We start from the raw sequence: 576716 nt of genomic DNA on the forward strand, positions 1-576716 counted from the left end.
AATCAGTGTAGGGGAGAATGCTCTCCATGAGCTCTACAAAGCTTTTGCAGTCTGCTTCCTGTCCTTAGGTCAGAGCCCAAAGATTGTATGAGGTGTCTAATAATCAATGGCATTTTTAGTTGGAACATATGTTTTCTTTGGCTGTATATTTCTCTTAAAAATGTATCTGTTGGCTTCCAGTTGGTTCTATATGCCATCAACTATGCCCCAATTTTTTTGCTAGACATAGTTTTCATGTCTGCCTTACTTCTTTGCTTTCTCTTCCAAAATTCTTGACTTTTAATTTAAAGGCAACTACACTGAGGCTAGTAGGATTGGGAAGACCACACAGGTTAATCTGAGAAGATTCACGTTTCATTTTCCAGAGCCTTCAAAGTCTCATCTCATACTCTTTGGAGTCTAGAAGCAAATGGCTTTATCAGTCTTGCATGACTCTGAATTTCTAGACCAGTATCTGTTTCTTTTCTTTTCCTCTTACAAGTTAGCATTCTCTCTGGAACTCATCTCTTTCTTATAATGCCTTAACAAACACAGATGCTAGTAGCCAATATGGTTTGGCTCTGTGTCCCCACCAAAATCTCACCTTGAATTGTAATAATCCCCATGTGTCATGGGAGGGACCAGGTGGGAGATAATTGAAACATGGGGGCGGATTTTACCCATGCTGTTCTCATGATAGTGAATAAGTCTCATGATATTTGATAGTTTTATAAAAAGGAGTTCCCCTGAACAAGCTCTCTTGCCTGCCGCCATGCAAGACATGACTTTGCTCCTCATTCACCTTCTACCATGATTTTGAGGCCTCCCCAGTCTTGTGGAACTGTGAGTTCATTAAACTTATTTTTCTTTATAAATTACCCAGTTTTGCATATGTCTTTATTGGCAGTGTAAACACAGAATAATACAGTAGCCAACACAGAGGAATACTTTGAAGCATGTAGCATTGTCTTTGCTACAATCATGTCATAGTCACATTTGAGGATATTGATCTTACCTGATCTGGTCAAATGTTTGCAGGATCTGAGTAAAGACTTTGTTTTCTAACTCACATTGTACAACACTGGAACAACACTTAGTCATTGAGAATGGGAAAGAGTTAGAAAAGATGAAAAACATGATGCCTAAATTAAAAGAGGCTGCCATTTATTGGGACATAATAAACAAAATGCAGTACGTGTGGGCATATATCTTGTATCAGTTCATTTCCACGCTGCTGATAAAGACATACCTGAGACTGGGTAATTTACACAGGAAAGAGGATTTAATGGACTTACAGTTCCATATGGCTGGGGAGGCCTCACAATCATGGTGGAAGGCAAGGAGGAGCAAGCCATGTCTTACATGGATGGTAGAAGCCAAAGAGAGAGAGAGAGCTTGTGCAGGGGAGCTCCTCTTATAAAACCATCAGATCTTGTGAGACTTATTCACTATCATGAGAAAAGCATGAGAAAGACCTGCTCCCATAATTCAGTTACCTCCCACTAGGTCCCTCCCACAGCACATGGGTATTCAAGATGAGATTTTGGTGGGGACACAGACAAACATATCATAGCTCTATCTATCTACCTATCATAACCCATATACCTTACATAAGATATCAGATAAATATATCACAACAACTATATTTTCTGACCCCAAAATTGTGACATATTGTCTGACAAAGACTATACTCTTTGAAAACAATGGAACAGGGAAGTCGAAATCATAATTGATTCAGAAAATTCAGGACAGTTGGTTGCTACACATACTGTCTGGGTTAAAGCCCCAGAAGAAATTGGCTGGGAGGACATTCGAAGTCTCCCCAGTACCAACCTTTTATGGAGAATTTAGTTTAACCTAGAAGTGGATACTGACAGTAGCAGACAGTCTAAATAAATTTTGTAAAGTTGCATGCAATTAATTCCTTATATGGCTTATTGTCCAATTACTGTCTCCCTCAGTTTTATTCATTTGCTCATTTGTTTAACAAATTTTTTTAGCAGAACCTACACAGGTATTGCATCAGATATGAGGGTCACAATGAAAGCAAAAGACTTTTTGCCTCATATAATCTTTAACCTAGTGTGGGAAGCAGGCACTAACCAAATAACCCTGTAACTTAATCTGTAATAATACTCTGAGAAGGGTTATAAAAGCAATTATAGAGCATCAAAGCGTTATAAAGGGAAGACTTGGTCCAATTTGGGAAGGGTCAGGAAAGGCTTCCTGGAGAGAGGGAGTCTCAGTAGAAAATTCAAGGCAGGTAAAGGAGTTGACAAGGTATGGAGGTGGGAGACGGAAGGGCTTCCCAGGCAGGGAGAGTGTCTTGTACCGTACCCAGAAGGCAAGAGAAAGTAAAGCATATTCCATGGGCTCCGAGAGGCTGGTATAGATAAAGAACAGCTACAGGGTGCAAGGCAGGGGGCAGCTCAGGATAAGGATTGGGTCTTGATGTGGTTTGGCAGTGTCCCCACTCAAATCTCATCTTGAATTGCAATTCCCATAATTCCCACAAGTCATGGGAGGGACCCAAAGGGAGGTAATTGAATCATGGGGGCAGTTTCCCCCATGCTGCTGTTCTCATGATAGTGAGTGAGTTCTCACGAGATCTGATGGTTTTATAAGGGGTTTTCCCCCTTTTGCTCAGCACTTCTCCTTCCTGCCATCAGGTAAAGAAGGACATGTTTGCTTCCCCTTCTACCATGATTGCAAGTTTCCTGAGGCCTCCCCAGCCCTGTGTAACTGTGAGTCAATTAAACCTCTTTTCTTTATAAATTACCAAGTCTCGGGTATGTCTTTATTCACAGCGTGAGAACAGACTAATACAGTAAATTGGTATCGGAGAGAGTAGGGGTGCTGCTATAAGGATACCCAAAAATGTGGAAGTGACTCTGGAACTGGGTAACAGGCAGAGGTTGGAACAGTTTGGAGACTCAGAAGAAGACAGGAAAATGTGGAAAAGTTTGGAACTTTCTAGAGACTTGTTGAATGGCTTTGACCAAAATATTGATCGTGATATGGACAATGAAGTCCAGGCTGAGGTGTCTCAGAGGGAGATGAGGAACTTGTTGGGAACCACAGCAAAGGTGACTCTTGTTATGCTTTAGCAGAGATATTGGTGGCATTTTGCCCCGCCCTAGAGATCTGTGGAACTTTGAACTTAAGTGAGATGATTTAGGGTAACCGGTGGAAGAAATTTCTAAGCAGCAAAGCATTCAAGAGGAAGCAGAACATAATAGTTTGGAAAATTTGCAGCCCAATGATACAGCAGAAAAGAAAAACTCCTTTTCTGAGGATAAATTCAAGCCTAGTGCAGAAATTAGCATAAGAAATGAGGAGCCAAAGGTTAATCACCAAGATAATGGAGAAAATGTCTCCAGGGCATGTCAGAGGTATTCACAGCAGCCCCTCCCATCACAAGCCCGGAGGCCTAGAAGGAAAAAATGTTTTTTGGACTGGTCCCAGGGCACCTCTGCTGCTCTGTGCAGCCTTAGGACTTGGTGCCCTTTGTCCCAGCTGTACCTAAAAGGGGCCAATGTACAGCTCAGGCCATTGCTTCATAGGGTGCAAGCCCAAAGCCTTGGCAGCTTCCACATATTGTTGAGCCTGTGGGTGTGCAGAAGTCAAGAACTGAGGTTTGGAAACCACCATCTAGATTTCAGAGGATTTATGGAAACCTTTGGATGTCTAGGCAAAAGTCTGCTGCAGGGGCGGAGCCTTCACTGAGAACCTCTGCGAGGGCAGTGCGGAAGGGAAATGTGCAGTGGAATCCTTGTACAGAATCTCCACTGGGGTACTGCCTGGTGGAGCTGTGAGAAGATGGCCATCATCCTCCAGACACCAGAATGAGAGATCCACTAACAGCTTGCAGCTTGCACCATGTGTCAGGAAAAACCATAGGCACTCAACACCAGCCCATGAAAGCAGCCTGGATGGGGGTTGTACCCTGCAGAGCCACAGAGGCAGAGCTACCCAAGGCCATGGGAGCCTACCTTTTGCATCAGCGTGACCTGAATGTGAGACATGGAATCAAAGGAGATCATTTCAGAGCTTTAAGATTTCACTGCCCCACTGGATTTTGGACTTGCATGGGGCCTGTAGCCCCTTTGTTTTGACCAATTACTTCCATTTTGAATAGGTGTTTTTACCCAATGTCTGTACCCCCATTGTATCTAAAAAGTAACTGATTTGCTTTTGATTTTACAGGCTTATAGGCAGAAGTGACTTGTCTTGTCTCAGGTGGACTTTGGACTTGGACTTTTGGGTTAATGCTGGAATGAGTTAAGACTTTGGGTGACTGTTGGGAGGCATGATTGTGTTTTGAAATGAGAGAACATGAGATTTGGGAGGGGTGTGGCTGTGCCCCCACCCAAATTTCATCTTGAATTGTAGCTCTCATAATCCCCACATGTTGTGGGAGGGACCTGGTGGGAGGTAATTGAATCATGGGGATGGTAACACCCATGCTGCTAGTCTCATGATAGAGAGTGAGATCCGATGGTTTTATAAAGGACTTTTCCCCCTTTTGCTCAGCACTTCTTCTTCTTGCCATTATGTGAAGAAGGATTTGTTTGCTTCCCCTATCACCATGATTGTAAGTTTCCTGAGGCCACCCCAGCCCTGTGGAACTGTGAGTCAATTAAACATCTTTCCTTTATAAATTACCCAGTCCTGAGTATATCTTTATTAGCAGCATGAGAAGGGACTAATACAGGTCTCTTGCTTAAGCAAGATACCATTGAAAGAACTTTACATGGGAAAGAAACCATTGAAAGATACCATTGAAAGATACCATCGAAAGATACCATTGAAAGAACTTTACATGGGAAAGTGACATTATCAAATGGCCTTTGCAAGGATTGCTCTGGTTAAGGAGGTAGAGGGAGTGAATGTGGTGGGGAGCCAGTTAGGATTCTACTTCAGTATTCCAAGAAGTAATAATGGTGGCTTTATTTACAAAGCTCTTTGTGGCTTCTCCCCTCTCCACCTATTACAGCCTCTCCATCCATACTGTACCCTCCAAACAGGTTGCTGTCTTACACCTCCAGGGCTTTGTACCTATTGCTTTTTCCTTCTTTAACTCCTTCTTGTTGTTTTTCTGGCTAATTTCTATTTATTTTTCAAAACTAATTTGTGTCATTGTATTAGTCCATTTTCATGCTGTTATAAATAACTATGTGAGACTGGGTAATTTATGAAGAAAGGAGGTTTAATTGACTCACAGTTCTGCAGGCTACATAGGAAGCATGACTGGGAGGCCTCAGGAAACTTACAATCATGGTAGAAGGTGAAGAGGAAGCAAGCAGCTTCTTCACAGGGCGACACGAGAGAGAAAGAGAGTGAGGGGGGAGGTGCCACACCTTTAAGCCATCAGATCTTATGAGAACTCACTCACTGTTATGAGAACAGCATAGGTATCAGGGGAAATTCAGCCCCCGATATTTCACATGGGTCCTTTTCTATTTTCCCTAAGTGTCGACTGGTCTGAGAAATAAAGGGGAAGAGTACAAAAGAGAGAAATTTTAAAGCTGGGTGTCGGGGGAGACATCACATATTGGCAGGTTGCATGATGCCCCCTGAGTCGTAAAACCAGCAAGCTTTTATTAGCAATTTTCAGAGGTGAGGGAGTGTACGAATAGGGTATGGGTCACAGAGATCACATGCTTTAAGGGCAACAAAAGATCACAGGCAGGAGGTCATGGTGAGATCACAAGATCAGGGCAAAACTAGAATCACTAATGAACTTCCATGTCCTGCTGTGTATGCACTGTCAGGGTTCAAGAGCAGAGAACCAGTCTGACTAGAATTTGCCAGGCTGGAATTTCTTAATCCTAGCAAGCCTGGGGGCACTGCAGGAGACTAGGGCTTGTTTCATCACTATCTGCACCCGCATAGGGCAGACACCCCCAAAGCGGCCATCTTAGAGGCCTCCTCTGGGAATGCATTCTTTTCCCAGGGAAGTTAATTACTAATATTCCTTACTGGGGAAAGAATTCAGTGATATTTATCTTGCACGTTTTTGGTAATAAGAGAAATATGGCTCTGTCCTGCTTGCCCACAGGCAGCCAGACTTTAAGGTTATCTCCCTTGTTTCCTGAAAATCGCTGTTATGCTGTTCTTAAGGTGCCAAATTTCATATTGTTCAAATACACATGCTCTACAAACAATTTGTGCAGTTAACACAATCATCACAGTGTCCTGAGGTGACATTCATCCTCAGCTTACGAAGATGACAGGATTAAGAGATTAAAGACAGGCTTAGGAAATTACAAGAGTATTGATTGGGGAAGGGATAAATGTCCATGAAATCTTCACAATTTATGTTCTTCTGCCATGGCTTCAGCTGGTCCCACCATTCTGGGTCCCTGACTTCCCACACACATGGGGGAAATCCACCCCCATGATCTAGTTGCCTTCCACCAGGTCCCTCCCCTGACACATGGGGATTACAATTCGACATGAGAGTTGTGTGGGGACACAGAGCCAAACCATATCAGTCGTCTAATCTAGGATGCCTTATCTGACATCTCTCTGGTGCCCCATCTTCTTCACTCTTTCTCCAGTACTGACTTATAAATCCCTCCTGCATGCTTCCCTAGTGTCATTTGCATGCATCCACCATGGCCCATGTTGCACTATATTGCAATTGTTTGTCTGTTTATTTATTATATTAGGGGTTTATTAAGGGCAGAAAATGACTATCTTATTTGTATTACTAGCCTCCAACTTAGAACCTAGCGCACAGCATGTACTCAATAAATTTTTAGTTAATTAATTTAAAAATAGACATATATGTAAATGTCCTAAATACTTCAGGAAACTTGGACCTTTTGTAAAAAAAAATCATTATCATGTCAAAAAACACATTTTTAATAAAGTTATTTTTAAAAGTTAATGAGTTAAACTTTCATTTGGTGATTTAAAAAATACAGTTATTATCCATGGGGGATTGATTCCAGGCAACCCTTTTATCCCCAAACCCCACCAAAATCTGCAGATGCTCATGTCTGCTCAATTAATTTGCATATAAACTACACGCATTCTCCTGAATGTTTTAAATCATCTATAGATTACTTATAATACCTAATGCAATGTAAATGCTGTGTAAACAGTTGTTATAATGTGCTGGGTTTTTTCATTGTTTTTATTTTTATTTTTACAATTTCAACTTTTATTTTAGATTCAGGGGGTACATGTGCAGGTTTGTTATCTGGGTATATTGTGTGTTATGTGTTGATTTTTAAATTTGTATTCTTTTGTACTGTGTTTTTTTCCAAATAGTTTTTGTCTGAGACTGGTTGACTCCAACAATGCAGACCTCAGAAATACAGAGGGCTGACTGTAAGCTAGAAACATAGATGCAGAATATATTCCTCATTTAAAAGTAGCATATGATTAGCTTGGCTTTCAACCCAGGACTCATTTGAAGAAATCTACTCATTGAGGTTTTAGTATGGTAAGAAAATGAAAAGCACATAACTTCATTCAGGCAGTGAATATAATTCCTTTAGACAGAGGGTACAGATACATTGACTGGTTGCTATTGAAACCTTGGTCTCAGAACTGAAATCAATCAAAAGTGAAGACAGTGCCAACTAAGCAAAATGAAGCCAGTGCATGATCATTTCTATCCTTGACCCCTTTCCTTCAAATTAACCCAGGAACCATAGAGAAGACAGAAGGGGAAAAGTATCTTTACATGTTACATTTCTGAATATATCCTGATAAATGTGTTAGCTTTGATATAGTTACACAAATGTTTTGAAAAAGAAAAATAGATAAACATATATAAAATTGTGTATCAGGAATATATCTACATGCAGATAGGATGTAGCAAATTTTGGAATGCCAACAATTAGAAAAGCCAGTATATAATATTTTTAAAGACATCAGAAAGCTGTGGAAGGAATATGTATTAGGTGAATTAATAATCTAGAGAATTAATTCTATTCTAAGATGAGCTGATGGTTGCCAACAGCCATTTGTTTGTTTATTGTTGATTTATTTTATACTGGGGAGCACTTGCCAATTTGGAGTGTAAGCCAAAGGTTGAAAAAGACCCTGGAAGAGGGCCTTTTCCCAAGATCAATGAAATTAGTGCAGGTTTTAGTGATGGAACAGAGCTGGGGGACAAATTGGAAACTTAAAGGGCCCCAAGTTTTCCCCATGGAATATTTACTAAGTTCTGGGGTTGGGTGAGAGGTGGAAGAAATAGGTCAAAACTTCTAAAGACAGAAGAAGCCATGTCTTAGTGGTGATTAAGCAACAAAGACTCACTGAGAGAGGGCCTGACTCAAAAATGCCAACAGTCTCTCTCTTAAGCTATTTAGCAATTTTTAAAGCCTTAAAGGTAGGTGGTTGGAGACCTGGGTTGGGGATTTCTGAAGGGCAAGGATAGATTTCTTGCTGTGAAAACTCTGGGAGGACAATGCACAAAGAAAAAGGGAAAAGTAGAGCTAGAACCTTACTAAAACTGCAATTAAACCTCAAGCCAGTTTACTCTCTGATTAGGTTAAGATGTTCTATTTGTCATTCTGCCTGATTAACAGAAGAAGAAAATATTTTCTTCTGGGGAATACAATCATCTGAAGGCTCCACAGTGTTTCAAATCAAAACATCTAGAATAGGGAAAAATTACTAGACAAACAAATAAGCAAGAAAATATGACCAAAAATCAATAGAAAAATAGACAATAGAAGCATACTCACAGATGACCTCAATATTGGAGCTAACGGGTAAGAACTTTAACATAGCTATGATGAATATGTTAAAGAACCACAGAGAAGCTCTTTAAAAAATGTTTAAATGCAGTCCATATACAGAAATTTCTTACTGAGGGATCTGAAGAGCAGTCTGAAATTAGCGTGTAAAAATGCTTCCACATGGTTTTGAGACACTCACGTCTCTAAGGGGTATAGTTCACTAAACATCTACATCAGCCTCATCAAGTTTTCTTATTAAAATTTAGCTTATCAGACCTACTTGGCGGAGGAACCCTCCCTATAATTGGATAGGATATGAGAGCCTGCATTTTGAAGGAGCATCTGAGGTGATTCTGAAGAACTATAAACTTCAAGATCAAGGAGCATAGAGAATTTCTGCTATTGCCTTTTGTGATTCTGAGGATTCTGAATATCCCAGGCAGAGCTGGTCTCAAGATCTTACTGATATTCTTGAAGCACCCAAAATGTCTATAGGTTATAATAAAATCAGCTTACACCAAATTGTACCACACATGCACAGTTATTAAACAACCAGCATTTACTAGCAAATGTCCAGAAAAATGTTTATATGGCCTGTTTTGTCACTCACGCAAAGGGCAGCATTTTGTTCTTATAGGCCCTCTAACCACAAAAAAAACATAAAAAGCTCACTCAGAAGCAACAATATTCTAGAGCAGGATTCTTTGCTCGGCTCACTGCAACCTCCGCCTCCCGGGTTCAAGTGATTCTCCTGCCTCAGCCTCCCAAGTAGCTGGGATTACAAGCAAGCGCCACCATGCCCAGCTAATTTTTGTATTTTTATTAAAGACGGCTTTCACCATAGTTGTCAGGCTGGTCTCAAACTCCTGACCTCGGGTGATCTACCCACTTCAGCTTCCCAAAGTGCTGGAATTACAGGCGTGAGCCACTGCGCCCTGCCCTACTAATCTTAGAGTTGACATCAGGCAACTAAAATTATATAAAAGTTTGCTGGAAAAAGGATGGCAAATTTTGGTACTATCCCTAAGAATAGAAGTTAAATCCTGGGTAACCTGATGGAGAGGATCTCTGAACTATTGTATCCAATCCACATATCATGTACATCTGTAATTCCCCAAGGAAAACTAATTTCTTACACTTATAGATGCCATTTAAAAAGCAAAATTTTCACCAGTGAGAACCTACTTCTGATATTCACTGTGCCAAAATGCAAAGTATTAGGTGTTAATTGACATATGGATAATAGAAGAACCTATGGTAGCTGTTCGGCAATGTTGCATTTATGGTATAATGCTGGCTGACCACAGCTGGTTGGAAGAGTAGTTTGCTGGCCTCAACTAGTGAATGCACACCTGGTATCACATGGCCCAAGCCAAAGTATTTAACTTGAGAGTTATAGCCATAAAGAGAACTGTCTGGAGAGGTGAGGGTACCAAGGGGTAAAGAGATAAAAGAGGTTCCCCTGTAGCATTTGGTGGTAGCAGCGGCAGTAATTGCAATGGCTGACAAAGTCCAGATCCAGAAGCTTCCTGAGATGTTATGGAAATGGCTACATTTGACAAGTGGAAATGTTATAGAAGTGACAATAATGATCATTGCAATATTTACTGAGCACTAAACTCAGACTCTGCACTGTGCTAACTTCTTAATTGTTCAACTCATTTAATCTTTATAATAACTATTTGAGATTGATGTGAAAAATGAGGATTGGAGGAGTTAAATACATTTCCCAGTTTATCCAGCTGGTGAGTGGAGAAGCCAGTATTTAAGCCATTGTATTTGATTCCAAACCCCAAGCTATTTATTTTTAAAAAGGGAGAGGAGATTGATGTGGCTTAGCAACTGCACATGTAAAATTTAAATAGGGATTTTAGTCAACATGAAACTTGGGTATGAGTCAACAGTTTCATGTGGCTGTCAAAAAGCCGAAGTCAATCTTTAGCTGCACTGCTAATTATATTAGCTCAGATCTATTGAGTACAGGGCATGTGCTAAGCACTTTACATGTATTAATTCATTGTATCTTTACAACAGTCTTACAAGGTCTTCCCTTTTATATTGATGAGGGAACTGATAGAAAGGTTACAGACCTTACCCAGAGTTACGGCAGCCTAAGAGACAGAATGTGGTGATTAAATGGGGAGAGGCCTATATTCTGGTTAGGCCTGAATCTTACCAAAAGTTTACACAATGGGATTTTAAAAGCAAGGGGAAGATTTTGAGCTAAAAAACTTCAGTCATTGTTTACATTAGTGGTTCTCAAACATTAGTGTGCATAAAGTTTGTCTGGGGAATTCAATGAAATTTACAGCTCGCATGCCCACATTGAGAGGTGATGATTCAGAATCAGCATTTAAACGACTGTCATGAGTGATCTCATGTCAGGTTGTGCTCAATGATCCCCTAAGGATGCTCTGAGAAACATTTGATAAGGTGTTCTTTGTAATAGTTCAAGACTTGCTGAAGATGAGATACTTCAGGTATAAGGAAAAAAGGAGTCTTGTCCTACGTCTCAGAAAAAGGGATTAAAAGCTTTCTGGCACACACGAAAGTGTGCATGCATTCGCACATACACACAGAAAGAGAGAGAGAGCACCTTATTTCTAAGGATCTCACAAAAAGAAGAGTAAAATTTGTGTAAAATTATGGAGGATCTTATTTTTAATTTATACATCCAGGTATTACTTGTTACTTTTAAAATAATGGCTTTGTAGTTTTATTATTATAACAGTTATACAATAACAATACAGCAAATGAGAATATTTTATCCAAAAAAATCACTACCCAGAACAATGTCAAGATTTCTCCGTGTGCTTTCTTCTATGAGTTTGATAGTGTCAGGTCTTATGTTTGTCTTCAATCCATCTTGAGTTGATTTTTGTACAAGGTGTGAAATAAGGGTCAAATGTCATTCTTCTGCATGTGGTTATCCGGTTTTCCCAATACCATTTATTGAAGAGACTTTTCTTTCCCCATTGTATGTTCTTAGCATCTTTGCCAAAGATCATTTGACTAAATGTGCCTGTTTATTTCTGGGCTCTTACTTTTGTTCCATTAGGGTATAGGTCTGTTTTCATGGCAGTAGCATGCTGTTTTGATTGCTATAGCTTTGCAGTGCATTTTGAACTCATTTAGTGTGATGCCTCCACCTTCATTGTTTTTGCTCAAGATTGCTTTGGCTATTCAGGGTCTTACATGGTTCCACACAAATTTCAAGATTGTTTTTTCTATTTTGTAAAAAATGTCATTGGAATTTTGACAGGGATTGCATTGAATCTGTGGATAGCTTGGGGTGCTATAGACATTTTAACAATACTAATCTTCCAATCCATGGACATGGGATATATTTCCATTTATTTGTGTCACCTTAAATTTCTTTCATCAATGTTTTAAAATCAGCAAACAAATCTTTTACATCTTTGGTTAAATTTACTCCTAAATTTTTTAAATTTTTTGGTAGCTATTATAAATGGGATTTATTTCTTGAAATATTTTTTCATATCTTTGTAGATAGTGTATGGTGTATAGGAAAGAAATTGATTTTTGTATGTTGATTTTGTCTCCTGTAACTTTATTGAATTCATTTATTAGTTCTAATAGTTTTTTGTTGGAGATTTTAGGGAGATATATATATATCATATATATGATATATTTTATATATATATATATGAGATAATGTCATCTGCCAAAAAAGACAATTTTACTCCATTCTTTCCAATTTGGATTTCTTTTGTTTCTTTTCTTGTCCAGTTGATCTCACTAGGACTTCTAGTACTATACTGAATAAAAGTGATGAGAGTGACATCTTTGTCTTGTTCCAAATCTTAGAGGAAACATTTTTAACTTTTCATCATTGAGTATAATGTTAACTGTGGGCTTTATACATGGATTTTATTATGCTGAGATATATTCCTTTTATGCCTAATTTGTTGAGAGCTTTTTATCATGGAAGGATATTTAATTTTGTCAAGTGCTTTTTCTACATTTAATAAGATGATCATATGGTTTTGTGTCCTTCACTCTGTTGATGTGGTATATCACAATGATTTGTGTATATTAATCAATTCTTGCATCCCAGGGATAAATCCCACTTAATCATGGTGTAAGATCCCTTCAATATGCTGTTGAATTTGGTTTGACAGTGTTTTGTTGAGGACTTTTGCATCTACGTTCATCAGGGATATTGGTCTATAGTTTTCCTTTTTTGTTGCCTTCTTCTCTGGCTTCAGTATTACGGTAAGCTGGCTTCTTCAAATAAATTCGAAAGTCTTCCCTTCTCTTCAAGTTTTTGGAAGAGTTTGAGAAGTTTTGGCATTAACTCATTCTTAAATGTTTTTCAGAATTCATCAGTGAAGCCATTAGGTCCTGGACTTTTCTTTCTTGGGAGGATTTTAATTACTGGTTCAATCTTCTTACTAATTATAGGCCTATTCAGATTTTCTATGTCTTTATTAGTTAGTCTGGGTAGTTGTATGCTTCTAGGAACTTATCCATTTTTTTCTAGGTTATCCAGTTTGTTAGTGTATAGTTGTTCATAGTAGCTTCTTAAGATACTTTGTATTTCTATGGTATCAGTTGCAATGCTTCCTTTTTCAGTTCTGATTTACTTGAGTATTCTCTCTTTGTTCTAGATTGTCTAGCTAAAGCTTTGTCAATTTTGCTTTTTTTTAAAAAAATCAACTCTTCACTTCACAATTTTTTGGATACGACTCCCAAAGCACACTCAGCAAAAGCAAAAATAGATAAATAGGATTGCATCAAACTGAAAGGTTTCTGCACACCAAAGGAAATAATCAACAGAGTGAAGAGACAACATAAGGAATGAAGGAAGATACTTGTAAACCATATATCTGATAAGAGGTTAATCACCAAAATACATAAGGAACACAAAAACTCAGTAGCGACAAAACCCAATTTTTAAAAAAGTAGACAAAGGACAGAAATAGACATTTCTCAAAAGAAGACATACAAATGGCCAACAGGTATGTGAAAAAATACCCAATATCAGTAATTATAAGAGAAATGAAAATTAAAATGACAATGAAATATCACCTCACACCTTTTAAAATGGCTTTCTTCAAAAGGACAAAAGAAAAACAAGTATTGGTGAGGCTGTGGAGAAAAGGGAACTCTTATACACTGTTGGTGGGAATGTCAATTAATACAGCCATTATGGGAAAATGTATGCAGGTAACTGAAAAAACTAAAAATAAAACTACCATATGATCCAGCAAACCCACTTCTGGGAATATATCCACAGGAAATGAAAGCAGTACATCAAGAGATATCTGCACTCCTATGTTTATTGCAGCACTGTTCACAATAGTCAAGTTATGAAATCATCCTAAGTGCCAATCGATGGATGAATGGATAAATAAAATATTATATATACACATGTATTTATACACACACGCGCAATGAAATACTCTTCAGTCTCAAAAAAAAAAAAAAAAAAGACAATCCTGTCATTTGCAACAACTTGGATAAGCCTGAAGGACATCATGCTAAGTAAGCCAGGCACGGAAAGACAAATACTACATGATCTCATTTACAAGCGGAACATTTTAAAAAGTTGAACTCATAGAAGCGGAGAGCAGAATGGTGATTGCTAGAAGCTGTGACTATGAGGAGGAATGGGAAGATGTTGGTCAAAGTGCACAAGGTTTCATTTGGCCAGGGTGAATAAGATCTAAAGTTCTAACATACAGCATGTGAGTATGGTTAACAATAATGTATGCATACTTGAAAACTGTTCATAGAGTAAGTCTTACATGTTATCTTAACAAAAAAAAATGTTAAGTGTTTGAGGTGTCTGATATGATAATTAGTTTGATTTAATCATTTCACAGTGTATTCATATGTCAAAACATCATGTTGTACACTGTAAGTATATATAACTTCTATTTGTCACTTAACCTTAATAAAACTGGAAAATATTTTAGAAGAACATAGTGACATAGAAAAGCAGCATAATGAAATTTTTAAAATAGACTTTTTTTTTTAGAACAATTTCAGGTTCACAGCAAATTTGAGGAGAAAGTACAGAAAGTTTTTAAATACCTTCCCCCTGTCACACACCCACAGCTTCTCTCCACCCACATCAACATCCTGCACCAGTGGTACATTCGTTGCAAATAATGAGCCAACATTGACACATCACTATCACCCAAAGTCTATAGTTTACATTAGGGTTAACTCTTAGAGTTGTGCATCCATTGAGTTTTGACAAATGTATAATGATATATATCTACCACTACAGTACTATAAAAAATCAGTCCACTGCCCTAAAAATCCTCTATATTCTGCGTGTTCATCCCATCCTCTCCCCAACCCTTGGGAACCAATGATCTTTATACTATCTCCATAGTTTTGCCTTTCTCAGACTGGTTTCTTTCACTTGGGAATAAGTTTTCAATTTCCTTCATGTCTTTTTGCAGCTTGATAGCTCATTTTATCACTGAACTGAATATTCTATTGTGTGGATGTACCACAGTGTGTTTATTCATTCAGCTACTGAAGGACATCTTGGCAATTATGAAAAAAGTTCCTATAAACATTTGTGTGCAGATTTTTATGTGGACTTAAGTTTTGAACTCATTCAGGTAAATATCAAGGAGCACAACTGATGGGTTGCATAGTAAGAGTATGAATCATTTTGTAAGAAACTCAAACTGTCTACCAAAGTGCTGTACCATTTTGCATTCCCACCAGCAATGAATGAGAGAGTTCTTGTGGTTCCACATCCTGCCAGCATTTGATGTTGTCAGGGTTTGGGATTTTATTCATTCTAGTAGGTGTGCAGCAATACATCTTTGTTGTCTTAATTTGTAATTCCCTAATGATGTATGATGTGGAACATCTTTTCATGTGCTGATTTACCATCCGTGTATCATCTCTAGTGATAATGTTTGTTCAATTATTTTTGCCAATTTTTTAGTTGGGATCATTTTCTTACTTCTTATTGTTTCTTATTGTTGAGTTCTAATTATTCTTATTTTTTATAACAGTTCTTAATCATGTATACGATTTGACATACTTTCTATTGGTCCGCAGCTTTTCTTCCCATTGTTCTAACAGTGTCTTTTACAGAGCAGAAGTTATTAATCTTAACGAATATCAATTTTTACTTTCATGGATCATGCCTTTGATGTTGTATCTAAAATGTCATTTATAAACCCAAGGTCACCTGGGTTTTCTCCTTTTTATCTTCTAAGAGTTTTATAGTTTTGCATTTTATATTTAGGTCTATGATCTATTTTGAGTTAATTTTTGTGAAAGGTGTAAGGTCTGTATCTATGTATCCAGCTTTTTTTCTTTTTTTCTCTTTCTTTCTTCTTCTTCTTCTTTTTTTTTTTTTTTTTTTTTTTGGTGGTGAGTAGATGTCTAGTTGTTATAGCACCATTTGTTGAAAAGATGACCTTTTCTCCATTAAATTTCTTTTGCTCATTGTCAAAGATCACTTGACTGTATGTGGGTCTATCTTCGCCTCTCTATTCTGTTCCATTAATCTATTTGTCTGCTCTTTCACCAATACCACACTGTCTTGATTACTGTAACTATATTAAGTCTTGAATCTGGGCAATATCAGTCCTCAGACTTTGTTCTTCTCCTTTAATATTGTGTTGGCTATTATGAGTCTTTTACCTTTTCATATAAACTTGAGAATCAGTTTGTGATAGTCACAGAATAACCTCTTGGGATTCTGATTGGAATTACTTTGAATCTATAGATGAAGTTGGGAAGAACTGATTTCTTAACAGTATTAAATTTTTCCATCCATGAACACAAAATCTCTCTCTATTTATTTAGTTCTTTGATTTCTTTTGTCACAGTTTTGTAGCTTCTCTCATATAGATAGTGTACATATTTATTAGATTTGTACCTAAATATTTCATTAGAGTGGTGTGCTAATATAAATAGTACTGTGTTTTTAATTTCAAATTCCCATTGTTCATTGCTGGTATATAGAAAAGCAGTTGACTTTTGCACATTAATTTTGTATCCTTCAATTATCCTTGTATAATTGCTGTATCCTTCAATTATCCTTGTATAATTGCTTATTAGCAACAGGAGGGATTTTTTTTTTTTTTGTCAACTGAGATTTTTCTACATCAACAGTCACGTCAGCTGCAAAGATAGTTTTCTTTTACCTTTTCCTTCACAATACGTATACTTTTAATTTCCTTTTCTTGTCTAATTTCATTAGCTAGGACTTTCAGTACGATGCTGAAAAGGATTGCTGAGTAGAGACATACTTGCCCTACTCCTTATTTTAACAGGAAAGTTTCTAGTTTCTCACCATTAAGCATGGTGTTAACTGTACGCTTTTGTAAATGTTCTTTTTCAAGTTGAGAAAGTTCCCTTCTATTCATAGTTTGCTGCTACACAATATGATTTTAATATAAAAAAGCAGTACATAAAGTAGTGTGTACAATTTCATTCCGATTTTTGGGACAACTGTATTTTGCATTGGAAAAAAGCCTGGAAGAGAATACGTTTATAATTGAAAGTCGTCGTTTTTGGCTGGATAATGGGTATTTTCTTTTCCACATACTTCTGTCTTTCCTAAAATTGCCCCGATGAAAAATAATATTACGAAAGGTGATTAGGTAGTCTGGAGAGAATGTCTTTTGGCCGTTGGGGGCGGTGGGGTGGTAAGGAAAAACATGAGAAGCTTTTAAAATGGAAATCTATGAAGAGATAACTGATTTCGTAATTGCATCATCAGTGGGAAAGTAAGCTCTCTGAGGACCAGGTCTGACTGAGACATCCCCACAGCGTAGTAGATTAATACATTTTGTGTCTCAGCGTTGTCTATGAAACGCCATTTATTCACTAGGCATGCTGAGCGCGGAACCAGGTTTCTTTCTTTCCAAGTAGTTTTGCTACTTTAGAGAGAGAGAGAGACAGACACATAAATACATACAGAGAGAGAGAGAAAGTACTGAACCAGGAGCAGCAGGGTTTGAGTCAAAAGAGAGGGGCAGAGGAGCGCGTCCCGTGCCCCAAGGCTGCCACGCGGAGCGCGGGCGCGAGGTACGGGTTCCGGGGCCGAGCGCACGCCCGGAAGGTGGGAGGTGGGCAGCAGCGCCCCCGCCTGGCCCTCCTGTGCGCCCCGACCCGACGCCTCCCCTCCCGACCAGGTGCCTCGAGAGCGCACAGCTGAGAGGGCTCTCCCGGGCTCGGCGAGACTCACGCCCGCGGTGTGCTAGGGCGGCGGCGACGGTGACGGGCGTGGGGCGCGGCGCTGCCTCGGCTGCCGGGTCGTTGCAGCGAGCGCTCGGGCCGGCCTGGAGTCTCCGGGCTGAGCCGCCGCGCCTGCATCGTGCGGCACGCCGCGGAGGCGCTCGGGGACAGACCGCGCGGGCGCGCACAAAGCGGCCCGGGGCGACCCGCGCTGCGCGGACCCTCGGTGGGCAGCGCACCCCAGTCTCCCCCGGCTAGCGGCTGCAGGGAGCTCCGGCCCGCGGCCCCTCCGCCTCAAGTCTGGGAGCTGCCGGCCCCACTCTGTCTTTGCCTATGGGGATCCGAGAGTTTCCCAGCGGCGCACCCAGGGGAAAGAGCATCGCTGTGTGAGTAGAGCCCCGGGCGTGGGTGAGCGAGCCGGCGGGCGGGAGGCCGGAGCCCCGGGGGTGGCCTTTCGCAGCTGGGACCCTGGGCAGTGTGGGGCTCGGGGAAGGGCGGCGCGCGCGGCGGAGCTGCTCGGGAAGTTTCAGTCATTCTTTCCCTCGCCACTCGCTACAACCCGCACTGGCCCGAGGCGCCCAGGATAGGGCACTGGGGACAGCTGCCGGGGGAAGTGGGTGAGTGGCGGCGGGAAGGGAGCAGCGCGGGCTCTGCCGCGGCGCTCGCCCCCGGAGGGCGCCGGCCGCGCTCTTGCTCTCGCCCTGAGATCTGCTCCTCACGAATCCCTTCCTCTCTGTCCACGCTCCCCGTGTCCACCCACCTGCCCGTGGCGCCTGCGACCTCAGTGGCATGAGGCGGTCACCGGACGTCAGCCCCCGGAGACTGTCCGACATCAGCCCCCAGCTCCGGCAGCTCAAGTACTTGGTGGTGGACGAGGCGATTAAGGAGGATCTGAAATGGTCGCGCTCCGTGGAAGATCTCACCAGCGGGCCCGTGGGGCTCACGTCCATCGAGGAGCGGATCCTGCGCATCACTGGCTACTATGGCTACCAGCCCTGGGCAACGAGCTGCAAAAGTAAGACCCCCTCCCGTCATTTTCCTCGTCCGCCGGTCCGTCTCGTTACCATTGTCACAGCAGCCTCGGGGAGCACATGCAGCCAGGCGTCCAGCCACCCCCTCCCGCCCTGCCTGCTGATACAGACCCAGGTTTGCAACTTTGAGGAAGAGGCCTGGAGACGGAGTTCTCCTGGACCTCTGAGGCTTTCTGATGCGTTCTCTTACACTCCTTCTTCTCCCACACACAGGATCTCTCTGTATCCTTATCCCTCCACCTCCAAATGTTGGGGACACTCTTATGTGGCAGACCGTGGGAAACAGATCAGAAACTCAAAGTATCCCGGACAGTGTAGCTTCCCCGCCCCGCGGATCAGAAAGTCTCACAGGGTCCTGGGTCAGGTCTCACCAGGCTCAGCTGGAGATACTGATTTAGGTAGCCAGGATTTTAACTCTTCCTTGCATCTCCTAGTCCAGATGATAGAGAACAATTCTTGGGGTCTTCATTTTAGATGCTGTTCACGCCCTTTTCCCCTGGATTTTATCGGTCGTCAGTAAGGAGGTTCTATAGGGATCTCTCTAGTTAGTGGTGTTGGTCCAAGCAAGATGAATGTTTGGTGTCAGGTGGAGAAGCTGAAATGGTTTTCGGCCAGTGGGTCCCAGCTAATGGCTTTGAGGATGCTATGATCAGTTAGACAGACATTATCTTATGTCACCAGGACTAATTTGATGTACATTTCTTTTTCTCACTTTGCAAGAGAGAGGTTGATTATGATGAAGTCCAGATATCTATAAATATAACCATAATTAGGTGGTGTCATCACTGTAGTTTGACATAAAGGATTGCCATTTGCCACCTCAGTCAGTATGAGAAATGGGCCTTGACTTCTTTCATTTGAAATAAAGACTAGATTAATAGCTTGTTGATTTTGAGTTTTTTTCTACCTTTTATTGCTTAAAATTGAAACATTCTTTATTGGTCTTTAGGGGGAAAAACGGGCGTTTGTAATTTAATAATATTCATCACTAAAAAAAAATGTCTATCTTTAGATTATTCCTAAAACCTTCGAGTCCAAGGCAAAGGTCAGTGGTATGCTAGCAGTGAGCTGGTTAGTTTTAAATTATTTGCAGGAAGAAACAGGATTTGAATGTTTTGCTTTCATGCAGCTTTTAAAAGACTGCATTTCATTGGGTATAAGCCTTTAAAAAATTTTCTGTATCTCTTCCAATCTCTTGCCTCTGCTGCTAAAATTGTAGCTGATTACAAAAGGAAGACAAGGGGCCAAATTCTCTTTTTGGTTGGAAAACCCTGGGCATGGGATAACAAAAATTAAACCCCATCGGAAACCATATTTCTTATGGGCATGGATGGAACACTCAATTTTTATTTCTGCTTTCTAAATTTCTGTTAGAAAATAGCAATTTTCTATTCTTATTTCCATTTTCTGCTTCCTTAATAACAAAAGACAGTGGTATAAATGACAGCCTTCATAAAGTCATCTCTTTAGTGCTTGAAGTCATAAAAAGGTTTTATCTTTATAAATCTATTTGTGACTGGCTGCATGTGCTTTGTGGAAGTTATCACCAAGGTTTGTGATTTGGGGACTTGGCAGAGAGCTTACGGCAGTGATGACTGTTCAGTACAAACATATTTTGTAATTAAGAGAAGAGCCATGTGGAAATGGAGTCCCTGGCATCACTGGAGGTATTCTTAAATGCCTCTCTCTGAGGCTTCATTGGAAGAGTAAATATTAGCAGGCAAGGCTACAGTGATCACTGAATATGAATCAAATGAACTCATTCCACTTCCTCTATTCCTGTGAGGATTCTTCTTTATTCCAAGGTATTTCCTTGTTACTATAACGCTTTAGGTAACAACTGACATTTTGGTGAATTGATTAGGTGTTATGTTTAAATTTAGAGAGGGTAATGTTTTATTAATATATTCATGTAGCAAAAGAGGTTTTTGTTTTTGTTTTTGTTTTTTTGTTTATTTGTTTTGTTTTGGTTTGGTTTTTGAGAAGGAGTCTCACTCTGTCACCCAGGCTGGAGTGTGGAGTGCGGTGCTGCGATCTTGGCTCACTGCAACCTCCACTTCCTGAGTTTAAGCGATTCTCCTGCCTCAGCCTCCTGCGTAGCTAGGATTACAGACGTGCACCACCACATCCAGCTAATTTTTGTATTTTCAGTAGAGATGAGGTTTCACTATGTTGGCGAGGCTGGCCTTTTTTTTTTTTTTTTTTTTTTTTTTTTTTTTTTTGAGAGGGAGTCTCGCTCTGTCGCCCAGGCTGGAGTGCAGTGGTGCGATCCCGGCTCACTGCAAGCTCCGCCTCCCGGGTTCCCGCCATTCTCCTGTCTCAGCCTCCCGAGTAGCTGGGACCACAGGCGCCCACCACCACGCCCGGCTATTTTTTTGCATTTTTTAGTAGAGACGGGGTTTCACTGTGTTAGCCAGGATGGTCTCGATCTCCTGACCTCGTAATCTGCCCGTCTCGGCCTCCCAAAGTGCTGGGATTACAGGCTTGAGCCACCGCGCCCGGCCGAGGCTGGTCTTAAACTCCTGACCTCAGGTTTTCCACCCACCTTGGCCTCCCAAAGTGCTGGGATTATACGTATGAGCCTCTGCACCCGGCCCAAAACAGGTTTTAAGGCAGAACTTTTGCTGTTTGCCATTTCTACTCAATTAATAATAATGAAGAGGCTTATCTATTACCTGTAGGCGTCACCTAGTTGCTTTATTTGTTGGTTGGTAATTGTACTCTACAAATGGGGAGAGATGATGGTTACCAAAAAAAAAAAATTCTCATGATCTCCAGAGTGAGTTATGGAAGCTCCAAGCTATTATGTCACCTTTCAGTCATCTTTCAAAGTATTTATCTATGTTCTAACTGAAGGAATTGCCATTGAAAGTTTCTAGACTCTTTGAGAGATGTAAGTCACTTGCCCTTGTAGCAGAATAAATCATTTGAATGACCCAATGTTCATTTGTATCCTCTTCATTTTTAGATTCTGATTGGGTTGTTAAGATAAATGAGGTAATTGTGAACAGTACAGAAATTACCTTTGCTCAGTATTCTCAACTCAATCATTTGGATTCACAAGTTTCTCTCTAGACAAGAGAATTTTGTAAAGGAATTTTTTTTTTTTTTTTGACAGAGTCTTACTCTGTCACCCAGGCTGGAGTACAATGTCGTGATCTCAGCTCACTGCAACTTCTGCCTCCCAGCTTCAAGCCATTCTCCTGCTTCAGCCTCCCAAGTAGCTGGGACTAGCACCACCACGCCTGGCTAATTTTTTGTTATTTTTAGTAAGGATGGGGTTTCACTATGTGAAACCAGGCTGGTTTTGAGACCAGGCTGGTCTCAAACTCCTGATCTCGTGATCTGCCCGCCTTGGCCTCCCAAAGTGCTGGGATTACAGTCATGAGCCACCGTGCCTGGCTTAAAATTTATCCAACTTACCCCAAGAATAGTTTCTTTTTTTTTTTTTTTTTTTTTTAGAAAGAGTTTTGCTCTGTCGCCTAGGCTAGAGTACAGTGGCACAATCTCGGCTCACTGCAACCTCTGCCTCACAGGTTCAAGCGATTCTCCTACCTCAGCCTCCTGAGTAGCTGGGATTACAGGTCCCCACCACCATGCCTGGCTAATTTTTATATTTTTGGTAGACACAGGGCTTCACCGTGTTGGTCAGGCTGGTCTCAAACTCCTGACCTCGTGATCCGCCCGCCTTGGCCTCCCAAAGTACTGAGATTACAGGCACGGACCACCGCGCCCAGCCTCGGATTCTTTTTTAAAAATCCCAAAGGCTCCTAGGTCTGAAAGGGATGGCTTTTATGAAACATTCAACTGAGAATTAAACTATAAACAAGTAAGCGGGAAGGGCCCAGTTCCTCTTCACAGTGGCAAAAGTCCTCCAAGCTCCACATTCCATGTTTTTGAACCAAACCACTTGGCAGTATTCCTGGGAATTCTTCAAATTATCATCTGTGAGTGAATCCAGGGCCCAGAAAGCACCTGGGCCACAGGAGGGGCTCAATAAATATTTGTTGAATAGATGGATGGCTGCTGCCTGAAATATTGACCTCTGGGACAGGGAACTTTGAATGTGCCTCTGTAGTGATTTGTATCATTTACTTCTTCATGCTGACTTCCTGTTACGTGGAATTGCTTTACTCTTTCCTGGTTCTTCCATCACAAGTGCTTCCTGAACCACAGACTGGACCAGAATTCTTGGTGATAAGCTTTGGTTTAGCCCAGGGTTTCTCAGTCTCAGCACTATTAACCCGTGGTGCTGTATAAGTATTTGTTGTAGGGAGCTGTCCTGTACGTTGTAGGATGTTCAGCAGTATCTCTGACCTCTGCCTGTTAGATGTCAGTAGCTTACCACCCTGCCCCTGAAGTTGTAGCAACCACAGTATCCCATGGGGGGGGCAGCCTTTAGTTAAGACCCACTTGTTTAGGGTAGCCCCCAAATTTGTGCTGCAGTAGAACTCTGTTTTGCTGCCCAGTAATGCTAAACACACAGGCCTACCTTACAAACTCCTGACCCTCTCCTTCCTTCACCTTTCTTCCTGGGCCACTTTTTAGGTTTTCAGGATGGCCAGATCGAGTAATCATCACCACTGGCAGTACAAGTGTCTTCTGAAGATTTGGAAGAGCCTGTTCCTTCTGCAGCTGGCATGATTCCACAACCAGTCATCATAAATTGACACCCTGTAGGATGTGCTTTAGAATTCAGGAGACTCTGAACAGTTTCTTTTAATAACTTCCTTTTCTTCCCTACTTTTGCCCCAGTAGAAGAGAAATGACTGTTTAAAACATCTTCTGCTTCTTTTTCCTTTCTCATTTCTCTGGGGTGGATGCCGATTAGGGAGGAGATGCCCAGAGAAGGGAGGAGGAGAATCAAAGACCAGGAAAAATCTGTATAGTGGACAGCCAGCCCCAGGCCTCTGATAGGGTGGGGCAGCCACTGGCATTTCTACACAGGGATGATGGAAGGAACATATCTTGGAGTTTCCAGATAGAGGCTCTGCTGCAGGATGAAGGAACATCTATGAATACTCCTTTGTTTTCATTTATTCATTTAGCAAACCTTTTCTAGCATTCAGTGTATGTCAGAGTAGAGAGAGAAGTGCTGGAAGAGGCACTGTCCAGGTGTGCCTTCATCTAGAAATACAGGTCAACACAAACCTGCATTAGAACACAGACATTCTAAGGGTGGGCAGGATGTTTCACTTTCCAAAAGGTTTCCCTAAAGAATGTTTTCAAATAGTGAACTCTTAAATCCTTTTCTGGGGAAACAAAAAAGACCCCAAAACATTTTAGGAATAGCTTTCTTGAAGGGGGTCATGCTTGTTGCTTAACAGGAGGTGCAATTATCATTTGAGTAGATTTATACACTATATTGCATGTCCACTATTATTCACTACAGTTTCTGGTATGTTGGGATTTAAATGATTTTTTTCAGAATGTGAATGGATTGAGTTTTAAGTCATTTGTAGAATGGAGAGAGGGTCAGTTTTAAAAGACCGACTGTCTCTAACCCACTCCACCCACCATTGGCAATGTGAACCTGGGGCAGGAACATACAGGTTACTGAATAAATCCCAGTTTATCTGGGTGGAGGTTTTCTAGTTCAAGCTGAAAATGTAGAGCACTGAATAACACACATGGTGACAAGGAAATTGCATGTTTCAGGATTCTCCAGGTTTAAAAGTTGTAAAGGGTTTGTATGAGGTGAGGGGGAAGGGCTCATGAGGAAAGGCTATCTGCCTAGTGTCCCCGTTAGTTCACACTGAACTGTGAGTATATGTTGCTGGCGTAGATACCAGTGCTAAATGGAACAGTGCCTTGTAGTATCATTGAATTCATGGCGAGCAACTTCTGTTTGATCCTCCTAAAATAGTAAAGGTCAGGTCAGCAATTCAAAAATGACCCACTTGTAAGAGATGTATAATTTGGTTGTAAAAGTTTATTCTAGAATGGAGCTTGGCATATGAAATATGAGATGGAAAAGATTTTAAAAGAAAAGAATTAGAGGGCTTGAGGGGGTGGTGAGTTGAGCATTAGACCACAACGTTTTTTATTGGGTCAGATAATTAATTTTATTCCTACGTATGCTAACAATTTAGTAAATAGTTTCTGAGTTTTGATGTAATGAAAATGCAGAACTATTATCTTTTAAGGAAACGAGGTGACCCCAGCTCACTCAGATCGTTGCCGTGGGGTTATAAACCCTTCACATCTGCCGTGGGGTTAGAAATCCTTCACACCTATTCATGTGCCTTTATTTTCATTTATTCATTTAGCAAACTTTTAAAGCATTTACTACATGCAAGAATACAGAAATAAGTGATGGGAGACACAGTCCTCCTCACCCTAAAAGCTTTCCAACTAGAGCAGGTGAAATCTGAAGTACGCATGTGGTGGTGATGGGGAAATGGCCTTACCTCCAGGGAAGTGAAGTCTTCCAGGCTTTAAGGAGACATGGGCAAGGAGAGTTCTCGCTGCTCTTCAGAAGTCCCTCCTGGATCTCATTAAAAAGAGTGTAGTTAAAACACTCCAGCTTTGAGCCTTGGTCCTTTCCTTCAGCAGCTGGAAACATTCAGGTTAGTTGCGTTCAAACATAAATTCGCATGGAAATGCACCATTGATGTTTGTTAAGCATTTTACTGTAAGCTGTTTACTGTAAGCTGAGGGGTGTCCACTCAGTTTTTTTTTTTTTTAATGTCTGGAGGAGCAGAGGAAATAGAATTCACATCCCAGCTTCATAGCTAGACAAGTTCACTGCTATCAGCCTCTAGTTTCACTGGGCACGGTGACTCATGCCTGTAATCCCAAAGCTTTGGGAGGCCAAGGCGGGTGGATCACGAGGTCAGGAGTTCAAGACCAGCCTGGCCACGATAGTGAAACCCTGTCTCTAATAAAAATACAAAAATTAGACCAGTATGGTGGTGGGTGCCTGTAATCCCAACTTCTCAGGAGGCTGAGGCAGGGAACTGCTTGAACCCGGGAGGCGGAGGTTGCAGTGAGCCGAGATCGTGCCACTGCACTCCATCCTGGGCTACAGAGTGAGACTCTATCTAAAAATAAAAAATAAAAATAAAAAAGGAGATAACAGAAGTAGTTTCTAGGATTGTCATGAAGATTAAATGAAATACAGTAGTCCTGCTTTATCGGAGGGAGAATGCATTCCAGGCCCCCAGTGGATACTATGGATAGTACTCAACCCAATATACATGATTTTTTCTTATACAGTTGTGAGCAGGTGGTGTAGACAGTGTGAATATGCTGGACAAAGGGATAATTCACATCGTGGGTGGGATGAAGTGGGAAGGTTCAAGATTTCATCATGCAACTCAAAATGGCACACAATTCAAAACTTGTGATATGTTTGTTTCTGGAATTTTCCTTTTAGTATTTTCAGACCATGGTTGACCAAGAATAACTGAAACCATGGGAAGCAAAACCGTGGATAAGGGAGGATTCTTTCAATGTCTGTACAGCTGGTATCTATTAATGCACCTTTGTATTCATTTATTTTAGCAAATCTTTTGAGCTTTTACTTTGTGCCAGAATGCAGAGATTAGTGATGGCAGACACAGTCCTTGCCCTAAAACCTTACTTACTGAAGTGGGTGAAATCTGAAGTGCTTGTATGGTATGATAAAGATCAGTTTGCAGTGCCTGGAGAGCCCTTTCTCACATCGGTGAGTTCATTCTTCAGCTGGAGGAGTCATTCACAACAGAAATAGAGGGGAGGTTTGCATTCCAGGTGAAGGGACAGCATGTGCACGGGAATGTAGTCAGCTATTGCTAGAAGGTAATTCCGCTTGATTGGAACATCATGGGGCGGGAGTGTAATGTATGAAGTTGGACTTGTGAGCAGAAACAGACTACAGTACATTACAGTACCAGTCATCTGATGCCTGTCACCTTCCTCATCCAGGTCCCAGCCTAAGTGTCACCTCCTCTTGAGAGCCTTTCCTGATTACAGGAGGTCCTCTTGCATCTCCTGTAGTGTTGTCACCTCTTTTACATAGTCATGACTAGTTTAAGAAAGTGGCTGAAGCTCTTGCAGATAGAAAGCTCTCTAGGAGCAGGGCTTGTTATTATGTCTCCACCCCTCACTGTGGTCTTGGCATATAGAACTCTGGTGATTCTTCCACAGTGCACAGAGCATCTCAATCAATAAACGTTTGTTAAATGTACTAATAAAAGGCCTAAGTGGCCATTTCCTCATACACCTACACAAATGGCTCCTAAGTAAGCATCTACATTTCTGTAGCATCTTCCAGAATTATCCTGCATAGAGATGCTTCTAATTGCATTCCTCTGTCAAGAAATGGGACTCCCATTGCTGGTTCCCTTCAGTCTTCACTTTAACTCTGCTAAAAACACTGACAAGTAATCACACTCCTAGAGCTTACATTATCCAATCTTATGTTGGCGTGTTCTGTTCAGTTTTGATAACTTTACAAAATGATATGGAAAAAATGAACAAGGCCCAGGGAAATAAAAAATGTATTAATGGAATCAAACATGTGTTCTACAGAGAAGGTTAAAGGATTAGGGGAGGAGGAGATTAGGTAAGAACGTGACATGTCTTCATGAGAACCATCAGAGCAGACACCTTTGGAATGTCTTCCCAACTCAAGACCCCTTAACTGCCCTACACTACATCCTCAGTTTGGGCCCTTAGCAGCCAGACTGGCATCATCTTCCTCCTGGGCAGTGTAGATTAGACCAGGGGTAGGCTCCTGATCCTTGCTAACTCACTCCTCCTGGGCAGTGTAGATTAGACCAGGGGTAGGCTCCTGATCCTTGCTAACTCACTCAGCTCCTCTCTCCTCCAATTCGAGGTTAACACCAGAAAGTTGGGGTCTAGTCTGACAGAGTGGTCTATTGAGTGGAGGAGGCTGGTCTGTCTCCCATATGGATAGAGCGGCAGAGAAAGCTAGTCTGCATAAAAGAAGGCAGCGGCAGGTGTGTCAGGTAATCCAGAGAGAGCAGTGGTGGTTTCCAGGACTCCATGCTGGGGCCTGCTTCCCTCCTACATCAGTGTGTTGCTGCAGCTTCTTCTCCAAGCCCCTGAGACACCACTGTTGCAAAGCAGCAGCCTTCTTCCTGCGAAGTGAGCAGACACCAGGTTCTGTTCCATGAAACTGCAGGCTCCTTTCTGGATAGGATTTCAGAGCCATTTCCGTTCAAGCCCATGCATGACAAAATAAGGATCTACGTACCAATGAAGTTTCAACTGGAAATACAAAATCACTTTCTGACTACTAAGATCATAAATAAGGTCAGAAAGCCTCAGTCACTGGAGAGATTCACAAAGATATGGACCCCCAGTCACTTGAGCTGGATTAAGTACTTACTTGTCCCACAGCAGGAGGATGAACAATATTTCTTTCTTTTTTTTTTTTTTTCACATGATGTATTTTGGTTCAAAGCAGTGGTGAATGTGCATTGATTAACAGAGCAAGGAACCAGTTTTGTTTCATTATCTTACTGCACAACCTAGAAAGGGACTTGTGCAGTTAGGAACCTGGTAAATTCTTCCAGTGGATGATGGTGGCAAGCACTGAAACAATTGCCTAGGACATGGGCACAGATTTTCCTTTCATGCAGCTTAATTTATGACAGCATTTGAGACTGGAGGAAAAGAATTGCTCTCCTCAGGTGATTTGCAGTGTTAAAGGCTAGAGGCTGTTTTGGACTCCTCAGACAGAGATACTTAGGGCAACTGCTCAGAACAGTTTTCTGGTTTTGATAAATGTTTTCTGTGACAGTCACATTTTCTCCTTGTCAATCTGCTATGTACCATTTCCAGTACTTGACCAGATCAGGATCTATCAGGAAACTATTTTTTATCTTTCTTCACCCTCTACTTGTAACAATGTGGTGTTATAAAAATTCAGGTCTGTCCTCAAAGTTTTATTCAAAAGGGTCAGAAGAAAAATGTTTCTTACCGTATGTCAATTTTGCTGCCTTACTTTCTTTTCAGAAATTGAGTCAGCTCACTTTTGATGAATGTACATTAAGATGTCCTGTTCTTAGCCAGTGATGGTGATGCAGACCTGTAGTCCCAGCTACTCTGGAGGCTGAGGTGGGAGGATCGGTTGAGTCCAGGATCTCAAGGCTGCAGTGATGTATGTATGATCACACCACTGCATTCCAGCCTGGGTGACAGAGCAAATTCCTGTTTCAAAAAAAAGTCCCTTTTTTCTAAAAAAAAAAAAAAAGGAATAGAATGATGATGGTAGGTGTATTAGTCTGTTTCATGCTGTCCATAGACATATCTGAGATTGGACAATTTACAAAAGAAAGAGGTTTAATTGGACTTATAGTTCCAAGTGGCTAGAGAAGCCTCACAATCATGGGGAAGGCAAGGAGGAGCAAGTCACGTCTTACATGGATGGCTGCAGGCAAAGAGAGAGAAAGCTTGTTCAGGGGAACTCTTCTTTTTAAAACCATCAGACTTATTCATTATCATGAGAACAACATGGAAAAGACCTGCCTCCATGATTCAGTTATCCCCCACCAGGTCCCTCCCACAACATGTGGGAATTCAAGATGAGATTTGGGTGAGGACACAGCCAAATCAGATCAGTAGGTATGGGACAGTTGAGTTTTGTGCAGCATTCTGTTCATGCTGTACACGTGTGAGAGTTTAATAAACGTTTTCCATGGTAAAAGTGCATTACACTAGTGTGAGTACCAAGGAAGAACTGAAGTCCCTTCCTATATACTTTCTTTTCTTTAAAGAATTGGCCAGATAAATAGTTTGAAGACTTCTAAATGCCATATTCCGGAACAACTAGTTTCAAAGGTTTATTCAAACACTTACTTTTTTTTTGAGACAGAGTCTTGCTCTGTCGCCCAGGCTGGAGTGCAGTGGCACAATCTCAGCTCACTGCAAGCTCTGCCTCTCAGGTTCACGCTATTCTCCTGCCTCAGCCTCCCAAGTAGCTAGGACTCCAGGTGCCCACCACCATTCGTGGCTAATTTTTTGTATTTTTAGTAGAGACGGAGTTTCACCGTGTTAGCCAGGATGATCTCGATCTCCTGACCTCGTCATCCACCTGCCTTTACCTCCCAAAGTGCTGGGATTACAGGTGTGAGCCACCGCGCCCGACCTCAAACACTTTTACTTTAAGTCGACATTTTGTTTTATTAACTATTAAATGTAAAAATCTTTCATTTACTTGTTTATTTTTATTTTTAGAGGCAAGGCCTTGGTCTATTGCCCAGCCTGGAGTGTAGTGTCACAATCATTGCTCACTGCAGCCTCTAACTTCTGGGCTCAAGCAATCCTCCTGCCTCAGCCTCTTGAGTAGCTGGGACTATAGGCTTACACTACCACATCTGGCTAACTTAAAAAAAAAAAGTTTGTAGAGACCAGGGTCTCACTATGTTGCCCATGCTTTTCTCAGACTCCTGGCCTCAAGCAGTTCTCTCACTTCAGCCTTCCAAAGTATAAACTTCTTATATAGGTTTATCTGTTTTAGCAGTGGGTATGATTTCAAAGTTACATGTAAATAAAGCATATGTAATTATGATTAATTGTGAAAATCCTCAGAAAACATAGTACTGGTGTATGAAAAAACGTGTTCTATCCGCAACTGACATTGTATCTGGTGATTGTCTCTCAATACATTGGAGATTTCCTGTGTGGTGGCTGGAAGGTGGAAGAAGGAATATTTTTCAACACCACCATGTGGTCCGTCTAGAGAAGCCCGTGGACGAGGTCGGGGCTTAAGAAAATCACTACATGAAATTTCAGACGCCATTTAGGGAGGAATTCATTTGTGAATGGGTTGGAAGCAGATGAAATAAAGGATCTAACTGTTGAATGTAAATTCATTTATTTGTTAATCTATTCAATGATTCATTCATTCCTTCTTCATTCAATCATCAAATAATCCACGACCTCTAAAATGCAGTAAATACATTAGCTCCTCAGGGCAGTATATACTAAATATATGGTATGGTTGTTATTTCTTTTTTTTTTTAATTTTTTTAATTTTTTACAACTTTACTGAGGTATAATTGATAATAAAAATTTTTGCATTTAAGATACACAACTTGATGACCTAATATACGTATACATTGTGATATATTTTCTTTCTTTTTTTAAATTTATTTATTTTTTATTATTATTATACTTTAAGTTCTAGGGTACATGTGCATAACGTGCAGGTTTGTTTCATATGTATACTTGTGCCATGTTGGTGTGCTGCACCCATAAACTCGTCAGCACCCATCAACTCGTCATTTATATCAGGTATAACTCCCAGTGCAATCCCTCCCCCCTCCCCCCTCCCCATGATAGGCCCCTGTGTGTGATGTTCCCCTTCCCGAGTCCAAGTGATCTCATTGTTCAGTTACCACCTATGAGTGAGAACATGTGGTGTTTGGTTTTCTGTTCTTGCGATAGTTTGCTAAGAATGATGGTTTCCAGCTGCATCCACGTCCCTACAAAGGACACAAACTCATCCTTTTTTATGGCTGCATAGTATTCCATGGTGTATATGTGCCACATTTTCTTAATCCAGTCTGTCACTGATGGACATTTGGGTTGATTCCAAGTCTTTGCTATTGTGAATAGTGCCGCAATAAACATACGTGTGCATGTGTCTTTATAGCAGCATGATTTATAATCCTTTGGGTATATACCCGGTAATGGGATGTCTGGGTCATATGGTACATCTAGTTCTAGATCCTTGAGGAATCACCATACTGTTTTCCATAATGGTTGAACTAGTTTACAATCCCACCAACTGTGTAAAAGTGTTCCTATTTCTCCACATCCTCTCCAGCACCTGTTGTTTCCTGACTTTGTAATGATTGCCATTCTAACTGGTGTGAGATGGTATCTCATTGTGGTTTTGATTTGCATTTCTCTGATGGCCAGTGATGATGAGCATTTTTTCATGTGTCTGTTGACTGTATGAATGTCTTCTTTTGAGAAATGTCTGTTCATATCCTTTGCCCACTTTTTGATGGGGTTGTTTGTTTTTTTCTTGTAAATTTGTTTGAGTTCTTTGTAGGTTCTGGATGTTAGCCCTTTGTCAGATGAGTAGATTGCAAAAATTTTCTCCCATTCTGTAGGTTGCCTGCTCACTCTGATGGTAGTTTCTTTTGCTGTGCAGAAGCTCTTTAGTTTAATGAGATCCCATTTGTCAATTTTGGCTTTTGCTGCCATTGCTTTTGGTGTTTTAGACATGAAGTCTTTGCCCATGCCTATGTCCTGAATGGTACTACCTAGGTTTTCTTCTAGGGTTTTTAATGGTATTAGGTCTAACATTTAAGTCTCTAAAATAACGTAGTGGGATTACAAGGCATGCACATCTCGATCCATCAGCTGAACTGGATTGGTTCCATGCCATACTTTCTTTATCTTGGAGCCCTCTCACAGGTGCAGTAAGTGTCTCTTTTTGCTCTTCCTAAATATCTTGGGAGTATTTTCAACCAACAATGACCAGTCTTAAACTGAACTCTATATTGTGTACATAATTTTGCATAATATTTTATTGTAGGGCACCACAAACAGCTTCTTAGCTACAGGGGGCAATACTTCAGGGAACTTATTTTCTCTTCCTTTGGAAACTTGAGCTCTGCTGCTCAAATCAGAGTTCTAATTTGTTCATTTGGTGTATCCCAGTCATTAAACATTTTTTTTTTCTTTTTCATGAAATCACACAACAATGAGGATTTTTGACTGGGTCTATGAGATCAAGCTACTAAACTAGCACATTTCTTCTCTAATGTTTTATGCTGCCGGCATTATCTTTCTTTCCAACTCTAAGAAAGCTAGCCTGAGACGTTTTTCTTCCTCTAACTAGAGGCCTAGCAGAACTAACATGGACTAGAATTTAAAGGAGTTGGGATGTGCTCCCAGCTCTACCTCTTCTCTCTCACACTACTGTACATTATGTTTGTGCAATTTCTCCAATTCCTTTAGGAGAAAGTTCCCAAGTTCATAGAAATGATCTTTTAAAGCTGTTTTCTTAACTGTTCCACTTCACAGTAATAGCATTATCCAATTCATATAGATGTGAATGGAGTGATGTTTCTGAGGGGAGTCTCTACTTTTATACACTAATAAAAACCAAAATGTCCTGGTGAATGTGACTGTAACTTTACGTAATGTCGAGAACAGTAAGCTCTGGAGTTTTGTTCAGCACTTTCGTGCTTGAGTTGATCCTGGAATCACTGCCCTTGGTGAATACATGTAAGATAAGAGTCAGGGATTTGGCTGAGCTAAAATACAGGGTAAGGTTGGGTTGTTAAAGGATTATCCCTCCTGCTCCTCTCTTCCTGACTTGCTTGCTTCTGGCCTTGATCCCCACCTTTTCTTTGTGCTGAGCACATGGAAGTCTGAGTCCCAAAGGGAAGGCTGGGCCTCTTTGGAACAGATGACTCGTAATGGTCAGCCGGTGGTCTGAGGTCACTTGAATACCCAGGGCTATGCCCTAGATTTCTCAATGGTTTTTAGGCTGATGTGGCTTCTTTGTAGGGAGGGAGGTACCTTAGGCCGCCCGAATCTCTTGGTCACCTGTGCATGATAAGACTGCTGTGTGTGATAAGATAACAGTCATGTTCTAGGGGCTTGGATTTTTTGTCCCAAGACCTCAGCAGTGCACTGGGACTGCCTCATTTTCTATGTGGAGGTGTCTGTGTGATTTGGGGGAAACATAGCTATAAAAGACATTTTGGAGTCAACTGGGAAAATTTGAAGGTCTATTGCTTATTAAATTATTGTATGGGGGCCAGGCGCACCTGTAAACCCAGCTACTGGGGAGGCTGAGGCAGCAGAATCACTTGAGCCCGGGAGGCAGAGGTTGCAGTGAGCCAAGATCGCACCATTGCACTCCAGCCTGGGCGACAAGAGTGAGACTCCATATCTCTCTCTCTCTCTCTCTCTCTCTATATATATATATATATATATATATGTGTGTGTGTGTGTGTATGTGTGTGTGTCTATATATGTGTTTGTATGTGTGTATGTGTGTGTCTGTGTGTGTATTGTGTGCCTGTGTGTGTGTGTCTATGTGTCCGTGTGTATGTGTGTGTCTGTGTGTGTGTCTGTGTGTGTCTGTGTGTATGTGTGTGTCTGTGTGTATGTGTATGTGTGTCTGTGTGTGTCTGTGTGTGTGTGTCTGTGTGTCTGTGTGTGTGTGTATGTCTGTGTGTGTGTCTGTGTGTGTGTATGTGTGTGTGTGTTTCTTGTGCTTACTAGTACCAGTGTGGTTATAGAAGGTCCTTTTTCTTAACAGTTGCTGAGATATTTAGGGATAAAGTGTCATTTTGTCTGTAATGTACTTTAAGTAGTTCATCAAAAATACACACAGATACATCAAATGACAGACAAATAAAATGTGGCCAAATTTTAATATTTGATGAATCTAAATTTTATATATATATACACATTCATGGGATCATTTTCTCAACCTTTCTGTAAATGTTAACATTTTCAAAATAAAAAATGTCATTGCTTCAGCCAATGGCCTTGCATAATTCAGGCTTGAAAAGGAAATACTATACCTATTTACTTCAGTTATTACAAAATAAGTTAGCCAGAGCAAGGAGAATGGTGTGAATTTTGGCGAGTTGTCCTGAGGGAAGGTGGAAATTCTTTGTCACAAAGGGCAGCACTTGTCTTCCCTGGCTTCAGCCACACTTAGCGCCATCTTCCAGATAGAACTGTGCCTAGGACAGAGTCCACGTTGGTTGCACTCCCCCATCCTCTGACCACATCACTGTCCTTCAGATATGCTCACTGGTGTGTGGTGACCAATAAAGATGCTTGTCTCAGGCTCCAGAATTCTTTTGATAAAGGAAATCTGTTTTTTCAGAGATTTAGACTTCTAGTTCGTTTCTTTAAATGGCTTAATGTTGCACCCTAAAAATAAACATATGTCCAGATTTGGGGACCACTTGCCTTCCCCAGGAGTGGGCAGGTAGCATAGAAACTTAGTCTGCAAAATAGATGGTTTTTAAAATACTCATTGGCCTGTAGTGCAGATTGCATTTCGTGTACTGGTCTTCTGAATGCTGGTGTCTTATCTTCCTATTGTATTTTGCATCTTTCCTGACCAACTCTCATTTATGCTCAGGCGTTCTGTCCTTTTGCCCAGCTGCCAAAACTGAGGGTGAGGCCACGGGGCGCGGACTGGCGGCGGGGACGGGGAAACCTTTTTGAGGGCTGCTCCAGAGGAAGTTGCTGTATCTCTGCTCCCTGGAGACGGATGGGCTTGTGGCAAGAGAGAAAGAACCAAATGGGCTTCTCGGTCTCCTTCCTCACTCTGTACTCCGGCCTCAGACTGTTGAGGATTTCCATTTGCCTTCAGCTGCTTAGAACCCTTGGTAGGATTCACCTCATGGGTGAGCCATCTCTAGGAGGGTGTTGTTATGCTGTTAGCGGATAGAGAGAGACCTGAAGTTAGAGTAATGAAGAGATTACACAGGAGTTCAATCGGAGATAATATTGCTTTTGTCTCAAGGTGAATATATGAGAATTGGAGGCAATGTTGTAGGTTACGGGGTTACCCTTATTAAAAGGGGAAGATGTGCTTCTTAAGAATAAGAAAAAGGGAGGTCACAGAGAAAGCAGAAATGCCATGGTGTTAAAGAGCAAGTGTTCATTGTGCTGGGAGTGGGAGCAATTGATTGGTTTCAGAATGAAATATGCACAAGGTTGGAGAAAGGAGCATTGAGTGGAAGGCAAGAGTGGAATTTGAATTTCAAATAGTGTTTGTGAGAGGAAGCCTGTGTGATCGTGCTAACCGTGAAGGAGGAGAGATGACCACTACTCATAAAGCTGCCATGAGCACGTTTGCAGTTGTGTGAGATGAATGGAAGCACTCATTTCTGATACACACCCAGGAGAGGGACGTCAGGGTTGTAGTGTCCTGACGGACAAACTCTAAGGTGAGCACCATGTACCGCCTCTGGTGTTCATACCCTTGAATAATCACCTCCTCTTGAGTGTGGGTGCGACCTGTGAGTAACTTCTAAGCAAAAGAATATGGCGCATCGTGGGATATCAATTATGGAATTGCATTATGTTACATGAGATTCCGTCTTGCTAGCAAATTCACTTCAGAACTTCTCTTTCCCTCGTCAGCCTTGATGAAACAATGGCCATGTTGGGAGGCCCATGTGGCAAAGGATGGCAGGTGGCCTTTAAGAGTTGAGGGCAGCCTCTGACCAACAGCCAGCAAAAATCTGAAGCTCTCAGTCCTACAACCACAGTCAACAATGCTGTAGACAGAAAAGCAAATCCTTCCCTGGTTGAGCCCCTAGATAGAACAGCCCTGGCTGCTTTCTTGATGTCAGCTTTGTGATACCCTAAACAGAAGGCCAGCTAAGCTGTACCCAGATCCCTGTTTCACAGAAACTGTGAGATAACACATGTGTCTTGCTGGGTTTGTGATAATTTGCTACGTAGCAATAGATCACTAATAGAAGACAAATCAAGATTCAGAGAAGCAGAACCACAAGACATAGAGAACTCCCTTAACCAAAATACACTTTCAAAGGAAATCAAATTCTCAAAAATAACATTTTATATTAGAACACTATGTAATTTTTTTATAGACTGCTTTTCAGAGTTCTTTTAAGTTCATAGCAAAATTGAGCAGAAACTACATAGATTTCTCATATCCCCCCGCCACACACACATGCATAGTCTCCCCCATCTTTAACATCACCCACTAGACGGGTCCATTTGTTACTACTGATGAGCCTGCACTGACACATCATTATCACCCAGAGTCCATAGTTTACACCAGGGCTCATTCTTGGTGGCACACATTCTGTGGGTTTCTACAAATATGTAATGACATGTATCCACCGTTACAGTATCATATCAAATAGTTTCATCGCCCTAAAAAATCCTCCATGCTCTACCTATTCATCCCTCCCTCCCCTCAAACCCTGTCTGGCAATCACTAATCTTTTTCCATAGCATTGCCTTTTCTGGAATGTCAGGTAGTTGAAGTCACGTAGTAGGCAGCTTTTACTTTCTTTTTTTTTTATTATTATTATACTTTAAATTCTAGGGTACATGTGCACAATGTGCAAATATGTTACATATGTATACATGTGCCATGTTGGTGTGCTGTACCCATTAACTAATTATTTACATTAGATTTCTCCTAATGCTATCCCTCCTCCTCCCCCCACCCCACGACAGGCCCCGGTGTGTGATGTTCCCCACCGTGTCCAAGTGTTCTCATTGTTCAATTCCCACCTATGAGTGAGAACATGCGGTGTTTGGTTTTTTGTCCCTGTGATAGTTTGCTGAGAATGATGGTTTCCAGCTTCATCCATGTGCCTACAAAGGACATGAACTCATTCTTTTTTGACGGCTGCATAGTATTCCATGGTGTATATTTGCCACATTTTCTTAATCCAGTCTATCATTGATGGACATTTGGGTTGGTTCCAAGTCTTTGCTATTGTGAATAGTGCTGCAATAAACATACATGTGTATGTATCTTTATAGCAGCATGATTTATAATCCCTTGGGTATATACTCAGTAATGGGATTGCTAGGTCAAATGGTATTTCTAGTTCTAGATCCTTGAGGAATCTCCACCTGTCTTCCACAGTGGTTAAAGTAGTTTACAGTCCCACCAACAATGTGAAAGTGTTCCTATTTTTCCACATCCTCTCAAGCACCTGTTGTTTCCTGACTTTTTAATGTTTGTCATTCTAACTAGTGTGAGATGGTATCTCATTGTGGTTTTGGTTTGCATTTCTCTGATGGCCAGTGATGATGAGCATTTTTTCATGTGTCTGTTGGCTGCATAAATGTCTTCTTTTGAGACATGTCTGTTCATATCCTTTGCCCACTTTCTGATGGGGTTCTTTGATTTTTTTCTTGTATTTTTGTTTAAGTTCCTTGTAGATTCTGGATATTAGCACTTTGTCAGATGGGTAGATTGCAAAAATTTTCTCCCATTCTGTAGGTCGTCTGTTCACTCTGATGATATTCTTTTACTGTGCAGAAGCTCTTTAGTTTAATTAGATCCCATTTGTCTATTTTGGCTTTTGTTGCCATTGCCTTTGGTGTTTTAGTCATGAAGTCCTTGCCCATGCCTGTGTCCTGAATGGTATTGCCTAGGCTTTCTTCTAGGGTTTTTATGGTTTTAGGTCTAACATTTAAATCTTTAATCCATCTTGAATTAATTTTTGTATAAGGTGTAAGGAAGGGATCCAGGTTCAGCTTTCTGCATATGGCTAGCCAGTTTTCCCAACACCGTTTATTAAACAGGGAATCCTTTCCCCACTTCTTGTTTTTGTCAGGTTTGTCAAAGATCAGATGGCTGTAGATGTGTGGTATTATTTCTGAGGGCTCTTTTCTGTTCCATTGGTCTATATGTCTGTTTTGGTACCGGTACCATGCTGTTTTGGTTACTGTAGCCTTGTAGTATAGTTTGAAGTCAGGTAGAGTGATGCCTCCAGCTTTGTTCTTTTGCTTAGGATTGTTTGCAGGCTCTTTTTTGGTTCCATATGAACTTTAAAGTAGTTTTTTTCCAATTATGTGAAGAAAGCCATTGGTAGCTTGATGGGGATAGCACTGAATCTATAGATTACCTTGGGCAGTATGGCCATTTTCATGATATTGATTCTTCCTATCCTTGAGCATGGAATGTTCTTCCATTTGTTTGTGTCCTCTTTTATTTTGTTGAGCAGTGCTCTTTTATTTTCTTTTATTTTGTTGAGCAGTGCTTTGTTCTCCTTGAAGAGGTCCTTCACATCCCTTGTAAGTTGGATTCCTAGGTATTTTATTCTCTTTGAAGCAATTGTGAATGGGAGTTCACTCATGATTTGGCTCTCTGTTTGTCTGTTATTTGCGTGTAGTAATGCTGGTGACTTTTGCACATTGATTTTGTATCCAGAGACTTTGCTGACGTTACTTATCAGCCGACGGAGATTTTGGACTGAGACAAGGGGTTTTCTAAATATATAATCATGTCATCTGCAAACAGGGACAATTTCACTTCCTCTTTTCCTAATTGAATACCCTTTATTTCTTTTCCCTGCCTGGTCGTTCTGGCCAGAAATTCCAGCACTATGTTGGATAGGAGTGGTTAGAGAGGGCATCCCTGTCTTGTGCCAGTTTTCAAAGGGAATGCTTCCAGTTTTTGCCCATTCTGGATGATAATGGCTGTAGGTTTGTCATAAATAGCTCTTATTATTTTGAGATACGTCCCATCAATACCTAGTTTATTGAGAGTTTTTAGCATGAAGCGCTCTGAATTTTGTCACTGGACTTTTCTACATCTGTTGAGATAATCGTGGTTTTTGTCTTGGTTCTGTTTGTATGATGTATTATGTTTATTGATTTGCATATGTTGAACCAGCCTTGCTTGCCGGGGATGAAGTCAACTTGATCATGGTGGATAAGCTTTTTAATATACTGCTGGATTCAGTGTGCCAGTATTTTATTGACAATTTTTGCATTGATGTTCATCAGGGATATTGGTCTAACATTCTCTTTTTTTGTTGTGTTTCTGCCAGGCTTTGGTATCAGGATGATGCTGGCCTCATAAAATGAGTTAGGGAGGATTCCCTCTTTTTCTATTGATTGGAAGAGTTTCAGAAGGAATGGTACCAGCTCCTCTTTGTACCTCTGGTAGAATTTGACTGTGAATCCATCTGGTCCTGGACTTTTTTTGGTTGGTATGCTATTAATTATTGCCTCAATTTCAGAGCCTGTTATTGGTCTATTCAGGGATTCAACTTCTTCCTGGGTTAGTCTTAGGAGGGTGTATGTGTCCAGGAATTTATCCATTTCTTGCAGATTTTCTAATCTATTTGCATAGAGGATTTATAGTATTCTCTGATGGTAGTTTGTAAATCTGTGGGATCGGTGGTGATATCCCCTTTATCATTTTTTATTGCACCTATTTGATTCTTCTCTCTTTTCTTCCTTATTAGTCTTGCTAGCGGTCTATCAATTTTGTTGATCTTTTCGAAAAACCAACTCTTGGATTCATTGTTTTTTTGACAGGTTTTTTTGTGTCTCTTATCTCCTTCAGTTCTGCTCTAATCTTAGTTATTTCTTGCCTTCTGCTAACTTTTGGATTTGTTTGCTCTTGCTTCTCTAGTTCTTTTAATTGTGATGTTAGGGTGTCAATTTTAGGTTTTTCCTTCTTTCTCTTGTGGGCATTTAGTGCTATAAATTTCCCTCTACACACTGCTTTAAATGTGTCCCAGAGATTCTGGTATGTTGTGTCTTTGTTCTCATTGGTTTCAAAGAACATCTTTATTTCTGCCTTCATTTCATTATTTACCCAGTAGTCATTCAGGAGTAGGTTGTTCAGTTTCCATGTAGTTGTATGTTTTTGAATCAGTTTCTTAATCTGGAGTTCTAATTTGATTGCCTTGTGGTCTGAGAGACAGTTCATTGTGATTTCTGTTCTTTTACATTTGCTGAGGAGTGTTTTACTTCCAACTATGTGGTCAATTTTGGAATAAGTGCAATGTAGTGCTGAGAAGAATGTTTATTCTGTTGATTTGGGGTGGAGAGTTCTGTAGATGTCTATTAGGTCCGCTTGATGCGGAGCTGAGTTCAAGTCCTAGATATTCTTGTTAACTTTCTGTCTTATTGATCTGTCTAATGTTGATAGTGGGGTGTTAAAGTCTCCCATTATTATTGTGTGGGAGTCTAAGTCTCTTTGTAGGTCTCTAAGGACTTGCTTTATGAATCTGGGTGCTCCTGTATTGGGTGCATATATATTTAGAATAGTTAGCTCTTCTCGTTGAATTGATCCCTTTACCGTTATGTAATGGCCTTCTTTGTCTCTTTTGATCTTTGTTGGTTTAAAGTCTGTTTTATCAGAGACTAGGATTGCAACCCCTGCTTTTTTGTTTTGTTTTGTTTTGTTTTCCATTTGCTTGGTAGATCTTCCTCCACCCCTTTATTTTGAGCCTGTTTGTGTCTCTGCAGGTGAGATGGGTCTTCTGAATACAGCACACTGATGAGTCTTGACTCTTTATCCAATTTGCCAGTCTGTGTCTTTTAATTGGGGCATTTAGCCCGTTTACATTTAAGGTTAATATTGTTATGTGTGTATTTGATCCTGTCATTATGATGCTAGCTGGTTATTTTGCCCGTTAGTTGATGCAGTTTCTTCCTAGCATCGATGGTCTTTATAAATTGGCATGTTTTTGCAGTGACTGGTACTGGTTGTTTCTTTCCATGTTTAGTGCTTCTTTCAGAAGCCCTTGTAAGGCAGGCCTGGTTGTGACAAAATCTCTCAGTGTTTGCTTATCTATAAAGGATTTTATTTCTCTTCACTTATGAAGCTTAGTTTGACTGGATATGAAATTCTGGGTTGAAAATTCTTTTCTTTAAGAATGTTGAATATTGGCCCCCATTCTCTTTTGGCTTGTAGAGTTTCTGTCGAGAGATCCGCCGTTAGTCTGATGGGCTTCCCTTTGTGGGTAACCCAACCTTTCTCTCTCTGGCTGCACTTAACATTTTTTCCTTCATGTCAACCTTGGTGAATCTGACAGTTATGTGTCTTGGGGTTGCTCTTTTCAAGGAGTATCTTTGTGGCTTTCTCTGTATTTCCTGAATTTGAATGTTTTCCTGCCTTGCTAGGTTGGGGAAGTTCTCCTGGATAATATCCTGAAGAGTGTTTTCCAACTTGGTTCCATTCTCCCCATCACTTTCAGGTACACCAATCAGACTTAGATTTGGTCTTTTCAGGTAGTCCCATATTTCTTGGAGGCTTTGTTCATTTCTTTTTACTCTTTTTTTCTCTAAACTTCTCTTCTTGCTTCATTTCTTTCTTTTGATCTTCAATCACTGATACCCTTTCTTCCACTTGATTGAATTGTCTACTGAAGCTTGTGCATGCGTCACCTAGTTCTTGTGCCATAGTTTTCTGCTCCAGCAGGTCATTTAAGGTCTTCTCTATGCTGTTTATTCTAGTTAGCCATTTGTCTTATCTTTTTTCAAGATTTTTAGCTTCTTTGCGATGGGTTCGAACATCCTCCTTTAGCTCAGAGAAGTTTGTTATTACCGATCTTCTGAAGCCTACTTCTGTTAACTCGTCAAAGTCATTCTGCGTCCAGTTTTGTTCCGTTGCTGGCGAGGAGCTGCTTTCCTTTGGAGGACAAGAGGTGCTCTGATTTTTAGAATTTTCAGCTTTTCTGCTCTTGGTTCTCCCCATCTTTGTGCTTTTATCTACCTTTGGTCTTTGATGCTGGTGACCTACAGATGGGGTTTTGGTGTGGATGTCCTTTTTGTTGATGTTGATGCTATTCCTTTCTGTTTGTTAGTTTTCCTTCTAACAGTCAGGGCCTTCAGCTGCAGTTCTGTTGGAGTTTGCTGGAGGTCCACTCCAGACCCTGTTTGCCTGGGTATCACCAGCAGAGGCTGCAGAACAGCAAATGTTGCTGGTGGGCAGCTTTTTCAAATTGGCTTCTTTCAGTTAGTAACATGCACTTAAGGTTCCTGCACATCTTTTCATAGCTTGATAGCTCATTTCTTTTTTGAATAACATTGTATTGTCTAGATGTATCCCAGTTTATTTATCCATTTACCACTGGAGGATGTCATGATTACTCCTGTGTTTTGGTAATTATGAGTAAAGCTTCTATAAACAAACATTCATGTGTAGATTTTGTGTGAACATAAGTTTTCAACTCCTTTGGGTAAATGTTAAAGAGTTAGATTGCTGGATTGATCTCTGTAATTTTTGATATGTAAGTAGGAATGAGCTTAACACATTGAGTAACATTTACATAAGAAAAATTTTTACATTTGTATCATCTAATTTACTTCAAAATGGTTTTTCAAAATTTATACCTATAACAACAAAAAATAAGAATAAGATTGATGCTAAGCTCTCTCATTCTAGCAGTAATACTCATGTATGGGCACATGCACTACTTAAAAAAATTTCCATCCATTTTAAGAGATACATTCTAATAATTTTATGTTAAATAATTATCAAACTTGTGAAATGTTTGCATAATTTTCATTTTTAAAGTACTAATAAAAACTGAAATGGTAACCCAATTTAGAAGACATTTTTGAACACTTAAATACTTATGGACACAGAAAATTAAATAACTGAATTTCCATTCTTATACTTGATTTTTGTCTCCCAGAGTATGATCTATTGCCCTGATGCTTCACAGAGAGATATGTAAGGGAGAAAAAGCAATGGTATAAAATTGCTTGCTGCTAAAGAAAATTATTATTTATATATTTTAAAATAGATTATTTTTGGTATCAAATAACTATGGCAGTTAGATTCCTGAAATAGATATAAAAAGTAATGTAGTAGCTTTATTTTAAAATATTAATGTTTATAAATTCTGAAAATTGTATCTTATAACTTTCAAATTTATTGTGGAAAAAATTCAGAATGAATGAAAACATTCAAACTTTATACATTTTTTTTCAGAAGTCTTTGATGGAGGGTACAGAAGTCAAAATGTGTGAAGACCTCTGATAAACCCTTCCCTGTTCTTGGCACTGTAAATTTTCTGCATAAGCCCTAGCCCTCTGCTTCCTGTTTAATGCTGCATGTTGCCAGCATTAAACAATGGGCAGCAGCAATCATGGAAGTCAAGTCGACTCATAGTGAACGAATTTTCTGGTAAAGCCAGGGAGAAATGGGATAATTTTCTGAGTGCTGAGGTCACACTATGGATTCTGTAAGAAGTAATTTATCAAATAGTTTTTTAGAAGAAAAGTCAGCATATCACTGAGTGAGTGAGTCACTGTCTCTCCCTTTCCTTTACTCACAAAGAATAATAATAATAATTGGAACCTGCAGTTTTGCACATAACCTAAATCTACTGAGAGAGAATATAGTAGAGTGATTAAGATGATGGACTTAATTAGTCATTGCTGAGTTTGAATCCCGCTACCTACTTATTGCCTGGGCTCTGGGGGAAACTAGTCAGCCTCTCTGAACCTACTTTTCCTTTTCCATAAAATGACAGTTCAGATAATTGTTGAAAATATTTTGAGATAATGCATCCAAAGGGCTGAATACAGTCCTGGTGTTTGGAAGGTGGTTAGTTAGTGACAGCTCTGGTTAATATTAGATTATTATCGTTGGAAGTCTTGACTTATAAAGGGAATCTTATGAAAGGGGTTCTTTATAGGGCCCTTTCAAAAGGAGACCTTCTCTGATGTATTTGAAATATAATTTGACTCCCTAAAATAATGCAGGGTTGTAAGTAGTATCAGTGAGCTGTTACTGTGTAATGCTTCCTGGCAATTTACCCTCATCTGATCGCTATACCTTATATGTAGTGAAACATGGCTATGCACTCCATGAATATGTACAAGTCTGATTTGTCAATTTAAATAATTAAATTTAAATAAAGTCTTGGTGGCTTAAAGCAATAGTACAAACATTTAAAGACTGTGTTCTCCTCATGTCTGCTAATATATAATACGTTTGGCCAAAATAATTCACATGGTCAATCCTAAGTCAAAGGACAAGACAGTACTCTGTCTACCATGAAACAATGGCAATGTGCAGATATACAGTGAGGAGTAAAGATTTGGCCCAATTATACAATCTACCACAAGGGTGGAGAAACAGAATTAGCCCTTAGGGCACACCTGAATTCCAGTTTTGGGGCTGCCAGTTCCATTGGTGTCATAGACCAAGTCTCTTATCCAGCTTGACCAACATTACCTTTTATGTTCAGTTAAGGGATTCGGCAAGATTGCATCCTGAATCTCTTCCAGCACTAAACTTTTAATGCGTCTGAGATTTATTTACAATGTCTTAGAAAATGTACTACTCTGTAAATGAGGGTTATTGAGAAAAGTAGTCTAATCTGACCTCTTCACTTTGTAGTGGAAAAAGCCCACTACTTTACCCCTGATCCTAAATCACTGGAAACGGACACTCATAATAAAAGAGGTTTTTTTTCTTCTTTTCATGCTTTTTCCTTTTTGTTTCTTTTAGTACATTGACTAAAAATATATTGACTAAATCTCTTTGGATTAGTTATGTTGAACGCTACGACATGGTGGATTGAGTGTTTGCATTTCAAAGCTTTGGAAATGAGAGGAATGACTGCTTGGATTTCTAATGCAACCCTTAAAGAGCCTGACTATTTCTGTTGGACCCAGGAGCACCTGGTTCTGGGGTAACATTTTCCAGACAGCAGAGGAAACAGAAGAGGCGACCAAGAGACCACTCTGGTTTTCACTGGTTTGTTTACCTGTGACAACTACAGGGATTAGAATAAGTTTCTCGAATAGGATGGTGCACCACTGTTGAAGTCACTTCAAAGCTCATAGGGATCTTTGTGGAGAGTAGCTCTCTAGAGATTGAGCAGGTAGAAGAAATCTGGCTGAGACCTGTTCCTGGAGGTGAGGAAGATGACAGAAATAGAGAAATTTTAAGAGCCAGGCACAGTGGTTCACGACTCTAGTCCCAGCTACTCAGGAGGCTGAGGTGGGAAGATCTCTTGAGTTTATGAGTTTGAAGCCATGATGAGCTATGATTCTGCTATTGCATGCCAGCCTGGCTGCCAGAGTGAGACCCCATTTCTAAAAAAAAAAAAAAAAAAAAAAAAAAAAAAAAATTAAAAAAAATGAAAAGAGAAAGAGAGAAACTTTGAAAGGTTCTTGAAAGGTGCAGCTACTGGGAGGTGTTGCTTTGAGAACAATTGATGAGGGAAGCTACCACAGCCCTGGATGTAGAGTTATTTATTCTACCCCTAGAGATTCCTAATGAACAGAGTTGTCTCTGCCATTGCAGCATGAGCTCCCTTTGATTGGTTGCTCATCAAAAATCTTTTGATTTCCTTTCTTACTGCAAAGAGGTATTATAATTTCCCACCTGACAATCTATAGATGTTAGAAGGTGAGATGAAAACTATTGAACAGTTTATTCGTAGGACCCTCATATTTTTGTGTGGTTCTCAGAGTGCCATTGAAGTTTGTGAACTTTGAAAAAAGGCCTTATCTCAACATATCTCAACAGGTGACCCTTGAAAAACAAGGGGGTTGGGGTGTTTATATAGTAAAAAATACTACATAAGACATTTGACTTCCCCAAAACTTAACTACCAGTAGCCTACTGTTGACTGGGAGTCTTACTGATAGCATAAACAGTCAATTAACACATATTTCTTATGTCATGTTTATTATAGTTTATTGTATGCTGTGTTATTACAATAAATTAAGCTGGAGAGAAGAAAATGTTATTAAGAGAATCTCAAGAAAAGAAAATATATTTACTATTCATTAAATGGAAGTGGATCATCATAAAATTCTTCATCCTTGTCATCTTCACCTTGAATAGGCTGAACAGTGGGAGGAAAATAAGGGGCTGGTCCAAAACAGCACGGTACTGGTACCAAAACAGATATATAGACCAATGGAACAGAACAGAGGCCTCAGAAATAACACCACACATCTACAACCATCTGATCTTTGACAAACCTGATAAAAACAAGAAATGGGGAAAGGATTCCCTATTTAATAAATGGTGCTGGGAAAACTGGCTAGCCATATGCAGAAACTGAAAATAGACCCCTTTTTTACATGCTATACAAAAATCAACTCAAGATGGATTAAAGGCTTAAATGTAAGACCTGAAACTATAAAAATGCTAGAAGAAAACCTGGGCAATACCATTCAGGACATAGGCATGGACAAAGACTTCGTGTCTAAAACACCAAAAGCAATGGCAACAAAAGCCAAAATTGCCAAATGGGATCTAATTAAACTAAAGAGCTTCTGCACAGCAAAAGAAACTATCATCAGAGTGAACAGGCAACCTACAGAATGGGAGAAAATTTTTGCAATCTATCCATCAGACAAAGGGCAAATATCCAGAATCTACAAAGAACTTAAACAAATTTTCAAGGAAAAAAAAAAAAAAGCAACCATCAAAAAGTGGGCAAAGGTTATAAACAGACACTTCTCAAAAGAAGATATTTATGCAGCCAACAAACATATGAAAAAATGCTCATCATCACTGCTCATTAGAGAAATGCAAATCAAAAACCACAATGAGATACCGTCTCACGCCAGTTAGAATGGCAATCATTAAAAAGTCAGAAAACAACAGATGCTGGGGAGGATGTGGAGAAAGACGAACTAATTTACACTGTTAGTGGGAGTGTAAATTAGTCCAACCATTGTGGAAGACAGTGTGGTGATTCCTCAAGGATTTAGAACTAGAAATACCATTCGACCCAGTGGTCCCATTACTGGGTATATACCCAAAGGATTAGAAATCATTCTACTATAAAGACACATGCACACACATGTTTATTGCGGCACTATTCACAGTAGCAAAGACTTGGAACCAACCCAAATGTCCATCAATGATAGACTGGATAAAGAAAATGTGGCACATATACACCACGGAATACTATGCAGCCATAAAAGAGGATGAGTTCATGTCCTTTGCAGGGATATGGATGAAGCTGGAAACCATCATTCTGAACAAACTATCACAAGAACAGAAAACCAAACACTGCATGTTCTCACTCATAAGTGGGAGTGGAACAATGAGAACACATGGACATAGGGAGGGGAACATCACACACCGGGGCCTGTCGGAGGGTGAGGGGCTAGGGGTGGGATAACATTAGGAGAAATACCTAATGTAGGTGAGGGGTTGATGGGTGCAGCAAATCACCATAGTATGTGTATACCTATGTAACAAAACTGCACATTCTGCACATGTACCCCAGAACTTAAAGTATAATTTTAAAAAGAAGGGGTTGGTCTTGCTGTCTCAGGGATGTAAGAGGCATAAATTAATCTGTGTATAAGTGGACCCTTGCAGCTCAAACCCGTGTTGTTCAAAGGTCACCTGTATAATATGCCAACTATAAAAAGTTCAAAAACTAGCAAAACCAATCTGTGGTGATAATGATCCAAAGAGTGGATACACTTAGGTGTATGGACTGGGAAGAAGTGTGTGGAAGCCTTCTTTCTGGGGTGGCAGAAATTCTATCATCATCTGGGTGGCAATGTACATGTGTATAAAAGGGTGTGCATGTATGTAAAAAGGTATGTGTGTATGTAAGAATTCATCAAGTGCTTTGCTAGATATGTTATATCACAATTTAAAAATCTCTTAAAAAGGTGTTATTTAGGGAGAGAGGGCCACTCCATATACAGACATTGATCCTTGATGGATCAGTTGTTTATACAGGGTGATGACCACCCAGGACTTATGGAAATCAGAACTGGAAAATGAGAACTCTGCTTCCTTTGTTGGTGGCGGTGTTCCATTAGTCTTGAATAGTGAGATAACTCTTAAACATAATCCCATTTGTTTTGGACATCTAGATGTTTGTAAATGGAATCACTTCTTATTTTCTCTCTTAAAATAAATGCTGCCTTTCTTATCTTTATGGAAATTAAACTTACTGATTTAAGTGCTGCTTTATTGCAATGTAATTTCTGAAGAGCATTGTGTAGAGAAAACCACAGGTTTTGGCTACTTAAGTGAAAAAACAAAACAAACACTATGGCCATGGTAAAAATAATCAGGACTTTGTATATGGCTCTCTATACCATTCCTTGCCATTATTTTACAGCTTATTAGTTTTCCCCCAAAAGGAGGCAGAAGAGTAGTGAAGCACAGTCGGTTCATTTAAAAGTTTTATCTGTGTTAATTGCAAGATTTTATGAAAGAAGCAGCTTAAACTAAGGTTTGAGGGGTTTTCCCTATGTAGATTTCCATGCTTTAATTCCAAATAGTCCAGCCAAATTATTGCTGTATACCATTAATTTTTTTTATTAAAACATATTTTTAACTTTTTTTTTTTCCTTAAAGACAGGGTCTCCTTCTGCCATCCTGGCTGGAGTTTAGTAGTGCAATTCTAGCTCACTGCAACCTTGAACTCCTGGACTCAAGCAATCCTCCTGCTTCAGCTTCCAAGTAGCTGGGACTACAGGTGCACACTACCATGCCCAGTTAATTTTTTTATTTTTTGTAGAGAACTCTGATGAGGGACTGTAGAATTGGAGGTGGAAAACATTTCAGGAGTTGGGAAGTAAGAAAGGGGAACAGGGCTGGGTGTGGTGGCTCAGCATTTGGAGAGGCCAAGGTGGGCAGATGACTTGAGGTCAGGAGTTCAAGACTAGCCTGGTCAACATGGCAAAAACCTGTTTCTAATAAGGTTTCTAAACTGGACATGGTGGTGCGCGCCTGTAATCTCAACTACTGAGGAGGCCGAGGCAGAAAATCGCTTGAACCCGGGAGGTGGAGGTGGAGGTTGCAGTGGGTGGAGATGGTGCCACTGCATTCCAACTTGAATGACAGAGCAAGACTCAATCTCAAAAAAGGGAAGAGGAGCAATGGAAGAGGAAGGAAAGGAGAGTGTCCCAGGAAGGATGTTGCAGAGGGGGAACTGTTGCTTTATTTCCAAAGCACATAGAGATCATCTAATGTGTTGAGGCTATTCACTCCTCTTTGTTTTCTACTCTATTAGCACAAATAGTCTAGAGATGAGCAGGAAGTGCTTTATTCCATTTGGAACACTATTGTATAACTTGCTCAGCGTTTTTCACATCCTGCTAAGGATAGCATAAGATATCAGTTATTCTTCAAAGTGAACTCAGAGTATGTCTTTGGATTCAGAAGTATTCAGGCTATGAACTGGATGCATATTTTATCCTACACATTAAAAGTGGCCTTTGTCCAGGTAAACGTCCGTAAGTGAGGTTTTAGGGGAAACTGAGTGCCCCAGGGGTTAATATTCAGTTCCTCATTTTCTAAGACAGTTCCTTACTTTCTAAGACATTAATTTGCTGCTTGAGTTGCCATTACATTTGTTCCTAGGTTTTTTCTATATGTTCGAATCGTTATTCTTAAAATAAACCTTCACAAATACACCCATGTAATACAAATAATTTCCCTGATAATAACTAGTCAGCTAGATGGGTTATACTACTGAGTTACATATGCATTTATCTTGTTTTACAAATTACCATTAGACAAGAAAAAAATCAATTAGTACAGAGAGATTTTAATGAGCTATCTTAAAAATACACTTCTCATTGAAGTAAAATATCCAAAATGAAATGAATGTAAATTATAAGTGTACAGCTCAATGAATTGTTACAAAATGATTTATACCCTTGTTTACTGCATCCAGAGCAAGAAACAGAATATCACTGGCATGTAAGTGATTTTTTTAGATACCACTATACAGGAGATCTTACTAATTTTAAAACAGTAAAAAAAAAAAAGCCACAGGCTTTCCCTCTGAAGCAAAGGTAGCTGCCTACACAGATAAACAATGTTTCAATGAAATCTAAGTGTATCCTGTCTTTTACAAAGAAGCTGTGTCTAGCCTGGTATTTTTTTAGGATGATCAAGATAGGTTACATACATTCTAATCAGTGCGTCATGTGAAAAATGGGTTATCATCATACTTCTTGGAAGCTTTAGGTTTACTTTGTAATTTTAATATCCCGTTTCAAGAGCTGACTTGCAGGCAAGACCTCTGTGCTGAAATTTCCATTTGTTATATATATTTACCTGCTTTTCCACCAGATACCTTAACATTTCAGTTGTGATTATTTTAAAGTTTCTCTCTGGTAAAACCAGGTTGTCTCTGCATCTGGTTCTATTGATGGCTTTATTTCTTCACAATGAGCTGGGTTTTCCTTGCCTTTTTTTTTTTGCGTACCTGAAAATACATGATTGAATACTGGCTATTGTGTGTAAAAGAACAGAAGAGACTGAGCCATATATTACTGATATCCAAAAGTGGACACACATCCTTTTGTGTCAGGCCATTAGTGGAGGGCTGAGTCAGTCTAGCTGGGAATTGATTTGGGTTTGAGTGTGTTGGACTGCCTCTTCTAACTTTCCCCCAGCAGCAGTTGACCTTTGCCTGTATCCTGGAGGCAGGGCACTTCCCACATCATCCTCAGAATGAGCTCAAGTTTATCCTATTCCTAACCCAGAAGCAACAAATTTTTTTTTTCCCTTGGCCCTAGGGTTAGGGAGTTTGCTGTCCAGTGGCTTAAGACTTTTGCTTTCTGTAAGGGTTGAGAAAGTAGACAGGGATTTATGCCTGCCCCCAGCAGCAACTATCTGATCACCTCCCACAAGCTTATGTTGCCCTGAGAGGCTCTTTCTGTCTCTTGCCCTGCCCCAGTTCTTCTCATGAGCTACTTGGTGGAGGCTCAGGGGTAAGAACTTGAGCATGATTGCAAGCTTCCCTGTGGCTGAGACATCCACCTATTCCAAATGGACATGTTACTCTATATTTTGCCTTTAAGGATTCATTTACAATGTGATCTTCCTGCCTTGGCCTCCCAAAGTGTGGAGATTACAGGCATGACCGCCGCATCTGCCCACCTCTGTCTTCTTACAGGCTCCGACATTTTGTGATAACAAGACTTGCCAGTCAGTATTTTACCATCCCTGCTTCCACTCCCATCTACCCCCATGAATCTAGCAGCTCACAACACTTGGCACCAACATCGAAATAAGATACTTCCCCAAGTTTCCTAGAAAGGGGAAAAATCAAGAAGAACCAAACTTTAATGTAATGAAAGACAGAAAAAAAGCCTCATGGTGAATTAGGGTGCTGCTCACGTGAGAACCTAGATTTTAAAAAGGAGATTAAGGGCAATTTAGAAAATGATATCTTTGATAAAGATCAGGATACAAAAAGTAGCTGAATGCAAATTAAATGGATAAAGAGTATTTGGGATATCCATTCTGTTCAAATCAAGATGTGATACACCTTTTGTTTTAAAGTGAAGAGAAAAATTGCCCAAGGCTGCCTGTCTGAAGACTTCTACCCCTGCAGAGACCAGTAAAGATAATCCAGCTATCTGATTATCCCTCAGTTTATGCTTGCCCAACATGAGCAAAATGAGGACTTTTCCTGTGAATCCTGGAGACATCAGTCATTTTATTTTAGCACTAAAGTGCTCCATTGTAGTTGTTTGATGTTTTGGAAGGGCAAATTTGTAGGCAAAGAAGAACCTTTGAAGTATTTGAAAAAGGGAAGTGATAGGCTTGAATTTTCATTTTGAAAAATCCACTCTGAAACAAAATGGAGAATGGACTGAAAGCATTACCTGGTTAGGAAGCTAATGCTATAATTTAGCAAAAGAAGATGAAGGTCACAACTAAGACTGGGTCAGTGGGGATGCAGAAGGTGAGATAGAAGTGAGGATAGTCAGGGGGCAAGGGTGAGAGACTGAGAGTTTGATAGTGTTGGTGAGTGCAGGAGAGGGGTGAGTAGAGGATGGTGTTCAAATTTCTGACTCAAGTGACTTGGTAATGTCCAGGTAGTGATGTCCATTAATTAGTTAGAAGTAGTTTGCAGAATTCAGGAGAGAAGTTTGGGTTGACAATAATCATTAAATTATAGGTGATAGGAAATAGGTGAAGCCTTGAATCAATGCCATTGCCCCCACTGATTAGTTTGGGTTCTTGGTTGAAAACAACAGACATCCAGTGTTTTCATCATAGGCAAAAAAATAAATTTCTGGCAGCATACTAAAAATTCACAGAAACAGTAGGAGAATAGATGACCAGACCTAAAAAGTGGGCATGATGTGGGGGCCCCAGATACTAGCAAGCAGAGAATACAATAAAGCTCATCCCTCAAAAGAAAGCCTGCAGCTGTCAAAGCTAGTCTTCAATTTGTCCCTCTGTCTTCATTGTACTGGCTTAAGATTTACAGGCATATGATTGGTTGAATCTGGGTTATATGGTCTTTCTGTGGCTCTCCTAGGAGGTAGAATGTTGAAGAATCATACACCCTTGGCTTAGGAAGCTACAGTAGGAGGCAACCTAAGAATATTGCCTTCTGACCTTGTACACAGTGGAAATTTCCCTTCAAATGGATTTTGGGATTCTAATGTCAGAGGAATGGATGCTGGAGAACAACACAAGGGTCATTATACCTAAGGAAAAAGGTAATTATACCTGAAGTCAGTGAGGGGACAAAGAGCTAACAATGCATGGATGGATGAATGGATGGATGGATCGATGGATGGAAGTATAGGTGGATGGGTGGATGGAAAGATGGGTAGATGGATAGACACAGAGGAACTGGTCTAGGGAAATGAATTATCAGAAAGGAAAACAAATACAAGAAATGGAGTCACGGAAGTGAGGAAAGGAAAAACTGATCAGAAAGCAGTATTGGTTAACAATGTCAAACTGCAACACTACAGTCAAGAAAGATGAAGACTAAAAAGCATCCGTTTGGCTTAACTATTAGTAGATTACTGGGTCCCTGAGCACCCACTCTCCACTATCCATTCTTCCCAATCCTTGTTATGATACTTCTGGTTCTTTTGGGTTGCCAAGACCTGCAAGTGGTAGTCAGCTCTTAGAACACTAACTTAAATAAATAAATACCACTTCTTGTCTAATTGACATCGATACTGGTATAATTAAGTATTGTTGGCCAGGTGCAGTGGCTTACGCCTATAATCCCAGCACTTTGGGAGCCCTGGGCAAGTGGATCTCTTGAGGCCAAGAGTTCAAGACTAGCCTGGGCGACAAAACAACACCCTGTCTGTGCAAAAACAAATTTAAAAATTGATTGGGTATGGAGGCATGTGCCTGTAGTCCCAGCTACTCAGGAGCCTGAGGTGAGAGGATTGCTTGAGCCCAGGAGGTTGAGGCTGCCGTGAGCTGTGATGGTGCCACTCCCCTCCAGCCTGGGTGACAGAGCAATATCCTGTCTCAAAAAAAAAAAAAAAAAAAAAAATTGAAAACATTCCTGTTGTAAAGAAGAGGCTAAATCTCAGCTTATATTAGAAGTGTGTTCTTTACATGATTATGAACGGGTGTGTTCCAGAGAGTTGAGAAGAGTCATTGCTACAGCTGAGAAATGTCAGAGTGCCTTAACCATGGACAGTGCTGATCCCTGCTCTTGGCACTTAGGGGTTCACTTAGGGAAGAACCACTTATAGAAGTCAGTGTGAAGCCTGTTCAGGAGAATCGTTCACTTAAGCTTTCCTGGGACTGAAGACATCCTGAATCAAGGCATCACACAACTTCAAAAAGGATGGAGCCTGAGAAACTATGGAAACCATTTAAAAATTCAAAGAACAAAGGTCACAGTAGGTTCTTTATTCCATCTTTTAAGACTTTTTTCCCCTTGTCAAATTATATTAAACTTAATAATACACACAATAAATAGCATCCAGTAATTACCCCTGCTCAGTTTTCTAAAACCACTCCCTAGAGGTGACCACCATTTACATATTGGGATGAGCCTAACTAATTTTATTATGGGCATCCACACGCAGTCTGTACATTCGCACAGACAGTTTTTGCTAGAATGGGATCATAACCCTCACTTTGTTCCGCAGTTTGCCTTTTTCACTTAATATATGTATGCATATATTATTATGTATGCACACACACATAAATAAAATGTTGTTGATATCTTTCAGTTCCAGTACCTCTCAATCATAGAGGAAAAAAGAGCAGCATATGAATATTAAACTTACTTCTATTTAACTGTTTGGGTTTTAGAGGAAGGGACCCAGATAAAGGCCGGGGGATACAGACACACACACACACACACACACACACACACACACACACACACACAGAGAATAGGAATAAAACAATTGAAGTGGTTCTGCAGCCTCTGCTTGCCATTCTGCTCCATCTGCTCTTCGCTTAGTAGGTCTCAATCCCTGCCTAAGTCTGTGCAAAGTATGTGCACTTCGCCACTGTCAACGTGATTCTCCCATTCAAAGACAGATTTCTAAGCAAGGTTCCTAAACAGAAGTCAACTCCTTCATTTGATACTCACCTGAGGATACACCAGTCAGGTATAATTTTGACCAAAGTAAACCCAACTCTCAAATAAGATATATTGCCTTGGGTTCCTTTATTTGCATTGTGCTATCGATTATTTAAGTCTTTCCCTATTGAGAGACAATTAGATTGTTTCCAGTTTTTCACTGTCGCTAAAAATTTCTGCACTAACTATCCTTATGCATTCATTGCGTAGATTTCTCTTTGGGTTTTCTGCGTGATGGATTCTTAGACATGAAGTTACTGGGTCACAGAGAATGCACATTAATATTATTGATAAGATGCTATTACTACAAAATGTCTTTCAAAAAGGATGTACTGATTTACAACACTCACCCACTGCCCATGAAGATACCTACCTAGTTCCTCATGTAGGGGATAGGCCATAAACTTATTTTTCATTATTTTTTCCCCAATTGTCACCACTAAGAATCCCTTGACTAACTGCTGCATCGTGCTTGCATTTAGTGTAGGCAGTTGGAACAGTAAGGACAATGAACTCTTCTTTTCGCACACCGTATATGGTTATAACCAAGGTGCCGAGTCTCTGTGAGCATGCCTGCCTGCCTTCCTCTCATTTTTGTAACTATGGTATTTCCACCTCTCAGTCATTCTACTGGTATTTCAGTTATTTTTCACAGCACGTTAAGACCCTTTTCTAGATACCCAGTTTCTCAGAGCTGATTTAACCTTGCATTATAACATTTTACTGGAATAAGTGTACAGATTTATCACCTTGTAACTGAATTTTCTAGGATGCAGTAAGGATGTGTCTTTAAAGCTACTGTATAACAATTTTCACTTAGTAATTACTGATTTAATGTGAATCTCTCCCATTAGGACAACCACAGTTTGAGGAACCTCCAGGAAGGCAGGGGTCATCTTGCTGTGCTGGGCATCAAAAACAGGGGCTGACACACAGTTTGTGCTCAAAACACATTTGTGAAGTAAATTAACCAATTAATTAGGAGTTCAAAAAACCCCTAATTTGGCCGGGCGCGGTGGCTCAAGCCTGTAATCCCAGCACTTTGGGAGGCCGAGACGGGCGGATCACGAGGTCAGGAGATCAAGACCATCCTGGCTAACACGGTGAAACCCCGTCTCTACTAAAAAATACGAAAATCTAGCCGGGCGAGGTGGCGGGCGCCTGTAGTCCCAGCTACTGGGGAGGCTGAGGCAGGAGAATGGCAGGAACCCGGGAGGCGGAGCTTGCAGTGAGCTGAGATCCGGCCACTGCACTCCAGCCTGGGCGACAGAGCGAGACTCCGCCTCAAAAAAAAAAAAAAAACCCTAATTTTTATTATATCAAACTGAAACACACAAATTATTGTCATAACTCCCCGATGATCAGGGAGCTCTGTACCTAATGACGCCAATCCTGCAATTGCTCAGAGTATTTATATATTGCACCAAAAGAATACTTTTCATTTGATTATCCAGGGGTTGGAAAATCACTAACCTTTAGGACTAGATTTTTTAACAGCTTTATTGAGATACGGTTCATTTACAGAAAACTGCACCCATTTAATATACACAATCTGCTGAGTGTGGATGAATGCATACACCCATGGAACCATCACCAATTAAGGTAATAGACATATTCATCATCTCAAAGTTTCCTTGTGCCTCTTGGGTTTGTTTTTTTTTTTTTTTTTTCTTTTTAGACGGAGTATCGTTCTGTCGCCAGGCTGGAGTTCAGTGGCGCGATCTCAGCTCACTGCAACCTCCACCTCCCAGGCTAACACGATTTTCTCCTGCTTCAGCCTCCTGAGTAGCTGGGATTACAGGCCTCCGCCACCACACCCAGCTAATTCTTTGTATTTTTTAGTAGAGACGGGATTTCACCATGTTAGCCAGGCTGGTCTCAAACTCCTGGCCTCGTAATCCGCCTACCTCAGCCTCCCAAAGTGCTGGGATTACAGGTGTGAGCCACCATGCCCGGCATAGAGCCTCTTTTAAACAAAGACACTGCGCTTCTGACAAAATAGGGAATGCCAGAAAGGGGGATGGGGAGATGCCAAATGCCTCTTGGGGTTTTTGATGTTGTTTTGTGTGTCTTATGATAAGTGCACTTAATATGACATATACCCTTTATTCATTTGTTTTATTTATTTATTTTGAGACAGGGTTTTGTTCTGTCACCTGGGCTAGAGTGCAATGGCACAATCATGACTCACTGCAGCCTTGACCTCCCAGGCTCAAATAATTCAGCCTCTCACATAGATGAGACTACAGGTGTGCTGCCACCACACATGGCTAATTATTGTAATTTTTGTAGAGATAGGGTTTCACCATATTCCTAAGCTGGTCTCAAACTCCCAGGCTCAAGCAATCTGCCTGCCTTGGCCTCCAAAGTGTTAGGACTATGGACATGAGCCACTGAGCCCAGCCAACATCTACCCTTTTAACAAATGTTTAAGTGCAAATGCAGTACTGTTAACTCTAGGCTCTATGTTGTACAGCAGATCTAGCACTTATTCATCTTGCATGACTGGAACTTCAGTGACTGAAACCCATTGAATAACAACTCTCTATTTCTCCCTCTCTCCAGCCCCTGGCAACCACCATTCTACTCTCTGCTTCTGTAAATTTGACTATTTTAGACTCCTCTTATAAGTGGAATCATGTAGTATTTGTCCTTTTATGACTGGCTTACCTCACTTAGCATAATGTCCTCCAGATTCATTCATGCTGTTGCAAGTGGCAGGATTTCCTGTTATTCACGGTACTCAAGATATGAAACCAACCCAATGTTCTTTGATGAATGAATAGAGGCTAGATTTTATTGTAGGAAATAGCCGAACATCATTTCCAAGGTAATTCTGGTGATGAATATGCTGATCATAGTGGATAATGCTCCGTGACGTTCAAAGCAAACATTTCCTATGACACAAGATGATTTACCTTATTAGGCTTATAAACTGATTCAAAGAGTGGTCTATAGGTATCCATCAATCATTAGTAATCCAAAGGGAATTTGGTAATTTTCTGCAGGGAAAGTGGTGAAATAATCTTGTTCACAGATATTTCCCTAATTTTAAAGTAAGATTCCACAATTTTGTTCTTTATAGCTCAGTTGTCAATACACAAATCATGTTCTGTTAACAAGATGAAAATAGCTTTGCCCAATATGTTTATGTGTCATGTCCAAGTTATTACAACTACTGAGTTTACACTTTTCATTGTTTCTGTTGTGTGATGTTATTTTCCTGGTATAAGAAATGAGTAAGTGTTGCAAGTTTGATTCATCAAAGTGTAGGCACAGGAATAAAAGAGTCATAAAAATATTGCAGTCTAGAACAACCCATTGAATTTAAAAATGCAAAGGGCTCCAGTGTAAATATGGAATAAATCTCCATGGGCTTGGCCATATATATCTGGTAATGTGATAACTTTGAATACAGAAATGAAAGGAAAGGTGTAAAAAGATAAACCTTGATGAAGAAGTTTGAAATGGAAAGTTATTGGATAACTCATCCATTTACCTGTAGCCACAAGTGTGTTGTGATGCAACTTTATCAAATATCGAGGTTTAAGAAAATAATCAGCTTTCATTTTAAATTTTTATTCCTTCATTCTTCTTTGAGGTTTCCTTACATGGAAATTGAATAACCTGCTCCTGAACGACTTTGGGGTAAAAAATGGAATTAAGACAGAAATCAAGAAGTTCTTTGAAACTAATGAGAACAAAAATACAACATACCAGAATCTCTGGGACACAGCTAAGTCAGTGTTAAGAGGAAAATTTACAGCACTAAATGCCCTATCCGAAAGCTAGAAAGATCTCAATTTAACAACCTAACATCATAACTAAAAGAACTAGAAAACCAAGAGAAAACCAACCTGAAAGCTAGCAGAGGATAAGAAATAACCAAAATCAGAACTGAACTGAAGGAGATTGAGACACAAAAAAACATTCAGTAGATCAACAAATCCAGGAGTTGTTTTTTTTGAAAAAAGTAATAAAATAGACTGCTAGCTATAATCTTTTAAAGCCTTCTCAGTTGAACACTTGCTTCATTTATTTCTAAATTTTATTGTTTAATATATGTATATAAGGCTCTCAGTACCAGTTTAATTGTATTCCAAGTTTTGATGTGTAGTGCTTGTATATGCATACAATTCTCAATATTTTCTAATCATTTTAGTTCCCAGTTTTCATTTTAGTTTCTGGGTTAAAGCTTCTACCTCTACATCTAGTAGAGGGAGTGACAACTGCAGCTCATATCCTCGAAGTTCCAGCTTGGGAGTTCCAGTTCCTCCAGATTGACTGTGTTTTTACCCATGGGCTGAGGCAGACATCCAAACCCTGTTTTAGTCAGTTTCATAGAAAGCACACTGACTTCTAGTAAACCAGGTATTTCTAGAGGAACACAGGATAAATGTTCCCGGTAGGAAAGGGTTGAATTTTCTTGCTAACAGCAGAGAAGAAACAAAAAAACTATAGAAGTATTTAAAGTGCCCTGCTCGTTGCGGAAACTGATACAACTCTATTGCCAAGAAGCTTGTAAAACCAGCTGCAAAGTTAATGACAAATGGTAAATGATGCCCTGTGGAATGCTTGTTCAAATTCAGATCATCCTGGTTCCCACATGAGGCACAGCTAACTAGTAAGAAAAATATTTATAAATTAAATATTTTCAAATTGGCATAAACTTTTAGGATTCTATATCAGAAATCAGAAGTTGGTGAATCTCAAGTAGACTTGAGCCCACGGAAGTAATGACGTAAGTTTGTAGAGGGGACGGAAGGGACCACCGTAACATTCCTTAGTTAAATGACACCAGTGGAACCTGCATGATATCTGTAGCATATAATTGGAAGAACAATTGCTATTGGTTGTGCATCCTAGGAGGTATCTTGTTTTACACTTGGATGAAACCACTGGCGTGCAAAGTATGAATTAGTATACCTGTGAGCATATACGAGAGGCTAAGGCTTGGTGGATTTTTGTTGTTCTGTTCATAATTGAAAATCCATACAAGGAGAAGACAATTTTCATTTGGTTGGTGATTATGTTGTGAGCCCTGATGTCAACCAGAAAAGGTGATTCAAAATCAATATTGATGGAGCACCAGTGAAATGTACAAGCAGAAAGGGCACTGCTATTTGAATAAAAGCCTTTGCTCCTGAAGGCCAGGCGGCATGCAGCCTCATTTACAGAGCGCTGTTGGAAGTCCCCAGTATGCCTCCAATTGTAATTCAGCACTAAGGAAATAGTGGAAATTATTAATTCAGCCACATTATAACAATAGGTGTACTTCTTTTCAGAGGATTTTTAAGAAGCAATAAGCTGCAAGTACAAAACTGTTCTTCCACAAGGATGCCTCTGGTTATTGAAGCAAAGATGTTTTGTAATGGGGATGAAATGAAATGTTTCTTCATGGTACCCATAGCATCTGGAAAAGGTTCCTAAGATTTTGAGCAAATTGTTCAGGTCACATATCTCAGGGATGTTGATATGGTTTGACTGTGTCCTCACTCAAATCTTATCTAGAATTATAGTAATCCCCATGTGTCAAAGGCAGAGCCAGGTGGAGATAACTGAATCATGGGGATGGTTTCCCCCATACTGTTCTTATGGTAATGAGTCAGTCTCACCAGATCGGATGGTTTTATAAACAGGAGTTCCCCTGCACAGGCTCTCTGGCCTGCTGCCACATAAGATGTGACTTTGCTCCTCATTCACCTTCCACCATGATTGTGAGGCCTCCCCAGCCATGTGTGACTGTGAGTCAATTAAACCTCAGCGATCTCAGGTATGTCTTTATTAGCACAGTCAGAACAGACTAATACAGATATATTCGATGTTTTAAATAGCCGAAGCCTACCACTTTGGGGCCAAACTATGATAACTTTTAAAGTGGAAGATAGACTTTCAGAACTTCTTAAAGAGACCAAACTGGTACATACAATTTGATTGCTAAATATTTGACTCTTTCCCAGTAGTCACTGGTTTTCTTTCATAGTTGAAGGAAGAAATTTTTGACTGTACAAATACTGCAACTGACCAGGAAGAAATAGTTGACAGAGCCCAGTGCAGAAAAGAGTGCTGGAGCAGTCATGGTGTACAACTGCCCAAACTTTAGCACTTGAAGGGCACTGAAGATGCTGTTGACGTAGCATCTAATGAAGCAAAGATTTCTTCAAGATTCTTTTCTCTCTCCATAAATTCAGGATCCATGTTTCATCTGAATATCCAGAACTCTGACAAAGCCAGCTAACACTTGCTCATGTTCCAAATGGCCTATAACTCTGTTTGGACTTACTAATAGAATACAAATAAAAATTAAGAAAAGATGTCAAATGAATATAATCCAAACTCTCTGTCTTAGAACCAGATATGCTTGTGAACAGTTGCAAACTATCTCATTGCTGTGAAACAATTACTCTTGCCATTTATAATGTTTTCTTATTAAAAAAATTTTTTTATTATACTTTAAGTTCTAGGGTACATGTGCACGATGTGCAGGTTTGTTACATATGTATACATGTGCCATGTTGGTGTGCTGCACCCATTAACTCGTCATTTACATTAGGTGTATCTCCTAATGCTATCCCTCCCCCCTCCCCACAATAGGCCCCGGTGTGTGATGTTCCCCTTCCTGTGTCCAGGTGATCTCATTGTTCAGTTCCCACCTATGAGTGAGAACATGCGGTATTTGGTTTTCTGTTCTTGCGATAGTTTGCTGAGAACGATGGTTTCCAGCTGCATCCATGTCCCTACAAAGGACACGAACTCATCTTTTTTTCTTATTTAAATTTTCTTATTTAAATTTTTTGGATGAGTTTTTGAAGACAATTTATGTAAGACCAGTGGTGTACGTGCCCATGCTTGTTATGGACAGTGGATGTTGAGAATTTGGAAATCACTGCTCCGAGGGACTTCATGGAGGAGAAACATGTGTTGGACAGTGGTAACCACTGAACTGACTGTGCGTGCACCCAAGGTGAAATGGGCACTGCATTTGGAAGCGCAAGTGCATGGGTAAATGGTGAAGATGACTGAGGAAACAGAGCAGGAGAACCTGTGTTCTAGTCATTTCTGCCACTGCCTGGCAGACAAGAAAGTCACCTAGGAATGTGCGTGTGACCTAGAAGTGTCACTCACCCCTTCTGGTCTCAATTTTACCATCTGTGAAATGGGAGAGCTGGATTAAATTTTGGGCAAAATATTCAAATGTCATTGATAGATAAGCAAGTAAAATAAATGACTAAAGTGGGTCATTTGGGAGCAGTGGGTCACCTCCTTCTGCCATCTGTTACCATGGATAGATCTTAGACTTTTTCAAGCGAAACTTAAAATTCGGATTTCTGGGTAAAAACTCTAAAATTTTAATATTTGCAACTAATTCACATTTTTAAAAGCTACTTTTAAAAACCCACTGGGCCAAAAAGAATAATTCTGTGGGCTCAAGGCTACTTGAGATTCACCAACTTCTGATTTCTGATATATAATCCTAAAAGTTTATGCCAACTTGAAAATATTTAACTTATAAATATTTTTCTTTTTTTAATATACTTTATGTTCTAGGGTACATGTGCACTACGTGCAGGTTTGTTACATATGTATACATGTGCCATGTTGGTGTGCTGCACCCATTAACTCGTCATTTACATTAGGTGTATCTCCTAATGCAATCCCTCCCCGCTCCCTCCACCCCACAACAGGCCCTGGTGTGTGATGTTCCCCTTCCTGTGTCCAAGTGTTCACACCAGTTAGAATGGCGATCATTTAAAAAGTCAGGAAACGACAGGTGCTGGAGAGGATGTGGAGAAATAGGAACACTTTTATACTTTTGGTGGGACTGCAAACTAGTTCAACCATTGTGGAAGACAGTGTGGCGATTCCTCAAGGATCTAGAACTAGAAATACCATTTGACCCAGCCATCCCTGGATATCTACCCAAAGGATTATAAATCATACTTCTATAAAGACACATGCACATGTATGTTTATTGCAGCACTATTCACAATAGCAAAGACTTGGAACCAACCCAAATGTCCATCAATGACAGACTGGATAAATATTTTTCTTATTAGTTAGCTGTGCCTCATGTGGGAACCAGGATGATCTGAATTTGAGCAAGCATCCCACAGGGCATGAGTCCATACTCCCTGGGACAGTGAGAGAAAGAGACGGGGGGAGAGAGAGAGAGAGAGAGAGCGAGAGAGAGAGAGAAAGAGAGAGAAAGAGAGAATGTGTGAATGTGTAGCAAGATGATTTATTCTCAAGGCTGAGAGCCAAAAACAGAGAAGTCTTAGTGGGCTTTATCAAAGTTTGTCCTTCCTCCAGCCCCATCTTTGATCCTGCTGGGACTCCCAGAAGGGATTTCCATGTCAATCTCAGTGGTTTGCAATTGAGGTCAGCATCTTCCCAAGTGAAGGACTCAAATGGGTACCACAACAGCTAAACCACAAGGCTAGATAATGAGGAAAAATTATTTAAAAACGAGGCTGGAAACAGGCGTTTCTGTGATAGGTTTGCTTACATCTCATGTGGGAACCAGGATGATCTGAATTTTAGCAAGCATCCCACAGGGCATGTATCCATACTCCCTGGGACAGTAAGAGGGAGGGGAGGGAGAAAGAGAGAGAGAGAGAGAGAGGAGAGAGAGGAGAGAGAGAGAGAGAGAGACAGAGAGAGAGACAGAGAGAGAGAGAGAGAATGTATGAATGTGTAGCAAGATGATTTATTCTCAAGGCTGGGAGCCAAAAAAAAGAGAAGTCTTAGTGGGCATTATCAAAGTTTGTCCTTCCTCCAGCCCCATCTTTGATCCTGCTGGGACTCCCAGGAGGGATTTCCTTGTCAATCTTAATGGTTTGCAATGGAGGTCAGCGTCTTCCCAAGCGAAGGGCTCAAATGGGTAACACTACAGTTAAACCACAAGGCTAGATAATTAGGAAAAATTATTAAAAACAAGGCTGGAAACTGGTGGAAAGTTAGATAAGGCATTTCTATGATAGACTTGCATGCACCAATGCAAACAAGCCTGGCACAAGCATTTTCTAAGCTGGGAGGCTGTTTCTCTCTCACAGCCTTGCAGGGGACCAGGAATAACTGCTGAACTGGCATGAGGACACACAGCTGGTGGTGGAACCAGCACTAGAGCCTCCAACCTTCCATTCCAGAGCCCCTTCCATGAGCAGTTCACACACAGTCTCATCTGAAAATTCTGTCTATTCTGTCACGTAGACCCACGGATCACTGGGCTTGTTCTCCTATAATCTCACATTCAGTCCTTGGAAGACAGATGTGTGCCATTCTTCACACTCCTAACTTTTCCTCGAAGGCCTCATTGTCTTTCCCTTTTCTCATGCCAGCCTCCGCGTCACCTGAATTATATTAGTGGGGTCCTTGAGCACATGAAGCAAGTGAACCAAGGCTCCTACATCCTCCCTGGTGTGCCAGGAGTCCTGAGCATGATGATAGATATGGCAAGTACTTTAAACATCCTGATGTTCATGGTTGGTATTCCACGAGTGTAATGTCTAGACGGAGAGGAAGACCAGTGAAAAACAGTACATTTGCTCAAGGAGCCAGGTGGGGCAATGTTATAGAAGAGGGAAAATGCAAAGATGGGGGGAATTAACCAAAAGTTAGTTCTGTTTCCAGCCTGGAGTTCACCATGGCTGGTAGATGGATCAAGTGGCTGGTGAGAATTTCCCCAGGACTGTGCTGTTTACAGAGCACTTGAGAAGAGTGCAGTCCAGAGAGACCTTAGCCCTTTTATAGCATTCACTGGGGCTTGTGATGTTAGGATCACCGGGCAGGTTAATTAGTGTCGCTAGCAGCCCGAGTGAGGCTCTGACAGACTTGCATGTTTATACCGTCTGCTGCACCACTAAACTGAATGAGCACCTGGAACGTAAGACATCAGGGAACCCAAGCTGCTGTTCCTGGGGGGGCAGCCCCAAAGCAGAATGTTAGCAAGAAGCCAAAGGGAGAGAACCAAAAGCCATACTTCAGACCCTGAGCAAAGATGCCCTGGACACTGCAAACAGCTAAGATGTCCATTGCTGGTAAAGGCAGCCCCTAGTCAGGTCTGGTGGGGAACAGCCTATTAGTCCCCAGCCCAGTTTTTTTCAGACACCTCTGCACACGAGGTGAGAAAGCCTGTGGGCACCAGCACTTTTGGACACAAAGGACAGTCTTCTATTTCCATTGTATTGATTGGTTCTCAAACAGAACACTCTCTGGAAGAAAAAGAGAAAATAAAGTAGAAAACAGTCAGCAAAGAAATGTTTCCTTCCTTCTTTCCTTCCTTCTTTCCTTCCTTCCTTCCTTCTTTCCTTCCTTCAGCCCTCCCTCCCCACTTCCTCTGTTCCTTCCTTCCTTTTTCCTTCCTTTACTCCTGCTCTCCTTCACTCTTTCCTCCTTCCCCCCTCCTTCTTTCCTCCATACCTCCTACCTCCATCCCTCCTTCCCTCCTTCCTCCATCCGTCCCTCCCTCCTTCCCTGCTCCCTCCAACCCTCTATCCCTTTCTCCCTCAGTGTGTTGAGTGCCACCTCAAACAAAAATGTCAGAGAAAAACAAATCAGAGAGACTAGGAAAAAAATCTAAAAGAACATCTCCTATCACGCTTTATCCCTTTACTTTGTTTTATTTTTCTCATCAGAATTTTAGCTCCCTTGACATCTATATTTTTATTAATTTATCTGCTTGTTGTCTGTCTTCCCTCACTAACATGGAAACTTTTGTTGTTGTTATTTTTCCCTGCAATATCCCCAGTATCTAGAATAGTATCTGACTTTAAGGTTTGACTGAACAAACCTTCTAGCTTTTAGAGTAACAAGCTCTCATGACAGTAACCAAAAGTAACGAAGTAGGGAAGATTTCTAATGAACACACTTTTCCCTGGACAGTTTGAGAAGGAAGGAGATATGGAGAGTGGGGTCCAACTTCTTGGCGAGAAATGCTTTTCATATTCAGCTTCGTGCTCTATAGTATATGATAACATGTCTCTTGGATCAAGTATGCCTGGACATGGTAAATCAGGGTTTTGAAAGAACATAGAGTCATGCACCGTTTAACAATGTTTTGTTCCATGATGGACTGTATATGCAATGGTGCTGCCACCAGATTATACTGAAGCTGAAACATTTCTATCACCTGGTGACATCATAACTGTTGTAGCATGATTAGTTAGCATAGCCTAAGTGTACAGTGTTTATAAAGTCTCCATAGTGTACAGTAATGTTCTAGGTCTTCACATTCACCCACCACCCACTCACAGACTCACCCAGAGCAACTTCTAGTCCTGCAAGGTCCATTCATAGTAAGTGCCCTCTGCAGATGTACCTTTTAAAAAAAAAAAAAAAATCCATTATATCATATTTTTTCTGTACCTTTTCTTTGTTTAGATATGTTTAGATACATAAATACTTTGTATGCTATAATTGCCTACAGCAGGGGTTCCCAACTCCCGGGCTGTGGACCAGTTCATGGCTTGTTAGGAATGGGGGTGCACAGCAGGAGCAGTATTTAACTAGGATGTCTCAGAGCTGACTCTTCTGTATCAGTTTCCTGGGATATTTTGTAACCTTTTGACGTGTAGATTCTTCTTCTCCTCTTCCTCCTCCTCCTCCTCCTCCTCCTTCTTTCTTCTTCTTCTTCCTCTTCCCTCTTCCTCTTCATTTTGTGTGTGTGTGTGTGTGTGTGTGTGTGTGTTTTGTTTTTGTTGTTTTTTTTTTAAGAGACAGTGATGGGTCTCACTATGTTGCCAGGGCTGATTCCTGGGCTCAAGTGATCCTCTCACTTGGGCCTCCCGAAGTGCTGAGATTATAGGCATGAACCACCGTGTCCAGCTATCAAGACTTCTTTTATGTTAAATATATCTTAAAATATTTGCTCTGTTCATTATTTGAGTTTCTATCCTCTGGGATTTCTCATATATATGTTGGTTCTCCTTTGCCTGTCTTTCACATCTATCATTATTTCTCTAATCCCAATAACTTTTCCTATATTTTCTTTTCGTTTTGCTTGATTTTTCATTTCTAACCTTTGTCATTTCTGATGTCAGCAGTGGTTATTCTTCCTTCTGTTCTTACAATTTCATTTTCTTTTTCTTTTTTTTTTTTATTCTACTTCTTTCATGAACTTGAAGATATAGTTTATTCAGAGATGTTCCTACTTCATTATGCTTTGTTAAATGCTTTGGTCAATGATACAACTTTTGTCTGCTCCGTGGGTACATTTATTCTGTATCTTTATCTGCCATTTGCTTTTACCATGACTTTCCTCCTTTTTTGACTACTTATCTTGGAAGCAGGTGACTTTCTCCTAGAATAATTATTTGTGGGAAGCGGGGGTTGAGGTGGGTGTGGGCTGTGCTCCAATATAGCTGGAAATTCCTTATAACCCAGGGATTTATGCTTAAATGTACCTAGATTTTATTTCTCCTTATCCAATGAAGATAAACTGTGGTTTTTCATAGGGCAGAGTCTCTTCTCCACCATTGCTACAGAGATAGGCTGCTTCTTCCGCACAGACCCCGACCTGTGTTTTGTCCATAAGTCCTGTCTCCTTTTCTTCTTGCCACCAAACCACATCCAGCGTCTCCCACACACCACACCCTTGCTCTGGCAAACAAAGCATTTAGATTTTGCAGCTCAGGATATGCCTCTCAACTTTGAGAACCATGCTTTCTTCACTTTGTAACCCTTGGCATCTGGTTTCTCTCTCCTCTCCCTCACACATGCACTGCTGTCCATTTACCATTGACTCGGGTAGGCTTTCCACTCATTTTGGGAGTTGAGGATTTTAACTCTTAGTATCATCAAAAGATGGAATTCACCCCCTCCCCGCCCCACAATTCTCTTTGTTGATTTAGGATGATTTCCAAAAAGATGAGGGAAAAAATATTGATTTTATGCCACCATCTTTAAAATAGTAGTCCTCCCAAATGGAGGGCTTTGGTCTTTAGCCTGTGAGAGATGGGTAGCCATTACAAACCTTTGAATAGTGAAACAATGTGAAGAAAGAGCTTGAGAGTTAATATTGTGGTTGTATTGGGAAGAATGAGCTCGAAATAGGACTAGAGCCTGGGAGATTAGCTAGAAACCTAAAATAACATTGAGTTGGGAGAATAATGGCCTCAAATAAGCTAATAATGATAGGATTGCAAAGAAAAGATACAAGAATATTAAGAAGGCAAAAAATCAGCAATTCTTGAAGGTATGTTAGATTTGATAGAGGAAAAAGGTTAAGAATGATTTAAACTTCGAGCCTAAGTGAGACATAATAAATGGGACTGTGGAATTATAGCTGGGAATTCACTGAGGTTTGATATTTTTGACAAAATAAATAAGATTACCCTCTGAGAGGGAACTTAAAAGTCAACACATCAGTAATCACTGTGGGTCTGCGCAGTTAGGTTAGAATGAGAGACCGGGAAAGACTTTGTAAGCTATTGCAAGTGTCCTTCAAATCACATTCCAGAGGACGGTGATCTTTGTCAACTCTCCATCATAGCTGTGTTAGCACAGCCACCCTGTGGAGGAGATGGATGCACCATGCTGCCTTGGCTGATGGCATCTGTGCAGCAGGCAGCTGGCTCTTCAGGAAGAAGATTTAGGAGAGAAGTGGTCGCCCGCACAGATACACGTACATCCATGAAGTGTCACAGGGAAGAATGTACAGAGAGAAGATCAGTGACTAAGACTGGCTCCTTTAGGAGCAATGAGATTTATAGAATGAGAAGGGACAAAAGACCTGGGTAAGTCAAAGAGGCAGGGACAGTATTGGAAGGTGCAGCATCAAAAAGGAAAAAAAAAAAAACTGTGTAGACCATGTGAGCAACAGTAAGATGTGGCCCAGTGTGCATTTCTGAAAATAGCCCTTCCTGACAATCATGACAGGCAACAGGCCCATTTCACTTCTTCAGTGATGGGCTCCATCTGAACACAGGTCCAAAACTACAGCCTTGTTTTTTTTTTTTTTGAGACGGAGTCTCGCTCTGTCACCCAGGCTGGAGTGCAGTGGCATGATCTCGGCTCACTGCAAGCTCTGCCTCCTATTCTCCTGCCTCAGCCTCCCGAGTAGGTGGGACTACCGGTGTGTGCCACCACACCTGGGTAATTTTTTGTATTTTTAGTAGAGACGAGGTTTCACTGTGTTAACCAGGATGGTCTCCATCTCCTGACCTTGTGATCCTCCCGCCTCGCCCTCCCAAAGTGCTGGGATTACAGGCATGAGCCACTGCACCCAGCCTAGAGCCTCTTTTAAAGAAAGACACTGAGCTTCTGACAAAATAGGGAATGCCAGAAAGGGGCGTGGGAAGCGGTGGGAGGGGTCAAATGCCCTGTATCATGCAGGAGTTAGGCCAGGGAAAGAGAATACTAAGGAGGAGGTGTTACAAGGAGTCTCAGAAAACTAGAGTGCTTTTGTGACTGACTTCTCCTTGTCACTCTAATGTGAAAGCTCTTCTGGCAAGCAACTCAATCCTAAGCATTCTTTGTAACTAAGGGTGGCCACATGCAGTGGTTTTGGACAATGAAGTATATGCAGAAGTACCTGGTATAGGAGTCCCTTTCTAAATAAAAGGGCAAAGCCTCCTGAAGAGAAAGGGCTTTGTCTTTTGCTCTTCTCCTCCCTGCCCTTTCCCCCCTGCTGAGATTAGGACAGACATGGTACTGTAGCCTTCTTGCAGCCTTGAGGATGAAAGCTCCCTGATAAGGATAGCAAACCAGGAAGGTAGAAGAAGGCTGGGTCTTTGCTGACATCCGTACCAGCCTGGGACAAGGAATCCCCATTCTTCTTCATTTTTTTTTTTCTTCTTTTTTCGAGACGGAGTCTCACTCTGTTGCCCAACCTGGAGTGCAATGGCGTGATCTCGGCTCACTGCAACCTCTGCTTCCCAGGTTCCAGCGATTCTCATGCCTTGGCTTCCCGAGTAGCTGGGATTACAGGCACACACCACCACGCCCGGCTAAATTTTGTATTTTTCGTAGAGATGGAGTTTCACCATCTTGCTCAGTCTACTCTTTAACTCCTGAACTCGGGTGATCCACCTGCCTCAGCCTTCCTAAGTCCTGGGACTATAGGTGTGAGCCGCACCTGGCCAGTCTTCTTATGTGAAAAAAATCAGCCTTACTGTTACAGCCATTGTTGGCTAGCTTCCTATTATTTGCAGCGGAATTGATTCTTAACTGAGACAGCTATACACTTCTGAGTTGTAGGAAGAAAGATTTAAATTCCACCAAGAAGGTCTTTCTATTGATTAGAGTAGTTCAGCAATAAAATGGACTTGCTTTATCTTTTTCTCTGAAACTGCTCTTCCTCCCTGCAACCCCCAGCGTATGCCCCAATTTGATGAATGTCCCCACCAGCTATCTGCTCATCTCGGCCAGAAACCAGGAGTCAACCTTGATTCGTCCTCCTACAACCTGCATATCTAATTGATGGACACTTTAGTTGCTCCTATTTCTGTGACATTTGTGGATTTGGGATCCAGAGGACACTTATGAGGATGATATGTGTGAAGTAGGTGATATTATTTTCAGGTCACCCTTCTCTCTCCCTGTCTGCTGCTTTTGTTCAGGGTTTTAAAGCATCTCTTACCTGCACTCCCACGGGACATTTGGAACTGGTCTCCTAGCCTCTAATTGTTCACACTGATACTCAGTAACGCTTCCGAAATGCAAATCTGTTCCTGTGATTTTTTTTTTTTTTTTTTTTGAGACGGAGTTTCGCTCTTGTCTCCCAGGCTCGACTTCAGTCAACTGTGGTTTCATTGCTGACTACAAGGGAGTCAGCAGAGGCGGTCAGAGTATTTGTTTTTTTTTTTTTTTTTTTTGAGTCGGAGTCTCGCTCTCTTGCCTAGGTTGGAGTGCAATGGCGTGATCTCGGCTCACTGCAACCTCTGCGTCCTGGGTTCAAGCAATTCTCCTGCCTCAGTCTGTCGAATAGCTGGCATTATAGGCATGCACCACCACACCTGGCTAATTTTTGTATGTTTAGTAAAGATAGGGTTTCACCATGTTGGCCAGGCTAGTCTCAAACTCCTGACTTCAGGTGATCCTCCCGTCTTGCCCTCTCAAAGTGCTGGGATTACAGGCATGAGCCACAGCACCCAGCCCCACAAACTATTAAGTTAGTTTAGAAGTTAAAAGTTGAGTGTGACTTCTCCTATTGCTCTAGAATTGGTAGCAGAGTTCATATTCTAAAGAAAGTCAGCAAATATTAGGGCCAGATCTTCCTGCACCCTCTTCATACACACACACACACACACACACACACACACACGCAGAACTAACCAGGTATCAGTAGAAAGCAGAGGAGCTGGCCCCACTACAGTCTCTCATCACTCTAGTTTATATAAGGTAAGGGCCAGGGTGTGGCCATAAAACCATTTCTGGGTTCTTTGCTGTTGCTCTGGTTGTTGGAGAAAGGCAGTGTTTGTGCTGAGACTTTTTCTCCCCTCTCCCTGGTTCTTTCTTCTTCCCCTATAGAAGAGTAGAATGAACATCTGCTTAGGTACTAGGCCTATCTGAGCAGGAAAAATAACTGGAAAGAGAGGCAGAGCAGAGGGAAAGAGGGCAACAGGGGAGCAGCCTGCCAGCTGCCTTTGAATGGCTGATGAAGTGTGCCTTTTCCATGGAAGACAACTGGGCATGAGACATTTCCATTACCCCTCCAAGGGGGCTGCCTGCCAGCAAGGGTACCGCAGCTTCAAGCAGCTGTGGATGAAACCTAGTGGGAGGTGAAAATGGCAGAGGCGGGCAAAGAACTGAAGCTGAACCCTTTTCCCATTAGTGGGGAAGCTTGCAAGGTCCCCTGTGACCCCACACAGGAGCCCCTGCCTAGTGGTGGAATGCCAGAAAAAGGGTAGGGGTGGAGGTCAAATGGTAAGCTGTGCCCATGCATCATGCAGGAGTTAGCACATGGAGGGCATTGACCACTTCTATTAGCCACAGGAGCTAACCAGGACTGGATCACAACTGCTCCCAGTTACGTGAAGAAGCCTTTGCCAGTTTTATTTTTCCTGGTGTCCTCTCTCCTGCCCTGAAGGACCAGGACCCTAAGAAAGATGGGTAGAAGAAGAATAAAAGCTCTCACCCCTATTCCAAGACCTAGTTCACAGTCTAGCTTCCAGAGTGGGAGGAGATTGTTTTATGTCAGATATGAAATTGGATTTTTGAACTGGACTGAAATTTACTACTTAAGGAGGCTGAGTAGTAAAGGAAGATGAACCATAACACAGGTAGGAAGAATGGCTGGAGGAAGCGATGCCACTCCATCTTCATTCTACTAACTGGTGCACTACTCAGTTCATCAGGGTGTAGTCTCTGTCACCTTTCTAGCCTCATTTATTCCACTCCTTTCAGGATTCCCTGTATTCTAGCCTTACTAAATTCTGTGAAGTTTTCTGAATGTTTTCTGAATTTTCTGAATGTTTGGCTCTACCTCCATAACTACATCAAAACTTAGTGGCATAAATACAATAACTGGCTGTGTGTGGTGGCTTGTGCCTATAATCTCAGCACTTTGGGAGGCCGAGGCAGGTGGATCACCTGAAGTCAGGAGTTCGAGACCAGCCTGGCCAACATGGTGAAACCTCGTCTCTAATTAAAGTATAAAAATTAGTCAGGCATGGTGGCAGGTGCCTGTAATCTCAGCTACTTGGGAAGCTGAGGCAGGAGAATCGCTTGAACCCAAGGGGCAGAGGTTGCATTGAGCTGAGACCACACAGTTGCACTCTTGCACTCCACCCGGGGCAACAAGCCCGAAACTCCAACTCAAAAAAAAAAAAAAAAAAAAAAATCATCATTTGATTTTTGCTTGTGGTTTTATGGGATGGCTGGGCTCAGCTTGGTAGTTCTTCTGCTGATAGTTGTTGAGACCTTTTATACGTTTGTGATCAAGTGGGTCTAGGGCTCAACTTTGCTGAAGCTCAACTAGAACTTGATGACTAGACTGCTTTCTAAATGTTAGGACTTTTCACTCCATGCGGCCTCTTTGTGTAGCTTCTCCATGTGCTTTCTTCACCATTCCAAAGGAAGGACAGAGAACTGCCAGTCCTCTTAGAGATGAGACAAGAAATGGACATAATGTCCATAATGCTGCCTTCACCATGCTGAGGACTCTCTTCTATTTTATGTTTCTAATTTTTTGTTTATGATGACTCTTTTCGTGATATGAACTACGTGCCCCTTAAGCCTTCTCTGAATAGCACTTATCAACCGAAGCGAGGTCTGATCACTCTGTTCTGTGTGCCCTGAACATAGATTTTGGTTTAGTTGCCACTTTTTCCCCAGCTAGACTGGAACCTAACAAATGGTCATGCCTTTCTCACTCTTTTCCTTAGGGCTAGCAAGAGGTATTGCTGGACGCATAGTAGGCAAGTAGTAAGCATTTATTGAATGAATGAATGAATGAATGAATGAATGAATGAATGAATGAACTTGTTTATACCTATGAGCTCTATTCCAGCTGAGGCCAGGTGATCACCATAAGGATTTTTGTAGAACACACTCCAGCAGTTTCAACCAAGTGACATCTGATATCTTTTCCAACTAAGAGATTTTATGAATCTTGGTCAAGAAAAGGGAAAGCTTTGAGGCAAGAGTGGGAGGATGTGTTCTGAGAGATAATGCATGAGGAAGCATTTATAAAATTACAAAATGTAAGAGCAAGTATTATTAGACTCTAAATTTCAAGATCCCAGTGGATAGGTATACCACAGAACTTAAATCCAAGGTTACCTTGTGATGTTTGGAGAGGAGAGAGTTAAAGATTAGTTCTAAGTTACATAATATGAAATAAGAAAAAGACAAACAAGTTCTTTTGACCTCACTTAAGTTTTACTTGACCTTTGAATACAAAATAAACGCATGAGCAGCTGCCCCAAATGTTACCCTTTTTTCCATGATAGAAAATAGAAAAACATTTCCAACAATTGTTTATATTATGTTTTTTTTTTGGAACTGTATGATCAGGTGCCTCAGAAAACACCAAAGATAATGAAAAAGCCCTTGGTTTCTGAAGGAGAAAGGTTGAGGATCCATCTCCCTTTCATCGCTAGAGGCCATTGTAAAATAATACATATTTAAATTGCTTATGGAATAGTTTCTAATGACCTTTGTGTGTTTGAGTAGCTCTAAAGCTTAGTCTCTTTTTCCTAATCACCTAATTTATTCTCATGTGTAGTGTACAGTAGTCATGCATTAGAGTTACTTATCACTGATTTAGGTTTTTTTTTTTTTTTTTAAAGGAGGCAGCTTAGTCTTATCTGCAGTTCCAGCAATGAATAATCTGACAGCCAGATATTTCAAAATACTTAACGACTTTTTGCCCTTAACTGCAGCTGCTACAGAAAAGAAAAAAGCAGTAAGTACACATAATGGAAATCTCTCCCCAATGGCTTTTTCATTTCCTCCAAGCCCAGGGGAAAAGCATTTCACGGGGGAGCAGGCATAGGGAGAGTTAGCAGCAAATAATATTAAAAGAGGTATGAAAGGTATAATTTTTTTCAGTAACAGCAGGTCACACTAAAAAACTAATGGAATTCTGTGGTTTGGTCCTTGTGAGTACTGTGAATGTCAGTCAGGTTTTAAGACTAAATGGGTAGAAATAACTACAAGCTTTAAAAGTTTCATGGAACAATAGGACATGTGTTGCTGAAGAAGACCTAAGCCACGGATCTTTCTGATCTTCTAAGTTTCAGCTGGACCCGAGGAGGTTAAGTTACTTGACCAGGATTGCTTGGTGGGTGCAGAGTGCGGATTAGATCCATGCTTCTCAACCTGGGACTGTACCTTGAAATCACTCTGGAGTCTCAAAAATCTCAATACCTGGATCCACCCCCAGATATCCTGATTGTAATCGGTCAGGTGTGACCTGGACATTGAGACCTGGAGTGCCCAGCTTCTCTTTCAGGATGCTTTCCACATCCTTGCACACCTTGTGCAGTGTTTTGTTGGGGGCAGGACCTAGACATACTTGCCACAGTGTTTCCTCTTCAGCACATGTACCTTTCTATCTTCCTGCCTCCTGCAGACTCATTTCTGAAGCTAGAAACTGAGCAAGATTGTTGAAATCTAAATCCCAGCCTGTCTTTCTAGGTGTGGGTCCCATTTTCATATAAGCTGCGTGTGTTTGTCTTTGCCCAATATGCTGATTGGTGTGCAGAGCTCTGCTGTTAACATGCCATCCGTTCTCCTTCCTTCACCTAAATGAGCAGCTGTACCCTCATTTCTGCCTTCCTGGGGAAGCAAGTCTGTCGTTTCTCCTTCACCCAGGGGAAGACAGGGTGAGGGACCTCCTCATTGGCCTTTAAGTGAGGAAATTAAACATGTCTTTTTCTCCCTCATCCTCCAATACAAAGGGCGACTTTTCTCCCCAGTCAGGTAACCCTGTGTCACTTTAAAACACAGAATTTAGAGTTGGAAAGGACCTTCAAGATCATCTGGCTCTGTGTCTCATTGGGTAGAAATCCTTTCTCTGTTCACCTGGCAGATGGCTCTCTGGCTTTGACTTAGATGCCCGCTGTGAAAGGAACTCATTTCGTCCCATCCCAGCCCATGCAGCTGTTGGGTAATGCTAGTTATTAGCATAACTTTTTAAGTTGGATCATTTGTCGTATTCCCCTGGCAGATTTCCCACATTATAAATGCCACCACTGGGTCCTAGTCAACTCTGTTTCGTCACAGAAGATGGGTTTAGGAGAATGGCCAGAATGGAACCCCACTGCCAGCAACCCCCCTTGGAAGGACCAGTGAATGAGGCATGTCTGAAATGGGGTACCTAACAAGCTATAAGTTCTTTTGACCTTGACCTTGCGTAACTCATTTTCTCCATCAGCTGAGAGCATCAGCTGCCTTCTGTGCAAGCGCAGGTTATTAGAGTGAGCCTGTGTCTGTCGGTGGCTCCACACACCTGCACCACAATGCCAAGGTCCTAGCCCAGATCAAAACAACCTCATGGAGATGAGTGCATGCTTCCTCAGGAGGGTGCTGTGTCTTGCTAGTGGTGCAGTTCCTCACACTGCCTATAAATCCCCGAGCTCCGCAGAAGGCTGTTTGTGAGAGAAGGATGTTGGATCAAATACTTCTTCAAAAAGCAACAGAATATTTGCCGTGGTGCCTGATTTTACCTTAGGGATGGATGAAACTCCAGAAAGAATATAGATATAACCTACGGATATCCGCTGAATGCTCGAACAGGTGGAGATTTTGAAAAACCCTGTGAAGGCACTCTCTGTACCTTGCTACCCAGAGTGCAATGGGCAGACTGGCAGCTTGTTAATCACCTGGGGGCTTGTTAGAAAGGCAAGATCTTTGGCCCCAACCAGAACTACTGGGAAGCGCTGCCTGAGAGACCTTTCAGAACACTTGCCTTTCCACCTCCCAAATCCCGATCGACGTGTCCTCATTTCAGCTTTCTTTTCTTTTTTTTTTCTTCTTCTTTTTTTTTTTTTTTGTTGTTGTTGTTGTTGTTGAGAGGAAGTCTTGCTTTGTCCTCCAGGCTGGAGGGCTATGGCGCGACCTCGGCTCACTGCAGCCTCTGCCTCCTGGGTTCCAGCGATTCTCCCACCTCAGCCTCCCGGGCAGCTGGGATTACAGGCACACACCACCACACCTGGCCAACTTGGGGATTTTTAGTAGAGACAGGGTTTCACCATGTTGGCCTCAGATGATCCACCTGCTTTGGCCTCCCAAAGTGCTAGGATTGTAGGCGTGAGCCACAGTGCCTGGCCTCTCATTTCAGCTTTTTTAGAGATCTGCTGTCTATCAGATCATAGCTCTCTAGCTCATTATAATAATGGAAAATAGGTGAATTTCATGAAAATTAGGTGCATTTTAACTGGATGGAGATAGCATCTTAACCCAGAACAGTGATGCTAGCAACATGGCAATGAAGTGAGTGGTATTTGGAACAGAAGAACTTCTGGCGTGTTTTAATCCAAAGGCATAGGGATGAGACTGCAAGATCATGAGGGGGTCATTCTTGAATTCTCATGGGGTCATTTATTTGTTCCTTCATTCATTCATTCTAAGAGTAGATATGATCATTGTAGCAACTTGACTAAATACGGAAGTGTTTGCATCAAAAATTAAAACCATGCATATTTTCCACCACACCGAAAACTATTGTTAACATTTTATTTTGGTGCCTATGCTTACAGATGTTTTCCTGTGAAAGACCTACCATTTATATAATATAGGTTTGTATGTAATTTGGCATAATATTATGAGCAGTTTCTATTTAGCTGTATTCTTCAAGAATGTGATCTGATTTTAAATAGTTGCAATGTATATACTTATCAAACTATGCTTGTCCAAGTTCTTATTGCTGGAAGATATTTACAGTTCATCTTCATTATAAGTAGCACTGAGATAAGGATCAGTGCCCATGAATCTCTGTGCACACATTTACCATTTATTGAATTCCAGTGTGCCTTACACTAATTGCCAGGCATGCACAATTAAGCCCAGTGGAATCTTGGTCTTTGTGAAGGGCTTATATGCAGAGTTCATAAAAAAATGGATCAAGGTCTTCGGTAACGTCTACAGAAAGTTAAAGTCAGTGTGTTTGTATTTTTATCCCGTGCATTTTTCTCCTTTGTTTTGTACCTTGCGGAGTTGCTTCATTCAACATTTCACAGGTGACACAGTTCTTAATTACTAAAGGAGACGGTACTGATAATAATTCCTAATTCAGCATAAGCTGTTTAACATCTCAGGCAGAATCTAAACATGACATTTTCAAGATATTCTCAAAACCTCTACAGCGCATTCCTTCTCATACTTGAGCCTTGTGACTAGGATAGTACTGTAATGGGAATATTGCATTTTTCGGCATGGCAGTGATGAATTAATCCTCATACTTTGCACATACCTCGTAATGAAGAAAGCTATGACTTGCATAGCAAAATGGCTTAGCATTTTGGAGGAGCAACAGTGAATTTTGTACATAGCTACAATCTCTTTCAACCGTGATGGGGATGTGTCCCAGACCCTCAGCTGCAGAGCCCTGCTGGAGTACAGAGGCAAGCATTAGCCCTGTGACTCATTCCAGCCCTCAGTAGCTATCTTTTCTTTTGCTCTTGCAGCCTTTCACTGGTAGCATTGGGGCTTTGTTTCTGCATCTTAAGTGATAGGTCACTGTCAATGTTGGGGGTGGGTACTTCTGCCTCTCACATATCTGAATCGTATTTCTCCAGTCCATTTCTCCCCATCGTGGAGAGGCTTTGGGGCAGGTCATAGCTTTCTTTAGTGTTTGGGGCAGGTCAGTTCCATAAGAGGCGGGTGCCGGGGTGAGGACAGTTCCTCAGGCAAACACAGAAGCCCGCATGTTCTTCAGCCTCTCAGATGTGGGGAAGGTGAAGGTCATGTTTCATCTCACACTGCTGACTAATGGAGAGCAGTGTCAGAGCACCTTACTGCACAGCCGTAAGGGGGTCATTCACTATCACCCAATTATTGCCCCACATTTGCACTTATATTTGGCTGTCCTTCTCAGCTGGAGTCACTCTGGGTTCTGGAGTCTAGTTTTTTTCTGGGATCAGGTTGGCTGATACACCTGGGGGGCCCGTACCCCAGATCTCAGCTTCCCCACAGCAGGTTGAAAGACTTATCATCATTTCTAAAGAGTTTAGCAGAAACTCAAGTTACTCTCTGTGTAAACCTAGAAGTTCAAACTTTTCGAAGTGCCTCTGGAAGGTCCATGTCATTGGGACTTCCTAATACTCTGAGGAGTTGCCTCACTTTATGTCCGACAGGCCAGGGCTCCAGCCTGGGAGCTCAGTGACTTGCTTTGTGCCACATTTACCACTCTGAATTCTTCCCAGGTGTGGAAGAGTGAAAATCCTGATTCTGAGCTCACAAAGGAGTAGACTGCTAGTTAGTGCCAAGAGGGGTAGATGTGAGGCGTGCTCAAAATGCGTACAGCCATATGTAGAACCTGCCACCAGCAGTCTCGTCTGAAGTGGCCTGGGGCTGAACGAAGGTTTCAGAGGGCACCCTCAGCTCCACTCTACTTATTCCTTCATCTGCTGGTACTCATCTGGAGCTTTCCCAATGCCAGGCACCTTCACAGCATGAAGGACCTCACCATGAGGGAGGCAGATATGGTGTTTATAGAGGAATGAGACCAACAGCTAAGAAGTTAAATACAGAGCAAGATGACTTCAAGAATCTGGTACATGCTGTAAAGGAGGTGAATCAGGGTGATAAGACTTTTATGTGTCCAGCGAAGTCATGTGAGGAGCCAGCATGCAAGCTGAGAGCTGAACAAGGGGAGAAGTCAATTGTGCAAAGGGTTAGCAAATGAGTTACAGACGCGGACAAAGGAGTGACAGCAGAGAGCTGTGCGCCAGAAAGAAATGCAGTGCGATAGGAGTTCTGATGGTAGCACCTGTGCCATGCTGATGAGTTCCTTCCAGGGCTGCGCCATCCTGGGTGTTATCATTGTCTGCCTGGCCATTTCCCCACTTGAGGACATGTTACCAACTGCTCTGATTGAGAATTCAGAGGACCGCACTAACATCAGAGGAAACTAGTGCACACTAACCTCTTGCAGAAAGTCAAATGAAATTGATCTACCACCAAGATTCTTATCAGTAATTTTTTTCCCAGTCCCTAGCCATGGACAATGACAGGAAGTTGTCATTGCAATTGGACTCAGAACATTAGGGACCTGGAGAAAGAAATACAAGATTACATCTTCCAAACCTTTCTTTATAGCTTGAGTCCTTTTAAAATTCCTATTTCAGACTCTGGGCCTATGGTCCTTCCTGAAATATACGACTAAAGCAATTCTCTAAGGGTTGAAGTTTTTCAGAAGGACATTAAATGGTTGTTCTTCAAAAATTTAACTCAGAGAAGGAAGGGACCAAAGATAGACACATATTCTTTGGAACTGTTACTTGCACTTAGAATCTGCATGAAAGTATTTAAATAGCTACACCAGGCTTACAGCTTGGGGGCTGAGCTTTTTACCGCTATCTCCTGGTGCTCACATCCTTGTCTAATTCCTTCCCCTTGAGTATGGTCAGGTCCTGTAATTTGCTTCTAACCAATAGAATATGGCAAAAATGATGGGCCATTGCTCCCGTGGTTATATTATATAACGTTTTGTTTTTCTAGCCAACATGAGAGACTCTCCTTGCTGGCTGGATGAAGTAAGCAGGCGTTTTGAGGAAGCCACGTGGCATGGGTTGACAGGCAACCTCTAGGATCTGGGGACAGCCTCCCAACAGTCAGAAAGAAGCCAAGGGCCTCGTTCTTACAACCTCAAAGAAATAAATGCTGCCAGTAACTGGAGTGAGCTTGGAAGTGGATTCTTCCCCAGTCCAGCCTCCAGATGAGAACATAGCTTGGTCAATACCTTGATTACAGCCCTGTAGGACCCTGAGCAGAGGACCCAGTAAAGTTGTGCCCAGATTCCTAACACCTCAAAACTGTGAAATAGTTAATTGTGCTGTCATAAACCTCTATATAGGGGTAATTTTTTATGTAGAATAGCAAACTAATACATTTATTTATCTATTTAACCCAGGATTGCTAAGAGCAGTGGCTTTGGCTAGGTTGGATATTTTAATGGGCAGCAGTTCTCTAAGAGATTTATGGGTCTGTGAGGTGAAACTTCCATGGTCAGGGGCTTGGCTGTGGGCAGGAGAGATGACCCAGAGTCAAGATAGACAGTGGTCAAGACCAGCCCCTAGTACAAACCCCAGCCTGCCTCCACCCACAAGAGGGAAATGGTCTTCCAGTAAGCTATTTATAGGTAACAGAGGCTGTTGGCAGCCAGCAGGAAAAGCTTACATTTGGGAAGAAAAAGTATCAAGAAAACTAAAGTGAAGAAAAGACTAGTGGTAAAGAAAAAAGAGACAAAAACTGATGGGAAAGATTTTTAATAAGAGGTGATGGGTCTGGGCTAATATGAATGGGGATACCCTAATCAGACCTAATCAGGATAGGGATACCCTAATCAGACTTAATCTCAATGGGAATACTTAAATCAGACCTAATCTGGATGGGAACACTCCCAGTGAGGCCCCATCTGGATGAGTATACCCCAATCAGACCCCATCTGGACAGGAACACCCCAATCAGACCCAACCTGGATGGGGATGGCCAATCAGATTTTATCTGGATGGGAACACGCTAGTCAGACCCAATCTGGATGGGGAAAGCCCAATCAGAACTAATCTGGATGGGAGACACCCACCAACTCCTGCTCCCTAGCCAGCTAAATTGCCCACTCCAAGAATTTGTGACGATCCCATTAAAAAATAATAAAATTAGGGAAGCAACCTCTGGCACTTAGGAAGAAAACTAGAACTCATTCATTCAAAGAACTGCTTTAGAATTTTCTAAATCATAGAAAACCTTCCTCTCTCACAAGCTAATTCTGCAAAGGGTCAAATACAGATTTATGGGGGTGGTTTTAGGAGGTTGATAGAAAAGTAAAGGAAATTCATGACTGTGCTTCAGCTCCTTTATTTTCTTTGGAGACAAAGCATCAGTGCTGGCCCTGAACGAACAAGTATAACCAACTTCCAGATCTGTATGAGATATTGCTGGTATTGTCTTTTTCTGCATCAAAAGGTCCTTTGCTTCTGTGGAACTTCTATAGGGTCATGAGTCAGCTTTCTACCTATACTTTTCGAGTAGGGTTGCCAGAATGAGCAAATAAAAATACAGGGCAGTAAATTATATTTTAATTTCAGATCAACAAAAAATAATTTCTCAGTGTAAAAATAATTTCTCAGCGTAATTCTATGTCAAATATTGCTTGGGACATACTTATTCTAAAACCAGAATTCATTGTTGATCTGAAATTCACTTTTATTGGGCATGCTGTATTTTATCTGCAATCCTATCATAGAGGCATTTCAATGAAAAATGCAAGCCCCCACCCCAGACATGTGTTTGAAGTTTTCTTTTAGGAACATCATTCCACTATAGAGCTTCAAAAAAGAAAAGCCAAGATTATTAGTAAGGATTCTAGGCATCTGTATGTAGTTTTAACTTTACCTTATTAGATGAGAATTAATTCTTAGCTGGATGATCTGACCGATGAACTATGATGAATGTAAACAATTGAGAATCTCATAATACCTGTTCTTCAGTATTTTATATAAGAAGGAAATGTAAAATATGACTTTGAATGTCAGTATCTGCATTTCTGCCTTCTATTCAACATGGTAACCGTGTTTTACTGATTATGTTTATGATAAGCAGCTAGGCCATTATCATTTTGTGAGTTGAGACCAATGTGGAACCCAGTAAGAAGACATATTCCTCCACTCCGTGCAGGATGACTTTGCATTTAAAGAATCTTTTAAAAGTAGATTTAATTTAGTCTGAAAAATAACAGCCCCAGCCCCATGTGTCAGTAAATTTTTCCACTGCGGAGTACGGAAAGGCAAGTACTCATTCTGAGGCCTAAGACAGGGTTAATTGCTATCGAGAACAAAAACTAAGTTATTTAGTGTTTTCATTATAAATCTTGGTTTTTGACTTTAAAAGGAGAAACAGAAAAAGCAACCCATGGCTCCAAACTGAAACTGCAATTTTACCACTGAATGGAAAGTTTTAAGAATATACGGTGTATTGTTTCCCCAGGACTGCCATAAACCAACTATCACAAACTTGATGGCTGAAAATAATAAACTGTGTTGTCTCATACATTTGGAGGCTGGAAGTCTCAGATGGAGGGATCTGCACAGTGGGTTCCTTCTAAGAGCTGTGAGGGAGAATCTGTTCCATACCTCTCGTCTAGTTTCTAGGGGGTTGCCAGTAGTCAATGGCGTTTCTTAGCTTGTGGATCCATCACTCCAATCTCTGCCTCCATCTTCATATCTCCACAGTGCATTCTCCCCGAGTCCCTGAGTCTTCACATGGCTGACTTCTTATAAGGACACAAATCATTTTGGATTAAGGGCCCTTTCAACTCCAGTATGACCTTGTCTTAACTAATGATATCTGCAATGACCCTATTTCTTTTTTTTTTTTTTTTCCAACTTTTATTTTAGATTCAGAAGGCATATATGCAAGTTTGTTACATGGGTAAATTGTGTGTCACTGAAGTTTGGTATACACATGTGAGCATAGTACCAGATAGGTAGTTTTCCTTTTTTTTATTTTTGAGACAGAGTTTCACTCTGTCAGCCATGTGGGAGTGCAGTAGCATAATCTCGGCTTACTGCAACCTCTGTCTCCTGAGTTCAAGTGATTCTCCTGCCTCGGCCTCCCGTGTAGCTAGGATTACAGGTGCACACCACCATGCCCAGCTAATTTTTGTATTTTTAGTAAATACGGGGTTTCACCATCTTGGTCAGGCTGGTCTTGAACTCCTTACCTCAAGCGATCTGCCTGCCTTGGCCTCCCAAAGTGCTGGTATTACAGGCGTCAGCCACCGCACCCAGCCAGTAGGTAGTTTTTCAAATCTCATCCCCCTCCCACTCTCTCTCTTCTAGTAATCCCTGATGTATCTTATTCCCATCTTTATGGTCATGTCTACTTAATGTTTACCTCGCACTTATAAGTGAGAACATGCAGTATTTGGTTTTCTGTTCCTGTGTTAATTTGCTTAGGATACTGGCCTCTAGCTACTTCCGTGTTGCTGCAAAGGAAACGACTTCAAAGACCCCATTTCTAAAGAAGATCCCATTACGAGGTACTGGGAGTTAGAATTTTGACATATTTTTTGGGGGACACAATTCAGCCCATAACAGAGAATACGCACATTGCAGCCAAGCAAAACTTACAAAATGTTGCCTAATTTTTCCTCCTTTTTTGCAATTCGCATCTTCAGTTTTCAAAAATCTAAACGCTCCTCCATGCCGATTTAGATCTAGTTTCTCATGGGATGTTTTCCCTTCCACGAAGCCCAGAGGATCTGAAAAGCTGTAGGAACGGCTGGTTTTCAATGGGCAGAGAGTTCCCTGTAGCGGCCGTGTGTGCAGTCATCATGTGCACTGTCGGTGGAGAGCTGATGTAGTGTTATCATCAGGAGGTGCAGCTCGGGGCTGCTGTCTGCGGTGCCTCCTCATCTTAGCGCCTCCCATCCTTTGCCCTTCCTCGTTCCTTTCTTCTCCCTGGTGCCCTTCCTGCCTAAGTGTGGCCACCTCCTGTCTTTTCTGCTGGTGTTCCTGGACCTCTGTTGGGCAGTGAGAGGAAGATTAGCTGTTTGAAATCTTTCTGTGTAGCTCCCCTGCTTCTTCAAAGAAAAACTGTCACATAAAAGCCACAAGTAATTAAGTCTGGAATGTAGACTGCAGCACAGGACATTGGGCCTAGTGTTGGAAGGCATGGCTCTTTTGAATGACTGCTAAAAAAGACCTGAAATAGTGATCTTAGGAAAAGATTCGTCTCTGTTTTTCTCTCACTTCACATGAGTTCCAGAAGTATGTAATCCAAAGCTAGTCGGGTGGTGCCATGAGATCCTGCGAGATGCAGGCCCCTCTCGTCTGTCTGCTCCCCCATCGAGGATCCTGGCTTCTGAGATCTGGTCATCACACCTTCCCTCCAGGCAGGAAGAATGGCTGGGGAATGGAGAAGGGTTCTCCCTCCTCGCTGAGTAAGGCTCCCTTCTAGAGCTTCCTGGGAGCCCTGACCAATGGCTTCTGCTCCTGCCTCATTGGATGCCCTCTGTCTAAGGGAGGCTTGGAAAAGTACTTCAAGTGGACCAGTTTGCTACCTCTCAGCAATGCAAGGGCCCTGTTTGAAAATAAAAGGAGGAAAGGAGATGATGGGCAGGCACCGGTGGCCTCTGCCACAGCCTGACCCAGCCTTATGGTGACACCTGGGACTGGCGCACCACTAATTGTGTCTGCTCCTGTCTGCTGGGTGGGCATCAGGGTTAGCACCCGGCCACCTTGTGGGGGTCTTGGGAAAGGGACAGTGGTGGGAATTCTCAGTGAGTTCTTCAGAAGAAGCCACCCCGTTCAAGGGTCTGTGATCCAAACAATGGCAAGACCCACAGCCTGAGCATGGATCAGACCTCGAGTCTCACCTGTGCCTGATGCAGATGATATTACATGAGATTTTGGCCTTAGAGTTGATGCCAGACTGGGTTAAGATTTGGGGACTTTTGCATGAGGTGAATGTATCTTGCATGAGGAAAAGGACATGGATTTAAGGGGGCAGAGGGTGGAGTTTGATGGACTGAATTGTGTCCCACCTCTGAGTTCACTTGCTGAAGTCCTAACCCCTAGTATCTCTGAATGCGGCTATATTTGAAGACAGGGCCTTTGAAGAGGCAATTAAATTAAAATGAGGTCATTAGGCTGGGCCCCAGTCCAATAGGCCTGGTTTCCTAATAAGAAGAGAAAATTTGGGGACAGAGACATCAAGGGAAGACCATGTGAAGACACAGAGAGAAGACGGCCATCTACAGGCTAAAGAGAGAGACCTCAGAAGGGACCAAAGCTGCAGACACCTGGATCTCAGCCTTCCAGCCTCCAGCACTGTGAGAGCATAAATTTCTATTGCTTAAGCCACTGTTTGTTTGGTTCTTTGTTATGGCAGTCCTAGCAAGCTAATAAAGATTTTAGACTGTGTTCAATTCCTAAACTTGCGGGATACTCTTTAGCTGGGCTTATTCAGTGGCACTGAAAGAGAAGAATTGTTTTGCTTTTATCTTTATGTATGTGGCTAGCCTCTTCACTCATGTCTAGACCCTGATACAGAGGCAGAATGTCGAAAGCCAGGGACTTCCCTTCTGATCACAGGCACCATGAGCCAATGTGCAGAATTTGCTTCTGAATCTGAATGTCATTCATATGCATCTGACTGTGGTGCACACATACCCTCTCCTCCAATTTCAGAGTCATCACCCATGTAAAGGGAGCGCTGGCTGCCCAGAAGGGAGAAGCCCCTTTCCAGACCCACTTCATCATAGTTCCCTCCAACTAAAACTGAACCTCATTACCAAGGAGAAGAACCACTTCTGAGAGCTGTTGGCAAACAAAATTTTAATATAGTGTCTGGTGACGACAAGGAAAGAGAGGAGAAAGAAACTGCTTTTCAGGTCAAATCCTATGAAAATAAGGAGAGTTATCAAGATACCCAGCCAGGCGTGGTGGCTCACGCCCGTAATCCCAACACTTTGGGAGGCCGAGGAAGATGGATCACGAGGTCAGGAGTTTAAGACCAGCCTGGCCAACATGGTGAAACCCCGTCTTTACTAAAAATACAAAAATTAGCCAGGTGTGGTGGCAGTAACCTGTAATCCCAGCTACTTGGGAAGCTGAGGCAGAGAATTGCTTGAACCCAGGAGGCAGAGATTGCAGTGAGCCGAGATCGCACCACTGCACTCCAGCCTGGGTGACAGAGCAAGACTCCGACTCAAAAAAAAAAGAGACCCTGGCCTCGTCTGCTGACTCCCTTGTGGTCAGCAATGGGACCACAGTTGACCGAAAACTAGTCCTCGTTAGCTGGGCATCAGCTGCATGATGGAGCGACCGAGGCATGTACTGGAAAGGATTGATCATCCACTTACATCCTGCGTGGCCCAGGCCTGTCACCCCTGATAGGAAGGGACATCCCCCACTGCCCAAGAGCTCAGCCTAGAGCATGCTGGCATCACAATGCCTCACCCTGTGCCAGTGCTGTGTGTGTGGCAGGGACCCAGGGGGTGAGGGAGCCCCAGCAGCTGGTGGCTGTTACTCCTCTCCCAGCCATGGCTCCTTGGGCAACAGTATTTGAATCAATGTACAAAAGCTATTTCGCTGTGAACAACCAACGTTACTTCCTCCAAATGCGTGATGGTCTGTTTGAAATGAAGACAGAGTGGTGGATTGTTTAAGCCCATGAGCTTTGGTGTTAGACTGCTGGGCTTCAAATCCTACATCAGCATCCCCAGGATTAAACAGGTGAATTGTGACATGTAGGTCAAAGGACTTATCTGAACATTAAACAGCATAATATGTCAAGAAGCATCAAACATATTTTACATGACGGCTGCAACATTATGAACACTCAGTAAATTGAGCTCTTTGTGTTTTATATATGTATGATATATTTCCCCCCATTCCCAGATGGGTATAAGCAGTGAAGAGTAATGATTAAGAGCCCAGCTGGGCTTGAGTCCTCGCTCCACCTCCTGTAGCTGTGTGACTCCTCTCTGTGCCTCAGTTTCCTCATCTTGAAGATGTGGACAGTGCTGATATTACCTCACGTGGCTGTTTAGAGGAGCAAATGGGCCAAAGCATGCACAGCATTTAGGACAGAGCCTGGCACATGGCCAACCTGGTAATTCATGGTTATTATCATTATCATCACCATCATGATTATTACAGCAGATTCAGAGGAGAGGTCAAGATGGACAACGAAAGCCTTTTTCTCATTTCTCTGTTCAAACAACATTACTTGGGTGAATGAGGCATCGTGATGACTTACATACATTATATAATTTAATTGTCACTCAAGTCTGATAGTTAGCTGTTTTATTTATTTTAGAGATGAGAAAAGTAAGATTCAGGCATTGGGGCCATTTCACCATGTCACTAAGTAGCAAGGCTGGAAATCAACTGCAGACAGCCCTGACCCAGAGCCACCTGAGCCCACTGTGCCTTGCCCTTCCCCTGTCATCTTGGTCCCCACTGCGACTAAAAGAGAAGCCCCAGGCTCATCATAGCTCTGTGTCCTCATCTGACCACACTTCTTGTCTCTGGCAATAAATGTGCCTGAAGGCAAAAAGACACTGTCCCCTTGGGTCACGATAAAATCATGTGACTCAGCAGCCACATCTGCAGGGTGCATTAGTCAGCAGAGGCACGTGGCTCCCGTGTCCCCTGTAGAGTCGAGAATAATATATTTTGGTGCTGAAATCTAGGGTCTCTGAGAGTCACAGCTTGCAAAGCAGAGCCCCAGGACTTGACTTCACAGTCTGGGCACCTCTAGTGGTGAAAGCTGCCATGGAGAGCTGAACGGTTACAAGGAGGGGATGATAGATGCCCTGGGTCATTTCAAGCAGGGGTCCAGGAAGACCATGTCCAGGCACATGAGGTGGCCCAGTCATCCTGCAATCTTGAACAACTTGGGGATTGAGTATGATATTGCAAAATGGAGCCTGATGGCATTGACTGTAAATACAGATGAGCTTTCAGAAATACTCAGACATTTACGATACTTCTGCTGCTTCCCAGGTTCTTGGGAGGAATTCAGGATGCAGAGTCTTGTGAGACATGGTTCCTGTTGCTGAGAAGCTTATGAGTTGGATGAGAGACTGAAGTCTGTGGGTACAATTTATAACTGACAGAAGCCTAAGCGAGATGTATACACAGGTCTCTTTGGCCACATGGGTGGGGAAGCAAGGCAGACACTTCCCCTGAGGTGTGGGGAAAAAAGCACAAATGCACGTGGTCACATGGCAGAGATAGAGCAGCTTAACCCGAATCTTAATGAAATTTTTATTAACATTGTGAACATGTTCAGCTGTTGCTGAAACTGGTAATTTCTAAGCATGAATTTTTTTCTTTTCTTTTCTTTTTGAAACCAGTGCAGACTGTCCTTGTATTACATAGCTAGTCCAGAAGTCTGATTACAGACTTGGCTAGAAAATGGATTCTGAAGAAATAATTTTAGCCTATCTAATACCTTCATAATGATTTTTGATTATTTCTCCAAGCCTCTGGCTACATGTAAATCCATACCGATGACTTGGTATGTCTGCTTATTGAACAGAAACTTTCTCTGATTGCAGTGTTCTCTTCGTTCTCTGAAAATGTTAGTCTTCCAGGAAAAAGCTAAACCCACTCTTGGGCAGGAGCCTATTACATTCCAGGATGTAGTTCTAATTTTTTTTTTTTTTTTTTTTTGAGATGGAGTTTCACTCTTGTTGCCCAGACTGCAGTGCAATGGCTCAATCTTGGCTCACTGCAACCTCCACCTCCCAGGTTCAAGCGATTCTTCTGCCTCAGTCTCCTGAGTAGCTGGGATTACAGGTGCCCGCCACCACTCCCAGCTAATTTTGTATTTTTAGTAGAGACGGGGTTTCTCCATGTTGGCCAGGCTGGTCTTGAACTCCCGACCTCAGATGATCTGCCTGCCTCAGCCTCCCAAAGTGCTGGGATTACAGGCGTGAGCCCCCGTGCCCAGCCTCTATTTGTTTTCTAATAAAACTGATTTGAGTGATTATCCTGGAAACCAAGTTGTGTTCTTCCTCCTTGAGCAAAGTTAAGTTTTCTCATAGTGGCCCAGTTAGCACTTCCTTTCATTTTAATCTACTTTCTACCCACTTGCCGTTTCTTATGTCTTTGTTCTCATCGACTCTTGGGATTGATTTTCGTAGTTTTGAAGCAGTGGCTTCATGCTCTCTACAAATATCAGTGACGTGAATGTACTAAACGTGCAGCAAAGACATTTGAGTTTTCTCAGAAGTCAGAGTTTTGTTCATTTTGTTTCACTCTGTCACCCAGGCTGGAGTGCAATGGCACGATCTGAGCTCACTGCAACCCCCGCCTCCTGAGTTCAAGCGATTCTTCTGCCTCAGCCTCCCAAGTGGCTAGGATTACAGGTCCCAGAGAAACCGATGAGAGGGATTCGGACATTTACCATGCACAAGAGATGTAGATCTTGATTATTCTGAGATCATAATGTTGGAGGGAAATGTACCACATAACATAATGTTAGAGAAGTAAATGGAATCAGATTCTAATCTGTGCATAACAAGACACAAAGCTTAGAAAGGCTCAGAGAGAAGACACCAAGATGAGCTATATAGTTCAGGGACCTCCGGGCATGGAAGGTGAGCCAGGCTGCAAAGTAGAGGCTCTGAACAAGTGAAGACCGTCATCTACAGAGAAGCCAGAATGAAGATTTCCAGGCCTCATTCGCAGAGAGTCAGAGTCAGGAAGCCAGGCCTGGGGCCTAGGAAACTGCATTTTAACAACTGCCCCGTGCCCTTCTTATGTAGGTAGTCCATAGACCATATTTTGATAAATACAACCTTACAGGGTAGTTAAAGGGTAGATAAATAAAATAAAGGGCAGCATTTTGATGTTAAAAACAAGCACCCTGCTGGAAAGTCATAGACCCCTGGTAGTTGCTAATGGCAGAAAGTGTTCACTGATGGCACCTCCAGGCTACTGAGCCAGAGCCCTCAGGGGACCTTGGAAACTAAGGTCAGGGGACCTTAGTATGCTGTAATTGCGGAATACCTTTCTCCAAGAAGCTAAAATAACCTTTGTCAACCACGGCCCTGTGAGTCTGGCGGATTGTGTTTGGGGAGAGAATGAAGACAACTTGCTCTTTCCCCATTTGACAAATGAGGAAATGGCGGCACCAGAGGGGCCGTCCTTGCCAACTGTTAGTGATAGACGTGATATCCATGATGGGACTCCAGGGGCGCTCTGCGGCAGGAGAAGGGTGCTGCTATGGGCAGGGGCGTGGTTGAACGAGGAGCAACAGGCCATCCAGTGAGGAAGTGGCTGGGAGCTGCTGCCCAGGGCGGTGTGCGTCGGCTAGCACCCAGAGTGGCCACGGGAGGCTCAGGAAGTTCTCAGTACCTGCAGCACATGTGCAGCTCAGAGGTGCAGGTTGCCAGTGCAGGGGTGGAACTGGGCAGCCCTTACACCTGCCTGTACTGGCTTTCTGCCCCTCTCATTCAGAAAGGGCTTGAAGATGTGCTTCAATAAATGACCCAGAGGTGTACACACATATGGTGTGTGTTTTATATGTGCGTGAGTTAGAGATGGCATATCAGGGCCATGAGAAAGAGGAAGAAATAAGATAATCCTGAAACATAAGATCATTACCCTTAGTGAACCAGTGCAAAAAAGAAAATATGCTGGGTTGCATAATTTTTGTTATGAAGAAGGCAAAGGAGGAGGAGAGAGGGAGAAAGGCGGAGGAGGATACAAATTTTTAAGAAAATCTACATTTTTATGGCACAATGTTTTTTTAAGTAGCCTGGCTTACTATAGTCTCCTTGTAGAAAATGTTAAGATGGCATGAAAAGATAAATAGGAAAAAGCGGAAATTGTCACTGATCCTACTACCCAATATTAAACACAGTTCACGTTTTATTCTATTTTTAACCACTCCTTTCATTTTTCTTTTTTTTAATCCTCCTTATTATGGTAAATTGCAGGCTTACACAAAAGTAGGGAGCAGAGTAGTGATGTCCCATATATCCAGCACAACTTCAGCAGTGGTCAGGGTTCTGCTGTACTTTAATAGCTTCTTGGCTTCAAACTATCCATGAAGGTATACCTGTTGTTTTCTCAGTGCATGTCCTATTTTGAGTTTACTTTTATTACTATGTCATTTAAAGGTATCTGTAAACAAAATCTGTAATGTTGTGCATAATTTCATGGTATGGTTGGTACTCAATTTTTTTTTTCTTGAGACAGAGTTTCACTCTGTCACCCAGGCTGGAGTGCAATGGCACGATCTCAGCTCACTGCAACCTCCGCCTCCTGGGTTCAAGCGATTCTCCTGCCTCAGCCTCCCAAGTAGCTGGGATTACAAGTGTCTGCCACCATGCACAGCTAATTTTTGTGTTTTTAGTAGAGATGGGGTTTCACCATGTTGGTGAGGCTGGTCTCAAACTCCTGACCTCAGGTGATCCCCCCACCTCGGCCTCCCCGAGTGCTGCAGTTATAGGCGTGAGCCACCACGCCCAGCTGGTACTCAATTTTAAAGTGAAGTTGTCATCCAAATGTGATACTGGTAGCCTTTTGACCATTGATCTCACAGTGGGTTTACAGCAGCTACAGAAGCCAATTCTGGGAGACCTTTCTCAAAGCATCCTTGTTAAAGTTAAAGAGTAGAACATTCAAATGTCACCTGATGAAAGGGGTTCTGCGCATGCCCCTCAGGTTAGCTCAGCAGTGTCCAGTCCACCCCCTCCCCATGGGTCTGAGAGTCAGGCTTCCATATAGCAGCCCTGCACCTGCTTCTTTCTGGGCTTGTGCGTTGGAGCCTGGTGCTTCCCTCAAGTAGTTGCAAAGATTCTTTTCTCTTCCTGCGATAGCTGTTTCTTGCAAGTAATTTTATTGGAGAGTTGAACAAATCATCCGCCTCCATATGCTTATGGGATTATAAAATTGCAGCTTTGTCTTTTAGAAGAGAAAATTCACAGAGAAGGCAGACCTTTGTAGTCACAGCGCTCTATTAAAGAAGCAAGGGCTCAGAGTTCAGCTCTCTCACCTCCCAGTGTGCCAGAGTACCTGGTTCTGGTATTGTCTGATAGAGTTAGGAGACGGGGAGCTGCACATACAACAGTGACCTTGCTGTTGGATTCTCTTTTTCAGGATTGCAATCATGAAGTATCTACTTCATAGTATTTCCTGAGGGCTACTCTATACTATATATTTTAAGTACTGTTGCTATGTGCTGATAAATTATACTAATATCCTCATCATCCATGAAACATTTTGGCCACTTGCTTGCATAAATTATGGCATCAAGTCTGTCCTGGGACTGAAGCCTTCAACAGCAGTTCAGATATTTGCTTAAGTTGCCCACAGTATTGCAGGTGCTGCTCTGTGCTCCAGATGCAGATACAAGTGTAATAAGTCTACCAAGCAGGACTTCCAGTGAAATAAGCAATTGTCAGGCCAGGGCATTTGGACTCAGTCAGTAGATGCTTTCTGTTTGACATGGAAAATGAGGAGAACCCTGATTACCTCAAACAGAAAGTGGAAAAGAGCTGTACTTGTGCTTTATGCAGGTTTGGAGATGACAAGGGATAGTTACTCTTAGGTTTCCTTCTAAGCCATACCATCAGGTGTCCAGAAGCTATCCCTGCATCCAGTAAAGTGTTTCTGAGGTTGCTGGAGGAGACAAGGCTCTGAGGAAGGAAAAAAAAGGTAGTAAAGGGAGACAGGACAGAGCAGAGAAACTGGGTTGGCAGTGGCTTGTTGAAGGTATCCAGCACACCGTGCTGTTTTTAGCCACTATCAATCTACATTGCTCATGCCACACTGAGGTTGTATGTGGAACAACTGCTTCATTGCATCAACGTGATTTGATTGCACTGATTTCTTATTTTACAAAGAAGCCTTCTTAAAGACATATGTAATGGTGAGGGTTTTATTGGCCCTCTTCTGCACAGACGTGTGTGTAGAATACATTTGTTTTCCAAAGAACCTCGTTGTTACCCAAAGCCATCCCATATTATAAGACACTAAAACAGATAATGACTATAATGACAATACACAGCTGAAGTCTTCCTAGACAAAACCGGATGCTGGGACTGCGGCTGCAATCCAGGATCCCTGTGGGGAAGAAAGTGCACCCCTGTGGGGGTTTATGAATAATTTTCTACCAGAGAGCTCTGCTCCTGACGTCTTGCCACTGCATCATTCATGGTGTTTATAGGATGTCACCTCTGATCTCATCCAGAAAGTAAGGGAAAGTAGTTATTAAGAATGAAATGAAGTTAGGTGTGATGGCTCACACCTGTAATCCCAGCACTTTGGGAGGCCGACGTGGGTGGATCTTCTGAGGTCAGGAGTTCAAGACCAGCCTGGCCAACGTGGTGAAACCCCCATCTCTACTAAAAATACAAAAATTAGCCTGGCCTGGTGGTAGACACCTGTAATCCTAGCTACTCGGGAGGCTGAGGCAGGAGAATCGCTTGAGCCCAGGAGGTAGAGGTTGCAGTGAGCTGAGATTATAGCATTGCACTCCAGCCTGGGTGACAGAGCAAGACTCTATCAGAAAAAAAGGAAGGAAGGAAGGAAGGGAGGAAGGAAGGAAGGGAGGAAGGGAGGAAGGGAGGAAGGGAGGAAGGAAGGAGGGAAGGAAGGAAGGAAGGAAGGAAGGAAGGAAGGAAGGAAGGAAGGAGGGAGGGAAGGAAGGAAGGAAGGAAGGAAGGAAGGAAAGAAAAAGAATTAAATGAAATTATGAATGGTGTGATTCAGGGCCAGGTCCACAGAACATGGTCTGAGAATATTTGAATTTCAATTCTGACTTACACTGCTCCTTTCTGTGCTTCAGGAAGATATCTGGCCTGTCAGCCTCAGTTTTCTCATCTGTAAAATGGGAGATTGATTCCATCTGTACATTCAAGTCTCTCTTCACATTAGGGGATTTTTAACTCTGCCAAAATGATTAGAAAAGCAATTTGAGTTTAAGGCCTACAGGAATAATAAAAGCAAGCATAGGGTGAATTTGGGTACACACAGTACCCAAGCCTTTCAGACAGCATGATACGAAGAGAAAGGACATTTTGTCCTTATATTTGGCAGCCTAACTTTGTTCCCTCACTTCTACGAATGACAGCAGTAGGCTCATTCATCTTGCGAGACCTTACCCAGGTGGACAGATGTTAAATAGTGTGTGCTCTGTGGTTAGATATATTGCCTCGTCATTGGATAGGTTAGGTCAAAGCAATAAAACAGGTGGGAACTGCTTGGGTTCCATGCACTGTTTAAAAAACCCTTTCAGCAGCGGATAGCTGCTTTTCATTCAGACTTTCACTTCTTGCTTCTGGGGTTAATGCACTGGGGCCACCTGCTTCTGTAGGTGAGTGGTTACGGGTTCTGAACAGGCTGCACCAGTCTGATGTGGAAGGGTGATATGTAGCCACAGGCATATGAAAATTAAAGAAACTCCACGGGAACTCCATCTGGTTCCGTCGTTTGATAGGTGAGGGAGCCCATGGTTGTGATGGCATCAGTCTTGTCACCATCAACTACAGGTGACCTGGTGAGGCTGAGGTGGGTTTGGGCTACCTGAAAGCAGACAGGGCTGTCACCCCTGCACCTGCTCTCCACCAGTTGTACCCCTCTAAGATACTCCCAACATCAAAGTCCTCCTCATCCTTCAAGGGCATACCCTATGTTCTTCACAAGGCTGTGTGTGGTAAAGATTAAATGAAACGGTTGCAAAGGCAGAGCTGTCACACAACACGCACAGTGGGAACTCAAACATACCAGTCCTCCCCATCCTCTGCCAGAATTGGCTCTTCTTCTGGCCCCCGTGGGAGAAGGCAAGGTGCGTGACTAAAGACTGAGGGCAGGTCTTGGTCTTTAGTGGATTCTCAGCCTGAAATAAGCTGAGAATTTCCAAATGGAATTGTTATATTTTCATCATTGTACCTATGTGAAACCGAATTTTTAAAAGAATGACCATGGTTTTAGTTAATACACTGAAACAAAGGGGAAATTTGAGCTCCCTTCACATCATACAGTCAGTTATGATAATTGATAGTAATCATTACTATTATCAAATAATAATAGGCAACATTCCTTGAGCACTTGGTGACAAGCATTGTCTTAGCATGTTTAATGCATTAATAAATCTAATCCTTGTGACAAATCTACTAGGTAATATTATTTCCTGCATTTTGAAAGTGAAGAACTAAAGCATAGATTAGTTCATTTTCGTCCTCCTAACTCACACACGGGAAGTGTCTGAGTTTTTATCTTTTAATTTTGAAATAATTAAAGATGGATGGGAAGATACAGAAAGAACAGAAAGAGATACTGTGTATGCCTCATTCAGATTCCCCCCGCTGGTAACATTTTACATAACTATAGTATAATATCACAACCAGGAAATTGACTTGGGTACAATCCACAGACTTTATTAAGATTTCATCAGTTTTATGGGTACGTGTGTGTGTGTCTGTACTTCTATGCATTTCGTAATCAAGACACAGAACAGATCCTTCACCACAAAGATCTACTTCATACTGCCCCTTCACAGTCACCTTCACTCCCTTTTTTCTGCCGCCTCTAATGCTACACAATCACTAATCTCTTCCCCATCTCTATAATTCTGTTATTTCAAGAATGCTATAGACATGGAATCATACCATACTTAACCTTCTGAACTTGGCTTCTTTCTCTCAGCAGAAGGCCCTGGAGATTCATCCAAGTCACGTGGTGCAGGCTCTTTGCTTTTTCTTGCTGAGTGGGATTCCACAGCATGGATGTGTCACAATTTGTTTTACCGTCTACACATTGAGAACATCCATGTTGTCTTCAGTGTTTGGCTGATATGAATAAAGTTGCTATAAACATTCATGTACAGGTCTTTGTGTGGACTGATTTCCTCTTTTCGCCAGAAAAAGAAAATGCTCAGGAATGCAATTTCTGAGTTGCATAGTAAGTGTATGTTTAATTTTTTAAGGAACTGCCACACTGTTTTCCAAAGTGGTGGTACCATTTTACATTCCCAATAGCAGTGTGTGAATGATCTCATTTCTCTGCATCCTTGACAGCGTTTGATGTCATTGCAATTTTTTATTTTAATGTTCTAGTAGGTATGTAGTAATGTCTTACCATGTTTTTAATTTGCATTTTCCTAATGGTTAATGATGTTGAACTTTTTGTTGTTGTTGAGACAGAGTCTCCCTCTGTTGCCCAGGCTACAGCGCAGTGGTTCAGCCTCACTGCAACCTCCACCTTCCAGGTCCAAGCGATTCTGGTGCCTCAGCTGCCTGAGTAGTTGGGACCACAGACTTGTGCCACCATGTCCAACTAATTTTTTTTAATTTTTAGTAGAGATGGAATTTTGCCGTGTTGATCAGGCTGGTCTCAAACTCCTGGCCGCAAGCAATCTGCCCACCTCGCCCTTCCAAAGTCTTGGGATTACAGGCGTGAGCCATGATGCCCAGCTGTGATGTTGAACATATTTTTGTGTGCCCATTTGACATTTAAATACCCGCTTTGGTGAACTGTACTGTCAGTCCATGTCTTTTGTCCATTTTTAAATTGATTTTTAGATTTTTTTAACTGTTCAGTTTGAGAGGTTTATTTATTTATTTATTTATTTATTGACATAGTTTTACTCTTGTTTCCCAGGCTGGAGTGCAATGGCATGATCTTGGCTCACTGCAACCTCTGCCTCCTGGGTTCAGGTGATTCTCCTGCCTCAGCCTCCTGGGTAGGTGGGTTTACAGACATGCACCACCACGCCCAGCTAATTTTGTACTTTTAGCAGAGATGGGGTTTCTCCATGTTGGTCAGGCTGGTCTTGAACTCCTGACCTCAGGTGATCCGCCCGCCTCAGCCTCCTAAAGTGCTGGGGAGAGTTCTTTATGTATTCTAGATATGAGTCTTTTGTCAGATACCCACATCTTCTTTTCTTTTTTTCTTTTTTGATTACTGACTATATGCAAGGCACCGACACAGTACCTGAGGATTCAGCAATGAACAACATCATCGTCCCTGCCTACACAGTTTATTCTCTGGTCAGGAAGGAGACGTTAACAACTACCCTGTTAGAAATTTTTAGCTGTGGTCATAAAGGACTCTGAGGGAGACCTGTGGGTGCTATGAGAACAGATGATGGTAAGAGGGACCTTGCCTAACCGGGGGAGCTGGGAACCCTGGAGCTGAACCAAGATCTAAAAGAGAAGGAGATGACCAGGAGCAGGCGTGTGGCAGGCGTGTGCCAGGTGTGTGCCGGGGGCAGGTAGGAGCGCGGTTCTTGCAGCCCTTCACAGGGTTGCACGTCACTCCCTGCTCTTACTAGAAGCTCATTTTTCTTCCCTGATAAGAAAGTGCACAAAGAACAATAAAGACACCACATAATTTTATATTCACCTCTGAGATCAAGTCCTCCCCCGCCACCCTCCCTCTCTATCTCTCAACAATCAGAAAATACATTTCAAATTTTTTGCCGTCATCAAACGTGTTACATTACGATTTTAAAAAATTAATTAAGCCAAAAGAAAGACTGTTGGTTTTTCTTTATTACACAATCCTTCATTGAGCTCTGGAACAAGTACCTTATTATAGGAGGAAGGTGGTAACTTCATGTACAACAGAATTGGATTATAAATAATATCCTCCATGCAAATTTAATTTTGAAAAATTGAGTAATTTCATAAAACATCTACAATCGATTTCTATTTGTGCAGAGCCTGCACAGAAGCATAGCAAGAGGCAAGAGTACAAAATGTGAAAAATACATCTTTGATGCATTCTGTTTCTTAACTTTTATCCTATCTTTTAGACTTCCTACTTCCTTTGCTAGCAATTATTACCAGCTAGCTCCTTTGGAAACCATTTCATCAACAGAATTTAAGATGATCAGTGTCCAATATACATAACTTCAAATTAAAGTGAAATATCCCACTGGTGTCCTCATCGTAAAAGCAATAAATAGGGCTCATGTCTCTCAATCAAAATTTTCGAAGCGAATAAAAAAGCCCCATGAGGCGGTTTATCTGAGCATGTGTGAGTTTCCTTTAGATTTCGAATCAGTGCTTCCTGAACTGAACTAAAACCGCATGGCCTCACACCGAGATACAATGTTCTAATCAAGACTGTGCCGGAAAGCTCAGGAACTAGGATTATCATACTCAAGGCATTTGATTTGCTAGGCATTGTTGCTCCAACCACACCCTGTGTTTTCCCTCCTCTGTGGCCTTGTTCTGGATACGTTTCTCCTCTATGCTGTCATCAGGAGAAATTAGACCAAGATGAGGTACATAGGTGCTTGGTCCCAGCAAGGTATTCTCTTCCCTAATGTTGGGGTTCAGAAAGCTACTCGGCTCTTTTGTTCTCCTAAGCTCACCATGGTATGAATATTCCTGCGCTGCTGCCTCTGTAAGATTTGGGCTAAAACCCAAGAAAAGCAACAAGTAGTTTGAAAGTGTTATAGAACTGAATTGGGGTCCTCTTACCCCGTGGAGTAAGACCAGATATCCACATCGAGGTTTGCAGCGGTAGAAAGGACGGTGTTTCTTTGCGAGGTGCCAAGCAAGGAGGCCCAGGCAGCTGATGCTCAAATCCTGACCTCCCTTATGGCTTGCAAGTAAGAGTTTTTAAAGGGATGGGTAAGTTTTAGGAAAGCAGAAACCACAGGCAAAATTACAAATCAATACGTGGAGGTTACACATTGGCTCTGGCCTAAAAGAGCGGAATGACTTGAAGTGAAGGCTTACAGGTCATAGGTAGACTCAGATTTTCTGATTTGCAAGCGCTTAAGGAACAGAAGCTTTGTTTAAAAATTTGGGGTCAGTAGAAAAGAATGTTATCTCTGGCTCATGAGCGTGACTCCCTCCAGGACCCTCAGGAAGAAATTTAGAACAAAAAACGGCGGTCATAGTTCCGTCCTCAGTTCCCGCTTAGCTGAGGTCTACAGGCCAGTGGATGTCTTTGGTGGAGGTCTAGGATTCTGAAAAGCAACCCAGAGACATATGTTAAGATGTAATCTTTAATTTCTATAGGAAAACCAAACATCCCATGATTCTAGCTTCTTTGGTTATTGTTTTGATCTAGTATTATCTTCTTGTTTATCAAGTTGCTTATTTATTTCTCAGGGCTAGCTAGGTGCCTAGAATTTCCTTTGAAGGAAATCAAGATTTTTCTTTATTTCCAGGCAGAGGTGGCAGGCCCCCCTAAGAGGGGTTTCTGCTCCATCTCAAAAGTGTAAAATGTCATATAAAAGGCTATTAATGATGCTGATGTTCTGGAGGTGAGGTTTGCTCAGTGGCACTTAAAGGACAGAAAGAATTCACTGTGAATTCATCAAAGTTTCTTTCCTAGAAAATCAGTGAGTCGCCTCAGTGGCATATGACGTCATGTCTTCTGATTCCAGGTAAGATTCTCCCTTCTGAAATAATAACATTTACCAAACAGCACACAGTAGAGTCTAAAGGGAAAAATTGAACAGAGCAAAACTTTTCATGTAGCTTCCATTTGTGCTCCACGCAGATTCTTTTTGTAGTGTGGATTAAATATTGCATAAATTATGCAGTCATTTCTGCTTTTGTCTGATCTTATTTTTATTGAATCTATAGTTGAAGAATCTATCAACTATTTCCAAATTTAGAGGTATGGAAGATTGATTTAAATCTTTCTTTTCTTAACATGTAAGTGTGCAGTAGTCTTGTGACCGTTAAGAAAAAAATTCCACTTTGATTCTTGGATCCTCTTGAGACCCACACAGTTCTTCATCTAGTTCTAATTACAATCATTGGTACATGATGTAAGTTAGTGAGGGTACATTTTCAGCACAGTCTTTCAGCAATCTGCCTTTCTTTAGACATTCTGGGGGTGCTTTATTGGAACTTTTTAAATGACCATGTTGGATAATTCTCTAAGCTAAAATCATACATAAACATAAAAGGCAGAGAATACTGGAACCGTAGCTGTCCACCAATCTTTATGTGGGTGCAGACTTTGGGAAAGTTCCTGGTCCTGCCTGGAGAAACTTCTTGCAGAGGTTGATGAACTTTCAATCAAACAAACGTTCTTGTTGTAGCTCTTAAGTGACTTCCTTTGTAGTATAACAGAAAGTTGAAGATTGAAGGCCCTGGGGTCAGGCTGTGTGGGTTAAAATTCTGCTTTTACTGCTTCCTAGCTGTGCACCCTTGAGCAACTTACTTAAGGTCCCTGGACCTATTAGTACCCTGGTCTTAAAAATGTGTATTATTACAATAGCACTTAGCTCATACAATTGCTGGGAAGAGAAAATGAGTTAAATCACGTAGAGTGCTTCAAACACAATATATATTCAGTAATGTTAGCTATTACTCTTATATTCTGCCCTTATTAGTCTTTTTTGTGTTTCTTTTAATTTTTATTTTTGTAAAATAATATACATATCTTTCTTTTAAATTTTTCAAATAATTCTTTGAGGATTTTAGGTTTACCCAAATTCTGTCCACCCCAGGTTCCCACTTATGTGAGGCTGCCACGTTCAACTCTCTTATTTTTTCTACTTTCATAAATGTTTATTCTGAATATACTTCCAATTTTTAACATGGTGGTTTAGTTTCCAAATGTAGAAAATAAAGATTTGTCTCTCATGCTTTCTGCATCAACATCTAGACATTTTATGAGCTTGACTATAGCATATATGTATATGTATGTATCTTATGCTGTTATGTATTATATACTATTATAGCCAAGCTGATAAAATATACATATATATATATGTGTATCTGTTTGAGGCATTTTGTATGCTATGAGTATATTTCTTCTCTTTGTTTAACTTTTTCTCTTGCAGTTCTTAATTGAATAATTTTAACATTTGCTTATTTTTGTATTCCTAAGCCCATACTCTTCAACAGATGAAAATCTCCCCTTGATGGGTTCAACTGTCTAGATCATCTGTTTCTTTTACTTTTTGATTTATTTGCAGACATTCCTTTCGGAGCCTTCTGTTCTGCCACAACATGGGTTGATTACTTCCCAGGCTTTCTGGGATCGTCCTTCATTATCCTCCTGGAATTTCCTTTAGTTCTCTTCTATGTTTCCTCATCCCATTTTTTCTTTTTGTGTGTGTGTTCTTTCTGATTTTATTGAGCCACATCCTTCATCAGAAGTTTAAGAAATGATGCAAGAGGCTGGGAGCACTCATGCTTGTAATCCCAGCACTTTGGGAGACTGAGGTGGGCAGATCACCTGAGGTCAGGAGTTTGAGACCAGCCTGACCAACATGGCAAAACCCCATCTCTACCAAAAATGCAAAAAAATTAGCCAGGCATGGTGGCACATGCCTGTAGTGTCAGCTACTCGGGAGGCTGAGACACAAGAATCACTTGAGCTGGGAGACAGAGGTTGCAATGAGCCAAGTTTGCACCACTGCACTCCAGCCTGGGAGAGGGTGAGACTCCATCTTGAAAAACAAAAACAAACAAACAAACAAACAAAAAAGAAATGATGCAAGATTGTCACAAATTTGTGACCTTGTTTGTTTGAGAATGCCTTTCTACTGCCCTTTTCTTGACTGAGATTTGCCGAGTATGGAATTCTAAGTATCAATTTATTTCCTTTCTGGACTTTGAATGTACTTCTCCATTCTATTCTAGTTATATTGCAGTGTTGCTAAGGAGAAGTCTGAAGCTTTTTTGATTCCCCATCTTTTTATTTTGATCTATCTTTTCTCTCTGGCTGCTTTTAGTATATTGATTTTGCCTCTGATATTTTGACATCTTACAATAATATGACTTGACTTTGTGACTTTTAAAATGATTTTTGCTGGCCAACTGGTGGAATCTCTCAGTCCAAAAGTTCACATTCTCTCAGATTTGGGAATAATATTTCTTTGCTCATTCATTCCCTCCCATTTTCTCTCTTCTCTCTCTCTCTCTCTCTCTGGACTACCTGTTACTCAGATGTTGGACTTCCTAGACTAATCTTTTAATCTTCTTATCTTTGATCTCATATTTTCCAAATGTCTACCTTTTACAGAGATTTCTCCAAATTTATGTGTTAACCTTTCTATTTATTTATTCCCTCCTGATACCATATTTTAATTTTAATGAGTTCTTTTATATTGTTATTTCGGTTTCTTCTCACTCTTCAAAGTATTGAAGGTTACTAATTATAGCAATAGATTTTAAGTGGTCTTCTGCCTTCTTCGTTGATTTTGTTTCTTTGTTTGCTTTTGTCTGTTTTATATGCTAGAATATTTCCTCTCATGTCTGTGATTTTTACTGTTCATTCATTTTTTAAGCCAGAAATACACAAGGTCTGTGTGGGAACTCTGAGAGCATGAGTAGTATTTATCAAGCAGTGAACTTCATTTCAGGGTCACAGTCTAGGGATCAGATGGTTTCATTAAAAGACTCCAAAGTGTTAGTAACTGGAAAGCTTTGCTCTTGTGTTTCTCCAGAATGCAATCATCCAGGCTCTTGCCTGAAAGGTATGAAACTGTTTGCTGCTTTTTAAGAAAATGAATGGGGACAGAGGCTCACCACTGGATATGTAAACTTGAACTTAATTCCCTACTTTCAATTGAGTCAATTGTATTTGGATATCCCAGAGCTCTTGCTTGTCTACACAGATTCAGAATCTAACTGCTTCTAATACAGACTTGCTATCAGTTCCCCTATTTTCAACCCCACCTGTGCCTTTGCCCTCAGAAGTACCTGGTACTAACCATATCTGAGCTCTTTGAGAGTCCTGTGGCTCAAACATACTTGCCTTCTGTCTTAATTCCCACCCTCCACATGCTCTTTCCATCCTCCACACAGGCACACTTTCAGCTTCCTTTGGGTTCCTAAGTAAGCTTCCATTTGTCCATCTGTTGTTTACTTCTAAAATTACATTGACATCTCTGTCTCTTACAACTATTTCTCCCATTCTGTCTGTTCTTGTGCAGTTTTGCCCTTGTTACCCCTTTACTATCATTTAAGTGAGATTTCCAGAGAATTGTAAAACTTCTGCCAAGCCTTACCAGATGTTTCTCCTTCAGTTCCAAAAGAAGATTCCAACCCTACTCCTGCCCATTTGATTGTCAAAGCAGTGCGGTAGAGTTGATCGAGAGGCAGCAGATCATGGTGGTGGAGAGCAAAGTTCTCTGAGAATGGACAGATGATCTACTGGCATTAGAAAGCTATTAAAATTTCCATGTATATTTTAATCTAAAAGTTTAAAGAATGTAGATTCACAATGTCAGTATTCTAAACTTTCATGTTTGATGCTGGATTGATCCATTTGTCAAGATGGTCACAGATTACATAGTGCCCAGGACTTCCTGGTACCAAAGGAGTATGGGGAACTCCCTAACGTAGCAAGCTGGACAGTGGGGCTGCACGCATTCTCTTTCAGAATGTTGAAATACGTCACCCTTTGATAGTGCTCCAACTTAGCTTGATCTGGCTAATTTCATTAAAACAAGACTAAAATAATGTAATGTTCACTACGTTTTATAATGACAGAGAATTTCTATGAAAACTTTTTTGTTTCATAATGAAATTTCTATGAAAACTTTTTTGTTTCATAATGAAATTTTCTGTTTGTATTATAGCAAAATCCTCAGAAATGTTGACCTTAAAGGATGTTACACATTTGTGTTTTTCTTTTGCAAAAAGTCAAGCAATATAAGCTGTGGCCTTCTCTGTTACAAGAGAGGGTATCAGAATGTGGTACTAAGCAAACACTACACACAAAGAAACAAACACATTCTATTCAATAAAGGGAAAGGTGATGTTTTCACGAGTGAGAAAATAATGTGTTTTAAAAAGGAACTGGTGATTCATAGCGAACATTTTGAAACTACATATTTTAAAACATTTCTAGTATTATAAGAATATTTTCACTGAAAAAAATGTGCTACGTGTTAAAACTCGTACCTAAACTTTTTTTCAGAAATTAGAAACAAATTTTCCAGCCAGTTGAAAGATATTCCTGAAATGAAGAGCTTTAGTAGGTTTTGAATCCATTCATGAAACATATATAAATATCTTACTTTCTGTTTAGTTTGCAACTGAGTTCAAGAAAATTTGAAATTTATTAGCTGAGCTGTCACAAAAATCTTTGACTAATTGGTGGATGAGATTGAAAAAAATGATTATCATTATTTAATAAGAAACTCATGTATACATATTGCATTTTGATCCCCATATCTTTGTATAGAATATTTTTTAGTCATAAGTATCTGTGTCAAAGGAAACTTAAGTTCTATCTAGATCTTTAGATCACTGTATCATAAACTAGCAAACCAAGGTTTTAAAAAATAATGATGTGTTATTCATAATATTAGTGATAGCAGAAGCTTGTACTCGTAATAAAGAAAAAAATGTAAGTATTATTTTATTTCCTCTTTAGGTTTTTTATCCTTTAAAATATATATGTTTTAGCAGTTTCACAATGGACATAATAGTATTTATTCATTAATATATAATTTATGTAAAAGTGACTCATATACTGGAAGTGCATGCTCAAGTTTTATTTTAGCGTTTGGAGTATTTGAATTTAATAACACACAAAGACTGCGTTTACAGCCAAGGATTTAGAGTAGACTAACCTTGATTCTAATCTAATCTCAGCTTTGTTACTTATTAGCAATGTGAACATGGGAAAACTGACATCCAATTGTCTATTTTTTTCCATTGTTTCTTTAACCTAAATAATATTCATGGGGTGGAAAAAATGGGGTGATGTTAGTCAAAGTGTACTCACTTCGAGTTGTAAAATCAGTAACTTCTAGAGACCTAATGTACAGCATGGTGACTGTACTTAATAACAATGTATTGCATTCTTGGATTTTGCTAAGGGAGTAGATCTTAGGTATTCTTATCATACACACACACACAAAAGAACTCGGTGAGGTGATGGATATGTTCATTGGCTTGATTGCAGTAATCATTTTACAATGTGTGCACATATCAAAACATTACATTGCATACCTTGAATACTCACATTTTAAAATTTGTCAATTACACCTCCATAAAGCTGAAAAAATACTCAAGCATCAAAAAATATATGCAATATGTGTAAGCTATTTAATTAAATGCCTAGAAAATGGTAACTGGAAAATGACTGGCATCTACTCTAAAGGTGTGTATGAAATGGTAATGAAGATTCTGTTGTTAGTGATGATGGTGATGCAGGCTGCCCATCTTCCCTCATTAATAGAAGGGTACATCTGTATTCCACATCCTCTCCAAAGCTAGCGTTGTGAACTCTCCAAGGCCCCACTTTTATTCAAATAATGTTCCTGGTAGATCTTCTAAAGAGAAACTGCAAATATGTGCAATGAGTCCCGCTTTCCATCCCTGCAGTGGTGTCAGTAACTGTGCCCTTCTTCCTAAGGCTGGACCTCTGGCACAGCCCCAGCATCCTGCAGGTGCTACTCCAGAGAACCACAGCCTTAGTGAGCAGAAGAGCAGAGAGCCACAGCCATAGTGAGCAGAAGGAGGGAGAGAAGACAGAAAGGGAAAGTGGGAGGGTAGCCCGTCTGGGCCCCTGTGGCAGCTCCCAAAAATCATCTCCCACAAATGCTTACCCTCTATGCTGTACATGCTTCCCAAATACACTTTGTCATTTGCATGTACTTGAAACACCTGTGCCTTGCCTAATGCTCCCTTTACTCTTCATGTTGCTCTTCAAACTGACTTCCATGGAAGAAAAAAAAAATATCCAGAGGGTACAATTAGCTGGCCACCATGCCCAGCTAATTTTGTATTTTTAGTAGAGACGGGGTTTCACCATGTTAGCCAGGCTGGTCTCAAATTCCTGACCTCAAGTGATCCACCCAACTCAGCCTCCCAACATACTGGAATTACAGATGTGAGCCACCGTGCCTGGACCAAACATCTTTACTGAGCTCTCAGTGAGCATGAGATGGTCAGTTTTCCTGGGCAGGTGGTCCAGGGAAGTAGAACTCACCCTTGGAAGAGAAAGTGATATGCTGGATGGGAAGCTCTAACTTTCTTAACCTCGTGAGAAACTTGCTTGGAAGCCCCAACTCACTTGCTAAAAATCATAGCTTTGTTTATGATAGATTCATCAAAGTTCTCTTTTAAATCTGAAAGGCATCGTATAATAATATTTTTTCATACAACTAGCCTTTCTTAGGTAATCAGTGACCTTCAGTGCTAAGGGCCCATTGAGAGGCTCTCTGCTCTAATACCCTCATTTTACAGCTAAGGAAGCAGAGATCCAGGCCATTAAATGATGCATCTAAGATCACACGGCTCTTAGGGGCAGAGTCGAGCCCAGAGTTGGCCTTTTGAAGTCTAGTTCAATCACTATCCTCAACAACACCCGACCTGAAATCTCGGATCCTGGACCCGAGTCAGCATAGAGTTCATCTGCACTGGTGACTCTGTATCTGTTCTCAGCTCAGCTAATACCTGGTGGACGATTAATGGCTCTTCTCAAAACCATGGTCCGTAACTATGCCTCTCAGGAAGTACAGATGACTCAGCTGCCCAGCCTGCTGCATGCTCAAATGAATCAGAGCGAGGTGTTTTGAGCAGTTTCATTGTGTGAAAAGACTGTCAGTTGCCTGGTTACCAGAGTGAAAAATATAAAGTAATGTGCTTCTCTATAGCCATTGGGGAAAGGTATTTAACTGTCACCATGCAGTCTGAGAAGTAGAGTCAAAGGCCAAGTTCCTGACAGATAGATTTGAAACATGTGTTACTTTCTGCAGCTTTGTCTTGCCTTGTAATTGACATTGGTCATGCGGAGACAGGCCAGTGGAGAAGAGAGTAGCCATTATATTAATAATGATAGATAAAATCTTATGAGCCCTTACTATGGACTAGCTAGGATGCTGAGTACATGATCTTTGAAACTTTATAAGAAGTTTTTGAGATAGGTGCTCTTATTATGCCCATTTTACAGATGAGGAAACTGAGGATGAGAAAGGTTATCCAAAATGGCAGACCTCATAAGAGTGCATAGGGTAAGACTTTATACTCAGGTTGCTACAACTCAAGAGTGCAGCTCTTAACTACAACCCCATTCAGCTTCTCTGTAAATGTCGAAGAGTGTGGTGTGTATCAGTCAGTTCTCCTGTAGGAACACTGGCCTGTTTACTGAATGCTGGATACTGGTTACGTTGTGAATCAAAGCATAAGCAGTCTGGTTTGTTCCTTCTTGACTTTCATTGGAAGAGCCTGCTCAGCCCAAGGGAGTTAATGAGGCCTCCCTACCCTTCTTTCTCCTTATTCCACAATGCAGCCAAGTATTACATCTAGAGAGGTTTCCTGGTATAAAAGTATTTTATGGAAATTAAGTGATTAGGTTGTAGCCCAGGCTCAATCACTGGCTCTCACATGACTTTGGAAAAGGCAGTTCCCCAGCCCTCAATTTCCTCATCTCTAGAATGGATTGTTGAATAGGCAGTTTCTAAGTTTTTCGAGCTCTAAGACAAACAACGACAACAACAACAACAACAACAAAAAAAAAAAACGACCCAAACCAAAAGTACTTCAAAATTTGCAATTACATCATAACCTGATGGGAAGAACGCAGATTCTGGAGATGGCTCACCTTGGTTTGAGCCCCAGCACCTTCACATCTTGTGTGAATTTTATTAAGTTAATCTTCATAAACCTCAGATATTACATTCATAAAAATAGAATGATCTACCTCATAGAGTCATTGGGAGGATTAGACATGCTACCATGTGTGCAATGCACAGCACAATGCCAGCTACAAGTAAATAAATGTCCAATAAATATTAACCATCATCAGCATCATCATTAATGGGAGATATGGGATTAAAACTAGTCTAGAACTCAATATTAAGTGTATGTGTAAAACATATCCTTGATCAAATACTGACATGCACATTTTTCCACAGGACAGAGACAGATATATAGGTCTGGAGGTTCGTGGAGTGGGGATTTGCCATTAGTGCTTCTGAGTGAGGGCGGAGAATGGCTTCTTGTGAAGGAGATGGCAGGAGAGTCAGGCATGATTGCAAGCTGTGGAGGTAGTAGGGTGGGAGCCCCTGGCCAGATGGATAAACCTGAGCCTGGCTGGCGTTTCTGCCTGCATATCATGGGCGAGCATTTATTTTAAATGAAGTGTTAAGGATGCCTGGTCCCTGCACTTGTGTTAAGACTGGTTGCTGATCTTTGATGGGAAAGCTGCTTTGAACTGTGATAAAGTCAGCCAGGCAGGCAGCATCCCAAATTGCTTCTACATATTTTCTGATGTCTTCAAGCAGAGGCTTTTCTTGGACAAGTCTCAGTATAACAACAACAGCAGAGGAGAGGAAGGCAAAGGTCCCTGCTTATCCCTGGTAAACAGCACATGTCTCATGGCATGCATCTGGGCACCCCATTGTTACAAGTTCAGCAGCCTTCAAAAGTCAGTGAGTCTGTGACTACATCCCTTCTGCAGCAAGGAGGCCGAACTGTAATGGATGGGACCTGTGCCTACTGCTAAATCAAACATCTGCAGCCTCTTGGTTAACCCCCATTCTAGCATATTTTTCTAGCATTTCTTTCTGGCTCCTTTAGAATTAGCGTAGCTTGAGAGAAGAGGAAAGCAAATAAAGTTTTTCTTATCTTTATTCTGAGTGCCTGGCAGAGTTATCAATTGAACTAAATTGAATTGTCCTCACCTGTGAGCATTTCATTGCCATCTTTGAACAGACGGAGCATTCTATTGATATTTTACACATATTATTTTACACATACACACACACACATATACAGTTGGCACTCCATATTTCTGGGTTTCACATTCATAGATTGAACCAATTGAGGATTGAAAATATTCAGGAAATAAAGGTTCACTGTGTCTGTACTGACCATGTACAGACTTTTAAAAAATTATCATTATTCCCTAAACAATACAGTATAACAGCTATTTACATAGCATTTACATTGTGTTAGAGATTATAAGTAATCTAGAGATAACAAAGTATATAGGAGGATGTGTGTAGGTTATATGCAAACACCGTGCTGTGGGAATGGAGCATCCTCAGATTTAGGTATTTGAGGAGGATATTGGAACTAATCCCTTATGGATACTGAGGTACAACTCCATGTGTGTACATGTTATTCCTAGTGCTCGGCCCACCAGGTGTGAATGTGGAAGGGTTGACAATTCAGGTGAGGAAGGGTGAGCTAGGAGACGTCCTCAGGGGAGGATGTGGACTTGGGAGGGAATTTGTGGGTTCCCTGGCAGCCTCACACTAGTTGTCAGACCCTTCCCTCTCTGGAATGTGCCATGGCAAGGCATTTATTTGCTTATGTAGTGAGCATTTTCACTCACACACAGGGTGTGTCCAAGGGTATTCCACTCTACAATGATTAATAATGATTAGCCATCACTGGGGGGTAGGAGGGACCAGGCTCTGTGCAGAGTGGCACTTATTCGCACTCTCTCATTCGGTAGTCACAGCAAGCAGGCAATCTCACCCCATTTTAAAAAGTGAGAAAACTGAGGTTCGACTTGGTTCAGAGACTTGCTGAAATTTGAATAGCTGGCAACTGGCAGAATGGGATTTGGCTCCATATTGGGTGACCCTGTGACCCCCACCCCTTACTCTTTGTAGCCACCATTTTATATTTGACATTTTGGGGTGTTTTTAGATTTCACATATAAGTGAGATCATCTGGTATTTGTCTTTTTGTGTCTGGCTTATTTCACATAGCATAATGTCCTTCAGGTTCATCTATGTTGTCACAAATGACAGGATTTCCATCTTTTTTCAGGCTGACTATTCCATTGCATATATGCACCACAATTTCCTTCTCCACTCCCCTGTGGTTGAACACTCGTGTTGCTTCCATATCCTGGCTCTTCTGAATAGTGCTGCTGTGAACATGGGCATGCAGACATCTGATGAGCTTCTGATTTCGTTTCCTTTGGGTATACACCCAGCAGAGGGATTGATGGGTCATAATGATCATTTGAGTTTTAATTTTGGGGGAATCTCCATACTGTTCTCCATAATAGCTGCACCAATTTACACTGCCCCGACAACAATGCAAAAAGGGTTTCCTTTTCTCCACCTCCTCACCAGTCCTGTCTTTTTGATAATAATCCCTCTAACGGGTGTGAGGCTGTATCTCATTGTGGTTTTGATTTGCATTTTTCCCATAAGTGACGCTGAGTACCTTCACATATACCTGTTGGCCGTTTGTAGGTCTTCTTTGGAAAAACGTACATTCAGATTCCACCTGCAGCGTTTCTTGATCCTCCTACCCTCATAATAAGCATCCTTCTCCCTGGGGGTGCACCGTTCCTTCTTGCACCACAATACTGATTCTTTTCTTTTCTGCGCTCTTTCACTTCTATTATTTTGAGAAATATAATATTCTGAGTGGGAATGAACAACTGCTAACATATTCATATTTTCTTTCTTTTTTTTTTTTTTTTTTTTTTTTTTGAGATGGAGTCTCACTCTGTCACCCGGGGTGGAGTGCCATGGCACAATCTCGGCTCACTGCAATCTCCACCTCCCGGGTTCAAGCAGTTCTCCTTCCTCAGCTTCCCAAGTAGCTGGTATTACAAGAACCCACCACCACACTTGGCTAATTTTTGTATTTTTAGTAGAGACGGGGTTTCACGGTGTTGGTCAGGCTGTTCTCAAACTCCTGACCTCGGGTGATCTACCTGCCTCGGCCTCCCAAAATGCTGGGATTACAGGAGTGAGCCACTGCGCCCAGCCCATATTTTCTTCAAGTCTATTTTTAATCAAAAATGAAAACATTGTAGACAGATATGTGTGTATTCATATATAATATATACTATGGTTCTGCATGTTTAAATTTTAATGTCTCACACTGTAAGCAAATAAAGTCTGGTTCAATCATTTGAACTGCCCCTGTGGTATTCTATCCTATGAGTATGCTCAATTCAATCATTCTCCTACCTAGCTAGCTTCTTATCCTTATACGCCTTGGATATCGGGGATTTGTCATACGTGTTGCAAATATGACAGCATCTAATTGTATAATTAATATATTTCTTCTTCCTCTATATAGCTATAAACTCTTTCGGGGCAAAAATCATGTCAGATTTTTCTCTGTGTTCCCAACACTTAGTGAGTATTATACCAGATGTAGAATGACCATCTGTTGAAACGTAAAGGAACAGGGCTGGAATGTGGAGGACTCTTCAGAGGAGATGCTATGCCTGACTAGCGTAGTGATTTTCTATTTAGGAAAGGATTTCTCTCAGGAAATCATGCAAGATTATAAAAAAGCCCTATCAAAAAGAACAGTAATGGAGATGTTCTCTATGGAACTGTTCAACTCAGTAGACACTAGTCACATAGGACTGCTAAGCGCCTAGAATGTGGCTAGTTTTATTAAGAAACTGAATTTTACATTTTATCTAATGTTGATTAATTTAAATTTAAATAGCCACATGTGGCTTGTGACAGTTATAGCAGCAGGATTTAAAGGAACATCTAATATCTGATGATAGTCGAAAGTAGAGGATTTTACTGATGTGTTCTTAAATAATCATTTTGGTACTTATTGATGATGAGTACTTTAATAAATATTTTGCAAGTATCAGCCTCTTGGTGCCAGACAGTTTCTTCACCTATAGAGTGTGGCCCTTGATGCTTACTTTGTAGGATTATTGATGGACTTAAATAGGATAATTATGCAAAGCCCTCGAGCCTCATGCTCAATACAGATGGCAGCTGTCAGAGTTCTCATTCTTCCATTATTACTACACAGCAAGCATTAGAGATCTGGATATGACTGTCAGTTCCTGGCCTCAAGCTGGGAAGAGAAGACAGGACAGATGCAACCCAGGGTATCCACTTTGTCTCAGCTGTGTTCCTGAGACAAGCTGAGGTCATCCCATGTTTTTTCCACCCTGAGTCCTAATTACCCACTGACTTCGAATATAAACTCCGGGATATTTTAGCACCAATTCTGAGTGATCATTCATGGCAGAGCTTCTGAGCTCTTTTAATCCTTCTTGGCCTTGTCACCTTGTGACCAGTGTCTCTCCTGTCCCCTCCATTCGTTCAGCATGTCACAAGAGCAGGTTCCCCAAAGCACCGCTCTGATCCTATTTCTCTACTGCTCCGTATCTTCCAAGGGCTCCTTATTTCCTGGAAGTCAAAGCCTACGTTCAACGCCCCCCAGACTGGTCTCTGCTGTTCCATGTGGAGATTCTGCTTTGCTGGCCTGTTTGCTGTCATTTCAGTACATGTTTAGCTTTCCTGTATTGTGCCTTTGCTTGTTCCCTGTTTCGCTTCCCATCTGCAATGCCTCCATTTATCCCTTCCTGCCCTGCTCTCCTGCCTACTGAGACTCTTTCCCCCAGTGTCAGTCAAAGGCTGCCTCTGCCGTGCAAGTGGCTGAGCCCATTTGTGCTCTGCACCACACTCTTTCATACCTCTGTATTTTCTGTTTGTACTATTTTACAGTGTATTTATTTGCATTCATTTCCTTTCTAGACTTTAAAATTTGTGAAAACAGGGATGGCATCTTTACCTCTCTGCATCCGTCACTGCATTACTATACCAAACATGGAAGATGATAAAGATTTGTTAACGAGTGAATAAATAAATGAAAATATTTCAACATTTAGGATATGATTTCTTCTTTAAAGCAAAGTCCTTTTATCATGAGAATGACCCCTGAACTTCTCTCACACAATATGACAATGTTCCTAGAAAAGCCCTTTAAAGGGCGATATAAAACCACAAAATGCATCCTCTTAATCACAAAAACTCTGATCTCTGTGTAACGAGATATTCAAAGATTTTTAAAGTGAGTATGAATACTCACAGTGAATCACAAGGGTTCTAACTCAGCAACGAATTAATGTACACGAAAGAGTAGAAAACATGGGCTACGTTTCATTTCATTGGTGAAAAGCGGCTCCCTATTCCTGGTTCAATAAGCATATATGTAGTTAGTTAGGATTGCAGATGGCAGTCCAACTCAGACACTAAAGATGGAATTTAACTCCTTGCCATTCACTTTGATTTTGCTTTCAATATAGGTTTAATATTGACATTACCATGAAAATTGTTTACTTTTGTTCCCAATTTTACACAATGGCAGGGGGCACATTGCTGACTAACAAGGCTCTCTGAAATCAGCAATGTATGTACTGGACATCCTGATGTGCTTGGCTCAGTACTAGGTGCCATAGGAAATTATTAAGAAAGACATGGAGGTGCTCTCGACATCAAACAGAGAGATGGTTTAGAAACCATTGTTATGTACAAGGAGTGCTACTGATTTCTGGATTAGACTACAAAAGCAATTGTTGAGTGCCCCTCTGTGACCAAAAACTGGAATGGAACAGAAGCTAGGAAAGGGCTGAATTCACTGCGAATGGAAATGTAAAAATCCAGCTGTTTTTGATTTTTTTTATACTACAAAAGGGGAGTTAGCACATTATCGAGCTTACACGGGAGGCCACACAGCAACCCGTTTGTCAGGGCTCATGGGGGACAGGCCAGAGCGGGTGTGGAGCTGTTGGGAAAGCTAATTTCTTTATTCAAGCTGAGCTCTGTTTCCTCTGGCTATTGTTGCTGTAATTGGCATCAAGGGAGGATGGCTGCCACTGTTTGACAGTGACAATGACATTCTCCTCAAGGGCTAATACTTTAATTTATGAGAGACAAAGAGAAGGAGCAAGTCTTATGCCAGGAGGCAGGAGTACAAACAGAACTTGATCCATATAGATGTCAGCTTCTTGAAAAGAGAGTCCAGACAGGGCAGTTTGGCTTGTAACCTGTGCAGCCACATGACACATCTGGAAAAGCTCTTTTCTTTGTGAGGGAGGATGCCTATGGCTGGCCTGCTGGACCAAGACAGATGGCAAGGCAAACATCTGTGGACCTCAAAGTGTTCGCACTTTCAGAGATTTTGTCATGCTTTATGACATATCAAGACCTTAAATGAACATGTGAACTTCTTTTTAATGCCTCAAGGAAAGCCAGTAATGCAGGTGATATCTTTCGTTTTAACCAACTCTTGATCAACAAACCACACTTACTTAAATAAGCTCTGGAAAATGCCAATGAGGCAATAGTGGTTGCTGTTCATTGACTCATATGACAAATATTGAAAATTGGATTTCCATATATATTGTGCTTTATAAGACTCCAAGTGTTTTTGCTTAAGTATTCCCTCTGGAGTCTCATGATAACACTGGCAGGTAGACAAGGTAGGTGTCATGCCCATTTTACATGCCAGAAAACTCTGAAGCTAACAGAAGTGACCAGGGGTGTTACTGATGCAATAGAGACATTATTACTATTGGTAGTTGATTATTTACAGGTCCTGCAGTTTAAGAAATATTGTTCTTATTCTGTGGGAAAGAAAAGAGTTTAGCAAGGAAGAGGGCAAAACCATAGATTGATTTTACACTCTGCATCCTGCTATGTGTATTTGAAATTTCTTGGATGAATCCGCTGTTCCCTCATCTTGCGGGGAAATAGGCACTGAATTGGCATATCCATCATCTTCTTTGCTGGCTCTCATCAACAAGCTGTCCTGAATTTCCAAAGGCTTTCTGTGAGCACTTGGTAACAGTGGCGAATCCATTTAAACAAGTGTGTTTGCTCCAATGTCTGAAAAGCACTCACTGACTCACCTGGAGGAGGACTGGCCTCTGCCTCGGGGTGAGTCGTGCTGCTGGCTGTAGGTAGGACTTTCAGCATAAACAGAGAGTCTGGCACCTCTCTATTTTTTTGAAACAAGTGTTTTCATTTTATAATACTTTTGGATTTACAGAACAATTGCGAAGATAGTACAGAGAGTTCTTATGTACCCAATACCCAGTTTCCCTATTATTAACCTCACACATTAGTACAAAGCACTTGTCATAATTGAGGAACCAGTATAGATGCACTATTGTTAATGTCAGGCCACGTTTTATTTGGGTGTCCTGAGTTTTTCCCCTAAGGTCCTTTCTCTGTTGTAGGATCCCATCCAGGATACCACATTATCTTTACTTCCATCGTGTCTCCTTAGATTCCCGTGGGCTGTGACAGCTTCTCAGACTTTCCTTGACTTTCATGACCTGGAAAGTTTTGAGAAATATTGGTTAAGTATTTTATAGACTGTCTCACAGTAGGAATTTGTTTGATTTTTTTTCTCATGATTAAACTAGGGGTAGGGTTTGGGGAGAAAGACAAAGGCCACGTTTTTGATGTTGTGTCCAGGGTACATGCTACCCACTTGACTTATACAGTTGATGTTGGCCATGATCACCTGGCTGAGGTTGTGTTAGTCAGATTCCACCACTATAAAGTTACTCTTTGCCGCACTCCTTCATACTATACTCATTGGAAAGAAGTTGCTATGCATAGCCCACCCTTAAGGAGTGTTGCGTCTACCTCCTTGAAGGTGGAGAGTCTACATAAATCATTTGAATTTCTTCTGCAAGGGAGAGTTGTCTCTCATCCCCCATGTATTTATTCATTTACTTATGTCAGTATGGACTCATGGATATTTATTTTATCCTTTGAGCTACAACCCGACACTATTTATTTTCTTATTTGCATTGTTCCAGATGTGCCCACTAGCAACTCTTTCAGTTGGCTACTGTGTTCCTTTGACATACCTCCGTCATTGTGTCTGACATTTTTGTTGTTGGTCTTTTTGTTTTGAGCACTTTGATTCCTGCCACTACAAGATACTCCAGACACATTTTATATATTTCCTGCCCCAGTCCTAGAATCAGTCATTTCTCCAAGAAGCCCTGGTTCTTTTCATTGGAGAGTGGTGTTGGAAACCAAGATCTGGGTGAATCTTTTCTTTCCACTTGTAACAATATTTTAAAATATTTGCAGTAAATGGATAAGAAATATATGAAATATTTTGCTTCTAGAGATGCTGGAGAATTAGTAATCAAGTCCAACTGTCTCCATATTAGGACCTGAGGCCTGTAGGGGTTATGTTACTTGTACAGATCACTCCCATAGTCAGTGGAAGAGCAGAGGACTCTTTACGCTTCACTATCAGAGACAATAATATGATATATGATTGATGGTTTTTCCAACAGGAAAAAACAGATGATTCAATAAATGAGATTGCCCAGTGGGTGAGCCATAACAAAAGAAAGTTAGGCTTCTTCTACAACCAGCCAATTTAACCAATAAGTTAAAATCCAAACATTAGAAAATGAAACTTTATTGGAAAAAAATGTGGCGGTATATTTGCACAAGCTTAGAGGACGGACAGCTTCTTAAATAGACACACACAAAAGGGCAAAATCCGTAATGGGAAAATATTGTTCAATCTAACTACATCAGCATTTAAACCTTCTGGATTACAAAGGACAGCATAAAACCAGTTCCAGGCTAAGGGAAGTTGTCTTCGAGGAATATGGAATGAACTCCTACCCATGATAATCAAACGACAAACCAAGAAATGGTAAAATAAGAAATGCAAGCATTCGGTTCACAAAAAAAGGAAAATCAGAATGGTCAATTAAATGATGCGGAGCCTCACCAATAATTAGGAGAGCGCTCATTAAAGCACTAATGAAGTATAATTTTTCGTTGATCAGATTGTCCAATAATTTCACAGTGTGATAATATGCACAGTTGGCAATGTTAAGAAAGACAATACTTATATATAACTGATACGAGAATAAATGACTGCAACCACCAGGGAGGGCAATTTGATAGAATCTAATAACACTGTCACCAAGCTTCCCCTATGCCTTAGAAAGTGAGTTTTAAAATATCTGTCCCAGAGAAATGCAAACGTAGATCCACGTGGATATGGCAAAAGGGAATATTCTCTACATCATTATAACAGCAAAAAATTAAAAACAATCTAATGTCTGTCAATAGAAGGATGTATAAATAAAATGTACTAAATGATTACAATGAAAAACAAAACACATTCAGAAGCCATGAATGAGATCTGTCCTTTTATCTATTTTATCTGTTTTCTATCTGCATTTCAAAATGGATGTATCTCAAAAATATTTCTCAGAGGCAAATTGCAGAAGGAAACAATATTGACACACAGAATAGTGTAATGTATTTTCTATGTTTATATCCATATAGATATCAAAGTATTTTTAAAGGTAGTTAATGACACTCAAAATATCATAATTTTGATTATAATTGGGGGTGATAAGGGGAATGGGATTGGAAGTGTGGAACAAAATATATACTGATGGTCTATTTTTAACAAGGAAAATAGACTCCTGTATTAAGAGTCAAATTAAAAACTAATTTTGAAAAGAAATAAAAACTTTTACGGAAAGAAATTATAGAAAAGGAAAGATAATAAATTACAGCTCTTCATAAAGGCAAATTGTTTTTCTAACCATACTTACCAAAATTCCAAGAGCTGTCATTTATTTCTGAAGAGAAAGTAGCTTTTCTTGGTTAGAAATCAGGTAATTTTCTGATAAACGCAACTGTATCATGCCCCCAGTACATGAGTCACTGTAATTTTCCTTTCTTCTTTATTTTCAAATGGCTTTTCTACCTTAGAGGTTCTGAATCATCCTCTCACTTCCAAATTTACAACTCAGTCAATATGCATTAAGATGGAAATTCATTAATCATAGAAGCAATAATCTTTAGATAAAAGGCATTTATTTAACATAATTTTAAGGGAAGAATCTTAAGCAGAAAATGAAATAATTTTTTATTCTTGATTAAAAGAATAAAATAGAAAAACTGAAAATCTTTAAAGTCTTTCAAAAAAATGTAAAGGCAAATTTTTATTACTTGTTGATTCCTTCAAGCCTGGATTGGAACCACAAGAGGTCAACCACTTCAGTCTCCTGAAAAAACCTAACCTAAACCCTAGATGACATTTTGCAGATCTCTGGGAATGAAAATTTAGGTTATCAGAATGTTCTAAAGCTACACAGGACTAATAATAAGGAAGCAATTTTTTTCCTTCATTTTAATCTAAATCTTATGGTGAAACCATTTTCTTGAGCTCAGCTTCTTATGAGTGACTTGTTCACTGTGGTACCTGTGACGTTGAGTCACCTTACAACCTGACTTTCCTTATTTCCTGATCATCATGCACTTGGAGGATTGCTTCTGGGCCTCCTGCACATCTAATTCGTGTTAATTCACCAGGTGAAATGAAAATAAACCTCCACTAAAGCAATGGAGGCTGCTGCTGCTGCTGACGACAAATAGATAATATTGATAATGGCAGCAGGGTTGATGTGTGGAGCCTATGGGATTTCGGTGGGGGATGACTATTTGGTGATACAAACATTTGTCTATATGCGTATGCTAATTTGGATGCATACCTATGTTGTTGCTAAGTGCCACAAAATTGGTGGCAGGAAGAGGTGCCCTAACCTGATTCTTGAAGTGAGAGTTATAGGAATGGCTCTTCCCATCTCTAAAGCCCGGAGTCAGACAAAGTGAGATTGAAACAGAAGTCACTAAATCAAGTTGGATGGTTTGTGTGGAAAGACTACGAAGCATTAGAGGCAGGACAATGGCCACAGAGACAGAAGACTAGATCACCCATCCCGACTCTGCTGCCACCCCAATCTCTTAATTTTGGGCAAAGTTTTGAACCATGCTTTTTTTCTCTGGGAGATGAGCACATTGACTTAGATAATGTTTATGATTCCTTCCTGCTGATATATTCCAGGATGATGCATTGGTACCTCACTACCTCAATACTTCAGAAGAAACAGAATTAAAGAGTTTCCCTGGTTCTTCTTTTGGATTCGAGATGTAGGAGAGGTTTGAATCTACTGGAGCCAGTCCTTTATCTCCTCCAGCCTGGAGACTGGGACCAGTGACATCCCTCTTCTCAAGACTCTGTTTCCCCTTATATATGACTGATGAGAGAATAAATGGCTGGTTCATATTTGCAGTGAACCAGGCATTTTCTATGAACCAAGCCACATAAGTTTATAAGTATAACCCCAGGAACAAAGGGACAGACTAAAATTAAGATTTTTCTGGAAAACCCAGGAAATAGAGTGATTTGTTTTGCTTCACCAATTTCATGGCCACCAAGAGCAATCTTTGGTTACCTACAGATCAAACTCCTTATCCCTATGCTTCCCAAACTGTGCAGACTCCTGTTAATGGGGAAAAAAATTCATACACACTCAGCGTTTTCTCAGTCAATATAAACACGAAAGTTTCTCACTGTCACTACACAGAAGTTTCTGTATTCCATGTGTGATACTAAAGTATATGGTGTGATGACTCAGTTTCCCCTACTTTTCACAGACTACACAAACAAAATAACTTTTACCTTGAAGGCACCATTCGCCCATTCATTTCTTGTACAAATATTTATTTAGCACCTACAATGTGGCGGGCACTTGGGATATATCAATGAACAAATCCATTTCCTGTTCATGTAGAATCTTTATTCTAGACCAGCGGTTGGCAAAGATTTTGTAAAAAAAAAACATAGAGAAAATCTTTTCAGCTTTGTAGCCATTTTTTGTGCTTTGTCACAACTACTCAACTCTGCCGCTGTTGATCCAAAACAGCCATTGATAACTGCAGCCATAGATAGATAGACCTGGCTGTGTTCCAGTAAAACTTAATAAATAACAGATGGTGGGCTGGATTTGGCTCAAGGCTGTAGTTTTCTGACCCCTGTTCTAGATAATAAACAATAAACCTGATTTTAAAAAAGGCAAATTATTAATATATAATAGCTAGAAGGTAAGTGCTATGGAAAAGGAAAACATTGAGCAGGGAAAGGTGATTTGGAGTGCTGAGTGAATGAGGATGCAATTTTAATTAGGAGGGAAAGTGGTACTCGAGCAAAGCCTTGAAGAAGGAGAGTGAGCCCTGGAGCTCTCTGAGGGGACCAAGTACAAGTTGTAAGCAGAGGGAACACCCAAGGCCTAGTTTCTCCTGTGGAGGAGGGCCTGGTGTGGGTGCAGAAGCCAGCATGGCTGCAGCAGAATGAGGGAGTGGGAGGGACTGGAAGATGAATGAGAGCTGGGTACAAAGCATCAGAGGAGGCCTGGTAAGGACTTTGCTTTTATGCTGAATGAAGTGGGAAGCTGCCATAGCTGTCATTGGACCTTCCCCTGCATTCCACATTCTAGAGTCCTAGGAACAGATTCCTTAGAGGCTCTGTGGTCCCAGATGCCTTTGCACTGGAACATACTCAGCATGTACCTTTCTTCTCTCCTTCCTTGTCTTCTCTCACTCTCTATTCAGATGCTTCTAAAAACAGTTTCAGCTTCCAAAGATCCCAATATGATAGCTATTTAGTCAGCACCAATGGAGGATGCCATTATTGCTATTATTGCTGGCATTAAAGTCAGGGAAGGCAAAAACTTGCTGTCAGGAGCCAGGTTTTCTGAAGCTAAAATGTTGTTTCAGATACTTGCTTATGATGCACCATCAATTGCTTTTCCCTGGTATTTGCGTCTGTATTAGGACTGTATGCTCTGAATGAAAGAGAACGTATTTTCCTAGCCAGAAGTAGGTCCCTCTCTGGTCAGGGGTCTAAAGGTGTTCATTCTTTCATCCTTTTCTCTTCTTTTTGTCCTTGATGGTAAAACCATTTGTTTATGAAGACTGCTATAGAGTCTCCTTTTTCTGCACTACAGAAAGTTCTTTCATAGCTTTATGTTGAAGTGTTTTACTCATCTCTGCTGCTTTCTTCTACTGCTACCCTTGTTCAGGCTTAATGTTATACTTCATTAAACAGAAGCACTTGCTCTAGGAAGAGTTTCCAAGTACAGCCTGCCCTGGAGGAGCATCTGACAGTGCCATCTTTGCTCATTCCTGTTCGTGTTTCCCAAAATGACACTTGCTTCTTCAACTACTGTTGGCTGTCACCCAGCCCCTCAGGACCCCTTCTGTCATGACTGTTCTTGGTAGTCTCCAAGCTGAGACTCCAGATTCCTGGATGCTGCCTTGCTGATTTCTGTTCCAAGTTTTTGATGGACAAGATGGACTTCATTCAGTTCTCAGACTGATTCCTGGTGTTCCTGGTGTTCCCTTTTCCTTTTTTCCTGGAGATATAGGGTAAACCTCATTTTTTGGATGTCATATCACCTACACAAATTACATAAAGCTAATATTCTAAAAAGCAAAGTTTGTTTGTTTTAACTTCAACATAGTTTTGAGTGATGCTAAAAATCAGAGAAATGTGGATCTCTTTCTGTATGTTCCCCCCAAAATTCCTGCAATTTCCTGTCGATCGAAAACAAAGCAGACCAGAGCTATTCAATTTAATTTTTTAAATAGAGTAATTTGAGCAGAAAATGGATACAGGCTTTTTTCCTTCTATTTTTCAAACGTATTTTGCAAAACACTGCAGAATTCCATGCTAGATGCCACTGGCAACTCTGCGTTTGAAGACACTAGTGGAATTTAATCTTCTTGGATATTTGTTATCGATTTATTTCACATTCAAGTTGATTCAAGTGCAGTGCTCATAATTCCATTAACTTTGCGACTGTTCCCACATCAACTAGAAGAATGACATGTAATCACACAGGGCTCCTCTGAACCAGAATTTTCTTTTAATTTGCTTATCCCACTCTAAGATTGTTTTCTGCCTTTTTGAGTCAAGGCAAATAAATTACAACTCATTCCCCAGCTCTATCTCAGGGGGTTATAACGTATATCCCAACCACCCTACTTACCTTTGCTGTATGATAACATTCAGCTGAACACCAGAATTGTGCAGTTCACTGAACAGCCTTCACTTGTCAGAGTTCAGATATGTAAAGAATCTATGTTACTCTGTGAGATTTGTGTTAATTTCATATTTGTCAGCAGTCTACAAAAACTGTGATGCTTTAAAAAGAAAATCAGTCTTCATCACCTACAAGTGAATCCCAATATGACTATCAGCAGATTGTCTGCAGAACCCCTACAGGCCAAGAGAGAGTGGGATGTTATATTCAAAGTGCTGAGGGAACAAAATTAGCAACCAAGAATACTTTACCTGACAAAACTGTCCTTCTTCAGACAAACAAAAGCCAAGAGTTTTATCACTACTAGGCCTGCCTTACAGGAATTGCTAAAGGGAGTTCTTCAACTTGAAATAAAAGGTTGATAATTAATAGCATAAAACATATAAAAATCTAAAACTCGATAGTATAAGTAATATAAAGTCACATTCAGAATACATTAGGACTGCAGTGGTGACATGTAAAGCAATTTTATCTCCAGTTCAAGGCTTAAAAGAAAAATTATTAAAGCAATTGTGGATAAAGCAAATTGTTGAGATACAAATTACAAAATGATGAAAGTTTTGACATCAAAAACATTTAAGGGGGACACTAAAAATAGATAGTTGTCATAGTCAATCAAAGTTATGTTGTTATCAGTTTGAAATACCTGGTTATAAGATGTTTTATGTAAGTCTCACAAAGCAAAGCTTTGTAGTAGATGCACAAAACATAAATTGAAAGATTCAAGGCGTATCACTACAGAAAACCATGAAACCACAAAGGAAGACAGCAGGAGAGAAAAAATGAAGCAAAGTATCTACAAAATAACCAGAAAACAAACTACAAATGACAGTAACAAGTCCTTACTTATCCATAATTACTTTGAATGTAAATAGATTAAATCTCCAATAAAAAGACAGAGTGGCTGGTTAAATTTTTTTTAAAAATTAAAAAGACTCAACTTTATGTTGCCTATAAGAGACTCACCTCACTTTCGAGGTGATATGTCCCTTGTTGAAAGGTGTTAGAGTCCCCTACTGTTATAATACTGCAGTCTATCTCTTCCTTTAGATCCTTGAATATTTGCTTTGTATATTTAGGTGCTCCAATGTTAGAGCACCTAAATATAGACTGAACGTGAAGGGATGGAAGGAGATGGAAAGAAAAGGAGAACAGGAGTAACTATATTTATATCAGTCAAAATAGACTTTATGTCAAAAACTATAAAAAGAGATAGAAAAGGGCATTATATAGTGATAAAGGAGTCAATTTATCAAGAGGATATAACAATTGTTAACACATATACAGTAAATTTTCCCTTGATGTCATCAGTAGGTTCTTGGAAACTGAAATTTTAAGTGAAAATGTATAACCAAACCAATTTTACCATAGGCTAATTAATATAAGCAAGAGTTAAGTTCCTATGGAATATTTCTGGTCACAAAAACATCACCAAACTTCTAAATAAAGACCCCAAACACTTCTAATATTAAATATTGAAGTAAACATGAGCTACCATACATTTATGAAAGAGTAATAAAAACAAGTAAGATAATTATTTACCAAATCTTTTGTGAATCAATGTAGGATGGCAGTCATCATGGTGGTGGATTAAATCAAAGAATAGTTATTTACAAAGCAAAAATTATAAGGAATGCCTCCAACCAACATGCAGTTCAAAAATAATTGCAAATATGACAGGGTTGCAGAGTGCTTTCATACTGCATTGTTTATTCTTCTGCATTTGTATAATTATTGTATGCTTTGCAAATATTTATTTTACAATAATTTATATGTATTTATTTATTCATTTTCCAATGTGTTTATTCTAGTCAAGGGTCACAAATGGCCAGAGCCTATCCCAGCAGCCCAGGGCACAAGGTAGGAACCAACTGTGAACAGAACTCCATCACATTGCAAGGCATACTCACGCACACACACACACCCAGACTCACTCACACTGAGACAATTTAGACATGCCAGTTAACATAATGTGCTCATCTCAGAATGTGGGAGGAAGTGAAAGTGTTTGAAGAAAATCCACATAGACATGGAGACAACATGCAAACTCTATAAAGACGGTGGCCCTAGCCCAGAATTGATATTTTTCTTATCAGTGTTATCATGAAATGACTTTGAATGCAACATCACTATTCAAGGACCTGCTGTACACCCAACATTGGAGCACCTAAATATACAAAGCAAATATTAAAGGATGGGAAGGAAGAGATAGACTCAATATTATAATAGTATGGGACTCTAATACCCCACTCCCAACAATGGCTCTATCATCTAGACAGAAAATTAATAGGAAAATATTGGCCCTGATCTATAAAAGAACAAATACAACTAAAAGACACGTAGAGAACATTTCATCTAACAGCAACGGAATGCTCATTCTTCTCAAGCACACATGAAACATCCTCCAGGATATGGAGGATATGTTAGACCACAAAACAAGTCTGAATAAATTTAAGAGGATTCAAATTATATCAGATATCTTTTCTGATCACAGTAGTATCAAACTAGAAATCAATAACAGGAGAAATCTTGGAAAATTTATGAAGGAGTAAAAATTAAACAACGTGCTCCTGAACAACCAGTGAGTCAAAGAAGAAATCAAAAGAGAAATTTTTTAAATTTTTGAGACAAATTAAAATAGTTAAAACAACATACAGGATGCAAAAACTTACAGGATACATCAAAAGGAATTCTAAGGAGAAATTTTTAGCAATAAGCACTTATGTCAAAAAAGAAGAAAGATCTCAAATAAACAACCTAATGTTACACCTCAAGGAACTAGAAAAAGAAGAACAAAGTCCAAAGTTAGGAGAAGGAAGGAAATACCAAAAATCAAAGAAGAAATAAATGAAATAGAAACTAGAAAAACAATAGAAAAATAAACAATGAAACTACAGAGCTGTGTTTTTTGAAAAGATAAGCAAAAGCAAAAAGCCCTTAGATAGACTAAGAAAGAAAGAGAGAAGACTCATATAAAATCAGAACTGAGAGAGGAGACTTTACAACTGATACCACAGAAACACAAAGGATTCTAAGAGATTACTATGGATCAGTATACACCAACAAATTGAATAACCCAGAAGAAACTGATACCTTCCTAGAACCATACAATTACCAAGACTGAATTGTGAAGAAACAGAAAATCTGAGCTGACCAGTAATGAGTAAAGAGATTGAATCAGTAATAAAAAGTTTCCCATGAAAAAAAAAAAGAGCCCAGAGCCTGATGGCTTCACTGCTACTGCTGAATTCTACCAAATATTTTAAAAAATAATACCAATCTTTCTTAAACCCTTCAAAAATTATGAGGAAAGTCATACATCTGATAAGAGGTGAACTCATTTTTTAAGGCCAGCCTTACCCTGATACCAAAGCCAGACAAGGATATTAAAGAAAAGAAAATTGTAGACCAATATTCCTGATGAATACAGATGAAAAAATCCTCAATAAAATACCAGCAAACAGAATTCAACAGCACACTGAAAGAATCACTCATGCAATCAGGTGGGATTTATTCCTGCGATGCAAGGATGGTTCCACATACACAAATCCATAAATGTGATGCACCACAATAACAGAATGAAGGACAAAAACCATATGATCGTCTCGTTAGATGCAGAGAAAGCATTTGACAAATTTAACATTTTTTATAATGAAACTCTCAACAAATTAGATATAGAAGAAATCTACTTTAGCACAATAGAGGCCGTATATGAAAAGCCCACAGCTAACACTATACTAAAAGCTTTTCCTCTGAGATCAGGAACGAGATAAGGATGCCCACTCTAACCACTTCTATTCAACATAGTAGTGGAAGTACTACTAGCCAGAGCAATTAGACAAAAGAAAAAAATAAAAGACATCCAGATAGGAAAGGAAGAAGTTAAATTGTCCCTATTTGCAGACGACAAGATCTTATATATGTGTATAACTTTGACCACTCCACCCAAAAACTATTAGAACTAATAAATGCATATGGTAAAGTTACAGATTACAAAATTAATACACAAAAATCAGTAGCATTTCTATATACTAACAATGAACTATCTGAAAAAGAAATTAAGAAAAATTCCATTTACGCTAACTAAAAACAAAATAAAATGCATAAGAATAAATTTAAACAAAGATGTGAAAGATCTGAATACTGAAAACTATAACGATTTTTAAAAAAATTATAAAAGGCACAAGTAAATGGAAAGCTATTGTGCGTTCATGGATAAGAAGAATTAATATTGTTAAAATATCTATAGTACCCAAAGCAAACCACAGATTCAATGCAATCCTTACCAAAATTTCAATAACACTTTTCACAGAAATAGAAAATCCTAAAATTAATATAGAACCACAAAAAACTCTGAAAGTCAAGGTAATCTTGAACAAAAAGAACAAAGCTTGAATGGCCAAGTGTGGTGGCTAGCTGGGTGCAGTGGGTCATGCCTGTAGTCCTAGCACTGTGGGAGGCCAAGGTGGGTGGATCACTTCAGGTCAGGAGTTCGAGACCAGCCTGGCCAACATGGTGAAACCCTATCTGTACTAAAAATACAAAAGTTAGCCAGGTGCAAAGCGGTGTGCCCCTGTAGTCCCAGTTACTTGGGAGACTGAGGCAGGAAAATAGCTTGAACCTGGGAGGCGGAGTTTGCAGTGAGCCGTTGCACTGCTGCACTCCAGCCTGGGCCACAGAGCAAGACTCTATATCAAAAAAATAAATAAATAAAATGCAAGAACAAAACTGGAAGCATCATGCTACCTCATTTCTAACTATATTATAAAGCTATAGATATTAGAACAGTGTGATACTGGCATAAAAATAGACAAATTGATCAATGGAACAGAATAGAGAGCTCAGAAATGAACCTATGCATTTTTAGTCAATTGATTTTCGACAAAGGTGCCAAGAACACACTATGGGGGAAAGAACAGTCTCTTCAATAAAGAGTGTTGGGAAAACTGGATACCTACATGCAGAAGAGTGAAATTGGACCTCATCTCACACCTTATACAAAAATAAACCTAAATGGATTAAAGATTTAAACATAAGACCTGAAACTATAAAACAATGAGAAGAAGACATAGGGGAAAGCTACACTGGTCTGGGCAATGATGTTTTGAATTTGACTCCAAATGCTCCGGTAATAAAAGCAAAAATAAATAAATGGGATTACAACAAAGTAAAAAGTTTCTGCGCAGCAAACGAAACAAAAAGTGGGGACGCAGTCTACAGATTGGGAGAAAATATTTACAAGCCATACATCTGATAAAGGGTGAATATCCAAAATATATAAGGAACCCAAAAGAACTCAATAGCAAGAAAACAAACAAATTAAACATGGATGAAGAACTTGAGATTTCTCAAAAAAAGACATACAAATGCCCAAGAGATATGTTTTTAAAAATGCTTCACATCACTAATCATTAGGGAAATGCAAATTAAAACCACAGTGAAATATCATATCACACCTGTCAAAGTGGCTATTATCAAAAAAATGAAAGATAAGTGTTGACGAGGATGTAGAGAAAAAGGAACCCTTGTGTACTGTTAATGGGAGTGTGAATTAGTACAGCCACTAAGGAAAACAGCCATTATGGAAAACTGAAAAAGTTGAAAATAGAATTACCAGCAAGCCCACTTCTGAATATGTAGCCAAAGGATTTGAAACCAGTATGTTGAAGAGATATCTGCACTCTCACATTCATTGTGTTATGGTTCACAATAACCAAATTATGGAATCAACCTAAGGTTCCATCAGTGGATGAATGGATAAAGAAAATGTAGTATATTTTATATGCATGATGACGTATTATTCAGTCTTTAAAAAGAAGGAAATTCTGTCATTTGTGACAATGTAGATAAACCTGGAGGACACTATGCTAAATGAAATAAGCCACACATGGAAAGACAAATACAATGTGACCTCACGTGTGTATGGAATTCAGCTCATAGATGAACAGTAGAATGATGGTTACCAGAGGCTGGAGTGTCGTGGGGAGAGGAGCACGTATATTATTGTGCCACAAAACTTTTGGATAATTTGATGAATGTATTTCAGTGCAATTGATTTATTTTGTAATCACATGTGCTTGATGTTAGGAATTTTGTTTACAAATATTTGTTTTTATAGTCTTCACTAGTCTGCCAAGTAGTCTTTGGTACAAAGCAGTTAAGAAGCCCTGGTCTAGGGTTTGTGCTTTTGCTCCCTTACACCCCTAACACCATTCCAGGAGGAAGGGGGAGGGAGATGGCAGGCAGTATAGTTCAAAGGGCACACATGTGGGCTCTGGAATCACACTTCCTGGATTTGAATTCTTGTCCCAAACAGTTACTGGCTCTGTTATTAACTTGGGCAATTCACTTAACCCCATTAAACGTCATTTCCTCAATCTGCATGTCTTAGTAACCATAGGCCGTACCTTATAGGGTTACCAATAAGAATTATGCAAAATAATGTGTCCAGTACAATCAATTCTCATTTGCAGTAGTTATGCTCCACAAAGTTACCGTGAAGAGCGAATTAGTGAATACTGAACAGTTTTTTCATAAGCTGCCAACACCAAAGCTAGGGTTGGAGTGCCAAAGAAACTCAGTGATCAAAAGAAATAATAATTCTCATTATTCAAGTGGTGATGTTCTATAAAGTCATCATGAACCCTGAATTAAGGAATACTGAAGCATTGCTCCTGGGAAAAAGACAAGGTTAGGCTCATGTGAGCTTCTGGTCACATTTTCATCAACTGACCAAACACAATTTTGTTTGAAGACAAACAAAATTCTGTTTAAAGACACCCTGTGGCCAGGTGCAGCGGCTCATGCCTGTAATCCCAGCCAGCACTTTGGGAGGCCGAGGCAGGTGGATTATGAGGTCAGGAGATTGAGACCATCCTGGCTAACACGGTGAAACCCCGTCTCTACCGAAAAATCCAAAAAAAAATTAGCTGGGTGTGGTGGTGGGCCTTGGTAGTCCCAGCTACTTGGGAGGCTGAGACAGGAGAATGGCGTGAACCTGGAAGGCGGGGCTTAGAGTGAGCCAAGATCGCGCCACTGCACTCCAGCCTAGGCCACAGAGCAAGACTTCGTCTCAAAAAAAAAAAAAAAGACACCTTGCTTAGTATTGGTGCAAAAGTAATCGCCGTTTTGCCATTACTTTCAATGGCAAAAACTCTGATTACTTTTGCACCAAGCAAATATATGGTTGATTGCTTAACGTTGAACCCCTGGCCAACAGAACTACAACTCATGCCTCAAGGAAGCTTCTCTAAGGCACATCACCGCCTCCCTGTGCTTAGAAAGAGGAGACAGCATTTCACCACTCGATTTGGAGGGTGTTTTAAACAGCAAAGTCACTGAAATAAAACTCCACAAAAATGAAAATCGTGACACTCAGTACATCTAGAAAAGGGCACTTGTTTACAATATGGAAGATGAAACAAGAAGGCAGAGGCCTTCTTTGACTTCAGCTGGAAAAATACGTGTCAGGCAACTCTCTGCACATGTCCACAAATGTCTGTGAAAACGCCGTGAATATTAATCTGGGGATAGACATGAATTTTAGCAAGTAGGTGAACTTGCAAATACAGAATCCCTGAATAATGAGGATCCACTGTACCTAACATAGTAATTTCTGGAAAGTGGTCAGTTCTTATTATTCTCATTACTTTACGCCCTAGAAGAAAGACAGTGACAGGCAAGGACACAGCCCTGCCCCACCTCCTCCATTCAGCTGGCTCTGAGAAATGTACAGCCAGGAATACAGGAAGCAGTAGGGGAAGAGCACATCCCCCGATTTCTCTTTGCTAACTGTCCCCCAATTTTCCTTCTATGTGTTCTCCTGCTTCTCTTGCCTTTTTTCCCTCCTTCCACACTTCTTGGCATGTGCAAGAGCCTAGCTTAGTACAGTAATGGATAAAAAAGACCACATGACGTCGCCTCTTCCTTCAAGGGACTGCAGCACTGGGAAGACAAACATTTATATAGCAAAATGCCAGGCACCATGTAATCTCATGAACACACTGCTGAATCCAGTAAGAGGAGTCTAGATCCATTCTATGAATCTCCCTTCCTGTGCTTGATAATAAGGCTATTCATAACAAACACTGATTCAAGCATCTCTGCCACGAATTCATTTCGATTGACATTTCCTTGACACAGAACCCATCTTGGCAACATGGTCCAGGGTGTCATTTGGGAAGTTCTCTAATATTCCTATACATTTGTTTAAGCATCTGTTTTCTTTCTCTCTCATACAATTTTTTGGTTGGGTGTGTGCACTGAGTACATGCTGACTTTGTGGAGAGAAATTAATTGTGTGTTATCACTTGCATTGATAATTCAGGAAATAGCACCTAGAGGTTTGAAGATAGAAGAGCAAAGCTACTTTTAGCCAGGCACATGTCCCAACCTGACCAGGTGGAAGCAGGATTGATTTGGCCCAGAGGATGTGCCCAGCACATGTCTGCCAGAACCAGAGTCTAAAACGCAGAAAAGCATATTCCAGCCAAGGATAAGAGGAGACTTTCCGACAGCTCCTGCTGCCTTCTGAAGTAGTGAACTCACTCTCACTAGGGTCTTCTGCCTGGTTGAGATGATCACATGTCAGTAAGCATGACTCTCCTGAACCGTTGAGTTGCGGGCTGGAAGGGGTGAGGTCTGAGGTCACTCCCTGTATTAGTCTGGGTTCTCCATAAAACAGAAACAAAACCAGCAGGGTGTGTATGTGCATGTATATGTGTATGTGTAAAGAGAGAGAGAGACAGAGAAACAGAGAAAAATTTACTTTAAGGAATTTGCTCGCCCATTGTGGAGGCTGGCAAATTCAAAAGTCTAGAGAGCTAGAGGTTCAGGAAAGAGTTGACGTTGCAGCTGGAGTCTGAAGGCTATCTGGAGGCAGAATTCTCTCTTCCTTCGGGGATCTGGCTTTTTTTTTCTCAAGGCCTTCAACTTATTAGATGAGGTCCACCTACATTTTGGATATCAATCTGCTTTCCTCAACATCTGCAGATTTAAGTGTTAGTCACATCCAAACAATAGCTTCACACCAACATCTGTACTGGTGTTTGACCAAACAGCTGGGTTCCCCAGCCCAGTCAAATGTTCACATAGGCTCAACCATCCAATAAGGCCCCTCCCTAGGTGTCTTCAGACTCAACATCTCTGGCGCAGTACATATAATTAAAATTCAAGTCTCAGAAATAACACACATTTCTACTGTATTTAGCATGTAAGGTCCCTTGCCATGTTGGCTAGTTAACACTACAAATGTGAAATTTGAATGAAAGTGTTACTCAGTTGACACATTCTGACGATTCACTCAAGGGCAAGTTGAGTTGCAATGTGGCCTGAGAGCTGTTGCTCCAGGAAGTGCTCCAGCAAGAAAAATACATGTTTAGCAAGGAGAGAATGAGTTAGACAACAGGATTGAAAATGAGAATCTATGTTACTAGGGCATCCCCAAAGCCATGTGGGTAAGCTGCACGCCATTCCATCCCACACAAAAGAAATTTGAAACAGTGGTTTTGAGGGAGGGTCTACCTTATTGTTATCTTGTGGTTATTTCATTGTATTGTAGTTTTAGTCATTCTGATGTAATTTTTAGCATTTTTTGTTTCTGTTGGTTTATTGGCTTTCGAATATTTCATGTGCCTCTATAGTTCTCATTTGTTTGCCCTTGGATGAACTCCTTAAGAGGATATATTTCTGTCATAACAAAATTATTATCTTTGTACTTAGAAATTTAGATTAAAACATAGACAAAAGCAGGCTATTATTATAAAGTCCTTGTTCTTCCTGACATTAAAAATCTAATATGCAGGAAACACACTACCTTTTATTTCTTTTTTTCTTCTTCCTCTCTGTCCCTCCCCCTTTTTTGAAAATTCTGATTTTTCTAGATACTAAACTGGCAGTGGGAGAAATTAGATTGCTTAAAGTTTGCTTAAATTGAAATTACTCTTGAAGTTTGGTCCTTCTATTTCAATGACTCCTACGAATGTTACTTAAAGAAGATTGTAATTAGAAGCAATTCTTTCAGTGCTACAGAATTTTATTGTGTGCGAATTATTATTTTTTTCTTCTGAATACAATAAGAGCCTGAGATTTAGGCTGGAAAATGGCTTCAAAATCACAGATCTCAAGCAGCCAATCCTCTCCCAGCCCCAAGAATTTTCTCCAGTGTTCCTAAGCTTGTCCTTACACTGAACAAAGGCATTTCTCAGTTCATTCTTTAAAGATACTATTTAGGAAATGGTCCAGAGCATTCAGTTGCTACTTTGGGATCCTCAAAATGCAAAATTGATGTGGGGAATGCACAGTTGGTTCTCAGAAGACCGCATAAAGGCATAGCTGCAGAGATTTTAGATTTTGGAAAGACCTTCTTTCCAGCCTTTTCTTTTTCAAGGGAAGTTGAGGTTCAGGAAGCCCCCATGATGCATCAGACCATCTACCCTAAAAGGCAGAGCAGATCTTGAATAAGTCTTTGATGTCAAGACAGAGCTTGTGACCCTAGGAGACATTGCCCCGCCCCCAGCAGGCTCCAGACCTTGCACAACCAGGTCACTGCTGAGGTAACCAAATTGCTACAGGTTGGTGCTTTGGAAAAATGTGTTCTTGAAGCTGGGCAGTAATGGAAGGAAGACAGCAGGGGAAACCAAAGGGATTTTGACATTGGGTTCTAACATAGACCCAGCATCCTCTGTACGTGCCCCCTCATCATCAGAAACCCAAAGACGCCAATCAATGTTATATCCTCATCCCTTCTTTGAAATGAGAAAGTTGGAAAGCTTTCCCAATGGCTCTACCATTTAAAGTATTTTATCAACCAACTGGACTTATTACATGATTAGTCATTGCTTCATTGTTTGTTCATCAAAGCCATGCACAACCACATGTGATAATCAGGCCTGATTATATTAATATTACCCAGGATCACCATTACATCACCCGAATGATATAACCCAGCCAAAGGCAGACAGCCAATGTTGAAATTACACCATGTTGTCTGTTAGGCTGTTGAAATTTTGGGAAAGAGCTTAAGGACTTTCACATTGCCTTTGGGAACCTGTAGGGTCTGGAACCTCCCTTTGTTTACCACTGGCTTTACTATTCCATGCACACCATTCAGGTTTTTATTCCCAGTTAATTTTCCCCCATCTTAAATAATGTTCATTTTTTTCAAGCTTTTATCTACCAAAAATATTTCAAAGGATGGAGCAGTGACAAGTACTGTGACTAGCCTGAGATTTGTACAGTCCCGGGAGTGTATTGTGCCCAATTTTCTACCCATGAGATCACTCTGGTGAATACAGACCTTGGTTATTATGTTGAGTACATCTGTCAGTTCCAAGCTTGGGCATTTCTGAAAAGCATGTTGGGGGATGATAGTGTTCATTATTCTCAAAAATGTCAAAGGAGAGCATCAAAATAATTTACAGGCAAGATATTTAGTTAATACATTTATTAATACAGGGTCTTCTTCCTGGTTGAGATGATCACATGTCAGGAAACATGACTCCCCTCAACCGTTGAGTTGCAGGCTGGAAGGCTGAGGTCTGGAGTCACCCACTGTATTAGTCTGGTTCTCCAGAAAACAGAAACAAAACCAATAGGGTGTGTATGTGCATGTATATGCATGTGTGTAATAAGAGAGAGAAACAGAGAAATTTACTTTAAGGAACTGGCTCACCAATTGCGGAGGCTGGCAAGTTCAAAAGCCCAGCGGGCTGGAGGCTCAAGAAGGAGTCAACATTGCAGCTTGAGACTGAAGGCCATATGGAGGCAGAATTCCTCTTCCTTTGGGGACTGCAGGGGTTTTTTCTCAAGGCCTTCAACTGATTAGATGAGGCCCACCCATGTTATGGAAAGCAATCTGCTTTACTCAACATCCACAGATTTAAGTGTTAGTCACATCTAGAACATACCTTCACAGGAACATCTGGACTGGTGTTTGACCAAACAACTTGATTCTCTAGCCTGGTCAAGTGTTCACATAGGTTCAGTGAACCAACAGGATCCCTCCCTAGGAGTCTTTAGACTCAACATCGCTGGCTCAGTACATGTAATTAAAATTTAAGTCTCAGAAAAGAAGATGTATTTCTACTGTATACAGCATGTTCCACTGTATTGAACCTTGCCACTTTGGCTATTCTTACTAATACTAGTACTAATAAGAAATATTTAGTGAGTTTTTTACCCTATGCCAATCCTGCCTATGCCCATCTTCTTTCTTAGAAGCTGAAAACACTGCCCCTGTGCAGAGGTGGTTCAGTCCATTAGAGGTGTCAAACAAATGAACACTAGTACAGCAGTGCAGTAAGGGGCTGTGGCATCACCGAACAGGGACTGAAATCTAGGCTTAGAGGGAAATCAAAGAAGTTTCCCCAGAAAAAGAGGTGTCTCAGCTAAGGTTTGAACACATAAGGAATTATTTCAGTAAGGGAGAGGGGTGGAAGAGGAGAGGAGTTTACAAGACACATAGCCCATTGAGGAAGAAAAAGGGAGAAGACCCAGGGCACGCCCAGTGCCATCTTGATTTCTAATACCTGCCCCAATAAGGGAACCAGGGCATTAGTCCTTGGAGAAACAGCTGATTTTAGAGCTGGGGAGGTTACAAGACACGCAGTCCACAGAGAAAGAAAAAGGGAGAAGACCCAGGGCATGCCCAGTGCCATCTTGATTTCTAATACCTGCCCCAGTAAGGGAACCAGGGCATTAGTCCTTGGAGAAACAGCTGATTTTAGAACTGGCGAAGAAATATACAGATGAGCCTGGAGTATCTTGCTGCACCAGAAAGTAAGGAAGTACTCAAGCAAAACAAACCATTGATGAGAGTATGTTGTGATGTACAGAAGCCAACTGAAAGGGCTCCCAGTGACTGAAGCTGGAACAATTTGAACAATAAAATAGAGTAGTATTTGATTATATGTATGAAATAAATATGCATGAGTACCTACTGATATAAAAAAATAAGTGAATAAATTAAGAAATGGGGAGACAAATCTCCTTTGCAGTACAAGTTCAAATAACTTAGGTAAACACTCCACTCTCAAGGAAGTGGAGCTGTGCATGGTGACTTCTTTCCAAAGAGTAGTGTATGGAAGGGATGTTGGCTGGAACTGTAACTTAACAGTGGAGAAACCTGGCAATCACCACCTCAGGCAAGTCATCAGGGTCCACATCATGGTGGTAAGTCACGCTGATAATATGCACCCTTGGCATGATGTGATGAAATGTCACTTTACCTCCATAGTCTTCCCAAGCCCAATAATGCCAGTCTAGTTCTGGAAAAAAAAAAAAAATACACAAAGCCCAGTTGAAAGCCATTTTATAAAATACCTGACCGATACTTCTCAACGCTGTTAAGGTCCTCGAAACTGAAGAAAGTCTGAGAAACTGTCTCAGTCAAGAGGAACCTAAGGAGTCCTAATGACTAAATGTAATACCATATCCTGGAAGGGATCCTCACACAGAAAAAGGACATTAGGTAAGGACAATCTGAATAATGTATGGACATGAACTAATACTAAGGTATTAAATTGGTTCACCACTTGTGGCAAATGCATCAAAGTAATGCAAGATCTTCACAATTGGGAGAAACTAGATGAGGGGTATATAGGAACCATTTATGCTATCTTTTCAATTTTTCTATAAATCAAAACTATTCTGAAAATAAAAGCTTCTGTTAAAAAAAAAAATCACTAGGCATTAGAGGAACTGAAGATAATTCAGTTTGGCTGGAGCAGAGAGAGTGAAGTGAGAAGTGGTGAGGGGAGACGGTGAGAACAGGAGTGGGACCAGGCCACAGACAGCCATCCATACCAAGCTCGGGCTTCAGACTTCACCCAGTGGAGGTGTTTGGAAGCCACGGGAAAGTTCTGAGGAGAGTAGTGACATGATTAGTATCTTAGTCTGTTTTCTATTTCCTGAAAGTGGGCAGTTTATAAAGAAAACAAATTTCTTTCTAATAGTTATGGAGGCTCAGAAGTCCAAGGTGGAGTGGCTGCATCTGATGAAAGTCCTTTTGCTGTTGGGGACTCTGCCGAGTCTCCAGGTCCCCAGGTGAAGGGCATCACATGGTGAAGGAGCTGGGTGTGCATGTTCATATTCCTCTACCTCTTCTTATAAAGCCCCGCTCCTGTGATAACCCATGATCCACTAACTCATTGATCCATTAATCTATCAGTGGATTATTTCCTTCATGAGTGAAGAACCACTGTGGCCCAATCACCTCTTAAAGGCTCAACCTCTCGATACTGCCACAGTGGGGATTTAGTTTCTTTTTTTCTTTCCAACTGTTATTTTAGGTTCAGGGGTACATGTGCAGGTTTGTTACATGGGTAAATTGAGTGTCATTGAGGTTTGTTGTACAAATGATTCCATTACCCAGGTAGTGAGCATAGTACCTGATAGGTAATTTTCTAACCCTCACCCCATCCCACCCTCCCTCTTCTTGTAGTCCCCAGTGTCTATTGTTGCCATCTTTATGATCATGTATACTCAATTTTTAGCTCCCTGTTATAAGGCAAACATGTGGTATTCGATTTTCTGTTCCTGAATTAATTCACTGAGAATAATGGCCTCTGATCACATTCATGTTGGTGCAAAATACGTGATTTTGTTCTTTTTTATGGCTGTGTAGTATTCCATGGTATTTGTGTACCACATTTTCTTTATCCAGTCCACCACTGATGGGCATCTAGGTTGATTCCATGTCTTTGTTACTGTAAATAGTGCTGCAGTGAACTTATAAGTGCATGTGTCCTTTTGGTAGAACAATTTATTTTCCTTTGGGTATATACCCAGTAATGGGATTACTAGGTTGAATGGTAATTCTGTTTTAAATTCTTTGAGAAATCTCCAAACTGCTTCCCACAGTGACTGAACTAGTTTACATTTTCATCATCAGTGTATAAGCATACCCTTTCCTTGGCAAGCTCACCAATGTCTTTTTTTGACTTTTTAATAAAACCCATTCTGACTGGTTTGAGATGGTATCTCATTGTAGTTTTGGTTTGCATTGCTCTAATGATTAGTGATGTTGAGCATTTTTCATATATTTGTTGGCCACGGGTATGTCTTCTTTTGGGAAGTGTCTGTTCTCATCCTTTGCCTGTTTTTTAATGGGATTATTTGGGTTTTGCTTGTTGATTTAAGTTTCTGATAGATTCTGGATGTTAGACCTTTGTCGGATGCCGTTTGCAAGTATTTTCTCCCATTCTGTAGGTTGTCTGTTTACTCTGTTGATAGTTTCTTTTGCTGTGCAGAAGCTCTTTGGTCTAATTAGTTCCCACTTGTCAATTTTTGTTTTGTTGCTTTTGGGAACTTAATGATGTCCAGAATGGTAGTTCCCGGGTTTTCTTCTAGGATTTTTATAGTTTTAGGTCTTACATTTAAGTCGTTAATTAATCTTGAGTTAATGTTAGGTGAAAGGTAGTGGTCCACTTTCATTCTTTTGCATATGGACAGCCAGTTATCCCAGCATCATTTATTGAATAGGGAGCCCTTTCCCCATTATTTATTGTTGACTTTAATGAAGATCAGATGGTTGTAGGTGTGGGGCTTAATTTCTGGGCTCTCTATTCTGTAATTGGTCTATGTGTCTATTTTTGTACCAGTACCATGCTGTTTTGGTTTTTGGTAGCCTTTCAGTATAGTTTTAAGTAGGGTAGTGTGATGCTTCTTTGGCTATTTGGGCCAAATAAACAGACAACCTACAGAATGGGAGAAAATATTTGCAAACGGCATCCGACAAAGGTCTAACATCCAGAATCTATCAGAAACTTAAACAAATCAACAAGCAAAACCCAAATAATCCCATTAAAAAATAGGTAAAGGATGAGAACAGACACTTCCCAAAAGAAGAAATACATGTGGCCAACAAATATATGAAAAAATGCTCATAGAATTGCTTTGGCTATTTGGGCTCTTTTTGGTTCAGTATGAATTTTAGAATAGTTTTTTATAGTTCTCTAATGAACAAAGGTTGATAAATGACTGGTGTGTTAGATGGCAATGTTTTGTTAAGGAAGCTGTTCTGCTTTACATATCTGAAAACTACTTGGAAAGTGTCTGCATTTCCTAACTTCAGAAGCTGCAGTCTTTTTAGGACACGGGCCTTTACACCATTTAGTGCTTAGTGTTCTTAGCACAACAACACAATTTAGTTCAGAAGGTAGGTTGGCAACTCTTAATCTAAACAAGAATAGGAACTTTGAAAAATAAGGGTTTAAGAAGGCTTGTTGGCCAGGTGTGGTGGCTTACACCTATAATCCCCACATTCTGGGAGGCCAAGGTGAGAGGATCACTTGAGACCAGGAGTTCAAGCCCAGCCTGGGCAACAGAGCAAGACCTTGTCTAAAAAAAAAATTTGCACCTTAAAATTACTGCTTGGTTCAAAATAGTTTTATGTGAAAATTAAATCTGTAGCAAAAACTTGGCATTGAGTATGAAGGTGTCACCATTTTCTCAGCAAAGTGTACAAAGGCTCCCTAACATCAAGTTCAGTTCCCACAGGGATGACAAGAGTGTGTGGAAAGTAGTGGTACCACACTGCAGGATACCACTTTGCACCAGCAGTTTCAAACGACATGGGACTCACAAGGGAAAAGCAAATTAAGAGCACATCTGTGTGCAGATTGGATAGGGGGCATAGTTTCTTGTCTAGTTGTATTCCATAAGTCCAGATACACTGATTTTCCAACTACCATAACATTGGCAGAACAGTTGTCAAAGACAGTAGGGATATAGTCTCCAGGAAATGCATTGGTTGTATAACCAGTCAGTAGGCAAGTTTTACCTGCAACTCTGTCTCCCACCTCCACACACTTGATGGCCTGCATCTGGGTTGCTCACTGGGCCACAGCGGGCAGTGGCAGCTGCGTGTTGAGATGGGAAGCTGCGGACTTGGGGCACGGCAGACAGGCAGGCAGCTTGCAGGCAGTGGAGTGTGGGGCACCAGGGCCGCTGTCCATGCCACCTCACCATCCACAGACTGGAAGCTGAAACCTGGTAGCGGCTACCACCCACAGCTGAGGAAAACTGCCTGGGGATTAAGTTTCAACTTGAGTTTTGAAGGGGACACACATTCAAACCATAGCGATTAGCTTTCAATTTCAGTTCATTCGGTAGTGGTTTAAAGAATGGAGAGCAGGGTATTAGACTCGCAATAGTTAGGCTAGAAGGCTGTTCTCTGATCTCAGCAAGACAAAAACAAGGGCCTAAACTGGCCATAGATAGTAGAAAGAAAGGAGCAGATGTGAATGATAGTAAGAAAACAAAATTGATAAAAGTTGGTGACCAGTTGTTTGGATGAAGAGAGGGTCATTTGTTTGTTTATTCTGTATGTTCATTCATTTAGTAAAAATTCACTGGAAGTCTGTCCCAATTCAGCACTGGGTGTTTAGCAGGGAATACAATGGACCATTTCCCCACTCTCAGAGCTTTCATTCTGAGGAGGGAGACAAGTGATAAAGGAATAAGCCCGTGTAAAAGTGAGGTAATTTCAGCTGGTGATGGCAACCATGTTGAGTAAGCAGTATTGATCAAAGGGGAAATTCAGGAGGGGAATCGATTGCACAGGAGTAACGTATCAAATTTGGTCAGTAAGTAGAAGGAATTAAGTTAATAAATTCTGGTGAAACTATACAGGCCAGCTAGATCTTGTGGAAAAAGCCATGGAGAGGAGAGAAAGCAGGCCGACCTGTAGACTGGAGTGTGTTCTTCTGACTGCAAAAGTTAGTGCTGGAAGGAACATGGTAGGAATCCTGAGACCTGCAAGCAGAAAGTGTTGGCCAAGGCTCCAGGGTCCGTCTTCCACCTCTGTTTGCACTGGCTGTGCCCCCCCATCCAGCCTCTGATCCTGAGATAAAACCGGTGAAGTAAGTTGTAATTACAGGCAGAGCCACTGTGTGGTCTAAGTAGCTCTACCATTACGTGATGATCTGGGGTAAAGTTGGGAAATGTTTCATGGATTTGAGCCTGTGAGGTTAAGAGAGTTTCTGCGTGCTGTTGTGCTCCTGGGCTGTGGCCCAGTTGGTGATGAGCACCTGAATGCCCGCATGGCCTCCCACATCTACTCACCAGCATCCCTGTTGGAAGAGACCCAAGGACTGGGTGAAAGAAGATGTTTGCTGTCCTGGTGTCCTATGAAGGTAGGCTGGAGACTGGGGCAAGCATAGCTCGCCTGTCCATACCATCACCGAAGGACTGGGATTTTGTTTTAAGAAAAAAAGTCTTGAGAATGTTTATGCATTGAAGAGAAAGAAACACAATACTAATACAGAGCAAGAGAGATTCTCTGCAGAGAAGAGAGGTAACTGGCAAAGCTACAGGAGGTGGGATTCAGACTACAGGTGTAGAAAGTGGTGTCTCTTCCTATAACAGTGTCTGCAGATTCATACCAGGTCGCCTCAATTTCCTCTCAGGTGGGAGGAGTTTGCTGAGAGAGAGGTGGGCAGGCTGGAATCAGGAGCTTAAGTAGTATGGCGATGGTTTGGATAAGCTGCTGTAGAGGGTGAGAGAGGAAATGTCTAGAACCAAGCACGACGATTTCCATGGGGAGCTGAAGACCCAGGTAAAACTTGAATGAACTCAGGCATGAGAGACTTAAATGGAAATATTGGAAGCATCTTACTTTTTATGATATATTGCTCCTGAAAATTTACTTATAAATAACATTTTGACAAATTCTTTCTGTTTCTTTCATTCGAAAAACATCAGTCGTTTTCTGCCCAGTGAGCTTGGGGCTGGATGATAACATTGATTAAGAAACCAGACTCCAGGGCTCTTCATCTACAGGAGAAACAGATAGGCAATAAATAGACCCAGCCTCTGGGGGAGAAGCAACAGAGAGATGATGTAGACACTGGGTCTTGTGGCTGGGAGTGGAATCAGGAAAGGTGATTTTTTTTTTTTTTTTTTGATTTGTATTTCCCTTTTATTGCATAAATTACCAACAAAATCCTGACCTGGGAATCAAAAATTTAATATAACCTCAGTTTAACACCATTAAATAAGCTAAATCTCAGAGTAATACTGGAATGTTACCCAATAAAGTAGGCAAATGGCCAAGTATTACATTCCCTATTTCAAAAAAGAGGAATTAAGCATTCATGTCATAAGTTTATTGACAAATATATCTAGCATGCCATGAGTTAGAGTTTGATCCATTTCCAGAGGCTGTATCTCTTAAAATGCTCTTCATATCTGGTAAATGGACGAACTGAAACATCCTTATTGTTTAAGCAGTTGGTGTCTTACTATAAGGAAGGGTGCAGCAAATGCAGATCCAAAGTACAAACACATCTTAACTAGCAACGCCCACTTGTTTTCCACTGAAAATGGCAAATTCTTCCCAGGGCCCTCCTCATAGTGGCTCCTACGGACCACAGAGGTTGTGAACCTCCGGATGCTGTGGCCCAACATAGCGCTGCTGGAAGCTCTGCGAAAGGCGCAGAGACCGAGGACGGATGAAATGGCGGCACCTCACCAAGACCTTGTTTTCACGACCTTGTTCTCCCGTGCTCAAGGACCGAAAGGGAGGAAAGGTGATTATTAAATTGGCAGCTAAAGGAATTCATCAAATGGAGGAGCATTCCAGCAGATGGCACAGGCTGTGAGACACAGAACCGCGAAAGGCCTCTGCAAAGTGTTGAAGGATCTTGCTACTGAGGAGCAGTCCATGGTGGCAGGTCTCACCTGGCATTTGGATGTGGCAGGTGGAGACATATGGTTCATCTCCCCTGAAGCAACTGCTCTAAATCCAGGTGCCCTAGAACCGTGATACTGGCTTTCCAGAAGCTACATGTGGTTTGAGGAGACTACATTTACAGACAGAAGGAACCCACATTCCTTTATTTTAACGGAAAGAATGCAGCAATGGAGACCAATCTGAAAAGAAAAAGTCCTTGGTTCCTTCCTATTTTCCACCCTTTCCCAACTGTTTCCCTGTCTTGTACACTCTTTAAAAGTTTCACTTCTGGGCTGAACATGTAGCACATGCCTATGGTCCTGGCTACTTGAGAAGCGGAGGCAGGAGGATCGCTTGAACCCAGGAGGTCAAGACTGCTGTGAGCCATGATCATGCCACGGCGCTCCAGCCTGGGCAATAGAGAGAGACTCTGTCTCAAATAATAATAATAATTAAAAGTTTAAAAAATGAAGATTTGGTTCTATACAGAATTTCTTCTTGTATCTCTTTCTTCCATTGTCTCAGAATTAGTTTTTCTGCCACACTTCTTGGCCAAAGAGATGTTAGGTTCCTAAAGACTAATAATATTCAAATAATGTTCAAATTATATTCAATAACTCAAATATGTACAATTAAATGTAGCACTCAGCTCTAATAATCATTTTTCTTCTGAAATATGATTCACCCAGACAGAATACATTATTCCCAATATTATCTTTCACGAAAATTATTATGCTTGTTTAGTATAACCAAACCCAGTTTCCCACAGAAACTGTGACCCTTCCACTCCCACCTATGGCCACCACTTGGCTGCATCCTATGGATTAGCCTTCCACAGCACTGTCTGTGCTGCTCACTGTTAGTTTGGATCTAGAGGAACAATGAACCTTTTTGCCGGGGATTTATGGCATCATTAGAGATCACCAGAGAAGAAGAATATGCCCACAGGTCCCCACAGCTCTTTCAGTACAGACAACTATCCTGGCTCTGAGTCTAACTAGAGACCCCAGTACCAGAGAGTAGGAGAAGGGCTCACTGCTTCTGGGTCAACTCTGAATATTCAAAACTCTTTTCATTGATTAGGGCCAGTTGATTAGTTTGCATTCCCCTGAGAAAGCACAGTTACAAAGCGTTAACTCCTCTGAGACTCATTCATCTATTATACAGGATTAAATACCTAACTTAGAGGGCAGGAACAAAAATAGGAGGAGATTAGGTATGAAATTGCTGACATTTGACTACTTTTTGACCTACAAAAACAACTGTTTTTGTATATCATCTAATATATCAACATGATGTGAATTCACATGGCACTATATAGTTATAACACCTGTAACATCATGTATCAATCCATAGATTTCTTGTATTTCAAGAGGGAAGATTGGGATAAACCAAGAGAAAAGATGATTCTAACAGTTACTCTCCTAATCGACATTGCTTGTGAAGTCTTTGCCACTTTTAGGTCTCAGCTCAAATGGAGAACAAGGCAGATGAAATCTTATTACTCTGCCAGTTTTCTGCTTACATGGAGGGAAATGGATTAAATCAGGGTTGTTGCTTTCTCAGCCTGTTACCGTCATTCATGTCAGTGGAGGCAGGAAGAGAGAAGAAAAGTCAAAATGTATACAAGAGTTTGCTGGGAATTTACACCATTTGCACCTGAAAGATCCACAGCCATGTCGCTTCTTGTGCCAGTCCCCTCTCTTGCTCCAGATGAGCTGTTTCTGACAAGCCCACCCACTTTCTGTGTGCAGATGGTCTTTCCAACAGGATTCCACTCATGTTCTCAGTCATTCAGCAAAAACCCACTGTGTTCAAAGGACCATATCGTGGGTTTCATTGTTTCTTTGGAGATGATAAGTCAGCCCTAGACCCTATCACCCAGGTGTGAACTCAGAAAGGACCTGGTCCCCTCTACGCCTGTTGGACCTCGTTTTCAATTCCAGACTGGGTATCAGTGAAGGAGCACATGGCCACTGACACCATAGAATGGTAACTTGGCAGAGTCACAGCCACCAGCTGCCATAATGAGCCTTGTATTGCTCCAACACTAACATTCCTGCTCTTTCCAAGATAATCCATTTGCCATATTCTGAGTGTGACTCCTTTTTTGGGGGGGTGGGGGTTGGGGGGACAAGGCCTCACTCTGTCACCCAGGCTGGAGTGCAGTGGCATGATCATAGCTCACTGCAACCTCAAACTCCTGGCCTCAAGCCACCCCCCTGCCTTGGCCTCCCAACTCATTGGTATTACAGGTGCGAGCCACTGCCCCCAGCCCAACTCCTCTTCTTTGACCTGTAGATTCTACACTAGTCATATCCTGAAAATGGCTTTTGTCACAATTATGTCCATTTCGAGGTCTCCTGCCTGTTATTCAGGGTACATTTCTTAACTCCTAGACCCACATTGAACACCAAACATTATCTTTGCCAACACTGTCTAGACACAGCCTGGAACCATTTCCTTGTTTCTTAAAATTTGTGTATCATGGACAAATACATGAATCAAATAGTTTTATAAGATATGTAGACAAAAACAACAGCCCACTGCACCCCTCCCCACAAATCCATGTTTCCATCCCTGAAGGCAACTTGTTTTAGTTTTTCAGTTGACCTCGTTGGTGTTTAATTCCATATTTCTAAATAGCATGTTTGCATTGATACTTCCTGATTGTTCTGCTGTCGGCATTCTCTATCGACTTTGTACCATAAAAAATAAGAGTTGAGCTATCTTTTCCCTCTGTGTTCATATGATCCCCAAGCACCCTTTGCAGCCATCTAGTCTCCAGTTCATTTATATCATTATTTTTGAATATACTTATCATGTTTATATTATTATAAATCCAATTCACCATAGAACTTGTGGTAAATTATTATTGCTATTCTTTCATGAGCAACCTTTCATCATTTTCTTAGATTCTTTTTATATATTTTTTTCTTTTTAAAAAATGTCAGTAGGTTTTTGGGGAGCAGTTGGTGTTTGGTTACATGAATAAGTTCTTTAGTGGTGATCTCAGATTTTGGTGCACCCATCACCCAAGCAGTGTACACAGAATACAGTTTTATTCCTCACCTCCTTCCCATACTTCCCCCCGATCTCCAAAGTCCATCGTATTATTCTTATGCCTTTATGTCTTCATAGATTAGCTCCCAATTACAAGTGAGAATATACAATGTTTGGTTTTCCATTCCTAGGTTACTTCACTTGAATAATGGTCTCCAATTCCATCCAAGTTGCTGCAAATGCCATTATTTCATTCCTTTTTGTGGCTGAGTATTTTTTGTGGTGGAATATTCCATGGTGTGTGTATACCACATTTTCTTTATCCACTCATTGATTCATGGGCATTTGTTCCATATTTTTGCAGTTGCAAGTTGTGCTTCTATAAACATGTGCGTGCAAGTGTCTTTTTTCATATAATGACTTCTTTTCCTCTGAGTAGATACCCAGTAGTGGGATTGCTGGATCGAATGGTAGATCGACTTTTATTTCTTTAAGGAATCCCCATACAGTTTTCCATAGTAGTTATACTAGTTTATATTCCCATGAACAGTGTAAAAGTGTTCCCTTTTCACCATATTCATGCCAACATGTTTTTTTTTTAATTATGGTCATTCTTGCAGGAGTAAGATGATATCCCATTGTGGCTTTGATTTGCACTTCCCTGATAATTAGTGATGTTGAGCATTTTCCCTTATGTTTGTTGGCCATTTGTATATCTTCTTTTGCAAATTGTCTATGCATGTCCTTAGCCCACTTTTTGAGGGGATTTTTGTTTTCTTCTTGCAATTTGTTTGAGTTCCTTGTAGATGCTGGATATAAGTTCTTTGTCAGATGCATAGTTTGTGAAGATTTTCTCCCACGCTGTGGGTTGTCTGTTTCCTCTGCTGATTATTTCTTTTGCCGTGCAGAAGCTTTTTAGTTTAATTAAGTCCCATCTATGTATCTGTTTTTGTTGCATTTGCTTTAGGATTCCTGGTAATGAATTCTTTGCCTAAGCCAATGTCTAGAAGGGTTTTTGCAACGTCGTTATCTTCTAGAATTTTTATAGTTTTAGGTCTTAGATTTAAGTCTTTGATCCATCTTGTGTTGACTTTTGCATAGTGAGAGATGAAAATCCAGTTTCATTCTTCTACATGTGGCTTGCCAATTATTCCAGCACCATTTGTTGAATAGGGTATCTTTCTCCACTCGGTGTTTTTGTTTGCTTTGTCGAAGATCAGTTGGCTGTCAGTACTTGGCTTTATTTCCAGATTCTCTATGCTGTTTCATTGGTCTATGTGCCTATTTTTATACCAGTAGCATGCTGTTTCAGTGACTGTAGTAGCCTTATAGTAGTTTGAAGTCGGGTAATGTGATGCCTCCAAATTTGTTCTTTTTGCTTAGTCTTGCTTTGGCTATGTGGACACCTTTTTGGTTCCATATGAATTTTAGGATTGTCTTTTTCTAGTTCTGTGAAGAATGACAATGGTGTTTTGATGGGAATTGCATTGAATTTGTAGATTGCTTCTGGCAGTGTGGTAATTTTCACAATATTGAGTCTGTCCAGTCATAAACATGGAATGTTCTTCCATTTGTTTTTGTTGTCTATGATTTCTTTCAGCAGTGTTTTATAGTTTTCGTTGGGGACATCTTTCACCACCTTGGTTAGGTATATTCCTAAGTATTTTATGTTTTTTGCAGCTATAATAAAAGGGGTTGAGTTCTTGATTTGATTCTCAGCTTGGTCGCTGTTGATGTTTAGCAGTGCTACTGATTTGTGTACATTGATTTGTCTTCTGAAACTTTACTGAATTCATTTATCAGATTTAGGAGCTTTTTGGATGAGTCTTTAGGTTATACAATCATATCATCAGTGAACAGCAACAATTTGACTTCCTCTTTACCAATTTGGATGCCCTTTATTTATTTCTTTTGTCTGATTGTTCCGGCTAGGACTTCCAGTACTATGTTGAATAAGAGTGGTAAAAGTGGGCATCCTTGTCTTGTTCCATTTCTCAGGTGGAATACTTTCGACTTTTCCCCGTTCAGTATAAAGTTGGCTGTGCGTTTGTTGTAGATGGCTTTTGTTTTTATTTATTTATTTATTCATTCATTCATTCATTCATTCATTCATTTTTTGAGACAGAGTCATGCTGTGTTGCCCAGGCTGGAGTGCAGTGGCATGATCTCAGCTCACTGCAACCTCCGCCTTCCGGATTCTTGCCTCAAGTAGCTGGGATTACAGGCATGTGCCACCACACCCAATTAATTTTTTTGTATTTTTGGTAGAGATGGGGTTTCGCCATGTTGGCCAGGCTAGTCTCGAATTCCTAGCCTCAAGTGATCCACCTACCTTGGCTTCCCAAACTGCTGGGATTACAGGTGTGAGCCACTGCGCCCATCCATAGATGGCTTTTAATAACTTACATCATGAGCAACCTTTTAATTCTCCATAAAATTAATTATTGTGTTTTTTGTTTGCTTGGTTTTCTATGACCCTATCATAAATTCAACTCCAAACTCTGCACCAGTTTTTTTTAAATTTTACTCGAGAATTTAGGCCACATAAACATTCCAAAAAATTTGTCTTCTCAGGTAAATCTTTTCCAGAGTTTTCCCACTATACCTAATGCGCAGCTGTCATCCTGGCATCTCATTCTGGGTATTCACTCCCTGCCTTCTGATCCCTGCATCTTATATCTTTCTTTCTGGGATTATTCCCTTATTTGGTAGAACACATCATCTAGGAGCATGCAGAGAAAGGGGGCATGGAAGTAAATGTTTTGAGACCTTGCACATCTGAACCTTTCTTTAATCTATTTTTATACTTAATTTGGCTAGATTTGAAAATAATGATCCTAGAGAATTTTAAAGTTCTTGCTTTTGTGTCCTTTAACATCCGAAATCATTATTTAGAAGTCAGAAGCCAAATTAATTCCTGACCTTTGAAAATACCTTTTAAAAAAATCTTCCCTGGAAGCATGCAGTAGCTTTTGTAATTTCAGAATTATATGCCTTAACGTGGGTTTGTTTTCATCTATTAGAGCACTCAGAAACTCAGGTGTTTCAGTTTTAGTAAATCTTCTTGAGTTGTATTATAAATAATTTGTTTCCTTCCATCTCTCTTTTCTAAACTGTGTATTATGTGCATGCTGAGTTTCATGGTCTGGCCCTAGCCCTCTAATTATCTTTGCTTTTCTCTTCTGTTTCCTATCTCTTTGTGCTCTTACTCCACTCTCTAAGCTCCTTAGATTTGTTTTCCAAACCTTCCACTGAGTTATAAATTTTTGTTTTATATGTTTAATTACCTGAGCTCTTTTTTGTTTGCCAATTTTTTAAATTTAACATTCTATCCTCATTTTGTGGATGCAATATTTTCTCTTATCTCTTTGAACACATAACAGATCTTTTGAACTTTATTCTCCTTGAAGAGTCTGTTTCCACCAAAGTGGTTGTTTTTTCTGTTTGTTTCAGCTCCTGTATTTCAAGTTGAAGAATAAATAGAGACTTCCAGTGAGCCTCGGCTGTCCGCTTATGCGTATGAGCAGGGCACTATTAAGTTGATGGGAAGCTCTGAGCTCATGGGTTAGAATGGATGACTTTGAGTTTAACTCTAGGGTTACCTAGTTGGGGGTTTTTTTGTTTGTTCATTTGGTTTTAGAGGTGGGATCTCACTCTGTCACCCAGGCTGGAGTGCAGTGGCGCGATCATAGCTCATTGCTACCTCAAGCAATCCTCCACCCTCCGCCTCTCAAGTAGCTGGGACTACAGGTGTGCACTACCGTGCCCAGCTAATTTTTGTTTATTTGTTTTTAGAGACAGGATCTCCTATATTGCCCAGACTTGCCTTGAATTCTTGGGCTCAAGCAATCCTCCCAGCTCAGCCTCCCAAGTCACTGGGATTACAGGCATGAGCCACCATGCCCAGCTTAGTTGGGCTATTTAATTGAGGAATATTAGTGTACGTATCTTTGGATCTTTTTTCTTGGTCTTTCAGGTTTCCAAGATAAGACTCTTCCAGTCTCCCTCATGGAGAGCAGTGGCCTGACAGCCTCCTGGGAGCTGAGAGGGAGGAGAGCTATAGTATCAGCATCTGGCAGGTGTTCATGTAATTAATTCCCTATTTTATCTGTGGCATTCCCATCTTCAATTTTGACATGTGTCCACTATTCCAGAGATCCTGTTTTATCTTTTTGTGACTATTCAGCTCTAGTCTTTTGTCAGTGTTAGGAGGGACAGTAATCTTATTGCTGGGAATAGAGGAAGTTGGAGGGTGTAACTTCTCGGTAAACAGACTTTCCACCAATGCTTCTTTATTTTAGTTCCACCTCATTTGCCCTCACTTCCAAAGGTATTCACTGCCATTAATTTATGAGCCTTCTTGGGATTCTATAGTATAATTAGTTTAGTTCTCAGTTTTCCCCACTGCTGGGTCTAAGATTTAGTTTCTTCAGATCAACCAAGTCATTTATGATAAGTAAGTAGTTTTCCAATGTACAAAAACTTGTATTAATCAAACGTCTCTTGGACACAATCTACAGAAAATGGTTTAGGGTCTAAGGAATCATTAACTTCACAAATATTTATAGTAAGCCTACTCGATGTTAAATACTATTTGTCCTAGTCTGTTTTGTGTTACTATAAAGGAATACCTGAGGCTGGATCATTTACTAACAAAATAGATTTATTTGGTTCACAATTCTGCAGGTTGTACATAAAATGAGGCATGGTGCCAGCATCTGCTTATGGTAAGGACCTCAGGAAGCTTCCAATTGTGGTGGAAGGTGGAGGGGAGCAGGCATCACATGGTAATAGGAAGGAAGCAAGAGAGAGAGGGGAGGGAGGTACCAGGCTGCTTTTAGCAATCAGTTCTTGCAGGAGCTAATAAAGCAAAAACTACTCACTCATTGTCGCGAGAATGGCACAAAGTTATTCATGAGGGATCCGCCCCCATGACCCGAACACCTGCCACCAGGCCCCACTTCCAACATTGGTATCACATTTTAACATGAGATTTGGAGAGGACAAATGTCTAAACTATATCACTATTCTATTCACAAGAGGTACAGTGAACAAAACAGAAAATAGCCCTACTTCATGGAGGTTACAATCTAGTGAGCTTGCATTTATATAGATTACATTCCAAGCAACTAAATAAGTGGATGGATAATAGAATGTCAGGTAGGTATGGAAAAAAATAGTAAAGCTAGGTAGCCATGCGGGAGCATGCTATTTTAGAAGGATGCTCAGGAATTCCTCTCTGATGAAGTGACATTTGACCAGACTTGAATGTGGCATGTAAATTGGTTAGGCATGTTATCTGCTAAAAACTTTCCAAACATGGGCAACTTCAGGTGCAGAAGTCCTGGAACAGGAGTGTGCTTGGCCTATTTGAGGAACAAGAAGGAGGCCCCTTTGCCTGGTAAGAGTAGTAAGGGTGAAGGCACAGAGCTCACGCAAAGGTGTAGACCAAGAGTCAGACTGTGTGTTTTATTCAAAATGAAGTGGGAAACCATTGAAGGGGTCAAGTAGGGAACTGACAAGCCAAATTTGCATTTTAAAAGGATCATTCTGGCTGCCCTCTGGAGTCCATTTTGAGGTTGATATGGTGTCCAAATAAGAGATGGTGAGGAGTGGTTAGATTCCAGACATCACTGCAGATAACACCCATAGGATTTGCTTCTGGATTGGAAGTGGCATATGAAAGACTAGCGTAGGCTTCTGGACTGGGAAAATCGAAAAGGAAAATTTCAATCCTGAGATGAGGAAGATTACAGAAGGAGCAAGCTGTGAGGAAAACATGGAGAAATGGAGTTCTGTTTTCATTCTGAGATGCCTAATAGACATCTGAGTGGAGATGGATGGATATCGTGAATTTTGGAGCCTAGAGTTAAGGGAAGAAGTTTGTACCGGAGCTACACATTTGAGAGTCATCAGTTTTTAAAAGGTATGCAAAGCTCTAAACAGGAAGAAATCATCTGCAGAGTGAGTTTAGAGAGAAAAGAGAGGAGGCTAAATGAATGAGTCCTGGGGCACAGCAAAGCCCACAAAGGGGAATGAAAGGAGCAGATGGTGATAGAAAATGCAGACAGCAGAGTATCCTCGAAGTCAAAGAATGAAGTCATTCAAAGAAGTTGCCCCTAAGAAGGCCATCATCTGGTTGGGAAGATAGGCTTCTAAACCAAAACATAGAAGTACAAGCTTTTAAACACTAAAATAGGGTATGAACCAAGTGTTATGGAAGTCCTGAGGAAGAAGTTTTAATACCTCCCATGGAAGGTGAGGGAGGCTTCACTGAGCTGTACTCATTGCTTAGTAGAAATTACTGAATGAGAAAGTGCAGGGAGGGAACAGCTCCCAGATGAAACAAGTATGGAGAGGCAGAGGCACTGAGACATCCACCAGTGAGGGCAAAGGACCAGTTTGACAGCCTTTTTGGGTACCAGCACTTGGTGAGTCCCAAATTCTTGTCCGGTGCCCAAGAAGAATGAGATCACATGGATGAATTGAGTAACAGTGAATGTGGAGAATTTTATTGAGTGATGGAAGTGGCTCTCAGTGGAGAGGGCAGCTGGAAAGGGGACAGTAAAGTCAGGTCACTCTCCCCTGAAGTCAAGTTGCCTCTCTCCAATGTCCAGCCATTGTCTCTGAAGTCAAGTTTCCTCTCTCTGACACCCAGCCACTTCTCTCCTCTACCGGCTGAATCTGGGGTCTTTATAGGCACAGAATGCGGGGGCAGGGTGGGCAACATTTGATGTATAAAAACACATTATTCAGAAGAACCTATCAGGAGAGAGAGGGCAAATAGTGATAGAAGTTCTCGCTTTGGGCCACAGGTTTCAGGCTTTTTGACTTGAAGACCGGGCTTCACCAGGGACCTGCCCCTGCCTGCCTAGAGTTTCTCTGTCTCCTGATTCTATCATTCAGAAGGTATGATTTAGCAGAAGGAAGTATGGTAGACCCACACAAGCATCCACACTGACACAAGGAGCATCTGGCTTTGAGACTTTCCTTTGTGGGTTAGCTGCATCAACTGCTGCCCGTCATGGATGAAACCAAAGAGCCTCATGATTATGGTCCGGGCTCTTGCCTGGATGACAAGGCTGCATAGGCACTCTGGCCTTTGATGCCTCTTGAGGATGGAGTAGGAGAGAGTTACAAAGTAGTTAACAACTAAGAGGACCTAAGGAGGCTCCAGCATCCTAGGAAAATTTGGGGCACCCACTTTATTCTGGGATCTGTCTGAAAAAAGATTCAAGAGAAATATGTCTGGGCCTGCCACATAGAAGGCACCCAAGTTATTAATTCAACCAGACTCTGCAGCCGTGAACAGATGAGTAATGCTATGGATCATTCGCAGGGTCCTGCAGGAGAGTTGGCTGAATGTAAGACCTTTTATCCTATGAATGACCTTCCACGGGTAGAAACACATGTGCTATCTTTGCAGAGGTATATTCATTTTTAACTTTCTTAGCAGCACAGTCACGTAAAATGTCCTTTGGTAATGGTTTCATCAACATCATTACTCAAAGGGCTAATCTGCTTCTACAGTTAATTGTGAAACACAGGATAAATTAACAATACTATTGTAATAAATAACCTCAAATTCTCAATGGCTTAACACATTAAATGTTTGTTTCTCACTCCTGTCGCTGTGTGATGTGAGACCACTCGTCTGCTGGGTCTTTCTCCTACAAGTGGTGACTCAGGAATCCATGATTATTCTTCTTGTACTACATCTACCTTCTGTACATAGTCACTGTGATCTCCAGGAAGGGAGAAAAGGACTACGGAGGTATTTCTTTCTAGACCTGAAACTGATATACATCATTGCCACCCACATTCACTGACCAGAATCCAGTCACGTGCACCCAATCTAACTGCAAAGGAAGTTGTGTCCAGGAAGAAAAAATGAGGTTTGAGAGCATACATCCAGGTATCCATCTGGTATGGCTGCCTGTATCAGTTTACATGCATTCACACTCACACAGACCTGTGGCAGATTTAAAAGAAAATAGCGTAACCACAGCATGTTTTGTAATTGTTCTTGCAAATACTCTTCTAATCACTTACACATTTTATAGCAAAGATTCTGTTTGCAAAGCAGAACTGCATCACAACTTACTTGAAGGTGAATGAGATTATATTCTATTACACCTGTGATTTTTATGGAGGCAGTTTCCATTATACACGCATAATACCCAGTACAGTGCAAAAGCATGTAGGTATTCAACAATCATATTGAGTAGATCCTTAGATGAGTGGATGCTGGGTGGGCAGGTCAAATCAGAAATCATTTTTGTTGTGGTTCTGTGACACAGGGCAAGGAGTCCTGGGTGACGCCCTCTGAGCTCATGCCACCATCTTTATTCATGTGCATGTCCCCCTTATGGCTTCAGTGGGGCCCATGCACATAGAGGTAGGCCAGCTGCCCAGTAAATCCTCCTCCTACTGCTAGACAGTAAAGGCAGGTCACTCTCCCCTGACGTCAAGTTGCCTCCCTGCCTCTCTCCTCCGAAGTCAAGTTGCCTTGGGGTTCTCTATCCAGCAAACAGCAGCCAATGACAGAGTCAGAGGAAATGGTACATAATAATGGTACATAATAAGCAGTATAATAAATAGTCCATTGGACCTTCCATGTGGATCATTATCAAGTCATTTGTATCAGAATTAATATTTCATATAGAATAGTTGTATGAGAGCACTGAAAGAAACAGGGGTACGGTTAATGCATTCTGATGATACGGTACCAAATTTATATTATTCAGTAAAGTTAATTCTGTCTCTAAAGAAAGGCTCCTACAATTTCAAGTTTAAAAAAGACTCTATGATCATAGTCTCTAGGATATAAAAGGTTGGCAAATACTGATGGAAAAAAAACCAAAGAATAAAAAGAATCCAAGTGACAGCCATAATCAATATCTTCCCCAAGAGGAAAGAAATGCTTTTTTCTTTTGTTTTTTTTCCAACACCAGTTAAATAGCATGCACCTGTCTTTTTTGATACATTGCTAATTTAAAAAATAATTTTAGACTGTGTAAGCAATACAACCACAGAAGATATGGGAATGAAAGAAAGTTCCGTAATCACAACATCCTGACATAATTATTATTATTATTATTATTTTAAGACGGAGTCTTGCTCTGTGTCCCAGGCTGGAGTGCAGTGGTGCAATCTTGGCTCACTGCAAGCTCTGCCTCCCAGGTTCACGCCATTCTCCTGCCTCAGCCTCCCGAGTAACTGGGACTACAGGTGCCCGCCACCACGCCCAGCTAATTTTTTTGCATTTTTGGTAGAGACAGGGTTTCACCATGTTAGCCAGGATGGTCTCGATCTCCTGACCTCATGATCCACCCACCTCGGCCTCCCAAAGTGCTGGGATTACAAGCGTGAGCCACCGCGCCCAGCTGACACAATTATTTTTATAACTTCATTTCCTTCCAGAGTTTATTTCCATCTGTATGTTCTGCACAGTTCTAAGCATACTGCATGTAATCTTTTCCTTTTTTTCTTTCCTTGTGTTGAAGATCCTACTTTTATGAAGTGTAGTAGGTGCCCCTAGTAGCAACTGAAATGGTGTGGAAGAGCCTGCTTTGTCGAGCAGCCATCTTCCACCTTCACTCACCAACCTCTAGTCTCACACCCCATTGAAAACTTCAAAACCATTTTGGTTATTAGTAGTTCTGCTAATTACTTCCATAAGTCTAAGTAATATGCTTATCATAACTTTATTTCTTTTTATTATGAATTAACTACATCAAAAGGTACAAATGTATGATGTAACCACCATCTAGTTGTATTAAATGCAAAATTTTTTGTACGTTGCTTTCCGTTTCTTAAGAAGAATATGTTGCAGATACATTTGAGCCCCCATCCCTACCTCCAGACCCCATCACTTTGTCTCTCCTCCTGCTCCTCAGAGTGACCTGCACTTGATGTTCATCTTTCCTAGGTATCCTCTTACACCAGCAGTTGTCAAACATGTTAATCTCAGAATCCCTTCACGTTCTTAAAAATTATTCAAGACCTTAACATTGTTTCTGTTATGCTGATTATAACTATCATTATTTACAGTGTTTGAAATAAAGGCTAAGACATTTTAGAAACATCCTTTAATTAATTTAAAATTAAACTTACACATTGGTATAAATAATACATTTTTATGAAAAGTAAATATATTTTCTAAAGTTAAAGAAGAGTAGCATTGTTTTACACTCTGCAAATTTCTTTAATGTCTGGCATGCTCAAAGACAGCAGGATTCTCATATCTGCTTCCACATTCAACTGTTGTGGTGTTACATGTTATGCAGCCTATGGAAAACTCTGGTACACTCATGAGAATATAAGAGTAAAGGAAAAAAATTAGTATTATTATGAAATTACTTTTGACCTCACAGAATCTCTGAAAAGGTCTCCAGGACCCTTTGAGAATGATGTTTTATGACATCAGTAGATAAATGTAATTGTAAACTATGTAAAATTATTTTGCTGGTGTTCAAACTCTTATGTATTTTGTATTAGTCTATACATAGCATTATGAAATTTGCTTTATTTACTCAATATCGGTTTTTATATTTATAAACTAGCAACATGAGCTCAAATTACTTTCACTTTTGTAAGGTACATAATTATATTATATCATACTTTTCCTAGTCTTTTTCTCATGGTGCTATGGTTTGCATATGCTGTGTCTCTCCCAAAACTTGAAATTTAGTTGCCATTGTAACAATGTTGAGAGGTAGAACCTTTACTGGGTAGGGCCTAATGGGAAGCTTTTATGTCATGGGGGCTCCACCCTCATGAGTGGCTTGGTGGACTTCTCAGAGTAGTGAGTTCTCACTACAAGTCACTACAAGAGACTCTCTTAAGTTCCTTTGGGAATGGATTAGTTTCTGCAAGATAGTGTTTGGCACCCTTGCATGTGTCCACTTCACCTTTGACCTTCTTCCATGCCCTGCTCAAGCAGGAAAGCCCTTTCCACAAGTCAGTGCCATGCCCTTGAACTTCCCAGCCTGCCAAACCGTGAACCAAATAAACCTCTTTTCTTTGTAAATTACCCAGTCTCAGGGATTCTGTTATAGCAACACAAAATGGGCTAGATTGATACTTGAAGTTTTAAAAGTTTTTCCCTGTTACTAACAAAGTTTTAGAGTATTCTTGTCTTTGTCTGCTCTCAAGATTTTGTAGTAAAGGGAGCTAAGTGGAGAACTGTCCCGTTGAAAGAAATATGTACCTTTGACTTTGATATTGCCAAATTGCTCTGTAGAGTAGCCTTGCCAGTTTACACATCCACCAGATGTATGAGAAGTCCTGCTGTTCTACAGGGTTGACATTTGTTATCATCAGATTTTCAATTTGTAGTCAATTTCAAGGGTATAAAATTATTTGTTTTTATTGCTTCAATTCACATTTCGTAGACCACCAATACATTTTTTAGTCATTAATGTTTCCTCATCGCTGCGTTTCCTGTGCATTCCCTTTGCCCATTTTTTCAGTTGGGTTATTTATCATAAATTTGTCACAGCTCTTCGTAAGATTTCCAATCCTGTGTTGGTCATATGGGTGGTAGTCATCCTGTGTTTTTCTAAATGAAGCATTTACTTATTTAGGAGGCACCTAGAGAGTCAGAGTTCAGTCTCTGGAGGTTGACTGGTTAAGTTCAAATCCTGATTTGCAATTCTTTATATATTCTGAATATTAAATCTATTCCCAGTTATCTGCATTGTAAAATCTTTATTCATGAGTAGCCTTGAGTAAGTCTCCCTATTCTTCAAGGTTGCTGTGAGAGTTAAATGAATTAACACATGTAAAGCATTTAAATAGCACCTGTCAGTAGAAGGGGTTTTGTATGTGTCTCCTGTAGCTGAAATGCTGGTTGCCAGCCTTCTAGAACTCATTCTCCTCTCCCTCTCCTGACATAACCCGTGTACTAAAAGGTGTGTAACCTCACAGTTTGTGTTTCCTATATTTATCTTAGGAGTATATTTTTATAATAAAGTTTTCACAAATAGAATCAGATTGTATTTACCGTGCTTCAGCTTGTGTTTCTTAGTTAACATTTTCAATATAGTTTAAATCTCATAATTATAGCTAATGTTTGTGGAGGTCTTGCTATATGATAGCTATAGCAATCATTTAAAGTTCACAATAGTGCTCTGAAGTAGGTGTATTACTCTGTATAGTCCTTGCTTTGTAGGTGAAGAAACTGAAGAACAGTAACCTTAAGTAACTTGCCTAAGGTCACACAGCTATGAAGTGCAAGAACCAGGATTCTCAACCAGGCAGTCTAGCTCTAGAACTTGCACTTGTAACCACGTGCTGTATACCTAGAATAAGATATAAAGAAGAGTGCACAATAACATATTACATGCACAAGTATCTACCACCTAGCTTAATCAAAACCTATTATTGTACCATGTTCATTTTAAGGTTTTTTTTTTTTTTTTTTTTTTTTTTAAAGAAATAGAATATTACAGATACAATTGTGACCTTCTTCATCCTCAGGGGGAATTACTATTGCAAATTGTGTGTTTATCATTTCCATGCATGTTTTTGTGCTTTACTGCATATCTGTGGATCCATTTAAATTATATATTTTTGTGTATTTTTCAAAATTTATATTAGTGCCACAGAACTGGACTACCATTTAGCAATATCCTTGTTCAACTACTATTTATTATATTTATTCAGGTTAATACATAGATATGCTAATATTCAACTACAATACTCCATTGTAGCTGAATAATATGCTATGTTTATCCTTTACCTGTTGATGGACATTTAGTTTATTTCCTGCATTTTGCTACTTAAAACAGTACTGCAGGAAACATTTTGTGTAGCTTTCTTTGTGCATGTATAACAGAGTTTTTCTAGAGTGTGTACAGCAAAGTAAAATGTGAGGTCAGAGTTATGAGCATATTTGGCTTTTAAGAGCATGTTACACCAAATTAAATTTATTCTAGAAATGTGTAAGCAGTGTTTAAAGGCTCACTACTCTATATTCTTACTAACACCTGCTATTAAAGATTTTAAATACTTTTTCAATTTAATGCTTATGAAATGGATGGTATCTTTTTATGGTTGTATTGAGTAATTTTCTGCTTACTAGTGAGAGTGACCATATTTTCATATTCAAGTCTCCTCTTTGCTAAATTGCTGCTCATTTGTAATTCTTTATATAGTCTGGATACTTTGTCAATTATCTGCATTGCAAAATCTTCTCCCTTGCTGTGGTTTTATTTGCACTTTGTTTATGAGGTCTTTTTTGTTTGTGCAAGTTAATATTTATGAATAATTTTACTCATGGTTTATACTTTTTCATATATACAACATGCTTCTTGTCTAAGAAGTACTTCTGTAGTCTGAGATTATAAAGATATTCTTCTACATATTTTGAAAATTTTAAACATTTCCTTTGTGCATTTAGTTTTTTAATCCTTGAAATTTGTCTGTAATGATAGTAGACCTCTAATTCTAATATGAAGTAGACCTCTAATTCTAGTTTTTTTTCAGTATTAAGTAGTCTCATCAACTGCAGTGCATCTTGTCAGTTTTCAGAACTTCACATACACGTAGGTTTGTTTCTTTTTCATCCACTGAATCTCCCTGTATTTAAGTGCCACACAACCTTAGTTACTCTAACTGTACTATAAGTCTCAATCCCTGACAGCTCAAATCCTCTATTTGGCTTTCTTCTTAGTCATGTCAAATGTACTTGTCCATAGTTCTTTTATATTAATTTTAAAGTGATCTTGTCAAGTTTTGTAGAAACCCTTTTTGAGATTTTGATTAAGCATAGCTTACTTTTTCATATTCTTCCAAGGGAAAAGTCAACAAATGTATCATAATGAGTTATCTAATATGTAAACATGATATGTCTCTCCATTTATTCAGTTCCTCTTTTATGTCCCTTGTGATTGTTAATTATATGAGTCAACCTGACTGGGCCACAGGGTGCCTGGATATTTGCTCAAACATTATTCTGAGTGTGTCTCTGAGTGTGCTTTTGGATGAGATTATCATTTGACTGAGTAAAATAATAGTAGATTGAGTAAAGAAGATTGCTTTATTCAATGTGGGTGGACCCCATGCAATCAGTTGAAAGCCTGAATAGAAAGAAGGCTGGCCCTTTCACAAGGAAGAGGGAATTCCTCTTGCCTGACTGCTTCAGCTGGGATAACAGCTTTCTTCCTGCCTTCAGATTAAAATTGAATCATTGGTTCTTCCTGGGTCATGAACCTACTGGCCTTTGAACTATAATAGAACTATACCATCAGCTGTCCTGGGTCTCCAGCTTGTCAGCTGAAAATTTTGGGACTTGTCAGCCACTATAATCATATGAGTCAATTTCTTATAAGAAATCATACACACACACACACACACACACACACACACACACACAGAGGCTCTGTTACTCTGGAAAACTCTGACTTATGTAGATTTTGGTGGAGATGGGGTGGTTGAAGGAGTTTTGAGGACCATGCTAGTATAACATTAGATTACTATGAAGGCACTGCTGGTAGAAATATGGATGTTAATGATGATTCTGGTGAGGGCTCAGAAAGGTAAGAAGAGAACTGAAGAGAAAGCCTCCATCTTCTTAGAAAATAAGTGAATAATCGTGAACACAATGTTGGTATAAGTATGGACAACAGAAGCCATTCTGGTGGTCTCAGACAGAAATGGGGAACAAGTTATGGGAAATTGGAGGGAAGATGATTCTTGTTATAAAATGGCAAAGAACTTGGCTGAATTGTGTTCTAGTGGAGGGTAGAACTTGGAAGCAACTAAGTTGGATACTTAGCTGAAGAATTTTCTAAACAAAGTGTTGAAAGAGCAGCTTAGTTTCTCCTAGTGTTAATAGTAAAATGTGAGAGGAAAAAGATAAACTGAAAGAAGTGGTAAGCAAAAAGAAACCAGAACTTAAAAATTTGGAAATTTCTCAGCATTTGTATGTTATGAAAAATGAGGAAACATTCTGGAGAGAAAAGCAAAGATGTGGTTGGACAATCGCTCCATAAAGAGGTTGTCCATGATGTTAATGAGCCATCTCAGCAGAAGCCAGAGATAGAGATGAGATTATACTGGCAAAGACACTGTCAGTTTGGACCAAAAGGGACAGTGTTAAACAGTAGAGCTGTCTGGTTGTGAACACGCTTCATCCTGCAAGTAAAGGGAAGAATGACCTGAAGATGAGCCAGAGATTATCAGGGCTACCATTTCCACCATGGGATCATGGGTCAAAACTGCCTCTACCTCATTTTCAAAGGCTAGGGCCACTACCACAGTTTCACTGGCCAGGCCACACCATCTGGAGCCTTGAAGGTAAGGCTCCCTAGAGCCTTGGGAGCAATGCCACCTAGTAGCTTGGGGTTGGTACCACCTGGCATAGTTTCAGGGGTGGGACGACTGCCCCAGTGGGTCTGAAAGGTAGGACTAATTTCCCAATGGGTCCAGAAGGTAAAGGTAGAGCCCAGTGGGTTCAGAAGGCAGTGCATTGAGCCAAAGAGGATTGTTCCTGAGCCTTAAGATTTAATGTAACTTGCCTTGATAGGTCCGCAACTTGTTTGGGACCCATCATCCCTCCCTTCTTTTCTATTTCTCTCTTTTGGAATGGGAATGTCTATCCTGTGCTTGTTTCTTCATTGCATTTTTGACACACATAAACTTGTTCCACAGGTTCACAACTGGATAGGAATTTGCCTCAGCATGATTTCACCTTGAGTTGCAACATATATCTGATTTAGATCATATTTATATGAAACTTTGGGCTTTAGACTTTAGAGTTGATGAGTTGATGCTGAAATTAGTTAATACTTTGGAGGTTGTTGGGATGAAATGAAGGAATTTTGCATTTGAGAAGGCCATGAATTCTGGAAGAGCTAGGGGTGGAATATCCTGGACTGAATATTTGTACCCCCCACCCCAATACATATGTAAATAATTAAAGTTAATTTATGTCATAAGAGTGCTGCCCTGATCCAATAGGATTAGTGGCCTTTAAAGAAGAGTTACCAGGGAGTGTGCTCTCTCTCACTCTCTCTCTATCTCCTCTCTCCTCTCTCTCTCTCTTCTCTCTTTCTCTCCCTCTCCTATGTGTGTGCACATTGGAAAGATCATTTAAGGACACAGCAAGAAGCCAGCCATCTACAAGCTAGGAAGAGAATTCCCACCAGCAACCAAATTTGCTGGCACCTTGATCAGGACTTCTCGCCTCCAGAAGTGTGAGAAAATGCATCTCCATTGTTTAGGCTACTCGGTCTGTGGTATTTTGTTAGGGAAGCCCAAGATAATACACCCCTTAATACTATTTTTGTATTTTGTTATTTGATAGAGATTTTACTTATCTTTTACTAGGCTTCTTCTTAGATGCTTTTAGATTTTGTTACTATTGTGGATGATTTCTTTTAAAATATTTTATAATTGGATATTACCAGCTCACAGAAATGCTTCTGAGTGTTTATACTTATTTTTGTATTCAGAAAACTTACTGAACTCTTGGATTTACCATATTGACAATTATATTGTCCTGTAACTTTGTAGCTTGTTTTCTAGTTCTTCTAAGTCTTCATTAAATTTTTCTTGGTTACTGCATTAGCCAGAATCTCCTGAATTGATTTGAGTGTCTCTTTTACTTTTGTTTATGGTTTCTTACCTTTATATTTGGCCCAAGATTCTAGAAGTGTTCCTTTCATTTACTCTTCAATCACTTTATTGATTCGTTTTTATTTTCTAAGATGTCCTTTTTCTTTTTTATAAAATCATGCTCTTATTTTAAAGATAGAATATCAATTAATCTCAGAGTTTATTTCTTAAATGTCTTTGAGCATAATGACATCAATTTATTTTTTAATTTTCTTCTACATCTTGAAACATGTTTTTAATAGTTTTATATGTATAACTCACATACCATACAATTCATCTATTTAATATGTACAACTCAATGTTTGTTAGTACATGGTATCTGTGCAACTATCACCACAGTCAATTTTAGACACTTTAATAATTTCAAAAGAAATACCATACCCCTGGTTTTACTTGCTATTCCCCACTCCACCCAGCACTATGCAACCAGTAATCTACTTTCTGTCTATAGATGTGCCAATTCTGGACATTTCATATAAGTAAAAGCATACAATATGTGGTCTTTTGTGAACATCTTCCTTGACTTGGCATAATGTTTTCAAGGTTCATCCAATTCATTTGTTTTTTCTTTTGCTACTCATGCTTTTGATGTCATATCTAAGAATCCATTGCCAAGTCTGAGGTCATGAAGATTTACCCTTGTGTTTTCTTCTAACGGTTTGGTAGCCTTAGGCCTTATATTTAGGTCTTTGATTCATTTTAAGTTAATTTTTGTGTATGATGTGAGGAAAGGGCCCAACTCATGCTTTTTTGTGTGGATACCCAGTTGCGCCAGCACCGTTTGTTGAAAAGACTGCTGTTTCTCAATTGTATGGTATTGGCAACTTGTCAAAATCTGTTAACCATAGATGTATGGGTTTATGTCTGAATTCTCAACTCTATTTTCTTGATCTATATATTTATTCTTGTGACAGCACCCAATGTATTGATTGCTGTTTTTTTCAAGTAGGCTTTGAAATCAGAAAGTGTGACTCCGTCTATTTTGTTTTTCTTTTTGAAGATTGTTTTGGCTATCCAGGGATCTTTGTAATTCCATATGAATTTTAGAATCTGTGTATTGATTTCTATAAAAGCATCAGTGAGAATTCTGGTAGGAATTGCATTGACGAGGCAGATTAATTTGGGGAAGTATTGCCATTTAACAATGTTAAATTTTCTCATCTAGTAACATGGTATCCTTTTTTATTCATTTAAATCTTATTTAATATCTTTCAGCATTTTAGTTTTTAGAATGTAACTTTTGCACTTCATTTGTTGAATTTGTTCCACAGTATTTTATTATTTTTATGCTACTGTAAATGGAACTGTTTTCTTAATTTCATTTTCAGACTGGTCATCCCAAGTATACAGAAATGCAATTGATTTTTTATCCTGCTAGTTTACTGAACTCATTTTTATTAATTCTAATAGCTGTTTAGTGAATTTCTTAGGATTTTCTGTGTATATGATTATGTATCTGTGAATAAAGATAGTTTTACTTCTTCCTTTCCAATTTGGATGCCTTTTATTTCTGTTTCTGTTTCAATTGCCTTGGCTAGAACCTCCAGTCTAATGTTGAATGAAAATGATGAGAGCAGATATCTGTGTCTTTCTTTGTTTTTGAGATAGAGTCTCACTCTGTTGCCCAGGCTGGAATACAGTGGTGTGATCTTGGCTCGCTGCAATCTCCATCTCCCAGGTTGATGCAATTCTCCTGCCTCAGCCTTCTTAGTAGCTGGAATTACAGTTGTGCACCACCATGCCCAGCTAATTTTTTTGTTTTTAGTAGAAATAGGGTTTCACTATGTTGGCCAGGCTGGTCTCGAACTCCTGACCTCAGGTGATCCACCCGCCTCAGCTACCCAAACTGCTGGGATTACAGGTATGAGCCACCACACCCTGCCATGTGTCTTTCTTTCAATCTGAGTGGGAAGGATCCATTCTTTCACTGTTAAATATAATATTTGCTATGGGTTTGCATACGCACCCTTATCAGGGTGATAAAGTTCACTTCTAGTCTTTGGTTTGCTGAGCGCTTTAATATGAAAAGGTGTTGTATATTGTCAAATTTTTTTGGTTTGCTGTGGGTTTTTTGAGGAGTTTTGCTTTATATTTCATTCACAATACCAATTTCTGAATGTTAAACCAACCTTGTATTCCTATAATAAGTCTCAGTCTCACTTAGTTATGGTGTATAATTGTCTTTATAAATGTTCCTGAATTTTGTTTTTCTTTTTTTTTTTTTTTTATTTCTGTTAAACAGGATATCAGTCTGTTGCCCAGGCTGGAGTGCAGTGACATGAACATGATTCACTATAGCCTCAACCTTCCAGGCACAAGCAGGCCTCTTCCTGAGTAGCTGAGACTATAAGCATGCACCACCATGCTCAGCTAATTTTAACCTTTTGTTAGAGACAGGGTCTCACTCTGTTTCCCAAGCTGGTCTCAGAACTTCTGGCCTCAAATGATCCTCCCACCTCAGCCTGCCAAAGTGCTGGGATAATAGGCATGAGCCATTGTGCCCAGCCCCTGGATTTTGCATGGTATTATTTTGTTGAGGATTTTTGCACCCATTTTTGTAAGAAGTATCATTCTATAGTTTTCTTGTGAATGACTTTGTCTGGTTTTCTTATCTGGGTAATGCTGCCTCATAGAATGATTTGAGGAGTGTTCCTTATCTTTTAGTGTGTGTGGTTTTTTTTTCTTTGGTTTATTGTTTGTTTGACTAATAAAATCTCTTTACTCATTATGTATCTATTTAAATGGCCTATTTCTCTTCAGTTAGTTTCAGTAGTTTGCGTCTTTCTGGTAATTTGTCCATTTCATCTAAGTTATCTGATTTATTTGCATACAGTTGTTCTTAGTATTCCCTTATAATACTTTATATTTCTGTAAAGTTGGCCTTAATTTCCTTGTTTCATTTCTTATTCTAATCATTTGAATTTTCTCTTTTTCTTCTTGGTCAGTCTAGCTACTAAAAGTTTGTTAATTGTATTGTTCTCTTCAAATGAATAGCTTTTGGTTTCATCCATTTCTCTCTATTGTTTTTCTGTTCTCTATATCAGTGAATTCCACTGTAATCTTTATTATTTCCTCCTCCTTGTTTTTTAGGTTTAGTTCTTTTCTCAGTTCTTATGGTAGAAGATTAGATTTCTGATTTGATATCTGTCTTCTTTCCTAATACAGGCATTTATAACTATAAACTTTCCTCCAAGCACTATTTTAGCTGCATTCCACATATTTTTTTCATGTTTTTGTAAAGTGTGTCTTCATTTGCATTCATCTCAAAGTATTTTCTAATTTCTCTTTGGTTTCTTCTTTAATCCTCTGGTTATTTAAGACTATTTTATTTAATTTACACATATTTATGAGTTTCCCAAAATTGTCTTTGTTGTTGTTTCCTAAATTCAGATCATGTATTAGTCAGGGTTCTCTTAGAGGGACAGAACTAATAGGAGATGATATAGATATAGATATAGATATAGATATAGATATAGATATAAGGGACTTACTTAAGTATCAACTTACATGATCACAAGATCCCACGATAGGCCGTCTGCAAGCTGAAGAGCAAGGACAACCAGTCCAAGTTCCAAAACTGAAGAACCTGGAGTCTGACGTTCGAGGGCAGGGAGCATCCAGCACGGGAGAAAGATGTAAGCTGGGAGGCTAGGGCCCATCTCACCACGTCACGTTTTTCTGCCTGCTTTATATTTGCTGATTAGATGGTGCCCATCGAATTAAGGGTGGGTCTGCCTTCCCCAGCCGACTGACTTAAATGTCAATCTCCTTTGGCAACACCCTTACAGATATACCCAAGATCAATATTGCATCCTTCAATCCAATCAAGGTGACAGTATTAACCATCACAGATCCCAGTGAAATGAAATTAGGAATCAATAACAAAACATACTTAATGTTATTTCAGTACTTTATTTTACGGCCTAGCATGTGGTCTGTCCTAGAGATATTTCATGTGCATTTGAGAAGAAAGCATATTCTCTTACAGTTGTAGAGAGTATCCTATAGATGTCTGTTAGGTCTAGCTAGTTTTTAGTGTTATTGAAGTCTTCTATTTCTTTGTTGATCTTTTTCCTTATTGCTTTTCTACTGTTGGAAATGAAGTATTGAAGTTTCTAACTATTATTGTTGAATTTTCTATTTCTTCTGTCATTTCTATCAGATTTGTGCTAACTTAATTGCAGTGAGCTATAGGAATGTTACTCCTATTTATTTATATTTATTTATTTATTTATTTTGAGACAGGGTCTCACTCTGTCACCCAGGCTGGAGTGCAGTAGCACAATCTCAGTTCATTGGAACTTCCACCTCCCAGGCTCAGGTGATCCTCCCACCTCTGCCTCCTGAATAGCTGGAACCACAGATACATGCTGCCATGCCTGGCTAATTTTTTATGTTTATTTTTGGTAGAGACAGGGTTTTACCACATTGTCGAGTCTGGTCTTGAACTCTTGAGCTTAGGCAATCCACCTGCCTTGGCCTCCCAAAGTGCTGGGATTACAGGCATGAGCCACTGTGCCCGACCCTACTCCTATTTATTTTTAATCACTTCCCCACCTTTAATCATTTCTGTTTCTCTCCATTTCTTCCTGTGTATTTGAGTTACAATCTGGAGTAATCCCCTTATCCCAATATAGCTTTCCTCCTACTCATTTCATCTTGTGCTATTTTTGGCAATATATTCTATTTCTATGTCTTATAGGGCACAACATACATTATACACAGACTTTTTAATATAATTTTTTTTTACATTACTTAAGAGAATAAGGGAAAAGAAAATACACATCTATACTGTCCTTTATAATTACATAATTACTTTTAATGGCATTTTGTGTACATGTATTTTTAGGTAAACTCAAATTACTATCTAGAGTTACTTGCTTTCAGTCTGAAGAATTCCTTTTAGTACTTCTCATAAGTCTTGTCTTCTAGCAACAAATTCTCAGTTTTTGTTTATCTCAAGGTGTCTTGTCTTTTCTTTTTTGTCATGATTTTTTGAGTGATATCTTAACTGGTTGTAGGATTCTTTGTTGACAGGTTTTTAAAAATATGTTATCACACTGCCCCTTGGCTACTGTTGTTTCTATTGAGAAGTTAGCTGTTAATCTTACTGAGATTCTCTTTTAAATGATAAGCCAGTTTTCTCTTTCTGCTTTCAAAATTTTCTCTTTGTCTTAAGATTTTAGGATTTTACTATCATGTGTCTGTGGATCTCTTTTTGGTTATTCTACTTGAAGTTTGTTGAGTTTACTGGATATGTAGATTATTGTTTTTTACAAAATTTGGACAGTTTTAAGCATTAGTTCTCCAAATACTTTTTTCTGCTCCTTTCTCTCTTCTTTTGGTTTGCCCATTATGTATATATTGGTAATTTGTGTGCTTAGTAGTGTCACAACTTTTCTGAATCTCTGCTAATTTTTTTATTCTTTCATTTCTCTGTTCTTCAGGTTACATAATCTTTGTCCATCTATCCCCAAGTTTGCTAATTTTTCTCCTGCCAGTTTAAATCTACTGTTGAGCCCCTCTACTAAATTTTTCTTTTGGTTATTATACTTTTCAACTCCAGAATTTATGTTTGGCATTTAAAAAAATTGCACTTGTCTCTTTAGTGATACTCTATTTGGTGCAACATTGTCATTACACCTTTATCTTTTAGAGAATGGTTTCTTTTAGTTTTTTTGAAAATATTTTTAACAGTTATTTGAAACTTTGCCTTTTAAATGTGACATCTGGTCACTCTCACAGTTTCTGTTGTCTATTTTTTGGAGGTATGGGTTACAATTTCCTGTTTCTTATATGTCTCACAGTATTTTTTGTTGGGATACTAGACAAAAATGTTACCTAAAACCCCACTGTAGAGAACATATTGTTTTAACTCTCAGTACTTCTCCCCATCCCTAGGACTCATAATTGCTCTTTGCTTACTGGCTACTTTTGTCACTGTTTGGATAATTTTAGTGAAGTTTATTTTCCTCTTCTTCCCTCTCATTATAGTTCCATTGCCTGAAGTTTCTGATGTTATTCTTTGGTGGTAAGGCCTTGGATATATAGTCACCTTAGGATGATAGTGGTGTTGGCAAAGCTGTCTTTGACTTTTTCTTGCCCTGGTCACACCTAGCTATTAAACTCCACTAAGTACAAACTGGTTATGTCGTGGGGGCATAACTTGTTCTGCAGACTATTCAGTCTATTGTGGCTCTTCTGAATAGTTTTCAGGTCAACGTTTGAGATTCATGTGGACCCCCAGAGGGCTCCTCCCAGCTGTCTCCTTCCTTGGACCTCTCTGGCAAACTGGTAAGCCTAAAGTTGTCTTTCACCACAATATCAACTGGTTTTGATTGTGCCTTTAGGCCTGAACTTTCCTGGCTCTGTTGCAAATGAAGTCAATTTCTTTAAGAAGTAATTAAGAGATTCTGTTTTCTGTTCTTTTCTTCCATCCACCAGCAAAATCTCTTAATCAAGGTTCTGAGGATGGAAACAATGACATACTTCTGAATTTAACCTCCACTTTAGGATCTGAGCAACAGCAAGGGCCATCGGGGTCCTAGGATTCTCATCAGTGTCCTGCCCAAAGTAGGGTCTCCATCCTGTTCCTGGACCAAATTGAGGGTCGGGCTGCTATTTCTCATGGCCCAGTGAGGAGATACAGATGAACTGGGGAGGAAGAGAGTTTTTATTTCTGCAACTCATTACAGGGAGAAGGCCTGGAAATTATCACCAGACCAACTGAAAATTGCAAAAATTTGCAGAGCTTATGTAACTTCTAAGCTCTATGTCTATGTGTAGGTGTGAATGCATCTAAAGACATAAGTGATTAACTTCTTTTAATCTAAGGTTTGAGTCCTGAAGATCTTCCTCTAGAGCCTCAGTAAATTTACTTAATCTAAATGGGTCCAGGTGCTGGGGTGATTACCCTTATCTTGTCTCCTGCTAAATCACAGAGGTTTGCGGAGTTCCTTCAGACCCCCAATAAAATTGTTTGTGGAAGCCTGGAGAGTTTCTTCAGACCCCTCCTATAGAACTTGTTTAATCCTAAGTGGGTCCTGTTAAGAATTCCTTTGTTATTTTGTCATGTTTTAAGGCCTAGGAAAGAACTAGGCAACACTCTTGATGGGCTTTTGTTATATTTCAGCCTTGGTATAAGGGCACTGGCTTTTGTTTAGCTTTTAATATTTAACTTAACCATTCAGTCAATACTGAAACAGTTGCTATGGAGGCCTGAATTAGTGAGACCCAGCCTGCCACAATCCCATCATGGAGGACTAGGCAGAAAAAGGGAAACTCCACTTTTTGGCATTCACCTAGAACTCGACCTCATCAACAAGTAGCTAGGAACGAACGATCTGAGACCTGCCAATGCCTGCTTCTTCTGTGAAGATAGTCCTACATGTAGGAGCTGAGGGTCCAGATAGTCCTGTATTGTTAACCGCACCCGGAATGAAATCTCCGTCTCACTTAACTGTTTGTTTTTATTATTTCACCAGTTTCACTGGGAAGCATGTCTGTGGAACCCCTCATGGTGTCATGCTGGAAGTAGATATCTAAACATTTGAATTTTGGGGGAAGGTACTGTTTCCTTTGTCTGTTTCATACTTTTGCTTTCATAACCCTAGATTCCCTCAATTGCCTGGGGATCCTTGATCACATCTGAGAAAGGACCGTGTATTTCCCTTGAATTTCTTTTTGTTTTCCAGCTATGCATCTTGTGAGTGATCCTTTTGACTGGGAAATTGGCTGCTGGGCTTTTGATCTCCAAATGTTAGAATAAGAAGGACTTTATTCTATGGTTAATTTAATATTTAATAGACCAAAATATATCTTATTATAATTTTCAGTTATTTATCAGGGCTATAGAAAATTCATATAAAACTTTTTACCATTCTTTTTATAATTCAGTGGAGTCACCAGAATTCTGCTCCAAGTCTATAAGCAAGATGTTTTCCTGCAGCAGGTTTTGGCTGTCACATAACACAACTGGAGAGGCTACCCCCAGGGTCCTGTGGCTCACCCTGACACAATCACATGCAATCTCTTTATTTATAGTTGTGCTGTGGCTAATTGTGCTCATTTTATGTAATTAATTCCGTAGGATTTTAATGTGTGCTATTAAATCAAGTTAAAACATGATAATTGTTTGATTTAACTGCCTTAGAACACTGCGTTCAAACAGATCCCAGGGTAGACCAGATGTAGTTCGGGCATCATAGTACCTAGGGCCATAAATTGTTACTAAAGTTTCTTATCTCTAACAGCAACCCAGGACAGTAAGGAACTCTCCTGCATTTACACCGGTCTGTATAGAAAGCAGATACTGAAAACTGGCCAGAATGGGATATTCTGAAGGGTCAGCATCAAAGTACTGAAGACTATTTTATTTTATAAGAACTTAAAAAGAAGACAGCAAAAAATAGTGCCGGTTGCCTTAAGTAACCTGATTATAACAAAACGTGGATCATGCCTATGGTAAGAGAAAGAATATTGACACAGTTGGCATGCATCTGGGAAGTTTTTATTGTATACTTAAAGTGGTCATGGTTGTAAGAGTGGAAAGGAAGGCTGAAAAGGGATGTGAGATCTGATAAAACACGTTTTTGGGTTTTTTTGGGTTGTTTTTTTTTTTGAGACAGAGTCTTGCTCTGTCTCCCAGGCTGGAGTGCAATGGCACGATCTCAGCTCACTGCAACCTCCGGCTCCTGGGTTCAAGGGATTCTCCTGCCTCAGCCTTCCAAGTAGCTGGGACTACAGACGTGTGCCACCACACCAGGCTAATTTTTTGTATTTTTCAATAGAGACGGGATTTCCCCATGTTAGCCAGGCTGGTCTTGATTTCCTGACCTCATGATCCGCCCACCTCAGCCTCCCAAAGTGCTGGTATTACAGGCGTGAGCCACCGCGCCAGGCCCAAACACTTATTTTTTAAATAAATTAGCTTCTGGTTTGACATTTGTGTTTTCAGGTCTATAGAGATTTAGGACTTGAGAATGCAAGGTTTACTTTTATACATATATCCTTTTACTATTATTGTGTTTAAAATAAAATTTCTATATCACAATATATGAGTCTGCCATGAGTGCTATGAGAAAAATAGATCATGTGCTACTTTGATGGGCATGTGATGTTAAAGATTTAAAAACAATATGTATGACCTTTTGAAAGTAAACCATTTCTTGGTTGACTGCACCTTAACCACAGTAATTTCTTGAAACTATATGAACATAACATTTATTTACAAAATTAACTATTTTTCTAGAATGAGTTTAGATAAGTGTACTTCCATTTAAGAAAATAAAATGAATTAAAATTAAGATTAAAACAATAAACCAATACAGGAAAACTTGCCATACATGAGGTTCAGAAATTTCAGTTGCGTTAAATATGGGTGACGTTGGCGTGAGGTCAGTGAATGACTTGAGGGCCCTTCGGCGGTCCGGAGGCAAGAGCCAAATCGGTTCCGTCCCGGTTGCATCTTGGCGCCACCTGGTGGCACGATTCTGCTCTGGTATCCGTATCAATGGGAGTGGTTTGGGGTCCGGTAGCTGGCTGGAGAAAAAATAATTATCATTATTATATTAGGAATCCCAAGGAATTCGAGTTTTCACAGTTCTTTTTGTGAAGACTGATGAAGAGAAACACTGAGTTACTAGGACCGCGGTGTTTTTCTTTGGCTGCCTGTTGCTCAAGCCTTCTGTCAGCACAGCAGCGGAAGGGAAGTCAGGTGAGGTCCCTCCTCTGCTATAGCGGTTCCCATCTTACTCCCAGGAGAAATCTCCAAGGCCCTCAGATCTTCTCTTCCCCCACACACTCCCCACCTCTCTGGCCTCATCTAGTACCACTCTCTGCTTGCTCATCCTGCCCCAACTACGCTGGCCTCATTGCTGTTTCTGGATCCCACCAAGGTCGTTAGCTGGGACTCCAGGCTGCAGCGGTGAGTCCAGGTTTCTTCATGGTTTTTAAGCAATCCGTGGAGGTAGGAATGGGAGGACACCAGGAAGTCCGTGTCCTTCTTATCTATGGAAATAGGGTTGTCTTCCATTATGCTCCTGGTCTCTTCCTCTTCACTTCCCACTGCCTTCTCCTTTCCAAAGATAAAAACATTTGCCCCTGCCCCACTTCTCAAATAGGAGTTGGATGAGGGCAAATAATAGAATCCAGTCTCTCTCTCTCTCTCTCTCTCTTCCTCCATCACTTTCTCTCTCTTTCTCTCCCTCTCTCTCTTTCTCTCCCTTTCTCTTTCTCTCCCTCTCTCTCTCTTTCTCTTTCTCTCCCTTTCTCTCTCTTTCTCTCTCTCTCTCTCTCTCACACACACACACACAATTATATTAAAATCTCTGTTATTGCAGGCTGTTTTTGTACCCAATTTCTGCAGATCATTAGGGAATACATAATTCCATGACTTAATTTGTGTATGAATAAAGCTAGTCCCTTAAAGGATCAAACACTTTTTTAATAACTCTTATAATAAATATCTTTCTTAAATGTGTACTGTTCTACTCTGCTTTCTTAGTTCTGATTTGTCAAAGTGTATCACCACAATCATCATTTGTTATATCCCATTTTAATAAGGACATAAGGATATTGCAGAGGCAATTGTGATTTTTTTTCTACCTACATGCTGCAGATGACAACTGATTTGAGGCTTTTTGAGATCTCAATTTAGGTGTTTATATTTGCCTCAATTATTTTCCTGTTTCTGAAGATTTCAACTGGCTACTGTCACTACCTTTAGCATACTCACCTATAGTAACCAATGTCTATTGACAATTCTAACTATACTAGAATAATATCCCATGGGCTAAAAAGTCAAATAAAAATTTTATTCGAAAATATCTAAACACCGATCCATGGTCTCTGAGCAAGGATGTGGTGGATCATTTGCACCACAACCTCCGCACATTCCCTCCTTATGTCCACATCCGTGAGTGGTCTTCTTGACTCTGACTCTGGGCTTGATCAGATGACTTGCTTAGCCTAAGAAGGAACTTTTGAGCTCTGACATCTGGGAGTCTTACAGCTTCTTTTCTCAGAACCCTAAGACTACCTGGGGAAGAAGCTTGGGCTGTCCTCCTAGAGGATAAGAAATCACGTGGCAAAAAGAGTCCCAGCCAATAGCCAGCACCACCACACATGTGAGTGAGGACATTTAATACCAGCGAGCCCCAGCTGAGCCTCCAGATGACTGAGGCCACATGCATGACCCCTGGCAAAACCAGCAGAACTGCTTGACTGAGTCCAGTCCTGCTTGCTCATTCACAGAATTATGAGCAAATGAACGGGTCATGGGTCATGGTGGTGGTGATTTGTTACACAGGAAAGGGTAATTTGTGCACAAGGCCTCTGCCATTACCTTCAAATAAAGTAGCTGGGTTTGGTGCAAGACCTCTGAAATATCTGTTTGTCCTCCGGAGGTGGGCTTTACTTATTCCAAAATTCTGGGCTTGGTTTCAGGTAACTGAGAGCCTTCCAACTAAATGCCATTTACTCACATTATGAAAACCTCATGGCTCTCCTAGAGATGTTTAAGCAATTTAAGGATAATGAACCACTTACGAGATTGGAAGGGAGACAGATAAGCTTAAAAGTGTTAGGAGCCTCTGCCAACTGAAACTCCATCAGAAATGAAAATGAAGTGTCTCTAAATGTGTTAAGAAAGTGACTGTAAACGTGGGATTCAATGCGAAAAATTCCATGCACATCAAACTTTCAGAAATAGTGAATGCACTCTGTCCCTGTCTTTTGGTTTATGGCTTCCTCTTGAAACTCATGTATTAAGAAAACTTCAACAACTGCTACGAGCCAGATGCAGTCAAGGGTGCTGTGAAAGATGCAAAGGTGAGTTAGCCCTGACTCTCATCTAATTCACAGTCTGTAACAGAAGACTCACATGCTAACAGCTACAAAAAGAAGCTCAGCCTCCCGAGTAGCTGGGATTACAGACGTGTGCCACCACGCCTTAGCTACGAAAGAAGCCATCATGGAAGCCATAATTGCTGTCCCTGAAACAGAAGTAGGCACAAATAGGAACTATAATAGAAGTAGGAACAGGAATAGCCAGGGATCTGGGAGTCAGAGAGGTGTGTGTGTGAGCAAGCTTGTGTGTGCGCATGTGTGTGTGCAGGAAAAGGCAGGAGTGCAGATCACATAGGCCTTGCAGACCACTGTAAATGCCTTGGCTTTTGTTCCTTGTGAGATAGGAATAAAGAAATGTCCAAGCAGAGGAGTGACAGGATAAGATTTGAGACTTTCATATATATATATAAAGCATATTTATATATATTTTATATATTTTTATATTATATATTATATTACATATTTTATATACATAATATAATATTATATATTATATATTAAATACATATTATGTTATATAATATATAACATATATTATATAATATATATAATTTTTATATATAAATGTATGATATAATTTTACATATAATAATATATAATATTATATATAATTTTATGTATAAATACATATTTATATATTTATACTATATATAATTTTATCTAAATATATATATTATATATTATAAATATATATATATTTTTTGAGACAGAGTCTCCCTCTGTCACCCAGGCTGGAGTGCAGTGGTGCAATCTCGGCTCACTGCAACCTCTGCCTCCTGGGTTCAAGCGATTCTCCTGGTTCAGCCTCCCAAGTAGCTGGGACTACAGGTGTGTGCCACCACACCTGGTGAGCTTTTTGTATTTTTAGTGGAGACGGGGTTTCACAGTGTTTGGCCAGGATGGTCTTGATCTCCTGATCTCATGATCCACTGCCTTGGCCTCCTAAAGTGCTGAGATTACTGGCATGAGCCACCGTGCCCAGCCGAGATTATTATTTTAAAAGCATCTCTCTGTCTGCAATGCTGAGAGCCAAAAGGTGGAGAACAAGTTGCCAGAACTTAAGAGTCCTCTTAGGCCTCACTCACAGACTCATGGGAGCCCAGCCTACCCCAGGGTCCTCAGAACAGGGGTCCCAAGGTCCCTGAGGTATTCCTTTCTTGGCTGCCACCCCAGCACTCTTAACACAGTCTTGCATTTCCCTGCCATTTCTGTTGCTCTTCCTGCAGCTCAGACATTCTTCCCTTGTCCCTGATGGGCGCCATGCTCAGTTGTGTCTTGATTTCATTGCCACCAGTCTCGTACTGCCCAGACCATGCTCCATTCTGGCTGCCAGGTTCTGTGTTCCCGGAGGACGCCCTTCATTCTTACTTGAGCTGGCCTTGTTTATACAGGAATGGAGACGGCACCACCTTGTGCTCTAATCTCATACAGAGCTTTCAAACCCACATCTTCTTCCAACCACCTCCTCCACCAGGACGCTGGTTTAAATGGCTGGAGAGAACGTTTGGAACCAAAGAAGTCTAAGCAGCACATACTCTGCTGGACTCAAGGCCATCCTTTCTGAACATTCTAAACCGACCTACCTCCTTGGAGCCCTACGCAAACACAGCGTCCCCTGGTGTGAAGATGAGCTCTCATGCATTCCCCAGAAGGTTCTGACCTTTCTTCATACAGCAGGCTCCTGGAAGGCCTACCTGCTGGCTCTAGTGGCTGAATATGATGAAGCCTGCAGGCTGCCTGGCCAATTACTTCATTAATGCTGATGTGAAAACACAGCACATCAAAATGGGAAACATGGTTTTTATGCCTTCATTTCCCAGTAGGCTTTTACATAATTTACTTTTCCTATACATGGAAGAATTTATTTATGTGTATACCAACTAAATAATCTTGATTTTTTAAAGTTTATATTCCAAGTATTTTTATCCTGGTTTCAGATCATGTTGACCAATTTCTGGTTTAGCAAATATGGTGACCATAGCCATATTATGCCTCTCTCCCATAGACAAATCTAACAGACTGTTGGGTGTGTCCGCAATTTGTTTTTAATTACCTTTATAGATAGTTTCCATGTGTATTATTGTTTTTTAATCTCATCAGGTTCATAGACTTGTTCTGACAATTCATATTAGTTAACATCTTTTTCTGTTTTTCCATATTTTAAGAGCTTGTCTATTTTCTGCAGTTTTTTTGTAATGTTATAATTGACATATTTTTATGCCACTCCATAATATATCAGTTCATTTTAGTAATTTTGTATGATGGTCTCCTTAAAATAAATAATCAATGCTCCTTTCAACCTTCTAGATTTGTGCAGAGTTACATTTGGAGACTGTTAGAGCTAGGAAAAATCTGAGAGCTTACCCTCAACTCCCATTTTGGGAGATGAGGAAATAGATGCAGAGCAATCCCCTGTCTCACCTGAAGCCTTGCCTCCAGGCAGCCGACCGACTCTCACGACTCTATCAGAGAAAGTCTGTCTTGTTACATATACAGTGAAGAGACTGTACGTTTAGGACTTCCTTTCAAAGGAGTTGTCCCTCCTCTGGCCCTGTGAGAGGAGAGGACCCAAGAGCAGACACAGCAGAGTCTAGGGACCTGGCATCCGTGTCACTACAACACATGAGTACCTGCTGGGGGTCAGGTGAGGGTCAAATGCTTTCTTTATTTCCTTGACAATTACTTGTTGAGAAACTATGGGTCAGGCACTGTTCAAAGTGCTTGGGACACTCCAGAGAATAAAATGGTCAAACAGCTCCATCATCGTGGTGCTTCTTTTAGAACCATTTTCAGAAAGCTTGTTCCCATCCTAGTTTCATTAGAGCAAAGACGACGGTCTTCTCACTCCTGCTGGGTCCTCCACCCCTGGCAGAGAGCCTATAAGTAAACGGGTGGGTGGACAGTCCTTACGTGACCAAATTCATGTGCTTCCAAATCTTTGCCATTTCTCTCACCTCTGGTAAGAGTAGAACATTAACGGGTCAAACAGAAATGATCAGTTTGGTAGACTCTCACCATGAAAGGTACAATAAATAACATTTTTAGGAATATTTAATGAACATTCCATGTTATTCAGATCATGAACATGCAATTTGTCATTGATTAAGTGAAGCCTTGGGAGGAAAGCAGCAGAATGCTTCAAAAGATGTCTAATTTCCACCTACAAACCTATTAATAACAGCTCCTCCCAAACTCCTACCTCCTATTGGCCTGCCTCGTTAAGATGTAATTAATGGCCAAGGACCACCCTTTCTGCTCCCCAGATTGTTGGCTAGTTGTTGAAATTATGGGAATTAAGAGATTCCACTATCCCTTGTCAATGAAGTTCCATTGTATCCCACAGAGCTCAATTGGCACAATTTACGGGCCTGGACAGAAAGAGGAATCAGGGGACTCGTGAGTGTGGTTGCTTGAACTGGGAATGAGAGAACTTATGACAATGTAGCTGAGTGGAAAGAACTGTTTTTAGAGTTAGATTTATGTAAGTGACTACTGAAATTAATTCAACACCAGTAGATATTGTAGGAAGCATGACTGCTTTATGTGCTGTTGCTAACTCCAAGGATTTCTCGAATAATAGGACAATCCTAACAGTGCTAGTTTATTTTGGATATTTTTCTATCTTGTCTAAGTAGCTGTGCCCTGGATTTACATTTATTTATCCGTGAAGAAGGTTGCACTTAATAAAAGGTGCTTGCTATGGTCATATGTTTCCTTCTGCCTTTATTCAGATGCAAACAAATTTCTGTTCATGACAATTGCCTGCGCCAGTCAGTGGGCCCTTAATTCACTCAACAGATAGTTCCTGAGCGCTCCTCCAACACTGATGGAGACAATGCAGTGAACAAAGCAAAGCCCCAGCCCTCCTTGGTAGAAAGAGAGGGGCCAGAAGCAAATATACAACTAAATATGTAACATGTTAGGTAGAGTTTAATACGATGGAGAAAAATTAAGCCAGCGGGGCCTGGGATGGAGAGGGGAACTTGTTATTTTCTATGCAGTGATCAGGGAAGTATCTCTGATGTGAAGATAACTGAACAGAAACTTGAAGAAAGGGATCGGGGACTGCGGATATCGGGAAGAACAGTGTTCCAGGCAGAAAAGAAAACCTATGCAACCCCTTGCAATGAGGCTATGCTTGAAGTGTTTGGGGAACAGGAGGAAACCAAAGTGGCCAAGACCTATGAGTCAGCAAAGAGTGGCAGGACAGGACACAGGGGCAAGGGGGCAAGAGGCCCCACCACACCAGGCCTCAGAGGTCTTGTAAGAACCTTGGCTTGGCGAGGAGAAATGGGAAGACCCTGGAAGGGTTTGATTAGAGGAGTGGCATGAACTAACTTAGGTTTGAAAAGAATCACTTTGGTTGTTATATGGCAAAGCAGATGGTGGGAGGACAGGCGTGGGCACTGGGAGACCTGGCGAGGGTGTTTGTGATAGCCCAGTGGAGAGATGATGGAGGCGGCTGCAGAGGCAGTACAAAGTGATCCCATCAACTCATCTGTTCCATGTGGATGTGTCTGTACCTTTCTCACAAGAACACAGATGCCAGATGGGCAGATATGCTAGCTTCTATTTCCTTTTATTTTTTATTTTACAGACAGGGTCTTGCTCTGTCACCTAGGCTGGAGTGTAGTGGCATGATCATAGCGCACTGCAGCCTTGAACTCCTGGGCTAAGCAATCCTCCCACCTCAGCTTCCCATGTATCTAGAACTATAGTCATAAGTCACCAAATCTGGCTAATTTTTAAAATTTTTTTGTAAAGATGGGATCACACTATGTTGCACAGACTGGTCCTGAAATCCTGGGCTCAAGCGATCCTCCTGCCTTGCCTTCCAAAGTGCTAGGATTACAGGCATGAACCACGATGCCCAGTCCCCTATCTTCTATTTCTTGAGTCCTTCCATAAGCACCTTGCATAGCTGGATAATCAAAACAAAACACAAAGGTCATCATGGAAAGAAGCCAACAGCAGCCAGAGCTGTTGGAGACTGTGAACAAACCATCAAGCCTATCAATCAGGATACCCGTCACCTACCTCCCGGTTCCTTTAAAGGTACTGGGAAATCATTCTGAAAGTCTGTGAATCAGATCAATTTAAATCACTTCCTCTGATATGATAAATATATGATACATACCACTCATTTCATTGTCGATATAAAATTAAAAATCCAGTATAAACTGTGAAACCACTGGACTTATATTCTGTTCTTTCCCTCATTTTTCCCATTTGCATGTGCATACCTCAGGAAAAAGTCCCGAGTTTGATGTCGTACTTGCTTTAGTTTCTTTTTTTATTATTAAATGTGGTAAAATATTTATAACATAAAATTTACCATCTGGGCCATTTTTAAGGGTACATTCGGTTGTGTTAAGTGTGTTTATATTGTGTATCATTGTCCAAGCTTTAGTTTCTTTTTCTGCTAGGTCTGGCAGGCCTGGAAGTCATATTGAGTTTAGCAAAATTCTCCATCTAGTCTTCTACTGTTTTTCTATTAATGTCTTTCATGCTACATTTTAAGAAACGCCCCTCTTGTCTCACGGTCTGAAAACTACCTTCTTTCCACAGGTGTCGGTTGTCGTCCTGCTCTTCATAAGTTAAACACTCTCTTCAACTTTCCCTTTAAAATGCAGGTCAAGGTCATGGGTCACATGGCTGGTCAGTAGCAGAAGCTTGCATCCTGATTGCTGGTCCTGTTCTCTTTTCATTGCCTGCTACTATCTCTTCTGGACCCTCTTCTTTCTCTTTTGACTTTATCATCAGTTGATGATTGAACACTGGGCACTTATAAAAGCAATGCCAGAGCAGGCAGCTGCCCTAAAGGAGTATGTCAAGTAATAGAGGCGACTAGCAAATAGACATAGATATTGAAAACACAAATGACAAAATTGATAACCACAGCCATGACAGCTCAACCCATGCAGATATGTATATATGAGTTCTGAGTGCCCAACTAGGTGGAAAGGTGAAGTGTGGAAGGGTAGGATGACTTCTAGAGACACTGGAATCCCAGTGGGCCCAATCAGAAAAGGCAGGACAGGCAAGGGTGGAGCTCAAGCAGAATTTTGAAGGTTTCAAAGCTCGTGATTTCTTAGAGGCAGGAGGTGATCTTTTCTCAGAGGCATAGAGAAGGTTCAGAAAGTGTGCAGAAAGCAATCAAAGTAGAGAGAGTGGAGCAGAATTTGTGGGAACTAAGTGAGGTTAGGGCAAAAATATTTCAAGTGCATGTAATTTTCATTTGGTAGGAAAAGCAACTGGTAACCACTGTTGGCATTGAAGAAAGGAAATCCAGGTGACACTGATGAGAATCTGCTTTTATCACATTTGAGATGTCTGGGGAGGAGCTGAGACTAAAATAAGGAAAGTCAACTAAAGGTGTTGATCAGGAGCCTGGGCTTGGGCTGTGATGTCTGAGTTTGTTGATGTTGGAACCAAAGGAAAATCATGGCAATGAGGACTTAGGAATCAAGGAGAAAATAAAGAACTCAGTCTGAAAAGTTTGATTTTACATGGTAGTGAGATACACCGATGAGAGAATACTAACAATGTGGAAATCATACGGAGAAAGGGAAATTGAGAAGTTAGTGATATGAATCTGAGAGACATATGCTCCATGTTAGAACAAAGGAGACAGATGATTTAGGCAAAATAATGAACCAAAAACGAACCTTGGGTGAAGAAACATCTCAGCAAAGGAAACACACAAACTGGTAAGAGGAAAACTACTAGTCAACAGTAGTGACGACCCCACATGCATGCCAAGCCCTTCATTTCATTGTGGGAACAGGCAACGGAAGTGGTCTCCATCAGCCTCGTGCCTTAGAGCATATATTTTAATCTATGTACAAAAATATGGGAATATTTGCAAAGAAACATGTCTTTAGTGCAAGCTAATAGCATGTGGGCTAAGCAAATTGTGCTGATAAAGTGATAGAATGATAAGGATAGTTATTTTGAGAAGATTCCAGATAAAATGTGTGGGAAGCACTTTCAGCAATTCATTCTGCACTGAGAAACAACTGAGGGCATTAGAAAAGAGGACCAAGCTATGCACACTGTAGAGCAGTCAGGAGTAAATAAAATAGTTTATTATCTGTGGCAGTGGTGTGAAATCTGGAGAATGTTAAGGAAAATAAAGACCCCAATTCACTGCCAAAGGGAAAAAAATAAGCTGAAACCTGAGTCTTGCAAGAAGCTGCCTTTCCTTTTGTTGCTAAGCAGATAGCTACAGATAAAAGGTTAAACATTCACACAGGTTGTGTTCACCTTATCTTATGTAAAGTGCTGATATACTGAGTAATTGACTATTCCCCTACCTGCTCCTTTTCTCCTGCAGCTTGTGGGTTACCACACCCACCCTTTTTCCCTCCAGACCACTTTTCCCATGTAAATATTGAAGCCCTCAAGTTCAACTTCGGAGAAAGGCACAGACCGCAGACTGTTTTCTGTGATTCCGTGTTATTTTCTTCTGGGCATGTTCTTAACCTTGGCAAAATAAACTTCTGAAATGATTGAGAGCTATCTCAGATACTTTTTGGTTTACAGTTGAAATATTGGAAAGTTAATAATGGCAATAATTCACTACGTGGTTTTTTTTTTCTCTGATAAAGTTAAAAAGCTATGAAATTGTGTCATATATTGCCAGGTGGTGCCAATACATTTTAAGTGTATTATCAAGGTGACAGCCCCATTAATTCTGAGAGGATAGTTTGGAACCCAGAAAGCATTTTTTAAAAGAAAAAGGTAGTAGCTGGGTGTGGTGGCTCATGCCCGTAATCCCAACACTTTAAGAGGCTGAGATGAGAGGATCACTTGAGCCCAAAAGTTCGAGACCCACCTGGGCAACATAGTGATACCCTGTCTCTCTCTACAAAACAAACAAACAACAACAACAAAAATAGCAATTTTTTTTTTTTTTTTTGAGACGGAATCTCACTCTGTCGCCCAGACTGGAGTGCAGTGGCACAAGCTTGGCTCACTGCAACCTCCACCTCCCAGGTTCAAACAATTCTGCTGCCTCAGCCTCCTGAGTAGCTGGGATTACAGGTGCAGGCCATCATGCCCAGCTAATTTTTGTATTTTAGTTGAGATGGGGTTTCACCATGTTGGCCAGGCTGGTCTCCAACTCATGACCTCAGATGATCCGCCAACCTCGCCCTCCCAAAGTGCTGGGATTACAGGCATGAGCCACCGTGCCCAGCCACAATAATAATGTTAAATAAAACAAAAAGCTAGAATCCTAGCAGTTATCTTCTGTAGATAAAGCCTGCCACCCAAGGGCAGAGAGACTGGCAGGGGTGAGTCCTGCAATGGAAATGCAGAGTTGCCAGGGAGTTACCAAAGCATCTTGCTAATGGTGGGTATATTAGTCCATTTTCACACTGCTAAAAAGAACAATCTGAAACTGGGTAATTCATAAAAGAAAGAGGTTTAATTGACTCACAGTTCAACATGTCTTGGGAGGCTTTAGGAAACTTACAATCATGGCAGAATTTGAAGGAAAAGCAAAGCACCTTCTTCACAAGGCTGCAGGAAGAAGAAGTGCTGAACGAAGTGGGCAGAGCCCCTTATAAAACCATTAGATCACCTGAAACTCGTTACCATGAGAACAGCATAGGGGAAACCACCCCCATGATTCAATTACCTCCACCTTGTTTCTCCCTTGACACATGGGGATTATGGGGATTACAATTCAAGATGAGATTTGGCGGTGGGGACAAAAAGCCTAACCATGTCAGTGGGTGTGCAGTGTCATGCTGACTGGGAGGTTGGCTACCACGGATCAGGCACCCTTCAGAGATCCAGTCAGCTTTGGGCAGGAGGTGGCTTCTCATAGCCTACACCTCAGCTGTGGGGCTCAGTTCCAGAAAAATCTCACAGCACAGTGAATGGCGACCCCTCTCAGTTCACACAGTCTGCAGTGCTGCCTGGCATCCTCCAGGGTTTCCCAATTCAGTTGTGTGCCTCTTCTCTGGAGCCTCCACCCTCCACCTCCAAGGGCCTTCACAAACACTTTATTCCCAGCAGATGACATTGAGGGTTGCTCCCCAGAGAACATGAAAGCTGTCATGGAGGAATTACTTCAGCTCTCCACCACTGAATCTACAAACCTACCTCTGTCATCACCCACTATTCTCTCCTTGACTCCTACTGCAGAGGAAGGTGTCCTTCAACTAAGGCCAGTCCCTTCACCTGCAGGTTGAATCCTGTTCCATTCCAACTTTCAGCAAGTCTTATGGTCTCCTTCATCTCTCTGTCCCTGTGCGTTCATCTTTTTCCTTTAGGTTCCTTTCTTCTACCATTTAAGTGGGTCTTAAGGCTTGCTCATATTAAAAACCAAAACTACACAAAAGCTGCCTCTCTTAAGGATTTGTCTTCCTCTTCCTCCTCCTCCTCCTCCTCCTTCAGTTACCAGTGTTTCTCTCCAGTTTTCTCAGAATAGTTATCTACACTCACTGCTCCATTTCCTCACCTCCTACTCATTCCTCATTCCACTCCAGCTGGCTTCTGAGCATGTTATTCCACCAAATCTCACTTCACCAAGATCACCAGAGACCTCTATGTTAAGTTTAACCGTAGGTATTTTTCAGTCTTCAGTGAACTCACCTTCAGCAACAGTCAGCCCTGTTGACGCCCCTTGCTCCTTTCTGAAGGTATCCTCTCCATTGGTTTCTCTCCTTCCACAAGTGCCTGCTTTTCTCTGACCTCTCTAAAAGCTAAGCCTCAGATTCCTTTGCAGGCCCTTTCTTCTGTATCTGGCCAATAAATGTTTGGATTCCTTGGGACTCTAAGCCCTTTTGTATTTTGTGTTTTCTTTCTGACTAACTCTCAAAATAGGCAGTTAAGTCCTTTTCTATAGCTAATTTTTTTTTTTTTGTAGGATGTTAGAATCAGATCTGGAACTTAAAAATTATCCAGTTCAATATCTTACTTTACACAAGGAAAAGCAGTCACTGAACAAGGACATGACTGACCTTGCAGGTCAGAACTGAGGTCTCTGTTTTTATTTAAATGTTCTTTCACCCTCTCCACATTATGATCTGCAAAGAGAGAATTAAAAGAGCTTCAAATTTCAACTGCCTCTTTTCCAGAAAAAAATCAAAAGCGACTCTAAATTCATATAGAAAAGCAAGGGACACTGAAAAGCCTAAATAATCTTGAGAAAGAACAAAGTTGGAAGACCTGTACTTTCCAATTTCAAAAGGTACTACAAAGTAACTGTAATCAAGACAGTGTGCTGCTGGTACAGGGATAGACATATCGATCAAAGGAATCGAAAGACATAGTTCAGAAAGAAACCCATATATAAATAATCAATTGATTTTCAACAAGGATACCAAGACTATTCAATGGGGAAATAATAACCTTATCAACAAATGGTGCTGGGACATGAGTCCATTTTTGTATACAGTGTGAGATTAGGGGTCTAACTTCATTATTTTGAAGACCTAAATGTCAGGGCTAAAACAATAAAGCTCTTAGAAGAAAACATAGGAGTAAATATTCATGATTTTAGATTAGGTATCCATTTCTTAAATATCAAACAAAAAGCCACTGAAGAAAAACAGATACTTTGGACTTCAGAGTAAAAAGATAACCTACAGAAAAAGACAACAATTTTGCAAATTATATATTTTGAGTTTAGCTTTCAGAATATACAATGAACTCCTAAAACTCAGCAATAGAAAAGTCATGAATGAATGAAAAATTGACAAAGGATTTAAATAAGCATTCCTCCCAAGAAGATACACAATTGATAATAATCATCAATGAAATGTCTAATATCATTCATTATTAGGGAAATGCAATTTGAAACCACAATGAAATATCATTTCCCACCCATTTATGATAGCTAGAATAAAACTTTCTTCAAAAAACTGAAAATAAGAAATATTAATGAGGATATAGAGAAACTGGAACATTCATATACTGCTGGTGAAAAAGTAAAATGATGCAGCCACTATAAAAAACAGTTTGACAGTGTGATAGTGTGATATAAAAAGACACAATATATTTGGTTTTGTCTCTGATTTCTGTAACAGAGCTCCTAAAACCCTAGAGATTTCTTGAGTGATGGGGAGAGACAGCACCTTTTGTTATTCTTAAAAATCCCCTTTCAGCAATACCTGAGTGTGTGCTAATGAGGTGACTCTTGGAGGGTGAGGGCTGGTTGCCAGAGATGACCAACAAGGATCAGAGGGATAGAACTTTTAGCCCCACCCCTGACCTTCAGGGAGGGAAGAGGTTGAGTGTTCACTTAATCACCCATGGCCAATGATTTAATCACCCATGCCTACAAAATGAAGCCTCCATTCAAACCCTGAAACTTGGAGTTTGGGGGAGCTTCCAGGTTGGTGAGCAAATCAAGGTGCCGAGAGTGTGCTGTGCCTGGGAGGGCATGGAAGCTCCATGCCCTTTTATTATTATTATTTCTTATGACATTACAGTATCACAGGCGGTTCCTCAAAAAGTTAATTACAAAGTTACCATAGGACCCAGCAATTCCCCCCAGGTATACGCCCAAGAGAACAGAAAACATATATTCACACAAAAACATGCATATGAATGTTCCTAACAACACTATTCATTATTATAGCTAAAATATGGAAACAGCCCAAGTGATGAATGAATAAACAAATATTATATATTCATACAATGGAATATTATGCAGCCATTTAAAGGAATGAAGTGCTGATGAATGCTTCAACATGGATGAATCCTGAAGACATTATGATAAGTAAAAGAAGCCATACACACAAAACAACAAATTGTACAATTCCATTTATATGAAATGTCTAAAATAGGCAAATCCATACAGAAGCCTAGTAGGTTAGTGGTTGCCAGGGAAGGGAAGTAGAAGGAAGTAGGAATGGTTACTAACAGGTACAAGATTTCTTTCTGCATCAATGGAAATATTTCAAATAATAAAATAGTGGTGATGAGTATACCACATCATGAATATTCTACAAACCAGTGAGTTGTATATTTTAAGATGGTGAATTTTATGTTATATAGATTTTTATCTTAATAAAAAATTGCAAAAAAAGAACGCTTTGAAGTAATATTTAATTCTTTTTCTTCTCTTCCTCCCTACTCACCACAATTATTCAACCACACAGCCCCAGGCCAACTTGACCAACTCTTAAAAATTTGCTTCTCATTCCTACTGCCATATATTCAACAATAACCTCCCACCTGGTCTTCCTTCCTCGATCTCTTCAGTCTTTCCAGAAGCTCTCGAATCCTACATGAACCTATGCCTCTGCCAGAATATTGCAGGCTGCAGCCAGTCTACAAGTGGCGTACAGGCCAAACGTCCATTTATAACATGGTTGGAATTCCTAACACATTTTGTCATAGATCTAATGCCATACGACAGGTGGAGGTTAGATCCTCCAGCAATTCGTGAAAGTATGTTTCATCTTCAAATAACCGAGAGCTCGTTCTAATAGTACCAGAGAATCTAATCATAGCAAACAGTGTTTTTGTTGGAAAATAAGCTCAGAGTTCTAATTTGTACTCCCCTGAGCCAAGTTGCTGGTTCCTGTTTCCCAGAGTCAGGACCTGGAAGAGGGGCTATGGGAGGCTGGGGATTGAGTGGGCAGCAGTGGGTCACTGTGGGTGGGGTGAATATCCTTCCATTATAACCACAGAACCCTGTTTCTAACTGGAGTTACCTATTCAACCCTATGCTTTGCTTTTCTTCACACTGCCTTTTCTTGATGCCTTTAACCAGGGCTTCTGTCTTGTGCACTGTAAAAGAGAATACTCCATCAAAGCTTGTGTGCCTTCCAGGTGTGGACCCCTGGGGCAAGCTGGTAAATTGGCACCTTTTTTTTTCTTTTCTTTTTTTGAGACAGTCTTGCCCTGTCGCCCAGGCTGGAGTGCAGTGGCGCCATCTTGGCTCACTGCAAGCTCTGCCTCCCAGGTTCATGCCATTCTCCTGCCTCAGCCTCCAGAGTAGCTGGGACTACAGGCGCCCACGACCATGCCTGGCTAATATATATATATATATATATATATATATATATATATATATATAGTATTTTTAGTAGAGATGGGGTTTCCCCATGTTAGCCAGGATGGTCTCATCGAACTCATGATCCACCCACCTCAGCCTCCCAAAGTGCTGGAATTACAGGTGTGAGCCACCGCGCCCAGCCAATATGGGCATTTTTTCTAGCAATGCTTTCTGCACTCATTCACTGAGGTCAGAGAAGGACTGAATTTTATACTAATATACAAAACAGATTCCATAATAATTCATGACTGCCAGCAGAAGTGTTCTTATAAAATTTGGCAAATTGCAGATCCATTTTCTGCAGTTCATGTTATCTCCTCGGTTTCCTCTGTAATTTTGTAAACAAGACAACTTCTTGGAGAAGTACATCAAATGGCTTTATGTATAAATAATAGGAATCTCTGTAAATGCCACTACATCATGCATTATTTGATTTCACAAATTCAATTCGCTGCCTGCCTGAAGCTAACTGTAACCATGTCACAAAAATTCTCAACCTAGGCAGAGCAGTGTGATAAAGAGTGTTTGCTTGTTTTGTAGTTTTACATTCTGTTTGTTTTCATTCCCAAAGTTGCTGCCTTGTCATTTATGTAAAGACTGTGTCTGGAAACCTAAGTTAACTGGGGTCCTCTTGTAAAATTTGTGCCAGCGATAGTTGACACTGTAGTATCCCAGGGACTATCAAACCAGTTTGTATTAGTACGTTTTCACACTGCTGATGAAGACATATCCAAGACTGTGTAGTTTATAAAGAAAAAGAGGTTTAATGGTCTCACAGTTCCATGTGGCTGGACAGGCCTCACAATCATGGCAGCAGACGAGAGAGAAAATGGGAGTCAAGAGAAAGGCAAAACCCTTTATAAAAACATCAGATCTCATGAGACGTATTCACTACCACAAGAACAGTATGGGGGAAATCGCCCCCATGATTCAGTTATCTCCCATTGGGTCCCTCCCACAACACCTGGGAATTATGGGAGCTGCAATTAAAGATGAGATTTGGGTGGGGATACAGCCAAGCCATATCATGGTCCCACTTAACCTTTCTCTGCTTCCTAACTGTGAGCTGTGCAAAGTTTGGAATCTTATCTAAGGATTTCATTTTTGCTCAATTACCTATTAGACTGGAGGAGGAGAAGAGAGACAAGACATTTTTCCTCTTTCTGTTTCCTCATTTTTTCTTGCTTAATTCTAGGCAAAGACATGTTAATGATAATATTGCTTTGGGGCACACAGAAGTCTGTTGTCTTCAAAACTGCAACTATACTCGTAGCTGTCTCCAGTGATTAGCAGAATCGCTGCTAACTGAGATTTAAGAACAGCAAGCATGCTACTTCTCAGAGCACTCTTTGATAGAGTGGATCAGGTCAGAGTATTCTGGTGTGGCTGTTTTCTTCTTTAGGCTCTTAGATACTGGTTTCCTATCACCTGCGCTACTTCATGCTTCTTAGTATCTTGTTTTTTTCATTTTGTTTTCTGGCATATATTGCTCTGTTGTGCATTGACATTTGACCTGGACTGCTTTCTGTTGAGTCATTCCATTCCATAGTACCCATATACATGATACACAATCTCTAGCACAGAATAATACACATAGGGCTTCAATAATGACTTCTCCTCTACTTTCTCTCTGAGTACCTTCTGCAACCTCGATGTCTTCATTCCAGAGTGCTTGTGAAGCGGGGCTGCTGTCAGATCTCCAATCATTTCTTATGAAAGGCTGAATAAGCATCGGACTACTTCCTAGAAATGTCTCACTCATGTAGATTTTGTTCCCAAAGCACTGCAGTCTTGTCATCAGAATCACTGCCTACTCTGAGCTTGCTGTCAATTTACCACTTTGAGTGGGAAAAGCATTGTGAGGCAGGAGGCAGTGAGCTTTCTAGTACAAACAACATTTGTTTTTGGTTTTGGTTGGTTTTTTTTTTTTTTTTGAGATGGAGTTTCACTCTTGTTGCCCAGGCTAGAGTGAAATGGTGCAATCTCGGTTCACCGCAACCTCTGCCTCCTGGGTTCAAGTGATTCTCCTGCCTCAGCCTCCCGAGTAGCTGGGATTACAGGCATGTGCCACCATGCCCAGCTAATTTTGTATTTTTAGTAGAGACAGGGTTTCTCCATGTTCTTCAGGCTGGTCTTGAACTCTTAACCTCAGGTGATCCACCTGCCTCGGCCTCCCAAAGTGCTGGGATTACAGGCGTGAGCCACCGCATCTGGCCAACATTTATTAAATAAGCGATTAGCATTCTCATGAGGCATTTTCTCTAATTGCTGGTGATGAGGAATAGACACACACACACACACAATTTTGTGGGTGGAGGGGAGGGCAAGTTATTTACAAATAGTTTTTGTCTTGGAGATATTATATGTGCCTGTGTGAATTATATATACCTGTGAATCCCATTCAATTATTTGCATGTTGCCAAACAAATGTGAAGCAAAAAATCCTGAACTGAATCAACCCATTTCAAAAGCCCAGTCTGCACAGTTAAAAACAACGTGTTTTCCAAGCTCAGAACCAATTAACTTTTGCAGCCTAAAATGCACAGCATTAAGTCATTTGTGTACGTATACATATGCGTATATTTTAAAGAAATTATTCCAAAGAAATTATATGCTATAAACAAATGTTAGCGAATATTTAAGTTTGTTTATGTCAGGAAAATTAGCAAAGAAGATCTTGATTGACTGAATGGAACCGCCCACTTCCAGACTCCTTTCAGCCCTCGCCACTCCAGGTGTTCTGTTCTATTGAAGTATAAAATGGGTTAACATGTTTCTAGGTGGGAAGCGGATTTCGGAAATGACATACCACCCAACCAGGATCTGGTTTTTCCTGACACTGACTGGATGTATTGTAGTATCTTCAGATTGGAGCACCTCCCTGAATTTGTTTTTTGGATTCTTCACTGTTAGAAGGACTGAGGGGCCACATTAGAAGTGGATATTCTGAAGTCAGCCTAAATCCCATGTGGAAGTGGATTCAGTCATTAAAAGGAATTAAGTACTGATGCGTGCTTTAACATGGATGAATACTGAAAGCATTCTGATAAGTGAAAGAAGCCATACACAAAAGGCTGCATATTGTACGATTCCATTTATATGAAATGTCTAAAATAGGCAAATCCATACAGAAAGAAAGGAAGTTAACCTAGAAGGGAGAGTCTAGAACACCAGTAAATGCTGAGTTTCTGGCTGTGTCTTGCAGAAGAGCCTCAATTTTGTGCTTATACTGAAGGTTTGTCCAAGCTGAGTCCAAGGTGATTGTTAGCTTCTCCCCCATGAATCTTTGGCAGAGGAATCTTTGGCAGCTTCAGTGTCCATAAGATATTTCTGTGTGGAACAGAGGGAGGCAGCTATGGATATTTCCCCACCTATTGGTGATAATTAAAAATCACCTGTGCCTGGACCTTTATGATCAACTTGGGCTTTCAAAAATTGGTTTTGTTTCCTAAGTCCTATAGGGATTTCTGCCCAGCCAGATTTGGACATAAGTATTCCCCGAACAATCATTGTGCTATGATCCCTATTTCCCTCTGTCTGAATGGAATGGGATAGTATTATTTTGGCTTGCATTTGCATGAATATGGCAATCAATCTTGAGGTGTAATTTGTATCTGGGCTACCTTGTACCCAGACCTCAGTGTGCCCACCCTTTAGGCATTTGCTTTTATTTGAGGGATATAAAGGTCATAAACCTTGAGCCCTATCAATGACATCACCTAGAGTCTCAGATCTTTTTTCCCCTCCCCATACTTTAGAAAAGTCAGTGCTTATATTACTAATAACTTCCATGTCCATGTTAGTGTGATGTCTTGGTCCTGTGAAGAGGTTGGCTGTGTGTGATATGGAACTCAATAAGCCCATTGTGATTCTGACTGCTCTTTGGAAAGTTTCAGTTGCTCTCTGATTCCAAGCAGGCACAATTTCTGGTCCTCAGTTGAGAAATCATCTGGCAATGGTTGATATTAGGTATAACTATTAGGTTGGACCATATACCCTGTCTTATATGTCAAAAACAGTCAAATATCAGTAATTTTGTGTGTTTTCACCAAAGGGAGTGTGATCTCCTTGAGATTAGGATATATCTTGTTCATTTTTGTTCATACTCTTCCATCATACCATCCTAATACAGTGCCTGATAAAATTATTGAAGAAATGAGTGAATGAATGAATGCATTAGTTCCCCATTTGAAGTGCTCATGTCTAACTCAGGATCTGGATGTACCCCTGTATGCTGCATTCATTTCCTTACTATCAGAGGACCATCTTGTATTACACAAGAACTGTGTTTGAAAACAACAAGCTGTCTTGTTTAGTTCAAGCTTAAGGTGCATTCTGACGAATGGGAGAAATGAGTCAGGGGCTGAATGTTGGGTGAGACTGTGAAGGGCTATGAGTGACATTCCCAGGACTTTGGATCTTACTCCATAGCCAACTGGGAGTTATTATCGGGTTTTGAAGCAAAAAAAATCCAACTGTTTTTGCTTTAGTGGAACATGTCTGTATTTTAAAAGAAAACTATATTTATTCATCCTTTGATGGACAGAATGCTAATATTGAAAAGACAGATGTATTTACCTTGAGGAAAGGGATAATTTATGTGCATTCAATCCTACAAAATCCTTCACATAGCACAGTATAAGCCTGATTACACATGATTAATAATTGCACGTGGGCTGATTGCTGGGCATTCTTGGCTGGGATGTTTTTGTAGATAATTAAAGATTTATTTGGCTGCAAATACCTCCCCTAGCTAGAGAGTGGTTGGCTGTTGTTGCTAGAAAACCTTCACACATGCATGACAATTTAGGCGGATGATGATGTTTTAGAAGCGTCCACTCAGAGATGCCAGGAAATGGAAAGCTTGTGTGAAGGACATGTAGGGATTTACAGATGGCCCTAGCTGTGTCCACACAGCAGTAAATTCTGACTTATCATCACTGCATTGACAACATGTGAATAAACTTCTGACAGGCATTAGCAATTGAATTTCCCCAGGTATAATAAGTTGTCTCTCTCTCTGATCATTTCATATCGAATGCTGAGTCTTTTCAAAGCTTTGAGCCCGAGCTATAAACCCGACATGACCTGTCTGAACTTCTGGGAAGGGCAGGTGCTTGGCAAAGATGTGGATAAGAGGAAGTGTCTCTCCTTTTCTGCCTGCCTTTCTGACCACCAGCAATACCCCCACCACCACTGCTTCCAAGCCTTTGGTGTGTGCCACGTTCATCTAGGGCTGGGGAAAGGGATTCCTCTTCTAACAGTGAGTCATATAAAATAAACCATTCCTGCCCACCTTTAGAACTTTCATAAGTCTTTCATGCCACATGTCAACCCAGCCATGTGTGACAATGATTAAATACTTGCTGTCACTGGTGGTGTATCTGTTAGGTGTGGTTAAATGCTCAATACCCAGATTCAGAATGTTGGAGCTGGTATTATCTGAAGATCCACAATCCAGGGTTGCTCCTTCATACTTCACAGAACTGCCCAGAGTTAAGTGTTCTGCCCAACGTCACCCAACAAGCCAAGAGTTAAGTGTCCTGCTCAACATCACCCAAGCAAGTTAGTGAAGAAGCCAGGCCTGGCGCCAAGGAAACTGGACTTTAGCCTAGGGTCATCCCACTGCACTGTGCTTTCTTCATTCCATTCATCAGACAACAGCTTTGGTGAGCCTTTCAAAGCATAAAACAAACTGTATCACTTTTCTGTTAAAAAAAAAAAACAAAAACAAAAACAAAAAAAACACCTCCAATGGCTTCTCAACCCACCCAGAAACAAATTCAAAGTCCTTAAGTGTGACGTCCTGGGTGGTCTAACCTCATCCACATCTCCCACCTCATTTCCCTCTGCCCTCTCTGTTACAGCCATGGGGCTTCCTTGGTGGTAGTGGTCACACACACCAGGGTTATCCCTGCCTCAAAACCTTTGCATAACATTCTTCTGCCTGCACTGCTCCTGCCTCAGATAGTGACATGGCCCTTCTTTATTCATTGTTCACGGGTTCTTCTCTTGACCCTTCCTAAAACATCCCCTCCACACCCGCCTCCAGCGTAGTCTCCCCATTCTGATATATTCTTCTATATTTATTTCTTTGCATTTTCATTCCTCCTTCCCAGGAGAATGTAAGTTCATGAATGTGGGGGTTTTCTCTCTTCCATACATTGTATTTCCAGCACCTACAGCAGTGATTTGCAAATAGAAGGTACTCAAAGTAAACAGCTTTGTTGTTGTTGTTGTTGTTGTTGTTGTTGTTGTTTTGAGACAGAGTCTCACTCTGTCACCCAGGCTGGAGTGCAATGGCACAATCTTGACTCACTGCAACCTCCGTCTCCCGGGTTCAAGCAATTCTCCTGTCTCAGCCTCCCAAGTAGCTGGGATTGCAGGCATGCACCACCACAGCTAATTTTTGTATTTTTAGTAGAGCCAGGTTTTCACCATGTTGACGAGGCTGGTCTTGAACTCCTGACCTCAGGTGATCCACTCACCTTGGCCTCCCATAGTGCTGGGATTATAGGAGTGAGCCACTGTGCCCAGCCAGTAAACAGTTTTGAATCAATGAATGACTGGATTTATTTTCAGGTTTTTTTCAAAATCTATTGTCATTTATTTGCTAACTCAATAAAAGTACTGGATTAAAACATTTTCAGTGTAGTTTGTCTAGTACTTTTTAAGCATGCATTTTGTGTTTTGTCATATTTTGTATGTTGTGGGGGCTGACAAACAACTGCATACCACAGACTATTAGGGATTTTAACGTCATAAGGAATGTTACAGAACACAGAAGATTTATTTTCTTCTATTTTTTTTAGACAGAGTCCTGCTCTGTCATCCAGGCTGGAGTTCAGTGGCACGATCTTGGCTGACTGCAACCTCCACCTCCCAGGTTCAAGCAATTCTGGTACTTCAGCCTCCTGAGTAGCTGGAATCACAGGCACACACTACCACACTCAGCTAATTGTTGTATTTTCAGTAGAGAGGAGGTTTTGCCATGTTGCCCAAGCTGGTCTCCAACTCCTGGGCTCAAGCAATCCGCCCACCTCGGCCCCTCAAAGTGCTGGGATTACAGGCTGGAGATTCCAGGTAATTATTTATGCACGTGGAAAACTGGTGTTCCATGAGGCAGTCTTGGCATTAACAAGAACACGGATTTAAGAGTCCTCACCCAAGGCACACACTTCTCCACAGCCCCTCCTCATTGCATAATGTCTGATCATTTCACTCATTAAATTATCCAGACAGACCCTAAAGGCCTCTGAGTTTGCATCAGCTGAAAGTCAGCATGGGCTGTGAGGATTGTGAGGTGGAGCTCACTGTGGAAGGATGGCATTAGGGAAGACGTTCTGAAAACAGAGAGAGAAGCAAGGGGCTTTCTAATGGATGACAGCAGCCTGTGCCAAGCACAGGGAATAGGAATGATAGTGTTGGCCGTTTAGGCGGTTGGATGGTGGGTGTTGAGTGCAGTTGGGAGAAAAACAGATGGAGGACCCTGCAGTGTCTTCACATCAGTGTTCAGGCAGGCAGAGGGCAAATGCAGGAGAGCAAAGCCGCATTTCAGAAGGTTCCTCTGCTGCCTCCAGTGGACAGAAAGCACACGAGCAGGGAGGGAGGTCAGATGTACCCCCGGGTGGTCACATCTTAATATGCACAAGGCTTCTTAGAAGTTTCCGCCTCACAGAAGACAGAAAATGAGTGTGCACCAGCTCACTGGGTAGGAGGAGAGGCAGTTTGCCACTGGAGGGGATAGGTTGGGGCTCTGTCCACCTATAAATATTGAGGCACCCTTGTCACCTATGGGGCAGAAAGTGAGAGAGAAGTGGCATAGGGTATGGAAATAAGGAAACAGACAGGGATGCACTGATGTACTAGATAAGATAGGAAAATGTCAAAGATAAAAAGATACACCAAGGTAACTCCACAGGCCCAGGCCATTGAAACTGGGAGAATTCCTTTTGAAAGAATGTTTTCGTTTGCAGATCATACATATTTTTAAGTACATGGAAAGGTAGAGGGCTATAAAATCCTGTTTGAAGAGCCCAGGCACCAAGCAATGATAAATTATAAACAAGGCTCTTTGGTGTGACAATTTGGCAATGTGCTGTCAATCACAGAGAGCCTTTTGAGGTTGGTGCCTCTCAGCCCTCGGTCCTTGAAGTTAGCATTGCTTCATGTCGTTCACTCATTGAATCATCCTTACTCAATGCTGAGCACTGTGTGCTGTGTGCTAGAGGCACAACACACTCAGAGCACAGCAAAGAGACAAACCTTTGCCTTAGAATGGATAAGAGCTATGAAAGATATGCCACGATACAACTGGAAGATGCACATAGTGCTGGCACAGATAGTTACGGACCAGATTTGTTCTGCCAACATGCAGCAAGCCAATCACTGCAGCAACAGGTGTTGCAAAAGAGAAAATATTTTTATTCACAAGGCTGCAGAGCAAGGAGACCAGAGAATAAATCTCAAATCCACCTCTCCAGAAATAAGTCTTGGGAGTACTTATGGGAAACTAGGTAGCATGGTCTAAAGTATGGGGAAAGTTAACAACTGGCAGGTATGAAAGGTGAGGTAATCAGGGTTTCTGTGCGAGCATCATCAAGCTACATGGCTCTTCCTAAGACCCATGTGCAGAAAATGGCAGCGTTAGCACAATCTAAGGGTGGAGTTTTCAGCTTTCTGACATCAAAAGGACACTCTTTGGGTACCCGCACAGGCCCAGTTGAAGAGTCAGTAGTCTCAACCGGCTTGGACAAGAGTTGTCCCCAGTTCCTGAAAAACAACTTTAAGCACCTGTTAAGTCAGTGACCCACAGCCAGACATGTTATCTATAAGGAAGCTAGTGGGAGTTTTAAGATCAACTAGAAGTAAGCAATTACAGCAAGCAAGGCAGGTGAAGTTCGGCAGGCTCAATCTGGTTAGCCCTCCGTTTCAACACGGGGAGGAACATATTTTCCTCCAAGGGTTCCCGATACACCACTGAGTTGTTCAAGTACCAAAAGTTCAATGTGCAATAATAACCTCACTTTAGCTTTGTTTATTTTGTTTTGCTTTTTAATTACACAAGTAATATATGAACATGTTTGCAGATAAAAGATACACCCAATACAAAAATAGATATAATAAAAAGCAAAAGTTTCCTTCATTCATTCCCACTGAATGAACTCCTACACCTTCTTGGAAATAACTACTGTTAATAACTATTATGATAGCTTTACCTAGTCCTCACTGTATTCCCTAGCGGCTCTGAGGCACCATCACCCTACCTTGAGGCTTTTGTTCTCCAGCCCTGCTCTCTATTTACTATCAGTCCTTTCATGGACAAAGACCAAGACCCTTTCTTCCTGTAGGTTTTCTTCTAAAATTGCTTCCAGTCCCACTGGACATGCAGCAAACACTCACCCCTCCCTTATCTGCTTTTTTGTGGGACCACGACCCGAAGAGGAGAACCCCTGGAGGAAACTGGAAGTTGCTCACTTCTCTGAGAACAGCGTGGAAAGTCTGTTCGTGCATCTCCAACCGGGGGCCCTGCCAGTGCATTCTCTGCCCTCCTCAAAATGGAGAACCAGTCAAGCCAAAAAGCCAAACGCCTACACCGTCTCAGAAATAACAACTCTTATTAATTTGGTTTGTGATCTTCTAAGTCTTTTTTCTATACATCATTTACGTACAGCCAGAAATATATGGAAAGGATGGTATTTATATTTAAATGGGCCTCTTCCCTGTGCATTATTTTATAACTTGCTTTATTCACTCACTGTGTTGTAGATTTCTGCACCTCTCTGTGTGCATCTTAAACTGTTGTTTTAGTATCCATGGGATGACTGAGCCATATTTAGTTAAGTCCGCCTCACTTAGTATGGCTGTTTTCCCCACGCAGCATTAATGCCTATCTTGTCCTCATGCTACCTGCTTGGAGGCAGAACGGGAGCTTGCCCCCACTGGGCTTTCTTTGGTTGTGAGAAGCAAGCTTCCTGTCCCATGAAGGCCAAGCGCAGCTGTTACTACATGCCCCTGTGCCACCACCGAAGGGCTCAGCCATTTGGTTTTTAAGATTTCACTTCCAGGAGCTGGAAGGCAGCCAAGCCTGGAGAAAAGAGAACTCATTGCCTACCTGTGAGCTCAGAAGACACACCCAGAGGGAAGTTTCTCCTGGAGGTTTAAGTTCTAAAACCATTCTCCCAGGTTATAGGCTGCCTTTCCCTGAGCTTATCTCTGCCTGGCTTTATCATCAAGTTCTTTTACAGAAACCTAGGTAAGGCTTTACCAAGGCAGTGAAGTAAAAAGGTATTGATAGGGAGTTGAATATTATTCTATTCTTAGAGTTTTCCTTTCTCTCTTCCATTCCCTCAAGAGTTCTCTTAGACCAGGCTGTTATAAAAGTGAGAGGACCCCTCTCCCACCCACTCCTACCCTTGCCCCAGAGTTTCTTGCCATTTCTGAACACCTAGGAGGACTATATTGTTATAGAAATGCCATTGGAACCAGCGTGGTACTGTGAACAGCCTAAGCTTGATGCTGAGGCTACAGACCTGTTGTATTTGGATTGCAGAGTGTTGCAAATAAAAATGAATGCAGGAGGCTGGCTAGCATGGCAGTTCACACCTGTAATCCCAGCATTGTGGGAGGCCAAGGCAGGAGGATCACTTGAGTCCAGGAATTTATGACCAGCTTGGACAACATAGCAAGATCTCATTTCTACAAAAATTTAAAAATTAGCTGGGCATGGTTGGTGCATGCCTGTAGTCCCAGCTACTCGGGAAGCTGAGGCAGGAGCATCACTTGAGCCCGGGAGCTTGAGGCTGCAGTGACCCGTAATTGCACCAGTGTACTCCATTCCTGGGTGACAGAGCAAGACTGTGTCCCTAAAAATGAAAATTAAATTAAAAGATAAATAAAATAAAAATGAATGTTGGTCACTGAAGAAACATCTCTACTCTCCAGTTGGCTGGGCCTCCACCACTCCCTGTTTCATTCATTTATGCTTCTAAACTAATCCTATAGGCACGAAGTGGGTGAAGTCTGACGTCTTGGCTTGGCTTTGCCACATAGAGTTTCTGGATTGTGGGACCCTCATTTAACATCTCTGGGCCTCAATTTCCTAATTTGTAGAAAGTTATAGCATGAGTTAATTGTGTATATCAGCTCTGGTAAACAATAAAGACTAACCCATGAGAACGTGCAGGACAATATTAATTACACTCACAGCATGCCTCCCGACATCATCTCTTTACCAGAATGTACATTTGAGAACAGAAGGCTTTATCTGGCTCAATTTTGAGCTTATCTACTCCCAGATAACTTTTCTGACATATTCCCACTGCATTCTGATAAGATGAAAACACTCTGCAAACAGAAAAGTACTACAAAATATCATCACTGATAGCCTCACCCTAACCTAGTCCTCACCGTATCTCCCAGTGGCTCTGAGGCACCATCACCCTACCTTGAGGCTTTTGTTTTCCAGCCCTGCTGTCTGTTTACTATCAGTCCTTTCATGGAAAAAGGCCAAGGCCTTTTCCTCCTATAGGTTTTCTCCTAAAATTGCTTCCAGTCCCACTGGACATGCAGCAAACACTCACCCCTGCCTTCTCAGTTTATTTGTGGGACCACGACCCAAGGAGGGGAACCTTGGAGGAAATTGCAAGCTGCTCACTTCTCTGAGACCAGCGTGGAAAGTCAGTTTGCACATCTCCAGCCCCGGGTCCTGCCGGGGCATTCTCTGCCCTGCTCAAAAGGGAGAACCAGTCCAGCCAAGAAAGAAAGGAAATGCCAGGCCCCTAAATATGCTATGGGCAGAAACAGAGACAAGTCACCCTATGTCTTGCCATTTTCCCTGTGCACATGGTGACAAGATGATCCAAGTAGGATGTGCAAGAAAACCCGGAACACTTTTGGAGAGGGAGTCTGCAGCTGCAGGATGTTTTTGCCAGATGCAAACACGTTGGCCAAGAACAGTGCTTGCTCTGCAGCCAGTACTGTCCAGGCAGCAGACCACCCAGATGGCCAGGAAGCAGAGGCCCTGGAGCACATGGCGCACAGTCGCTGTGCACTCAGGTGTCAGGTCAAACTTCCAGGAGGACTGGTGCAGACTACGGTCTCCTGTGCCTACCTTCCTGGCAGAGCGAATTCGCCTTCACCTCTGAGGACTGAGCTGCTGCCCAGAATTTGATTCTCTTTCCACCAGTAACTTCAATTTAGAGAGAAACTTAGAAGCCTCTTTTCATGAAGACGGATGAAGGAGTCTGTGCTGGTTCCTCTTCTGCCTCTGTTTCTGGAGGGAGGCCAGCTAAGTGATATTCAGCAGCAGAATCCAACCGGAACTAGTAGGAAATTGATTTGCTTTTTAAATCCTCTAGCTTCATGCAATAAATTATCTGAAGCTCAGCTTCAGATAGCAAGAGCACTATATGCCCATGGCAATTTCTCCAGCCAGGGTCTGCTTCAGCCAAGTGACACATTGTTATCAGAGAGGCTGTCTTGGGTGCTACAGGTAATTCCCTGTTGGTGCCTGATTGTTTTCTGTGAATCTTTTAGTTAGTGGTGTCCATGGAAACAACATGTGATTGATGGGCCATTATTAGGTTGGACAGTACCTAACCATTAGTGGAACTAGGAGCTGACCCTGATCCCCAGGAATGAGGGCCTCTGATAGCCAAACCCCTCTCTATCTCTACAGTTTCTGAAGTATGTGGCATTATAATTCGGCAGGGGGCGCTTTTACGAGGCCTGAGGGAGGCTTGATAGGGGCTTTGAAGGCACCAACGGCAATTGGTGAAGTAGACTTTTATCTAAAGGGGGCAGAGATGGCAGGTGACAGCTTAAAATGGCCAGAGAAATCAATGGTTCAGTCTGCCTATCTCTGTCTGTGGGTAGACATATGCACACATACACATAGCGAGAAAGGAAATTGCTTACCTAATGGTTCTCATTTTTGTAACTCGTCATAAACCATAGTTAGTACTTCCTACTTTCGTCACTACACATTGCACTTTACATCCACCCTCCGCTGATGAGGGGTTTATCTGATGAGTTGACTCAACCTTCATTCCTGAGAAGTCTGAATCCTCAGTGGTTCTGCCTATTTTTGGTTGCTGTCATTTTCTACTAAATTTTACTATTAGATATGAAATTACTCCCAGAGAAGAAGAGAGCAAATGATCTAGGCCTAGGAAAGTATCTAGTGAGATTGCCGAAGAGCACCAGGGGCCTCCGTGAAGTTCATGGTCATTAATTTAAAATGGAGCCAGTCAGTATAACTGTGGGTGGTGAGCTAGATTTAACCATATTTGGGCCTTTGCCAGGTGAGTAGGAAGGAGGGAAAGAGGCTCAGGGAGCTGAAGGTATATCCAAAAGCGTGATTATAACAATGAACCATGAGGTTCTGGCTAAATGATGAGGAAAGAACAAGCATGAAAGGGAACCACACACGCAAAGGTGGGAAGAGGGATGGATTCGAAGTCAAGAGAAGTGATGTGATTCCACCCGTGTTATTCCACATTTCCATTAGGCTTGTTTGTAAGTTCAATGCTAGTAATTTGGAGACTATATAAACTCTTTAGAATTCCTTATAACTTTCTTAGAAATTTTATGTCTATGACATGATTTAATTCATGAGAACATGGGTATTGGTATCAAGAAGGGCAACAGATTGTCATCGTTGACTAGGGCATCCCAGGAGTCAACCTACTTGGGGTCTAATCATAGTTCTGCCACTTACTTGCTGGGGGAACTTCAGCAAGTTGTTCCACCTTTCTGTGCCTCAGTTTTCTCATCTGTAAAATGGGAATAATAGTATCTATCATAGGGAGATGGTGGGAATGAATGAGTTAATATTCACTTAGCACTTGGAAATGTGCCTGGCACATAATAAACTCTCATGAAGTATTAGCTATTACTGTTGTAATCAGTGAATGCTTTTATACTGTGCAATGGGACATTTTCTATTCCTAATTCCATCCTGAAATAGGTAAGAGATTTTACTTACTTTTCTTCTTTGTTTCATGTGTTTCTTACCTAAGCGAGAAAATAGTTTCTAGCCTGAACTGTGCTTATGTTTATCAAAGCAGGCTTTCAAGCATCTTTTCTTCTTTCTGACATTTTGTGCTTTGACACTCTGTGTGTTCTGTAAATATTTCCTTTTCTCCCCTCAGTGTCCTTCCCGCGACCCATAGTTTCCAGGGTTTTCCTGTACTCCTTTATCTCTGACGGAATCAGGAAACACTAGCAAAGTGCCTACCTCTCTTTCCCCACATCACCTTCTCTATTTTTCCTCAGCTCTCCCAGCCTCCCTGGGAAAGCAGCCAGCTTCTCCCTCCGTTTGGCTACACAGGAAGGAAGGATCAGTTGTAAAGCTCTGCTTGGAGAGGGATTCCATTAAATACTTACACTCTGTAGCTCTGGCCAACCCATGGAAGGTGCTTCATCAATATTTATTTCATTGTCAACCTTCCATCAGCCAGCTCTTTATCACATGTATAGCCACAGAGAATGTAGTCCACGTCTATCTTGGCAGCTTTGCCTCTCTCCACAGCAGAACATGAGTGCCTTTATTTGTGGGGCATTTGAGGAACTACAAATTGTTCTGCATAGCTGGAACAAAAAGCCCCAGAGCCAGTGGTGAGAGGTAAGACTGGAGAAGGTGCGGGGGAGCCAGATTCTTAGTCTGAAAATACAGTATAGGCTTCACTGCAGCATTTTCTCACAATAATCTGGTAGATGGATTTGAGGTGGGTAAGCCAGACTGGAGAAAGGGAGACAGAGAGACAAATTACAAGGCAATTTCAATGACCTAACATTGCAGTGATAGAAAAGATATCTTTCTTTGGGTAGCTACCCAGCAGTGGAATTGCTGGATTGAATGGTAAATCTACTTTGTTAAATTATTTAAGAAATCTCCATACTGTTTTCCATAGATATTGTGTTAATTTACATTCCCACCAGCAGCGTCTAAGTGTTGCCTTTTCACCACTATACAATTCATCCATGTAACCAAAAATCACTTGTACCCCAAAAGCTATCAAAATTTTAAAAAATTAAAAAGATATCTTCCATTAATTCAGCACCTACCTTGTACAGCATGACCTCATTTCATCCTAACAACCACTGAGAGTTTTGGGTGTCTCTGTGCCCCATCTATAGAGGGAGCACCTGGACTCAGGGAAGTTAAGAGATAGCAAAGTATCAGAGCTGGAATTTGAACCACACTCTACACACACACACACACATGCACACACGCACATTATTTGTTTTTTTTCTCACTGCATAGTATGTAATACAAGTAGCCTCCCTCATCTGGAGAAGTTATGGAACCTGAACTAAGATAACGGCTGTGGGAATTAAGAGGAGGAGGTAGAAGTGATAAGACCTGGTGACTGGATTTGAAGTAAAGGAGAAGGAATCCAGGATGATTCCCAAAGTTTGGGCTTGTCTGACTGGGAAATGGTGGTACAATTTACAAACATAGGCCATGACAGAAAACACAGGTGTGGTGGAGATAATAATTTTGTATATATAAAAGAGATGAAGAGACATGTCAGTGTCTTGCACATTCAAGACACTTGTCAAGTGAAGGTGATGTGATGGTGGTGGTAGTGATGGTGTTATCGGGTGATGATGGAGGTGGTGATTGTGTTGGTGGTGGTGGCAGTTCAGACGGTGGTGGTATTGATGGTGTTATAGGGTGATGATGGAGGTGGTGACTGTGTTTGTGGTGGTGATAGCAGTGCAGATGGTGGTGGCAGTGACGGTGTTATAGGGTGATGATGGAGGTGGTGACTGTGTTTGTGGTGGTGATAGCAGTGCAGATGGTGGTGGTAGTGATGGTGTTATAGGGTGATAATGGAGGTGGTGACTGTGTTTGTGATGGTGATAGCAGTGCAGATGGTAGTGGTAGTGGCGGTTTTATAGGGTGATGATGGAGGTGGTGATTGTGTTGGTGGAGGGGGCATTTCAGATGATGGTGGTAGTGACGGTGTTATAGGGTGATGATGGAGGTGGTGATTGTGTTGGTGGTGGTGGCAGTTCAGACGGTGGTGGTATTGATGGTGTTATAGGGTGATGATGGAGGTGGTGACTGTGTTTGTGTTGGTGATAGCAGTGCAGATGGTGGTGGTAGTGATGGTGGTACCTGCATTGAAGTAACAGCAATAGGAGTGGCAATACATTGTTATTTTCACCATAGTCCTTTCCTATATTCCACATGTTCTGATACAGAGGGACATAGTTTTGCTAGAAAAGGCAGAAATCATATCATACCCACAATGATAGAGGTCTAAGTCTGTTATTGGCATGCTGAAACTTAAACTACCATAGTTTACTTAGCAGTGATTTCTGGGGAGCAACAAAGTACAGATAGAATAATATTTGGAATGATAATGTTTGGCTCTTCTTCAGACAAACTTTTAGATACCTTAAAAAAAGATTTTGCCAGCCGGGCACTGTGGCTCATGCCTGTAATTCCAGTACTTTGGGAGGTTAAGGTAGGCGAATCATGAGGTCAAGAGATTGAGACCATCCTGGTCAACATGATGAAACCCTATCTCTACTAACAATACAGAAATTAGTTGGGCGTGGTGACAGAGTGAGACTCTGTAAAAAAAAAAAAAAAAAAGATTTTGCCAACATGTACTGCATCTTAGTCAAAGAGCAATACAAGAGAACACGGAGTTGCATTCTCTTCCAACACAGCCACCTTCCTAAGCAATCTGTCTTCTCTGGGTGTGACACACCCTGCACAATGAGGTTGAATAGCTACTGGATGACTGAAGGATCTAGTGGAGAAGAATGAAAGATTGTGGAAAGCAAAATGAAAACATTCTACACTTTTGGGTGGATGTGAGTTGATATTGCAAGACTGCTTTAGAAATATTTGCTAAGTTCACAGCACAGAGCATTGTATAATTCTGTTAACAGTTAAGGAATAGGCTTGGAGTATCAATGAGCCTTAAATAACAGTTGCTTTATAGAATCCACATATTACTTTATATTAAACGTGGCCGTAGTGGACATTAACAACCAAGGTGTTCTGAATGATTAAGTGTTGCGAATCTTAATTCTTAATCAAGTAAATATAAATTGAGGTTTGTGGTACTTATTAAACATGACAGCTAAATTAACACTCAAAACAAGAGGAAGAAACGAAATGAAAATGAAATTGTGAATACCATTATCACCACTATTCCATCCCCACTTTCTCCAATCTTACCTTTGAGACAGGATTCTGAATGAAACCTTTGTGGAAAGTACCAGGCTCTATCTGGTATTTTAATTATTTCTCCAACATCTGCCAAGAAACAGTCCCTCAGCCTCTGCCACAATATTTCCAATAACAGTTGTAACTATATTATTATTTAGATGCACCTATATCGACCTCTCTTAATGTCTATATGTTGATCGTTATGTGGTAGTTTTGAGTGAAACTCACTGAAAAAGCAGAGAGGTAGCCAAGAAGCTGGTGTTGCCTTATGGACAGATAATCAAAAAAGTGTGATGAGCATTCTCCCTTAGAATTCCTGGGAGATTTTGTTAAATGTATTTGTTTCCCATGGAAATGTTTAGGTCTGTTTGTGGTTATCATCAATCTAAACGGTCCTGGAACAAGTTGGCGATCTAACTTGGAAATAAATAGATTAAAAGCGTGGATATGCATATGCACATTAATACTCTGAGGGAGGGAGACTAAAAGGAAGAGAGGGACAGAGAGACCCTTTCTGTCTATACCTAAGCCAACAAGTTCAAACATGGCCTCCCCATGGAGCAAAAAAATGGGTGCCTCATGCGGGAGTACGCTTTTGTTTCCACAGAGCATGTTACTTCTGCCAGAAAGGGCGATGCCAGGATGGAGCAGGAATCCTAGCTAGGCTACTTTGTTATTCATGCCTCGATTGCATATACACAGTGTTTTCTGGAGCTCTTTTTGGTGGTGATCCACCTCATCAGCCCCCTCACCCATCGCTCTTCATTTCGCCAGCCACACCTCAACCACTTGGGGCTTTTTCCAGTCCCTGGAACACAAGCCCCTTCCTACCAGATGGCCTCCTCCCATACCTTTCCCTCTGCTTGGAATGCTTTTAATTTAACCTTCCTATTTCAAATTAGCTAACTCCTCCTTGCCCTTCAAGTCTCAGAGAGGTGACCCTGTGCCACAAAAGCAGGTTGGGTGCCCTGCAGTATGGACTCAGCACTCACTACAGTCAATGGTTATTCATTAAGTATAATAGTTGGGTCTGTCTTCCTTTATATACATAAGCTCCGCGAGGGCAGAGAGCCTCCCTTTCTCACTCAGTCAGTATTTTTATTCAACAAATACTTCCAGTTGACTGTATTTATAAAAGAAACATGGCACCATGTTTTTGCCCAGACACTCCTGAAAACTGGAAGAAGGTGGAGATAATAACAGAACCAACACCTGCCTGATACATTGTCATACCCATGTTGTTCCCCTTATGTCTGTAGTTCCTCTACTGTTAATACAAGTTAAATTAATCTGGGAAGTTAAGAAACATGTTTTGTTCTTAGTATAGTTACTCTGAGTGTATACAGGATTGTCGTGAGGATTAAATAAGAAAGCATACACTTGAAATGGTTCTTGGCTCACAGTAAGTGCTTAATAAATGTTGGTTATTTTCCTGAGCCCAGAAGGACACTTACAACACTTTTCTAGACCTTTCTGTACCCAAGAATTCCAAGACATGATGGGGGTTGAAAGCACTGTGTAAACATTTTGGAAACAAGTCATGTACATTTTTCTCGACACATTCTTAGGACAGAAACCATATTGGAATGGCCCTGGGTCAAATAGTGGCTAGGAGAGAAGCTAAACCAGAGATTCTTCATCCTTAGGAATCAATTAGCTAGCTGCAAAGTATTTTATTTTGCTGTAGCAAAATCAGGACAAACTTAAAATAGGCCACAGGCATGTTCTGCCTCCGATTCAAGACGCTGGAAGCACAGATTAGAGGATTTCCATTCCGCTCCATAGAGAGGACAGTGTTCCTGACTCACACACCAGGTACCACTGCAGGAGCACAGGGCTGCCACAGCACACCTGACTGCTGAGGAAGTCACTGCATTTGGTTTATAGCTCTTCAGAAAGTATCACTACCTATGGTCACGTAGAAGGAATTTACTTTCCCCTTTCCATGTGGAGGAAAAGAGGAACTCCGTATCTTTCATCCCCTGGGACCTCTTTAGGGAAGAGATGCTCTGTTTGATAAAAGCAAAAGCTTGAGTTTTAAACCCAGATCTGCCATTGCTCTCTTGAAACTTGAGAACAAGAGCTCAGGATGGATTCAGACCTGGATCAGGTTTGTTTGGAATGGGTTTTGGGGAGGTGTGTGTGTGTGTGTGTGTGTGTTTTATCCTGACTCCTTTGAAGAAGACAGAAAAGTGAGTTTGAGAAATGAGTCTTGAACCATCTGCTCAAGGAAAGAGACAGAAGTCCTTTTCCAGAAGAGCCCAGTCTTGTGCAAGATCTAACCTTTCAGTATCTGTGCTTTCTTAGCCTGTAAATTGCGAACATGATTTCTCCCTGTAGAGGGGAAAAGATGAATGAGTTAGTGCCTAAGCCTTGACGTGTTTCATTGCCCAAGAGGTGAGAATCAAACTGGGATGAAAAGCATCAGAAACCCCAAATGTCATCCAAGCTGTGACTGCTGCCTGTAACGTAGTAACTTCAGCTCTCCACGGCTCCCCTCTTGTTCCTTCTGCAATTACAAACCCACTAAACAAGCACAAGAGTCTAGCTGCCCAAGCAGCTGCTGGCTTTCCACGCGAAGTTTCCAAACCACAGCCGCTGAAGTTGGAACTTCTGAAAAAGCACTTGGCAGGAAACACACACAGATGGCTAACCAAGTTCATTATCCACTTGTAACTGAAATAGAAGCCAAACAAACAAGGGAGAAGTAAAAGTGAGCGGGGTAGAGCATGGGAAAATTTACTGCCATCAGTATTAATCTGCCTGTCCAATCAACATCATGCAAAGTTCAATGTCGCTCTACACAGACATTCAAGTGCTTTGGGGAAAAAAAACATAAAATATGTGTATAAGATTAGATTCATTATAAAGAGATGGAAGTTGGTGAACAAGGCAAAAAAAGACAAATGCAACATTGTGGGCAAAATTTGGAACCCAGTCTTCTGATCTACCTGTGAGAAGAAGAGTGTGAGCAGCATATTAAGGTGCAGCTGCCTGGCTATGAAAAGGTGACTAACAAATTTTCCTTGATTAGTACCCACCCCCACCCTCTCTCAGTGCTTCCCTGATGTTACTTTGGCAATTTCATTATTATTCATAAGAAAAATTCACTGCATCTGAGCATCTGCCTTCAATCACAACTACATCTGGCCTTCAAGGCCACCCTCAGAGGCCAAGGGTCCCAGGGTGGGTGGGTAAGGGTGAGGTGGCCGGGTCCATAGGCTGTGCATGAGCAAGCATTCTCCAAAACCCTGCCTGCTGAGTGATGGGGCCTCTGGGACAGCAAAGCATAAACCTCAAGCAACCTGGGTCTTGGCCACAGGTATAGTGCCGCATAGGACATCCAATGCCACTGTAGCCAACTTCACATTTTGTGGAGGGTTGTATAGTAGTTCTCACAATGATTCAGATCTAAGCTGAAATAGTAGGCCCAGACCTCTAAGCAAGATCTTCCTATCAGGGGCAGACTCTGCTTGCCCTACCCAATAGCTATATCCTCTTCTTTGGTATCAGAAACACCTATATGATTAGCCTGTATGATTGTTTCCAAATATTCATTGTCTCTTCTTGGGAAAGGATTATACTTCCCCACTCATCGACTTCAGCTTGGCCGTAGGCCTGTTCCAGCTGATGAAATGGGAGTGGAAGTGATGGATGCAACTTCTGAGCAAAACCATTAATAGCCTGCAAGGGGTCCACCACATTCTTTGCCCTTAGCCATGAGATTAGCGGCATTCCAAATAGAGAAGTTCCAGCAGCCTGGGTTTCAGAATGAGGCCCACATGGGGCAAGTCACCTGACCCACCACAAGTGTATAGAGATGGGTGAAAATCAAAACTTATTTGTGTTAGTCATTGAGATTTGGGAATCTGTTATTACCTTAGTGTAACCTTGCCTATTCCCCATAATTGGCACTGGGTACATATGACATTGATTCTGGGAAGTGAGCAAAGAAGAAACCTTATCCTAGGCTGGAAGGATGGCAGTCCATGTTATGCAGTGGTGAAAGATTAGGTGAAATAGTCACCTACAATAACTTGGAAAGCAGATAATGTCACTAAGGAGTCTATAGCTTTAAGCAAAAATCTGGGAAAATATAATGTTCATAGCAAGATTTTGTTGCTCTGGGATATAGTTAGCAAGATATAAGAAAAAAACTATAAAGAAAGAAAAAGCCTTGTTGAAAGGGAATAGAGAATGTCTAGAAGTTCAGGGACCTGCATGATTAAAAGGTGAAAAGATAAAAGATTATACTGAGTAGGCCTTTCAAATGATAACAGTCAATTACAAGTCAACCTTGTGCTAAGAGTCACACGAGTGGCATGGCTGTAATGCCTTTTCTTGAAACATCTGAATTCATTAAGATGACCTGTAGCAAATAGTGTCTTTCAGGTTAAATGGTACAAGACAAAGAGCTAAAGGTATAGTTGTACCAAGGATAGGCTCAAGATGCATTTGCCTAATCTAGAAAAACTGGTATGTCCCAAAAATGTAGATGTGGTTAATGGCCTATGGAGCTGACTTAAAACAAATTAGTACAAATATGATTTAATTTTATGAGAGTGATAATAACAAATGGCCCACCAGTTTGGATGAAAGCAGACTGTGCATTTGAGATTTAAAACAATCTTTGGGGCTGGGTGCAGTGGCTCATGCCTGTAATCCCAGCACTTTGGGAGGTCGAGGCAGGCGGATCACGGGGTCAGGTGTTTGAGACCAGCCTGGCCAACATGGTGAAACCTCGTCTCTACTGAAAATACAAATGTAGCTGGGCATGGTGGCGGGTGCTGTATTCCCAGCTACTCTGGAGGCTGAGGCAGGAGAATGGCGTGAACCTGGGAGGCAAAGTTTGCAGTCAGTCAAGATAGCACCACTGCACTCCAGCCTGGGCGACAGAGCGAGACTCCGAAAAAAAAAAAAAATCTTTGGGCTCCAACCCTCTATGGATAGGAAGAAGGCCTTGAGAAATTGTGCTTCAGTTCCCATGAAAAGGAATATTCTCCAGTGCTGTTTCTGGTTTGTCCAAGGAGGATAACTATGGAAAGAAGGACCTCCCAGAGAAAGGAGTCAATGGTCAAGATGAACAATTGACTGGGGAAGCTGCTCCCAAGACGTGAGACTAGGGCCTCATCAAAGAAGACCTTCTGTCCCCAGGGCAGGGGCTCTCCACACATCTGCTCAGTGGGACTTCAGAATCCCTGTGGGTCAATAGTTGTTCTGTATATCCAGTTCTTTCTCTTTCAGATGGGGTTTTGTTGCAGATATACTATTCCTATCCTGCAGGTACTCACCATTGCATATTGGGTTTGAGGAGTGGCTGGTAAGGGACAGCCTCCAAAGAAAGGGGAGCCATGTCTGCACCTCTTGCAGGATCCTACTAGGCACTGCTCAGAGACTCTCAGACTTTCAGTAACTGAATGGAGCTCTTGGGTTGTCTCTTTCCTGAAGGAAATGGAAGTGCTCTGTATATAGGAAGAGAAAAGAATATTTGTCATCAGAAAGGCAAACTGACTGTATTAATGTTCACAAAGCTCAGTTTTCTCTCCCTGGGGAGGATTGTCCCCTGCCCCATTGCTATCAGGACTGGACAAGAGATTTACCCAGCTAATGAAACAAAAATGGAGATGAGGCATGTTACTTCTGGGTAGAAGCTATAGAGACAGCTCATAGCTGATCCTGTTCCCTTTTCCTTCAACCACAAGATCAGCCATGTTCCAGTTAGAGATATTCCATTATCCTGGGTGTCAGAGCAAAGAAACTGTAGGGCAGAGCTGCAGCCAACCCACAGCAGACATGCCCTGTGAGTGTGAGACAAGCCTTTGTTCTTGTGAGCCACTGAAATTTAAGACTACAGTTTATTATGGCTTGTTCTGAAGGACATATTCCCAAAATTTGTTTGGGTGGCATTGTTCCCAGTCCAAGGTAGTTCACTATGATTGGTCTATGCCAGTGCTGGCAATCCCATTCTTCTCTGCCAGTCATTGGTCCAGAGTGGTCATGTGGCCCAGTTCTGGGCAATAAGCCAAGGATAAGTGTCTGCTGGGGACTTCTGGGAAGGATTTCTTCCATGATAAAAGAAAGAAAGAGCAATGCAAAAGAAGCTCCTTTGCCCTTCTGTCTTAGTCTACTCAGGCTGCCATGAGAAAAGATCATAGGCTGAGTGGTTTAAACAACACACCTTTATTTCTTCACTATTCTGGAGGCTGGAAGTCCAAGATCAAGGTGCCAGCAGGGTTGCCTTCTGGTGAGGCCTGTCTCTCTGGACTGCAGACAGCACCTCCTTGCTGTATCCTCACATGGCGTTTCCTCCATGCACGCACAGAGCCGGCTCTAGTGTCTTCCTCTTTTTATAAGAACACTAGTGCTATTAGATAGGGCTCCATCTCTGTGACCTCACTTACTCTTAACCACCTTTTTGAATGCCCTTTCTTCAAATACAGTCACATTGAGGGTTAAGGCTTAGATATATGAATTGTGGGGAGGGAGAGACAATTCAGTCCACAGCACCTGCCCCTTTACTTTCTCCTTGAAATGTTGTCATTTGAAGATACAATGTATGGAGCTATTGCAACCAACAGGGTTCCATGAGGGGGAACTTTGCTGAGACACTGAGGACAGCCAAGTGGCAGAATGAAAAAGAACATTGATCTTTGATAACATTATGGATCCACCAAACCAACCCTGGAGCTAGTATCCTCCATCCTTCTTGTCTTTTATAAAATTGTTTAAGTCAGTTTTTAATAATCTCCATTGGCAATATTAACACAATAATGTTATGTAACAACCAAACTCAAAATCTCAGTGTCTTACAACAACAAAAACATTCCTAGTGCGTGGGTCTGCAGGTTGGCAGGTCTCTGCTGAACCGAGCTGAGCACCTCTGCATCAGGCTACAGTCATCTGGACAGGGCTCTAGGCTGGTTTAGGCTTCAGGTGGTGCCACCTGCCTGCCAAAGTCCTGGGATCAAGGGTGGGTACCTGGGCATGTTCTTATGACAAACATGTCAATGGCCAAACAACCATTTTAATGGGTTGGAAAAGTATACTCCACCTGCAGTAGGGAAGGCACTGCAAAATTAAGTGACAAAAGGTGTGGCTGTATAACCCTGTAACAGGGGAGTGAAGAATTGGCACCAGTAATTGAATCTACCACTTCAGTTATTATAGTACCTACAGTGGAGAGCACCATGACTAGTTCAGTATCATGCGTATGACTACTAGATGAAGCACCCTAGTGCAGAAAGGACACAGACCTTCTATTTACATAGAGCTCGGTTCAAACCCAGCTCCCTGCATTTCTAACTACATGGCTTCAGTCGTGAATCTACATTCTCAGAGCCTTGGTTTCCTCAGCTATAAAACAAGTTTTACAAATCGAATGAGAAAGCATTAAAAGGCAGCTCGCAGAGGCCCTGGTAGGCAGGAGGTAAACAATAAATCTGTTTCTCTTCCATTGTTTTATTCATGGAAGCACTCAAAGTACACTTGATAGAAAAACATGGTTAGACTGACTGAGCAACTCTCTTTGTCTTCCCTCTATGTATTATTTGGAGAACCTGACTTGCTTATTTGGGCACTTACCTCACAGAGCTATTAGCAGGTCAGCTATGTCTGTAATTCTTTATTTGTCTTCCAAGTATGAATACTGGGTAATGATAAGCATAAGCCACCTAAGGAAAAAAAGCACTGCTTAAGTGCTAGTATTTACTGAAACAAGCCACAGAAATGGGTGTTACTCCCAATCTTCCATTAAAAATATAGTGACCAACCTTGTGCAACATAGCAAGACCCTGTTTCAAGTAGAAGCGAGATATATATATACATATTTTGATTTCTTTAAATATCTTCTCTCATAGCCCACGTATAAATCTCCACAAGCAATTGCTATAGCCATTACCAGATGTCTGGACACAGTTGTCCTGATCATTGATGGACTTTATTTCAGGTGGCAGGTGGCCTGAGAGTGCCTCTTGCTCTGGAAGGGTTTGAAATGCCTGCCACCAGTCTCAGAGGGTGGAGTATCCTTGTGAAAGTCCCTCTGCTCTGACCACCCAGATAGGCAGCCCCACACACCGAGGCATTTTGTTTTGCAGAAGGGGAGTTGCTGTGAGCAGTCTCCTTTATGTGTGCTTTGCTTGCAGTAGGAGTGAGTCAAGCCACCAGTGGGTGGAGGCCAGGATCAAGAACTTTTCACATTGCCTAGGGGCTTGTGAAAGAAAGTAACATTCCCTGCTACAGATTTCTTTCTTCACAGTTTTAGGGCAGGAAGGAATTTTAGAGAATGGCTAGGAACACAGAGGCCATTTCTAGAATGTTTGCGCTACAGCCTAGCCTGTAGGTTAAACGTGTGTCAAGTGGAGGTGAGAGTCTCAAAGAAGAGGTAAATGAAAGAAGGTGGAAGCAGGTGCATCTAGAGCCATAAGCAGCTCATCTCCTCATGGTTGGAGAGAGGAAACCCCGGGGAAGCCACCTTGAATGTGTTTAGGAGTCTCCCTTTCCATCTCGTCACTGTTTCTCTCTGCGGCTGACCTTCCTTCTTACACATTGGCTCCTCCATATGGTTGCTAGCACCTTTATTTATCTATAGTGTGTATGTCCTCATTCATTCTTCAATTCAGTGAACACTTAGAGAGGGACTACTGTGTGCCAGGACTGTTCTAGGCAACAGGATGCAAAAGTGAGCTAGAACTGTCTGATCTCAAAGACGGTAGGGAGGGGGGAGGACAAAGAGGTGATGGCCACCAGGAGTGGACCATGCTCTAGGTGCTCCAGAGAGGGCGCAGTGGATGCCACTTGGGCTCTGAAGTCAGGAGGATCTGGCCCACAGTAATAGGGATACCTTCTTAGAGAAGGAAGGAGGCGTTTGAGCTGGGCTTTGAAGATGGGTGTGGCGAGATGCCATGGCCAGGGGCATAGCTGCCAGAAAATGTAGCACCTGTTTAGAGAACAGCAACTAGGTCTGGTTGGGAGGGCTATGGTATGACTAGGAAAGTGAAGGACAGAAGTCTGGACAGGTAAGATGGGCCCAGAAGCTCAAAGGCCCCGGAGCTCAAGCTAGAGAATTGAGAAAGTGGAGAATAGGGAAGGTGTCTGATCAGAGGAAAGGTAAAATACTCCAGCATCAGTTTGTAGGTTGAATAAAGAGGGGGAAGATCACTTTAGATCCTATGTTCCTTGCAAGAACTCTTGGATGTCTGGATAAGAGTTAGTGGCTGTGGAAATGAAAAAAAAAAAAAAAAAAGAAGATAACACTTAGAGACATTTTCAAGGTGAATTTCCTAGAATGTGTCAATGGATTGAAGATGACAATGGCAACCACACCCAGTTCTCAAGTCGGCCGACAGGAGGCACTAACTGGAATGGCAGAGCCCGGAGGGGATGGTGTCCTGGGGCAGAGGCCATTAAGGTTTTGGTTCAGGATAATGTGTGTGGCTTTAGCACAGTGTCTTATACACAGTAGGTGTTCAATAAACATTTGCTGAATGAGTGGACAGATGGATAAAATTGTGTTTAAAATATATATACAATTAATGCACAAAGAAAACCATACCACACAGTAAATCTTTTTAGTAAGCAAAAGAATGCAAAACACAATAACCATATGCCATTTTTTGGACAAATAACACAATTAGAATTACAATGCTAGCCAGGATGCTATAGAAGACAGTTTCATCCACAGCTGATGGGAATGTAAATTGGAAGGTTTTTAGCCAGATAGATCTTATACCCTCAGACACAATAATTCACTTCTAGCAGCTTGTCCTCAGAAAATAATGCAAACTATGGAAAAATCTTTTGCTATAAAACAACACAAATTTTAAACAATCTAAACAGGATATCGAGCAAGTCGGTTAAGGTGGATCCACGTGATGGAATTGTGTAGCTCTGTAAAACAAAATTTGAAAAGATGAGAAGACTCTTATTTTTGTAATTATGTGAAAAATCTGGTATAAGCTTTGTTAAGTTCATAGTGGTTATCTCTAGATGGTGAGATTTTAGAACATTGTTATAGGAAATGGGAAATCGAAAAGTTTAAGATGGGAAATAAGTTAAACATTTGTTTTATAATCAGAGAAAGAAATCCATAGGGTTTTCTTGTAAGAGAGTGAATTTAAATTTGGGAATCTAGCTCCTGATCTGTGTTCATGTGGACTTGTCTGACTTTGCTGGTGAAAAGGCCTCTGTGTTTTTTGTTTTGTCTTGTTTTTTGAGATGGAGTTTCGTTCTTGTTGCCCAGGCTAGAGTGCAATGGCACAATCTCAGCTCACTGCAACCTCCACTTCCCAGGTTCAAGCAATTCTCCTGCCTCAGCCTCCCGAGTAGCTGGGATTAGAGGTGTGCACCACCATGCCCAGCTAATTTTCGCATTTTTAGTAGAGACGGGGTTCACCATGCTGGCCAGACTGGTCTCGAACTCCTGACCTCAGGTGATCCATCCGCCTCGGCCTCCCAAAGTGCTTGGATTACAGGCATGAGCCACTGTGCCTGGTCATCCTCTGTGCTTTCTGAAGACTCCATGCTGAGGAGCCGACAGCACAGTGGCCACATCGTGTGACCCGTGCTCCCTCTGCTGACTCCAGCCTGCAGTGACGATCCAGTTCCAAACTGCTGGGTACCACATTCCAGGCTAGCAGAAAGAGCTTCCCCAGGACAGCGGCCTCAGAGCTCAGGTCTGGAGAAAGCTGAGAATTACGCTAAGGAAAGAAAATAAGACTTTTTTAAAAATAGGAGAAACAATGAGATGGGGCTTTCAGAACATAGCAAGATGTTTAGAGTGAGGTTGTCCTTGTCCTTCTGTATCCTGTGTAGTCTCTGTCAGGATCCTGTGGAGGAGACAAGTGCCTGAGAATAGCTCATCCTCCGAGTGGAGCAGCGTGAGATAAATGCAGGCCATGCTTTCTGCAGAACCTCAAATCTTTCTCATTCTTGCCATGGCTGTGCTGGTTAATTTGGTGCTTCAACCAGGTGCAGTGGCTCATGCCTATAAACCCAGCACTTTGGGAGGCAGAGGCAGGAGGATCACTTGAGCCCAGGAATTCAAGACTAGCCTGGGCAATAAGACATCATCTTTACAAAAAAATAAAAAGAAAAAAGAAAAAAGAAAGGAGCCAGGTGTGGTGGTGCATGCCTGTGACCCCAGCTACTCAGGAGGCTGAGGTAGGAGGATCACTTGAGCTTGGGAGGTCGAGGCTGCAGTGAGCCGTGATCGCACCACTGCACTCCAGCATGGGTGATGGAGTGAGACCCTGTCTCAAACAAAACAAAAAAATCTGTGCTTAGACACATACTTTCCCTATAACAATGCACAGACCACCTTGCTGTCCTTTTCTCTCATGTGACTCATGTCAGAGTTTATCTTCTATCCCCTATTTCCAAAAGTAATCCCAAATAGTTATTGTCTTATATTGTATTTGGAAATTTTACCCAATCTTTTGTGCAGCTTATAATTCACACTCTTTTTTTTTTTTTTGAGACAGAGTCTTGCTCTGTCACCCAGGCTGGAGTGCAGTGCCGCGATCTCGGCTTACTGCAAGCTCCGCCTCCCGGGTTCTCGCCATTCTGCTGCCTCAGCCTCCAGAGTAGCTGGGACTGCAGGCGCCCGCCACCACACCTGGCTAATTTTTTTTTTTTTTTTTTTAATATTTTTAGTAGAGACAGGGTTTCACCACGTTAGCCAGGATGGTCTCGTCATTCTCCTGACCTCGTGATCCGCCCTCCTCGGCCTCCCAAAGCGCTGGGATTACAGGCATGAGCGAACACACCCGTCCTATAATTCACATTCTTAATGACTGGTTTCAGAAATAACTTTTACTTGAAGCTGAGCATGGTGGCATATGCCTGGAGTCCCAGCTACTCAGGAGGCTGAGATGAAAAGATCCCTTGAGCCCAGTAGTTTGAGACCAATGAGCCCAGGAGTTCGAGACCAGCCTGGGCAAAAGAGCAAAACCCCATCCCCCTTTTAAAAAAAGGAGAAGAAAAAGAAAAAACGAAAAGAAATAACTATTAATGTATGTGCTGTGCTTAAAGTTTCTGACATAATCAAAAAACTCTTATGAGCCCCTGATAATTTGTCCTCTCCATCCAACCACAGACTGAATTGCCATAATCATCAAAATAAGCCCTTGGCCTTAGACCCGGGACATAAAAGAATCAGGATGGAGCCAGGAGAAACCTGGCAGTTGTCTGGAGATCCCTTAAGCATTTGTTTTTGTTTGCATTTCAGGAAAACTGTTTCATAAAGGAAGCTCTGAATATCCTCACTACAGGCTAATACTTATTTTCTCTTGATTTATGAGAAATTCAAAGAAGCTAGAGGAGGAAGAAGCTGCTAAATGTAAATGTAATGTTGAAGGTATAATTGGGATTTAAGATATTAAATTGTTTAATTATAGGCTGCCCTAAAATGAAGTCTTTCTTGTGTTCATAGATTTTAGTTCATGACCATTAAGATTTTGGTGACATGTAGGCTGGCACGGTGGCTCACTCTTGTAATCCCAGTACTTTGGGAGGACGAGGTGGGCAGATCACCTGAGGTCAGGAGTTCAAGACCAGCCTGATCAATATGATGAAATCCCATCTGTACTAAAAATACAAAAATTAACTGGGCATGATGGCATGCGCCTGTAATCCCAGCTACTTGGTAGGCTGAGGCAGGAGAATTGCTTGAACCCGGGAGGTGGAGGTTGCAGCAAGCCAAGATCGTGCCATTGTACTCCAGCCTAGGCAAAAAGAACAAAACTCCATCTCAAAAATAAAAAAAAATAAAAAAAAGATTTTGGTGACATGTAAGAGATTTCTCAGCAAAGTGCAAAGACTCGGACACCAGTGTTCTCTTGCCTCCCTTATGCAACGTGTGCTGATAAGGGTTTAACAATCGGCTCTCCAGGAGGAGACTAGGGCAAGAGGGACCCTGATTTGCAGCATTTGCCAATTCCATAGTGTAAATGCTCCCACTACGGCTGATTTCAAACTGCCAGTGTGACATCACTGACCGTGTTTGGAAGGAGATACACACGATAGTCTTAAGAGCCAGTATGAGTTGGCTCCAGCAAACCACTGCATGCCATTAACAGATTTCTACTGTTGTTTGGAAATTTGTATCATGGTGTTTATTGCTGATGAGAAGATAATGAGTTTTTGCTTAAGTTTGGGAAAGGAAAACAAAATTGAAAAATGTGCACTGAAATTGTTATGAAAAGCTTGTAATTCTTGAGTTTTTATTGTTCTTGCTGTTTTTTAAAGATTGCTTGTTTGGTCCTTCAAATGTGAATAAAGGGAAGAAAATAAAACTACATTTCCAATATGGCTGATTTGTTTTTAATTATAAACTGACATATTTATGAAAGGTTCTATTTTAATGGAGGACTATTAGTTTGAAGGGAGAATTGCAGAATACCGCGTGATAGTTAAGGGATTTGTGAGTCATGACTAACCTGTTTTTGCTGTTCTCCACTTGTGTTCATGTACGCTTAAATTTGAAAATAATGTCTTTGTTTGCTGAGAATTGAGATTTAATTCTTTTAATGTGTTTTTAAAAATCATTTTAGCTCAGAAGAAGAAATTTTAAACCTAGCAAAAGTTTAGGTTGGAATGAGGAGAGATTTCCCCTTTCTTGGACATTCGGGGAAGAGTTGGAAAGAAGCATTTTTCATTGTGCAGACACAAGATGGCGCTAAAGGAGTATAATTTAAGTGTGGCTTCCTTTATTTCAAAACAGTGTTTGGAAATGGGTCATTTTGAGACGCGGCATGCATTTGAGATGCGGCGTGCATTTTGCCACATGTTGGTGGGTTTTTTGTTTGTTTGTTGTGGCTGTTATTGTTTATAAAGAGACAGAGCTTTAAGGAGATCGGGTATTGAGTTGATATTAAAACATGGTAGAGAGGTATCCATATGGCCTATAAAATAAAACGGGTCAACGTGATGAGGTCCTCTGGCTCTGCCTCTGTTGTTTTGGGTTCCTGTTCTTCCAAGGAAGCGCATTCATCTTGCCTGTACTTGCCTGTGGCTGCCAAAGTGTTCAGGTAGGTTTCTGCCCCAGTAAGGAAGTGTCTAAGAATCTCCTGGAAGAAGCTGGATGTGCAAAGTTTCTCTGCCTTTTGAGGGGCCTCATAGTTCACTTTCCAACTACTCATCGACACCTTTTACTCTTTAGTATTGGTGCCCCTTTTACTCCTGGCTGCCCACACATCTGCCCGTGCGTGGACTTGTGGGGCTTTGGAATCTGTGGTTTTAATTTGCGTCCTTTGTCCTCTAGTCCCTCCCTCGTATGCACTTACATAATGGGCTGTTCTGAGGACCAATGCTTTGCCAACCCAAAGCATTTCCCCAGGAACATTCCACTGCCTTGTCTACCCTCTGCTTCCCTTTTGGCCTCTTCTCTGGGCTTAGGACCACCCACTCTTGGAATCCAAATGCTGAGGAATAAAGTAAACCTAAGATCTACTCACTACCCCCACTTAACATGTTAGACTTTTTATTTTGAAATACTTTCAGACTTAGAGAAAAGTTGCAAAAATAGCAAAAGAATTTCCATATCCACTTGGATTCTCAAATGTTAACATTTGCTTTATTCTCTCTTCTGAACCATTTGAGAACAAGCCATGGGTATAATGGTCCTTTTCCTTCACCTTGAAATATCTCAGTGTGTATTTTATAAAATCAAGAGCATTTTATTACATAACCATTGTAAACCAAGAAGTATCTGAGACATATCTCAATCAGTTTTGAGGTTTATTTTGCCAGGGTTGAAGATGCACCTGGGAAAAAGGAACACGAAACCACAGGAATAATCTGTGATCCGTGCTTTTGACAGAAAGGGTCTGGGAACTTCAATAATTAAGGGGAAAGGGTGAGCAGTAGGGGAAAGAGGAAGAAAGGAAAGGGGGAGATGGTAGATAAAAGGGGCAAGCAGTTGCATTCTTTCGAGTCTTTGATCAGCGTTCACTGAGTCCACATTTCATGTGTGAAAGGAGGGCATAGAGGAATAGTCAATTATGTATTTGTCTCGTGCTCAGTAAATCTGCACTTTACATAAAGTCAATATAAAGTAGCTACCTGTGGAGACATCTGGCCTCAGTCTGTAGCTATCTGCTTAGGAGCAAAAGGATAAGTAATTCCTTCCAAAAGATTCATGAGCTCTGTGTCAGGAACTGGGGTCAAAGAGACCAAATATTAGAACAAAAGACACACCTATGGCCCCTACAGCTCAGGAACTTCAAGGGCTTTAGAAGCTGTGTGCCAAGACTCAGTCAGGGAAAAAGACCAAATAATATTTCTTATTAAATCACAAGACCACAGGGCTATGTTATTATCATTATTTATTTTGGTGCTCACATTGTCCCAAATTTAGCAGTAGAGTCACCCTCCCTCCCACCTCCCGTTATTTATTTATTTGTTTATTTATTTTGAGACAGAGTTTTGCTCTGTTGCCCAGGCTGGAGTACAGTGGTGCAGTCTCGGCTCACTGCAACCTCCGTCTCCCAGGTTCAAGCAATTCTCCTGCCTCAGCCTCCCAACTAGCTGGGATTACAGACATACGCCACCATGTCTGGCTCATTTCTTTGTGTTTTTAGTGCAGACAGGATTTCACTATATTGGTCAGGCTGGTCATGAACTCCTGACCTCAAGTGATCCACCCACCTTGGCCTCCCAAAGTGCTGGGATTACAAGCGTGAGCCACCGCTCCTGGCCTAGAGCCCCTTTTAAGCTGGGGGTTTTGTCCTTTTTACATATTCCCATCATTCTTTGAGCAATGATTTACTTTTCAGTGCAATAAGACGTCCTAGGCTTATTTTGTACTATCTCAACCCCAGCCCTGAAATTAGCCATGTCTCCAAGGAGCCGTGGTTTGTCTTATGGAGGATGGTCTTTAGAAACAGAGATCTAGTGACTAATGGAATTACCCCAAGGTAGATTGCTTTTTTCTTACCTATCTTTATTCTTGTCACCAAAAGCAAACCAAATTCAGTAAGAAAAAGTTAATATTTTTACCTTAGAGTATCTATGTAACCCAAGCTGCAGAATTTCTGGTGCTTCAAAAAGCGGGGACTAAGTATCTCTTTGTTGGACCTACCCCTGCTGACACTCAGAATGACTCTCAGCTCTGAGTGCTATATTCAGATGTTGACCCTAAACAGCTCTGATTTGAAGGGTTTCATGCAAGATTCACCCTAATACAATATACAACAGGCCAGCCTGGGCAACCTGGTAAAACCCCATCTCTACTAAAAACACAAAAATTAGCCGGGTGTGGTGGCACACTCTTGTAATCCCAGCTACTTGGAAAGCTGAGGCATGAGAAACACTTGAACCTTGGAGACGGAGGTTGCAATGAGCCGAGATCGCACCATTGCACTCTCGCCTGGGCGAGAGAGTGGGACTCTGTCTAAAAAAAAAAAAAAAAAAAAAAAAAAGGCTGGGCGCAGTGGCTCACACCTGTAATCCCAGAACTTTGGGAGGCCGAGGCTGGTGGATCACAAGGTCAGGAGATAGAGACCATCCTGGCTAACATGGTGAAACCCCGTCTCTACTAAAAATACAAAAAATTAGCCGGGCCTGGTGGTGGGCATCTATAGTCCCAGCTACATGGCGTGAACCCAGGAGGCGGAGCTTGCAGTGAGCGGAGATCGCGCCACTGCACTCCAGCGTGGGTGACAGAGCGAGATTCCGTTTCCAAAAAAAAAAAATGACAACAACAAAACATAGTTTACACATAAATATGTAACCACAATAAACTGTGAGATACACAGAATGAGCTCTAACCTTAAAGGCCAGAGCTAATTTCATTATGCCAGCATGTGATAAAACATGGGATATCCAGACTCAATTGGGATTGCTAGTTAGCACTGTGCTTTGTTTTAATTTAAAAAATCTAGGCTTCCAGAAGACAAAAATAATAGCAATGCCAAGATACTGCGTCCTGTGTCATTATGCAAAAACTTGAATCCATTGTGGACGCTAAGTAACTGAAATAGCATCCTGACTCCGTGTTACCCGGATCTGTTGTTGTTGTGATGCACTTTTATCCCACTTTTCCACAGACATCAGGCAGGGACTGGGAACAAGCATTTTGTATGAAGAATCTGTATCGTTGGATTTCCAGCTCCACTGACAAATGACCCCCATCCCTAACTTTTTACCCTTTAATGATCCTTTCAAATTCAGGGGTCAGCAGACTTTGGCTGGAAGTTCAACTTTGTGCCAAGGCCTGTTTGCGTATCACCGGCAGGCTATGAATGGGTTTTACAGTTTTAGAGGACTGTAGAAGAAAGAGGAGGAGAGAGGAGAGGAGAAGGAGGAAGAGGAAAGAGTGACAGTGACCAGATATGGTTTACAAAGGCTCAAACATTTACTCTGTGACCCTTTATAGAAAATGTTGGTCAATCCTGGCTCTATGTGATTCACTTAGCTGTCATGTCAGGTAAGCAGCAGCAGAATTCTTATTTCCGTTTTTAAAATGAGGAAACTGAGGCTCAGGGAGGTGAAATGACCTGTACAAGGGCACACGCTGATATTCAGAAGAACTAGAACTAGAAACAACTCTCCTGACTTAAAAAGTTCCATTTAGTCTATTCATTTGCTTCTCCTTTAGTGAGAAATGAGCAAATTAATTTTTTCTTTTTCTTTTTCTTATTTCTTTTTTTTTTAAAAAAAAAAAAAAAAAAAACGTCTTGCACTATCTGAATATTGTCAGAGTAAGGTACTAAAAATGAAGCTAAGTTGGAGTGAATGATCTAAATCGTTCTGTATTAGCTGGCTTTGCTGCAGAGGGCAGATCAAAAGAGCTGGCAGGAACCCATCAGACCTCTTGAAGTTTCTGCTCAGACAAGGCACGTGTTAGATCCCTGTACACCAATCAGCACGTCCCGTGACTGAGCTCTTTCCATAAGAGTAGCAGAAATCACATGGCAGGGGTGGGGTGTGTAAGGATAAGAGAAGAGGAGTGAATACTTGTGAGCCATCATGCCACCTGCCACACACACACAAATGCTTTGCTGCCTGCGCCTTTGCACACTAGCCTGCACCTTTTCCACAACCCTATAGGGCCTCTCAATTCATGATGATTTTTTTTTTTCTGAAAGCATTCAAACAAAAATCTCTTAACTGCCACAATGTCATGAAGACATCAGGGATGAACAAGCCAAATAAACCATGAAAAATCTGACTCGTGGCAGAGCTAATTCCCAATCGTAGCTAATTTGTTATTAAAAAGTTTAAAATAACATGACGGGTCCGCAGTTTGATAGACGTTTCCCATTCATAACGATAGCATCACAAAAGCTTCTGATGCTGAGAAGCGAGTCCTTTCTCGGTCATATGATGAGCTGAAAGGAAAACGAAGCTCTGTTCCTTCCTTTGTGAGCGCTTCATCTAATTTAATATTAGATAATTGCTCCCATGCACCCCTGATAGAAATAATCCTCTTCTACGCGCTTATATTAGATACTTAACTATTGCACTCTGTTTTATATGAACCAGCTAGTATTAGGGGTGGGGAAATGAACAGGATAGTCAAAACAGCTAAAAGTAACAGATGAGAAGCTGAAAATAGCATAGTTGCCTATTATATAACAAATAGATTTCCATCACGCAGCAATATGCACTATTTTCTTTTCTGCACACACACACTCAATTTACAGCCTCTAACATTTTTCTCCCATGGTTTAGCCTATTTTTGGTGTGCTGCCATTGTCAGAGCACCAGCCCTGCACTGAGAAGGCCTTGCCAAGTAGAAGCCCCTCTGTGGCTTCATGGCACCTTCCACTGTGCTGGTGGGTGCATGGGGAGCTGGAGGTGCAGGCTGCAGAAGGGAGAGTTGATGCTTTGCCTGCCAGAACTTGGAAAACACTGGAATTCCATGTTTCCAGCAGTGGGCAAGGGGACCACTGCCAGAATGACATTAGGTGACCTCTCTGTGTTTCTTAGAGATAAAATTGAGGCATCTGAAATGGCATAATTTTACTCAGCTTACATTCTTATCACTACTGAATTGAAGTTGGGGTTTCCATTTTGTATGGAATGAAAATAAATGTGAGGTATCTTTTTAAGTTAAAGTATTGGGAGTCAGTGCTGACAGTGCTATACCAGAAACTGCAAGAATTTTTGTTGTTCTGGGAATGATAGTAATAATAGCATATCAGCTAGCATTTGCTGGGCATCTGTTGTAATTCAGAAACTGTGCTCAGCATGTCCATATATACATTTGAATCCTTTGAGAACTCCAGTCCCTCTGAGCCTCTAATGCACGTTGCATTCTTTCCCCTTTGAGTGCCCAGTATGGCCAAGCATTCAAGTTCAAGGTACAAAGCTGTTGTTGCCAGAAGTAACCAAGTTACTGTGTGCATCTGGGGCCATAATTACACAAAAGTACAAAAGATCACACCTGGCTTGACAGCTGTTTTTAGCCTCATTTTGAGCAGCAAGAGCATGAAGCTCAAGGCAGCCCTTGGTCTCCTTCTTGTCAGCCAAGGAGGGGCAGTTGGACCTACCTACATGAGTCACCGCCATGCTCTGCAGGGCACCTCACTGCCAGATACTCCAGTCTGTTTGCAGTTCTGCACTCAGTCCTTCTGAAAATTCTGATCAACTTTATTTACGATTGGGGGATCTTTTAAGCATTCTCTAAATCTAGCATTTGCTAAATCTAATCAATTTTCACTAATGCCTTAACTTTTTTTTTTATGTGTCTTAGTATAATTTTCAAGCCGTTTTTCAGCATTTGGTCTCTTTTGGGTTCAAGCATGGGATGCTGCGTATTTAAAAATCTTAGGAACAAACTTTTGAGTTTTAACCATTGTTTGCAACTCTTCAATAGGGAAAAAAAAAAAAAAAAAGCCCATGATGATTTTTTTTCTCAGTTCTCGTCATTTTATTTTTATCAATTTGAAGATGAAAAATTACTTTCTTAATGCAGAGTAAATGTAATATATTTTAGAAGAAAGACCTGGAAATGTCAGATGCTTAGGAAAGCTGAATAGTAATGAAAAACCTTAATAATTAAAGTAGCTTAATATTGACTTTAACGTTATCCCTACAGTAATTAAGAATTCTGCAGGTTAATCAAAAGCATTCATGTGTTGTAATGACACATCTGAAAACCTTGGCATCTGACCAGGCATTCTCCTCCTTCTTTTATAAATCTGTATTTTCCACAACATGCTCACCAGAGGTGAGAGGTAGTGTTTAAATACATAGATAAATAGCTATACCAATATTCTAGTAATGACTCTGGAAAATGACTTCAAATGGCATCATATTGGGGGCATTTTTTTAAAAATTTACTTTAAGTTCCAGGATACATGTGCAGAATGTGCAGTTTTGTTATACAGGTATACATGTGCCGTGGTGGTTTGCTGCACCTATCAACCCGTCATCTAGGTTTTAAGCCCTGCATGCATTAGACATTTGCCCTAATGCTCTCCCTCCCCTTGTCCCCCATGGCCTGACAGGCCTCGGTATGTATTGTTCCCCTCCCTGTGTCCATGCGTTCTCATTGTTCAACTCCCACTTATGAGAACATGTGGTGTTTGGTCTTCTGTTCCTGTGTTAGTCTGCTGATAATGATGGCTTGCAGCTTCATCATCCCTGTCCCTGCAAAGAACATGATCTCATTCTTTTTTATGGATGTATAGTATTCCATGGTGTATACATGCCACATTTTCTTTATGCAGTCTATTATTGATGGGCATTTGGGTTTGTTCCAAGCCTTTGCTCTTGTAAATAGTGCTGCAATAAATATACATATGCTTGTATTTTTATATTAGAATGATTTATAATCCTTTGGGTACATACCCAGTAATGGGATTGCTGGGTCAAATGGTATTTCTTGTTCTAGATCTTTGAGGAATTGCCACGCTCTCTTCCACAGCGGTTGAACTAATTTACACTCCCACCAACAGTGTAAAAGTGTTTCTATTTCTCCACAGCCTCTCCAGCATCTACTGTTTCTTGATTTTTTAATAATCACCATTCTGACTGGGGTGAGATGATATCTCGTTGTAGTTTTGATTTGCTTTTCTCTAATGACCAGTGATGATGAGCTTTTTTTCATGTTTGTTGACCGCATAAATGTCTTCTTTTGAGAAGTATCTGTTCATATCCTCTGCCCACTTTCTGATGGGATTGTTTGTTTTTCTCTTGTAAATTTGTTGAAGCATTTTTATAGTGCATGGTAACACAAATAGTATTGTGCATTTGGGGCCATAGCTAGTGTTAAGCATGTTTTGTTTTGTTTTTTGAGACACAATCTCACTTTATCACCCAGGCTGGAGTGCAGTGGTGTAATCATAGCTCACTACAGCCTCGACCTCCCAGGCTTAAGTGATCCTCCCACTTCAGTCTCCCGAGTAACTGGGACTACAGGCGTGTGCCACCGTGCTTGGTTAATTTTTTTTTTTTTTTTTTTTTTGTATTTTTAGTAGAGACAGGGAACTCCTGGGCTCAAACTGCCTGCCTGCCTCAGCCTCCCAAAGTGCTGGGATTACAGGTATGAACCACCATGCCCAGCTGAGCATTGATTTCTAATTCAACACTTCTTGTAATGGTATTCCCTTTATCTGTGAAAAGGAATTTTTAAAAAATCAAGCTGATGTGAGAAAAGAATCTGAAAGCCCATCTTCAGGCCTGTAGCTCTGGGGACAAAGGGCCCTGGTGAGTAGTTTTAACAGCTGTGATTTAAGACAGCATTTGTTCTGGAAGAGTCAGTTCTTCGTTTACTCGCCTTGGTGATTTGAGTTAGCCAAGCAACCAGCTCAGTCCCCATAATGCTTACTCCTGTGAGGTTGATATTTCAGACACATTCTCTGAAGGCAGCCATCTGTGAGTTTGGTAATGTCACAGGAAACAGAGCCAGAAGCAAAGATATGGTATCAGAGAGGATATGGAGTTTTACCGCTGAGAGTCTTCAGTGTTCATTTTACCAACAACTCTGAACTCTTACCAGATATCAGCCAGAGACAAATGATATAGTGTCAATGAGCGAGAAACCACCCAAAGATCAGTGGTTTACTAGCCAGTTCCCAAATGCTTTCTAGGTAACTCGGTCCTGTTAAGTGGGACAGTAAAGGAGAGCATTTTGTCCAAGACTCAGAATTCACAATTATTCATCAAATGCTTTCTAATCAGTATTCCTGCTAAGCTTCACCCACAGCTCATATTTGTACACATTCAAAGGTAAATAGAGAAGATTTAGGGAGAAACTGTCAAATCTGACTTCCTTCTTCCTCTTCCTCCACCAACCCAAGATCATTTTCTTCCCCTAGGGGCTGAAATAAATTATTATCATTTAGTACCATATATGTACTGAAAACAGAGATAAGGAAAACAGAGATGAGGGAGAATTCTAAGGAAAGAATGAAGCTAAAGAAACTGAATGCCAGCTGGGCACAGTGGCTCATGCCTGTAATCCCAGTGCTTTGGGAGGCTGTGGTGGGAGGGTTACTTGAGGCCAGGAGTTCAGGATCAGCCTGGGCAACATAGCAAGACCCCATCTCTACAAAAAAAAGTTTAAAAAATTATCTGAGCATGGTACTGCATACCTGTAGTCCCAGCTGCTCAGGAAGCTGACGTGGGAGGATCACTTGAGCCTAGTAGTTTGGGGTTGCAGGGAGCTATGAGCAACAGAGCAAGACTCCATCTCTTTAAAAACAAAAGAGAAATTGTGAATTCCAAGATTCACAATTCTGATGATGGAGACTCTGTGTCTATATGTACACATATGTGTCCATGCATACATTCCACACACTTGTGCTTTCTCAGCTTTCTTTTGGTTTGTAAGTGATCACCTGGTGATCATCAAGGTGGCAGTGCCTCGTGCCAGATTCTAGGCATTGTGTTTTATAGCCTGTTCATTCTGCTGAAATTTGAATAGGGGAATGTCTCAGAGAATAATCCAGTGTGGCTCCTTTGTGTCACCATCCTATCCCACCTCATATCTCGGACACAGTGTCCAGTGATTATTTCAAGCATTAGTTTCTAATCCAACACTTCTTGCAATGATATTCCCTTTATCTGTGAAGAGGAATTTTTAAAAATCAAGTTGATGTAAGAAAAGAATCTGAAAGCCCATCTTCAGGCCTGTAGCTCTGGGGACAAAGGGCCCTGGTGAGTAGTTTTAACAGCAGTGATTCAAGACGGCATTTGTTCTGGAAGAGTCAGTTCTGCCCAGTTTAGATCTTCACACCTGAGCCAGTCACTCACGTCCCTTCTCGCTACTTCAAATTATCCTGCTCGTATCAGCCAAATTGCCCAGTTCACATTGATATAACAAACGACCCCCCAAATCTCAACAATTAACAACATAAGCTTGGTTCTCACTTAAGCTCCATGTCTATTTAGAGTGGGCTTCCTCCCTGCGCCACATCCAGGACCCGGGCTGACGGAGCATCCCCTGTCACATTTCAATGTCCAAAGCAAATCACGTGACTGCTCTGGAGTTCACGTACGCAAGTGTACTCCTCCCCCAGGGGGCGCGCTAGGTCCATGGCTACACCCGCCGCCAGTGGGGCCAGGAAGTATAGCCCACGCCAGGCAGGGCCAGCTAATATTTGAGCAGCCAGACAGTCCGCACATTCCTCCAGCTGTTCCCAGCTCCTGACCGCTCTGGCCTTGTGCTGACTGCCCTGTCCCTAACCCAGTATCTGCTTCTCAGTCCCCCTTCTAGAATGCCAACAAAGTTATTTTCCTAAAGAACATCTCTCTGATCATGGTGGCCCTTCAGATAAATTTTTCATTCTCTGCACTGTGCACATATTATAGTCAAAATTATTTGGCACGGCACTCCCAGCCTTCTCATCTCCAGCATATACCTGCCCCTCCATTTTCATATTGCACCACAACCCTCGGACCCCTCGTCCCCTAGTAACTCAGAGCCACTTAGCGCTGCTGGGCCAGGATCGTGCAACGTGTGATGAAAAACAGTCTCCGGAGTTCTCTGCTTCCACGCGCTAGGTCTGCGATCCTGAGCTAGGAGCTCCTCCACTCTAGGGTCACACTGTTGACTCTAAAGACACTCAAGTCCCTGGTGAATGGGGTTTTTAATAGTACCCGGTTCTTGAGTTGTGATGGTAGCAAATGACTGGCTGTGTGAAAAAGTTTATGTCCATTCTTTATGCTCAATAAATAGGACTTATTGTTTTCTGCAGCTGGGACTGTTTTCTAACTGCATCTTTTAGATTCCCGCATCTCTACCCAGGCCACTCCCTCCTCCTTGAAGCCTTCTCTTCCCATCAGCCACATCCAGCTCATCTCTACCTATTAAACCCCTACTCATCTTTTTGTTTTAACTAAAGTTTTAATTGAAATAGTTGTAAATTAAATATGTTGTTGTAAGACGTAACACGGAGAAATCTCAGGTACCCTTACCCAATTTCCACCAGTGGTAACATCTTGCAAAACTGTAGTACCATGTGACAACCAGGATATTGACACTGATACAATCCATTGATCTGCCCCAGTTTTACATGTGTGTGTGCGTGTGTATTTGGTTTTACATAATTTTATCACCTGTTTAAGTTTATGTATCCGTCACTACAGTCAAGCCCACACAGGTCCATGACCGCAGGCTCCCTCTTGCCCTTTTGTAAGTGCACCCATCTTCCTCCTACCACATCACCCACTTCTCCAACCGCTGGAAGCCACCAACGTGCTGTTTCTATAATGTTTTCTCTCTTTTTTTCTTTCTTTCTTTCTTTCTTTCTTTCTTTCTTTCTTTCTTTCTTTCTTTCTTTCTTTCTTTCTTTCTCTCTCTCTCTCTTTCTCTCTTTCTTTCTTTCTTTCTTTCTTCCTTCCTTCCTTCCTTCCTTCCTTCCTTCCTTCCTTCCTTCCTTCCTTCCTTCCTTCCTTTCTTTCTTTCTTTTTTGATACAGAGTCTTGCTCTGTCACCCAGGCTGGAGTGGGGTACAGAAACACAATCATAGCTCACTGCAGCCTTGAACTCCTCGACTCAAGCGATTTTCCCATCTCAGCCTCCCAAATAGCTGGGACTACAGGCACGTGCCACTGTGATGGGCTACCTTTTTTTTTTTTTTTTTTTTTTTTTGTCGAGATGGGGTCTCACTATGTTGCTCAAGCTGTTCTCAAACTCCTGACCTCAAGCAATCCTCCTACCTCTGCCTCCCAAAGCACTGGAATTACAGGCATGAGCCACCCCACCCAAGCCTTCTTTGATTTTTCATTTCAGAAATGCTATATAAGTAAAATCCTACAACATGCAAATTTCTGGGCTTGGCTTTCTTCACTCAGCATAATTCCCTGGAGAATCATCCATTTCGTGTGTATCAGTAATTTATTCCTTTTTATTGCTGCCTACTCATCTTTTAAGGTCCTTTATGATATCTACTTGAATACTTGATGCCCCCAACTGGAATAATCAATTTTTCTGTGCTCACTTACCAGTCTTTAATAACTCTCTGTGATTCACAGCTATTTGATAACCAGGTTTCATATTTGCATAACTCTTCAGGACTTATGAAGTACTCTTGCATTCATTATTTTATCTCATCTTATGTAAATGTCTGTCTCATGTCATTGCACCTATTTTGATAAAATAGACATGTACCCCGTCCCTCCCAGTTGGGGGCATCAAGTTCAAAGCCTCTCACATCGTGTGCTGCCAGGAACTGCTGCATGGGTGAGATCGTTTTGTACAGAAAGCCATCTCCTGGGTGTGAGTCAAGCCAACTAAATAATGCTGTCATTCGACGCAGCTTAAGGAGCAGGTGTTCCTGGCTCTAGGTAAAATAGAAATTGTAGAACAAGAAGTGTTTTTTTAATGTAAGAGAATGTCATAATAGACTGATTTAAAAGCCTCCTTTGGGGAATGATAACTGGGGTATTTCAATACACAGGTATTACCATAATAAAAGCTGAGTATTAAAAATATAATGAGATTTTCTTTGAAGGGAATAAATTAAACACAAGTTTACATTAGAATAGATTTATAAGCATGATAATATTCCTCTTTAGCATAAATTGGGGAAGATTATATGTTGCCGAGGGATGCACTAAAAGAGTCAAAGTAGTGTTCTTTAATGGTCGGACCTATATATGTGAAAATATGCACATGACATGAATCATCAATACCTGGTGATCTCCAATGTGTCTTGAAAATTATCTGTCCATTGCTTCCTCCAGAGGACAAGGACACACACTGAAGACCTGACATTGGTTTGGGAACCCAGGGAGAGGACTCAGAGGGGCAAGATGATTATCAGGAATGGGAAGAGCTGCAGTAAGTGCCGGCTGTGTCTTCAAAATGGTGCTGACAAATGGGCATTAAGACCATAAGGAAGAGTAAAATCTAGAAAGGTCATGAGCTGAGTATATTCAGAGACACAGTGGGAGCAGGAAGGAAGTGAGAAGGTCCAAGACACTTCCCAGAGGGCTGGTGTATCTGAGGCATGTTTCAATTTGGCTTCCAGCTGTTTGCTGCGTGTGTACAGCAGGGCCGTGTTTTACCCTCTGCTGTCTCTGCATCATCTGGTGAAGGACGATAGAAGATTCAGGCGCTGAAAGCCACAGTTAATGTGGAATGAGCTCTTCAGGGTGAGGCTGGCCTGGGAAGGAAACAGGGCTGAAGAGTCTCTGGGTTAGAAGGTGCTGGCCAATTGCATCCCTGCTCTGAAAGTCAGCATCTTGGACGGTGGGTGAGGGATGAGAATGAGGTGAGAAATGGCGGAGGGTGGAGTTATTGGAGCGCTGAGAACTGGAAATGAGCAAAAGCAGCATCAGAGACACAGCTGAGACTGAATTCAGTGAGGGAAATGCATGAAGAGGGGATGATAGTTTGAGCTGAATTTTGAAAATTAAATAAAGATCCAGTAAGAAAGGGCATTCCAGAAAGAGGAAAGAGCTTAAAAAAGGCATGGGTATGCAAAGGCATGTTATATCCAAGGAATTATAGTAGTTCCTTGGTGCTATAATGTAGGATCTGTGGAGAGAGAAGGAAAAGGACATATCTCTGTTTGCTAAATTTTGTATATCTGGAGAGCAAGGACTTGCCATCACATTTCTTTCACTCGGTTGGAAAGTCGGGGACACCGCAGTAGATTCGTAACTTGGGGGGCAGGTTCTAAAGGTAATTGTGCAAGTTAAAAATCACGTCATCAAAGTTGCTCTTGAAAAATCAATGAAATTGTCTGTAAAACACAGTAAATACACATCCAGCCTTGTGGTAAATTCCACACAAACATGTTTTTGTCCAGCACTAGAAGAGATTGATTTGTTGCAGTTGAACACAGAGTGAAGTTGTTGGTTTACATTAATGTTTATCAAGACACCAGTAATAGAGTAAGAAGGCAAGCTAGAAGAAGGCAAGTAGAAGAAGATATTTAAAATACATATACCCCTAAAAGGACTTAAAAATGTAAATAGGCACTTTACAATAGAGGATATGCAGATGGCCAGTACACATGAGAAGGTGCTCGACCTCATTAATCGCCAGGGAAATACAAATGGAAGCCACAATGAGATGTGTATACCTTTACCAGAATGCTTACAATTTAAAAGAAAATAATACTTCAATAGACTCAAAAACACCAAATACCTAGCAATACATTCCACAAAAATATAGAAGACTTCTTGATGAGAACTACAAAACATTGCAGAAAAATATTAGAGAAGACCTAAATAAATGAAAAGATATACCATGTTTATGGTTTGGAACACTCAATATTTAGATGTCACTTCCCCAGCATTGATCCATAAAGTCAATGAAATCTCAATCAAAATCCTGGAGGGTTTTTTTAGAAGACTGACAAACAGATTCTGAAATGAACATGGAAATACAAAAGAACTCAGACTAGCCAAGAACAAATTTAGATAACTACATTACCAGATTCCAAAAATTATAAATTTACACTAATTAGGACAGTGTAGTATTGGTGTTAGGCTATACAAATAGATAATAGAAAAGAATATAGCGTTCATAAAAACATCCACACCTGCACTCACTTGATTTTTGACAAAGGCACCAATACAATGCAATATGAAAAGAATTTTTTTTTAAATTAATGATGCTGAAACAAATGAATATCCATATGGGGGGACCTAACCTTGACCTACACCTAACCATAAACAAAAATTAATTCTAAATGATTCACAGACCTAAACATAAAAGCTAATACTATAACACTTCCAGAAGAAAACATAGAAAAATGTCTTTAATCTTTCTGTGAAAGAACACAAACAGCATAAGAAAGTAGTAAGTTGGTGTCATCAAATATAAAAACTCGAAGATACCATTTAGAAACACAAGCCATAAACAAGAAAATATTTACAATGTATATATCTGATGAAGGACTTACCCAGAACACATAATTAATTCCTTCAAATTAACAATAAGAATCCAAACAAGTTGATTTTAAAATGGACCAATCAAACAGGTATTTTACAAAATAAGTTACCCAAATGGTCAATTAGCATATGAAAATTTGTTCAGCATTGTTGCTATCAGGGAAATGCATGCGTAAATCACACTTTATACCACTACACGCCCACACAGCAATTTTAATTTTTAAAAAACCCTCAGTACCAAGTGTGGGCAAGGAGGTGGAGCAAATGAAACTCTCATACACTGCTGGTAGAAGCATATATTGGCCCAATCACTTTGTAAAGAAACGTTTGACAGTGCCACTGAAATTGAATATATTTATGCCAAACAATCCAGAAATTCCACACCAACGTATAAACTAATGGAAATGCACGCATATGCAGACCAAAAATAGGAACAAAATGCATTAGTCATAATAGTTAAAACATGGACGCAACCGAACTGTTTTGTGACAATAGAATGGGTAAATAAATTGTTATATATTCATACACAGGAATACTGTACAGCATGAAAATGAAGACTACCATTAAATGGAATGACATAGAAAAATCTCACAAACAAAAACATGTTGTACAATTTTATGTTCATAAAGTTCAAAGAGAAGCAAAGCTAATCTGCGATGTTAGAAGTCGGGATATCCGTTAAGTTTGGGATGAAAGAGGGAATAGTTAAGTGGGACATGAGGGGGCTTCTGGGGTTGTGGTGACGTTCTATTTCTTGCCATGTATACTTAAAATTTTCACATTTTCCTGTGTGCATATTACACTGAAATAAAAAGCTTATTAAAATGTTGTAGTATGACCTCCTTAGGAAATGTTTAAGACTTTAGAAAATATGGGAAATAATTAAGTGAATATTTGCATGTCTGTGTTCCTGTTTCTTCTCCGTAAGAGGTAGCTGGACTCTGGAATTGTAATCTGAAGGTCATAGGAAGGCTGTGGTCCTGCCCAGCATCCATGGCATATCTGGCACCAAACTCATGAGCCCCTCACCCAGACCCCGTTCTCCCCATCCCAGTCTCAACAGCAGCTGTTTTCCCGCTTAACATCCTCATAGAGTATTTATGTACACGGTGTTGCTGAATAACTGAAGCCAAGGTCAAAAGTAAACCAGACATGGAACTTGAGTTAAAGACTATGACGTTCATACATCAGTCTAAACTCACAGTTGTAGGGAGCAAGAAAAGGATTCAGCATCTCTCAGCATCGATGTTAGGGGGCACATCGTAAGCAAACTAGAATCTGCAGCAGATTTAAAGATGCTGCTCACTGTGTGTCTTTCTCCGGATTGGAGTGAGGTATCTGGAGGGGAATAGCTTTTAATAGACCCAAAGACTAGAAAGCATTTGGCAGGTGGTTCTGTTTCTGGGAGCAAGGCACTTATTAGTTAGCCTAATGTAGAACAGATCACTTACCTCTTTCTTTAAAGAACCATTGATGCTCAGCAAATAATAAGCAATAATAATAAGGTTCTCTTGTGAAAACAAAGTTTTTGTTTATTCTAGACTATGTGTAAACTTCGGGGAGTGGGGCGGAGGAGACACTGTGCAGTTCTTGTCCCTAGAAGCAACTGAGATGGGAAACATCACAAATATTGCCTAACGCAGAAGTCAGAAAGAAAGTAATAGGAGGTTTGGAGTATCTATTAATAGCAAATGAACTTCCTTCATCTAACAAGATGGAAGTCAGATAAGATCGCTCAGGCAGTCAGATTCCCCTGCAAATTCTCTCTCTCTCTCTTCCCCCACCCTCACTCTCACTCCCCCTCCTCATTTTGAACATTTCCTCATATTATATAACATCCTGCTTCCACACCATTTGCAATTCCTGCCTAATACATTGCTAATTTAAATTATACCCTTTTATTACATATTTAGGGGTTTTAAATACTTCACTGCTATAAGCAATGCACAATAAGCACTAGTATACATCCATAATTAGTTTCCTAAGATAATTTCTGGAAGTAGAATTGCTGAGTCTAAGAATATACAAAATTTCACATTTTTGGCATGTGTGGCCAAGTTTGCATGCAAAGGTTGGAATTCCTACCAGTGCATAAGCATGCTCATTTCCTTGCACCTTCAGCAGCATTGTGTAGTAACATTTTATCTAATCTTTGCAGACTGATTCAAAATAAACATTGTGTATTGTGATTTAAATATTTATGTTTATATAAAACTTTTTCACATTTTTGGACCCTATGTTTTTATTTATGGATTAACTCTTCAAATCATTTGCTCATTTTTATTGTGGTGTTAATTTTTTATTGTTGAAATGTTGGAGCTCTTTACATATTAAAAATCTATCCTGTGTTGCAAAATGTTTATTTTGCATGGCTCTGGCAATTTTATTTATGGTGGTTTGTGATTTCAGTCCATGGTGTTGCATTTTTAAAGAGCCTTCCCACTCCAAAATATGAACATTCCACACAAAATTTCTAGTGGAAGCTAGAAATAGCAGCTAAGAACTATTGAGTGCTGGCTCTGTGCCAGACACTGTTCAAAGGTTTAATCATTTAACACTCATAATACCTTGATGAGTTAAGCAACTATTATTGTGCCAGTTTTATAGATGAGGAAACTGTGGCACAGAGTGGTTGAGTAACTTGTCTAGGGTCCAAAACTAGTAAGTAGTGAAGCTGGGATTTTAATGCGGTACGTCTGACTCTGCACATAATACTATCTCTCCTTCAATTTTTTTCTTTTTGGTAGGGAGTGTCTTTTCAAAGAATTATGGCAACTTTCTCTTTCATTTACTTAAAGCTCATCCCAAAGTAACTAGAATAATTTTTGTAATAAGATCATTTTTTCCCAAAAGAGTAATTATCCTCAAGATCCATTCCACAATGAGACAAATAATGTAAGTTTTCAAGAGACCCACAGAAATCTTAAATTCCTTGGAGAGCTTTTCTTTGGTTCATATTTAAAGGCATCTAGAGGCCTAAGTGAAGATTATCCAGACTGCGTGGAAGACCAAGCTGTAACTGAAGAAATGCTCTCCCCTTCCAGGAGGCCTGCAGTGTCCCTAGCAGCTCATAGTCAAGTTCCCTGCAGCAGATGACCAGCAGAGGCATCAGACATAGGGATTAGTGCTGGCATCACCACTTTGGCAACTTGGAACACCTGTAATATCTTATTTTCTGTACCAGGTTCCCAACACTGGCCCAGATAATCAAGAGTTAAATTTAGGAAAAAGCAAAGCATGCAATGAACAATGACATCAAGCATTTTAACCATTGGCAATTTTAATCAAGGTACCAAGTTAGGAATAAGATAGAGGCCATAACCCTCTTTTCTGGTGAGCTATTTATCCCTTGTAATGAGTAGTACTAAGACTAGCGGCTTAATTATCTTTGCTCTGACCTCTCTTTGATTTTCTGAATCCAGAAATCATTCGGTCCAATTTACAGAAAGAACGCCTGCTATGAACAAGAGACTGTTCTAAGCCCTGGGAGAAACAGGGTCTTTGCTCTAATGGAAAAGGTGGATGAATATGTGACCACATGGCTCTAGTATAGAAAGACTGTGATTAGTATATCATAAATGGGGTACAGCCAAAATAATCCATAAAGCGTGTAGACCATATGTAAGAGAAGTATATGAAAATAGCAAGATGAGTTGGCATTTTCAGATCACAGAGAGCTTTGAATGACATCCTAAAGAGAATCATTTTTTCTTTAACTTAACAAATATTTATTTTAACCATCCATTATATAGTAGTTACTGTTGTTGCCACTGAAGATATAGCAGTGAACAAAATTGACCAAGTTTCTGCTCTTGTAAAGTGTATTTTCTAATGGGGAAATTGTATATATATAATTAATTATATATTAATTATAATTATTATTATATGCAATTATATATACAAATTATACAAATGTGTTAAATATTTATTACTTCATGTGTGTATAAATATAAATTCATTCATTATATATGTGTACTAATTTCTGGTAGATAAATATATATTTGTATAAAGTATACAAATATCCAAATTAAATATGTATATTTAATCTATATAAAATATAGATTGCATTTGTATATTATATATAATTTTTTTTTTTTGAGATGGAGTCTTGCTCTGTTGCCCAGGCTGGAGTGCAGTGATGTGATCTTGCCTCACTGCAACCTCCACCTCCCGGGTTCAAGCGATTCTCCTGCCTCCACCTCCCAAGTAGTTGGGATTACAGGTGTGCGCCACCATGCCCAGCTAATTTTTGTATTTGTAGTAGAGACAGGGTTTCACCATGTTGATCAGGCTGGTCTCGAACTCCTGACCTGACCTCGTGATCCGCCCGCCTCAGCCTCCCAAAGTTCTGGGATTACAGGCGTGAGCCACCGCACCCGGCTCTTCTTTTCCTTTCTTTCTCTTTCTTTCTTCTTTCCCTCTTTCTTTTTTCTTTTCTTTCTCCTTCCTTCCTTCTTTCTATTTCTTTTTTTGTCTCTAGAGACAGGGTCTCACTATGTTGCCCGGGCTGGCTGTGAACTTCTGGGCTCAAGTTATTCTTCCACCCCAGCCTCTCAAGAAGCTGGGATTACAAGCATGTACCACAGCACCCAGCTCCCTTTATCTTTCTTAATGGTGCATATTACAATTGTAATTCACTAAACAGATATTCCCACAAATAGTTGAGTCTGGTCTCCCCAGCTAGATTATAAACTTCATAAAGTTTTTCTCAGCACATAGGCAACTTTCTTGCACAGAGTAACTACTCAACAAACATTTACTGAATGAATTAATGAATGCATGAGAGTATCAGGTAGAGGTCTGAGGCAAGAACCCGGTTTGAGTCTGAGGTTCAGGCTGGGGCCTATGTGCAGATGCAGGCCAGCCTGATGACCGGCAGCAGGTGTGTGCACAACTTAGGCTCTAACAGAGCCCAGAGTGGATCTCAGAGATCAGTCTTCCAGTGCTTTAGTTGTCAAGACCCTCACCACAGGGGCCACTGCTTTGGTAGTTGATTAAAATAATGCATGTATCTTAAGGGTTCCTTTTGTAAACCTTCTTCAGCATTCATTCTGCAAACATTTATTGGGGCCCTGCTGGATTCCCTGTTTGATACTGCCTTTTGGAGTTGATGAAATGAATTAGTAGACATGGTTCCAGCTTTAGGGACTGGAAGCACCATGAGTGAGCTGGACACGCTAACCAATCCAAATAACACAGGGCCGTGTAACAGATGCATGCACAGGTACCTGTCACAAAATAAGTGCTCAAGACATAGTCGATGAATGCTTTTGAATGAAGGTGTAACCTTGGGCAAAGCAGATGTTTTATAGGTTGGTGAGAAAAGAAGCCTGCAAAGGAGACTGAGAAAGAGCAGTCAGAGAGGTAGCAGAAAAACCAGGGGGCAGGAGGGCAATTCAAGGATCAAGAGTGGGCAAGTCTGAGAGGCTGGGCAGTCAGAAATGCCAGGTGCTTTTATGAGGCATGAGAGATAAGCACCAAAGAGCAAGCATTGACTTAGCAATCCCCAGAGCATCAGTGATCATGGGAAGAGCACATAGAGCTTGTGTTGGGGGTGGAAGCCAGTCTGTGGCGGGTGGGGAGGGAATGGAAAGTGAAGGATTTAAAGGGAGCTCATGGAGCGCCTGCTTCCTCAAGAACCTTGACTTTGAATGAAAGGAAAGAGAAAGAGACACAGCTTGAGGATTTGTTGGGTAAAGGTGGAAGGAGTCAATCCTGAGTAAGAGGCATCTTCGTGTGGTTAGTTACATGCTGAGGGAAGACTCATGGAGAGGAGAACCAAAGATGGAGCTGAAAGTATGTGTTGGAAAGAAACATCAAAGAAATCAGGAGCACATTCGCAGCAAGTAGCCTTCAGCAGCAGAGACAGTGTCTCCACTGAAGACAGCAGCAAGAGCTGGTGGGCATGAATTTAAGTTTTTAGGTGGGAGGAAAGAGAAAGGGTCCCCATCTGACTGGCGAGGAAAAAGAAGGCTGGATGAGAGAGGGGCTGAAAAGCTTAGATTTGGGTTGGCGTGAGTTGGGCAGAGGGTGGTGATGGTCACTGTTTCTTTCAGTGTAAAGACTGGAAGATAGAGAGTTAATAAGAAAGTCGCCAACAATATGGCAAACACTTTGAAAAAAGGAGTTGAAGCATTTGCTGCTTAGATATTCTTTACAGTAAGCAGGAGTAATACCATGTCTGTGCACTCTGGAGTCAGACCTGAAGTTCAGTTTCAACATCTATCTTAAAAACAACTTTAGGTTACACTATATAACATTGCCACTTTTGTAGGTTAAAAAAATTGCATATTGTCAATTTTGTATGGCTCTGTCTCTATAATACTTATCTCAGAAGCTATGGTGAGGATTAAATAAAACAATACCCCTGAAATTACATTACTTTCCTTTTCAGTGGCTCTTCAGTTAACACTGGGGCTTCTGGGTTTCCACCAGCCCATTCTGGCAGAGGAGGAAGGGGTCAGTTGTTCTCAGAAACCTTCCAGCAAAGAAGGGGTAAATATATGCCCACTCGAGACCAGCTTTTCTTCTTCCTCACTGAGAAGAGCCAAGAGAAGAGGTGCTGAGAACACAGCTTCAATTTATGTGGATTTGGCAGGGAGAGTTCATACCAAAACACACAGAATCAAGAAGTGAATTTGTTTTTGTTTTACAGACAGAGTCTCGCCCTGTCATCCAGGCTGGAGTGCAGTAGCACAGTCATAGCTCACTGCAGCCTCAACCTCCTGTGTACAAATGATCCTTCTACCTCAGCCTCCCAATTAGCTGTGACTATAGGTGTGCACCACCATGCTCAGCTAATTTTTTAGTTTTATTTTTATAGAGATGGGTGTCACTGTGCTGCACAGGCTGGTCTTGAACTCCTGGCCTCAAGCGATTCTTCCTCCTCAACCTCCCAAAGTGTTGGAATTATACAGGTGTGAGCCACTGCCCCTAGCCTTATTGCTTTGGAAGAAAGAATATAGCCATTGTTTAAGAGTCTTGACTCAAGCCAATTAGATCCTACTTTTCTCCGTCTTCATCTCAGTTTTGTCGTCTTTCTGGTGTGATACTACCTCTTTCATGAGGCTTCTGTGAGGATTAAAGAGTGTTGCAAAGCGTTTTTGGTAGTGACTATTTGTATAGTGAGCACTTACATACAGTACCTCTTGATTGTGGCTACTGTTGACTTTGGCTTAGGTGAAGTGGCCCTGAGATCAGAGAAACTGAGGAAGATGACCTCTTTATGTCCTTCTAACAACCCTATATGATTCCCAAAGTAGCCATTTCTTCTAAGGTGGGTAAAAGTTGGTGTTCACAAGACTAAAATCTATTACTTTATTATTAGATGTAGTTGCATGTAGTTCTTCCTTTCTTGAGACATTAGGAAAAAATGTTTGAGAAATGTAGTATGTCGTCACTGATATCTCTTCCAGGACATGGTGGGATAGGTGTAGAAGGCTCAAGTGGACAACACAAATTGTAGCTCTGCTTCTTCCTGAAATAATAATGTAGATCCCAAAAAGATAGACACATTATGCTTTTTAAAAATTCTCCAAGTAAAGGCACTCTACAATAGTCTATGAAAATGTAATATGGGACACACTTATAGTTTTTATATCATCCTTTTACATAAAATTGTTCCTTTCCCATGTGTAAAAAAAGAATACAGTCATCCCCACTTATCCTTGGTTTCACTTTCCATGGTTTCAGTTACCTGTGGTCAAATGCGGTTGGACAATATGACATCACTAGTCTGTTAAAATAAGGGTGACTTGGCCCAGTGTGGTGGCTCACGCCTGTAATCACAGCACTTTGGGAGGCCAAGGCAGGTGGATCATGAGGTCAAGAGCTTGAGACCATCCTGGCCAACGTGGTGAAACCCCGTCTCTACTAAAAGTACAAAAATTAGCTGGGCGTGGTGGCACACGCCTGTCAGAGGCAGGAGAATCACTGGAATCTGGGAGGCAGAGGTTGCAGTGAGCTGAGATCGTGCTCCTGCACTGCAGCCTGGGCTACAGAGCGAGACTCTGTCATAAAATTAAATTAGAATAGAATAGAATAGAATAGAATAGAATAGAATAGAATAGAATAAAAATAAGGGTGACTTGAACACAAGTACTGAGATACTGCAACTGTCTATCTGATAGCAGATCTGGCTACTAAGTGACTAATGGGCAGGTAGTGTATACAGCATGGATATGCCGGACAAAGGGGTGATTCAAATCCTGGGCAGGATGGCAGAGATCCTCTCACACTACTCAGAACAGAGCACAATTTTAAACCTACGAGCTGTTTCTGGAATTTTCCATTGACATCACAATGCCTGCGTTATTTATCTCCTCTCATTTCATCTCATCACGTAGGTATTTAATCCTCTCACCTCATCACAGGGAAGAAGGGTGAGTACAGTACAATTAGATATTTTGAGAGAGAGAATATATTCACATAAATTTTATTATAGGATATTGTTATATTTGTTCTATTTTACTATTAGTTCTTGTTAATCTCTTTCTGTGCCTAGTGAATAAATTAAACTTTATTATAGGTAGATATGTATAGGGAAAAAAACATAGTATTTGTAGGATTCGGTACTGGCCAGTTTCACCCATCTTCTGTGGGGTCTTGGAACATATCCCCGTAGATAAGATGGTCTACCATAGTGGAATAATGTCCTCTGATCTGCTTCTCCCCATTCTTTCTAGAAGCTTAGGCTTTGGTAAATCACACAAAAGTTCAGAAATGACAGGTGAGCACTCAGGGGGATGCTCGTAACAAAAATCCGGCAGTGGAAACTATGTGATGCATTGTCTTACTCATCCCTCCTTTGTATATCTCGAAGTCAGGTTCAAGGCAAGCTACGAAGCCTCCTTGCTTCAGCTAAAAAATACAAAGAGGCTGACCCTGTTTATCTCACAGGCCTACCCTGGTAAATTTTGCCCAAATGAAATTTGATTTAAGCCTCAAGTTGCCAAGGAGTCACCATTCCCCTGGGTTGGCAAAGGGTTTACTTACAGAATCCTCGATGAGTATGCTTGAAAATTTCAAAGAGAAGAATGACAAGGGTCACGGCAGCTATTAATTGGACTAAATTAAATTTATCACTGGGCATTTTCCACAGGGTATCAGTTTAATTATGGAGCAACCATGTAGTGGAACAAAGATCCATTTTTCAAAGCAGTCACTGAGGATGGGCCCTGCAGAATGACAGTCAGCCTCTTGTTTGACATGCAGAAGGTGTCCTCCCTGGCATTTTTATTGGGTAATATATTACCGTAAGAAGGTCTATGATAGGTGAAAAAGTAAAGCTTGAGATAATTAGGGAGTTTTGTAAGCTAATGAGTCATGTTCTTTCAATAGCTTCTTGGAATGTTCAGTATGGCTCCAGCTCTAGATGGTGTATGTGGAGACCCGGACCCTAGACCCTGCCCCTCACAGGTCCTGCATGGTGAGCAACTCACCTTTCTCCCCCTTTTTTTTGAACTTTATTAGGGGTTAACTGGTATACAAAAAGTTGCACATATTTCGTACACACTGCTTGATGACTTTGGATATGTACATACACCAGTGTGTAGACATCACCACAATCAAGATACTAAACATGTCCACCACCTCCAAAAATTTCCTCGTGTTCTTTTGTGGGTTTTGTTTTGTGCTAAGAACACTTAGCCTGAGATCTGTCCTTCTAACGGTGGCTCCACATTGCCTTTGCAGAGAAATTCCAAGCTGCTTCACAGAGGCCTCCTGGTCTACTCAGCTCACCATGTTAGCTCACCTTTGGAGAACTCTCCCCAGTTCACATCAGAGTTCTGCCCATCAGTTCACTTGCTAAGTCCTCTCTACGTCTCACACCTGTGCCCATGTTAAGCTTTTTGCCTAAAATACTCCTCTGGCTCCCTCTGTATGCCCTTAGCCTTAACTCTTTTGTTTAGATAACACCTACTCATCCTAGGATCTTTTCCTCAAGGCAGCCAGCCTTCCTCACTCATCCCACCCACCGAGAGCACCCAAAGTGCCTTACTGACATCACTTATTTCACTGTATTGTAATTATCCTTTGTCCCCCATTAGATGCAGTGAAGCGTGCATCTCTCTTCACCACTGTCTTCCCCACTGCCTGTTACATGGTAGCCCCTTGGTAAAATATTTATTAAACGAAAGAAGGGAGATCATCAAAAGACTAAGCTCATGCTACTAGAAGGCAGAGTAGAGAGAGGATTACAACCTAGGCCATGGTTCTGAGTGCCTGTAAGGGGCCTAGGAGGACATCAACATGACATCGCACTTACCACTTCTGTTCTTGCAGAATTCATTTAAAGCAGGAACTGTTTGCAGGGAGAGAATAATAAATAAGGTTTACGAAAAAAAAAAAAAAAGATGTTTAGTCCATGGAACTAATCAGCAGACTCTTGCCTTTGCACTAAAGGTTGGCTTCCCCGGGCTCTGGTGAGATGCTGTTCAGGAACAAGAAAGGACCTCATGCCCACAGCCCTGAGCAGCCTGGGGGACTAGGAATAGAGCTGCTTTGTCCACTAGGGAGGGGAAGGCTGCTGCGCTGAATGACCGAGACCTCTGGAAAGGGTTTCCGGGTGCAGAGCAGTCTGTTGGAATTTGACATGATGCTTGCTCCAAAAAAAAGGAGTTTCATTTTTATTAAATGGAAATATTTACTGCCCAGGGGCATTTGGTGAAAAACAGTTTGGTCTTGGGAAGTGGGGTCAGGCTTTGTGCCTTTGATAAAACTCATGACAACCTCAAAAAAAAAAAAAAAGCATGATGTGTCGCTATGTGGGACCCTATGATTGGAGGTCTTACAAATAAATACAGTGGGGCCAGTGTATTAAATATGGCCATTTTCCCATGGAGTTGGTCATCATGATGTCTACCATGTTTCAGAGTCAAGGTATCTAACCTCACCGTGGTCACATGGCCAAATATGTAACTCTCATTAAAAGATTGAGTTATGTATTCAATATGGGGAAATCTCTATTCACTCTGGTGAACTGTGATGTATTTTATTTATCATTTTTAATTATATATATTTAAGGTGTACAACATGATGTTTTGATATGCATATACATAGTGAAATGATTATTACAGTCAAGCAAATTAACATATCCATCACCTCACGCAGTTACCTTTTCTTATGGTCAGAGCACCTAAAATCTACTTTCTTAGAACCTGTTCAGTTTAGGAACAATATTATTAACTATAATCCTCATACTGCACTTTAGACCTCTAGATTTCTTCATCCTACATAACTGCAACTTTGTACCCTTTAAGCTACATCCCCACTCTTTGTACCTTTTGTCCCCACTCTCCTTGACTTTATCTCTGGGAACCACTGTTCTCTCTGCTTCTATGAGTTTGACTCTTTTCTTTTCTTTCTTTTTTTTTTTTTTTTTTTTTTTTTTTTTTTTTTTTTTTTTTTTGAGATAAAGTCTCACTCTTGTGGCCCAGGCTGGAGTGCAGTGGCGTGATCTCGGCTCATTGCAATCTCCACCTCCCAGGTTCAAGGGATTTTCCTGCCTCAGCCTCCCAAGTAGCTGGGATTATAGGTGCACACCATCATGCCCGGCTAATTTTTTGTATTTTTACTAGACATGGGGATTCACCAAGTTGGCCAGGCTGGTCTCAAACTCCTGACCTCAGATGATCCACCTGCCTCGGCCATCCCTCAGACTGCTGGGATTACAGACATGAACCACCGCGCCCAGCTGAGTTTGACTGTTTTTGATTCCACGTATAAGTGACAACATCTGGTATTTGCTGTTCTGTGCTTTATTTCACTTAGCATAATGTCCTCCAGGTGTATTCATGTTGACAAGGATGGCAGGACTTCCTTCTTTTATATGGTGAGTGATATTCCATCGTGTATATAGGACACAATTTCTTTATCCATTCATCATGTATTGATAAACATTTAGGTTTATTTCATATCTTGGCTATTGTAAATGATGTTGCAATGAACATGGGGGTTACAGACATTGTTATGAGTTGCTGACTTCATTTCCTTTAGGATAAATACCCAGAAGTGGGATGGCTGGGTCATATGGTGGAGGGAGCTCGTTTACAGGGGTCAGAGGGTAACTTGAGCAGTGGCCCTGGGGATATAGGAATGGCTTAGCAGCTCAGTCTAAGGTAGCCAAGTGAGCACAGGAAAGAAGGTGTCCCACTGCCTTCCACTGCACAGTGAAGGGTGAACGTTTGTGCTCCAGGGAAAGAGATTCTGAAAAGTGAGATGGGGTGTAGCAGGAGAGATGGCACCACACAGTGGGAAGCACATGACCATTCTTGAATGAAGCTATAAGCTTCCTGTGTACTAAATACCTCTCCCAGTGCTTCTCAGTTCTAACACCCTGCACAGGAAACACAGAGATGCTCCATAGTTGCCTGTTGAGTGTCGGTGCTCTCGGGATGTGCAGGGCTGACTGCAGGGTGTCCTCAGTTTCCAAAGGCAGGTGCAGGATGCAGCTGGAAATGCAAGAGGGTTAGAGAACACCTCTAAAGCCACTACTAAACACAGAACTCCTTCGAAGAAAAGGTCGTTCATGACTTCTCATGATGGAATGGTGGTTCCATTTGGTAATTCTTTGCAGCATATTATTTCTACCTCTGACTGACGGCTTTTGTCACTGAGGCCTCCAGCCGTCTGTGTCTTTGCTGTTTGTTTTGAGGTGAGTATTTATGGGCTATGGGTTGTTCAGGCATATATTTTTATTTAGAAGTGAAATTAGCATCTGCTAGGCAGCTATTTTAAATCTTGTAATTCTTGTAGCAGTTAAACATAGAATTTTTTCTTTCACGAGTTTCTGATTCGCTTAATAAATATCTACTAAGATAGTTTGCTAGACTGTGGGGATACGGAGATGAATAAATCAGGGCCCCCTTTCTCAGGGACTTACAGTCTAGTGGATGAGACTCATGAGAAAACAAATAAATATCGTGCGGGGTGATAAGTATAAGGATAGAGAGATGTCCAACAGACAGTGTGACGAAGTTGCGCAGAGACCAGAGAGATGGTCAGCCAAGAAGACAAGAAATATGTGCTGTGGGAGCAGGAGAGGAGTGTGCCAGCTGTAGGAAATAGCATATGTAGCGCTGTGTCATTCTCTTGATAATAATCATCTTCTCCACAGCACTGATCTTTCTGTGTGATATTCACTGTGTTCTTTTTGAACAATTTTAGTATCCTCCAGGTTAACAAAGGAAATATTAAACAGCACCAGGCTCAGGACTAACTTTCATCACAGCAGCCCTGAGGGTTTTTACTGTATCCTGAGGAAATTCCTTGGAACCTCAGGGTGACACCAGTTTTGATGTTTTTACTGCACTGTCCCGCTGTGATAGGTAATGCATTATAATAGACTCTTCTAGTACTTTCAGGAACAAAATCCACTTTGGATGTCATCCTAGTCTCATATTGAAGTGAGTTTTGACCTAACTGAATCATGCTTTTGGGGGAAGCTCTGGAGTATTTTGAATTTAGCTAGTCATCCAACGCAGTCTTCAGATCTTTAGTATATCTGCTGCTTTTTTCTGCTTGATCAGTTTCTGAAAAAGCTATTTTAATATCCATCTTCAGTGAGGAATCTTTTTTCTCCCTATGGTTCAGTCTGTTGCTTCTCTTCCTTTTCTGAGGCTAACTTGTTAGAGACATGCAGTCAGCACTCCATATCCATGAGTTGTGGAGTCAAACAACCACAGATCAAAAATATTCGGGAAAAAAAGGATGGTTGTCTCTATATTGAACATGTATAGCCTATTTTTTTCTTGTCATTATTCCCTAAACAATACAGTAGAACATGTACACTCTATTAGGTGTTATAAGTAATCTAGAGTTTATTTACAGTATACAGAAGATATGCGTGGGTTATATGCAAATACTACACCATTTTATACTAGGGGCTAGAGCACCTGTGATTTTGGTATCCTCAGTGGGTCCTGGAACCAATCCCCCAGGGATACCATGGGACAAGTGTATATATTTATGATGATAATACCATCTTTCTCTTTTTTCCTTTGTCATGTATACTGTCCATTTTTGTGTTTATGATAATTTTGGTCATCATCTGTATTTTGTCACCTGTTAAGATTATACCCCAGCTTTCTAACTGTATTTGCATGCGGTATCTTTTTCAACTTCAAACTTTCAATCTTTTTACATCATTTTTGTTTTAATTGAGCCTCTTTATAAACAGCATGTAGGTGGATCTTCTTTTCTTCTTTTTAATCTGGTAATTTCTAGAAGTTTAAAATTTAATCATTTTAATTACTGGTGGTAACTGTAATTTTATAACTGTTTTCTGCAATTTTGTTTTCTATTTTTCATTTAATGTATTTTTTGTCTCTCCCGAATTCCACTGCATAAATTTTCTTCATGTTCTTCTGATGGAATAATATGATAACTATCACTAAACTTAGAATCTCCACTGATTCTTTAAACGTATCAATATCTATCTCTCTCACCTCACAAGACAAATATTTTTTGTTCTAAAAGCATGTTCTAACATCCCTTTAGTCTCTCCTATCTAGCTTCATTTCCATGATATTACTATTGCCCAATTTTTAGTTTTTAATTTTTATGGATATACTTTCTTTTCTTTGAGCCTAGTCTTTTTTTAATCTAAAATAAAAGTTACCAAGATATTTGCTCATCTTTTTTTGGTTTTGTTTTGTTTTGTTTTGTTTTGTTTGAGACGGAGTTTCTCTCTCGTTGCCCAGGCTGGAATGCAATGGCATGATCTCTACTCACTGCAACCTCCACCTCCTGGGTTCAAGTGATTCTCCTGCCTCAGCCTCCTGAGTAGCTGGGATTACAGGCATGTGCCACCACCCCCGGCTAATTTTGTATTTTAATAGAGACAGAGTTTCTCCATGTTTGTCAGGCCGGTCTCCAGCTCCCGACCTCAGGTGATCCACCCGCCTCGGCCTTCCAGAGTTCTGGGATTACAGGCGTGAGCCACTGTGCCCAGCCTCATCTTTCTTTCCATATGTCTTTCAGTATCAATCTGATTTTTCTGCTCTTTTTAATGAAGACTTTTTTTCTATGTGTTTTGGTGTCTTGGCGTGAAAAAACTTCTGAGATCTTGTGGATGAGAGGTTTGCTTCAGATTCAGATGACAGTTTAGCTGAGTCTAAAATTATAGGTTCAAAGATCTTTGAAAATCTTATTTCACCGTCTTTTTTTACACCCAGTGCTGCTACTGTGACTTCTGATATCATTTCATTCTAGTTCCTTGTTGAGTAATCTGCTTCCTTTCTAAAGAGTCTTTAGAATTTTCACTTTGTCTTTAATGTTGGTAAGTTTCACTGTATTAAAGGATGGATTTATCTTATCTCTCCTATTTGACACCCTTTAATTCTGGGAAATTACATAGTTTGCCCTTTCTATTTTCTTTTTTATTGTCCTGTTAGGAAGCATAGTATCAAATATTGGTAATTCTTCTCTCCCTCACATCTCTTAGCTTTTCTTTTATATTTTCTGCATCCAACTTGCTGTTTATCCAATTCACTGTGTTTTTTGTTTCATCTGTTATTGTATCCGTATGGAATATTTGTATATAATTGTTTATATTTCATATTATTGCTTCATATTTATCTTTTTAAGTAGAGTTATACTTATTTTAAATCTTTTTGTACTTCTGTGGTAATACCTCTGCTTTGGATGGTTCCGGTTTTTGTCTTTCATTTATAGTGTGTGTACTCCTCAGTTATGAAGTTATTTTGACCTGTAAGCTCATGTTTATTTGGGAGAATCGGTTACTCTGGTAATTTTTTGGATAAAGAGCCAAAAGTCAGCTTAGTGACGGAGAATTTCAGGAACAGGTTAAGGAATAAACTCTGAGGCCAGCCAGGAGCCTGTGCATCATAGACCCACTCTTGGTCCCTACCACTGTGCTGCTCAGCGTTTCACTTTCAGACCCTTAAGGGGGTGGTTTTCAAGTTTCATTGTGAATCTGAATCACCAGAGAGCCTATTACAGTACAGAGTGCTGGGCCCCACTCCCAGAGTCTCTTGCATGGCTTGTTCAGGATGGACCTGGTGACTGGCATCTCTAACAAGTCCCCCAGTGATGCAGATGCTGCTGGTCTTCGGACCACATTTTGAGAAGTGCTGCCTTAGGGGGTGCCACAGTGGGAGGAGTCAGGTTCCCTGAACTGTAACTCACTGATTATAAGGTCAAGAAGAGGAAAGAAAGAGAGAGTGATTGTCCAAGGAGGGACTGATCAGCGCTCACTGATCTTCAAAATTCCCCCGGCAAGGTTTGCCATTGCCAAGTTATCCCTTCCTATACACACCTGGGGCTGGGCTCTTCCTGCAGACGTCCAGGTGGAAGGTATCTGCCCAAGGTATGAAGAGAAAAGGCAAGAGCAGGGAGAGCTTTCCTCTGACCTCCTTCACTTTGCGGCTGCCTTCTTGATGTTCACCCACATGCGTTCAAGACAGACTTCAGACTCTTCAGCCATTTCTCACTGCTTTGTTTTCATTTCCATTTTTTCACTTCTTTACCTTCATTCTTCCAGAGCTGTTTTGCAGGGAAGGAGCAACAGTGTCTGTACCTCACTAGCTTGAACTCTGAGGCTGTCATTATGAAACCCTGTTCAATAGTTTCCTCTTGATGTTAAACTAGAGACAGAAAATGCATACCTCAAAAGGACAGGAGTAGGAAGGCGTATCACATCTAGAGAGGCAGGGAGAGCCACGTCATGCTGGGCCCTGTAGGATGGGAGGGAAGTTTTACAACAGTGTATCAGGAAACATTGATGATTTATTTAGAAAACAGACATCACTCGATTTACATTTTGAGATCACTCTGGCTGCTTTACAAAGTGTAGATGGTGGTTTGACAAAAATGAAAGCAGGGAGACCAGTTATAAATTATATAAGCAAATGATTTGAACTAAGATGGTGGCAATGGAGATGGGGAGAAGTGAATGGATTAAAGATATATCTTGGAGATAGATATGATAGAATGTGCTGATGAACTGGATATGAGGGAAGAGGGAAAAAAAAGAAATTGACTCCTAGGTTTTTAGCTTGAGCAACTGGATGGAGACTGGTGCCATTTCTTGTGATGGGAAAACAGGTAGGGGCATGAGGTGGGGGTAGGGGATGGAATGGGAGCAGAGATTAATGGTTCTATTTAGTATATGTGAAGTTTAAGACTTAGTCATCCAAGTGGATATGTCAAATCAGTGGTTGGCTGTACTGGAGCACACAGGAGAGTGCAGTTGGGGTCACACATGTAGGAGTCTTTGGCACACAAATCAATTAAATCAGTGAAGGAATCTGTGTGGATGGAAAGGGGGAGAACCAAGTCCTGACACAGGGTTCCCTCTCTGCTAATGTTTGAGTGAAGATGGAATATTACAGTGCCCCTTGGGGACATAAAATACCCTTTGGGGACATTGTGAACAAGATTTCAACATGAGGTAGGAAATTAGAAAAAGTGACTTCCCAGTCCTGAGCTTCTAAATTTCTTTCTTCCTAAAGTCCAATCTGGATGTTTAATCTGTCTCACAGCATTCACATTTTTAGTTATTATGAGTCACTAAAGACTTAGTAATGGTTTTAGAGCATGGTGATGTGCCTGCTGACTGTCTGGGGATATTCCAAGTGGCTGTGATACTGTAACTAAGACATTTAGATGAATGGCTTCAATGCAGTCATGTGGTCCCCAGAATACCCTAACAGCTGTACTCCTGTTCATCAGTTCATCCCTGATGGCTTCCTCCTTGAACCAAAGAGCGGCATCCCTAATCCTATGAATTCCTGGAGATCCATTTCATATGCTCTTTTCTTCCTGCCCTTAAAAAACACCCTGAGAGCTATGTTTTCATGTTTGATATTTTCAAAGGACTATAAGCTGCCTGAGATTATTGGCCAAATCCTGTGGAATCAGGAGCATGCTTTTTTTATGAATACATATTACTTTTAATTTTTCTATTGGAAGTCAGTCCAATAGACAGAAACATGCCCAAAATGTAAATAAGAAAATGCTTTGCCATTGCAAATGTATTGTAACTGCCAAGAACAGTCCAATCTCAGGCCAAACTAATGGTACCTGGAAACTAGATCCTTCCAGCAGGGCTTGTGATGAATGTGCTACAGGATGCATTTTGTGCTTTCTCCAGAGAGGTTCCTCATGCTGATCCCTTGCCATAGAAAGGTACAAATCACCAGTGATTCCTGTACATCCTTATCCCACAGACTTTGGCTCCAACCAGCAGGAAAGCTGGCTTCTGAGAATTTTTGCTCATCAAACCTAATACTCAAAATGACAAGTTCTAGGAAACTAGATTTATCCTCTAGAGGTTCAGCTAATTGTCTGCATTTAACTTTTGCTCAAATGGAAGGGGTAATTCTCTACACTTCCAGAGGCAGAATATGTATGAATGTAAACTCACTGTAAATATAGCAACTAATTTTCTTTGAGCTTCTTAAGGACAAGCCTAATTTGGTGACCCAAATTGTGAGGAGTGTTGTTGGTTTGAAGACCTTGGAGTGGGAAGGCCTGGTGACTGTGTCTTTCTCTGGGCTTCTTTTTTTTTCCAGCCAATGCTACACCATCATCTTATACAGTTTTGTCAGGTCTGTGTGTCTGTGCCTTTTCTAATTCTGTGCTAAGTATACTTAAGTAATCTCTATGTAGTGCTAAGATTTTTTTAAAATGCTTGTTCCCTTTACTTTTCATCCCTTATCTTACCTCTCATATCTTATCTCATTGGATAAGCTCATCAAAATAGATCCCGTGTCGGCTATACTACAGTCTACCTCTGGCTGCCAAAAGGTTAGACAGGTATGGAGAGGATTCTGGGAAGATGGTAGCAGAGGCAGTGTCGTTTTTCCATTCTATCTATATTCTCACATTAAAATAAAGCAACTAGAGAGCAAAGATAAAAGCCCACGAACATTTGTAACAAAATTCAATGAAAATCTATTCCCGGCACCCCAGAATGCAGACCACCAACAAGCCACAGGGCCTGCCTGGTGTCTGTGGGGGAAAGAAAGAAGCAATGATGGACCCAGTGTTGGCAGCGACTGAGGGAATTGAGAATAAAAGGACCCCAAACTGCCATCAGGAATTCCCAGGAAAGAACAGGCTACTTTAGGAAGCACGCTAAAACTGGATGGGAATCTTCTGACTCCATACCAGGTGAGTGCAAGAGGCTCAGGGCAAGAGGGACTGAAGTATCCAGAGCCTTTGAGCCCTATGGACACTAGAAACTGGCCCAGCAGGGCTCCCTTCTGGGATGGGGCCCACACTGAGGAGGGGCTGCGGGGATGAGGTCAGAATTGAGCAGGATGGGGACAGACAGAGAGGAAGAAAAAATAAATTCCAGACAAAAGCCAGGGAGGGAGATAGAGCCAGGAAATCCCAGAAAGCAAGCTGCCATTTACATAAACTATCAGGAAAAAAACAGAAGAGGAAGCACAGTGGAGCTAGCATGACCTTCCCGAGCCCTATCTCATTCAAAAAGTTCAGAAAAATCAATTTCACAGGAAAATGAGCATGAGAAAAATATTAAAGTCAAATCCCAGGCAAAGTTATTATAAGAAAAAGAAACCCAAGGAGCAGAATAAAAATTCTACACAATGAAAGTGTGACGGAAAAATGTGCCCACAAATTGAACAAAAGTGAAACCTGGCATTTCAAAATGGTAGAAAATTATATAAGATGTGAGAAAAAAAAAAAAAAAAAAAAAAAAACCATAAACCAGAATTAGCAAAACTCAGTAATGAGGAAAGAATTCAAAATAAAAGAAAAAGTTGTTTCAAAAATTAAGATTAAACTGGAAGAAACTCAAGAGCATATAAACATAGTATCATGCCTTAAGAGAAATAAAAAGTAAAAGGGATTCTACAAATTAAAAGAAATGAAATGATTTTTACAAAGTGAGAGAAACTGACAAATACTAAAGATGGGCAAAAAGATCAAACATACAGCTCATAGTAGTTCCTTACAGGATTAAAAAACCTACAAAATCCAAAGCAATGAAACAAAACAAACACTGAAAACTATAATTCAAGAAAACATTCCAGAAATAAAGACAAATTGAAACTGCATATTTAAAGAGAATTTTATACCTGAAGGAATTTCTGTTAGCTGTATGGTTGATCGTTTTCCCACCTTCAATATTTGTCAGCTTCTCTCACATTTTTTATCATTTCATTTTAACTTTTAGAATATCTGAGAATAATAACCCCCAAATGACCAACACCCAGATATTTTCTTGTAAAGTTATGGGAGTTTAGAGAAAAGAAAAAAATTTCTTTGAGTACATAGAAAAAAAAAGAGTGTATGATTTTTTTAAATGAAGGAAAAAAGATAATTTTTTGACAGCAGTGCTAAAAGAAAATGGAGTAACATTATTGTTATTATTATTCTTTAAGTTCTGGGATACATGTGCAGAACATGCAGGTTTGTTACATAGGTATACACGTGCCATGGTGGTTTGCTGCACCCATCAACCCATCATCTACATTAGGTATTTCTCCTAATGCTGTCCCTCCTCTAGCCCCTCACCCCATGGACAGGCCCAAGTGTGTGACGTTCCCCTCCCTGTGTCCATGCGTTCTCATTGTTAAACTCCCACTTATAAGTGAGAACATGCAGTGTTTGGTTTTCTGTTCCTGTGTTAGTTTGCTGAGAATGATGGTTCCCAGCTTCATCCATGTCCCTGCAAAGGACATGAACTCATCCTTTTTTATGATTGCATGGTATTCCATGGTGTATATATGCCATATTTTCTTTAGCCAGACTATCATTGATGGGCATTTGGGTTGGTTCCCAGTCTTTGCTGTTGTGAACAGTGCTGCGATAAACATATGTGTGCATGTGTCTTTATAGTAGCATGATTTATAATCATTTGGGTATATACCCAGTAATGGGATTGCTGGGTCAAATGGTATTTCTGGTTCTAGATCCTTGAAAAATCAACACACTATCTTCCACAATAGTTGAACTAATTTACACTCTCACCAACAGTGTAAAAGTGTTCCTATTTCTCTACATCCTCTCCAGCATCTGTTGCTTCCTGACTTTTTAATGATCGCCATTCTAATTGACGTGAGATGGTATCCCATTGTGGTTTTGATTTGCATTTCTCTAATGACCAGTGATGATGAGCTTTTTTTCATATGTTTGTTGGTCTTCTTTTGAGAAGAATCTGTTTAACCTGCTCAAGTAAAGGAAGTGTCATCCTAGGATTTTATATCAAGTCTAAAGGACATCCACTCTTATCAACATGCAAAAACTCAAGGAATATTGTTCTCATGAACACTTCCTAAAGAATCTTCTGGAAACCAAGCTTCAGACAATTACATGACTAGAGAGATACTAACAGTAAGAACTGGTGTGGAGCATTACAGTAACTGGGGCAGGCTCAGAGAGTACAGTGTATCTGTGCTCTCACATATATATAGATACAGCCCAGTGATAAAAATGGAGGAACAGGTGGCTCATGCCTATAATTCCAGCACTTAGGGAGGCCAAGTTGGGGGTACTGTTTGAGGCCAGGAGTTCAAGACCAGCCTGGGCAACATAGCGAGACCCTCATCTCTACAAAAAAATAGTAAAATAAAATGCAAATGAGGGAAGAATAAGGAAAGTACATATAAAAATGTGTTAATGCTTTCAGTAATCATGTAGGTGGTAGTATTAGTGGTGTTATTCAGAGGCTGTTGAGTAATGTAACATAAAACAAATGAACAATTATGAGATACTGTATTTTAATTCTATTTTCCTGGTGTCTTTGAAAACTCACATTCTGGCTGGGCACAGTGGCTCACACCTGTAATCCCAGGATTTTGGGAGGCAGAGGTGGACAGAGCACTTGAGCCTTGGGAATTTGATACCAGTCATAAGCAACATGGCAAAACCTCATCTCCACTAAAAATACAAAAACTAGCTGGGTGGAGTGGTATATGCCTGTAGTCCCAGCTACTCAGGAGGCTGAGGTTGGAGAAGTAAAGGAGAAAATAACAGATGAGCTCAGGAAGTAGAGGCTGCTGTGAGCTGTGATTATGCCACTGCACTCCAGCCAGAGCAAGAGAGTGAGGCCCTGTCTCAAAAAAAGAAAAGAAAACTCACATTCACAAGGTGCAAGAAAGGAGCTCAGATGTAATAGGGGAAGTTGAGCACACACCCTAATGTCTTGGAATTGAATTGGAAATCTCAATATGAACTCATAAAACATTTTATGTATGTGTCCATCTATCTATTGGCATACAAATATTTCTTAGTTCAACTGCCAATCCAGTAGCAGTGAGCATGCCTCATTCACTAATAGAAACCAACCCTTCTTGGAGAAACAGTTGCTTCCAAGTCTAAGCAGGAAATGTATAAGATGAGCCTGGGATCTCTTATAATACTAGAGAGCCAGGAAGTTATCAGAGACCACAGGGGTCAGGCAGGGGAGCACAAATTAGATGTCTGGCGTTCTCCTTCCCCCAATAGTTTCAATAGTTATCACAATTAAAATTTTAAAAATCAAATACGTGTCGGAATTCCTTACATTTACTTTTGATCAGCAAATGTTAATAATGTAGGCATGGGATGACACCATAATCTTTTTAGTGGCTAATATTTCTAAAGGTTTTACTCCAGCCTCCTTCAGGTCTACCCAAGAGCCCTTCTTGATCCAGCATTTAGAGAGGTTCCTGCCTGATGTAATGACAAAAGAAATCCACTAGGGGGAGAGATAAGCAAGTATGTAAATCACCCATCTGTATCCGTAGGGGATTGACTCCAGGACTCCCAGAGATACCAAAATTCCAGGATGCTCAAGTCTCTTAGGCAAAATGATGTGTTATTTGTATATAACCTATGCACATCCTCCATATACCTGAAACCATCTCTAAATTACTTATAATACCTAACACGATGTAAGTGCTATGTAAATAGTTGTTTTGCTGTATTTTTTACTTGTATTATTTTTTATTGTTATTTTTTATTTTTTTCAAATATTTTCAATCTGTAGTTTGTTGAATCTGTGGATGCAAACTCGTGGATACAGAGGGCTGACTACATAGGGGAAGAATTTGTTTCTCTGCTTTTGTTTCATTGTTTTAAGACGATTTTATTTGAGAGAGAAATATTACTTTGGGACAGATTGTCTAATAAAGGTTTCTACTGGGACTGGTTTCTTAGCCCCTTCTTTTAAAAGATGTTGATAAACTTCCATGTCCTTCTAAGTGAAAACTGCTATTCACTTGATTATCATTATATTATTATTATTATTATTACTATTATTTTGAGAAACAAAGTCTTGCTGTGTTGCCCAGGCTGGAGTACAGTGGCACAATCTCGGCTCACTGCAACTTCTGACTCCCGGGTTCAAGCGATTCTTCTGCCTCAGTTTCCCAAGTAGCTGGTACTACCAGCACGGCCTAAAAGATTTTATAATGCCTTTATTAAACTACAACAATTAAGTTAAAATATTGTTACTGCCTAAATATACACAGTTTAATGGAAAGGAATAGAAAGTAAGGGATCCAATAACATGTAAGAATTAAATGAATGCTCACAATTGCCTGAAAAATTATTGGGGAAAGGATGGATTATTCAAAGATAGGAGAGTTAGAACTCTACTTCACACCATATACCAAAAAATAAATAAATAAATAAAAAGAAAAACCAATAGGGTGGAGTAATTTTTAAATGTAAAAAATAACATTCAATTACTATAAGGAAATATGTTTTATATTTATATGTTCTTTTTGTCAGTAAGACTTTTCTAAGCATGATATCAAATGTAGAAGCCGTTAAAAATATACTGACAAATACATCTACCTAAAAACTTAAACTTCTATTTGGTGAAGAATACCATAAAGAAAATTAAAAGGTAAACAACAAATGGAAAAATTATCTATAAGATATACAATCAAAAGTTTTGACTTTTAATATATGAAAAGTTTTCAACAATAAGACAACCACCAAATGAACACATTAAACGTATTTCAAATTAACAATGTCATAGATAAAAAAATTAACAATGTCAAAGACATAGAACAAAGGCGATAATTTTTTCCACATTGGATGGGAAAAGACTAAAAAGAACAATAATAATGCCTGGAGTCTGTGAGAATGTGGTAAAGTTGAAAATCATACACTATTGGCGCAATTACAAATTGGTAAGACCTCACTGGAAGATAATTTTGCAATACGGCTGAAGGCTTTGTAAAGTGCACACATTGTAACCCAGCAGTACCACTTCGAGAAATGTACCCGAAAAAGATCATCAAGTATGCAATATGGTGCACAAAAACGTTCAGGATTAAAAGACAGATAATGTTGGTGAGGATGAGGAGTCGTCGTAACTGTCGTGCATTGCTGATGGAAATGGAAAACGGTGAAGACACTTTGGGAAACAGTTGAGCAGTTCCTCAAAAAGTTACAGTTACTTAGAAAAAAGTTTAACTTAGAGTTAGGCTTGGGCCTTAGGTGTATATTCAAGAGAAATGAAAACATATAGCCACAAAACAATCTTGCATAGGAGTGTTCAGAGCAGCATTATTCATCATAGCCAAAAAGTAGAAATACCCCCGATCTCCATCAACTGATGAATAAATAAACAAAATGTGATATATCCATACTTTTTATTAAGTAATAAAAAGAAATGAAGTACCGATACATGCTACAACGTGAATGAACCTTGAAAACATGATGATGAGTGAAAGAAGTCTGTCACAAAAGGGCACATGTTGTATAACACCATTTAAACGAGGTGTCCAGATTAGGTAAGCCCATGGAGACAGCAAGTAGATGAGTGGTTGCCTAGGGTTGAGGAGGGTGAGAAATAGAAGGTGAATGCTAACAGGTACAGAGATTTCGGGAGGAGATGATAAAAATGTTATAAAATGTATTACGGTGATGGTTGTATAACTCCATAATTATGCGAAAAACCACTGAAGTGTGCACTTTAAGTGGCTGAATTGTATGGTATGTATCTTATATCTCAATAAAACTAATTTTTAAGATGTTCACAATGATACTCCTCTTCCCTGCTACCACGTAATCCAAGCCATCATCATCTCATCCTTAGATTACTGCAATGACCTCTTACCTCGTTTTTCTTTTTTATATTCTCATCTCCTGCAGTCGACTTTCCACACAGCAGTGAGAGTGACCCTTTTAAACTTAAGCCAGATCATGCTGCTGTGCTGCTCAGAACCCTCCAGGGACTCCTACCTCGTGCAATAGCCACTGGGCACTAATTGGCCTGGTGATTACCTCTCTGACATCATCTTCTACTTTGGTATATATTTAACATATTTCCATATTAATAATTTTTTAAAAACAAAGGAGGAAAGGACCCAATTATATTGAGTTAATTTACATGAGGGCACAATTCTAAAAACACAGTGCAAGCATGGTTGTTTTCTCTCAGGAAAGATTCTGTTTTCAACATCTGTGTCCTCCCATGGCACCTGAGCAAGGGCGGTCTCGTTTTCTTTGCACATTGTATTCTCCTTGTACTCTGGGTTTTTGAGTCATTAACCTCACTGGCTGGCACTTACAGTATATGCAAAACAGCTGGTGGCTCACCTGTAGAAATTTGATGAAGCACTTAGTTCTTAATTTTATATTGTTCTGCATTCAGACCTGATCATGACATTTCTTCACCAGAAATACCTCTGTTGAAGGGGTGAAAAACAGGAAAGTATTTCAGGAAACACATTGTTTGACTTTTTTTTCTTTTGGTGCCTATGTCAATATTTTGTGAGTTTCCATACTTCCCAATAAAATGGCCTCTGAAACCTTGCAGGTGTATTGACGCTAACTTGTTTCACAGCCATTTATGAGTCGATTCAGCCCGTCATCTACTTTCAGGACTCATCTTCACTAAATTGTGACTTTAACTTCAGCCTCTCCTTTGTTTCTGGGGTTGAGAACTGACGGTTCCGATTTCAAACAAGATTCTTGTTTCTTGCATTTGGACCAACATAAATTAATGTGGGTGAGGGAATAACTTCATCGTCTCCATTCTGTTGAATCATGTGAGTCCTGCAAGCTATCTTATTGCTTCTAACTAATCTGCATAATTATTTCTACTAACAAAATTACCTAAAAATGGCTTTAATTGCTTTCCTTGTTGCTAAACTAATACATATCTATTGTAAAAAACCTTTAGAAGATGTGAATAAGCAAGGTTATCTATAACTTTACCCCAACAAAGGGATAGTTGTCTATCCTTTCAATACTTATAGTTTTGCTTACATTAAAAATTGAGTGATTTTCTATATTTTATTACTTTTTTCACTGAAAAATAAATATATATTGAATACTTTCTGCTACATATTTTTACATCATAGATATTTCTGTATCCTTTTTTTATCACTGTCTAGCATTTGTTGGTGTGAACATACCGTAATCTACTATAATCTCCTATCACTGAGTATTTACTAGTTTTTCATGATTATAAGGAAGCCTTGTTATTAACATTCTTCTGGTTTAATATTTGCATACCTTCATGATTTCCCTAGTATCAACTCCTAGACATGGAATTGGTTGTCAAAAAGTATGTGCATATTTGAGACTTTCCCTGCATTTTGCCAAATAATTCATTCTCTTTGTTTTTTGTCAAGTGCATTACCTGTGGTGGACAAAAGCTTTGAGAACAGTGAACTAAGAAATATATGTAATCACTGTTTTATAAGATACTAGAAAAGAAAAGAACCCTCCATTTTTTGTGCTTTACAGATAAGAAAAGAAAACTAATGAACAAAGGAGATTTTTTTCCCATAGCAGTAGATTTTTCCCATACTTTTATGAAATAAATAATAAAGATATTTAGAGTTTTTTGTTGATCTGTTGAACTTTGGAACAGTGTTTCACTATTTTTTGAATGGAACCCACTTTTGCTTTTTTTTTTTTCCAGGACTGCATGGGGTCTCTCATACCCAGTGCATTATAGACGCTATAGAATTTTCTCAGTGCAACACTCTTCACACACAAATGTGAAGTTTGTGTAAGATGTGTGACATATTTAAGTTGAACATTTACTAACTGAGACCTAAACCCACGCATGCCATTCTCAGTATTTCTGAGAAACTAATCCTCACCAAGGAAAACAAGCAGTGAAAAGAACTACTGGCACTTCAGACACTTAAGAACCTACATATGCTGGGCACAGTAGTTCACGCCTGTATCCAGCACTTTGGGAGGCTGAGGTGGGCAGATCACCTGAGGTCAGGAGTTTGAGACCAGCCTGGCCAACATGGTGAAACCCCGTCTCTACCAAAAATACAAAAGTTAGCTGGGTGTGGTGGCAGGTGCCTGTAATCCCAGCTACTCGGGAGGCTGAGGCGGGAGAATCACTTGAACCCAGGAGGCAGAGGTTGCAGTGAGCCGAGATCACGCCACTGTACTCCGTCTCAAAAAAATAAACAAATAAAATTAAATTAAAATTAAAACAAACCTATACGGAGAAGAAACTTTTGCCAATAAAAATGTACTAAAGTAACATTGCCTTGGGAATTCTCGGATAGGCTTTACACACTGGAGCCATCAATGTCTCACCCTTTGGTCACCCTCTTCGTAATCTCATAATCAAAATTGCGTTTCACATCTGGAATTTTCCTTCTAGAGTGTAATTTGTAGGCAAGGGATTCATCCATGCCTTCATTCCCTCACTCATCCAGTTGTGTATTTACCCTCATGGTTTAGGTGGGGATGTTAACAATGATCACTACGCAATCATGGCAGAAATGAGCTGAAAAGTATACCTTTGTCAGGCCCTTTGTGTCTGGACTGATTGCTCACAAGATTTGAGACCTGTATATGCTGCAGGAATCATTGGTGCCAAAGCACTAGTTTATAGTTGAGGACAATGGGGCATAAAGAAGTTAAAGAGACACAGAGCACATTTTTGTTGCACTCAAACCTGCCTCCTTCATTTAGTAGGATCATTAATATCTGTTGATAGGATTTGGATTCAAGGATAAAGTCCTATATTTCTCCATCAAGGGCCCAGCCTCACGCCATGTGGGCTAATGGCAATTGCCATGAAAACTCAAGATCCTCACTAAGCATACATGATTATCTTTGAGCACAGAAATATATAGCAGGCCCACACATAACAATTTTAAAAATAGCACCCCTGCTCTTCTTCCACTGCCATTGATGTTGAAGTTTCAGACCAGCGTCAACCCAGGAACCATGAAGGACTCAGGCCTGTACTTGCAAGAAAGTTAGAGAAGACCCAGGCAGCACAACAGTGTTGTTGGAGACAAGGCTGTTCCAGGCTTTTGCTAGAGGAGCAACAGTGGCTCTGGAACCCAAGACCTCAACTCCAAAGGTGAAGTTAATGCCTCCATCTCTGCCCAGGGAGAACCTGGAGACTTCACATGTGGAATTCTCCCTTCGAGTTGGGTTAAATCTGGATCACCCAAGCCAGGGTACGAGAAGCATGAGAAAGACACTATTCCTATTATGCTAGGACAATAAGCACAGGCCAGGACTGTCCCGGGCAACCCAGAACGTACGGTCACTCTACTTACAGTGGTCCCCAAGTCTTCTTGAGGCTCTTGGTCCCAGCTAACCAAGAGCATCAGGAAGCACTGAGCCCCTTGTTAACCCAAATGATTGAAAATGATTGACTAGCCAATAGCCCTGGTCCCATCTTCCTGAGACCCTATGGCTTTCACTGCAGCTGTTCTCTGCTCTGTGAGGCAACTTTAACCCAAGTGTACATGTTATACATATTGGACACACATCAAAGCTGAAACACCGTTATCACTTATAAAACTGGGTATCTTTTCTCTTTGTGTGGATCAATGTCTGTCCTTGTCAACAATGCCATGCATGCCATCTGTAAAATGCTAAATTAATAGGGTCGGGCTATTCCTCCATCTGTCTGGGATCCAGCCTTTCCTGCTTCTCTCCATTTCTGTGACCCTCAGTGGCGGTGGCCCAGGCTCCAGACACTGCAGCTGCTTTGTAGTGTCCTCCTGCTCTCAGCACTCACCTTCCACTCATACTGTCATTCTACACTCAACAGGAAGAATTATCAGCCTTGGTTCAGTTACTTTTTGCGATTTACTCTGTGCCAGCCACTGGGCTAAGTGTTTTCACTAATCTCATTTATCCCACAATGGCCTTCCAAGGTAGGCAGTATTATGATCCCAACTTTACAGATGGAGGAAGGAGGCATAGAAGTGTGATGTACCTTGCTCGAGATCAAACTGGTATTAGATCCTGGGGTGAGATTTTTAATCCAAATATGTCTTCCTGCAGAGGTTGATGCTGCACTGCACTTAGAGCTACACTATGCTGCTTCTCATCTTTTTGGCAAATTATGCCTCTTCCTGGGCTCTTCTAGTGACTATCCATCAAAATTCCTGGAGGCCAGGCGTGGTGGCTCGTGCCTGTAATCCCAGCTCTTTGTGAGGCCAAGGCAGGCAGATCACTTGAGCCCAGGAGTTTGAGACCAGCCTGAAGAAACCTCATCTCTACAAAAAATACAAAAATTGTCCAGTGGCTAGCAGCTGGAAAATGTAAAACAAAAAAAAAATAACTTAGCCAGGTGTGGTGGCATGCACCTGTTGTCTCAGCTACTCAGGAGACTGAGGTGGGAGGATCACTTGAGCCTGGGAGGTTGAGGCTGCAGCAAGCCATGATCATGCCACTGCACTACAGCTTGGGCGACAGAGTGAGACTCCATCTCAAAACTATATATATCAAAATACTTCGGCTTGTGCATAAACCAGCTCAGCCCCCGGGCACCCTTTCTGGATCTCCCACTGAATGCAAGATTTGACGTATACTTTCTTCCCCTCTCTCACCCATTTATGGCTTCAAAGAGATATTGCAGCCTAACCCACTGCCCCAGTTCATATCTGAGCACAGGTCCCTTGGACCACCCTTGCTGCCACCCAGGTCTAATTGACCTGTGCTGTCTGGGGCTCACTCCTACCTCTTTACTGATTTACCCTGCAGCAGGGCTCGCCATTGCTGGGAGAAAACTCATAAGCTCTTGACCCTCCTGAGATGTGCTTCTCGGTGCCAGCCCAGCCTGTGGTGTAGATTCATGGTGAAATCCAGCACAGAGAGGATGTGCCACTGGTCAGTATCAGGGTGCCCCAAGGAGTGTGGGAAGTCTGTGGCTGCAATGCTGTGTCCTCCCTCTTGGAGAAGCTCAGAGTGGCTTCTCTTCCCTGCCCCACTCTCATCTCCACACACTCAAGTGAAGAGGAGGATTTCATGGATTCCGGGAACACTCAACTAAGCCTCTGTGGAAAAAAAAAAAAAAAAAAAGTCTTCAACAGAAGGAGGAGAGGGATTATAAGCGGAACCTGGGCAACATCTGCTTCAATTCCTTTCCCCTTCTAAGGAAGGCTGTCGCTCCTGGGTAGCTGGTGTGACAGGGCAAGACTGGGTCCAGACCACTTTCTCCTTGCGCCCCTCACCCCTCCCTTGCCTGGCTCACCTCTGCTATCCCCAGCCCAGCCCCTCACCTACCAAAGCCCAGCAGAACTTGGTGTGAGCAGATTTCTCTTTACTTGACCTGTGTAGCCACTAAAGCCTTAATATCTCAAGACCTTAGAAAAAGGAACCAAGGATATCAGAGCAAAAAAGTCAAAGGGATGATTGAGACTCAGTCCAGCTTGCTGGGAGAATGTCAGATGATCAAGGGCCCAAGCCAGACAGTAATGAACCCCGTCTGTTTGCCTGGGGTTCCCTGTGCATATTTCTCTCGGGAATTCGAGGTGTGAAGGTAGCTTAGTCATGGCCAAATTCTTCCTAATTCATAGGGAGGGTGCCCAGCGTGCAGCTTCCCCGGGTAGTAACACTCTGCAAAAAGTAGATGCTCTAAGAATGTCAGTGGTAAAGAAGAACCATGACCCAGGTCCCACTCTGCCCATGTCTGTAAAGACTCCACTCTCCATCACAGCTCCCAGAGCTCCCACAGCTCCCACAGCTCCCACAGCTCCCACAGCTCCCACAGCTCCTTGCACAAACGGCTTTGCTCTTTGGGGAATTTCTCCCTCTGCCTTGCAGGTTGCTCAATGCCTGTACCCATAGGGACTACCCCATTTCTAAGACATCACAAAAGTTTGAACTTTTATCAGTTTTGGTTTTTTCTTGCAGTATTTGGTATTTCCGCAAGGTGCCTCATACAATACACCTTAGATGTTGATGTGAATACCTTCCTTCTGTCGTAAGTACCCACGTGCCTTGGTGACGCGGTGCACCTCTTGTTTGCTGGGTTCTGAGTGTTAGGGAGAAAGAGGAGGGAAGTCATGTGGTAGACACGGCACAGGGAAAGTGTAACACACAGAATGGGACAGAGGAAGGCGGAAACAAAGACAGACGTCCTGTAGAGCAAGATCTGGTTTGCTGAGACAACGAGAGTGAGCGAGTGAGAGTGTAAACAGGTGACTCCAGCGTGTGCAGTGATGGAGGGAGAAGGGCAAGGAAAACAAATGATGAGTGAGAGGGCCCAGCTTGCCATGCCTGAGGGAACTGCAGACTGGGGCTGCTACGCCTGTCCATTCGATATGAAATGCTTCCCTCTTGATGGACTTCCAAGAGCAAATGCTTTCTGTAGAGAAGAACATGCACCCAACAGATGGGTGTTTCAGTGCCCATCAAACAGCCTTATTTTTAAACTCACAGACTAAGTTTGGCAAAGCTTTCTCTCTCTCCAGACCTACCTTGTGAACTTGACTTTGATTCTCTTCCAGATCTGCCATGCCCTCCTCCTACGGGGTTTCCCCTTTTGCTGCACCTCTCTCTGAGAAACATTTAACTTCTCTTTGCTCAGTGCCGAGGAGTGAAATAACTTGTTCAGTAACTGTCATATTTCTTCTCCCAACTTCAGGAATAAAAGGAATATTTCTTCTCAAAAGAAAAGAAAAAAATATCTCCTTCCTAATGCAAAAAAAAAAAAAAAAAAAAAAAAAAAAAAAAAAAAAAAAAAAAGCAAATTAGAATGTAGCAGAGATTGTAGAAGAAAAAGAAGGAATATGGATTGTAGAAATATCTCTCTGTCCCCCTCTCTCTCTCTTTCTCTCTCTCTGCCTCTCTCTCCTTTTTCTCTTTTTCTGCTTTCTCTCTCCCCTCCCTGCCTCCCTTGCTTTTCTCTTTCTCTTTATCTTTTTCTGTCTCCTTTACTCTTTCTGTCTCTTTCTCTCCCTTTCTTTCTCCCTCTTTCTCTTTCCCTCTCTCTTTCTCTCCCTCTTTCTCTGCCTCCCCTCCCTCCTCCTTTCCCCTCTCTCCCCAACTTCTTTCCCCTCTCTCTTCCCACTCCCTCCCTCCTTCTTTTTCCTCTCCCTCTCTTCCTCTCTCCTCTCCTGTTTTCTCCTTCCACGTACCCCAGGGTTGTGAGTAGCAGCTGAGCAAGTGCCATCCACCACCTTGCAGTCACTCCAGGCACAGTCATTGGAAGGGTGGCCACGTAGCTTGCACAGTGATACTTAAAATACAGACATCAAACTTGTTGGTTTATTGTTTTACCTTCTTGTCTAACAGCATGCGGAGTCACCTAACTCCTGCTGGCCCGTCACAGCTGGCAGGAATGAAGAACAAGTCCTCCCATGTGAATGAGACATCAGGTAGGACAATTTACCACGGCACTCTGTAAAAACATTGCTGGGACTTTTCTCAAGGACAGTTGTGTTTAGCCATTCCTGAGACTGAGAAAGATATTTTTCTGACATTTTGCAAAATGATACTGTGATTTGGGTGGGGGTGGCATCGGCACAGAGACATTGTTTCCTGTGTTTTGGAAAAATAAGATATTATCTGTAAACAGACAAGTATTTGAGCTGTTGACCAAACTCCACCATAAACAATTGTATTACCAACATGCTATAGTTGGGACTGTTTTGGTGAAAGGGCTGCTCAGTTGATTTCATGGTTAGCTTACCTCTGGCTTCAATTTGTGTGTGAGTGTGTGTGTGTGTGTGTGTAATAAAACTTTATTTACAAAAACAGGCCACTTGCCTGAGTAGCATTAGTATATAGTATATATAGCATATATATAGCACTGAATATAGTTACGGCTTGTTTAAATCTCAGAGTTGACTTTGTAGCATAGATTAATGGAAAGCACTTAAATTTGCTTATGAGTAGATATTATTCCATGTCATCAAAGGAGTGTATTTAACATGTCTGTTTCATTCTGTCATCATCTGGTTTTATCCTCTCTCTTATAATTCAGTCACTATTACAAAGGGCTCTGTGTGTCCTGCTCATTTGTTGGAGAGAGCGAATAAAGGCAAAAATCAAGTTTTTTGTAGAGAGAGAAGGTCTCCCCTTTCAGTTGAATACAATTGAATTCAAAAGAATTCAACATGAACAAGTTATACTTTAGAAAATATATTCATAAAATAGTGGATCTCAAAATGTTTGGTCTTAGAACCTTTTTACATTATTTTTTTCTCCTGTTTTGTGGAGAATGGGATCTTGCTATGTTGCCCCAGCTGATCTCAAATTCCTGGACTCAAGCCATCCTCCCACCTCTGCCTCCCTATGTACTGGGATTACAGGCATGAGCCACCACACTTGGCTCATTCTTTTTTCTTTTTAATTTTGATGTTTTTATTTCAATAGCTTTAGGGGTACAAGTGCCTTTTGGTTACATGGATGAAATTTGTGGTGATGAAGTCTGGGATCTTAGTGTACCCCTCACCCAAGTAGTGTACATGGTACCCTGTGGGTAGTTTTTCATCCCTCAGCCTCCCTTCCTTCTGAGTCTCCATTGCCCATTATACCACTCTAGCTGCCTTTGTGTACTCATAGCTTAGCTTCCACTTGTAAGTGAGAACATGCAGTGTTTGGTTTTCCATTCCTGAGTTACTTTACTTAGACTAATGGCCTCCAGTTCCATCCAAATTGTTGCAAAAGATATTATCTTGTTCTTTTTTATGACTGAGTAGTATTCCATGGTGTATATATATATAACCACATTTTCTTTATCCACTCATCAGTTCATGGGCGCTTAGGTTGATTCCATGTCTTTGCAACTGTGAACTGAATTTTTTAATAGACTTTAGAGTAGTTTTATGTTCAGAGCAAATTGAGCAGAAAGTACAGAGAGTTCCCATATACCTCCTGTCCCCACACAGACACAGCCTCCCAGACAGACTGTCAACATGCCCCCACCAGAGTGGTTCATTTGTTAACAACCAATGACCCTGCACTGACACATCATTATCACCCAGAGTCCACAGTTTATATGAAGGTTCACTCTTACTTGGTGTTGTACATTCTGTGAGTTTGGACAAATGTATAATGGCATTTATCCACCTTATAGTACCATATAGAAGCTTAATTTTAATAATAGAGAAAATAGATCATTTCATCTCCCCATCACCTCTCACCCTTGCAGGAAGGGCAGCAGCTGTCCTGTCTGGGGCTGTGTGTGCCTGTCTGGAAGCCAAGCTGGGGCTTATACTCTAGGGATATGTTTGGCAGAGACAGGCTGGGGGTGTCCCAGGATTCTGAAGAGAGGACCAGGTGGCCCGAAGGTTGCATCCCCCAAACTTCTGTGTCCCTTAAGTTCAACAGGACAGGAGACAGTAGGAAGGCCCGCTAACCTAGGTCAGACAGAATGCTGTGTGGATTGCACTAAAATTAAGGACTCTTGAACAATTTTGGAAGCAGTAAGGCCCCTTGGCTTGCACCAAGGCATTCTTTATAAAGTTGAAAAATCTTATGGTTCCTTTCTCAGTTCACTGTTCTTCAGTAGTAGTTTCATGGGGTAAAATAATAAACCCACACCATTAGAGAAAGCATAAACTCATGAGACTTCCACTGTAATTCCACGCCCAAGGGGAATGGATTTTAAAGGATTCTTTGCCTCCAGAGAGTGGTGTCGGCCGCTCGTAGGGTGTGCAAGGATCCGTTTGTCATTGCTCTGGGTCACGCAGGTTTTGCCCGGAAATGGAGAATTGCTCCCCTCTCTGGGGGCCGGATCTATTTCAGGAGCCAGGTTAGAAGCTATTACTACATACCATTGCCTTCTTTTCATTTTCCTGTCTTTCCAGCTCGGACCCTTGTGCAAGTCACTCGCACCCTCTCAGCTGTTCATTCCAGCGATAACTAGAATTGGGATGAAAATAAGACCTAACATTTTTAGAACCACCTTTCTATGTCATCGTGTCTCATTACATCCTCACCACACTTCTATTGGCATTGCTGTCTTTCAAGTGGGGAAACTGAGGCTCAGAGAAGCCGAGGAAATGCCTAAGGCCCCACAGCTCACACGGGCTGCAGCCCTGCTGGGAAAGCAGGCCACCCCCCAGAGTGCCCAGTGGGGATGCACATGACTCACCACAAAGGGGCACTGGGTCCCCCCAAATCCATGGCTTCTCAGGCTTCCCCATGACATGTCAATCAACATGGAACTACTGTATTTTGATTTAGCCTGGATGGCAGCTCCAGATTTCTCATCTCAAGAATAATAATTGTAGGACAGTCTTACCACAACAGAGCATCTTTAACTTTTCAGTGTGCTTTCATATCTACTTAAAATCACAACCACTTTTTGAAGCAGCTAGGGCAACCATCACAAACCCCATTTCATAGCAAGCAGAGGGAGGATTCATATTGAATAGGTCACATGTGCCAAGAAATCGTATCATTTCATCCCCACCACCTCATGGTAGGGTAAATATCATTGAGCCCATTCTACAGATAAGAAAGCTGAAGTGAGGTGCAGTGAGGCTAAATTGCCCCAGGTTCCTATTGTTCCCAGGACCTGTCTTGCCCCCCAGCCCATGTTTTATCCCCTAGACCTGAGGTTGGCACACTTTCTGTGAATCTTTTTCTTTGTGGGCGTATGGCCCCTGTTAGAACTACTTAGCTTTGCCATGCTGTTGTAGCACAAGAGTAGTCAACGACAGTTCCTGCACACTGGTGTGTCCGTATGCAGATGAAACCGTACGTAAAAAAACAAATGATGGGCCAGGTCAGGCCTGAGGTCCCTGTCCTGGACCTCACAGTTCTCTGAAGTCAAGAACCTCCAAAATGGCAAGCTGTGCTTCACTTGTGCCATGGTGCAGACCATGGACCCTCAGTGCCAGGGTCCTGTCTGCACCCTAGGGCTGAAATATGACTTTCAGATGCTGTCTGAAGGCTCCTTAGAGATTTTCTGCCACATTCATGGCACTGAGCTTCTCAGAGAAACTGTGATGGCCAGGGGTACTCCCCCACGGGTCCGTGCAACTGGATGGCCTTCAGATCCCTGCTGACGTGGCATATCGCTCCACACAGCCGAGGCATTTGCAGGCACTTCTTCATTAACCTCTAGAGCCCTTCATCCTCTCTTCCCGTAATTAATAAGGTGGAGGTACAGGACTGTGCTCAGACCATCCTGTGTCTTTGCTATTCTGGCCATCGTGCAGCAGAGCGCCTCTCCGGGCCGCTGTTCCAAGTTGGACAGGACAAGACAGTTTGCCAGAAGGTCACCATTGTTTACACAGTGGCTGTTAATGCCTCTTGGCATGTGGAGCACAGCGTCTATGATGCTGCTGCTGACTGCCTGCAGGAAATGCAGAGGTGAGGGTTCAAGACTGCATTTGCCATGCACAGCAGAGCAGCGAGGCTGGGCAGTGGCAGGGAGGCCTCTGGGATAGAAAAGTGGCTTTGCAGTCTCAGAAACCTAACCGTGAAGAGGGAAGCCACTGTGAGGACTCCCTCTAGGCGGGAGCAGACACACAGCCAAAGGACCTGCCTGCTGGGAGCTGGGGGACTCACACTCCTTCCTCTCTTGGAGAGAGATCTATAGAAAAGGAGATTTATTACGGGAATTGGCTTACGTGGTTATGAAGGACCAGTTGTCTGGAAGCTAGAGCACTAGGAAAGCTGGTGGTGAAATTCAGACCAAGTATAAAGGCCTGAGAACCAAGGGAACTGATGGTGTGACTCTCAATCAGACTCAAAGAGCCAAGAACCAGGACCCTTCCAGTGTCCAATGTCAGGAGAAGATGGATGTCTCCACTCAAGAAGAGAGCAAATTTGTCCTTTCTCTGCCTTTTTCTTCTATTCCAGCCCTCAGTGGATTGGAGGATGCCCACCCGCATTGGCAAGGGCAGATTTTCTTTACTCAGCCTATTGTTTGAAATGCTCATCTCTTCCAGAAACAGCCTCACAGACGCACCGGGAGTGTCTTACCAGCTCCCGGGGCATCCCTTAGCGCAGTCAAGCTGACACATGAGATTAATGAGCTTAGCATAGGAGTTATCGTCAGGAGGCCTGGGTCTTCATCCCAGCCCAGCAGATGGTTAGCAACATGACAAGGACAAAGCATTCCTGGCCGTGGGCCCCCAGGCTCTAACATTCTGGGATTGTGTCACAATGGGCAGCCAGAGGGGCACTGGCCTCTGCCTGGAAACTTTGCTGGATTTCTGGGAGTTCCTGTCTGTGATGCTCTGGACAGGGACAAACTGCCTGTCGGGGACATCTTGTTGACCATGGGGCCCACAGTTCCACTGCAGGAGGAAGTCAAGTACCTGCTCCACAGGAAGTCCAGGCTTGAAGGCTGCTGGCCTCACCATGGCCCAGTAGATGAATGTAGAGCCCCCAGATGTCCGGCGAGGAAGGAGATGCACGTTCTTCCCAGGGGAATGTCCTTTTTTTTTTTTTTTTTTGAGATGGAGTCTCAATCTGTTGCCCAGGCTGGAGTGCAGTGGTGCGATATTGGTTCACTGCAAGCTCCGCCTCCCGGGTTCACACCATTCTCCTGCCTCAGCCTCCTGAGTAGCTGAGACTACCGGCTAATTTTTTGTTTTTTTAGTGGAGAGGGGGTTTCACCATGTTAGCCAGGATGGTCTCAATCTCCTGACCTCGTGATCCGCCTGCCTCGGCCTCCCAAAGTGCTGGGATTACAGGCATGACCCACTGCGTCCGGCCCCCAGGGAAACATCTTAATCCTTCATGCCTCTTCTCCAGCCCCACTCTCTCAGTATCCTACCCTAAGACAGGCTGAAAGAACAGAACCCTAGGTGTAGTCATTCATGAAGTCCCTTCTGCTGGCACTGTGCTGGGGGCTTTTACATGAGTTACTGTCCCATGTAATCCTCACTGGAGCTTCACAGATGGCCTGACCCCATTACAGAGGGGGACACTGCAACTTGTAGAGGTTAAACCACTTGCTCATATGGAAAGGAGCATGAGCTTGATCTAGCTGATGCAGAAACAAAGTTATTTCTGTCTCACTGTGCTGCCTCCCAGGTAGGATCTAAAGCCAAGTAGCCAGTGGAGAAGTGAGGATTCTACCATTTCAGCATACATTTTGGCCAGGTGTCCTTAGGCGGCTTGTTGGTGGTCAGGTCACCTGCTGGCAGGCAGACCCGAGGTTTAGAGTGCCTGTTCCAACCCAAGACAACCCCGAGTAAGGCCCCTCCCAGAAGCAAACGACTCATCTTCCTGAGATATCCTACCCCTCACCACAGGCCTGAGCTTTTCCTAAGGCTCCAGGATTTGACTTTATAAGTGCAGCATTCACAACACAGAACAAAAGCTGCCTGAGGCCAGAGCTGAAAACAATATTTGGTCCTCAGACAGCAGAAGAGGTGACCAGGTTACCTAACTTAACCTAAGGGTGAGTTTGAGGAACGTTCAAGGAAGAACATTTACAAGAAGTACTTACGGTTGCACTAACGCAATTTCCTTTCCTCCCAAGTCACTTTGATGTGGCCTTGCCATGGGGACAGTCGGCCTCTCAGGATCTTGGCAAGCCCAAGCAGTATTGTTGGGTGAAGCCAAGAGCACAATTAAGAAATTTAATTTGCACACTCACAGTTAGCTCACTTAAGAAAAGTTTCCATGCATCCTATAATCATAGAAATAGGTTCAGTGTTCGTCAGCCATGGGGCTGTATTCTGAATCTTCTCATTCTGCTCACTTCTCCCCAACTCAGGGGTTCCCCAAAGTTTGGTCCTGAAACCACCAGCAGCACCTGAAAACTTGTTAGAAATACACATTCCCAGGTCTCATTCCAGAACCCCTGAATCAGAAGCTGGTGTGGGGCAAGGTGACCTGAGTTGCAGCTAGTTCTCCAGGGGATTCTGCATATTGGGATCACTGATGCTCTGTCCCCAGCCCCAGAGGCCCTGGCTTAATTAGTCTGGGGTGTGCCTGGGACACAGGGATTTTTCTTTTTTTTTTTTTTTTTTTTTTTTTTTTTTTTTGAGACGGAGTCTCGCTCTGTCGCCCAGGCTGGAGTGCCATGGCCAGATCTCAGCTCACTGCAAGCTCCGCCTCCCGGGTTTACGCCATTCTCCTGCCTCAGCCTCCCGAGTAGCTGGGACTACAGGCGCCCACCACCTCGCCCGGCTAGTTTTTTGTATTTCTTAGTAGGGACAGGGTTTCACCATGTTAGCCAGGATGGTCTCGATCTCCTGACCTCGTGATCCGCCCGTCTCGGCCTCCCAAAGTGCTGGGATTACAGGCTTGAGCCACCGTGCCCGGCCGACACAGGGATTTTTCAAAGCTCCCGTGGTGATTCTAACGTGTAGCTCGGGTGACAATGACTACTTTTGAGGGTTTTGCACAGTGGAGGTGATGTGATCTGGCACATGTTGAGACAGATGTAAATTTCTTACACAGAGGGGAGTGTCTGTGCAGCGCCAATGTCTGCTTTAAGATTTACCTGGATAATTATTCAATACAAATTCCTGGCTTCCAAGCCCACCGCATCAAATCTTCAAGGAAAGAGCCTCAGAAACTATAGCCTTTTAAATTAGACCAGTGCCCCAAGACATATGATACTTATCATCAGAGAGCTGGGGACACTGTGGTTCTCAACAGAGGATACTAGAGGCTGGGAAGGGTAGGAGGAAGGAGGGGATAGGGAGGAATTTGTTAAAAGTTACAAAATTAGAGCTAGACAGGAAGAATAATTTCTAGTGTTCTGTATTACTGTAGGATAACTGTAGTTAAGAATAAGATATTCTTAACTACAAAGAGCTAGAAGGAGGATGATAAATGTTTGAGATGATAGATACACTAATTACCTTGATCTGATCACTATACATTATATGTACCTTAACATCACTATGAACTCCATAAATGTATATAATTATTATATGGACTGTGGACTCAGTTATCCCCCTCACCCCGCAGTGCCCTACTTCCCCAACCCCAGAAGCTGATGACTGTTTCTACCCAGTGAAAAGTGGGAAGGAATGTCCAGCTCATCTCCTTTTTAGCACAGATTCCTTGCGTGGATTTCTGTGTCCTCACCCTTCCTGGCCTCCAGCACCCAGTTGGACACCTCCAGTCCAGACCCCCACCTACCCTTCTAGCTAGTCCCTAAGCTGAAATCTCAGGGTGCCTTGCAATAGGGTCAGTGCCACAGCCCCCAGAACACGTCAATTATTTTTTAGCTATTTATTTATTTATGACGAAGTCTTGCTGTTTCACCCAGGCTGGAGTGCGGTGGCACAATCTTGGCTCACTGCAACCTCCACCTTCCAGGTTCAAGGCTGACTCAGCCTCCTGAGTAGCTGGGACTACAGGTGCGTGCCACCACGCCCAGCTAATTTTTAGTAGAGACGGGGTTTCACTATGTTGGCCAGGCTGGTCTCGAACTCATGACCTCAAGTGATCCACCCACCTCGGCTTCCCAAAGTGCTGGGATTACAGGTGTGAGCCACTACACCTGGCCGAATTTTTTAACTATTTGTTCTTAAAATAGTTCAGCGTCGCTTAATGGGATTCATTCTGAGAAACGCATTGCTAGGTGACTTCATCATTGTGCAAACATCATAGTGTGCACTCACACAAACAGATGGTGTAGCCTACTACACACCTAGACTATATGCTATTTCCTCTTGCTCCTGGGCTACAAACTGGTACAGCCTGTGGCTGTTCTCAATACCATAGGCAATTGTAACACAATGGTAAGTGTGTATGTCTCTAAACATATCTAAATGTAAAAAAGATACAGTAAAAATGCAGTATTATAATCCAACGTGGCCACAGTCATATACGCGGTCTGTTGTTGACTGAAACATCACTATGCAGTGCATGGCTGTGATTTTCGTCTCACAGGATGTTGCAAAAACAGTAGAGAGGCCCCATGTGTCCCACTTCCAACTTCCGCCAATGGTAACATCATCCCTGACCTTAAGGCAAAATTGAACCCAGAAAATTCTCATTGACACAACACCGTTGGCTAGTTAACAGACCTCTTCAGATTTCACCAAACAATCATTTTTCATGCTTTTTAATGCCTGTGTCCCTTTAACTCAGGGCTCTGATAGCCAGCTGACCAAGGGGTACAGTCATTGTCCAGGATTTCACTAGGAGCAGGTGGAGGGGCTGGAATACAAACTGCTTTTCAGCTCCCTCGTGGAAGCTCATAAATGATCATAATGAAAATGCTAAATACTTACATAGGATTATTATACACCAGATGCTGTTCTAAGTAGTTCAGGTACATTAACTCATTCAGTCCTTACAAAAGCCCTGAAAGGTAGACACTCTTATTATCACCCTAGTACTACATGTGAGGAGCGAGAGGCCCAGAGAGGGTAAGTGACTGACCCCAAATCACAGAGCTAGTTAGGAGTTCAGGCAGAATTTGAACTAGGCAGCCTGGCTGCTGTGGGGTCTTTGTCCTTCAACCCCATGCATTTCTACTTCCTGCACTGCTACGCCCTTATCTCTCAAACTGGGGAACAAATAACCTCTGGGGTCCTAGACTGGAGAACAGAGGTGGTGGGGGCAGAGCAAAAGCACTGGCAAGCATGGTTCCAGATTCAGGGAGCATAGAAGATTCGTTATTAAAACAAAAGCTGCCACAATGTGGATTTGAATGCAAAATCCTTGGGAAGTTTTAGGATGGAATGTGAGGTTTTAAATACCTTTTGGCTTTGCAGTGGGACATTCTGACCACAGCCCCCTGTCTCCAGGAGCTAAAGCCACCCCAAGGCCATTTGGACTCCTTCAGTGGGAGAGAAGGGAAGTATTGCCTTAAATTAAGAGTCCAGCCTCTGCTGAGGACAAGGGTTTCCTCCTCTCTCTGACAAATTAATCAGATCTGAAAGTGAGAAGGTGGGCTTGGGAACGATGTTCTCCTATGGAGCCTGGGGAATGTGCCTGTGTGTGCCCCACAGGACCCCTGTGTACAGCTGGAAAGGGGCCACCTGGGGAATTAGAACCAGAGGCCTCTTCCCAGGCCCCACTCAACTCTCCCTCTGATGCATCCTGGTACAAGCACGAGCTGGACAGCTCTACGTGGCAGTCCTGTGTTCCTGCGGCCTGGTGCTACAGAGAATGTTTTGTCCCTGTGCTGGTGGCCTCTGTTGAACACCGGCTTTGCCACTTCATGGCAACTCTGTGCCAAAGATGTGAGATGAATGAAGGGAGGCACCAGGGCACCTGTTCACCTCATGTGTACCCTGAGAACAAGCAGGCAGTGCTCCTAACAAAACCCACTGGACACTGAGCCCGTAGCCTGTCTGTCCCTTCACTCCAGCCTTCCATCTGTTGGTTTACTACCTCCTGGCCTTGCATTAGTGGATCCAAAAACTGGTTGTTTTACTCACTTTGAATAGATAATGGAAATCATAGCTTCTATTTGTTGAGCAGCTACTATGTGCCAGGAATGATTTTATGCTTATGCGTCACAGACACTGTTTTACTTAATCCTGCCCTGTCTCTGAGAGAGCTGGTTATAATCCCCATTTTGCACACAAGGAACCTGAGATTCAGAGAAGTCAGTCACCTGCCAGAGGTCACACAGCTACCAGGTGCTGAAACAGGTTTCACTCCACTGCACGTTTGTGTATGGACATCTATGTGTGTGCATAAACACGCTCTTCCCAACCACAGATCCTGCAGAAAGCACATCCTGGAGAAAACGCAGAATAAACGTGAGCAGGAGGCCGGACGCTCCCCTTTGTGAGTGGGCAATTTTGGAAAATGTTGTGTGAAACATCGTCAACAAGGTGCCTATCAACTTCATTCACGCAGCAGCCCAACAAGGGCACTGTTCTTTACCTAAGCCACAAAGAAAAAGCTTTCACAGCCAGGCGCAGTGGCTCACACCTGTAATCCCAGCACTTTGGGAGGCCGAGGCGGGCGGATCACGAGGTCAGGAGATCGAGACCACCCTGGTTAACACGGTAAAACCCTGTCTCTACTAAAAAAAAAAAAAAAAATACAAAAAATTAGCTGGGCATGGTGGCGGGCACCTGTAATCCCAGCTACTCTGGAGGCTGAGGCAGGAGAATGACGTGAACCCAGGAAGCGGAGGTTGCAGTGAGCCAAGATCACGCCACTGCACTCCAGCCTGGGCGACAGAGCAAGACTCCGTCTCAAAGAAACAGAAAAAAGCTTTCACTAAGGGACCAAGGGAATATTAGGCAGGGAATGAAGGGAAGAAGGCTGAGATCTGCATCCAACAGAGAGTTTAGTCCTCCTGGGGACAGGAAGGGAGGTAGAAGGCGTCTTGTCATCTGAGATACTAGCAGACTCGTAGGCAGATTTTGCTGCCGATTCCCATCCTATATTTTTCAGAGATCTTCCATGAATTTTAGAATTTGCTTAGGCTCAGAAAGAGGCATACAGTTTTTGTATCTTGAGTGGGGCTGTCACCATAGTTACCCTGTCCAATAAACTTTCTCATTTAAATGCCTCTCACTTCAATGTACTATTTTATTCAGATCTCTATCTAATAAAGGAGGTTCTAGCAGTCCAGATAAACCAATGGGTCTGAAGGACTGTCCTTGGTTTCTAGACAGCAAAAGACCAGGGCCAAGAGCTCAGCTCTCTGCAGAGGACAGAGGCAGCACTGGCTGTGGAGCAGCTCTCAGAGCCAAGAGCCATCAGTGGGTTCCCAGTAGGATGGCCAGGTCAGTGTGGAGGGAGGTCCACTGTCAGCACCTACTGGTTTGTCTCCTTATGAGTGTTGGGTCCCTGGCCTTCACTCTTTCTCCAGCCAAACCCTTTCTTTCTCAAGCATAGCTCTGAGCCCACTCTCCCCTTCAAAGGTTCCATCTGCCTCAAAAGTGCTTGCCAACATTAAGTGCCTGGGACTTGTTCCCACCCACCTTCAGCCCTTCTGCCAGAGGGGTTGGAGAGGATCAGAAGGCAGAGCACGGGACATCCCTTTTTTCTGGGACATCGATGATCTCCTACCTGAGCCATATGCTGGAGTTCCGCATGAAACAAATTCTGCCAACAAGAAGCTCTGAAGCCTTTCTCCACACTCTGCTTCACTTGGCAGCTCCCCATTCTTACCCAAAGAGGAAGAATCACACAGCAGTTGCGGATGGCTAGAGATTTCAAGTGTTTTAAGGCAGTTAATTTTTGGGGAAAAGAGAAAGCTGCTCCATCTGTTCATTGAGTGGAAAAGCCTATTCCCAACCTGGAGAAAGAGAAGATCTTTGATGCAATGCTGTGAAGGGACTCAGCTGCAGTAACTCATGCTTGTTCCACTTACAGCACCTTGAGGACCCCAAAGGCCCCCTCAGCCATGAATGTGTGGGACAAGCTGGTTCCTCTGACTTCGACCTTCTATGAAGGAATAGCATTTCTATCAGAATCAATTGGGGAGCCCTTTGAGATGGTCACTAGGCTCACACTCACAGCCCACCAGAAAAAAACCCAGCCAAAGTGGACTGACAGGGAGCTGAAGGGGTAGCCTTCTCAGTCTGAAGCATTCTACTGCAGAACCACCATGGCTTCATCTGGGTGGTCATAAAAAATGCAAGTCCCTGGGTTGTACCCCAGATAGACTGAAGTTGAACATCTACAAGTGAAGACCAGGAGCCTACTTTAATTAAAAAACAACAACAACAAAACACCTCTCCTGGTTCTTGTTGTGATGCTTTCTGGACTACTATAACCATGTTCCAGAAACTCTGAGCAAGGTCTTTCCCTACACCCAAACAGCACCAGAACTGAAATTTCTTCTTTGGAGGATTATTCCTGTGAGGGCTGTGGAATGTTGTTCAAGTTGGGGTTGATATGGTTTGGCTGTGTTGTCACCCAAGTCTCATCTTGAATTGTAATTTCCACAATTCCCACATGTCATGGGAGGAACCCAGTGGGAGGTGACTGAATCATGCAGGTACGTCTTTCCTGCACTGTTTTCATGGTAGTGAACGAGTCTCACGAGATCTGATGGTTTTAAAACTGAGAGTTTCCCTGCACAAGCTCTCTCTCTTTGTCTGCCGCCATCCATATAAGATGTAACTTGCTTCTCCTTGCCTTCCACCATGATTGTGAGGCCTCCCCAGCCACGTGGAACTGTGAGTCCACTTAAACCTCTTTCTTTTGTAAACTTCCCAGTGTCAGGCAAGTATTTATCAGCAGCATGAAAACGGACTAATACAGTGGTCTTCTAAGGCTTCAAGTTAAACCATAAATACTCCTAAGAGGGAAGCACCTCCAAGTCACCTGGATGACAGAAGTATACAAGAACATAGCTAAACTCTCTTTGTGAGTGAGCAAGCCAGAAAGGGGGAAAACAGCATGAAAAAGCATAGGGGTTCATGGACAGATTTGGCCCCTGCCTAGTGTGGAAGCCCCCAATCCAAAGACCACACAAAGAGCTTTACTACACTTACCGAGCAGGGAGAGCACTAACTTGTCAGAATCTCCGTGTCTCTAAAGGAGGAACTTACAGAGTTGTAGGGGCAGAGTTAGTTATGGGGTACTGTTTAACGTAGAAGTTAGGAAGCAGAGATTGGTAAGAATTTGCAAATCAGGTGAGTTGCTGAACTCAGATGGTCTTTGAAATGCATGGGTCCATGAGAAGTTACTCTTAACCCAGTCTGTGGTCTTATATTGGAACATATGGATTGGAACTTGACAAGCTGACATCAAAACAATTTGTTCTTAGATAGTACAGGGCATGTCATGGTTTAATACAATTTTTCTATTGTGCAATCATAGTACAGTTTCGCCTGGATGGCATCTCTATCATTTCTCACCACCAAACAAGAACATCAGCTCTTCATTGCTTTATAATCACTTGAGGGCATGCATTACTTATCACACTGTAACCCCTTCCAGAAACCAAATTCGTAACTTGAGAATGCTAAAATGAGATTCTGGAAACTTGTTCCAAAAGAGGAATTCTAAAAGTGTTAGAGCAATGATAGCATTTTAGTAATAAGAGCACCATGCCCCAGTTGCCTCCTCTGAAAGACTATTATCATTCAGTTGTGGAAATTCCATCACCCTACTATGTACTTGGGCTATGTTGCTTCTCACATGAAGTCCCAAGGCAAAGGTGGTAGGGAGATCACCTAGCCCATGCCCCTTGCGACCGAACTCATCCCTCCAATTCTTTCAGTCAATTGGAATAAAACCTCCTACTATGACTTTTAAGAATAAGCACACTACCTATATTTATCTGGCCATTTTCAGCCACCATTTATATTGTTTCTCTCACTGAACTTCTCAGAAGTCTCAGAAGATAGGAGAGGGTAGAAGCTTCCTGACCTAAGGACAAAAAAAAAAGAAAAAGACTTTTTTAGAGCAGTTTTATGTTCACAGCAAAACTAAGGAGAAAGTTCCCATATAACCCCTTGCCCCCATACATGCACAGCCTCCCACACTGTCAGCATCCCCCATTGGAGTGCTGCGTTTGCTATCATTCACGAACACATACTGACACATCATCACCACCCAGAGTTCCCAGTTTACATTATGGCTCAGTCTTGATGTTGTACCTTCTATGGATCTTGACAAATGTCTAATGACATGCATCCATCATTGCAGTGTCAGATAGAGCCATTTCATTGCCCTAAAAATCCTTCCCCCAACCCCTGGAAATTACTGATCTGACACTGTCTCCACAGTTTTTCCTTTTCCAACATATCATAAGCTGGACTCTCATCTCCTTTTAATGAACATGGAAACGTGCACAGAGAGGGGTGTGATGGCTCAATGTGACACAGGCAGCTCCAGGTGTTCCCTCTCTGGGCCCCACATTCCCTCCACTGAGCCTCCTTCATGACTCTGTTTCTTGACTCTGCACAGCTAAGAACTTCCTAAGCTGCGATAATTTCAGACCTGAGTAGAATAGAACCCCTATGCCGATTGTTTCCGTGAACAGAGAATTTTAGGGAATGTTCCAGTTTGGCTGAAGGTCCATCTTCTTGATGAAACTAATGGATGAAGCTAATGGAAAGCATTTAAAACAAAGACAATTAGGGGAGACTTTGTTTTGTAAAACAAATCTGAATACTTGGGAGAGCAGGTTTAACTCAAATGTTCAAAAATTCCTTCACTAATACCCGGCTTTAAAAACATTTTTTTAGTTGACAAATAGTAATTGTACGTATTCGTGATGTACAATAATTGTACATCACGGTGCTATTTCAATACACATAAGGTATAGTGATCAGTCCAGGGTAATTTGCATATTTATTATCTCAAACATTTGTCATTTCTTTGTGTTGGGAGCATTCAATATCCTCCTCCTAGCTATTTGAAACTAATAATATATTATTGTTAACTATAGTCATCCTACAGTTAATACCTGGCATTCTTATCAGCACTGAGTTGAAGCTCATCTAAGGAAAAGCAAGGTTTTTATGAGCCAAGGACACGGCATTAACTCTCTTGAATTTTTACCAATTATGTTAAAAATAACTGTGCAATTCAGGTTCAATTAAAGAGGAGAATAAAGGGAGTGGAGCAGCACGTAGCAGAATGAAGAATTTATCTAAGACTGACAGCAAAAGCCTCTTTGACTTCAGCAGTGGAATTCAGTATGCTTCTTTGGAATGAAAGAACAAAAGAAAAAAGGAAAAAGCCTCTCTCCTGACTCTATCCTCTTCTCAAGTTCCATGACCTTGGGCTGTCAGACTCACTGCAGAAGGAAAATTTCAACAGTTCAGCAGTATCACTCCTATAGCTCGATCCTAGAATTGTTTCGGCCTGATTTCCATAGACATTTTTTGTAATCCACTGCCAGCCTCTAGGAAATGGAGATGAGTGACAACAGTACCTGGCTAGAAATGACAGACTGTGGCTCCAGTTCTGGTGGTTTGTTGGTTCTATAGGTGAGCCTCAGGTGGTCATCTCTCCACTGTGGGGCTCTCTGACTTCCCTCTTTCTCAAAAGGATGTGGCTAATCCTTCACATTAGATCTTCTCAAAGATGCCTAATGATCTTAAGGTCAGTGCATCCCATGGTGTTTCCTTGGGTGCAAGTTTAGAGCTTACTGGAATAGGGACAGAGGGATGGCCGCGTTGACCTTCAGGTTTTCTTAAATCCCTTTCTTCAGACGGAGGGGCTCAGGTAAAGGAAAGACATCACTTCTGCATGGTGAATGCAGCTGAGAGCACACTCCTCCCTGCTGACTGAGAAGGCCTGGCTAGCAACTCAAGGAAGATGCTCATGTCCCACTAAGACATTAGAACACACACAGGTACACACGTGTACACACATGCACCTCTTTATCCAACTCCAAGCACCTGGTTAGGAGAGATCATGTCACTGAATTTAGAATTGTCAGGTCACTTTCTATTTAAAGTCCTAGTCTTAGGGACTTCATTCACCTCTCTTCCTTAGTTCCCTCATTGGCCACCTCCTCCTGCAAAGGCACCTGAGAGCGGATTTGAATCCCATAACGTTTACAGGAGCCTTGGAGTAAAGGGTTCCAGAAATAAAAGTCATCACATACCCAGGCAGGGAAACAGGGAAGATACAGGAGATTCCTATTCCTTTATTTAATTTTACATTTTGTCTCACCTTTTTATTATCAAAAATTCAACATTTACAAAGTGGAAATTGTACAATGAACTGCCATGTACCCATCACCCAGTTTCAACAATTAGCAACTCAAGACCAATCTCATTTCATCTATACCACCATCCATTCCCTCTTCCCATCAGATTGCTTTGAAGAAAATCCAGACATCATATGATTTCTTTTGAGGCATTTCTAAACATATGTATTTCTTAAAAATGGCCAGGCATGGTGGTTGGATTGTAATCCAGCACTTTGGGAAGCTGAGACAGTTGGATCACTTGCAGTCAGGAGTTGAAGATCGGCCTGGCCAACATGGCAAAACCCTCTCTACAAAAAAAAATACAAAAAATTAGCCAGCATGGTGGCATGTTCCTTTAATTCCAGCTACTTGGGAGACTGAGGCACAAGAATCTCTTGAATCCAAGAGGTGGAGGTTGCAGCGAGTCAAGATTGTGTCACTGCACTCCAGTCTGGGTAATGAAGTGAGACTTTGTCTCAAAAAAAAAAAAAAGAAAAAAAAGAATAAGCACCCTTTTTTAAAATGTTATCACAATATTAGAAATTATCCACAGTTCAATCCCTCTAGTTATCTCAGAAATCCTTTTCTTAATAGTTTGCATCAGGATCTACATAAGATCCATATCCACATGTTGCAATTAGTTGACAGGTCTCTAAAATATCTCCACATGTTGCAATTAGTTGACAGGTCTCTAAAATATCTTTTAATCTGTGGGTACCGCCTCCATTTTTTCCTTGCCCCTCATAACTCATTTGTTGAAGAGAGCAGTTTGTCTCGAGAATTTTCCACAGTGTTTATGTTGCTGATTGCATCTCTGTGGTGTCATTTACCATGTTATTTTTTCCTCTGTATTTCCTGTAAGTTGATGATTAGATGTAATTAGATAAAAGCTTGCTTGCATTGTGATCTTATTCTGGTTTTTTTTCTTTATTTCTTTGTTTTTGGTTTCTTTTTTAGGATAATTCACATGTGGTTCTGAGTATTTTCATCACAAGATACATATTGTCTGGTTATCTGTTTATCAATAGCAACTATTTATGAACTGCCTAAATTCATTAATTGATCAGAGATTGTACAATAGTTGTATTCTATCATCTTCTTTTTACTAACTGGAAAACTGTAAAGAGAAGCTTCCTCTCATCAATGATTTGATTTCCCTAAAGTACATTTCATATAGGAATGGTGAAAGGAATTAATGTTTTCCTTTTTTTCACTGATTTAGAAACAGTAAGTTGGATTTCTAATATCTCCTAAAGTTAACCAGTAAGGTTTTTTCCAAATTTTTTATGAATTCAGGGATTCAAGCATGTTCTGTGTGTTCAAGTCCATTACAGTTATTACCCTTGATGATATTCCAATTGTCCCTTCATTGGCCAGAGCAAGCTTCTAAAAGTTAGATCATTTCCTTTTGACCTGACTCTTTGAGAGCTAGATTGATTGATTGATTGATCTCTTGTATAAAAACATGTTCTGGAATTCATCTTGCACATTTATTACTCCAGACCTGGAATTAGCCATTTTTTAAGGAGCCCTGTGTCTTTCAGTAAGAAACAGTATTTAGAGACCCTGATCCAAGCTCTAGGAGTGCTGTTGCTTTCTTCATTTCCATTGTCTGGCCATGTCCTGGTTTGTTCACTTTCCCCTATTGGTGGGCATTTGTGCTGCATGTAATACATATCCTGTGCATACATTTTTGGGTATCTTTCTTGAGATCAATTGCCAGAAGTGGAATAATTGGAGCAAAAGGTAAATTTATACATCATTTTGCTGGACAATGCCAAATTCCTCCTTATAGAGGTTGTACCATTTTATATTCCCACCAGCAATGACCAACAGTGCCCATTTCCCCACAGCATTGCTAATTACATGATATTGTCAAACTTTTGGAGTTTTTCCAATTTGATAGATGAGAAATTGTATTAGTGCAGTTTTAAATTTAATTTTTCTCTTATAAATGAGATTGAGCATATAGTGAAGTGTTGTTTACATTTCTCTTCCTGTGAACTCTGACTATATCTCTAGCTCATTTTCTATGCAGTCATTTTTCTTTTGTTTCTCTATTTTTATAATCTTTTCTATATTAGGGATATTAACCCTTTGAGTTATAATTTACATTTTTAAAAATTTATTTGCTTTTTCACTTTGCTTAATACTTTTTTTTTTTTTTGGAGACAGAGTCTTGCTCTGTCACCCAGGCTATAGTGCAGTGGCACAATCTCAGCTCACTGCCACCTCCACCTTACAGGTACAAGCAATTCTCATGCCTCAGCTTCTCGAGTAGCTGAGATTACAGATACGCACCACTACACCCAGCTAATTCGTATATTTTTTTGTAGAAGCAGGGGTTCACCATGTTGGCCAGGCTGGTCTCGAACTCCTGACCTTAAGTGATCTACCCACCTCAGGCTCCAAAGTTTTGGAATTACACGCATAAGCCACTGCACCTGGCCAGATTTTCTTAATGATACAAAAGTTCTTTTTTTTTTTTTTTTTTTTTTTTTTGAGAGGTAGTCTTGCTCAGTCACCCAGGCTGGAGTGCAGTGGCGCGATCTCACTTCACTGCAAGCTCTGCCTCCCGAGTTCCCGCCATTCTCCTGCCTCAGCCTCCCGAGCAGCTGGGACCACAGGCGCCCGCCGCCACACCCGGCTAATTTTTTGCATTTTTAGTAGAGACGGGGTTTCACCGTGTTAGCCAGGATGGTCTCGATATCCCGACCTCCTGATCCGCCCGCCTCAGCCTCCCAAAGTACTGGGATTACAGGCGTGAGCCACCGTGCCCGGCCAAAAGTTCTTACTTTTATATAATCATCTTTATAAGTTTTTTTCTGATTTCTTCTGGATTTTGAAAGAAACCATTTAAGAAAATGCGTATGGTTGTTTTTTACAGATGTAAATATTTCAGAGTGATGCATTCCAATTTTTTAAAGCAAATGAATTCTTATGTGGAAACCTAAGGTACTCAGGACTTGACATAATATAGACCTTCAGTGAGTGTATATGCATAAATAAGTAATAGGGTAGATATTTTTTCATTAAACAATACTGTGTCACTGGCCTGGTCAACTGAGTCATTGGTAGCTCTATATCCATGTGTCATCAATGCCTATATGCAGAGTTTATCTTTAGTCAGTTAAGGACAAGCTGTACAGTGTGGCACCCATTATTTAATAATGGGACTATGACCCTGTAAATGTTCGTGTCTCATTTTCATACAACTTCTGGTTCAAGTATGAAATGCCACACTGTGGACCCATTCACAAAGCTATAAGGGTGCTTACCCCTGTCTTCCTCTCTCCATTCATTCATTTTTTGTTGAACGACATTCCTTTGTTGAATACCTGCTATGTGCACCAGCAGAGCAGTTTACAATTTATTCTATTTATCTATTAACCTATACTCATTGAGATCTTAAGAGATATATCAGCTACAACAAAAAGGAGCGTTCAGTTCAAATTCACATTGGTTACTTTGAAGGCTACATGTTAGATGTATTGAAAATATGTCTAGCTGTTTTAAGGATATTGTTCTTTGCTAGTTTATTCTTTACTAGCATGGAACACAGTTTAAAAAAAAAAAAAGCTAAATGCACATGTTGCTATGTCATTTATCATCAGTAGTTGGATCACTTAGGAACCATCATGGTCTTCCTTGCTGCTATTGCTTACATTGCTGATTTTTCTTCTTTCCCCAGGAAATAGGATCGCATTAAAAATACTCAGTCCCATAGCAAAATATCATTTATCTGTGTAAGCTTGATGTTTTCAGTATTGAAACTATTTTATGTGGTTTGTAAAGTCAATGAAACAGTGGCTTCTGGAATGAAGCATATTTTGAGCCTACACACTCTGAGACCTATGACTTCAATATTTAGCAGTGATGGAGAACACAACCCGAGGAATGCTTATTTAATGGGCAGGAAATTTTCGAGACTGTGAGACCTGACATTTTGTCTTTTTTGTCAGCGCCGTCCCATAGTGCCTGATGCATGTCGCTTTTCTCATAGAAGGAACGTGGGAATGCCAGAGCAGGTGGGAGGAGCGTGGAGCCCATCCTGGTTCTGGGATGACCAAAGGCCAGCACACCGTTTCCAGGGCCTCTACGTATTTGTTCCTCAAAGGGGACAGAGGACTTAGCTCCGCAGGCCATGATGGAGAATAGGTAAAAGAGCCCATGATAAATAGCTATTTGTTGAAAATCTACCACACATGTGACATTACCCTAGATATGATAGTCCCTTGGTACTCAAAGTGTGGTCCCCAGACAGACCAGCTTTGACATTACCTGACAGCTTATTAGAATTGCAGGATCTCAGGGCCTGGTCCCAGGCAGACCACTGAGTCAGACTGTATTTTAACAAGATCTTGGGCATTTGTACTACACACTACGTCTGAGAAGCATTCTATGGAGAACATGAAGGTGGGCACAGTCCCTGCAAAAAAGCAATCCTGCAACAGGAGGGAAGCTACATAATCATAATGTTATGAATCTAAACAATACATCAAGGGACAGTAAAAGACACAGGAATGATTATGAGACAAATACATGCAGAAGAAGGAGGGAGCTCTACAAGATGAGGTGATCAGGAAAGGCATTCGGGGGCAGGGTGTACACTGGTTCTGGGAAGTTGGGTAGGATTAGAGCCAAGGAGAAGGAGAGGACACTTTGGGAGGCAAAACCATCACCAGAGGTGAGAAGGGACACCCGAGATGTGTCCCAGGATCGCTGAATATCCACGTGTCTGAAGCCGATCGTGTTGCTAAGTTCTTTGCTGGACTCTTCACTACAAGCAGTAGAAAGAGGCAGCCCTGCAGAAAAGTGAATGTTTTGGGAGACTAGCAAATATATTTCATTTTATAATTTTAAGTTAGGCCATTCCAAAAGGTCTATTTGTTATTCAATTAATTCGTAGCTTGTGTTGTACCTAAGGTATTAATGCTTCTTCTCGGGTGGAACCCTTGGCTAGCCTGCCTTCACATGGCAGGGGCACTCCGGTGACCTCTGTCCGGGATGCTGAGCCAACTGCTCCTCCCCTGGGGCCACTCTGAAAAGCCATATCTGCTTTGTAGAATACCCAGGGGTGATGGCAGGGGCTTGGAAGGGGATGTTTAAGGAGTCCTCAAATGTGCACCTAAGGTATTGATTCTGAAGATATTCAGTGCTGTGTTACCGTTCATCACATTACTATTTGGATACCTGCTGAGTTGCAGGTCTGTGCCAATAATGCATTGATTTTATAATACGTTTGCTCTGTTATTATCCTGTATGAAGAAGAGATTGTTCCCTTTTGTTTCAAATTCTAACCATTTTTTTTATTATCACTCTCTTTGAGCAACTCATGGTGTCCTGCTGGTTTTAACGTTCACTGTCTGTAAAAAGATTCCTAGTTTACATACTGACTGACATAGTCTGAGTGCTGTGTAGACAGTTTGTCTGAAGGCAACATTTTAAGGAGGTCCCCTCTGACAGAGATGGAAACAGGCACCAGGGAAGGGTTGCTGGCAATATACTCAGCTGCAGCGAATGTTCTTACCTACAGGTGTTTGGAGTGTGATTCACCCAGCAGGGCGCAGATTGACTAAGCAGTCTCATTGCATTAATATTCCTGACTTGCTTTAAAGCATTGCTTGAGCATGCAATGGGCTCCACTCTGCTGAGTCATCAGACTCATGATGTTGGCCAAATGCTCCTGGCTTTGGCTGTCAAGACCAAGTGAACTTTGACAACTGACCAGTATTTGTTTTTTAAGGCATGGCCAGCAAAAGAGATTCAGTGGAGGGACTGATGCGAAATTGCAGTGGATGCTTAGCAAACCCTGAGCAAAGGGCTGACTTTGCCCCTCTGCTCTGAGGAGACAAGCTGGGTGCCCTCTCCTAGCCCTGATCTCTCCTCCCAGTCCTTCTGAATTCTTGCCCTAGGCCAACCTGGCACCTCATTTGAGGTGAGATATGACATGTGCCCTGAGACTCTGAAGTGTCAAGTGGCAGGTGGAGAGGGAGCACGTGCCATCAGGATCTCACATAGTCTGTTCTGTTGACACAACTTGGGTCTGATCATGGGTCCACCACTTCAATAATTATTTTAAATAACATTGGTAGTTGTAGGGACTCCATAGGGTCAACATGCTGGACCAGGTATCTCATTAGCTCCTTTAAACCTCACAGCAACCTGCAGGGTAGGTATTATTGACATATTGATGGAACATTATGGGAAGAGGCCCCATAATGAACCTGAGACTTCAGAAATGCTCAGGGCTGGGGAGCCCCTTCCTTTTTTGTGGTTGTTGCTTGGCTGGTTCTGATGTGCTCTCACTCTTTGCATTCTAGCTGGCTCTGCATCCTGTGTCTCTTTCATTCCTCCTTCGCCATCTCAGGTACTCTGGCTTTTCCTGCCCACCCTTGCACAGCCAGACCTCCTGGCTCTGTGGTTCCAGGGGAATTGGCCTGAATCACAGAGAAACTCCCTTATCAGGAAGGGGAAATTGATGACGGGCTCTTGCCAGTGTTGATGCTTTCCATCTGCACCTCTTTAGGGACACCAGCTGCTGCCTGCCAGCCCCAGGTGATGTGAAAGGAACAAGCAACCAACCACCACACAGTGGTTTGTAAATTGTATACTATACCTAAAGTTTCTGACCTCCTAGGCAAATGGAAAACCCACCAGTCTCACCTGTACAGATGCAAAGTTGTTCAAAAAGTGACTGAAATGGGGAAGAAGAGAGGATCCCAGTCACAGAAAGTATGAAAGAGGCGCTCCCAGGAGAGGGGGGAAAATGGCGGATAGGAGGCAGGACTAAATTGCAGCTTTCACTCGGACGGACAGAGAAGTGTGTGGAAATTCGCACTGTGAACTTTTGCTCCAAGAACTACTGCAGGAATATACCAGGAAAGCCAAGAGAATCCACAGACCCTTTGAAGGAAGCGGATTACTCCTGCAGGACCCAGGAGACAGCCCAAATACTGTGCACGCCCAAACTGTGAAAGTGGGAAAGGAGAATCATCTGCCCATGAACACATACCCTCACTGGGGAACCTGAAAGTCCAGATGATGGGAGAAGGATTTGAGCTGAGACGATGTAGATACCCGAGTGAAATACAGAGGTAGAGGAAGCAGCAGGAAAGCCCTGCAGTCTCTCTGGGTCCCCAGGGAAGCCATTTCTGACTTGTTTCACAGGGGTCCCTGGGGAGGGCTGCCAGAGGAACTTGGAAAAGACCACAGGGAGAAGGAAACCCCCAACTAAACTTTGTAACAATTCCAACAAGAGTTTCCTAGCCAGAACTCCGGGGAGGGCATGGATCTGATATGGGGAGGCATGAAAGTCCTGCTTGCTTTCTCATCCTGGAGGCTGGTAGCCTGGGGCAAGTTCTCAGCCCTGTTTACCCACTGCCTGGGAACAGACTCAGTGCTGGTGAGGTGGGGGGCGGGGGGCACGGTGGAAATGACACTGGCCTTTTGGTTGTGTGGGAGCTGGGTGAGGCCTGTAACTGCCAGCTTTCCCCCACTTCCCTGACAACTTGCATGACACAGCAGAGGCAGCCATAATCCTCCTGGGAACATAACTCTGTTGACCTGGGAACCACACCCCCCATTCGCCACAGCAGCCACAGCAAGCCCTTCCCAAGGCAAGTCTGAGCTCAGACATGCCTAGCCCTGCCCCCACCTGATGGTCCTTCCCTACTCACCCTGATAGCTGAAAACAAAGGGCATATTCTCTTGGGAGTTCTAGGGCTCTGCCCACCACCCTTTACTACCACAGCTGATGCTCTTTGAAAGCGCCACCTCCTGGCAGGAGGCCAACCAGCACAAAACTACAATAAGCAACAATACAACTAAGGACCCTCACAGAGTCCATTTCACTCCCCTGCCACCCCCACTGGAGCAGGTGCTGGTACCCTTGGCTAAGAGACCTGAAGATAGTTCATATCACAGGACTCTATGCAGACACTTCCTAGTACAAGCCCAGAGCCTGTAGCCCTTCTGGGTGACTAGATCTAGAAGAGAGATAACAATTACTACAGTTTGGATCTCAGGAAGCCACATCCCTAGGAAATGGGGGATGGGAGAGTACTACATCAAGGGAGCACCCCATGGGACAAAAGAATCTGAACAGCAGCCTTGAGCCCCAGATCTTCCCTCTGACATAGCCTACCCAGATGAGAAGGAACCAGAAAAATAATTCTGGCAATATGACAAAACAAGGTTCTTTAACACCTCCAAAAACAAAAAACAAACAAACAAAAAAACCCCTCACCAGCAACAAATCCAAACCAAGAAGAAATGCTTGAATTGCCAGAACAAGAATTCAGAAGGTTGATTATTAAGCTAATCAAGGAGACACCAAAGAAAGGTGAAGTCCAACTTAAGGAAATTTTTAAAAATATAGAAGATATAAAGGGAGAAATCTTCAGTGAAATAGATAACATAAATAAAAAATAGTCACAACTTCAGGAAATAAAGGACACACTTAGAGAAATGCAAGATGTACTGGAAAGTCTCAGCAATAGAATCAAACAAGCAGAAGAAAAAACTTCAGAGCTTGAAGACAAGGTTTTTGAAATAACTCAATCCAACAAAGACAAAGAAAAAAGAATTTAAAAAAAATTAACAAAGCCCCTGAGAAATCTGGGATTATGTTGAATGACCAAACCCAAGAATTGGCATCCCCGAGGAAGAAGAGAAATCTAGAAGTTTGGAAAACATATTTGGGGGAATAATTAAGGAGAACTTCCTTGGCCTTGCTGGAGATCTAGACATCCAAATACAAGAAGCTCAAAGAACACCTGGGAAATTCATCACAAAAAGATCCTCGCCTAGGCACATAGATATCAAGTTATCCAAAGTCAAGACAAAAGAAAGAGTCTTAAGAGCTGTGAGGCAAAAACACCAGGTACCTATAAAGGAAATCCTATCAGATTAACAGCATACTTCTCAACAGAAACCATACAAACCAGAAGAGATTGGGGCCCTATCTTCAGCCTCCTTGAACAAAACAATTATCAGCCAAGAATTTTGTACCCAGTGAAACTAAGCTTCATAAATGAAGGAAAGATAGTCTTTTTCAGCCAAACAAACAGTAAGAGAATTCACCACTACCAAGCCAGCACTACAAGAACTGCTAAAAGGAGCTCTAAATCTTGAAACAAATCCTAGAAACACACCAAAACAGAACCTCTTGAAGCATGAATCTCACAGGATCTAAAAAACAAAAACACACACACAAAAAAAACCAAGGTATTCAAGCAACAAATAAACAAATAGCATGATGAATTGAATAGTACCTCACATTTCATTACTAACATTGAATGTAAATGGTCTAAACGCTCCGCTTAAAAGATACAGAATTGCAGAATGGATAAGAATTCACCAACCAAGTGTCTGCTACCTTTAAGAGACTCACCTAACATATAAGGACTCACATAAACTTAAGGTAAAGGGGTAGAAAAAGATATTGCAGGTAAATGGACACCAAAAGTGAGTAGGAGTAGCTATTCTTATATCAGACAAAACAAACTTTAAAGCAACAGCAGTTAAAAAAGACAAAGAGGGACATTATATAATGATTAAAGACCTTAACAGGAAAATGTCACAATCATCCTAAATATATATGCACTTAATGCTGGAGCTCCCAAATTTATAGAACAATTACTGCTAGACATAAGAAATGGGATAGCAACATAATAGTGGGGGACTTCAATATTCCACTGACAGCACTAGACAGATCATCAAGACAGAAAGTCAACAAAGAAACACTGGGTTTAAACTATACCCTAGAACAAGTTGACTTAACAGATATTTTACAGAACATTCTACCCAACAACCACAGAATATACATTCTGTTCATCACTGTGGCTGACTACCACAGCTACTACTTGAGACCCTCATTGCAGCAGTTATTACTGTTACTGCTCGAGACTGTCATTACAAGACTGAACAAAGGGATGAACGTAGAAATGGTAACAGAAAACAAAAGTAACTATTTTAAGGAAAGGCTAGCATGGGGAAGAAGAACAGAGAAGAAGAGAAGAAGAAAAGATAAGGGCTCCCTGCTTCTAGTGAGCAAAGGCAGCCACCAAGCTTCCACAGCCCTTCTTATGTATCGGGTAACAAGAGCAAGGAGGAGGAGGTAACAATTGGTCAGCTGTTTAACTGATCACAGGTTCTCATTATTACTAACAGGCTTCAATCATGCCTAATCACAAGAAGCACTTCTGTGGCCTCCAACACATCAGCGCATGGAACTTTCTCTAAGATACACCATATGATTGCCACAAAACAAGTCCCAATAAATTTAAGAAAATTGAGATTATGTCACGTACTCTCTCAGACCACAGTGGAATAAAACTGGAAATCAACTCCAAAAGGAACCTTCAAAACCATGCAAATATATGAAAATTAAATAACCTGCTCCTGAATGATCATTGGGTCAAAAATAAACTCAAGATGAAAGTTTAAAATCCTTTGAATTAAACTACAATAATGACACAACTTATCCAAGCCTCTGGGATACAGCAAAGGCAGTGCTAAGAGGAAAATTCATAGCCTTAAATGCCTACATCAAAAAGTCTGAAAAAGCACAAATAGGCAATCTAAGACCACACCTGAAGGAACTAGAGAAACAACAACAAACCACATTCAAGCCCAGCAGAAGAAAAGAAATAACCAGCTGGGTGCAGTGGCTCACACCTGTAATCCCAGCATTTTGGGAAGCCAATGGGGGAGGATCACAAGGTCAGGAGATCAAGACCATCCTGGCTAACACAGTGAAACCTCGTCTCTACTAAAAAATAAAAAGAAAATTAGCCGGGTGTGGTGGCAGGCACCTGTAGTACCAGCTACTCAGGAGGCTGAGGCAGGAGAATGGCACGAACCCAGGAGGCAGAGTTTGCAGTGAGCCAAGATGGCACCACTGCACTCAAGCCTGGGTGATAGAGCAAGATTGTCAAAAAAAAAAAAAAAAGAAAGAAATAACCAAGATTAGAGAAGAACTGAATGAAATTGAAACAAAAAAATACAAAAGATAAATGAAACAAAAAGCTGGTTCTTTGAAAAGATAAATAAAATTGATAGACCATTAGAAAGATTAACCAAGAAAAGAAGATCCAAATAAGCACAATTGGAAATGAAATGGGAGGTATTACAACCAACACCACAGAAATACAAAAGATCATTCAAGACTGCTATGAACACCTTTACACACATAAACTAGAAAACCTAGAGGAGATGGATAAATTCCTGGAAATATACAACCCTCCTAGATTAAATCAGGAAGAATTAGAAACCCTGAACAGACCAATAACATGCAGCGAGATTGAAATAATAATTTTAAAATTACCAACAAAAAAAAAAGCCCAGGACCAGATGGGTTCACAGCTGAATTCTATCAGACATTCAAAGAAGAATTGGTACCAATCCTATTAACTCTATTCCACAAGATAGAGAAAGAGGGAATCCTCCTAAATCATTCAATGAAGTCAGTATGACCCTAATACCAAAACCAGGAAAGGACATAATAAAAAATAAAACTACAAACCAACATCCCTGATGAATATAGATGCAAAAATCATTTTTAAAAAAATGCTAGTGAACCAAATCCAACAGCGTATGAGAAAGATAATCCACCATAATCAAGTGGGTTTCATACCAGGCATGCAGGGATGGTTTAACATATGCAAGTCAATAAATGTAATACCACATAAAGAGAATTAAAAACAAAAATCACATGATCATCTCAATAGATGCAGAAAAAGTATTTGACAAAATCCAGCATCCCTTTATGAGTAAAACCCTCAGCAAAATCAGCATACAAAGGATATACCTCAGTGTAATAAAAACCATCTATGGCAAACCCACAGCCAACATAATACTGAAAGGGGAAAAGTTGAAAGCATTTCTTCTGAGAACAAGACAAGAATGCCCACTCTCACTACTTCTATTCAACATAGTACTAGAAGCCCTAGCTAGAGAAATCAGACAAGAGAAACAAATAAAGGACATCCAAATCAGTAAGGAGGAAGGCAAACTCTTGCTGTTTGCTGATGATATGATCGTAAACCTAGAAAACTCTGAAGACTCCTCCAAAAAGCTCCTAGAACTGTTAAATAAATTCAGCAAATTTCAGGATACAAAATTAATGTACACAAATCAGTAGCTGTGCTATACACCAACAGCAACCAAGTTGAGAATCAAATTGAGAACTCGACTCTTTTTACAAAAGCTGCAAAAATAAAATAAAATACTTAGGAATATACCTAAACAAGGAGGTGAAAGCCATCTACAAGGAAAACTACAAAACACTGCTGAAAGAAATCATAGACAACACAAACAAATGGAAACACATCCCCTGCTCATGGATGGGTAGAATCAATATTGTGAAAATGACCATACTGCCAAAAGCAATCTACAAATTTAATGAAATTCCCGTCGAAATTCTGTCATCATTCTTCACAGAACTAGTAAAAACAATCCTAACATGTGGAACCAAAAAAGAGTTCACATAACCAAAGCAAGACTAAGCAAAAACAGCAAATCGAGAGGCAGCACACTACCTGATTTCAAACTATACTATAAAGCCATAGTCACCAAAACAGCGTGGTACTGGTATAAAAATAGGCACATAGACCAATGGAACAGAATCCAGAACCCAGAAGTAAACCCAAATACTTACAGCCAACTGATCTTCGACAAAGCAAACAAAAACATAAAGTGGCGAAAGGCCACCTATTCAACAAATGGTGTGGGCATAATTGGCAAGTTGCATTTAGGAGAAAAAAACTGGATCTTCATCTCTCACCTTACACAAAAATCAACTCAAGATGGATCAAAGACTTAAATCAAAGATCTGAAACTATAAAAATTCTAGAAGATAACATCAGAAAAACCCTTCTAGACATTGGCTTAGGCAAAGACTTCATGACCAAGAACCCAAAAGCAAATGCAACGAAAACAAAAATAAATAGGTGGAACTTAATTAAACTAAAGAGCTTCTGCACAGCAAAAGGAAGAGTCAGCAGAGTAAACAGACAACCAACAGAGTACGAGAAAAATCTTCACAACCTGCATATCCTACAAAGGACTAATATCCAGAATCTACAACAAACTCAAAAAAATTAGCAAGAAAGAAACAAACAGTCCCATCAAGAAGTGGGCTAAGGACATGAATAGATAATTCTCAAAAGAAGATGTACAAATGTCCAACAAACATATGAAAGGATGCTCAACATCACTAATGATAAAGGAAATGTAAATCAAAACCACAGTGTGATACCACCTTACTCCTGCAAGAATGGCCATAATCAAAAAAGCAAAAAATAATAGATGTTGGCATGGATGTGGTGAAAAGGGAACACTTCTACACAGTTGGTGGGAATCACTATGGAAAATAGTGTTTTATTTAGTTAAAGTTTAATAAAGAACTAAAAGTAGAACTACCATTTGATCCAACAGTCCCATTACTGGGTATCTACCCAGACGAAAAGAAGTCATTATCCAAAAAAGATACTTGCATATACAAGCTTATAGCAGCACAATTCGCAATTGCAAATATATGGAACCAGCCCTAATGCTCATCAATTAATAACTGGATAAACAAATTGTTTATGGAATACTACTCAACCATAAAAAGGAAAGAATTAATGGCATTTGCAGCTACCAGGATGGAACTGGTAACTATTATTCTAAGTAACTCAGGAATGAAAAAAAACAAACATTGCATATTCTCACTCATAAGTGGGAGCTAAGCTATGAGGATGCAAAGGCATAAGAATAATGCAGTGGAATTTGGGGACTCAGGAGAGAGGGTGGGAGGAGGGTGAGGGACAAAAGACTACAAACTGGGTTCAATGTTTACTGCTCGGGTGATGCATGCACCAAAATCTCACAAATCACCACTAAAGGGCTTCCTCATGTAACCAAATACCACCTGTTCCCCGCAAACCTATCGAAATATTTTTTAAAAATAATGCAATCAGAAAAAGAAAAGAAAGAGTAGCTCCAAGACCCACTGAGGTGTCCACAAGACCCCTAAAAGGCTTAGAAGCATATGTGGGTGCCAACATGAGAAACTCTCTAGGCATCTCCAGAATGTCTTCTACAGTGATATTGGAGGAGGTAATTCACGATTACCTCCAACACATCCTGGTCTTGGAATACTCCAATTCAAACATGGGTTTTTAACCCATGTTCCCGTTTCCTGTCCTGTTAGCCCACACTGCACCCAGTAGTGCTGAGGAGCAATTAGGGTGACAGATTGTGGGTTTCTTTATGTTTGGAAAGAACATATATTTTGGGAGCCACTCTTGACCACCATACTTTCAGCATCCTCCAGGCAGCTTCACTGTGGATACCCCCAGACATTTCTTTCTGAGTGGGAGACGTAGTTGTGGCTCATCAAGACTGCACTCAAGTTCTGGGAGAAAAAGGGAGACCAATTGCACCCTGGAAGCCAATCAGCAAGTGGGAAGTACCCAAGGACACATGTGGACAGAACCTTTCCACTGCCTGCCACTTCTTTGCCCACTGCTCTCCAGGCTGTGCCTTCCTAGGACCAAGTATGACGGCCTTTGTCAAAAAAATCACAGACCATCCCAGCCTCCTGTGTGCTCCAGCCGCTCTGAGCCACGGAATCATCTGAGTACAGCATTGCCCTCATCTCTCGCTTCACTTCAATCCAATTCCACAGTCCAATTTTGTGATTCAAACTTCACTTTATTCTAGCTTATTTGCTCCCCTTCCAAATCACAGCATTACTCTGGCTTTTAAAATCTAAATGTATCAAGGCTCAAGGCGTGTGGGGTGGGTTCATACCTATTCCACTGGCCTTATCTATTGCTTTATTATTATAGCATCAAGCTCCTTTTCATTGTGTCCCCTTTGACTAGAAGGCCCTTCTCCCGCTCTTTAAAAGATTAGCTTATCTTCCTTTAGGTTTCTGTCCTATTTTACTTTCTCTAGAGACCATCCTGAAACCCCATTAATACCGCCCTGCAGTCACAGACTCGCCACAATGAGATAGAAGGTATGATATGGTTTGGCAGTGTCCTCACCCAAATCTCATCTTGAATTGTAGCCCATTATTCCCACGTGTTGTGGGAGGAACCCAGTGGGAGATAATTGAATCGTAGGGGTGGTTTCCTCCATACTGTTTTCATGGTAGTGAATAAGTCTCACAAGATCTGATGGTTTTATAAGAGGAAACCCCTTTCACCTGGCTCTCATTCTCTCTTGTCTGCCACCATGTAAGACATGCCTTTCGCCTTCCACCATGATTGTGAGGCCTCCCCAGCCACGTGGAACTGTGAGTCCATTAAACCTTTCTTTATAAATTACCCAGTCTTGGGTATGTTTTTATCAGCCACGTGAAAACGGACTAATACAAGGTGGGACTGGACTCCCCAGAGGAGGGGCTCAGACACTGGACCAAACTGAGGACTAGGGATGGGACAGAAGCAGCTTTCCATAGGACACACCCACCAGTATGTCATGTTAATTTACCATTGCCATGGCAACACCATGGCAATGTTACTGCCCCCTTCCATGGCAACAACCTGATAACCCAGAAGTTACTCCTCTTTTCCAAGAAATGTCTGCGTAATCTTCCCCTTAATTGGCATGTAATTAAAAGTGGGTATAAATATGGCTGCAGAGCTGCCTCCCAGCTGCTGCTCTGGGCACACTGCCTGTGGGATAGCTCTGCTCTGCAATGAGCAGTACCTCTGCTGCTGCTGCTGCTATAAAATAAAAGTTGCTGTCTAATGCCACTGGCTCACCCTTGAATTCTTTCCTGGGTGAAGCCAAGAGCCCTCCTGGCACTAAGCCCCAATTTGGGGGCTCACCTGCCCTGCATCAGCATCACCCAACATCATTCTTTTACTTGTTCACTGCCTGGTTCCCCACTAACATGTAAGCCCAAGGAGGGCAGATTCTGGAAATGTTGTCTGTATTGCTCTATCCTGTCAAAGACAAACATAGGCCAGGCATGGTGTCTCACACCTGTAATCCCAGCACTTTGGGAGGCTGAGATGGGCAGATCACCTGAGGTCAGGAGGTCGAGACCAGCCTGGCCAAGATGGTGAAACCCCATCTCTACTAAGCAAAATACAAAAATCAGCCAGGCGTGGTGGCGCGTGCCTGTAATCACAGCTACTCGGGAGGCTGAGGCAGGAGAATTGCTTGAACCTGGGAGGCGGAGGTTGCAGTGAGCCAAGATACCACCACTGCACTCCAGCCTGGGCAACACAGCAAGACTCCATCTTGGGAGAAAAAAAAAAAAGAAAGAAAGAAAAGGGAGATAAACATAGCTGGACATTAGTTAAGGCGGTAAAAAGATTTTATTCAATAACTGCTGTCAGTAAAGGAAAGAACTGAGCTTCAATCTGATTAATGCAGAGGTCACTGGGCATTTTAAAGGGTCTTGAGCAGAGTTAGGGAAATGAAAAATTATAAAAGTTATAAAAAGTGATAAGGGGAAGTTGATCCCATGTGAAACTCATCTGGGTTTGCTAACTGGTACAAGTCAAAGTTAGGCTCCTACGCACGCCTTCTGAGGCTGGGAAACAGGGACCCTATCATCAGGTGTTGCTGGAACAAACAGTAAACTCCTTGGGCAGCCTTGAGGTTTCTCAGAAAGGCACTTCAAGGGGGAGGGGAGGGCCATCCAAGGGATAAGGCCTTGTGCTGTTAGAAATTCTATTAGTGTTTGTTCAAGTCTTACTAGGGCAAAGATGAGGGCTAGTGGAGAAGAAGGCTCAGAGGAACCTGGTCAAGGAGAGAGTTCAGTCAAGGAAATAGTCTATCAATCTCCAGCACAGTGCCTGGTACGTAGTAAGTGCTCATAAAATATTTATTGAACCAATGAACAAATGAGTGAATGACTAACAGGAGGATGAACCCCCTCCGTGATTACTCCCTGGTGTGGAGAGTGAGCAGGGAGGGTGCTGGAGGAAGTGAGAGGTGCAGTTCTCCTACCCACAAGAACCCCAGGGTAGAGGGTGGCAGCTCAGCAGAGCTCAGCCCTGAAGCTTCCTCTCACTCCCCACAGAGGGCTGCGGTCCTTGCAAAGTGGGGCACAGCAGAAATGCTAGAATCTTCATTGACCTTAACTCAATAACATCAATTTGAGAGAAAAGAAATTTCAAAAGCACTAGCATCGGGTTATAATGTGAGCATGTTTGCAGCAATAACACATCTGTTGTGTTGAAACACCAACAAGAAAAACAGAAACACCTGAACAACACCTACATTTTTTATTCTTGACAAGATCAAATAGGTTTACTCCTCCAATAAGCTACACAAACTCTGGTCATAATTAGCACTTGGCTGTGAGAAGTCTTTGCCAGATTTTTCCCTCACCTGTGATATGCTGTAAACATAAACACAGGGAGGTGTGCTGGCTTGGGCAAACTAACTTGTGCTCCAGGGCATCTGACAGATGGTTAACCTGTGAGTCTCAACTCTGCCAGCAGAGTGATTTTAGAGGAAAAAGGAAGGAAATACCTAGCACAGCAGTTAATAGGTGTTCTTGATTAGCACCTTTTGCTCAAGTAAGAAATGATTTCCTGTGAAGGCTTTTTGGTCATTTTCATGTTGATTACATGGATTATGTAAAGTATTTCTTGAAAAAGATGAAACAGTTCCTAGGAAAAGTGTGCTGGATGAGAGTGCAGAACACTGATGTTTTGGGGAGGATTTCACTTTGAGTTATTATGCATAATGCTGCTCTGAACATTTATGTGCCAGTTTCTTTACAGACATATGTTTTCTTTTCTTATGGGTATATACCTAGAAGTGGAATTGCTGGGTAGTATAGTAATTCTGTTTACTCTTTTGAGGAAGTGCCAGGCCATTTTCTGAAGTGGATTTCCACCAGCAGTGGATGAGGATTGTAATTTCTCTACATCCTCTCCAAGAGTTGCTATTGTCTGCTTTTTTTTTTCTAGCCATTCTAGCAGGTATGAAGTGGTACCTCATTGTGTTTTTTAAAAATTAATTAGTTTTGTTCATCAATAATTAATAAGTATATATATGTATGGGGTACAATGTGATGTTTTGATCTATACATACATTATAGAAAGATTAAGTCAAGATAGTTAACATGCCTCATTAACTTTCCATTTTTTGTGGTGAGAATGTAAACAATCCATTCTTTAGCAATTTTGAAATATACAATACATTAATATTAACTGTGGTCACCATTCCCTGAATAGCCAAAGATATCTGGAGCAAAGAGAACAAAGCTGGAGGTATCACACTACCTGATTTCAAAATATATTATAAAGATATTGTAATCAAAACAGCATGTCAGCTGGGTGCAATGGCTCATGTCTATAATCCCAGCCCTTTGGGAGACCAAGGCAGAAGGATACCTTGAGTCCAGGAGTTCGAGACTAGCTTGAGCAACATAGTGAGACCTCATTTCTACAAAAAAAAAAAAAAATTAAAAATTGGCCAGATATGGTGGTGCATGCTGGTAGTCCCAGCTACTCTGGAGGCTGAGATGGGAGGATTGCTTAAGCCCGGGTGTTCAAGGCTGCAGTGAGCTATGATTGCACCACCACACTCCAGTCTGGGCAACAGAGTGAGACCCTGTCTCAAAAAAAAGGAAAAGGGAAAAGAAAGAAACAAAAATCATAATGGCACTGGCATGACAACAGACATATCAACCCATGGAACAGGATATAAAGCCCAGAAGTAAACCCAAGTATTCATGGGCAATTTATTTTCAACAAAAGTGCCAGGAAGACACAATGGGGAAAGAGCAGTCTCTTCAATAAATGGTGCTGGGAAAACTGTATATTCATTCACATGCAGAAGAATGAAATTGGACCTTATCTCAGACATCATATACAAAAAAATCAACTCAAAGTAGATTAAAGACAAATGTAAGACCTGCAACTGTAAAGCTCCTAGAAGAAAATGTAGGAGAAAGACTTTATGACAGCGGTCTGGGCAATGGTTTTTTGGTTGACTCCAAAAGCATAGGCAACAAAAGCAAAAACAGGCACGTGGGATTATATCAACATAAAAAGTTTCTGCATAGTCAAGGAAATAATTAACAGAATGAAGAGACAATCCACAGATTGGAAGAAAATATTTGCAAACCATACATCTGATAAGGGGCTAATATATTAAAAAAAAAAAAAAATAAGGAACTCAAACAAGTCAATAGCAAGAAAACAAATAATCCAATTAAAAAATGGGCAAAGGACCTGAACAGGCATTTGTCAAAAGAAGAGATACAGACGGTCAACAGGTATGTGAAGAAATGCTCAACATCTCTATCAGGTATATGCAAATTAAAACCACAATGAGCTATTACCTCATACCTGTTAGAATGCAGTTACCAAAAAAGTGAATAATAGCACATGTTTGGTAAAGGTGCAGAGGAACAGGAACAACACACTGTTGGTGGAAATGTAAATTAATATCACCATTTCAGAAAAGAGTATGGAGGTTCCTTCAAGCCTAAAAACAGAACTACCATATGATCCAGTAACCCCACTTCTGGATATAGAGCCAAAGGAATTAAAATCACCATGTCAAAAAGATATCTGTGTTCTCATGTTTATCATGGTTTTGATTTGCATTTCTCTGATGGCTAATGATGTTAAGCATCTTTTCATGTGTTTATTGGCCTTGGTATATCACCTTTTGGGAAATACCTCTTCAGATTCTTTGCCCATTTTTTAATTGGGTTGTCTTTTTATTTTTGAGTTGTAAGAGTTCTTCACATATTCTAGATGCAAATTTCTTATTAGATATATGATTTGCAAATATTTTCTCCTGTTCCATGTGTTGTCTTGTCAATTCTTTGATGGCGAGAAGCATGAGTTTGCTGTTGTGCTTAATACCTTCCTTTCTGACAAAACTGCCTGATAACCTTACCTGATGCCCTAATTCACCCATCATCTCTCCCAGGAGTCTCACATTTTCCCAAAAACTTCCACTTGAATCTGGGAAGCACTTACATGGCCTTTTATTTCTTAAAATTAAGTACATTTTTTCGTAAAGGCACAATTTCCTTTCCCAAAAAGAGTCATTTCAAAGACACGGTAAATTTCCTGAATCTTGTCCAAAGTTTAAAACTGATATCCAAGAAGGAGTGGCCTCTTTATTTTACCTCCAGAAATGTCTCTGAAATGCAGGCAGGTCCCATCAATCTAAGATACTCTCGGCTTCATTGCAGCTGCAGCTGCGAGACAGACCTCGTCATTTTGGCTGTTTGTGCACTTCTGGAGGTATATTTAGGTTGCTTCTATTTAGTGTTCCCAGAATAGCCATAGTTTTTTGTTTCTCTCTCATCCTCTTAGTTTTATTCCTTCCTGTCCCAAACTGCGGGTGATATACAAGATGATTTCCAAAACCCTTTCTACCTTAGAGAGTCTCTCTCTTAAACAGTGTCCAGGCCTTCCTTTGCAGGAGCACAGTATATCATCTGTAGCCATAACCCACATCCACTAGCAAGCAGCAGAGAACAGTCACCAAATGCAGGAGCGGCCCCATGGCTCACAACTGAATTGGGCTCATGTACTCCAAATCCCAGTGTGATTTGATCACTACTATTTAGATTCATAGAGAAGTATCCTATGAATTAATATGTAATGTGCTTGGATGAAGACAAACTTGGGTTTACCGCTATCATTTCTGGGCAGGGTTGTAGCTAAATATTGTGCAATGAAAGTGATTTTTGATTCCTCTTCATGCTAACAACTTAAGCAGACATATTTGATAGCTTCAACTAGCTCCACCGGTGGTCGAGTAAAAGTTTTTGTGTTTCGTGTTGTCCATCCCATTAATAAATCAAATAATGCTGCAGGTACCATGGTTACATGTGCCTTAAATTTTGAGAACGACACTGCCAGAGACAGATTTTCAAGTTACAAACATCCTTCATATCTTAGATGATGTATTAGGTTGCTACAAATCCCAAATTAGAATCCTGCTATCAATAGAGCATTTAATGCCCATTCACTTTAAATAAGCAATCAAAGTTAAAATAAAACTCAGTGAGCTTCTCCTGTGAGTATTTCCCACAAATTCGGCTCAGCAGAGAGCTCTTCTGAGGACAGTCCCCACCCCCAGGAGTGAAATACAAGACTTGAATGGGTTGATGCCTGATAGTTTTCTGCTGATGATGTTTTTGGTTTTGGGTGTGGTTTTTTTCCATCTTTGCAGTTTTACAAAAAGCAATGGTTTAAAGAAGGGGTTAACAGCAGGCGGAGCTCGTAGTGAGCTGAGATTGCGCCAGTGCACTCCAACCTGGGCTACAGAGCGAGACTCCTTCTCAAAAAAAAAAAAAAAAAAAAAAAAAAGGAGGGGTTAAGGTGTGTGTGCAAATGCAATAGCAAAGACATAGAATCAACCTAAATGCCCATCAATGATAGACTGAATAAAGAAAATATAGTACATATACACCATGGAATACTATGCATATAGTATAAAAGGAACAAGCTATAAAAAGGAGCAAGATCACGTCCTTTGCAGGGACATGGATGGAGTTGGAAGCCATTATCCTCAGCAAACTGACGCAGGAACAGAAAACCAAACACCACATGTTTCACTTATAAGTCAGAGCTGAATGATGAGCACACATGGACAAGTGGTGGGGAACAACACATACTAGGGCCTGTCAGGCAGTGGGAGTGGGAAACAGAAATAAAATAAAATAAAACCTTTTTTAAAAGAAGTGTGTGAAATGCACAGGGCCGTGTTTCAAACAGTGGCAAAGAAAAAAAGTCAAGAGACAAGGGGGAAGTCTTGAATTGTGTCATAGTTTGTTCATTTGAGCTTTAACATATCAAAACCAAATAAATTTACACCAAGGAGTATTTATATTGATAAACAATATGTAATGGGAAAGCACAAACCCGTTTATAAACACCATATCTAAATAATAATTTCTAATCAGTGTGCCCTGAAGCTGGTGCCTGTGAATGACATGCTGACAGGGATGAAAGCAATGCGTTGAGGGCTGTTTGGCTGTTTTTCCCACCACTGTGCCAGAGCACGAGCCTCCTTCGTGGGCAGGAGCCCTCCACATTTCAAGCAGCTGCCATTCCAAGGTGCCAGGGCACCACAGAGATTGGCCAGGATGTGAGGAGATGGCCTGTGCTCCTGTCTAAGACAGATAACAATACAATAGCCTCTTCACTCACGCATACTCAAAGGAAAAGTCAAAAACCATATGTCAGCTGAAATGAAGAGATGGGGGAGAGAGCTAGGAAAGGCTGCAGTGAGGTGAGGCTGGAGCAAAGACAGAAGCATCCTAAAGAAGCGGCAGGCAGAAAAGGCAACTAACTGCTCCTTGCTAAACCACCAATAGAGAGCTGTCCCTGGGTGGAAGAGCAACCAATGACTCTCCCCAGCTCAGAGCTCTAGGTATGGATTCCTTCACTCCTCAAAGAATGGTTGGAGAAAACCAATACTGTTACTAAAAGCATCTCTCACCTTCTCCTTTCTCCATGTTTCATTACCATCATGTTCTGAAAATTTATATTTCAAGAAAAAATAAAAGGGATGGGAGAAAACAAATTGTTTAAAATATGGAAAATGGGAGTGATTATTTACTTTTGATGCTATGATAAACAGACTTATAAAAAGACAAACGGACAATGACATTAAAAGCACAGACTTAAAAGAATTTTACATTTTAAAAAACAGAAATTCTCAAAATTTTAAAAGTGAAAAAGGTTTCCTTCTTGTCTTACACATTCTAGTTCATGAAGACGTTTCCCATTTTTATTATCATTTGTATCTGTTTACAAGAGACTCATGTTTTAGCCCCCTTAAACTATTCTTAAGCATCAAGAACAGTTTTGGCCGGGCACAAGAGCTCACGCCTGTAATCCCAGCACTTTGGGAAGCCAAGGTGGGAGGATCATGAGGTCAGGAGTTCGAGACCAGCTTGACCAACATGGTGAAACTCCATCTCTACTGAAAATAGAAAAATTAGCCAGGAGAATCGCTTGAACCCACGTGGCAGAGGTTGTCGTGAGCCAAGATCACACCACTGCACTCCAACCTGGCGACAGAGCAAGACTCCATCTCAAAAAAAAAAAAAAAAAAAAAAGGATGGTTTCAACCCGATCCCCCAATGAATTGATTTTTTAAAGTAGACAGCCTTCTCTGTCAGAGAAGTCTCAAGGAGAGAATGACTCACTGTTATTCAATTTTTTTCTGAATATGTGTGAGCTAGGTATAGATCTTATGTAGATAACATATGTACACATATATGTTGACTGATATGATCTCCATAAGGGAATATGTAGTAGGCGTAACGATTATGTGGGCTGTCAGATGCATGCCTTTTTTCCTCTCTAGCATTTTCCCTGTGTCATTGAATCACTTATTTTCTTAGCTGTCATATATTCTTTTGTGTAAATACACCATACTTTATTTCCTATTTCCCTTCTGATGAACATTTAGGTTATTTCCAGTGTATTAACAGCAATAAAACTTGGATGAACATCTTTGTTAGAGCATATCTATATTCACATCAGATTATTTTTTAGAAAAAAGAAGTTTAAAAATAGAAACAGTGAGTAAGAGGCCAGAACTTTGATATATATATTATCAGCCTTCAAGAAGGATATATCAATTTTTATTCTCATCAGCAGTGCATGGAATTTCTAAAGATAATCATCTCAAAAGCAAAACAAAGATTGACAAAAACCCGAAAACAAATTTGGACTAGATCATGTTGAAAGGTTCCCATCAAGCTAGCACATTATTATCTTGTTGATACACTCGGACAAACACAAACCCTGCTTGATTCCTCTGCCAAGGGCTCTGGGCTGGTCACAATTTTGATGGCCCAAAGCTTCACCTCAGATGCACCCCTAGAGCCCTGAGGAGCTCACCTTTGTCCTAGTGCCTAAGGAGCTATTTGTTAAAAGGTAGTTTAGGAATCCACAAGCCAGAAATACTGAGGCACCAACTACATAATTTTAGGAACAAACCATGTATACGTTTAGTCCTCCAAACCCTGCCGGGAACTCTAGGGAATTATTGGGAATTCAGTTGACTTTTTGCCATACACTAACAAATCCATCTTTGGGAAAAGGCATGACTCACAGTGGCTCAGTCAGGAGCAGGACACACCTCTACACCTCATCTCTTTTTGCTTTCGTCCAGCTTTAGCAGGACCTTCTCTTTCTGCTTCACAAAAGGAACAGTCTTTGCCTTAAGTAGGATTTTGGGTTGTTTGCTTCCTTTTGCAAAAAGCGAGGTGTGTTGCTCAAATCTGATTACACTTTGGAACATCTCTCTCCCTTTTTCCTGCAACTACTCTTCTGGTGACTAGTGCAATTTCTTATGAATACAACTGACTCTAAATGCCCAGTGTAAGCCAACAAATATGTGAAAAACAAGGGAGAAAGAGCCACCCTCAGCACTTATTGGTGGAAAAACACAATTATTTCTTTGGAGCACTTTATATTTTTTTGGCCAATAGGGTCATTTGGCAATCTGTGACATGCAAAATTTTCACTCTCATTCAGTGAGTTCCCAGGACAGTTCTAGCAGACTTGGATGGACCACACTCTGAGGTAATGGTCTCAGCATGTCCTGCCTTCGGGGAGTATTACTGATCACAGCTCTCCTTCATGGTTACCACGCAGAACATAGCGCCAGGAACAGAATGTCTTCTTTCAGTGAGGTGGTAGCCCAAGAGACAGTGCTCAAAATCGCTTGAACCCGAGAGGCAGAGGTTGCAGTGAGCTGAGATCGCGCCACTGCACTCCAGCCTGGGCAACGGAGTGAGACTCCATCTCAAAACAAAGAGAGGATGCCTGAGAACAGCTAGCACCAGGAATGCTGGAGTTGTACTCCCTGCCACTTGGAGAATCTAGGCTTGCCGGACTCCACTAGGGCTCTGACCTTTCTCTGAAGCCAGTCTGAGGGGCAGAAACAGCTAGAAGCCTAGAGAAGGTCCTGAGGGCTTCCAATGAAAGAAATTTGGCCAAGAGTCAAACCCAGTGCTATGAGCAAGTTGTTCTTTGAGATGGAGAAGCGTGCACCAATATCCAGAAGAAAATTCCTCACTAGAGGCAAAGTAAGCCAGCACCAAGCCCTCAGGAAAGCAAACAGAGCAAGGAGGAGGGTTTTAGGAGCCAGAAATCCAGGGGCCTCCCCCTGCCTGAGCAGATAGCAGAAGACACTCCCCAAGAGGCTCCTCTTGCCTGAGATGACCAGGGGAGTGGGGGGCGCAGGGGGTGGCGGGTGAGGGGTCCGTGTAGAGGAAGGAAGAGAAGAAGGCTATGTTGGGAGGAAGGACCTGCCGGTGAGGTCGCGCTGTGGATGAGGAGGAGGGTGTGGAGAGGGAGGACTTGCTGGTGAGGATGTTATAGGGATGAGGGGCATGTGGCAGCTGGGGGAGCTAGGAAATGCGGAGAGGCAGGGAGATGTGATAAGTACTTTTCAGCACCTCTCTGTGTGACACTCATAAACCCACTGCACCACTCCTACATGAAAAACACTGCAGAGCTTTTGTGATCTTTGCAGACATCTGGTGTTTATATGATGAGTGAAGCAGCAGAGCTGGGTCAGGTATTAAGAGGGCCTGGTTATTTCCTAGATCCACTGGCCTAAGCAGGCAGTCGGGGAGGAGAGCCAGTTTCTCTGGTAGCAGAAAAGAAGCCAGCGGGGAATGAGGGGCCGTGTGAGGAGTAGGGTGCCCAGAGGCAGCCAGCACCCAAGGGGTTCTCATTGTGCAGCGCTCCTTTGAGTCATGGCAGGACTTTCCTGGTTCCTGGCAGGGAGCAGGGGGCTATTTCCAGAGGGGGGCTATTTCCTGTGGGGGGGGCTATTTCCAGGGCTCACGTTGCCTACCTCCAAAGACGTGCCTACCTTGATCCCTGGAAAACTCCTGCTTCTTTCTGCCCTAGTGACTTTCCACGCATTCATTCACTCAACAATGATCATTGATACCCTGTTTACGGCCAAGGTCCCTACCGTAGAGAGTTGACAGCCCAGCAGGAAGCTGGAGCAAGTATACAAATAACTTCAGAGCAAGTCAGAACATGATGGCTGCCTTTGGAGAGAGGCAGAGGGCTTCACAGTGCATAGGAGACCCCCATCTCAGAGATCAGGACTTCTGAAACTGCGTCTGCCCAACGTTGGGCCTCCGAGAACCTCATTGAACAAGACCTTGCCTGCAGGTCCCGGCCAGCCTATGCTCAGGAATAACTAAGGAGTGGAGCCACAGCAACATCCTTCCCAAATCTGGACGTCTTCCTCCAACTCAAGCCCAGCCTGAGGGCCAATCCCCTTGATTCACCCTTGGAAACAGACACCAGCCAAGGGAGCCGTCTCCTGGCATTGACAGGGATCCGATTTAGGTCAGTATTCTAGTTCCCACTCCACAGAGGAATCTGACTGGAGGCCAGCTGTGGTCGATGAGTCATCCGGAACACAAGCAGGCAGCTATTTCCGAACTAAATGGTATCTGATCTCCCTCCTCACCTTGAGTCCAGTGCCCTGGTCTCCAAAAAAGCACTTCCTCTGAGATCAAGCCAGGGAGAGAGACACAGAGACCTGAGCAGAGGGGAGCCACCGTTGCTTCGTCACTCCTGGTGCCATGCAGGCGGCAAAGGAACATCTGGGATATAGCAGGCAATTCTAATAGATTCTCCCTCCTTCCTTCCTTCCTCCCTCCTTCCTCCCACCCTTCTTCCTCCCTCCCTCTTTTCTCCCTCCCTTCTTCCTCCCTCCCTCCTTCCTCTTTTCTTCTTTCTTTCTTTCCTTCCTTCTTTCTTCCTTTCTCCCTCCCTCCTTGCTTCCTCCCTCCCTCTCTCCCTCCTCCTTCCTTCCTACCTTCCCAGCTGCCTTCCTTCTTCCTCTTTTCCTCTTTCCTCCCTTCCTCCTCCCTCTTTCCTCCTTCCTTCTTCCTTCCCTCCCTCCTTCCTCTCTCCCTCCCTCCTTCCTCCCTCCTTCCTCCCTCCTTCCTTCCTCTTTTCTTCTTTCCTTCCTTCTTCTTTTCTTCTTTCCTTCCTTCCTTCTTCCTTCTTCCCTCCCTCTCTCCCTCCTCCTTCCTTCCTTCCTTTCTCCCTCCCTCCTTCCTTTTTTCTTCTTTCCTTCCTTCCTCCTCCCTCCTCCCTTCTTTCCTCCTTCCTTCTTCCTTTCTCCCTGCCTCCTTCCTCTTTTTTTCTTTATTTTCTTCCTTCCCTCCTTCCTTTCTTCATTCCTTCCTTCCTCCCTCCCTCCCTCCCTCCCTTCTTCCCTTCCTTCCTCCCTCCCTCCCTCCTCCTTCCTTTTTTCCTTCACACCCTCATTCCTTTCCTCCCTCCTTTTTTCCTTCTTCTCACTTGGAACACCTACTATATGAGCCATGTACTGTTTTAGGCACCAAATCAGAGATGACCCTTTCCATTATGTAAGAGACTGAAAATAAAGACTGATGTATATTGATTCTTACTATTTGCCAGGTACTATTATAACCACTTTACATATATTAATTCTTTTAATCTTCACCACAGCCAAATAAGGCAGATACTATTATTATCTCCATTTTGGGGAAGAGACATCTGGCTGAACATGGAGAGATGAAATAGCTTGCCCAAGTAAAACCATGTATAAGCAGTGCCCCCTTTCTGTACCAATTCACGCTATTGGAAGAAGTTTCTGGAAGCTGGCATGACCACTTCCCAATGGGAAGGGAGCATCATTTCTTGAGTACCTGCTATGTGCTAGACACTGTGTTAGTCCCCCAATACCCCCAATCTCTATGTTGGCCACCCAGCTGACCTCTGGAAGGTCCCAGGAAAGGGAGCCTCACTCTCCCCTAGGGGTCCAACCTAGAAACTCCCTCCCAGCAGTGCCACTGCCAGGGTGGTGCCCTGCTCAGCTTCCACCGTGCCATGGTGCACTCCTCCAGAAGCCGGCATCCAGTGTTCGCCACTGAGCACAGCACAGGCCCCTGACTTGGATTCACAGAGGAAGCAGGCAGACGCCCTGCCCCCATCTCCGTGCCTCTGTTTTGGTCGTCATGATCCTGACTCTGGACTCCAGCATCACCACAGGGTCAGCTGCTGTGTGTCACCCTGAGAGAGTCCGGAGGGACCAGGAAATGAGTCTGGAAGCCCAGTGGTCTCACCTCTCAATGTCCTGTCCGCAGCTAGAGTTACTCAGCCTTGATGTTCCTCCCTAGAGAAAGAGGAGAAAGCTTCATGGAACCCTAGTAGGTCTGAGTTTGTCGTACTGAGGCATGTTGCTGCCTGGGGAAGAAAAAAGACACGTGAGGTTCTTGTTTTCCTGCCCTTGCACTTGGAGTTATTGAAAAGGATGTCAAAAATCCCTGCCAGGTGAGGGAAAAGAGCTGCCCAGTGCATAGGAGTCCATTACTTGGCCATCATTAGGCTTTCTGTCTCTCCTGTTGGACACGCCAGTGCTTGCCCCACTCAGAAGGCTTCTGAATATTGTGGACTGATGTACTGGGGTGAAATTCCACATCTAGTTCCACTTTAAGTGATTATTTTTAAACACTGGTAACCGTAAAAATAATTTGTTATTCTCACTATTTAATACAGTGACGGACTATTAAACAGTGTTGATATTTCAGAGTAAATTAATTAAAGTAGTCTGTTTTCTGACTGTTGAAAACCATAGCTGGATTTAACATTTATGAATTTATTCTGAACACATGAAGTAAAGGTCTTCACATTACTTACATGAATATAATTTTAACAGTATTTTTCCTCCTCCCTCCTTCCTTCCTCCCTCCTTCTTCCTTTCTCCCTGCCTCCTTCCTCTTTTTTTTATTTCCTTCCATCCTTCCTTCCTTCCTCCCTCCCTCCCTCCTTCCTCTTTTCTTCTGTCCCTCCTTTCTCCTCAAAAATCTATTTAATTAACTGGAGACGGGAAAGATAATGTTAAGGTCTTTGTAGGCAGTGACAATTGTAACACATAGGAAAATAATTTCATACACCCCACATTTTAAAGGCTAACAGGACCTAGGAGATTATCTAGTTGATGTCTTTCTAAACTTCCTTTTAGCCATGACATCTCTTTTATAAACCAAATCTAACATAGGACCCCAACAAATAAAAGTAGAGTTGCTTTGCAGAGACCAAGAAATAGTTTGGACTGGGCATGGTGGTTGTGCCTATAATCCTAGTGCTTTGAGAGTCCGAGGCAGGAGGATTGCTTGAAACCAAGAGTTTGAGACGAGCCTGGTGTCACAGTGAGCTCACATCTCTACAAAAGAAATAATTTTTAAAAATTCTTCAGGTGTGATGGTGCACACCTGTAGTCCTAGCTGCTCAGGAGGCTTAGGTGGAAAGATTGCTTGAGCCCAGGAATTCAAGGCTGCAGTGAGCTGTAATCACATCATGGCACTCCAGCCTGGGCAACACAGCAAGATTCTGTCTCTTTTATAAAAGAAAAAAGAAAAGTATACAGCTGGAAAACTGCCAGAGGGGTCCAATTCTTTCAGGCCCAAATCAGGAAACTGAGGCCAGAGGAGACTTGGCGACCACTCAAGGTTGGCTGCTTCTTCCTGGAGGAGCTGGAGTTCAAACTCAAGATGTTGGCTATACTTTAAGGCATTTTCCATGCTCCGTTGGTCTCAAGGGAATCGTAAGTTATCACTTAACTCTAGCAAATGGATTGATGCCTTATTGGAATCGCGCAGTGGGACCATAGATATTTACATACCCCTGGGTGGGAATGAAGAGACCAGCGGCCTCTGTGGATGGCGGACGTGTGAACCAGTCCAAGTAGGGTAAGAAGAGGCTGTTCACACAACCCAGGCTGCAATTCTGTACTGGGAAGAAGAGTAACAAACCTCCAGAATCCAAGGAATCAGGTGGGCCCGATGTAGCTACCCTCTTCCTGATGATCAGCCCCGGCCTGTCTGCTTTCTCATTCTAAAGGGCCATGGCTGGGTCCTCACCCTGGGGGTCGCAATTTCAACACAGCCCCTGGGTCGTCGAAGAAACTGGGCATTTTGACTCCTTTCTTATCTAGGACTCCTTTCTTACTGCTTTTCGCTGTGGTTTGCATGTGAGGAGTTGGGAGGAGGCAGGGAGTATAAAACTTACACTCCTGGCATGTGAGCTCTGCATCTGTTCCCTTCTATATCTACCCAGCACACCCACTTCAGTATCCAGACCTCTGCTGAGATCACAAAACCCAGTCACTCTTCGTAAGTCTGCCATACCACACTACCATAAATTGTCATTAAATACCCATCCAATTCCCAGCCATATCAATGAAAAAACAAACAAGAGAGTGGGGCTGGTGATAAAGAACAGGCTTCTATCAGAATAGACACCATCGCACATCGCTGAGGAGATCCTTGGCTTTGATGAGCAAACTGTTGCACAGTACATTCTTAGAAGAAGACAAGGAAGACCTACTTAATGAGTAAAATCTGAAAAAGTCAGCCCAGTTCCTTTTCCCAGCTCCTGTAATACTAAAGTCAAGACAGATAGGTGCCCAATGATCTCATCCCGTTATTATCTCATGCTAACACCCTCAAAAGAGGAATAGGGGTCAGAGGTCAAATGACCCATCCTTTTGTCTGGATATTATTTATACAGTATTGCTGCCATTGATATATCAGGGGTCTCAGCTCTCTTTGTTGGAAGAAGTATTGGCACTTTTTTGGTGGGGGGGTGGAAATGTGAGATTGGAGTTTTTGTGAGATTTGAGTTTTTAGGTGGGGCTTGGGCAATTTCCTAAGTATCCTAGAACAGGTTATTATGGCCTGACTCCAGTGAGACCATAATAAAAAAAGCTCCAGTGAAGCTTTAAATTGTTGGAATTCTCAAAACAGTAGTGCATGCTTATACACCAGTACACCATTAGCTTCCTGGATAATTTTGTTTATGTGAGTTTTTACATAGGCATTCCCACCACATCCCACTCCCAAAAAGAAGTGTTCACTTAAGGAATATCCGTACTCATATGGTCAAGCAGACAGAAAACTCCTTATTTGAAAAGGAGTATGGGAAGTTTGGTTTTTTGAGGGGTAGCAGGGTAGGACGGGGGCAGCTGTTGAAACACAACAGAGCAGACAGAGCACATAGGACTGATGGGGTTGAGAATGGAAAATGAAAAATAGAAACAGCATAGAGTGCTTAAAATTAAAGGAAAGAAGTTAAGATGGCAATTAGTAACTCCTCTTCGGTAAGCAGAAGTTAACAGACATGATAAGGTGATGACCTCCCAAGTATAAAAACTCCTGGGATAAGCTGCATGTGAAAAAAAGGATTTAGTGGTCTTTAACAGTATTTGTTAACTATTTAACTTTATACACAACATTGCATTAAACAGAAAGTAGATATTTTAAAAACAGACAAATGTTTATTGAGTACTTGTGATATGGTTTGGCTGTCTCCCCACCCAAATCTCATCTTGAATTCCCATGTGTTGTGGGAAGGACCTACTGGTAGGTAATTGAATCATGGGGGCAGGTCTTTCCCATGCTGTTCTCATGATAGCGAATAAGTCTCATGAGAAATGACGGTTCTATAAGGGGGAGTTTCCCTATACAAGCTCTCTCTTTGCCTGCTGCCATCCACATAAGACGTGACTTGCTCCTCCTTGCCTTCCAGCAAGATTGTGAGGCCTCCCCAGCTATGTGGAAACATTACTCCATTAAACCTCTGTTTCTTCCCAGCTTTGAGTATGTCTTTATCAGCAGCATGAAAACGGGCTAATATAGTAAATTGGTACCAGTAGAGTGAGGCATTGCTGAAAAGATACCCGAGAATGTGGAAGTGACTTTGAAACTGGGTAATAGGCAGAGGTTGGGACAGTTTGGAGGGCTCAGAAGAAGATAAGAAAATGTGGGAAAGTTTGGAACTTCCTAGAGACTTGTTGAATAGCTTTGCCCAAAATGCTGATAGTGATATGGACAATGAAGTCCAAGCTGAGGTGGTCTCAGATCGAGATTAGGAACTTGTTGGGAACTGGAGCAAAGGTGATTCTTGGCATTTTGCCCCTGCCCTAGAGATCTGTGAAACTGAACTTGAGAGAGATGATTTAGGGTATCCGGCAGAAGAAATTTCTAAGCAGCAAAGCATTCAAGAGGTGACTTAGGTGCTGTTAAAGGCATTCAGTTTTATAAGGGAAGCAGAGCATAAAAGTTCGGAAGATTTGCAGCCTGATGCAATAGAAAATCTGCAGCCTCAATGCAATAGAAAGGAAAATCCCATTTTCCGAGGAGAAATTCAAGTCAGCTGCAGAAATTTGCATATGTAACAAGAACCTGAATGTTAATCACCAAGACAATGGGGAAAATGTCTCCAGGACATGACAGAGGTCTGCACCACAGCCCCTTCCATCACAGGCCTGGAAGCCTAGGAGGAAAAGATGGTTTCTGGGGCCAGGCCCAGGGTCCCCATTCTGTGTGCAGCCTAGGGAGTTCATGCCCTGCATCCGAGCTGCTCCAGCAGTGGCTGAAAGGGGCCAACATAGAGCTTGGGCTGTTGCTTCAGGAGGTGTAAACCCCAAGCCTTGGCAATTTCCATGTGATGTTGAGCCTGCAAGTGCAGAGAAGTCAAGGATTGGGGTTTGGGAACCTTTACCTAGATTTCAAAAGGTGTATGAAAACACCTGGATGCCCAGACAGAAGTTTGCTGCAGGGGTGGGACCCTCATGGAGAACCTCTACTGGTTCAGTGCAGTAGTGAAATGTGGGGTCAGGGCCCACATACAGAGTCCATACTAGGGCACTGCCTAGTGGAGCTGTGAGAAGAGGGTCACTGTCCTCCAGATCCCAGAATGGTAGATCCACAGACAGCTTGCACTGTGTGCCTGGAAAAGTCACAGACACTCAATGCCAGCCCGTGAAAGCAGCTGGGAGGGAGGCTGTACCCTGCAAAGCCACAGGGGCAGAGCTGCCCAAGAACATGGGAACCCCCCTCTTACATTGGCATGACCTAGATGTGAGACATGGAGTCAAAGGAGAGCATTTCAAAGCTTTAAGATTCAACTGCACTGCTAGATTTTGGACTTGCATGGGGCCACTTCATTTTGGCCAATTTCTCCCACTTTGAACAGCTGTATTTACCCAATGCCTGTACCCCCATTGTATCAAGATAGTAACTAACTTGCTTTTGATTTTACAAGCTCATAGGTGGAAGGGACTTTCCTTGTCTTAGATGAGGCTTTGGACTGTGGACTTTTGACTTAATGCTGAAATGAGTTAAGACTTTGGGGGATAGATGGGAAGGCAAGATTGGTTTTGAAATATGAGAATATGAGATTTGGGAGGGTCCAGGGGTAGAATGATATGGTTTGGCAGTGTCCCCACCAAATGTCATCTTGAATTCCCATGTGTTGTGGGAGGGACCCACTGGTAGGTAATTGAATCATGGGGCAGGTCTTTCCCATGCTGTTCTCATGATAGTGAATAAGTTTCACAAGATCTGATGGTTATATAAGAGGGAGTTTCCCTGCACAAGCACTCTGTTTGTCTGCTGCCATCCATGTAAGATGTGACTTGCTCCTCCTTGCCTTCCACCATGATTGTGAGGCCTCCCCAGTCACGTGGAAATGTAAGTCCATTAAACCTCTTTTTCTTCCCGGTCTCAAATGTCTTTATCAGCAGCATGAAAACAGACTAATACGACTTGTCATTGTGACTTGCCCAGTAGAACGCATGTGTAGAAGCCAATGTGAAGTGCTGGAGGAGACCCACATCAGCACAAGTATAAGCCAGTTTCCCCAGGAGTGTACAGATGCTCAGGCATGGTGAAATCATATATCATATATGAAAACCATATTCAAACCTGACAAGTACCTCTCAGCTGACTTGGAATAGCTATGAGGAATTTTTGCATTTTATATCTCCAACATATAAGAGAATAACATAGTGATTATAAGTTCAGGCTTTTGAATAGTTCACACTTGGATTTAAATCTCCGCTTGACCAGTTACTCATTCTGTGACCTATGACATTATCCTCTCAGCCTCAGTTTCCCCATCTACGAAACGAGGTAACAACAATCTTACAGAGCTTTTGAGAGTAGGATATGAAATTATTTATGTAAAACAGTTAACATAAATAATACATAAAGTGTGCTCAAAAACGTGTCCAATTATTATGTGATATTTGTTTAGTTACTATATATAATAAATGCTATTGTTGAACCTGATGGAACACATAGAAGTATTATTTTGCAGTAAAAAGATCCTCTTTAATATACAATATGTAATTCTTTTGCTGTAAGCTTATTTGAGTTTAAATTTGCCCAAGAAGGAAATGGCTTATTGGCTTATTGTAGTGTCATCACTAGGAGTCTTGGAACGTTTCCTGTAAGAGGCATATAATGTGGAGGGGTACCACTAGAGGGCTCTGCAGGGACCCTAAATACCTTTTCCTTGGCTGTAGTGATGGAGAAGCAACCCTGAGAAGCCCTGACCTTTTGGAGATCAGAGCCATTCCATTCATTACAGCTGTTCAAGAGGGCAAGTAATAAGAAGAATGCCACAAGAGCAACTCCTAGGAACCACTTCTGCCAGAGAGCTGGGGGGTGCAGGTGGATGTCACCAGAAACAACTGGCAGGTGCTGAGCTAGGACACCCTATTGCTTGAATTTCCCTCTCTCTGTACCACTCCACAGAGCTACCCTTGTGGGGACTTGAATGACATAATACAATGAAATTTTAACTTTGAGACAGGAAACCGGATAGTATTGAAGGTTCTGAAATTCTAGGCAAAGACCTAACCAACAATAACAAGAAAACCCACCTTGAATCTCAACTGATCCTTGAGGCTGCGACCCAGACTGATGTTTGGGCACGTGTAACGGAGATGAGCACAAGGCCCTGGGAGTTCTGGGGCTGCATGAGCCCTGCGTGTCCTACATGCAGGGATGATGGCAGGGCATCTCTGATGATGCACTGTCATGGGATAAATGCCCCTCTGGACTCAGTGGTCACTCAGGGATTGTGCTGGCAAGTGATGCAATAGGTATATATCATAGCTTTTTAATGAGCACCATCGACCAGTAGCTTACAGCTGTGTCTGAGTGACAGCAGTGAAGCCGGTGCCTGCAGAGGCAAATGTCAGACCTGCAGCTGAAGCAAGAACCTGGGAGCTGGGCAGAAAAGGAGCTTTCCTGCTACCCAGGTGAGTTTGGATCTCCAGACTGAGGCAGTGGGGTGGGAGCAGAAATCACTTCAAGCATTTGTTTTCTTGTGGCTGTTTTGCTTCTGTGGTGTTTGAACCACCCCCTGCTCCACCCTGCAGAAAAAGAGCTGTCCACGGGGCCAGACAAGATAATGTGCCTCTAGACTGAAGAAGTGAATGCCAGCCTTAGGAAGCTTTGCTTTTTTCCAACTATCCCTGTGAAATAATTCAGGACTTCGCACAGTGAAGAGTCAACTCTCAATCCAAAGTCAAGCACTTCCCTTTTTAAACTTGTGCAACACTGAGGCTTAAGTTCTCAGGGTCTCCCCTCCGCAGGCGCTGGTCCTTTTAAAGGGCTCCTCAGGGAGGTGGTGGACAGAGGCTGCAGTCAGGACCTGGCTGGGAGGAAGAGAGGGATGAGGGCTGCGGGGCTGGGCGTCCCGGGGAGGAGGGCGGAGCAGGTGAGCTGCGGGGTGGGAGCAGGGAGTGCACTTGTACGTGACGTTGGAGTTTGCAGCAACCTCCAAGTAGGAGGCTGTGCGCGCGTGTGTGTGGAGTGGCTGCGTGGCCGGGGAGGATGTGCGCTGCAGGGTGGCCGCCGCAGTGAGCAACGCGGCGACCGGAGCCCGGCGGGCAGCCGGGGAGGCCGGGACTGAGAGGGGCGAACCGCTGGTGCTCCCCGGCGGCGGAGGGCCGCGTCGGCCACGGGCCCGGGAGAGGCGCGCTCCAGCCGGCCCCAGGATGTAGGCGATCGGCGGCAGCGCTCCTGCAGGCGGCCGGCTCATCATGAAGAAGCACTCGGCCCGGGTGGCCCCGCTCAGCGCCTGCAACAGTCCTGTCCTGACCCTCACCAAAGTGGAAGGTAATGCGCAGCCGCCTCGTCCCAGGGGTCCCTGCACCCTAGCCGGGGAATGCTGCCACCCTGAGGGGGAGCTGCCTGACTGCGGGGCGCCGGGGCTGGGGGTGCTGCTCCCCAAGGACGCGGCTCCGCAGTGCAGAGCGCCGCCGTCTGCGTGGGGGGACCTAGCAGCTTCGGGGACTGCCCTGAGCTCCCTGGCGAGCAGGAGTGAGCTGCTGCGGCGAGCGAGCACCCGGCTCCCCAACCCTCTCCTTCCTGGGCAGCACCCAGCGCATCTGGCAGCAGCTGCACCCTCACCTCCATCCCAGTTTGTCCTGGGGCTCTTGTCTGTTCGGCAGGAGGGGGTCGTCCAGCCGCTCCCAGTGTCCCCTCACCGCACACACACTTGAGTTGCCTGGGTGTGGAGCTCTGTGCCTCACCCCCAGGCCGACCAAAGGTGCTGCCCATGGCTGGTAGAGGTGGGAGAGGGCTGCAGCGAGCTAAGGAGACGTCTCTCCTGCCTGTTCCGAAGCCTTTCCGGCCACCAGCCAAGTGACTGCCCTGCTCTTTGGGAATGGGCGGGGCGCACAGGTGAGGGAAGAGCCAGCACCAGGCTGTAAACAGGCTCTTTTCCTGGCCGAGAGGGCTCAGATGGGCTGTGAGAGGGCCCCAGAAGGTGTCCTCCGCCTCCTCCCCGTGTTGTCCTTTCTGCCTGGAACTGCTCTCACCCAGGAAATGTGAGCCGGAGGGCAGGGGAAGAAGCAGCCCACCGAGGAAAGCTTCCTCAGACACAGCTGGCTTCTGCTGGCCTAAGGGGCCTGGCTTTCCAGTGGAGAAGGGGGCAGAGGGGCCAGTCCCAGTTCTTAGCTCCTCCTCCCAGGAGGCAGAGGTGGAATGACTAACTCCATCTCCCAGGAGCAAGCCACCTGGGCCAGGTGAGGCAGGCCGACCATCCCCTAGGTCCCAGGAGCTGCCCTCTAGGCCTTTGCTTGTGCTGAGCTAACAGAGCCCATGAGCATCAAGCGGTGAGTGAGGGGCAGCCATGGGCTCGGACAGAGCCTGACTTCTGCTGTTCCCGGGAAGCCTGGACTTCTCTAGGCTTCTGTGGACCCTGCTTCCCACTCATGATTTCTTGTTTATTACAATAAATCTCAGAAGCAGCGAGGACAAGACAGAGGCTGGCTTGCTAATTGTATGTTCCAAGCTCAACTATCCACACAGGCCTGCCTGCAGCTGCCCTAGTACTATGACCCCCATCCTACAGAGGGGCACTTTGAGGCCCAGCAAGGTGGGTTCATGCGTCCTAGACCCACAGTTGGTAGGTGGTGAAGCAGGAATGGAATCCTGGGCTGTCTGATCCAAAGCTTATGCATTTTTTTCAGAACATCAGTTTGCACTGAACTGCAACTACTCACCTAGTTATCATCATTTTCTATCTTTAGGAGGTTGGGGTTTTTTTTTCCTTCTTGTGGCTGTCTTCTTCTCTCCTCCATCCCAACCTCAGGAATGACCTGATATCAGCTATCTACCCCTGAGTTTAGTGCAAGTGCTACCTCTTCCAGGGGTGTTTGTATTTCTAAGCCTTCTCCCAGACATTGCCCACATGTATGTGTGAGTTAGGGAGGGAAGGGTTGGCTATGTATTTCTCTGAGGGAAGCAGGGAGTGAGTGTCTGCTCACGCATAGGGTCCTCATGGGAAGCTGCCCCACTCCTACCTGCTAGTAGGGCAGATCGGTCCGCTCTCCAGCAGCAGGGGGTCTCCCTGGGACACTCCCAGCCCTCCTTGGGCAGGACAGGTTTGAACAGCACTGGAAGTGGGGCAGGACATGGATGGCGGAGCTACCTGAACTGGGTACTATGGCCTCAGAGGTGCTGCAGGAGGCAGTGAGTGGCATGCGAGGCACTGGTACTTCCCTATGGCCAAGCCTGGAGGTTGCCTTCAGGGAATGAAAATGAGAATTATCTCCCATTAACCACCCCACCACCCCCCAAAAAAAGAAACAAACCCTTAGGGCTGCTGCCAAAAGAGTCTCCTGTGCATACTGACACCAGCAACTGCCTCGTCATGGACTTGGCTTTGGAACTAGCATTTCCTCATAAATGCCTGTGGATAATGGAAATGTATAGTAAACTAAGAAATGGTCAGATTGAGGATCGAGACTGGGCTCTTCCCCTTTTCCAGTTGGATTTGTGTAAATCATGAAAACAGCCTCAGTTTCCTCAAATGTAAAAGAGAAGGAACAACCTACTTCAGCAGGCTGTGAGGAAATGCAATAAGGTAGAGGTAGCTGAAAATGCCTAGCAAGCCCCCAGTTGCGTTTTGCACGGGATACCTACGAGTATCCCGTGCAAAAGTCTGCCCATTGGGGCCTGATAAAACCTGCCCTTGGTATGCCTGGCTCACATATAGCTTTTTCTCTCTGCCTGGTTTTTTTCCGTGGTGTTTTTATTCAGTTTGGCTTTTGGTCTATTTTTTGGAAACCATTTGCATCTTATGTGCCGGTTTTGGAAGTGTTGAATCATTTTGTTTTAACTTGAATGCACAGGGCAAGGTGGTCCCCATGCTGTGGGTGTTTCTGTATGGATGGCAGACAGGCTACAGGGAGGGAATGCAGCCAGCGAGGAATATTTATTAGCTCGCAGAGTGTGTCATCTAAGGGGAGGCAAGAAGGCACCAGCATGTGGTACATATAAAACCAAAATAGAAAAGGCAAAGCTTGGTTAAACTCAAACACAGGAAGATGGGCAAGATGACTTCATTTACTCAACAAACACTTCATCCAACCCTACTCTGTGTCCTGCGACAATGTAGCAAGGCCCTGGAAATGCAAAAAGGAACAATTCTAGCTTTATTCTCTTCATGACATTTTAGTCTAGAGGGGAAGAGACATGCAGATAGATAGATAAATTATCAAATACAAAGTAGTAAGTTCTGATATTGAACGAAAAGCAAGGTGTCACAGGGACACTGAGAGTTGAGCAATCTGAGGAGGCGTTCCTGAGGAGGAGGCCTTCATGAGGAGGAGGGTTTCTACAGAGGAAGCCTTTCTGAGGGGGCCTTTCTGAGGGGGAGACCTTTCTGAGAAAGAGGACTTTCTAAGAAGAGGCCTGGCCGGGCGCAGTGGCTCAAGCCTGTAATCCCAGCACTTTGGGAGGCCAAGACGGGCGGATCACGAGGTCAGGAGATCGAGACCATCCTGGCTAACACGGTGAAACCCCGTCTCTACTAAAAATACAAAAAACTAGCCAGGCGAGGTGGCGGGTGCCTGTAGTCCCAGCTACTTGGGAGGCTGAGGCAGGAGAATGGCGTAAACCCGGGAGGTGGAGCTTGCAGTGAGCTGAGATCCGGCCACTGCACTCCAGCCTGGGCGACAGAGCGAGACTCCGTCTCAAAAAAAAAAAAAAAAAAAAGAAGAGGCCTTTCTGAGAAGATATTCCTGAGGAGAGGAGGCTTTTCTGAGGAGGGCTTCTAAGGAGAAGGCCTTCCTGGGGTGGCCTCCTCAGAAAGATCTCTGAGGAAGAGGCCATTCTAAGAAAAAGGCTTTTTGAGGAGGAAGCCATCTAAGAAGCGAGCCTTCCTGAGGAAGAGGCCCTTTCTGAGGAGATATTCCTGAGGAACAGGCCTTTCTAAGAAGGAGCCATTCTAAGGAGGGGGCCTTCCTGAGGGGGAGGCCTTCTGAGGCATCACAACTGAGGCTGGGGGGATATGAGAAAGCTTGTTGGTGCAGAGGGGAGGAGAGGCAGTTTTAGGCAGAGAGAACATGGATACTTGGACTCAGCCCAGAAGCATGAGGAGAGTGAGGCTGGGCCTTAGATAGGGGTTAAGGCTTGAAAAGTGTATTCTGGCGACATTGATGGCATCTGTCATGTCTAAAAACATACCTTGTTTTCACAGATCCTTTGCTTGGCTTTCCTTTCAGAAGCGGAGCATTGATCAGTAGCACATCTCTAATAGACTAGTGTTTACTAGGATCATCTCTACTCACAATCAGCTCATTCATGTTCATTGAAATTACATTCAATAGGAATTAATCATTGAGAACAGTACAGTGAATTCCCCCAAGAGGCCTGCAGCAAGTAGTGCTGTGGAAAGGGTGAGGGCTTTGGAATTAGATGGACTGGGTCTACCCAGCTCTCACACTAGGTAAGTGATTTCTGGCTAATGAATAAAGCTCTCCAGGAATCAGTTCCATCCTAGGAAAGGAGGGGTGATGGTATATTGCTCTTAATACTCAAATAATAGTTTTTGCTAATGAATATCTACTATATTGCAGGTACTATGCTAGGAGAGATTGTTCCATTATCTCTATTTTTTCCCTAAGCAAGGCTAAGTATTGTTATCCAACTTTATAGATAAGGAAACTGAGGCTCAGAAAAATCATTCACAGAAGGTCCTGTAATTAGAAAACAGGGATCCCAGGCTTCAAATCTGTATCTACCTGGCTGCAAATGTTGCAACACCTTTGCACAACTCCTTTTCATTTGAGTAGGAAAGAGAATTATATCAGCTCATGGCACTTTGTAGATGTTCAGTAAATGCTCCCTAAAGCTCCCATTGTATGTAATTCCAGCAGTTTGGGAAGGCCCAGGCGGGTGGATCACGAGGTCAAGAGAGCAAGACCATCCTAGCCAACATGGTGAAACCCTGTCACTACTAAAAATACAAAAATTAGCTGAACGTGGTGGTGCGCACCTGCAGTCCCAGCTACTTGGGAGGCTGAGGCAGGAGAATCACTTGAACGGGGAGGCGGAAGTTGCAGTGAGCCGAGATCATGCCACTGCATTCCAGCCCGGTGACATAGAGAGACTCCATCTCAAAAAAAAAAAAAAAAAAAAACAAAAAACACACACAAAAAAAAACACCTCCCACTGTAATATAACTAATATAACTCAGTGGTTGGGACCCCCATGGGGGCTCACGGGCCCCATAGCTATGTGTCATATTCTTAGTGCCTCTGCTTTGGGAGTGTTGGGTGGTTTCAGCTGCCCCCAGAGTAGGTCTGACTACCTTGTTCCTATTGACAGGATAAGATGGTCATCCTGGAATGCTCAATTAATAGTATATGAAGACCCAGGATGCTGGCCCAGTCCAAGAGGATTCTTGAGAAGTATACTGCCAAAGAGTTTCCCTCAACCCAAAATATTTCCCTGGTTGGCTAGCCCTAGATCTGAAACTCCAGTGGCAAAAGTCATTCATGTCGTGATCAAATATTTTACCTAATATATCCAAGAGAATGAACCAGATGTTTGTGAGGACTCTAGGAGGAGTGAAACATAATCTTTGATCCAACAGAGCTTCCAAATGAGTGAGGAATGTCAGAAAGGCACACCAATAAAGAATGCACACTGAAATGTAATGTGTTTGATTCTATGGAAGAAATATAAAGCAAATGCTGCATTTCAGCTGAGGGTGAACTCAGTTCTGGCTGGGATGCAGATGGCCCCTACACAGCACTCTTGCTTGCCATCATTACCCCCTTCTTTGCAAAAATGACCTAATCTGACAGGATACTCTTTCCTGCTGAGCCTGGATGTGGCCTCAGAATTCATCTTGTCACCACACTCCAGGTGACAGTTAAACATTTATTGGAACTGCTTTTCCTGGGAGCACAGTCAGGATGGCATGGTAGAGGAGGTTGCCTCTGCCCTGGGCTGTCAGAGGTGGGAGGGGAGAATATAGCATTTCCTGACAGAGGGAGCCACAGACAAAGGTGCAGAGCCAGGAGAGGGTGGCGCTGGGAGATCAGCAGGCAGTCTACTGGGCCAGAGCGTAGTGATCAGAAGAAGCAGGAGGAGGGGAGGTTAAGCTAGACCATGGGCAGACGCTGAGGCATCCTGAACGCTGGACTCGGAAGAGAAGATTGAAACAGGGGGAGCCAGAGAAGAGAAGAAAACACCATCTGAGACTGAGAAAAGAGACGGTCATGGGCAGTAGTGGTGTTCAAACTGGGTTATGAAATCTGTTCCATCAGTTGCAATAAGTATTTCTATTAAAGGAATTAGAATAGAATAAAAACTGCCACTGTCTATCAAATGTAATAAGAGTCAGAGTGGATCCAAGACGCTTTCATTTCAGGGGCGTGTGTGTGTGCTCATGTGTACATGCTTGCATGTGCGTGTCATATTGAAGGTATAGCGAAAAATTTTTAAAACCCTGCTGGAAAGTGTCCAGTGGCAACAAGGAGACATGTTGGGGAGTGACAGCAGCAGTCCACTCATGAGCTCATGGTAGTAACCGCAGTAGTAACATTTGCTTCCTCCTCACCATGAGCCCTTAACCTGGGTTGCCTGATTCAGTCCTCACGACATGCCTCTGCAGTGGCACCTAACGTAATTCCCACTGTGCAGTAAGGAATAGGATTGCAGGGTAATCAGGTAACTCACTCTTTGAGACAACTTCCATGTGGTATGCCCACATCCTAACCACTGTACCATCTGATGGCAAGGACGAAGACAGGATAGAGGAGGAATCAACAGGCCGTGGTGAGAGTGTGAAGTAGGAAGGCTGAAAAGAGCCATGAAATACGGCTTTGAAGATTATGCCTGAACAATTCTGGGAATAGAGATGCCATTAGCAGTAACAGTGAAGATAGGAGGGGAAACACATCTGGGAGGGAGAAATGGGGGAGTCACATTTAGAAAAGTTGAGTTGGAGGCCAATGCCTGCAAACACAGATATGTAGCAGGCAGGGAGGTGGCAGAAAGAGGCGGTGAAGCCTGAGGAACCAATCAGGTGATATGGAAATAAAGGGGCAAAGACAGAATCCTGGTGACCGTGAACATTTAGGAGATAAGGGAGTCGGGAGAGAAGTTTGACCATCCAGACCAGAGGACTCAGATAGTACTGTGGCATGGAGACCACCGGAAGAAAATCGAGAAGAAAGAGAGAGAGTGATATGTCAGATCCAGCCAAGAGAGGGTGATTTTGTGGAAACAGTTTTAAGTGGGTGCTGGTCTGCAAGCCAGATTGCAAGGGTGGGCGGGGGCATTACTGGATACTTGGTTGAAGTGTTTGACAGTGAGGGAGGTTTGAGAAGCTATGCTGTCTTAAGAGGGAGGGAGAAAACTTTTGAGAGAGCAAGGCTGATTCCAGGGCAGGTCTGAGGTTGCCTGGTGAGAAAGATGATTGATGCAAAAATTAATGCACCAGTGGCCTAGAGGAGGCAGCATACCAGGGGAGGAAGCACAAGACAGAGAAAGGGAATGATCGTCTTTGAAAAGGAGCAGAGAAAACTTAATGGGCAAAGACACAGAGAATCATGAAGATGCAGAGAGGGGAAGCTAAGGGAGCCGGGCTGGTGACTTTGATCTTCTTTGTAACGTAGGAAGTGTCATTGTATGCCGCAAATGATGGATGGGGCTTGAAGACTTGAAGAGGTGGGAAAGGGTTCAGAACAGCCCTATTGGGACAGCCAAGAAGAGATTTAATTCTTAAAAGCCTTTTTGGCGCACAATACATTTCCATTGGTTAAGACATCGTGTAGCTCAGGAGAAGGGACTGGAGGGAAGAACACTGGATGAGGTGTGGGGACATTCAAGTGTCATTTTCTGCTCCTCCATTAGCTAATTAATATATTGGACATGTCACCTGGCCTCTTGCAGCCTGAGCTTCTCCTGCTACAAAGAAAGAGGATTATAATAGATCTTCCATTGTCTCTTTCAGCAGGAACATTCTAAGAGTCTATTAAGTTGCTTACTCGTTAGCAGAGATTGGTTTATCTGATTAAAACCCTTCATTAGCTATAGTCAGAGAGCAGAGCTTTGAGGAATTGAGATGAGGGGCAATAAGGAATCGAGCATGTGCATGTATGTGAGCATATGTGTGCATGCAAACAGGTGCTCTTTCTGAGAGTAGATTTTGGCATTTGAGCAGGGGATGGAAAGACTAGCTACACGAGTACAACTTGCTCCATGAGACGGAACCCCAGATGATGAGATGGCATAAAAAGAGGTACAGAAGTATGCCAAAGAGAAGCTGTGCAACTTTCAAGCTTTGCCTGGGGCTGGTCCCAGTCTCCGTGTTTCTATGTTAAAGCCTTGATGCCCAGGAATGAGCTGAGACATGTCACCCATTGTTGGTTCAGAATGTCTATCCTTGGGTAGGAGATTAAGCCTGAGAGGTCATGTTTAATACCTTCTGACGAACCCCACCTTGGTCCTTGACCAAGCAAGTTTAGTCCTGCCTTGTTGATATATAATGACTCTGCTGAGAACTGGAGGTATGTTTGAGAAAATGGTGTTTTAATTTTGCTCTGTTCTGCTCATTTTCATCTAACACTTCATCCAACCAAAACCTATACCTCTTCTGACTAGAGGACCAGAGATGCCCCCTTCCCCCCATAGCTGTCCAACACTGCCATGGTGAGTCTTGTGGGCCGGCAACTCCACAGGAGAAGGCTCCAGCATGCCCCTCTTTCTCAAGAGCCCTCAGGCTGTAGCAGTGGGCAGTGTCTTTGCCTAGAGGTACTGTCCTATCTATAACCTGCCCTCCTGTAAAACTATGGTACATCCTTTGCGTTCCAACAGCCAAATTTCAGTACACATAGAAGCCAAAGAATCTGGAGATGCTAACAATCAATGAGGAAAAACACCAGCAAAGAGGAGTATGCATATTTGTCTGGGTTTTGTGTGCAGGTCATTAGCAGCACCAAAACATCACCAGGTTTACCAACTGTGAGTACCGGCTGTGTCTATGGAGGCATCATGTGCCCAGGCCACAGAAAATGGTGAAATTCCAGGAGACTGCACAAGCCATAACTAGCAGTGTGTATAGATTAAAACTGATGCCCTCAAGTTCAGATGCTTTCAGACCAAGTATTAAAACACAGTGCTCTGCTTCCTCCCAAGGGGAGGCATTGACTCTTCCCCCAAGCCACAAACAGTATTATTTAAGGCTTACCCATACCCTGTCAGTTTCTCAAGAGTCATGATTCACCTTAGGCTGAGTATATTCCAGGACTGTCTTAAATCCACTGCATGAAGTTATTCAGCCCTTTGAGAGTTATTCAGGGACCTCTAAGGAAATGGAAGTGAGGTAGAAATGCCGATTTAGATATCTGATTACTGAAATGGTGATGATGGGTGGGAAAACTGAGCTGGATCAAGACCTGACTCTTACCAGCTCTTAGACTGCTTCAGAGTAGATCAGACGCATCTCAAAGAAGCCTCCACCACCCCATTCCATCCCCAAAAAGCAACTTTTGTTCACCTCCTAATGCTTTATCCTAATCAGAGGAATAATTTCCCAGTGCAAAACACTAATTTTGTTTTTAAACACAACTTCACAACTGCCATATTTTCTCCCAACTCTACACACTACCTCCAGAAATAACTTTACAACAAAGATTCAAGCAATTCACATGAGGCAAACAAATATAAGATAGCATATAATATTTCTAATCCAATAAAGTTATTTCTTCTCCTAATAGATTATCAAAATAAATACTCTGCCATCTGTAGCATGTCATACACATTGTGCAGAGTGGTGGCTCTTGGTTCAGCTTTACACCTTCTCAAGCACAGTACACTTTCTACTGTAACCCCCTTGTATTAGCTAGCACCGCCATAACAACATATCATAGACTGGATAGCTTTTAAAAAGGGCATTTTTTTCTCACAGTGCTGGAGGCTGGAAATCTGAAATCAAGGGGCTGGCAAATTTAATTTCTGGGGAGAGCTCTCTTCTTGGTTTGCAGACGGCTGCCTTCTGTGTCCCCACATGACCTCTTCTCTTGATGTGTGTATGGAGAGAGAGAGATAGAAAACAAACTCTCTGGTGTCTCTTCTTATAAGGACACTAATCCTACCAGATTAGAATTCCATCCTTATGAGCTCATTTAACCTTTTTTGGTTTTTTGTTTGTTTGTTTTTGGAGACAGGGTCTTACTCCTATGCCCAGGCTAGAGTGCAGTGGCACAATCACTGGTCATTGCAGCCTTGACTTTCTGGGCTCAGGCAATCCTCCCACCTCAGCCTCCCAAGCAGCGGGGATGATAGGCAAGCACCACCATGCGCAGCTAATTTTTTGTATTTTTTTTTGTAGAGATGGAGTTTTGCCATGTTGCCAATAGTGGTCTTGAACTCCTGGGCTCCAGCGATCCACCCATCTCGGCCTCCCAAACCTCTGGGATTACACGCATGAGCCACTGCACCCAGACTCTTTAATTTTAGCTACTTTCTTAGAGGCCCCGTCTCCAAACACAACCACACTGGATGTTAGGGCTTCAACACATGAATTTGGGAAGAACACAATCACTCAGTCCATAACGCCCTCTTTCCAGAAGAGCAAATCCTAGTGCAGAGTCCCATACACACTCAGTCTCTTCCATGTTATAAATGTGTTTCTGTCCTCTGCAAACCTGAAGTCCCTCTTTAGTGACACGCAGTTCTGAGTGAGGTGTTCAGCACCATGACCTTGGTCAGCTTTCAAAGGGGACAACGAGAGGAATGAGAACATTCTCGATTCTCGTTGATGCTCTGGAGTCAAACAGAACCAAGTTAAAACTGTGCCTTAGCCTCTCACTGATTTGTACCCTTGGGATATTAACTCTCAGAACCTCAGCTGTCCAATATGCAAAAGAGAAATAATCTTACTGATCTCCACCATCATGATGGGTATAAAAAGATATATAACATCTATTGGCAGAGATTGCAGTGTATGTATCAGGTGTCTAACCACCACTTGCCCCTTTAATTCTCTATTCCCTCTTCTTTTCCTTTACCCATGGTCAACATCTAACTTCAATTATCCATAGATTCTGTTCTTTCCCTGGAACCTGTGCTAGTCAGGATCATGACTGGGGCTTCGGCCACGTGTGAATGGTGGCAGTGTTTTCTGACCCAAAATCCAGGAATCCATATGGATGATCTGGCAAGGGCAAGTGGGTTGGGACATGTGAAGTGCGAATTGCTTTGGGATGTTCGGGGCACGTAGTTGGCCTTATATGTGTGAAAGCCTTTTCTGCAAGTCTCCTCCCCTTTCCTCTACATCACTGCCTAAAAATAATGTCACACATAAATTCACTAAGCAAGTATTTAATGAGTAGAAAAGATAAACAAAGACTGAAATGGATTGTTTGGAAGATAAGTTACACTTGCAAATGGCCATAAACAAAAGCTTTCTTCTAAGCTTCTCATTTTGCAAAAGCTATTTAGTTTGTTGGCCAGGTCCCGGGATGGTGTACTCATCAGTAATCAATAAATGGGAAAGTTTTCATCAGACCCTGTCTTTCATGCAGTCTAGGAAAAAGGGGCAGGAGTTGAGGGATGGGGGAAGGTGGAACTGTAGTTTCCAGAGCAGCTCTTAATTGTGTCCTGTTTGGACGCAGTTAGATGCCCTTATCCTCTAAGATACAGGTACTTGAAGCACTGCCACTTGGACTAAGCAAGCTCTATGAGGGAAAAGTTGTATCTGCCTTGTACCGCAAAGTAGGTGGTCAATTAAGATTTGTTGAATGAGTGGCCTAAAAACTAGTCCACCCAAGATAAATAAATATATATCCACACAAAGACTTATAGGTGAATGTTCATAGCAGCATTCTTCATAGCAGCCCCAAACTGGAAGCAATCTGGATGTCCATCAACAGATGAATGGATAAGCCAAATTTGGTATGTCCATACAATGGAATTCTCTTCAGTCATCAAAAGAATGAACCACTGACACATGCTACAACATGGATAAACCCCAAAGACATGATGTTAAATGAAAGAAGTCAGATGTGAAAGTCTGTATATGTATATGAAATGTTCAGGATATGCAAATTATTGTAGAGACAGAAAACACATTCATGGTTGCCTAGGGTTGAGGATGGGAACAGGGAGAACTTCAAATGGGTACAAGAATTCATTTCAGCATGATAGAAATGTTCCAAAACGATGTTATGGTAATGGTTTCACAATTCAAATGTGCTAAAACTTACTGAGTCATGTAGTTAACTGAATTTTATACTATGAGAATTATATCTCAATAAAGCCGTAAACAAATAAAATAACTCTATAGACCTTACTGAGATAGATGTCAGTTGCGAGGCATCATCTCCCATTTCCTGTGCAATTCTATCTCCTTCGCGTTAGAAAGGCTTGGTTCACACCAGCCAGCTGGTGGTCTTTGATCCCTGCTCCGGGTCCTTACCCTAAAGAAAGGACTTGATAATGTAAATGACGAGTTAATGGGTGCAGCACACCAACATAACACATGTATACATATGTAACAAACCTGCACGTTGTGCACATGTACCCTAGAACTTAAAGTATAATAAAAATAAAATTAAAAAAAAAAAAAAAAGAAAGGACTTGAGCACTTTCTAAGGGCAAAGTCCCTGGAGACATTTTCAGAAAGGAGTCAACAAGGGTCCACTTATTCTCGGGGAAGCTCATAAAAGAAACATTATTGGTCTCTTGAAAGTTCAAAAGGGCCATTTTATGAGATGAGAATGAATGACTTTCCAATCTTTCTTACTTTTCATTGTAGAAGTGACTTACATGAAGAAAAAAAGCACCCAATTCATCATTTTCTCAGGCCTAAGCAGTGGACAGCTCATGGGACTAAGGGTGTGCTTTGGTACCCAAATGAGTTGGTAGCTAAACTAGACCTTCAGCTCACCCATTGTGACCTAGAGTTTCCTTCTGCTACGCAGACGTTGCCTCTAGGTACTACTTCTGTTTGACCAAGTGTGAATCCTTTCTCTCTTTGGTCACAAGCAAAAAGTGTGATTTTGCAGGTGGTGGGGTTTATGCAGTTTTAACAAATTGCCTGACAGCCCTCAGGACACTGAGACAGGGCTAAAATGGAAGCTCACACACAGGCATGGTTACATCTCACCATGCCATGGAGTATATAAAGTGCGCATGAGAACACTCCCCCTGCATTTGCGCACGCGCACGCACACACACATGCTTAACGGAAGCAACTCAGGCAACAGGACTAGGATGAACCCACCTGTCCTCCAGCATTTATGGATGAATTAAGTAGCATAAACAGAATTTAGAGGTGACACAGCTTCAGGGAGATGCTTGAATCCACAATTACAGCGTCTGTCAGCATAAGCGTTGGGCTAGAGTGTATAATCTGCTTTGCATTGCTCCCAGAACTGCTGGCTAAAGTACAAGATTAGAATTTAAGGCACAAGATGATCATAAACAGAGGGATTGTTAGTGGGGAAGGGGTGTTGGAGAGTGAAGGTGAGGGTGACATAAGTAGTATTTCTAGTCGCATACCCATGGTCCCAGGAGCTGTGGCAGTAAACAGTGTGAGCCTAATTTTGGCATTGATTTCCTTGAGGCACTGCCTCTTTCAAGTGTGATAAAGGAGTGAAATCAAACAAAGGCAACACTTGACCTGAAATTTTGGTGGTGGGGGACAGAATTAAACAGAAATTTCCTACACTTAGAAGATTTGAAAGGCTTCTGAAAAGAGATATAGCCTTCCTCATTGTAACTCCTTCTGTCTGAAATCTGTTTGAGCATCAGTGAGCCAGTTCATGGAAAATGACCCTGGAAATGATGTGAAGTGTGGGGTGCACTTCCAATAGTAGAAAATAAATGCATCTGCTAAGCAAAATTGTTGTGTCACTCTACGTTTGTTCTTCAACTAACTGTATTACTTTGTTATGGATGTTGTGGTTTGCACTTTCCTAATAAAGTAGGATCAGTCAACATCTGAGTTTGCTCCAGTCCCTTCAGCAAGCCTGGCAGTTTCTCCTGTGGCATGTCTAACCAAAGCAAGATGAGGCATTGCAGAGTGACGAGGTGGCAGTGAATTTCAGTTCTCACCACCATCCTCACTGCCCCTGGTCAGGTCCTGGGTATTCCTGACCCTGAATTTTGCTCCTCTTTTTTACTTTTATGTTCTATCCTCCAAAGCCCAGGTCAACCACCTGCCTCTTCCGATTCTTTTCACTATTATCCCAATGCGCACTGACCACACTCTCTGCAGAATTCCTATTATATAGTCCGAATCTCTATTTTACACGTAATTGTTCTGTAATTCCTTCATGGATCTTTCGTCACTCTGACATAGACAGTCCATTCCTGAAGAACGGTAATCATGCTTTATGCTTATTTATAGACCACCCAAAGCTCTTGGCACAGGGCACATGTTTCACAGCAATTTCCTGTCTGATTGAAAGGTTCTGAGGACGCATTGCACTGTACATAGGCCTGTGAGATGTAAAAAGTGCATGCTGTTCATTTTAAGTTAGGTTAAATAAATGGAAGATAAAAACACAGTGTGATCCCAGTTTTTCAGTGTGGGTGTGTGAATGGGTTTGTGTGTTCATCTGTGCTAGGGGCACAGTTCTGCTGAGAGGGGTGTGTGTGTGTGCGTGTTGCACAGACACAAAAGACTGGGGAAATGCAACAGCAAATGTCAATTGTGGTATCTCTGGGTGCTAACATCATTAAAAATTGCTTTTTCTTTTTACTATTTAGCAATTTTGTGATGTATGTATAAAGAATACTTTTTATTTATATGAGGTACGACATGTTTAGCAGTATGAAGAATGAGGTAATGAAACTGATAAGTGATTATTTTTATAAGAGACGCAGTATAGTGAAGTGTGAGGTTTGCAATGAATTGGGTTTGGTTGTCTATTATTCTTTACGGATATATTCCAGTGTTTCCCAAAGTGTATTCCAGAGTACAGGAGTCCCTACCACAGGTGTTACAATTTAAATAATATGGGAAGCAGCCTCCTGGAAATTCACAATATCCATTGGCCCTGAATATTCCTACAGCAAAGGAATCTGTCTGTTCCACTTGGTGTTTTCCAAATCTATCCAAGCATGGAATCTTTTTTCCTTATAACGCCTGTTAACTGCATCACATTTTGTAAAACGTTGTTCTATTTATAATGTGGTTATTTTCGAATAACAGAGTAGTGAGTTTAGTTCTAAGTGTCTTAATTTTGTTTGTATTTTGTTCATATTCCTTTGGTTTGAGGATCCAGAGGTTACAAAGTTAGAGAACAACTTCCTTAATCCAAATCCATAGAAACATTGTAGCAATACCAAATTACATGATTTGATGATTTTCTCCTTCATTGTAAAAGCCATGCAGCCTCACTGCCTAGTTTGCTACGTTTTAAAGCTTAATTTGCTATAATGAAAACATTCAATGAAGAAACATGCTGTGAGCTGAATTTATTCAGCCTCTTTTGGAGTTCATTCTTTCACTGGAAGTTATTACCGTGAAACTGCATTTTATTTTTGTGAACTTTTTTTTCATCTCTACAATCATCTTTTCAGGATGAGTTTTTGACAGTGATGCTAATAGTGACAAACCCCTCTAACCTCCAACACGCCTTGCAAATTATCCCGATAATGAACAGCTGCAGATGCTAATTCAAAATGACAGGTAATCCGTGTGTAAATTGAAATGTGCATGCTTCTGTCTGAAACTGCAATTGCATTAAGTTGTGGGAATTCACCGTGAGGAACATCAAGAGATCCTGGTAGGAGGGCATAAGCACACAGATCCCCAAAAAGGCTGGCAATCAATCTTCCTTTTTGTCCTCCACATCTTTCTGCCCTGCAGCCCATGCAGGAACAGACAGCTTGTCAGAAGCTCAGAGGGTGGCAAGGCATTTGGTTTTCCAGGGACTTTCCAACTTGGATATGTGAGCACATGAAAAGTAAGAGAAGGACGGAGGTTATTAATAAAGCAAGTAATGAAGCACAATAGGGACGGTGTGAAACAGAATTTGACCCAATAAAGTACATTATCTCTGACTAGCCATGTAATGCTTCGGTTTATCTTTGGCTGAAACAGATACAGCACAGCCGGTGGTTAACGATATTAGTTAACACCTGAAAACTAGGTTACATTTAATCACAATTTTGCCTCATAGACTCATCATGCTTCAGAAAGTATGATATACAAAACTCAGTTTGTTATTAAAATTATTTTAATTAAGTTTAAACAATGTAGAGAAAGCACGTTTGACCCCAATATATTTGGGATTCATTTCCTCCCCTAGAGTGAAAATGGCCTCTTAGCACTAGTGTGCCTCCATTCAGCTGGGTGCCAGGCACAACATCATTATAAAAGGCAGGTACACTGCCTTCTGGAAATTTGCATCCATCCATAGTTACACCCGACACAGGCTACAGCTTTGTTTAAATTTCCAGCTGACTGACACGCACACAATCGTGAATGAAAAAGCAAACAGTGGAAAATAACGCCTTTTCACCTTCTTCTGGTCTGCGGAAACAACACTGCGGCAGAGCCAAGCTTTGGGCTGCAGCGTGGTTTCCAGAAATCACACAGCTCTAGAATGGAGTGTCTGTGGCCTTTCACACACCAGCTGCCAGAGGTTGTGGTTTTTAAGTAAAGCTTCGAAGTGGGACTGGAGGCTATCAGCAGGAAGCCAGTTAAAGCAGATAGAAAAGTAAGAGTGGCGAACTCTATTTTTGCCGTACATACAAAATAAGAGGAGAGAGTCTCGGCCAACTGTGCCTTTAAGTAACAGGCCACCTCTGTCAAGGTACTGGGATCTTTTAGAGGTCAAGACCTCGCCCTGTAGGAATCTCCAGCCCCCAGTACTGCCCCGGCACCCAGGAGCACGTGAGTACTCGTCAACTGCCATAACTGAGAGTGGAGGCATTTCAGCCGCTCTGTGTGTTCTGGAGAAGCGTTTCCCGAAGCACGCAGATCACCTGAGGAATGCAGGTTCTGATTTGGGGGCCTGGGGTGAGCCCTGAAATTCTGCATTTCCAACAAGTTCCGGGGACGGACTGGGAAGGGTGCTGACGCTGCCCGGCCCACGGACCACACTTGGAGAGCGGAGCTTCTGGAGAATAGGAAACCTGTGTAAACGTTTTCTATTGCAGCTTGGTGTCACACACACGTCCTAGAAGCCGCCCCTGCGGCCGCCAGGTAGCTGGCGGTGACAATGGCTGCAGGGCAGCGCCCTGTTAAGTGCAGGGGTGAAGGTCTGCAGGCCCTGCTAACCACGCCCTTCTCTTCCCCAGGGGAGGAGCGCCCCCGGGACTCCCCGGGCCCGGCGGAGGTCCAGGCGCCGGCCGGGGTGGAGACCGGCGGGAGAGCGAGCCGCCGCTGCTGGACGTGCTCCCGGGCGCAGCTCAAGAAGATCTTCTGGGGCGTGGCGGTCGTGCTGTGCGTGTGCTCCTCGTGGGCGGGCTCCACGCAGCTCGCCAAGCTGACCTTCAGGAAGTTCGACGCGCCCTTCACCCTCACGTGGTTTGCCACCAACTGGAACTTTTTATTCTTCCCGTTGTACTACGTGGGGCACGTCTGCAAGTCCACAGAGAAGCAGTCTGTGAAGCAGAGATACAGGTAAGCGCGTCCTGCACGAGGAGGCCTCCTGACCCGGGGCTGCTCCATCCAGCGCTGACTCTGCAGAGCTGCCCCTGGTGGCAGGCGCTGGGATGAGCCGGTGGGAGCCCGTGGAGAGATGTCGCAGTGAATGCACCTACTCTCTGAGAGGGGTAGGGAGCAGAATTCCCTCTACCCTGGGTAATGAACGCCTCCTTCCTCTGCCTCTCTGCCTCCTGCCCGTCAGCCCTGGGACCCCCTTTATATAAAAGCAGGCAGCAGTGTATTCCAGAGACAGCAAGTAGTAGGTTCCCAGAAAGCTTAGAAATGGGAGAACTGTGTAGCGCAGTTCATCCCTCAGCAAGCTGGGGTGAGGACCGCAAGGCCATGGGGCCAGGTCACTCGGACGCTTCCTGTAGCTGACTTTCCACACGGAGATCTGTTCGCTGCAGAGATTTCCTTACTCATCCTCTTTCTGATCCCAAGACATGCCCTGCTTCGGGTATGTAATTGCATGGGTCTGAATATCTCCCAGTGTGATGGCAAAAACCAAAGCAGTGTCTGGACTTTGTTGACTCTATTTTCTCAAATGGAGTCCATTGGAATGACGTCCCTTTCAAAAAGAGGCCGGAAACCCTGACCTCAACCTCTACCTCAGTATGCAGGAGGGCTCATGCAGCCCGCCCCGGGAGTCACATTGTTGGTGTTGACCCATGGCGCTCATCTGTGCCTATAAGAGCATCTGGTGTTTCCCCAAAGTGGAGGCCTCCTGTGAGCCATGTCAAGGGCTGTCCCAAATCAGGCCTAGTCAAAAAAAAACCAAAAAACAAAAAACAAATGAATGCTGGCCAAGGTGACACAGCAGGCCCTGGAAACTCATCTTTTATCGGTCCCAGAGGTGAGGAGAAATTGAGCATGTAAGAGTCTTCATTCCTTCACCACTGCCTTCTTCCCCACCACACCCCAGTCTGCCAAACACATACCCCCGTAAGATTGCTGTGTCCTGAAGTTCCCCTTAGAAGATACAGGATAACTAAAAACATCATTGGGTCCAAGGAACAAAGAGGTTTGGAAATGGTGGTCTACACCTGGACCAGAATTTCTTTCTGGGAATCTACCATGTTGTCCCTGTAAACGTGTAGCTGGAAGTACAGTGTGATACTTTTTTAATGTTCAGAGGGAATTTGGCCTGGCTCCTTTAAAAGAGCTACTTGTAAATCACAGCATGAATTCTGGAGGAAGGGGCTCTGATGGAGCTTGAATAGAATCACATGGCCAGTCTCACAGGTCCTCTTAGTGAAATGGCTTCAGTGCAAAGAATTCTGATCCTCAGGGTTGACCTAAACCAGTGGCTCATGGACCAGCCAGAAATTGCTAAAGAGGCACTTAATGCACCCTCTTCTGAATAGAAGCCAAAAACAGAAGGAAACAAATCATTAGGGTCCAAGATTGTCCCAAAGGCAAGAGTAAAATAGTCCCAGAGAAAAGCTAATATTTAGTAAATGATGTATTTAACAGTTAAGTATCCCGACGTGTATTTAATTTGTAATTAGGCATTTGCCTTTCATTAAAACTGATTAGGATGCTATGCTACTGCCTCTAATGAAATGCTGAAAGTGAGCTTATATGCACTTTCTTGATGAAGAATTTTTGGGAGGGAAGATGAAATGCTTCTTTCCTGCTACCTTTAACCATACAGGCTGAAAGAGGCCCCCACAAGTGGTAACACTGACTGTTGTCCCAAATGCACTCCATGGCTACCACTTACCTGGGGAGAAGACTGTCACCGCCAGCCACTTAGGGTAGGCCTGGCACCATTAAACTATTGTGCCGAAAACCACACAGAAGGAATCAAGATCAGTGGTGCTTATGTGGTCAAAGTAGGAAAAAATGAAAGGTCGTTGAAGATTAGTTATACATAGAAAAACATCAGCACCTTGGTTTCAACCTATTGTCTTCCCATAAAAAGTGCTCAGAAAGAACCATTAAAACAATCTGGTGACTGCCCTGTTAACTGGCAAACAATGTAAAAGAGGGAGGATAATCCCAACTTTATTAGTGAAACTGGTTGAAACCTTTCCCAATTTCTGTCTTCACATTCTGCTCCAGCTCTTTAAAAAAGTTGTTTTTTTGTTTTGTTTTTTGGTTTTTGTTTGTTTGTTTCTGATTGTAAGCTGTGTTATCCCCATGGCTAGGCAGAGCTGCTAATTTACCAGCCAATTAGTAAGCATGTCAATCAAGCCATCTACACCATTGGAGGGGTGAAGAGAGATCCTTCCTCAAGAGGAGAGAAACATTTTAACACTGCAGACCTTCCTTAGGAAATCACAACTCTGTCACAGCTCATATTGGGAGTACTTTAAACAGACTTTAGGATTCTCAGAGATCAAGGAAGACTGAAATCACATCTTTCATCTTCATGCTTTTATCAAAATTATTGCCAGAGAGATTTTGAGTTGTCTGAGATGAGTCTGTTGGCTAAAGGTGTTCAGCAGGGAGCTGGGAAGAAAAGGAGATGAACAGAGACCTGTTCCACCGAGAGGGGAGCTGGACAGATACAGCAGCTTTTCCTGCAGTTATCAGGAGGCAATCAGATGGAAGCTTCTTTTCTCTAAACCCTCCCCAACTGAGCTGCTTCCCCAGGGTGAAGCCAGAGCGGAGAGAGGAAGGCATGTGTTCCCCAGCACAGAGCTCCGCAAACTGCAATGCCCTGTGCGGCTCCCTGGAGTCTTGTTGAAGGCAGACTCTGATTCAGTAGGTCTGGGTCGATCTGAGATTCCACTTTTCTTAGGAACTTCCAGGGAATCCTAGTGCTGCTGGCCCACGGGCTGCACTTTAACTGTAAATGCCCTGGAGTTGTTGAGTCCCAGCTACAGATTTTTTTTTTTAATGCTGCTGATTTTACCAAATGTTAGAACTAGGACTCACCTCACCATGTAGAACTGATGAGTGAATCCGCTGGGCCCCAGCCCAGAGGATGTTCGAGTTCTGGTCCTCTTTGAGCCGTGGTCCTCTTCGAGCCCTGGTGTTCTGCCACTCATGACAGGAGGCTCCATGGTCAAGTCCTCAAAGCTCTCAGAGCCTCAGATGCCCATTTGTAAATGGGAGGTGATGATCTATGCACTGTCTTGCACAAAAGACTGCTGCGTGATCCAATGGCACGCTGTACATGAAAGCACCCTATAAACTGTAACATGTTGTGTAAATGCGAGGAACCAGTACTGTGTTGTGATAGCCTCTGCAGGTTATACTGAAGGCTGTTGCCCGTGCTTTGTTCATTGGCTGCCTCATGGTGGCCAATTTAAACTACAAGAGGGTCAACCCTTACGCTGCATGCAAGTGTCAGTCCTGAAGAAATCAACTTATGGCCCTAGTGGCTTCACAGGGCATAAAAGAACACTGATCAGGCTTCTCATGACCAGATACTGTTGTCAGGAATTAGACGTGAATGGGCAAACCTCATATGGGTCTTCAGCCCCTGCCTTATAGTCTTCCCAGCAAGCACTCAACCATCCAGGTGTACAATGAGCTGCTTCCTTCTCCAATATGATAGGCAGCCCAACCCTTATCTTCCCTGTTTCTCACTGAAGCTGGCCTCAGGGATGTTCTGAGGAAGCAATAGTGCCCAGAACTCAGAGAGGGCTTCAGTCATGAGATGCTTGCGGCTGCTTGGGAACCACAGTCTCCTGGACCACCTAGCGTCTGGGGGAGGCACAGGGAGGTGGCTATATCGGGTCTGTGTTTGGGAAAGACTGTTGAGCACAGGTGTGATGACACACAGCCTCCTGGCCCCTCTGACCCTGGAACAGGAATGCAGCTTTTCAGATCTGAGAGGTCAGCAGAGCTGGAGCAGATCTGGGGCATTTTCATTCTTGTTCAAAGGTCTTCCAGGAATTTGCAGCAGTAATGACCTGTTTTCAAAAGCAAGTGCTGAGACCTTCTGCTATCACGCGGCTGCCAAAAAAAGTGAACGGTGCAGTGGTGACAGATGTTTTTCTCTGCCTTTTGTAGTTCCAGGCTTTCTGTAAGCCAGCCAATTGATTCTGCTTCAGATATTCTGAGCAACAGTAGAGCCTAGAAAGGGAAAAGGGCAGTTTAGATGCCTTTCATCTTAAACCCTGCAAGGGCCGGGTGTGTGTACCTTGCCGCCCAGACTTACGCAGGAACCATATCGGGTCTTGCAGCTGTAATATTCATTGGCCGTTTAAAATCTAAAGAGCAGAGTGGAGCAGTTGCAATCTGGAGCTTTGTTCTGAAAATAGTTACTGTGCATCTTCTCTAGGCAATGCACTAGAACTATAAGATAAATGGACTCTGTCCTCCAGGAGCCCAAAACCTGAAAGGAAGTCAGATAGCCAAACAGGGTGGGGGTGCATGCAAGGTAGCTGAGAGTGGGGGAAGGCCCAGATACATGTGTCCTGGGGCAGGGTACAAAAGTTTCTTAGAAGAAGTTAGGTAGGGCCTGGCGCTGTGGCTAATGTCTGTAATCCCAGCACTGTGGGGGGCTGAGGCGGGCAGATTGATTGAGCCCAGGGGTTCAAGACCAGCCTTGGCAACATGGCAAAACCGTCTCTACTAAAAATACAAAAATTAGCCAGGCGTGATGGTGCACCTGTAGTCCCAGCTACTCAGGGGACTAGGCAGGAGGATCACCTGAGCCTTGGGAGGTTGAGGCTGCAATAAGCAGTGATCAGGCCACTGTGCTCCAGCCTGGGTAACAGCGTGAGACCCTGTGTCAAAAAAAATAAATAAGTTAGCCAGAAACAATTTATTTAAGGACAAGCAGATGGTTCTCTAGGTGCTGAAGGAGAAGGTCAAGAATATTCTAAGCAGACAGTAGCCTGCATAAAGGACACAGGCTGGACACAGAGCACAGAGCTCTTCCCAGGATGTAGGATGTAAGTGGGGTAAGGTGAGAGAGAAGACTCGGCAGTTAGGTGGAGCAGATGCTGGCGAGCCTCCTACGCTATGCTGAGGAGTTTCACTTCCAGTGTGAATATCAGCAGGAGTCATGGAAGCAGTGATCAGATTGGATCTTTCAAAATGCAGCTGCTGCCACTCTGTAGAAAATGGAATGAAGGACAAGGCTGGAGGTCAATCCAGGTCAACAAATACTTCCTTGATATCTATGTGGGCACATGGACAGACGTGAATGACAGCTGTTGTTCTTGACCCTAAGGAACTCACAACTGAGTGGGAGACAGTCTCCTATTAAAAAAAATAAATAAAATAAAATGTAAGGAGGAAGTGGGGCAAGAGCTGAGGGCAAACTGTCTTGGCTGTAGCTTGGGTGTGAGGGACAAGGGCACAGTAGATCTTGGGACTCCAAATTCAGCTGAAGGTCCATTGGGAAGGACTTGGGGTGCCCAATCAAGGAGTTGGGGCTGTATTTGCCAGGCAAGTGGAGCCTCCAGAAGTTTCTGGTATAATCAGCTGCTTTCAAAAGTAGGATTCATGGTACTAATTATGTAACTGGCTGCAGCATATGGTCCCAATTCACATAAGAGGTGGAATGACTGTCAGGTGTTTGTTTGTTGGGGGACAGGATGCCTAGTTCCTGAGCAGTAGCAAGAATTTTGAGTGTGAATCCTGAAGTATTATGAAACTTGTTTGAACTGTCAACTTTTTGAGACTTACATCACACTCTTCTGTTAATAAAAAGCATTCTAATTGTCACTTTCACCAAACTCAAGTGTTCTGAAAACATGGGGAATATCTTCTTTCCAGGAAATATATGTACAGTTTTTCAGGCACGATGGTAAATGCTAAGGCATTGCCAAGGGAGCCCCATTTAGCGAAGCTCAGCATCTCCTTGCCTTCCTGCTGTCAGGCCTCACATTTCAGAAAGCTGATGTGTTTCTTACCCTGAGCCCCAGGCACATTCCAGCCTGTTGTTCCAGGATCAACAGTTGTTCTTTATAGCATAAGGCCCTTTTGGAAACAAGGTGACAGGGCCCCTCATCCTAGGAGAGAGATAGTACTTCGTTCATTCCACAAAATCTTTCCAGCACCTTCTCTGTCTCAGGTGCTGTTCTAGGAGCTGAGGATACAGCAGTGATGAGATCAAGTGGAAATTTCCTTTACCTTCACCCTTCCTCCTACCTTATCGCAGTCTCATTTCTTGTCTGATTTCTTCCTTGTTGTTGTTGTTGTATTAAATAGTTTTTGTAAAGTTGAGGTTTCGCCATGCTGCCCAGGCTAATCTCCTACTCCTGTTCTCAAGTGATCCACTCACCTTGGCTTCCCAAAGTGCTGGGATTACAGGCATGAGCCACTGCACCCAGCCTTTCCTGTCTGATTTCTAAGAAGTATCCACCCAGAAAGTGATGAGCTATATTCGGAACTCTTACAGTTGATGTTTTTGTTGTTTGTTTGTTTATTTTTGTAACTGGTTTAGAAAAAATTGACAAAATATTGGAAGACTGCAGTTTGTAATTTGTCCCATGGCTTGAGTGTGGTGGTGAATAATGGCAATTATGCGTACACATCCTCATGTATAGCCAGATTTGGCTAGCCTAAGGCAAAATACCATGCCCCATGCACTCTGTCTCCCTCTCTCTCTCTCTCTCTCTCTCTCACACACACACACACACACACGCACACACACACACATAGCCAGCTGAGTAGCAGATGTCTGGTACAGCCGCAGGAAATCATGTAATCAATGCTCCAAGTCTAAATGAGAAGTCATAATGGGCACTGGTGTCAGCAAAGGAAGAAATGAGATGGGGGAAGCTGAGTAGGTTTGGGTTGTCTCTGCCTGTTTTAAGACAACACTTGCCATATTCAAGAATACATCAGTGGTGAAATGAAACAGAACATTGTCCACATGCGCCAGATTGTGACATCACCTTCCTGAGTTTACACCAGGTCCCACCACTCTATAGAGTCTTCGCTTTCATCCTATCATTGTGGTATTCATAGATTAGCTCATTTATTTTTCCTCTGGCATCTCGCCCACCCCACCACCACATCTCAGTTAACAGATGCCGACTTCATCCCAGTGAAATTCAATGACAGCCAAACACCCCTACAGTCAAGTTCAGAATATTCTTTCTGCAAGTGATTTTTAGGCTTTCACTGAGGCAAGCAGAACATTTTCATTACCTCTTGATCTCCTTTTTTCCTATACTTTAGCCATCCCACATCCCAATTATCTGAGATTGCTATTCATTTTTGAACAGATATCAAGGATATGGCCTTGAAGTTTAGCAGTTTAAGAAGGTTATCTGTCTTAAAACCTTATAATTCCAGAGCTTGTCTTGTTCAGCTATAGCAATGTTGTTTCAATTTCACTGAAATTATTTGAAAGGTCAGTTCCAATGCTCATGTTTGTGTTTAAGGTGTGGGTTTGAAGAATAACAGCCATTTAAATAACTGCCATATGAGTGTAATTATGACACTTGTGGGGTCATGTTACCTCAGGCTGGAATTATCAACAAGGGATTTGGTAACATTTTTAGCATTAAGTGCCATGGTCCCTGTGAATATTTGCGAGATCAGCGTGTCAGTGAAATCGAAGGTGGGAAGCAATGAAGGATGGTCTCCCAGAGGAGCATCCTTCAACTGGTGGATTTCGAGGAGCAGTTAATCTTTGTGCTGGTCAGATGAGGAGGAGGGCCCATGTAGGTGGCAAACAAAAGTCACAAGTGTGTACAGATTTGCAGGATGTAACCAGTATGCTCAGGCACCACCCCATCCCAATGTAAGAAATGTGGAGTCATTTCTTACTTTCCAGGTGATTTCTCATCATTGAGTCAAGACTAGTGAGCCAGCCGATAGGCACATTGAAACTTAAAAATCTCACCACATTTAGCAAAAGATCATCTGCACAGAGACCTGGAAAGATCCAAAAATTGACTTTGAGGATTCTCTGATCCAACTCATTCATGTTATCAATGAATCCAGAGATGCTCAGAGAAAGGGCAGGAAAGCGCTATTCTCTGCAGCCTCAGACCTCTCCAGAAATACTACCAGGAAAGAAGTGGGTCAACACTATCTCTCCTCATAGGAAGGAACCTGGAGGCAGTGCCTGGGCAGGATGAAGCAACAGGGGTAGGAGTGCTACTAGCCCATGTTGCAATATTGTGATAGATGATAAGAACACATGCTTGCCATTAGATAGTTTGGGCAGGAAACTCAGCTCTTCCTTTATTTGGCAACATGGTCATAGATAAGTCAACTGAAAGCTCTTAGTCTCAGCTCTTACCCGAAAAAACATGGAAACTTTAATTCCCACTTCCAAAGGTTACTGTGGGATTGAGTGCCCCTCCCGTGGGCTCCCACAGCTCCTGTGTAGACCATGCATTTGAAATGAACAAAATTAAACATGGTAGTGTGTATAAAGTTCCAAACTGTTCTTGGTCCAGGGATTTCCTATCCATCTTTGGTTGACTCCTAATGTGGATGCCAAAACTCATTCAAACCATGCCTACTTCTCTCTCCAAATCATAAAGTGAGGATGATGATGTCATAAAATGATTCTGATGATGATAATGATAATTATTATGAAGTCATAAAATGATGAGGGGGAGGGCCGGGCATGGTGGCTCATCCTGTAATCCCAGCATTTTGGGAGGCTGAGTCAGGCGGATCACTTGAGCCCAGGAGTTCAAGATCAGCCTGGCCAACATGATGAAACCCCATCTCTACTGAAAATACAAAGCTGGATATGGTGGCACATGCCTGTAGTCGCAGCATTTTGGGAGGCTGAGGTAGGCGAATCGCTTGAATCCAGGAGGCAGAGGTTGCAGCGAGCCAAGATCGTGCCACTGCACTCCAGCCTGGGTGACAGTGAGACCCTGTCTGAAAAAACACACACACACACACACACACACACACACATATATGTATGTATGTGTGTGTGTTTTGTGTGTGTGTGTGTATATAGACAAGGAGGAGGTCCTAAAATGATGATGATGATGATGAGGTCATAAAATAATAATGATGATGATGATAACATAATAGAACCCCAGGTCTGAGTCTTCCTCCTTATAAAGATTCAGTTCAGATTAACCAGGTAGATGATTTGGAGCCCACAGCAAGAAGGACAGCATTGTGCCCTGTCATTATTTTAGACTGTTGCAGGAGGAAGAAACCTTTCTTGGCAGAGATGAACTTTAAGACAAGTCCTGACAGGAGAGGCAGAGAACTGAAGTGGAACTTAGCATTGTCATGACGTTCCAGGGTACGAGCTGGAAGCCAGATGGAATAGTGAGGTGATCCATTTGTCTAGAAAGCAATGTCCTGTCAAGCTCTTGACGCTTTTTATTTTTCAAAAACTTAAAAGCAAAAAGGAGAAAACATGCTTGTGCCATGCAGAAGCTAAAGCAGATGTGTTTCTTCTCTTTCTTTTCTTTTCCACTGGCACCCCTTTTGCCTTTATTATATACAAATCCTAGCTAAATTGGAATGACTACCCTGCCCTTCATAGAAACAGACATTATACTGGCTTCCCAAATAACTAGCCCACCTTCCTGCCCCATGCGGCACAGGAGTACCTACAAGTGTTGTACCCACAGGAGGCTCCAAGGATATAGAAAGGAATGAGACCACATGTCGAGGGAAGGGACCCGAGCTTTGAGTCAGGCTTGTTCCAGTTCTCAGATCCACTGTTTACACCTCACATGACTTTGGGTAAGTTATTTGTAACGGCTCCTGCAGCCTCTGTTTTCTCATATTTAAAAATAGATCCAGGATGGGCACGGTGGCTCACGTCTGTAATCCCAGCACTTTGGGAGGCAGAGGCGGGTGGATCACCTGAGGTCAGGAGTTCAAGACCAGCCTGACCAACATGGCAAAACCCCATTTCTACTAAAAATACAAAATTAGCTGGGCATGGTAGCACATGCCTGTAATCCCAGCTACTTGGGAGGCTGAGGCAGGAGAATTGCTTGAACCCAGAAGGCGGAAGTTGCAGGGAGCTGAGATTGCACCACTGCACTCCAGCCTGGGCAACAAGAGTGACACTCCGTCTCAAAAAAGAAAAAAAATACAGCCAATAATGCCTGTTTACACAGTAGGCTTCAAGGTTTGGGGTGCAAATCAGCTCACCTGGAACACGGCCCTGGGTCAGTGCTGCAGTAACAGTGGTCACTGCTACTCCTGCTGCTGGTCAACGATTACTCGAGTGGTGGTTATTGTTGTTCATTGTCCATCTCTTCCTTGCTGGCCTTTCTGCACATGCCGTATTGCTTTGAGTAATAATCCATTTCTAATTGAGCCATAGGGTAAAGACTTTTTGGCACTTGCATTCTCTCCCATGTTATTTTGTGATATCACATTCCACATAAGCTTTCCTTGGCTAATGAACCAGGAGCCAGTGGGAACAGGAATCACAGGAAATTGCTATGCTGGATTTTTAAACCAAAATCAAAGCACATGCTTTTGGATAGCCAGTGTCTGTGCTAAGTGCTCCATAGAGTCAGCCTCCACTTCCCCAGAATGCGGCTGTGTCTACTTCAAGCATGAGCCAGAACAGATGGGGCCACATGCCTATCCCATCTTGGGCCAGGCGTCCCCTCACCCACTCCCCAGCCCGCTGCAGATATGGTCCTAAAAGAGAAGGGGGTTCCACAGGAGGGTCCCTAGGAAACTTCCTCTGATGCATTTTCCAGCCTGGGTCATCCCGTTCAAAGAGAGGTTCCAGCTGTGAGTGCGTTCACTGTGTCTTCCAGCTGGTGAACTTGTTCTTGGAAAGCTCTTAATTATTTAAAGTGCATATTGGTTTTTGTGACCACGCCTCAAACTGTCTAGCTGAGTTTGTTAAAAAAGACAAAAAATCCAGTTGGCCAGAGTAATCTCCCTTTTCTGATATTAGGGCAAGTTCTATTCATATGCTTCCTGGATCATTTAAAATACAACTGTACTAATTACATTCACCTCCTCTGCTGGATTCTATGTTGAGCAGAGAGAAAACAAAGATGATTTATGTACTTAATGTAACATTCAGGAGTGCATCAGAATCATTTCACGCTTTTCTTACCTAAGTGCCTTATTTTATGACACTTACATTTAATGAGTTACTCTCAATCGTGTATACATTATTAATTTATAACAAAATTAATTAAAAGCACTGGATACTAAAGCTCCCTTGTTGCAGAAACACATCATTAGACATTAGATAGCATTATTTTGCTACATGTTTCTCTGAGGGAAAAACAGAAGAGAACTTTTTCAAAGAAAGACTTTAAGTCTTCCGCCAACAAAATGGAGACAGGCTTGTCAGTATTTTACTATGAATTAGTGGAGATGGGGGATGGGTCTTCCAAATGCTTATTGGTTATTTTTAAACTGTTTGTTTTGGCCGGGCACGGTAGCTCACGCCTGTAATCCCAGCACTTTGAGAGGTCAAGGTGGGCAGATCATTTGAGGTTAGAAGTTCCAGACCAGCCTGGCCAACATGGTGAAACCCTGTCTCTACTAAATACACAAAAAAATCAGCTGGGTGTGGTGGCGCACACCTGTAATCCCAGCTACTCGGGAGGTTGAGGCATAAGAATCGCTTGAACCCAGGAGACAGAGGTTGTAGAGACTGCACCACTGCACTCCAGCCTGGGTGACAGAGTGAGACTCCACCTCAAAAAAAAAAAAACAAAACGTGTTTTGTTTTATTAAAGTTGGATGAAAGTTGGCGTATTTATGTCCAGCTTATGAAGTGCCTTTGTCTCTTGGATAAGATGTTTTCTCCCATGTAACAAGTGGAGGGAATTCACGAAGTATATTGAGGGACACACGTAAACATGCATTTTGCAGAATCCTTTTAGGAGATGTAAGAAGTGTGTAATAGATCTTTCCTAAAGAGGAAAGTTAACACCTTCTAGGTTTCCTGACCAAGCCCCCGGCTCTCAGGAGTCCTAAGCAAGCCACTAGTGTCCTGTTTGACTTTGCAAAGACATATCATTCTGAGACAGAGATGGGTAACTCTGAAGCCAAGATCCCTGCTCCTCCTGCTACAGTAAAGGGTTGCTGCAGGGAGGGCTGTGCAGCCAGAGACTACTACATCTCCCAGCCTTCCCTGGCATCTAACTTGGGCTAAGGGACTTCCCTCCAAAGGGCTAGGAGTCAACCAAGACAGATAAGAAGCAGATGGGCATTTTCCTCCACTTCCCCATTCCACTGGCCACATGACAGAATCCCCAAGCTTCAAGGGATGGCATAGCTGCAAGGCAGGAGAAGGATCACCAAGGGGTTAAATGACACCTGTCAACCAATAACATGAATCAAAACTCAACTTCTGTGTGCCAACCCTCTGAACTGAAGAGTTGGACATAACAGCTAGCGTGACACTCATTACAGTCTCCATCTCTCCCCACAAGCTCAGAGTTGGAGTCAGTCTGAGAGCCTACATCCTCTACCATGCATACTTAGATATCCTCACTGGCCAAAAGCTTCCATGTGGCTTTATTTTTATTCTGAATATAACAAAAAAAATTTTAAAGAGTATCTGGACAGAAAATGTCAATCTTTGAACACCTCAAGGAGAGGGATCATGTCTGTCTTGCTCACCTGCATATCCCAGCACCTTGCACAGTGCCTGGGGGGGTGCTGGTAGAAAGGGGTGGGGGGAAGGAAGAAATTACACATGGACATGGTGGTATTGCCAATCTTGTGTTCACAATCAGAGTAGACTTGCTAAGATCAGCTCTTGGCAGGCAATCTCCAAGGAGCAATGCAGGAATCATTTCCCTCTGTCTTTATAATAAGCTGTTCCTCTATCATCCCGAATGATAAACTAATCCTATTCTGAAAGAGCCCTTGAATGACAAAGTAAGTTTTAGAAAAAGAAGTGCTTGATTATCAGACTTTTTTTTTTTTTTTTTTTGGAAATTAGTCAGGTCTGAAATTAGTAGACTAGCATAGGGGAAGTTCCATTATGTCATCCGATTGAACTGAGAGTAAAAACCCATCTTCAGGAAGTTTCAATTCCACATTTATACTGGCTAGAATTTCAAAAGCTCCTAAAACTCACTGAGTCCTGGAAGAGAAGAATTTAGAGGATTTGTGCATTTAGGGTCTTAAAAGTCCTGCTAACTTTTTTATCTATATAAAATATGTATTATGTGTAAATGTGTTTTTTACATGCGTAGACTATATAATGATCAAGTCAGTATTGGGGGTATCCACCACTTTGAGTATTTGTCATTTTTATGCATTGATATCATTTCATGTCCTCTTTTCTCATTACTTTGAAATATACAAAATATTGTTTGCTAAGCATAGTCACCCTAGTCTTTTTTCTTAGTACTTTTTTCTTCTATCTAACTGTATGTTTGTCCCCATTAACCAACTTCTCTTCACTCCTACCCTCTACCACCACCTACCTTCCCCAGTCTCTGGTCCTATCATTCTGTTCTCTATGTCCTTGAGATCAAGTATTTTTAGCTCCTGCATGAGTGAGAACATGCAGTTTTTCTCTTTCTGTGCTTGGATTATTTCAGTTAACAGAATGACCTCCGGTTCCATCCATGTTGCTGCAAATGACATGATTTTGTTCCTTTTTACAGCTGAATGGTATTCCATTGCGTATACATGCCACATTTTCTTTATCCATTTGTCTACTGATGGACGCGTAAGTCGATTCCATCACTTGGCTATTGTGAATAGTGCTGTGATAAACATGTGAGTGCAGGTATCCCTTTGAGATACTGATTTATTTTCCTCTGGATAAATACCCAGCAATGGGATTGCTTCCTGCTATGGGATTTGAGAATCTATATCTGTTTCAGTTACTATTACTCTTTAACAAACTACTCTGAACCTTAGTGGCATTAACAACTCCTTTGTTGGCATCAAGGGATGGCTTTACCCTTGCTCCATGATGTTTAGAGCATGTGCTGGAGGGGGCAACTCAACAGCTGGGGGCTAGACACATCTGTTGTCTTCCTCCAATGTCTGGAGGTTGATGCTTGTTGTCATGGGCCACCTAAGCTGCAGCTGCCAACCTCAGGGTCTACACATGGCCTCTTCTGATGGCCTGGGCTTCCTCACAGGAGGGTGGCCCATGGTAATCAGACTGCGTTCATGGTTGCAGCTCAGAGCCCCAGAGGTCTCAGTGGACACACAGCAGAAACTCTTCCTTTTAGGACCTAGCCTCGAAGTCACATAGTGTCACTTCCACCATAGTTTATGTCAAGGCAGTCATGAGTCTGCCCAGTTTCAAGGGGGAGGGGGACATCAACTTTGCCTCTTGACCGGAGGGTGGCAAGATCATCTCGGGGAAGAGTGCATAGAATGGGAGGTATTGCTGCTACCACCTTTGGAAAATATGATCTTCCACAGCATCTGAAGCAAAGGTGGTGTTTAGAGAGAGTAGTACTCTGGTCCCTGTTAGGAAGATGTGTTACTGAGCTAGGAAAGGCTGCCAGTGGCAGAGGCTTGGGGTTTAGGAGGTAGGAGGAGTGGCTCAGATGGAGAATTCTACCAGGGCAGCAGCAGTTCACTTTCTCTAACCTGACCCCAGAGAGTAATCAGGACTCTGATTTTTCCCTGAGCTTTTGGGTTCAGTTGGCCTAGCTTCAAGCCCTTCTAGACACCCTGGGACCCACCCAGGTTCCCCTAGACTTCAGCTGCAGCGTCTGCTGTCTCCTTTCTCGGAGAAGCAGGGCCTGTATCAGTAAAGCAGAAAATAATGTCAACCTGGATAGAGAAGACTAATAAAAGTGATAATAAATTATTCAGAAAGTGGAAAACTACTCTGGAGCTGCCAAATGATAAGAGCAAACACGATGTGTTTTCTGTCCATGAATCTTCTGGATTCCTTTTTCTGATGTTTTCCCCTTCTGAAGAGGTGAAATATTTTTATGCAAATAATGCCCAAGAAGTACAGTAATGCAGGCCACTTACAACACAGTCATGTAGAACCCAAGTCACGTCCTTTTATGCACTGAACTGCCAGGGGACCTAGCATTAATAAAAACCACACATAAAACAGAAACATCCATATGCTGAGTTAAGGCATGAATAAGAAATCACTCCCAGAAGTGGCGAGAACAGCAGAGCAGAGTGCTGTTGTGGCTCTGTAGGTTGAGTGCTCTGAGATTTGGGAGGCCCTGTCGGCTGCTGTATGTGTTCAAGTCAGATGATGTCTGTGGGGTTAAGGCCAGACCATGGTGCTGTCCTGGGAGCCAGACACAGCATAGAGGAGGTGGCAGACACTGCAGGGTGTGATGGTCTCAAAATAGCAGAAACCACAGCCAAGTTCAAGATCCAGTTACCAGTTCGTGGGGCTGGAAACCTGGAAATCAAGGTGTGAAACCAAACAGGTGGGAGCTTGAGCACCAGCAATGGTGTCTTAAATAGTTCCAAGGCCAAGTTGTATGGGAATGCTGGGTACTAGGCGCTTGAAACAGAAAAAGAGGAAGAGAAATTCTGTGCGGCAGGGAGTAGTGGAGTTATGTGAACGCATGGGTGCATGTATGCATGTGTCTATGTGTGCATATGTGTATAATATAGCAATGGTTTTAAACTTTGTCATTTGATCGTTGGGTTGGTCAGTTGATTGGCTGTTCTATTGTTTGGTGGATTGAATGACTGGTCCATTGTTTGATAGTTAGTTTGGCTGGTCCATTGTTTGGTAGGTTGGTTGGCTGGTCCATTGTTTGGTGGGTTGAGTGGCTGGTTCATTGTTTGATAGTTTGGTTGACTGGTCCATTGTTCAGTGGGTTGGTTGACTGGTCCATTGTTCGGTGGGCTGGTTGTCTGGTCAATTGTTCTGTGGGTCAGTTGGCTGGTCCGTTGTTCAGTGGGTTGGTTGACTGATCCATTGTTTAGTGGGCTGGTTGACTGGTCCATTGTTTGATGGGTCAGTTGGCTGGTCCATTGTTCAGTGGGCTGACTGGCTGGTCCATTGTTTGATGTATCAGTTGGCTGATCCATTGTTTGGTGGGTTGGTTGGCTGGTTCATTTTTGGTTTCAGGGGTGTTTAGCAGAGGAACACTTCCTTCTAATTGAAAAACATCACATAAAGAAATGCCATATGGAAAGAGATTCAAGAAGAGCTATTCTGGCTATGTTCAAAAAGCACTCATATTTTTCCCAGGCTTATTTCAGATCCTCTTGATCAGAGACTAAGCCCCAAGATACAAATCTCTTCCTGCCAGAAGCACCATGTCACAGCCCAGAAATCAAACTGTGTTCTTTGTTGCCACTTAGGTGACCAAGGTGTCTTCCCACACTCCCTGCCCTTCCAGAGTCATGGACCCCTACTCAGAGTGAAGGCCAGATGAAAACCTCACTTGCACAGCCACCAGGAAAACCTTCAGATATGTGTGAGTGATCCTCCAGGTTTCTTCTGTTGGAATCCCTTGCTGGTACAGCAAATCCAGAGAGGGTAGATTTTGCAGGTGCTCTGGGTGAATCTTAGGGAATGCATCCCAGGAAGCAGCCTGCTGGCCAGTGAGTAAGAGGATTTCCTGAATCCCTGCAGGGATTTGCTAGCTAATTGTAAATGGAAAACACAGTATCCTCCTGGAAGTGGCAGGGCTGGGGCTAGGAGCAGGGAAATTGTATCCTACCCACTCAGTAGGACCCTTATCTGCTGCTCTTCCTTTAAGAGGGCTTGACCTCACCTTGCATGGATGATCTCATCCTTATCACCAGCTCCAGGTGTGTATACTGTCATATTCTTCTGCTCGATTTCCCTCTACGCCTTTACACATATCTAGCTTCTTTTACAGGTTTTTTTTCTATCCCATATGGAAGCTTCCATCCTCCCTAGTGAGAAACAGGAATTCTTCATGGCCTTGCCTGAAGGAGGCCAGCCTGTGTGTGAACCCTCAGGCAGGAGAGGGACCTCCCCCTTATCCCATGGGTCTGAACAGATTCCTTATGCCACCTCTTATGGTACATTTGGTGGGCATGTTGGCGAGGGTTTCTTGCCGACCTTCATCCATGTACCAAGTACATGTGGAGTAGTGGAGTGGTCACTGGTCTGCTGTGGGTTGGGGCAGGCGTCCTGTGGGAAGGTGAAATTGACTGCCCCACCCCTGGCCAGGGCCCTGCATTTTTATTTTGCTGCAAGTAAAATTGGGTCCCCAAAATTATGTAGTCATCCTGAGGGTAAATAAGCCAATTTGAATTCAAATGCTCTCTCACTGTTATCGTTTATGGGTGAACTTGACACTTTAGCCCAAGTAGATGATTGACAGCACAGGTGTCCGGGGCATAATAACTCCGACAGACTTGTGTGCTTCTAGCCCTGAGGCTGCATCCCCTGAAGTGTGTTCCATACAATGTTAGTAATGCAGCATGTTAATTAGGCTGCTGTGGTCGAAGAAGTTTGTGGAATGTATAGTTTTTGACTGCAGAACTCCTTACTCTTTAAGGTGCTAATATGTACCGGAACCCTCCGAGGGAGAATACAGTATGCCGTGTCTCCCAGCATATTTTACCAAACTAGGAAAAAAGCTAGAAATATATACGGGAGAAGAAGGAAATTATAGACCCTGTAATAGACCTTCTTTTCCACTGAATATAACACCTGTGCCAGCATTCTAAGCACATTTTTGAAGATACTATTTACTCAAAATAAGAGATAGATGGAACTGTGAGCTAAAAAGAGATACAATACGTGGACATTGGTGACTATGATCGTTAGAAAACAGTAATTTTTTAGGACAAAGCAAAGGCAAAGAGGAGGCTAAATGGAGTGAGGCAATGGCCCCTGTCTTCACCTGTTTGTGTTGCTATAAAGGAATACCTGAGGCTGGGTAGCTTACAAAGAAAAGAAGTTCCTTTGATTCATGATTCTGCAGGATGTACAAGAGGCATGGTGCCAGCATTTGCATCTAGTAAGAGCCTCAGGCTGCTTCCACTCATGATGGAAGGGGAAGCAGAGATTATATGGCAAGAGAAGAAGCAAAGAGAGAGAGGAGTGGGTACCACACTCTTTTTAACAGTCTGCTGTCACAGGAACTAATAGAGTGAGAATTCACTCCTTACCGCAAAGACTGCACTAAGCCGTTCATGAGGGATCTGCCCCTGTGATACAAGCACCTCCCATTAGGCCCCACCTCCAACACTGGGGATCAGATTTCAACATGAGATTTGGAGGGGCCAAACAAATGAAACCATAGCAATCCCCTAGCAAATGAAGGCTGGAGGTACCTCCTGCTTGGAACAGATGACAATGCCAACAAAGTCTGAAGGGAACACCTAAGAATAATGGGGAATTTCGACATCTTGACCAATGCTGGATGCCTCATTAAACTAGACTTTGGTCCTCTAATAAATCTCTGACCTTCCTTAGGATGATTTCATTGCTCAAGAGGTAAAGGAAATAACAAGGACTGGTTTGACCAACTAGGAAAAACTGCTTAGTGAGTGAAGGTTACAGGGATGAAAGAGAAAGTAACCATGGCATCCTGAAGTTTATGAAAGGAAAGTGCATGGTGAGTGGATGTATGATTTTCAATTAGGAGATCATTTGAATTGGACCCTTTCGCCCTATAGGATAATGATGGGAACAACAGCCAGGTAGAAACTATATATAAAGAAGAATAGAATCCATTTACAAACTCAACCAAAACACACACACACAAACTTTTAAATCCCTGGTAGTAAATGTAACAAAAATTTATAGAACTGCATAAAGAACGCTTTAAAACTCTCCCAAGAATCAACAACATAAAAATGTCAATCCTTCCTATGTTAATTTATAAATGTAGTGTTATCCCAATTAAAATATCCAAATGTTTGTTTTAGGAAATGGACATGAATACTCTGGAAAAGAAGAGCAATAGGGGGAACTAGCTGTTCTACAGGTTAAAATATTCTCTGAGGCCTCGGTAATTAAAGCAATGTGGTACTGGCACATGTTCAGATAAATATCCAGAAATAGACCTAAATACAGAAAGAACTTTACTACCTAATAAATTAATCTTGTATAAGTGAAGGAAAGATACACTACTTAGTGAGTAATACTGGGGCAACTAAGAAACCACCTAGAAAAAAAATAATTTGATCATACCTCCTACTATAAGCCTAGATAAATTCCAAATGGAATTTAGATGTAAAACCTGAAATCTTATGAATACTAGATAAAGACATGGAGCAATTATTTTCTTACTTATCTCACTGTGGTACAAAGTTTAGAAGTTATCAAAGAAAAGATTGATTATAAATTAAACTACCTTTTTTTTTTTTTTTTTTTGGAGACAGAGTGTCTCTGTCACCCAAGCTGGAGTGCAGTGGCATGATCTCGGCTTACTGAAACCTCTGCCTCCCAGATTCAAGTGATTCTCCTGCCTCAGCCTCCAAAGTAACTAGGATTACAGGCCCACACCACCATGCCTGGCTAATTTTTGTATTTTTAGTAGAGATGGTGTTTCACCATGTTGGACAGGCTGGTCTCAAACTCCTGGCTTCAAGTGATCCGCCCACCTCAGCCTCACAAAGTGCTGGGATTATAGGCATAAGCTACCATGCTTGGCCCAAAACTATATTTTTAAAAAGTGCTTAAAGACTACTGCTTGACAAAAAATAAAAATAAAAAATAATAATGAAATCACCATCAGCAAAGTGAAAAACCAAATTAGCAAACCGGAAAAAATATGTGTAACTCATATGATAAACAAAGGGCTAATCTCTGTTAACAATCAACAACTCAACAGAGAAATGTGCAAAGGATATAAACAGATACTGCATAGGAAAGGACATTGAAATGACTCACATATAAAAAGATGCTTACTTTCACTTTTACATGAGAAATGTGAATTAAAACATTTTTACCTGTCAAATTAACAAATAAATTTTAAAACGGAGACTTAATAATATACCATGTTAGCAAAGCTGAGACGAAACAAGTACTTAATCCATTGCCAAGGCAGTACCCATGGCACTGATAAACCTTATGTGGAGTAATTTTTATAATACTACTCTCAAAATCACAAACGTATGTCTGCTTTGACCACGTAGCTTTACTCCTAGGAATTTACATTAGAGGATATACAAGCAAGCATGGACGATAAAGTTTGAACATGATATCATTGTAGCATTGTTTGTAATTAGCTAAAGATTAGAAACAACCTAAAATATTCAACAATCAGGAACTGGCTAAAGAGATTGTGGTATACAACCTTATGGTAGAATGCTGTTCAGCTGGCCAGGTGCAGTAGCTCACACCTGTAATCCCAGCACTTTCGGAGGCAGAGGCTGGTAGATCACCCGAGGTCAGGAGTTTGAGAGCAGCCTGGCCAACGTGATGAAACCCCATCTCTACTAAAAATACAAAAATTAGCTGGGCGTGGTGGCGTGCACCTGTAACCCAGCTACTCAGGAGGCTGAGGCAGGAGGATTGCCTGAACGTGGGAGGCAGAGGTTGCAGTGAGCCAAAATGGTGCCATTGCACTCTGGCCTAGGCGACAAGAGCAAAAATACTTCATCTCAAAAAAAAAAAAAAAAAAAAAGCATTAAAAAAAATGCTGTTCAGCTGTAAATAAAAGGGCTACTGTTTATGCAATAAGGAAAGATCTCTAAGAAATAGTGTTCAGTGAAAAAGCAAGATCTATACCATTTGAATTTTAAAAAACTAAAAAGAAGGAAGAATAGATATTTGTATTGCTTGAATATTCGTTTAAAACCTCTAGAAGGATAAACAAGAAAATTAAAAATAGTGGTTTCCTATTAGTAGTATGAGAAGAGGGCAAATGGTTAAATGTATTATGTTGTCAAAAAGAAGTACGTAATGAAAAAAAAAAAAAGCAACAGCTAAAAAGAGAGGGGGGCAGTTCCAAAAAAATAAGAACCAAGAGTATCAGTATGACCATCCAGGGTGTTCTCTAATGAGCTCAGTTTTTACAAGCACATACAGAAAATGGACAGAGAGGCACATACCCAAGGCTGAATGCCAAATAAGGTCAAGAGCAGCCTCCAGATGAGCTAAGCCTTGAACGATGTCAAGGGCAAGGACATTTTTTTTAGTCATTGTGAGGGAGAATAACAAGGAAGGTCAGTGTCACTGGGGGGGTGGAGGGAGATGGCAGGATGCTAGCTGGTGATAGACAGAAAGGAGAACCACTTCCCTATTATGACCCTGCTGCTTCTCACATGGGAATCCTTTAAGTCCTGCTTGTACTTGGGACTCTGAACTTCATCCATGTCCAAAACCAGGCAAAGGCTGCTCTCCCATGTGGGAAAAATTATTCTCTCGCTTGTGACTGAATTCATTAACTTCCACGAAGACTGGCCTTGGTTTTCCTTTGACTTAATGATCTAAGAGTACCATATTTGGCTTGTGTGTATCCCTGTGGGCTGGTTCCTTTTTTTATGCCTTTGACTTCTTCAAAACCTCCCTGTGTACTGGCTTTCCGTATCCTTAGTAGTGTTCACGCTCTTCTCTACTCTCAAAACCCAACCCATTTGGAACTCATTTCAGCCTCAACCAGTTACACCAGACCTAACAAGTCAACCAAGAAGGCCCCCGCCAGGCGTTGGGCCTCTTCTTTCCAGAGGTCACCAATGGTGCAGATGTGGGTTTTACTTTTTTGGTCTCAAACCATCAGAGAGAAATGTCAACATCTTCTCCCATCCAAGAATAATAATCTTTAAATAGGGTAAGGACAATGAAGCACAAACTCTATGAAGAAGGAGGTAAAATCTAAGAAAGGAGACAAGATATAAATACACTTAGCCACTTTAAAAAAATCTTCAAGTCTTTAGGCCCGAGTTAATTCTATCCCAGGGTAATAAAAAGGCTTGCAAACAGGATTATAAAAGATACTATAAAGAAAAGAAATGATTTTGGAAGATCATTTCTCAGTTTTCTAAATGGTGAGAAAAAATACTCTTAACCAAACAGGCATACCACTCACTCACTGTAAAGTTCATGAATGAATTATTCATTAACCAGTTTGTAAGCACTTAATAAACAAAGGTGTATCTAGAAGCAAGCATGGTTTCTTTATAAAAATATGCCAAATCAGCTGAAAAATCTTTGTCAACATGTTTTAGTTCATCATTGCCAATCTGGAGGGAGACATCCAGATGTTCACCACTGAACTTGTACTTTGATCCTGACTTATTAAGTACTTTTGTTAGCAACTAAGATGTACAGATATGACTGAGGTCTTTGTTATTACAAGACAATTTGTTTTTTACATAATTTAAATTTAAATGTCATTATTAATTAAAAATTTCTGCTCTGTGAAAGACATTGTTAAGATATGAAAAGATAAGCCACCAACTGGGAGAAAATATTTACAAAACATCTGATGAAAGACTGATACCTAAAATGTACAAAGAACTCTTAAAACTAAACTACATGAAAACCCAATTCAAAAGTGGGCAAAAGATCCAAAAAGATACCTCACCAAGATGACATACAGATAGCAAATGAGTATATGAAAAGATACTCAATATCATGTCATCAGAGAATTGCAGATTAAAACAACAATGAGATACCACTACACACCTATTAAAATAGCCACAATCTAGAACACTGACAACACCAAATATTGCTGAGAATGTGGAGCAACAGGAACTCTTCTTATTCATTGCTGGGGGAAATGCAAAATAGCACAGCTGCTTTAGAAGACAGCTTGGTGTTTTCTTACAGAACTCAACATACTTTTATCGTAAGATCCAGCAATTGTGCTTTTTGGTGTTTACCCACATAAGCTGAAAACTTATATCCACACAAAAACCTGCACACAGATGCTTATAGCAGCTTTATTCGTAATTGCCAAAAATCAGAAGAACCAAGATGTCCCTTGGAAGACATTGAACAACCTTAATTGCATATTACTAAGTGAAAGAAGCCAGTCTGAAAAGGCTATAGACTGTTGGATTCCAGCTACATAACATTCTGGAAAAGGCAAAATTATAGAGACAATAAAAATCAGTGGTAATTTGGACCCTGGAAGGGTTGGGGATGGAGGGATGAATTAGTGGAGCTTGGGGGATTAAAACACTTAGGGCAGTGAAAGAATTCTGTATGATCCTGTAATGGTACATAACATGACATTATGCATTTATTTAAAACAAACACCAAAAACCCTACAAATCCAAAATTGTACAACACAAAGAGTGAGCCCTGATTTAAACTACAGACTTTAGTTAATAATAATCAATCACGACTGGTTCGTCAGTCGTAACAAATGTACCACATCAATGCAAGATGTTAATAATGGGGAGGAGGGAGTATGTGAGAACTCCCTCTACTTTCTGCTCATTTTTTCTGTAAACCTAAAACTGCTCTGAAAAATAAAGTCTATTCATCTTTTTAATATCATATTAAGAGTGGAAAAAATATTTGATTGGGACTTTTGAAAAATGAAGCTAAAAATGGTGAAAAGCATTTTCAAAATGTAGTTTACAAATGCAATGATCAATTATTAGAATTAATAAATAGTGAATTAAGTAAATTTGGGGGGTGATGGAAATATTCTATATTTTGATTGTGGCTGAGAAATAGAAATAAAACTCAAAGCTCCCCTCAATGATTGAACCGACTTCCTTCTTGGCCAAGAGGACCCCAGAAGAAGCTTGGAAGCTGAATTTTCAGCTATGATGGGATGGTCGGACAAGCCTCCTTTTATCCTCTCCTTTGCTAACTGTTATTAGGCTCTTTTGCCTAAGGGTTTGCCAGAAACCCACCCTTTCAAAAGACTTCATCAGTGATTTCACAGCCTCATGACTGCTCCTCTCTTTCATGGTTTTGACAAAACAACCAACCAGCATTCCTTCCTGATAAGAGACCACTGACCATGGAATGGTTCCAGCCAGTCTATGAATGATGTGCATGAGGGTTTTTGTATCCTCTCCTTCACCTTTTGATGTCAGAGAACCAAAAACTCCACCATCAGATTATGCTAATGCCACCATTTGTCTAACATGGGACCCACAAAGGAGCATGAAGCTCAGTTGTGCATGTGCATGTTTCTCCTTCTGTAAATATTCATGACTGCTCCTATAGCTTATTGAATATGTATATTTGGCCACCCCATCCAGCATAAATCCCTGTCTTATTCCTTTGACCCTTGAAGTGCTTGCTCCCGGCTTCCTGGCCAGAGGCTATGCTTCTCAGCCTGTCCGAGTGGCCACCCTTTAGGCTGGAACTGTTTATGAGAAAGCTCTCCTTTCTAAATTTATGAACCTTGTCACTCTTCAGTTGATATGATAATGGTTTCATGGTAATAAAAATGTATCAAAACACATGGATACTTACAACTTAAAATGGGTGCATTGTATTGTATGTAAATTACACTTTAATGAAGTTAATATTTTTAAAGTGAGATAAGTAGCTTGGGGATATAATTTTATGACCAAACTATAATAGTGCAATATGTTGTCTGTCACTTGATGCTTGACTTTTACTCCATGATCCTAAAGAAAATGATTTTTACATAAATATTCAAATATTCAAGTACTTTGTCAGTTTTTCCAGTCTCCTCTAAATCCTTTAATATTCAAGTCATTCTCTTTTAAACCCTCTTTGAAGTTATTATCCTTGTTGAATTTCTCTTCTTTAGTTGCTAATTCTCCTAAATCTGCTCTTTCTAGTTGGCCAGTGGTTTTTTGTATGATTTGAGTTGTTCTCCAACGTCACTGCCATAGATTACTGGTTGGGTTTTACCTTTTTAAGATTTGCCATTTGCTTTGTAACAAATTGCCATGTATTTGCACACAGCAAAAGAAGATGGACAAGGATTTGAATCAAAGGATGGACATAGATACCAGTGTTGAAAAGGGAAAGATATTTGAGTTGGAGATACTTTCATATTGTATTATAGCTGGTTCATTAGGGAATAATTTTATGTTAGGGTGAATTTTGTTTTCCATACAACTTCCTAACTACAGAGACTGCAATAAGAAAGTTGTAAAAGTGCCTTCCAAAAAGAGGATGCATTTTAAAAATCAAATGGTTAGATGAAATCAAGCAAAAATAATAGCTAATACAGTGGATGGCCCTACTGAGATTTAAAAACATATTGACAAGGTTGAAATGATCAGCCTAAGCCAGGAAGGAGAGATTTAACAAGCATTCCTTTATAGGTGCTTTGCCTATTTAAGTATAAATGTCCAGTGTAGGCTGGACCTGTGATTAGTCTGTAATGCTTACAGGAAGCCTTTAGTTTTGTAATCATCTGACAGTGTAATCACCTACAGTTCTTGCCCACTGTACAGATAAAGCCAATTCACTGAGACAGCGGTTTTGCAGTAGAGAAAGTGTTTACTAATCATATGGTTCACCAAGTGGAAGAATGGGAGTTTGTTACTCAAGTCAGCCTCCCTGAAATCACAGATTCAATATAATAAAATCAAATTAATTCAGGCCCCTTTCGTTAAGAGTTAATTTTGATAGAGATTAAACTGCCCTTAGTAGTTTTCTGAGCTACTCCTGAACAAGAAGTTTCTAAGGCAAATGGATAGTGTAGGACAGGTGGGGAGATGGTGTTTAACTTCTATGGCCAAAAAAAAAAAAAAAAAAAAGTAAATTGATTATTAAATCTTTTGAAGCTTCCATCTACTTGAAATCAGTTGGTATGATAAGTGAGTATTCTCTTTTCTGTACATCACACTCCTTAGTACTGGTTACTATGTCTCAAAGTAGTTTTCAGGGTTTATTGTGTAGAAGAATCACCCAGGAAGCTGGTTAAATGCTGATCCCGAGGCTCCACCTCTAGACATTCTGCACTTCATGAAGGCTGCCATATGGACCCAAAAGCAAAAATATGCCCTTCTGTTCTTCTTCATTATGTTCTCACTTAAAGGAAAAAAAAAAAAACTACTTGTTTAGACCAAAGAAGTGAAATTTCACTTTGTAATTCAGAAAAGCATTCAGTGATGGCCATCTGGAATTAAGACAGAAGCCACCTGGGGAGCTTGGGGCTTCTCTATGTGAGTTCTGCTCAGGATCCCAGAGAGCCCTCTGGACGGAGATCATGGTCTTCCATCCTGGGTCCTCCTTCTTTGAGTTTTGAACAGTAAGACTAGCCTAGGCTGAGGGGTAACATTCTGGGGTCAGGACTTGGGATATGGAATTCAGTTATCTTAATACTATGGACAGACTGCTTAATTTTACAGAGCCTCATCTTTTTCATCTATAGAAGGGGGATAACAGGCCAGATGTGGTGGCTCACACCTGTAATCCCAGCACTTTGGGAGGCCGAGGCAGTGGATCACAAGGTCAGGAGATTGAGACCATCCTGGCTAACACAGTGAAACCCTGTCTCTACTAAAAATGCAAAAAATTAGCTGTGGTGGCGGGCACCTGTAGTCCCAGCTACTCAGGAGGCTGAGGCAGGAGGATGGCGTGAACCCGGGAGGCAGAGCTTGCAGTGAGCCGAGATCACGCCTTTGCACTCCAGCCTGGGCAACAGAGTGAGACTCCGTCTCAAAAAAAAAAAAAAAAGAAAGAAGGGGAATAACAAATTATCTTAATGTAGTCAGGTTAGTATGAGGCTCAGGTGAGTCATTTCCTGATTAAGCACGAGGCACCCGGGAGAAACTGCATACATTAGTGCCTCACTTCTCCCTCCATTTCCTCCACCAAAATTACCCAATAGCAAGAACAAGACACTTTACCAGATGGACTTCCTGTGTTCACCTCCCTCGATTGTAACCTCCAAGTATACACAGAGTTCCCATGAGAGGGAAATAGTTAAACATCAAAATAGGTATGGGCACCTTAAGTTTTCTGTTTCACATGAAGCCAAACCTAGAAAGATAGAAGAGTTTAAGGACTGAAATCCTTTTTCCCTTAAAAATGAAAATAATTTTATTAAGTAAAATTTTGGCTAACACAATACTAAGTGGGGATGGCTGGTGGCAACCCATCCAGGCTACCTCCTGAGAAAGTGTTACCAGAAAGGAGTCCTGATCCAGACCCCAAGAGAGGGTTCTTGGATCTCATGCAAGAATTAGAGGCAAGTTTATTAAGAAAGTAAAGGAATAAAAGAATGGCCACTCTATAGGCAGAGAAGCCCTAAGGGCTGCTGGTTGTTTCTTGATCACATGCTAAACAAGGAGTGGTTTATTTGAATTTTCTGGGAAAGGGGCAGGGAATTCCTGGAACTGAGGGCTTCTCTTCCTTTGAGACCATATAGGATAATTTCTGGATGTTGCCATGGCATTTGTAAATGGTCACGGTGCGGTGCTGGTGGGAGAGTCTTTTGGCATGCTAATGAATTATAATGAGTGTATAATGAGCAGTGAGGATGACAAGCTGTCACTTTTGTCACTGTCTTGGTTTTGGCAGGTTTTGGCCAACTTCTTTATTACATCCTGTTTTATCAGCAGGGTCTTTGTGACCTGTATCTTGTGCCTTTCTCATCCTGTGACTAAGAAAGCCTAACCTCCGGGGGATGCAGCCCAGCAGGTCTCAGCCTCATTTTACTGACTCTACTCAAAATGGAGTCACTCTGGTTCAAACGCCTCTGACAAAAGCGATGTGACAAGCCTGGGATTCCCATAGTGATCATGCTGGTAGGAGTGAGGTGTTATTATTTAGAAACACTATTGCACCCGCTAAGGATATGCATGGATAAGGTGAGTAAGAAAAACGAGCGGGCTTAACTAGTGTCGTACAGCCAGAGAACAGCAGGGCAGAGACTCAAACCTGGGTTTGCAGATGAGAAATCCTTCACCCCTCTATCTCCAAGGTATTGACATCTCCCCAACCTCTAAGGCTCCCCCCAGGACTGTTGCCTGGTTGGGTAAAGAGGAAGCTTTTGGTGTTCATCTCAACATATATTTACTGAGCACTTACGATGTGCCGTGCTCTGTATTAAATGCTGGAGGGTAAAGTGATGGCAAAGAAAACCTCAACTTTCAGGGCATTCTGTAATGTGCTACAAAGGGGAGGGAGTTACTTTAGGAAAGGGAGAAAAAGTGTGAAGCAATGTGCTAGTAATTATCAGTGAGAAGGATAACCTCGGACTAGCAGGGGGAGAGCCCTGCTGTGGCACTGACTTGCTTGCTGGATCTAGGCGAGGTATTTCTTCTTCTGAGCTTCTGTTTTCTCACCTGTGAGATAAGGTTAATAGACTGACATAACAAGCTTGTTTGATATGACTATAAGAAATACTTTGAGAATAAATGCATTAATAAAAGCCCTCGCCGGTGCCTGGCATGTGGCTGACACTCAGGAATGGTGGTATCTGTCCTGGGAGTGGTGGTTGCAGTGGCTGCTCTAGGATCTGGCTCTTCTTACAGGAGAAAGAAGCAGTTCTACTTCCTTCTAGGTAAGCTGTTTTTATCATTCCCTTCCTGGTCCTCGGGAGGTCCTCTGGCATTTGACTTTGGCAGAATTAGGACCTGAGTAAGCCAAATGAAGCATCTCTGGTACCCATACCATTAGCCTGGATCCTGCAGGTAAGCTGCAATCTGCAACAGCTTCAGGCACTGCTACAGAATGCGGTTCTGGTTGTAGTCTGAGGGCAGGTCGTGAGACCCTCTGCACCGCCAAGTCACAGACTGTGTTCCCCACTTCTCCTTTTTAGCCCCAAGGTGCAGGTTATTGGAATTCAGCTGGCTTTAGGAAAACAGGACTGTTTGTATTCTAACACAGAGCTGAGTCTCTATTAGGCAAACAGCCCTTTGACTGATGGACTTGGCCTTGGAACAAGAGCAAGCTGCTTATATTCCCAGGTCGCCACAGTTCTGGGCTACAGCTCATATCCGGAGCAGATGTGCCAGTGATCATGAGACTTTGCATTTGGGTACCCTGCTGATGGGATCAGACACATAAGATACACACAAGACTGCTGGTGAAAAAAGGGGTTGCTATGTACCATAACTCAAATGATTGATCCTGCTAATCCTGGGCTGGGTGCTAAAATTGAGAAACTCCGTTCAAGAAAGGGAGAGACTAACAGAAGCATGATGAGAAAAATCTGAGAGTTGGGGACTCGAAGTTAAGGCATATTTAGGTTCTATTGAGTATGGGGAACTTAAAAGAGATATGAATTTTAAAAGAACAAGAATTTTAAAGAGAGCTGAAAGAATGTTAAAGGAGTACAGGAATTTCCAATGAGAATTTTAATTCTTATTAAAATTATTAGTGTGCAGAATAAACCCTCTGTTCCACCTCCCTTGTGAAATCTTAAGTCAAATTGATCTTGCTTACGTCTACATTTATGGGCTTTGTTGACTCAGGAGAGTATGCAACGGCGTTTTGAGGCTTGATTTAAGGCTGGCAGGTTCTCGAAATGTGGTCCCTGGAGCAACAGCATGAGTACCACCCAGGAGCTTGTTGGAATTGTAGTCTCAGGTCCTACCCCAGACCTGAAACAGAAACTCTGGGGTTGAGGCCCAGTCCTCTGGGTAATTCTAATGCAGTTGAAGTTTAAGAACCACTGGGGCAGGGTGACATCCTAAAAGCAGCGCTTAGAGACAGCCAACACTTGAGATTTACTAGTGTCACTCACTAGAAAGCTAGGACACTTGTGCTCGATGCTGGCTGACATTAGAATCACCAGGGGAGCTTTTAAGAGTCCAGATGCTGGCCCGGCGCGGTGGCTCACACTTATAATCCCAGTACTTTGGGAGGCTGAGGCGGGCAGATCACCTGAGGTCAGGAGTTCGAGACCAGCCTGGCCAACATGGTGAAACCCTGTCTCTACTAAAAGAATACAAAAATTAGGCGTGGTGGCATGCCCCTGTAATCCCAGCTACTCAGGAGGCTGAGGCAGGAGAATTACTTGAACCCGGGAGGCGGAGGTTGCAATGAGCCAAGATCATGCCACTGCACTCCAGCCTCGGCAACAGAGCAAGACTCTGTCTAAAAAAAAAATGCCATAAATTGGGAGGAAATATTAGCAATACAGAAATATTAGCAGTACAAATAACTGAAAAGGGTTAATATCCAAATACCATTCACCACACCCTATCTGAGATTAACCCTCCAGGTGGGCACAAGGAAACTTCCACTTGGTATCTATTCAAAGACCTCACTCCAGCAGTTGTTCCCACCTTCTGCTGGATCATGCTCATCTGCTCATTATAATATGATAGCTCTAAGAATTGAAAAAGTACACCTGGCCAGATGCCACCTTATTTATCTCTCTGAATCCAGCAAAACTCACGTACTCTGTCTCCCTTTCTCTTTTAAACCCATGCCACTATGGATGGGCTCTTGTCAGCCATATATTGCCGAATCCAGTGGCCATTCTCAGTTGTCAACTTACTATTAATTTTTTTTATTTTTTCATCTTATTGGCAGAGGGTCTTGCTCCGTTACCCATGCTGGAGTGGAGTGGCATGATTATAGCTCCACCATTACTGCAGCCTCAAACGGGGGCTCAAGTGATCCTCTAACATCAGCTTCCTGAGTAGCTAGGACTGCAGGCACTCGCCATCATGCCCGCTAATTTCTGAATTTTTTGTGAAGAAGGGGCCTTGCCGTGTTGCACAGGTTGGCTTCAAACTCCTGGGCTCCAGTGATCCTCCTGCCTCAGCCTCCTGAGTAGCCAGGACTACAGGTGTGCTCCACCATACCTGGCCAGTATTCCTTTTACCTCACCTGACACTTGATCCCTCCTTATTGTTTGCCTGGGACACGGAATTTTTTGTCATCTCCCTTCTTCTCTGGCTGTTCCTTCTCAGGCTGCTTTACTGGTTCCTCTGGCCTCCCTGACCCCTGAACAGTCTAGGGCCCCACACTCAGTCCGTTGTCCTCTCCTGGGCAGTGTCTACACTTGCTTCTTAGGTAAGCCCCTCCTGTCTCATGTCTCCCTGATAATGACCCCCAAATGCATGCCCTCAGCCTGGACCTCTCATGGATTTCACGACCTATAACCAACTGCCTGTTCAACACCTGCCCTCGAATAGCAAATAGACATCTCAAATATAACATGCAAAAAATCAAACCCTTCATGTTCTATTCTTCTCACAATCCTCCCCACCTCGAATTATGGCAGCACCATTCTTGCAGTTGCACAGGGCAAAAATCTCAGCATTATTCTTTTTTTTTTTTTTTTTTGGTAGAGATGGGGTGTTGCTATATTACCCATGCTGGCCTCAACTGCTGGACTCCAGCGATCCTCCTGCCTCACCCTCCCTGAATGCTGGGATTATAGGTATGAGCCACTGCATCCAGCCTCAGCTTTATTTCTGATGCCTGTCTTTCCCTCATGACCCTAGCTGAGCCAGCAGGGACCCCTTTTGACTGTACTTCCAGAACATATGTAGAAACTGACCACTTCTCACCAGCCCCACCATGTCTCCCCCAGACTAAGACATCGTTCTCTCCCTTGTATCACAAGATTAGCCTCCCAGACGTTCTTCATTCTTCTTTCCTTACCTCCCTGCAGTCTGTTCTCAACACAGAACAGTCCTTCAGACAGAAGCCTCCTCTTATTCCCGTACCCAAACCCCTGGTTCACTCATCACATCACGCAAAATGAAAGCCAGATCTAGGTACCCGGCATGATGGAGGCCCTGATCCTTCTCCTCCCTTCTCAGCTGGGTCTCTCTCCCAGGCTCCACCCACACCAGCCTTTCCTCAGGTCCCCTGCCCTTTGTGTTTGCTCTTCCTCATTGGCTCTTCCCATGACGTCTGCAGGCCTCACCCTCTTACTCTGTTCAGGCCTTTGCTCAAATATCACCCCTTCAGGCTTTTTCTGACCCTACAGCTCAGCAATCCCACTCCGTCTCTCCTGTCCAGCTCTGTTTTTCTCTATAATGCACAGGAGCATTGACACACTCTCTATTTACTCTATATGTGTTTGTTTGCTCTCTGTACTAGGATACATGAGGAGAGGGACTTTGTTTTATTCACTGCTGTATCCCACAACCTAGAGTAGTGCCTGGTGTAGAATGAGCACTCCATTTCTCAAACAACTTAAATATTTTTAAAAGTTCTGCATATTATCAAAAAATACAGTAGAAAATGGGCAAAAGATTTTGACTGGCATGTAGAAAAGACACAAATGGCCAACGAACATGAAAAAAGAAAATGCTCCACTTATGTAGTAATCTTCGAACTCCAACGAAAACCAACTGTTTATGCTTTTTGTGCCCACCAAGACGGCAGAACTAATAAAGCAGCCAGTATCAGGCGAGGTGAGGATGTGCAACATCTGAACCTATATTTATTGTCAGTAGAAGGATAAATATTTACTATTCCTTTTTTTTTTTTTTGAGACGGAGTCTCGCTGTGTCTCCCAGGCTGGAGTGCAGTGGCGCGATCTCGGCTCACTGCAAGCCTCGCCTCCCGGGTTCACGTCATTCTCCTGCCTCAGCCTCCCAAGTAGCTGGGACTACAGGCACCCGCCACCACGCCCAGCTAGTTTTTTTTAAAAACATTTTTACATCATATACATATAGTCTTCCATCATGTAACATTGGGGATACATTCTGAGAAACCTATCCTTGGGGATTCCGTTGTTGTGTGAACATCATATAGTGTATTTACACAGGGCTCAACAGTGTAGCCTGCTGCACACGTAGGTTATAATGGGATAGCCTAATTGTTCCTAGGCTACAAACCTATGCAGTGTGTTACTGTACTGAATACTGTAGGCAACTGTAACCCAGTGGTAAGTATTTGTGTATCTAGACGTATCTAAACATAGAAAAGGTACAGTAAAATACGGTATTATCATCTTATGAAACCACCGGTATGTATGCAATCCATCATTGACCAAAACGTCCATATGAAGCACATGGTTATATACTTATGACCTGACTATTCCATCCTAGGCTTTTATGGATTGGAATCCAAAGAAACTGTACAAAAAAGAATCATAGCAGACAGCAATGTTTGTAATAACAGAACACCCAAAAGCAACGCAAATGTTCCAACAGAGGAATGGAAGTAATTTGACCACTTCCTACCAGCCCTACCATGTCCACCCCAGATTGCGATATCAACATGGGGATCTCATGTTGAAATTTGATCCCCATTGTTCCATGTGCCACACGATGGAATATCATATGGCAGTGAAAATCAGCGGACCTTGGCAGTAGACTTCTCCATGGAGGACTCTGTACAATATAGTGTTAGACAAAAAAAACTAAAGCAAATGACAGATGAATACAGTGTGATTCCACTGATGTGATGTTTAAGGCCTGCAGACCTAAACTATATGTTGATTACACACACACACACACACACATACACACACATATATAGTACATACCTATTATACATACTGTGAAAAACATAAAGGGAATATAAGCCCACAATAATAGTAGCCTATTGAGGAAAAGGAAGGGCTCATGGGGTCTTCAAAGTTACTGAAAATGTTCTAGTTTTTAAGCTTATTGTCGAGCATACTGTATTTCACCTTTCATGTAGTATAAATATTTTTACAAATCCAATATTGAGTTTAATATGTTAAAGAATATTTAATTTAATATTTTAAGGAATATTTTCATTGGAAGAGGACCATTTCCTGGCATTGAACTGTTAACAGAAGCAAAAAAGGGGCCTCACCCTTCCCACAGCTGGTGACATTATGAAACCTTGATTACTGAGAGATGGTATCTAAAGTGTTTCCTATACAAGCAAGGTGGGAAGTAACCAGAATAGAACAGAATAGAACAACCAGGTGGTACATTTTCCAGTGATGCCCAAGATCAAATGCAGGGCTAATATATGCTAAGTTGACAAAAGTACCTGTTTTGGTCACTGTCCATCCTTCCTGCAGCCCAGTGTGTCCCAACCCCCACCCACCCAGCCAGGCGTGCATGCTGCCCTCCCTTTACATTCCAAAAACTGGCACCCCTTGGTGAGTTGCAGAGCATGCTATATTTCTAAGTGCCATAGTTTGGATGTCAGTCACCTCTAAATATCATGTTGAAATTCAATACCCATTATTCGATGTGGGGCCTAATGGCAGATGTTTGGGTCATGGGGACATGAATAGATTCTGGGGTGTGTGAGTTGTCACCCTGTTAGTTCCCATGAATAGAACCCCTGGATTTGGGATGTGTGTGTTCTCACCCTATTAGTTCTCACAAGAGCTGGTTGTTTAAAAAATGGCTGGCACCCCACCCTTCTCTCTTGCTTCTCCTCTCGCCCTGTGATCTCTGCACATACTGGCTCCCCTTCTGCTTCTGCCATGAGTGGCAGCTCCCTGAGGCCTCACCAGAAGCAGGTGCTGGTGCCATGCTTCTTGTACAGCCTGCAAACCATGAGCTAAACAAACCTCTTTTCTTTATAAATTCCCCAGCCTCAGGTATTCCTTTATAGCAACACTAAATGGACCAAAACACTAACCTTCACGTCTTCATTAAAGCCCACACACCCATGCCCATTGTTCACTCGCTCTTCTAGGACAAACTGAGTTACAAGGATTAAAAATTCTCGCTAATGCGTGAAAACTAATACCTCCTGATTTCCGTCATTCTTATGTGTGGATTTTGTTTTCGTTCATTTTGACTATGCAAAATTTTTGGCACCTGCCCCCCACCTCAATTCCTCCCACACCAAGAAAACATTTCAGAGTCGTTTTGCTTCTGCCAGTGAGTCATAAAATAATCTTGGCTTCAGAAAGGGAAGCCACCAGCCTCAAGGAGAGGGTCCATTCTACAACTTTATAAAGAATTCTCAGCTCGTCTTCTCAGAAATAAAACAAATAAATCTATTGCTGTTTACATATTGAGGGGTATGTGGTTGAGGTAAGGCCAGTGATACAGATAAATAATTTTAGGCTAAATTAAGCATTTCATCATGTTGATCTGTGGCAGAATGCAGCTTTTAGACCACAATGCTGTTGTTCCAATGAGATTCACTTCACCCTCATCCTACAGAGCCCTTGGAGAAAGTGGCAATTGCCCACAAAGCTCATTGCACATTCTGGAGGTCTGTGCTGGACCAGCCCTTTTAATTGTGATGGATGGACATTCTAAGCTGAGATGAGAGCAAAGGCTTTTTGCAAGACAAAAAGGCAACTGATTGTTTCAGGCATCACTCTTGAAGGATGTTCTGTGTAACAACTTGTAAGGCCAAACTGGGATGATGCCTGCCTGATACAGGGCTTGTCAAGGTGGGAGGTAGGTGTTTCAGTGGCCCAGGAGAGGCAGGCTTGATGATGCTGCTCAAAAGTTGTCCTCATGATGCTTATAGGAGGGTTAGTGTTGACCAGTGCCAACTCCATGCATGTTGTGATATGGGAAAACATGGCCTCCTCTGGGAAGAAGGGATCGTCTTCTCTCCAGCAACACAGGTCCAACAGCAGAATAATCTGATTATAGGCAATAGCCTAAGTGTGCACTTCCTGGGTTCTAAAGAACCCATTTCCTGTGGAATTTTATTGCAGTTAAAACTCGGATGAAGTTCAAATCATAGGCTTTCTAAAATAGTCCAAGGCTAGCTGTAAATTTAAAGATGTGTGGGAAATATGAGTCAGTCGAGTCCACTTGGTGGCCCCAATGGTTACTACTGAGATAGACTTTCTACATAGGTTTATTCCTATTGTCATGACGGTCCAGGAAGGCACAAGAACTGAGCAAAAAACACACTTATTTTGAAGCATATGCAGGGTACCTACAGTATGTTGAGTCATTCTTCATTATTTTCAGGTAGTTAAAAAGAAAAGTCCTTGAAATCTTGTTGCTGAACTCTTGTGGAAGCTAGTAATACAGAAACCGAAAACAGAATTATTAGTAAATGTCTCACTTTCTCTGGTTCAGAGTTTTTTCCTTTTGCAAAAGAGAAATAATGCTGTTTCTGTTATCTTTGATTGAAAAGGTGTTTGTGAGGTCCCTTGAGACCCATCAGGGAAAATGTAAAAGGTGCTATAAAATTTAAAATGTTATTTATTATGCATTGGTGTTATTTAATAATAATATATTTGCCAAAAGCAAAAACTTCATTCATTGAGATTTGTGTCTCAGGTTTTATCATATCATGAATAGACTTTGCACACAAAGAAAAACTAAAATATTGCTAGTAAATCAATCTGGTACCATGATCCCAGTGAATAATGATAATTCCTTGACCTTCAATTAATGAGTGCAGGGATTGAGCTCCATTTAGAAATGTGTGACGACAACGAGGCCAGATGCAGTGGCTCACGTCTGTAATCCCAGCACTTTGGGAGGCCAAGGTGGGCAGATCGCTTGAGTCCAGGAGTTCAAGACCAGCCTGGAGAACATGGCAAAACCCCGTCTCTACAAAAAAGTACAAAAATTAGCCAGGCATGGTGGAGCATGCCTGTAGTCCCAGCTACTTGATAGGCTGAGGCAGGAGGATCATTTGAGCCCAGGATGCGGAGGTTGCAGTGAGCCAAGATTGTGCCATTGCACTCCAGCCTGGGCAATAGAGTGAGACTCTGTCTCAAAAAAAGAAAGAAAGAAAGGTGTGAAGACAACAGCCAGAGAGTGATAAAATCCATTCATATTTAAGAATCCTTACCTGACCCTCCTAATGGAATATTCTAGAACTGTGTATACTTTCCAAGGTATGGAAAGTAGGAGTAATAGAAGGGCAGCGGGTAATTATTAATAAAACTTTTCAAAGAGGACAGGAAACAAGACCTAAAGTGTTCTAGAAGTGGAGAAACTCACTTCAGCCACAGACTGTAAGACCAGACAGGTTAAGAAGTAGCACTTCCAGAATGTCTTTGCATGTATACTGTTGGAGTAACGTCTTCACCTGTGATCCTCCCCTGCACTTGACATTGTTCTGAGATAGGGTGGATTGGGATTGTGGGGTGAGGGTAGGGTACGGACATTGACCAGTCCAACCACCTTCAGATGAGTCATGAAGGAAGTCGAGAGATGAATGAGGGCTTGGCCTTGGTGCTCTTTAAGATCCCTTCCACCCTAGAGAATCTGTGTCCTGTGACTTCCTTAAAGAAGCTTTATTGCTCTTTCTGAAGATGCTTCTAGAACAGCATTGGATTTTTCTTAAATCTCGTGTTTTTCCACTCTTTTTCCTTTCCATGATAGTGACCATTCCCATGTAGACTTGCTTTCCAAATGGCGTGCTCCCTGGTTCCACATGCCCTCTTGGTGGGTGGTTGCCTGCCCCTGTTTGTTTGTTCTCTTGCCTGGCTGCTACTTCTGCCAGCCAGTGTGGACAGCAGGCTCATTGCCCCGGATGTGCCATGGGGTCTGCACAGCATCAGAACTCTCAGGTGGACTTGGAAGCCCTCGTAGGAAAGTCACAGCCCCTGGGGGCTTTACTAATGAGGCTACATGAAGTGCCTCTCTGGTCAGTGCTCCTCAGGTCCCTCTCTTGCTTTTCTGTCACCTTTTCCTTGTATTCCCCATTCCCTTATTGAATCATGTGTGCATTATGTCATCATCTGACACCTGCTGCATTCAGGGAATTGCCAGCATGGGCTCACTCCAGCTGTCCCTGCCTGGTTCTCTGGAGTTGGCACTCCTACCTTCAGTGCATCGATTTGAATCATTATTTCCAAACCCAGATGTCTGACTGCCAGCTATGTCTACTTATTTTTACTATCCCTTATACAGGCTATTGCCTATAAGTCTTCAGAACCTTGGTGATGGCTTTCTTTGACTTTCTTTATTGATGACTGCCCAAAGACCCACTCTGGTATGAGTGGTGCAGGGGGTACAGGGGGTGCAGGCCCAGGCAACACCCCTCCCACGGGCCTCCCTGCAATTCCAGCCATCCATCCTGCCCCCTTGTCTGGAGTAGCCAAGAACCTAGGCTTGTGCTCAGCATTTTTCAAGAGACGGCAGGAAGGCCAGAAGCACATCCTGCTGTCATGAAATCATACTCCATCTTTCAGGATGGTGAAAGTTTGAGTTGTAAATTATGTGGTACAGATTCTAAATGATGCAAGACTTCACAAGAGGTCAGGCGAGGGCTGGATGGCTGGGAGGCCTTCAGAAGGATTGCTACAATTCATCATGCACAAGGTGTTGAGGGTCTGGAACAGGGAAGGAATGGGGGGGCATCTGAATGGAGAAATGGGGACTTGATGGAGGATTCCTGAAATTATTTTTAGGACACTTGGGGGCTTGGGAGGAATACACACAGTCTGGGAAGTCCCTCTGCATGAGGGTGCCACAACCCCGCTCCTGGAGGCATCCAGATGAAGCAAAAGGTAAGACTGACCAGCGCAAGTGACTGTGGACTTCGTACTCATTACATGCTGCACATGATAGCATTTGTGTACAAAATAGACCACATGCTAGGATAGTGTTTCGGTTAAAAAAAAAAAAAATTCACATGCGTTGAACTCCACTTTTAAAAGGAAAAACAGATACAGAGTAAGTTATCTATTGTCTTCATAGCTTGATTCTTAAAAATGGGGATTAGCGAAATGTTGATAGTTCTCAGGGGAAAATGTGAACATTGGTTCAAATTAAAACTGTCTTATAGGAATTTCCAGGCAGCTGGAGAACAAATACGAAAGTCTTAATTAAAAAACCATTTTGTGAGGTCTTCAACTCCTTCTCCATTTCACCAACACACTGCACAGTCTGTGTATTCAGCGTCACCAAAGAGATTTTTAATTCATCAGCCTGGATTGTTCATTGCCTTCTCAGTGCTGTGACATAGAGACACTGGTACAGGCATTAGGAAGGATGGGAGAAGATACCAAATGGTATAAGACATGGTCTGGTATTTCCAGGGAAAGGATCATCCATTTAGGAAAACAACTACATAGAGACATGCAAAACATTACAAAGAAACTGGAGAAATTTCACAGAAAATGGCACATAATCAATTGTCAAGTGGGATCCCTGGATAGTAACTTCAGGAAAGAGGAATGTCTGTGAGTGAGCACACCAAGGCCAGGGCACGAGGGGCCAGGACTCTCTGCTGACAGTAGGATAATGCACTTCTCTGCTCATCTCCTAACCAAACTTGGAAAAGCCATTCAAGTCAAGGCGAGTTTGATGATGCAGATTCCAACCGCTGAGGAAGAACACCCTGGCTGGTGACTTTGCCCCTAGTCCTTGTCTATCTAGTCCTCACAAACATTAATCTTCAATGTTGCATACAAAAGCAGACAGAATTCTGCATTTCAAGACTCTATTTCTGTCTTATAAATGGTATGCAGGCTTGGAGGATGCCAAAGAACAAAAAATGCCATGCAGAATACTAGAGAGGGATTTTATTTGCATTAAATGAAAAAGAATGAGTTCTCCATCAATGCCCTACTTCTTTCTTCATATACCGCATTCCCACCCACTCCTATTCTATTCCAGACCCTCGCCACCTTGTGACATATATTGCAGCAAATCCTTCTGAAAGCCTCACTCATCAGAAAATCCAAAATCTGAAATGCTTCAAATCAGAAGGTTTTTGAGCACCAACAAGACCCAAGGGAAAATTTCACACCTGACCTCGTTTGATGGGTCACAGTCAAAATGTAGTCAAAGCTTTGTTACATGCACAAAATTATTTTAAATATTGTAGAAAATTACCCTCAGGCTATGTGTACAAGATGTATCAGAAACATAAATGGTTTTCTAGTTTAGACTTGGGCTCCTTCCCCTGAGATAATGTGTATATGCAAACATCCCAAAATCAAAAAAAAAAAAAAAATTAGAAATTCAAAATACTTCTGGTCCCAAGCATTTTGGATAAGGGATACTCAGCCTATATCTCATTCATTAAGATACCAATTTCATTCCCCTAAATTCCTTATTTTATGTCACCCCTAGTTAAGAGAACACAGATTCTTTTCTCAATATTGCAGAGACAGAGAGATGATCAAAACTCCTACATCAGCTGAGATAGATAGGTGGGTGGGTGGGCTTGTAAGTAGGTATGTAGGTAGGTAGGTAGGTAGGTAGGTAGGTAGATAGATAGATAGATAGATAGATAGATAGATATACACACACACATACACACACACACACAAAACACATGTACTGAAACACACACACACACGTCACTCAGGTCCTGACCTCGGATAGTTTGCCTGCAGTATGTTCTCCTACAAGGTCAACTCTGATAAATGAAACATCATTGGTAAGTATTGAAAAAAATATATATATATATATCTATATATAGCACAGAAGATGCTGCTGCTGCTGCTAGCTAATATTTATTTAGTATTAATATATGCCAGGTACTATTCTAAGCACTGTGCACATATGAAATAATGTAAACCGAATAAGAACTCAGTAGAGTAGGTACCTTTATTTTCCTCATTTCCATATAAGACTGAGGCACCAGCAGCTTTCATCCTTTGCGCAACACAACACAGCTATGAAATGAAAGAGTCAGAAGATGAGCTCAGGTGGTCCAAGCCCAGAGCCCACACTCTTAATCATACATGAGGCAATATTGGGGGAGGGCGGGTGGTTGTTATGAGACCTAGTAATGGTCATCACCTCGGCATTTTATCACCCCCTTTTTACAGTTCATTAAGTAGGATATTTTAATGCAACAGAAATCAGGACAAATTCTCATTATAGCCAGTCTGTAAAGAAAGAAATGCTAAATTAAGCCTCTTCGATTTCAGAAATGCTGAAATCTAGTATATTTCTGGTCGTCCAACATGATGTGGCTATGGACCTGAGATAAGCTCTGAATGCCTGTCTTTTCTCATCCTCAGTGAAACTCATTCACCAGAATCTGTGCATGTTCAGAACAGAGAGACTTAGAAGCTAGAGGAGGTCCCACAAGGTCGTGTAGCAGAGCCGGTGCCGGGCAGCTCAGGGTGGGAGACCCTCCTAGTATCCCTCTACTGTGTATAAGGCAGAGTACACATTCTAGCTAACATTAAAGCGTATCATGCATGGATTTTAACTAACTCAGTAGAAAGCTTCATAAAGACGGGAGCTGTGTCCTGTTGATCCATATCTATCACCGAGATCTGACCCAGTGCCTGAGACAGAAGAGATAACTGGAAATTAACATGGAGGATTATGCATAGAAGAACAAACAGAACACACCTCTCTATTGTGACAGCTCTCATTCAAACAGACTTAGTCTCCAGGCAGGTCACTTTCTATGCCTGTATTTCTGCTCTATAAATGACTTGCAGGCCTGGCAGGTGCAATAAAGTGTCATGCAGAAAAATAGGTAGGGATTTTATTAAATGAAAAATGAGGAACACTCTTATTTGGATGTTAATGGAATCCAGCTAGGGCCTTGTTATAAATAACATTTGGTGCCCAGCATCTGGCCTGTTGCCACTGGCGTCAACAGTGACGGCAGGTGGAGAGCAAGAGGAGCTGATGTGGGCACCCAGGGGGTGTTTGGGGGTGTTCCTCTTCCCCTCAATGCTGGTCTTTCTCTGAGCACTCGTAACTTAAAATAGCAATTTCTCAATTGTTTAAGAGGAAAGGGGGAAGACCAGAGCCATTCTTACAGGGATGATGGCGCTCTTCTCTAATGTCATCCCAGCCCTTGGCTCCTCACAAAACCATCATCCACAGTCAATGAGAGAAACTAAATCCAGCTACCAGGGCTCTGTGTGGCCAGCCTTAGGCTGGGGGTTGGGGGGAATGTCCTCCCTATCCCTCTGGATGAAGGTCGTGGGGAGAGGCCAGCAGGCAGTGAAATCGGTGAGGTAGAGACAGGGTGGCATGGTTTGGGGGCTGCTGGGCCGCACTTGTCAGACGTCATTGTTTTCTGGTTAGGAAGCTTTGGAAGAGAGGGAGCTCACCAAACAGCCGTGTGCTATAGCCAGAATCTCTAGCCCGAAGCGGGAGTCCCTTTATCCAGACACACTGGCCATCTCAGCACGACTCAAAGGCATCTTTACATCAGTGCTGCATAGGTAGAAAAACGTTTTCTACATTTCTGGCCCTTTACTTTAGTACTCTTCTGAATTATTGGCATTGGAAGTGGGTTTGTGTTCCAGCCCAAAGTCTTATGAAATGCTAATTGAAATTTACTAAAGAAAATACACAACAAAGGGTGCCACTGTTTCCTCCCACCCTCTCTATCAACTTCAATACAGATTCCTATTGTTCTCTCATCATAACCAAGTAGAAATGGTATGCCTGCAAGGACGCAGCAATACACTGTGGCTAGAAACTGGGACAAACAAGACTGACGGTTTTATATTTGTTTTCTGGAAGGCAAACGACACTGCAAAATGGGAGAGGAAATGGCTGACAAATAAGTTATTAACTCTAAAAGGAGGACGTGCTGCATCATTTGGGAAAGAGAAAGGCTAAAACGACTGGGCGTGGTGGCTCACGCCTGTAATCCCAGTTGTTTGGGAAACTGAGGAGGGAAGATGGCTTAAGCCCAGGAGTTCATAACCAGCCTGGGCAACATGGTGAAACCTCATCTCTATAAAAAATACAAAATTAGCCAGGCATAGTGGCATGCGCTTGAGGTCTCACCTACTCAGGAGGCTGAGGTGGGAGGATTGCCTGAGCCTGGGGGTTGGAGGCTGCAGTGAGCCATGATCATGCCACTGCCCTCCAGCCTGGGCAATAAAGCAAGACCCCATCTCAAAAAAAAAAAAAGGAAAAAATAAAAAAATAAAAGGGCCGGGTGCGGTGGCTCATGCCTGTAATCCCAGCCCTTTGGGAGGCCAAGGCTGGTGACCACTTGAGGTCAGGATTTTGAGACCAACCTGGCCAATGTGGTGAAACCCTGTCTCTACCAAAAATACAAAAATTAGCCTGGTGCAATGGCATGTGCCTGTAGTCCCAGTGACTCAGCAGGCTGAAGCACAAGAATTGCTTGAACCTGGGAGGCAGAGATTGCAGTAAGCCAAGATCGCACCACTGCACTCCAGCCTAGGCAACAAAGCAAGACTCTGTCTCAAAAAAAAAAACAAAAAAAAAAAACAAAAAAAAAAAAAACAGACTAAAGCTGAGTTGTCATTCACATTTCTTTCTCCTAAGATACTTTTTGTGGGACTTGATTGGCCTCTGTCTTAGTCTTTTCAGGTTGCTCTAACAAATGACCATAGACTGGGTGGCTTTGACAACAAATATGCACTTCTCACAGTTCTGGAGGCTGGGAAGTTCAAGATCAAGGTGCTAGCAGATCCAGTGTCTGATGAGGACCTATTTCCTGGTTCACAGAGAGCTGTCTTCTTGTTGTACCCTTACAAGGCAGAGAGAGAGAGCAAGCTCTCTTTTGTCTCTCTTACAGGGCATTAATCCCACCATGAGGGCCCCAACGCCATGACCTCATCACCTTCCAAAGGTGCCGTCTCTGTTACCATCACACTGGGGGTTAGGATTCAACATATGAATTTTGGGGGTGTGAACCCTGAATATCGGAGACAGCTCTCAGTCAATTTAGGAAGTTTATTTTGCCAAAGTGAAGGATGCATGTTCCTGACACAGCCTCATGAGGTCCTGATGACATGTGCCCAAGGTGGTCCGAGCACAGCTTGGTTTTATACATTTTAGAGAAACATGAGACATCAATCAGTATATGTCATATGAACATTGGTTTGGTCTGGAAAGGTGGGACGACTCGAAGCAAAGGCAGGACAACTGGAAGTGGGGAGGGGACTTCCAGGTCATAGGTAGACAAGAGACAAATGGTTACATTCTTTTGAGTTTCTGATGAGCCTCTCCAAAGGAGGCAATCGGATAAGCATTTATCTCAGGGAGCAGAGGGGTGGCTGAATAGAGTGGGAGGCAGGTTTTCCCTGAGCACTTCCCAGCTTGACTTTTCCCTTTAGGTTAGTGATTTTGGGGTCCCCAGATTTATTGCCCTTTCACAGGAGGCACACAAATTCAGTCCATAGCAGTTTTCAGGTGGGTTTTAAAACAGAAATGGGAAGACAGAGGGGAGACGAACATGAGGCTTAGTTTTTGACTCCCTGCTAGGCTGAGGGCCCAGAGAGTGAGGGACAGAGAGCCAGGAGCTGAGTGTGTCAGTGAGCCAGAGAAGAACACCCACGTGGTGTTCAAACAGACCTTCCCAGATGGTGGGAAGTGGAGAACCTCACTGAGATGGTGGAGGGCTAGGAGCCCAGTGCCTGAGTGAACATGGGCAAAACATCTGGGAAATACCAGGCTGCCTGTGGAGTGGGCTTGGGTTGGCTGCTTACGGGGTGGGTCTAGAATAGAAAAAAATGATTATGGCCAAAGACTGCCTCACAGTGGAGAATAAAAACTAAAAAATGCTGATTTGTGAATTGGTCCCATTTAAGGTTCTTTTCTCAGACGCTGGCTTTGCTCCATTCATTATGTTTTCTCCATCCCATCAAATTAGGGATGTGTTTTTCTTTCACAAGCACATTAGTTGGACTTTCCTAGACTGGCAGCATATCAGATAGGATAACTCAATTCAGGTAACAAATGATCACACTTGGCAATGGCTACATAAATTGGAACCTGGCTCATTCAGTGACTCATGGTTCAACTAGCTAGAGAGGTCTGCTCCTCTCTGGCCTTTGAGCCTCACACGAGAGTCACACAGAGCCCTACCCTAATCCACCAGGGGCCACTTGCCTTCCTTTCTCTTACAGATCATATTAATATTTCAATGGCAAAGATGCTTCATTGGCTTCAATCCATTGCACATTAAAGAACATTCCTGCTTCCTTCTCAGCCCATGGCCTCCCCCAAAACGAGGGGGTCTACCAAATCATTTTGGGCAACAAATAGGCTTCCTCCTAAACTTTGTCTCCTCCTTATTCTTGCTGACCATCTGCTTTCAGATGCCTAAGCACATTGGCGATACAGAGAAGGGGCTATAATTACAGTAACTAATGGCTGTTGTAACCTTTCTATTGAGAATCATCATTAGATAAATTCACTCTGTAGCTGAAACTGGCTTTCTGTTTATTGGAAGCAAATGGAGAGAAGAGTAACCCAAGTGACCAGGAAGTCACAGCACAGTATTAATTGAGCTTGACAGCCTTCAGCAAGGAATGTGGGTAGAACAAGAAGATGGCTGGGTAAAGCTGAATTAAAGACAGGAAGCATGGTGACAAGGTGCTTTCACACCCTGGGATGATTCTCCAAAAGTCAAGACAGTCTTTACTTTGCATGTCATTATGAAGAGCCACATTTCTGAGCCCTCACCAGCTGCTGGTGCTAAGCACATGTGCATACTCTATCTCACTTCCACCACACAGTCATCCTAAGAGGTAAGTACAATGACTGTGTTCCTTTTGAAAATGGGGAAACTGAGGCTCAGGGAGATTGAACAACTTGTCATTTTTCACAGGCAGGATTTCAACCCAAGTATGACTATAGATCCTGCCTGACTGACTTACTACTCCGCCCTCATCCCAACCAGAATACTGAAGTTCTGTGTCCACCAGCTGGGGCTCCAATATGAAGGGTGGTGGATCCTGCATGGCAGCTTGGGTTCCATGCTGCATGCCTTCCTGAAGGTGTAAGTCAGCAGAGGGCACGCCTTCCTGAAGGCGGAAGTCAGCAGAGGGCACGCCATAGCAGAGGGCATGCCTTCCTAAAGGCGGAAGTCAGCAGAGGGCACGCCTTCCTAAAGGCGGAAGTCAGCAGAGGGCACGCCTTCCTAAAGACGGAAGTCAGCAGAGGGCACGCCTTCCTAAAGGCGGAAGTCAGCAGAGGGCACGCCTTCCTAAAGGTGGAAGTCAGCAGAGGTCATGCCTTCTCAGCCTGCTGTGTTCTTATATGAGTGTTATGGGCTAAATTGTGTCCCCCCTTGCTCAATATGCTGAAGCCCTAATCCCCAGTACTTCAGAATGTAACTGCATTTGGAGATAGGTCTTTACAGAAGTAATTAGGTAAAAGTGAGGTCCTAAGGGTGGGCCCTGATCCAGTCTGAGGGGTGTGCCTATAAGAAGAAGAGATGAGGACACGGAAGGGTGATGGTAGGAAGACATGGTGAGAAGATGGCCATCTACAAGCAAAGGAGAGAAGCCCAGAAGAAACAGCACTGCTGACACCTTCATCTCAGATGTCTAGCTTCCAAATTGTGAGCAAATAAGAATGTGTTAAGCCCCCAGTCTGTGGTGCCTCCTTATGGCAGCCCAGGCAGACCCAGACACACAAGTTCGCAGCCCTTGTTTCCTCTTTGTACCCATTTGGCAGAGGAGAATGGATCAAAGTCAGTCTCCATCTACTATGCGCACTTTTTCATTGGAAACACAGAGATGTAACAAGATGTTAAAACAGACTTTTCAAAACATCTCAGAACAACAGCAGCAAAATAGCTGGTAGTTTAAAATAGAATCCTGAGACATACATCATGGGATAAATCTACGCAAACAAAGTCGGCAACTCAGTTTTGCTCTTGAAGTGGAAAGGGGTCTATAATAAATGGTGACTAACCCACACCTCCAAGGTGACCTTCAAATGGCTCCACCTTTCGCTTGGAAAGAGATGCCCTGTGCTGTCAGATCCTGTGAATCAACCGTATCGAGCTCATAGGAAGACTTCTGTTTACTTTGTCTCGGGAGTAGAGTGCATTGTGAAGGCCCAATCAACCACACACTCATCTGTTCTTCATCATGTCAAATCACTGTCAGAGCTCCAGCCCTGGTCAGGGAGTGAGGAACACGCCATGGCTGTGAGGCTGAGGCTCAGCTTTAGATCTGTGTTTTTTTCCAAAGCATGCATGTCCCCTGGTACATCTTGCGGAGTGGGATCCTGTCTCACAGCCCTGTGGAGTGAGCTGCCAGATGGAACAAAGGCCTCTCTCAACACCCTCCGGCATCATTGTGCCCAGATGCACACAGTGCCTGTTAGTCACTCTGCAGGAAAGAAATAGCCATAATCCTTCACCAGACAGCTACTGCTGTGCTCAGTTTGGAGAAATAAATAAGTGTGCAGCAGACCCACCAGGCTGATACTCAGTCTCTATTGCTAGCCGGGACTAGAGTCTCCAGTGCTTATCTGATCTACCTGCTAATGGTGTGTGTGAGCCTCTAGGCCCCTCCTATGTCCTTAGTACATGATACAGATGGGGCTGGACCCTGAACTTGTTGGTCTTCTCCCACCCCTGCCCTTGGCCTGGGTCTGACCTCAGAGGACAGCCCCACTCACAGCCCAGAGCAGGGCCTTCCCTTGCTGTCTAACCAGGCTGCTTATCCTGGAATCCAGCTGAACTTACACTTAGCCTTGCTGGGGAGGGCCTTACCCATGTGGGAGATCTCCCAGTGACCAGGGGTGTCTCCCTCGACCAGCTGGGGGAGAATGAAAGATGGCAGAGCACCGCCAAAAGAAAACTGGTTCCATGCAAGTGTGAGCTGCTCTTAAGTTCTTTTTGATGTTCTCTTTGCACTCCCCATTCAAAAGCTCCCCTCGCCTCTCTAAGGACCCCCATTTAGCTTCTGACCCAAATCCGAGCTCCTCCTTTCTGGGCCTGGCATTGGCATGGGTTGTTCTTGTACACACATTATGTTAAAGGTTGCAGTGAGCCAGGCCACCATCCTTTCTGACAGGCTATTTTAGTGCATAAACCAATAGTTGTGACAATGATCCTTAGGGAATGGGTTATTAAAGGTGATTGTGAAGTCTCCCTTCCTGAAGTTCTATACAAAAAAGACTAGAAAGAGAACCTGGAGAACTAGATTACTTCTTGAGGATTATACCAAACCACGAGATGCTGTTCTTTCTTAAAAGAAACAAAGAAAAACACTTCCTGCCACCCAGAAACAGCCTTGGATGTTAGTCTTTGAGTGAGCACATGGGTGGCATCAGGGCCATGGGATTGGTGAAAATGTCCCACCTCCATCTCCATTCGGGGACAGTGAAGGAATGCGCCTCTTTATCCCAGGAGTTCAGGGCCCTGAAGCATACTTCCTGAGGGATGACTGATTCCATGGCCAAATCCCATCAGGCTCGGCCAAACCAATGTGCACATGAGCATAAGCCAAATTTTGATTTTGTAGGAATGATTTTTTTTATTTTTATTTTTTTATTATTATTTTTCTTTTTTGAGATGGAGTCTCGCTCTGTCACCCAGGCTGGAGTGCAGTGGTGCAATCTTGGCTCACTGCAAGTTCCGCCTCCCGGGTTCACGCCATTCTCCTGCCTCAGCCTCCTGAGTAGCTGGGACTACAGGCACCCGCCACCACTCCTGGCTAATTTTTTGTATTTTTAGTAGAGACAGGGTTTCACCGTGTTAGCCGGATGGTCTCGATCTCCTGATCTCGTGATCCACCCGCCTCAGCCTCCCAAAGTTCTGGGATTGCAGGCGTGAGCCACCGCGCCCGGCCCCAGGAATGATTTTTAAATAAACTACCTTTCCTTCTTATGCTTTACCCAACAAGTATTCTTTAAACACAAAAGACAGGTATTTTGTGATCATTACTGTCATTTTCTCCATCCACAAGTCACTAAGAATAAACAATTGTGCAACTCACTGCTAATTAGCAGCCCTGGGTTTAAGTCCACCGGACGCTTTGTTGAAGTTATTGTGGAATGCAAAATAGCACTGCAAACCAAAAGATACTTGTATTGGTCCAGTTGTTCCTAAGGCAGATGGATCCTAACAAGAGGTAGATTTAATGGACTGCATAATGTTGGCTGCTACTGAAAGATAGCTGAATTCTAGAATCGTTGAGAGGGAAGAATCATTAAAAGAGGGAGAATCCCGCATAACAGAGAATACGGCCCTGGATGATCGATCATCACAGCTCTTATCACCAGTAGACAACACACAGGCACTCTGCAGTGGAAATGGTGACAGGGAAAAAAATTGTAGTGCGCAGACTTTACAGCATGAGAATGATCACCCTTGGTACCTAGGACTTTTTAATTATCATAGTAAAGAGTACTTGCAGTACCAATACCACTTTTGGAGCTCTTATTACATGTCAGGAATCTTTAGACACATTATCAAATGAAATTTTTTTTGAGACAAGGTCTTGTTCTGTCACCCAGGCTGGAGTGCGGTGGTGCAATCATAGCTCATTGCAGCCTCAAACTCCTGGGCTCAAGCGATCCTCCCACCTCAGCCCCAGGAGTAGCTGGGACTATAGGTGCACACCACCATATCTGACTAATTTTTTTAATTTCTTGCAGAGATGGGTCTCACTATGTTGCCCAGGCTGGTCTTGGACTCCTGGGCTCAAGCAGTCCTCCCGCCTTGGCCTCCCAAAGTGTTGGGATTATAGACGTGAGCTACTGTGCCTACCCTGATAATAAGTTTTTAATATAGGTGTTATTATCTCCATTTTGTAGATGACAAAATGGAGGCTTGGAGAGGAAAATGAACTTTCCCAAGATCTCACAGCTAGTAGGTGGTAAGGGCAGAATTCAAGCCCAGATGTGTCTGACTTCTGTGTCTATGCACAAGACAACTGTTTGCCACACAGCACGTGGCTGCCCCTCCATCTACTGCTCATGTTTCACATAAATATTTCCTCCATACTCTTCATCTCCCTGTGTGAGTGGTTACTGGAACTGTCAGTTTGGTTTCAGATAGGATTCATGCATCTGGCAGATGTAAATGGAGCTCTTTCTGTGTGCCTGGGCTGTTCTAGTGGCCTGGACAATGTTGGAAGATGTAAAAGAGAAAGCAAAGTGCCTTTGATTGTGATCGTGCCTCTTGTGTCAAAGAATTCAAAAGACTAGTGGGGAAAAGGAGGGGTTACTGTAAGTCCAGACAGAGGTCGGGGTGAGAGAATGCCTGGCCCTTCCAAATGCAGGCATCCAGGTAACTCGGTCTGAATGATGATGCTCCGGGGTATCAACAGAACTAGCAAGTGAGGCCACTGACTCACAGCTCTTTGAGGAGCTTTGTAGAGAAAGGAGAGCAGAGTAGAGACAGGCAAGGAAAGAGGAATTCACACTTGCATGCATGATTTTGATCCCAGGTCAGATACTAGAATGGTTCCAAAGGGAATGGTTTGTGAGCCTTTAAATTAACAAAAGTGGCTTTTGCTGCATCTACTGCAAGAAGGAAGACCATTCTCAGAAATCAGACTGTAGATGTTCCAGAAATTGTCAACATTCCTCTGAAGAGATGCAGTTAATTGTGTAGAGCCACAGGGGAACCCTGCAGAGGAGCTTCAGTCACATCAACGTGGAACTCAGTCTCTGTGGAAAACAAAGCAGCAGCTCTGGGTTGACAAATGGTAGGAAAATAGGAAGGAAGTGGCTACTGTTCACACTACGTGTACAGTCATGCACAGAACATGATCAAGGACATTTCACTGGGCTTCCATCACAAGATGAGGCCGCTCACTTCCCTATCAATGTCCTTATCTGGAAGAATGGGTCTCTTGTTGAAATCTGAAATTTCTTGGGTGGAAAATACATCTGCAGGGTTCAGATGAGGCCAGGTGTTGCTTGTTAGGTATCTCAAGCCCAGAGAGATGAATTAATCCTTGAAGAAAACGATGTTGAACTTGTTTCCAGTTCAGCAGCTCTGATTCAGCAAGTCGCAACAGCAAAAAGAAGGAAGTCAGAAAATTTTGGGGTGCCATCTATGTCTCTGAAACAGGAACAGTTCAGCAGGCTGATGAGTACAATCCAAGAGTTGTCCAGCTACAGACACAAGATGCCGGATGATTCCTAAGACCTATTTGTGATATTTTAATGATTCAATAACAGATCTATTAATTTGAGACTTTTTCTCAAACTGAAAAAAATTAATTAGTTATTAACATAGGTGGTGATTAGTAAGAGGCAGCTCATGTTCTCCGAGGGTACGTCATGTCAATCAAGCGCCATTTCCTTTCTGGGTGAGGATTCCTGAGGGGTAGCTGGAGAATGTGTGGTAGACACTGTGCAGCTGAACTCCAGCAAAGCATCTGATCTTGGAAGAGGCTTTAATGGAGAAAGAAGAGTTGAAAGTAAGGCAAGTAGGAGTTAGAATAACGGCCCCAAAGATGTGTGTCCCTTATCTCAGTCAACTCCAAGGGAAATTTCTCGGGACTTATAACTGGGCTTAGTCCATCGCCTTGTCTGGTTCAATATTTTTATCAATGACTTTGGTAAAATCATAAAACTTACATTTGTAAATGTTATGAGTCACACAAAATCGGGGAGCATAGTGATATCATATGTGTTAAAATCAGGATCCCAAAAAGTCTGATAATAATGTTTTAAGATAGGTGTTATTATCTCCATTTTGTAGATGACAAAATTGAGGCTCAGAGAGGAAAATTAACTTTCTCACGATCTCACAGCTAGGAGGTGATAAGGGCAGAATTCAAACCCAGATGTGTCTGACTTCTAAATCCACGCACAAGACAACTATTGGCTGCAACTGGCTGGCTGGAAAGAAGGGCCAAATAAAACAGAAAATTTAATAGGAATAAATGTAAGGTATCCACATGGATCTACAAGATACAGGAACAGTGGCTGGAGGCTAGTGTTGGTGGATGGGGGGGGCAGTCCAAATGCCACAGGTGGGAAAGGGATTTTGATTGATTGTAACTTTACTATGAGTTATGTGCATGATGCGGTCACCCAAAAATCTAATGTAATCCAGTTATGTAAAGAAGTATAGTAATTTAAATTAAGGATGTGACAGTATTCTCTTCTGCAATAACCGGATAATACTAGTAATACTATGTGGGGCCACATTTTAAGAGAGACACAGGTGAGAGGCCATGAAGGTGACAAGGGAGCTCAAAATGAACTCCTGCAAGAAATGACAAACATTTGATTGTCTCTCTAAACAGAAAAGATATTAGATGGATTTTAAGAAGTAGAATTAGGACCAGTATGTAAAAGTTATATGGAGCTAGATAATAAAAGCAGGATAAAAGGAGAAACTTCTGTCATGACATGACAAAGGAGGAGTAGGTTTCCTCAAATGTAGTGAGTTTTGCGTTAGTACAAAAATAAATAGATAAATAAATAAAAGTAACTATGGCTGGGCACAGTTGCTCATGCCTGTAATCCTAGCATTTTAGGAGGCCAAGGCAGGGGGATTGCTTCAGGCCAGGAGTTTGAGACCAGCCTGGGCAACATAGCAGGCTGTGTTACCCAGCCTACAAAAGTCAAAATTTCCACAAAAAGTAGCTGGGCAAGGTGGTGTGTACCTTAAGTTCCAGCTACTTGGGAGGCTGCAGTAGGCAGATCACGTGAGCCTGGGAGTTCCTGATGAGGAAATTAAGGATTCCAAAGATTCCAGAAGACGCATATGGCTCCACTATTGATAAATAGTGGAAGCGGGGTTCAAACCCTTGTCTTTCTGGCTTCAAAAATTTGTATGCCTTATTCACCGATCTACACTGCCTCCTGATCAAAGCAGGAGGAACCAGGGGCTGAGAGATCCAAAGGGTATAGCTTGAATGTTACCCATTTCTGTTTCCTCTGGGACTCATTCAGAAGCTCTGGTTTCCCCAGTCTCTTAGACAAAGAATAATAAGCATCACACTCACAGTAATCCAGGGGAAAAGGGGGGAAGAGAAAGCATAGCTATAATGAGCACAATTCTGAGGCTGAGGCAGAGGCAGAGGCAGTGCCCAGAGCCTTGAAAAGTGAATTAATTGATGTCCAATGACATCATGGCATTTGAGCTTCCTTAGGAGAGGATCACCCCGCTGGTGTCCTGGGATGTACAAGAAGCGTTTGTCTCTGAAACTTCCCATCACTGTGTAGACCACATTGGCTTTAGTAATTCTGTCCCTGATTTTCTCCAAATATGATAGCAGTGCTGAATAAAATTCCACACAAGTTTAAAGAAAATACCTACTATTCTTGAAAGTAAGGAAGGGAAGGTGACAGGTGCCAGAAATGACGAAGAACCAAACTTCCCACTGGGCTATCAGAATTAACTATATATCCTGGGGCTGGGTTAAGTCTGTAGGCCTCCTACATTACTGGAAATATGACTATACCTCTCTACATAAAGCTGGAAATCCAAGAAGGCCTTCCCACTCATCAAAGGAAGCTGGAGTAACTCTGCCTACCAGACCAGGGATATGGCACAGAAATCACCCACCCTTGGGATATGGGAAGAAAAAGTCACCTGTTAGAAACTGGAACACCAAGTCTTAGTATGGAGTCCAAATTCACATTAGCCAAACAGAACCAAAACCATGAGCTAAGAAATTAACAGAAAAGTCAACCTGAGACTGGGGAAACCCATACAGTCCAGGCAGAAGAAAACATGAAACTGTCCCATGGGAACATCTCTACAGTACTGCACAGATAGTATGGAAAAAACAAAACAAACACCCACTAAAAGTGATCCCAAAGTCAAAACCTATAAATCACAAGGTAAACCAAAACATTATGAGAGAGAAAGTTAGCAAACCACAACAAATGGTGGCACTCACATCCCAGGAACTGCTGTACAAACCAAAAGAGCTTTATTAATAGTATGTTTAAAGTTTTCAAAGAAAGAAGATAAGAGGGCATTACACATGAAGAACAAAATTGGAAACTATAAGCACTCCAGAAGGAAAAAGTAGTTATAATTTTTTAATGATGAGTTAAGCTATAAACCAGACACAGCTCAAAAGAGAATTAGTGAATTGGAAGATCATTCTGAAGAAATCATCCAAAATAAAGCACAGAGACATAAAGAGATGAGAAATACAAAAAATAAGTGAAGAGATATGGAATGACAAGACACAATGGAATGTTAAGAGATGATAAGATAAGAAGCTGTAACATTTACCTCATAGGAGCTTCAGAAGCAGAATGAAGAAATGGGGAGAATAAATTGTTTTAAAGAATAATCACAAGAAAAAAATTCTCAAAAATGATATGATGTAAATCTTTAGAGTGTAAAACACAGTAAACTCCAGGTAACATTGAATAAAATATATCAGACTGAGGCATATTGTAAGTCTCATATACTTCAGCACATATAAAAAGTATACTCCCACACATACAGGGTAGACTCCATTGCTCAAGAGAAGGGCTAGCCTCGGTGCACTTGCAGGAAAGTCCGAAGTGGAAGTGATAGCCCCATGTCCTGGAGTCCGAGGTCGGGGATGGGACACTCATCAACAGGGAACTGCTGAGAGTCCTACTCCATTTCCCTCCCTCACCCTGGATGGCCCTAGAGGCCTCAGCTCCTGACTGCAAGGGCACTCATCAGGAATACTTAGAAAATTAATCAAACCAGCTCAATCTAGCTTAATAAAAAAGGCGATTTACTAGAATGATATTTTAGAGGTTGAGAGACTTGTTAGAGGAGTTGAGCACCTGACCTTAGGATGGAATGAACTAGGACATTAAAGAACCTGAGGGTTCATTCTACAGCTAAAAACTTGAAAAGTAATAGAACTCACCTTTTTTTTTTCCTCCTTTTCCTTCTTTGGTCCCTCTCAATTCTGCTACTTTCTGTGTACTGGCTTGATTCTCTCTTACTGAAGATTGGACTGGGGGTAAGGAGAGGCCACCAACTGATATGACCTTAGACTTCAGATTTACCATTAAAGAATAGACTCTTCACTGGAGATGTGAAAAAGCCAAAGGCTGATTATGGTTGCTGAAGATAGAAGATTCAGGCCCAGCTTGGGTCACATGCCTGCTCACCCCCAACCAAACCACCCCCTCATTCCCCCCCTTACCCCACCCCACACACACACACACACACACACACACACACACACTCTGACTGACGTTAATCACTGTAGCCAAAAAAGCAACAGGCAATACCCGTCGTTCAATTCTGATTGCTAGAGTGGTGCTTATCAATGCTAATGTGCACACATTAGGGGAACTTGTTAAAATGCAGATTTTGATTTCAAGACAGAAGTCTGGGGTGGGGCTTGGCATTGCATTCCTAACAAGCTCCCAGGCAGAGGTATGCTGCTGGTCCCCAGGCCACATGGTGAGGCCCTTGGCTAGAGCTTGGGGGGAGTCAGAGTAGAGCCAGAGGAGGAGCAGTTCCCCAGAAAAATGGAGCGGGGTAGCACAGAGCTGCACTAGAGGATACTTTTTTTTTTTTTTAGAAATGGAGTCTGGCTCTGTTGCCCAGGCTGAAGTAGCTGAAATTACAGGCACATACCACCACAAGTGCCTAAATATTTTTTAGGAGACAGGTCTCACTCTGTTGCCCAGGCTGGTCTCGAACTCCTGGGCTCAAGGAATCCTCCTGCCTTGGCCTCCGAAAGTGCTAGGATTACAGATGAGTCACTGTGCTAGGCCCCTAGTGGGGTTTCCGTGGTGGAGAAGCCACCATAATTTGTACTCACACTAATTAGGGTCATCTTGCCTTCCAGAAGCAAAATTGACTGCAGTTGGTCCTTGTACTTTCCAAATACACTTTGAGGCAAAAGCCAAAGGTATCAGGAGCTAGAGATGTCCTTGGTGTCCAGAAGACAAAAAAGAAGCACCAGGCTTTGAGATGGGATGAGAGTAACAGGGGAACAAGAGGTCAAGAGTGGCAGTGACAGATCCCTGACTGTCTTAGCTCTAGGGAAACCATAGCTCACCAAGCCTGGACTGCATGTGTCTGCGTTTGGCTGCAGGACTGGTAGTAGCATGTGCTTCTGCGTCTTGGAGTGAAGGAAAAGAGATTTGTAAGGTTTAGATGCATCCACTCCTATAAACACTGCTGCAGTGCCTATCTGCTGCCTTTTTTGCCAAGTTCTGGCAGCCCGGCACATTGAGAATCATGCAAGGAAAGCAATGTGTGAGGCAGTTGATCCCTTGCAAGCCTGGCTAAGGACAGCAGGAAGGCCATCTGGCCTCTCAGCAGTGACCCTCTACAGATCAGCAGGGTTTGATTCTGGGCTTGCATAGACAACATGATCAGGGAAGATTTTGACTCCCTTGACCCACTTATGCCTAGTGTTCCATTATTGGAACGCCAAGCATGTGGGAGTTATTTATATCCTACTGCTCAAGGTCATCACCAATGTCTGATTTTTAAATTCAAATTAAATTCAAAAAATCGCAACCTCCGGCATAAATGGGTTAACCATCTGGCTCCAGAACTGTTACCAAGAAAAGACTAAAACAATTGTGGTGCTTGTTGAGGCATCCTGGGTCTGGAATAAATTATAAATGTTAGGATCCCACCCATGGGTGTATATCACCCCCAAATATTCTGTCTTGGAATGAGAAAGGGCCCTGGGGCTCATACTAGGGTGATTTTAACATGCTCAGTGAGAGGCTTTGCTGCTGTTCAGAGTTGCCCTTGTTCTTATGAACTGTCAGTTCCCTGCCATGAACAGAGAGAAAGCAGAGTGCGGGCGGGACCTGTCTTCCTCCCAAACCAGGGCCCTTCAACAGTGATGTTTTCTCCAGGCCTGGGCCTCTCCTCCAGAAAGTTACTTCCGGCTTTAGATTTTCAAGTTATCAGGATTTGAATCTCATATTTGTTGATTTTTGACTGTGAAAGGATCCTAGAGGCCATTGGATCTGGCCCTTCATTTCACAAATGAAGAAAACAACTGACACCCAGAGCTATGCAGCTAATTCCTTTTTAGACTTATGATGTCTAAGACTCATTATCAGGTTCCCAAAAAGGGCACTCGAGCAGGATCATGCCTCCAGACCCCTCTGCTGCCATAGACAGATGAGAGTAATTTTACTTTGAAAAGCTCCACTGTTTCTAGAAAAGACAGACTACCTCTCTCACAGCTAGAGCTGACTGTCACTGGGTGTCCATAGACTCCGAATGCACAGAAAGGAGCCATAAAGAGGAATGACAGCAAGATGGGAACTAGGAAGGCCTGTCGGGAAGCCTCTGGAGCAGGCAGGAGCCCTGAGAATGGCAACTTCCGGGGCGAAAGTCTGTGTCTAGGAGGCGAGGAACTGAGAGCCAGAGCTCAGCTGTACCTGGGAACTTTCTCTATGCTGGAAAAACATCCAAAAACAAGGATAACTTTCTCTTAACCCATTTTGAATCCTTGAATCTCTGTGTCGTCTTCAAGGGTGAACAATGCATGTCTGTGATCCACGTCACATTGCAGGGCCAGGGAATACACATTTAGACGGTTAGTCAAATCTAAATTATATTTACAAGAAGCCATCAATCAGCATGTGCCATGGAAATCTATCCAATTCTAAGGAAGTCCACACTGTCAGTCTGAATGTAGGCAGTCTGGCTGTGTGTGTGAGGAGGAGAGAAAAAGAGACAGACATACCAAAAGAGCACAACTGCCTTCAAAAGCAGTGCACCCAGACACACCAGTCTCCTGGGGCTGGCCTTGAAAAGCTTTGCAATTAATAGAAATCAGTGTTATCTAAAAAGGCACATTATGGAGTTGACCCCAACCATAACCTTTCTTGCCCTTGAGATATAACAACCTTTCATTTCAACTTTCATTAAACTGTTCTCTTTAGGAATGATCCTGATTTTTTTCAAAAGCTATTGAATCAGGGTCATCTTCATCTTACTCTAGGTTTGAGACCAGGAAAACACAGCCTGTTCATTTGATGCTGAATTCCACAGGTCATTACGTCTCTTCAGTTTGAAGGAAGCTGTTTTTTAAAAGCATAAATCCTAAGCCAGAGGGAGAGCCCTTGGGATAATTCCCCTGAATGTTTCTTTTCTAAAGACAAATCTATGCCCATGGCTTTAAATAGTTTTAACACAGCTCCTGGAAATAGCAAAGAGCATTGCCCACACATCTGCATAATTAGTTGCAGGGTATAAACCCCAAATCCACATACCCTTTCCTGCAAAACCCAGGGAGGCAGGTTCCTTAGGCTCAGCACTCCACACAGGTCCCTCGACAGCACTGAGCCGACGCAGTGGAGGAACCACCATTGCAACAGGCTTGGCTCTGTTTCCTGGCTCTGTCTCGGCCAGCAGAGTAGGTGGGCAGCGACTCTTTCTGGTAAAGATTGTTCCACTTTACCCAGCACATCAGCCACAATTAAGGCTTGACTAAAATAAATGCAGAGAGTGGGGAATTGAATCAGGAGCCCCTAGTTCTAGACTCAGCCCTGCTACTAACTAGCTCCCCACCACCCTGGACAGAATGCATCACATCCATGCCAGAGCTTTCCTACATCTAAAGTATGGAAGTCAGAGCTCTGACGTCCCTGCCAACTGATAGTCCACAGTTTAAAGATATCCACTTGCTAAACTTTCTGGCAGTGTAAATGTGCTGATGTTGGCGAAATCTGCCTAAACATCAAGCACTGAGTTCCGCTCATTTATTCGCAAATACTTCCTGACTGCCACTTTTGAGTTGTGCACTATCCTAGACGCTGGAAGGTACAAAGGTGACTGAGACACAGACTTCTTCTTCCAGGAAGAGATCGTGCTCTGCTGGGAGAGACAGCTATGTAAACAGTAACGATAGAGCTCTGCAGAGGTGTGAGGGAAGTGGGCACAGAGTATTATGGGGGCAGATTTACAGGGTGCCTGTGGGGAGCCCAAAGTCAAAGAGAAAGCCATGGAAGAGGAGAGAGCCAGTAACTCCATGAAGGAGACAGCAGCAGGGAAGAATCTGCAAACTTATGAAGCCCATGGGGCCTGAGGCAGAAACTGAGTTCGGCCAGATGCAGAGAAATGTCGTGATTGTCTTCTAGTGAAGAAGGGTGCCCATCTCGGTGCCTCGCTGTCCCAGCTGAGCCCTGTGACAGCAGCTCGGTGTTCCTGCAGCCTGTTTTAGCGACAGTTTACTAGGACAAGATATTGTTCCTGCTCCTCTGAGAAAGGCCAAGGACAGCAGGTGACGTTAACATGAGTGACGAAAGGACTAGAGTTGGGCCAAAGGCCTTTTGGAATCCCCAGAGGATAATTGAACTATTCCATTATACTGTTCTTGAATATCTGTCGGGTAGCTCTGTGAGATATCTCATTGGATACTGCATTGCTCCCTTGAAAAGCTTGGGCTTTGAAGATTGCCATTCTGCCCACTGATGTGTACCCAATTGCCATTCCCTTTCATGGCGATAAATGCAAAGAGCACATTGGTCAGGCCAGTTCTCAAGTGTCAGTCTCTCAATTGCAAGCATGGGAGCAAGGCTGGGCTTGAGAGGGGGTGCTGCTCACCCAAGGTCTTCAGGAAATCTTATCAAAAGTTTGGAATTGTCGTTGGTTGTCTTTTCACACTGACAGAATCCTAGATCCCTGAAAGGTGGTGTGGAGGTACAGAAGCAAGCCCAGCTTTGAAATCTCAACTTCTTTTCTTGTTAAACAATTATTTGAAAATTCTTTTTCATAATAAGCTAAATATACTCTTTTCTACCACTGCAAAGCCCCAAACACATAACTACCCCTGGGGAAGAAAGCCAGGCCAGCCAGCAGATGAACACAGACACCTGCCACAGCTGTGGAGTCCTATTCTGGGACTCTGGTGGGCACCCTCAGATCTGGTGTTGCTCCACTGTTCCCACTGAGTCTGAGTTCCAACTTTTAAAGGAGCCAAGTAAAGGTCCACACGCTCTGCTGTGTGTTCTCCACTCTGGGATATAAATGCTGTTGGATCATGTGTTGTACAAATGTATTCCTGGTTCATCTCTTGACAGTTTAGTGAAACTCAAAACCAATCATCGCTGATGTGGAAGTTGTAAAAAAGCAGCAACATGGAAGTGAGAGCCCAGCAGCTGTTATTTTCTGGGACCTGTTGAACAAGAGCTGAGTGCGGTTTCCTCTGTTTTGCGGAGGGATGTGCTTTGTTAAAGCAGAAGGTTGACACTTTCCTGAGCCGCCTGTTCCATTTCAGTACTAACAGCTGTCAGTAGAGCCCACCTCCAGCTTGTTCTTCATCTCCTGCCTCCATAACAAAAGAATCACATCTTGCAAGAGATGGTCCTATGGGGTCTTTCTGCTGGAAAAAAAAAAACAAAAAAAAAACCTTGTGTGTAACCTCGTTGGGTTAAGTGGACTATCACAAACAAAATGATTCAGAGTAGCTTTATTCCATGCAATATCTTAATGAACTATTTAGAATAGGCAGAATGGTTTCTGATATGGAGAGGCTGTTTCAGATTGGAAGGAAATGTGCAGCAGTTCAGAAGGTCCATCCTTCCTAGGTAGCCAGACTGCTTCACTTGCCATCTTAGTATCTGCATATAAATGGAGGCTGTCTCATCCTCTGTCTTTGCAGCTTCCATCTTCACTTTTGTCATAGAGCACAGAATCACTTCACTGTGAACCTAGCAAGTTGGCCAGGGGCCCTGTGGACCAGTGATGCTTTGGGAACAGGCACACTCTCGGCACTTCTCAGATACCTCTGCTGTTTGATTGAGCATGCAAAATAACCAGCTGGTCCCCAAAGAACAGATTCCTGTGGAGGAGGCTGTAAAACTCCTAGTTAGTGAGACATATATGCAGTCTGTGCTTCTCCAGGTTCCCTCTCCAAGACCTTATCATTCAGGCTGGACCATTCCTCAAGGGAAAATCTCAGAAACTAAAATTTCTTGTAGAATGCAAATGCCTTGAACTTACATTTTCTGTTAATGAAATATTTGCCTACTCATATTTTGGTGGATGAACACAACTAAAAAATATGTGGGCAAAGGACCTGAGTAGACATTTCTCCAAGGAAGACATACAAATGGCCAATAGGTATATGAAAAGATGCTCAGCATCACTAATCATTAGTGAAATGAAAATCAAAACTACAATGAGATACCACCTCACGTCTGTTAGAATGGCTACTGTCATAAACAAAAGACAGCAAGTGTCAGTGATAGTATGGAGAAAAGGGAACCCTTGTATACTGTTGTAGAAATGAAAATGGGTGCAGCCACCATGGAAAACAGTATGGAGATACCTCAACAAATTAAAAATAGAACTACCATATGATCCAGAAATCCCATTACTGGGTATATATATATAAAGGAACTGAAATCAGTATGTTAAAGAGATAATGTCTGCATTCCCATGTTACTGCAGCATGATTCACAGTAGCCAGCTTCAATGTCTTCTGATGGATGAATGGATAAAGTGTGGTGTGTATACAACATGAAATACTATTCAGCCTTACAAAAGAAGAAAATCCTGCCATCTGGGCAACATAGATGGACTTAGAGGACATTGTGCTAAGTGAAATAAGCCAGACACAGAAGGACAAATACTACATGATCTCACTAATATAAGGTAATAGTTAAAATAGTTAAACTTGGCCGAGCACAGTGGCTCATGCCTGTAATCTTAGCACTTTGGGAAGCCAAGGTGGCAAGATTGCTGGAGCCCTGGAGATTGAGGATGCAGTGAGCCATGATCATGCCACTGCTCTCCAACCTGGGAGACAGAGCAAGACCCTGTCTCAAAAAAAAAAAAAAAAAAAAAGTTAAACTCATAGAAGCAAGGAGTATAATGGTGGTTGCTAAAGGATAAGGGGGGCAGAAAACAGGGAAGAGTTAGTCAGAGTGCAAAGTTTCAGTTATGCAAGATGAATAAGTCCTAGAGCTCTTCTGTACAGCAGAGTGCCTATAGCTACTAATACTGTAGCATATACTTAAATACGTGCTAACAGGGTAAATCTTATGTTAAGTGTTCTTAACACACACAAATAAAGAGGGCTGGGACAACTTTGGAAGTGATGGATATATCTGTGGCATTAATTGTGGAGTTCATGGGTGTGTACTTACTCCAAACTCATTAAGTTGTATACATTAAATATGTACTGCCTTTTTTAGGTCAATCATACCTCAATAAAGACAGGTTTTTTTGAAATATGTAAATATGTGACGTCTCAGAGAATGACAGTGCAAGTGATAAAGAAATGAGGGATTAAGGTGTGCTGAAAGTGATTGAGGTCGTGTAGTTGCTGTTTTATAGAGGGTGTCTGGGAAGGTCTCTCTGACGTTTGGTCAGAGATCTGAAGGGGTGAGGAAAAGAACCATGTCCAAATCTTCCCCCATATTTACATTTTTTGCTCCAAATAAGATGGGAACCCAATGAAAGTTTTTGAGCAAGAAAATAACATGGCCTGATTTATGTTGAAAAGAATGAGACAAAGGGATGAAAGAAGGATAATAATAATCTAGGTAAGAAATGATAGTGGCTTAGACAAGTGCTAGCAAGTGCCCCAGGTGTTAATGGCACAAGTGTTCCTCAGACACATTTTCAGAGATAGTGATCTACCTGGATATGCATCAGAATCTCCTAAGTGTATTTTAAAAAATATAGATTTCTGTACCCCATTCCAGACCTACTGATATAGCATCTCTGGATTGGGGCCCAGGACTGATCAATTTGCCACTATTATAACTTTTCTCTGATCACGTACCTAGGGTCATTTCAGAAATTCCTTTGAGGCTGTAAAATTTAGCAGCTTAAATAAAGGTAGGCAATTCTCTGACAGAGTAAATCAGACTAACCCTCCCTTTGAGAAGAATTATGAAGTTGGAGAAAATACTTTAAAAAATTCTTTGGGGGCATCAGAGAGCAACCAATAGAGCGAGGATTTAAAGCATCAAGATCCAGAGTGAAGGGACACAGAGGAGGGCAACCGTACATTTGCTGGTGCTTTGACTTCTTAGAGAATTTTCCAGTTCACAGAGTGTGTCATGGAAGCCAAACAGAAACCAGCAGTGTGGAACTTATGGCACTCATTAGGCTGGGAGGGCAAAAAGCTAGAAATTCAAGGCTGGCAACCTAGCCATGGATTGAGATTGACTCAGGATCACAGAAGAGAAGAACTCAACAAAAGTCAATCTAAATTTCATATGCAGTTAAGCCTCAAGGCATTGACTGATACCTGAACTGTGAATGTTTGGGATCAGACAAGGAGGAACCAAACAGAAAAAAGCATCCACCAAGGCAAAGACTTTAGTAGTCTCATAGTCGTGGGGAAAAAACCGGAGTTCAAACCCATCAAGCAGGAGAAGCCCTTGTAAACAACCAGTACTTTTAGTTGAGACCAAAGAAAGTTCCATGACCTGAAAATAAAGGCGGAAAAACAGAAATTGACTACTATGAGCCAGTCAAGGTGATCATGCCAGAAAAAATTAAATCTACACCAGAAGAAAATGACATCATTCAGAGCCCTACAATTTTCTTTACACAGTCTGTCATCAATAAAAAGTAACAAAGCAGACCAGGCATAGTGGCTCATGCCTGGAATCCCAGCACTTTGGAAGGCCGAGATGGGTGGATCATGAGGTCAGGAGATGGAGAACATCCTGGCTAACACGGTGAAACCCCGTCTCTACTAAAAATACAAAAAATTAGCTGGGCGTCGTGGCAGGCACCTGTAGTCCCAGCTACTCAGGAGGCTTACGCAGGAGAATGGCATGAACCCGGGAGGCAGAGTTTGCAGTGAGCCGAGATTGCACCACTGCACTCCAGCCTGGGTGATAGAGCAAGACTCTGTCTCAAAAAAAAAAAAAAAAAAAAGAAAAGAAAAGAAAAGAAAAAAGCTGTCCAGGAAATGACTATATCACTAAAAACCAAAAACTAAAAATAAAAGAGAAATTAGAAGCAGATCCAGAGATGTCCCTTGGTTTTGAGTTATTAGATGCAGACTATAAAAGAACTGTGATTAATATATTCAAAAGAGTACTGAAAATATGAAGAATTTCACCAGATAACTGAAATTTATAAAGAATAATCAAAGGAATAGCTGAGTAATGGAAAACATAACAGAAATTAAGAATGTATAGGTTGGTTTAACAGAAGGTCTGATACAATAAAAGAGAGGAAAATAGGTCATTAGCAAATACTCAGATTGCGACACAGATAGAAAAAAAGGTGGAAATTCAGAAAGAAGCGTAAGAAACATATATATGGGCACAGTAAAAAGGCCTGATATGTGTATAATTGGGGTCCCAGGAGTAGAGGGGAGAGTGTATACTGGCCAAGAATTTTCCAAAACTGATGGAAGACATCAAACCATGGATTCAAGCTTTATAAATCCCAAGCTCTCCCTTTACCACAAAAAGAAAAACAAACGAAAAACACCTAGCCATATCATAGCAAATCTTCTGAAAACCAAAGTAGATACAAAATGTTTTAAAAAAAAGAAGCCAGAGAAAAATAATTCATTGTCATCAAAAGATCAAAAATTAGAATTTACAACTGACTTTTCCACAGTAAAACTGGAAGCCAGAAGACAATGGAAAAATATCTTCAAAGGATGGAAAGAAAATGATTATCAACCTGAAATTCTAAGACTAATAAAAATTTTCCTTGAAAAGTGAAGACAAGGGACTGGGCATGTTGGCTCATGCCTATAATCCCAGCACTTTGGGAGGCTGAGGTGGGTGGATCAGGAGGTCAGGAGTTCAAGACCAGCGTGACCAACATGATGAAACCCCGTCTCTACTAAAAATACAAAAATTAGCTAAGCGTGGTGGCACACACCTGCAATCCCATCTACTTGGGAGGCTGAGGCAAGAGAATCATTTGAACCTGGGAGGCAGAGGTTACAGTAAGCCGAGATCACACCACTGCACTCCAACCTGGGCAACAGAGTAAGACTCTGTCTCAAAAAAAAAGTGAAGATAAAAATAAAGATATTTTTGTGAAAACAGACCCATGCAAGAAGTAATACTTGAAATAGACTCTTCAGACAGAAAAAAATAAAATGATCCCAGAGGGAAGCACAGCAGCTCAGGAAAAAATGATGAGCTTTACAAATAGTAAATATGTGGTTAAATATAAATGAATGCTGACTATCTAAAACAGCAGTAATAACGTGTCACAGGATTTTTAACATATGTAGAACAAAATCTCATAAAAATAACAGCCTAAAATACGATAAAGAAGTGTGGGATGGAATTAGTGTTGTAAGGCCTTTGTATTGTCCAAGAAGTGATAAAATTATCAAATAAAGTATATTCTAATAAGTCAAGAGTACATGTTGTAATATCTACCACTGGAAGAATTATTTTTAAAATGTGTTTCTAACAAGCTAATATAGGAGAGATTGGATCATTTTAAAATTTGATTAACCACAAAAAGGCAAAAAAAAACCAAAACACACAAATGAAAAAATAAAAATATTTGTGAGGCAAATAGAAAAGATAAATGATAGAATTAAACCCAAATATAGCAGTAGTTAAGTTAAATGTAAATGGATTAAAATTTCAATTAAAAGATTAATGATAAGCTGGGTGTGGTGGCTCACACCTGTAATCCTAGCACTTTGGGAAGCTGAGGCGGGCAATCTCTTGAGGCCAGGAGTTCGAGACCAGCCTGGCCAACATGGCAAAACCCCATCTCTACTAAAAATACAAAACGTAGCCGGGCCTGGTGGCACATGCCTGTAATACTAGCCACTCAGGAGGCTGAAGCACAACAATTGCTTAACCTGGGAGGCAGAGACTGCAGTGAGTGAGCTGAGATTGTGCCACTGCACTCCAGCCTGGGTGAGACTCTGCTCAAAAAAAAAAAAAAAAAAATTGTAGTGTAAACTGGTACAACTACTTTGGAAAACCGTTTGGTACTATTTCTAAAGCTGAGCGTGTACATACTCTCTAATCTTGTATTTCCACTCTTTTGTATATACCCAAATTAAACACATACATATGTGCACCAAAAGATATATTCATGAATGTTTATAGCAGCATTATTTATAATCTAAGCCATTCAATGTCCATCAACTGTAGAATAGGTAAATAAATTGTGTTATTAGATGCTATATAGCAAGTGAAATACTGCTACCTACAACAACATGGATGACTCTCTTACACATAATGTTGAGAAAAAAAAAACACAGAAGAGTAAAACATGTATAATTCCATATTTACAAAGTAAAAAATGGCCAGGCATGGTGTCTCACACCTGAGGTCAGGAGTTCAAAACCAGCCTGGCCAACATGGTGAAACTCTGTCTCTACTAAAAATACAAAAATTAGCCGGGCATGGTGGCAGGTGCCTGTCGTCCCAGCTACTCAGGAGGCTGAAGCACGAGAATCGCTTGAACCTGGGAGGTGGAGGTTGCAGTGAGCTGAGATCACACCACCGTACTCTAGCCTGGGCAACAGAGCGAGACTCCACCTCAAAAAAAAAAGAAAAAAAAAAGAAAAAAGAAATTGTTAAGATTGTAAATGTTATGTTATATGTATTTTACCACAATTAAAAATTTAGAAGAACTTTTTAAAAGAGAGAAAGAAAGAAAATGGAGAAAGAACGAGAGAAGAGCATGAACCTTTGAATTCAAATTTGTTCATGAAAATAATCTGGAAATTTTTTAAAAATACAGTGAAGTTCACATTTTAATGAAAATTTGCAGTAGCAAAACATAACTATGGCAGGTTTTATGTATGCATAAAATTTCAAATAATGTGACTCCTCTGAGATTTTAAAAGTTAAACAAGAATCAAAATACCAGTTCTGGAAGGCCAAGTGAACTATAAATGCCAGGTAATGGTGTTAACATTAACTGGCTGATGAACAGAAACAGTGCTACTGGGGGAAAACTAGTCAAGATTTGTAAATTTTGAATTATGGCATGCTGTCAAGAATGCATCCCGCATATAAACACCATTCTCTACAAAATTCTTGGCCCCTCACTGGACAGTATGATTGAGTATGTCTAGGGTCAAATCCAAGCAATTGTATTTTTAAAAGCTCCCTGGGATTTTTTAAGACAGATGGCCCCATGCTTCATTGTTTGAAAAACCTCTGGTCCTCCATAAAGGAATAAGTGGATGCATTCTATAAAAAAAATTATTTGTGAACATGTATTATATGCTAGGCTATGAGGATGTGATATGAAGCAAAAGTATAACAACCACACAGAGTGTATGTTCTAGTGAAGAAGTCGAACAATTAAATAAGCTGCTATTACAATAAAGTGCAATTACAATAATGGTCCTGTACACTGTGACAAGGAAGACAGGGCATTATGGGACCATGTGTCAGGAATACTGACACAGAGTCCCAACACTGAAGGGGATATATGAGCTGATATGCAACTGATGGAAATTAACCGACCGAAGAGGTTCGCCATTATCCTAAGGGAAGGCCAGGGAAAAGGAGGATCTCTCTGAGTGTAGTGTGGAAAATGGAACGAATTGGATTAGAGGAGGGACAGCAGTGATGAGAGAAGCTAGTCTCCAGCAGCAGTAGTTGAAGTGAGTGAGAATAAGGGCATGGGTCAGGGTACTAACTGTGAGAATAAAATATTTAGTAGAAATAATCTGTAGGCCATGGTGATAAATTAGATGTGAAGACAAAAAAGGAGAAGCTGAGAATGATTCTTAAGTATCTGGCCTGGGTAGAAACTTGAATCATGGTAGCATCTCGGGATTGAGTATGCAGGGGAAAGACACTGAGTTTATTTGGAAAGGCTGAATTTCAGGCATCTGGGAATGTCCAGGCAAGGGTGGTATCAGATTTTTTAAAGTGTCCTGATTAAAGAGTCATCAGCTGGGCTTTAAAACCATGACAATAGATGACATTACTCAGTGACTATTTGTAGGTTGAAGAGAACCCTAAGAAAATATCAAAGAACAGACAAGATCGGGCATGTTCAGGGTGGTATTGCAATCTACCCATTTGACAAAGGTCTAACATCCAGAATTTACAAGGAACTTAAACATATGCACAAGAAAAAGGCAACCCCATCAAAAAGTGGGCAAAGGATATAAATAGACACTTCTCGACAGAAGACATTTACACGGCCAACAAATGTATGAAAAAAATGCTCAACATTGCTGAGCATTGCAGAGAAATGCAAATCAAAATCACAATGAGATACCATCTCATGCCAGTCAGAATGGCAATTATTAAAAAGTCAGGAAACAATAGATGCTGGTGAGGCTGTGGAGAAATAGGAACACTTTTACACTCTTGGTGGGAGTGTAAATTAGTTCAACTACTGTGGAAGACAGTGCGGCAATTCCTCAAGGATCTAGAACCAGAAATACTATTTGACCCAGGAATCCCATTACTGAGTATATACACAAAGGAATCTAAATTGTTCTGCTATAAAGATACATGTGCTCGTATGTTTATTTCTGCACTATTTACAATAGCAAAGACATGGAACCAACCCAAATGCCCATCAATGATAGACTGGATAAAGAAAATGTGGTACATATACACCATGGAATACTATGCAGCCACAAAAAGGAATGAGATCATGTCCTTTGCAGGAACATGGATGAAGCTGGAAGTCATCAGCCTCAGCAAACTAACACAGGAACAGAAAATCAAACACCACATGTTCTCACTCATAAGTGGGAGCTGAATGTTGAGAACACATGGACACAGAGAGGGGAACAACACACACCAGGGCCTGTTGAAGGGTGAGGGATGAGGGGAGGGAACTTAGAGGACAGGTCAATAGGTACAGCAAACCATCATGGCTCACGTGTACCTGTGTAACACACCTGCACATTCTGCACATGTATCCTGGGTTTTTTTGTTTTTTTTAAAGAAGAAATTAAAAAAGAAAATACCAAAGAAGGCCTACAGAGGAAGTCTAGAAGGGTAGGGAGAAGTCAAAGGAAACTTTGGGGACTGCTGAATTGGAAGCTAAGAGGGTGTTTCAGGGAGAAACAGTTAACAATGTCAGAGGCTTCCAAGAGTAAGATGAACACCGAGAAGTGCCTTCTGGAATTGGCAATGTGAAGGTCATTCACAGTTCGTCCAGGGGTTTGAGTGAGTGTGGGGAGCAGGCATGGACTAGAGTAGCTGGACAGTGAAGAAGGCAAGGTCATGGAGAACGTGAGCATAGATGGCTATTCTGAAGAGTGTGGCTATGAAAAAGGGGAACAGAGGAAAGGGGCTGGGTGAGAGGCTTGCTTTTGTACAGGAGTATGTTGAAGTCGGAAAGACTTAGACATATTTAAATGGTGATGAAATGGGTATGGGAAAAAGAGAGGAACATAAGTGTGTTCACTGAGGAACAAGCCAGGCTGCAGGTTTGGCTCTACTACTCACATCTGTTTGAACTTGAGTGGATCTTTTCATCTGTCTGGGCTGTGGCATCCTTCACTGTTAATCGCGGGGCTTTTCTCTCTCTGTGGTTTTCCAACTGCACCCCTCAAAGGTGTCTCAGTGCCCACATTTCAGCTTCAACCACAGAAACTTTACCTCTCTCTTATGTGTTTTTAATTAACTTAATTTTAGCAATTTAATGCATGCACATACTTTGGAAAAGCAAAATAGTAGTAAAAGAATTATGGTAAAGAGGAGTAACTTCTTCCAGCTCCACATCTGCCTACTCTCAGCCACCCTCAATTCTTGCGGATACTTTTCTCTGGTATTTATACCCATTTAGCTAAATTAAATTCTTATCTCCGTATTTCTTAAATATAGACATCCTCTGATTTCTATCTTACCCTACCCTTTCTTCCCCACCCCCCAACATAATAATACCCCAATTTTTAGTTAATAGTGTTTGCATTATCATAAGCACACATATGTTGTTCACTGATTCTGCCACCTTTTGTAAAAACCCATCATTTCTCCTGCCAACAATATTTCCCTCTTTTGTCTCATTCATCTTAATTTCCATGTAATGATTGTTATTTTTTTCCCTAAACGTTCTGCCACCTCAAAAGCCTATCACTATTTTCCCTGTTCTTGCTTAATCATAAGACTTCCTCAGAGAATCTCCTCCAGGAGCCTTCTGTGGTTCTCGGTCTGCAGCAGAGCACCCTGCTAATGCTGGGACCCACTTTCTCTCTTGCCCGTGTGGAGTTGGTCTGCTTGCAGCTGCCACGTCTTTCTCCTCTGGACCACCCTTGCTTTGGTGCAGCCTGTCCTCCAGTGGCTTGGGAGACACCGCTGTTGAGGACTGCATAGCTGAAAATGCTTTCAGTCTACCTCCACCTTTGATTGATAATTGATTGGTGATAGAATTCTGGCTAGAAAAAAAAATTTCCTTCAAAAATGTTAATGCATTGTGCCATGATTGTCTGGCTTCCATTTTGGTTGTGGTGGTGTCCGAGGTGATTACAATTTCCTATTTCTTGACCTTGTTTGTTTTATTTCTCTTGGGAGATTTTAGGTTTTCTCTTTATACCTTTATTTTACAAATAGATGCCTTGTTATGGTTATTTCTTTATTCGTTTTGTTGGTACTTGGTGACCCCTTACATTATGAAGATTCATGTCTTTCGGTTCTGAGGAACTGTCTTGAATGATTTATTTTGTAATTTCCTCCACTTCGTTTTTTCTGTTTGCTCCTTCTGGGGTTTCTTTTAGTTTGATATTGGACTTTCTGGTTTAATCTTCTAATTTTTTCCTTCCTTCCTTCCTTCCTTCCTTCTTTCCTTCCCTCCCTTCCTTCCTTCCTTCTTTCCTTCCCTCCCTTCCTTCCTTCCTTCCTTCCTTCCTTCCTTCCTTCCTTCCTTCCTTCTTTCTTCCTCTCTCCCTCTCTCATTTTGTGGGAGATTATTTTGACTTTATATTCCAACTTTTCTATTAATTATTTTTTTTGAGACAGAGTCTTGCTCTATTTCCCAGGCTGGAGTGCAGTGGCGTGATCTCAGCTCACTGCAACCTCCACCTCCACGGTTCAAGCAATTCTCATGCCTCAGTCTCCCAAGTAGCTGGGACTACAGGTGCACACCACCACACCTGGCTAATTTTTATATATTTTTTAGTAGAGGCAGGGTTTCACCATGTTGACCAGGCTGGTCTCAAACTCCTGACCTCAAGTGATCTGCCTGCCTTGGCCTCCCAAAATGTCTATTAATTTTTAAAATGTAGTTACATCATATATTTAATTTCCAAGATTATATCCTTTTTAATAACCATTTGTTCTTGTTTCATAGATACAATATCTTCTCTTATCTCTACAAGGATATTATCTCTGCCCCACACCACACACATACCTATATAAATCCTTCCTATCCTTTAGTCCTTCGGTTCAGCTCAAAATCCACATTTTTATGAGGACTTATCCAATCAACCCAATTCTCCAGTATAGCATCATTATATTCCACACCGTCTATCTCCTATGTCAATATGTTAGGCTTGCATTGCCTCCTATTGAAGGATAAATGTCATCTCCCCAATTACACCTTCTCATGAGCAGGAGCTGCTCTTGAAAATTAAATGGAGGATACCAATATTTAAAATGTAATAGAAGAGTTGGAATATAAAGTCAAGATAATCTCCCATAAAATAAGATTGAGAAAGAGAGAAGGAAAAAAAGAAAATTAGAAGATCAAACCAAAAGATCCAATATCAAACTAAAAGAAGCACCAGAAAAACTGAAATAGAAAAAAACTAAATAGAAAAACTGAAGTGGAAGAAATTACAAAAGAAATAACTCATCTTAGTTTAAAAGAGACGTTTCCTTAGCTTAAAAAGTTTACTTTTCTGTATCAACCACAAGGCCTTGTCTAGAATTGTGGGAATGGCAAGTGCTAAACCAGTGTTTGTTGATATGAATTAAATGATAAGCCATCCTCGTCCCGAAATATATAATATAACCAAATTTTAGAAATTTGTAGAAAAGTTAGAATATAAAGTCAAGTCAAGTTAGGCTATCCCAGTTGGGATTCTTTAAAGAGTACTAAGAACATAAGTATTTGTCAAATAATATAAGTGTAGAACTTACTGATTTTTACAATTTTTTCTTTTACCATGTTTCTTTGAATAATTCTATTGAATAATTCAATATTCAGTAGCAGTATTGCTTTTTATTTGAGACAGAATCTCACTCTGTCACCAGGCTGGAGTGCAGTGGCGCCATCTCGGCTCACTACAACCTCCGCCTCCCAGGTTCAAGCGATTCCCCTGCCTCAGCCTCCCAAGTAGCTGGGACTTCAGGCACGCACCGCCATGCCCGGCTAATTTTTGTGTGTTTTTAGTAGAAATGGGGTTTCACTATGTTGGCCAGGATGGTCTCGATCTCCTGACCCTGTGATCCACCCACTTTGGCCTCCCAAAGTGCTGGGATTACAGGCGTGAGCCACTGCAGCCGGCTTGGTATTGCTTATTTTTATTAAGTCTTTCTTGAGGCTCTCAATTTAGATTTCACAGAAAAAAAGCTTTCGTTTCCCACTCATATTTCATTGGTTCATGAAATATTTGATGAAACTGTGTAACTGAAATACCAAGAACTAACTGGCACAAGCAGGATCAGAAGTAAACACATCTAAATCTTTGTGTGTGACTCAATCAGTAGGAACAGAAGGACTTGAGTGTTCCGGAAGTAACCTGCCACCCTCTAGTCTTTAGCCTGCCAGCAGCATCAGTGAGCAGAAGGAATGAAGGGTGTTAGACTGTCCAGTCAGTTATGTGGGCGTCAGTCAAGAGAGTGTTGACTGTGCTCCATTTGTATACCAAGAAGAGGGAGGTCTCTGGCAGAAATGGATTCATGTTCATCATCTGTCTTGGGTTCCCTTGCAATCAGGGACATACATGAGCCAGCCAGATCCTGAGATATTGTGCTGGGTTTTTTTGTTTGTTTGTTTTTTGAAACAGAGTTTTGCTCTTGTCACTTAGGCTGGAGTGCAATGGTGCAATCTCAGCTCACTGCAACCTCTGTCTCCCGGGTTCAAGGGATTCTCCTGCCTCAGCCTCCCGAGTAGCTGGGATTACAGGCGCCTGCCACCATGCCTGGCTAATTTTTGTATTTTTAGTAGAGACAGGGTTTCACCATGTTGGCCAGGCTTGTCTCAAACTCCTGACCTCAAGTGATCCACCCGCCTTGGCCTCTCAAAGTGCTGGGATTACAGGTGTGAGCCACTGCTCTGGGCCAATATTATGCTGTTTTAAGACCGAAGACTGTGCACTAATCTCTTAGCACTGAAGATTAGTGCATAGTCTTTGGTCTCAAAATATCACGAGGCTCACAGGTCCAGGGGCCAATTGTCTTGGTCTCATTAGAACCAATATCCACCAACCTAAGCTGTGATCTCCTGGCCATGATGCCTTAAAGGGCCAGCAGGACTCTGCCAGGCCTCAGAGTCTCACCTTCTTCATCTCCAGGATGGGATCCCCACTCCCTTCCCATTTCTAGCAACTTGGGCCATCAATACCAAGCCACGTCTGTGCCCTACCTCCCTTCTCCATCCCACCTACAACAATCAGGCTTTGGAGGAGTCAAATATGGATTTTCAGAGAGGAAGTAGGTCGTCCAGTTAGCCTTGGATGGCCCCTTCCAGAACATGAATTATTTTTCATGACAGTGAGCCAGGTGGAAATTGGAAATTCTACTTGCATGATGTTCTTCTCTTAGAAAGGGAAACTTCTAAGTATAGTGGAGATAGGTTGGCATTAGTGGCCACAAAGAATATTTGTATTTTATTTTGGTCATACTCAATGGACCAGCACCACTATGTAGCCACCATAATCACAAACATAAAGGAAGCCATCATTCACGGTCACTGCCCCTGGGGGAACAGAGTCTTCTGCAAACAGGGGCTTGGGAAAACCCCATAGAAAATGTAGCTGGAATACCGCATGAAAATATATGTGGCAAAAAGAAATATCAGCCTCTCAGTTAGATGAGGGTTGCAGCTATATAAAGCCAAAATGGAATCAATTCAGTTGAATCGGTTTCGTGATAAATTTAGTGATGTGAATGTTTTACCTGGCCCCAGTTTGTTCAGAAGCAACATAGGACTCTGTGTGCAGAGAAAGGTGGCCAAACTGCACCAGACTCTACAAAACGGTAAGTGTGTTTCTCCTCTCTCAATATCCTGGGCTCTCATGCCTTTCTCTAAGGAGTTTTCTTGTTCCTGCTATGGACATCCCATAGTTGAGTCATGAACAAAGACAGATTTCCTTCTAGATTGATAGGAAGAATAGACAGTAAAATTAAATTTAAAATCTTACCCAATCCCCTTTGACTCTTGTTTTTAATTTTCCTCCGTTTTCTCTGCATTTTAATATTAAGTGGCACAGAACAGAGCTATTCCCCCAACCTAGTGCATTTGCTTTGTTCTAGAGATGTCTTCTTTTGCTCTCGTGGCAGTTCATTTGGGACTGAGTCTATTTCTAGATCACTAGCAGGCTGACTCCCTTCCTGGCTGGCAGGCCATCCCCAGCTGTGGCAGTGCTGCACCACATCCATGAGCCTGGACAGGGACTTCCATGGAGCAGTGCCTCCTCTCTCGTCCATCTCCTTGCCTGGCTCATCGGGCCCAACCCAGCAATGATCTTCACTCCCCGACAGTAAGGAAACAGGCAGCTGTCGACCAAGCCTTCTCAGTGGCCTCTCTCCACACCTGAGCCCCCCACGGCCTCCTCTACTTCCTTCTTCTGCATGTAGAAGACTGGCTTTAATTTTCTTAAAGATTTTTTGAACTATCTGTGATCCTTCCCCCTAGACTCTAGAATGGCATCGAAAGACTTTCTTCTACAGATGTTTCCTCATCTCATTCCCATGTTAGACTCTGAACTTTTGGATCTGCTTATTCTTCCTGTGCTAGATAGTCTCTTACGGAAGTGGGACTTCCACATGGTGGAATAAGTACCCAAAAAATGGCCTCGGGGAGAAAATAGGTCGCGAGTTAACACTATTCGTATCATAGCCAAAAGGTATTAGATATGCCCAAGAAGTGACTGCCCCTGCCTGATCACAAAGGTAATTCCAATTGAGGGCAACATTTTTTAAAAGTTGTTTCAATGTGTTCTCTTAGACCAAGCTTGTCCAACCCCTGTCCCACAGGCCACGTGTGGTCCAGGCTGGTTTTGAATGAGGCCCAACACGAATTTGAAAACTTTCTGAAAACATTATGAGATTTTTTTGTGTGTGATTTCTTTTAGTAGCTCATCACCTATCGTTAGTGCTAGTGTAGTTTATATGTGGCCTAAGACAATTCTTCTTCTAATGTGACCCAGAAAAGCCAAAAGATTAGACACCCTGTCTTAGAGTATCCATCCTCCTCCATTACCATCCTTCCCCCACAACAACCCCCACCCCAATAAAAAGGTAGAGTGAACCCCTTCTCCTCAGCAAGTAACAGAATCCCTCAGTCAATCACCGTAGAATTAGGCCTTCAGGTCAGATAGCGCCAACATTACCTTCTATATAGAACCATAAATTCTAAGCTTAACATGAACAGAAGGAAGAATCTGTGACATCAGATCACTGTGCAACATTTGTTTCAGTGGACTAAAGCAATAGATTGAAGGGCTTTAATAGAAAGATGTTTATTAAAAATAATAATTTTAAAACCCTGCCCCTTCCTATATTTGCTTAAAAAAAAAAAAAAAAAAAAAAACTTGCTATAGGAAATAAATGGTCTGTCTGAACCCAGGAAAATAATAACAATGCCTCTCTTTCCTTGTTTTAGGGAATGCTGTCGATTTTTTGGAGACAATGGCTTGACTTTGAAGGTGTTTTTTACCAAGGCAGCACCCTTTGGTGTTCTTTGGACACTCACAAACTACCTGTACTTACATGCAATAAAGAAAATAAACACTACGGATGTCTCCGTGTTGTTCTGCTGCAACAAAGCTTTTGTGTTCTTGCTCTCATGGATCGTTCTCAGGGACAGATTCATGGGAGTGAGGGTAAGTTCCTTATTATCTGTCTTCCTCCCTCACTCAGTCATGTCAACCAAAACCTGCCCATCGGCTTGCTTAGCTCCATGTGCTGGACCATGAGCATAAGCTGCTGACCACTTTCCTTCTGATTTGCAGCAGAAAATGAGCCCAGCAGAGGGCCCGGTTCTTGGTGTGCCTTGCCAACCTTCTTGCTTGCAAACCATACTAGACAAGCATTCATTAAAGCACCTTTCATTTCAAGCATTTCAACAAGCATTCCCTAAAGTGTGTGCCAGTCGGGGACCCAGCCTGGGAATGGCGATATGCTCCGCTCTCTGCGTGCTCACCCAGTCTCTCATGGGCGACTTTCCTGGCTGCAGTGCGTGGCATGACCGTGCCCTGCAGCCTGGAGCTTTCTGCTAACACTGCCACTCTCGGGTGAGGATGTGCGTGCAACCCGAAGGATCCTTCCGCATCCATGCATGCATGCAGTCTTGGCCCTTTGCCTGGGCCGTGTGTACACAGCCAGAGTGGGCCAGACACACTCACGCTGAGTCCCAACTGTGAAGGGCCAGCTTCACTTCCTTCTAACCAATGACCAAGGGGGAGTGAAATTATATCCCTTGAATTACGTCTCATTTTACAACCGAGACTCAGTCAGTTACATTGGAAGCTAGTCGAAGTTAGCTCGTCGGATTTCATAACAGCTGTATGAAATAGGACACGTGCACTATCAAATATCAGCTGAAATATAGAGCGAGTCCCCCGAATAGAAGAAACGGGAGACGTTTCGCACAGGGCAGAACACTAGTGACTTCTGACTGGCTCCCTCTTGTGGCCAGGAGCTGCCACTGACCCGTCATCACCTTGCTGCAAACCGGCACCCAGAGCATTTGGCCAGACCGCTAGTTCTTTTGCAGTCAGTGTACAGCTTTCCCCTTTAGCCACAAAGCTAAGAGCCGGTTTGAGGGGCAGTCCCATGAAAGCAAGCCCTGCTGGCCACCAGTGCAGGGCCCTCTACTTCCGGCCTTCCCTCCCTGTCCTGGGAACAATGACATCACCCTAATGGTGCATTCACACCCACCTAAGTTACCCAAACAGCAGTGGGGACGTGAGTCAACTTCTGAGTTATATTTTTAGCTTGCAGTAGGGGGAAAATTTGTTTTGAGGCTTAATGTTAATTTTGGAAGAAAAACTCACTCTCTGTGCCACCAGAAAAGCTTTCAGCAAATAAATGATCTGATGCATCTCTGCAAGAAATGCAGATACTTCTCACAGTGAGCCACCCAGCTGCCTGCCTGCCTCGATGCTGAAGCCTTGAATGTCCTGGGTCCCCCTGCCACCCACCCATGTCCTTCCTGACTTTATTTTGATGTAAAGAGCCAGGAGAATTTATGGAAATTTTTGGCATGACTCAGATGTCCCTAGAAAATTCCAAATGAGACCCTGTTCCTGGAAGAGAAGCTTCGAGGTTAATTCTACATCTAGCGGAAGAAACCCATTTTTTTTTTTTTTTTTTTTTGAGATTAAGAGAAGGAGGTGTGAAAAACTTGAAAAGTACTCCTAAATTCATAGAAAGCAATATGATGCTTCCAGATCTATATTGCTATACACGGATAAGACCCCTCCAACCCCCCACCCAACAATCATCCTTGGAATATGGCACTTCTGGCCATGCTGGCCACTTGATTGGTTTGGTCTGTTGCTGATCACTGTGTACTGAGCCAAGTTTTGTGTTGAAGGCCTTTGGTACTAGACTGACACTGCATGAAGCTCCCAGGAGCCAGTGTCAGTGATGGCATTGATGGCATTTTGTAACTTGCAAAGCACTGTGCAGTTGTGAGTCTCTCTAATAACCATTATTCCTCTCAGAAGTGCATGACCAGTCATCTAAGAGCTTCCTGCCACAGGTTGTGTTGGAGCGCCCTTTTCTCTTCTTCAGGAGTTCAGAGAGCTAGCAAAATCCATCATGAGACACTGCCACGTGCCAAAGGGACTGAAAGATTCTCCTTGATAAACAGATGGAGATTTAGTTCCAAGATAATATCTAGCTGGTGCATGGGACCACTCAGACTTCACTCAGACCTGGGTTGGCTAGCACTGTCCATTAGGTAATTTCCAAAGACTGAAAAGAATTGACGTGGTTCTCCATCCTGGAGGGCTGAGCATATGAGCTTCAGAGCCAAGCAGACATAAAAACCATGTTGAAGGCACAGCCTTATGTTTGTGGAATTGGCTGCTAAGGAGACTTGTGTTATTAAGGCAATTACTCAAACCACAAGGGCCATGGTTCCTGGAAAACATCCATAAGTCTAGGTCATGTGCGCAGATCCAGAAGGAAGCAAACGTGTCTTATCAAGCTGGGGAGATTCCTGGCCACGTACGGTATGAGAGGGTGAGAAGCCATTGGAGTGTCTGTTTGGAAGGAGCCAAGCTGGCTCCTTGTGTCGCCATCTGACTCTCTCCTTAGGTGTGCTTTCTATATGTTCCCTGGTTCTCCAGGTCAGGGTTCTAGCTCAGCGATGGAGATGTCCTAGGCTAGAGTCAATGACAAGGTCACAGATCTTGGCTCCACTCTTATAAGCTATTTGGACCTTGAGCAAACTAGTGAATGTCCCTGACGCTCTGTTAAATGGAGAGAATATTACTACTCATCTTAGAAAACAGTTGTGAGAATAAGATGATGCATGCCTCGCACATAAAACTCAGTAAGTGGTATCTTTTCTCAATGGCATTATTCTTATTATTCCTTCTCAATTAGAGGGGGTTGATGGATCAGCCCAAGTCTCTTGTTGGTGGATGAACATTTAGAGAGGCAGTTTAATGTAGCAAAAGCAAGAGTAGGATGAGAGCAGGTAGAACCCTGGGTGTACACTGCCCATCAGCTGTGACTAGGCTGAGTGGGACCACCCACAGCCTCTATGTCAAGGAAAATGGGAGGTGAGATTCTCCGATTGTTCAGGGCTGTTCGGGACCACCCATCGCAGTGAGGGTCTTTAAACCAGGAAGGCAGGGGAAGGAGCCAGAAGGTGCACTGAGAGGTCACCCATGGGGTCCTCAAACCCTAGCGGCACATTCCTGGGGATCATGGACCTTTTTCCAAGATCAGTTCCCATCTCAATCAGATTCCAGCTGATGTTTCCAATAATCAAAATGTTTACAGTGTTTCAAAAGGAGCCATCCATTCCCAAACAGTATCTGGTATCTGGTTCTGACTCCCTTCTGTGTGGGGGGCTGCCCTCTGCAACCTGAGCCCAGCATGGGGAAAGACGCAGTGCACAGGCAATGGTGGAGCTCACAGCCCAGGCGACTTTCTACTCTCAGACGTAGAAGGGGTGGACTAGAGGATCCCCCAGTTCCCTCCAAACTCCAGTATTCCTTGAGTCAATGAGGGCAGGCCAGGAGCTGAGAGGGAAAGAGTTGGGGGAAGGATGATTAAAAATCAATCCATTTTTCCCTTTTCTAAAATCGCCTGAAGCTGTGCAAATCTAAAAAGCTTCCAAATGGGGTTATGTTTGGCAGAGAACATGCAGCCTGCCATGTTTTGTTGTTTGCTGTTTTTTAGGTTTTTTTGTTTGTTTGTTTGCTTATTTGTTTTGTAGAGACAGGATCTCCGTCACCCAGGCTGGATTGCAGTGGTGCTATCATAGCTCATTGCAACCTCAGCCTTCTGGGCTCAAGTGATCCTTTCACCTCAACCTCCTGAGTAGCTGGTAGTACAGGGGCATGCCACCGCGCCCAGCTAATTTTTTTGTATATTTTGTAGAGACAGAACCTCACCATGTTGCCCAGGCTGGTCTCGAACTCATGGGTCCAAGCAATCTGCCTGCCTCAGCCTCCCAAAGCACTGAGATTACAGGTGTGAACCACTGCTCCAGGCCTTGCCACATTTTAGCAAGACTAAGCAGGAGGATCCCTAGTCTGAACGGTGATTAGACCTCACCTAGGGCACCACCAACCCTCCTCTCTCCTCTTTAAGGCTCAAGGGTTTCCTTTGCCTTCCCATTCAGCCCCCCAGGGAGCAGGGAGCAGAACTGTCATGGAGATGAGTGGTGTGTCCGTGACTCATGCCTGGGTTCGTGGGACTCAGACCTGGAGCTCTGGCAGCCGGGCAGGTTATGACAGTGGGTCACCACGCTGGGTGAGGACATGAAGATGCTACGCAGCAACCCCCGGCCTGTGTTCCTTCCTTACCTCCGGTTAACTGTTCCCTAGACAAAGCAGACAAAACAGAGGTGGTGGTTCTTACCCATCTCGGTCTTGGGTCACCATGACCCATCAGGCTTTGTTTTAGGATTGTTCTCAGGCTTTGTTTTAGGATTGTTCTGTGGGGAACACTGAGGGCCAGGGGGACAGGAAAGTATAAGGAAAGAGAGGCAGGGGGAGGTCAGGGAAGCTCTGAGGTCATGATTGCAAACCCACCCTCAGCACCTGTCCAGGGGCCCCGGTAGGGAGAAGATGTACGTGGAGCACATGGAACCACGGGGTGGACTTGACTGGCCTTCCTAGAGAGTTTGTTTTAGTGCAGGAAATGGGCAAGAAAATATTTTCACATGAAAACCGAGAAACTCAGATGTGTTAGGGTGTCAAATGTAACATATGCACATACTTTTTAAAAGATAGAACTGGAAACTTAATAGGAATTCCAGGCATCAGGAAGGAATCTTGAGCTCTGCTCCCAAAGGCGCAGGGCACGTTCCAACCCTGCTGCGCTCCACAGGGTATTGAGAGTGGGGTAGGAGCCCCAGTTCACATCCCAGCACATGGGGCCGGTCGTTGCAGGGCTGCTGATGTCTGGAGAGTGGAAGGTCCACAGCCAGGGCTGTCAACACTGTGCCTTGTGGATGGGACCCCCAGGAGAAGGCTGGGAGGTGTGGAGGAGGAGATCAGAGTCCCCTGCCCATCTGTCAGAATGAACTGATGGAGTGGCACAGGCTCCTCTGATGTTTATCTCAACAGACCAAAAGGTCAATGGCCAACCATGCTCTCATTTCCTACCCCCTTGTCCCTTCCCCCAGCTTAGCTGCACAGTGCAGCCCAAGCAGAAGCTTTTAGCTGTTTATTATTTAATCAATAGAGAAGAGAGGAAGAGGTTGGAAATCTGCCCTTCAAGTCTTCAGAAAAAATTACCCCTCACTGTCCTTCATTTCTTCCAACTTCAGCCGTAAGCCTGGAAAGGCTCAATAAAAAGTAGCTCCAGGCCAGGTGCGGTGGCTCACGTCTGTAATCCCAGCACTTTGGAAAGCCAAGGTGTGTGGATAACCTGAGGTCAGGAGTCCGAGACCAGCCTGGTTAACATGGTGAAACCCCATCTCTACTAAAAATATAAAATCTAGCCAGGTGTGGTGGCGGGTGCCTGTAGTCCCAGCTATTCCGAAGGCTGAGGCAGGAGAATCACTTGAACCCTGGAGGCAGAGGTTGCGGTGAGCCGAGATAGTGCCATTGCACTCCAGCCTGGGAGACAGAGCAAGAATCTGTCTCAAAACAAAACAAAACAAACAAATAAACAAACAAAGGTATCTCCAGAGGGGAGATGCACCAAGCTTCCGGAATTGGGCCATTTTCGTCTCTCCGTTCCTTTCTCCTGTCTTTTCACTGGGAGTCCTCTGATGCCTGCCCCGGTTGACATGTTGCTGGCAGCACCCTTGCATTACGTGTGTTCTCTGGAGCAGAAACCAACCCTTTCCTCAGCTGCTTTCTCCCTTTTCCCTTTTTTATTTTCCTGTGGGGAAAAATTCCCTTATAGTATTGCTATCTCTGTTTCTTTCTCTTAATGAACACTTTTACACAGTACATGTAGCATTTGAATATGAAATGTAGGCATGTATCTGATGCAAAGCGGTGTGGCGGACTGCAAGTGAATTCCCATACCAGAAAGAACACACAGACAGATTGGGCCAGGGAGTTCCCTCGTACACGATAACCACCTGCTCTCTCAATGCCTCTGCGTTAAGGGTGGATACAGCATTGTATAGAAATATAGCGTATGAGGTATACGCTAAGAGAAGTACGTAACTCAGACATACTGCGTGAGATTAAGCCACACTATGTTTCACTAACCTAAACATCTTATGTTTTAACTACGAAGGCAACCTCAATTTGAATCTAACAGTAAGTTGGCAGTACTTCCTATGTGAATCATGCGTTCCTGTATATATATGTAATTATCAACTTTGCAGTCAGGCAGACCTGAAATCTGACTCTGCTCTTCCACATACCAGCTGTGTGGGTTTGGCAAGCTTTGTGAGCCTAGTTTTCATGTCTACAAAATGAGGTGAATGACAATATCTACTGTGGTACAAAATGAGAACATACATAGAAACATACATGCGATGACCACTCAGTTAACCTTAGCTATTTGATATTGTTTTAGACAGCTGAAGTTGATTTTGAATGATTCATAAGAGGGATAAAATTCTCAGTAAATCCAGAAGTGGAAACTTCTCCTGCACACATTTGTTCTACTGACTGCAACCCCCTCTCCACCTCCCACCTGGTGACATTTCTGCAGCTTCATGGCTACCTCAGATCAGTCCTTGTATTGATTCTCTGTGCTGGTGCATTTTCCCCTTTGAGGAATATTGTCCCAGATGGTTTATCTCCTCTTTACTCTGGCAATTTCACTTTGCACAAGAGTAATGTGTACATCTCCATGAGGCCTCCGTCCCATCTGAGAAGGCAGTATCAGGACAATAACAGGATTGAGGGGAGCCTTGGTGGGTAGGGTGGAGGAGCCTACGGCCACAGAGGAAAGGAACCGCACCTCCAAGGTTAGGACATTGTTTGTAGCCTTGATTGGCAGGTGACATTCTGTCAGGCCCCACTGCTGGGGTAGAAAATGGGGACAAGATCTTCTGTCCTCATAGTGGCTTCCCTGTTGAGATATGAAATACATAAAAGCAAGGTCACAGGAGGTACTTTCAGAAGGCTGGGAAAGAACTCAGGTCATCTCCGGGGGCTGCCCAGGGATTATCTGCCAGGCCTTGTCATGACCATTTAATAACCTGCCACTGCAACCATGACCACCTCCTTCTCGGGTCCCTAAGAACCGCAGTGACTGGCCACCACCATGCCACCCATTCCTTGCTGCCAGCAGTTTCCGTTCTTTGGCCAAGCTAAGCTTTGCTAAGTGCCCTAAGCAGCAACAAAAATTTAGACAAGAGTCAGCCTTTGCCTGTTGCTCCCCAAGGAGGAACAAAAAAGGAGACACCACTTTCCCCTCACGTGGCCGAACCCCACGTGCATTTCCGGGTCTTTGGCGCTTGCGTGGCCCCTCCAACTCCATCCGGACTTCCCTGACCAGCATTTTCTTCCATCCATCCAGATTGTGGCCGCCATCCTCGCCATCGCTGGCATTGTGATGATGACCTACGCTGATGGCTTCCACAGCCACTCCGTCATCGGCATCGCACTGGTGGTGGCCTCAGCATCCATGTCTGCCCTCTACAAGGTATGCGCGGGAGCAAACTCTCTCAGCTGGCTGGGCTCTCCTCAGCCAGCACAGCCGGCTTTAGATGGCTGGTCCTTTACTTTTCAAGAGCTTCTGATGACACTTGTGCTTCAGGACAGGCAGCTCTAGATAGTTGGAGTCAACTGTGCAACAGGCAGACAGAGACTTCAGTCAAGGGCAAGGGGGAGGTGTGCCACTGCTCTTGGCTTTGGCTCTCTGGGCCTTTCTATCTGTAGCCACATCCTTGCAGCATCTGAGATAAAATGAGTGGTGCCCATCCGCACAGGCACAGTCAGATTCCTGACGTCATTGATGGCAGCCGACAAGCTCAGTGTTTGCTCAGATCATTTGCCACCCTATGGGGTGGGAAGACTTGAATATCTGGTGCAGCTTTGTCATGTAAATCTTTGCCCACACAGTTTTTGCAGCCTCCACTGCTCGCTATGAATCCATATGCATTTCCAGTACTGCCTTGAAGGCTAAATAAATAAAAGTACAACAGCTGTAATATGGGGATAATAAAGTATTTTGATGAAACGTTGGGAACCATGGGAAAGCACTTGCCAACTTCAGGTCTAGAGGAAACAATTTTTTATTCCCGCACTCAGGTCCCTTTCTCCGTTCACCTCCTACTTTATCAAGTCTCCTGGCTGCTCTCCCCCGTCCCTTCCCTTCTCCTCCTCTCTCCTTCTCCTAAGATCCATAGCAGAGGATGCAAATATTTTCAGGACTCCAAGTTGGAGAACTGACCTACGAGAAATGAGATTTTAGTTTTGAGACTTACCAGCCCTTTGTGAATCCAGACAATAGGACCGATATAATTTAAGTACTGTAGAGAGTCATAAGAAAAGACATTCTTTCCCCCAGCTCTGTGAGTACCATGTGTTCTGGTTTTGGGCAAATGAAATAACTCAGCCTTACCCTTTATCACCTCCCTGCCCTCACCTCCAACAGAGGAAGACACACATGTCATTTTCTTTCTCTGAACACCTCTCACTGAGGCGATGCGATAATCGAGCACCACTCTGAGACTCTAGCAATCGTCCAAATGCAGAAGATATTAGAAAGCTACATACACTCTGCTAGACTCAAATCGCTGTGGCCTAATGAGGAGCAAAAAAACAGGGAGAAACACAATCCACAATGAACACAATATTCTGATTCAGATTCCCATCTCCAACTCCTCTACCACCTGCAACTTGTCCATGGGGCCTCCTAAGTGAGAGGCTGAAAGCCATTTACTTCCCCGTCCATACTTCCTGCACATTTTTTTAGGAAATACATGAATGAGTTGGGAAATGGCTGAACAAAGAGAAAGCAGGAAAAGTAAGAGAGACAACGATGCGGAGACTCAAATTAGACCACAGCTCACTCAGCACAGGAGCTGCCGTGGGGCTGCCTGCATCTCTCAGTTCAGCTCCTGGCCACTCCCATCACATTTGCCCTCTCCTCCTGGCCTTCCAAACCCCTGAAATGATGTGCAAAACAGAACAGGTGCAAGAAAATAAAAGTTTGGTGCATTCCACTAAAACCCATGCCATTTCTGGAATGGACATGGTGAGATGGAGCAGATATGAGCAAAGTCCCTCCACCCTTGACTTACAGAAAATGTCTTTGCAGCCAGAGCACTCTTTCTTGGGAGCAATGGTGTTCAACCTCCTTATACAGGGTCAAGGATCTCTTCTAGGGGTCTCTGAGAGGATGTGTAATCGTGGCAGATGCTTTTGAGCGATGTAGGAACTCAACACAGACAAATCAAACCTAGTATGAAAACCCATGACTCCCAAAGATGCTTTCTGTATAACCAAAGAGCAACTCTCCTCTGCCATGTCACTGGGATTTGAATATGTGTGCAAATGAACACAGGTCAAACCCCATGGAATTCGCCCGGAATCTGGTTTCCATCCTGCAGTGCAACCCCAGCGTTGTGGAGTGAACTCTGCTTCACTTACATCATGTTGGGGTCTGAGGTGAGCCTTCACCCCGTCCTCCTCTGCTTTCTCCTACAGGTTTTGTTCAAGCTCCTCCTGGGCAGTGCTAAGTTTGGAGAAGCCGCCTTATTTTTGTCCATCTTGGGTGTGTTTAACATCCTCTTCATCACCTGCATTCCTATTATCCTCTACTTTACCAAAGTGGAATACTGGAGCTCTTTTGATGACATTCCATGGGGAAATCTTTGTGGATTTTCAGTTCTCTTATTGAGTAAGTGGTGACTAGCTATCCAGAATTCCCAGAAAGCAATCACCAGCAGAGGACCCTTAGGAAACATGTTCCCTGAAGGCAGAAAACAGTGCTCATTTCTATTCTTTAGTTCTCACCGGTTTTTAAGATATTTCTGTTTCACAAAGTAGTCTTTGAAATGATGACATTGGATTCGAATTCCAGAACCAGTATCAATGTAGTAGTTACAATGGTCACTGCTGCTCTGAATAATGAACTAATAGCCCAGTGTGTTGCATGTTACCTACTAAGCATAGTACAGCAAGGGGCTGGTAAATTAACACCTGCAGAGCTCTTAAAACATTGCCTGGTAAAGGCCAGGCACGGTGGCTCATGCTTGTAATCCCAGCACTTTGGGAGGCCAAGGCGGGCAGATCACAACATCAGGAGATCGAGACCATCCTGGCTAACACGGTGAAACCCCGTCTCTACTAAAAATACAAAAACTTAGCTGGGCGTGGTGGCGGGCGCCTGTAGTCCCAGCTACTCGGGAGGCTGAGGCAGGAGAATGGCGTGAACCCAGGAGGTGGAGCTTGCAGTGAGCCGAGATCACGCCACTGCACTCCAGCCTGGGGGACAGAGCAAGACTTCATCTCAAAAAAAAAAAAAAAAAAAAAATTGCCTGATAAGTGTCAATGTTCAATAAATACTATAGAATACCATAGATTATCATTATTATTAATGTCATCATCATCATTGTCTCCATTACTTGATATAAGTCTAGAGCTAGGCAGGAATGCAACCAAGGAGGTGACTTATCCAATTTCCAATCTAAAAACACAGCCAGGCACAATGGCTCATGCCTATAATCCCAGCACTTTGGGAGGCCAAGGCGGGAGGATCGCTTGAGCCCAGGAGTTCAAGAACAGCCTGGGAAACATGATGAGACCTCATCTCCAATAAACATTTAAAAATTAGCCAGGTGCAGTGGTGTGCATCTGTAGTGCCAGCTACTCAAGAGGCTGAATTCTTTATCTGACCTCCAGGAAGACAGGGAGGATCACTTGAGCAGAGGGGTTGAGGCTGCAGTGAGCTGTGATTGCACCACAGTGCGCTACACTCCAGCCTGGGTGATAGTGCAAGACCGTGCCTCACAAAAAAAAAAAAAAAATCCCAGAGCTCCTGTTCATTGCCAGCAGCAGAGAAAAGCAAAACTGGTAAGATGGTCCCAGTCACCTTCTCAATGGTTACCATTTCCAAACTTATTTCCCTTCTTCAAAATCAGGGAACAGAGGGGCTGAGTACTCAGAGTGTCTGTTCCTGGTCCCAAGTCCTGGAACCCCCAGAGGAACTCTGAGTTCACTGAATCAGAGCAAAGGGTCATTGTAACTCCTATGACTCCAGCCCCATCAGCGAAACCTGGGTCAGATAGGCCAGCAGGGAGGTAAAGTACAGAGCAGTCGTGAATAACACTCGTTATTTACATTCTTTATTTCAGCATTCAATATTGTATTAAATTTTGGAATTGCTGTTACATATCCCACTCTGATGTCTCTTGGAATCGTCCTCAGCGTACCTGTGAATGCAGGTAACTCTATGCGGCGTTCTATATCTGCACATAAGCACACACACTCAGTCACCTACTCACACACACATACACACATTCATACATACACACACATACACACACACACACTCATGCATGCACACACACTCATACACACACCACACATACTCTCACATACATACTTACATATATTCTTGCTGTGCCTCCTATAGAATGCGTGTTTAACCGTCTGCCAAAAATAAATAAATAAATAAAAGCATTTAGGTGAAATGTTAATAGTAGTTATATATGCAGTATTTTCTCCATAATAGGCTGATATTCACATACCACTTCAAGATACAGTAAGTCTAAAGCCATCTCGATCTAACTGGTATGGGGAGCAGAAATGAATCTCATCAGCATTATTAAAAAATGTAGGCAATTATGTAGCAGAAAAAAAATGTAACTTTTGCAGGTAACTTTCTGGGGGAGAAAATTTGCTCAAGGCATGAGGTAGATTCACGCTGACAAGCTGAAGAAGCATGAACGTGATTTTCCCTGACCTCCAGGAAGACAGGGAGGGAACGTCCTTTGCCCAGGAACTCGGGACCGCCCTTTGTTTTCCCCTGGGGACTCATTGCCAAGGCGCACACAGTTGACAGCTCTTTCAGAAGCTTGTCTTCACCTGCCCCTCACCACCTTCCTTTTCCTGGCTCACACAGATAGGAATTTTGGATTTTCTTCCCAGAACCTCGTGGCCTCACACCTGACCTCCCTAGGCATCCTTCTCTCAGCGAGAAAAGGGCTGTGAATCTGTCCTCCCCAGAACACTCACTCCTTTGTCCCGGGCACAGCTTCCTCCAAAGCCACCTCCCAAATCCTGCCACTTCCAGGCCATTAAAAGACCACCGCCACCCCCACCCCAAGGGAATGGCAAACCCTTATCCTGTTCAATGTGGTGGTGAGTATGCCTCCAGGCACCCCAATTTCCCAAGCCTTTCCCCATGTTTCCCACCGCTCCCATTCCACAGGCCCTGGACCTCTCTGCCCCACCACAGCCCAGACTCTTCTGGAAGGACTGCCTCACAGTGGCGGCAGTACCAGGCCTGGGGGAGGCGTCAGGAGACAGGGCTCGGGCCCAGCACTACCACAGCCCACCTGGAGATCTGTGGTCCCAACTCATCTGCTCTCTGAGCCTTAGCTTGCCTCCCCTGCAAATGAGAAATCATACCTACCCTTGCTACCTCGGTTGATGTGACAACCAGATGAAATAATCAACGAGACAGCATTTCAAAATGCAGAAAGCACCTGAGCTCCTAGACAGCTGGTAAAAAAGGAAAATGGTCCAGACACTGCAGGCTTCTGAAAAATCTCTTGTCACCATTCTCCCCCTACATTCTTTGCATCTTTAGTTTGTAGTCACACCGTGTTCCTGTCTCCAGAAGGCATGTTCCAGTTGTCTTGTATAGAAACTTACTTTGAGTGTACAATATGGCCAGGTGTTGGAGAGATTAATTAAAATAATTTTTCATTACTTACCTGCAACATAAAAGGTTTAATGATGAGTCCAAAAAAGGAATCCCAGGCCACTCTTGTTTGGAAGCGAGAAGCCGGGGAACCTGCTGTGTATCTCACTTGTCAAAGCAGAGTCATTGCCCGGCTTTTGGGTTCTGCCTGATATCTGCTCACAGGACTGGCTGGTTGGTTCTCCTTATCTGCGGAATTAACAGAATGTTTAACCAATATTAAAAACTGAAATACAGACCAGGCACGGGAGCTCACGCCTGTAATCCTAGCACTTTGGGAGGCCAAGGTGGGACGATCGCTTGAGCCCAGGAGTTCTACACCAGCCTGAGCAACATGACAAAACCCCATCTCTACAAAATAATAATAATAATAACAAAAATTAGCCAAGCATGGTGGCGCCTATAGTCCCAGCTACTCAGGAGGCTGGATGGGAGGATCACTAGAGCCCAGGAAGTGGAGGTTGCAGTGAGCCCTGATCGCACCACTGCACTCCAGCTTGCATGACAGAGTGAGACACTGTCTCAAAAAAAAAAAAAAAAAAAAAAAATACAGTTGACCCTTGAACAATGTAGAAAGATTGGGGGCACCAACCCCTGAATTGTTGAAAATCCACATACAACTGTCAGTTCCCCAAAAACTTAACTACTAATGGGGTACTGTTGACCAGAAGCCTTACTGATGAAAAACAGTTGATTCACATATATCGTGTGTGTTATTTGTATGATATATTGTACTCTTACAATAAAGCTGAAGAAAAGAAAATGTTATTAAGAAAATCGTAAGAAAGAGAAAATCTATTTGCTACCCGTTAAGTGGAAGTGGGCCATCATAAAGGTCTTCATCTTCACAGTCATCTTCACATTGAGTAGGCTGAGGAGGAGAAGGAAAAGGAGGGGTTGGTCTTTCTGTCTTGGTGTGGCAGAGGTGGAAGAAAATCTACATATAAGTGGATCTGTACAGTTCAAACCCATGTTGTTCAAGGGTCAAATATGTATGTGTGTGTGTGTTCTCTCTCTCTCTCTCTCTCTCTCTCTCTCTCTCATCTCCTCAATTGCCCTTCATTCACTTTTTTTAATCACATATATCAACGTTTGAACTACCAAGTCAGTTTTGGGAGGTGACATACAAATGCAAGGCCTCATACCAGAGAGCTTTAATAAAGTTAAGGGTGATTTACGAGAGGTAACTCCAGCCCACCTGGAACAAAATCATACTGACGAGAATCCTATGGTCCAGGCAAGACCACAACACTGCCAGGCAGAGGAGGATGCCCCCAGGCCCTGCACGCTCTCCAGGGACATGCCCCCAGCCCTGCAGCTGGGTAACCTCCATGCTCTGTCTCCCACAGTGATTGATCACTACACCAGTCAGATCGTCTTCAATGGGGTCCGGGTCATCGCCATCATCATCATCGGCCTGGGTTTTCTCCTCCTGCTCCTGCCAGAGGAGTGGGATGTGTGGTTGATCAAGCTGCTCACCCGCCTCAAAGTGAGGAAGAAGGAGGAGCCTGCAGAGGGCGCTGCCGACCTGAGCTCAGGACCTCAGAGCAAGAACAGAAGAGCCCGCCCTTCCTTCGCCCGCTAACACCACTCCTCTAGAACTCGGTGGTAATGACTGGGAGGTCTATTCCTGCCGGGAGGAACCTCAGTTGGGTAAGGTGTACATACCTGTACAGTTTTGGTCATCTGCGGTAAGTTCTATGGTATTTATTGGCATGTCCAATTTGCTTGCACTTTTCCACATCAGACCTTCCACTAAAGGGTACCAATTCAATACAAAAGAGAAAAGAAGAACCTCTCAGTGCTTTTCCAACGAATGTAAAGTGGGTTTAAAAGATCCCTGCATAGATCGTTTTGGATGGCTGACGTTCTTGACAAGTCAGGGCAAGTGTTTAGAATCTTAGCAACTGAACATGACATTGTACACTGTGATTATTTTTCAGCTATGGTAGGTCATATTTTGTTTTATACCAGAGCTGTACTCTTAATTTTAAGGAGTTTCAATGAACCAAAAGATAACTGTCAATTTATTTGGATGGATGGATGGAGGGATGGAGGAAGGGAGGGAAGGATGTCTGGGATGTGAAGAGGCAAGGCAGAAATGGATGATGAACATCAAAAACTATCAGAGGACAGGTCTGTGCCAGGTACCAGGAAGGACAAGATAAGTCCAAGCCCCGGCTGGCCTGCTCTCATGTGTCTGTGTAAGATCGTGCAAGAGAAATCACAGTGCCTTCTACAGAATTTTCGTCTTTACCTATGTGAAGCGAGGTGACGTGATACGTCACTGGCGCCGTCTTATAATTTAGATGTAAAAATCTTTAGAAACAAATAAAACTCTATATATATGTGTATGTCTGTGTACAAAAACGACAGAGCTGATGGCCAGTGTATACGGAGTGTGGTCCAGGGTGTACAATACCCATGTAAGGTACCTTGTGCAGGAGGGGAATTGCTGGCTGCTTTTACTTCCTGACCAAGACTGAAAAATTATTTACTGAAATCTGTAAACCTTTTTATGAAACTTTTAAGCACCAGGCTGTTTACTTACACAATTTAGGTCTGCCAGAAAATTCTATCTGTGATAGATCTGTAAAGAGGGTCAGGGGTTAGAGTTTACTATTTTTGAAGTTTACATTGTTACATATGAAATGGAAACATTATTTTGAAATGTTGTCATAACCCAATGGTGCATTCTGTAACCATGGAGTCTTTTGTTTCCTGGGGGAAAGGGGCATTCATGACCTGAAGTTTTTAGCAAATTATTATTCTCAGTTTCCATTACCTGTTTGGCCAAACAGATTAATAAAATATTTGAAAAAGAAGCATTCAGTGCTGTCTTGGTGGCCATTCTTTCCCACTGCACCAGTCCCGAAGCAGTCCTCCCCACATTCTGGCTTTTTCTCAACTGCACCTGCCCCTAAGAACCTTCAAGGTGGGTAAGCCAGCCCATCTGCCTCAAGGGAAGGAGACTGTAATGTCGATAGAATTGACTTTTGCAAAAGTGAAATGCAGAAGCATCCCCAAAGCCTCACAGAAGCTCTAAGTCCTGGGGCAGCCTCTCCCTCCCCTCCTTCTCCCTGTTCCTCTCCCTCTCCCTCAAGGTACCTGCCCTCTGCTCAGCCCTGCCTGTGGCTTCCTTCTCACTTTTTCTTCTGAACGGGATCCGCAGCTCAGTTTACACTGGTCTCTAAGTGCCACCCAGAGCGGCAGCCCCAGTCCATAAATCCACCCACTCTTCCAGCTCAGCCCCCACAGCCGCCTGCCTGCCTCGGGCATCCTAACCTAATGCTGGCTTTTTGGATAATTTGACTGATCCACTTCAGTAACATTATGAAGCTGTTCCAAGCAGCTGCTATGCCGGGGGCTATGAGAGCCAGTGGGTCTCATTCTAGGGCTACAGAGGGCCAAGTACTCTAGGAAGGGGTGTGAGCCAAGGGGAAATGAGAGTCTTTTTAGTACCCCTCATCCCATCACCCACACCTAGAGCGTCTACACTCCATGCACCACACGGACCACTTAACACATGGACTCTAAACCTGGAGAATCTTCTTATCCAGAGCAGAGAGCTCCCCTACCCAGTGTGTCCAAGCATGTCCGGGAGTGGGCAGCTGGGGCAGCAGGATGCTGGGCTAGTCACCTCCACCACCCTGTTGAGGCTCCAAATCCCAGGGAGACAAACAGATATTTCCTTTGTAAGCCTGAACATGAAAAAGTGGGAAAGCCCTGCCTTAAGGTAGGTTTGTCTTATTCTCCCGTTGGGCAAAAATGATCATGAAAACCCAAAGGAGTTGAGACCATGGACTCAAAGGGCTACGTGCACACCCACATTCGCGGCAACACTCTTCACAACAACCAAAGGTGGAAGCGACCCACGTGCCCATTGACAGATGAATGGATAAAGAAAATGTGGCACAGCCATACAGTGGAATACTATTCCACTTTAAAACGAAAGAAAATCTGAGCCAGGTGTAGTGGCTCACACCCGTAATCCCAGCACTTTGGGAGGTGGAGGCAGGAGAGTCCCTTGAAGCCAAGAGTTCAAGACCAGCATGGGCAGCATAGTGAGGCCCTCTCTTTACAAAAATAAAAACTCAAAAATTAGCTGGGCATGGTGGTGCATGCCTGTACCCCTGGTTATTCGAGAGACTGAGGCAAGACGATCCTTTGAGCCCAGGCGTTCGAGGCTGCAATGAGCTTTGAGCACACCACTGCAGTCCAGCCTGGGCAACAAAGCAAGACCCTGTCTCAAAAAAGAAGAAGGAGGAGGAGGGAGAGGAGGAAGAGGAGGAGGAGGAGCAGGAGGAGGAGAAGGAGGAAACTCCGACACATGCTACAATATGTTGAACCTTGAAGACATTATGCTGTGTGAAATAAGCCAGTTACAAAAGGACAAATACTGTCTGATTCCACGTATATGAGGTTCCTAGAGTAGTCAAACTCATAGAGACAGAAGCAGAATGCTGGTTGCCAGTGGCTGGGGAGAGGGTAAATGGAGAGTTATTGTTTAGTGGGCATATAGTTTCAGTTTGCAAAGATGAAAAAAACCTGGTAGCGATTGTTGGACAATGTGAATGTACTTAATGCCACAGAACTGTGCGCTTAAAAATAGTTTAAATGGTAAATTTTATGGCACATGCATTTTGTCGAAATTTTTAAAGGGACTATGAAGGGTAACTTGTATGAAATAAAATGGTTAGAACTCTCTTGCGGTCCTTTGGATACATTCTAAACCTGAGTTGGGGTGTGGGGAGGGGTGGGTTCAGAGATTTCTTTCCAGAAAGAAAAGAGCCACAACCACTAACACCTCCACTCCCCACCGCGCCAGAACGTTTCCAGCACGGGGATGCGCTGCGGCAAACCTAGAAGGAACCCAGAAGCGGAAAATCCTAGATAAGAGTTCCTGCGGATGGAACAGCGGGGCGGCTCGGAGACGCAGGATCCCTCCCTGCTCAGCTGGGGAACTGTCTGCCCTCTAGAGGCGGGTTTGGGTAGCAATTAAAGAATGTTTCTCTTTGGGCTCCTTTAAAAAGGGAAAGTAAAGCCAAGATGGAGGGTACGCGAGAGCACACCGGGTCTTCCGGAAGTTTGCTGCTGATGAAAGGGGCAAAAAGCGCTGGGAAGTCTCTGCTCTCTCCTTTCTTTCAGAATGTGATCGTTTGGAGCCAGAGGGCATGAAGTGACCGGCTGGCCGCCTTGCCACACCAAGTCAGAGCCGTCCCTAAGAACCCACACCTGCTGTACAGACCCTGAGCTCCTGCTCTTCTTGGGCCTTCAAGGATAAAGAGAGGTAGGCAGGAGGAATTCCTGGCCAGAGACTTACCACCCCATGGAACAGATGTGTTTCTAAATCTAGCCGAGGTTGCATAACATGGAATTCTTTATCTTCAATTTTGAAAACAAATGGTTTGTCCTAAAATTAGAATGTGGTGGTGGTTGCACCATTCTGTGAATATACTAAAACTCAATCAACTGTATAATTAGATGAGTGAATTTTATGATGTGTGAATTATATCTCAATAAAGCGGTTTAATAAATAAATGGTTGCCCCACAAGATGATTTTTTTTTTCAGAGATAGGGTCTCACTGTCACCCAGGCTGGAGTGCAGTGGCACTATCTAGGCTTGCTGCAGCCTCAATGTCCTGGGCTCAATCTGCCTGTCTCAGCCTCCCAAGTAGCTGGAACCACGGGCATGCGCCACCATGCCTGGCTAATTTTTTAATTTTTTATAGAGACAAGGTCTTGCTATGTTGCCCAGGCTGGTCTCAAACTCCTGCACTCAAGTGATCTTCCTCCTTGGCCTCCCAAAGCTCTGGGATCACAGGTGTGAGCCACCGAGCCCAACCTCCACACAATGATTTAAAATTTCTTTATGAAAATCTCATAAGCAGAGAGGACATTTGTTGAGTTGTTTGTGTTCTTGACTGCCCAGTACCTGAACCCTGTTTGAAATAGCACCTTGCTCTTGCTGTGGAAGCTGAAGGGAAAAAACAGAATCTCCATTTCGGATCCTCCCACAGCACAGGAGAGGCGAGGAGGGTGTGAACTGGAGCTGGCTGTGAAGCAAGATGCCAGACCCCAAAGAACAGCCGAGAAGGTGGTGCTGACTGGCCAGCTCCTGAGGGCCCTGCGGGGCCTCTGGCCTCTTCCCACCGTAAAGGACTATGGTTCCTGCCCTTTTGCAAACAGATCCTTTGAACTCACAAAGTCCCAACGGGCCTTCCAATCAATTCTCTTTTGTTGAAGACAGCAGGACACCATTTCTGTTGGTTGAGTCCAAGAACTCTGAACAATATATGTGAGAGAGCTGGGATGTTCAAAGAAAAGCTGAACATTTGTTTATTTGAGGTTTGTTTATTTGTGTGTTTTAACTTTCTGGTACACTGCTTGAAACTGGGCTTATTATGGTCTAGCAGGACTCGTAGGTCAAACTGCTTTAAAGAATGGATAAAAATGGCTTATAAGAAATGCATCAATGACATATACATAAGGAGAGCTTAAAAGCTCCTTGCTCTTCTTAAAATATTTTAAAATAAATTTTTAAAAAATAATATTGTCTCATTCATGTATTTTTGTGCACTCAGCATTGCCAAATTCTTGAGAACATCTTTTTCTTGAGTTAAAATAATGGTAAACCAGCTGGTAAATTTCCTCCAAATTATCAAAAACTTTGGAGTTACTAGAATTATAGGAAATGAGATTTAATGTAAAGACAACTTAATGTGTTATAAGTTTTAGCTCAAGCCTTTTTTTTTTTCTCATACTGAAAAAGGTACATGCTTCCTGTGGAATATTGAGAAATACCTATAAACACACAATCTAGTAGCTGTCATTGTAACTGTAGGAGGGGCAGCAGTAGCCTGTGAGGATATGACAGGGGAGTGATCCCTCTGAGAAGGCCTTGAGGGGGCTCTCAGGCACACGCTCTGGGAAAGAGGTGAGGGCAGGGCATGCCCGTGGGAAGCTAAGTGTACACCCTGCTTAGCTCTATACCTGCTCTTCTATCCCCACAGAAAAGACACTAAGGAGAGGCTCTTGCCAGAAAAAGAAAAAAAAAAAAAACATTAGAGGAACTTACAAACCTCCAGAAGGAAATTCCAGGAATCCCCAGAGTTTATTTCTTATTGGGAATAGAAGAGCAGCTGGCCACCTAAGCCTTTCAATGTGTTCAGAATGTATGGTCTGCACGTCATAGGGGGATCTCAGAGACTAGGGAGAGGCAGGCACTGGAACCGCTGTTTCTAAGACCCTCTTCATACCTGCCCATGAAAGTGGGAATGGGGATGGAAGGCCGCACCGGGGAGCACTGGCTGAGACATGACTCAGGGACCCACGCTCCTCCTCCCTGCAGCTCTCCCATCCTCAACGTGCAGCTTTGCAGTGGCGAGCCAGAGAAGCAAGGGGAAGAGGTGGCTCACATCACTGCTCCTCAGATTAGAAAGTGTTTGAACCCTCAGGGTTTAGCTTAAACTCCCAGGCCAGTCTTCACACAGCAAGAGTGGAACAATATGGGGATTTAAAAAAGAAACCCGGCCAGGCGCAGTGGCTCACACCTATATTCCCAGAACTTTGGAAGGCCGAGGCAGGTGGATCATTTGAGGCCAGGAGTTCGAGACCAGCCTGGCCAACATGGTGAAACCCTGTCTCTACTAAAAGTACAAAAGTTAGCCAGGTATGGTGGTGGGTGCCTGTAATCCCAGCTACTCAGGAGGCTGAGACAGGAGAATCGCTTGAACCTGGAAGGCAGAGGTTGCAGTGAGCCGAGATCACGCCACTGCACTCCAGTCTGGGGGACAGAGTGAGACTCTGTCTCAAAAAAATAAAACAAAGTAAAATAAAAAAGAAACCCAGCCAGATGCAGCGGCTCATGCCTGTAATCCCAACAATTTGAGAGGTGGAGGTAGGTGGATCACTTGAGCTCAGGAGTTCAAGACCATCCTGGGCAGCATGGTGAAACCCTGTCTCAATAAATCAATAAATGAAAGAAAACCTATCCATGCATCACGGTGGCACTCTTTTTTGAATTTACACTTGTTTATCAAGGATTAGAGTATAACTTTTTAAACTAATTTTATTTTGTCCTCAGACCACTCTCTTTTGGCACCTTCATTGATGGGGACTATAAACCCCTTCACACCAACTAGATATAGCTATTCCTTCAGTGCTCCTGCTCTCCCTCTGTTATCTGCTTTCATTCGCATGGTGAGAAATTGAATTTCCGGCATATCTTCCTTCTGGAGAGGCTGGGAGTCTAGCACCTTTTCAGGATTTTGCAATTATGCGTGCAGTGTCGGTAGCTTGCTGTATGGTCCCGTCCCATATGTTGAATTTCCTGAAAGACACCATGTGTGAGTATATGTGTGCATTTGCCACATTTACTGTGTTGTTTTTTATTATTATCTCTTTCCCACCAATTAGACTTTTGCTATTTGTTTAAATAAATGATCCCTGTAAACTAATCACCATATAATAATTACTACCTCTTTTAAATGATATCATATAGAACTAGACATATAATCATCAAGGTGCAATCTGGTGACTTTCTTCATTCCCCTATTGCAAACAGTTACCTCTTAGAGTGACCCTGGTGTTTTTCTCCAAAGCTTAATTTAAAAAATTCAAATCTTACCATTAGCATCACTTTAAAGTCCAAAGTACATTTGGACATTTAACTGCCCCCGCTAGATTTGACTCCCCTAAGGCCATGATTGCATCACAGGTTTTATGAGTTACTTTCTTTTTTTTTTTTTTTTTTTGAGACGGAGTCTCGCTCTGTCGCCCAGGGTGGAGTGCAGTGTTTGGATCTCAGCTCACTGCAAGCTCCGCCCCCCAGGTTTACGCCATTGTCCTGCCTCAGCCTCCCGAGTAGCTGGGACTACAGGCGCCCGCCACCACACCCGGCTAGTTTTTTGTATTTTTTTAGTAGAGACGGGGTTTCACTTTGTTAGCCAGGATGGTCTCGATCTCCTGACCTCGTGATCCGCCCGTCTCGGCCTCCCAAAGTGCTGGGATTACAGGCTTGAGCCACTGCGCCCGGCCTATGGGTTACTTTTATCTAAATTTTATCTCAATTTTCAGATAGCATTTAATTTCCTTTTTAGCTGAAAGAAAGTGCTTTCACACAGCCAGACAAAGCCCCATCAGCTCCCCATGGACCCAGTGACTCGCCTCTCATCCTCTGCAGCGTTGACTGTGGGTCGTGCACACTTGTCCATATTTCTAAATCCTAGGTTGACAGATAATGTACTCAGCCACCCTCACTCCCTGAACAATCAGAAATGGAGGTTTGGCCAGGCACATGGCTCTTGCCTGTAATCCCAGCACTTTGGGAGGCCAAGGAAGGTCCAGGAGATTGAGGCTGCAGTGAGCTAAGATTGTGCCACTGCACTCTATCTTGGCGACAGAGTGAAACTCTGAAAAAGAAAGAGAAAGAGAACAGTGCATAGTCCTTTCATTTACAATGAATTTTCAACGCCAAAAATATATAATATGATCTCACACCTGTATGAATTCAACACACACTGATGCCCACTTTATCATCTATGTGTTTCTAGAACTTAGTCTCTTTCCCTTCGTTGATAATCTTTGTTTTCAAATTCTTAAAAATAAAAATCTCTCCAGGTTCAGGTGCAGAGGTATGGCAGAACAGTGTAACGGTTAATAAAATGAAATTTGCAAGCAGATAGAACTGGATTCAAATCCCAGCTCTACCATTTATAGTTTTATCTCCTTGGTCAAGTCATTTGACATCTGAGTCTCAGTTTCCTCACCTGTAATATGAGACTACTAATCATCTCTGCCTTACAAGGTTGTCAAAGTAAAGCAAAGTAATACATATAGACGCTTAGCACAATCCCTAGACATCAGTAGTTACTCAATGAATGATAGCATTTACATCATGATCACCAGCATCATCATCATGGCTGGGCTGCCAAGCTTGAGCAAGAGCGCCTCAGCCAGGGTTGTGGCTGTATTTCCCTGGTTCTCATTCTACAATATGTCTTCCACTCTCCTTCTTTCCCTCTCTCCCGCTCTCTACTTTGTCTACTCCCATCACATGGGGATGCCCATCCCTTTCCATCCAAGGCCACCTTCACCCTCATTTTCATGCAGTTTTGTGTCTTTAATGTTTACCTCTTTGAAAATCTTCTCTGCCAAACTTCAAATCTGAGTTTTTCACTATCTTACAGACATTTCTCCCAATGTGTCCTAGCAACCCCTCCATCCTAACATGTCCAAAACTAAACACACAATTGTCTCACTCAAAAACCTATTCCTTCTTCTTAACCTATTGATGTGAATTGGCATCATGATTATCTTATTTTCCCCAGCATAAAATCTTAATACTGGTCTTTAACTTCTTCCTCACTCCTACACTAGCAATCACTGTGCCATACACGCCAAGACAGTTACATTATGACTCCAAAGCATCTTTAGAAGCCTCTGCTCCACCACCACATTACTTTATACCCCAGGACACACCACCTAGGGCATAGTCAGAATCTCCTGATCATTCTCTACACCCTGTTGAGCTGGGATTGCTTCACTATCTTACACAAAGATCTTCAGTAGCTTCCTGTACTTTATTAAATAAACCTTCATTCCCTACCCTGGTCTCAAGGCCCTCCATAATTTGGCAGTCGGTGACCTTTCCAACTCATCTGTCACTGCAACTACCACTGTCTCCTGACCTCCAACCACATAGGACTGTTTACTATTCCTCTAATATGTCCTATCCTCTCTTGTCTTGGTAATATGGTTCATTCCACATGGGATCCTTCCTCCCCTTCCCTCTCTTTCTGCCTAACCAAACCCTACGTGTCCTGAAATATCTACTTTACATGTTTCCTCTTTAATGAAAGCTTCCTCATTCTCCCCACAAGAATTAATATTCTTACTTGGTGACACTCCCCACTGCCACAATTTCTCTGTCTCTTCTGCCTTACACTAGAGTGAAGACTTACCTCCCCTTCTAGATGTAAATATCCTTGAAAGGAAAGAAAATCTTGCTTTGTGCTCCTTATTCTATTACCCTAGGCACGCAGCAGAATCCCATACAGTAAAATATAAATGTTTATTGACTTTTTTAAACTTTTAAAGTAATTAAACATAATTTGTAACAGAGTTGTAGTCCTGTCAACTCTCCCTGACAGTGAAAAGTGAGCTTCTTGGGTATCAGCTACGGCCCATCATCAACCATCATAGAATCCTCCCAGGATCCTGTCAAATCATGATTCGGATTACCTGTCGCATCCAAAATGATCCCAGTATTTTGCCCCAAAATACTAAGATTCATGAAAGTGCTATCAAATAACCATCTTTTAAAAATGAAAAATAACAAATGTGGGTAAGGATGTGAAAAAATTGGAACACTTGTAAATTGCTGATAGGAATGTAACTTGGTGCAGCCACTGTGGAAAAGCTATGAACTTTGTCAAAAAGCTAAATGCAGAATTACAATATGACCTAGCAATTCCACTCCTAAATGTGTACCCAGAGGAATTGAAAACAGGGATTCAAACATACTTGTACACCAATTTCATTGCAGCATTATTCACAATAGCCAAAAACTAGGAACAATCTCAGTGTTCATCAACAGAAGAATGAATAAATCAAATGTGATCTATACAAACAATGGAATATTATTCAACCATAAAAACAGATGAAGTTCTAATACATACTACAACACGATGCATCTTGAAAACATTATGCTAGGTGACATATTGTCTGATTCCACTTATGGAAGTAACTAGAATGTCAGATACCCCTGGACTTTCTGTCATAGTGACTGAAAGGAGATTAAAGGTTACCAGGACCCTGAGGGAGCGGGGAACGGGAATCATTGCTTACTGCGTAGAGAATTTCTGTTTGGGATGAAAATGTTTAGAAACAGATAGTGGCAAGAGTTATATAACAGTGTGAATGTAATTAATGCCACTGAACTGTACAGTTAAAAGTGGTTAACATGACAAATTTATATCTATTTTGCCACAATTACAAAAAAAAAAAAAGCATGAGCTATTAGTAAAGACAGGTTAAAAAATAAATTGTGATAAGTACTGTGAAGGTTATGTATACAAGGATAAGTGGAATAGGACTAGAATTAACCAATGCCTCATAAAAAGAAAGAGACTGGGCAAGACTTGAAAGAGTAGATGCCATTTTAGTAGTAGTAGTAGTAGCAGTAATAGTAGTTTTCCAAAATAGTAGTTTTCCAATAGTAGAAAATGAGTGGTATGCAAGTTGGCTTTACATGCAGTGATGGCACAGAGTTGTTTTATTTGACTGCATTTTAAAACACATTTGAGCTAATATTTTTTAATTGGAAGATTTCACATAAGAATATGGATTTCTGGTTTCCCTTGAAAGGTTTCTCTTGAATGAAGCTTCTAGCAATTTTGAAGCCTGAATTTCACACCAAAAGTCTGCTGAGCCCTAGTTGTGGCTACACTCTTCAGCCAGAGCCATTCATAGGTATCTGTGGGTATATTTGCACTGGCCTTTGCTCACTTGCACTGTTTACCTGGTGCTATGGTCTGAATGTTTGTGTCTCTCTAAAATTCATATGTCAAAATCCTAACCCTAAAGGTGATGGTATTCAGAGACTAGGGAGCTATTGGGAAGGTGATTAGGTCACAAGGGCAGAAGCTTCATGAATGGAATTAGTGCTCCTACAAAAGAGGACCCAGACAGCTCCCTTGCTACTGCCACCATGTGAGGACACAGTGATAAGGGGCCCTCTATGAATCAGGAAATAGATCCTCATCAGACACAGAATCTGCTGTTGCCTTGATCTTGGACTTCCCAGCCTCCAGAACTGTGAGAAATATTTCTGTTGTTCATAGGATTATAAGGAATTTCACAAGTCTACAATATTTTGTTACAATAACCTCAACAGACTAAGGTATCTTGGCTCTGTGGGTCTCTGAGATTGCTACCCCTGCCATGGAGAGTTTAGAGGCACAAGTGCATAAATTAGATAGATAGATAAATAGATAGATGATTGATTAGATGATTGATAGATGATATAGGGAGATCGATAGAGACATGTGGAAGGATATTGAGAAATATACTAGCAGTGCATAAAGTGTGTATGTGTATCTATGACAAAAGATAAGGCTGAAGAGCTTTGTAGCACCCAAATCATAAACACTCCTTTCAAATATCCACTTTTCTGACTAATGCATAAAGTGACTATGACTAAAAGGAATGTATGCCAAACATCCCATTGGGGTGCTGTCTCTTCTTCACAAAGCACCACAATGGGAATCTCAAGGAGCTGGCAGCAGACATCTGTCTAAACAGTTCACAGAGAGTAGAGCCAGGGGCAATTGCACACCAGCAGAGCAGGTGGAGGCGGGTTGCTCCTAGAATCCCACCTGGGACTGCCCATGGGCGCCACTGGCCATGTAATTAGCTAATGGAGCTGAGAGCAGGCTGCTTTCCAAAGAGAGATGTGACCAGATCAATCAAGCAAGCAACAACACAAATAGCAAAGAATCAATACAGAGGGCATTTTGCTTCCCTGGACAAGGTCTGGCAGAGAGAGTTCAGCGTCAATGTCTGATGAAAAGCCAGCAAGCAGAAACGTCAAAACTAAAAATAGAAATTCTTTTAACTTTTATGGGAACTCAGAAATGTATACTATGTGGATGATTTTATTAACGCTAGAATTAATAATAGATGTTTGCAGGAAACGCTACATATTTCCTAACAACTCAACCATAGGGAATCCTACCAGTCTTTAAGGCTGTTGCCAGGTTATTTTCTACTTCACTTACAGTGAACAAATCAATTCTAAAAATTCTATGTCTATTTAAAAGCACGTTAAGGACTCAATACATTTACCATTTCATCGGTAGCAGTCTGTCATTCTCATGTGTAAATCTTGGAATTTTCCTAAACATTTAATACTAAAGTTGAGCATGGTCACACATGTCTGCAGTCTCAGCTATTGGGGAGGCAGAGGTGGGAAGATCACTTGAGCCCAGGACTTTAAGTCCAGTCTGGGCAATATACCGAGACTCCACCTCTAAAATAAACAAGCAAACATTTACTACTAAAAACTAAAGTGATTTCATCATCATATGTGATGTTTCGCCATAATTCATTACTTCTGAGGTTCTACATATTAAATTAAACATTCAATACAGTTTCAGCTTCAAAATAACAAGAAATAGCAGCCATTGCGATTCCACTGGCTTGTTGCTTTCACTACAGTCTGTACTAGGCTTCTGAGCATCTGACCGACTGGGGAATAGAGAAGATTCTTTAGAATTGCTTTGGAGTGCATGTCTATATTTATTCACTTACCACCCTGGTCACTGGAAAACCCTGAGACAGTCATTCTTTTGAGACATAGTACATCACCTCTGGAAAGCCCTATTTGAAATTCAAAATCAGTATCTGGAAAGAGCCACACATGGAGTTAATATAGCCCATTAATTTATATAACCAGAATTAGCTTAAATGACTTCCTCGCAATGTGCCCCTAAAAGAATGTTACATAGGAAAGCTAGGTTTGTTTTTTGTTTTTTTTTCAGATGGAGTAGTCTTGCCCTGTCGCCCAGGCTGGAGTGCAGTGGCGCAATCTCGGCTCACTGCAACCTCTGCCTCCTGGATTCAAGCGATTCTCCTACCTCAGCCTCCTGAGTAGCTGGGATTATAGGCACATGCCACCATGCCTGGCTAATTTTTTGTATCTTTAGTAGAGACAGGGTTTCACTATGTTAGCCAGGATGATCCCAATCTCCTGACCTCTTGATCTGCCCACCTCGGCCTACCAAAGTGCTGGGATGACAGGTGTGAGCCACTGTGCCGGGCCTTTTAAAAATTTTTTTACTCTGCTGTCTTAGTTCAGGCTACTATAACAAGCTTATTTTTCATAGTTCTGGAGGATAGAAGTCCCAAGATCAGGGTGCCAACATAGTTGGGCTCTAACGAGGGTCTCTTCCAGGTTGCAGATGGCCGTCTTCTTCTGCAGGGGCTCAGACCTATAATCTCAGCACTTTGGGAGGCAAAGGTGGGAGGATCACTTGAGCCCAGGAGTTTGAGACCAGCCTGGGCAACGTAGTGAGACTCTATCTCTACAATATTTTTTGTTTAAAAAATAAAAAATTAGCCAGACATGATGGTATGTGCCTGTGGTCCCTGCTGCTTGGCAGGCTGAGGTGGCAGGATCACCTGAGTCCAGAAGTTTGAGGCTTCAGTGATCCATGATTAAGCTACTGCACTCCAGTCTAGGTAATAGAGTGAGACCTTACCACAAAAAAAACAACAATTACCACCAAACTCACCTCCCATTTGGTGGCTTACAAGAACAGGCAAATGTTTGCTCATTCTCACCGGTCTGCAGGCAATTGCACTTTGGCTGACTTAGGCTGGGCTCAGCTGAGTGGCTCTGCTGCAGACGAGGATCTGTCTGGGCTTGGCACCAGGCTGAAGGCTGGGCTCAGGTCTGTCCATTTATGTTTGTTCATGCAACAGCTATAGGAGAACTTTAAACAACAGAGGAGAGAATGTACCCGTGGAGATGATGCCCAGTGAGTAGTGGGTCCTCTCAGGATTCCCCCTACCAGGGCAGCATCAGGCTCCAGAACCTGAGAGCATGTGTTGAGAATATACCACCCTAAAATATGCTGCTCTGGCATATTGACTATTTTGAGTAAAAGGCATTTGAAAAACAGCTAGTACAAAAAAATTTACTCTGACCTTCCTTCCCAAACTTGAACTTCTGGACTTACACAATCCTCCCACCTTGGCCCCCAGAGTGCTGAGATTACAGGCAGGAGCCACCACTCCATGGCCTGATCGTCCTTCTGTTTCTTAAAAACTGGAGATGAAATTACCATGCACAAGATGCCCTCCCCATACCAGAAGGAAAATATCATTCTTATAATCAAGGGCAGAAAGTCAAAGCCAAGGGAATTCTGTACAGACCTTGTTAAAATAACTGTTAACTTCTTTTAGCCTCCCCACATAATTTAGTTATTTTTCTACAACTTACTACTCTTTGTCCAACTCAGTATGTAAGTGTTCAACTCTAACCGCATCTTTGGGTCTTCATTTCTTTTTAAAGGCTCCCATGTCATGTAAAACTTGTCTTAAATAAATATGCCTGCTTTTCTTCTGTTGATCTGTCTTGTCAATTTAATTATAAGGCCCAGCTGAAAAACCCTAAGAGGATAAAGGATAAAAAATTTTGCCTCTCCTAAATGGGTGAGGGTGGTGGAGGCAGAAGCCCAGTGAAGACTAAAAGAGTGTTTTGTCTTCAGAGTTTTAAACACATATATATAACAACATACACATACATATACACACACAATATAGATACATAATAGCTTATATATATACATATATACGCTTCAAATCAGCACATTTATTACTTAGTCTTTTTTTTTTTTTTTTTTTTTTTTTTTGAGACAGAGTCTTACTCTGTTGCCCAGGTTGGAGTGCAGTGGCACTATCTGGGCTCACGGTAACCTCCACCTCCCAGATTCAAGCAATTCTCCTGCCTCAGCCTCCTGAGTAACTGGGATTACAGGAGCCCACCACCATGCCTGGCTAATTTTTTGTATTTTTAGTAGAGACAGAGTTTCACCGTGTTGACCAGCCTGGTCTTGAACTCTTCACCTCAGGTGATCCACCCGCCTCGGCCTCCCAACATGCTGGGATTATAGGCAAGAGCCACTGCACCTGGCCTACTTAGTCTTTAATAAGCCTTGTATTCTATGCAGAAATGAATGCAGGGAACTCCCAGTTATCAAGCAGCCCCTGACACACCCAGACATCACTGAGTATCCTCTTTTTAGGTTGTATCAGAATCATTGCCACTGGCTTTCCGCACACTTCCTGTCTTTCCGCACACTTCCTGTCTTTCCAACACCTGTAGAACTACATAGTGCTACATTCAAACAATATACTAGAGCTAAACAATGAAAGACAACAATAGCACAATGACAGTAAAGGCAAAGGAACAGAACTTGAGTTACTTCAATTCTTCTTTTGTTCTGTGTGACCAGTGGAAGGCTCTGTGTTTAAAATTAAATAGAGAGAAAACTGCATGGTGTAATATTTTTGTTTGGTAAGTACAAACTTTGGTTTACGCATGAAATAGTTTACTGATTACTGAATATATTTAATAGTAAAATGTATTATTTTGTTAATTGTCAAAATTAAAGAAGGAATCAAGAAAATAAAACAGAATCAGAGATATCGTTTATTGGATTTTTGGTTTTGGATGTGAACTTTTAGGTAGGATTAATCAAACACAAAAATATTTGCAAACAACTAGATTTCAGGCTTAATACATTGTTTAACATCAAGCTTTAAAGTTGTATCTTAAAAATCTAGGCAAAAAATTTGTGCAGAAAGGTTAGCAACTATGCAACATAAAGTGAGAAAATGTACATGTACATGGAAAAAATAATTACATTTCAGAGAAGAGTTCAAAGAGAAGTTACAAAAGCAGCCACGTTCAGAAAAAATCACAAGGGCAATGTCTCAAAACCTTGAGTATTTTCACCAAGAACTGAATATCCATTGTAACGCAATAAATTAAATAATGGTAATGTTCACTATGATTCCGTGATGTTTTCTGATTTTTTTTTTTTTGTGATGGAGTCTCACTGTGTAGCCCAGGCTGGAGTGCAATGGTGTGATCTCGACTCACTGCAACTCTTGCCTCCCGGGTTCAAGTGATTCTCCTGCCTCAGCCTCCCGAGTAGCTGGGACTACAGGTGCCGTCATCACCCCTGGCTAATTCTTCGCATTTTTAGTAGAGACGGGGTTTCACCGTGTTAGCCAGGATGGTCTCGATCTCCTGACCTCATGATCTGCCCTCCTAGGCCTCCCAAAGCACTGGGATTACAGGCATGAAACCCCACTCCCGGCCCTTCTGATTTTTACAAAAGAAAACCTTCAGAAGTTTTTACAAATATAAGAAATTTATGATGAATTTTCAGATATAAATAATCTAGTGAAATGATTTTTTGACGATAAAGATGTTTGAAAGTTGCTAGAATTGAGCCAAAAAGAAATGTGGACCATATTGCAGTTTCTGGAATTCATTGTGAGATGGGATTTTGTGAATATCCACCAAACTTATACTTACTGAAGTCAAATAAAATACAGGGGTGAATCTCTAAATTTAAAACATTTTATTTAGGAAGCAATAATTGCAATTTGGGGCACATACACCAGGTGGCCTTCAGTATGTCTGAAGAACAAAGAGAAGGCTATACGTTTTATAAAAAGGGGAGATAATATTTATTGTTTTTCCAGAAAGTTCACTGGTACCAGTAAAGTGTTGGGGAGCTGGCAAGCTCTGATTGATGAGTGATGATTGTGGAGAAAACGTGTCTAAGAGTCTTAGCAAGTTATTTCAGCAGCTATTAAATAAAGCCAGTTTCAGGGTACAGCAGGCAGTTTCAGCAGCCAGACTTGCAGAGAATTACATTCTTGGATCCATTTCATGTGCCCTGAGCACTTCTGCCCTTTAGCCTCATGATTCTGATTTAGTTGGATATGACAAGAATTACCCAATTTGTATGATCAACTTTCCACATCCTTAAGGCTTTTTCTAAAGATTCATATATATTTTCTTTATATGAAAGAATTCTTTTAAGTTTATACTAATAAGTATTTTTATCAACTATGATTGAAGATAAATGGATATATCTGGCTATACTATCTATAGATAATGATTATATATAGAAGATAAATTTTTACAAGGTCACTGAAAAATTTGCAGAAGTTAAGGCTTGAGAACATAAACATAATGGTTAATTCATTATTTTGATAGCTCAATATGTAGGAATACATTTGTTTGTTTTAAAAAATACATCTACATAATTAAAAGTGCTATCCCTTGAGGTTCTTTTCCCCTTTTGTGTATTGTAATTATTTTACCTTCATTTTCTTGATTATATATACAAAATTCAAGAAAGAAAATATTCACTGTGTTTCTTTTCTCATCATTATTATCATTTATCTCTATTATTGTTACTGCAAATAATTTTATTATACAGAGGAGGAGGTTTTAAAAATGATCAACTTTGAGTGTCAAATATGTTAGGTGCAGAACCAGGAGAGGCTGAGGGTTGGCAATGCAACCAGGGAGAGTGGTGAAATTCTGTAAACAGAGTAACTGGAGGCCTCACTCCCCTCCTCAGTTCACACAGTGCTGCCCTTGCACACATTCTCACCTTGGGGTCTTGCATTTATGTTTCCTCCATCTGGAACACACTTCCACTAAATACTTCCCTGACTTGTCTCCTTACTTCCTTTAGGCCTCCCATCAGAGAGATTTCCATGCCTACAAAAAGACCACCCCCTGTCACTCTCTATCCCCCGACCCTACTTTATTCCTCTTCCATGTGATACAGTATACATTAATTTGTTGATTTTGTTTTTGTTTGTCTCTCTTAAATGGAATCCAATCCATGAGATCAAAGATGTTGTTTTGCTCACTGCTCTATACCTAGCACCTTGGACATCACTGGACATACAGTAGTCAACTATTTTGGAGTGCATTAATGAATTCACTGGAGAAACAGAACCTGAGAAACTATGCACTTGGGGGTACGCTGAAAGACCAGAACAAGGCATGAATTTACACACGAGGAAATTCAATGAAAGTCTATCTGCTCAACTGTGTTACCTTCTGCCTCATTCTCCAGCCCTGACTCCATAAGGTCAGTATCAGGCACCTATTCCCTCCTCTCTATTATACCCTGGGCAAAATCTTGAGAGAGTCCATTTCAAAGAAACTGAGGGGCTACAGAAGTTTAGGTATTGATACATGAGGTCCCCCAAAAAAGCTAGTTTGCTTCTTGATCACGGCATAATGAAGCCTACCAATGCACTGGCTCCACTTACACATCTGCAGAACTAGAAACCAACCACCCAGCACCAGGCTCTTCGCAGCCAGCCCAGAATCACCCAATGTTTGAGCAAGGCTGCTAGAAGAAAGAAGAGATAAGAGTAAACAAGATAAAAATAGAAGTAAACAGACAACAGAAACCAAAAGATAGTAGCAACAACAAAAACACACAATAATCAGTGTTTCCAGAGGGATAAGAGAAACTACATACAAAAAAGCAAGATGAGATGGTGTATTTAAAAAGAAACAATCAGAGAATAAGAGCTTTCAGAGCAGAATAAATACATATCTTTTTAAAAATCAAAGAAGAAAGAAGAAGAATGAAGGCCGTGTGTGGCATCTCACACATGTAATCCCAACACTTTAGGAAGGAAAGGTACGTGGATTGCTTGAGCTCAGGAGTTTGAGACCAACCAGGGTAACATAGTGAAAAATATATTATATTATATTTGTGAATATCTGATACTATATTTGTGAATATCTGCCAGACTTATACTTACTGAAGTCAAATAAAATACAGAGATGAATCTCTAAATTTAAAACATTTTATTTAGGAAGCAATAATTGCAATTTAGGGCACATAGACCGGGTGGCCTTAGTATGTCTGAAGAACAAAGAGAAGGTTGTACATTTTATAAAAAGGGAGCTTACCATCATTAGTCATCAGAAAAAAATAAAAATTAAAACCACGGTAATATACTATCATCCTCCCAGAATGGCTGAATTAAAAAATACTCAGCATACCAAATTTTGGTAAGGATGTGAACTCTCTGATATCCACAGTATAAAATGATAAAACCATCTCAGAAACCTGTTTGGCAGTTTCTAATAAAGTTAAATACACACTTATTTATGACCTGGAAATTCTCCTCCTAGGTATATATCTAGGAGAAACGAATGCATATGTCTACAGAAAGTCCTATAGAAAAATGTTCATAGCAGCTTATTTACAAATGCTAAAGATGGAAAACAGCCCACATATTCATTGTCCATAAACAGATACACATACTCAGGTGGATTCACACAATGGGATATTACCAAACAATACAAATGAATAAACTACTGATACATTTAACAACATAGATGACTTTCATAAAAATCATTATGAGCAAAAGAAGTCAGACATAAAATAGTACATACTGTATAATTCCATTAACACGACCACTGAACAGGTCAAACTAATCTATGATGAAACAAATCAGAATAAATGTTCCCTCTTACGGGAGGAGGGTATTGATGGGAAAAGGGCAGAAGGGGACATTTCATGGTGATGGAAACATTCTAGAGGATGGATAACCTGTGTGACAGTCAGGTAGAAAGAGTCATCAAGCCATACACTTACTATTGCAGTACTCAATAAAGTACTGCAAAGAACAAATCAATTCCAGCTGTGACTGACAATTTAGATTCAGAGCAATCCATGTGTTGCAAACACCCAGAAAAGTCACCAAAGCAAGGGAAGTCTGGAGGGATTTTCTTCTAACACTTTTTTTTTCTTTTTCTTTTTTTTTGAGACAGAGTCTTGCTCTGTTGCCCAGGCTGGAGTCTAGTGGTGTGATCTCGGCTCACTGCAACCTCCACCTCCTGGGCTCAAGCAATTCTCTTGCCTTAACCTCTCAAGTAGCTGGGATTACAGGTGTGAACCACCACACCTGGCTAATTTTAGTAGACACGGGGTTTCACTATGTTGGCCAGGCTGGTCTTGAACTCCTGGCTTCGAGTGATCCACCTGCCTTGGACTCCCAAAGTGCTGGAATTACAGGTGTGAGCCACCACGCCTGGCCTCTTGACACTTTCTTTTAAGGCATTCGCCGATTCAAAAACAATCACTCAGACCTTGAGAATTTGAGCAGAGCTTGCGACCAATATACAGGGCTAGAGAGATGAAAATTAAAATTCAGGTTCCACCAAGAAGAAAATGTCTTGCTAGATCCTCAGGCATTCAGTTAGGGTCCCAAAAGTCTAACTCCAGTAATTGGGTAAAAAGAAACAGACCAGCATATTATTGGCTTCCTGTGGCTGTTGTAACAAATGACCACAAACTTGATGTCTTAAAACAACAGAAATTTATTTCCTCGAAGTTCCGGAGGCCAGAAGTCCAAACTAAACATCACTGGACCAAAATAGAGACGTCAGCAGGGCTGCGCTGCTTCCAAAGGCTCCAGGGGAGATATGTTCCCTGCGGGTGGCTGCCGAAGCTAGAAGCGGCAGGGACCATCCTCCTTGCTGTGAATACGTAACTCCAATCTCTGTATGTGTGCTCACATTGCCTCTTCCTCTGCTGTGTGTCAGATCTCCCTCTACCTCCTTCTTACAAGGATATATGTCCTTGCATTCAGGGGCCACTTAGATAATTCAGGATACTCTCCCCATCTCAACATTCTTAGATATTTAACTTAATCACCTCTACAAACTCCTTTCTGTTGTTGCTGCTGTTGTTGTTTGCCATGGAAAAAAAAAAAAAAAAAAAAAAAAAAAGCCCTAATATCCACAGGTTCCAGGAATTAGGATGTGGATATTCTTGGTGTGGGAGGGCAGTCATTATTCAGTTGAACCATACCTCACAAATTAAAACCTAGCCTTGAATAAATGTAATCTATGATTAGATTGAGGTGATTTGCCTCTAGTCTAACTGCTAGACAAAAGCAAAAGTAAATTATCCAGAGCCTTAAAAATATACCCATAATTTTTCATTCCTAATGTGTGAAATGTCAATCAAAAATAAATAGTCTTCTTTAAAAAATAGAAAAAATCAAAAGGAAAATATAGGCAACATATATAGACCCACAGAAGATACAAACATTGGAGTTATCAGACATAGATTTTCAAATACCTATAATTACTATGTTCAAGAAATTAAATGACAAAATAGAAAATTTTAACATAGAACAGGACACTTTAAAGGAGACACAAATGGAAATCCTAAAAATGAAAAATACTTTTTCTAACATTATATAACAATAGATTAAACACAGCTGGAGAAAAACTTAAACTGGAAAGCAAGTCAGAAGAAAACATTCAGATTAAAGCATGAGAAACAAAATTATGGAAAAACTATTTTTAAAAGTGTAAGAAATATATAACAGACATTGAAAAGCTTTAGCCTAGTAGCATTGGCTCACTAAAGCAAAAGTGAGACAAAATAGAATGGCCACAATATTTAAACAGTTTTGGCTGATAATTTTGTAAGCTAAATACACTAAGTCACAGATTAAGAACACGCTGTTAAACCCAAGGACTGTGGACGTTAAGCCCAGACTTAAGAAGCACTATGAGCTACAACTAATCACACAGTAAAAGTAAAGAAAACCAAAGAGAAAGAGCAAAATTTTTAATGCAAGTACAGGGACAAAAAAAGATATATCACCATCGCAGGTCCAATAAGAAAATATATCACCACGGTGGGTCCAATAAGAAGACAAACTATTGACTTCTTAATGGATGGAAGACTTAGATTACTCACTGTGAAGTGAGAATAATGTCTTCAAATGGTGAAAGAAAGTAACTAGCAATCTGAAAATTTATACTTTGTGAAAATATCCTCAACAATTAGGAAGAAATCAATACATTTTACAACAAATAAGAATTGAGAGAGGGCCGGGCACGGTGGCTCATGACTGTAATCCCAGCACTTTGGGAGGCCAAGGCGGGCGGATCACGAGGTCAGGAGATCGAGACCATCCTGGCTAATGCGGTGAAACTCTGTCTCTATAAACATACAAAAAAATTAGCCAGGCATGGTGGCGGGCGCCTGTAATCCCAACTACTCGGGTGGCTGAGGCAGAAGAATCAGTTGAACCCAGGAGGCAGAGGTTGCAGTGAGCCAAGATCGTGCCATTGCACTCCAGCCTGGGCGACAGAGTGAGACTCCATGTCAAAAAAAGAAATTGAGAAAATTCAACAGCAACAGATTTGCACTTTAAAAAAAAAAAGAAAGAAAGAAAGAAAGGAAAGAAAAGAAGCTCTTCAGGTAGAGAATGAAAATCACTCAGACAAAAGCATGGAGAGAAGACATACTGAATGTGCCTAATGAAAATGGGGCATACCTAAATAAATGTTTTGATTTATTTTTGTTTGGAGATAGAGTCTCACTTGGTTGGCCAGGCTGGAATGGAATGGTGCGATCTCGACTTACTGCAACCTCCGCCTCCTGAGTTCAAGCGATCCTCTCCCACCTCAACCTCCTGAGCAGCTGGGACCACAATTATGTGCCATCACGCCCCGCTAATTGTTTTATTTTTTTGTAGAGTTGGGGTCTCCCTATGTTGCCTAGTTTGGTCTTGAACTCCTGGGCTCAAATGATCCACCCACCCTGACCTCCCAAAGTGTTGGGATTACAGGCATGAGCCATCACATCCAGCCCAATAAATGTTAATTGTGCAAAACAATAATAAAAACATCCTGTGGAGTTTGAAATATATATATACATATATACACACACACACATTTATATCACTAAAACTTACAACAATATTACAAAAAGTTAGAAGGAAGTATATGGAGTTAAAGTGTTGTAAACTTCCAGGATTGTCCAGAAAATAATAAAACTACTAGTTTATGTTAGACTTTAACAAAGCAAAGATGAATTTTGTAATATTTAGGTAAGTACCTAATAAAAAACATGGTAAAAAGATTGTAACTACATATAACATTGGGAAATGACATACATGTTGGATTAATAGAAAAGAAGCTGGAAATAACAACAATGTAAATGTGAACTTTATGACATATGTAAAAGTGAAATTAATGGCAACAGTACAAGGACAGTTAGGGAAGAAATTGAAATATACCTTTGTAAGGTTCTTACACTACACATGAATTGATGTAGGATTAATTAAAGATAGAATGTGGTAAATTAAAAAGATATGTTATAAATTCTAAAGCAACCACTGAAATGAAAAAAACAAAGAGACAGTAAATGAGCAATAAATTATAAAAATACTCAATAATCCAAAATAAGACAAAAAGAGGTCAAAAAAGAACAAATGAGACAAATAAAAACCAAATTTTAAGATCATAGATTTAAACCTAACCATACTGATAATCAACATAAAGTATAAGTAGTCAAAATACCTCAAGTAAAAGAGGTTTTCAAATTGGATTAAAGATAAACTCAACTCTACTTAGCCTACAAGAAATGCATTTTAAATATAAACACATAAGTCAGTTAAAATAAAACAATATACTATGGTGATATTAATCAAAAGAAAGCTGGAGTGGGCTTCACTAATATCAAAAAAGTTGATTTCAAAGCAAAGAATATTATCACAGATAAAGAAGGTAATTTCATAATTACAAAGTTGTTAATCAAAAGAAGGTAACAATCCTAAACACTTATGTTCCTAATGACAGTTTAAAAATACATGAAGTAAAAAATAATAGACGTACAAAGAAAAATAGACGAATACACAATTATAGTCAGAGATTTCAATACTACTCCATCAATAATTTAGAACAAATAGAAAATCAACAAGGATATAGAAAATCTGGCAACACTATCAGCCAACTTGAATTGCTTGATATTTATAGAACACTTGACCCAACAGCAGAAGAATAAACATTGCTTTTGAGTATACATTAAACATTTACCAGACCATATTCTGAGCTATAAAACAGAATGCAAGCCATCCTACAATTGAATTTAATTAGAAATCAATAACATAATGATCTCCGGAAAATCCGCAAATATTTGGAAACTAAACAACACACTTCCAAGCAACCCATAAATCAAAGAAGAAATCAAAACAGAAATTAAAAAGCATTTTAACTGAATGAAAATAAAATACAATATATCAAAATTTGAGAAATGCAACCAAAATATTACTTAGAAAATGTTGGCACTAAAGTACTAGACTAGAAAAAGGAGATAGATCATTGACCACAACTTCAATTTTTAAAAAATCAGGAAACAAAAAATTAAACTCAAAGTAAGCAGAATAGGGAAATAATAAAGATCAAAGTGGAAATAAATAAAACAGAAAATCAGCTAAACCAAAAACTGGTCAGTGAACAGGTCAATAAAATTGATAAACCTCTAGCCAGAATAATAATAATAAAAAAGAGATCAATTACAAGTTGCCAATATCAGAAATGAGAGATGTGATATCACTATAGATTCCACAGGTATTAAAAGGATGATAAGGGAGTATTATGAACAACCTTATGCCAATAAATTTGACAAGTTAGATGAAATGGACAAATTCCTGGAAAGACACAAACAGCAAAGTTCACCTAGGAAAGAATATATTACCTGAATAGCACTATATCTATTAAAGAAATTACATTTGTAATTAAAAGATTTCCCACAAAGAAAATTTCAGATTCAGAAGGCTTCACTGATAACTTCTACCAAATATTTAAGAAAGAAAGAATACCAAATATACATAAACTCTTTCAGAAAACTGAAAAGATGGAATAATTCTCAATTCATAAAGAGTTCAGCATTATCCTGATACCACACGAGGCAAAGATATTGCAAGAAAAGAAACAAATGCAGGGCGCAGTGGCTCAAGCCTGTAATCCCAGCACTTTGGGAGGCCGAGACGGGCGGATCACGAGGTCAGGAGATCAAGACCATTCTGGCTAACACGGTGAAACCCCGTTTCTACTAAAAAACACACACACAAAAAACTAGCCGGGCGAGGTGGCGGGCGCCTGTAGTCCCAGCTACTCGGGAGGCTGAGGCAGGAGAATGGTGTGAACCCGGGAGGCGGAGCTTGCAGTGAGCAGAGATCGCGCCACTGCACTCCAGCCTGGGTGACAGAGCGAGACTCCGTCTCAAAAAAAAAAAAAAAAAAGAAAAAAGAAAAGAAAAGAAACAACCAAACAATATCTCTCATGAAAGTAAATGCAAACATTCTAAATAATTATTTAGCAAACTGAATTCAACAATATCTAAAATGTATAATATATCCTGACCAAATGGGGTTTATTTCAGGAGTGCAAGGCTGGTGTAACATTTAAAAATTAATCATGTCATTGTGAAGTTTCAGAACACCAAAGAAGATCCTGGAAAATTCCAGAAGGATAAGTAGAGAATACTTACAAATTACTCGTCAGAATAGCTTCATATTTCTCAATAGCAGCATCAGAAGCCAGAGGACCAGTAAGCAAATGCCTTCACAATTCTGGGGGAAAATTATTTTCAACTTAGAATTCTAGAGCCAGCTAAACTCTCAGTCAAGCACAAGGTCAGGATAAAGATGTTTTCAGATATTCAAGGGCTCAAATACCCCCTATGCACTCTTCCGAAAGAAGATTGGAAAATATGTTCTACCAAAACAATGAATTAAGACAAAAAGAAGACATGGGACCCAGGAAAGAGGATATCTGACACAAAGGGAAGTTTCCCAGTGAAATCTTTACAAAGAGCAAGCATTGCATACTGAAGCAGAAGGAAGAAGTTTCCAGGAAATAAAGACATACAACTGATAGTTGACTGAATAGAAACATATTGTTAATATACACATGGGAGAAACAGTGAAATAGTTGAAAAAAAATTAACAATAGGTAGATAAAAATTCAGGCCCTCAAAAAGGCTACTCTCAATCACAGGAAAAAGGAAGGAGAAAAAAGAAAGAAAACACAGAAGTAGTATATTACATGGCTCGGCAGTGTACTTCATTGGTATAAACATAATAAAGTAAAAAATAATAATTAATTTAACCAAAAACCATACCGAAATTAAATTAGAGGAATGTAGGGAATGTAGTTAGGAAGAGAATGTAAACTGGAATGGGCAAGGCAGGTGCACAGAAAAATGGCTTAAAGTTTGGACTTCCTAGCCCAACTGCCTTGCTTCATATCCCAGGACACCTCCTACTAGCTGTATGATCTTAGGTAAGTTACTCAACTTCTTTATACTTCAGTTTCCACATCTGGAAAATGAAGATGATACTAATTACTTCAAAGAGTTATTGTAAAGATAAAATAAAATGAGTTTATATATATAATGTACCGATAAAAATACTTGGTATAAAGTGAATATCACTAAATGTGTATTTATCATATTATCATGAACATGGCAGGAAGTCAATATATGTTCTCTAAACTTGATGAGTTAAGAAATATTCTATATAGAAATGTGGAGGTAAGGAAAATAGAAGAGTTGAAAATTGGGTGACATAGGGAATAGACTATTGGCTTTCATAAAATCCTCGTAGATCTCTCTGATTTAAAATAAACTTTGTGGCCAGGTGTGGTGGTTCACTCCTGTAATTCCAACATTAGGGAGGCTGAGGCAGGCAGATCACTTGAGGCCAGGAGTTCGAGACCAGCCTGGCCAATGTGGCAAAACCCCATCTCTACTAAAAATACAAAAATTAGCTAGGCATGGCAGTGCACACCCATAGTCCCAGCTACTCAGCAGGCTGAGGCATGAGAATTCTTGAACCCCGGATACAGAGGTTGCAGTGAGCTAAGACTGCATCACTGCACTCTAGCCTGGGCGACAGAGTGAGACTCTGTCTCAAACACTAAATAAATAAAAATAAAATAATAAAAAAATAAAAAAAAGAAATAAACTTTGTACATAGACTATATGATAAAAATAAAGCTTAATTCCAAACAAGGTGGCCTTCTTTCCAAAAGCCCTCTGCCTATTGAAAGGTAGCTGAGTGAGACTTAATGAGCTCTTCCTTCATATAATGACATTTGCTCACTTGGCCAACCTTCTGCTCCACCATTAAGCCTAATTATCTTTACTGACACTTAGAGCACATTTATTTTAGATAGGAAATTCAAGGCCAAACAGAAGATACAAAGTCCCTACCAAGTAAACATGGCCTCTCCCCAGAGTCCCACACAGGATAATATATCACATTTTCTATAATAGACCTTAGGGGTTCAAATCCTGGATCTGCCATTTAGTAGCAATGTAACTTTTGACAAGTAATTCACCTCTCTATGTTTATTTCCTGTGAATTGTACCAAGTCTGCAAGGAAATCTATAGGTCATGACCTACCTTCTTAAGAATCAGCTCTTAAGGAATAGTCATTAGTGCAATGTTGGGCAACAATTTCAGTGAACGGAAGTCCTCAGAGCATTCAGAGAAAACAGAGCACATTACAGAACTCTTCTGTAAAATAGAAAGCATGTCCTGAACCAGACCCTAGGCCCTTCTTTACACTACCCATCTCTGGTACTTGAAAGATCATAAGATAATAGCCTAGGGGCTATAATAGACCCTGGCTAGAGGCCCATCCACCAACCCTACTAGTATAAATGGAAAAAGTTTTATAATTTAACTCATTAAACAATGCAAAAGTATAACACAATTAGGAAACACACCTTCTATTTCTCTAAAGATGAAAATACATTGGGGGATTGAAAATCTATGAGGTATGAAGGAAAGGAGACAGAATATTAGCTACTACACTTATTTGCATATCTAAAGGTTGTTTTCCTGATGAAAGCAATCACCACTATTAACAGATATGAGCATACATGGCTAACCATGATCAAGAAAGTTTCACTTGACAATAAGCTTCAGTATTACTTAGATAATGCTCTTTTATACTATTAATATTCAAGGTATTTATTTAAAACAGACCAATGGACTTTCATGAAAACCTTCTCTATTGCTTAGGTGACTAAGGTTAACATGCTGGCACAATTAGATTATTTTAAAATTTTCAGGAAATTCAGGTCTACTTCAATTTTTAAAATCATGCATCTTGGCTAAGTTAAAACTCTATTTCACTATTCTCCCATGTCACATTTAAAACGTTTCATATAACCTCAATAAACACAAGCAAAAAATGAAGTCTCTAATTGATCTTGTGAATTCTACGACTCTCCCTAATAACCAAATAGATATTAAAGGGGGTACAAATACCTGAAGGTTTTATGAAGGATTTATTTGATAAAATCCTTAGTTTTCAATCAAGCTTCAAAACATAGAATAATGATTCAAATGTCTGGGACAGGGAAGGCACTGCAATTTAAAGGAACTCACAATAAGTGTCAAGAGCCTCATCCCAAGGCTTTGTGAAAAGTTTAAATAAGGTAATGAATATAAATCATATGTACTGACTACATAGTAAGTAATCAATAATATCTGCTACTATCATTGAGAACTATGGACTGACTGGATGCTATTATACATAGGAATTCTGTGGTTAGATAAGCATAGCCCAAAGATTCTTAAGAATCACCAACCTGGAGGGAAGTCACTGTTAGGGATATGATGAGGGCTATGAATTCTGTATGCTTTGATATGCTAGTTAGAAAAGCATAGTTGAAGATGTCTATCAAACCTGCAGGGGATGGCAGCGCTAGAGGAGATAATTCCATAGTTTGAATGACAGACTCAAGATCAAAAGGAGCTCAGACTGAGGTGATGGGCTATAATAAACAAGATATTTAATCATATTATTCTCCTGCTTAATTACTTTCAGTGGCTCTCTGTTGCTGACCACTGAATGCCCTAATGTCTCAGCATGGCATTGAATACCCTGTACATTAGAACCTCGTCTGGATTTTTTTTGTATCTCCCACCACTCCCCTACAGATGCCCATCTCTTTATCTGAGCTTCTTGTCACTCCCAGGTCTTGCCCCTACTGTACTACCTGTTTCTTCTTGCTATAGACTGAATGTTTATGTTCCCCAACCCCAAATTCATATGCCCAATCTAATCCACAATGTGAGGGTATTTGGATTGGAGGTAAAGCCTTTGGGAGATGATTAGTTCATGAGGGTGGAGTCCTCATGTATGGAATTAGTGCCCTTATACAGGAGACCCCAGAGAGCTCCCTTGCCTCTTCCACCTTCTGAGGACACAGGAAACAGGAAGCAGGCTCTCACCAGACACCAAATGTGCCAGCTCCTTGACCTTGGACTTGCCAGCCTCCAGAACTATGAGAAATAATTTTTTGTTTTTTATAAGCCACCCAGTTTGTATTAATCTTTCCTACATTGCTATAAAGAACTACCTAAGACTGGGTAATTTATAAAGAAAGAAAGGTTTAATTGACTCACAGTTCCACAGGCTGTACAGGAGGCATGGCTAGGGAGGCCTCAGGAAACTTACAGTCATGGCAGAAAGCAAAAGGGAAGCAAGCATGTTTTCACATGGTGGCAGGAGAGAGAGAAAGAGTAAAGGGGGAAGTGCTACACACTTTTAAATAACCAGGTCTTGTGAGAAATCTATCACAAGATAACACTAGGGGGATGGTGCTAAACCATTAGAAACCATCTTCATGATCCAGTCACCTCCCACCAGGCCCCACCTCCAACACTCAGATCACAATTCAACATGAGATTTGGGTGGAGACACAGAGCCAAATCATATCACAGTTTATGGTATTGTTGTTATTGCAGCCTGAACAGGCTAAGAGAGTTCTGCTGTTCCATTCATCTGAACCGGCCTGGCCCCCACCTATTTCTGAAAATCCTATTCATCCTGTTTCGCTCAACTCAAAAGTTACTTCCTTCATGAAGTAGTTCCCAGTCCCCCAAAATCAAATAAGCACCAAGTCTTCCCTTGAGTGCCAACTATCTCACACCACTGCCACATATTGGACGTCTTGGTGACCTTGGTCAGTTCTCTTATTAACTTCCAAGTCTCTTAAAGGCAGGAGCTGTTTCAATTATGCAGACTATGTTCTTAAAAGTATTCATGAAACAAATAAATAAATGATAAACATGAAGTCCTCTGTTCATGGCCAAACCAAAATCATTTCAGGAGAATAGGATGAATGAAAAATCACAGCTTAGGGCTGTAGTTGCTTTAAGTAGAATAAGTGCCAATATCCTGGGCACTAAAAGCTAATAAAATCATAAGGTACTCTATCCAGAGGACAGAATAACTCTCTGGTTACCAGATGTGAGGCAATTAACATTCTATGTAGGTTCTGATTATTGAATGCTTAAAGAATTGCTCTAGTGTGGGCTTATGGTGGGAAGGAGCTTCACCTGTAGTGTGTTGAAGTATCATTTACTATGCCAATAACAGCACATTCCTCACCCTGGAACCTGATTAATCTCTACACATCCTCAGACCTAAAGGGACAAAAAGAGCTCAAATCTTAGTTCTCTCATGGCTGGAAAGGGGACAAACTTGCCAAAAGGTATGGCTTCATCTTACATTGTGGTGGAAAATAATAGAATATTGGCTGCTATGAGGGATAGACTGGGAGTCAGGTGGGAGGTGATCACTAAGAAGGAGAGGGACTGAACTGAAGCCTGCGGAGTGTTACTGTCATTCATCACAGGGTTAATTTTGAGAAACACCTATGTTTGTGCAGTTTTGTTTTCTGTAAATATTATTGCTTTGCTCCACTATGGTATTTCTTAAAGTGTTTTGGAAAAGTAAGGAAAGAGGCCGGGCACAATGGCTCACGCCTATAATCCCAGCACTTTGGGAGGCCGAGGCAGGCGGACCACTTGAGGTCAGGAGTTTGAGACCAGCCTGGCCAATATAGTAGAACCCCGTCTCTACTAAAAATACAAAAATTAGTCGGGTGTGGTGGTACATGCCTGTAGTCCCAGCTACTCAGGAGGCTGAGGCAGGAGAATCGTTTGAACCCTGGAGGTGGAGGTTGCAGTGAGCCAAGATCACACCATTGCACTCCAGCATGGGTGACAGAGTGAGACTCTATCTCAAAAAAAAAAAGAAAAAAAAAAAGAAAAGAAAAGAAAAGAAAAGAAAAAAGAAAGAAAAGAATAGAAAAGAAAAGAAAGAAAAGAGATTAGATTAAGATTTAAGTACCTACTTCCTCTCCCACTTCAAGTCCTGGAAATAGAAGATCTGAAATGTTGAGGAATTCTTTAGGATAGAAAGGAGATGAGATTTTACTTATGGGAAGACAGCAAATAAAAATTGCAACTTAACACATACACAGGTGAAAGTGTTAGCAAGAGTAGGAACCATTTACTCTACATAATTCCAGAAAAAACTCATACTAAAATGAAAACATAAAGTAGGCAGTTGTGAGCAATTCCCATCCTTTCTCTACAAAAAGAGACAGGGTACTAAATAAAACATAATTGAGCAATGACAAGCATGAACAGATAGACAACAAAATTTACTGAGCATTTAAGCAAGATCAACACGATGAATGAAGACATTAAACCAAAAAGTCAGAGGTACTACCATCTAAGGAAAAGAAATAAATTATAAATTAAAAGAACATAAGAGAACTAAAATAAGGTGTGATTAATGTTTTCAAAAGATAGCATAAAACAAGAGCAAGAACAAATTCCTTTATCATATGGGATCTAGCCTTCAGCTCTGAATATGAGATCCTATTACTGACAAAGTCTGTCTTTCCAAAATGAGGTCTTTCCCTGTTCAGTTCAGAAGCCAATACACAAAACCAAAAGTGAGCATCAAGCAGTTCAGGCTTTGTTCGATGGCCATAGAAATGAGAAGTGGGAGCTTGGCTCACAAATCAATTTCATAGGTCTTGCAAGTGAGTACGTCACAAATACAGGGCATCTTTAATGAAGGGGTTAAGCATTAAGAGAAAGAGGAGGAATATTCACGTCTTCTCTGGGAATGGGCCAGAGAACCTCTCAAAACCAGAGTGCACCTTCCTTTTTGTCCTTTGATGGTTTCCTCTGGCTGTTGTCATGGTAATCGTCAACTGTCATGGCACTGGTGGGAGAGTCATTTAGAATGGACATTAGACTATAATGAAGTTAGAGGTTCTTCAGAGGTCAAGTGACCGCCATCTTGGATCCCACCAGTCTTAGTAAGTTAGGTCAAAAGGGGGAAATTCTGACTTCAGGCATCCTGTTTCCTAAAGATAAGCAGGATTAAGACAGGGTAGAAATTCACCTAGGTCACGTAGGCATTACAATGTGTAACAATCCTAGTATCAGCTCTCATGACTGGTCTAGGACCTTGAAACAACAGGAACTATGTCCAAATACCATGAAAGTTTCATGTAGTATCAGTGTTAATGTCAGTATGTAGATTCTTTGGCTTGCAAGGAGGACTTGCGTGGCAAAAGTGCTTTGGTAACAGAAAAGAAAATTTAACTTGTGAGCTCTTTCTTCTCAGGTAGCATGAATGTTAACAGTCTCCTGTATGACAAAATATATTTTCCAAGGAATGGCAAGCACCCATTTGTGTCCAATTCATGGTTCTTGAGGTACTTACAAATTAGTGTGATGTTCATAACAGTTGCACTCAGAAATTGCAGAACATTTTGCTTTTTTTTTTTTCCAGACAGGGTCTTGCTCTCTTGCCCAGGGTGGAATGCAGTGGCATGATCTCAGCTCACTGCAACCTCTGCCTTCCAAGTTCAAGAGATTCTCCCACTTCAGCCTCCTGAGTAGCTGGGACTACAGACATGCACCACCACACCCAGCTAATTTTTGTATTTTTTGGTAAAGACAGGGCTTCATCATATTGGCCAGGCTGGTCTCAAACTCCTGACCTCAAGTGCCCCACTCGCCTGGACCTCTCAAAGTGCTGGGATTAGAGGCATGAGCCACAGTGCCCAACCACATTTTTATTATTAAACAATTCATAATACTCTCAAAGATGTACGCTTAAAGGTCTAGAGTGAGACATGATACCAATTTGTTACATTGGCAGCCAAACTTTGTACACTAAACTTGTAAATATTTTTTACAAACATATTTAGTAAGTATGTAATTAAATGTTTAGAAAATTAAATAAAAACTCAACTCATTATAATAATAAAGATTTATTGTTTCCTAAACCTTGATTATCACTGGTTTTGCCTTATAGATTTTAATAGATAAATTTGAATATTTTAGCAAACCACATCATGAAACTATGTAAAAATAACTTTTCAAAAATTCTTTACATTTACTTTAATTTACATTTTTATACATACATATTTGGTGTAATTAGAACACAATTATATTTACTTCTTAATTCTTTTAGATCTGTATACAAATTATGTGAAACTCCTTCTACTTTTCATATTTTATTTTTTGCCTAAGTTCTACCTCAGGATCTGGAAACTTTCTTTTAACAACATAATTAACAATTTTTCTGAAACAAAGGCAAGAAAAATACATTTTACAGAATACATACTTTTGAATAGATTATTTTGTTGCTCAATCAAATATTGTTGACTCATCAACAGGACTCCCAGATAAGGGTAATAATAATTAAATTAATCCATCTTTGACATTTTGGAAACTTTATAAAAACCATACGTTTATACATCTTTTTCAATGTTGCTGTTATGAAGGTACACTTGTCAAGGCACAGGAAAAAAACATTTTATTTTCAGCTTGATTCATAACTTTTAAGTACCAAGCATATGAAACATGGGTTCTCATTTATACTCTTTTCCCACCTACCAGAAACAGGCCTGGTCAGACTGGAATAATTTTGGATGCATTCATAATCCTTGTAAATGAAATAGATTACAATCATCCACTAAGAACAGAGATTCCTGGCTGGGCGCAGTGGCTCACGCGTGTAATCCCAGCACTTTGGGAGGCTGAGGCGGGCAGATCACTAGGTCAGGAGATCAAGACCATTTTGGCCAACATGTTGAAACCCCATCTCTACTAAAATATGAAATAAAAATTAGCCGGGCGTGGTGGCGCGTGCCTGTAGGCCTAGCTACTCGGGAGGCTGAGGCTGGGGAATCACTTGAACCCCGGAGGTGGAGGTTGCAGTGAGCCAAGATTGTGCCACTGCACTCCAACCTGGCAACAGAGTAAGACTCTGTCTCAAAAAAAAAAGAACAGAAATTCTCACTTAAGAATTTTCAGTGTCACTGTATGCTCTGTACAAGAGGTGAAACTAAAACAAAATGACCCAAAAAAGGATGCAAATAAAGGATTTTTAAAAGCTACACTGAGGAAATGCTACAAAAATGAGAGGAAATGAGGTAATATTAATATCAGTTAAAAAAATTCAAGGTCAGAAATGTTCAATGAGTAAATAAGAAATTTGTGTTGATGGTATATATAATAGTATATACCTAACAAGATAGCTGTGAGCTGTAACTGTTAGAAATATAAACAAAGAAACAGACAAATCTATAATCATTGTGACATATTTTAATATACTTCTTTCAGTAATTAAGAAATAATTTAATAATAGCAACAGCAATAAAAATGTGTGGGTTTTGAGTGAATACCACAATACAAGCTTAGCTATATAGATGGATGATGGATAGATGGATGAATACATACATACGGTTGGGCGTGGTGGCTCATGTCTGTAATCGTAGCACTTTGGGAGGCTGAGGCAGGTGGATCATCTGAGGTCGGGAGTTCGAGACCAGCCTGGCCAATATGGTGAAACCCCATCTCTACTAAAAATACAAAAAAATTAGCCGGGCGTAGTGGCACATGTCTGTAATCCCAGCTGCTTGGGAGGCTGAGACATGAGAATTGCTTGAACCTAGGAGGCAGAGATTGCAGTGAGTCAGGATGGCGCCACTACACTCCAGTCTGGGTGACAGAACAAGACTCCGTCTCAAAAAAAAAAAAAAAAGGATATACATACATATAGGTTAATAGCTAACTAGGTAGATACATAGATACACAGATACATATATAGTTGATAAATAGATTTACTCAGCTATAATATTATAAACTATAAATATTATAAGCTGTCATGGATGAAATTGACATCGTAAATCAATGGGAAAAGAATGGAATATTCAAAACTGGTGTTGGGATATTAGACAATGGAGGTGGGAGCAGGTTTTAACTTAAATAGGGAGAATTGCTTAGGACTTGGTGAGCCAAGACTTGGAGAAGAAGTGGTTGGAGAAACCACCCCACACAGAGGAACCCCAGGGGCCAGCCAATGCAAAGGCTCTAAATTAGGAAGTGCTCAGTGAGGCTGAGAACACTAAGGCACTAAGTTCTTTTAGGTTCTCAGGCCTTTGCACTTATCTCTGCTTCAAATGCCTCCTTTTCCCTTCCTATCTGGGAAACATTTCACTCTTTCTTCAATGTAGCCTCCAAGTTCACTTGCTCAGTGAAGACCCCTCTGATTCTCCCAGAAAAGATGTGCTACCCCATCCTCCGTGCTCACGATCCTTGGCCCATAGCTCAGTATTAGTTTTTACTACATTGTGACTTTAGGTTTTCATATCTGACTTCCCCACTAGACTATGAACAAATCAAAGGCAAAGATTGCATTTCATTGAGCTATGCTTCCCTGAACATCAGGCATAGTGCATAAGACACTCACTCCATAAACCTTTTTTGTCAAATGAGAGATATTATGTATGAAGCAGTCCAATTCCTCTTTTCACTGTGTATTCTTCATGCAAATGGCAGCTGTGTCTTATGTGTTTTCCATATGTAGCGACAAGGTATTATGTACTATAAGGAATAAATGGGAAATTACCAAACCCCTTCTCTATGCAGAACTGAGGGCGGGGGTTTCACATCAAACAGACCATGAAATAAATTGAGAGGGTTAATTTGTATTTATTTATTTACTTATCTATTTATTTATTTGTTTATTTATTTATTTTTATTTTTTGAGACAAAGTCTCGCTCTGTCACCCAGGCTGGAGTGTAGTGGTGCAATCTCAGTTCACTGCAACCTCCACCTCCCAGGTTCAAACGATTCTCATGCCTCAGCCTCCCGAGTAGCTGAGATTACAGGTGTGCATCACCATACCCAGTTAATTTTTTGAGACAGGGTTTCACCATGTTGGCAAGGCTGGTCTCGAACTCCTGACCTCAAATGATCCCCCTGCCTCGGCCTCCCAAAGCGCTGGGATTACAGGCGTGAGCCACCATGCCTAGCTGTGGAGAGGGCTCATTACAGAACACGTTATACTGGCTGGGAGTACAAAAGCCATCAGGAAAAGGCTCTCCTGTCATTGAAGGCTTCTGGAAGGATATGGGCCAGTGCATGAGATTTAGTTGCTGAGCGGGTAGGAGAAGCGCATCAAAGGTGAGAGCAGAGGTAAGAACCAGCATAGATGTGGGAATGAGTGGGTGGGTGCACCGGCCAAGAGGGGGCCTGACCCAAGGAGCAGGGAAGAATCAGCAGGCTATGGAAGGCTGGAGTCAGACTGCAGCGACTAGAGACCCCTAATGTCAGGCTGAGAAATCAAATAGCTGTTCATCATTTGTGCCTGAGGATGGATCATAGCAACGTGATGAAAGTGGCACTTGTGTGAGACTTGCCCAGCAGAGTTGGGCAAGGATGGATGCAAGGGAAAGAATATGGAACCTCAGGCCAAGAAGAATCAGGATCTGTTATACAAGGGTATGGGGGGCTTGAAAGCAACTTGGGGGCCAGGACTGTGTCTGCACTACCATGTGGCCCCATATTGGTGGTAGGGACTGAATAAGTGTCTGTTGAATACATGAATGATGTGAATTAATTAAGAAGAAAAAAGTTGAGACTTGTTTTTAATCAAGGAACAGTAGGCTCTAATGATGGAGAGACCTCCTCACCTCTTTCCCACAAACCCCCATGCAGCAGCCTATGTTCCAGGGATAGTCAGCTGTTCACTGTTCTCCAGGGATAGTCAGCTGTTCACTGTTCTCCAGGGATAGTCAGCTGTTCACTGTTCTCCAGGGATAGTCAGCTGTTCACTGTTCTCCAGGGATAGTCAGCTGTTCACTGTTCTCCAGGGATAGTCAGCTGTTCACTGTTCTCCAGGGATAGTCAGCTGTTCACTGTTCTCCAGGGATAGTCAGCTGTTCACTGTTCTCAAGAGACCGGTTCTGCCCTATCTCTGGACATTCGTATTACTGCTTGCTTTGCCTGAAAGGGAAGGGAATGCATTTGTGACTCAATCAAAAAGTGATTTAGAGGACTAAATATAAAGAAGTTTTAGGAATACCTTAATCAATTTCTGCTTTTATGTTCATTTCAATGTATTTAAAAGTATAATATGATGAAAATAATCCATGCCTAAATATATCTAAATAGGTTTTAATATTTAAGATAAAAATCCTAGGTAGGACTGGGCATGGTGCCTAACGTCTATAATCCTAGCATTTTGGGAGGTTGAGGCAGGTGGATCACTTGAGGTCAGGAGTTCGAGACCAGCCTGGCCAACATGGAGAAACCCCATCTCTACTAAAAATACAAAAATTCGCCCGGTGTGGTAAGTGGGCGCCTGTAATCCCAGCTACCTGGGAGGCTGAGGCACAAGAATAGCTTGAATCCGGGAGGTGGAGGTTGCAGTGAGCCGAGATCATGCCACTGCACTCCAGCCTGGGCAACAGAGCAAGACTCTGTCTCAAAAACAAAAAGAAAAATCCTTGGTAATAAAAAGCATTGTGTTAGACTCAATTGGCAATGTTTTTTCTTTTCTTAGTGTTATACAAAATAATGCTGCAGGCCGGGCACGGTGACTCACGCCTGTAATCCCAGCACTTTGGGAGGCCGAGGCAGGTGGATCACAAGACAAGGTCAGGAGATGGAGACCATCCTGGCTAATATGGTGAAACCCTGTCTCTCCTAAAAATACAAAAAACTAGCCGGGCATGGTGGTATGTGCCTGTAGTGCCAGCTGCCTGGGAGGCTGAGGCAGGAGAATCACTTGAACCTGCTCCCAGAGGTTGCAGTGAGCCAAGATCGGGCCACTGCACTCCAGCCTAGGGGACAGAGTGAGACTGTCTCAAAAAGAAAAATAATAATAATGGTGCAACTTATGATGAATGCATCTTAGATGAGATGAAACATCATTCTAAGGTTTCTCTTCCTTTAAGTCTAAGATGAAGTGACCTCTATAATACAGTAATATTAATAATTAATATCTTTTTTCTTTTTCCTGTAACACTTATCTAACATACTACATATACTTTATTTTTTACGTTTATTGTTTGTCTCCCTGTTAAAATGCACATTCCATGAGGGTAGGAATTTTTATCTATATGTTCTCTGATGCCACCCAAGCCCCTAAAACAGCACATAGTAAGTGCTCTCCTTCCCTCTCTCTCTCTCTATATATATGTGTGTGTGTGTGTGTGTTGAATTAATGAAATTTTTGAATGTGCTAGACACTGTTCTAAGTGCTTTGCATGGCTTGTTTCATTTAACTTTCACTAGAAACCTAAGGTCTATATTACCATCCACATTTTCAGTTGAGGAAACCAATGTATATAAAGATTCAGTAACCTGACCAAGTTTGCACAGCTTGACACTGGAGGAGATAGAATTCAATTCTAGTCTGCCTCTGAATGCAATACTCTTGTCCACTCCACTGTGCTGTTTCTAATACCGCCTGTGTTCCCCCCCACCCCCCGCACTTCTTTTTTTTTTTTTTGAGACGGAGTCTGGCTCTGTCGCCCAGGCTGGAGTGCTTTGGCCAGATCTCAGCTCACTGCAAGCTCCACCTCCCAGGGTCACGCCATTCTCCTGCCTCAGCCTCCCGAGTAGCTGGGACTACAGGCGCCCGCCACGTCGCCCGGCTAGTTTTTTGTATTTTTTCTTTAGTAGAGACGGGGTTTCAACGTGTTAGCCAGGATGTGTTCCCCTTTTTGAGTTCTCTGGGCAAACTCCTATTCTGGACACCCATTGCATTGGGTGCCTGCCTCTATCATAGCTCTCACTGCCCTTTATTAGAGGCTAATATGGTCCATGTCCTCCACTAGACGGAGCTTCTCGAAGGCTGAGACCTACCTTATTTGTCTTTTCTTTTCTTTCTTTCTTTGTTTCTCGCTCTGTCACCCAGGCTGGAGTGCAGTGGCGCAATCTCGGCTCACTGCAACCTTCGCCTCCCGGGTTCAAGCGATTCTCCTGCCTCAGCCTCCGGAGTAACTGGGACCACAGGCGCCGCCACCACGCCCCGCTAATTTTTTGTATTTTTAGTAGAGACGGGGTTTCACCATGTTAGCCAGGATGGTCTCCATCTCCTGACCTCGTGATCCGCCCACCTCGGCCTCCCAAAGTGCTGGGATTACAGGCGTGAACCACCGGCCTCTTACTTGTCTTTACCCCCAAGGCCTAGCATGGCGGCTGGCACCGCACAGATGCGTAATGCTGTGAAATGAATTGGCTGTGTAAATACAGAGCAGGGAGCATAAGAGAGAATTGGAAGGCTTCTGACGGGAAGACAAAGGACTTGTGGAACTGATGAAAAGGAACAGCTTAAGAAGAGCAGCGCTTCTAGAGAGAAAATACCGAGTCCAGTTCTGAACGTCTTGGAAGGATGGAAAGATAAGTGAAGCTATCCAGTAGGGATGTGGAACAAGAAAACTGTCACAAAGGTTCTTTTAAGGACCAAAACATAGTCTTGCAAGTCTTTGTGACAGAAGTGCTAACCGAAACTCAGAGTGAATCGACTCACCAGCTAAAACAATGCAGAGAGAGAGAGAGAGAGAGAGAAGACGAGAGAAAGAAATGAAGGGACAGCATCTTGGCGCATACCTATAGTTAAGGGGATTGGGGAAGGCAAGCAGACAGCACAGAGAGCTAGAAGAAATTCAGAAGATCGCTGTAGCAACACTGAAGTCAAGGGAATCATTCTCCGGTTTGTGTCCGTGAGTGGGTGTCTGTGATAACTGCTTTGTAACAGTACAGATTATAAATAAAAGTCTGTGGGCAGCAACAGAAAAACAACACATACATTTTCAGTGCGACTGGGTCTGTCTGGCCCTGCCCACCAGTGGTTTGGGGATCTACTTCGTTCCGACTAGAGAGCACCCACTCGAAATTTCCTCTGGATGGCAACCCAGCACAACACGTCTTCCACCTCTTCACACTGACTCCTCCTCGCCTCCTCTCTCCTCCAAACATAGGCTGGGTGATTACACCCTCTTTGTGTCAAAACAGCACACTTGAAATCATTTTATGGCACCCACATTCTTCCATTTTAATCTTTAAGATTTTATAAGGTGAAATGGTCTTTGCGATTGTTATCCTGTGTTAATTTTCTTTTTCTTATCAACACCTCAAAATTCCTCTCTTCTAGTTTGTTTTTGCTCTGTTAATGAAACCAGCGTTTCTTAGTTGGTGAACTACAGACTTCTTCAGAGGTAAGGTGCGGGATGTTATTGCACCTCACTGCATCTCTCTGGTAATATGTTCCTTGTCTATCCCTTAGGCTTACCACAGACCAGTAGGAATTGCTTAGGTGCACAGTGGCATTTAGCACTAGAGACCACTAACTTTTGACCTCGAAGAGCACTTAAGATACTAAATTCATTAAAAATTTAGTAACCACACTACAAATGTTATGTATGACCACTATTTTTACCTTTCTGTAAATCAAATTTATTAAAGATGACCTTTCTCAGGTCAATGACTCATTTTATCTGTTTAGAAATTGTGAGATATACATTCCTATGGAAAAGTGAATAAAACATACATGTACAGTTTATTTCAAGAATAATTATAAAGCGAACACTCAGGTCCGTATATAAAACAGGAGCCCCCCATCCCATGTGCCCCTCCCTGATCATGTCTCCTTTCTCACCCTGGAGAGGAACATTTGTGATAACCATGTCTTAGCTTTTCTTTATAGTTTTACTACTTATGACTGTATTTTAAACAATATAGTAGAGTTCTGCCCGTTTTTGAACTTTATGTAAGTGGAAACATTCTGTATTCCTTGGTTGTCTCAGTATGGCAACTCACCATGTTATTGTAGACAATCGTTTGTTTCTCTTTGTTGCTCTATTGCATTTCACAGTACGATTACCATAATTTATCCATTCTATTGTTGATGCAAGTTTGAGTTTTATAATGGTTTCAGCAAAAATGCACATGTACAGGAAATTCTGTAGAGTTGCTGAGTCACAGTGAATGTGTATCTTCAATCTTACTAGATAATGCCACACTGTTTTCCCTGATTGTATCAATTTATGCTACCATAGTGTATGAGGATATTCATTGCTTCTTCCTTAAAACTTGTTTCTGTCAGACTTAAAATTTTTTTTTTGATCTGGTGTGTGTCTAATAGTACTGCATTGTTATCCTCATGTTTCTTTCTATAGTTACTAATGAGAATGTTGGTCCTTTCATATGTTAGTCATTTGCATTTGGTGCTGTGCCTGTTTAAGCTTTTTGCCCATTTTCAAAATGGGCAAGTCTATTTCTTATTGATTTGTGTTATTTGCATATTCTGGGTACTAATTCTTTTTCACTCACTTCATGTATTGTTTGGTAAATAAAAGTCCATTACTTTTATGTAGCCCAATATTTTTATGTATGTAATACATCTTTTTTTTTTTTTTTTTTTTTTTTTGAGACAGAGTCTTGCCCTGTCGCCCAGGCTGGAGTGCAATGGCATGATCTCGACTCACTGCAACCTATGCCTCCTGAGTTCAAGCAATTCTCCTGCATCAGCCTCCTGAGTAGCTGGGATTACAGGCACACACCACCATGTCTGGCTAATTTTTTATATCTTTATTAGAGATGGGGTTTCACCATGTTGGCCAGGCTGGTCTCGAACCCCTGACCTCATGATCTGCCTGCCTCAGCCTCCCATAGTGCTGGGACTACAGGCGTGAGCCACCGCGCCTGGCCACATCATTTGATAATTACTGAGCTTTTCCTTTATGGCTAAAAATTCCTCTTAACCTACGTCACAAAGATTTTTTCTCATATAGGTCCTCATAACTTATCTGAAATCCCTGGAGGCAGATGTTCGAAATATAGACTATTTTAAATATTAGAAGGTTAGTTTGAAACATACAACATATACTGTATAATATTCTCAACAAGAACTGGGACAGTACCCATAATAAAATACATTAATATTTCTACAGAAAAACATATGCAGTCACCTAAGTGATAATGTTAATAACAACTATAAAGAGTCTCATGTTACTTTAAGGCATATTTTTCATCAAATGAGTTCCAAAGTGTTTGGTGTTTCAGAGGTTTGGGGATTTTACAATTAGTACAAAAGTTATGGTAGCCTTATTCAGTAAGAATGGAATTATTTCAAAGCTTTTAGGAACTTACTGGTGGAGCCATGTACCTAGGATTTGTGTGTATGAAGGTTCTTCACTCTCAAATTACTTAATGGTTTCTCTACTTTTGAGTCAGTTGTTTTTCTTGAAATCTGTACAGTCATCTAAATCTTATTTGCACTAAATTGTTTACAAGATTATATTTCTAACTTTTTTGATGTCTAAAGTATTTCTAGTTTCCATTCTTGATAAAGATTGTTGACATCCAAAAGGAGTTTTATAACTATTAGATGTTTGCCAATTTTAATTAGTTTTTTTCCAAATAAATCATCTTTTGGTTTCTTTCAACCTATTCTATGCTGTGGTGTGCTAGTGAATTAGCTCCAAATGTAAGACAAAATTCTGGCTTGTTTGTTGATTTCCATAGTGTAAACAGTCCCATCATAGGTGACTTCAAGCAACTTATTTGATGTTATTGATCATGGAGTTGCCAAGAGGTGTGCACAATTGGCTCTCCCATGCCAGTACAGGCTGGCTCTGGTACACCACTGCTTTTATTTTCCATTTCATTAATTTCTGCTCTTATTTCTGTCCTTCTATTTTCTGTCTTATTTTGCTGTCCTTTTACTAACGTCTTGAAAAGGGATTTTCAGCTCAAGACCTTTCAGACTCTTCTAATATACTTAATTATGGCTATAAATGCCCCTCTAAGTACTGCTTTAGTTTCCTCCCACAGGTGTTGCTATTGTATTTTATGGTTCAGTTCAAAGTATTTTCTCAATACCATTGACTCTGTCTCTGTGTTATTCGACTTGTTTTTACAGTTCTTTATTGATTTCTATCTTAAATGCACTGTAGTGAAAAATGAAAATTATTTCAATTTTCAAAATTTGATGAGTTGCTTTATAACTAAGTATGTGGTTGACTGTGGTGATGCGTTGTGTCTGCTTTCAAAAAACTGTACATTCTAATTTTGGTCGTGTTGCTCTGTATATATTAATTGCATCGTTTGTACATCATGTTATTCACGTTTCCTATATTCTTAATTTTTCTCTTGCTAGTCTTAACAATTAGTGAGAAAGGCCTGTTAAAATTACCCAGTATGACCAGGCATTTTTTTCTTTGTAATTCTGTCGCTTCACTTTGTTTCATATGTATTTTTCATTAGGTACATATAAATTTTAAATTTAAAACACATTTCCTTTTTAGACTCAGAAGTCATCTAAGACTCTTTCTTTTCATTCCTTTTATATCCCATCAGTCATATTTAAAAGACATCTATATGTAAACCGACGTCGAAAGACATGATGTAAAAGAAGGGGGTGGCTCTGGTAAAGCTAAAGTAACTCCGCTATTAGAGTGCATTAACTATGGGGGAAATACTTTCTATATTGCAGAACACATATTTGGTGGTACTTAGCCTCACATCGCCACCCTGAAGTCTGCATATATTGAATTTGGAATGGCTTGAACTGCACTGAGTGCAAAATTGTAAATTGCTTATCTTATGTAAATGTTTTAGAACTAGATGGTGGAACAGATGGAATCTATTAAGAGAACGGGGTGCCAGATGACTGACTATAAACATCCTTTTTAATAAAGATTCTGCTGAGATATTAACGCATATTTTCTAAAATTTTTATTTTTTCTCGTTCATTTTGTTTCTAAGACATTAACTCACGTATTAAAAATAACAACATCTCAAAACATTTGAAGCAATTCTCTTCATCCCTTTTAAAAATATCTTGCTGTTTCGGGGGTTAAAAAAAGCCACAAGGGAGATAACAATACAAATATTTATTTTCCCAACTCCCCCGCCATGGGTTCTGGGACGTCACCGCCTCTTTCTGGGGCCCGTTTCATCCTTTTCTTTTAATCCAAGAAGCGATGGTGTTGTGCGCCTGTAGTCCCAGCTACCTGGGAGGCAGGCTGAGATGGGAGGATCTTTTGGGTCCAGGATTTTGAGGCTGCAGTAAACCGTGTTCTCACCACTGCACTCAAGGCTGGGCGGAAGAACGAGACCCTGTATCAAAAACAAAATAAAACGAGAACGTATCGCGGCTCTGCAACACTCCGTCCAGTTCTCGCACTCTCAGGTGCAAAATTCCACACAAACCCCTCGGCTCGCCTTGTCCCGCAGGGCTAGCCCATTAAGCCTTCCGGGACACACTGCGCGACGATATATACGTATATACCCTTCTTGCCCTTGAAGGCCGGAAGTCAGTCCTACAGATAAAAGCGAAACAGGAAGTCCCGCCCCTCTTTGGAAAGTAAATGGTAGCCCGGAAGGGTCAAAAGAGTCCGCGATTTCGCCTAGTGAATTGCTTTCTGCGGTTGGGGAGATCTACTCTTCTAGAGCTTGAGCCAGCGGGGCGACCCTGCAGTGGCAGGACTCGGCACCGCGCCCTCCACCGCCGGTTGGTGGCCTGCGTAACCCTTTCCTCTCGTCGACATCGGAAGGAAGCCAGACGTGGGCGGCCAGAGAGGTCGGCTCGCTGAGGGGTCCGGGTGAGGCGCGCATGGAGTATGGGCCCGGGAGATCCCTTGCTGTCCCCGAGCCGCGGGTTCCTCTTGCGCAAAACGGGGTGGCACTCCAGCCGCCTGCTTGGTGATTGTGGCCCCTGCACACCTGTTTCTACAGCGCTTAGGTTCGAACAGTAACCCTGTAAACTAGGCACTGCTGTTTCCGCTTTACTGGTGGGAAACGGCCTCGGAGAGAATAAATGAACTGCCCTAAGCGACTGGGACAGAGCCACAGTTCTCAGCCCGGCTTTCGTAGCCCACGCTGCCGCCCCAGCAGGGATCAAATCACACAGTGTGAGATAAGCCTCAAGAGCGAGTGGTCTTATGCTGCCACCGAGAACTGATTGGGTTCAGTTGCATCATCAAAATCCCGAAGCATGGTTTTTTTGTTTTTTGTTTTAGTTTTAAAGGAAGAGGAGATTGACAGTTTTCCTCTTTCCTTACCTTCTCTTCAGATTACAAAGTTCGTTGTTAATCTCAAATGTTATTTTGGCCAACAGCTTCATCCCAGTAGGAATGGCAGCGCCATCTATGAAGGAAAGACAGGTCTGCTGGGGGGCCCGGGATGAGTACTGGAAGTGTTTAGATGAGAACTTAGAGGATGCTTCTCAATGCAAGAAGTTAAGAAGCTCTTTCGAATCAAGTTGTCCCCAACAGTGGGTAAGTCACAGATGTGTTTCTCTTCCCTGTTAAGATACATCGAGCTTATGCTGTGAGTGGTAGGCTGACATGAAGCACTCTCTGAGGCATGTCAATTAACAGTTTCTTTGAGGCACAGAGAAAACCTTGCCTGGTAATCCAGCCTTATCTGATGCACGTACATCAGGTAGATCTTTGGAGAATGTCAACTGACACATTAAAGAGCATTGAAAAACACAACAAACGTATGAACAATAACCAAAGAATTCCAGTACATTTCCCGGGTGGACTTTTCCAGGATCTTCTGAAGGGGTAGTGTTTGATCTTGGGCAGGAGTTGGCAAAATTAATTGGCCTAGAGCTACTATTAGAAATAAAACATTCCCAGTTGCTCACCCAAAATCCTTTAAGTCATCATATACCCAAAATACAAAGAAAGGAGTTTGGTAAGTAGAAGGGAAAAAAGGTTCGTATGGTAGATTCTGTCTCCCTGACAGGCATTCAAGCGCTGTATTCCCTGCCCTTTGTATAAGGAGGGATTGGAAAGGGGACTATTACTGAGGTTAGTAAGTGGCCGTGTGTGCTGAGTGCTTGACATTTTCATCTTCACCAATACCTGTTAAGATAGGTGCTGTTGGCTGGGCGTGGAGGCTCACGCCTGTAATCCCAGCACTTTGGGAGGCCGAGGTGGGCAGATCACGAGGTCAGGAGTTCAAGACCAGCCTGGCCAATATAGTGAAACCCCATCTCTACTAAAAATACAAAGACAAAAAAAATAGCTGGGCGTGGTGGTATGTGCCTCTAATCCCAGCTACTCAGGAGTCTGAGGCAGGAGAATTGCTTGAACCAGGACCCAGGAGGTGGAGGTTGCAGTGAGCCAAGGTCACACCACTGCATTCCAGTGTGGGCCACAGAGCAAGACGTTGTTATTCTCTATCTCCAGAGGAGGCAGCTGAAGCTCAGAGCATTGAAGTGACTCGCTTGTTATTACTCAGTGAATGGTAGAACTGTAATTTTAAGGCAGTCCTAACTGGCTGATGTGGGATTTGAACTTGGATTTGTCTGTGCTTTGTCACTATCTTATGCTGCTCCAAAATATACCGTGTAGTTGGAAAACAGATAATTTAGAGTTGGGGTGGTTTTAGGGGTTTTACCTTCTCATACCTCAAACCTTCAGGAGGCTTTGAATGAGGCCACAGGAAGGCTGTGATGCAGGGAGGGGTCGTATTGGTGGCTGAGCTGGGGATGAACACAGTGAACAGAAATTACTTTATTTTTCTTTCTTTAATTTTCAGAGACAGGTTCTCAATCTGTCACCCTGGCTTGAGTGCAGTGGCGTGATCATAGCTCACTGCAGCCTTGACCTCCTGGCCTCAAGCATCCTCCCGCCTAAGCCTCCTGAGAAGCTGGCACTGTAGGCATCTGCCACCATGCCTGGCTAATTTTTTTTTTTTTTGAGATGGAGTCTCGCTCTGTTGCCCAGGCTGGAGTGCAGTGGCGTGATCTCGGCTCACTGCAAGCTCCGCCTCCTGGGTTCATGCCATTCTCCTGCCTCAGCCTCCTGAGTAGCTGGGACTACAGGCGCCCACCACCACGCCTGGCTAATTTTTTGTATTTTTAGTAGAGATGGGATTTCACTGTGGTCTCGATCTCCTGACCTCATGATCCGCCCGCCTCGGCCTCCCAAAGTGCTGGGATTACAGGCATGAGCCACCGCGCTTGGCCACCTGGCTAATTTTTAAAAATATTTTGTGAAGACAGGATCTTAGTATGTTGCCCAGGCTGGTCTCAAACTCCTGGGCCCAAGTGATCTTCCCACCTTGACCTCCCAAAGCACTGGGATTAACAGGTGTTGAGTCACCACATCTGGCCAGCCATTGCTTTAGATGAACTCTTCATCTGTAAAACCAGCCTGATACAGCCTATCGCATGGGATTGTTATGAAGACAAAATACATCACTTGACATGTAAACTGAAAACTGATCAATGTGGGACTCTGTGATTGAATTAGATAATGATTCCAGCAGAAAATGTTGTACATCTGTAGTTTTCCCATTAGACAGATGCATTGAGAGCAACTCCAGGTTTAAGCTGGAGTTCCCCTTCGATCCCACTTTTATCCTCTCTCTCCTCCTGAAACCCACTGCTTTTTCTCCAGCCTGATGGCTCCCACTCCCACACTTCCAGGGCAGCTTCCAGTCTGTGTGTCAGAAAGGGTTTTTACAGCCAGCCGTTTGGTTCTTGATGGTACATCTCTCCCACTCAAGCAGACTGGGTGCCATCCCCTGAGGCCCCAACCTCTCTCCGGGTCACTGCGTCATGGTCACTGCTAACATAAATTGAGTACATCCTCTCTACAGTCTACACACTTGAAATGTGTCATCTATCTTCTTTATCCTCCATGGAACTCTCTTAGCAGTTTTATAGGTAAGGGCACATTGACATGAAGTCACTTGTAGTTACAGAGCCTGCATTTGAACTCAGTAGTCTGATTCCAGACCCCACATACTTCTCCCTGTGCCTACCGTGCAAGAACAGGATCTGTGAAAATAGCTTGCACAAGTCTCATGTTGTTCTAGAAACTGAGTTATAATTCAAGTCTACTTAAATACAAAAGCCCTGTCTCCTTGGGTCCCTTTACAGTTCTCTCACCCAGTTTCTTCATGTCTAGCAGCCACCTCTCTTTGGAATGCCTTCCTGTGAGTGTGTTAAATGCCCGTGTTCATTAGAGCTCCTTTCTCTGCTACTCACTTGTCCAAGGCAATCCTGTTTACAGCCATGGCTTGAAGTCCCAGCTTATGTGTTGATGCCTATGTTAGCCCAGGCTGTCATAACCAAATACCTTACAGAAATTTATTTCTCACAGTTTTGGAGGCTTGAGGTCTGAGATCAGGGTGCCAGCATGGCCAGTTTCTAATGAGGGCCCTCCTCTTGGCTTGTAGACAGCCACCTTCTTGCTGTGTTCTCACCCAGCAGAGAGAGAGAGAAAGAGGTCCAGTCTCTTCCTCTTTTTTTTTTTTTTAAGACAGAGTCTCACTGTGTCGCCCAGGCTAGAGTACAGTGGCGTGATCTCAGCTCACTGCAACCTCTGCCACCCAGGTTCAAGCAATTCTCCTGCCTCAGCCTCCTGAGTAGCTGGGATTACAGGCGTCCGCCACCACACCCAGTTAATTTTTGTAGTTTTAGTAGAGGTGGGGTTTCACCATCTTGGCCAGGCTGGTCTTGAACTCCTGACCTCTTACCCGCCTCGGCCTCGCAAAGTGCTGAGATTACAGGCGTCAGCCACTGCACCCGGCTTTTCCTCTTCTTATAAGGACATTAATCCCATCAGGTTAGCAGGGCCCATCCTCATGACCTCATCTAAACCTAATCACCTCCTATAGGCCCCACCTTCAAATGCCATCTCATTGGGGTTAAGGCTTCAACATGTGAATTTGGGAGGGGCATGAGCCTTCAGGCCATACAGTGCCCAAAGGTGCATCTCCAGCCTGGCCCTTTCTCCAGCTCCAGAACTGCCTTTCCAGCCACCTGTTAGCTTCCAGTTGGAGATGCATGAGGACCAACCTTGACGTCTGCATATACAAGAGTGAGCTCTTCCCCATCCTGCACCCAGGAGGCTTCCTCCCATGCTTCCAGCTTCAGTGAAAGACACCAGCATCAACTTAGGACCCGGGCCCTGGATGTCAACCTTGACTGAATTATTGGAGTGTTCTCGGCGGGCCCTGGATGTCAACCTTGACTGAATTATTGGAGTGTTCTCGGGAGGGAGACTAGATAAGTCAGGGCTGTGAGCTCAGCTGCTGTCCAGCTTCAGTCTGATCCTTCTGGAAACTCTGGAGTGTGAATTGCACCATAATTAATGACTTTTGTGCCTGCCAGTCATTGGCGTTGGCTGAGGGGCAGGTCTCTGGAGAAGGGGGCAGCCATCTGGTGTCAGCAGCCACTGCCCAGCGCAGCAGGGAGTAGGTACATGGGTCTGCAGAGGGAATCTGGACAGAGACCCAGTAGTGGCCATAATCCCACCTGTCCAGTTGCAGGCAGCATGAGGCCACCACAGCACCCCCACATGGGGTCTGTACCTATAAAACTCACTCGTAGAACTGCAGAGCTGAGTGCAAGCTCTCCACAGCTAGTCTTGCTGCCAGGGGGTGAAGGAGAGGAATGACTGTGTTCATCATCAGTTCAAGTACTTGTCTTATCCAGGGAAGGAGTATTATAGTTAATGGATCTAGAGTGGAGACTCAGTGTTCCCCTTCTGACAAGAAAAGTAACACATTCACATGTTTTATAAGAAGAGTATTTATTAAAGAAAAGTTCAAGAACACATAGCCTGCCCATTTTAATGAAATGATATAGAAAAAAATCTCCCAAATATAGATGATGGCCCTCCTTCAGCTCCACTGTCATGTTTTTTGGTCCATATCCTGTTCATTTAGTCATTCCACAAATATATTGAGCACCTCCTATGTGCCATAGGAAAATACAGCCAGGAAAAATAGACAAAGTGTTCAGGCCTCTTGTAGCATACATTCTAGTATGGGGAGAGAGACAAGTAGTAGAATTAAAAGGATGTTATATGGTGATAAGTGATAGGATGAAAAATCAAACAATGGTACAGGTTTAAGTAGGATGGTCAGGAAAGGTTTTATTTATATAGAAACTATTTTCACAAAGTTAGGAAAAAGTCAGGGAACAGATAGGCAGATACCTGGTGAAGAGGATTCCAGGCAGAGAGAATGAAACAGCCAAAAACCTGCACTGACGGGCCAGCCGCAGAGGCTCATGCCTGTAATCCCAGCACTTTGGAAGACTGAGGCGGGCAGATCACCTGGGGTCAGGATTTGAGACCAGCCTGGCTAACATGTCAAAACCCAATCTCTACTAAAAATACAAAAATTATCTGGGTGTGATGGTGGGTGCCTGCAATCCCAGCTATTTGGGAGGCTGAGGCAAGAGAATTGCTTGAACCCAGGAGGTGGAGGTTGCTGAGATCATGCCACTGCACTCCAGCCTGGGCAGCACAGCAAGACTCTGTTTTTTGTTTTTTGTTTTTTAAAAAACAAAAAAAAATGTGTTGAAGGGACAGGAAGAATAGCAAAAGTTAAAGCCAAGAGATGGGAGGCCAGGGAGGGACTTTTTAATTTTTTTTTTTTTTTTTTGAGACAGGTCTCACTCTGTTGTCCAGGCTGGAGTGCAGTGGTGTGATCTTTGTCATGTTGCCCAGGCTGGTCTTGAACTCCTGGACTCAAGCGATCTGCCCATCTCAGCCTCCCAAAGTGCTGGGATTATGATGTGAGCCACTGTGCCCGGCCATGGTTGGTGCTGTTACTCTTAGTAATACAGAAAGCCATTGGAAAGCTTTGGGTTTAAGAGGAAGGAGGGAAATGAGGCCATGAGAGGGATGACAGTCAGTGGAAAGGCGGTGGGACTGATGGGCTGTTGGCATTAAGTCCAAGAGGGAATGTTCAGAGGTAGGCGTTGGAGAATGGGATTCTCACAATTGGAATTATGGAAGGGTTGTATTTGTTATGAGGATAAGATATAAGCTTTGATCCTGGGAGTAAGGTAGGTTGGAGGATGAGATCATTGAAGAGGTCAAGGAACTGAGAGGCCATAGTATTGAAAAGATCAGTATGTAGACATTGAAATTACCCACGAGTTGTGACCTGAGTATTGCTGGAGAAAATGATGGTGTATTAGTCCGTTTTCATACTGCTATAAAGAACTGCCTGACACTGGTTAATTTATAAAGGAAAGAGGTTTAATGGACTCACAGTTCAGCATAGCTGGGGAGGCCTCAGGAAACTTAGAATCATGGCGGAAGGTGAAGGGGAAGCAAGGCACCTTCACAAGGCGGCAGGAAGGAGAAGTGCCAAACAAAGGGGGAAGAGCCACTTGTAAAACCACGTGATCTTATGAGAACTCACTCACTTTCACGAGAACAGCATGGGAGAAACTACCCCGGTGATTCAACCTTCACTTGGTCTCTCCCTTGACACGTGGCGATTATGGGGATTACAATTCAAGATGAGATTTGGGTGGGGACACAAAGCCTAACTGTATCAGATGGTGACCTGCGAAGTTGTAGACAACTGTAATGAAGAAGGGAAGCAGGTAATATAGTAAATTATTCCCATTGACTTCTGCAGCATTTGACAGTGATAGCCCGTTTCCCATTTACACCCATGTTCTTCTGCAACACTGTTCTTTCTTAGTGCATAACTGAGTTATTTCTCAGCCTGCCCTTCACTATCGGTTCTTCGCTCGCTGTTCACCTGTGCTCTCTTTTCAAGTATTACCTTGTCAAAGTCCTACCCAATTGCCATAGAATAAAAGCTGAAAAGTTTTTCCAGAGATATGTGTGCATAAGGGTGGAGAGGCACACAGGAGGACAAGAAAATGGAAATATCTTTTGAGTGCATTCTGAATGAGAGGCTTGGTTTTTATTGCCTTTAATTTTCATTCAGTCTTGTGAGGTACTGTTGGATCTGTTTTATACAATAGGAACTAAGGCTCAGAAAGGTAAAATAATGTCTTAGACCAGCCAACCAGTAAAGTAGTAGAGAGAGGATTTGAATGTCTATGATTTCAAAATTTGGATCTTTTACTTAGCTGATGTTACAGCCACGAAATAAAGATAAAAATAGTACCACCAAATTGGGATTTAGAATGAATAATTCTATCCCAAAACACCAAAAATACATGCTTATTACAAAATAAATATGCCATACAACTGATATGCTAGCTGTTACAAAAACAAATTAGTTCTCTCTCGTACTCACATGTCTATTTTATAGCACTCATCAGTGTGACTTGTATAATGGTCCTATTGAAAGTCTTCTGGGATTACAGGCGTGAGCCACCACTCTCAAGGCAGGTGATCACCTGAGGTCAGGTGTTCGAGACCAGCCTGGCCAACATGGCAAAACCCTGTCTCTACTGAAAATGCAAAAATTAGCCCAGCATGGTAGTGCGTGCCTGTAGTCCCAGCTACTTGGGAGGCTGAGGCAGGAGAATCACTGGAACCCGGTAGGTAGAGGTTGCAGTGAGTCGAGATCACGCCACTGCACTCCAGCTTGGGTGACAGAGTGAGACTCTGTCTCAAAAAAAAAAAAAAAGTCTCCTATTCCTAAATTAGGAGCAGGGATCAGGCCTATCATTATAGCATCATCTAACAAAGTTCCACAAACAGAGCAACCAAATATCCAAGATCTGTGATCTTCATATCAAATTCACATATTGTCTTTTTTTCTATAAAACTTTGAAATGTCTCAGAGATCCCAGTATTTTGGCATTCACTCTAGTGTCCTGGGTCTTACTCAGTGGTTTAGAGACCACTCGCTTATGTGTACACAGTATTTCTCAATGAATCCTTCTTGATTCATTAGCCTTTTAGAGAAAGGACCATGTGTTGAGGGTCTTAGGCTGTTTGAAAGAGAAGGTGAGGGCTAGGGAGGAGAGCTTTCCAGGCAGAATGTGATACTATGGGAAGGCATGGAATCAAGATGCACAGGAAATGAGCATGGGGTAGTTCTGTAGGACAAACAGTTCAGTGACTGCTGGTAAATTCAGAGAGGATGGACATGTGGCCTAGGATGAAGCCATCAGTGGCCTTGTCTTACAAACCTTAAAGGCAATATGAATACCTTGAAAGATCTTCAAACAAGCAAGTGACCTGATCAAATTTGGGTTTCAGAAAGATTATACTCTGGCAGCCTGGGACAGGTGGATTAAGGATGGTTGAGCCTGGAAATAGAGAAGCCAGTGAAAGAGCTGTTACAACAACCCAAGTGAGAAATGATGAGGGTTTGTGCTGGGGCAGTGAAGAGGAGAAAAGAGATCTAAGGGTCTAGGTGGATGTGATGTGTTCATTGAAATAGGTATTAGAGGAGAAACATGTTTGGAGAGGAGCAAAGTTCTGGACAAGATGGGACTGCAGTGTCAGTACGACCTCTAAATGGCGTTGTCTTAGGCAGTTGGAGATGTGACAGGAGATGCAAACATCTGTTAATTTGTCACAAAAATGTTAAGGGCATTGTCCACTTCTTCCTTTGGTATCCTTTATATAACATCCATCCTAGCCCAATCAGCCGGAGACCACCAGGGATGAATCTGTAGTCTGATTTGTGAATGCTTATAACCAGGAGGACCACACACCAGAGGAACTGTGGGCATCTCACCAACAAAGAAAAAGAGAGTTGTTAGAAGTTTAGGGGAAGAATGGAGTTTAGGTAAAATTTAAATGAAATGGTGTTTTGACAACCTCAGTACAAAGCATAGGTGTCATCATCAGCTCTGGATTGAAAAATGGACCAGGGTTTTCTTCTTTGAAGTTAAAAGATAGAGTGTCATGTTCATGTTGAGAAATGTTATTTGACATTCTGAAGCTGAGTCGGAGATTGAGACTGCTTCTGTGTCAGGGTGCCTTAGATCTTCTAGACAAAAGTGGGATGTTTCCTTCTTACAGATAAGACTTCAAACAGCAAATTTCTGGTAGTTGATGATTTTAGAGAACAAGATTTCTCAATGAATAAGCAAGCAGTAGTCACTCAAATAACGGATCTGTTAGCACACTCCGTGGCTGTGGTACACCCTCGGGGACATGTTTCCTTTCAGCTGACTTTCTGTGTGTCTGTTATCCCAGCTTGATTGATACAGGGCAGGGCAGATTTTTACGTTTGCAGTCCAAACTAATTTTTACTTACAAGCACCACTGAAATCTTTAAGAATTAAATCCTAAGAATGGCTTTTAACAAAAGAACTAGTGTTTTCTAGTCTGACAATGAAGATGAATTTAGAGTTGGTAAGAAAAATGGTCCAGGCTCAGCATGGTGGCTCATGCCTGTAAATCCCAGCACTTTGGGAGGCCTAGGCAGGTGGATCACTTGAGGTCAGGAGTTTGAGACCAGCCTGGCCAACATGGCAAAACCCCATCGCTACTAAAAATACAAAAAAATTAGCCGGGCATGGTAGCAGGTGCCTGTAATTGCAGCTACTTTGGAGGCTGAGGCCAGAGAATAGCTTGAACCTGGGAGGTGGAGGTTGCAGTGAGCTGAGATTGTGCCACTGCACTCCAGCCTGGGTGACAGAGCAAGACTCTCTGTCTCAAAAAAAAAAAAAAAAAAAAAAAAAAAAAAAAAAAAAAAAAAAGAAGAAAGAAAAAATGGTCCAATGTGTTCACATTTGAAGCCTTCTGACCTACCTGAGAGCTCTCTGTGGACTCTGAACTTGCCTACAAGCCTGACCTGTGTGCACATGGGTCCATTTCTTGAGAAGGTTCCTGAGTTATTCATATTCTCAACATGGTCTAAAACCCAAAAAGGATTAGAAGTCACTGGTCTACACTCTCCTCAGAGACGTATTCATCAAATGCCTCAATTGAAAATGATTCTAGAATATAAATCACTTAAATTTATGTTGAATGTGTTACATTTAAATCTGTGCTTTTGCTTATCTAAGTTGCATAACTTGCCCTTATTTCAAATCCTTTTTTTTTTCAACAGATAAAATATTTTGATAAAAGAAGAGACTACTTAAAATTCAAAGAAAAATTTGAAGCAGGACAATTTGAGCCTTCAAAACCAACTGCAAAATCCTAGGCTATTCATAAAGATTGAAAGTATTCTTTCTGGACATTAAAAAAAGCTCCACTGACTATGGGACAGTAGTAGTTTAAATGATAGTGAACATCAATACTTGTTCCCTGTATCCGACACTTGATAATTATGATGATCAAGAACCAGATCTGTGAAGAATTGAAATAAAATGGTATTTAGTAAGAAATCTCTATTTTAAGAAAAAAAGTAAAACCTGTTATAAACACATGTACTTTTTTCTTTTTTTTTTAATTAGAGGATGGATAGTAGGCAGATAAAAATTTATAATATACATAGAAGTGAAATAAATGGGAGTTAGCATTTTAATACAGGCAAGAACTATTACAACAGCCCAAGTGAGAAACGATGAGGGTTTTTGGAAGGTTTATAAGGAAGAAGGGTGAACTTAAAATATACAAGTAAAATAATAAAAGCCATCTATACAAAAGCCCATAGCTAATATCACACGTAATGTTGGGACAGTAACTGGATGTGTAGCTAGTCCAGTGAGACAAAAAAGAAAAATCATACACAATGGGAAGGAAGAACTAAAACTAGCTCTACTCACATATAATAATATCTTACAGAATGTACCAATGGATGCACGAAAAGAGCTCCTAGAACTACAAGACAGTCATAGAAAGGTTGCAGGAAACAAGGTCAATATACACAAGGAAAACTATATTCCTATATACCAGCAATAAACAACTGGAATTTTAAACTTAAAAATACCATTTGTGAATAGCACCAAAAAAAAATTAAAGGAATACTTAGGTATAAATATAATATGTGGAGGCCTGTATGCTGAGAACTAGAAAACCCTTGGAAGGAGACTACATCAGATTAAATGGAGAGGTATACAGTTGGCCCTCTGCGAGTTCTGCATCCATGGATTCAACCCCGAACAAAAAATATTCAAGAAAAGGAAAAAAAAAAAGAGTAAAAATAATAAAAATTTAAAAATCGAGTATAACACCTATTTACATAGCATTTACATTGTATTAGGTATTACAAGTAATGGAGATGATTTAAAGTACAGGCATACCTCAAAGATATTGCAGGTTTGGTTACAGACCACTGCATTAAAGTGAATATCACAATAGAGTGGGTTACACAAATGTTTTTGTTTTCCAGTACACATAAAAGTTATGTTTATACTGTTGTCTAGTAAATGTGCAATAGCATTGTCTACTTAATGTATATACCTTAATTTTAAAATACTTTATTACTAAAAAATGCTAAAGATTCTGAGCCTTCAGCGAGTTGTCATCCTTTTGCTGGTAGAGGGTCTTGCCTCAATGTTGATGGCTGCAGACTGATCAGGGTAGGGGTGTGGTTGCTGAAGTTTGGGGTGGCTGTGGCAATTTCTTAACAATTAAGTTTGCTGTATTGATTGACTCTTCATTTCACGAAAGATTTCTCTGTAGCGTGCAATACTGTTTGATAGTATTTACCTGTAGTAGAACTACTTCCAAAATTCTCTTAAACCCTGCTGCTGCTTTATCACCTGAGCGTATGCCATATTCTAAATGCTTGGTTATTTCAACAGTATTCACAGCATCTTCGCCAGGAATAGGTTCCATCTCAAGAAATCATTTTCTTTGCTCATATCCATAAGAAGCAACTTCTCATCCACTCAAGATAATGAGATTGCAGCAATTGTCACACTAGGCCTTTTTTTTTTTTTTTTTTTTTTTGAGACAGGGTCTCACTCTGTCACTCAGGCTGGAGTGCAATGGTGCGATCTCGGCTCACTGCAACCTCTACTTCCTGGGTTCAAGCGATTTTCCCACGACAGCCTCCCGAGTAGCTGGGACTATAGAGGCGTACCACACCTGGCTAATTTTTATATTTTTTGGTAGAGATGGGGTTTTACCATGTTGGTCAGGCTGGTCTCAAACTCCTCACCTCAAGTGATCTGCCCACCTTGACCTCCCAATGCTAGGATTACAGGCGTGAGCCACCGCACCTGGCCAGGCTTCACTTCTAATTCTAGTTCTTTTGTTATTTCCACCACATCTGCAGTTCCTTCCTCCGACCTGAAGTCACCTGCTGCCTTATTAGCCCCTAACAAGTTGCCTGTCCTTTAAAACTTTGAAGCCAGGCATTGACTTCTCTCTAGCTCTGAAAGTCCTAGATGGCATCCTCTTCCAAAAGAAGGCTGTTTCATCTACACTGAAATCTGTGTAGTGTAGCCACCTTCATCAGTGATCTTGGCTAGATCTCGATGATTTGCTGCAGCTTCTGCATGAGCACTTGCTTCTTCAGCTTGCACTTTTTTGGAGATAGCTTCTTTCCCACACTTCATTAACCAATGTCTGCTAGCTTCACAGTTTTCTGCTATAGCTTCCTTACCTCTCAGCCTTTATAAAAATGAAGACAATTAGGGCTTTGGTCTGGATAAGGCTTTGGCTTAAGGGAATATTGTGACTGGTTTGATCGTCTATCCAGAAAACTCAAACTTTCTCCATATCAGCAATAAGATTTTCACTTTCTTATGTGTTCACTGGAGTAGCACTTTTAATTTCAAGAACTTTTCCTTTTGCATTCACAACTTGGCTAAGCATTTGGTGCAAGAGGCCTAGCTTTTGGCCTGTGTCAGCTTTTGACATGGCTTCCTCACTAAGCTCTTTCATTTCTAGCTTTTCATTTAAAGCCAGAGACATGCCACTCTTCCTTTCACTTGAGCACTTCAGAGGCCATCAATAGTGTTATTAATTGGCCTAATTTCAATATTGTTGTCTCAGGGAATAGGGAGACCTGAGGAGAAAGAGAGATGGCAGTCAGCGAGAGGAGCTGTCAGAACACACACTTTTTTTTTTTTTTGAGACGGAGTCTTGCTCTGTCACCAGGCTGCAGTGCAGTGGCACAATCTCAGCTCACTGCAACCTCTGCCTCCTGGGTTCAAGTGATTCCCCTGCCTCAGCCTCCTGAGTAGCTGGGACTACAGGCACGTGCCACCACGCCCAGTTAATTTTTGTATTTTTAGTAGGGAGGGGTTTCACCATGTTGATTCATCCCTCAAGGGATCCGCCCACCTCGGCCTCCCAAAGTGCTGGGATTACAGGCATGAGCCACCGCACCCGGCCAGAACACACATTTATCAATTAAGTTCACCGTCTTATATGGGTGCAGTTTGTGGCACCCCAAAGCAATTATAAAAGTAACATCAAAGATCACTGATCACAGATCACCATAACAGATAAAGCAATGAAAACATTTGAAATACTGTGAGAATTAGCAAAACCTAACAGAGAGACACACGCTGCTGAGAAAAGGGCACAGATAGATTTGCTTGACACAGGGTTGCCACAAGCCTTCAATTTGTAAAAAATGCATTATCTGTGAAGCACAATAAAATGAGGTATGCCTGAATAAGGGAGGATATGTATAGATTATATGCAAATACTACACCATTTTATATAAGAAACTTGAGCATCTGCAGATTTTAGTATCTGCAGAGAGTCTTGGAGCCAATCCATCATGGATACTGAGGGACGAAGGTACTGCGTTCGTGGATGAGAAGACTCACTATTGTTAAGATATGGTTAAATTCTCTCCAATCTGATCTATAGGTTCAATACAACCCCAATCAAAATCTGAATAAGCTTTTTTTGTAGATATTGACAAGCTGATTCTAAAATTTATATGGAAAAGTGAAGGAACTAAAATAGTCAATTCTGAAAAGAAGAACAAAGTTGGAGGATTCACATTACTTGATTTCCAGACTTATTTGAAAGGTATAGTAATTAACAGTATGGTATGGGCAAAACGAAAGATACAGTTTAATGGAACAATAGAGACCCATACAAATAGTCAACTGTGTTTGGACAGAAGTACAAAGGCATTTCAACACAGAAAGGATCATCTTTTCAACAAATAGGGCTAGAAAAATTGGGTATCCAAACACACCAAAAAATAAACTTTAACATCCTCACGCTTTGTACAAAAATTAACTCAAAATGGATCATAGATCTAAATGTAAAATGTAAAACTATAAAACCTGTAGAAGAAAATATGGAGAAGTACTGCATGATCTTGTGTTTGGAAATGAATTTTCAGATAAAGCATCAAAAGCACAACCCATACAAGTAAAAGCTAAATTGGACTTTATCAAAATTAAAAACTTTTGCTCTGCAAAAGATACTCTTAAAATAATGAAGATAAATTACAGACTGAGAGACAATATTTACAAATCATGTTTTATGAGGAACTTGTATCCAGAATAAATCTTGTAATTCTCAAAATAAGAAAATCCAGTTTAAAAGATTTTGTACATCTCAGATGGTATAGTCTGAAAAATATATGAAAAGATGCTCCATGTTATTAAACATTAGAGTAATGCAAATTAATACCACAATGATATAATCACTACACACCTATTAGAGTGGCTTAAATTAAAAAGTTGACAACACCAAGTGCTGCTGAGGATGCAGAGCAACAGTCATTCCCTGCTGCTGGAAATGCAAAAAATAAAGCCCCTTTGGAAAATAGTGTTTTACAGAGTTAAACATACACATACCTTATGACCCAGTAATCACACTCCTAGGTATTTCACCAAATAAACTGAAAACAAAACCTGTATATGAATATTTATTCAAAGCAGCTTTATTCATAATCACCAAAACCTTGAAAAAACCAGATGCCTAAAACAGAGGAATGGATAAACTGATACATCTATGCAATGGGATACCACTCAGCAATAAGGAAAAATGAACTTCTGATTCACACAACATAGATGAGCTTTAAATGCACTTTCTTATGTGAAGAAGCCAGATCCAAAAGGCTACATATTATATGCTGCCATTTATAAGATTCTGGAATAGGTGAAACTAAAGAATAGAGAATAGATCAGTGGTTACCAATGGTTGGGATGAGGAAACGCGTTGACCATGAAGGGGTTACACAAGTAAACTTTGGGTGACAAAACTGTTCTCTATGGCACTGTGGTGACAGATCCATGAGTTCACACTTGTCAAAACCCAGACTGTGCACTACAAAGAGTGACCCTGAATGCACATTAAAATAAAATCAACTAGGATATTTAGGGGATTACAATATGGAATGCAGGTTGTGATGAGTCTAGTTGTATCATAAAATACATGACATAACCCTTTTCAAAGAGGTGGGTAAGAAAGGGACTGACCTAAGTAACTGGAAAATGGTGTTTTGACCAGACACTGTAAGGCTATGGGCAAAAAGAACTGTACACAGTTGCTAAATTTGCAGTTCTGAAACTATGTTTATATTAGGATTGAACAAATAAGTAAATATAGATAATGAGAACCAGGTCTATGTCAGAAAAAGCAGTTAAAAGCAAGAGGTGAATGTTAGAATGAATCCTGTGGTGCTGGATTGGTATCAGAGATACCAGTACAAAGTCACATTTATGTTCACCTGTCTAGACTGATAAAGGCAGAAACATCTATAGATACGTACCTACATGGGTTGGTAGACATACATAGATCCCCTAGCTCCATCCACTGACAGGGTTTGTAATTTGCATAGCGTCCAAGTATTCCCCCAAATATTAATTACTGTGGTAATTTTAACAGGTGCCCCTGAATTCTTTGATACTCCTCCCCACCACAGAGTTTACATTCCTTACCTGTACTGGGCTTAGTGACTTTTTTTTTTTTTTTTTTTTCTGAGATGGGAGTCTCGCTCTGTCGCCCTGGCTGGAGTGCAGTGGCACGATCTTGGCTCACTGCAAGCTCCACCTCCCGGGTTCACACGATTCTCCTGCCTCAGCCTCCTGAGTGGGACTACAGGTGCCCACCACCACATCCGGCTAATTTTTTGTAGTTTTAGTAGAGACGGGGTTTCATCGTGTTAGCCAGGATGGTCTCGATCTCCTGAACTCATGATCCGCCCGCCTCGGCCTTCCAAAGTGCTAGGATTACAGGCGTGAGCCACTGCGCCCAGCCTAGTCACTCACTTTTAACAGACTGAGGAAGGGGACAGGTAGCTTCACAGAGAAGAATGTGGCAAGTGCAGCCTTCACCCAATGATGGGGGTGGTCCATCCTGCTGGTGCCATGCGCCATCTAACACGATGCGATGGGAAGGCACCTGACCACTGGCATGTTCTTCCTTAAAACCCACAACCTCAGTCTAATGAGAAAACACCAGACAAACCCAAATTATGGGACATTCACAGAATACTTGGCCAGTACTCTTCAAAAGTGTCCAGGTCATGAAAGACAAGGAAAGACTGAAGATCTGTCAGAGATATGAGGAGACTAAGGGGACATGCAATGTGGTATCCTGGGTTGGCTCCTGGGGCAGAAAACAGAGTGGAAAACAGAGTGGAAAATGGGATACCTGAATGAAGCCTATAGACTAGTGAAGAGAACCACTATCAATGGTTAATTTCTTAGTTTTGATGAAGGTTACCATGGTTATTAAGATCACATTAGAGGCATGTGGGTAAAGGGTATATGAAAACTTTGTGTACTGTCTTCGCAACCCTTCTGCAAAAGTTATTTCTAAAGAAAACTACAGAAGAGAATATTTACAGGTAATGGACTCAAATTTAAATATTATTAAAAAGGACCCAGATATAATTGAAGTTCACTGCTGGGTAGTGATAAATAGTTACTCATAAATAATTAAGTAATAAATGCCAGAGAAAAAAATCAAAAGAACAGAAATAATCAACACTTATAGGTTCCATTCTGTTTCGATAATGATATACAGGAGTAATTCAACTCCTTTAGATCCATGTTCATAGTTGTCAGAACCACTATTTGATCTCCGTGTGCAAAGGTGATATGAAAAACTTCATACAAACTTTTTTTTTTTTGAGATGGAGTCTCATTCTCTCACTCAGGCTGGAGTGCACTAGTGCCATCTTGGCTCACTGCAGCCTCTGTCTCCCAGGTTCAAGCAATTCTCCTGCCTCAGCCTCCCAGGTAGCTGGGATTACAGGTGCACGTCACCACACCCAGCTAATTTTTGTATTTTTAATAGAGACAAGGTTTCACCATGTTGGCCAGGCTGGTCTCGAATTCCTGAGCTCAGGTGATCCACCCGCCTTGGCCTCCCAAAGTGTGGGGATTACAGGCGTGAGCCACCGCACCTGGCCATAAACTTACTGTGAATGATTATGGCCTAGTTCATGGCTTTAAAAATAAATTAAAGCCTATTGCCTGAGCATTCTGAGCCTCACAGGGACGCTGGCTCTGCATCCTGCCAAGCGTGCTTCCCGAGGGGAGTACCGAGACGGAAAGCGGCACAGAGGCTGATGACCCCTCTTCATTCGGAACCTTTGCCTCAACCTCCCTGGTCTCCTTATGACTTGAGGGTATGAGTGTTCACAGATGATCGCTGCTCTAACTCTGCATTATCATAGACTGTATTTCTGAGAGTAGGCATTTCTAGGAAATAAATTATCTCTTAAAAAATCCATTCTTTTATTTCCACAACTGCTTAAAGTATTTTATTAATGGAAGAATACAATTTAACAAAAAGTGTTTATTAAAGGGGAAAATATATAGTAATATGTTTAAGGCACATGGCAAACTTTTGGCATTAAATTGCAAGAAAAAAGAAATGCAAATTATCACAGTAAATTTCAGAATCTGTTTCTTTAGTCCAAATAGTTTTTAAAAAAAAAGTTTGAACAGCACCAGCGCTTCACTAAGGAAGACACATCATGGCTTGCCGTCTCCGTGCGAGAGCAGCTGCTGCCTGGTGTACTCCCAGATCAGCAGGGCGCCACTCACATGGACGTTCAGGGAGCGGATAATGCCCTGTTGAGGAATTTCCACACAAACGTCCAACTGCTGGATCAGATTTGCTGGAATTCCCTCACGTTCATTTCTGAGGAAGAAAATGGAAGAAGGGTTAGTTTTCCTGTAACAAACAATTTTTCTCTTTGATATTCTATTTTTTATTTACGTATTTATTTTTCTCTTTGATATTCTGAATGTTACTAAAAGAGACATTAACAAATGAAGTTAAGTCTGTAGCACTGGGAAATAAGTAAGAGTGTAAGAAAAAGACTGATGGGTCAGTTCACCTGATGATGCCAGAGAGATGAAATAAAAGGAAAGCCCGGGGGGCTTCTTAAAAATGTTACAAATCAAAGAAAAGTGCAGATATGAGCAGGAGTCAGGGTAAACTGTAAAAGAGAAAGGTAACATCTTCCTAGCCAGGCACGGTGGCTCATGCCTATAATCCCACCACGGAGGCCAAGGCGGGAGGATCACTTGAGGTCAGGAGTTCGAGACCAGCCTGGCCAACATGGTGAAACCCCGGGTCTGGTGTAGCATGCCTGTAATCCCAGCTACTTTGGAGGCTGAGGCCCGAGAACTGCTTGAGCCCATGAGGCAGAGGTTGCAGTGAGCCAAGATTGTGCCACTGCACTCCAACCTGGGCTACAGAGTGAGACTGTCTCAAAAAAAAAAAAAACCTGAAAACCTAACATCTTCCAGTAGTTTGGGGCTCAGAGAATATACTATGGACAAGAGAAGATTCTTACCCCAACAAGAGTAGAGATTTCTCAGGAAAGCAATATTGGGTTAGGTCTAAACTTTTGGCAGTTTGTTCCACTCCAATGATGGTATAACCTTCTGTTTTCTTCTGCTGCAGATAATCAATTAGCTGAGGTGGTTTTACCTGAATATTAGTTTAAAAAAAACAGAATATTCATTCAGTTATAGCCCTGCTTGGAGTAAATTAGAGTTAAAAAACATATTAACCTAAACTTAAGTCTTTTTAAAAGAAAAAGAACAGAATCATACATTATAAAAAAGAACTCTCCCAACATTATATATATATATATATATATATTTTTTTTTTTTTTTTGAGGTGGAGTCTCGCTCTGTCCCCCAGGCTGGAGTGCAGCGGCCTAGTCTCAGCTCACTGCAACCTCCGCCTCCCGGGTTCACGCCATTCTCCTGCCTCAGCCTCTCGAGTAGCTGGGACTACAGGCGCCCGCCACCACGCCTGGCTAATTTTTTTTTTTTTTTTTTTTTTTTTTTAGTAGAGACGGGGTTTCACCATGTTAACCAGGATGGTCTCTATCTCCTGAGCTTGTGATCCGCCTGCCTTGGCCCCCAAAGTGCTGGGATTACAGGCGTGAGCCACCGCGCCCGGCCAACATGATATAAATTTCTAAGAATTATTCCTAAATCAAGAGTGGGCTGTAACAGGGTATGTTTTACTGAACAGAATTCTACATTATTGATGATTTCTAAAAATGTGACCTATAAAAAAATAAGTAGAAAAACAGAAGTGAACTGTATTTTAATTTAAATATTGTTCTTAAACAATTAAAGGCTGCACTGCTATAAATATGCAAAAGAACTAATACACAAAGAGCACTACAAAATATTTTTACAAATACAAACTTTTAAAAAAAACTTTTAGGTTCACGGGTACATGTGTGGGCTTGTAATAAGAACTTGAATAATAAATTCCTTTCCACCCACCTCCACTAGAGGAAGCCACTGTTCCGCGGAGACGCTGAGGTGCTGGAACTGTTTGTCGCTGATACACTGAAGGCTGCCAACAACGAGTGCCGAAGCCCCAAATACCTCACAGGTCCTGCACAGTCCTGCACAGAACACCTGGAATCATTCCGATTGTTCCCAACACAATGCTAAGCTCATCATGTACCTTACAGTCCTTTGAAGCTCCCGTGGCAGTGGATTCATTAAAAAATGTTTAAGACCAAAAGATTTTAGGCAAGCTCCTGGAAAACTACCACTTTACCTCCTAAATTGGTTGGTTTGTCGATGAGCGAGGCCACGACGATGAGTCTACTAATTGACTTTCCAAGTCTGGCAGCACGATCCTGAAACAGGAGCTCCAGGTCTAAGTCGGGAACACGATTGTTCCACGGGATAATCTTCTTCTGAACGTCGGTCCACTCTGCTTGGTTATCTGCTTCGACCAAATTAGTACCTGGGAAGGAAAAAGAAAACAATCCCACATATAAATAAATCTGAATCTCTATATATTTATTTATACATGTATATGTATTTTTAAGAATTTGAAATACTTTAGAATGAGATTTATTTAACTAAAAAACTTTCAGACACAATTCTCATTTTTAGTAGCAATTTTAAGTTTTCAAACTCAGCTCTACTAACCGATATACTGTGATACTTCATGAAAACATGAGATACACATTTTTTCACATTTTAGCATATCTGAAATTGAGACACATCTTAGAATCAGAGTATCATAGTTTGGTAACTTTCTTTTCCTTGGAGGTACATAAAATAATGATGTATCTTACAAACAATAGCATATTAGATTAGGATTTTCTGTGGAAAGACTGTATTTCTGAAAACAATATAATAAAATATCTACGATAATTTTATAAGTGCTTGGGGTAACTTTTCTAAAATGAAGGATGTTGTATAAAGTAGTTATCTCTTGACAGAAGTGATGAGGACACAGAACGTTACTAGCCTATCTGACTGCAGTGTTTTCATCTCCGTAGTACAGGACTGAGACTCCACCTCTCAGGCTCTTCCTCAACTCTGTCCTACTCCAAACTGCTTTCTGAGCAATCAAGGCGCACTTAGTTCACTTAGGATAGGAGAGACATGCAAATAACTGTAACACAGTACAACAGCAAAGGTAATGCTCACACAGAAAGGAGTTACTAATGTCTAGGGGAGGGAGAGGCAAAGGGTAAGACCCCGGAAGGCTCACGGGAAGGAAGGTAAAAGTTTGCAAAGCAGACAGTAGATACAGCACGTGCACATACATGGGATGTGCAAGCAACATGGTTCGAGCAGCAGCAAGTACCTTGGTTTAGTGCACAGCCTGCAATGGAGTGGAGGGAGATGGCTCAGACCAAAGGGCTTTGCATATAATGATAAAGAATTTATTCTACTGGCCGGGCACAGTGGCTCACGCCTGTAATCCCACCACTTTGGGAGGCCATGGTGGGAGGATCATCTGAGGTCAGGAGTTTGAGACCAGCCTGGCCAACATGGCAAAACCCTGTCTCTACTAAAAATACAAAAAAGTTGGCCAGGCGTGGGGCTGGCGCCTGTAGTCCCAGCTACTCGGGAGGCTGAGGCAGGAGAGTGGCGTGAACCCAGGAGGCAGAGCTTGTGGTGAGCGGGTGTGCCACCGCACTCCAGCCTGGGCAACAGAGTGAGACTCCATCTCAAAAAACAAAACAAAACAAAACAAAAATACAAACATTAGCCAGGCGTGGTGGTGGAAGCTTGTAATCCCAGCTACACGGGAGGCTGAGGCACGAGAATCGCTTGAACCCAGGAGGCAGAGGTTGCAGTGAGCTGAGATCGTGCCACTGCACTCCAGCCTGCAGCCTGAGAGACAGAGTGAGACTCCGTCTCAAAGAAAAAAAAAATTATTCCACAGATAAAAGCCATTAAAAATGTTAAGGAGAGTAACAGTACTGCTATGCGTTTTACAAAAATCTCTTTTAATAGTTATGTGGAGGCTAGAAAACCAAAGGGGCTTTTGTACTAGTCCAGGTAAAGACAATGCCAGTCTAAATTAAGACAAAGCAAGAGGGGCTAAAGAAGAGGAGGAGGAGGCAGCTTTGGGAAGTGAAATCGCCAAGACTGGGTAACAGATGGATGTGGCAAGAGCAAAAACAGGACAAGAACGACTTCCATGATGACTGAGTGACACCATTAATAGGGCATACAGAGCAGTCAGTTTTGGGTAGAAAGGCAAACTGAATTTGGATATGGTGATATTTCAAGAGCTTAAGGAATATCCCAGTGCTAAGGTCCAGTCTGTTCAGGACAGAGGCTGGGCAGCAGATAAGGACTTGAAGGTTATAGTTGCACAAGCGGTGGGTTCAAGCTGGGGACATTAATAAATGTGTTCTGGGAGAGCATGAAGAGTGAGAAGAAGACCAGGCCAGTGAAAACCTTCAGTGGCAGGAGGAGAGGTTGGTCAGAGGGTACAAAGTTAGTCAAGAATAAGCTCTTGTGTTCTAGTGTACAGTAAGATGACTATAGGTGACAATAATGTATTGTATCCTTCCAAATAGCTAGAAGAGAGGATTTTCCATGTTCTCACCACAAACGTGAGAGGTGACGGGTATGCTAATTACCCTGATTTGACCATTACACAATGTGTTTATGTATCAAACCATCACTGTACCCCATAGATATGTACAATTATTATTTGTCAATTAAAAATGAAGTAAAACTTTTATAAAAAAGAAAACAAAATTGGGGGGATGCTAACATTTAAGCCTCAGCATGGAAAGCCCACAACAACATGCCCCTCTTTACCAAAAACAGGCGGAACAAACAGACCTCGCTAGCCATTCTGCCCTTCCAGTAATGCTGTATTTCCCTGCTGCACTTTACGCAGAACTCGACAGTTGTCTATAATGACACCCCTCTTCCCTCTCCTCCGCGGCTCTACCCAGCCACACTGGGAAGTGCCTCCTGTCACTGTCTTTTGCTCCAGAATCTTCACAGTTGCTCTTCCTTTTCCAGTAAAGCTCTCCCCAGGACGGACCTTGCCTTGCCTTGCCTTGCCTTGCCTTGCCCGTACTTCCTTGGGGTCTCTGCTCAATGTCAACTCCTTAGAAAGGTCTTTCCCACCCTCTGTCCCTCTCTTTACCCCGCTTTGTTTTTTCACGGTTCTTCCACTACCAGACACTATGTTAGGTGCGTGTCCCCTGTTGTCTCCTCTGTAAGAATGTGGGCTCTGTGAGGCAGGGACTCGGTCCCACATCTAGCATGTAGGAGACAATCAATCAATCTCTGTTGAATGAATCAATTTAAGACAGTACGTCTTAAAACACATTAATGAACCATCCAGAGGCCTGAAAAAATTTGCATTTTCCCAGAACTCTCCCCCAGAGATACTGAATTAATCTAAGGGTGGTTTCAGACCCATAATTGGCCTTTAAAAAAAAAAAAAGGAAAAAAAAAATCTAAGGATGGGACATGGAATCTGAATTTTCAACAAGTCACATGTGAGTCCTAAAGACATGAAAAGTCTGAAGCAGCACCAGTGTCAGGGGAATGTGGGGGACTCAGAGCAAGAAGGGTCAGAGTGAGGAGAAAAGGCAGGATGGCGGGAGACCAGCAAACACGTGGCACAGAAAGGGCAGGTGCGATCCGAGGGCAGCGTCCATCTGTCCACTCGGACTGTGTAAAGGAAACTGAAAGAAAAGGGAGGAGGAGGAGGAGGAGGGGGAGGAGGACGGGAAGGGGGAGGAGGCGGAGGAGGAGGAGGGTCCCAGAGGAAGCTGATGGAAAGGAGTCTGTGTACAGGGAAGGGTGAGACAGAGGAGAAGGGATAATATGAAGCAGCACCCAACCAACCAAGAGGGAACTAGAATCAAGAGCTTTGCTTTATTCCTAAGAAGGACAAAAAAAGAGATTTCATCATTTGGTCCTTTTGGAAATGTTTATTTTTACAGAAATATACAGTAGAAAAGCAATGAGTGTTAATGAACAATACTACTTAAAAGGGAGGCCACTGGCCATCAGCTTTATATAAAGCAGATCAGGCTTTCTTTGGCTTTTTTTTTTTTTTTTTTTTTAATAGCAAAGCTAACTTTCACTAAAAGTGTTAGTCAAAGTTATACCACACTTTTACACTGTCTTTTCCCTAAGTGGAAAGGCAGAGTTCACCATGTCAATAAAAGTGATATTATTAACTACCTGTCCTTAGTAACTTAAAATAATCTAACCAGATCAACAAGGGGAAAAAAATAAAATGAAAATTATTTTTTACCTATGTCCTGCTGAGACCAGTCACCTGGTTTTAGTTTACTAAGTTGAGTTTGAGAAAGGTACCACTGAAATCCCGCATCTAAAGGAACATCAGTGAATCTGGTAAATTTATCAATGGTGATCCACTCATCTTCAATAAGGCCTGAAAGGCGTGGAAGGATGTAAAATATGGTCTGAAAAGAGAATTATAAAATCTAAATTTCTTCCCTTAAAAATAACAAAGAAATACATAACATATTTAAAATACAACTTAATTATTAATGATATATTCTCCAAACGATTACATCTGATCAAACTATATACTTTCATTTATATCTTATAGCAACTGCCTATATATATTTCTCATCTTCTCTGAGAAATTAGGGGATTAATTTAGCGAATCCCTGAGAGGAGAAAGAACTTGTACTCCGGTACTTCTAACTGTGTGTAATAAAACAGTATGCGCCTAATAAAAACAGTGTTTCAGAAGTATTCAGTTCTAATGATGGACAGTATTTGGATAAGTGCAATTTACTGATAACTAAATACCTCCAAAGGCAATCAAGTTCAAGCTCTTTTCATGACAAGTCTTTTACTCCCGTACCCATTAGATAAATTCACAATCTGAAATCTGGTTTGACTAATATAATTAGTTGTGTGACATTAGGCAAGTGATTCAGCCTTTCTTGGCTTCAACTTCCTCATTTGTAAGATGAGGATAAAATCAGATTACAACAGCATATTAAAGTGTCCGTGGAAACGGCATAGCCTGACAGCACTGTAAACAGTCATTGCATAAGCAATCCTCCTTTGCTTTCCTTACCTACTAAAAGAACTGAACCAGAAAAATAACCAACAGTGAAAAAAGTACACAGGAAGCAGAGGTCCAAGTAACAGGCAACTTAAAAATGAAACAATACTCTTAGCAGCAATGCACACGTCTTCATGAAAGGCTTTAGAATGAATATGGTTTTCTTCATGCTAGCCGTATCTGTGCAAACTTCAGCTGGCACAATGATCACGATGACATGTTGATTAAGGGGGCACTAAGTACAGCTTCAAATACATGAAGAGATACAGTTCTTGTGAACAATTAAGCCCATTATTTTATTTACACATATGGTTTTAATTCATTTCATGACTGGAGAATACATCATAAAACATATGAGAGTGAGGTGGTCAAAGGTAAGGATGAGGGAGGGCAGGAGGGAGGCAAAGGACTTACTCCTGTTGGAGGACTGAATAGAAAAAGGTTGACTTAACACTAGAGAGTGACTAGAGGAGTCCTGCAGAAAGATGCCGGACAAAGCATTCTGGGTGCTAAAGAACACAGAGCAGAGCATATTAAAATCTTTGAAAAATCCTAAATGATATTTGCAGTGAAGCAGCAGAAAATACACATTAGTGTTCTAGGATGCATATCTCACAATATATAGATCTATACTTTTTTAAAGATCAGTTTATCAGTAATCTTAGTAGTCTACCAAAAAAATTGCTTATGCACAGTAGCTTAAGTTACCAATAACTTATACGTTCTTCAGAGGAAAAGCCTTAGGTCAATGATTTAAATTCAAGGGCAGCACATCATAATTACAGATGAAAAAGGGAGAAGGCAATGTCTAATGATTTACATATTGAATTAATTTACATGTTAATCATAATAAGCATGTTTATGGTTCTTACAATTATATAAGCACATTTTGTTACAGTCAATGAGGGGATGTATCATTTGCTATACAATTTTCATTACCCAGAACCTAAAAACTGCCATTAACAAGAGTATATCTTTTTGTTCTTTCATTAACAATGGGCTTCAGTACAATGAAATCTCACCTGCACAAATGTTCTCACTCATTTCCTTTTAATGTCAGAACAGATTTCTGTTTAGTTAAATATTCCCTTCCATGTTTACAAGCCAGACACTGCCTGAGAAATAGAAAGTGAAAATGACTAGCCAATTTTCACTGCTTAAGAGTGAAATGAAAGCAAGTCATCTGCATAAAGTGACAAAGTTAAACTTAGAGCTTTAAAATGTTAAGGTGATGTTTGTAAGCAAGAAAAAAACTTTACCCTAATCATAACCCTTCAACAAAAGCAGAAAGGATTCAGGATTAAACATACAGTAGAGAATTTACAAATGATATTCTCTACTCACCTCTAGACAATAATCCTTGAGTGGGTGAAATGTTGCAAAAAAGAAATGCTCTTGAATGCGCTGCCAATTCTTCTTGGCATTCCTAAGGATTAAAAATATGGTATGAGCCACAGACAAATCAAACAACTCTGGTGAGGGGAGAATCAATCAGATATCTTCAAAAGAGGCTGCAGAGTTGAGAAGGAACAGAACATTTTATGAACTTTATCCTAAGATTGATACACACCTCTCCAAGATCAATACATACTTTAAAAACTGACACTTACTAAATTTCACATTTTGAAGTGGAACCTTAAACCTGTGTCTGGCAGAAAACTCTTTTTTCCAGGAGAGAAAACCATTACATAAAAGTCACTTTTTCTACTCCAAAGACTCATACCACACAGCCACGCTGTACCCACTTTCACACACCAAATTTACTATGAGCAGGGTTTAAATTTTTAAAACATCTGTTGTCAAGTTTATGTTTTAAAAGGCAAAAAAGGTAGGGATAAAAGTTACACAATATGACAGGCAGGTTTCAGATGAAATTCATGATCATCAACCCATAAACTAAGCAGCAATTTCAAGACATTTTTCTCGCAAGATCACGCTCCTGCTCCGGCCAATGTATCTTCTTCACTCGCTGGAGTTCCTATGCCTTCCCCAACCCTCTCACTATCGGCAGATGGCCATGCCTCATACATCACAGGAGACAGGAGCGAGAGATCCCTCTTCCTGCCACCTCCTTACCCACCTGTCCTCTTTTCTCCTTCACTTTCAAGAGTCTCTTTTCAAAGGGCAATCCCCTGCCCCACAACAGACCCCATTCCCCTGGGTTTTGCCGTATCTCCCCCAACTTCTGCATCTCCCCTGTTCTCTATTCTAGCCTTTCCTTCAGCCTTTTCAAAAGGGCTTTTATATCTAGTCTTAAAAAACAAAACCAAACCTTATCAAAGTGTCCATCAGTAGTGGACTCAAGCGATAACCTAAGGCACAGCCATACGATGGAATATTAGGTAGCTGTTAAAAGAAAAGCCAGTTTACTGGGGTTTCACCTTTGATGGGAGAAGGGAGGAAGGAGACTGTCTCGTTTTTATTTGATGGCTTTCTGCAATGTTCAACTTCCTAACTATGAATATCACTTAAAAACAACTAATGTTACCAAAAATGAAACAGAAGCCCTCTTTTGACAGCACCTCCACCACTAGCTGTGGAACTTTCTAATATAAGAATTTTCTAAATAAGTTGACTGTGTCTCACCATCCTCATTACCCATTTTTTGAAAAATTAAAAGACATGAAATATTTTAAATATTCCAAATATTCAGGTCAATAAAATTACAGACACCAATAAACCTACCACTCTGATGTAATATATGTTAATGTATCCTCCTATCCACATTTGGACTGGGTTTTTTTGTACTTGTTTTTTTTTTGAGACAGGATCTCACTCAGTTGCCAGGCTAGAGTGCAGTAGTGCAATCTCAGCTTACTGCAGCCTCAACTTCTTGGGCTCAGGTGATTCTCTCAGCTCAGCCTCCCGAGTTGCTGGGACTACAAAAGTGCATGCCACCATACCCGGCTTTTTTTTTTTTTTTTTTTTTTTTTTTTTGTATTTTTATAGAGAACAGAGTTTTCCCATGTTGCCCAGACTGATCTTGAACTCCTGGGCTCAAGCAATCCACTCATCTTAGCCTCAAAGTGCTGGGATTACAGGTGAGAGCCACTGCACCTGGCCCCATCTTGGACCTATTTTAATGTGGTTTCAATCCCCTAACTATGCTATCGTATGGCTCTTGATAATCCAGCAAATACTTTAGGCTCTTATTTACCTTACCTCAAAGCCTGTCCATTTCTCTAGCCCTCGACTTATCTCATACTAATCTAAACCACAATTTTCCTCCCACTTTCTCTTGCTCACCTCTGATCTGCTCTTCACACTTTAAATAATGCAAAAGAAAACCGGATGATGTCATTCTCAAGTTTAACTTTTTGCTGGCTTCCCAATTCACTCAACATCAACCCAAGCCTGAGAAATATTAATGTTCAAATCTACACATGTAAACTCAGCCATGTATTCACTAAATAATAGGAAATACACCATACACCAAGGAGAAATAAGACATTTAAGGTTCCTTGAAAAGATCCAAGATTTCTAGTTTTCAGATGACAGTTGGGATTTTAGGGGTCCCTGGCAATGCTACAGTGAATGACTTAATTTTGATGACCAGTCTTTGCTGGGCCAGGCACGGGGAGGTCCTTCTCCAGTACACAGAACTGTGCACACTGTACCAGGAGTCCATTCCCACCTCTGTCCCTCCTCTGGACCCCATCTCCCCACAGCTAACTCTCTTTTTCTCCTGCTATTCCCTTTCCCATTTTATCTCAAGCTATTCACTTTTCTCTCTTCTTCATTTTAGTATTTATTTATACTTATCAAGTATCTTTCTCCCAAGCCCCTAAAACCTGTTTCCAACACTTAACCATTTGTGTATATAAATTAGTGGGTGCTTTTTCAGCTTTTAAGATGAAAAATCTTTTATGTTGGTTGATATTGCCTGTGTCTCTAAAATTAAAAAAAAAAAAATCCAGAATTCTGGATGGCAGTAATCTATGATAATAATAAAAAGGCAAAACAGCGCCACCTCAGAGACAAGGAAACAAGCGCAGAGACCCACAGGTGCTTATGACACTGCAGCCTGCTTCTGCGCCGTGACGGGTGCGGGGAAAGAGGCAGACGTGGGAACTACCGTGAGGGCTTCACAGACACTGGGTCCTGCACTGCTCCCTCACCCCATCCACGTCACTTGCTTGATACTGAGCTTCCATGTATGATTTTGTTTGCGGAATAGCAGAGTTCTCTTAGAAAAGAAAAAAGGCTTTAGCTATAACTAGTATAGCTGAGAGGTTAAGAGCATGTCTTTAAAGTCAGGTCATGCCACTTCTAAGCAGCTCTCAAACAACAGAGGATAGCATTTAGCTATACTGAAGACAAACATGTAAAAGATTATTTATACAATAAAGGATTGAGGATAAAAGGGCAGTAAGAGGTCAAGGTGGAGCTGACAATGAACTGTAATCGACCACACCCCATAGTGAGCTGTTGACGCCTGGCCCAGTCTGAGCCCTCGATGCTCCAGCATGAGGATGTGGAAGGAGAAGCTGACGCGGCATGGGCACCACCCCCTCCCTGTGGGTCCTGCTGGAGGAGAGTGAGGGCGACGAGGACCACGAGGGCTCCTTACCCTGCCCCGTGCATGCTTTCCACTTGATGGAGGCTGGATTCAATCACAGGAGTCAGGGCATCAAATTCTTCTACACTTAACACTTTACACACAGTCCAGAGTTTCTTAAGAGCGACTAAAGCATACAGTCGAACACTAAAATTGTGATTGAAGCACCACTGCAGCACAACAATAAGGGCTTGCTTCAGAATTAGTTTCTGAAAAGAAAGGCAAAAAATTCCTCAAAACACAGACACGGACCATTTTACTCTCACTTGTATGACACACAAAAAAGTATACGAATGATACAACTGCTCCTAGTAAAACTTCTTGCACTGGCTTTGCTACCAGGGCCTCTCATTCTTCCCTCCTGGACAAATTCGGTGCACTGGCATTTGCAATTTACTCAAGGAAAAACCCATTCTCCCAGCTCTGGATTTCATTAATGCTGCAGTACATTTCCCCCCCCATACTCTAGTACCTGAGTTAACTTGAAAATCAAGTATGCTTTATGCTAACCATTATACAACCACAGTGTTTTTCAAATGGAGCCTGCATCACTTATCTTAATTTGTGCTGAAAAAGTCAGAATAGTCTTCAAGAGTCCCACTTCTGATGGCTTGAAAATGCTCCTAGAGCAAGATGCCACACAAAGTGCTGTCCTCCTCCTCGCCACTGATTTCTGAGCTACTCTGTCTTCCCTAATGGTGATCCTGGACCCACATAGTACTGAGTAGTGGCAGGAAAATTAAGAAGTGAGGGGGAGGCCGGGTGCGGTGGCTCACACCTGTAATCCCAGCACTTTGGGAGGCCGAGGCAGGCGGATCACGAGGTCAGGAGATCGAGACCATCCTGGCTAACTAAAATACAAAATACTCTACTAAAAATACAAAAAATAGCCGGGCATGGTGGCGGGCACCTGTAGTCCCAGCTACTCCGGAGGCTGAGGCAGGAGAATGGCTTGAACCCGGGAGGCAGAGCTTGTAGTGAGCTGAGATCGCGCCACTGCACTCCAGCCTGGGCAACAGAGAGAGACTCCGTCTCAAAAAAAAAAAAAAAAAAAAAAAAAAAGTGAGGGGGAAAATAATAAAACTGTTTAAATTTCCCTGTAGTCTTTTCCTGTGAACTTTAGTCTTCACACATATACTAACGAAGGAACCAGAAGGACCCAAACGTTTAATGAAATAGCAGAAGCTATTTTGATGCTCCTACCAAATGCACTTCTCCCCTAAGGCTCATGTGCTCACCAGCTGCACCTGGCAGCCCAGTTTCTACTGACCAATGAAAAACAACCATATTCACAGAATAGTTTACCAAAGGCATCAGCACGGCTGATAACACACTTCAGTTACCTAAAGTTTCTCTGAGAAGGATAAAAACAGATACAAATAATCCTCTTTCTCTCATTCCTTTACTCAACACGTCATCAACATTTATCAAAGGTCAGTGATTGTACTGCCAACATTACAAAGTATGATGTTATGATATACACTGGTTTTCGTCCACAATTGCTGGCTTCTAACTCCCACAGCCCTTGTTACAGTCTTTTGTTATAACGATCCCATTTGGAAGGAAGTCACTCATGCAGCCTACACTGAAGGAGTGAGAAGTCACACTCCCCCTCCTTCAGGGCAGAGCATCTATAAGAATTACTTATAATTTTTTTTACAAGGGATTTGTCTTGTCCGTCCCTTCTTTTTTTTTTTTTCTTTTTGAGACGGAGTCTCACTCTGTAGCCCAGGCTGGAGTGCGGTCGCGCGATCTCGGCTCATTACAATCTCTGCCTCATGAGATCAAATGATTCTCTTGCCTCAGCCTCCTGAGTAGCTGGAATTATAGGCGTGTACCCCCATGCCTGGCTAATTTTTGTGTTTTAGTAGAGACAGAGTTTCACCATGTTGGCCAGGCTGGTCTCGAACTCCTGACCTCAAGTGATCTGCCCGCCTTGGCCTCCCAAAATGTGGGATTACATGCGTGAGCCACCGTGCCTGGATTCATTTATTGATTCAATCATTTATTTGTATCGGTGTGGGCTCGAGGATATTTATTTTATTCTTTGGGTTCTGATCCAATACTGCTTTATTTTGTCGCTCACACTGTTTCAGCTTTAGCCACTGGGAACACCTTCCCTCTGCACTCCCATCTCACATCACTGTGTGTACGTATGCCGTGCCTTCTGACTCTACAGGATGCTCCACCAGGCTCATCTTGTATACTTTCTGCCCTAGTTTTAGAATCAGCTATTTCTCCAGCGATCCCTGGTTTATTTTATTGGAGAATGGTGTTAGCAACCAAGATCTTGGACCTAGGTATACATTACTTGTAAATGAAAAAAAAAACCACTATAATTCTCCATAGGGAAAACAGTGCTTCCTATGGAGCCCACACTCAAAAATGTTGGTACTGCCAGTGATCGCTTGGCTGGGGTCTTCAGGACTTAAATGATGCTTTCATATACATCAGTGTAAAAATGATGCTTTCATATACATCAGTGTAAAAAGCCCTGCTCGTGAATTCTCACATCCCACTCATTTTATACAATGAGCAAGGTGACAGGATAATACACAACTATGAGCATAATTCAGAAAGGTTTTTTTTTCTTTTTTACTCTTAGAGGAACACTTCGTGCTCTGATCTTGAAACCACCATTGCAAAATTGTAACTGAGGTGGGGAAAGAGATCTGACCTGACCAACTCCATCTTGCTTCTAACCTCCAAGCTGTCCTTGTTCATTCCTGGGTATAGGCTGAACTAACTGTGGGAGGAACTTATAGTTTAAAACAATGATAACAGCCCTTTCCCAAAACAAACCTCCTACTTGTCAGGGGACTAGATTTTCTTTGTAGGACTAACAAATTAGCCTCAAGATTAGAAATAATGGTTTAGGAGTCATGTAGCCAGAGGCTACAAGATTCTGACCCTCCCTAAACTGCTTCTATGTCAGTGCTTGAGATACTTTGCAGACCCTGCACTTGATGGACCAGCTGGCACCACCCAGATCGATAAACTGGCTCATCTGATCTTGTGGCCCCCACCCTGGAACTGACTTAGCACAAGAGGACGCCTCAATTCCCTATGATTTCATCTCCAACCCAACCAATCAACACCCTTGATCACTGGCCTTCCCACTCCCACCAAATTATCCTTAAAAACCCTGATCCCCGAATGCTCAGGGAGACCGATTTGAGTAATAATAAGACTCCAGTCTCCTGCACAAGCAGCTCTATGTACTCTTTCTCTGTTGCAATTCTTGTCTTGATAAATCGGCTCTGCGTAGGCAGCGGAAAAGGTGAACCTATTGAGCGGTTACAACCTCTGTTGTGTGTGACAACTGCCTTGAATCGTTAATTGCTCAGTACAGGTTAAGTAAGACGCTTTGAAGAAAATGGCAAGTCTTAAGTGATTGCTTCCAAGAAATCAATCCTACATTTATCTAGGTAACAATGGACTTTATGTATCAGAAATGAAGAGACTGACAAAGTCAGTCAGTTTGGCCTTTTCTTAGGTATGTCAGGTCAGATTTTTTTTTTTTTTCCTAAGGTGTTGAAGTGGAAATTATTCCATTCTACTAATTAGTGCTCCTTTTTGGATGTTTCAAAAATAAAAAATAAATCTAAAATGTGTAATATACAGCAAGTACAAAAAGGACTTGATGGAAAAATAACATGCTATTTTTACCAGATCTAACATGAACATCTCCTAAGATAAGTTCATTTTCAGAATTTGTCTAAACTATTCTTAGGCTATTCATCTACCCTGCAACAGGACAATGTCTGCTCTGTTTTAGCTTTCTCAATAGATTGTAAACAAATCTCTTTCCTGCACATATTTAAAACAGAAAGACAACATTTGTTGTCTTTGAATGAATATTTGTTTATCTGAAGGCCAGAGCCTTCTTGATCTTAGGAAAGGTGTGAACAAGTTTTCCTGGAACTGTAACACACTGCCATCTGGCTGATACACACTGGAAGACACCATCAATTTAAAAGTGTTATCATGATTTTAGAGGTTAAAACGCGGTGTGGAGAAAGGCCTGTCTTAGAATGGATGAAATAGGTTAATAAAAAACAGACCACTGTTTAAAAACCAGAACACTGAAAAATTCTAGGAAAGCTTATTTTCCCTTATATTTTTATGGCACTTTCAACACTTACTAACACTATTTCAATTAAGTTTTCTCCTAGAGTTTATAGTGTATCAGTACATTCTTCTCTGTGGATGCAATAATACAGAATCTTATTGCAAATCTTACTGGCAGGTTCTCCTAAATTCTTCAATGGTTGCCATAGTGATTAACCAAAATTAGTTAGGATTTCTGCTTTTCTGTGTGAGAACTTACTGGGGAAACTGTTCTAAACCTGAGAAACATGAAGCAACTGTACTGCACACTCCAAATGATGCCAGTCATTTTATATCACCTTCAATTACCCAACAGCTTTTAATAGTCTGGCCCTAAGTTTCTTTGCATGAGCATTTGTTAAATAACTACCATTCAGTCAAAGAATGCAGTAAAGGAAGTCCTGTTTAAAGAATCCTAAGTAATCCTAATCCTAAAAATTATAAATAATTATTAATTTTATACAAGTATCAACAAAAACTTACCCAGTAATTTGTCTATAAATTTGGTATGTACTCATGCACACCTCAGTGTGTATGCATGTAAATGGGTAATTCCCGTTTACTGGGTATTTGTGTCTAATACATGTGCACATTAGCGGGGCAGTGGAAAGGAAAGGGAGAAATTGCAAAAATTACAGGAATGCTCTACATATAAAAAATTGGTACAAATATATAAGATTCTTTTTTTTATAGTCAAGTTTACATTCTTACAAACAACTTAAACTCACCTTTTCTGGAATGTTTTGAGTAACAACGTCCAAATGTGATAAAACTGCTAAAAATGTACAAATGCTTGTTTTAAGATTTTCTTCACCCTGAAAAAATAATCAGATAAACAAATATTCATTCAAAGCTTACTGTAAGCCATGAGCGTGCAAGGCACCGTGCTGGACTCTATGAGGGCCCAAGACGGGAGGCCGCCTCTTCCCTGGAACAGCCCAGGGTCTGGGTGGGAAGGGGGCTGCAGTGGCAGGCGCAGGACTGAAAGCAGAGGAATAATTTCCTAGAGCCACATGCCAGTGCACAGAAAAATCAGCAGGTCACATAAAGTACTGAATAACTCAACTCTAAGAACAGCGGGGCTGGGCACAGTGGCTCACGCCTATAATCCCAACACTTTGGGAGGCTGAGGCAGTCAGATCATTGGAGGCCAGAGGTTTTAGATCAGCCTGGCCAACATGGTGAAACGCCGTTGCTAACAAAAAATACAAAAATTCACTGGGCGTGGTAGTGCGTGCCTGTAGTCCCAGCTACTGGGGAGGCTGAGATGGAAGAACTGCCTGAATCCAGGAGGCAGAGGTTGCAGTGAACTGAGATCAGAGGTTGCAGTGAACTGAGATCATGCCACTGTACTCCAGCGTGGGCAACAGAGCAAGACCCTGTCTCAAAAAAAAAAAATGAAGTACAGTGTGCCCCCTGTATGCGTGGGTTCTGCATCTATGAGTTCAACCACGGATGAAAAATATTTAAATAAATAAAAAATTTAAAAAACACAATTAAAAAGTAATACAAATAAAATTTAAAACTGTATAACAGCGATTTACATCACATGTACATTGTACTAGACATTGTAAGTAATCTAAGATTATTGAAGTACATGGGAGGATACACGTCAGTTACAAGCAAATACTATGCCATTCTAAATAAAGAACTTGAGCATCTTCAGGTTTTGGCATCCATGGGGGGGCTGGAACCAATCACCCAGGGATATCAAGGGTTGATTACAGGTAGCAGAGCCAAGGGCATGCTCACTTCAGGAGAGGCGAGGCCTTCAGGATGGGAAGGACTGGCCTGGAGAAGGAGCAGGAAGGTGAGAGAACAGATAAGTGAATAAGAACAAAGACACAGAGGCAAACTTAAGGGTAAGGCAGCAAGAGGACATAAAGCCAGTTTGGCAGGGAGTGACAGAGATAAGGCTCAAAAGCCAAATGGAATTATACTACAGAGGCTTTAAAAAGCTGTAGCAAAAAACCTATATAAGACTTAATCGGCTATCTTAGGGAAAGTTTTTCAAAAAGACTGTTCAATTGGAATCTGGAAACTTCTGATTCCAGTTGAAAAAGACTGTTCAACTGGCATCTGAAACTATTATTATTCCATAATAATAGTGGTTTGGAATAATACATTATTTTAGTGATAATAAACTGATAAATGCCAGACAGATTGGAAAGAAAAGAGCATATAAGCAGAAGACCAGTTTGGAGACCTCTCCAAGAGGCAAATCAGATGATTATTGAATTCCTTTATTTAATTAACAGTTACTGAATGTCTTCTACATGACAGTTACTATAGAAACAAGTTCCTGTAACTTAAAAATCTACTGGAGAAGAAAAACACCAAATCAGATTAAAATTCTAACTTTAAGCAATACTATTTATGTGCTATGAAAACCTAAAATTAGGGGATCTAAATACTCGGGGAGGTAACTTCCCTTAAGAATGACAATATAGGCTGGGCGCTGTGGCTCATGCCTATAATCCCGGCACTTTGGAAGGCTGAGGCGGGCAGATCACAAGGTCAGGAGTTCAAGACCAGCCTGGCCAATATGGTGAAACCCCATCTTTACTGAAAATACAAAACTTAGCTGGGTGTGGTGGTGGGCACCTGTAATCCCAGCTACTCGGGAGGTTGAGGCAGGGGAATCATTTGAACCCGGAAGACAGAGGTTGCAGTGAGCCGAGGTCGCACCACTGCACTCCAGCCTGGGCGACAGCAAGATTCTATCTCAAATAATAATAATAATAATAATAATAATAATAATGACAATATGGGCCAGGTACAGTGGCTCATGACCAGCCCAGGCAACATAACAAGACCTCATCTCTATAAAAAATTAAAAAAAAAAAAAAATTGGCCACGCATGGTGGCATGTGCTTATAGTCCCAGCTGCTCAGGAGGCTGAGGCGGGAAGATCATTTGAGTCCAGTCGTTCAAGGCTGCAGTGATCTATAATCGCCTGGGTGACAGAGCAAGACTCTGTCTCAAAGACAAAAAAAAGAAGACACATGAACTGAGATGTGAAGGGAGAGAGAGTTATCTAGATAAAGGGAAGAAAGAAGACCGTTTTGTGTAAAGGGCACAACATGTGCGATAGCCTGAAACCAAAAGGACTAGTGATAAGCAGGAAATACTGAAAAGGTCAGTGTGGTACTCAGTTATCTCGGGTGACCCCCAGTCAACCAACCCTCCCTACGCATGACCGATGCAGGCCCCTTCCACCCCAGCAGGGATGGTCATGTGATTTGCTCTGGCCAATGAACATTAGCAAGCCTGAAGCACCCAGAGGCTGGATGGGCACTTGCCCATCAGGACATGTCCCCCCCACACCCCCGTCGGCGGAATGCTCGTTCTTGGAGAACTGAATATAAAGAGGTCCAGCTACCCTGCTGGAGACATGGAGTGGGAGCGATGCCCAGCCAGCAGAGCTGCTCCTGCCATTGCAGCTGAGGTGACAAATATGTGAGTGAAGGAGCCATTTGGAAGTCCCAGACCCAGCAGACATCACAAGGAGCAACACTGCCCAGCCAGGCCCAGACAACACACACATCACGAAAAAAACCAAAACACTGTTTAGGCTGGGCGTGGTGGCTCATGTCTGTAATCCCAGCACTCTGGGAGGCTGAGGCAGGTGCATCACTTGAGGTCAGGAGTTTGAGACCAGCCTGGCCAACATGGTGAAACCCCATCTGTACTAAAAATACAAAAATTATTTAGCCAGATATGGTGGCGGGCACCTGTAATCCCAGCTACTCGGGAGGCTGAAGCAGGAGAATCACTTGAACCAGAGAGGCAGAGGTTGCAGTGAGCCGAGATTGTGCCATTGCACTCCAGCCTGGGCAACAAGAGCGAAACTCAAAATAAAACAAAACAAAACAAAAAATATTGTTTACACCGCTAAGCTTTGGAGATTTCTAGCAACGGAAAACAGACAATCAGTGTGCCTCGTGTAGTAAACTGAGAATGGACCACACAGAGAGACTAGAGAGGAAAGAGGCCTAAGATCATGCAAGCCTTACAGGACACTCCGAGGAGCGCAGTCTTTGTCCTGAGAAGACGTAAGACACTGTCTTCAGCGGGCGGGGTCACCTGTTGAAATTCTCACCGTGGAAACCCTGCCTGGGTTTCAGGGTGGAGAGCAGATGGAAACAGAGCCAAGAGTGGACGTAGGAAGCCCAGTGAGGCAACCACTGCAAGGGATGACAGCAGTGTAGACTGAGATACAATGGCAGAGACAGACAAGAGAGAACTCAGAAATATTCAGGCAGAAAGATCAGGACCTGGTCACGAATCAGACACAGAGCATGGAAAGTGTCAAGGTTTCTGGTTTGTGCAAATGCATAGATAGCGGTGGTATTCACTAGAGTCGGAAGAAGATCAAGTTTGAGGGGAACAATAAGGCACTCGGTATTAGACATCTACGTTTTAGATGATTTAGTCTAAGGGAAAATCATCTACAAGGAAAACGTCTACAGCAAGGATCAGAAAACTTGTTCTGTAAAGTGCCAAGCAATAAATAAAAACATGGCTTTGCGGGCCACACAGTCTCTGTTGCAATTGTTCAACTCTGTTGTCAATTGTTAGCACAAACACAGCCACAGACAATATGAAAATGCATGGGCATGGCTGTGTTCCAATATAACTCTGCCAGGCCAAATTTGGCTGTAGCTTGCCAACCCTTGATCTAGAGTCAGGGGAAGATGTGTGGCATACAAATACAAATGAGTAAGTCATTCACATTAGGCAGTATGTGAATCCACAACATAGATAAGACTGACTATAAAAATAAGAAAATCAAAAAAAAGCCTAGCCCTAGCGAAGCACCACCATTTAAGAGGTGGGCAGGGAAGGAAAAGCCTGGAAAGGACACAGAAAAGAGGGCAGGAGGGACCAAAAAAGTGTGTATCACTAGAACCGAGGATAAGAAAATGGTCAGCAGCATGCATGTGGCTGAGAGAAGACGACGAAGGCTGACCACTGACTCGTGGAGGTTGCTCTTGACTCCTGCAACAGTGTCTTCTGAGAAGTGACTGAACTGGAAGTTGGTCCACCATGGATTCAGGTGTGGGTTGGGGAGGATGTGAAAAAATAAGGTCGGGCGCAGCAGCTCACGCATGTAATCCCAGCACTTTGGGAGGCCAAGGCGGGCAGATCACCTGAGGTCAGGAGTTCAAGACCAGCCTGGCCAACATGGTAAAACCCAGTCTCTACTAAAAATACAAAAATTAGTCAGGGGTGGTGGCGAGCACCTGTAGTCCCAGCTACTCAGGAGGCTGAGGCAGGAGAATTGCTTAAAGCTGGGAGGCGGAGGTTGCAGTGAGCTGAGATCGCACCACTGCACTCCAGCGTGGGCGACAGAGCGAGACTCCGTCTCAAAAAAGTAAATAAAGTAAGTAAATTTTAAAAAATAATAAAACTCTGGAACACAGGCACCTCTTTCAGGAAGTCTGACAATGAAATAGCAGAGAGCCAGGGTGATTAGAGGAGAGGGACGAGAAAACAGCCAGTATAAATATCCACAGAAAATGGATCCAACTCGAGCCTATTGAAAAGCCAATGGGACCACTTGGTTAAGGCGAGACTGAGGATAGAAGACAGGCTGATAGCAACAAATGCCTAAGAAGACAGGAAGGAAGAGGGCCAAAGACCCAGTGGAAGAATTACTCTGGCACTGGAGAAGATTCTACTTCCTTACGGTAAAAGGAAGGAAGAAATCTCAGATGGATACTGACATAGGCAAATTTGTCTGATTGCTCTTGAGAAGATATAAATATTCCTACGTGGCAACTGTTATTTTCTCTAAAATATAAAGGGTAAGGTAATTTGCTTTGAATAAAGGAAGAAAAGGGTGTAGTGGACAACTGCCCCTTTCTTTGATATCTATCCTGAATCCCCTTCCAAGTTTAGGGAATTCTTCCATCTTATGAGTGTTGGGGGACACTGAAAAATGCCAGATATTCATCTTCCCAGCCTCCTTGCCACTAACAAGAAGGCGCTTGACCTGGTTCCAAAGACCCCAATTCTGATTTCTAAATTGAGAACTTACAACTTAGAGGAGCTGAGCTCACAGAAAACCCTCCTCCACGGCAGGCAGCAGAGACAGCAGGTATACAGTTAGCTATGGCAAGGCCCTGCTGAAGGCACCGTGTGTCCAGTGAACCAGCTCTCTCTGGCCTGCCTGTGGCTGCAGTTCTGGAAGCCACTGAGTCTCCCCTGTCCCTGCCAATTTTCCAGGTCTGATTCTGTAGCTTTCGTGGCATTCTGTAAGCTACCTACGACTCCCCTCTTCTCCACTACCTTTTTTGAATCCCGTTTTGATTCCATCAGCAAAAGCTTCCTTTGCCTACACCAAAAACTCTGACTCATGTCCACAGGTAAAATCAGATTCAAAGAGAATATACAAAGCCTAATGACAAGTGAGAGGCTGAGCTAAGCAAATAAAAGTAACAATTGGCACTACTGTGGACGGGAGCCCAGGAAGTTTTGGGGGTACACCAGAACCAACCTGCCCTTTGTGAGAATTCCTGGGGCGGTGCTAACCCATTTGAGAGTTGACATGAACAAACTACATTAATAAGGCTATGGATCTAAAGATCAATTCAAGGAAAAATAACAGAATCTGTGTCTTCATTATAGGAACATGAAGATGAGCCAGAGAAGCATGGGAAGAGGTGAAAATTTTGAGATGGAGTCTCACTTTGATGCCATCTGGAGTACAGTGGAGCCACCTCGGCTCATTGCAACCTCCGCCTCCCTGGGTTCAAGCTATTCTCCTGCCTCAGCCTCCCGAGTAGCTGAGACCACAGGCGTGCACCCACCCCACCTGGCTAATTTGTGTATTTTTAGTAGAGACGGGTTTTCACCATGTTGGTCAGGCTGGTCTCAAACTCCTGACCTCAAGTAATTCTCCTGCCTCAGTCTCTAAAAGAGTTGGGATCACAGGCATGAGCCGCCACGCCTGGCCAAAGCATTGTTATTTCTTAGTGGTGTGACGACTGACTTAATCATTGTTTTCTTCATCAGGGTAAAAACCCCAACCTGTCTTTTGGGATTATTGTGAGGCTGCTGTTTCTGCTGCTTATGGTGACACCCAGGTTTTAAGCTAGGAGACTGGGAGAATGAAAGACATCAGAAAGGGGAGCCAATTTTAGGGCCAGATGCTATTACCAGTTTAGTTTAACACAGGGTGAAGTTCGGTGATTATGGAAAGGCCCTGCAGGTGGCTAGAGAAGTAGGGACCGGCAGAGATGGGCTTTAGTATGCTAAGGGAGCACAGGAGGAGAAGCGGACGGGCTAACCAGCGACTCTTCAAATAAAACCAAGCATAAGGGTTGGGAGAGAGAAGGAAACATGTGCAAGAAATAGAGAAGTTATCAGCACAACAGGAAGGGAATTATGAAGCCGACCGCAGGTGTGAGGATCAGCTGTGGAGAAAGCCACCACCAACGCGAAGGCGTGAAATTAAAGTGGGGAGTATGGAGGAAAAGAGGCTGTCTGCAGCTCAGGTGAAATCCGTGAATGATCACTGTTGAAAAGAGTGGACCGCAGTGATGTGAGAAGGCAAAGATCACACATTGAAGTTTAACAGCAAAGAAAGGAAGACACTGGATGAGAGCTGGGTGGAGGAAAAGTCAACAGAGCAAGCGTGAAGAATTCGGTGAGGTCCCAAAGGAGACACAAATAGGTCACAGGGGATAGATGTGAAAAAAAGAATAAGGATATCTCTCCTGAAATAGGAAGAAATGGAGAAAGAGATATTTTGAGGAAGGCACCTCCATTTTCACACAAAGTGGAAGACAAGATCATCTATTATGAAAGGGAAAGGTGAATTTGGGAACTAAAAGAAAACATTCAAGATTTAGAACTGATAACTCAGAAACAACTTGCTATTTGTCAGGAAGCCAGCAATGATAAACTCTATCACTAATTTTAGTATCAATTCCTTAAAAATGATTTTCAATATATGAGAAATGTTGGAAAGCAATTAGGGGAGTATGTGAGGGTACAGATGAAATAAGAAAGGAAATGAACTGATATTACTTCTATTCTTTCTACTTTGATTACGTGTGAAATCTCCCCAAAACCTTTTTTTTTTTTTAATTTTAAGGAATGCAATTAATTCCTCATCATTCATATTTCTAAGATCAAAGGCACTGCTTGGTAAATAAGAATACAGAAGGCACCTATCTCCCTTACTTCTTAATGACAAGTGCCCTTTCCATCTTCATTTTGTGGCATATAAGAACTCTCAAATAAAAACTATGAAACACTCAAAATGAATGCCAGGGATTCCGGTCTTCTGAATTAATTCAGATCTTGCAAAACATAACTTGTGATGTCAATATATTAGGGCAACTGAGAATCGAAAACAACTATTTAAGTGAAACAAATCCCCCAGCACTGTCAAAATCATTGCTTAGTTTAAAAAAATATTTAAAATGTTCTTTACTTACATAAGAAAAACAATCCCAGAACTTTGGAAGAAACTGAGGGAATTTATGAAGAATCAATATAATAATCCATTCTATAAAATATTTTATGGATGCTTGATTGTTGGTGAAACCAGCCTGGAAAATCCTGTCAATAATTCCATTCAAGAAATTCTGAGAAAAAAAGTTCAGAATTAAACAGTTACAGTTATTCATTTTAATTTAAAAATACTCTCCATTTAAAATAAAATAGCTTAAAGTTTTTATCATGTTATTTATTGAATCTACAATTCTCTGAGCAAAGACTCTAAAAACTACTGATTAAAATATAATGATGAAGTACCTTCATTCAGTACTTTATAATTTACCTGGACGTCAGCTCTATCTATAAGGAAGATTATTCATCACCTGTATTTTTGCAGGGAAAGGAAAAGACTCAGAAAAGCTGAAAAACCTTCCCAAAGTCACATACCTAGTAAGTGGAAGAATTCAGGTTCAAATCAAGATCTGCCAAGATGCCAGGGCTTAAAACTTGTAATAAGGGATGGTCCAGAGACTGAAGTCAGCAGGTGGGAAACAGCATCCCAGAGGGGCAGGTCTCAGGCCACTGAGCCCTCTGTTCAGGCTCCTCGTCCTCCTGCCCTCGTGGTCTGTGTGGCCCCACAACTACTGCACTGTTCTCTGGCTAAGACCCTGAGCTCCAAAATCATCCCTCCCCCTTCCACCCTCTCCTCTTCAAAACCACATTTCTATCTGGGGGACCGAACCTATCTCAGTAGCAGATGAAAAACAATACCTACTTATATAAGCGTATAAAAGTAATATGTAGGGCTGGGCGCGGTGGCTCACATCTATAATCCCAGCACTTTGGGAGGCCGAGGCAGACGGATCACCAGGTCAGGAGATGGATCCTGGCTAACACAGTGAAACCCCGTCTCTACTAAAAATACAAAAAATTAGCCCGGCAGGGTGGTGGGCGCCTGCAGGCCCAGCTACTGGGGAGGTTGAGTCAGGAGAATGGGTAAACCCGGGAGGCGGAGCTTGCAGTGAGCTGAGATCTGGCCACTGCACTCCAGCCTGGGCAACAGAGCAAGACTCCGTCTCAAAAAAAAAAAAAAAGTAATAGGTATTATGTACAAAAGAAGAAAAATCTATCTTACAAGAACTTCTACTTGGTAGAAAAACAGCAGAAGGACTCATTTGAAACCCTGAGATAGTAAAGTAGAGCATGAATTTTGTAGTTAGGCTTGATTTTGAATTCCACCTCTATCATTCACCACGAGCTGTGTTACCTCTCACACAGGACATCTGACCTCTCTCGACTGCAGTGCTCTTGGAGGCAAAATGAGAATATGTATGGCCTACCTTGGAAGACTATTATGAAGATTAAACAAAACCATAAGATATAACAGTTTACAACTCTGAGCTCCATAACAGACTGCTAGGTTTCCTTCTCCTTGCAGGTGCGCATGCTCCGGCATTTCCCCACCCTCCGCAACATTACCTTTCTCTCTAGGAGGCCCTCTCCACTCTAAGAAAAACATGTTCTCAGTAACCTAGTTGAGCATTTCTAAAATGTTTCCTTTTTTAATGCATCCTTATGTTTAATGACATACTTTAAACCAAATAATACAAAAAGACCTATGATGAAAAATAGCAACCTTCCCCACCCCCCACATCCATCAAAACTACTCCCTGGAAGCAATCCTTTTAGCTATTTCCTCTTAAATTATTCCAAATAGTTTTATTTGAATATACTTACATACTTACACTGTTACTGAAATGTTTCTCACAGATATAAGACTTCATAAGATTGTAAAGAAAGAGGCTAGTGTATATATATATTTTTTTTAATTCTCTCACACATTTAAAAGAAGGTAGGAAGGACAGTAGGAAATTTTAATGTCTGAAGGATTTTTTTGCATTGAAAAATGTTTTTAAAAACTGCATGAGTCATATACCATCACTTTCTCATAATGATGATCTATTTTCTCAACAGGAATATTAAGCAAAGATGGTCAGAAAAATCAGATTGTCCATTCAACTGTTTCTTGCCTCCTCAGGGAAGAGAAAAGATAACTTTGGATAAAGATATTTTGTTGTAAGAGACTTGGCCTTTCCTTAGCTGGTTTATGTCATCACACTATTCATGAAGTTAAGGGCAAGGAAACCCACCATGTGAAACATTATTCCCATCCCAAACGATACAATTTGTCTGGTTTCTACAGTACAGATAATCCAAAATAGTAACACTCCAAAATAACATACCTACAGAAAATTAGGAGTTAAGTATTTGCATTTTCTAATCAAATGGCAAATCAGACTTATTTAAACAGTTACAATGTCACATTAAAATACCGAAGGGAAAAAATATTAAATGGAGCCATGTAAACCAACTTCTAACCTATTTCTGCAATCCCTAATTGCCTTGGTATTCTCTCTGTTAATAAAAACTTCTGAATAACTTCAATGTGAAGAACTGAAATATAAATTTTAAACATTATCTTTTTCAACTTTGAAACGGTATATGACAGTTTCTGCAAAATAGTTCAGTCATGAAATCATATGCTTCAAAGATGCAACTATAATAAAAATCTGATACCTGATCGAGTCTAGGGAAAAGTACAAGCAGAGTCTGCCATACGCGGATTTTCACTCTGTGCTGCAGAGAATTCACATAATAGCGTTTTTTGGACTTGGACACAAATTCATCCTGGAAAGGAGAAGGGAGGGAGTCAATATTAAATTATCTATTGAATTGGTGATTAATGAAAAAAAATCAATGACAACTTGAAATATAAGAGGCTTAAATTAGGTACAGGGGCTTTTTGTTCCCCCAAAAAGCAGTTAGGAGAATGAAAAAAAGAATTGCACCTTAAAATACTTCAAACATTGACATTTTGGGCTGAATGATTAAGGAAAATAAAAAAAATTTTAAAATAAAACATTTCAAACACTGAACTTAGTTGCTTTTGTTTAACTTACGTTTTTTGGTTTTTCTCTTTTTTGAGATGGAGTCTCACTCTGTTGCCCAGGCTGGAGTGCAATGGCGTGATCTCAGCTCACTGCAACCTCTGCCTCCCAGGTTCCAGCAATTCTCCTGCCTCAGCCTCCTGAGTAGCTGGGATTACAGGCACCCGCCACCACGCCTGGCTAACTTTTGTATTTTCAGTAGAGATGGGGTTTCACTATGTTGGCCAGGCTGGCCTCGAGCTCCTGACCTCAGGTGATTCGCCTGCCCCAGCCTCCCAAAGTGCTGGGATTACAGACATGAGCCATGGCGCCTGGCTATGTGTTTTTAAAATTAGAAGAGGGACCAAAAAACTGGGAGCTATGGGTTCCAGGGGTGAGAAGAGATTGAGATACTGGACATATATTGCCACATACTACCATGTACCTCACAGGGACGTCTCACCTTGTGCCCCCGTGTGATATTCACATTTGGAATACTGGTATCTACAATCTGATGCAAACACCACTAAGAAAGAAGCCACCCCAGTACGAGACAGTGCGAGGCATCTCTATGCATGATGTGTCTCTAGACACAAGAAAATGGCAGCACTGAGCCTTTCATAGTAGCAGAGAGCTCTCCCTGGCTTTTCATGGCTTGTGCCACCTAAATTCAGCCAGCTGCAAGATTTGCTTTTATTACCATAACTATTAAGTGCTTTGGCCATAAAGCAAGATGGCACTGAAGAGTATATCAACATACTCAAATGCCTTAAAGATGAAAAGTCATTCACCACCTCCAAAACCATATTCACATAATGTAGATGATCCTCTTCTACTTTGTAACTTCTCTGACCTTTCTTCTTCCATAATCTCATTCTCTGCATTTTAGTGTATATAAAGTTTCATGTCAATAGCTAAATTAATATAGATTTTAATGACTCCCAAGATATTTTTTCTTTTTTCTTTTTGTAGAGACAAGGTCTCACTATGTTGCCCCAGCTGGTTGCAAACTCGTGGCCTCAAGCAATTCTGCTGCCTCAGCCTCCCAAAGTGCTAGGATTACAGGCGTGAGCCACAGTGTGACCTAATCAAGACTGAATTAAAAATACAGAACATAAACTTTGTGTTTTCTCCTGACAAAAGATATGTAGAAGTACATATTCTAGCAACATAAAGAGCAAATGTTGACCTCCGATTGTTAAAAACAAAGATAATTTAAAGTAAAATACACTTACTTTATCTAATAGCTTGATTGCAAGATCCTCCATAAACAACTTATGGGACATATTGGAGCCATCTAATAAACACAGGAATTTGATGGCACAAATTCTCACATAATAGTCTTCTCTTTTAGTACTAAAAAAAGTAAATGATAAACTATGTTAATACATTTTGAAAACAGAAAGATAACATCAAATATTAGTTTCAAATATCATTACATGATCATAACCTCTCAAAAGTTTTCTACAGTTAAGTAGGTCCATACTTAATGACAATACTTTTTAATTTAGAATAGATAACCGAAGATAATAAATGAATGTATTACAAGAAGGGTCTATACAGAAAGTATGAATAAGCACAAATCCATCCAGATTTCTGGAGAATCAATGCACATGCTGCTGAACCTCGCTCAATAGTACCTTATCTGTGGACAAAACAGATCGCAGCTCATGAGCCTGTCCCTGAAAGAGGACCACGGATACCTCCACTCCCTCAGGGGCATGAATACGCATCAAACACGTGAATGGCCTGTCTCTACTACGCACTATCAGCGCACATTCTCCAACTGAGGGGCAAACTCGGGAAGCACTGTGCGCTCTCAACGCCCGGCATTTTCAGTAGCCAAATGTGGAAAGATAAATTAAGTGAAATCGTTAGTATGTTCACATTCCATGATAATTGTTATAATGTGAATAAATATTTTAATTTAACAACAAAGCAACTGTCTAGTAGAAATCACAATCAAATTATGTGGCAACTATCAACTAGAAAAAGTCACTTTTATTGCCACACTAAGCCAGCCAAGAAAAAATAACTAAAAACAATGAAAAAAATGTATATATTTAATGAGTAGTGACAGACGACTTAAAACATAGTTAGGACTTTCAGAATAATAAATACTTTATGACTAAATATTATAATCATTTGATGTCCTAAACTCTAAAATTAGAGTGAATGATACAATGCTATTTTAATCTTCTTTATAAACACACATACACATTTTTGAAAGCCATGTGAAAAAATAAAACTTGAAAAAAAGCTACTTGACAAGCTCCAAAAAAATTAATTCAGTGGTTAGATAAAAATAGTCTCATCCCAGAAATCAAAACTTTAGGGCCTATCCCCACACTCATCGAGTTGCACACATTAACTATGTACAGCTTTTTACATGTCAATCATACCTCAATAAAGAGTTTTTAAAAAACCAAAAAACTGTAGTCTGTTCCAAGAGTAATTCTATTTTTGTGTGTAACATACCAACTTGTTAAGCGGTGAATTTTAATTTCATGTTAAACGTTACACCAAAAAAAGGACTGGAGAATAAAGTGTCTATGCTGATGACCATCCCATCCCCACAGAAGAAAGACGGGGGCTTTAAGCTCTCCACAGTCATTTCCTTGTTTATGCTGGACTCTGCACTAAACACTTTTAAAGTTTTATCAAATTCTAGTGAATACTGAAAGATGTAAAGACAATATATTAGCAAGGGACTATAATTTCTATCATACTTTTGAAGGCTCGTCCCATCTTATTAATACATTAGATGTCACTAGCAACATTTATTAAATTTAGCAAATAGAGAATGTTTGTCATATGACGTCAAATTTTTAATATCTCATTTATGTGAAGACAGAGAAAAGCTACCATACTTACTTTTCCATAACAATATTTGCCGCACAGTCATGTCCAAGGTTTTCTATGAAGGTCTGTACATCCTGAACAAGTCTTTCCATAAAAAACATTTGATAAAGAACAACAGGTTTTAAATAGAAAAACAATTAAATCCCCAAGGTTAAAGTTAACTAATAATTTATATTCTTCTAATGGAAAGCCTCAAAACAAAGACATAATTCTATACCCAAGTAGGCACTTAATACAAGTTATGACCAGCTGAAATAATAGCATCTTTTACCTCTGATCACGCCTAAACACAGTTCCAAATATACAAGCCTCAAGGATAAGTTCGCTGTAATTTTTAGCACTTGATAAAGATCCTTGGGACACATTTGAAGCAGACACTATCCAGGACTGACAGCAGTAACTTATCAGTGTATTGAAGACGCCAGTCTTTATAGCAGACATTTCAATTATCTTGTACATAATCTGGAATAAAATACAATGGTCATTTTATCCTTTGATTTAGTTTAAAAAAAAAAAATCAGTGCTGCTAAAAACTGTTACTTAGTTTCAACATAATCAGAATAGTCTAACAACTGTTAAATTCATTACTGTTAGAATAACTTTGCAAGATGATCAATAATCAGAGAGTGCTATTTCATCTCTTGATAATAAAAATAAATAAAACTTCACTGATAGTGATATTCAAACTCTTCAAGAGAAACAACTGCCCAAAGCAGTAGAATCGAAGGGGAAAAACACCTCACCCACACGCATTCAGCTTCCTTTGTTTGCATTTTGCCAGTGGCCTTCCTTGGGCTGAGGCAGCAAAGACCAGCGTCTCTAAGTATGTACTGTGGGGCAGAAAAGGATCAAGAAAGGCAGCACAGGGCTGCAGAGAAATAACGGAATCTGACTCGCCCTGTTCCCCGGGGGATCAGGAGCTACAGTGGAATTCCACCTTGGTATGTTCCTATCTCAGTGGCTACAAATGAAAATACCTCCATAAACCAGCAAGACCTTATGATAAGGGTTACAGTCAGAAAAATATTTCTCTACACACACACACACACAAACAAAACAAAAACCTGAGCCAAAGTGCAATGACAAATGGCGCCTGACATTTGCCTTCAAGTATCCAGGTGAAATGAGACTGTGGAAAGAGCATGCCAACTCCTACTCAACCCAGCAATCAATTACATTGTCATGGAGGAACGACCGATGTTGCTAGATTATTTCATTTTCCAAGAAATCCAGTTTTTCATACAGATTTCCCAACTCTTTTTTTTTTTTCGAGACGGAGTCTTGCTCAGTTGCCCAGTGCAGTGGCGTGATCTCAGCTCACTGCAACCTCCGCCTCCTGGGTTCAAGCAATTCTCCTGCCTCAGCCTCCTGAGTAGCTGGGATTACAGGCATGCACCACCACACCTGGCTAATTTTTGTATTTTTAGTCGAGACAGGGTTTTGCCATGTTGGCCAGGCTGGTCTCGAACTCCTGACCTCAGGTGATCCGCCCGCCTCAGCCTCTCAAAGTGGTGGGATCACAGGCATGAGCCACCATGCCTGGCCAGATTTCCCAACAATTAAATGTTGCCAGGTAATCAAAATTTTAAACACTGTATGAACCAAACAAACCGTTTCTGAGGCAGATGTGGCTCCAGGCTACCGTTTTGTACCTTCTCTTCTACATCTGTCAGATATTCTCATTCTTACTCTTGATATTTAAGAAGGTTCAAAAATATTTTTGACTGAAGGAATAAAGAACCACAAATGTGAGAATATAACTCTCATGTTCCTCATGTGCTGAAGCTCATACACGTGGAAAGAAAAGCAAAAAGAAAAGAAAGGCAGTTACCTCTTTTATTTTGAAATATGCCTGGCCCTTGATTTTGGCAGCAATGGTAAGAACTTTGTTATCAAAAACAAACTGAACAAAAGCTTTTAAATTAGGCCAGAATATCAGCTGAGTGTTGCTTAAAGAAGATATAATTTTCCAAGCCATGTCAAAAGACTCCATGCAGAGTGATTCAGAGGAGGTCAGAAGCTGGTAGGAAAAAAAAATACATACTTATTTTAGAAACTTTGATCACCACTCCTATAGTTCCTCTTCAACTCATGTTTCACTCTATCTTACCTTGGGAACCAACACTTTCAAGCAATGGAACACTGGTAAAACTTGATCAGAAGAAAGCACTGTGAGGGCTTCCAGTGCAGACTGCAAAGTCCTGATTGGCATCTGAACGGCAGGTAGAAACGGTTCCAGAATTGCACTCCCTGTGCTTGGTATAAGGGCATGATATTTTTTCAACAGGAAAGAGAGGCACACCCATTGATCATGAATATATTGTGCAACTATTTTTCCCCATCCTTGGGAAGATGACGATTCTTCTAAAACACTGAAATAAAAAATAAAGTTACTAGGCCATACTTCCCCAACTCGCCTCCACGTCTTTTGCACGTAGCACACTATCCTTCTAAAGGGGGGGTATACAGATATAAATGGTCATTATCAAACAGCCTACCTACCGATAACTAAGGAAACCACATAAACCTTAATTTTCTAACTCCTCTGAAAGTAGGCACTTTTGCTCATGTTAAATGATTCAGAGAAAACTAGCTGCAGAAAAGTCAGCAAGTCTCCAGCAACAGAAATGAATAACTCCAGTAACACAGTTACACTACACTTTCATCCTGAATGGGGCTTCAGCTCCAAAATTCTGTAACTATATAAGCAATGTTGGGCAGTCATGAACCCCTGATGACAACAGAAATGGATTTTTAAGCCTTAACTTTCCCTGTACCTGGTACACTCCGAGGGGTGAGCATAACTGCTCTGCTCCTCTGCGTGGGGCTTCTGCAGCGTCTGATTGAGCTGAAGAGAGGAAAGGAAGCTTTCCAGGGGCCCAGCATGGAGAGAGTCCAGCTGCAGCTCAGGCTTCTGGTCTATGGCCTCACACACCATGGCCAAGGCAGCCATGCTCACCACTCTCTGAATCTGATTTGCAAGTGTTGGCTCCTGAAAAGGAAATGTGACAATGTTTTATTTAATATGTGCAAGTCTTAATCAGTAAGGACCTCAGTTGCCAGTCTATGGAAAGCTCAGGCTCTCCTTTTTCCTCTTCCTGCCTGCTCCTGAATATCAGGAGAAATAAAAGGAAATCCAACACACATCATTCACTTCCACTACTTCTCTACAGATTGGCAGTGAACAATTTTAAAGTAGCAATAAGAACTCAGCAATTTAGATTAAGACAACAATGGGATCTTTTCATTTAGTAAACAGGTAACTGGAACTAGTACATGACAGATTTGCTATGTACAGAACCCAAAGCTGTGTGTAAGTCCTTCTCGACCTTTCTCCTACTCGCATACACATCTGCGTGCAGCAGTCTTATGGGTGAGCCTTATTTTAACTGTCTGCTGAAACAAGTTAAAAAAAATATAAAAGACTCCAGGTTACAAATAATTCCTTCAATCAGCTGCACACTACTTTTGGAGAAGTCACGCAGCCCAGCAGTTAAGAGCTGGACTCAGGAGCCACAAAGCCCGGGTCTGAATCCTAGCTCTGTGCTACCACCAGTATGAGTGTAGACATACTACACCTTAGTTTTCTCATCTGTAAAATGGGGACAGTAAAGGAATCTACTTCATGGGGTTACTGTGAAGATTAAGCAAATGGGTTACAGCATGTAAAACACTCGGAACTCTACATGTAGGAAAGGAGGGTAGCCAAGACAACCTGGTCTATACTTAAAGAGAAAATCAACAATCTCTCACCAAGCTAGGAGTGCAGGCAAGAAGTCAGACACAGAAAACAACAGCACTGAGAGACTACAGCAGTTCTCTCAAATACTGCCAACCAGTAATGTCTGCATCAGAAAGGAAATTTCTATGTATTCCATACCCCTCCCTCACTCTCCAAAAATAAATCAACCATCTCTACAAAAAAATTTTACATATCAACACTGCCAACATATGAAACAGAATTTAGGGTTTCCTTTGGGCCAACTATGGTCCCCGCTAACCTTAATGTAATTCAGTAAATTACTAAAGGAAGCTGATTTTTAAGAATAAGAGTTACTGTGGCATGGTTCATGGTTTGGCTGTATATTTAGAACTCACAATGTTCTTTCATAACACTAACAGACTAATAGGTACCAGACAGGACGCTGAAATATTAATCATCTTCCTTATCATTTCCTCCTAGAATAAAATTAAATTATTAAAGCAATCGAATACCTTCTTTGTTTTTCTTAGTAGCCTGGACTAGTTAGACTGATTGAGTTCAACTTATTAAACACTTACCACATGTTAAGTGAAAATGGCTTTTATTGAGGCCTTTCTATCTGCCAGGTACAGTTCTAAAGATTTAACATGTATGAACCTTCTTTAATTCCCACATCAGCTCTATAATCCCCATGTTGCAGGTGGCAGTAAATGAGACACAGAGGGGTTAAATAATGTAGGTCACACAGTTGGCAAAAATAAAGCGAGAATTCAAACCCAGCAACTCTAACTCCAAAGCTTGTGCTCTTCATTGCTAAGCCTTATTGTGCTATGTTCAAGAAATGCCTCGACCAGGCGTGGTGGCTCACACCTGTAATCCCAGCACTTTGGGAGGCCAAGGCGGGTGGATCACCTAGGTCAGGAGTTTGAGACCACCCTAGCCAACCTGGTGAAACTCCATCTCTACTAAAAATAAAAAAATCAGCCAGGCGTGGTGGCAGGCACCTATAATCACAGCTACTCGGGAGGCTGAGGCAGGAGAATTGCTTGAACCCGGGGGGGCGAGGTTGCAGCGAGCCAATGGCACCACTGCACTCCAGTCTTGGCAAAAGAGCGAAACTCCGTCTCCAAAACAAAACAAAACAAAACAAAACGCCTTCAGACCAGGCACGGTGACTCACACCTACAATCCCAGAACTTTAGGAGGCTGAGGCAGGCAGATCGCTTGAGGTCAGAAGTTCGAGACCACCCTGGCCAACATGGCAAAACCCCATCTCTATTAAAAATACAAAAATTAGCCCAGCATGGTGGCATACACCTATAGGCCCAGCTACTCGAGAGGCTGAAATAGAATTGCTTGAACCCAGGAGGTTGAGACTGCAGTGAGCAAAGATCACACCACTGCACTCGGTCTAGGTTACAGAGAGAGACTCTGTCTCAAAAAAAAAAAAAAAAAGGAAAAGATATATATGCATACATTACTCCAAAAACAAGTAAGATGGAAATACACACTATAAATGAGGCATAAAGAGCAATAGGAAGATGAAGGAGAGTGAGATACTAATCAATGAAGACCGCTAAGAGAAAAGAGATTCCAGCTGGTCCACAAAAGGGGGGACCAGATGCTGACAAGCGTATGCTGGAGGAGAGGGCACTCATTCTCCACGGAGGGACCAGACTGAATGCCAGCCTCCAGGAGGAAGACAGGACACATGCTTGTGATCTGTAAAACTCTAAGTAGCCTAGAGTGGCTGCAAAGTCATGGCACTGTGGGAAGGAGGGGGAAAGGCAGTGGACAGTAGACAGCTAGGCTGAAAAATGAGGTAGGAAACCAAGCATGGAGGGCAATAATGTCAGACTATAAAATGTCCTTTACTGGACACGTTTGGGCAAAAGACCTAGTACAGGTGAAATGTCTGTATCTAAATGATTTTAAGATCGATGCCTCTTACATGTTTAGTATTATATTAACTGCATCACCTGTAATCCCAGTACTTTGGGAGGCCGAGATGGGTGGATCACGAGGTCAGGAGTTCGAGACCAGCCTGGTTAACATGGTTAAACCCATCTCTACTAAAAAATACAAAAATTAGCCAGCCGTGGTGGCACGCACCTGTAATCCCAGCTACTCAGGAGGCTGAGGCAGGAGAATCACTTGAACCCAGGAGGTGGAGGTTGCAGTGAGCCAAGATGGTGCCATTGCACCCCAGCCTGGGTGACAGAGCAAGACTCCGTCTCAAAAAAAAAAAAAAAAGAGTATCAATCTTAACCACATCTTATCACCAGAGGGTACTATTTTAAAACTGAATTTTAGTTAATGCTTTGTATGGTATCAAAACAGTGTATAAGAACTGAGTATATATTCCCTGTATGCCTTATTCAAGATAACTGCAAACCTGGAATCAAAGAGGCTTACCTGTCCACTGTCCGTCTCTTGAAGATGCTGAATGGACGCATTTTTCAAAAGAGAAATAACTCTCCAAATAGGGTTACCCCTTTTCCACCCAACCTTCAAATGCAGATTTATAAGCTCAGTTAACACCATCAGGTATAAATGGCAACGGTCCAGATCTGAAACCTAAGACAAGGATTAAAACACTTATGGGTACAAGCAAGATTCACGATTTTCACAAAACCACAAGCCTTCAGGCAGGAAAAGTTTACTTAAAAGACCACAACAACTACACTGATGAGAAAATAAGTTCTTTTCTCCAAGCAGCCTTCCATAGTCCTCCCAGAGCTAAGGACTTCCTTCTCTGTGCTTACACAGTGACTGTGCATTCAGCACAATTACGGTGCATTTCACAATTGAGTCATCTGTCTCCCCACCTATGAGGGAGACCTTAGATAGCAGAAACTACCATCTACCAATTCTTACGTCCCAGGGCTAGTACATCATAAATAATAATGATAATGGTTATAGCGATGACTACTTCCATTGTTTACAAAAATCACTTCTCACAAAAAAGATCACTGTCCCACTTTCGTAAGACAACTAAGTTTCAGGGAAGTTAAACAACTTGCCCAATAGCTCAGAGCCAGTAAGAGGGACAGCATTAAATGCAAACTTTTTGACTCATAAACCCAGAAAAAAATGGGTTCAGATCTACTATGCACTAGCCCTGCGACATAGGACACGTCATTTAACTCTTCATTACTAAGCCTTATTGTGTTAAGGTCTCATAATCCGGGTGGGGAGATGGATGACTCAATTGTGAAATGTGCCATAATTGTGCTGAATGCACAGTCATTGCCTAACCTTGTCCTTGTCCATAATATGGAGATAGTAATATTTATCCATCAGAGTTTCTGAAGGTATCAATGGGAGAAACTATTACTATATTAATATATTATTACTATACCAGAAGAGGCCTCCTATGGCACATAGAAAGCACACGGGAAGTAATTTCATCAGTTTTTACTGAGCAACCACTGGATGCCTAGCACTTTGCCAGGTGCTAGGATACAGTACAGGCAGAAGGTAACAATTACAAGACTGAACAAAAGGGCAGGAGTGAGGGATGAAGGTACCAGGGAGGGTTCCTAAGTTTTTGGCTTAAGAAACTGGCGGGATAGTGGGACATTCACTGCGACAGTGACCTGGAGAACCTCCTGTAGGAATGATGATGAGGGGTCAGTTTTGAACAGTGTGAGAAATTTGACGGACGCCATCAGAGAGCAAGCGACTGAGGGTGTTAAGCTCAGAAGGGTGGTCTGAGGCGGAGACAGAGATTTGAGGGTCCCTGGCAGAACTGAAGCTGGGGATGTAGATGAGATCATCAAGTGACAGGGGAGAGAAAGAGAAAAGAAGGGGACAGGGCCAAGCTTTAAAGAGCTCTGGCTTCAAAGGTTAGGAAGCAGAGAATGGACATTCAAAGAAAAAATAGAAATAATGGCCAGAAAGATGCAGGGGCTGGGGTAAGGAGAAGCATGAGAGAACGACATCATAGAAGTTAAGCAGCGCTTCAAGCGGGAGGTGGTCAGCAGTGTCCACTGGAACAAAAGAATCAAGAAAAATACAGTTTGGAGAGTATCCATTAAGTTTATGACAAAGAGTCGCTGACAACTTTAGCGAGAGTCATTTCTGTGTTGTAACAAAGATAAAGCCAACTTAGAATTAAATTGCATCTGCTTAAAGAGAAGGACATAGGGTGCTAGAAGAGAACATGAAATTGAGAGAGGGTTCTTTTAAAATGAGGGACCCTTGGCTGGGTGCAGTGGCTCACGCCTGTAATCCCAGCACTTTGGGAGGTCAAGGCAGGCAGATCACCTGAGGTCAGGGGTTCAAGACCAGCCTGACCAACATAGTGAAACTCCATCTCTACTAAACATACAAAAATCAGCCAGGCATGTTGGTGTACGCCCGTAATCCCAGCTACTCGGGAGGTTGAGGCAGGATATCACTTGAACCCGGGAGGTGGAGGCTGCACTAAGCCGAGATCGGGCCACTGCACCACAGCTTGGGTGACAGAGCAAGACTCCATCTCAGAAAAGTAAAAAATAAATAAATAAATAAAATGAGGGACCCTCAAACCTGTTAAAATGCTCATGAAAAGAATTCAGGGGAAAAGCAGTCGTTGAAAACACAAGAAAGAAAGAAGATAATCAATAGTGTAAAATGCTTAAGAAAATGGAAACGGATGAAAGCCCAATTTCCTTACTCTCTTGTAACAAAGGGAAAACAGGGAGGATGGATTCAGGTGTGGGTGAGCATATAGCCTAAGTCCATACATCTGGCAACTGGAAATTGAGCATTCCAGCCGGACAGCCGCTATTTCCTCTGTGAACTAAGACAGGCAGTGGCGTAGCAGCTGCAGTGCAAAGACCGAAGGTCATCTCTCTTTCCAACTCAATGGCCTCACATTGGTAGGTTGAAATCGGCCGTAGAAATTGGTAAATACTACAGAGGCAGGCTCTTTTTTCCCCTAGAGTCAGTCATTAAACACTGACCAGCACACTGCTGACAGCGGAAAGTGTTGGAAGAGAATTGCATTAAACTCTAAGCTACTAAACAAACGTACTTAATTGGAAATTCTAATTAATTTATTAAAGAATGGCTTTTTCAAAACAATTTAAAACTATCATATATGGAATTACTTTTTAAAATCTTTGCATCTAAAAGATAAAATAACATCAAGCTTTCCCTTTAAGCTATATTTAGCTTCAAAATCCAAACAAACAAAAACATGTTATATAATGGGGCATCATATAAGCATAAGGGAGGGTCATTAAACTTCTTTTATATATGTTTGGAAATTTCCCATATAAAAAGGTAAAAATAATACTGAAGATAAAAAGTGGTATTGGAGCAAAACTTAAATTTTAAAGTTACTTAGATATTTAAATGACTTCTTGGTTCAATACATACACCGACTATGTACCCACAACAATTAAAAATAAATAAATGACTTCTTAAAAATTTAGGTGTACTAGAATTCATATTAATGACTGCTTGACAAACATTAAGGAAGACAGAGATAAATATTCCCCACTCCAAAGAGATTTTCATAATAGTTTCCTTGCCTTTCTATAATAAAATCTCAAGTCTTTCAGTCGAATACTTGTATTTTCATATTTTCATACCTGCGTAAGCTGTCAAACAAATGTATTAATATTTAATTGAGTATTTAAAAGCATTCAAATTATTTCAACATTTGTCCCCAGAGATTTTAAACAAACAAACAAAAAATTAACAGACATATCAGAACTGGTATTTTCAAGGTATTCTTTAAGGGGAAAAGCTTGTTTAGATGTCCTAAAAGAACAATTATGTACAGTCTAGAGAGAGAGAAGACAGCTTGTCACAGAGCATCCTCTATACCTAAAAACTAACTGCATTTAAGAATCACTGATGGATTCTTAACACACGCACCCCCACTCAGGGTCCGGTCTCAAACCTGCCACATCAATATCTCGGGACATGGGCCCCAAAATGCACTGAATGTGTGTAGTACTTCAAATATGTTACATCATTTGAAACTCTCCAAACCCTTGGATGTAAATGGGGTGAGGCTCAGAAGATCTATGTAACTTGCCCAAGGTCATAGCTAACAATACAGACGGAATTGGAACTAGAAGACTCCAAAGTCTAAGTTTTTTTCTGCTGCTTCTTAAGACCGTTTCTTGAGAAAATTAATTTTTCTTTTCAATTTAATACAGTGTCAGTGATCATTGAAATATTGGTGAAAAGAATGAAAGAAATGAAAGTTACTCCAATGAATACTTACGCTATTTAGTTCATTCATAGTAAGTCGTCTGAGAATAAATTCAGAAATGCTCTCTGTAGTAGACATGACAAAGTTCTGAAGAACAGTAAACACCTCATCTGTATGGGGGAAAAACACATGCAATTAAAATGATAGCAGTTCTTTGGTACAAAACACGCCAAATATTCTAGTAAATGTACAACTGGGCTAAGCACATGAATCACTTGCCAAAAATAAACTGCAATAATATAATCATTATTCGCCCCACGGGGAAAGCTATACTTAACCTTAAGTTACTTAGGAGTCCCAGCTGTAGGTAGAATGGACCAGGGACACTCTTCCCTCCACCACTGAACACAGCTATGAACCCTGGACAGAATGCACGAAGCAGCTCTTTGAAAACTCGACAAGGAAAAAATAGCAGGTGGATTCAGAGAGACTAATGTTTCTCCCTCTGGTCCGCCTCCCAGTTGTAACCAGATGCAGAAGCAGTCAACAAGGTGGGCAGCAGAATGGGCGCCAGCTTTCTGGTCAGGGAATGACCAACGAACCTTCAAACAAACTCCTAGAATTAATAAGTCCTTCAGCAAGGTCACAGGATACAAGGTCAACAAACGAAAATCAATCATATTTCTATATATTGGTAACATACAGTTAAAAATTGAAAATTTTAAAACTATCAATTACAGTAGCTTCCCCTCAAAAGAAACAGTTATAAATCTTACAAAACCTGTGTAAGATCTATATGCTGAAAACTATAAAACTCTGACCAAAAAAATCGAAGACAACCTAAGTAAATGTAGAGACGGGCCAGGCGCGGTGGCTCATACCTGTAATCCCAGCACTCTGGGAGGCTGAGGTGGGCAGATCACCTGAGGTCAGGGGTTTGAGACCAACCTGGACAACATGGCAAAACCTCATTTCTACTAAAAATACAAAAATTAGCCAGGCATGGTGGTGAGCGCCTGCAGTCCCAGTTACTCGGGGGGCTGAGGCAGCAGGATTGCTTGAAATATGGGAGGTGGAGGCTGCAGTGAGCTGATATTGCACCACTGTACTCCAGCCTGGGTGACAAACTGAGACCCTGTCTCTAAATAAATAAATGTACAGAAATACCATATTCATGCATCAAAAGTTTCAGCATAAGAAAGCAATTCCCCACAAACTGATCTATGTATTTAATGTAATTCCAGTCAAGATCCCAGCAGGACTTTTTTTTTGTAGGTACATATAAGTTGATGATATAATTTATATGGAAAGGTAAAGGAACTAGAATAGCTAAAAATATTTTGGGACAAAAAAGAATTTGAAAGAACCACACTACCTATTTTAAGACTTACTATAAATCTACAGTAACCAAAACCTTGTGGTATTGGCAAAGGAATAAACACTTAGATCAAAAGAACAGAATAGAGTCCAGAATTACGCCAATACCAATACAGCCAAATTAATTATTTGTAAACAATTTTTTGAGACAGAATTCACAGAGCACTCAATTCCCCCATTAAAGGTATCTAATTCAATGGTTTCTTGTACAGTCACAGATATGTGCAACCATCACCACAGTCAACATTAGAACATTTCATCACCACAAAGAGAAATCTCATACCCTTTAAATCATCAGGCCCTTAACCCCTGTTTTTTCCCAGCCCTAAGCGACTCCAGTCTACTTTCTGTCTCTATAGATTTGCCTATTCCGGACACTTCATTTAAATGAGATCATATAATATGTGATCTTTAGTGATCACCTTATGATAACATTTTCAAGGTTTATTCATGTTGTAGCATGTATTACTACTTCATTCCTTTTTATGGCTGAATATGTATAAACCACATATTATCCATTCATCTACCCATCTACTTTCGATTGTTTCCATCACGGCCAATTAATTTTTGACAAAAGTACAAAACAATTCAACAGAGAAAGGATACCCAGGCTCTCCAACAAATGGTGCTGGTGCAACCACACACCTGAAGGCAAGAAAACTAACTTTGACCTAAACCTTACACCTTAAAAATTAATCCTAAATATATCATAAATCTAAAAGTACAATAATAAACTAAGGAGAAATCCTGTATGACCTGGGGCTAAGGCAGAGTTCTCAGTCATAATACCTACTGCATGATCCATAAAACAAAAATAAACTGGATTTCATCAGAATAAAAACTTGGTTCTGCAAAAGACACAATTATTAAGAAACTGAAAAGATAAGCTGCAGACAAGAAGAAAATATGTGCAAACCACGTATCTGACAAAGGACTAACTAGGCAGAAGATTTAATAGACACCTCACAAAATGCTGTATCTATCACTCTGAGAAGTGTTCATTAAGAGATTACACATATTAAAAATTAATTTTAAATTTTCATGTTACCCACGGGCTATATTATATGGCCTCTGGAGTATCTCATGAGTCACTTGCCAGGTCAAGAAGCCACCAGCAAATGATTGGAAAGTAAAAAGCTTTATTAAAATATTTAAAACTATAACCAATGAATATGGGAAAAACAGAATACTCTTATTTTCCATATTCCATACTACTCTTTCTGCCTTTTCGTTTTCCTATATATACAGTCAACTCTTTAAATATCAAACTCACATTAATAGCATAAAATAGTTTTATTTTCCTTGTATACAACCAAACTCATTCAATTAAAATAAATTTGAGATTTTAAGGGAAAGCTTAGGCCTTGGAGAAGAGAGAACAAAATGATATGAAGAAAAGTAGCTGCCTGCAAGGCAACCAATATTATCATCCCTACCCCAGGGGTTCCTCTTAATTACCACAATACAAAAGAGCCTCTGTCTCACCCTCAAGGCACATCCCCTGGTCACTGCCACATCTCTGAATTTAACACCCTGTCACAATATACAAACTGTGGGCAAAAGTTCAAGCCCGAACAAAAATTATAGTTTGGGGCCAGGCACAGTGACTCATGCCTATAATCCTTATGCCTGTAATCCTAGCACTTTGAGAGGCCGAGGCAGGCAGATCACCTGAGGTTGGGAGTTCGAGACCAGCCTGACCAACATGGAGAAACTAAAAATACAAAATTAGCTGGATATGGTGGCGCATGCCTGTAACCCCAGCTACTCGGGAAGCTGAGGCAGGAGAATCACTTGAACCTGGGAGGCAAAGGTTGCAGTGAACTGAGATCGTACCATTGCACTCCAGCCTGGGCAACAAGAGCGAAACTCCGTCTCAAGAAAAAAAAAAAAATTATGGTTTGGTTTCCTTCCCTATGCCTCGTATAATCTGTAGTAGTAAACTGAATCCCAAAAGAAGTGGTACCAGAATTGGTCAAAACGTGATCACAGTCAAAATCATGATGAAGTAGCACTTTATACCCATTAGGATGGCTATTATTTTTTAAAGCCCGTTAACGAGTGTCAGAGAGGATGTGGAAAAACTGGAACCCTTTGCACTACTGGTGCAAACGTAAAATGGTTCAGCCACTGTGGAAAAGTGTATGGCAGTTCCTCAAAAACTGAAACAGAATTACCATATGATACAGAAATCCCACTTCCAAAAGAATTGAAAGCAGGGACTCAGACAGACATTTGTACACCCATGTTCACAGCAGCATTATTCACAAAAGAGAAGGTGAAAAAAATCCCATTGTTCATCAACAGAAGAATGGATAACTAAATATAATCTAGCCAAAAAACAGAATACTATTCAGCTTTTTAAAGGAATCAAAGTATGATACATGCTACAATATGGATGAACCCAGAAGAAACGATGTTCAGTGAAATAAGTCAGACACAAAAGGACAAATGCTGTATGATTCCACGTCTAGGACGTACCCAGAGGAGTCAACCTCATAGAGACAGAAAGCAGAATGGTGACTGCCAGGGCCTGGGGAAAGAGGAAAATGGGGAATTAGTGTTTGACGAGTACAGAGTTCCAGTTCAGGAAGAGGGAAATTGGAGATGGATGATAGTGATGGCTACACAACAGTGTGGATGTACTCTCTGTCACAGAACTATACACTTACACACAGTGAAAATGTAAACTTTATGTATAAAACTATCTATGTGTAAAACTATGTATAAAAAGCTATGTCAGGAAGAAAAGTTCCAATAGACAAGAGATTACTCCCACAAAAAAAGTGAGACTCAGCAAAGAAGACCAGCCCACCACAGTGACCAATTCAGCCATCAGTGAGGACAGAAGCAGTAATAATTACTGAAGGCTCATATAATCCAGTGTAATGAAAGGGAAGCTGTATTGTAACTAAAAGTATGATTCCTCAAATTTAAAAATAAACATTATACAGTTATTGCAGATTAAACATATAATCATGGAAACATCATTTTACAAAAACTGTATCTGCAGAACGGCAATCCCTGAATCTCATCTGATTAGGCACAGTAAAGTGGTATTGCACATCACAGGCTGGAGGAAAACACAGCCGTCCGGATGCCGTCACTGTGGATTCACGATCGCAACCTCAGGGGCGCGCTCAGCAAGCCCAGCAATCCTACAGCATTGCCTTAGAGCACTCACAAAGCCTCCTTCCCAGACAGATGCTTATACCCTGTCCTCACATTGCCAACACTTCCACCCCCACCCTCACTCTATCTCCTCTTTCCTTAAAAAACCAGAATAAATTAGAAAAGAACTTCTACGACCTCCTATATCCACCCACCTGTACCTATCTCTATCAGTGCTCCTTCTGGAACCTTCTAGAACCACTTGTGTCCTGGATTCCATACACTCTCACCTATGCTTGGATGCCAGTCAGCAAATACCACCCCTTTATGTCTTCAAAACCTCCCTCAGTGAAATCATTTCCAACAGCACATACACATGGTTATATTCACCTCTTAAGGAAACAAGCAACTTCTCGTTCCTCACCACCAACGGCCCCATTCCTCTGCCCCTCCACACAAAAAACTTGCTATTTTACGATTTTCATTTCTCTCCCTGAGTGGCCCCCACCACTGCCCCAGATTGCTTCCGTCGAGGTCGCTGCTGATTTCCACGTTGCTCAATTGGATGGTCAATTCCCAGTCCTTCCGTCAGGGCATCAGTAGCCTCTGGTGTGGGATCCTGCCCTCCTTCAGGAAACACATTCTTCACTGGCTTCCTGGTTTTCCTCCTCTCTGGCTATGAATTCCCCTAGGTATCCTCTGCTGTTCCTCTTCACCTCCCTAACCTCTAGCATTGGTGTCCCCAAGGTACTTGACCCCTTCTCCATCTACACTTGCTACCCTAGCACTCTCATCCAGTCTCACGACTTCAAATACCACCTGTATGTTAATGACTCCCAAGTTTCTATCTCTAACTCATAAATTTGAGAAGAGGGAAGATCTTAGGTTAAGTCTTATTACAAAGAGTAATAATAATAGGAGCAGGAGGAAACTTTGGGAGGTGAAGGATACGTCTATGGCCTTGATGGTGGTGATGGTTTCACGGGTACCTATCCCCAAATTCATCAAGTTGCATACATTAAATATGTAAAGCCTTTTAACATGTCAATCATACCTCAATAAAGTAGTTAAAAAAATAATATCTTGTTGAGAAATATCTATATATGTGCTAAAAATCCTTTTCTAAAAATGCATGGATGTAATAAAAGTCAAAACAGGAAGACAAAGAGTAACAGGAGGGCACTACACAGGTAAATTTGTTCTTAGGCTGCATGTGAGTACACAGGTGTTTAATTACTTTGCATCCTAACTTACATATAACTTACATATCACATATTGTTTTGCTTGTATCCAAAATTATGGCCATTTTTCAAGGGCACGTGTAAGCCAGTTCTACACTGAAAGCACTGAGCATAGGAGTAAACAATCAGGACAGCTCCAATGAATTCAAATCTATGCCCTTAAGGAGTTGAAAGTCTTCTAAAAATTTACTGTATTTTCACAGCATTTGGTTCTGCTACTATCATTATAAAAAAAAAGGATATTTCATAAGCATATATTAAAATATAATCATATCAATTTTATTCTCAGGTTTAACCTAATACTAATGCTCCTCTAGAATTTTTAAATAAGAAATTTCTAAAACTGCAAATGACACTGGACAGGAAGGAGTGGGAGGTTCACCTGTCACTACTCTGATCTCTGATGTCTACGGGTTTTCAACTGCTGTTTTATATACCTTAGTTTAAGGAGAGAAGAAAGAGCTCAGTGCTTCTACCTATTATCACTAACTTTCTCTGTGAAGTATTTTCTACTTAAAAGGTACTCAAAGATGAACATATTTAAAAACAAGTAATTATAAAATCGCTGCCACTCTCATGCTTTAGCAGAGTGGCAATCAGAAATGGATCCTGCTTAAACATATACAAAATAGCGACCATTTAAAATGGTCTGGAAATCAATAAGCACGCATAAATTTTTCTAAAAAGCAAATGAAATTACATTATAGTAACCAACGCATGTAAACCACTAGAATGTCAACTCAGGAGAACAGATGGTTGCTCCTTCAACACTGTATCCCCAGCGCCACTGGGAGATTCTCAATAAATTATTTACTGAGTTAAGTTTTCTATTTTAAAAAGTCAGAAATTTCTTCTCACTCTAAATACCAATGCGGCATCAAGCAAGACACCAAGAGAAACAACGTATCCTCACCATCCTGGGCACTGGAACCTTTCAACCGGCATGTGTTCAACAGCTTCAACAGCAACTGGAGGCATCTGTCAGTCTTCAGCAAGGGCATGTAGGCATTGGTACCAAACTTCATAAGCACATCCAGAAGAGGATCTAAGAATATCCGCAATACATTCTCTGTTCTCTGCTTTCCACTAGACATTAAAAGACATGCCAAAATCAACCATTTCAAAAGCATCAGCAAATTGCTTCCCGCCTATAATTGGGTGAAAACTGGTTAGCTAACGGATCCAATTAGACAAAGTTACTCTCATGAAAGACTCAGACAACCAGCAGCTATGAGGACTCATCTTCTGGTCTGTGCTTTCCCATGAGTGTAGCGAGCGACTCACTAAAGAAAGCACAGGGAAGAACCAGCGTCCTCAATGCCAGGCACCAGCAGGAAGGAAATCCTATACCCAATTTATGTGTAAATTAAATTGATGAGCCCCTGCTCCCATAATACAAAAATATAAAACCAAAACAAACATAAGTTAGTCAAGGAAATAGAACATGTTTTTAAAAATCCAAAACAAACAAACAAAAACAACTAAGGATTTATTAAAAACTGTTAAAACCGACTTTTTTTTTTTTTTTGAGATGGGGTCTCACTCTGTTGCCCAGGCTGGAGTGCTACGGTGTGATCACAGCTCGCTGTGGCCTCAACCTCCCAGGCTCAAGCAATCTTCCCACATCAGCCTCCTAAGAGGCTGAGACCACAGGTGTGAGCCACCATGCCCGGCTAATTTTTTAATTTTTGTAGAGACGGGGTCTCACTTATTTTCCCAGGCTAGGTAACCAACTTCAGTACAAAATCTTTGTCTAGAAAAGAGATTCGGTGTAAATCAAATTTACTGTATACCATGCAAATATCCTACCGGATCTACCTAAGGATGCTGCTTATTGCAAAACTATAATCTAGTGAAAACTGAGCTGCTTCCATTCTCACAAAATATAAGTAAGACCGTTATAAGATTGTTTTATCTTTATTACTATTTTTTTAGATTATATATTGTACAAAGGAGTCAAATCCAGTAAATCTCTTTACCTAAACTTACACTGGAATCTTGTAATCCAGTTCTAATATTCTGATATAAAACCAGTGATTATTGTATATTGTTTTTTAATCTTCTCTAATTTAACATTAAATTTTTTGCAGACAGAGTCTCACTCTGTGGTCCAGGCTAGAGTGCCATGGCACGATCTTGGCTCACTGCAACCTCCGCCGCCCGGTTCAAGTGAGCTTCCTGCCTTGTCCTCTCTAGTAGCTGGGACTACAGGCATGTGCCAACAAGCCCGGCTGATTTTTGTATTTTTAGTAGAGACAGGGTTTCACCATGTTGGCCAGTCTGGCCTCAAACTCCTGATGTCAGGTGACCTGCCCGCCTTGGCCTCTCAAAGTGCTGGGATTACAGACGTGAGCCACCGCGCCCAGCCATCTAATTAACATTAAATTGTTAAGTTTAACATTTAATTTACCAATTTAAAAGCACTAATATGCCCTTATTCCTATTTGTTATTAACTTTAAACATTTCTTCGGTATACTGTGAATGTTCTAGTACCCTCCCTTAATACCTTGTGATCAACTCACTTCAATCATTCAAAAATCTGAATACACATCATAATTCTGATCAGGATTTTTTTAAATGGCTTTCTTTTCAATTATAGAAACAATTACCTATATTGAGTCTTCATTCCTTCCACATCCACAGCCAGCAAGACCATCAAAGAAACAAGCTTGGCTTCAAACCAATCAGGCATAAAGCAGTTTTCTCCTGCTTAAATAACAATAGTTAATGTTTGCAAAGCATTAACAAAATCCTTCAAGGATGATGCTTCAAAAAAAAAAAAAAAAACCCCACTAAATGATTATGCCTTATTAAATTATGAGAGAAATACAACTGAGATGAAATACAGTAGAACACCCTACAGCATGGCTCATTATTATACATATCTATTTCACATGAACAAAAAACAAATTTGTGTACCTGCTACATGCCATGCAATTACCTGGGTGCTGCAGACACAGTGGTTCCTGTGCTCATGGAATTCAGTGTACAGGAGAAAAGCATTAATCAAAGAATAAATACATAGAAAATTGCAATTATAGTGAGGGCTATAAAGGAGAAGTAAATGGTGCTAGTGGAGTCTACACTAGGAAGATGTGCCCTTATCTGGAGAGTAAGAGGAAGTTTTCCTGAAGAAATGACAATTGGGCTGAGTGTGACAACTCAAGAGGAAAGATGAAGGGACATAAGAACTTTCTAGACAGAAGGAAGAGCATATCAAAGGTCTTCTGGCAGAAGGAGGCATGTCACATTCCAGAAAACAGAAGTATGCTCAGGTGTGCACTACGTGACAGGGAGTAGCAAAAACTGAAGTGGCATAAACAGGCAGAAGAGAGACCAGAAAACCTTGCAGGCCATGCAGAGGACCTTTGTCTCTGCCCTAAAGGCAACAGGAAGCCACCGAAGGTTAAACAAAGAAGTGGAGGAAAAATGTCTAAGATCAAAATTTGTATTTTGAAAAGATGTATCTAGGTACCATGTGGAAAAGGTATTGCAGAGGAAGCAACAGTAGATGCAAGGTAACTCGGTAAGAGGCAATTCTAGTATTTCAGCTGAAATGAGTCTTCCCTAAAATGTGACCAGCAATGAGATTAAATGAAGACACAAAGGCCATGGCCTCTCAGGCCTCTATCTGACCCCCCAGTGGATGTCCACTTTAGTAGGGACTAACATATTTACTTCAAACAATCTTCCAATGTAACAGCACAGGACATTTACTAGACACGGACAGACCAAAAAAGACTAAAAACACAAAAGACAAATGTTCGAAGAAGCATAAACTCATGCATTTTGGAAGGATAATTATCTCATCATTTAAGACCTAGTCCATGGTCAGCTTAGAGAAACCAGGAGATGAAAATGACTTTGTGTGAGACACAGCTAGCAAATTTAAGACATGTTAAATTCGAAGATGCAATTTTCCTAAATTATCACCAATGACTTTAATGAAAAGGAAGCATTAGGAATGTAAAAAGAATCCTAATTAATGAATCTGTTAAGAGTGCTTCTCTAATGTCTTACGTATTTCCTCAAAGAAAGGATTTTTGTAAAATTGATGTTGCAAAGTATCTGCTGAAAAAGAAAGTAACAAAACTATCCTTTTAAACACAGCTTTTGTTTAAAATTGTTTTTCATAATCAGTTCATACTAAACGTAGTGCTTTAAAAACGAAAAAGATAAACACATATTTCCAATGCACATATTTCCACTACAGAGGCTCCAAAGCCATATCTGCAGTATCTAGTTCACAGGGACCCAGTAACTGTAGAATAAATATATTACTTTGTGTCCACTTCTTAACTCTGGCAACTTATTAGCTTCCTTAAACATAAAGTAATTTAAAATCTCAAGTCTCAGAAGAGATAAAGTATTAAGACAAGTTAGAAGACAGTATCTTTCCATTTTTTCCACATTATTTTACTGAAATACAAGTTTGGCATCCATAAATCATCATATATTTCATAAAGCCTAACTCTTGGTCTGAAAAACTAGTTAAAAGTTCTTTAAAATATTTTGGTTATATCAATCCATAAAAATGATTGCAGACTTACTTTCCCAAGCAGATGACTTAACATACTCTTGAATAAGGCTCTTCACATAAGCATTTAAAGATGTCTTGTGAAGTCCAATGGAGCCACACATTGGGGATGGCTTAAAATAGCTTTCATTAACACGTAGCCAGTCACACAGCTGGAAGAGAAAACAGTTATTACTTTATTTTAAAAACCTAACCGAACAAAGGGTTTCTAAACTCCTTAAACCAATTTTATTTCACAATAAACTGAATTTAAATAATTGAATACAAAGTAATAAACCATTTACTAGCATACTTGAGTTCCACAGACAGTAAAAACAAAAAACTGTGCGTATATATGTATGTGTGTGTATATGTATGTTATATATGTGATATGATATATATGTGATACATACATATATGTACTATATGTGTGATGTATGTGTGATATATACGTATATGTGGTGTATATATACATATATATGTGACATAGATACACACACATATATGTGTGTGTGTTTTCTAATCTCCTTCAAAGAATGTATAAACTTCATTAACAGGCAAGAAATTCTAACATACCTTATATAAAATGTACATTTTAATGAGGTAAAGATCTCTATAAAAAATAAAGCATTACATAAAACAAATTACAACCTTCAACTAAAACTTCTTCCAGCTTCACATGCTAAAACAAGAAGTTTTATCGTTGAGAGAAGGTAGAATTTGAAAATTAAGTTATAATCAAAGTTCCTACCCTCCTTACAAGTTTATTTTCTATCATACACGCATATTAAAATACTGTTTATTAATTTAAAAGAGAAACACTGTCCAAGGCCGTCTCCATTACATCTCTTAGAAGGTTTGCAAATAAAAGTCACATAATTTCACGACTCATCTTTGGTCACATGTAATGGTCAAACTTTTGTTTTAAAATCTAAATATGTTCTCAATTTCCTTTTTATAATATCTGTCTTAATAAGCAAATTCAATAACTGAGTTTAAATATGAAGAAAATAATAATGAAATGAGTCTTTCTAAAAAGTAAGCATTTTTGAAAAATTATTTTTTGTGTCCATTAGGGTTATCCAAAGTTTACTACAAGGAGGCAAAGGAAGAATACACCATTCGACCAAAGACGAAACGGATGAATGACTCTGGATGAATGAAGTGGTCAGGACTAAAAGACACCACACAGGTATAATGAGTGAGCAGGTCAATAACACTAGAGGAGGCTGTTCTGTGTAAGTCTTTATCAAGTCGGATAATCTTAAGATATTATCTGTCTAACAGTGAGGTCAGCCGGTATTTATCTTCTAACAGTATACACTTTTCTTTGTATTCCTCTAAAACTGGCCAGACTACGTTTCCTAATTATTACTGTAAAATATGTGAGGCTTTTCAAAGCTTGTATTTCCACAGGCATGATTCTGCTGTACCAAAATTATTTTTGACAACTAAACTCTAATTCATATTTGATATTTTTCTTTCCCTCTATCAAATCTGTCATAAAATTCAGAATATTTTCCCTTCAAAGAGTTTTCATGTCAGACTTATGGTTTAAAATGACATTTAAATGGCAGTCTCTGGGTAGGCAGACTCCCTTGATTCCCCATTAAAATACAAGTCTCAAAAATCTATGTGGACACATAAAGAGAATGAAAGGACAAGCCACAGACTGAGAGAAAATATTTGCAAAACACATATCTGATAAAGGACTGGTATCCAAAGTATTCAAAGAACTTTTAAAGCCTCATCATAAGAAAACAAACAACCTAATTTAAAAATTTGCAAAAGAACTGGACACCTCCCCCAAAGAAGGCATACAGATGGTAAATAGCATATACAAAATGCTCAGTATCATCTATGTTCAGGGAATTGGGAATTAAAACAGTAAGACACCACTATACAGCTATTGGAGGGGCTAAAATCCAGAACACTGACAAACCAAATGCTAAGAGGATGTGGGGCAGTAAGAACTCTCATTCTTTGCTGGTGGGAATGCAAACTAGTACAATTCGAAAGACAGCTTGGCAATTTCTCATAACACTAAACAGAATCTTATCATTCAATCTGGCAACTGTGCTCCTTGGGATTTACCCAAATAAGATGAAAAGTTATGTCCACACAAAAACCTGCACAAAGATGTTTACAGTAGTTTTACTCACAACTGCCAAAACCTGGAAGCAACCAAGGTGTCCCTCAGTAGGTGAATGGATAAATAAACTGTGGTCCATCCAGATAATGAAGTCTTAGTCAGCATTAAAAAAAAAATGAGCTATCAAGCCACGAAAACACAAGAAGGAACCTTAAATGCATATTACTAAGTAGAAGAGCCAATCTGAAAAGGCCATGTCCTGTATAAGTCCAACTATGTGGCATAATGGAAAAGACAAAACTAGAGACAGTAAAAAGATCAGCTGCCAAGGTTTGGGGGAAAGGAGGGATGAACAGGCAGAGCACAGAGAATTTCTGGGGGCAGTGAGACTATTGTGTATGATATGTCTGTCAAAGCCCATGGAATGTACAATGTGAAGAGTGAACCCTAATGTGAACTATGACCTTTAGTTAATAATAGTAATCAATATGGGGGTCATCAATTGTAACAAATGACCCACCTTGATACAAAATGTTAACAATAGGGGAAACTGTATGTAGGGATGGGAAGAGTGGTGTGGGAGTATGTGGAAACTCTCTGTACTTTTTTTTTTTTTTTTTACATTATTACTTTATTTTTAAAATATATTGAGACAGGGTCTCGCTATGTTACCGAGGCTGGTCTCAAATTCCTGAGCTCAAGCGATCTGGTCTCCTGGGCCTCCCAAAGTGCTGGGATTATAGGCATGAGCCACCATGCCTGGTCAGAACTCTCTGCACTTTCTGTTTCATTTTTCTGGAAACCAAACACTGTTTCAAAAAATAAAGTCTATTAATTAAAAAACTATTTAGAGTGAGCTACATAAAAAAAACCATTTCTACAGGTTTAAAAAGACTGAATATCAATGACTTTACATGACTTAACATAATAACTAGATATTTAGCTAATGAGAACACTATGTACAAAAGTTATAGGATACAGTCGAATTTACACTAAAATATATATATACACACACATATATATGTAAGTGCTTTCCAACAAAAAAGAACTGAGATCTGGATTCAGCTATAAACCACCAACTAGAAGCTTCCTGAGGGTAGTCAACGTGTTTCTCTCACTGATCACCGTATTCCCAAACTCAGCACAGTGCGTGGCCTGTGGGAGATGTGCAATACATAGTTCTCAACAAATGACTCCAAGACATCAGGAGACAGGCAAAACAAACCAAAGGAGACTCAAAGATGAAAACAGACACCGATGCATCACAGAACCGAAAAATCAAGGGGAACAGACAAAGAAATCTAACAGCTGGCTCCTTAAAAACAAATAAACAATACAACAGGCAAACGCCTCACCCCTTAAACCAGGGCAAAAAGACATTATTAGTAATAGGAGATATTTACATTTAATATGGGCTAAAGGTAGCCTACAGCATTTTTGCATGAATTTTCTCTTTTAAACCTCACAACTCATACCATACAACAAAATAAATTCCAGCCAGATTACAGTCCACAATTTTAAAGCTATGCCTATTAGCTGCAGTGAATAGGCTTTATTTGAATACCCGAACAAACAAAATTGGACATCTGACCAAATAAAAATAAAATAAATTTCAAAAATATTGTTAGTTTTTTTAGGTGTGATAAGGGCTTATTTTTAAGCCCTTTAAACTCCTTATCTTTTAGCAGTACATACTCAAATACTTACAGATGAAAAGATTTGATAAGATTTGATTCAAAATAATTGGGAGAGGAAGGGAGAGTAGGAGGTCCAGGTCAAAGATGGGCCAGTCAGGTGCGGTGGCTCACGCCTATAATCCCAGCACTTTGGGAGGCCAAGGCAAGCAGATCACAAGGTCAGGAGTTTGAGACCAGCCTGGCCAACATGGTGAAACCCCATCTCTACTAAAAATACAAAAATTAGCTGGACATGGTGGCGGGTGCCTGTAATCCCAGCTACTTGGGAGACTGAGGCAGGAGAATCGTTTGAACCTGGGAGGCAGAGGTTGCAGTGAGCCAAGATCACGCACTCCAGCCTGGGCAACAGGGCGAGACTCTGTCTCAGAAAAAAAAAAAAAAAAAAGACCATATATGGTGGGTGATGGGTACATGAGAGTTCATTATATTCTTCTAAGAATTTTTAAAATTTTTTCAGAGTAAAAAGCTACTGGGAAAAAAACTAAACAAAATCAAAAATCAAAATGAAACTGAAAAGATGCCCGAACTTACAAACTATAAGAGAATGATAAATTATAATTACACTGAAATGCCCTTTCCCATCCTCCAGATTGGTAAAAAATCCTGCTTCACAACAGGCACTATCATACCCTGTGAAATTCCTGCAATGCTATGGTAGGAAATGCTATGCCCCAAAGATACCGAGGTCCTAACCCTGGAACCTGTGAATGTTACTTTATGCAGCAAAAGGAGCTTTGCAGATTAAGTATTCTGAGATGCGGACATTACGCTGGATTATTTGAGGGGGTCCAATGTAATCCTAAGTGTCCTTATAAAAGGAAGGCAGAGGCAGATTTGGCCACAGAAACAGAAGAGAAGAATGTGATATGAAGATGAAACAGAGATCTCAAGAAGCCAGGCTGCTGGTTCTGAAGATGGAGAAAGGACCATGAGCCGAGAAATGCAAGCAATACAGCTCCAGAAGATGAGGAAACGGCCTCGCCCCTACACGGAAGCACAGGCCAGCCAGAATCTTAATTGCAGAGCAGTGAAACGGATTCCAGGCTTCTGGCCTCCAGAACTGTAAGGCAATAAATGTATGTTATTTTAAGCCACCAAGCTGGTGGTAATTTATTACAGCAGCCATATGGAAACTATGGACGGAAATTGGGCAATCCCCAGAAAGATTGCACAGTCACCCAACCTCTGACCACTGATCCCAGTTCTAGGACTCCATTCTGCAGATGTACCTGCCAACTATTCATTTATTGTGGCATTGTCTGTAAAAGCCACAAGATTGGACAACTCAACAGTTCGGCAATGGGAGAAGCTGAATAAACAATGGTACAACCACCAGATGGAATACTATGCAAGCTTTACTTTACAAAATACTATGCAAGCTTTACTTTACAAAAAAGACTAAGAAAGGTCTTTGCCTATGGAGATAAAGAAATCACTATGAATACATATTTTAATGAAAACTTGCAAGGTAGTAAGCAGAGTCTATATCAAAAACACCTTTGTTTAGGGATGGGGTGGGGTAGGATAAGGATCAAGGCAGGATAGAAGAGCAAAACAATAATAAGACACTTCTGACCAATAGTTTTAATCTTCAAATCACGTAAATTCATTACCCATTCAGTGAGCAAAGCTAAAATTTTTTAAAAAGGAACTAAAAAAAAAAAAATTATTTGCAATGGGTATAACAACTTGTCAATGCCCTTTTATTTATTTTTTCATTTGTTTGTTTGTTTTTTGAGACAGAGTCAAAATCCCAAAACAAAATGGGGAAAGGACAATAATAGACAATTCACAAAAGAAATACTACAAAGACATGAAAAATGTTTTTAAAAACTGTCATCAGAATAATGCAAATAAAGTCACCAAATGCTGTGTTTCATCTACCAAAGTGGCAAAGAATTTAACATGCTGATACATTTGGTATTGTATCACTGTAGATAAAGTGGATGTCCACTGTCATACTTTGAAACCTCTCTCAATCTATATCAAGAACCTTAAAAATGTTGAAATATGGCAAAATTCAATTTTATGAACTTATCCTAAAAAACAGGTATAAATGAAAACATATAGGAATAAGTTCCTCCCAATGTTATTTACTTTTTGAGACAGGGTCTCACTCTGTCGTGCACGCTGGAGTGCAGTGGCACAATCTCAGCTCACTGCAACCTCCGCCTCCCGGGTTCAAGCAATTCTCCTGTCTCAGCCTCCCAGGCAGCTGGGACTACAGGAACGCAGCACCATGCCCGGATAATTTTTGCATTTTTACTAGAGACGGGGTTTTGCCATGCTGGCCAGGATGGTCTCGAACTCCTGGACTCAAGTGATCTGCCCACCTCAGCCTCCCAAAGGGCCGGGATCACAGACACGAGCCACTGCGTCCAGCCCAATGTTATTTATAAAAGCAAAAACTTTGAAACAAAGTCCAAGAAAAGGAACTAATTCAATAAATTTTACAAGATATAATCAACTGAATTTTTACATCTTGAAAAATTACCTAGCAACATGTTAAAATGTTCACATATATGTGAATACAAAAAATAAAATTTAAAACAGTTGAATCTATATTTAGAAAGATTGTATGTATTATTGTAAATACACATATACTTATCTATAACGAGAAAGCAAGTAAGATAATACATATATTCACAGAGAAAAAGAATTAAAAACTAAACAAAAAAATATGAATTTAGTTTGATGGTAGGCATTACAGATCATTTCTATTTTCTTTATATGGTTCCACATTTTTTAAATTCTATATAATTAGATGCATCAAGAAAATAAAACTCCATTTTTTAAAGGCCACAATTTGCCCCTTCTTCATTTCTCAAAAACTATATAACCCAGAGGGGACAAAGATCAGAACTCAACCACATACATAACAAATAAGCACTGAATTCAGTCATATAAACTAAATCCCGTGGTTTACAAAAAGAGGGAGGAGGCTGGCCCTGAAGAGTCCTGAGGAAAAGGGTGGCATAGTAAGAGGCCTGGACGCCAGGGATGCAACATCAACAAGACATCATCACAAGGGGCTTCACATGAGGAGGGTCTGAGCTAGAGCCACAGTGGGGCATGGAGAAGAGGAAAGATGTTTATGAGACAGGAGGGTTTCATGATGAATTGGATGCAAAAAGTCAGAACAAACTCAGAATTACCAAAACGTTAAGGACTGGACAACGCCAGGGAGGAAGGAGCCATTCAATGACAGAAAAAAGAGAAAGAGGAGTTTGTGTCACTTACTGTGTTTGAGTCTAACATCATCATTATTCCTAATGCATCTCATCCAGAGTTGAGATCTGCCCACTAGCAAGTAAAGATTTTCTTCTAAATAGGTCTATCTCTACTGCAAACATTTTCCTCTCTCCCACCTCTCCATAAGCATCTTAGCAGAATTAGTTAAGTCCACTCAAAGCAAATATACAATATTTCAAAGTCTCTGTTGACAGATAACAAAGCAATCATTATATTTTATATAAATGGTTACTCAGAAATTCATTAAGAAAATCATTTTTTATAGTTTTCAAAGACTTTATTAAATTATCTTCAATCTCACCTCTGTCCACAATGAAGTTCCTCGTCCTAAGGATTCCTCTTGTCTCAGAGACATGAGAAAAGTTGAGACATCAGAAAGTGACACTTTCTCCTGGGCAGGGCAGGAATGGTTTTAAAAATTACTCATCTTAAAATGTTTAACTGAATAAACTAAAACCACCGTGGAGACAACCAATTAACACTATTTAAAGTAGGTTATCATTAGCTAAATCAAAAGAAAGCAAGTATCATTAGCTAAATCAAAAGAAAGCAAATAAAAAGAAAATATTATTCAACTTTTAACATAAAGATACCATGTTGACTTACAATTGACGTTACTATCTTAAAGATGGTCACAATCTTAAAAAAAAAAAAAAAAAAAACACCATTCTATAAGAAGAAATTACTTTCAATCAAAATGTGAGGCTGACGCCTGTAATCCCAACACATTGGGAGCCCAAGGTGGATGGATCACCTGAGGTCAGGAGTTCAAGACCAGCCGGGCCAACATGGCAAAACCCCATCTCTGCTAAAAATGCAAAGATTAGCTGGACATGGTGGCAGGTGCCCTGTAATCCCAGCTACTTGGGAGGCTGAGGCAGGAGAATCACTTGAACCTGGGAGGCGGAGGTTGCAGTGAGCCAAGAATGCACCACTGCACTCTAGTCTGGGAGACAAGAGCAAAACTCTGTCTCAGGAAAAAAAAAAAGTGATTATTTTCTTTCTTTTTTTTTTTTTTTTTTTTTTTTTTGAGACGGAGTCTTGCTCTGTCGCCCAGGCTGAAGTGCAGTGGCCGGATCTCAGCTCACTGCAAGCTCCGCCTCCCGGGTCTACGCCATTCTCCTGCCTCAGCCTCCCGAGTAGCTGGGACTACAGGCGCCCGCCACCTCGCCCGGCCAGTTTTTTGTATTTTTTTTGTAGAGACGGGGTTTCACCGTGTTAGCCAGGCTGGTCTCGATCTCCTGACCTCGTGATCCGCCCGTCTCGGCCTCCCAAAGTGCTGGGATTACAGGCTTGAGCCACCGCGCCCGGCCTAAAGTGATTATTTTCAATGCCATAAAAATGACCCTGACTAAGAAAACCACCTAGGTCTTTCATTCCCTTAAGGTTGTACATCTTGAATGAAGATACCTTGCTCTATCTAGGTCAGGCACTGGCAAAAACTACTCACGGCCTGTTTTGTAAATAGTTTTGTTGGAACATAGCCAACGCCTGTTTATTTAGTTCAGAAGTTTCAACACAGATCATAAAGCCAGCTGCAAAGCTTAAAAAGTGTTTGCTACCTGGCACTGCACAGAAAGAGTTTGTTGACCCCTGTAGTAAGCAATGTTTATTGACGCTTTGTAAAAAGCACAGAATATGCACCATATATAATCCTTGTATGTCGATACAGGGGAAGATGAGGGGAAAAGTATAAAGGGAACGAGGTACAAGCTCCAAGAATCCTCTCCCAGTGGGCCACCCAGGACACGCCTAGCTCCCCCAGCAACAAGCTGTGACAACACAGTGAAAGTCTGTCTACCAGGGAAGCTCAATAAAGACTCAGTGCCTCGGGCTTTTACTGGGACGTGGTCATGCAGGTACCTTTTGCCTCATACATACTGAAATTCCAGACTCCCAGAAAGAAAGCAGGTTTTCAGCATAAACCACAATGAACAAACACTTTAGATACAATAAGCCACTCTTAGCAGTTAGGATAGTGTAAATCCTCCCAAAATCCAAGGTCCCATTGCCAGCCAGCCAAGGGCCAACCTTACAAGGAGGCCTTTCTTTTTTTTTTTTTTTTTTTTTTGGAGACGGAGCCTTACTCTGTCGCCCAGGCTGCAGTGGCCGGATCTCAGCTCACTGCAAGCTTCGCCTCCCAGGTTTACGCCATTCTCCTGCCTCAGCCTCCCGAGTAGCTGGGACTACAGGCGCCGCCACCTAGCCCGCCTAGTTTTTTGTATTTTTTTAGTAGAGACGGGGTTTCACCGGGTTAGCCAGGATGGTCTCGATCTCCTGACCTTGTGATCCGCCCGTCTCGGCCTCCCAAAGTGCTGGGATTACAGGTTTGAGCCACCGCGCCCGGCCACAAGCAGGCCTTTCTAATGGTAGTATCATAGGTCTGCTATGTTAACTCATTTCTGCACAACCACTCACTAAGAAAGACTTGTAAATGGAAGTAACAAAAGAGAAACTTACCACATCTAGCAAATTCATAGCTGTTTGAAGAAGGTAGCATTGGGCTGCCCCTCTCAGAAGAATCTGATGTGTGATCATAGTGCAATGAATAACATCCCTGACATCGAAACACAAAAAATGAAGTTCCGTATTCCCAAAGACAATTCTGATAATTTGTGATTATCAACAAGTAGATTTATAACATCTACAATTTCTAATGCAGAAAGTCAGCAGAATTTCAAAGCTGTTATTTCCCATTATGGCCTCTATTAGAGCTCAATTTTACTATGAAACAAGTCTCTTTTAAAAATAAGACTACAGGCCAGGCGCAGTGGCTCACACCTGTAATCCCAGCACTTTGAGAGGCTGAGACAGGCAGGTCACCTGAGGTCAGGAGTTTGAGACCAGCCTAGCCAACATGGTGAAACCCCGTCTCTACTAAAAATACAAAAATTAGCTGGGAGTAATGGTGCACACCTGTAATCCCAGCTACTTAGGAGGCGAAGGCACGAGAATTGCTTGAACCCAGAAGGCAGAGATTGCAGTGAGCTGAGATCATGCCACTGCACTCCAACCTGGGTGACAGAGCGAGACTCCAGCTCAAAAAAACAAAAAAAAACTATAAATGAAGATGCTTTTAAAGAAGTTTATATTTACTGAAATACTTTTTCTTTTTTTCATCTCCTCAAATTCCTTTTTACCAACATTTTTGAAATACTTTCTATTAAATATTATTGTTTGATATTTTATCTTTAGTTTTCTACCTACAAATGTAATTAAAAAAAAAAAAAAAACTTACTGGTCTTATTTAAAGAGGTCAAAATTCAACAGCATATATCATCAGTATACATTTAAACTAGTAATTTGTAAAACAAAGTAAGTTCAACTATATGAATAACATATTTTTTTCTTATGTAAAATTAAGAGCTCAAACATCCCAATGCCAATATTAACTATTTCCATTTACTGTAGATTAAAACAGAGGGAAAAATATATACATTGATGGAAAGTCATGGCAAATAACCATACAAGTACATATCCAGAGTAAATTACCTGAGAGCAAGAAGCCCATCTATACCCAGGGCCTTATACTTTGGGACATTTGCCAAAGCCTTAGATAGAAATAAAATGGGAACAGCACACCAATGCCTACTTGTCATCTTCCGAATAAACTTCAATAGGAAGTTACCTGAAAGAAAAAGTTTTAAATTATTATTGTTGCCAATAAGCAGATGAAAAGAAGCTCAATACCATTAGGTATTAGGGAAATACAAGTGAAAACCACAGTGACGCTCCACTTCCCACACACTAGGATGGTTATAATCTAAAGGACAGACAATAATCAGAGTTGGGAGGATGTGGAGAACCCAGAACCCCACACAATGCTGGAGGGAATGTAAAACGGTGCAGCCACTGTGGAAAACAGTACGGCAGTTCCTCCAAAACTTAAACAGACTGACCACATGATCCAGCAATTCCACTTCTAGGTATATACCCAAGATAACTGAAAATGTGTTCATACAGAAACTTGTACATGAACATTCATAACAGCATTACTCAGATAGTCAAAAGTGAAAACAATCCAAATGTCTACCAATGAAATGAATGAACAAAATGTGAAATATCTATACAGTGAAATACTATTCAGCTACAAAAAGGAATGCAATGCTGATACATGCCACAACATGGATAAACCTTGAAAACACTATGCTAAGTGAAAGAAGCCAGACATAAAAAGCCACGTATTGTATGATTCCACTGACATGAAATGCTGAGAATACGCAAATCTATACAGACAAAGAGGATTAGTGGCTGCCAGGAACTATGGGTAGAGGAGAATGAGAAGTGACTATTTATACGCCTGGGGCTTCTTTTTGAGGGTGATCAAAATATTCAGGAATTAGACAGTGGTAATGGCTGTACAACTTTGTGAATACACTAAACACCACTGAATGAAATGGTTTAAAAGAGTGAATTCTATCTCAATAAAGCCGTTGTAAAAGAAAGTTAATTTCATTTCTATTTTAGTAAGATAAGTATTCTACTATACTATAGGAATTCTGATACCCAAGATAAGTATTCTACTATACTATAGGAATTCTGATACCCATGGAGCTATATTTTTTTTAAAGGTAATTTTTTCTTTTCTTTTCTTTTCTTTTTTGAGACAGAGTCTCACTCTGCTGCCCAGGCTTGAGTGCAGTGGCTCGATCTTGGCTCACTGTAACCTCCACCTCCCGAGATCAAGCAATTCTCCTGCCTCAGCCTCCGGAGTAGCTGGGATTACGGGCATGTGCCACCATACCCAGCTAATTTTTGTATTTTTAGTGGAGATGGGGTTGGGCCATGTTGGCCAGCTGGTCTCACTGATCTCAGGTGATCTGCCCACCTCAGCCTCCCAAAGTACTGAGATTACAGACGTGAGCCACCACACCTGGCCGGTAAAAGATAAACTGTTTATGATTAGAAGCCATTCTTCTATTTGAGATGTTAAGGAAAAACAGGATAGGAAGTATTGATGGTTAGTGGCCTCTAGTATCTGCAAACAGTAACATCTTTCTCATAGGCTGTTTCTTGACTACCTTGTATTTAATTACTATCATTTACATTTCCATTTTGAGATATAAAGGGATAGTGCTTCATTCTGTCCTCTCTGCTAATGTGTGATTTGTTAAAGACCCTCAGTTAGTGAAAATGTCTGTTTTCTCACATAGTTGTAGAATGACTTTTAAGAAATCCTCAGAAGCTCCTAAAAGGACATTATGTGTATTTTCTATCTTTTGAAATACCTAGTATGAAAGACATTCCAAATACACAGAAGATATTCACTGGAAACATGACTGAAAAATGACTAAGTAACTGTGAATGAAAGTTTTAATTGCTCTTTTTGAACTCCTGGCCTCAATTTTTCTTTCTTCCATTTGCACTAATTAAATCCAGTAAATCTCATCTTTTGCCTAACACTTCACTCATGACACTGGGAAGATGGCAATGGCCAAGTTTCCATTTCGCATTGACTCAACACATTTACCAAGCATCTGTGATATGCCTGGTCCTGGACCACAAACACCTGGCTCTCAAATTCTGGGAAGCCCTGACCGACATCAGTTCACTCACATGTGCTACTGACATGCAAGGCAGCCACGTGGCTGACAAATTCATCCCCATGTGGCTGCAGCTCAGATGCTTAATTAAACTCCTGAAATCTACCAAACTAACGAATGACTCTAGGCTGGGTGTGGTGGCTCATGCCTGTAATCCCAGCACTTTGGGAGGCCGAGGCGGGCAGATCACGAGGTCAAAAGATCGAGACCATACTGGCCAACATGGTAAAACCCTGTCTCTACTAACAATACAAAAATTAGCTGGGTGTGGTGGCGCACGCCTGTAGTCCCAGCTACTCGGGAGGCTGAGGCAGGAGAATCACTCGAACCCAGGAGGCAGAGGTTGCAATGAGCTGAGATCACGCCACCGCACTCCAGCCTAACAACAGAGCACGACTCCATCTCAAATAAAAAAAAGAGAGAACGACTCTAATAGTTATCTTCCCCATCTTTCCCATTAACTCATTTTTTTAAAGAAAAAGTAATCAAAACAATCAATTTTCTATAAATTTAAAGTCATGATATACAGACCATATTTTCCCTTTTTTCTGACGTTTGAATAGACATTACCGCTGGCCATCTTGTCATCCTATTTGCCAGATTAAATACAAAAGAAAAAAAATAGGTATTCTAGGCTCACTTTATAAATCACAAAGGTGGGAGTAACACAAGGACTCACAAAGCAGAGTAGGTCCTGCTGCTGCTCAGCAAACAAAAATTACACGGCTTTTGTGCTCTGCTTTCCCACCTACCTCATTAGAATGAACCTGAAGAATGGGGATGGCTCTAGGACAAGGTCTTACATAATAAAACAAGTGCTTTTTTGTTTTGTTTTGTTTTGTTTTTGAGACAGTCTTGCTCTGTCACCCAGGCTAGAGTACGGTGGCACAATCTCGACTTACTGCAACCGCCGCCTCCTGAGTTCAAGTGATTCTCCTGCCTCAGCCTCCCAAGTAGCTGGGATTACAGGTACACACCATCATGCCCGGATAATTTTTGTATTTTTAGAAGAGACGGAGTTTCGCTGTGTTGGCAGGTTGGTCTCAAACTCCTGATCTCAGGTGATCTGCCTGCCTCAGCCTCCCAAAGTGCTGGGATTCCAGGCGGGAGCCATTGCACCTGGCTTATTTTTTCTTTCTTAACTTCCTAAGTTAATACCTATAAAGGGACAACTTGCCACAATGAGTATTCTGTTTACTACTTTTTCCTAAAACCAGGTTCCCTATTTCTTGAATATATTTTACTAATTCTTGAAACTGAATAGTAGACAATTAGAAAAGATGGCTAAATTGCAGCACACCTTCTAAAATTACCTCCATGCTACTCATGCCAATACTGGTAATATGTCATACACAATGACTAAAGTGTGAACTCAAAAAAGATACTGTATAATTCTGAGAAAATATGCATATCCTGGAAAAGGAAACCATTTTGAAAATATTTATTATAATAGTTGATGGTGCTTATAACCAATTTGCTAAAAACAAAATTGTAAGCTAATGCATTATAAAAAAACCCTTTACTGACACATACTCTTTATGTCTCCTGGAAGAAGAGAAATATACGTGACTAAAAACTTCTGTAATTTCAGTCCCAATGGAGAACAGCTTCCTATCGGCTGGCCTGGGGACCTACAAACAGAGATGGGGGAAAACAAATATTTAACATTTATTTACAAGTGATTACACTGAAATTAGCCTAAATGGACCATGGCCCAAAAGTCTTTCAACAATAAAACAATCAGACAGTCTTATTTTTCTGAACCTGCATTTCATTTTTCAGTAAAATTCTGAGAATCCTTCTGATTATAGAAACATCAGGACCTTGTAGGAAAATGGACGTGAGATAATAACCTACTACACTGAGGATTTCCTTTTTATGACATTTTCCCTTCCACATATATAAATCTTGCTAAATAGTATCATAAAAAATAAGAGCCGGAAATGATAATTTTTAAATTATATTTTATTGTTCCCAACATGTAATCCAATGACTTTAAATCTTTACGTCTAAAATAAAAGAAGTAACATTCATAACAAAGACATATATTAGTAATAAATTACTTTTGCGGAGCATCTAATTGTTAACATCTACTAAAGTCACATTTTTTCTGCTATATGTTTCTTCCAGGAACATTATCTGCTAATCGAACACATTAGAGGGCTAGAAAACTGAAGGCATTTCATAATAAATGTGTTTGTCAACTCTTAGAAAACACCAAGATTTTTTCATTGGTTTTACTGCTCTCCAGCTGTCTAATTGCTACAGAAAACTATTCAATAGTAATGAGTTATTTGAAAACTAAAAATAATTGGCAAATCAAGTGTTGCTATGCTCTTTCAATATTATTAAACAGGACTAAATATTAATATAATGTGGCACAGACTAAAAATGTTTCAAGAAATTGGCTGGTGGGGGGATGTAGCTCTGTTTCAAGATGCAACTATAAATTTAGTTAATATTAGAAAGACAATTTCAAGAGCAGAGGAGATTTCTGAAGATGAGAATTCAAGAGTCATAAATGATGCTCAAAAAAATGAGGCTAAGGTACAATCCTGACAAACTTCTCACTGTCAACCTTTTCAAAACATAACTGTGGCCTGTAAGTAGAGACAGGATGAATAACAGCAGCCACTGCCGGATATGGAAAGGAAAAGGTTAGAATGAACCCTGCAGTACTGAACTGAAACTGGACGTCCTGGTGTGAATTCATGGTTCTTAATACGGATGGATGGATGGACGCACAGACAGGCACTGGAAAAGATATAAATAAGTAAGTCTGGTCAGCAGACAAAGCTAAGAAAGATGCACACACAGGGAGATGCAACGATCAAGCAAATGCAGTAAAATATTAACATTTGAGGAATATGGATGAACGGGAAATGAGAATTCTTTGGATTATTCTCAAGACTGTTCTGTAAGTGTGAAACTAAGTTAAAAGAAAAAGGAAAATAAGTTTAAAGCATTAGTTAGCCAAAGTCATTACAACTTCCAAGAGGGCAGAAAGCAGCAATAGGGAGAAGAAAGTGAGCTACAGAAGAGTTTCCAACAGCCCAAGAATAGAGGAGCTCAAGGCAGAAAAAAGGAAACAAGAAAAAAGAAAGGAGAAACACTTGGTGCAAATCAGAATGCAAGAATAACAAATAGGAAAAGGACCACACGATAAGAAAAACTTGACTGTCTATTCAGCAACATACCGTATGTGCCAAATGCATTAAACAATCTGGTCAGGTCTCCTGACATGAAAATGTATCAAATACATCATAACATAATGTCTCTTTACCTGCTATACAGAGAGCTCTCTGAAAGTGCATCCATTAAGGGTCCAATAATAAACTAAAAAAAAAGACACATAATTGAAACTTAGTTGTAAATGCAATTTTGAAGTCAGCTTCCCTGACCGAACATCCTACACAGGCTTACAGAAGACCTGCTATAAGCAAAGCTGATCCCTTATGCTGCAGGCTAAATTTACTGATGGTCCTGGAGGGGAAGCTTAATTCTACCAGAAAAACAAAGTAAGTACAGAATTTTCCCACCTGATTAAAATGTATGCCACACTAAGAAGAGAGTTCATGTGTCGGGTAAAGAAAGAAGGAAGGAATCCAAAGAAGAAACATATGCTAGAAAATAAAGGTAATGACAGAAAAACCAAAAAGATACTCAAGAGAAAACTGAAGCCCCTATGCCTAGAGAATAAAGAGGAAAAAATTATACTCAAAAAATTACTATTAGATACTGGTGAGAAAAGCAAGCTTACATGAAGTACACAAATAATAGAATGTAGAAACATGATGCATCTCAATACACCATAGCACATATTAAAACAATGAGAAAAAACTGACTTAGGCTGGGTGTGGTGGCTTACACTTGTAATCCTAGCACTTGGAGGCTGAGGCCAGGAGTTTGAGACCAGCCTGGCCAACATGGCAAAACCCTGTCTCTACTAAAATTACAAAACTGAGCCAGGCATGGTGGCGTGCACCTGTAGTCCCACCTACTTGGGAGGCTGAGGCATAAGAATCCCTTAATTCCGTGAGGCAGAGGTTGCAGTGAGTCGAGATCATATCACTGCACTCCAGCCTGGGCAACAGAGTGAGACTCTGTCTCAAAAAAAAAAAAAAAATTGTATCACCATCTGAGAAATAAATTCAATCATTCTTTAAAAAAAAAAAGAAGCAGCAGCAGCCAGGCACAATGGTTCACGCCTGTAATCCCAGCATTTTGGGAGGCCAAGGCAGGTGGATCACTTGAGCTCAGGAGTTCGATACCAGCCTAGCCAACATGGCAGAACCCCGTCTCTACTAAAAATACAAAAATTAGCCAGGTGTGATGGTGCCCACCTGTAATCCCAACTACTTGGGAGGCTGAGGCAGGAGGATCACTTGAACCTGGGAAGCAGAGGCTGCAGAGAGCTGAGATGACGCCACTGCACTCCAGCCTGGGCGACAGGCGTGAGACTCCATCTCAAAAAGAAAAGAAAAGAAAAGAAAAAACCTATTGAAAGAAAAACAAGAAAAAAATTGACTTCTGTCACCTCTAAATGAGAGGCAGATTACTCTACCTAAGGAGGTCATCATGGAACTCATATGGCACCGTAATATAAAACTTAAAATCACAGCTCTAACTCCCACCGTCTCTGCCTCGTGTAGTTCCTGACAAATGGAAGTACAGATTCTAATAAATATTGCTCAGAAGGCAATCTCTATTTCATAAAGTAGACAACAGCAATTCATTGAGTCAGAACTGGAGAAGTAGCATCGCTAAACGAGTAACAGTCATCAGTGGCTCAGAACTGTGAGAACAGCATCACCTGAAAGCTTCTATACCAGTTTTCATACGGTGAAAACTTGACTTATGCTTATGATTCTTGACTTACGCTGGTCTGAATATTGATAATATAGAACTACTTTTTCACAACGGTAATAATGCAGGCAGTTCTACCTTTTGGCTTGTTGAGAAACAACATAAGCTTTTTTCCAAATAGGAAAGCTGGGTTTAGAGAAATATGATTTGTTGGATGCAAATCAACAAAATGTTACTTGCTGATATAGAACCCTAGTGTATTTTTACCTCTCACTTTTCAACAATGGGAGGAAGGAAGGGGATAGGCTGTCATTACCTCAGAAAATTCTGGTGAAAATGGAAGAATCTTTGTTTCATACAGCTCCAAAAAATGGATAACACCTTCTTTGGTCAGGATTTTGTTTTCACTTTCAAACATTCTTTTATAAATACACATATGCCAGGATGGGTGAAAGAGCCAACATCCTGTGGAAATAAACATCTAATGTTGACATCTGCTTCTGTCTTTGTTTCACCATCAAGACTACATACTCATAAATAAATACATGTACAGACAAACACAATAACTTCATTATAACACTACAAAAAAGTTTTTGTTACTGTTTTTTGAGAGACAGGTTCTCACTACGTCACCCAGACTACAGTGCAGTTGCAAAATTCTAGCTCACTGCAACCTCAAACTCCAGGGTTCAAGCGATCCTCATGCCTCAGCTTCCTGAGCAGTTTCCTAGTAGGACTACAGGTACGCAACACCATGCCCAGACAATTTTTAAAATATTTTTTAGAAACGTGCTCTCAGAATGTCCCCCAAGCTGGACTTGAACTCCTGAGTTCAAGTGATCCTCCATCCTCCGCCTGCCAAAGCACTGGGATTACAGGTAGGAGCCACTGCACCCAGCCTGTTTTTAGTCACATATGAGTATGTTAACCAAAATAATTTTGGTATTCAGTATTCCGTATTCAGGCAGCTTCATTTTGAAAAACTCTAAATGGGCCAGGCACAGTGGCTCGTGCCTGTAATCCCAGCACTTTGGGAGGCCGAGGCAGGTGGATCACATGAGGCCAGGAGTTCAAAACCAGCCTGGCCAACATGGCAAAACTCCATCTCTATTAAAAACACAGAAATCAGCCGGGCGTGGTGGTAAATGCCTGTAATCCCAGCTACTGGGGCAGGGGGGTGGTTAGGGGCTGAGACACGAGAATCACTTGAACCCTTGAACTTGGGAGGCAGAGGTTTGAAAAAATAAGAAAGACTGTAAATAAATGCTATAACTGCTACAGTGTACAAAAATTAAATATTACCCCACGCATGCAGGTTAGAACTTCAGATTTGGAATAGTTTCAACCAATTCTTCTCTTATCCCACTTCAATCCATTTTTCACACAGAAATATGAAATTGTCACGCCTCTGCTTAAAATCCTTCAACATCTCCTCATTGTTCTTAGAATAAAGTCCAAACAAGGCATGAACTGACCCTGACTGCCACTCCAACCTCATCCCCCGCTCCACACACCAACTCTGCTACAGCCTCACTGGTCCTTCTGTTCTGCCTCCTACAGCTGCTCCCATCTCAGGGTTTGCACCCCAGGTGGTGCCTCCTCAGCGTGGACTCTTAGCTTAGATGTCATCATAAGACAGGCCTTCCCTGACTACCCCACTCACCCATTAGTCCATTTCATCAGCTCCTTGTCTGTTCCCCTCATATACCTTACAATCAAAACTATTTTTTCATGGAAAACACAAAAGTCAGGTGAAAAATACTACATCGCTCTCACCATTTTACCACCAGTAATTACTAGGTTGGTGCAAAAGTCATTGCGGTTTTTGCCATTTTAAAAAAAAATGACAAAAACTGCAATGACATTCACACCAACCTAATAGCATGTACTGGACACTAAGTAAATATTTATTCAGTAAATATATAAATGAGTGAGCAAATAAAAAACATGGAATAAATATCTTAGAGATATTTTTCTAACTCTTTTGAAATATCTTTAATTATATTAGAGAAAAATACTCAGCATTTTTAACTCATGACATTCTATAAATAAATTAATCCATTATTTGTAATTTACACCAAGATGCCTGTTCAACTCTTTGGCAAAGGTAATTTTTCAAAATCAGTCACTGCTATTTGATTTAGTTTGCCAAGAGCTGTGGGCAAAATGTGGTAATAAGAGCATCGTTTTAATGGTAAATGCCTAAGTGAAGTCACAAGATTCAATTAAATTCTAGCCCCAGGTGCAACTATAGATGCTTATGGTCTGTGAAAAAATCCCAGTGTATCAGAAAACAACTACAGCAATCAGCTGAATAAAGCTCAATTCCTAAGGGGTCAAACGATTAAAGTTGTAATTATCTAGAGTAGGCACTAAAAACCATTTACCTAGGTTAATTCTCACGTGTAAACACAATAATGGCGCATTTTATCATTCATATGAACACAGGCCAAAACACTATTGGGCTGCATTTAGCTATTTCATTACTCTAAACTTAATTTTATTAAGATACATTTAGGAAGCTCCAGCTTCACTGTGTATCTCCTAAAAAGCTCTCATAGTGATCAAGGGCTTATAAACAGTATTTGAAATTATATCCCGGAATTTTCTTTTCCTAAGAAGTACAAGATACAGAACAATAACTGAAAACTTAAGACAAGTAACTCTAACAAACACTGGAAAAGATATACTAAGTGAATAAGAATGGGAAGCAGTTAAAAAGATATATTCATACCAAAGAGTGATTGCCAGGCGCCGTGGCTCATGCCTGTAATCCCAGCACTTTGCGAGGCCGAGGCAGGTGGATCACCTGAGCTCGGGAGTTTGAGACCAGCCTGACCGACATGGCGAAACCCCATCTCTACTAAAAATACAAAAATTAGCCAGGTGTGGTGGCGCATGCCTGTCATCTCAGCTGCTCGGGAGGCTGAGGCAAAAAAATTGCTTGAACCTGGGAGGCAGAGGTTGCAGTGAGCCGAGATGATCCCACTGCACTCCAGCCTGGGCAACAGAGCAAGACTCCACATCTCAAAAAAAAAAAGAGCAATTATTAAAACCACAAACTATGTCATCATTGAAACCCTATCGACGAGTCCTTATCTTTTAAAGAAATGTGCTAAAATATTCACAGATAAAATGATAGGACATCTAGGGATGTGCTTCAAAACCATTTAGTGAGAAGGGCACAAGAAAGGCTACACAGGAGAGACTAAGCAAGGCTGGCCATGAGAGGATCATTATTAAAGAGAGTGGTAGGTGTGTCACACACGCTCTTCTCCTTCTATAAATGTTTGAAATTTTCCATCATCAATACTTTAAAAAATTAACCATATCTCTAAATTATAGAAAATTCTGTGGCTATTTTAAATTGTTTTTTTTGTTTTTTTTGTTTTTTTGAGACAGAGTCTTGCTCTGTCGTCAGGTTGGAGTGCAGTGGCGCGATCTCGGCTCACTGCAACCTCCGCCTCCTGGATTCAAGGGATTCTCCTGCCTCAGCCTCTCGAGTAGCTGGGACTACAGGCACACACCACCATGCCCGGCTAATTTTTGTATTTTTAGTAGAGATGGAGTTTCACTACGTTGGCCAGGTTGGTCTTGAACTCCTGACCTCAGGTGATCCACCCACTTCTGCCTCTCAAAGTGCTGGGATTACAGGCATACGCCACCATGCCTGGCCCAAAATTGTGTTCTTAAAGACAATTTAAGGATATGAGTAGATGGATATAGTTATTATGCTAAGTGAGATAAACATGAACAACATGATCCAGGTATATATCTGGAATGGTAACAGCTGTTATCTCTTGGTGGCAGCATTACAAGATGTACACTTTGGTTACAGTTTTTCAAAATTCTCTACAACAAACAGGAATTAGTTATAAAATCGGGGGAAAACCATAAATGTTATTAAAAATATAAAAATAATTGTTACCATTTTCCTCTGACACCGCATATTCAAACAGATTGTTTAGCTTTGGTAAAACTGGCTTTATAACATGTATCTAAAAATAAGAGCAAAAATATCATATGAAATGAAAATGCATCTTGAAAAATATCAGGCAATTTTCATCTCTTTATTTAACAATAGCTCTTCTTATAAAACGTATGTAGAAAGAGCCTGATTTATCCGGTTTTTCAAACAATAGTATGATTCAGGTATGTAAGACTGAGTATGGCAAAGCTAATGAATATCACCACATTATAGCTACGTTAAAGTCTGCCATTTATATAGTGATCATCACAAATCATGTCATAGAATTCTCAACTGTCCTGGGAGACAGGTAGGACTGCCAATACTAAGATATTGCAAAGAGAAAAAAAAACTGAAATGTCTTCTCCATTACTCAAGTTGTTCATGGCAGCACACACTTAGAAGGGCCAATTTGGAGTTCCATGTTCTTAATACCATGTAGCCAAAGTTGCTGACACGTTTGTTTGAGAATTTACATATCCTTCATAATACGGATAAATTTGGGTTTCTAAATAATGGGGGTTTTATGGATCTACTGATTAAAGAAAACCATAAAAGTTAATTTGAATTTAGAAATGCTTTTTCTTTATTCCTCCTCCTTGCATCTATATACATTTAGCATATATAAGTAATTATTTACTTAAAGTCCACAAACAAGATTTGGTGCACGTTTGGACCGACACCTCGCAATGACTCCACAGATGGCTGGCACCTCTGTGGTCCCCAACTTGCAGAATGGAAACCATGGTTCTCAAACCCATGAGTTCCCAGAACAGCAGCATACGTATCAGCTGGGAACGTGTAAAAATCTCAAAGTCCTGGCCAGGTGCAGTGGCTCACACCTGTAATCCCAGCACTCTGGGAGGCCGAGGTGGGTGGATTACTTGAGGTCAGGAGTTCGAGACCAGCCTGGCCAACATGGTGAAATCCCGTCTCTACTAAAAATACAAAAATTACCCAGTGTCGTGGCTGTAGTCCCAGCTACTTGGGAGGCCGAGGTAGGAGAATCACTTGAACCCAGGAGGCGGATGTTGCAGTGAGCTGAGATCATGCGACTGCACCCCAGCCTGGGCGAGAGCGCAAAACTCTGTCTCAAAAAAAAAAAAAAACTCAAAGTCCCAGGCCCCACCCCAACCTACTGAACCAGAAAGTCTGAGGATAGGGCATGGCAATTTACACTTTGTAACAAGCCATTTGGGTGATACTGATAGTGATAAATGTTAAAGTTTTAGAATGGCAAGGGAAGATCAAATTTTTGAATAATTTAAGTCAACTGAAAGTATTCTTTAACTTACTGAAACAAGTTACACTCTAAGTTGCATTTATGCCAGAAAACAAAGTATACTTGGATTCTATCATCACCAGCTATATCTGAGTTGGTCTTTTTGCATTGCTTTTAATGAATGTTTTTAAAAAAGAAAAATTGTTATCTACTGTAGGATTTGCTAAAATAGAAAAACACTTACCTGATTTCCTTCTAAAGTCTCCATAATTAAAATATAATTTTCCCAAAACTTTAGAAGTTCATCTTTTTTCTTCTCAGACCACCAAAACAGACTTGGGCCTGATATGGTTTAAAAAAGAAAATTAGTTCTTCCTTTTGCAAATTTCATAAGTTTCTCAATGACAGCAGTTCTTAAGATAATACTACTATTACCAAATATATTCTCTAATAATGGAGATGCTCCTGTATCAGAGCCTGGGTAACGGGCTTGGGAATTTGAGGGAGATTTTTTTTTTTTGAACACTATGATTACTGTTTTGGAGTTCTGGGTAAAAATGGCAGATTTGCACATATAAACTCTACTCTCTCTCCCTAAGAATCTCACTATAACAGTAAAGGATTTTTCAAGGGCAAAACCCCAAAAGAATGGAGGACACGGGTAGCAGACAACAGCAGTAAAATACAGAATGTGAAAATCAGATGAAAGCCAAGTTGACTCAAGTCATGAGAATTTTAAGTTGAGGGAAAGCCAGGAAACAATTTGATTTACACTGCAAAATCCCCCTGAACCAAAGGAAGTGGTTGCAAAAGTTACTTCTGGTAAGTGGAGTGAAAAGTGAGGCTAAACTAAAGAGGATGTGTTCAGTGTTTAAGAAACAGTCACATCCCCAGGCCCCTTTCCTATGTCCTAAACAGGAAAAAGACTAGAACTGCTTTTCTGGAGAAGGTAAAATAGTGGGTCTCCAAATTGGGAGGCGCAGGACACAGCAGACATTAGTCCTACTGACAAAGGGGATTCAGCAAACATGTGTGCACCCTGCATGCTGAGACTCCTCTCTACCTGTCCCCTCAGGTCCCAGAATACTGGCCAGGCCCTCACTACGCATCAGACAACCAGAAGATGTTCTCTGCAGAATCTGGCCAGCCCAGGAGGAAAGACCTGAAAATACATCCGAGATTCCCTAGTGAAATGGCTTGGCCAAATCACCTTACGGTGAAGTTCAGTCAGCAGCACCACTCATGGGCTTAGAGCTTTAAAACCAATTTTGATTTCTTATCCTTAAACATAAACAGGGATCTAAAATCATCAGACAGTTGGGGGAAACCTCTACACTAAAGATCAAGACTAAAACAAATGGAGGAGGAGGAGGAAATTGGAGAAAACAAAATTACACAGGGAGAAGAAAACTTTTAAAAAAGCTTTCAGTAATATCTTAAGAAGACAGTACTGTTATAAGAACAGGATATTATTAAACAAGGGACATTCTGACCAGGCATGGCAGCTCATGCCTGTAATCCCAACACTTTGGGAGGCTGAGGCAGGAGGATTGCTTGAGAGACCAGGAGCTTGAGAACAGCCTGGTACAACACAGCAAGACCCTGTTTCTACAAGGAAATTTAAAAAATTATCAGGGCATGGTGGTACACACCTATCATCTCCACTTCTCCGGAGGCTGAGATGAAAGGATCACTTGAGCCCAGGATTTTGAAGTTACAGTGAGCTATAATCACGCCACTGCACCCTAGCCTGGGCAAGAGCGAGGATTTGTCTCAAAAAAAAAAAAAAAAAAAAAAAAAAAAACTCAATCCAAAATCATAGAAAATCCTTAGAAAAGATGCTTTCAAGAAAGTCCAGTAAGTTCAATATCTAAAAAAAGAACAGAAAACAGAAAGGGACGAAGTTATCCACAAAATATTCTAGAAAATTTCCCAGAACTGAAGAACACGATTTCCAGATTGCATAGGAAGTCCAGCAAGTGCCCAGCACAAGGATGAAAATAGACACCTATCAAAACTGTGAAATTTCAGAATGCTAGAGCCACTGATCCTACACACTTCCATAGAGAAAAACAGTTCCTGTATAAACAAACAGGATTCAGAATGGCTTCAGATTTCTCAACAGAGGAAGCTCTAGCTTCTGGGACAATAGATAACTTTAAAATTCTGCATGGAAATATCTTCCAGGCTCGAATTCTACCCTCAGTCAAAAAATCAGTGAAATGTGAGGACAAAATAAAGGCATTTAGACATGTATGGTTTCAGCTGCTCATTAGGATATAGAAAACCACAGGAGATCGTTATTGTCATACAAAGAGGAAAGGCTGAAAAGTCTACAAAATCCTAAACTGTTGTGCGGTGGGTGGGGGGAGCATCAGAGCTGAGGTCACAATGCAACCAGGTGGTCTGAATTCCAAAAGGAAGGAAGCCGTGCCAAGAATGGAAAGGCCACACAAACTTCTACCTCTGGCACAGGAGGAAGACATGGTCACCCAAAAAGCAGTTTTAAAAATGGCATTTTGACAAGTTTTTAAAGACCAAGGTAGGCTAGCCTGACAGCTTGCTGAAGGAGTCCACATCCATTTACCAGCAATTTTCTTCAAGCCTGCCCTGGTGCTCTCAAGAGAGACTGTGGGCAGGGCAGGAGATCCCCGGAGTAGGCACCCAGGGCAGCAGGACTAACTACAGAGGCCCAGCCATGCCCTGCAGGAGTACAAGACGGTGATCAACTGCCAAAACATGCCTGCCCCCCTGGATCCTTCTCCGACAGGTCAAAGCTGTCTGCCCCTTGTGGAGGGGCAGGAAACCCTCCCACACTTTCACCCTTGTCCCTGACTTCATACCAGGCAAAAGTTGGCTGCCTCTAGGGCAGGAACAGAAAACCTGCTCCCTTCGCCCTGCACTGACATTAGGCGAATGCGTCTTATGCTGTGGAAGGCGAAGAAAACCCCCTACTGCCAGATATCCTGCACTGATACAAAGCTGGTCTGCAGCTGCTGGAGGAGGGCAGGACACTACACCCAAGACCTACCACAGACACGTGCAGGATGCAGCTGCCACAGGTGAGGGCCAGGAAACTAAACCCACCCCTAAGTAGGAGGCAATGATTATTGCCATGGAGAGGGAGCAGAGACAGCGAAAGAGCAGGAATGCTGATGCTCAGACACATGGGGCCTAATATAAGGCTGCAGTGGAAGAAATGAAAAGCCCCTGCCTCATCTCTTGCACCAAGGAACAAGCATCAGCAGTCTACCTGAGGGATGGACAAAGCCTTGGCTGAAGACCTCCAACTGTGGCACAGGCCTCCCAGGCTGGAGAAAAACCTGTTGGGATTCCAGGCTTCAGCTAAGCAAGTAGCCACAAAATCCACCTGGGAAAAGTTCGTAGAGTGCACTGAAAACAAATATAGCAACCAACGCCAAACCCAGCTCAACTACAAACTAGACTAACTCAACGCCACAAAGTAAAGGTGCCTATCCCTAGGCAGAAATATTTACTTCCATCTCTACTGTTATTACAGTAAGACATAAAAAAAGCGACTCCATAGCCAAACACTACAACAGAAAACAAAGCCAAACTTGGATGGTCCGGGTATCAAACTTGCAGGTAACTATAATTAATATGCTAAAAGATCTCATGGAAAAGGTAAACAATATGCATAAACAAATGAGCAGATGGGGATTTTCAGGAGAGAAACTCCAAAAGTGTCAAATGGAAATGAGAGAAAAACATGATGGCAGACATAAAGGAGCATTTGATGGAATTATCAGACAAACAAGACCTTAAAAAAATCCTATTTCAGGAAACTGCTAGAGAATGCACTGTGCTGACACACGTGAGTAAAGCAAAAAAGAGGAAGATAGGAACTACAGGAAATGAGATCCAACAGAGCACCCAGGTGAAGGGAATCCCAGGGTAAGCGTGAGGTCTGTGCACCAGGCACAGGGAGAAACGTGCCACATCTGGGCATGTAAGGGCACTCTGAGAGAAGCTTCTTTAGGAAAACGCATAAAACCTCTGATGATCTGATTTTGTAGAGGAAAGATTTAGTCAACTGGTTAAGAATTTAAGAAGGAATCCGTGGTAAGTATAGAAAGAATCAAACACATTTTAAAACGTCAAAATTATATGAAAAACTTGCAGGAAGAGAAAAATGATCAGTTTCCTACATAGATCACCTGTGAGCAGCATTTACAGTCATAACGGTATAAATGCTGAACATGCATTTAACCAAAATTTTAACTGTGACAATATATTTTATTATATAACTAAGATATATTATGTCAAGACATAGGGGTAAATTCCAAAATATTTCGTTAAAAGAGGCCACGGGATTTGCTTTCTGTAACAGAGGAAATGGGAGTTGCAGGAAGCATGGAAACACCATTGCTCATCCTTAAAACTGCAAAATAACTGGCCGGACGCAGCGGCTCATGCCTGTAATCCCAGCACTTTGGGAGGCCGAGGCGGGCGGATCTCGAGGTCAGGAGATCTAGACCATCCTGGCTAACACGGTGAAATCCCGTCCCTACTAAAAATACAAAAAAAAAAAAAAAAAAATTAGCCAGGCGTGGTGGCGGGCGCCTGTAGTCCCAGCTACTCGGGAGGCTGAGGCAGGAGAACGGCGTGAACCCAGGAGGCAGGAGGTTGCAGTGAGCCGAGATCGTGCCACTGCACTCCAGCTCGGGCGACAGTGCGAGACTCTGTCTAAAAAAAACCAAAAATAATAAAATAAATTATTAATAAATAACAAAATTAGTCGGGCATGGTGGCGCATGCCTGTAATCCCAGCTACTCAGGAGGCTGAGGCAGGAGAATCACTTGAATCCAGGAGGCAGAGGTTGCAGAGCGCCGATATTGTGCCATTGCATTCCGGCGTGGGTGACAAAAGTGAAACTCCATCAAAAAAAAAAAAAAAAACTGCAAAATAACCGACTCATACAAATAAATGAATGTTTAACTTTTGATGATTTAAAAAATGGTTTCCAGTGAAAACTCTCAGGGATGATCACATCCATCTAATGTTTTAAAATTACTTGAAAATATAACCTCACAACTTCAGCCAAACAAAAATCCTTTACCTCTAATAAATGGTCAGCTACCGTTGAAAAAGTAGAAATATTCTATTGAGACAATTTTGAGTCAATCTACTTTGTAGTTTGATAGTTTAAACGCAAATTTAACATGACTGAAGTCAAACCAATCAACGGTAACATACCAACTTGAAGGGAGGCCTTGCTGTTTCATTACTCTTGCACATAGCAGGGAGCACAGCTCAGAAAGTCAAAAAATAAAATCTGATTCATTCTATTAAATCAATGGCAAAAATACACTCAAAAGGTCAACTTAAGAAACATGTTTAACAAATATTAGTAAATCCTGTTCCTAATTACCAGGAGAAATTTCAAAAGAGTGTGATGGCCTCTAGGATGCTTAATTCTAACACTCAAGACTCAATCCACTGATCAGTACAGATAAATAATAAATAATTTTTCTTTCAACTTGATAGATATCAACCGTTCCTATTGGGATAAATCTACCACGATACAGTGCTAGATTTGGGTCTGTAAAATCTTACACGGGCTCCATCATCTTCCTAAACTATTCCACGGGTGCTGTATTCCACCTGCTCTGGGTCAGAACGTTCCCAACTGCAGTGATTTGTGGCTTCGGAGAACACCCTCGAGAGGGGGTTCCAAAGGTTTTCAGGCTTTAGGGGAACAACCCGGAATAACCAAATTCTGCATGGATCGGAGTGACGACCCCGATAAGCTAGTTTTCAGAAGCATGAAGGCTCCCCTCCGGGGCAGCCAAGTAGGTAGCACTGGGCTGGGGGTCAGAGGCAGGTACCGTTTCCTTCCTGGGGCCCGCAGGTGCAGTCGGTCCCCAGCTCCGCCGACACCTCTACCGCCCTCTGCAGTAGGTAGCGCGCTCGCTTGCGCGTCAGGGCGTCCGCCTGGCCCAGCCCCGCCTGCACGGTCCTCCAGAAGCGCCAGCAGCGCCGGGCGTCCGGGTCCGCCTCGCGCGCGCTCCGGGCGCGATCGCCGCCGGGCTCGGGTAGCAGCTTCTCGGCCAGGGCGCTCAGGACCAGCAGCTTCTCCTCTACGCGGCCCGACCCCGGGGACGTCCCGGGCGCAGCCAGCCCGCCCCACACGGCCCGCAGCGCCGCCCCGCCGCATTGGACCAGCACTGGCAGCAGTCGCCCGGCCACTAGCGCCGCCGCGTCCTCGGCGGGCCCGGCCTCATCCCCGTCCCCGCCCCCGCCTAGCGCCAGGGCGACGGCAGCCCCTGCCACGCGTTCCAGCAGCGGCCCGTCCTCGCGTGGCCGCAAACAGGGCCCGACGGCCGCCAGCACCTCCACTGCAGCCTCGGCGCCAGGCGCGCGCCACCCGGCGAGCAGATCGCGCAGCGCTTCCTCAGCCAGCGCGGCCGCCAGCTGCGGACCCCCAGCCAGGCGGGCGCACGAGCGCAGGGCCGCGCCTGCCGCCCTCAGCACGCGCCGGCGGTGGCGAGGCGGCAGACCGGGGTCCGGGCCGCCCGCTGGGCGCCCGCGCAGGCTCCGCAGCAGTGGCACGAGGTACCCTACGGCCACCTCGCGCGCCGCCTCCGGGAGCGCGCCTGCGCCCCCGCCGTCGCGCGCCTCCTCGTCCTCTAGCCGCTGCAGAAGGAAGCGCAGCGTCTCCACGCGCTCCGCGGATGCCTCCCCTTGGCACAGCGCCCCAAGCAGGGCCCGGGGGTCCCGGGTCTGCGAGAGCAGCGCTTCCGCGAGCACCCACTCCATTTGCCGAGCGCCCGCGCCACCGGCCCGGGCTCCCAAAGGAAGGCGCCGGCGTGCGCGATGCGTGCGCACAGGACCGACCGGCCCCTGCGTGCGCGTGCGCCGACGGAGCCGGGCGCGCGGCCGCAGAGAGGGAGACGTAGTCCGGCTTGGTCCAGCTCAGCGTCTGTTGGGTTCCTGCCACCAACCCTGCCTAGAACCTCACCTGGTCTCTTATTTTTAGGAGAAACGAGGCCCTCGTTAAAAGTTAATGTAGTATCTACACCACCTCCATCGATTCCTGATTGGAGGTTGGTCTGCCTAGGACCCTAAATCAGGCGTGCCTGTGAGCATAAACCAGTTCACAGAAGGTGCATATCACAGTCACTTCAGATTATTTTCCAAACGTTACATGCTGGGCACCATCCACAAAGAGACTGACACAGTAGGTCTGAAATTGGTTCTGGACCTCTGCATTAAAAATAAGTCAAGAAAACACAAGAATGATTTAGACGTAAGGCCAGGAGTGAGGAGTGTTACGGATGGAGGGTTTCCAGGTTCAGGAATTGGACGAAACGCACAAACAGAGCAAAGAAAGAGCGAAGCCAACAAAAGCAGAGATTAATTGAAAAAGTACACTCCACAGGGTGGGGCAGACCCGAGCAAGCCGCTCAAGGGGGGCTGGTTACAGAATTTTCTGGGGTTTAAATGCCTATAGAGGTTTCAATTGGTTACTTGGTGTACACACTATGTAAATGAAGAGGATAAAATAAAGTTACAAAGTTATTTACTTGGTGTACTCCCTGTGTAAATGAAGAGGATACTTCCTGTCATAGCTGAAGTGTTCCCATCTGACTTGGTTCTAGGAAGTTTTTAGGTTCCCTGCCTCCAGGCCCTATTCTCCTGCCTCAGAGGTACCTATGGCAATGTGCTAAGATTCAGCTAAAACCAAGATGCCCACGCCAGCCCTCACAACCAAATGCCCAAGATGACTCCAGGATGCAGAGCCTCCCACACAATGCCTGTGCTCCCATGTGCAAACTCAAAAATAGTCCCTGTGTCTGTCTTTTCTGTATTTCTGACAGCATCCATTGCTAAATACAGAAACAGAAAACCTCACCTCAGCCTGCATGGTGCGGATTTGGTTCCTGGCTCAGTCTGAGACAAAATGGATCAGTGACACGGGTTTTCTTTGCTACTAAACACAAAGGTCTGCCCCTGAGTCAATAAAGAAAACAGGGTCCCAACTTCAAAGAGCTTGACATATAATAACATAATGGATAAGACAAAAATTAAAGTTATTTAAATTTAGTTATTTTTATATAATGTAAAGTTATCTGACTTAAATTTAAGGTTATCTGACATTAGACAGGCAAGACTTTTTTCATATTTCAGAGACATTCAGTTTTTAACAAAATCCATAAATGGTTCTATTTTAAGCCCTTTTAAAATGTGTCAGTAAATATCAATTACCTTCAACATAAAATGTGCAGACAACTATCATTTCTCTCAACATATATCTAACAAATATAAATGGGCAAATGTCTTGAGCACTTAACAAATGAAGATACACAAATGATAAGCACTTGGAAAAGTGTTCAACATCATTAGTCATCGGAGAAATGCAAATTAAACCCACAATGAGATACCACTTCATACTGATGAGAATGGCTAACATTTAAAAGCTTGAAAACACTAAACGGCAAAGACCAAGGGTGTGGAGCAACTGGAATCCTTGTACATTACTGGTGGGCATGAAAATGGTACAGTCACTTTAGAAACTGTTTCTTGTAAAGTTATAATATAGCTACTTTATGATTCAGCAATTTCACCCCTAGGCAATGACCTAAAATAAATGAAAACATGTTTCAAAAAAAAAAAAAAAAAGGCTTGCAGAGGAATGTTTTTGACAACATTATTCATTATAGCCAAAAGCTTTTAACAACCTAGTAGGTGTTAGGTAACAACCTACATGTGCATCAAATAGAAGAATGAATAAAAAATTGTGATCTATCTATATAATAATGCTCCCAGCAATAAGACAATGAATTGCTAATCCACTCAACATAGAAAGTCTCAGAAACAATATGTTAAACAAAGGAAGCCAGTCACAAAGTTTACATCCTCGTGATTTCATTTATATGAAATCCAAGAATAGAAAAAAGTAATCTGAAGGATAGAAATGAGAACAATAGTTGCATATAGGGAGTAGAGATTTGACTAGAATTGGGCACAAGGCAACTTTCTGAGGTGATGAAAATATTTTATGTTGATCAGTGTGTTGGTTACACATTTGTGAAGACTCCTTGAACTGAACCCTTAAGATCTATGCATTTTGCTCTGCAGAAAGTTTTCCTCAATCAGCCGGGCACAGTGGCTCACACCTGTAATCCCAGCACTTTGGGAGGCCAAGGCAGGCGGATCACGAGGTCAGGAGATTGAGACCATCCTGGTCAACATGGTGAAACCCCGTCTCTACTAAAATACAAAAAATTAGCCGGGCGTGGTGGCACGTGCCTGTAGTCCCAGCTATCTGGGAGGCTGAGGCAGGAGAATCGCTTGAACCAAGGAGGCAGATCACTTGGTTCTGCCAAGTGAGCCAAGGTCACACCACTGCACTCCAGCCTAGCTTGGCGACAAAGTGAGACTCGGTCTCAAAAAAAAAAAAAGAAAAAAAAAAAGAAAGTTTACCTCAATCTTGAAAAATGACTTATACCAAAAAAAAAAAAAAAAGTTGGCCTATGTGTTTTGTTCTCTGCTGCCTACAGAATAAAGCCCAACTGCAGAGCACGGCATTGAAGGCTTATTGAGATTTGGGAAAAAGGCAGTTGGCCTCATAACCTGATTCCCCTACTCTGCCCCCTGTCCCAGGCATATGGAACTCCTCTCCTTACCCACAACATGTTTGCACTGTCTTCTCTCCTGGAATGTTTCCCACAACAGCACTTTTCTGATTCACCAATGTGGGCAGCGATCTCCTAATTGCCAAAGCTGCCCTTTCTCGTTCTTACCTGAATGGACTCTGTGGAGTATTTCCTATTTCTTGAAACATTGTCTCACTGTGGTTTTCATCGATGACTTCCTCCTGTTCTTTGTTTTCTCTGCTTCCTCAGCTGTTTCTTCTCCATCTCTTTCAGCATCTTACTTTTCCTCCTGACCTTTCCTTAGTGATATTTCCAGGGTTTTATCTTCAGGTCTCTCTTCTCCTCACTCTGTAAATTTTCTCTGAATAACTTCATTAACACTATAGATCTGATTATCATTTACATGCTAATGATGAAAAAATCTATATCTCCAGCCCAGGTCTCTCTCCTGAGACTTATCCTTAGGAGATAGCTCCAAACCTATTTCTCCAACTGCCTACCACACGTCTTCATTTGACTATTACTCAGGACATCATTCTCAGTCTCCGCTTTTACAAATCTAACCTCATTCCCTTCATCCCTTCCCCCAGCATCATTCCTCCCCACCGATGTACTTCTTCCCAGGAATTCCTTATTTAGGGGAATGGCCATCATTGCCAAATTGCCCAAGTCAACAACCTGAGAACCAATAGACTTCCTACTCTTACTTGATTCTCACATGCAATCACTCCTCAAAGTTATCCATGTGACTTTCTAAATCTCTCAGTGGTCCCTCCTCTCTGTGCCCCACTAAGACCTTAGTTTTAGACCCTTCTCATTTCTTGCCAAGATAATAGCAATCACCTCCTACCCCACTCCCAGCTATATGACACTTAAGCAACGCTTACTGAGTGAATAGTCAGTCATCTCCTACTCCTTTATGAAGACCCAAATTCCAAGGCATCTCTCTAAGAAGCCATTCCTAATGCCCCGGTCATGTAATACATACTCCATATTGGTACTAGGATAATCTCCCTAAAATTAGATCATTGGCTACCCAGAGCCCTCAGAATCATGGTTGAGTTTCTTAGCATGTCATCCAAGATGCCTCAAGATGGAATGCCTGCCTAATTCTCCATCTTCACACTCCTGACATATACACCTTAATGTTGAAGTCCCTAAAACATGTGTGCTCTCAATTTTCTTTTTTTGTCGTTGTTGTTGTTTTTTTCAAAAGCCCTTCTCCCTTTTGGAAAGCGCTTACCCCTTTTCCATCTGACTTTTGCTTTTTTCTTTCAAGATAAAGTTCAAATGTTATCTCTCCAGAAAGTCATTTCTTAATACCTTTCTCCTGTCACCAACACGCCAGCTAAATTAGGTGACCCTCTTTCAAATTCCCCAAACATCCTGGCATGTCACTAACACAGCCATGGTCACACTGCGTTGTAATTGCAAGCTATTTCTCTGCCCCCCACTCCTCCCCTCTAAGCAATATGAGGGCTAGGCATGGGGTATGAGGTTTGGTCTGTTATTATACTCATGCTAGTACCTCATCCCAGACATATCACACTTCAGTAACGCTTTATTTTTTATTTTTTTAGACTGAGTCTCACTCTGTCACCCAGGCTGGAGTGCAATGGCACAATCTCGGTTCACTGCAACCTCCGCCTCCAGGGTTCAAGTGATTCTCTTGCCTCATCCTCCTGAGTAGCTGGGATTACAGGCGCCCACCACCATGCCCAGTTAATTTTTGTATTTTTAGTAGAGACCGAGTTTCATCACGTTTGCCAGGCTGGTCTCGGACTCCTAACCTCATGTGATCCACCCGCCTCAGCCTTCCAAAGTGCTGGGATTATAGGCGTAAGCCACCGTGCCTGGCCCAGTAACACTTATTGAGTGAATAGCCATCTCCCACTCTTCTATGAAGACCCAAATTTTAAGGCATCTCTCTGTCGCCCAGGCTAGAGGGCAGTAGCACCATCTTGGCTCACTGCAACCTCCGTTTCCCGGGTTCAAGCGATTCTCCTGCCTCAGCCTCCTGAGTAGCTGGGATTACAGATGTCCACTACCACACCCAGCTAATTTTTGTATTTTTAGTAGAGACGGGGTTTCACCGTGTTAGCCAGGGTAGTCTTGAACTCCTGACTTCAAGTGATCTGCCCACCTCAGCCTCCCAAAGTGTTACAGGCATGAGCCACCGTGCCTGGACTTCCTCAAACTTTTAATTGTAGTAATAATAACGGCTATAGTTACCACACTTATTAAAGACCAGACATGGTAATATCTATCTGTATATATTATTGCACTTCACCCTCAAAACAACTTATAAACAAAGTGTTTTCACTTTTCTTATTTTACAGATGAGGAAACTGAAGCTAGGAGAGGTTGAGTTACTTGCCCTGATATCACAGGATGAAAAAAGCAGCAGAGCTGTCTGACTCAAAGGCTGTGCACTTTTCTGCAATACCTCCAAAACATCAAGGAAGAAAAATATACAATTGCCACGTCCAGTGTACTGCCTGTGGAATTTCTGTACTCCCAAAGTCTAGCACATAGTAGGTATTCAGTAAATTATGGTTGTATGAATGGATGGAGGTGTAGTTTCTGCAACTACTTATGTGCCCCTTAAGAATTGGGATTTTGGCCGGGTGCAGGGGCTTACGTCTGTAATGCCAGCACTTTGGGAAGCCGAGGTGGGTGGATCATTGGAAGTCAGGAGTTTGGGACCAACCTGCCCAACATGGTGAAACCCTGTCTCTACTAAAAATACAAAAACTTAGCTGGGCATGGTGGCATGTGCCTGTAGTCCCAGCTACTTGGGAGGCTGAGGCAGGAGAATCCATTAGACCTGGAGGCAGAGGTTGCAGTGAGCTGAGATTGTACCACTGCCCTCCAGCCTGGGCGACAGAGTGAGACTCCATCTCAAAAACAAAAACAAAAACAAAAACACCCCCCCCAAAAAATTGGGATTTTCCTTTAACTCATTTGTATACTAAATATCAAACATATTACCAGAAGCATGTTAGTTACTCAATAAGTACTTGAAACTGGATGAATGAAAATTCAGTATTTTATAGTGATAGAATTCTAAGTTAATCAGCTGGAAAATTTCTAGTGACATAATTACCCTTGAAACATGAACATTTGCAAACTGAAATCGTTGTGGCCTGGTTCAACATGAAACAATGCACAGCTTTGATACACAGAGGAGATCCAGCGTGTGAACAGCCAGCTACCCCTCCGCATCCTCATGGGGATGAATAGTTGCATTGGAAGCCATATGTGAATAGGATTTAGAATAGTTTTCTTTCCTCATTCCTTGCAATTTTCCTCCTTCATCCATAGATGAATTAGGGTTGTGACTGTTATTTTAACATCAAAAGCAGGTGTACTATGGATGAGTGTCTGAGTTTTCCTCCCTTTAAAGTAGCAAAGTTTAGTTACTTCAGTCTATCTCATGTATCCCTTACACCAGGGGTCCCTAACCCCTGGGCCATGAACCAGTGACCCCTCCGTGACCTGTTAGGAACCAGGCTGCACAGGAGAAGGTGAGTTGCAGGCGGGTGGGCATTACCACCTGAGCTCCGCCTCCTATCAAATCAGCGGCGGCCTTAGAGTCTCATGGGAGCGCAAACCCTAATTGTGAACTGCGCATGCGCGGGATCTAGGCCGTGCACTCCTCGTGAGAATCTAATTCCTGACCACCTGAGGTGAAACAGTTTCATCCCCACCCTCCCACCGCCACCTTCCTCGCTCCATGGAAAAATTGTCTTCCACGAAACCTGGTTTCTGGTGCCAGAAAGGTTGAGGACTGCTGCCTTATACCCAAAGTCAGCCGCATCCTCTGTTTCCTGGGACAACAAATACGGACAGCTTTTTAAAAGAGGCCTGTGCTCCAGATGCGGTGGCTCACACTTGTAATCCCGGCACTTTGGGAGGCTGAGGCATGCGGATCACCTGAGGTCAGGAGTTCGAGACCAGCCTGATCAATATGATGAAACCCCGTCTCTACTAAAAACACGAAAATTAGCCAGGCATGGTGGCACATGCCTATAATCCCAGCTACTCGGGAGGCTGAGACAGGAGAATCGCTTGAACCCTGGAGGTGGAGGTTGCAGTGAGCCTAGATCACGCCACAGCACTCCAGCCTAGGCAACAAGATCAAAACTCTGTCTCCAAAAAAATAAAAATAAATAAAAGCCTGTGCTTTTGTCATCATGGATGGGAATATCTAGCAGAGGCCTCAGAGGAGTCATTTTCTGCCCTGAGATCCCTCCTCCACCTCTGGATCCCACAGCTCTGACTACACTGGTTCCAACAAACTTCGAATGTAGGGGTGCTATTGTCTACACCTTATGTTTTAAAACTCACCGTGAGGCATCTAAAAATGGCAATTTTTTTTTAATTTCCTTTTGATCTGAAATGGTGCACCTATTGATGGAATTGCTCTGCTGCATCTCTGACTTTAATTCTGCCTCTTCTCACTTTCCCAACTTGAAATGGACACTGCTTCCTTCTTAGTAAGGGTAATGGATAAAGGAGAAAGAATAAAAGGGAAACAGAAAGCATAAGTCAGGGAAGCGGATCCAGACAAATGTTCTCTCAAATGTCTCCTTCCTTCATGAGTGTTCGCATGGGGCCAGCCATGGTGGCTCTTACCTGTAATCCCAGCACTGTGAGGCAGAAGCAGGAAAATCATTTGAGGCCAGGAATTTGAGACCAGCCTGGGCAACATAGGGAGACCCTGTCTCTACCAAAAAATAAATAAATAAATAAAGGCTGGGTGTGGTGGTATGTGCCTGTAGTCCCAGCTACTTGGGAGCCTGAGGCAAAAGGATCACTTGAGCCCCGGAGATTGAGGCTGCAGTGAGCTGTGATTACACCACTGCATTCCAGCCTGGGTAACAGAGTGAGACCCTGTCTCTACAAAAAAGAAAAAAAGTGTTTGCACAGACTCACTGTTTGGGATTTTCAAGGCACACGCTGCAGGTGCTTGGCAGTCTTGTATTACCATAAAGGAAGCACTGGGCAAGGGCACTATGGCACTGTGAGGGCTATAGGACTACGTAATGAATGATGACAATGTTGACCTGAGAGAGGTACACAGAGCTCCAACCCCACTGAAAAGATGCTTCTTAAATGCACAAATCTTGCACGCATTCATGGTCCAGAATGCACAGGCAGTTGCATAACCAAAAACTATCATCTGTTCAGAAGCTGACATTTCTCTGGACAGAAGATGGTGCTGTTGTCAGTGCAGTGTGCTTTTTCCATCCTTTCAAGTAAACGTTCATAGTTGCAAAGTGGAAAACAAGTATAAAAATAAAGAAAATAGCAATTACATAGCAAGACTTCAGCTATAGCTTTCAGCTGTTTACCTCTAAGGCTCTAAGAAAGGGAGGGAGATTCTTGACAGGCTCTGTCTGAAATCTTTGCCTTGTGATGTTCCCCCTGAAAGCCCTCAGAGAACCTCCATGGAAAAATGCAGCCGTGGAATCATTAACACGTTTATGGTAAGCACGATATCTAGAAAACTCAAATTCCCAGTGGAGATCTTTGGCAGACACCATTCATTATTAACCCCACAACCTTCCTCCCTTCTCCCTTGCTGTCAAACCCTCATTTTGCTCAGGAGGGCAACATACTGACCCTTGGCCAATGGCTCATGTTTAGGCAGCAAACAGGACAGGCCTGTTCCCTGCTTGTCCAACCATCATGACAAGTCAGGCAATGGGTGCTGCTGGCTGTATCCTAGTCTTGGACAATGAGACGTAAGCAGCAGTCTGCTAGGGATGTGTCTGGGAAAGCTTTTGCTCCTGATAAAAGGAAAGAAACCATCGCTGCCACAATTCTCCTCTATTCCTTCCTGCCTGATCACAGAGTGCTCTCTGGACCTATAGCAGCCAGCTTGAACCCATGAGAGAACAAGCACAAGATGACAAACGCCACACGCAAAGTGGCAGGGGAGAAAACGCAGAAGGACCAGGGTTCCTTGAAGCCATTCAACCAATGCTAGCAAATATATATTTCTTGACAGTTTATAATATGAGAAAAATAAGTCCCTGCTTGTTCAAGCTTCCCTTGAGTTTTCTATATTTCCATCTGGTACAGGACGCCTACCTGGTTGCTTATCGTTTAGTACTGCTAACTCCATTAGTTTTGACCACCTCACTCTTTCCAGAGTTAGAGGCCTCCTCCTGAGTGATCACCACCATCATTTCTGCCTTGAAACTGACATTCACTGTTGCCCAGACTTGATCATCCTGGTTAGACCTATAAAGAAACAGAAAGCAACAAGTAGAATCACCAGAAATCTTTAATCACTGGAAGACACATGTTCATACTGAATGCCTGGGCCTCACCCCAGGCCAGTTCATCTAGAAACTCTGAATACAGGGCACAATCATCTGTATTTTTTTTAAGGTTCCACAAGTGGATTGAGAATTACTGGTCTTACTCATACGTTCCCCACTCACATGGCAGATATGCATAGCAAATTGCCAAGGAAAGGAAGGAAAATAGTTAAGTATTGGGATAAGCCATCCTTTCAACATTCAGCGATTCATTCCATTATACATAGATACTGTCTCACCTTGGCTTGGTCAGCCTTGCTCTTTGACTGATGGGCATAAAGAGAAGCACGAACTACTTAGAGGTTCACTGGACTAACCAAAGGGAGGAAAGGGTGGCCTGCCCACTCTCACGGTGTCTCCAAGACCATTCTCATATCATACTGACTGCTTCTGTGTGTGTCGCCTGAGACTCCAGTAAAACTGCTACAAACAACTGGAGTCACCAAATTTTCCATTAGTTTATCTTTTAAACACAATCTAAAAGCATTTTAAAAAGAAAAAAAAAAAGTTCTTACTCTTGCTACTAACTACTTATTTCCTTTTTGTTTGTTTGTTGTTGTTGCTGCTGTTCTTTTCTGCAAACAAACAAACAAAAAAGCCTCTGCTTAAGTGGGTGGCACTGTTTCCATACCTGTAAGGTAATCCATGGAGGCTCCTTCCAGTCCTGGGTCTGGCTTCTTTAATCTTCAGTCAAATCCATAAGGGTTTGGCAGGCAGAGAGTGCAGGATTAAGCCTGCCCATCCAGCCTGCTTCTGAGGCAAAATCAGAATTCTCAGGCTCTCTGCCACTGTCAGAATCGCTCCCTCTGCTGCTTCTGACACAGGAAAGAGATGGCAATAGATTCAGTCACACAAGGATTCCTATTAAATGATGAATTGTGATGCCATAGAAGGCAGCACCTCACTGCAGGGAGAAGTCGAAACCCAGGGAGTTCTCGCCAGTGTGAGCACGCCAGAGGGGCCTTTAATAGCTGCATTTGCAATAAAGAAGGAGGTGAAATCCATTACCGGCTGTCTTTATTTTGCTAGCCCACTGATAAGCGATTGAAGTCTAGAGAAAGCTCTTCCAAACACGTTTTACCTGCTGCATTTAGCCGGAGACTTGGACATACCAGGCCAATCAAATCATCACCAATAACAGGCACTACGGAGGTACTAATAGCTTTTCCTGGAATACTGGGAATTCCCTTTCCCTACTTTGTAAGTAGGTATCCTTAGAGAGGGTCTGGAAGGCAGATTGAAATTTTTGTACCAGGTCTCAGAGCCAGAGGGCATTGACTGCCTATTAAGTAGATGTTACCGATTCCTCAGGAGGGTGTGACAGGCTCTTTAGGTGAGCTACTGAAACAGTTTTCAGGTTTCATGCTTGAGGTAGTGTATGGGTTTTGGGGTTATTTTTCTACTTAGGGCAAAAGTGGCTTATACCTCACAAAACAGATTCCATTGGCATCAGACACCTCTGCAAAGCAGTTTGCAGGCTTTGTCCTAGTTCTCCTGCAGTGTGGCATCTATGTTTTCTTCCCACTTAAACATGTTGTCTGCTGGGTTCTTTCTTTGTAAATGAGGATGTTTTAGGATGATAGTAACACTATACTGGTGAACTCTAACTAAGACAGATTGCCCTCTGTAGCGTGGGTGGGCCTCATGCAATCAGTTGAAAATGTGAATAGAACAGAAAGTCAGCCTCCCGAGCAAAGGGTAATTCCACCAATAGACAGCCTTCAAACTTCATCTGCACCATCAGCTCTCCTGGGTCTCCAGGCTGCCAGCCAATAGTGCACATTTGGACTTGCCAGCCTCCATAATCTCATGAGCCAATTCCTCATAATAAATCTCTTTCTATATATGCGTACATCTCATCGGTTCTGTTTCTCTGAAGAATTCTACTACACAAGAGTTCCCAAACTCTTAAGTTCTTTGTTTATCAAATGCCGTAAAGTGAAAAGGAAAAGACATCTTTGCTGAAAGTGTTGAGATGTTCAGTTTAAAGATTGATGTGTTTTTATTTTTTTATTTATATATATACTTATTGTTGTTGTTGTTGTTATTATTATTATTTTGAGACGGAGTTTCACTCTTGTTGCCCAGGGTGGAGTGCAATGGCGCAATCTTGGCTCACTGCAACCTCCGCCTCCCGGGTTTTAAGCAATTCTCCTGCCTCAGCCTCCTAAGTAGCTGGGATTACAGGCATGCACCACCACACCCAGCTAATTTTTTTTGCATTTTTAGTAGAGATGGGGTTTCTCCATGTTGGTCAGGCTGGTCTCGAACTCCCAACCTCAGGCGATCTGCCCACCTTGGCCACCCAAAGTGCTGGGATTACCAGGCATGAGCCACCTCACCTGGCCAGATTGATGTGTTTTTAAGCTGGTTTTGAGATGGAGTCTCTCTCTGTTGACCAGGCTGGAGTGCAGTGGCGCAATCTCAGCTCACTGCAACCTCTGGCTCCTGGGTTCAAGCAGGTAATCTCATATTTTTCTAATGATGAGTGGTTTTACTTTTTAAGTTCTGTGCTGCTCCCATCAGCTAATAAATACTTCAGTGTTTCTGAGTCTGTAGGAAATAGGTGCTATTTAACTAACTTTTCTCAATCTAGCAGTCAATTAGTCAAGATGGATTTCTGCCTCTGTCTGCTGTATACTCCCTGTGCATTTCACAAAAGCCCCTGTGACAGGGCAGGTTTATCTTCCTCCCCCTTTCCCTGTGCCAGCACCTACCCAGGCTAAGGGAAAAGAAGGGAGCTTGTCATGTGAGCCAGGCATGGGAAGAAGACAGCCAGCCGTGTCGCATAAGGCCATAAAGGAGATATACCAGCAGGAGGTAGATTTTCTTCAGTGTGAAAGGATGAATTGTTTTTCAGTTACTTTACCCAGGGACTAAACCTTGGAAGAATCCTCTTCCTGTTTCCCTCCTCCATCCTCAAAGTTGAAGACCTCCTCCCCACTCCTTTACACACACACACACACACACACACACACACACACGGATTGAGAGACAGAGAGAGAGAGAGAGAGACAGAGAGAGAGAGAGACAGAGCATCCCACTCCTTATCTGGCAGCAGATAAGAACACAAAAAGCCTGAGCATCTTAGCAGCAGGAGACCTGAAACTAGACCAAGACGACTTTGGGGGTAGGTGGAGTGAGGGAGGGGGTCTGTGTAAGCAAAAGTGTTCAAGGACAAAGAAACAGTGAGAGAATGATAATAGTCAGTTATTGCAAAATGTACTGCCCCACCGTCCCCACCCAATTCCTTTTGCTAGGAGGAGCAAAGTGCTGGGTTTGGCTGCAAAGGAAGTAGAAGAAATAGTCCTTGATCTTACTTGCATTCAGTTTGAAAATCTAGGTATCAGTACACTAGCACCAAATCTAGTATTCTTTGGGCAATTTCTTTTCATAGCTAGAGATGACATTACAAAAAATATTAATGTCTGTATGAATGAGCAGGGCTGTGCAGTTTAGCACTCGACCACAGTTCTCTATAAATACCGATGCCCACCAGTTGGGAACTATAGTGGTGGGTTTGTTTGCTTGTTTGTTTTGAGATGGAGTTTTGCTCTTATTGCCCAGGCTGGAGTACAATAGTACAATCTTGGCTCACCATAACCTCCGCCTCCCAGGTTCAAGTGATTCTCCTGCCTCACCCTCCTAAGTAGCTGGAATTACAGGCATGCACCACCATGCCTGATTAATTTTGTATTTTTAATACAGATGGGGTTTCTCCGTGTTGGTCAGGCTGGTCTCGAACTCCTGACCTCAGGCAATCCACCTGCCTCAGCTTCCCAAAGTGCTGGGATTACAGGCGTGAGCCACTGCGCCCG

General features: G+C 41.8%; 4 protein-coding genes across 10 annotated transcripts; 2 read left to right on the forward strand and 2 right to left on the reverse strand.

The window, feature by feature from the left end:
* The first annotated feature begins 17675 nt into the window (after positions 1 to 17675).
* On the forward strand, positions 17676 to 429096 carry SLC35F3 (solute carrier family 35 member F3). Of its 2 annotated transcripts, XM_007989822.3 has the most exons (8): positions 17676 to 18253; positions 18653 to 18882; positions 332534 to 332858; positions 407563 to 407782; positions 415080 to 415205; positions 417215 to 417407; positions 418864 to 418953; positions 421787 to 429096. In XM_007989822.3, exons 1-8 carry the CDS (start codon positions 18201 to 18203, stop codon positions 422020 to 422022), a joined length of 1473 nt encoding a protein of 490 aa, XP_007988013.1. In that variant the 5' UTR covers positions 17676 to 18200; the 3' UTR covers positions 422023 to 429096. The 2 variants fall into 2 exon arrangements, with proteins under 2 accessions (XP_007988013.1, XP_007988014.1); XM_007989823.3 differs by lacking the exons at positions 17676 to 18253; positions 18653 to 18882 and adding an exon at positions 315178 to 315589.
* Positions 140426 to 140862, reverse strand: LOC119619672 (cytochrome c oxidase subunit 7C, mitochondrial). The gene has a single exon (XM_037986033.2). It carries the CDS (start codon positions 140739 to 140741, stop codon positions 140550 to 140552), a length of 192 nt encoding a protein of 63 aa, XP_037841961.1. The 5' UTR covers positions 140742 to 140862; the 3' UTR covers positions 140426 to 140549.
* Positions 429097 to 466370: 37274 nt separating the features above from the next.
* Positions 466371 to 477091, forward strand: COA6 (cytochrome c oxidase assembly factor 6). 2 transcript variants are annotated; one of them, XM_007989830.3, is made up of 3 exons: positions 466371 to 466592; positions 467130 to 467289; positions 476771 to 477091. In XM_007989830.3, the coding sequence occupies exons 1-3, from the start codon at positions 466381 to 466383 to the stop codon at positions 476864 to 476866; spliced, it is 468 nt and encodes a 155-aa protein (XP_007988021.3). In that variant the 5' UTR covers positions 466371 to 466380; the 3' UTR covers positions 476867 to 477091. The 2 variants fall into 2 exon arrangements, with proteins under 2 accessions (XP_007988021.3, XP_007988023.1); XM_007989832.3 differs by lacking the exon at positions 466371 to 466592 and adding an exon at positions 466597 to 466754.
* A 2256-nt stretch (positions 477092 to 479347) lies between these two features.
* Positions 479348 to 563828, reverse strand: TARBP1 (tRNA guanosine 2 -O-methyltransferase TARBP1). Of its 5 annotated transcripts, none has more exons than XM_007989828.3 (30): positions 562796 to 563808; positions 557190 to 557287; positions 555685 to 555754; positions 552073 to 552221; positions 550234 to 550286; positions 548484 to 548581; positions 544900 to 545035; positions 543868 to 543964; positions 541709 to 541798; positions 534401 to 534539; positions 532460 to 532559; positions 530763 to 530935; positions 524193 to 524290; positions 520382 to 520543; positions 517041 to 517255; positions 516374 to 516635; positions 516095 to 516283; positions 514535 to 514725; positions 514276 to 514347; positions 512637 to 512757; positions 511052 to 511162; positions 508474 to 508623; positions 500752 to 500838; positions 495926 to 496122; positions 492700 to 492781; positions 490567 to 490738; positions 486583 to 486774; positions 486300 to 486424; positions 485348 to 485484; positions 479348 to 479623 (listed from the first exon to the last, which is right to left on the reverse strand). In XM_007989828.3, the coding sequence occupies exons 1-30, from the start codon at positions 563724 to 563726 to the stop codon at positions 479593 to 479595; spliced, it is 4728 nt and encodes a 1575-aa protein (XP_007988019.3). In that variant the 5' UTR covers positions 563727 to 563808; the 3' UTR covers positions 479348 to 479592. The 5 variants fall into 5 exon arrangements, 4 of the variants coding, with proteins under 4 accessions (XP_007988019.3, XP_007988015.3, XP_007988017.3 ...); XM_007989824.3 differs by lacking the exon at positions 479348 to 479623 and adding an exon at positions 484289 to 484686 and having other exon boundaries at positions 562796 to 563828; XM_007989826.3 differs by lacking the exon at positions 479348 to 479623 and adding an exon at positions 484289 to 484686 and having other exon boundaries at positions 532460 to 532556.
* Positions 563829 to 576716: the final 12888 nt, after the last annotated feature.

This window comes from Chlorocebus sabaeus, chromosome 25 (genome assembly GCF_047675955.1).
Source record: "Chlorocebus sabaeus isolate Y175 chromosome 25, mChlSab1.0.hap1, whole genome shotgun sequence".
NCBI lineage: Eukaryota > Metazoa > Chordata > Mammalia > Primates > Cercopithecidae > Chlorocebus > Chlorocebus sabaeus.

Excerpts from the sequence above, each read along its gene's own strand:
- LOC119619672 (XM_037986033.2), bottom strand. The coding sequence starts at position 140,741 with ATGTTGGGCCACAGCATCCGGAGGTTCACAACCTCTGTGGTCCGTAGG.
- SLC35F3 (XM_007989822.3), top strand. The coding sequence starts at position 18,201 with ATGGGGATCCGAGAGTTTCCCAGCGGCGCACCCAGGGGAAAGAGCATC. Across the intron at positions 18,883-332,533 it reads CTGGGCAACGAGCTGCAAAA|GGGAGGAGCGCCCCCGGGAC; the intron begins GTAAGACCCCCT and ends TCTCTTCCCCAG. Across the intron at positions 415,206-417,214 it reads CCATGTCTGCCCTCTACAAG|GTTTTGTTCAAGCTCCTCCT; the intron begins GTATGCGCGGGA and ends TTTCTCCTACAG.
- COA6 (XM_007989830.3), top strand. The coding sequence starts at position 466,381 with ATGGTAGCCCGGAAGGGTCAAAAGAGTCCGCGATTTCGCCTAGTGAAT. Across the intron at positions 466,593-467,129 it reads AGACGTGGGCGGCCAGAGAG|CTTCATCCCAGTAGGAATGG; the intron begins GTCGGCTCGCTG and ends TTTGGCCAACAG. Across the intron at positions 467,290-476,770 it reads CAAGTTGTCCCCAACAGTGG|ATAAAATATTTTGATAAAAG; the intron begins GTAAGTCACAGA and ends TTTTTTCAACAG.
- TARBP1 (XM_007989824.3), bottom strand. The coding sequence starts at position 563,726 with ATGGAGTGGGTGCTCGCGGAAGCGCTGCTCTCGCAGACCCGGGACCCC. Across the intron at positions 516,284-516,373 it reads TGAAAGTGTTGGTTCCCAAG|CTTCTGACCTCCTCTGAATC; the intron begins GTAAGATAGAGT and ends TTTTCCTACCAG. Across the intron at positions 511,163-512,636 it reads CAATCAAGCTATTAGATAAA|GATGAATTTGTGTCCAAGTC; the intron begins GTAAGTGTATTT and ends TCTCCTTTCCAG.